General features: G+C 32.7%; 5 protein-coding genes, 2 long non-coding RNA genes and 1 pseudogene across 10 annotated transcripts in view; 2 read left to right on the forward strand and 6 right to left on the reverse strand.

Moving 5' to 3' along the window:
* The window catches only part of eIF1 (eukaryotic translation initiation factor eIF1), an 11576-nt gene extending 343 nt beyond the window's left edge, over nucleotides 1-11233 (reverse strand). Inside the window, exons 1-3 of the mRNA XM_035359336.2 lie at nucleotides 11023-11233; nucleotides 5521-5678; nucleotides 1-473 (exon numbers count right to left, since the gene is read on the reverse strand). The exon at nucleotides 1-473 is cut by the window's left edge and continues 343 nt beyond it. Coding sequence (XP_035215227.1) covers nucleotides 327-473; nucleotides 5521-5678; nucleotides 11023-11056 — 339 coding nt within the window. The 5' untranslated portion in view covers nucleotides 11057-11233 and the 3' untranslated portion in view covers nucleotides 1-326. The remainder of the gene's footprint in view (nucleotides 474-5520; nucleotides 5679-11022) is intronic.
* Nucleotides 11234-18007: 6774 nt separating this feature from the next.
* Nucleotides 18008-21323, reverse strand: LOC146997637 (uncharacterized). Of its 2 annotated transcripts, XM_085815335.1 has the most exons (3): nucleotides 21148-21323; nucleotides 20597-20956; nucleotides 18008-18732 (listed from the first exon to the last, which is right to left on the reverse strand). In XM_085815335.1, exons 2-3 carry the CDS (start codon nucleotides 20938-20940, stop codon nucleotides 18024-18026), a joined length of 1053 nt encoding a protein of 350 aa, XP_085671461.1. In that variant the 5' UTR covers nucleotides 20941-20956; nucleotides 21148-21323; the 3' UTR covers nucleotides 18008-18023. The 2 variants fall into 2 exon arrangements, with proteins under 2 accessions (XP_085671461.1, XP_085671460.1); XM_085815334.1 differs by lacking the exon at nucleotides 21148-21323 and having other exon boundaries at nucleotides 20597-21027.
* Nucleotides 21324-22362: 1039 nt separating this feature from the next.
* LOC146997638 (uncharacterized) lies at nucleotides 22363-25123 on the forward strand. Its single transcript, XR_015040738.1, has 2 exons — nucleotides 22363-22685; nucleotides 24807-25123. It is a non-coding gene; the product is annotated as an uncharacterized LOC146997638 (long non-coding RNA).
* A 1746-nt stretch (nucleotides 25124-26869) lies between these two features.
* On the reverse strand, nucleotides 26870-31079 carry LOC146997639 (uncharacterized). The gene is made up of 3 exons (XR_015040739.1): nucleotides 30440-31079; nucleotides 28769-28806; nucleotides 26870-28193 (listed from the first exon to the last, which is right to left on the reverse strand). It is a non-coding gene; the product is annotated as an uncharacterized LOC146997639 (long non-coding RNA).
* A 23576-nt stretch (nucleotides 31080-54655) lies between these two features.
* On the reverse strand, nucleotides 54656-55429 carry LOC146997640 (uncharacterized protein F54H12.2-like). Its single transcript, XM_085814367.1, has one exon. It carries the CDS (start codon nucleotides 55427-55429, stop codon nucleotides 54656-54658), a length of 774 nt encoding a protein of 257 aa, XP_085670493.1.
* An 87634-nt stretch (nucleotides 55430-143063) lies between these two features.
* On the reverse strand, nucleotides 143064-470495 carry Larp4B (La-related protein 4B). 3 transcript variants are annotated; one of them, XM_085815336.1, is made up of 19 exons: nucleotides 470256-470495; nucleotides 278123-278258; nucleotides 245548-245649; nucleotides 230195-230383; nucleotides 222788-222869; nucleotides 221787-221923; nucleotides 208046-208149; nucleotides 191525-191689; nucleotides 191242-191421; nucleotides 191050-191127; nucleotides 186533-186610; nucleotides 179001-179089; nucleotides 171550-172038; nucleotides 171376-171430; nucleotides 165185-165301; nucleotides 164853-165058; nucleotides 161450-162182; nucleotides 151500-151665; nucleotides 143064-146499 (listed from the first exon to the last, which is right to left on the reverse strand). In XM_085815336.1, exons 1-19 carry the CDS (start codon nucleotides 470478-470480, stop codon nucleotides 146381-146383), a joined length of 3450 nt encoding a protein of 1149 aa, XP_085671462.1. In that variant the 5' UTR covers nucleotides 470481-470495; the 3' UTR covers nucleotides 143064-146380. The 3 variants fall into 3 exon arrangements, with proteins under 3 accessions (XP_085671462.1, XP_085671463.1, XP_085671464.1); XM_085815337.1 differs by lacking the exon at nucleotides 186533-186610; XM_085815338.1 differs by lacking the exons at nucleotides 278123-278258; nucleotides 470256-470495 and adding an exon at nucleotides 274335-274481.
* Nucleotides 298419-313067, reverse strand: LOC118183357 (uncharacterized). Its single transcript, XM_035352867.2, has 3 exons — nucleotides 312905-313067; nucleotides 312650-312719; nucleotides 298419-298895 (listed from the first exon to the last, which is right to left on the reverse strand). Exons 1-3 carry the CDS (start codon nucleotides 313002-313004, stop codon nucleotides 298715-298717), a joined length of 351 nt encoding a protein of 116 aa, XP_035208758.1. The 5' UTR covers nucleotides 313005-313067; the 3' UTR covers nucleotides 298419-298714.
* Nucleotides 336503-336880, forward strand: LOC146997641 (histone H3-like; annotated as a pseudogene).
* Nucleotides 470496-514110: the final 43615 nt, after the last annotated feature.

A 514110-nucleotide genomic window follows, 5' to 3' on the forward strand; every position in this document is an offset into this window, starting at 1 on the left:
CTAATAACCCTATTTTAATCTATGCTCAGTTATAAAATTTTGCAACAATGTGCAAATGATTCAAAAATTTAGAAAAACTAACATTTATTACACAAAATCAAACTTTATTAAAATTTGTCACATGGATAACTTACAGGTATTTACGCAACAAAATGCTTTTATATCTAAATGTCTAATTATTTTGTTCTATTGAGTTCATCTTTTTCTGCTTTTGTAACAATCCAAAAAGTATAAATTTAAAAAACAAGCAAAATGATTTTCAGATTTATTACAAATCGGCCTAATTTGGAATGTACTCCACATTGCAGGCATAGACTAAGGCGATTTTAGAAACCATGAACTTTAAGTTGTTCTGGCTTGGCAATGCCAACTTTTGTCAAAAACTGACATATGTTATTTCTTTGATCACCTTGAAGTTGAATCACTTCACCATACTCTGGATGTTCCACAACTGTACCGTTACATGCAAATTCCTAAGAAACAGAAAAAGAATAATTTAGGTACAAAGAGGGGAAGAAAAAAAACTCTTATAGCAAGAAAAATATTATAGGAACAAAACTTTATCATATATTAGACTAATGCTTTATTTCAGGACAAAGAGGGGAAAAAAAAAAACTCTTATAGCAAGAAAAATATTATAGGAACAAAACTTTATCATATATTAGACTGATGCTTTATTTCAGGACACTTTTTGGAAAAAAGGTGGTATATACACAAATGCATATCTAAATATAATCAGCATTCAAACCATATTCCAACCTTATAATTATAGTTAATGCTTTTGGTTTTGACATACAGATGACAAGTAAACACGTTTCACTTCCAATAGATTATACAAGGGTTACTGTACAGACTGCCTAACAAATGTGCATCACATACAGGCAAATGTCATTGCTAATAAGATGATGACTTGAATATGGTCTGGCTAGTTCCAAACTAGATACGAGGATCACCGAAATTTTCGAGATATACATAATACATAAAAGTTATACAACAGAAGTCCAGAAATCCGCAAAGCTTGGGACCAAAGGTTGTTCGGATTTTGCGGATTTCAGGACAGAGATAATATTCAAATATTCAGACTAAAAGTGCAAAATAAATAAGGCGCATTAGATACATTTAATTAAATTATTGCTATAACTTATTATATGCATTAAATTATTATTACATATATAAATTTATTATGTTATTCATTGTATTATGTATATACAGCATTGATGTTTGCCAATTTCGTCTCATGCAGAGATTTCCAGTTTCGGATTCCGGTGTTAGAATCACTGTTGCTGTACAATTTCAACAGCTTTTCTATATTTTTCCGCATATCATACACAATCGTATCGCAATTCCATGCGATTCTCCTATAAACCGAGGAGTAGCACCTGTCTCCATCTTTTGCAGAATTTGCACTTTTTGCATTACCGTCAATGCAACGTGTTCACGTTTTTCAACGTTGCAAGCAGTAAAATCACGAGTGCATTTCTTATCTGTAAATGTATTAAAAAGAGCTGAAATTTAAAATGTTCTTAATTTATCCACAAAATATAATGATAAAAAAAGGTAGCACTAAATAATCTCATGAAATAACAAAACTCAGAAAATAGAACAATGTGAATCGTGAACTTGAAAGAAGAGTTGAGTGAATCGTCTGTTTTTTTACCTCGATGCAGATTAGAGGGGAAAAACATATCATGATGTCAATAATTTGGTATTTCCATTATGACTCATTATTATTTGGTAATTATGACGTCATTATTCGGTAAGTATTTTTTCTTCGATATTTCATACTCAATGTTGCGGTTTCCAGAACCTATAAACTGAATGTTTAGATTTTGAGACGTAATGCGGATTTCAGGTATGTTCAAATTAGTCTCCTCAGCATCAATGCACTTTTGTAGGTGAATTTTTCAAAGATCAAATGCTTCAAGCCATTCATTTCCTCTAATTGATGAAAAAAATGCATTTATATTCCTTATCAATCTCACTGACGACCACCAAGTTCTTATTTTTAGATTAAAAAATAACAAAGTCACACAACTAGATTGGGTGAATACGATGGATGTTCTATCGCTTCGATTTTTTTTTGTTCAAGAACATCAACTGTCAATCTTGCCGAATGAGAAGATGCACTGCTACGGTGGAACATGAAGGACACTTAGTGGTATACAGCTGTGACTTGACTTCCCTCCTTCTAGCTTGATGACGTTGACCAGTCCTGTACTTCTGATGAAAATAGCATACATTACTGTTTTTCTTTTTTCTTTTTCTTTTTTGTCTTTTTCACCCTTGTGGGCATGGGATCGTATTTCATCACCAGTTACAATGCGCCAGTACCAAGCGCCTACCATCTACAGTTTAAAATTTTTTTTTTTTTTTAAAACACTGATTCTGACACGTTCCTCTTTTTGGTGCCGAGTTAAATTAGGGAAGGGGGATTCAACGGCAAATGAATTTTTTCATATGTATAAATAAATGTATTTATGGCGACGAAACTAATGTTTTCTTCAGCATTATTTGGTAGATGCAGCGATTATCAATGATTAACATTTTCCATAAGGCACACATATCTTGGATTACTGCTGACAACTGCTTTCCTGTGTGTTATTCATCCTGAAGAGAGTTGCAACCTATGTAAAATTCTATAAACCATCTGAATAAAAAAGCACGAGATGGCTCTTAATTTACAAATGCTAATTGTAGATATTGAAAGCATTCTTCTTGATTTAACCTCACTTTAAAACCACAAAAAAACATAGCAGTATAATGTCTCGCATCAGCTCCATTTTCCCTTTGGCCTAAAATGTATGCTACGCTATTTTCACATCAAATGACTAGTTTATGATCCAGTTACTAATCGCACTTTGATGTGGAGAATTCTAATTTTCTGATTCACATCAAACAACTTGGCAACTACCCAAGAAGACAATGATATAGCAATTTTGTAATTCCTGTAGTATAGAGAAAGATCCAGAAATTACACTTTCATGAGGACAATTAAAATTGTTATGATCCCTTATGTTTTTTTTCTTTCTTTTTTCTCCCCCCTTTTTTTTGCTGTTATTCATTCATTACCATTAGCATTTTCAAAAATGCAAATTCCTTCTGGCACACATTATTACAATAGATGAAAAATAACACCTGTCATAAATTTGTTTGAAGTCTATAACTGTGAATCCCTTGCATAAAAAGATGTTTAAAAATACATACAATCCCTTGCACAATTATAAAATTAAAAATTACATCTATTTGGACAATCCATAATTCAACAAATGGAAAATCACAATAATATAGATGACTAAAATAGTCACAATCACACTACACAGTATGTTCTGGATACAATGTAAACACTAGTCACAATCACACTACACAGTATGTTCTGGATACAATCTATTACTAGCAACATTTTGATACAATATTATCCTTCTGTACCATAATACAAGTCTTGTATTTAAAAAAAAAAATAAATAAAAAAAATAAAAATAAAAATAAAAAGCAACAAATACAGTACAAAGTCCGAAATGTGGAATGATCTAAAATCCAGACCTCAAAGCCACAAACATTTTTTTAATTAATGTTGTACGCATGCACATTTGATTTTTCCTTTCATAATAAAACATGTGGAGATTTTCATTTAAAAATTCTGATTCTTAATTTTAATTAGGCACTAAATAAAATACCTCGTTACGAAAAACAATCATGTAAGCATAAATTTGCGAGATTAATAATTTGGCTTTCTATCTGAGTATCTACTTGGCATACATCTCAAATCGAAACATTCACCTATTTATATCCCTGATGGCGACTTGGCGAGTCCCAGCAAACCAATTTTTCAGCTAACGTCAAGTCCCGTCGTGGCATTTTGGCAGGGAAGACAACACAAGCCTACAGTCACTGACTAGTCTTAAGAAACCTTGGTATTTCGGGGTCAAGATGTTGAGGTCAAGAAGGAGAAATAAAATGCTCACCATTTAAAGCTTTCGCACTAAAAATCATTGCAAAAGGGTGGGGAAATGATAGCTTTCTCGTGTAAACTTTAATCATGGTTGACAGACGGGAATTCCTTTCAGGTGGAGCCGGAGAATCTATTATTCATTTCCTCGAAAATCGGTGAAGCAGCAAGACCAATAACCTCGCTGGCTGGTGGCTCTGTTTTAAGAAAGGTCAAAGAAAATGGTATGCGTGTTCACCTCCCACTGGTTTTGCTCTTGCCATGCACTTTAAGGAATTCCAGACCTGATAAAGCTTTCTCCTGGGAAGTGCAGCTACAGATCCTCCCATACGTCACAGACCACCTGTACATCCGCTGTACGCGGCCGGCTAGTGGCTTCCGTTTACTCGCTCTCACTTTTTTTTTTTTTTTTTCCCGATTAAACGGAATTTTGGTCCAAATAAGCGAATAATATTAGGCTTACATACATAGGATTTGTTTCAGTTCTTTTACGATTCGGTGTGATTATCCGATGGCCCAATTAACCGTATTTGATTGCACATGATTTTTACTGTAATGATTCATAAGAAGGATATACGGAAACATTCAGAATTTATTTTCACAGAAAACATTTGTTAATCTTGGATAGATGACAGAAAAAAGATCACAAGAAAAATAATTGAGAATCTTCATATATTTTTACTCCTTAAAAAAGTTGCTACAAAACATAGCAAATTCAATCTAGCAGTGATAATTTTTCTGTTATTCCATTCTATAATTTCATATTAAAATTCGAATGTACTTAATATAATATACTATTTCTGCCCCACTGTAACTACTTTTAGCTTTTTTAAATGCATAAATAAATTTTATTTCATTTTTTTTAATTAACACAGAATGCAAGACTGTAAAACTAGACTCGAACCACAGCTGGCAAGTTTCTCTGACCCAAAGAAATCGAAGATACCTGGTTGGGAGGGAGGCATATAATTATTTTATTCAGAGTATCTCAACTGCATCGCATTCTCCTCATTCTCATGCAATCCATGAAGGTTATTCTCTGCTCAGAACTCTTATAGCTTTGACAGAAATAGTTTAACCCTGCTTTGCCATCCAAACTAAAAGTAAATCTAGGGAAGTGCCTCAGCATTCAGTTTCAGCTGATTTACTTTTGTACTCTTGTCTGACCGAGAAAAAAATTTTAGTGCAGTTCTTTTCAATAAATTTTACATTTTCCCCACAGATGTGAAGATTTAACATTAAACAAATGAAACCAAGGTACACCTGTTACATTTTCAAGACAATGATTACTACTTAAATAAACAAATTATTAAAGAAAAGCTTGGCACTAAATACTTCTATACAACACAAGCAGAAAGCATAAAACTGACAAGCTGAAACTCATTTCTCTGAAATCTGAGCGAAGAAAATTGATAAATTATGATTACATGAAGTGCCAAAAAACAGGAATATATTCATATAATCTTTTTGAAGAAACTCCAATAACTATTCAAGGAGACAGGAAAAGCTAATTAATTCTTCCCACAAATTAATTCTAATACTTAGAACTATTCAAATGGAATTAACTTGCCTACCTTTTTACATGCTTTTACAATCTTCTTTTTATCGTAATCATCTGAAATTCCTTGAACTGTTGTAAGTGTTTTGCGACCGTTGCGCTGCTGGATTCTAACGTGGATTAATTTATCCTGACCACCTTGCTCATCAGCCCGAATGGCATCAGCAAACGGATCTGTTACATATAAAGAATAAAAAAAAGTTACTATGCACATTCACTTACTTTTAAAATAATTCAAAATTATTTTAAAAGTATTAACAGACTTTTATTAATACAACATGTATGAATATTCAAAGACTGCTATTTATAGTTCATAGCCAGCTCTAATTGGAAAGATGCTCATTTGTTGAAATGGTATTTCTCTATTTTAAATACAGTGAAAAATCGTATTTTTCCGGTCAGAGAGTTTTGTCCTTTTCTATTAAAACGAAACTGATGGGACTGACATATTTTTTCATGCTAAAGGATATTGGGGGAAAAAAATAAAACATATATTCAACAAAATTTAGTCTATAAGAGTACGAACAAATATGTATATATGCATGCACTTAATAAAAATCAATGAAACAAAAACATCTACAAGAACTTAATAAAAATACAATATTTTCAAGTTTTTTTGAAAAACAAAACATTTATTGAGTTTTGGGAAAATAATCTGATATTTTTCTTAGCATTGTCTTTTTTGGCATCAAATTGTTCAATGTTGTCCATTTTGTTATTCATTTCACCATCTAAATAACTGTGCACACTTTTCATGATGTTCCTTATTTCGGATGATGTGGGAACAGGAGCTGCATTATTCATTTCATTTTCGTCGTCAGAATCTGCATCAATGATCTTTTTTTTAGCTTTGAACAAACTCCAGGATGTCTTTGTCTGCTATAATTAGGGCTGTAGACACATTATCATCAACTACTGCAACAAATTCTTTCGATAATACAGTAGGACAGTCCAATAATACAGAAACTTTCTCAAACACTTCATTAAGTGTCTGCTCAGTTTTAATACCCTCCTTCTCCATTTCTTTTGACACCAAAGAATCTGATACTTTTGAGAATCGTGCATGACGAAAACAATTTTCATTTGTCCCTGCAGTCACTGAAGTCCATGCAGAATGCAACATATGAAGAGATAAGATACATGTGAAAGTAGCTTAGGTAAACAAAATTGGCTCGTGTAGCAGGTTATTTCTGAGGATAATTCAAAGCCAAGTTAGCCTCCTTTCTACAAAACGTGAAAACATCTTTCATTTCACATCCGTCTTAACCCATTAACCGCCAAAACTACAAGGAATGATTCTTTTCTCGTGAAAATAACAAATATTGAATTAAACATTTATAACATAAATTTACATTGAAAATAAAAAAAAAAAAAAAAAGAGCTCTTACCTGTGGAAAAAGGAGAGTGTTGTGTTCGTGTAATGTCGGCGGAATAAGACTATGGATGTTTAGTGAATAGGAGAATATTTTCAAAGAAAAGCATCATTCATTATAGAAAATTACGTTTGAACAACCAACGAGATGAAATTATGCTTCATTGATAAGTCGGTAGCGAAATAGCGATGCAGGCATCCATTCAGTTATGTTTAGCAATTTTTATATAAATTATAATAATCATCTGAAATAGTTATTTACTCTTATGCTTCCATTCAGTCATGTTTAGCCTTTTTCATATAAATTATAATAATAAAAAAGTATTATATGAAATTGACCTTTCATCTAAATTAAAACATCAATCTTAAATAGTTATTTACTATTATACTTCCTTTCTTGCTGCAATTATTTTTGGCAGCATTGGCATCAACAATAGTTTGGCGATTTTTTACGGCCCTCGAAACCGAATAGTACCAAATTTACTTCTTACGTGACATCATTCCATTCTTCTTCATCACTAGCTTCTACAATTATTTTCTGGGGGAACAGCAATATCAGTTTCATTCTGATCATTATTAACTGTTTCTTCATCAAAAAATCTTTGAAGGGCTTCTTCTAATGCAAGATACCTCATCCTAGGCATTTTTAAAAGCAGCCAAAACATGAAACAGAACATACAAAGAATGAGTAAAATAATAATCTTCATTATATTCCCTAGACAAAATCATCTTGTAGTTACAGTTATATACACATTTATTTTGGCTGTTGCGTCTACGCATCACTAGCGGCTAATGGTTAAGTCTCCACAGCGAGGGCAGTGTTTTCCATATTTTGTTCATTTCCATAGAGAGGATATCTTTTCGTGTTAAGAGAAACAAAATGCATGAAAAGGTGCTACTTTGGTAGACGGTTGCACAGACTTTGGAAATTTTTTTTTGGCGGGTAATACGACTTATGGTAAACCCATTGCTGGATAAGTTATTTATGGTAACCGATACTTTGTTGTCATTTTATTTTTAAAATAATGTGTTTTATTATGCACAAATTCCATGCTTTAAATATTATTTATGACTTCTAAATATTAAAAATAAGTTAAATTTTGAATTTTTATTTGAAATTAAAATTTTGTTTATAATATTTTATACAATTTTATGTTGTGGATGATGTAATCAATAACATCACCTTACTTAAAAAATAATTGGTTTTATTAATATCTATAAATTTAATCTGTTTTAAGCATTATTTATGGCTGTTAAATATTAAAATACAATTTAATTTTGCATTTGTTTTAAAAATGATTTTATTATGAATGATTATCTAAATAATTTTAATTCTATGCGTGATGTAATCAGCTCCCTGATTGGTTACTGAATATTTATGCATTACTGTGCCATTTTAAAATTTTATTATTCATCTCTTCGAATTCCTCAGATTTCAAATGGAATGGATATGTCTGTTTCGAAGACGAATGTTGTTATTGGTAATTACCGGATAAACGAAAAAAATTTGTCTTAATTCCAGTTAACACAGAAAACAATGTATTTCTTACACCAGCAGTGGTTTAATTTTGATGACCATGGTGCATCAAACTATTCTGTCATCTTAGATAATCAATAACATTTTTATTTCAATTTAATCATCTATTTATGTCACACCTGCCATCCTCTGAAAGGCTATTGTTAGAAAAGCATTAACAATATATTGTTAAAATTTTACGCCATAAAAATTGATTTATTCTCATAATTTTACATGACAATAACCAATAATAAAAACAAAAATATTACTTATTTGAAATGCACATGGACATTTTTGCGGCCTATGGAAACAAATTATTTTAGAGGTCGGAAACCTCATGGTTCTTAGAGCCGTTAATAATTAAGAACACAACGCGAACAGCTGTGTTACAAATTAGCATTCACCCCTCTCGCTGTATTTTCTTCCTTTCATCCCGAACCGAGAACCGGCATCTATCTACGAAAATATTTCTATCTGTTCGTTGTTAAAAAATTCAGAAAAAATAATAAATAAGAGAAGAATAACATAAATCTGCAAATGCGAACAATGACAGTGATAATTCAACAAAATGAACGCAAGAGGAATGGTTGCAAACTTCGAACAAGGGAATAGGATAAATCCGCTGGGTTACCAGGTTTGAACTATTATCGCCAAAGTTGGCGATGTTTACATTTACCAGGTTCTCTGCGGAATTGCTTCCCAAGAAGTATTTAAAAATGAAATTTATCAGTACGCTTCTCAAAATAACGTAAAAATTAACATTTTGCACAAAAGAATAAAATTTTGGCCCATGTTCATAACACTCTGTATATTAATATTTTTTTGCTTTGAAAAGTTATGAAATGTTTTTATTACATCTACCAACGAATGAGGTAAGGAGAAACTTTTCTATGAACTAAGCTCGTTATTCCACCACTGAAAGTTGAAATATGTTATATGTTTTGCTAGAACCAATGTCCTAGGCAGCTATTTGGGATATTTTAAACTTGAGATGAAAATGCTCTGCTTGAAGCTTTGTCTCTCCTAGGTTTTTCCCAAGGAAATGTTTTTTGCACAATCAATCAGATATACCAAAAGTTCCAGGATATTTTTTCTGCATGAAATACTTCACATGAAACTGCCAGAATCACAAATTACCCTATTTATTACATTAATATTACATTACAATAACTCATTTAGTGGATAATTTATTTATCAAAGATATAATACTTTTCCAATATGTTTACATTCAAAGCTTAACAGATGTCTTATTATAAGGTCCAAAAATTACACTTTAGTGGGAAAAACGAAAGAAAAAATACCTACAGTATGGAAATTTAAGATATTTCACAGAGAAAAATTTATCAGAATCAGAAAAATAAAAAACATTAATGAGAACAATATGGACACTCCAAATTTAGAGAACCCATAATTTACGTGTCACATCTCCAAATTATGCAAATTAACAAAAATATGTTACTTAATTTTGTATGACTTAAAAAAAAACTGATTTTAAAAGAGTATGTATGATTTCTTAATTTTAAAAAGAGAGCTAGATATATGTGTAGGTGTAATTATAATATAAATCCTGAAATGAACTATAGTAAAAGGTAGCTGGTACTGTATCTTGTACAGTTTTCCCTTATTATCAATAATTCAAAAATATATTATACCGACAAGTTTTAAATGCCAGTTCTAAATTTTTATACTGAACCTGTGGTGGAATGTTGTTTGTTACATTTCCTTTAATTTAAAACGTAATTCTTAACTTAAAGACAGACTGTTGAGACAGTAAGATACTCTAAGACTAAGATACAACAGGCAGGTATGCAATTTTTAAACCCCCATCATAAATCATAAATTGATATTTTCTAGACTGCAGAACACAAATCGAAGCCTTTTTATCACATTCGTACGACTGAACTTTCACTAGAAAATATAAATATGAATTCTTTCAAAAAATAAAAGAATTCATCAGTTTCAATTTGAAGTTTCGAATACTATTCATACCTTACAAAAATCTATCAGCAATCGAATCTATAAATTAAATCACAATGCTTTCTGTGAAAATTTTAATCGCAATATAGCACATGATAAATGAATATGGTGAAAAACACGAAAGTCCCATGCTATCAAGCACATTCTAATACGTAAAATTTAAATAAACTGACTAGAAATTATAAAACACAATTCCCAAATGAAATTTTAAACTAAAAGCTATTTAAGAACTTAAATGAAATATCAAAAACAGTTTTTTCATTTAATGTGAATCAGAAGCTTTGGTCACAGAGATTACGTATTACACATTAAAGGTACATTTGCAAAATGTTTTAAATTTGCAAATCTATTTTTACAATTTCTTACATTAAATGCTTCAAAATTTTGAAAAATCTAAGATGGCAGATTTCCATTTCAGCTCTAAAAGTCATGAGGAAGAAGGGTTACAGTATTGCGCAGTTAACTTGCGAGGACAGGGCCATGACCTACATTGAACTCTCTAACGACTTGAGCAAGTTAGTCAAGACTTAATTTTCATTGTTCAATATAGCTTCAATTACAACATTTTACAATTAAAAAAAAAATAACATGTAAAAATCGAGCATATAAGTAACAGAAAATTATATGATATTCAAGGGCATTTTTACACTTACCAAAAGTGTTTAAATTCTGGATACCGGTAGACATAGATTTTCTGATGTCCTGCACAAACTTGAAGATTTTATCGGCTTTTGAAAAGACCAGTTCTTTTATTTTTCTCCAAAAAACAGAAAAATGAGATGACTACACAAAACGGTAACGTTAAACACAGGCTTAGGAGCAAAAACGAAGTGGAAAACGGTTGCCTTGTGTAATAGAAAGAACAATGCTACTGCGCACTTCTACAGCGCAAAAATGGAGGGTACGGTTAAAGTGTTTACTCAACTGCTAAAACTTTTTTTAGGGGCGAATGAGATACATTCCGCAAGAGAAGAAGAGGAAAAAAGTGGTCCCGTGATCTAGTGACAACAATCTCCGCACGTGCGCTGTTTACGGTGAAGTCTATAGCAGATGTACCACTAAAATTAATTGATTTTTCTAATTTAGAAATTTACAGCTATTGTGAAAAATTAAAAAGTACTCTTGGAAGTGATTTCTCTTTTCTTGATGTCAATAAAAAGGGCCTTCTCTTGTTCAAGGAAAAGCATGTGAATAATATTTGTTTTCAAGTAATGTCAGATAGTAGGGTATTTATAGTAAGCTGCGTTAAGGCAGAAATAAAGAAAACAGTTAATTATAAAACGTCTGTGCAAATTTCTGCAGAAAATGAGGTAAGATTCATAAATTTTCTTTTATGCATAATACCTACCAATATTCATGTTTTACTTTCCTAGGAATATTAAGTGTATATCAATAGTTGAAAAATATTCCCGAGACCTTGAATAATGTTTTCCAAACTTTAAAATGCAAACATAATCATGTAAATATTTGTTAATAGTTTATGCATAGTTGTTCTAAATTATTGAAATAGTTGAATTCACGCAAGATCTGCTTATTTGCAAAAACATAAACACCAAGCTAATTTTCTCTTATTAATTGAGTGCCATAGAGAACGTATTATACCATTGAATTTTTATTAATTTCGTTACGTTGTGTTTTAATAATGTGGCTGTTAGAATCTAGTTTTAATCAATACGCATAAATGTAGTATTTTTTTATCGCTTTCTACTATAAAATAAAGAAATATCTATGATAAAAAAATTATTAATTTCACAGCTAGAATTACAGCGAACTCAGTTGTGCAAATCAATACAATCTTCTTTTTGACATTTTTACTGTAATATAAAAAATAAATGTTAATATGAAGTTCATGCTATCTATAGATTTAGAATCGGTTATGAACAATTAAATTTCAAGGGGTACAAAATTATGTATTAATTTTGAACTGTGTATCATATTAGTATCACTACCGTCACATAATTTTAGGGCAACTGTATTTATAATGTTCCAGACATTTTAGTCTAACATTTTTGAAAACCATCTTGTGCTTGTCAGGCTGATAAAATTGTGACTTAAAATTATAATAGTAATTACATTATTATTGTAGAACAACATACATGAGCATTATTTTATGTATTTCCTCTTGCAGTATACAGAATTATTATTGCAAATGATTCATAAGATTTCAAAAAAGTACTGAAAATAATTTTAAAAACTATAATTATTAAAAAACTATTAAGTTAATTAATACTATTTGAAATCAAGTAGAAATATTTCATATTTTACTGATAAAACTATAAATGTTCAATATGTGTTGTTCTGGTTTTATGATGTACATAGAAATGAGTATCCCAATCTTCCCAACATGTATTGTAACTTTTTCGACACTTTCTTTAGAAATGCTTGGCCATCTAAAGTTGTTGCCTTTACATAGGCAAGTATTATTCTTAAATTGTCTATACCATCTCATATTCTGGTGGCTTTTTGGAATATACAGTTGCATTGTGGTGCTTTGAAATAATTTTGCATAGTAACAAAAATATAAATGTTGCATATTTCCAAAACACAAAATACTTCAACATTTTCATAAATGGTCACTTATTGGCTGCATGAGATGAACACAAGAATGCCTCTATATGTAAACTTAAATATTTAACATATTTAAGTTTACATATATGAATGTGTGTGTGATTCATAACTTAAAAATTATTGGACTTTGAAACCCACTGAATAAATTGTAACAACTTTGCATAGTTGGTCCCAGAATTTCATTAATGTTCATATTTTTTATTATAGATTCAGACTGCTATTTGTGAGTGCCCTGGTGGATCTAATCCTGCAAGTTGCAAGCATGTTTTTGCATTGCTTTATGCATTAGTTGATTATAGTCAAAAAAAAATTATATGAAGCCCCAACTGAACAGCTACAAAAATGGCATCAACCAAGGCCAAAACTCTTATCACCAAAAAAGAGTTCAGATATATTTAAGCCACATGCTTCCAATTATTCAACCACGAATTCTGTTAACTTTTCAGCACTTTTTGGAGAAAACTGTAATTTCCCAATATTCTCTGTACTGGAATGTACAGACCATTTATTTCAAGTCGGAACAATTCCCCTACCTGCATTGGTATGTACCAGGATAAATATTGAAATGCCCGATTTCTTAAATATAGAAGAGGTGCTTTACTTTCATCAAAACATAAAATGTAGCCTAGAAGAAGCATGGGAGATAGAGCTTAAAACTACAGAACAGAGTGAGAGCAATTTGTGGAAGAACCACCGTCAGATAAGACTAACAGCTTCTGCCTTTCATAGTATTGCTCACAGGATGGCAGACTTTGATACACTGGCAGCAAATATATACAGAAATCATGAAAAAGACCTCAGCAAATTGCCAGCAGTCTCATTTGGTTCCAGACATGAAAGTGTTATTAGAAATTTTATCAGGAGCCAAAATGAATCTTATATTTTGAGAAAAGTTGGGGTTGTTACCAACCCACGTATTCCATTTTTGTGTGCATCACCTGATGGCTTACTTTTTAACAAAGAAAATGTTCGGCTTGTCGAAATAAAATGCTGTTACAATCCTGAAAATGTTGAGCTGAATCAGCTTGCCAAAAGACCAAATTTTTGTTTATACAATGTAGATGGAATTTGGAAGCTTAAAACAACTCATGCATACTTTTATCAGATTCAAGGGCAATTAGCGATAAGTAATTTAACAGAATGCCAGTTTACTTTTTATTACAAATATCCAAATTATATTCATACACAGATTATACATTTTGATCCTGTATTTTGGAATAATTTGAAACAACAACTTAAAAATTTTTATTTTAATCATTACATTAAGTTCTGTTTAAGATGTTAAATTTTATCTTGGCAGTATATCTGAAATCTCATATGTACATTGTGAGCAATATACTATTATTGACATGTTCTAGCTGTAAAAAGAATTATATAAATATGTAACTTGCCTTTATGTATAAAAGCAGGCAACAATGAGCTGTTGGTAACAGTGATACCCCCACAGTATAGTGGATAATAGAGAATTTGTTCTCGGGGACCTGCATACCATTTTACATTAAGGCTGTAATTACTTTAAATAATCATCAATAATTGATCATTCTTTCATCTAGCCTTTGGTGGACTTAACTCATTTAAGGTATAATTATGTATTGGGATCAGTATGAAATCAATATTTCCTTAGCATGTTTGATGTGACTGAAAACTAACTAAATTTCTTACAACTTTAGCTCTTTGATTTAAATCATTGGAAAAAGGAATTTGACCATTTCTTAAAATCTGATGTGATACTTAACAAATCTTACTAATAAAATAATTCAGTTAAAATAGATCTATAAGGTGCACAGACTGATATTGTTTTCTATATGAAAGAGTTTAAAATAAATCAAATTACACAATGGCCAATACAGTACAAAGTCCGAAATCTGGACTCGTCGGGACCTTGGCGATTCTGGATTTGGGATTTTTCCGGATATCAGATCATCAATTTAAATCTGGTGAGACGGCATGCAGAAATTATACAATTAAAAATATGAATTCATAATTTATGAAATAAAGAACAATTATGGTTAAACAAAAGGGTATCAAAATTTACAAAAAAAAAGCTTAATATTTATTTGTTTACTCTATTAAGGCTTTATCTAGGGGTGGCGCTAGATACCGCCTGGTGCAATCTGTACGGGTCCTAAATTCTGCTACAAAGCACCTATTTAAGTTATAAATTTTCACCGTGCCTAAACTTTAGATCCCAGGTGCTTTCCCTAAATCATAAAAAACTTCTCATCCCTTAATTTTGCCACTTGGTGCTTCCCCAAATTCCAAAAATTTTGTCTTCCCTAAATTCTGCTGCCGCTTCTGGGTTTATGGTGAGTAACATATCAGTTATTCTTAATTAATATAGCACTAAATGTAATCCTTTGGCCTAAGAGTTTCATTAACAAAATCTATTTTTAGCATATGAAAAGAAATTTTTGTTAAATTTTTCTTTGTCAACATTTCTTAAAGCATTTAAAAATCTATAATCATCACCAAGCATAATGTTAGCATAAAAGGTTGCCATACTCTTGTTATTCAATTACTAATATATATGAAAAGTTTAGACATCACTGCATGAGTTATTACTGAAGCTGCCATGTATTGATAAACATGCGGTGATGAAAGCAAAATATAATGAATAATGACTCGCCAGATCGCTGTTGGTGATATAAAACAGGTGAATGTTTGATTTGAGATGTATGCTAAGCAGATACTCAAGTAAGGATCCAAATTATTAATCTCACAAATTTATGCTTACATGATTGTTTTTCCATGAGGTATTTTTTTAGTGCCTAAGTGAAATTAACAATCGGAATTTTTAAGTGAAAATCTCCACGTTTTATTACGGAAGGAAAAATCAAATGCGTATGCGTAAAGTATACCCCCCCCAAAAAAAAAATTTTCGTGGCTTTAAGGTCCGGATTTCGGACTTTGTATTATACTTGAACCGAGAAAGTGTAAGTAATGACCATACTTTTTACTATTGCCATCGCACATACATAGTTTGCTACTTGCCACTGACATAGAAGACTCTGCTTGGTCTTCTGCTGCCATAGCCCATTAAAACCAAATTTCCTACCAGACATGTCTATTATACATCCCACATTGATTTCTGCAGTTATTTCATGCAGTGTTGTTTCAGTCATTAAGTGCAGGTGATTGGCCACTGTGTCCATGATGGGAGGTTATACCTGAACTTACGTATTCCCGGCACGTTCTTGTTACCTCTCTATGTTGAATTCCCTAATTTCCAAAATGGAATGTCCCATGCATCTAGCTCCAACTACCATTGCATGCTTAGAGTCTGTTAATTCCCACTGTGTGGCTATAATCACACTGAAAACTTTTTTACATGAATAACTTGAATACAAACAAAAGCCCTGCCAATTTGCCCCATTTATACATATATCAGTGTATATATATTATACACACCCTGTATAAGTTCACTCTCCTACATTTGAGAAATATTTTTGGGAAAACAAACTTGTTGAGCAATGCCATTGCCACTAATAAAAACAACATTCCAATGTTCACAATAAAATTTAATTCACGATTTAGTGAATTTTTTTTTATTTCCATTTTAGCAGATAATAAGCCTCACTTGGATAGACTGCGCCATCTTCTCTGCCATCATCAGATTGAATTGGTCTGCGACATCAGATGTTGAATTTAAAAAAAAAAAAAAAAAAAAAACATAAATTAAAAAAAAATTACTGCATGAACGATATATTTAATAATCAATTTCTCCGACGTGCCATCAATCGGCGGCAATGCCGCTGGATATATTTTTAGGTTCTGTGTATAAGTCGGCCCCCTACTATGAACTTTGATTTTTTTCTTAAAATTTGTCACTTATATGCGAGTATATACAGTATATACATAGCAATAAAACAAATCAATAAATAATCTTTGGATTATGGTAACTTGGCAAAAATTTGGCAACCAACCCCACTACAGCAACCTGCTAGTTTTGTTTTGGACGCCATTTTGTTTTCATGAAGTAAAGGCATGTTTTTTTTTTTACTCAACATTTTTTCCAACAATCTGTTAGCCGAATTACGCTTATACTAGAACTTTTATGGAACAAAAATGCTTAATCATGACGAAGATTAGGTGCGAAATTGGGAGAAAGTGCAGAATCGCAAACTGCTTGCGGCGTTTTTAAGAATTCGACATAGACGGTATCCATATACATGTCGACCTATTTTCACTTAAAAAAACATCCCAGAATTACACAAAAATGGTATTGCGCACACTCTTGACTTTATCCATGTACAGTGCTAAAGTCCTAGCTAGTGACCTTTATCACCTTACCAAAATGTCGCCAAACTACTTGTTACCATATTCCAAAGATTAGCCATATAAATGTATTACTGGTTGAAATTTCACTGGAATTTGCTTTATCAAAGTTATGTTGCTAATATGGAAGGAGTTCTGATGATGTGTTTATTTGTGTTAATTTTTATATTGCACCTCTGATTTATTATTTATATTATACAATTATTTTCCTTGTTCTATACATGCATATCGAAATTTACATTTCTCATAGAGCGGCGATAATAAAACTAAATACAATGGTAGAATAATGATAATACATTTTTATCTTCAAATGACTGATGATCTATGTTAATTTTTTCATTATATAACAAAAGAATATGAAACTACTTTTTAAAATTAATCATTTTATATAAGATTTTAAAAAGTACACAGATTTATAAAACAAAAAATATTTCCGTTAACAAATGGTATGAAGTAAAATATATGTACACATATTTGGGAATACATTAACCATCTAACTATTTTTTTTTTTCAGAATTTAATGGTAAAACATTTATCAGAGGTTTATTAAAATTCGTTAAAAATGCAACAATAAAAAACACCTCATTTAAATTATGTAGGCTATTATATGGAATAGCTCCCTCAAAATAGCGGAATATTTTTATTCTTCCTATTGCCCGTTCAATATGCACTCTTTTATTGGAAATAGCTTTATTTTCACTTCTTTGTTCAAGAGTGAACTGAATGTTTCCTTTCAAAAAGTGCGGTATTTTTAAATGACACCCTTTCTTAGATAATTCTGAATTAATTGTAAATCCTTTATCAGCTAATACTATCCTTCCTCGAGCAAATCAAGTAACTGACTTTTTAAAAAGAGAGCTTTATCTGATATTGCACCACACCACAAATCTGAAATAAAGGTGACTGCTCCAGAAGGAGAGATGCCGACTAGTGCTTTCAGCGTATTGGCATTTTTGTAGTAGCTGAAAGTTAGTTGCTGTTCTGTAGGATTGCATGGCCTCTGTATTTCGAGCTCTGTGCAATCAATGATTACTCGGCAATTTGGATATTGATGTAAGAATTGCAGAGGCATGAACTCTTTAACTTGGGCCTTTTTTGGCCATATATTCACACATTTAAGCTTAGTAGAAACAATTCTCGTTACACAATTGAAAATCTTTGAAACTGTAGAAGAAGCTATCTTAAAAATTATTCCTAGGAATTCATTTGTGGTTCCAGTTCGAATTTTCACTAGAAACATGAAAAATTGATCAATAGGTGGCATTCTATCTTTCTTTAACAAATCTTCCGATAAATTTAAAAAGTTGAATATTGTCATAAACGTCTCATGAGAGAAACCTGTTACACATTTCATGTTTACTTTTATCCTCTCATTAGCTGAAGAAAACACATTCAATAAAACATTATTTTGTGCAGCATCCAATTGGTCTCTCATTTGACAAAATTCGTTTAAAATTAACAAAAAAGACTCGTCAGTTTGTGATGATACTGTCTTCCTTATGCAAACAGGAATATTTGCTCTGAAAAGGAAAAGAAAATATGTACTGTAATAAATAGTTTGACAGTTTAAATAAAACAAAAGTTCTAATATTAAAATAAATACTTTTCTTCAATAGTAATGTCCAAAATTTAAAGCATGAATTGCAGCTCCTACACCACAGAATAGTTATGGTTGATGGAATTGGTGAATAGGAATTTTCCTAATCAGAAATTAGTCAAGCAATATGCTTTTTTTTTTAATTTTCTTTTTTTAATGTTGTGATAGACAGGCAAACAACATTCATAGTCATATTATTGCTATTTTTTTAAATATATTTACAATTTCTAGATATTATACATGAAAATTTCAAGACGGTATATATGTAACTAAGGATGGGTTATATTCAATATTATAAAAAAATATATTGTAGACAACAAGCTCCAAGACCAAAATAAATGCATAAGTGTCCTTTTAATAATTTGAAAAATAAAGATAATAATGAAAGAAAGAAATAATAAAAGAAAACAGTGCTTTTAATAATTTGGGAATAAATATATGTATAAAATACAGGTACTCAACTGGGTATAAAGTATATATGTTATGAATAACAATCCCTTTCCCCCATTTTGGTGACACTACACCATGCTACACGTTGCAAACATCTAATTTATCACTTGCATCTAGCTAAAGTACCAAAATAACTGATAAATTTAAAATATCTGACTACAAGTATAAATAACGTTTTATTATGAAAAGACATTTCTAAAATATCTATTCTGATTACAGTACAGCAACTTAATAAAAAATGCATTCTCTTAGCTAGAAAGGTATCAATGTAACTGATTTAGATACTTTTCCATTATGCACTTGCCATGCATTTTGATGTGTATGTGTGAATAACAGAAAAATGAGGTATGTGTGTACACATATACCACTTCGCACACACACACCAAAATTTGCATGGCAGATATATAACGGAAAAGTTCTCTCATTTATTTGGCATTCTTTTATTGAACTATTTAAATACTTTTGTAATATATAGAATTCTTTATTAAAGCAGTTCCCAAGACTGAATCACTAATCAACTGAAACATCTCATTGAAATCTTTCCACATATTTCTCATACCTCATTAGATGTTACTTCTTGGTTGATTAGTAATTAAATTTGGGGGACAATTTACTAAATTTTCAATTTTTTTGTGAAACTTTTACATGCAAATAAACATAAGGTATACAAAATAGAGGATGAACTAACAATAAAAATTATTTTTAAATCAGCAATACTGAAGCATTTAGAAGCTTAAAATTTCTATGTAGTAAGCTATTTGCAAGGATAAACTTAAGGCTAGCGTCTAATATGATACCTTACAATGTGATGCTAGTAATCAGAATCTGGTGAAGTAAATAATAACAACCCAGAAATCAAATTCAATGAATTTATTAAAAAGTATTATTAGCAGTGGTAAAAACTGAAGTAAGAAACACCAAAGAAATAAGCATAGAAAGTGTCATATTATAGAAATAAGTATTAAAATTAGGTGGAAACCTCGCTAACTGCTTCGTCAGTGAAGTGTCTACCAAAGTTGTAAGAATTGAAGTAAGAAACATGATAAAAGAATAAAACAAGTCCTTAACACATAAGCAATAAAAACCCTGTCAAATACGAAATAATATGTATCATGCCATAGACAGCAATTAAGTTGCGATCAAGGCAATTTTCATTTCTAAAACTATCAGCTGCAAAAAACATTGAAACAGGAAGAAAGTAATTAAATTTCATAGCACACCAATTATGCTTTTATCTTTTTCTAAAACCAAAAGTGTAGAAAATTTAAAAAAAAAAAAAAAAAAAAAAAAAAAAAAAAATGCTCTATGTATTTCTGATAAAACTAGTAGATAAATACCTCTTTTCTCTTGAACTTTCCTGTGATGGTTCACCAAATACATAACTAGTTCGCTTACGAGTGGTTCCTTTAGTCGAAATAAAAATAAATTTCGTTGGCACAGCATCTGCCTTTAATGACCTCCTGTTCGTGAATGGCTGGTATGTGAAACATTCTTCTTCAAAATGTTCAGAGCAAATTCTGGTAGTGGGGGTTGGATTGAAGTTTTCCCTTTTTATTCTTACTATCCACTCTTTACGCAGATTTTCATCCTTAGGAAACAGATGGAAGGAAATCTTATTTTCTTTACATCTGTCTTTCATATTGTTATTTGAACAACCGTATGCACAACATGTAGTAGGCATTGTCAACACTCAAAAACTGGAAATGTAAACAGGAATTTAGAAATCAGACTAAAGATTAAAACTATAATGGGAAAATGATAAATGAATTAGCAGATCAAGGAAAGAATTCATAAATAAATATTAACAATCAGAACATGGTAAAGCAGCGAACAAGAGAGTATCATGAAGATAATAATAACATATAAGAGTGGCAAAAATTATACTAACCAAATGAATGAACAGTTAATTAACGTTTGAAATAATACTTAAAACTGAAATGCAAATTTCATAACTAATTAAAAATAAACAAAGTTTCCGATTTTTCAACACAGCTACAACAGCACAAGCTTGTTTGTTTACATTAGCAGTCCTTACATCACGTGACCTCAGACGTCACCGGAATGTATCTCATTGGCGAATTCAAGTGCAACGCTTGTCATGGTAATCGCACTTGCATTGCAAAACCGAATTCAAGTGCAACGCTTTTCAGACACGCCTACTGAAAATACGTCACTACCATAGAGGAATTTTGCGGCTACTCCTGACCTGCCGCAAACTCTTAACAGCGACTGTAAACAAGATGGCTGAAGTGATTTTGCCAAGGAGGTTAGAATAGAAGGAGGGAGGGTTCGCAGTTTCCTCAACTATCGGGGAATGAAACTCCGCCGAACAAGCGGCGTCCATGTTTGTGACTTCAAAACATTGCATTACGGCAGTGACATGTACGTGTTTCTAAGCTGTTCCGTGCATTTATTTTCCAGTAAAGATATGTTAAATTTATAATGAAATCCCTCGCTATTGTTGAATTTTTGTTTTAAAGTTTATGCGCATTTCATACTTATTAATCTCAAAGAAACTGCCTTTAATTAAGATGAATTACAGAAATACACCTATATAAGTTTTTGGATACATCTTTCCACATGTTCAATTGTGTAAAAATTTTACTTAATTTTATCACTACACTGCGCAGAAATTTGTAAGTTTATACAAAAAATTTTTAACAACAGAACAGTTTATCTTAACTTAAAAAAATGAATAATAATTAATATATAAAGAAAAGCATTGCTTTATTTAACACCTTTACAATTAATAAAAATAGTAACAACTGATTTCTTACTTTTCATGAAAGTTATAAAACGAATTTACTAAAACGTTCAAATTATACAATTTAAATCCTACCATATAGCATTGTGTCTTAAGGAACGAAGATACCAGCTATAAACAGAAACATTAAAATGTATTTAATATATTTTGATTATAGTTATATTAAATAACCTATTTTAAGTCCTTTTTTTTCACATCTGGAAAGAAAACTACATAACATTGTGATATTTTTGACATAGTTGTCATATTACATAAAAAAAGAAAATTAATACTTACGTGTGAAAAATAATGCCCGGAATATTTTTCGAGAATCTATTTGTGCATTAATATGCAATACAAGCTGACATGCTTCAAAAAGAAAAGAAAAAAATGTTGCAATGACAGACTTCCTTGCACAAGTCATGGTGATAACAGGAAGATGGCCGCCAAGCTTCACCGTTTGAGTTGAACCTTCCCTCCTTCTATTCTAACCTCCTTGGATTTTGCTCAGACGTTTAAGAAATCGGAGAAATGCTGATCGAATGGCATTTAAGAAACAGTCGTAATGCTTTTGAAATGGTGGAGCGTGAATTCATCAGTTGATTCAGATTAAATCGGTTTGCTTCAATGAATTGAAACCTTTTCTGAAGGCAACTGCCAATGGATATTCTCTGCAAAAGCAGGTTTGTTTTTACTTCAGATTATGAAAACTGAAATACTTCTGGAAATGTTTCCGAATCAAAAACTATGCTTAAATCACCTATTTGAGAATATTATATATTTTTATACGTAAACACACAAATTTTTAATGTTATTGTATCAGGATTCTTTCTTTTTCATGCCGTTTTTTTTTCGTAGTAATGATCGAAATCGTTAATTACTGCGAATTTTGGAATGCAGTAATAATATCACCATTAATTTATTGTTTTAATTACTCTAAAACGTAATCTCGGAGAAATTGTTTTTCTAACAGAAATTATGCATATGCCTGTCTTTGATATATATATATATATATATATGTATATATTTGGGATTAGTTTTTTGGAATATTATATATTTTTTCATGGTTTTAGATACGTGCATTTAATTTACATATGCTCTCAGAATTTCAGTGATATAGTAAATTAGTTTGCAGCAATAATTAATCTTTGATATGTATGCAATTAAAATTTCATAATTTAAATTAACTTTATATGAATAGAGAATATTTGTTAAATTCAAATTTCATTCTTTGCAGCAATGGCACATGAGAATTATTTAAATTTAACTTTACTTTTTATTCTTATGAAGCAATATATATATATTCTGTAACTGTAGGGGGAAAAACCATGAATTTTTCTCAGCTGTTTAAACAGTTCCCATGTGTAAAATAGTATTTCATCCCCCAAAATATTAGTTAATTTTCTCCTAATGTATAATGTCTTGCCTGTTCGTACAGTGTGATTAATGTCATGGTAATTTTGGATACTTTTTATAGATCTTGCATAATAACTACACATGTAAGTTATATACACATTCATAAATCTCTTATGATATGAAAAGTTATTGCAGACTTTCACATAACTATTAATAACTTGATATTTTCGATAACAGGTGACTTACCTTACTTCCGTAGACCATGATCAGAATTAAATAAACTTATAAGGTTATCATACTAAATTACACGAAAAGCAGCATGACATAAGTAAATACAAAGAAATTAAATGTATTTACTGTACTAATAGATTATTATATTACATGACATTGGTTTTGCCCATGTATAATGGTAATGAAAGCCAGTTTTCCATAGAAAGTCCTCTACAGAGGCATCTGTTTTCTTAAGCAGATTGCTTTTACCACATTTCAGTGACCTTGATTTAAGTATGAAACTGGATAATATTTTCTTTCTGCATGAAATGTGTTAACTGAGTTTTAGAAATATAAGCCATCTTGCAGTTACTGTGATAATACTAATTTTTGGTACCTCCATATTATACCATCAACCATGAAAGTTGTGCTAATTACTGCTGTGGAATTCTGAGCCAGACATTTGTATACAGCAGTTACAACAAACCATACAACAGTCTCTCTGCAGAATACATGAAATAACCCTGCTGTGAAAGTATTGGACCCACTTCGTGAAAAAACATTCGTTCATTACTACTGTTTTATTTGTGGTCAAATTTTACCAAAAGCTCATTTTAGAATGCTATGAATACAAGTTGTCCACAGGTAATTGTTCCAATTTCTTACTGTTTTGTTCGCTATTTCCACATACAGTAGATGTTAATTCTTTCGACCAGCTGTAAAAGAACTGGAGTGCAATCACAAATGTGATTCTACCTAGCTTACCAAGAATTATTTTGGGTTACATACAAATGAAACCGCAGATGTTGCGAGTGTGGTGATATTAATTTTTGTTTTGTCTTCATTAACCGGAAAAATAAATTTTCCATTAATGGTGAAAAGGTAAGAAATATATGATAATAAGTATAATATTATAGTCATTTCAAATTACTGCAAGAATGTTTCATTATTATTCAAATAATAATAACAAAAAGCTATCTATACTATAATTATAGTGAAGTATAGATATTAAATAATTCAAAATATTATTTTTGTGTGTGTGTGTGTGTGTTTGTTTTAACATTTTATTGCATATTTTTTAATAATGAAAAAACAATGACATATTTTTGTTAAAAATGGAAAGTAAACTCCTTAAGAAGACTGATTTATTAATATATCAACTATATTTAATGTTAAAAATCTGTATATTAAAATTTCAGATGAAACTTTCGTTTGACTTAGGATTTATGTTTTTCTAGGTATGGAATGCTGGTCTGAGGGTTCTCTATGCTATAGGACAATGGCCAGGCAATACTCATGATGCATTTATATGGAGTGGACTGAAACAAAATCTAGATAGTATTTTGTCGCATCGTGCACATCTTTGGGAGATAGTGGATTATATTCCCATTTTATCACGGGAATATCTCTATAATGAGAAGCACAGAAAAGTTCGTGCAGCTATAGAGATCAAATCAAGATTTAGGGTACTGCACGATACTGGTGGAACACTATTGTATTCACAAAGCAAAATATGTAATTATTTTATATTAAAATATTAAAATATGTAACATATCTGGTGGCCATTTTACATAATATATGCTTAAGGTATTGTGTTGAAAATCCTGAGATTGATGTGTTTGAAGATGATGAGTTGGTACCTTCAGAAAGTTTTCAGTCAGTGCATGTTGAAATTGCATTGCACAATGAATTATCTTTAAATTTTGAAACTCGATAATAAAAACCCAAAGTGGGCAACAATGAACCTCTGGCAAAGGTGAAACCCCCTTCATGGATAATAAAGAATATATTATGAAAAAAATTACTTTCATAACATATTCTTGGGGACCCACAAGCAATGGTTTATATTTAAACCTGTAACTAAATGCACAACCCTAAATGATTTTAAATTATAATAATAATCCTAAATAATTTTATTAGTCCTGGTTTCAAATGCATACTGACAACTTTTATCATTATTGTTCTTCCCTCTGAATTTCTTGTTTCCATCATTTATGTTTAAAAACTCTTGACTACCAGAAATAACTTAATAGGCTTGATATATATATATTTTAGTGTTGGGTATGCCAGTCATGATTTACAATAGTAAGTCACTATAAATTAGCATTGCACTTAATTTATCTTAAACTTAGCAATAAGATTTACTGCACCGAAATTCAGTTTCTTCCAAAAAGTCAAATGTTTCCCTTTCGTCCCCTTCCGTGGGACAAGATAGAAAATTTCCATGTGACAATACACATTTAATAGCATAAGAACTTCATGCTTATTTATTATAGTATAAATTAAAACTGACATATTCTGTCAAAGATATTTAAATGTATTTCCTAAAAACAATTATTTCACTCTATACTGTTTATGTCTTCTTGGGGGTGGGCAAAACAAATATTGGACAGTTCAATTTTCCTCCACCATTCCTGTGAGCGTATTCTTCGATTAAGCAGGGTTTTGCTCCAATTCCTGATTAGCATAATATGTAAAGAATAAACAGCCTATGATTTATGCCTCCATATCCTCTTGTATTATTTAAAGAACATACATTTTTCTTTTAATTCTAGATTTTAAAACATTAAAGTAAGGGAAAGATTGTTTGCTGAATTTAGATTTATATAATCATTATGCATTCACTATAATAACTTACTGCATACTTACCTCAGTGGGTTTGCCATTAAAAGAAATACATTTAAGTAAAATCATGAGTGTATAATAAATTGTTTTTCGGCCAAAAAAAAAAGAAGGGGCAAAATAAATACAGTTTGATTCACCTAATTTTTAGTACACGACTCAACATTGTTATTGTAAACTAGACATTAGCCATACTTTAATAGTTGTCATCTCTGTATTTTTAGAACTTCGAAATTAGAATGTCAATTTTATCTGCCATTGTTATGGAGCTGTAGGATATCGAATGTTATTTCTTCAATGATAAAAAGAAATGAAATTTTTAATACCACATCTCATTCATATAACTTATTAACATAATTGAAAAACAATTTAATTCATTTCGTGTTATATCTGAAAATTAAAATTTGTAATACATTGACTAAAGATTCTTACAGGTCTTATTCCCCTTTTTCTCCAGGAAAAAGATAATTGCTGTGTAAAATGCATAAATATTTTCACAAGATTTATAATAGTGGTATTAGAATTATTATAATGTTTATGTCATATAATGGATCTGTGAATTTCTTTTAAATAATTTTTATAATCACAAAATTTTATAAAATTAAGAAAGTAGTAAATTTTACAATTAAAATATGAATCCCACACTGCAGAAATACATACAAGAATGAAGACACTGTAATATTTGAAATGCATGATTTATTTTTTTAATAAATTAATAATTATATTTTGATTTTCTATGACAGCAGACTGATTTGCAACTGATTGCTTATACAAGTCACATATTTCACACAGTACATTAATATATTCTTCTGCGTTTTAACTATTTCCTTTTCTGCAGCTGTAATATCATCTCTCTTCTTTTTTTCTCTTCAGTCTCCTGCTTTGAATAGTTGAGCTTCTATCTGAGGGAAAATTTTAAAATATTCATTCAAATTCAAATATTCTTAATTTTTATATTTCATAATGTAAAACACTTTTTATAATTAATTAAACAATGAAATTTCTCTAAAAAGGAACAATTCATAATATTGATTTCTTTAACTTTCAATTTTTTTCCCTTTATAATTTTTAAGACTGTTTATAGATCAAGAGGATTTAATGATTATTATTTTAAATTCTTAAAATCTTGTTGTTAATAAAAGACATACTCTGTATATAATGTTCGCAATAAAGAATTGAAATAACTCTTTTGTATGAGAAATATTAATTTACATCTGTTATAATTAATTTATACCAGCGCTTCTCAGCCGGTGGTATGCAAAGAAACAAAATATTTTTAACTATGAAATTCAAAAATCTCATAAAGAAAAGAATAGTTAATAGAAATTTCCTTTGATCGAAATTGACTTGAAGATTTGGAAAATGACACACTTGTTAACTTTTGGCTGAACCGAAAAAAAAGAATTTAAAGGCATTTCAAATAAAGCTATCAAATTTGTATTGTCTTTTCGCACAACCTGTTTGTGTGAAAAATGATTTTTTCCATGTTAAATTTGAAATATAAATAGTCATCAAAATAAAAAGTGGATCCTAATTTACCATTAAATGAAATAAGAGCAGACATAAAGAAATTAAATATTAAAGTATTATAACTGAAATTTTGATAATCAAGTGAATAATTAATTTAATTAAATTTAATTTTGATAATTAAGTAATCTCAGTTTTTAATCTAATAGTTCTTTATGTGTACATATTTAATATAAAGAGTGTGCAAATGGCAATATATATATATATATATATATATATGTTTTTAATATTTCTATTGAGGAATTGAAAAATAATCATTGTAAAATTAGTGGTAGTCTTAATGTTTTTCAGTTTTTGCTTAGATGGTACACTACAGTCAAGAGGTTGAAAACCGCTGATTTATACCATTAAAGTTTTTCTGTTGGGAGGAAAAGGAAAAGAAGAATGCAGAAAACATTAGATTTTATGTAATAGATACAAACTTGTCATTCCTAAATGCCATTGCAGATTTCCTCGTGATAAAGGTGTGGAATTTTCTAATGTAAAAAAGAAAAAAGCATAAAATAAGCACAATTTACTCAACAATCTTGACTGAAATATACATGCTTTCAGAGATAGCATAAAGCAAGAAAAGTTTACTCAACAATCTTGATTGAAATATACATGCTTTCAGAAATAATATACAAAGCATACTGCATAATCAAAGTTATGAGTTTATATACTATGAGATACTATACATGTTTATAATATACCACGTTCCTGTACACCTAACACCTCATCCACAATTTTCTATACAATTCATTAAAGATAGTTCCTGAAACATAACTGACTTAAGAGAAACATGCATACTTCTAATTTATGCACAACAATTTGACAAACATTAATTTCAGGTAAAGAGCTACATGTATTATATCAAAGAAAGAATGAATAAGTGTAATTTGCCTTTATCCTACAAATACTTAAAAACATTTACATTAAAAAAATGAATTATACATAATGGTAGCAAATTTTTAATGAAAAATAAAACAAGAGTTGAAAACTTAATGCAGTTTTCGTCAATATTTTACTCTCTTAAAATTTATATAAATGTATAGAAACTTGAAATGCATACCGCATTTGGCTGGAAAACTTGTGGTATTGTACTGCAGTCTAGGGAAAGGGAAAAAGTATACAATGAAGCAATCATAAGAATAAAAGATATTTGCATATTATTGAAACCAGCTTAATAAAAGTTACCAAATTTTCAAAAATGTGCCAAACTCTGACAACGATTATGTATCAAAATTTTTCAGGTAGTATGCTCATGACAATTTTTCATTCAAGCAATGTCACCATTTTTATATGTGTTGCTTATGTTGTATTTCAAGTTCCAATGGATTTTAGATACAAATAGTTGTTTTAGATTAATTTCAGATTTAAAATACTGCTTGTGGAGCTTACCATCAAAAGACGAAGTTGTGTTAAAAGTTCTGCAGGAATAGAACATTTTAGTACAAAAATTTCTAATGGAAACAACTATGAGATGAATTTGGTACATAGACAAGGCATGCAGTATCAAGTTTATGTAATTCTCTGATTTTTTTTTTTTTAAGTGAAAACAGATCACTTGGCACAAGTGCTAAAAAATTATACAAAAAATTTGTGGAAAATGTATTTTTTTTAAACTATCATATAATTTTTATTTAATAATTCAAATTAGTATTTTAAAATTTGTTAAATGTTTTTTCCTTTGATATGTTGATAACATTTTGCCAACTTAGATAAATATTGATAGTTTAGTTATGCTAAAAGCAAGCTGCAAAAACAACGTACTTTTCCTGATAAGTATTTTTCTCTTTTCATTTATAAAGACCACCAAACTGATCCAGGTGTTTGTGTTAATACGTTAAGTACCAAAAAATATTGAAAAATGCACAATGAAAGATGGCAACCAGTATGGTAAAAGATATAATTAATATATGCAATGAAAGAAATCTTATTAAAAGACGACTTTCATTATCAGCAGAGAAGCATGACACAGTTACAGTAAAGAAATTAAGCTTTTGTTTCTGCACTTGTAGCTTTTAATAGCCAAAAATTGTTTTTTGAAATTTTATGAAATAAATAAATCTGAACATAACTGATATCAAATGAGAATGGGTCCAAACTTTCACTTAAGAAGCAGAAAGTGTACTGTAAATGCACAATATAATGAGCAGAACACAAAGCATAATTTATAAATTAACTTTTACTCTGGATGTATATATTACATTAATATCACATTAGAATTATCAGGGTTTCATATAATTTTTTATTTATTGTATTACATTGAAATACCTTTAATTTCATTTTTATATTTTCCCAACGATGTACAATATAAATCTAAAAATTGCTCTTAACTGTTTCATCACATAATGAATGTCTAAGGGAAGGAATGCCTGCGTGGAAGACTAAGGAAAACTTAGTATTCATGTTATACATTGAAAAAATGAAGAAAACATTCATGCAGCCAGCTTTTTCACCTGGATTTAAAGAGAGACTGGGATAGCAGTGTTCAGCAGGCTTATCTGCTTGTAGATAGATGGGCTTATTAATTACTATATAATTCAAGAACTAGTTAATTTTCATATGGTAAACATGCCTACTGTCACTGAAGAATCATGCATCTGCATTAAACAATAAAAATATAACACAAATTTGATTAAAAACCAAATGCTGTAATTTGAAAATGGGAAAAAAATGTGGTTTATATTTGAAAAAGCAAGGATTTTTGTATGAAAAGTAAAATATATTTTACACACACCTGTTGCTGTAGTTTACTTTGGAGGGAATTTTCTATAGGATAAAGTAAATAAAGTTGTACACATTAAATACATGTTGTACACATTAAAAGAAATATATTTCTTTCGTTTTCAGGACTGGAACAATTCGTTACACCACACTACAACGCAGTAAACACTTGACCATAAGCTCAGAGAAATCATGGGAACTGATGTTTTTTATTTACATCGACACGCAGTCTCATTGGATATTGATGTAGTTTATCGGACAAGCTCTCCTGGCACGAGAGCAAACCAGCTCCCCATTGCAATTTTGACGTCATCAGTTACCAGAGCGGTAAAGCGTTGCACTTGAATTCGACTTTAGCAGACGATAGCAGGAACGCCTCTTGCGAGCTAATATTTGCAATTTATCAGAGCGTTGCACTTGAATTCGCCCCTTAATATGGTCCCTCTATTAAGGGTATGGGCGACATTTCATTATGCCAACGGAAGTAAATGTCTTGTGAGGAATTCATTCTATTCAGTGGAGTAGCGAGCATAACAGGCGACCGGGACAAAATGCCATTTGGGCGTCCCTCTGCGAGCGTCGCCCGGGGCATCATACACCCCCTTGATCCTTCGCTACGCCACTACTTCTATTATTTACTTAAAAATGCAGTATTTGATAGCCTTCCACATAGTAGCCATTTTACAGTTAGTTCTGTAATGTTATATAACGTTCATTGAATTGTCTTATGTATTATTTTGCCTAACTGCTCATTTTCATAACGAATATATAAAAGAAAAACGCAGAGAATATGAGTTTAGTATGTTTTAAATATAAAAATAATAAAAGGAAGACTACACATGCAACCAGGTAAAAGTGAGGATATCCTAAAGAAAGTTAATAAACTCAAAATGATGTGAAAGCAAAGCCCGTGCCAAAATATTCTCTCAAGTATTGCTGAGTGGTAAAGCAGAACATAAATATGTCATAATAAAAGCAAGGAAAAGACGGAGCAATGTTGATGCGTAGTTATCCGATATTGAAGAGGTAGCATTCTGATTGCGTCGTAAGCTAATGTGTTGACTTCGTAAATAAAACTTGGCAGTCGAGGCGATTTTAATTCCATTTTTATTTCCAATTGACATTATGTGGCCACAGATCACTTGGCATCCTAATTGTGCTTGAAGCTGAAGTGCGCAGTTATGCAATTTGGAAGCACGCGAAGAGAAATGTTTAGGTTTACAATGGTACTTTTAGTTCCCAGTTATTACGTCATCCGCGCTGCGTAGCCCATGCAAGAAAGAGAGAAAAGGAAAGATCTAGAAATGACGCAATGCAGAGAAGTTATTGCGAGTTTTAGAATAGAGGAAGAATTAATATTTTACCGTTAGTTTAAATTATAATTTTGATTCACATATTTTTGTATCTTACATACATATATTAAATAATAAAAGCAAGGAAAAGACGGTGCACTTTTGATGCATGCTTATCCTATATTGACAAGAGGCAGGTATGCAATTTTTAAACCAAACCATAAATCATGAATTGATATTTTCTATACTGCAGAACACAAATCGAAGCCTTTTTATCACATACGTGCGACTGAACATTGACTAATAAATATAAATTTGAATTCTTTCGAAAAATAAAAGAATTCATCAGTTTCAATTTGAAGTTTCGAATACTATTCATACCTTACAAAAATCTATCAGCAATCGAATCTATAAATTAAATCACAATGCTTTCTGTGAAAATTTTAATCGCAATATAGCACATGATAAATGAATATGGTGAAAAACACGAAAGTCCCATGCTATCAAGCACATTCTAATACGTAAAATTTAAATAAACTGACTAGAAATTATAAAACACAATTCCCAAATGAAATTTTAAACTAAAAGCTATTTAAGAACTTAAATGAAATATCAAAAACAGTTTTTTCATTTAATGTGAATCAGAAGCTTTGGTCACAGAGATTACGTATTACACATTTAAGGTACATTTGCAAAAAGTTTTAAATTTGCAAATCTATTTTTACAATTTCTTACATTAAATGCTTCAAAATTTTGAAAAATCTAAGATGGCAGATTTCCATTTCAGCTCTAAAAGTCATGAGGAAGAAGGGTTACAGTATTGCGCAGTTAACTTGCGAGGACATGGCCATGACCTACATTGAACTCTCTAACGACTTGAGCAAGTTAGTCAAGACTTAATTTTCATTGTTCAATATAACTTCAATTACAACATTTTACAATAAAAAAAAAATAACATGTAAAAATCGGGCATATAAGTATCAGAAAATTATATTATATTCAAGGGCATTTTTACACTTACCAAAAGTGTTTAAATTCTGGATACCGGTAGCCATAGATTTTCTGATGTCCTGCACAAACTTGAAGATTTGATCGGCTTTTGAAAAGACCAGTTCTTTTATTTTTCTCCAAGAAACAGAAAAATGAGATGACTACACAAAAAGCGAATGTCAAACACAGGCTTAGGAGCACAAACTAACTGGGAAAACGGTTGCCTTGGGGACAATGCTACTGCGCACTTCTACAGCGCAAAATGGAGGGTGCAGTTAAAGTGTTTGCTACAACTGCTAAAACTTTTTTTACTATGGTCCCTCTTAATATAGAAGTAAAAAAAAAAAAAAAAAAAAAAAAAAAAATCAGCGTTATATTTTCAAAGGACTAGTATCCGTGGTTTTTACCGAACCATTATCCGGAGCTGCAAATATGAATGTTCTTTCATTCATTCATAAATTGAAAATTCATTCGTTCATTTAAACTAGTCCTGTGAAATTTTGAAAATATAACGCTGATTTTGGATATTCTTCGGAAAACAGCCTTAGTTGCTCCAACTTGGCTCTTTTAAGGGTATGGACGACATTTCATTGTGCCAACGGAAGTAAACGTCTTGTGAGGAATTGGAGCTAGGGATAAAACGAAAATATATGGAAAAAAGCGGGATTAAGATGTGTTAGTGTCTGTTTGGTAACTGATTGCTAATTTAATTCCATTATATTGCTAAATAAGCATTAAATGTCAAGTCTATAATCTCATGTTATTCAGTTTTCATATAACTACGACTGAAATATGCTTCTATTATTGACTAAAAAATGCAGTATTTGATAGCCTTCCACATAGTAGCCATTCTACAATTAGTTCTGTAATGTTATATAATGTTCATTGAATTGTCTTATGTATTATTTTGCCTAACTGATCATTTTTATAACGCATATATAATAAATGCAGAGAATGTGAGTTTAGTATGTTTTAAATATAAAGATAATAAGCAAAAAATAATAAAAGGAAGACTACACATGCAACCAGGTAAAAGTGAGGATAACCTAAAGAAAGTTAATAATCTCCAAATGATGTGAAAGCAAAGCCCGGGCCAAAACATTTGCTCAAGTATTGCTGAGTGGTAAAACAGAACATATATATGTCATAATAAAAGCGAGGAAAAGACGCAGTAATGTTGATGCGTAATTATCCTATATTGAAGAATTATCCTATATCCTATATTGTGACTGCGTCGTAAGCTAATGTGTTGATTTCGTAAATAAAACTTTGCAGTCGAGACGATTTTAATTCCATTTTTATTTCCAATTGACATTATGTGTCCCACAGGTCACTTGGCACTCTAATCGTGCCTGTTCAAGAACGTTTACATTATTGATATTATTGCAATAGGAAGCAGCGTAGCTGCGTCCAAGCACAGCACAGATAAAAGCTGGAGTGCGTAGTTATGCAAGATGGCAGCACGTGAAGAGAAAAGTTTTGGTTTACAATGGTAGTTTCAGTTCCCATTTATTACTTCGTCAGTGCTGAGCAGACCATGCAAAAAAGAAAGAAAAGGCAAGATCTAGAAATGACGCAATGCAGAGAAATTTTTACGCGTTTAGAATAGAGAGGGAGAATTAATGTTTTAGCGTTAGTTTAAATTATAATTTTGATTCACATACCTTTTATCTTTTTTATATACATATATATACATATGAGTGCATTTTTTTATATCCGAAATAAAATCTGTTATTAGTTGCTGATGAAAGTTTAGAAATTTATTCAGCTCCGTTTCCCCGACACTGAAATAGCAATTTATATATTTTCTGAAAGTAAAAAACAAAGTGTTATTTTTGAAAAACTTCAAAAATATGAATAATTTTCAAATCATATTCTTATAATAAATTAATAATATACTGTTTCTTAGAAGTCATTTTTTTATAATTATATGCCTTATGTACAGATCAAGTGTGGCCGAACTGACAGTCCGAATTCACAATTCAGTCACGTTGTAATGGAGTAGTTTTGCTTTTGAAATATAATTGTCATTTGAAACAGAAATTGTGGGATAAGATGTCTTGTAGGGTTTATATTTATTTTAACTAACATTTATTTTAAGTTTAAGCTATCTTTCCTCTCAAGCCTTTGCCCTAGAATTGCCAATGCCAGAGTATGTAAATCGTAGTAGAACGCGCAGAGTATTCAAATTTTAGCAGAAGTAAATGGAGTTTAAATAGAAGGGAAACCAGATTGTATGTGAGCTTCTTGAATCGCGAGCGTGAAGGTTGCTAGGTAGAAATTTAAGAACCTCGCGTTTCGGCTTGTGTGCCTATTTCGGCAGTTCGTGGAATCTTTCAACTTCTTAATCAGTAAGTCTGCTGAATCTCAGCTGTATCTTAGAACGCGGTTAAGTTAGTTACGATTATAGAGCGTCGTAGGTAGTGACCTCGTTATTTATTCATCCTGTCATTTATTTTTAGTTGTATTTTTCTATTTTGTTACACCGCCGGGTCGCGCATTTCCAAACCCTACCCCCACTTTTCGAATTTTTGACGTCACCAAAATATCGACTAGTTTCACCTGGCAAGACGGCGTACCTCACTTTTGACTACTACGACGCGCTTTCGAAAGAATTGTAGTGCTAAATAGTGTATTTAGGTGGTAATTGTGAGATTTTCGCAATTTAAATTATTATGAGTGTAAACTTACGCAAAATTTTTAGTGAATGGTTATTGTTTATCGACGTAGTATATTTGAGTAAAGAGGAGAATAATTCACTGCTGATGTATACATTAACAGTATGAAAAATCTGGGAGGTGATACTCGGCAATAAATGTGATGCATTCATCGCAAAATTCAGCGACGCCAGTAAAACAAACGAGAATGTTCGAAAAGCTTATCCACATCTGAAGTCACTATACAAAAATTGTATCTGTGCCAACACAGATATTTTAATAAAATAAAATAAAAAAACACTTGCAAAAAACTTCAGATCAAGGAATAAGAAAGAATTGCAGTGCCTCTGTGTGCTTAAAAACTAGGAAGCATTCTGCAGACTTTTATGCCAAAATCAAGGTTGACAAATAGATTAATAAATTTTAATGTTTCTTTTAGTGTATATATTTCAAAAGTATTAAAATAACTTGGACAGTTGTTTAATTACTTAAAACAGCAGTAAAGTTCATTTATAAAGATATACAAGGAACTTCATAATTATCAAAATATTTCATTGCTTTGGTGAAAAACTGAAATTTACTAAATTACCTAACTTTTATAACATTAAATATCTTCGTAACTGTAGTATTATGCTCTGTTTTATAAAAGCTTAACTACTTTATTCATTTGTTATACATTGAAATATTTTCTGATTTATTTACTAAATGTGTAATCAATTATCAGGATTACTAAATGTGTTATGTTTGTGCAGTGTGATTGCATGTTTGTGTAATGAACTTTGATTTTCATGAACGAAAAAGAAATACAGTCTCCGAATAAGTACTTTTTCGTTTTCCACTTTCTGTGTTTAGCTGTAAAAGTAAATTCACTTCAAGTATGTGTCTGTGCAAATTTGATTATGTAAATACTGAAATGATTGTACAGTAAAAACTCAACTAAAAAAATATCCGGAAAGCTCTTGAAATTTTGGATAGTCAAGCATATAAAAAATGAAATACTGTAATAAGTGAATGGAAGAATAAACTACTAGTCTAAAATCATAAAAACAGTTCATCTTATTTCTATCAACTTGACTATCAAAAGCCAATATTTAATATTATGTACGATAAAAAATGTATGCTGCTGATCTTTGGAATATGATAACGGGTGATTTTTACAATGGTTGTTATGTGGATTAAGACTGCAAGTTGAGACTTTAAATATGAACAATAGTAATCTGAAGATTTGAAGTAGTAATTTTATATCCAACAATCTCTGCCAAATAACTTCCATATTTTAATAAATTAAAATATATATTTTTAACCACTTGTTATTAATTTTATAAAGTACGTTCTATAATTTAAATTTTATTTACTTTCATCTATTTTAATGTTTGCCATTATAAATTTTATACTACTATTTTAAGATTTCATAGTTGCTAATTAAACTTCCTTTACAATTTATATAGTTATTTTATACATACATTTATATTTTATGTAAGAAAGGGATTTATGTGCAATAGATATACAGTGAAAATCATTTAACACAAAACTGAGGGGGAAAACATATACAGTCAAAAGTCGTTAATCCGGAATCGCCGAAGTCCCGACGAGTCCGGATTATCGATTTTTCCGGATTATAGATCATCAGTTTAAATCTCGTAAGATGGCATGCAGAAATTCTAAAATTAAAAATATGAAACCGTAATTTTCACATTCTTCATTCATGCCTTTATCCATTTTTTGCAGTAATTCCACGTTTTGTTTGTTCGACATCGAAACATACTTTCGTTTTGTAGATCCTTTGGAAGTTCCAGCATCGGAAATTCTATTTGACATAAGTTCGAAAGTTCAAGTTTACTTTTATAAAATTGCTCTTACAGTCTGCTAAAAATAATAAGCGGGATCCAATTCGAAGATTAAGGAACAACGCAATCATTAACATTAACTGAAATAGATAATTAGATCATTTTAGCTTACACCGTCCGTTATACATTAAACGCGGAGGCGAAAACGTATTCTGCACTTGCGCACACGCATATGCGCAGTAGTCAAGGTCTTAAGCGCACGCCTGTGCGCATGTGCCAACGCGGCGCATGCGCAGAAAGTTTTTAGCTTTGAGGTCCGGATTATAGATTATTCCGGATTATGGGTGTCCGAATTAACGACTTTTGACTTTATTCAACAAAATTAAGCTTATTAGAGTACATTTTATTTACATATATATGCATGTATTTAATAAATCAATGAAAGAAAAACATCCACAAGAACTTCATGGAATTTAAAACAAAATTTTCATGTTTTTTTAAAAACAAAACATTTATTGAGTTTTGGGAAAATAATCTGATATTTTTCTTTGCATTGTCTTTTTTAGCATCAAATTGTTCAACGTCGAACATTTTGTTATTCATTTCACCATTGGAATGTGCGTCTAAATAACTGTCCATACTTTTTATGATATTCCTCATTTCGGATAACGTGAGAACGGGAACTCCATTCATTTTATTTTCGTCATCAGAATCTGCATCAATGATGTCTTTTTAGCTTTGAACAAACTCCAAAATAACTTTGTCTGCCATAATTGGGGCTGTACACACATTATCATAAACTACTGCAACGAATTCTTCCGATAGTACAGTAGGACAGTTTATTAATACAGAAACTTTCTCAAACATTTCATTAAGTGTCAGCTCAGTTTCAATATCCTACTTCTTCATTTGTTTCGGTGCCAAAGAATCTGATACTGTTGAGAATCGTGTGTAATGAAAATAAGTTTCATTTATCTTTGGAGTCGCTGAATTCTATGCAGTGCAACATATGAGCCAAACTCACTAATTTTTACTCACACTGCCATGTACTCATCACTGAATTCCAAAGCTAACTGACGAGATATGAGATGTTTGTTCATGTGGAAGGCGAAAGTAGCGTAGGTAAACAAAACTGGCTCGTGTCACAGGCTATTCTGAGGGTATTTCAAAGCCAAATTAGCCTCTTTTCTACAAAACATGTGAAACCACCTCTCTTTCATTTCACACCCCGCTTAAATCTCGCCTGCGATGCCAATGTTTTCTGTATTTTGTTCATTTCCAGAAAGGATATCTTTTCGTGTTAAGCGATTTTTGTTTCATGTTAAAAGAAACAAAATGCATGTCTAATAATATTTTGTGCATCTCCAAGTCAGATAATGGTGGTTCAGTGAGTTCACTAATTTTAACACTTTTTCATTTTTAACAATATTTTAATTACTATATACAGAGCGTATTCTTAGGCCGCCGCCTTCAACATGAACAAACTTTATTCTCTTACAACTAAGCGAGCAACAGCGCCCTCTAGCCTTTTTCTTCAAATTACACAACACTCCCCACCTGAACTCGGTGGAGAGTTCATCTTTCAATAATATATTCTAGAATATTCAATTAATATTTCGACAATAAATCCTGGAGAAATGGATAAATATAACAAACATGCATACATAATTATAAGCACATAAAATTTTACAAAACATTAAATGATACCTATCAGCAAGGTCAGGAGAATCAAACCTAAAAATACAAAATACAAACATTAGTTAAGTTCCATATTATATAACAATTGTATAGGCCTTTTTAAGGTACCAGTAGGTGTTTTAATTATGCAAGATCTTATTTTACCATCTCTGCCTGGCATTAATTCCAAAATTTGCCCTATTGTCCAGAGATTTCTGGAATGTTATTTGATTAGCACGACAGAGATAGTAATCATCTACCAACCAGAAAATGAGAGGGTGTTAGTGGAGAAGGTTCATTGGGATCGGTAAACACGTAGGTAATTGATCTACAATTAATCATTGCCTGGATTTCAAGCTCTTTCACAGTAAGGGATGCTCGACCAATAATTTTGCATAAGCTGGATTTTATGGTTCGTACCATACGCTCCCAAAACCCTCCCCACCATGGACCCCTCTCAATAATAAATTTCCAATTTATGCCTCTAGCAGAAAATAATTCTTTCACAGATGAGTCACTCAAAGTTTTAAAAATATGTTTTATTTCTTTATCAGCTCTTTTAAAAGTCTTGGCATTATCGGAGTACACGGTGGTACACAGTCCTCGGCGAGCTAAAAATCTTCGGAAAGCTAGCAAAAAACTTTCAGTGCTGAGATCAGTTACTATCTCTATATATAAGGCACGAGTGACCGCACACGTTAACAACAGCATGTAAACTTTACCTTGCCAGTCTTTCGTAAAAAATGGACCGGCGAAGTCCAACCCGGTCACAGCAAATGGAGGCGACTCTTGGATTCTGTCTGGAGGAAGTGGAGCGATATCCTGTACCCCAGGACGAGCACTATATCGTTTGCATATTACACATTTGCTGATGATAGTCTTAACACGCTGTCTTCCCTTAATGATCCAATATTTGTCTCTGATCTGAGTTAGTGTCGAATTAACTCCAGCATGGAATACCCTTTCATGCGAGTCCATGATGATCAACTCGGTAAACTTGCATTTTGAGGGTAATAGAATAGGATGTTTTAAATTCTCGTGACAGTCTGTAAATTGAATGCGACCTTTCAACCGAAGAATTCCCTCCTCATCAAGCCTTGGATTAAGGGAGTAGATGGAAGAATCGAGAATTGATTTTTTATTTGATAACTTAATTATTTCCGCTTGATACGATTCTCGTTGCGTAATTTTTACCCAATAATGTTCAGCTGCTTTAATCTCAAAAGCACTTAAAGGTCCATTCCCTGTAGACCTTTTCCGAAGCCTCCCAATAAATCTAAATACATAGGCAGTAATTCGAAGTAAATTTCCTAAAGAACTGAATTTTTCTATATGCAAAATTGGGGATTCATTGTTAATTACAGGTGCAGTCAAAATAATACTTTTTCTTAACTCCAACGATTCTGAATTTGGTTTTAATTTCTTTTGTTTTGGAAAGTTTTCAATAGGAAAACGTAACCAGTGTGGCCCATGCCACCACAGATCATTCTTAACTAGTGACTGAGCACTAATTCCTCGAGTTAGTAAATAGGAAGGATTTTGTTTTCCTTCGCAGTGGTTCCACAATTTTTTGTTGCATATACTCTGTATTTCTGTAACACGATTGGCGATAAATGGTTTCCAATTATTTGGCGAACCTTTAATCCAAGTAATGGCGATTTCGGAATCACTCCAAAAATAAACATCCTCAATGAAATCACGAAACAATTTTTTTCAAATATTTATACATTCGAGCAGCCACGAGTGCTGCCATTAACTCTAAACGAGGAAGAGTGATTGCTCTTAAAGGTGCAACCCTGCACTTTGACATGATAAAGGAAGTTTTAATTTTAGAATCACTCGTACAATATCTGAAATATGCGATGGCCCCATATGCTTTAGGACTAGCGTCCGAAAATAGGTGAAGGCTTATATTCATTGGATCGTCATCAAAGAAATTTCGCTGTATCGATATTTCAGTTAAATCATTAAGTTCCTCCCGCCAAATGTTGAATTTGTCCTTAATCTTTGCAGGAAGGACCTCATCCCAGTCAGAACCGGAACACCAGATTTCTTGCATAATAATTTTCGCCCGAATAACAAAGGGTGCAATAAATCCAAATGGATCGTATATTTGGGCGATACTTTGCAAAAGTTTCCTTTTTGTAGCAAAATCGTTTCCAGTAGAAAAGTCAATTAAATTTTTTAAATTTAACTTTATATTGTCTTCAATGGAATTCCAAATCATGTCTAAGAAATTCGATTCACTAGTTAATTTGTTGTCTGATTCCTTAATCCCATTTGAGACCCATAAATCGTTTAATGCTTTAGAATTAGTTCTTAATTTTCTGAAATTCATCCCAGCATCCTTAAATATGTTAACCGCATCTACAGATAACCGATATGCATCTTCAACCGTTCCTGCTCCAAAATATAGGTCATCGACATAGACAGAAGAATTTAACATTTGGAAACTGTCCGGTATTTTATCTTTATATTTTCGAATGTGATATTTTATAGTGGCGGCCAAAATGAAAGGAGATATAGTCAAACCGAAAGCTACGCGACACATTTGCATAATCTTAAAGGAGTCATTATTTTCATTAAACCAAAGAAATTTTAGAAATTTTCTATCACCTTCAGCAATTCCTATCATCAAAGGGGCTTTTTCAACGTCTCCACAAAACGCTATCTTAAACTTACGAAAATTTAACATAATGTCTAGTATATTTGGATTTAGATTAGGTCCCGATTCAAGGCAGTCATTTAACGAATTCGTGTACTCTGTCCTTGAGCTAGCATCGTACACAATTCTTACCTTAGTAGTTTCACTAGGTCGTATCACTGTTCGGTGAGGCATAAAATATCCCAAATTTGTATCATTATTCGGACATTCCTCCACAATTCCTTCTAATATCTGGTTCTCAATTATATTTTTATATTGCTGAAAAATCTCCGGAGTTTTACTTAGTTTATTGTGAAGGTTTGCGAATCGTTTCTTATCTACCTCAAAATTATTTCCAAAATTATTTCCAAAATTATTCGGACTGTATTTCCAGATTAAATTTGCCTCACATCTTCCGTTTTTAAACTGCAAATTTCTTTCAAACTGGTCTACTATTTCGCAGTCAATATCGGAATAATCACCAGAATCATTAATTCCCATATGTTCTAATTCCCAAAAACCTCTTAAATCTTTCAACATAAAAGTGTTTGTCATTACCGCTAAATTTTCAGAACAATTTTTGTTTGTTTTATTTTTCTCGATTCCTGCGGCAACCCAACCAAACACAGAACTGACTGCGTACAACCCTTCAGATATTTTAATTCTTTCAGAATAAACTACATTCCAGAATTCATCCCCGCCAATTAATATCTCAACATCTATGTTATTTTTTCTTGTGCAATCGGCGATCTGCAACCCCATATGCTCCATGAAGTATGCAATTTGTTTACTAGGCACACTGATGGACGCCGAGGAAATAACATCCAAGATCAAATATTCAATTTTTATTTTGTTATTTTGTTTCCAATTCTGAATTTCGATTTCAACAACCGGATAGGAATGATTCATTGCCTTCGTCGCACCAAATGAATAAACAGAAAGTCTTTCATAACGGATTGGAGTAAGTTTTAAATGGTCGGCCAATTTTTTCGTTATAAAGGATCTGTGACTGCCTTGATCAAGAATTAATCTAGTTAATTTTGCTTTATACCTAGAACAAGCATAAACTGTACAAGTTTGTAATAATATTTCCCTGGCATTACAGTCATTATTATTATCACCTTGAGGAACAGAAGAAATCAATTTTAAGTTTTGAACTTTATTTCTTTCCTCAGAATTCAAAGTCAGAGATTCAGTTTCATTTTTGGAATAACCTTGTTCCGACTTTTTGTTTACAAGGGATTTATTAGTACAAATCGATTAATTGTGATACATACCGCCACATTTATTACATTTAGTTTTATTTCTGCACCCTTTTGATGTATGGAATTTTTTAAAACAAGAAAAGCAGCGGTTTTCGGATCTTAGTTTCTTTAATTTATCAGAAACATTCACTTCGCATTTAAATGACTCGTGCAAATTATCACAAAAGATGCATTTTCGGTTAACTGCAGTATGAAATGCAGCCGTGGGTGTATTTTTTACATATTTTCTAGTTTCATATTTTGATTGATCGACTCGCGGAGGCACAGAATTTTTCCTTTCGCTTAATACTAGATTTGAAACTTCCCTGCATTCTATTTCCGTTTTAATAAATTGTGTTAATTCCGAAACTTCAACTTTATCTTTCGATCCTCTTTGCCGATTAAATTCCAAAACTAAATCGTCCGGAATTAATTTTAATAATATTGGGATTAGTAAATGTCCATATGAGCCAGAAGTTACTTCTAAAGTTTCCAAATTACGAATCGAAACTTCTAATTCGTCATACAATTTACGTAAAGCCTTTACGTTAGCAGAATTTTTAACGGCTTCCAAATTGAGAATTTTATTCATGAACGAATTAATGATCAGGTCTTTTCGACCATATCTGTTCTTTAGTAATGCTACACAACTATCATAATTACTTTCTGTTAACTCAAAGCCTGACACAACATTCGAAGCTTGTCCCGTTAAGAATGTTTTTAAGTATACAAATTTTTGTATTTTTGAAAGCGTTTCGTTTTTATGTATCGAATTTTCGAAACTATTCCAAAATTCATTCCATTGTTTGGGGTCTCCCCAAAATTTATCAATCATTAATTTTGGTAATTTCAGCGTACTACTCCCACTAGAACTGGAACTTACATGCAAAATTCCATTACCACTAGACTGGTTTAAATCAGAACTTTGGGGATTCCTTGCTGGCGGTACTGCGGTAACCGCACCTAGAAACTGCTTAATTTGACTACAAGCAATTATACATTTGTCATTGTATTCTTCGCTTGTACTACAATCTTCTTCAATTAAGTTAACATCAATTAACTCTTGTATTTCATCATCAAGCTTTCTCAAATTATTTTTCTTTTCGGTTAATAATTCAAACAATTCTCGTAATTCTTTAATCGAATTTTCCTCTCCTTCAATTTTTAATTTATCTTCAATCACTTTAATTAACCTAGTAACAGACGATCTCAATGTGGAACGTTTACGTTTCAATCTATCTAACTTCTCTTCCATTTTATTTAATTTAAATACACCCACGACAGCAATAATAAATACTTACTAATGTACTACAAATAATCAATAAATAATTAATTTAAGATTTCCCTACCTTTATTTGGAATTCCATTGTCCCTTGAATATGAAATATCCTAAATCGAAACACTTGGATCGAACACCTAAAATCTTCACAAAACCTTAATTCCTTACGCCGATGCACCATCTAATAATATTTTGTGCATCTCCAAGTCAGATAATGGTGGTTCAGTGAGTTCACTAATTTTAACACTTTTTCATTTTTAACAATATTTTAATTACTATATACAGAGCGTATTCTTAGGCCGCCGCCTTCAACATGAACAAACTTTATTCTCTTACAACTAAGCGAGCAACAGCGCCCTCTAGCCTTTTTCTTCAAATTACACAACAGCATGAAAATACATAGTAGTTTGTTGGGACCGTTGCATTATTTCATGTTAAACGGTATTTCGTGTTCAACATATTCCACTGTATGCAGATGTGTTTGGACTATGTATATACAAATAATTTTTTAAAAGGAAAATTTATAATCCTTCCAAAAATTTTCGTGCATTATGCTGCTAACAATTGATCAGTAAATATATAAAGAAAGAAATTTAGAACCAATTTTTCAGAAAGAATAAAAATTGAAATTCAATTTAACTTGATAAAATCCTGTTTAGACTAGTAAACTCTTTTTAAATTGGAAGATATTTTTAATGATTTTACTTCCCCCTCCTTATTTTCCTTTGCTACTGCTGTTTGATAAGAGGTTCTAGTAAAGTTTTGTGTTCAAATTATTTTGAACTTTCAAAGATTTTCCACTGCAGGATTTTAATTTTTTCTACATTTTTAAGGGCATGTTTTCATTTTTTTTTAAAGATTCTTTTTAAATTAGAAAAATATTTTTAAATTGGAAGATATTTTTAATGATTTTCCTTCGCTTTGAGGATGACTAGAATTTTCGTGGGAACTATTAAGATAAAAAATATATTGAAATGGTTCATCAGCTGATTCTGGATACAGAAAAGCAAGGATTTTGTTTTAGATGGGGAAATGTAATTAAATTCAACATACCTGCTCCTGATGATATTATGTTAAAGTTGGTTGGATTCCTCACCTTTCTTGTTCTTTTATACTACTTTTTTGTTCTTTCTTGTGATGGTTTATTTTAACATGTTGACTGCCGTGGGGTCACCGGTGACCGGCACTCGACTTGGCTACAGCGCCGTGGGTGCCACCGGCAACGTGACAAACAGTAAAATACATAATTAGAATAAATATCGATACTGATAAATTTTTAAATAGTACCATTGTTATTATAATGGTTTGAAGAATAATAAATCGTAAAAATTTAAATTATAAATCACAAAAATGGTTTACAGATGTTTGGGGGTCGCTGGTGACCCCCAGCATGAAGCACAATTATATAACATTATTTTCTGTAGATAATATTTCGACATAATATATATCGCATAATAAAAATTTCAAGTTGCCGTCATGGGCAAATCACGTAAAATTCGCGCGGCAGTCAACGTGTTAATTTTTACATTTTAAAGTATTCTTGTTCTACATTTATATGATTTCATGAAGATCATTTGAACTTCAATTTTTAAGTCTTTGTGAAAAGTTGGATCCAAATTTCTTTATATACTATATATAAGAACTCCTACACTTCTAAAAAAAACTAATTTATAAATTTATTTATCTCACATTTTCATTTTGAAACATTTTAGTACATGCTTTTCCTCAATATTTTAAAAGTTGATTTTTTGTTGAACTGAAATATGTAATATTGGAAAAATTCTATCAAAAAACATAACTCAGAATCAAAACAGGAGATAAATAGAGATAATAATGTGGGGTATTTGATTCTTTTCCCCTAATAGTCATTTGAAACATTTTAGCATGTTTTTCCATTCAGCTGAAACAGTAAAAATATAGAAAAATTCCACATAATTCGGCTGAGAAACAAAACAGGCAAAAAATTTGGTTGGCGTCAGGAAACTGATTGGTCTAAAACAGAGCTTCTTAAACGTTTTTTCAGTTGTGACCCTTTTTTATCATAAATTTTTTTCATGACCCCAAAATATTTACGAAAATTTTGTGGAACCCCATATTCCGAAAATCCGACATGTGCATGAGTGAAACTGTCAATTTTTTCACTTGTATTGTAAGATAGTATTGCAGTTTTAGGTCATTATCTTTAATTTCTCATTTTAAGACATAGAACAATGTGAAAATTTTAATTCGGTAACAGACGAAATGACAGCGTCACGAGTAAAGCAAGTAAAATGAACATTTATATTATAAACAGAATGAGTTGAAACATTTTTGTTTTTCTCTTTGTCTGTATTGTCTTATCTTTATCTATTTTCACACACATTGTGTAAAAATATTGGGTAATTGCAAAATTATTATATTAAGTTTAAGAAATACCAAAACTACTAAAGTTTTTTGCAACCCCTTGCTGTAGATGGGGGTTGCGATCTACAGTTTAAGAAAGTCTGGTCTAAAATAACGTTACAATATTTGATTTTGTTGGAGCATTGAATAACTGAGGCCACAGCCAGTGCAGTTATGGCAGGTGTGCAAAATTTTGGAATTTACAGAAATATCGAGTAGCAAAATTTTTCGAATTTAGGAGTGGAAAAGTTTTTAGAATTTAGGACCCAAAGAGATTGCATAGCACAACAAAATGTACCTGCTGAAGCTAGGACTCCAGTGCATGGTTATATTTTCGAAAGGAGTGTATGCCTGAATGCAGAGATGCATTTTGAGTCATCATCGCTAGGTGACCAGCCTACACAGCATTGTGTGATACATCATTCATGTAAATAAGAAATAAAATTGACTGCACTTTAGTTAAATAACCTAACTCATTCCTTGTAAGTATTATGCAAGAGTATTGTAATTGTTGAATAAGAATACAACACTTGCTTTCTGTTCATCTGAAATGGGATAGATATTCTAGCAGTTATTCCAGCAGAAGTTTGAAGGAACAGATCATTCTGTATTTAGTTAGATAATCAAAATACACAAGCTATGAACATAACATATTAAACCGTAATTCAGTTTTCAGATTGGACAGCCAATGTTTATCAATTTTCACATAAGTCGTACTTTCCCGTAAATTTGAAAATACTCCATTGCATGCTGTTCTGTTGAAGACAAGCCTGAAATCATTTCCCCCCCCCTTCAAAATGCAATTGATAACTTGTATTGCTTTTTTACAAAATTTTAACCTGGGAGTCATGAACAAATTTGTGGGGGGTCACCAAATTCAAAGAAATTTATTTGACAATAAAAGATATTGGATGTTTTTTAACATTTGCCAGGAATTTTAAATTAAACATTTCCATATTTTAATTTTAATTTTATTGCTTTCCACTTGATTTATGTGTTATGTTTCATGATTTCCAAACAGCTCGAATCAAATTTCAAAGCAATTGCATATGCGCAGCTAAGATGTAGTTTTTTCGGCTATCTTAGTAGTGTCTTGCATGCAATTTCTAATTGTAATATGCATCATTTATAAACTATGTTTCTTATTTCTAATCAAATTTGTTGTCAAGTAAGCACTTAATATTTCCTAAGCATTGGAAAATTCAGTAGTGTCTCGAAGGATAATAAAAACAGTTTTATTTTAGTTGAAATTTTGTTCATGATGGTTAAATGGCCCAAAATCTCTTGTGAACATTGGGTATTTCACACGAGAAACGGTATGGATGGTTCAACATCAAATAAACTTAAGAGAAAAACTGTTAATGAAAATGCAAACAAAAATAAAACCATTGGCTCTCTTTCTACTTGTAAAAAAAAAATTGAGTAAATATCAAGAAGAGTTTATTTTATACTGTTTTACATGTTGCATTATCTATGGAAAATGAATACCCATTGTGTGTTAAATACAGTGAAAACTTGGCACATGGAAAGCATGAAATCTGCGAAATTAAAAACACATTTAGAAACGGTACTTTTCCCGTTTTGCCGCCGCAAACAATAAAGTCGCCAACAATGGTACAACTGATGCCAAACGGAATATCTTCTCTGCCAACGCTTCATTTTCGAAACATTTCTTATCAGATTGATTGTTTCTTTCAATACTGGCATACAACTACATAGAATTTTTACAAGATAATTAAATTTTATGCCCCAAGACCATTCACGTTAATTAAAGTCAATTAGACTGCAATCACATCACTTACCCGAAGGCAAAAATATAGAAAAGGCAAAATCAAGGGTTAAATTCATCAATTCTAATGAGAATGCAGTAGCGAAATAAAGCACTGCGATTTTACATAATTTCTGAGTGTATTTGTACGAATTGAAATAATTCTTGCATTTAAACTTGTATTCCAAATTAAGATTTAACTTGAAATTAATGTAGATAATTACTGAGAGAATTAGATTTTTGTAGTGTAGTTTACGTGAGATGAGATCACGTGGTGTCATGTGATACGAACCGGCAAATCAGGATGTTGAACCATGAAAATATAGTAAATTCTTAATGTCTTTTTACAAATTTATTATCTTTATTTATTGGCTTTTTACAAAATTTTAAAATATATTAAAATGTTTATGCCATCAAAATAAAAAAATTCTTAGAACTAACATTTGTTAACATTTTTTATGTGTATATTGTATGTTGTCACCAACAAAGTCTGCTTGGAGCGATTTGCGCCAGTGAAACTGAAAAGTACATGAGAAACTAAACGTAAAGATTAAGTAAATAAATCTGAAGAATTTTTTAAGGAATGAGCTGAGAGCATGAAAAATTAAAATGCAATTTTGCGAAAATATACAACAGTTCCTGAGAATGATTTACAGGCATCCTTAAAAGTTTCATATTTAATTGCAAAAAATTTAAAACCTCAAACAATTGGAGAATCGCTCATTCTTCCTTCAGCAATTAAAATTACATCCTTTATGCATGCAGAAAAATATAGTAACGATTTAAAAACAATAAATAGCATTAAAAAAAGATACCGTTTCTCACCAAATTTTTGTCATATCAGACACTATAGAATACAAAATCCAGTCTTTACTATAAAACTTAATGAAACTACTGACATTACTAAAATGTTTCAATTCATCGTTTATCTCAGATATATTTTTAATGTTGTAATATTTGGGAAGGAAAAGCAACTGGAGAGAAAATATTTGAAATTATTAGCAGACACTTTGAAACAAATAATCTCACCTAGACACACTGTGTCGCAGTTTGTACTAATGTAAGCTTTTAAAACTAAGCCAATACTTTGGCAAGGAGAATTAAACAAAGAAAAAAAAAAAAAAAAAAACAGAAACATGCTTTTTCAGAATTTACTAAAGAAAATAATACAGATTTCTTGTTTAAAACAACATATGATAAAATTGGCATAAAATTGTTTGAAAAATTTCCAAATAAGGAATTAGGTTAGTAGTATTGGCCCCACTGCGGCGGCGGAAGTGACGTCAGAGGTCACGTGACCGGAAGTGCCGCCATTTTGTTGATTGGAGTTGGGTTGTTTAGAAGTGAAAGTAGAAGTGTTTGTTTTGGAAGTGGAAGTAGAAGTGCATGGAGATTTTTAGGATTTAGGTATTTTGGATGGCAACGAGGATTTGGGGGGAAAGTTTCGTTTTGATTTTGTGGCAACGACGATTGTTCCACGCGTTCATTTTTGAATCCGCCATCTTGAATGTATCCCGCCATATTGGATTATTTTTTAATCTAATTTTCTTTCTAATTACTTATTAAATTAATTAATGTTTTATTTAATTTAAATTATTTATTGAATTATCTTCGAATAGCCGCCATTTTGAATCACGTGGTTTTATTTATTTTTTTTTTGCTGGAGAGCGCAGCTTCAAAAATCACCAGCCAGGCCCGAACCCGCTATGTCGGGATCTGCAGCCACGCGTTTTAACCGCTGAGCCACGGTTTACTAAGAGGCGAGGTATAAAAATGGGTACTTGTAAAAAAAAAATGACAAAGCGTTCAACGTGTGTTTCATATCCCTTTTATTTATTTTTTTCTTTTTCTATGTGTTAATTTATTTTTGTTCATTTGGAGTTTTAATTTTTCTTAATGAATATTTTTAAATTAGAAAATTAATTATTTTTTTTTTTCAATACATTTTTCTAAGCGGGTGATTTCATTTCTAATGGGAAGATTGTTTCAAAATCATTTTATTATTTGCAGCGAATGAGTTAAAAACGGTATTTTTTAAAACATTATTGGATTTTCTTAAATAAATGTTGCTGCTGGCGCCATCTAGTGTACATAACATCTACTAAAGTTAACTGGATGGTTTAAAAAAATGAAGAAGTAATATATATTTTCTTTCCACGGGAAATCAAACCCGCTCTCCCCGCAAAAATGAATAAAAAGGAATTGAGGGGGACCGCATCCAGTACTTTAGGCGATACCCCACAATTCCTTGGTTGAAATGGTTCTTAATTATGTATATAAGGTTTGAAACGCCATCTTGGTTTGAACACCACCTTACTCTGAATCCGCCATTTTGAAAGATTTGCTTTGGGGAGGATGACATCACCCATATCATGTTTGTGCATGACTTTGTTCGAAAATGGCGTCTGCCTTTTCACTCCTCCTTTGGGTAGACATCCGCATAGGCGAACGAATACGTTTCTGTGGACCAATCAGAAAGCTGAAAAATGATATCATGGTCTCTTAGCCTAGTAGAGTAATAGAAATTCACTCGTGTTGTATGCTGCATAAACTTACCTACATTTTATCTTTGAAATTTTAAGCTGGAATTTACATGCATATAACTTCACTAGATAATATTTTCTGTAACTTTAAACCAATATACACAATGCTCATTCTATATAGTTTAACTGGAATACTACTTTCTTACTTTTTTACTACTAAGTTGGAGATACTCAGAACTTTTCCTTCTAATGTATTGTACTAACTATTAATGACTGTATTAACTTTTTGGCCAACTATACAAAACTTTGTTGATTCCCTTTTACAAGTCTTACTTTTATTCAAAGGATTAACCAAACTATGTCTGACAAATGTAATTTTTACTCTTTCCATTTACACATTTACCCTTATATTTAACTTATAAAACATATTCATGCTGTATTTCTGATTCCTTTTTCCCATGAAAGAAACATGTGTAAGTACAGACTTACACATGTTTCTTTATTGTAAGACCTACTGACTTTAAAAAAATCTTATAAGGAGCAATAAATTTTCATGGTATGAAGCCCACTCAAACCAATGCATGGAGCATTTCTACCCAGTTAAGTTTAGATGCGTACCAATAGTATTTCATTTCTTCTTATTTACTCTACAGACATTTATACATATATACTATTCAGAAACCCTTTTATTCAGTAAGATTCATTTATACTACTAACACAAATTTTGCTAACTCTTTGAAATATTTTACAAAAATATCTTGTATTTTCTTGCACACATCCTACTTAAATCACCAAACATACACTGAACCTTAATTTTTCCTTCATGTGAAAACGTCATTCGGATTCTTAATATGATTAAAATCCCTATTTCCTGTATTATTATTGTTATGCAAATATTTGTTTATATAGGATAAAAACAGGCTTATACTTTTTTTATATTCCTTTCAGTATTATTTATGAATCCAATGGCAAGAATGACCCACCTTTAGGTCCTTATTTGGGAGATTTTACTGATGAATTAGACGGCAAATATATAACGTCTTTCATTTCTGGTTAGTATAAGTTCACTCTGGTTAAATCTAAATTATCAATGTATACATTCGAGAAAATTGTAATGCATGCAACATTACTTTATTCACGGCTCTTACGGTTATTCAGGTGGTGCAAAAAATTATGCTTATACATCTTCAGATGGTTTAACAGCTTGTAAAATTAGAGGGTTTACTTTAAACTACAAAGCTTCAAGCAAATTGAATTACGAAGCGATGAAGGTTTTAATTTTGAACAAAGACTTCGATACATCCATCAAAGTTGAAACGACAAATAAAATATGCCGAAATGCTAAGACGAGGAAAGTCTATAACAAGAAAGAAGAAAAAAATTATCGTTTAGTATACGATAAAGGGGTGATATTACCAGATTTTATGACGCTACCGTTCGGCTACTGATGATTCTATCCAGTGAAGCATTCAAAAGTTAAATTTTATCGATGATGATATTTTACATTTACTTTGGGTAATGTAGTATTCTGAAATAAAATATAAATATATATAAAGTATTTTACAGGTAAGGAAAATTCGACAACTTATAGTTAAATGAACATTTTTATTTAGTACTTTATCCATGGCTGTTTTCTTGCGTACATGCTTTGTTTGATTCTAGAAACAATTAAGGATTTCTTTTCTCTTAACAATTTTTCGTTATGCCCGAATGCATCAGGCATTTCCTTCAAAACAGATCGAAATAAATTTCGTCCTGTAGGCCCTTTTTTCCTATTCCGCAATAAATCGTTAATTAAATTAAGAATATTGGATCTAGGAATTGTTTCCCCTTTATACAGAATTTCACCTTTAGAAGTCCACGACAAAATATTTTGTTTATTTTTTAAAAAGGAGTAAATGTCCTTGGCTATATGCTTCTTTTTCACTGGAACAACAGCTAGGATATTCTTTTAGATGACGTCTTCTTCTTTTTCTTTCTCTGCTTCGGTTTCAGGCTTAACAGAATTATCTGCTTCAATCATGTTTTCTGACTCTGGCATTGCCTTCACAGAAACATCTTTCTCCGGGTGAGGAACATGAACAAATTTTTGAAGTGCTTGTGAATATAACATTGCTTTATCACTTTCGTTCAAATTCTTATTTCTTAATATAGAGTACATTTGTTTATCTATTTCTGATAAATACTCTTCTGTCATGTTTTCTAACCGATCTTCCGGTATAAGGCGATATTTTTTACTGTACTCCATTAATAATAGAACTGATCACAGATATAGCTGCAGGTAAGAGAAAACTCAGAAAACCATCACCTCGTTAAACGAGCAATTCTCGTTTTTTGTACAAAGGTATTTTACGGTTCGCTAACTTACGTATACTTCTCTTAAAAGGAGTGAGTTTATTTTTCAGAGTTTTAGATACTGGTATATTACCCCGAATTAAATTGAGTGCACACTCACACAAAGATTTGATGATACTATTTGGAACTTTTTGAAGTAGAAATCTTTTTGATTTACTCTTTGCTAATGTTTTCAGTTGCTTTATTAAATGCTGCTCGCATTCTGACATTTTTAGTATTCAATGAAGCTACGAAATGAATTCTGTAGTATTTATAGGATTCCAAATCCAATATTTTATCCTTTACTTCTTTTCATATAAACGTGGAATAATAAGCGGATTTTTCATTTTATAATAAAGTAAGAAAAAAGATAATGCATTCTAAAATTTGAGTTTTGTATCAGATTTCCGCTAAGCGTTTTCTTATCGCGGTAAATACACGTAATGTTTGTCTTCCGGAAATATTCCTGTTCGTAAACGTAAACTCTCTTCTGTGTCAGGTTTCAAATCAATCAACAGATAGCTGGAAGGTTTAAAAGTTGCATCCTGAAACACTTCTTGAAAAAATTTATTTCTTGTTGGGTAAAGTTGTCTACCCAAGTGCATGATCTGAGACTTATCTCGCGGATTTTTAAATAAGACCATATAATGGCAATTAAGAGAAATTTATCTCATTTCTTTACCTTTGTGAAATAAGTTTTGAATGATGAAAATGATGCTTAAATTTTTATGGTGGCTTTCTTTGGTAAATAGTTTTGTTAATTTTGATTCATTGCCCAGTTCGGACATTAAATCATCGATCACGATTAAAGCATTTGTAATGTTATTCAAATGAGAAGGAAATCCTTCGTGAAACTGTACGTCGCGCATTTGGGTATACAATGGCTGATATGCTCCGTAGCACCACACTGTTTTAGTAGTAACAGGATCTATGCTTTTATGTTCAATCATTTTTTTAACAAATATTGTTTTTCCTGAAGATGTAGGACCTGCCACTATCATTGTAAACGGATGTTTTAACTTAGGAAACTCCATCGTAAGTGAACTTTTCTGTATTTAAGTTAAATATTTATAGTTCTTCCGTACCCCTCCCTCCCTCAAAAATTACATAGTTTAAAAAATGACCTAGATTAAAAAAAAGAAGCATAATAAATTATTATTATTTGTTAATAACAAAATGAGTGGAAAAAAATGCACACACAGTATTTCCAAATCAAAATCTAACCTTTATTTTTTAAATGTCATTCTAAGACCATATTTCTTTTTAACAAATTGGTATATTCTAAAATCATTGCTTTTACACAAAGAAAGATTATATAAAATATCATACATAGATTTGCCCTGGCATCTTTTTAATAAAAAATAAATGCAGTATTGTCCACATACATTAGATGTTAAACTTTGAAATCGAATTTTATTATAATGAGTTACACGAAAATGTGACACAAAATTCTCGATGTTTTTTCCATAAAACTCCGGAGGCTCTCCGTAAGAATCGAAAAATTCCAAGGCTTTATTTTCTATAAACAGGGCAAGCCAATGCGTTCCATTTTCTGTAGAGGGTGATACATTTATTACCATAGCAGATCGTTTTCCAGGCATAGGTATCATGTCAGAAGGAAATACTCCTTGGAAGTACGGAGCAGTGTCCATGTCTTGAGACAATATGTGATGAAGCTGAAGGGCGTACATCTTAATTTGCAAAGTCGTAAATAACAGTTCTGGATTTATTAATCTCGATTATATTTTCAAACTCGCTGTACACTATAACAGATATTGTTTGTGATAGTGGTGCTCTAAATTTCATTTCTAAACGTAAATTGCTGTGTTTTATTAGATTCATGTGCTCTCCATCACATAAGTCAGGCGACAAATCGAAGGTATATAATGTATAACCTAAGGGATAATCGTCTCTCGATATAAAAATACCATGATCTTGACTCACTTTGTCTCTTCCGAGAAATAAGCTTTGGTAAGCTCGAATATAATTATTTTCATCAAAATTCGGCTCGAGAGGATTGTAAGGCACAGGCTGACCGTCCATATAGGCTCCGATAAAATTTAAGTGATAATGATTAAATTCGAAAGGTGATTTCTTATAAGTTCCGTGAAAAGCATCATTATCTAGGCATCCAACAATCACCCGTTTTGGCATATGCCCGACGAAGACGTTATCTTGTACGATAGACATGCTGCCTTGCGGTACAGAATATACTTTGCACAACACTCTGTTAATGGGATATTTTGCTGTCGCTTTTTCTAAAGCTTTGGCATGTCCGAGAGTAATACCTGGACTGACGCGAACTTTTCGAACGAAAAGGGAAACATGATACAATACCACTTTGTGTCCTTCGTTACCATGTAAACAAAATTCGGGTTTACTTCGTATAAGTTTTAGTTTCAAATCTACAAGGTTCAACATTAGTCTATCTTGATGAAACAAATCGCAGTGAATGCCCCCTATCATATCTATTGTATTACTTAATTTAAAAAATTCGGAATGCTTAATCCAACCTTCGTTATCTGTAAATATTTTACTAAATGTATCTTTGTAGAATATTTCGCATGTAAGTTGCGAAGTTTTACTGTCAAAACCCATGATTTAATAGAACCCATGATTTAATAGAGTTTCTATATAAGCTCTATATGGATACGTATTGCTCGAAGAAGAGATTAATCGATCGTTTAGAGTGACGTCCACTTGAGAAAACAGCGAGTGAAGGAAAAGATTGACGGGACCAATCTTTAAATCTGCTACTGTAGGTTTTCCATCCATTTTTATTATTTTAGCTTTTACATAAAGAAGTGTTTGGGACAAGTCCATATACTCCTCTCCACTACCGGAAACAAGGAATTCAACAGGTCCTACATCAAATACATTCGAAAGTGGATGAAACTGAATCCATTGCCCATTTTGAATGACAGTCTGAGTTCCAGGTATGTGAAAAAGTTCTAATTCTGATTTAGTACATTCGGGAGAATCTTTTAACATAAAAGCCATTTCCGTTTTTATTTTTTTTTAAATATGTTGCTTAGGTTAGTCAAAAATATCTCGTCGACGTAGCTTTTTGGCTTTCGAAGAACTAATACGTTGTCGAGTTTTACGCTTTCTTTTATACTTCCCTCTACCTAACATCGATTCTGCTTTCTTAACAGCTTTTCCAGCCAATAATTTTCCAGCTTCTCTTGATCTTTGTTGCGCGGCCATCTTTAAATTTTTCCCCTCCATGACATTAGAAGCTATACGTGTCCCTGTCAGTAAGACTTCTTTTCCTACGGTTTTTGCCCCTTTCCAGAGAACAAGTAATGCCATTCGAAATATTTTCCACCGATACCATAGCCTCTTTGATAAGCTATCTGTCCGCGATAAAATGGAAGGCCAGATCCTAACTGGCCGACATAATGATCTTCAAACTTTTTTGTACAACACACATAAGGAACACGGCTCATACTGTATGTAACGTGTCAAATTTTCAAATGATGTGTTTCATGAAATGTATTATCCCTTTTATAGGATATGCCGCAATCTAAAATGCAGAATAATGATCACTTTTCCTCTTTCGAATGGAACAAATTCCCCAGAGTTTAATCTTATTTCCATTTAAATCGTTTGAAAATGATTTCGAATAACAGAACATAGTGTGGTCTGTCATAATGAGTACTGATGACTTCTCCATCTTTTCCATTTATTTTTACAATACGCAATAAGGGAGCTTGAATGTTTCCCACTATTTGTGGTTCTACGATATCTGTATATATATAAAAAAATGGGGAGGAAGCACGTGGATCAGCGACGAAGGAACTTTCAGCTATATCTTCTCTTACTTGCGGTTCAAATCCTAACAGATTGCAAAGACCTTTCTCAAAAATTAGTTTTGCTCCTTTCTCGGTTTTAATATTCACACGCTTTGTCACAGGACTGTATTTAAATGTAATTTTGTTTCTTAAAGGTGGAATATTCATTTCGTTCGAAATATCTTGTACACTTTCATAATATCCAGGTGGTAACCTTCTTCCCTGGAGTTCTCCATCTTTTAAAGCAAACCCGAACAGATTATTTTCTTTATTTATATTATACCATTCGTGCGGATAAATTATTTCGGTTAATCCAACTTCCCATAGACCGTTTAATGTAATTGGTATAGGTAGCTGTGTCACAAAATGCGAAAGTGTATTTTCTGAGAAATGTTCTTGACTACTATCAGAGGGCAGCGTCACGTAGAACGACATCTCTAACTGATGAAATTCAGAACAGAATGTTCTCTTTTTATAACATTTTTACATCGGATACCCAAGCATTAAATTTATCCGGGTATCCCTGAAATTTGACAAAATACTGTATTTTTCCAGCCACTTGTTTTTTGTTTTAATATTTTTCTACCGGATAAAATCCCGAATCAGATACTTTTTGTAGTTCATTTTCATAAAAACTACCTTCAATCACTTCTACAGCTAAATATCTTAATTTATAAACTACAGGTTTTCGGGGGATCATTCGATGAATTGTAAATATTTCTCGAGTCCAATTAATTTCGTAACCCTTCTCAAAAGGTCTTTTCAGCTTACTAATACGCTCCATATCGCCTGTTTTAAACTGGGGCTTCGTAACATATTTTATCATATCACCATATAAATTGTTCCATACCACAGACTGATTATTTATATTCACTGATGAAGGTTCCATTTGAATACTGCGATGCCAAGTGTGATTGTAACTATAGATTAATTTATTCAACACATCTATATAGCAATGTGTGTTAAACTCTGTAAAATATTTCTACATTTTTGTCTTTAGAGTCCTATTAAATCTTTCAATAATGCTCGCTCTTGTTTCGTTATTTGTTGTAAAATAATGAATGCCCTTTTCTTTAAATAAATTTTGCACTAATTTATTTTTAAATTCCGAGCCTTTATCTGTTTGTAATGAATCTGGTTTACGCTCTTTAAAAATGTTTTCAAATGCCCTTTTCACACTAGAGCCCTTCTTGTCTTTCAAAGGTATAGCCCAAGCATATTTCGAAAAAATATCTATGCATGTTAACAAATATTTATACCCTCTATTAAATCTGGCTAAATTTTGTAAATCTACTAAATCAGATTGAAATTGTTCGTCGATCCCCCCTACAATGACTCGGTTGCGTTGGAACTTGTGTCGCAGAGGCTTGTGAAGCGTATAAGAATCCCTCTTCTCTAACCATCTTTTGATCTCTTTGCTCTTTACTCCAGAAACACGACGTAAAGCATTGATACCACCGAAGCTTGCCGGTTGCGCTGGATTCCGATAAGTCAGATCCAGAATTTCTGACATTACAACATGAATTTTTATCAACGGAAAATGTGATGTTCATCCTCATACAACCGCTATCCAAATAAATGATAAATCAAATTTTAATTTATTTATACTTTTTATAAGCCCCTTACCTAATCCTCATAACAACCTGTTCAAACATTAGTTTTATAGTTTCATCTAAGTTAGAAAATTATTATTATCATTTCATTTCTTAAAATATAAAAAAAAGAGACTAAATATTTCAATTGTAAACTCTTATATGCACAAAAAAGTATTTACAAATATTCACAAAATAACTTGATAGGCGATTATTCACACGCATATATATACATATACATTTACAATAAATTTAAAAAAATGAACCAACTAACCTGAAACATATAAATCTTTAGCATTATTTAACAACATTTCATAATCAATATTTTTTAGAAATGACACTGTAATATAATTTGCAATATTCGAATTTTTACTCACAAATTCAGCAGCAATGTTCACAATATTTATTTTACACACAGCAAGATCTCCATATTTCCAAAGTTTATCCGAATTGGTCATTGTGACACACTCATGGCCAAGCTGATTGCCGTATTCCATAATGCACCCACTACACTCGAAAATGTCCGCTATGTTTGAACTTATAGTCTCTTTTAAGAGTTCGATAAGAGATGTCGAAAGACACATTTCTGCATCAACAGGAGCGATTTGGTTGTCCTGATGCGATGGCATTTGCTTGAAAACTTCGTTCAAAACGTAGAACTGGAAAGTAGGCCCAAACATTAATGTAACCACCTCCGTTGTTATTTGTTTTCTTATTCGTATGAGTTGCTCCCATACACATTTTGTAAGAACACATACACTTGGCAAAAATTCACGAGTCAAATCTTTGCGCACAAGATTTGACTCGTGAATGACTGAAACGAAACACACGGGGAATTTTCAACTGTCACTGTTGAAAGGAACAAAGTGTCTTGTATAACTGAACACTGACCTTCTCACAAAGAGGGACTTAGTATATCCTTATATTCCACTTTGTCCGAAAAGGCTTGCCACAGGTAAGGAGAGAGAGTGATTCCGCTTTTCGTCGGTATAAACTCGTTGTTTTCGAAGCGCACATATTTTCTTAAGTGTACACGTATTACACAAGCGAAATCTGTTATCACAACAAAATTTTCACCACCAAGATAAAAATGATGAGCAGGTAAAGAATCCAACTTAAACGTCGTTATACTTGCATCGTTAGTCATATTACTCGAAATGCGAAATTACTCGAAAATCTAACTCTCTTGTTCGAAGTTGTAGGTTTCTCTGTTGCAACAGCACGCTTCATTTTCAAAAAATCGCAAGACAATATTTCTTACAAACTACTTTCTTCGCAACAAACAAGAGGCAACTGAATTCTTTCCCAAGAAAAATGGCTCTGTTGCTTTCGATGTGACGTCAAAACAAAATGGCTGGCTTAGAACCAATAGGAAAAGCTTGTTATCTTATAACACACCTCCTTCGTGACGTATTCCATTATACGTCAGACAACATGAACAAACACGAGATACTTTCATCGTTGCCGCAAGAAAAATAAAATTTTGATAAAAACATCGTTGCCACATAATTAAAAAAATTTATCTCTGACAATATTTCTCACATATTTTAGAAACAAACACTTCTAATTTCACTTTTCCAACAACTCCACTCGATTTCAAGATGGCGGATTCAAAAATGAACACGTGGAACAATCGTCGTTGCCACAAAATCAAAACGAAACTTTCCCCCCAAATCCTCGTTGCCATCCAAAATACCTAAATCCTAAAAATCTCCATGCACTTCTACTTCCACTTCCAAAACAAACACTTCTACTTTCACTTCTAAACAACTCAACTCCAATCAACAAAATGGCGGCACTTCCGGTCACGTGACCTTTGACGTCACTTCCGCCGCCGCAGTGGGGCCAATACTACTTAGGTTGGATCTGTGACCCATTTTGCCTTTGGTATTTTCAATTCCAATGTATCTCTAAATGAAAAAGAACATTGATATTTTAAGTGACGGAATACTGTGTGTTAAGTCTCTACCTTGCCAAAAATTTTAGTTGATTGGAAACTAATATGCCAATTTAAAAGGAATGAAAGTAAATGATTACGTTTCTTACATAAAATTGTACAATAAACTTTGAGCTTATATTTAAAACTTCTAAAATGCTTATGTTTTATAAGCCCATTGCTTATGTATTGCTAAAATGTTTATGTTATATACCATTTTTCTGTTATATAAGCATTGAAAGTGGATTTCTCACTGAAACAGAAATAATTTTGCTATATAATTAACATGGAGAACTTTTTTATTGAAATATTTTTTCTCTGTGACATTAGTTGCATCTACTACAAAATAAAGATTTAAGAACTGTTTTTAAAACATTTTGAATTCGTTGTCATATTGATCTATGAAGCACTAGATTAGTGAGTTTTTATTATATTATTGACAAATATAGTTTTCAAACAATCAAAAAATTTTCAGCGGAGATAATTATTTGTCAAATATGAATATGTTTTCAAAGAGGTAATAAATAATAAGTGATAAAAAGAAAATTCAGTTAGAACATTTACATCTCTAACAAAGTAATTTGCTTTGATTTAATCTTTATAATATAATATATTTTACAATGATAAGGCAAAATCCAATGTGAAAGGTTATGCGAAGATTACGATAGTACCTAGAGTACTCAGCATTTCGTATAATCCTATAACCAGATAATAATAATATTAGAATAAATTTTATTTGAATGAAGTTTTCGGAAGCACTTCCGCAGAGACCCGGTAAATGTAAACATCGCCAACTTTGGCGATAATAGTTCAAACCTGGTAACCCATCGGATTTATAATATTCGCTTGTTCGAAGTTTGCAACCATTTCTCTTGTGTTCATTTTGTTCAATTATTACTGTCGTTGTTCGCATTTGCAGATTTACATTATTCTTCTTTTATTTATTATTATTTTTTCTGAATTTTTTAACAACGAACAGATAGAAATATTTTCGTAGATAGATGCCGGTTCTCAGTTCGGGATGAAAGGAAGAAAATACGGCGGGAGGAGTGAATGCTAATTTGTAACACAGCTGTTTACGTTGTGTTCTTAATTATTAACAGCGCTAAGAAACATAAGGTTTCCAACCTTTAAAATAAGTCAAAATGTGCATGTGCATTTTAAATAATTAAGTAATACTTTTATTTTTATTATTGGTCATTGTCATCTAAAATTATGAGCATAAATCAATTTTTATGGCTTAAAATTTTAACAAGATTATATATTGTTAATGCTTTTCTAACAATAACCTTTCAGAGGATGGCAGATGTGACATAAATAGATGATTAAATTGAAATAAAAAATATTATTGATTACCTAAGATGACAGAATAGTTTGATGCATCAAAATTGTTATTGTTTTCTGTGTTAGCTGGAATTTAAGACAATTTTTTTTCGTATATCACGTTTAACCGGTTAATTTCAGTTTATTAATACTAATTTATATTTTTTAAATGAATTTTTATTTCCGTTATAAACGCTTAATATATTCTTTTCTGTGCTAACTTGAATTTAATACAAATTTATTTTCGTATACAGTCAAAAGTCGTTAATTCGGACACCCATAATACGGAATGATCTATAATCCGGACCTCAAAGCTAAAAACTTTCTGCGCATGCGCCGCGTTGGCACATGCGGACAGGCGTTTTACGCGTGCGCGTAAGACCTTGACTACTGCGCATATGCGTGTGCGCAAGTGCAGAATACGTTTTCGCCTCCGCGTTTAATGTATAACGGACGGTGTAAGCTAAAATGATCTAATTATCTATTTCAGTTAATGTTAATGATTGCGTTGTTCCTTAATCTTCGAATTGGATCCCGCTTATTATTTTTAGCAGACTGTAAGAGCAATTTTATAAAAGTAAACTTGAACTTTCGAACTTATGTCAAATAGAATTTCCGATGCTGGAACTTCCAAAGGATCTACAAAACGAAAGTATGTTTCGATGTCCAACAAACCAAAAGTGGAATTGCTGCAAAAAATGGATAAAGGCATGAAGAATGTGACAGAGAGGTTAGTGAAAACGAAAAAATTTCGATTGACAAGTTAGTCGGTATTCTCGGCACAGCAATTAACGGGACTTGAACAGCGGAACTTTGTAACTGAACAAGAAATTATGTCTGTTTATAGAATTAAAGAGAAAGTATTATCACATAAAACAAAGCAACTTAAACAACTTACATTGAAAGAAATGTTTAATAAAGTAAACAAATAAATATTAAGCTTTTTTTTTTTGTAAATTTTGATACACTTTAGATCATAATTGTTTTTTATTTCATAAATTACGGTTTCATATTTTTAATTTTAGAATTTCTGCATGCCATCTTACGAGATTTAAACTGATGATCTATAATCCGGAAAAATCGATAATCCGGAATCGCCGAAGTCCCGACGAGTCCGTATTAACGACTTTTGACTGTATCACTGGTTAGTTTTACATCTACATGCTTATTATCTGTGAATTTTTACTACCATATGCTTAATATATTGTTTTGCCTGCTAATTTCAACTTACATGCACTAAAAATCACGTTTACGGCTCGGCTCATCGTCGATGAACCGCGAGGTTGGCGAGTAAAAATGCAACGGTGCCAACGGGTTCTTTCCCGAAGCGCCAACGGGTTCTCTGCGGATGAAAACCCAAGTTTTCTTATTACAGAAATAGTAAAATTATGCAATTACATAAACGAATGCACTATCAGCCAATACTAATACTATTAATACTGTTTACAAGTGCAAGCCAAAGTTCTGTTTATGTTACTTCTCGCCCTTCCGCGCATGCTCAAGAATTACCATCCAGGCGAAACTAGTCGATTTGTCCATGACGTCAAAAATTCGAAAAGTGGGGTAGGGTTTGGAAATACGCCGCCGCGGGTCGGTGTAGTTTGTGAGCGTCAAGTGAACGCATCTGTGATTTCTAAAGTGGAATAAAAAGGGATTTAAACCCTTCGTACGAGTTTGTGTAATTTACAGTTCATAGCAGTCAATACTACTGTTGCTGACAAGTTGGGGCCACGTAACATTATATTGGCGCCCGAACACCTTACGAACTGAGATGGCCGAAAACTGGATGGAAGCTCCTGTACAACTCCAACAACAAGAAATGGCGAACCAGTTAGAAGGATTTGGATACCTGGTCCAAACGATGAGGGCATCTATCAAGCCAAATGTCAATTTCGACGGAAAAAATTCGGTTGCGATATTCTTAGAAAGCATCGAAAATCATTTCCAGTTATACCCTGTGCCTGACAAAAACCCTGTGAAAGACAAAAAATTGCCATTGCCACGTCTGCACTAAGAGGACAGGCCTCACTATGGTGGAAGAGTATAGGGAAATTTTTATTAGGAGAATTCGGAGGCCAAACATATACCTTTGAAAATTTCAAAATATCATTATTAAAGGCCTTCCCCTTAGTGAAAGACCGAGCAAAGCTAGAAGCCGAGCTGTATAGTTTTTATCAACGTAATATAGAAGAGTTGACGAACTTTATTCTGCGAAAAGTTAAGCTGACGGATATGCTGTATGGAAAGAAACTGACACGGAGATAATTGAAATAATCTTACCAAGATTGCTACCTGCTGTCCAAGATTACTTCGAAATTCGAAATCCAAGCACCTTGCAGGAACTCTTCGAGTTGGCGGTCAAGTTCCAAAACCGCAGAATAGCGGGAAAATCTAGAGGGGCATCGTATTCTCTAGGTCTCCGAAGGCAATCCTCAAATCAACAGACCGGAAACACAAATCGCCCTTATTGGGGAAAGAGCTATCAAGCTAATTCATCGAACCTCGAGGGTCAAGGCCCAAAAAGGAAATTTGAAAACAACCGTCCGCGTACCCAGAAGACTGAAGTTGAAAGGAAAGCTTTAAACGAGTAGACTGAAGTTGAAAGGAAAGCTTTAAACGGGGCCTGTAAAAGCGAGGGTCCAGGCACCGGAAGTTTCGAAAAAACCCTCAAGAAGATACCTAAATACGGTCGTGGTAAAGAATTCACAATTACCGATTATACAAGTCCTGGTTGGCGATGTGCCAGTAGAAGCCCTCATTGATATAGGGGCAGAAGGTAATTTTATGAGTGATACATTTTTCAAGAAGAATTTTAAAAGATTAAGATTAAAAATAAAAACAGAAATTATAGCGGCGCAAGGAAAACCCTGTCAATGTATCGGGAAATTATCATTAAAAATACAGGTAAAAGATGAGAGCCTCAAAGTATTAATTTTTGTGGTGAAAAATTTGCAGAGTCCAGTCATCTTAGGCATGGAGTTTCTAAAGGCCACGGAAGCCAAACTAAATTTTCAGGAAAATTCGATTAAGCTGGAAATGGATCGGAGGGTGGTGGAGCCAGTGAAACAACCGCAGGTAGACCTTAGCTATTTGAATGACCATGAAAGCCAAGCCATCCAGCAAGTGGTGAGTACTTTTTCAAACTTGTTTTCAGAACGGCCTGGTAATTGTCAAATTGTAACGCATGATATACAACTAACGCCCGATAAACCCTGTAGGACTAAACCCTACCGGTATGATAAACAGAAAGAACAAATAATTGAGGAACACATTCAGGAAATGCTGCACAACCAGATAATAACGCCCATAAATAGTGAGTACTATGTAGGAAAAAGAGTCCAGTCGTACTATGTAGTCCAGTCGTACTATGTAGGAAAAAGAATGATTTCCCTCTTTCGGATAAAAGGGCTAATACAAAAACACGAAGTGTAATACAAAAACACGAAGATTCCCGTTTGACACCACACATGGTGGAGAACCAGGGTAAAGTTAAATTCATGTTTGAATATTTGAATGAATGTGAATGTAAGCAGTTAAATAAGGAAAAGAAACTGTTCGAAAACGAAAACTTTATCCAGTGTTAAGAAAGTGTAAATCATAATGTATTTAGAATATACTCATACTTATTCCTTCCAGATGCTGGAAGGAAGAGAAAAGATTGATTGCTGAAGACCAGAAAGGATCCTGTAAGAAGATATGGTAATTTATTCATCTACAGAAATGATTATAATTGTTGTAGGAAACAGTTTGTTTTATGTAAACGGGGCTCTTGAGTTTTAGATCACAATATGGAAACTTTTTCAACAGGTCGTTTCTAGGACCTGCTTCCAAGTTTACCAAATTCTGGCAGCGGCAAATGTAGGGTTTATATTTATTTTAACTAACATTTATTTTAAGCTATCTTTCTTGTCAAGCCTTTACTTTCCCCTAGAATTGCCAGTGCCAGAGTACGTAAATCGTAGTAGAACGCGCAGAGTATTCAAATTTTAGCAGAAGTAAATGGAGTTTAAATAGAAGGGAAACCAGATTGTATGTGTGCTTCTTGAATCGCGAGCGTGAAGGTTGCTAGGTAGAAATTTAAGAACCGCGCGTTTCGGCCTGTGTGCCTATTTCGGCAGTTCGTGGAATCTTTCAACTTCTTAATCAGTAAGTCTGCTGAATCTCAGCTGTATCTTAGAACGCGGTTAAGTTAGTTACGATTATAGAGCGTCGTAGGTAGTGACCTCGTTATTTATTCATCCTGTCATTTATTTTTAGTTGTATTTTTCTATTTTGTTACACCGCCGGGTCGGCGTAGTTTGTGAGCGTCAAGTGAACGAAAGAACTATTTTTTAGGGTTCAATAATATGCAGTTATTTTTAAAGGGTGTAAATGGTGAAAGTTTTGAAATATGAAAAGAAAACTTATGTTTGCGCTCAAAAAAATGCAAATGATAACGAATTCTAAAATAAAATTGTGTAGTTTTGACCATGATTAGATTCATCTTCTTTCAGTTAGGTTATTCTCAAGAATATTAATGTGTTCAAGAATACACATGATCAAAGTGCGAATATTAGAAATTATATAAAACATGCACTGAAGTAGAAGTAAGCAACAAAAATTCAACTAAGTTCAACGAATACCCGGCATAATATGGTCCCAATCTATCTGAATATTTAAGAAAGTCTTGGCAACAGGTTTGAGTAGGTATAATATGGGGTTTGGAGCTATGAGGCGCTCGGAAGGCGGAGCTTACTGAGGCGCTCCCAGACGACAGCGTGGCACACAGGGGGGTGCGTGGGGATTTACCGAGGAGTATGTGGGAATGCTACGTCACCAACTACGGACCATGGACCTTATAAGAAATAGACTAACCCAAACCGGTTTTCTCCCTTGTCTGAGGCGTTGCCGCCTGTCACCTTGATGACATCCGGAGGAGTAGGGACGACTTGCAGAAATTAACATTGGTTGCCTATTGCAGCGTGTATAATTGCCAAGAAAAAGCTGGTTGTAGCGCCTCATTTCACAAATTAGAATTTCTACATATTTTTATTTTTGAAATTGAGATTGATTTTTAAAAATTTAGCATATTTATCAAGCATAATTAACGTTCCAAATAATTATAAAGCTATTCAGATTTAAAATAATATTTTAAATCTGAACTAAATGAAAAACATAAAAATTGCAAGAGAAAATTTCAAACAAGCAATTTTCTCTTGCAACTTTTATGTTTTTTATTGGTGTAAATATTTTTTTTAGTATTTTTTAAATAAGTAAAAAATACTAAAATATTTAAAAACGAATTTTTGGAAGTTTTGTTTAAAATTCTAAATTGTGCTGCCTTTTTAAAATTATAGATGAGTATTATAACACAATTTCTATAAAGGAATTTTATTTCAATTATATTTCATAATACATCATAGTGATAAACACTCTTGACACCTTAAAAAATTTTATACATTTAATTCTAATGTTAAAATTGTATATAACCGTAATAATTAATTTTGCTTGTATTTTATAGTGAATATTTTTTTAATTTATTTTTAGTTCAGCATAAGATTTTTTTTTTATTTACTGTTAATTTAATTTATTAGCCCAAAGGGGCGGTAGCCTAGAAATGCTGTTAGTTTCGAAGAAGCATTTTGCGCTGTTTTACTATAAATGTCCGTGTCTCCTTGAAAATTGTTGTTACCAAATATTATCGCCCTGTATTATATGTAAAAAAATTAAATAATGAAGAATCTGCATGAATACATGTATGTTTCTGGCACTGTGACAAAAACAACAGTATCTAGAGCCATCAAATTTTGAATAATTTAATCCTCCACCCGAACATACGCATCTGAACGGCCGAATTTCGAATTTGTTTTAATCTATTCCATATTTTGTAAAACTTTAATGAATTTTTGATTAACAAACAAATTATTAAACAATTAACAAACAAATGATTAACAAACTCAACGAGTTCAGAGTACACTGTATCAGGTTCAATGTTTCTTCTAACCTTCTTCGGAAACATACAATGACCTGACTAGAACAGAGAGCTTACTAAAGCTATGTTCACTAATTGTAGTAAGTAGACAGGGTACAGACGAAGGGTATACAAAACCCTTTATTTTTTTCTTTATATACAATGACTTCCGTACTTCGGAATACAATGACCCTCCACTCGGGGTCTAACTTAAAAGATATCAAAATAAAACTAAACTCTAATTAAACTTTAGAATAAGATTGGCCTTATAATAACAGAAAGCGTATGTAGCACAGAGACTGTGAACACTACAATACGTTTAATTTATCAAGAGGATTAAAACCTCTGGCCTGGAAGGCAAAGTAGCAACTGCGTAACTTCTAAGGTAAGCGGCCTGCTTCGAACTCACGGCTTCCTCTCTTTTGCTTGGCAAAAAGGCCACACTTAAATACTTGGCGTTCGCCAGACAACTTTGCATAAACTCCTTCACGCTTATAATTCTGGCCGGAAGTAGAAAATAAGAAGTGATAGTAAAGATTTAAAATAAAATAAACGTTAGTAAAACTTAAGATCCTTACATACTTCCCGCCAGAGTTAATTAGTTTGAAACTGAGGTCTAAAACGACCTTGTTGAAAACTTTTAGCTCTAGAAACTAACGCGAGGCCAACCTTTAACAATCATAACTTAGCTAGAAACTAGAAAATTTTAAAAGAAAGAAATTTGTTACAATAGCAGCTCCCGGAATATACAACAATCTTTTTTCTTTTTCATCTGTACTGCATCAAAACAGGAGCTTTATTCAATTCTGGTTCCTTCCAGAGATCTGGAAGGAAAACTAGTTTAATGAAATGTTACAGAATGACATTGTAAATAACATATAGAATATACTTTTCTTAACATTCTTATTTCATTCATGACTATTTTAATTATCTCTCCCCGTGCTCTCTGACATGTGTTGTAAAAACACCAAACACGAATGTGTTTCTGTCTATGTGTTCAACACTTCCTCCTACAATCAAAACACTAACGTGTTAAAATTCAACATACGAGACCTCTTAACACACCCTAATTTCAACTCTAGACCCTGAGGTACTATTCTGAAAGTGGCTAACTCTAAAGTGTAGCGTCAGAGAGCCTAACTACATCATTCAACCTTTAACATATTCACCATGATTTAATCTTTACAGTCACACGAATAACAAATTTTTTTAACATTACTTTCACTTTTACCATATCACGGTATTTCTAAACATTCAAAATAACAGTTCACATGTATACAAGAACATATCAAGATGCCGTTAATTTTACACATTTGAAAACATACATTAGTAGTACATTGTTAACTTCTATTCTTTTCAAAGCAAGTGCCAATTCTTTCTACATTGAAATAATACTATATTTCAAAAAGTCTTTCAGACTAAAACGTCTTTCTTGTTAGAATGTTTTAAATAAAATTTATACAATAACTTTTTACAATATTTAAGTCTTTATACAACGCTATTATACATCAACTTTAGTTTTACGCGCGAGTAATTGAGAAACATAATAAGAAAATCGGTCACAACTCATTTCTCGCCCTTTTGGCGATAAAGGTAGACCTCGCATGAGGTAAAACTTCTTGAAATCTGCCACTTGCAGTAAGAATGAAAGATTAACTTAAGTTTGTAAAGTAACATAAAATTTTACTTATCTTTGTAATATTCAGACATCCTTTTCTGGGCCCAGTCTTTAAAGGTGCTGCAGACCGTAGCTTGGTTGATCCTCCTTCTTGTACGGGCTCGCCCTTCAGTGCTTTCCTCTGGAAGCTTCCGTTTTTCACCACTACGGCCACCCTTGAACATCTTCCTTCTGTCCTCTGCTTGTGGTCTTGGCCGCTTGAAGGCAGCTGGTCTTGGTGGAACCGGGAAACTTCTGTCGTTATCCTGCTTGGACCTCGTTGCTGGCCGTTCAAATTTTCCTTGTAACTTTTCCTCCGCCGTTGATGGCCCTTCCGCAGTTCGGCGGCATTTGCTGCGGAGAGTCCTGTCGGATGAGTAGATCTTCCGTTTTAGAGCCGGGTTATAGTTGCCGTCATTTCTCCTGGTTCTCTTCACATACGTCGTCCTTCTCCCTTCTTCATTCTGCGGGTGTTCGTGAACTCTGTTTTCTGGACGGTGGAACGGCTTCTTTTTCTTTTTACCTTCAATTTTTCCGCGGGGCAATTTTCTTTTCACTTGCTCCTGCCTCTTATTGGCTTGCTCTTGTACTTGTCGTTTTCCTCTGGAGCTTGTGCCTGCGGTGTCTGCCGTGCCGGATCCTGCAAAAGGTCTGAAAATATTTGCATTTTATTACGATCGAAGTAGGGCTTAATTTGATCAATATTTGCGGAACAGGTTTCACCATTTCTTGCCTTTAACACTACAACAGCGTGAGTTATTTTTTCTATAACATATGGTCCTTCAAAGCGTGGAAAAAATTTGGCAGTTTTATCTTCTGGTGCTGAAGAAAGTGAATGCTTAATTTTTAAAACTTCATCCCCTACTTTATAAGTTACTCCCCGTCGTTTCAGATCATAGTATAACTTCTGTTTTCTTTGTGCTACTTCCGTATTCTTTTTTGCTTCTTTTATTACTTTTTCTATATCACCCATTTTAAATTCTGGGGCTCTTTGTTGCACATAAAATAGTTTATCTAACGGTGTTATAACCTTTCTGCCTAGAAATAACTCAGCAGGAGTTTTGCCCGTTGTATCATGTTTTGCGGTCCTAAGGGCGAAAGCAAATTCATTGACATAGTTATCCCAGCTTTTATGAAAATTTTTAACATAACTACGGATAATTTTCACTATATTTCTGTTGACCCGTTCCGCTATATTTGATTGCGGCCGATACGGGACCATTTTTAAATGACGTATGCCCAGTTTTTGGCACATGTCTTCAAATATATTACTTACAAATTGAGGACCATTATCCGATATAACTTTTAGGGGCGCCCCGTATTTTAAAATATATTTATTTAAATTAGAATCGGTAACTAATTTCGCTGAGGCTCGTTTTAAGGGAACAATTTCGGTCCATTTACTAAAATGATCAACTATAACAAGGAGATAGCGACTTTTGTTTAACTGACTTTTTGGGAAAGGGCCCAATAAATCGATGCCGATTATTTCATTTGGAAATTCGGATTTAATACTATTTAGAAACCCGGCCGGGCGGAAATTAATATAATTAACGGCTTGACATGTTGGGCAGGACTGGACATACGCCCTTGTTAACTTTTGCAGTTCAGGAAAGTAGACTGCCTCGCGTACGCGTTGAGTAGTTTTTCGAATACCAGCATGAGAAGCTAAAGGGCTGTCATGGAGCTCTTGCAGGATATTTAATCTAAGACTAGCTGGGATAACAGGTCGAAATTCGTTGTTGGAATTCGTAGTTTTTGTATAAAATAATAGACCATCTATTAGTTCGTAATGGGCCGCCCTATTTCTTATCGCCACAATATCTTGGTGGCTAAAATTTTCAGGATCCTTCAAATACTCATAAATACTTCCAAACTCAGGATCCTTACCCAGTTCGGTTATTACAGTTTCTCGGGAATTTATTGTACACGCTGTCAGCATTGCAACTTTTACGGTATTACCCTGTTCGTCTAATTTAATTCGTGACAGGGCGTCTGCTACGATATTTTCCTTTCCGGGGGTATGCTTGATTACCAGATTATATTCTTGCAGCTTGAGTGCCCATCTTATTAACCTTGGGGATAAATTTTTTCCAGAGTACAATCTAGTTACCGCCGCATGATCAGAATATACTGTTATCGGCGCCTTTTCAAAATAGACTCGGAACTTTTGCACTGCTAACAGAACTGCAAGTGCCTCTCTCTCGGTCGCGGAATAGTTTCTTTGTGTTTGATTTAAAGTTCGGCTAAAAAATGCCACAGGCTGCTGATTTTGCGAAAGTACCGCTCCTACCGCATAATCCGAAGCATCCGCTGAAATTTCTAAATTTTCATCCTTTTCAGGAAATTTCAACACAGGGGGTTGCGTTAATGCTTGTTTTAATTTTTCGAAAGCACTATTGGCTTCGGCCGTCTACGAGAATCTTGCCTTTTTCCTTTTTAATTTTAAAAATGGTTCAGCAATAGCTGCAAAATCTTTTATAAAGGACCTATAATATGAACAAAGTCCTAGAAAAGAAGAGAGCTTCTTCGCCGTGTTTGGAGTCGGATACTTTTGTACAGCGATTATTTTTGATTCATCTGTCTCGATCCCTTTTTGCGATATTTTGTAACCTAAATATTTTAATTCAGGGGCTGCAAATTTGCATTTTTCGACATTAACTTTTAGACCGGCCTCATTTAATAAAGAAAACACCTGTCTTAAATCCTGTACATGTTGGTCTAGATTATCACTAGTAATAATGATATCGTCTAAATAGATAAATGTGGACTTTCCGAGAACAGGTCTTAACACAATGTCCATGCATCGCTGAAATGTTGCTGGGGCGCCTGAAAGGCCAAACGGCATTCGCAAAAATGCATAAGTGCCAGACTTGGTTATAAAAGCAGTCTTAGGCACGTCCTCAGGCCTGATCCCTATTTGAAAATAACCATTCGTTAAGTCTAAAGTTGTCATAAATTTGGTTGATTTTATGTTCCTTAAAATTTCTTCTATAATCGGTAAGGGATATACCGGATATTTCGTTATGGAATTTAATTTACGGTAATCAATAGCGAATCTCCACCTTTTTGGATGCTCCAAAGGATAATCATTATTTTTCTTACATAAAACCACCGGACTAGCATAACTACTTGAGATAGGCGTTACGATCTTTTTACGTAGCATATCGGTAATATGCCATTCTATAATTTTTTCCTTATTCTTATCATACCGGTATGGTTTTTGACGAACCGGCAATGCATCTCCGGTGTCAATACTATGGTTAGTAACCTGGGTAAATCCTGGAATATCACTAAATAAGGAAGCAAATTCACTTACCACTTGTCGGATTCTATCTTGCTCGTCATTAGGCAGGTGGTCAAGATTTAACCTCGGCGGTTCAACCTTTTCTACACGCACTGGTTTCATCGTCAGCTTAAGAGACGCTTCATTAAAATCCAGTGTAGCTTGTGCGTCTGAAAGAAAGTCTATTCCTAGTATTAAGTGTGCTTGCAAATTCTTTACTATAAAGAACATCACCTTTACTTGTTCGTCCTTGATACGGATGTACAAAGGTACTTTACCTACGCACTTACATTGTTCTCCTTGCGCCGCTAATACTGTTGTATTATCCGCATTATATATGCGGTATTTGCGAAAATACTTTCTAAAAAAGACTTCTGCCACACAGGAACACTGCGCGCCGGTATCCAGGAGTGCGGTGGCCGGGATATTATTTACCAAGACTTCAATCTTCGGAAGAGTTAAATTTTTCACCATTACTGTATTTAACTTGTAGGAAGAGGGGTTTTCGTGGCCTTCGGATTTCCGCACCCTCTCGTCAGCAGAAATCCGTTTTAGTTTAAATTATTTTTCCTTTCGGTGCTTTCCTTCTTTCTCCACTGGCCTTGAGACTTTTTTCCTGGGTTGCTATTGAACTGTCGACGTTCGCCGGCTGTTTTTGAATGCTCGGGTTTCCTTGCCCACTGATTCGCTTTTTCTCCGTAGCCATGTGCTTGAGTTTGCTGTAGTCTTGGCGTACCAAATTGGTTTCGCTGTTGATATTGGCGTCTTCTTTCGACGTCCGCCGTTCTTCTACTTTCAAACTGGATTGCTAGCTCAAATAATTTTTCCAGTGTAGTCGGATTTCTCAATTCAATAAAGTCTTGCACTTGGGGTAGTAACCTCGGCAAAATCACTTGAATTATTTCAGGATCCGGACGGTTTCCATACAAGAGCTTGAAAACGTGAATTTTTCTTAAAATAAAACTCGACATGTTTTCCATTCTTTGTTGATATATACTGAAAAGTTCTGTTTCTAATTTCGCACGATCCCTTACAACAGGGAAGGCTTTTAGTAGGGCAGTCTTGAAATTTTCGTAGGTATAGGTGGGACTTCCTGCTTGACCCAAGAGACTTCTGCCGATACATTTGAACCAGTTAAGCGCTTGGCCCCTCAAAGCGCTGGTAGCTAAGGTAACTTTTTGAAACTCGTGCACGGGGTAGAGCATGAAGTGGTCATCCAATTTTTCCAAAAAACTGGTTACCTGTGAGTTTCCATTAAACGTTGCTTCTGGTTTCATCGAAGCGCGCATGGTCTGGACAATATACCCAAATCCTTCCAGGGCGGCAGCTGGCATTTCTGGATTCTGAGCTGTTTCTGCAGGCAGCACAGGTTCTTCTTGAAACTCGGCCATGGTTATTCTTCGTCGGGCGCCACTATCAGGTTCAATGTTTCTTCTAACCTTCTTCGGAAACATACAATGACCTGACTAGAACAGAGAGCTTACTAAAGCTATGTTCACTAATTGTAGTAAGTAGACAGGGTACAGACGAAGGGTATACAAAACCCTTTATTTTTTTCTTTATATACAATGACTTCCGTACTTCGGAATACAATGACCCTCCACTCGGGGTCTAACTTAAAAGATATCAAAATAAAACTAAACTCTAATTAAACTTTAGAATAAGATTGGCCTTATAATAACAGAAAGCGTATGTAGCACAGAGACTGTGAACACTACAATACGTTTAATTTATCAAGAGGATTAAAACCTCTGGCCTGGAAGGCAAAGTAGCAACTGCGTAACTTCTAAGGTAAGCGGCCTGCTTCGAACTCACGGCTTCCTCTCTTTTGCTTGGCAAAAAGGCCACACTTAAATACTTGGCGTTCGCCAGACAACTTTGCATAAACTCCTTCACGCTTATAATTCTGGCCGGAAGTAGAAAATAAGAAGTGATAGTAAAGATTTGAAATAAAATAAACGTTAGTAAAACTTAAGATCCTTACAACTGTACGGAAAATAAGTTTTATCTCTAGTGCGGAAATTCTAAAGATATGCTGTTTTTAAATGTATGTGGTTTACGGGTGAAGAACATGATATTCAATAAATATAGGTAACACACAAAACTTTAAAAAAAGAGTTCTTCTAGATTTTATTTTATCTTTTTTTTCCCTTCATTACGCTCAGAAAATTTTATGCTCGGAATTTTATGAATTATTAAAATAACTAATCCACTTTAATGTTAATAACTTAATGATCATATAATCAAATAAATATGATCGTTTTGTAATATTATTATAGTTTGGAAAATCACTGCCTGAAAATGTTCATTAAATTAAAAAAAATTATCAGATCTTGTTTAATTTTACCTTATTTATTTCAAAGCATCGCGTACTATCAATCTTATTTAATTTTACTTTATTTTTACGCAAAATTAAGTTCATAAATTTTGTGCTTAGAGTTTTTACCGTTTTACCACAGTAAAGATGTTTGTACAAGAATTACGCGGGAAAACAAATGCGCGAAATGCAGTAAAAAGTGCTTCAATGAGATATATTAAATCCTATTTGGAAAAACTGTGGCTTTCATAATCTCATCACTATACAACGTATCACATTTAATAATTAAAAAGAGTTATGTGATACAAATGCCATAGGTTTCAGTGTTAAAGTGAACGAGATCGTCTCTACACTTTCTTGCCGACATGTCGGTGACGCGCGCCCCGCCCACTGGGTTAGTCTATTTCTTATAAGGTCCATGCTACGAACGCGTTGCATCCTGTTTGTGACGTCATCACGCATTGTCCATGGACCTTATAAGAGATAGACTAACCCAGTGGGCGGGGCGCGCGTCACCGACATGTCAGCAAGAAAGAGTAGGGACGATCTGGTTTACTTTAACACTGAAACCTATGGCGTTTGTATCACATAACTCTTTTTAATTATTAAATGCGATACGTTGTATAGTGATGAGATTATGAACGCGACAGTTTTTCCAAATAGGATTTAATATATCTCATTAAAGCACTTTTTACTGCATTTCGCTCATTTTTTTTCACGCGTAATTCTTGTACAAACATTTTTACTTTGGTAAAACGGTAAAAACTCTAAGCACAAAATTTATGAACTTCATTTTGCGTAAAAATAAAGTAAAATTAAATAATATTGATAGTACGGGATGCTTTGAAATAAATAAGGTAAAATTAAACAAGATCTGATATATTTTTTTAAAAAATTTAATGAACATTTTCAGGCAGTGATTTTCAAAACTATAATAACATTACAAAACGATTATTTAGTTGATTATATCATCATTAAATTATTAACATTAAAGTGGATTATTTATTTTAGTAATTTATAAAATTCGAAGCATAAAAGTTTCTGAATGTAATGCAGGGAAGAAAAAAAAAAAAAAAAAGAAAAAAAATAAAATCTAGACGCACTCAGATTTTATATTACGCCCAAAAGAAACCTTTTTTTTAACGTTTTGTGTGGTACCTATAATTATTGAATATCATGTTCTTCGCCCGTAAACCACATACATTTGAAAACAGCATATCTTTAGAATGTTATTTTCCGTACAGTGTTGCCATTGCTCGCTTTGAACTCGTTGAGTTTGTTAATAGAAAATTCATTAAAGTTTTACAAAATATGAAATAGATTAAAACAAATTCGAAATTCGACCGTCCAGATGCCCATATTCGGGTGAGGATTACATTATTCAAAATTTGATGGCTCTAGATTCCGTCGTTTTTGTCACAGTGTGAGAAACATATATGTATTCATGCAGATTCTTCATTATTTAATTTTTTTAAATATAATACAAGGCGGTAATATTTGGTAACAACAATTGGCAAGGAGACACGGACATTTATTTATAGCGAAACAGCGCAAAATGCCGTTTCGAGCTAATAAAGTAAATTAACAGTAAATAAATAATTAAAAAAAATCATATGCAGAACTAAAAATAAATTAAAAAAATTATCACTATAAAATATAAGCAAAATTAATTATTACGGTTAAATGCAATTTTAATATTAAAATTAAGTGTATAAAAATTAAGGAGTCAAAAGTGTTTATCACTGTGATGTATTATGAATTATGATTGAAATAAAATTCCTTTATAGAAATTGTGCTATAATACTCATCGATAATTTAAAAAAAGCAACACAGTTTAGAATTTTAAACAAAACTTTCAAAAATTCGTTTTAAATATTTTAGTATTTTTTACTTATTTACACCAATAAAAGGCATAGAAATTGCAAGCGAAAATTGCTTGTTTGAAATTTTCTATTATTTCAGATTTAAAATATTATTTTCTAAAAGAAGTAGTTACTAATTTCCTTACAGCATACGAAAAGGTAAAAAAAAACTTGATAAATATATGCTAAATTTTTAAGAATCAATCTCAATTTCAAAAATGAAAATATGTAGAAATTCTAATTTGTGAAATGAGGCTCTACAACTAGCTTTATCTTGACAATTATACACGCTTCAATAGGCAACCAATGTTAAATTTTGCAAGTCGTCCCTACTCCTCCGGATGTGATCAAGGTGACAGCTGGCGACGCCTCAAACAAAGGAAGAAAACCCGTTTGGGTTAGTCTATTTCTTATAAGGTCCATGGCATTGTCACCGTCTTGCTATTGCTACGTTAGCCACATGTTTCATCCTGTTTGTGTTGTAATCCGGTTTCATGTACACTTTTATGGATTGACGTAGAACCCCCCCCCCCGCTGCTCTGATGTCATATTAAATCCGCAAACTGATTGCTGCATGTTAGAATTTCTAGAATATTCTATTTAGCTCAGCAACGGCGGCTAGAGGGCAGTAGTCTTATCCATAGCGCTTTCTGATTGGTTCTCGTGGATCCTGCCGAAGTTGCTAACCATTAGTTTTAATTGATTATACTATTTGACTTAATATAGTAGTATTTAATGAAAAATGTTCATGTACAGTGTCTCACAAGTGATGGGACAATTGTACTTTACAAAAGGAAACTGTAATAAAATAAATTTTAAAAACATGTAAAAATTTTTTATGGGTGTGTTTCATACTTAAATTTAGTAACAATTATTACATAACATACATTTTCTCAAAATATTAAAATAATAATTTAATAAAAATACAATTGTTTAGAACGGAGCAAAAAATGGCTCACATAAGTGATGGAACACCATTAGATACTACTACGTATTACAATAAAAATATTTTTGGGGTTTTTATTTTTACTCAAAAGCAATTGGCAATAATTTATAAAATCGTCTGCAGTATTTCTCTCCAGTTTGCTTTGGAATTTTTGTGTTTTTTAGCTCTGTGCAGCCATGAATGCTAAACGAAAAGAAACTTTGCCTGAAATTCGAAAATTAGTTATTAATTTGCATATTGAACGTGAAAAATCTATTAGAGAAACTGCTGAAACAGTTAACATGAGTCATTCAACAGGTTTCAATATCATTAAACGATATAAAAAGAATCATATGATTCAGGATAAAAGAAGACCTGGCCGACCATCAAAGCTATCCAATGGAATAAAGCGACCCTACTAAAAATGCCCCCATAGAAACCAGTAAAACTTTTTATGGGTACCCATAAGATCTTATGGGTTTTTATTGACTTTTACTGGTTTCTGTTGGTCTCTGTGGGTTTTTTTTACTGGTTTCAAAATGACCCATAGAAACCAGTAAAACTTTCTACTGGTACCTATAGAATTTTTGATGGTCTCTATTGACTTTTACTGGTTTCTATTGATCTCTGTGGGTTTTTCTTACTGGTATCAATTGACACCCATACAACCAACATTCAGTGGCAGAACTTTGTACTGGTTTGTATAGGTTTATATTGACTTTTGCTGGTTTTCTTACTGGTATCAATATAATAATAAATCTTCTGTTGGTTTATATGGGTTTGTGCTATTTTTTTATCTGACGTTAATATACTTCTTGTAAACAAAATTATGAAAATATGATCTCTTTAAGACCATCAGGGTAACCTGTAAACGCAGGTGGTCGTTTTAGAGAGGGTTTTTACTAAATATGCTATTTTTTTTATTTAAATTTTTTTTCGGAAACAATAACAGTAATCATATAAACTACACACAACGAGGTCTCTCCAAGGCGACCAGCCGCAAATAAAAATTCATCTTTTCAAGTGGTCGCCTTAGAGAGGTGATGCTCAATACCAATAGATACTCACGTTCTCAGAGATACGTTTATCTTTTAGAGGTGGTCGTCTTAGGGAGATTACATCTACGGAATGAATCTCTCTAAGGCGACCAGACACACTTGCAGAATTTTCTTTGTGAATGGTTGCCTTACAGAGGGAATATTCAATACCAAAGTATACTTATGTTTTCAGAAATACTGGTTTCTTTCAGAGGCGGTCGTCTTAGGGAGGTGGTTTTTGCTACGAGTTGGTTCTCTGAATACACACACATAAGCACTTACATTTCTGATATTATAAATAAACACCGGTATCAACCAACATCTCTTTAACGCGAACAAGTTCATTCACAATCGCAAAACTTTTCTCCCTGTTAACGCTGACGTGAAGAAAAAAATTCTCCCTCCCTCTCCCACTCTCTAAAGTTTCCCAAACAAGCAATATGGCGCCGCGCTAGTTATTGTTGTGTGATGGTGGTGTTATTTTCTTCGTGGTTGTAGTAATGCAATATATTATTTACTAGGATTTACTGTATTACAAATTTTGCTATGTTTTACAGTTTAGAAATTAGTAATAAATAATAAAATACCAGCACTGACTATGAATATACCACTAAAGCCATGCACGTGTAATCGTGTCTAATGTTTGAGAGAACGTTGCTGATAACTGACTATTTGTGAAATGTAGTTTCTGAGCGTGAAATGGATTTTCCATCTTTACTTTTATTCTGAAAAGCAATGTGCTTAAAGACTGAAAAGTGATAATTTCAGGCTTGATAATTTGTTTCAGTGTGCAGATGCAGAAATGTAGTTTTTGCATTCTACTGAAACTGTATTTTGGAAAATTTATTTTTTTTTATTGCAGTTTAGAAATACTTTTTTAAAGCTTGTTCATGTAGATGCTTTATCATTTGAATATTATGTACTAATAAATTTGAGCATACCTTACTTAAAAATGATCTTGCATGATTTAATTTTGAATTTTTCGACTAATGTGATGTGGCCGAGCAAAAAGAATGTTTTTTTTATGTTTTAAAAAATGTACTAATTATATTTCGCGAGCAAAAAAGGTAAGTTTTATTAATGAAGTAAACATTAAAGTATTTAATGTGTTTATTACTTATTGAATGGGGTAGACAAGACATACAAGCTTAAGGAATCTTTTTTCCACTACTAAAATTATGTGAAAATTTAGATGATCATAGTAGCTTACATTGTTTTTTCTTTTTGGTCTATCTTTCTTTCAAGTATGAGACTAGAACCACATTTTTGCATTAAATATTTTGTGCTATTTTGTTAAAACACATATAATCATTTTTATGCATACTTTAATTTTCATTATTATTAGTTTGATGAAGAAAATTTCAAATGTGTTTTTCATAAATTGCTTTTGAAATAGAAGTAGATTTGTGAATAAGATTTATGTAATATTAAATGTACTAGTCTTGGGAGTATAAAAAGTGAATTATTTATTTGAAAAAAATTACATTTAGTTGAAACCTCATATAGTGGTTATTTTCTTAAATGACCACCTCTGATAATGGCACATTTGTCAGGACAATAATTAAATAACAGGACTTAAAAATCATTCATAGTTTTGTCAGGCTACAGGAAACTCGCATTATCTCGAATTGTGGAGTTGATTGTTTTAGGAACGTTTTGCTGTATAATCAATTGGTGTAGTAATTTTTACGTGGGTATGAATTTTGCAGAAGTAATTGAAAGTTTTTACGAGACATTTAAAACCAAAGCTTTTCGGATCATGAGTCTTATAAGGGCACTGTTATAGCATTGCTTTCAAATATAGTTAGAGTAATATTTAAACATTTATTTTCGGAATCACTTCCACAGGGAATCCGGTTGTTCTCTGCGGATGAAAACCCATATAAATAAATATTCTGTACAGCCTTATACAAATGCAGTTTAACTTACTGTCATTACAATTAAGCGAATATAGCCACATTTGTTTACAAAAAGTTATTATTGCTAAATACTGCACTATATCAATTTCATTTAGCATTGTAATTTCAGAAAATGCTCAGCATGAGGTATTTTTATATTATATAATCTACTGTCAAAAACAGTAGCTACCTTTTCAGTACTTTAAATTTTACTATTGAGAATTTTTATGGTTCAAAATAATATTTCTATACATTATTTCAAGTATTCTTTCTACAATAGAAATCTAAATAACTTGCACCTAAAACACTGACTCAAATTTATTCCAATAATGCATCGCTTTAATTAAATTTATGTTCCCTTGAGATGATATATGAAAAACCTTGTGTAATAATAAATTATTAATATATATAGGTAAATGGTATTTTTATATATTTTTTCGGGTAAAGTGCAGAATCGCCCACTTATTTATTTGGCACTTTATACAAAAGTAAAAGGAATTGGATTTTTGTCAATTTTCTTTTGACTTTTTAAGTGAAAATAGGTTGATGTGTACATGAATAAAGTCAAAGGAGTGCACAATGGCATTTTTGTGCAATTCTGAGTTTTTTTTTTAAGTGAAAATAGGTCGATGTGTACATGGATACTGAGTATGTGCAATTCTTAAAAACACGCCAAGCAGTGGGCGATTCTACACTTTCCCCATTTTTCTATAGGAATTTAGTTTCATTAAATTAGTTATTTAGTATAATTATGTGTATATGAGTATATTCATACTTATTCACATAGATGGAATTTTACAGTACGAAAGTTTATCTTTTTTACATCAAGAACTACACATACTATAAATACCCATTATGTTATAGATTTTATTTATATAAAATCTGTGGAAGATTATATAGCACTAAAAGTGAGATACGGAATAAAACATTATACGCTATGAGATATTTTCTTAATTCCCGAACTGTGCGTTGAGAATTGGTATTTGTTGAAACTTGTAAATTTTTTTAAATTCATTTTGTTACAATATAATTTATTGTATTTTGGGTACTATTAAGTTTATTATATGTTATCTTCATGTTTCATTTATCTTTTGAGAGATACAGGTAACATTCAAAGTATTGTAATAAGGGGTCGACACAGTATTTGTATATTATTATTTCTTCACTACATTATATTCTTGGATTCATCCTTTCTTCCACGCAAAACATCTATGTGTATGCATGTCATAATAAGCTGCAGGGTGTTACTATCATCGGTAAGCGAGCTTTAAGGGGATAGCAAGTATGCTAAATTTGAACTCTGTGTTAAGTTTCTAATTTGCAAGTCCCATATTCTTTTTGCTTGCTTGTTAATAATGTTTCTCTTCCTGAAAATTTGAGTTTCTTCTAGTTTTGTTTTTTAATTTGGTTTAGTGCATTGTAGGTAACTTAAAATTTAAGCAGATGCTAGAAAGTACCATCCTTTGGCAATACATTTCTCATTAGGTATCAAATTGTTAAACAAGCTGATGTGATTAAATACAATTGTTTAATTTCCCAATTAAAGAACTGAAATACAAATATATGCAGTGAGGTACAGTACTATATGTATATATTTATAATGAAATCAATATATATATACAGTCAAAGTAATGATTCGCAACCATCAAATGAAATGATATTATATATATATATGTAATAGATTCTGTAGTCAAATACAAGCAGCTGAATCCGTAATGAACAGCAAGAATTTTGATGGCTTAGAGATGTTGAAACTCCAATCCACAATGAATAAGAAATTTGGCAGTCGAGGTAGATTTAATTCAACTTTTCTTTCAGCAAATATGTTGCAGCCACAAACAAGTTGGTAATTTATGCCTATTCCAAAAATTAACATTTTTGATAAATGTGTAGTAAGAAACAAGGAGCAGACAGACTGCAATCCAGCTAATACAAAGCGTAAAAAGCAAATGCGTTACGTTAAGGGTGAAATCTTAATTCAGACCGAGTTAATTTTCGTTCTCGATGCATTTTTACTCGTCTTTGATAGTTAATACTGCTGTAAAATTACTATTGGCTGTTTGAGTTTTAGTTTCTTTTACAACATCAAATTATGTAAGAGTCATATGACATGAATTAATCTCCAAATGATGCAGTGCAGAAAGATTACTGTTTTTAGAATAGAGAAGGAAAATTAATTTTACGCTGCTAATTTAATCTTTTGCATATTCCTTATTTTTCTTACATATATATATATATGTACATATATCATTCGATGGTTGTGAATCATGACTTTGGTTATTATCTTTCTATTCATTTTATTTTCAGAATTATATAAAGGTAGTTTAAAATTTTGTAAAGAGAATTTATACAAATATTTTGTAATATGTTTATAGATATTGACGTGCATTAAGAAGGACGGGCTCGTAGGCTTCTAGATATTTTAAAATTTTTATTTATTCGCACTGAGTTTTATTTAAAATTACTTTACATGCTATCTCCGCAATTTAGTTCTGTACATTTGATCAGTGCTAATTATGTACTTCTGCTGGTTTATGTTTTTATGGAAATTTGATTTACAGTTCTATTTTTGTGTATTGTTTTTTATAGGGATTTTGTATATGGATACCCGTTCTATGTACGATTCTATGTATGGATACTCCACTATGGTATAATGCTATTGGTTCTGTTTATAGGTTTTGTGCAGCGATTTTTCCAAGAGGTACCTTTATTGGTCTGTGGATTTTTGTGTAGTGGTTTTTACAGGATTTGGCGTATGGGTGCCTGTATAGGTGTACATGCTTTTGTTTACTGGTTTTTGCAAGGCATAGACCTACGGAATATCCATTTTTTTAATGGAAATTTGGCCAATGGATATGCATATAAAGTTTTGATTTTTGGCTATGGGTTTTTACTGGGATTTTGTTTATAGTGCCTACAGTTCTACAGAGATTTGGCCTACTCGTAACCGCACAGTCGTACGGGTTTCCGTTTACAGGTTTTTTATGGGTATTTCGCCTACAGGTACCTATACAGCCGTGCATGTTTCTTTCTATGGGTTTTTACGGGTATTCGGCCTATGGGTACCTGTACAAACGTACAGGTTTCTTTTTATGGGTTTTTACGGGTATTTGGCCTACGGGTACCTGTACAACAGTACGGGTTTCTTTCTATGGGTTTTTACGGGGATTTGGCCTATGGGTACCCGTACAGTTGTACGGGTTTCTGTCTGTGGGTTTTTACGGGGATTTGGCCTACGGGTACCCACAGAGCTGTACGGGTACCCGTAGGCAGGGTTTCTACGGGGCATTTTTAGCAGGGGAATTATCATTCGAAATATTAAAAAAAATCCAAGAATGAGTGCTCCTAAAATTGCTGCTGATTTACAAGCATTATATGGAGCAATTGTTAATTCTGAGACTATTAGAAGAGTAATTCGATCTACTGGATATCACGGTAGAGCAGCCAGGAAAAAATTCTTCGAAAGTGAAAAGAATAGAAAACTCAGACTGGCTTTCGCAAAATCCAACATAAAAATAAGAATTCTGATTATTGGAATGAAGTTATATTTACCGATGAGAGTAAATTTAATATATTTGGTTCTGACGGTAGAATCTTGGTGTGGAGAAAACCCAGGGAAGAATTTCGCAAACAGAACTTGGTGCCAACAGTAAAACATGGTGGAGGAGGAGTTATGGTATGGGGGTGTATGTCGTCCGCTGGAGTTGGTAATCTTGTTTTTATTGACAGTATAATGGATCAGTACAAGTATATTGACATTTTAAATCAAAATTTGAAATCAGCATGAAAATTGAACCTTCATAACGATTTTAAATTCTACCAGGAGAATGACCCCAAGCACACTGCTCTGAACGTTAGACTCTGGCTGCTGTATAACTGTCCTGAAATAATAAAAATACCACCACAATCTCCAAACTTAAACCCCATAGAGAATATTTGGCAAAAATTGGAATCAAGAATTCGCAAACACATCATTTCTTCAAAACAACAATTAAAATCTGTGCTTTAAGAAGAATGGGGTAAAATCACTCCAGAAATCACAAAAAAATTAGTCGAATCCATCCCAAGAAGATTAAATCATGTTTTAAAAGTAAAAGGACATCCAACAAAATATTAAAACCTTTTAAAAAGTAAAATTTTTGGATAAATATTTGATGGAAAAGTAAGCATCCCATCAGTTATGTGAGCCATTTTTTGCTCCGTTCTAAACAATTGTATTTTTATTAAATTAATATTTTAATATTTTGAGAAAATGTATGTTATGTAATAATTTTTACTAAATTTAAGTATGAAACACACCCAATTCACAAAAAATTTTTACATGTTTTTTTAAATTTATTTTATTGCAGTTTCCTTTTGTAAAGCACAAGTGTCCCATCACTTTTGTGAGACACTGTATTTACATGTAAATTTCATGTATTTGGACATCTATGGCATGCGAAACGTGGACGATAACACAAAGCAGTGCTTTTATCTCCTGAATCCTATTATTTGATCGTATCTATCCTCTTTGTTCATCTGACTAAGCGGAAACCAGCATGAGGCTGATGGATTGCACATAGGCAATTCTGTTCCAACTTGCTCAGACCTTTGCACATCCTCGATAATGAATGAATTCATAACTTTAAATTTATTTTGTTTCTATTTTAGGTTAAGATATTTTAAATTTCTCATTTCTTTATCTTACAAACATAATTTAAGTAATTTTCTTTTCTTCTCGCCGTTAAATTAAATGTACTAATTTTCTATATATAAACATAAGATTTTCTTTTTTTCCCACATTTTTAAGTTTTACATTCTTTTCCCTTACGTTTAACTTGCAAAAGTAATAGATTTTATAAAAGTAATACGTTTTCACAATTTTAATTTTCGTCTTATTATTTTTTTAAATTTTACAAAAGGGTTTTTCCCCTTCAGTTTAATCTTTCCTTTCCATGTTTTACATTTTTCACTTTATTTGTTTTACAAAAGCTGTACTTATTTTCATACGATTTTTTATTTATTTTTCACGAACTCGGTCTTTTTTCTATATTTTACTTCAAGAAGTAATTTTTAATTTTTCTTTTATATTTTTAAGTATTTTTTTAATTCTTTGAAGAATTTTCTTCTCTCATTTCTTTTTTCTTTCTTTTATTTTCCTCTTAAGGTTTTTCTTAATGTTTTAAATACTTATTGATGTTACATCTCCATTTCTCGAAGCGTAAAGTTACATATATATTTCTCTGTCTATGAAATTTAAGCTGGAACTTATACGCATATAATTTTCCTCTAGAGACTTTCATGGATAATATTTTCTGTAAATTTAAACCAATAAGTACGATGTTCCTTCCATATAGCTTACTTAGCATATTATATGTCTTATTATTTTTTTTACGCTACTAATACTTAAGATATACAAAACTTTCTCTTCTAATGTATTACACCATACTACTAACACTTAACAGGTGATACTCCGAACTTTCTCTTCTAAAGTATTATACTAACTTTTTGAAACACTATACAAAAACGTCATGGATTCTCTTTTACACATCTCATTTTTGTTCAAAGGATTCACGAAATGTGTCAAACAAATGTAAATTTTTAACTTTCTATTTTCCATTTAGACATTTTGTCTTACATTTAACCTTTATCATGTTTTTAAAACATATCCCTGTTAATATTTTTGATTCTTTTTTTCCTAAAAATAAATACAGACTTATACGAATTTTTTAAAGATCTACTGACTTTGAATTAAACCTTCTAATTCAGAAAAAATAAATTTTCACAACATAAAATCTACTTGAACTAATATATGGACATCTCTAGCCAGTTTACTTCAAATACATACGAAACAATATGAAATTTCTTATTATTGTCTACCCGTGTTTAATACGTACCTACGTACCAACAGCATTTCATTTCCTATTATTTTGCATTACAAACATTTACAAGAATATATTCAGAACACTCCTTTTAATTGAGCAGGAGGTTTCAGATATATTACTAACACAGATTGACTCTTTGAAATACTCGTATTTTACAAAAATATCTTGGATTTTCATGTACACATTGTATTTAAATCACCGAACATACGTTAAATTTTGATTTCTATCATGGGAAAACTTCACCCGGATTCTTAATATCATTCAAATAATGCATTAAATAATCTTTCATTTAAAGTAACATAAATATATGCTATATTCATACATGATGTAGACTAGATTTCTAGCTCTTTCATTTAACTGCAATTTCTGTCAATTCATTTCCAATGTATTGTAATATTTTATTATTTAGCAAATAATTATATTTATTATCCTTTGATACGGGGGGCAACTCCATATTTGTATCGTGTAACCGTTGCTCAGCAACATCAGAAATTGTTTAAAATCGTTATTCTGAAAGTTTTACCAGCTAATAGTTGTATTAGAAATTTATAGAGGAAAAAAAAACTATAATAATAAGCTGGAGTGTGAAGCTGTAACATATAGAATGAATTTAAATTACCTGTTTTTGTGAAGTGAGAAAAAAAATATGTTTACAAAGAAGCTCATCTGTTTTTTTTTCGAAAAAAACTGCAAAATACGTTACAGTCTTATAAAATTTGGAGGTTCCACCCCAAGCAGCACCGGAACGTTCCGAAAACGTTCAGAGACTGTGTCATACCGTTCTATAACGGTGTTAGATGTATTTAGAACGTTCTACGTAATGTGCTAAAGTGGTGTGTGTAACAACCGTGTATTTAGTACGGACATTTCGACGTACAACAATCGTGTTTTTCGAAACGTTCCAAGATTGTGTTATAAAATACGTTCGACATAACATGCTAAAGTTGTGCGTTTTATAACCGTGTTCTTAGGACATATATTTCAACGTACAACACTGGTACTTCTCGAAACGTTATCAACATGTGCTAGAAAATACGTTCTAAACGACGTGCAAAAGTGGTGCGTATTATAACCGTGTTCTTAAAACATACATTTCAACGTACAATCCTGGTACATTTCGAAACGTTCTCAACATGTAGTGTGAAAAACGTTCTAAACTACGTGTTAAAGCGGTGCATTTTATAACCGTGTTCGTATGACGTATATTTCAACGTACAACACTGGTGGTGCGTTTTATAACCGTGTTCTTAGGACGTATATTTCAACGTACAACACTAGTACTTCTCGAAACGTTCTCAACATGTGCTAGAAAATACGTTCTAAACGACGTGAAAAAGCGGTACGTATTATAACCGTGTTCTTAAAACGTACATTTCAACGTACAATCCTGGTACATTTCGAAACGTTCTCAACATGTACTGTGAAAAACGTTCTAAAGACATGCTAGAGCAGTGCATACAATAACCGTGTTCTTAGGACGTATATTTCAATGTACAGCACTTGTACTTTTTGGAACGTTCTCACCATGTGCTAAAGTACGTTCTACAGGACGTGATAAAGCTGTGAGTATTATAACTGTGTTCTTCGGACATACATTATAAAGTACAACACTGGTATTTTTCGAAACGTTCCCAGACGTTTCTGCTGAAAGTACGTTCTGCATGATGTGCTAAAGAGGTGTATGTTACAACTGTGTTCTTATAACGTACATTTAGACATACAATACTGGTATTTTTCAAAATGTTCTCCGTATGTGCTATAGGGCCCCCAGCGGCCGAACGGTAAACTCGCTGGATACTGGTAGTTCGGTCCGAGGTTCGATTCCCGCGAACGGGCTGGCTTCGGGGGCGCTTTTGTGGTTTTTTCCGCATGTGTAACGTGTATACGAGCCAATTTCCCTTAGAAAGCCCTCCACGAAGGCATCCCCCTTCCGTGTAGTGCCTAAGAGCGAAGCACGTAAATAAAAAAAAAATGTGTTATAAATTACATTAAACATGACGCGCTAAAGCTAATTACACCGTGTTTCTTACGATGTTCTTTTCAGACCACCCACTGGTAATTTTCGAATCGCTCACTGCATGCTATCAAGCGCATTCTACATGACGTGTTTGTTACACTTGTGTTTTTATGTACATTTTAATATATAACACTGCCGTGTTGTACCATGGTCTTCGTTAAAGCATTTGGTGCATGTGCTATAAAAGTACATGCTACAAACATTACAATTATAGTAATAACCTAGCTTTCAGGCAACCGTCAAATTGTTCATTTTCCATAAATACTTTAATATATTTTATTTTGTCGCAGTATTAGTTATAGAAAACAGTTTCATTAAATGTGTACTGTAAAGACAGTTCGTAAAGCTTACATTCCAAAAATAGATAAAATAAGGTTACTTAAAAACTGTATTCTGCTTATTCAATGTAAGTTATTTAGAATTTCAAAAAAATATTTAAAAGTTTCTACATATTTTTCAGATGAAATGATGTCGATTTTTTTTTTTTCCATTTCGCATTAATCATATAAACAGTACCAGCTTTTAAGAGTAACATTTGAAATTACTTCATTAAGAAGTAATTGAAGCTAAAATATTCAGAATACTGAAAAAATTTAGAAGCCTAACTATTTAACGAATTAAATTAAAAAGTTGGTGATGTAACTATTTCGCATAAATAGAAGAGCATATTTGAAAATAAAGGACGAAAATACGTTTAATGGCTTACACTGTTATTATTAAAGTCATGCGATAATTTCGAAGCAAAAGAAAGTCTCTGTGACAACCATCCAGTTCGAATGAGAAGAATGTTTGGTCTTTTGTAGTGGTGCTCTCTTTAAAGAGAAACCGTTTAACTCCAATATTTATTTTTAGTCTAAAAAATGTTGCTTACTTTCAAAAGTAATTTCCTTCATTGATCACTCTGAGAGTATTTATTCACTTTAGTCACATTGGCATCGCTCCACATTTTAATAAAAATAAATTTATCATTACTAAGTATTAACTTTAGTATGTTAATTTATCCATAAGGTATAGAAAATACGACAAAATAAGAATTTTGTATTATTGAATAATGTAGAAATATATAATCTTTCGCGGCATTTTGATACTAGCTAATCACTTGTTCTTGAAATAACTATTATATTCTTCCACCGAATGTAAAGCCATTTCGAAGTCCACTTAGCGAATTAATGTTAAGTTATTTTGGTATAGATAAACTGTTCCGAAGTAACAACAGAACGTTCTCGAAATGTTCAAAGGGCGTGCCATTCGTTCTATTACAGTTACCAATTACCACAAGAAAGTTCAGAGGACGTTTAAAACAAGTGCTTCACGAACTTCTTCAGAACGTTGAAGCAGAACGTTCTAAATTACTTGTATATGTTACAGTTCTAATATGGACAATAACACGTCAAATACTTGTGTTTGTAGTACATTCATGAAACGTGTCATGAACTTTCTAGTAGAACAACCATGTGAATAGTATGTAGCTTTCTATGTGCAATATATTGGTATCTTCCATAACATTTAGACATGGGGTAAAAAAAAAAAAACTACATATTATTCGCGTTACAAATGCGATTGTACATATTTAGAATAGCAACAGAATTATGATGATGATAGGACATGGAAAACGTTCTACACTGCGTTTCGATAAGTGTTTGCTACAGCGTGTTGTTGGTGTGCTTAGGCACGATACTGATACGTTTGCAAGCGTGCTAATTTTTTCCCCCTAAAATGCACGAATTATTCGCATTGTAGGTGTTAAATATCGTTGGTGATGAACTGTTTCTTTCAAGTGGAAGAAGAAAAAAATCAATTAATGATTTTTATTTAAGAAAATTGTTTTACAAATTTTATTAATTTTACAAACATGTAAACACGGATACAATAATAATAATAAAGGATACAAATTTTGGGCGGCATAATCCACTTTTTGGCTTGAACATTTTCCACCTTTTTCACCGCCTAAAACAAGCATCATAAAGAGCATATTTGTCAGGCACACAAACCAAAATCTCTCGCGAACTCCCACCTTCACATATTGCAACAATCTGTGATATTGTACAAGATTTACAATAAAGCAGAGTGATGCTATACACAATTTAGGATAAAAAATGAGTCAATTGAAAATCAAACTTATTTTCGAGCGCATGTAAAATAATTAACAACACATGGACCCGAACTCCTTAATTAATTACTTATCAAGGGGCCTCGAGGGCCATAAGTAATTGATCTGCGCGTCGAGCGCATGTAAAATAATTAACAACACATGGACCCGAACTCCTTAATTACTTATCAAGGGGCCTCGAGGGTCATAAGTAATTGATCTGCGCGTTACCGAATATCAGTTATAGTGAGAACTGAAAAGTGAATGACATCAGTAGAAGACCATTAGATAACAAGCATTAGCAAATGCCAACAATCTTATCTAGTAATGCGCTAATGCTTAATTGCTTTTCTTTGGAAGAAATGAAAAGGGCTTGGGATTATTGCGAGATTCGGATCCCTAAATACGCCACAAATGGAATCTCTTCCTAGTGATCACCAAATGATTCCTTTGTCCACCATTACGTTTTTACAGAAAAATTAAAAATTAAAAATTAGGCAGCATAAGCAATTTATGAATTCAGAATATCTTGATATTTTACACTTGTTATCTATTTTCATAGACAAAAAGAAGAGTATGCAAAAAATAGTTTTTTGAACACCATTTTAATTTCAGTATATATTTGTTGCTTTAAATTTTTCCCTGTTTAAAAACTCTGCGAAAAGCAAAATTTAATCCTGTTATTTTCGCAAATTTAAATAATTTAATTCATATCAACTTTTAACTCAGAATTTGATTTCCTGTATGAAAATCCTGTCATCCAATTAACTAGAAGCTATTTACATATTATTTCTGAGCAAAATATTCGTTAATTTAATAAAAAGCAAATTTCATTTCCATTGCTCATCTATTGACAATAACATGTAAACAAAATATTCTTGAAAACGCTTAATTTCTTGAACAATCGTGCAAAGCTTATGCACATTCGGTAAACATGGAAAATAATATTTTATTTTATTTCCGAAAGTTTTTTCGCAGAAATCTATGAGCAAGTGTTTTGCATTTCCTTAACGTTTTCCGCTGTGACTATGACTCATTCTCGAGGATTCCAAGTTTTACCAGGGATAAATAGTTCTCTTTAGTCCTGAAGTTTTACACCGAACTTGGGTGAAAGGCCTCAGGTTCCTGCTTCTTTGGATCATTCTCAAACTAGGTTTCAAGAAATTGTGGGGCGCCAAGTGCCTCGCCTGTGGCCACGTCTGTTAACAATAAAGCTGATCTTTCCGGTTACCGACCGCATTATTTTCTTTTCACGGTATACAATAATGTTTACGTCCATTGCCAATATGCCAATATAAAATAGCAACTAGATCGTTTCAAGATATTCGATTATTAAGAACTTTAGATTTTCGTTATAACAATGTGAAGTTCTTCAATTCCAGATTTCTACAACTTTTCAATTAAATTTAAAAGTGCATTTTATTTCTTTTTATAACTATATCCCTTTCAGTACTTACTCTTATTATTATTATCATCATCAAAGACCCGTGTTTTGTATCCTGTTTATAAGGAACAGAAAATGTTTTACTCTTCTCTTAGCTCTATTATCTCTGATGAAACAAAACTTGGTATGTAAAAAATTTATTCACTTGTAGAACAATAATCATATTTAGCCTACAAAGAAAAGATTTTAAGAACTACCCAGATTTTTCAATATCTAGTACCATGTACTTTAGAACCCTGAATATTTGAAGTTATAAAATACTTGTTTCGTATCCGTAATTAATTCAACGAAGTAAATAAATATTTTCTACATGCGCTAATCCAAACGTTAATTATGAAATAGAATATGCTCTTATTCAAGAATAATTTTATTTTATTTATCTACATACTACTCTACTTAGTGATGAAAATTTCAAATGAAGCAAAACAAAGTAAGTTATGTGTTTCTGCAACAAAAGAAAAATAGCTTTCTGGCAGCATGGTGGTTAAAAAAGAAGATTATTTGAGAAAAAAAGATGATTTTTCTCAAATAAACTGGCTAAATTAACGCTGATTATTGTTTAGAAACCAAACCTATATGTTCAAATATTTCATTACTATTATATAAATGTTCACATATAATTAACTAAAATTTACCGTAAAATATTTTAAGAATATTTATTGTTAAAATAGCCACATAAAATTATCGCCCTTCCCCCCAAAAAAAAAGAAAGTAAGAAAAGAGAAGAAAAACTTACACTTAAATGGTGCAGTGTGATAAAATCTATAAAGATTATTTTTAATAAATGTGCACATATAAATATTCAAATAAATACTCAAAAAATCCTTTTGTGGCTACAGTATTTTAAATTGTTGCATACAATACGTCTGCATGCATATGCATAACAACGTTTGAAACCTGTTAAACATTTGTATATCTTCTTTCGTAATAAAAAATTATGAGATTTTCATAAAAATTGCAGTCTGATCTTGCAATATCCAACTTACCTAATATGAGTTTAAACTGAAGGCATTCTGTGCCATTTAAATTATACATAGCCATAAAAATTTTAATTTAAATGACATACGGTGCATTTAAATGATGTGTATAACCATAAAAAAATTTTTATTAACAGGAAAATTTATTATTTTCATATTTATATTAAGCTAATGATCGTTATAACGTCATTTCGCATCCTTAGAAAATGTCTTTGAGTATCAACGGTATGTCAAATGTAAATCAAATAATTCAATTGAAAATAAAATTCAAAATAAAAATTGTACAAAGTTGTGGAAATAATGTTTAAAAAAATATTATTTATCTGTTCTATATTACACGCTAGACGTAATTACCGTCAAAAAAAAAGTTGAATGTGATTTTAAGAGTGATGATATGCGTTCTACTTCAATTAGCATTATTTCGATATTTTGAAACTGTAAGGTATCATATATTGGAAAAATGTTCGCTGAATTACAATTTTATTTATTACCTGATCTTTGGATACCTTGCAGATTGCCGTGTAGAGTCATATATGATAATGGAAAACATGGAAGGTAGTACATAGTCTGACACATGCATGAATTTTTCAAGAAAACACAGAAACTCGTTATATCTTGTTATGCTCATAGTATGAATGAATTGCACAATTTATTTATTCGTAAAAGGCAGAGATTTTTTAATTTTATTTTCTGCATCTATGTAGCGCGAAAAATTCTGATACTCATGTACAATTCACGTTGAAAACAATCTGCGAAACTAGTTGAGAAATGAGAACTGAAAGCTGTAGTCTCAAATTCCGGGCATTCGTAACTTAATACATTCTTAGGAATGGCCAGTCTTCATCAGTTATTTTGTCATTCCATCATCTAGAACTTTGCTGTGAGTGCGACCGACCTTCCGCCGTGAGAAAGGGAAAAATTTTATTGCAGTTTTGATGGAGAACACTCCGAGGGACTCTCACCTCTCTTTCCTAGCAAGCAAAACACTCGAGAAGACTTCCGATTCGTCAGGCTTATAAGTGCTCCTTTAGAACTGGTAATTAAGAACTTAAAAATATAATATATATTTTAAAATATTTTAATGAAAATTTTAAAAGAAATTCCATCTGTTTCTGTGAGACATTTAGTTAAAATAAATTGCAGTGTTTAGATTTTATTTATCTCTTACGATCTGGTATAATACTTATTTTCATTTCAATAAAGTTAATACGATATGTTTTACCTAATTGTGGATAAGAGTTTTTCTGCTGTTTATATTATAAGATTTTTTCGCCCTTCTTTCCGCATAGCATTGCAGTGTAACTGCAAGCACGCTAATACGTATTCTGAGTTTCGTGAGTTCTAAAAAGCTTTACAAGGGGCGCCCGAAATAAAAGGTGGTGGACAACAATTCGACACTACCAGGATTTGGCGACTGGGCCACCTAATACCTAGTCACCCTAAAAAGAGGGAGTATATAAGACTTCTTTTCCTCACGTGTTTCATGTTTCCTGGATCGATTTAACCTAATGATGCTACGATACCGTAACTGATCTTGCTATTCTGTTACTTATATAATCGACTCAAAAATAGTAACCAATGACACAAATAACAGGATCGTGTTCAGAAAATGTAAAGCAGGCGTTATTCACGGTGGTGTCAGTAACGTTTTACTAGAACTCTCTGAATTATGCCTATCTGTTACACCTTTTATCCGTATAATCTCACGTCAGTTACCGGTATTAGTAACAGTTTCCATTACGTGTAAAGAAAGTATAAAAGTGTCCCCCAGACGGTATAGTGGTTAGGGGAGCCTACTACGATACCGAGCCCGGAGAAGACATGAACGTTTGTAAATGAATAATGTCGGTGCCGCATGGCGGCACTCTAAATATGCAGCGAGCCGAAAGTCTTTTCGTGTGGATTGGTGGAAGGGGAGAGGGGTGGGGTATCCCCGGGAAGCTCTCCCTCAAAATTGAGGGTGGAAAAAGTCCAAGCTCTCTTCGGAATAAGCTCTGGCAAACATTGTTCCATGTCATAGGGACACGACAACAACGACAAAGTATAAAAGTTTACGTAGTAGTGCACCTTAAAACGTGTCACATGGACAGTGTATATTTTCATGAAGTGTATCTTTTTTATATGCTTATGTATGATCTTCAAAAATGTCTCTTAAGAATAGTTTAATATATATTAATCAAAGACGTATGTGCATTTATGGGTCCTTTGAAATACTAATGTTACGTTAAATATCATTATGATGTAATTAATAAAGATGTATGCTTTTTAATATTTCACAATGCATTTAAAAAGAAAGCTAAAAAAAAAGGATGCTTTCTCATGATGCATTCAGATGCAGAATCCAAAAACACACACAAACATGCCCAATAAATAAATAAATAAAATTAAACTCGGAAAAGGGCACTCTAATATTTCTGTGTTAATGGATTTAAATTTCCTGCTATCTTCCGATCATGAAGGTCAGCTTAATTTCCAGATATATTGGACAAATTTCAAAATATTCGAATGTACTTTTTAACCAACTTTTGTTTACTACCGGATATAAAATATTTCATCATAGTCGCGCTATGGTACGTTGATTTTTCTATGATAATTTTTCTAAAATTATAAAAACATTTGTTGATGTCGACGAGAATACGAAAATATGTTGGTTTTCTGCCATAATTATCTGATTAAATTTTGAAATTAAAGTAACTTTTGCAATGTGTGGAACTTATATCACTTGCAAGGAAAGCTGCTAGTTAAATTCTTGACTTAATGAAAAATTTTAAAGTTAACACCTCCATTTATGATTAACTATTAAACTATTACCGTATAAAATCACTATCAAAAGCCAAACAGTCTCTGCAGTGAATGTGTTGTAAATTGTAAAGTGCCTAATAAAACATTTTTAATTTTTGGTCGATGGATTAATCAAAACAAAATATTTTTTTGTACGTTTACTTTTTTGTCATCTTACTTGACTTATGGATCTGCCCACAGAAGACTTTAGGCTGGAGCTCTTTCCGCTTCTCCATATGTGGGCCCACAGCACTATTTCTCCTCTCAAGGACGAAATCGCTTTTTTCCCTCAAAGTACTCTCCCTCAAAGTATCCCCTGCGGTCCAAAAAATGTATGTAACCAATCGGTTGTAGGAAAAAATGTCACCCGGAAAAAAGGGAAACGGAAAGAATATCCCCGGAAAATAAGGAACGGAAAAAATGTCACCCTTCGTTTTGAATGGGAAATATAAGGCATGTTTAGAAAGATCGCCAAGCTGGGTGATAAAAGTTTTATCTCAACAACCGTAACTTCGGATGACCGGAAACATGTGCGAGTAGAAGCAAGAAGATGTGTTGGCTGCTTGTTTCCTCCATGGTTTCTTCGTTAAGGTTAAAAATAGAGGGTTGTTTAGAGGGGGAAGCTTTCGCGATGGAAGCCGGGGGGGAAGGCGGGTTGTCCAGCGTCGGTCATTGTCAGGTCTTTAGTAATTACTCTCCTAGCACCGCATGTCATGGAGTCTTACTTCCTACCTCCATGTCGCATGTACTTATAGCCTTAAGCTGCGGTTTCGTGAAACATTTATTGACGCACAACAGAAAAGTAATTCATCCTAAGCTTTGGTATAAGAAACAGTTGTAGATGCAATTTCAAGTTACGGTTTGCGATAGCAATAGGACTAAATTTTTTACCTAATTAATTTTCGCATCATTTTTTTTCCTTATTTGATTTTAATTAAAAGTAACACATCTGCACAGGAAGCAATTGTTTAATTTTGCACTTAAGTTTGAAAACAAGAATACCACAGTTATTAAAATTAAGAGGTTTATTTCAAAATTATTAGTCCCTGAGGGACTAATGTTTTCATTTTGCGATTTTGCGTCGAATCACTTTGAATGTCCGTTTCACTTTTCAAACTGTTGCCACCAAATATTGTGAAAAAACAACGGTACCTAGAGCCATCGAGTTTCCAATGACGTAATCCTACTGCGAATATGGGCAACTGGAAGCCCAAATTTGAAATTTGGAATTTATTTTATTATCGATTTTATATTTTGTAACGAATTTTTGATTAACAAACTCAAGAATTTCAAAGCGAGCCATGGCAACGTTGTACAGAAAAAACATTTTTATCTCCAGCGCGTGAGACTATGAATCGGAAATTCTAAAAATATGCTCAATTTAAAATTATTTTGCGATACTGCTCTTGAACTGAATTTTATGGTTTAAGTGCAAAGAACATGATATTTAATAAATAAAGGTAACACACAAAATTGATTCAGAAGTCAAACAACAAAAATCAGCGTTAATTCACAAAATTTTCACAGGACTAGTTTCGATGGTTTTACCGAACCATCATCTTCAGCTGCAAAACCGCAAATGAACAAGATAGGAAATAATGTTTAGATAAGATAAGAAAGCCTGGACAAGAATAAGCAAGTGGCGCCATCTGTTGGCGAAACCAGAACTAAAACATAATTTCTCTAAAAGCCGAAGGCAAATTTGGAATGGAATTAGGATCGTTAACTAGAACAGAAAGATTTTTATGAATGTGAAATGCCTCTAGAAAATCCAGTTCTCCAATGGAAGATGTTTTTTGAATAATTTTGGCAGCAGAAAAATTGAAAGTGTGATTTTCGGACCAACAATGTTGAGCAACAGAAGACTTCTGTGTTTCCTTTTTTCTAACATATGCCTCATGTTCTTTGACGCGAAATTTTAAGGCTCTCTTAGTTTGGCCAATGTAAATTAAACCGCACTGGCAAGGAATCCTATAAATACCCCAGGAATTCATATCCGGAATGGGGTCCTTGAGTATAGAAGTTGGAATTTTATTGATGGGAGAGTAAACAACCCGAAAGTTAAATTTCTGCAAAATATGTGCAACTTTATAGCTAATTGATGGAAAGAAGGGAATGACAACAGAATTTTTATAATCTCCTAAAATAAGAGTGTGGCTTTTAGTGTGTTGAGATGAGAATTTTTTAACTGCTTGATTAATAATGTTGGGTGAAAAGCCCCTGTCAATAGCTATTGCTTTTAAATAATTTAGTTCTTCATCAAGGGCTAGTTTGGAGGAGCAAACTTGAAGAGCACGGAAAACATAGGAATAAAATGAAGCTAACTTTTGTTTAGTCGGATGACATGATTTAAAGTGTGGTGGAAGGCAAACCGATGAATGTTTACGGTAAACTGTAGTACTGAAGTTGGATGTGTTACGTGTGACCAGAATGTCGAGAAACGGAAGAGAATTGCAAGTCTCAAGTTCAAAAGTGAACTGAATAGCAGGATCAATAGAATTCATTGTTGAAAGAACTCTATTTAAATCATCTTTATTACCTTCAAACAGGGTAAAAGTATCGTCTACGTAGCGGAACCATGCCGGGAAGTTTAAAGATTCAAACAATTTTGATTCATAATAATGCATGTAGATATCAGCCAGGATGGGACTGAGGGGGCTTCTCATGGCTAATCCCTCAGTTTGCTTGTAATATTTATTTTGGAAAACAAAATGTGTTTGTTTCAAACAGAGTTGAGTGAGAGAAATTAGCTCATCAATTTCGATGCAAGAGAAATGAAATTCGCGAAGTCTGGTTTCTAGACATCTTAATGCACCCTCCACTGGGACATTGGTGAATAATGATTTTACATCAAAAGAAACCATGAGTAAATTACGAGGAGAAATGTTTTTAACCTTTTTTACAAACTCTATTGAATTTTTTATGGTATAAATGTTATTGTCTAGTAGAGTGGAAAATCTAGAAACTAAATATTTAGCTAATGGATACGAGGCAGTACCTAAATTTGATACAATAGGGCGGAAAGGAATACCACTTTTATGAATTTTGGGAAGAGCATATAATCTGGCACAATTCGCAACAGATGGGATAAGCGAATGTTTTAAGTTGCTTGAAATGATTTGCGAAGATTTGATCGCAGTTTTTATTTTGGATAAGTCCGAAGGTGAAGGATCTTTAGGGATCGGATTATATGGTCCTTCGTTTAAGAGTTTAGTGACACCATCGATGTAAGTGTTCTTATCCATGACGACTATCTGGCCACCTTTGTCGGCCTTTGAAATGACAATATCCGGGTTAGAATGAATCTCGCGCATTGTAGCTCTTTCTCTCGCAGTTAGATTTGGTTTCAAAGGTTTTTTTTATTGAATATCACATTATGAGCGATAAGATGCCTAATCATTTCTTTCTGTGAATCTGAAACTTTACTGAACTTGAAAGCTTTTTCGATAGGAGCCAAAATCTTTGGAATCGAGGGTTTACAGGTTTGTGAGAAGTTAAAATTATATTTTAGAATTCTCTCTTGTTCTTCTGAAAGACTAACATTAGAAATATTAACTATTGGCTTGATGTTTACAATGGGAAGATTTTTTGAACTACTTGAACTGGAAGACTGTAAAAGAAGTTTTTCGAATTTAACTGGAAGGGTGTTTTTATGACGGTTAACTGCATTCTCCGTTCTAGACCAAGACTTTTGTTCAAGGGCAGTGAATTTTGGATATGTTTTAGCGAGTTCCAGATGAAGCTTATAGAGTTCATGTTCAATTTTGGACAATTGTTGACGTGTATCCCTTATCACGGACCGAAGTAAGGCAATTTTGCAATTTAACAGAATTCTGGAAACGCGACTCGAAGGTCCGTGCCTTACTTCGGTCCGTGATAAGGGATACACGTCAACAATTGTCCAAAATTGAACATGAACTCTATAAGCTTCATCTGGAACTCGCTAAAACATATCCAAAATTCACTGCCCTTGAACAAAAGTCTTGGTCTAGAACGGAGAATGCAGTTAACCGTCATAAAAACACCCTTGCAGTTAAATTCGAAAAACTTCTTTTACAGTCTTCCAGTTCAAGTAGTTCAAAAAATCTTCCCATTGTAAACATCAAGCCAATAGTTAATATTTCTAATGTTAGTCTTTCAGAAGAACAAGAGAGAATTCTAAAATATAATTTTAACTTCTCACAAACCTGTAAACCCTCGATTCCAAAGATTTTGGCTCCTATCGAAAAAGCTTTCAAGTTCAGTAAAGTTTCAGATTCACAGAAAGAAATGATTAGGCATCTTATCGCTCATAATGTGAAATTCAATAAAAAACCTTTGAAACCAAATCTAACTGCGAGAGAAAGAGCTACAATGCGCGAGATTCATTCTAACCCGGATATTATTTCAAAGGCCGACAAAGGTGGCCAGATAGTCGTCATGGATAAGAACACTTACATCGATGGTGTCACTAAACTCTTAAACGAAGGACCATATAATCCGATCCCTAAAGATCCTTCACCTTCGGACTTATCCAAAATAAAAACTGCGATCAAATCTTCGCAAATCATTTCAAGCAACTTAAAACATTCGCTTATCCCATCTGTTGCGAATTGTGCCAGATTATATGCTCTTCCCAAAATTCATAAAAGTGGTATTCCTTTCCGCCCTATTGTATCAAATTTAGGTACTGCCTCGTATCCATTAGCTAAATATTTAGTTTCTAGATTTTCCACTCTACTAGACAATAACATTTATACCATAAAAAATTCAATAGAGTTTGTAAAAAAGGTTAAAAACATTTCTCCTCGTAATTTACTCATGGTTTCTTTTGATGTAAAATCATTATTCACCAATGTCCCAGTGGAGGGTGCATTAAGATGTCTAGAAACCAGACTTCGCGAATTTCATTTCTCTTGCATCGAAATTGATGAGCTAATTTCTCTCACTCAACTCTGTTTGAAACAAACACATTTTGTTTTCCAAAATAAATATTACAAGCAAACTGAGGGATTAGCCATGGGAAGCCCCCTCAGTCCCATCCTGGCTGATATCTACATGCATTATTATGAATCAAAATTGTTTGAATCTTTAAACTTCCCGGCATGGTTCCGCTACGTAGACGATACTTTTACCCTGTTTGAAGGTAATAAAGATGATTTAAATAGAGTTCTTTCAACAATGAATTCTATTGATCCTGCTATTCAGTTCACTTTTGAACTTGAGACTTGCAATTCTCTTCCGTTTCTCGACATTCTGGTCACACGTAACACATCCAACTTCAGTACTACAGTGTACCGTAAACCTTCATCGGTTTGCCTTCCACCACACTTTAAATCATGTCATCCGACTAAACAAAAGTTAGCTTCATTTTATTCCTATGTTTTCCGTGCTCTTCAAGTTTGCTCCTCCAAACTAGCCCTTGATGAAGAACTAAATTATTTAAAAGCAATAGCTATTGACAGGGGCTTTTCACCCAACATTATTAATCAAGCAGTTAAAAAATTCTCATCTCAACACACTAAAAGCCACACTCTTATTTTAGGAGATTATAAAAATTCTGTTGTCATTCCCTTCTTTCCATCAATTAGCTATAAAGTTGCACATATTTTGCAGAAATTTAACTTTCGGGTTGTTTACTCTCCCATCAATAAAATTCCAACTTCTATACTCAAGGACCCCATTCCGGATATGAATTCCTGGGGTATTTATAGGATTCCTTTCCAGTGCGGTTTAATTTACATTGGCCAAACTAAGAGAGCCTTAAAATTTCGCGTCAAAGAACATGAGGCATATGTTAGAAAAAAGGAAACACAGAAGTCTTCTGTTGCTCAACATTGTTGGTCCGAAAATCACACTTTCAATTTTTCTGCTGCCAAAATTATTCAAAAAACATCTTCCATTGGAGAACTGGATTTTCTAGAGGCATTTCACATTCATAAAAATCTTTCTGTTCTAGTTAACGATCCTAATTCCAATCCAAATTTGCCTTCGGCTTTTAGAGAAATTATGTTTTAGTTCTGGTTTCGCCAACAGATGGCGCCACTTGCTTATTCTTGTCCAGGCTTTCTTATCTTATCTAAACATTATTTCCTATCTTGTTCATTTGCGGTTTTGCAGCTGAAGATGATGGTTCGGTAAAATCATCGAAACTAGTCCTGTGAAAATTTTGTGAATTAACGCTGATTTTTGTTGTTTGACTTCTGAATCAGTATTTATTCGGCGTGTTATTGTGTCTTAATTATTATTGTTTCAAATTATTTTTTATCAGCTAGTGCTACGCATATTAAATACTGAAAGGTTAATATATATTACGACCAGAGTCCATTTATTCACGCATAAGACAAATAGCACTTGTAAGCCTCATTTATATTTATGATTTAGAAAGGGCCACTGGGCTGCTCTCACTTATTTCTAATTAGTATCTACACATGCCTTTTCAAGAAAAGAATGAAATAGTGTAACAGCAAGGTATGAATTTGCTGCAACATATTAATGCTAGAGTTTAGAACCAAAATAATTTAAAACAAGTGTAAGAGAAGAACAGAGATTTTAAAAATGATTAAAATTCAACCCTCATATTATAATTTTTGAAATACAGAGGTAAAACTCCTGACTACAAGAGTACGTCAGACACTAAAGTACACCAGATCATCACTCAAAATGCACAATTGTTCTACATCAGTCTCAAGTTGAATTTTGCCCAGAGGGAAAAAATTTTGCATTGATACTTAATCAAAAACAATCAAAATTTCTCTTCTATAAAGGAGAATTCCAATATTTTTCTTTTGCTGGTATATTGGAAATTTACTTCTTCCTACTACAAAACCGATTAAGCACCAGATCTCCTTTTGTAGGAGATGTGTGTGTGTGTGAAAACACACACACACATCTCCTACAAAAGGATTCTCCATATTGATGAGAATGAAAATGCTTGTGATCTCGGGTAGACCAAACTAAGGCTAGTGCAGCCAAACCAGGTAGCAAGGTTTTTAGAATTCAATAGTGTATTTAAGACTATGTTTTATTAGTATGTTTTCATGTGAGATAGCTTACAGCAGTTAAGAGAAAAAATAACATATTCCTAGATAGCAGATAAGAATTTTACTATAACAAAATTCTACTGAAATGTGAATTGAAATCAACACGTGTCTAAATTAGACTGATGTATAAGGTTACTTTATTAAGGAATAAAAAGGAAGAGAAATCTGGCATACATATAATTAGTATACAGAAGCACACTGGAATATCTGCTACACTAATATTGTTTTGTTATGTTTAAGCTCTATGTATCCATTCCTTCTAGGATTGAAATATTTGATTATGACAAAGCAATATTAAGTCTATTAATGGGAAGCAATACAAACTGCTTTTATAAAAAACTTTCTAAGGAAAACTGGTCCATGTTTATATGACATAAGAGGGGAGAAGAACCACAAAAATCTCATGTGACCAGCCTGTATAATAACCAGAAATATTTTGTTTATTGTTATCATAATAATTCTATGAATGTTAATAACATGAATATGGATATGCAAAAATGTTATGTTTTAATGTTAATGAAACAACCAGTGTTCAATGACTTTAACTACGCAAGCACTGAAAAAGCACAGAGTACTTTTCAGTACTCAGTACTTCTTTTTACTTCTGTAAAAGAATAATTTGTATTTCAGTTAACCTCCTTTTGAACCACTTTAACTTTCACTAGAACCAAAATAAGTTAACATGATAGAAGAAGCATCTGACTGAAAATTTACTCAGCCATTTGGTTATCTTTATATTCAGTAGCATTAGCACACCATGCAGGAATATCATCTTTTATTTTTACAATCTACAATACAAATTACAGTCTTTGTGCAATTCAATTGCTTCTTAAAATGAGTATAAGTATTACATGTATATTAACAACATAATAATTTAAAATTTAGAAAGATTACAAAACATACCTAAGAAATATTTTTACATTTTTAAAACAAATACTGTTTAATATAATTGCACAAAATTCTGAAATTTATCTTTACATATATAAAGAAAGTACACGAAAAATATTAAACTGAAAGAATCAACAAGAACTTCATATTTAATTGCTTTTGATTTTTATAAGTCTGGAAAAATACTCCAATAGAAAAGACATTTTATGAAACTCTTTCCTTAATGAAGTATTCATCCAGTATTTTTATTATGAGCACACAATTACAAAAAACAAGAAATTTAAGATATAGAAATAATATTTACATAATTAGATTTACTGTTACATAAAAAAATCATATAACTATAGATGATTTTATTTAAAAAAAAAGCTAAAAATCTGTTTGAACACTAAATTAAAATTTTCCCACAAAAGTGCACACAAGTACAGCATTTGTTCCCCGCCTCCAAGTTTGCAAAATTTATTAAATATATTCAGTATTAAATGAAGCATCAATTCAAATAAATACACGAAGTAAAACATTTTTTCAATTTTCCCATTATATCTTAATAATTTCTTTACTTTAATTCATTAGAAATTGGCTTCTTTATTTTTTTGAATATGTGTGGTCTTCAGAAGAAGCAACATAATCAGCAACTTCACTTGCAACATTTAAAATTTCACCCTTAATAAGATCCATTTCATTCACCAATGGTTTAGAAATTTTATTTCTTCTAGTTTTGGGTTTCTGTTTTGTAGGGGGAAAAAACATGTTTGGCTTTTTATGCTCATAGTTTGACATGTTGGTGAAGGCAGTTTTAAAAACTGGCACATCTAGCTGAGAGTTTAAAAAAGTGCTTAAATCATTTAATATTCTGTTTGTTTTAACTATAGCATTATTTTGAGTCACAGGATCTAGTTTTCTTATTTGACTGTTAATCTTCTGAATTAATTCAACAGATTTATTAATCTGAGAACTAGGTGTGCTTTGAATAAGAGTATGGATTTTTGAACTGCTTTAGTGAATAAATATTTGAAACAGTGTGTACAATATTGGTGCTTCCAACTGACATTCTCTACTTGAAATTTTTGATTTGGTATCAAATTTAGGTTCACACAAACTACTCTGCCCGAATTTTATATTTTGCACAAGACATATGTGTTTGCATATGACATTCCTAATTACAAAATATAAGCAGTTGCAACTTACATTGTGAATATAAATTTCACACGATATGCATTGCATAACTGTATCTGTGCCCATTTACTTTGTTTTAATATCGTTGACTCTTCTGTGTGTATTTTGTGCTTAAATGAACAAGATATGACCACTGCTGATACTGACAAATGCCCCACAATCATTTTTATTGCCTTGTTGAAAAATACTGGGAAGCATACAGCCTGATGACCTAGTGGCCAAAGGGCTGGCCACTAGGCTATTTGATAAATTAAAAATAAAACTAAAGTTCTTAAAACTATTGCCTATTTGAATAATGCTTATAATTTTCAGCAAAATCATATGCAAATTTGAAAATATTTTAAATGCATTTTTAAACATTTCTTGAAGACCAATTTCCTGTATTATGAGTTAACATTCTTCTTGACGTCTTGTGTAATTCAAGTGTGAAGAATCACAAAATTAAAATAATATCACTCCTAAATTTTTATAAAGTAAATCTTTCAATAAACTAATAATATGTTTTTAATTTTTTAAATTGATTTTTCAAATTGACAAAGACATCAAAGTTGTGTCAGCTAAGTTGTTCTAGTATCGTATGGCAAATTAAATTTCCATACGGAAAATATATATAACTTTCTTTTTTACTTTCCATTTTTATAATTTTTAAATGAGAATTATTTTAAGGTTTATCAGGTTCAATGTTCCTTCTAACCTTCTTCGGGAACATACAAGAACCTGACTCGGAACAGAGAGCTTACTAAAGCTATGTTCACTAATTGTGGTAAGCAGACAGGATACAGACGAAGGGTATACAAAGCCCTTTATTTTTCTCTATATACAATAACTTCCGTACTTCGGAATACACCGACCCGCTACTCGGGGTCTAACGTAAAAGTATAAAAATAAAACTAAACTCTAATTTAACTTTAAACTAATAAACGTGGAAGATTGGCCTTATATTAACAGGAAGCGTATGTAGTACAGAGACTGTGAACACTACAATACGTTTAAATTTATCAAGAGGATTAAAACCTCTGGCCTGGAAGGCAAACAGCAACTGCGTAACTTCTAAGGTAAGCGGCCTGCTTCGAACTCACTGCTTCCTCTCTCTCGCTTGGCAAAAGGCCACAACTTAAATACTTGGCGTTCGCCAGACAAACTTTGCATAAAAACCTTAACGCTTATAATTCTGGCCGGAAGTAGAAAATAAGAAGTGATAGTAAAGATTTAAAATAAAATAAACGTTAGTAAAACTTAAGATCCTTACATACTTCCCGCCAGAGTTAATTAGTTTGAAACTGAGGTCTAAAACGACCTTGTTGAAAACTTTTAGCTCTAGAATCTAACGCGAGGCCAATTTTTTACAAACATACTTCGCTAGAAACTAGAAATTTAAAAGAAAGAAATTTGTTACAATAGCAGCTCCCAGGATATACAACAATTTTTTTTCATCTGTACTGCATCTAAACAGGAGCTTTTATTCAATTCTGGTTCCTTCCAGATCTCTGGAAGGAACCAGAACTAGTTTAATGAAATGTTACACAACTAGGAGGAACTAGTTAAACTAGTTCCTCCTAGTTGTGTAACTAGTTTAGTAGTAGTTAGCAGTTAGTAGTGTAGCTAGGAAAACTAGTTTAATGAAATGTTACACAATGAAATGGCAAGTAACATATACAATTATATTTCTCTTAACATTCTTATTTCATTCATGACTATTTTAATTATCTCTCCCCGTGCTCTCTGACATGTGTTGTAAAAGAACACCAAACACGAATGTGTTTCTGTCTACGTGTGCCACACTTCCTCCTACAATCAAAACACTAACGTGTTAAAATTCAACATAACGAGACCTCTTAACACACCCTAATTTCAACTCTAAACCCTGAGGTACTATTCTAAAAGTGGCTAACTCTAAAGTGTAGCGTCAGAGAGCCTAACTACATCATTCAACCTTTAACACAAATTCGCCATGATTTAGTCTTTACAGTCACACGAATAACAAATTTTTAACATTACTTTCACTTTTACCATATCACGGTATTTCTTAACATTTAAAATAACAGTTCACATGTATATAAGAACATATCAACATGCCGTTAATTTTACACATTTGAAAACATACATTAGTAGTACATTGTTAACTTCTATTCTTTTCAAAGCAAGTGCCAATTCTTTCTACATTGAAATACTACATTTCAAAAAGTCTTTCAGACTAAAACTTCTCTCTTGCTAGAATGTTTTAAATAAAATTTATACAATAACTTTTTACAATATTTAAGTCTTTACACAACGCTATTATACATCAACTTTAGTTTTACGCGCGAGTAATTGAAAAAACATAATACCAAAATCGGTAACAAACTGATTTCTCGCCCTTTTGGCGATAAAGGTAGACCTCGCATGAGGTAAAACTTCTTGAAATCTGCCACTTGCAGTAAGAATGAAAGATTAACTTAAGTTTGCAAAGTAACATAAAATTTTACTTATCTTTGTGATATTCGGACATCCATTTCTGGGCCCAGTCTTTAAAGGTATTGCAGATAGTAGTGTGATTTATCCTCCTTCTTGTACGGGCTCGCCCTTCAGTGCTTTCCTCTGGAAGCTTCCTTTTTTCACCAGTTCGGTCACCCTTGAGTACCTTCTTTTTCTCCTCTGCTTATGGTCTTGGCCATTTGATGGCAGCTGGTCTTGGCGGAACCGGGAAACTTCTGTCGTGTTCCTGCTTGGACCTCGTTGTTGGCCGTTCAAATTTTCCTTGTAACTTTTCCTCCGCCGCTGATGGCCCTTCCTCAGTTCGGCTACATTTACTGCGGAGAGTCCTGTCGGATGAGTCGATCTTCCGTTTTAGAGCCGGGTTATAGTTGCCGTCATTTCTCCTGGTTCTCTTCACATACGTCGTCCTTCTCCCTTCTTCATTCTGCGGGTGTTCGTGAACTCTCTTTTCTGGACGGTGGAACGGCTTCTTTTTCTTGCTACCTTCAATTTTTCCGCGGGACAATTTTCTTTTCAATTGCTCCTGCCTCTTATTGGCTTGCTCTTGTACTTGTCGTTTTCCTCTGGAGCTTGTGCCTGCGGTGTCTGCCGTGCCGGATCCTGCAAAAGGTCTGAAAATATTTGCATTTTATTACGATCGAAGTAGGGCTTGATTTGATCAATGTTTGCGGAACAGGTTTCACCATTTCTGGCTTTTAACACTACTACAGCGTGAGTTATTTTTTCTATAACATATGGTCCTTCAAATCGTGGAAAAAATTTGGCAGTTTTATCTTCTGGTGCTGAAGAAAGTGAATGCTTAATTTTTAAAACTTCATACCTTACTTTATAAGTTACTCCCCGTCGTTTCAAATCATAATAGAGCTTCTGTTTTCTTTGTGCTACTTCCGTATTCTTTTTTGCTTCTTTTATTAGTTTTTCTATATCACCCATTTTAAATTCTGGGGCTCTTTGTTGCACATAAAATAATTTATCTAACGGTGTTATAATCTTTCTGCCTAGAAATAACTCAGCAGGAGTTTTGCCCGTTGTATCATGTTTTGCGGTCCTAAGGGCGAAAGCAAATTCATTGACATAGTTATCTCAGCTTTTATGAAAATTTTTAACATAACTACGGATAATTTTCACTATATTTCTATTGACCCGTTCCGCTATATTTGATTGCGGCCGATAGGGGACCATTTTTAAATGACGTATGCCCAGTTTTTGGCACATGTCTTCAAATATATTACTTACAAATTGAGGACCATTATCCGATATAACTTTTAGGGGCGCCCCGTATTTTAAAATATATTTATTTAAAATAGAATCAGTAACTAATTTCGCGGAGGCTCGTTTTAAGGGAACAATTTCGGTCCATTTACTAAAATGATCAACCATAACAAGGAGATAGCGACTTTTATTTAACTGACTTTTTGGGAAAGGGCCCAATAAATCGATGCCAATTATTTCATTTGGAAATTCGGATTTAATACTATTTAGAAACCCGGCCGGGCGGAAATTAATATAATTAACTGCTTGACATGTTGGGCAGGACTGGACATACGCCCTTGTTAACTTTTGCAGTTCAAGAAAGTAGACTGCCTCGCGTACGCGTTGGATAGTTTTTCGAATACCAGCATGAGAAGCTAAAGGGCTGTCATGGAGCTCCTGCAGGATATTTAATCTAAGACTAGCTGGGATAACAGGTCGAAATTCGTTGTTGGAATTCGTAGTTTTTGTATAGAATAATAGACCATCTATTAGTTCGTAATGGGCCGCCCTATTTCTTATCGCCACAATATCTTGGTGGCTAAAATTTTCAGGATCCTTCAAATACTCATAAATGCTTCCAAACTCAGGATCCTTACCCAGTTCAGTTATTACAGTTTATCGGGAATTTATTGTACATGCTGTGAGCATTGCCACCTTTACGGTATTCCCTTGTTCATCTATTTTAATTCTTGATAGGGCATCTGCTACGATATTTTCCTTTCCGGGGGTATGCTTGATTACCAGATTATATTCTTGCAGCTTGAGTGCCCATCTTATTAACCTTGGGGATAAATTTTTCCCTGAGTACAATCTAGTTACCGCCGCATGATCAGAGTACACTGTTATCGGCGCCTTTCCAAAATAGACTCGGAACTTTTGCACTGCTAACAGAACTGCAAGTGCCTCTCTCTCGGTCGCGGAATAGTTTCTTTGTGTTTGATTTAAAGTTCGGCTAAAAAATGCCACGGGCTGCTGATTTTGCGAAAGTACCGCTCCTACCGCATAATCCGAAGCATCCGCTGAAATTTCTAAATTCTCATCCTTTTCAGGAAATTTCAACACAGGGGCTTGCGTTAATGCTTGTTTTAATTTTTCGAAAGCACTATTGGCTTCGGCCGTCCACGAGAATCTTGCCTTTTTCCTTTTTAATTTTAAAAATGGTTCAGCAATAGCTGCAAAATTTTTTATAAAGGACCTATAATATGAACAAAGTCCTAGAAAAGAAGAGAGCTTCTTTGCCGTGTTTGGAGTCGGATACTTTTGTACAGCGATTATTTTTGATTCATCTGTCTCGATCCCTTTTTGAGATATTTTGTAACCTAAATATTTTAATTCAGGGGCTGCAAATTTGCACTTTTCGACATTAACTTTTAGACCGGCCTCATTTAATAAAGAAAACACCTGTCTTAAATCCTGTACATGTTGGTCGAGATTATCACTAGTAATAATGATATCGTCTAAATAGATAAATGTGGACTTTCCAAGAACAGGTCTTAACACAATGTCCATGCATCGCTGAAATGTTGCCGGGGCCCCTGAAAGGCCAAACGGCATACGCAAAAATGCATAAGTGCCAGACTTGGTTATAAAAGCAGTCTTAGGCACGTCCTCAGGCCTCATCCCTATTTGAAAATAACCAGTCGTTAAGTCTAAAGTCGTCATAAATTTGGTTGATTTTATGTTCCTTAAAATTTCTTCTATGATCGGTAACGGATATTTCGTTATGGAATTTAATTTATGGTAATCAATAGCGAATCTCCACCTTTTTGGATGCTCCAAAGGATAGTCATTATTTTTCTTACATAAAACCACCGGGCTAGCATAACTACTTGAGATGGGCGTTATGATCTTTTTACGTAGCATATCGGTAATATGCCATTCTATAATTTTTTCCTTATTCTTATCATACCGGTATGGTTTTTGGCGAACTGGCATTGCATCTCCGGTGTCAATACTATGGTTAGTAACCTGAGTAAATCCTGGAATATCACTAAATAACGAAGCAAATTCACTTACCACTTGTCGGATTCTATCTTGCTCGTCATTAGGCAGGTGGTCAAGTTTTAACATCGGCGGTTCAGCGTTTTCAGTACGAACTGGTTTCATTGTCAGCTTAAGGGACGCTTCATTAAAATCCAGCGTAGCTTGTGCTTCTGAAAGAAAATCTATTCCTAAAATTAAATGTGCTTGCAGATTCTTTACTATAAAAAACATCACCTTTATTTGTTCGTCCTTGATACGGATATACAAAGGTACTTTACCTACGCACTTACATTTTTCTCCTTGCGCCGCTAACACTGTCGTATTATCCGCATTATATATGCGGTATTTGCGAAAGTACTTCCTAAAAAACTCTTCTGCCACACAGGAACACTGCGCGCCGGTATCCAGGAGTGCGGTGGCTGGGATATTATTCACCAAGACTTCAATCTTCGGAAGAGTCAAATTTTTCACCATTTCTGTATTTAACTTGTAGGAAGAGGGGTTTTCGTGGCCTTCGGATTTCCGCACCCTCTCGTCAGCAGAAATCCGTTTTAGTTTAAATTATTTTTCATTTCCGTGCTTTCCTTCTTTTTCCCCTGGCCTTGAGACTTTTTTCCTGGATTGCTATTGAACTGTCGACGTTCGCCGGCTGTTTTTGAATGCTCGGGTTTCCTTGCCCACTGATTCGCTTTTTCTCCGTACCCATGTGCTTGAGTTTGCTGTAGTCTTGGCGTACCAAATTGGTTTCGCTGTTGATATTGGCGTCTTCTTTCGACGTCCGCCGTTCTTCTACTTTCAAACTGGATTGCTAGCTCAAATAACTTTTCCAGTGTAGTCGGATCTCTTAATTCAATAAAGTCTTACACTTGGGGCAGTAACGTCGGCAAAATCACTTGAATTATTTCAGGATCCGGACGGTTTCCATACAAAAGTTTGAAAACGTGAATTTTTCTTAAAATAAAGCTCGAGAGGTTTTCGATTCTTTGTTGATATATACTGAAAAGTTCCGTTTCTAATTTCGCACGATCCCTTACAACAGGGAAGGCTTTTAGTAGGGCAGTCTTGAAATTTTCGTAAGTATAGGTGGGACTTCCTGCTTGACCCAAGAGACTTCTGCCTATACATTTGAACTAGTTAAGCGCTTGGCCCCTCAAAGCGCTGGTAGCTAAGGTAACTTTTTGAAACTCGTGCACGGGATAGAGCATGAAGTGGTCATCCAATTTTTCCAAAAAACTGGTTACCGGTGAGTTTCCGTTAAATGTTGCTTCTGGTTTCATCGAAGCGCGCATGGTCTGGACGATGTAACCAAATCCTTCCAGGGCGGCAGCTGGCATTTCTGGATTCTGAGCCGTTTCTGCAGGCAGCACAGGTTCTTCTTGAAACTCGGCCATGGTTATTCTTCTTCGTTGGGCGCCACTATCAGGTTCAATGTACCTTCTAACCTTCTTCGGGAACATACAAGGACCTGACTCGGAACAGAGAGCTTACTAAAGCTATGTTCACTAATTGTGGTAAGCAGACAGGATACAGACGAAGGGTATACAAAACCCTTTATTTTTCTCTATATACAATAACTTCCGTACTTCGGAATACACCGACCCGCTACTCGGGGTCTAACGTAAAAGTATAAAAATAAAACTAAACTCTAATTTAACTTTAAACTAATAAACGTGGAAGATTGGCCTTATATTAACAGGAAGCGTATGTAGTACAGAGACTGTGAACACTACAATACGTTTAAATTTATCAAGAGGATTAAAACCTCTGGCCTGGAAGGCAAACAGCAACTGCGTAACTTCTAAGGTAAGCGGCCTGCTTCGAACTCACTGCTTCCTCTCTCTCGCTTGGCAAAAGGCCACAACTTAAATACTTGGCGTTCGCCAGACAAACTTTGCATAAAAACCTTAACGCTTATAATTCTGGCCGGAAGTAGAAAATAAGAAGTGATAGTAAAGATTTAAAATAAAATAAACGTTAGTAAAACTTAAGATCCTTACAGGTTTTCCAAAAACTTTTTGCTTTAATGTAATGTTACCATACGGAAAATATATATAACTTTCTTTTTTACTTTCCATTTTTATAATTTTTAAATGAGAATTATATTAAGGTTTTCCAAAAAATTTTTGCTTTAATGTAATGTTATTTGAAAACAAGTTAACTTTCTAAACTTTATTAATTTTAGACAAAATTTTAAAAATGCTATTTTGAAGACTAATACCAACGTTGGTTGATTACAAACGGAAAGTAATAAGAATGGTAACATTTTACATTTATAGTATAATCGCAAAAAATCATATACTGCAAATACATACACAAAAATTACTTTGCGAATAATCTAAATTTATTCCAAATCTGTAGAATTCTTTTCTTCCGGTTACAATTCTAATAATAATAGTAGTAATATTAACGTATCACTAGCATTACAAGAGAAAAATCAGGCAATAGGCAACAACAGATGCCTTTCCTGTTAGATTATCTTGAGTCATCAGCATTTTCATTTCAGTAATGATTTCTGATGATATTAAACGACCTAAACAAGTCAAAGGATTTAAATAATTCCATTACTTGGCTAACACAAGTTTCACGATATACTTTTACGAAAGCTCAATTTTAATATGCTATGAAATCTTATGAGTTTTGTTTTCTGATATTTAAGAACTAAGTCCTTCAGTGAAATTAAAAACCAGATTATCGATACTAAAATAACTTTCATTACCTCAAAAAAATTAACAATTCTACATTAACATACTGTCAACATCTCTTTTGTCTTATAACGATACCATTTTACGGAGCTTCCTTTCTGGCGTGGCGTCAACCAAGAAACAAATTGATGCCAAATATGCTCGCTACAGTTGCCAGAAAAACACAGTGGAGCTTCCTTCATTTAACGCAGGCCTCTCCAATCGGCGACATTATTTGGCGAGATTTTAGAGTTCCTTTTTTTCCGTTCCTTATTTTCCGAGTGACATTTTTTCCGTTCCTTATTTTCCGGGGACATTCTTTCCGTTTCCCTTTTTTCCGGGTGACATTTTTTCCGCACACCGTAACCAATCAAATGCTGAAATTACTGACGTCTGGCTGACTCTGACCTCAGTCATTCTTAAAGAAGAATGATTCGAAAGACCGGGGTTTGAGGTTATCAAGAGCACCGCTAAAATTTAGATCGAAGAATAGTATTGATGTCTTTGTTTTATCCGCTCTACTAAAAGTGTAAGTATGCATATTTTCACATTTTTAATCGTATTTTTAATAATGAAAGTTTTCTAAAACTAGTTTGTACATGTCTAAAATCTTCCAAATGCTATAATGTTGTTGATCTCAATGTAATTAACTTATCATAGCTGCCAACTCAAGTTTTCAACTCAGTCCCAGTTTTTCATCACATCTCAAGATAAATTACCGAATCTCTAGATTTTAAAGTCTCGAAATTTAAGTCTTTACTAAAGAAAATTTTACTCACCAAAAAACGAAATTTATCAAAATAATGAAATTTTTAATTAGGCGAATTGTATTCGTCCACCTGATTTTCATAATAATTTTTCTTGTTAAATTTTATTTCACATAACTATATTTTTTTATAAGTTTAATTTACCTTAATAAATTTTTATCATCGGATTTAATTTAATCTGAGTTGTTTTAATCTGCTGTAGACAGCAGTAGATTTTTATGTGAAGATTTAGGCAATGTTTAATTAGTTAATTTTCGTGTTTAATTTTGTTTACTTAAGTACCTGGTATGTTACTAATTTCATCTAGTGTTAATATGTGTGTTAATTATTAATTTCACATGCATCGTATATTTAAAAATACTTTGATAAATAAAAGCTTTGCTTCTACTCAAGATTTCCTTAGCATAAAAAAGCGAGAAAATAAAAAAAATGAAATTAGTAAAGAGTATAAATTTTAGACTATCTAATAAATGCTAATGCATTTTTCATCAAAATTGAATTACAAGTAGTATAGTAACCTGAACCATCATGCATCATAAACTGAATCAAAGCGAGTTTGGAATTTCTTTGAAATGGTATAACCTCGTAGAGTGAAAAATCTTTCATTTTTCTAGAGCAAACCCGTCTAAAGAAAATCTCCCGTCTTTTAAGATTTTCCAAAGCTGGAAACTATGATCTGCATGCATATATGATTGTGTTGATGGCTTTAGAAATACAATTTTTATACTATTCAAAGGCATACTGGTATTTTATGCACATACTGTTTTCATTAAATTGTACAGAAAATTAAATCACTAAGAGAATTAGATATCGTATATTTACACAAGCAATGTAATATACATTTTTTTTTTATTATTTAGAGTTAAAAACTGAAATTTTAGCTAGTTTTTTTAAACTTTTTCATAACTTTTTTAGAGCAGTTTAAGTTCTCTAGCTAAAGCGGCAATAAATAAATAAGTAAAAATTTGAACTTTCAATAAATCACTGGAACTTCACTGGAGCGATGTAACTGAAATATCTTCATCTCACATTGGTCTAAGACATTTCATACCAAGCGAATTTAGTCGTAAACCTAGAATGCTTTAAGAAATACACAGTTGGAAGGCAACAAAGTTTCGTTTATTTCTATTATACACTAGGTCTGTTGTTATGAATTCAGTTTTGCAGAAAATGATTTAAGAGCTTTTGTTAAACACAGTATTCGGTTACATGGGAAAAGATTTATTTCCTATAATGTTCTATCTTTGATTCATTTAATAAACGATATTCAAATATTTGGGCCTCTTGACACTTTTTGTTGAAAACATTTGAACTTTTTGGGGAAACTGAAAAATATGCTTTGTGCTCTTTCAAAACCTTTGCAGCAGCTTGCACGCAGATATGCTGAACAAAGACGTTTTGACGAAGAAAAGGAATCAATAAGTGAAATTAGCAAAATATATCGTTTCAACTCTCAGAATTTAAGATACCTGCTGACATTGGTGATAATTGTTGTTTATTTAAGGACAAATCAGTTGTAATAACCAAATATCTCTTAGAAAATTCATTGGAAAAAGAATTTTTTTTTTTTTTTTTTTTTTTTTTTTTTTTTTTTTTAGATTTAATAAACAAAATTTCAGTCATCCTCTCAGTTTTCTAAATTTAGGTGTCAGTATAATTTCAGAACTATCAATGAATTTAGAATCTACATCAGTGGAATCTGTTAACTGTATAAATATACTAGTGGCATATAGGGATTATTATGTTTGTTATTCATTATATTTTTAATCAGGTGTACTAACAGAGTTTCTCTCACCTAGAAAATTCTAGACTGCTATGGAAGATACAAAATATATTCATAAAGTCAGAGAGGAATTTTCCCAGAATGTCAGGAAGGATGAGTTCGTATCACACAAGCTTTTTAATGTTGATAATTAACTACATATAAGGTAAGATTGCTTCAATTCAGTCTCAGAACATTTACGGATTTATTTCATTACATTCACAGAAAATGGCATTTAGAGTTGTATACCTAACGACCAATGACGTGGCTGTCGTCCAAGCAAATGAGTGTCAGATGATAAAAAGGGACATGTACCTGGCCTTCGTATAAAGAAAGAAGTCACATGAAAAGAGCAAGACTGGAACACAGAGAACCAGATACACCCTGGGAGAATTTTGAAATTGTTGTCCTGGGAGAACATTGTAAGTATTCTACAAATGATTTTTACTTCTGTTTTCCCATATTATTTTAATTGGTAGGAAGGTTTTCGAGAGCATAAAATTGAAGTAATTTATTTTCTGAATTGAAACACTGAAATTTTTAAAAAATGTTTTGATGCGTAGGAAAATGTATTAAGTATACTTTAATTTTCCAAAAAATTATTATTTATCCTTATTCTCTCTAATTAAGTGTGCTCATATTGCATCAGTTTATGTTTTAATAGTTTTGCTCCGAAATAAATCATATCTACATTCTTAATTACAGTTCATTGTAACGCTCTAATATTCAATAAACTTTGTTAGTTTGTGAATTTTAATACAATCCCTTTAAAAACTTACCCAGATATAAAATAATGGATGCTCAAAGGAAGACTGAACGACAGATTTTAGCCTGCGGACCATTATAAATGTCAAATTCAATTCCATTGAATGAAGTCATGAATCAGGCTCCAGAATGTTAACAGTGTGTTTAAATTTAATTAAAAAAACACCTATATATTTCATTTAAAAATCTGAATAAAAATATAATTTTCAATAATAAGATTTGAGTTTTCTATAAGAAATGTTAAAGTGATTAACGATTCTAAACAATAAATATGCTGTTGAGTTGAAAGATGAGACTGTATCTAATGAAAAATGTATGCATTTTTGTAGCTAATTATGCTACAGTTGAAACTAAGTCCAAAAATGGCTCTAAAGACATCGAATTTTAGATTCAGGTTCAGACTTTGAAACACCGAAACAGAAGCGAAAGAGACCTAATATATACATGTATCAGAATGTTAATTCTTCGGATGATAAATTAAATACAAAAAGAAAAAAAACAGAATTACCTCCTACTAAATTAAATTAGAGCTAAATTAAAAAAAATCCCTTTTAATTTTTCCTGATTGAGGTAGTGAATTAATTCCTACACTTTTTTAAGCTTCTTTACTTATTTATATTAATTACAGTAGTAAAAGATATTTTTAATCATTTATCATCAGTTTTTATTTTTTATAATTAAATCGACTTTATATGTTTAATTCCATTATAATAATTTTACTTGCTGATGATTTTTTTCCTTTATCAAAGTTAAATTTTATTTTGAAATTTTGTATTTTAACAATTTCCCATTATGAACGTTTTAACAATTTTGTCTATTTTAAGATTTTTGAATTCTACATTTTTCTTTTCCTTGGTGGCTTGTGCTTTATGTCACTGCACTTTTTCAAGTTTTTTTTTATAAAATGTTTGTACTTTAGTAGTACTTTTACAGTACTTTTTATATAAAAAGTTTCTAACTTTAAAATTAACAAAATTTGCTCTTTTCAAAAAAGTCTTCACATTTTCATATTTTTATATATTGCGTAACTAATAATGAATCATGTCAAAAATTAATTAGCTATTTAGTCATTTACTTTTATTTTTCAAGAATATTCATTTCAGAGACACTTAGCGCTATGTTTAATTCCTCAGCATTAACTTTGCTTATCAGCTATTTTTCGGTCGATTTAAATTAATTAGTTTACTAAGTCCATATTTGCAAAATTTGGCCAGTTTTGCTTCTCCGTGGTTTCGAATTCTGCACTTTTTTTTTTTTTTCCCTTTGCATGAACATTTTGTCATTCCTATTTTCCAAGTTATTGATTTTTACAAACTTTTTAATTTAAAATTAATAAATATGCTTTCTCTTATTCTTCAAAATCTTCTGAAGAAGGCACGTTTAAAAAAACACTTCAAAAGCGAGTCTAGTCTATTTTGTCATTTATGTATTCAATTTTGAGTTACATCGGAGCAAGTGATATCATGATAAATACTGATTTCATATACTTGCAGTTTTTACCATTATTTTAATTTGTATCATCTATGGCTAAATATATAACATCAGCGAAGACTGGGAGTTCGTCCTGGCTTCTATTCCAGTTGGTTTTTGTTGTTTTCCCATGAATAGCATGAATACGAGCCAGTTTTCCTGTTTTCCTCCACGAATCCAGTTCCAGTTTTCCTCCACGAATTCATTGCCTCTCTTAGGCAGATACTACTTGCACGGTTCGTTATATTCGAGTATCCTTAAATAATTTTTAAACAGTTTTTAAGTTTTTGAAAAATTTAAATTTTGAATTAAGGTTTTGGTCTTTTAATTCAAAGGATTCTTTGATCAATTGTACAATTCATCCAGATATAATTTGGAACTCTCTGTTTATAATTCTATTTTCTTTCGGCTGCTCTTTGACAAAGACCAAAGATATTTTTTAATTCTTAACATTTCATGCGAACTTTGTTTTATTTATGTATTGATTTAATTTTGCTTCAATTTTGTTTTCCATGTTTTTGATTCATTCTTTTGATTTGTGCCTTATTGTTACAGAGTTCATCATTTGGGTTTATATTAATTCTATTTGTTTGAATTCACATCCCTCTCTCTCTGTATGTATGTATATATATATATGTGGGGAAAGGCAACGACCATAGTTGATAACACACATTTATTACAGGCGACCTCGCCTGAAGCAACATAGTATATCATCAAATTAAAAAAAAAATATTATAATATAGTAACATAGGTATGAAAAAAATAATCTGTAGATAAAAAGCTGAGGATACTTACACAAATGGAGCAAAAAAATAGATTAAACACATCACAGCAGTTAACTAAAAATAAAAAGAACATTAGTATGACAAAATGAATTAAAAAGTTGATATGAGGGAAAAAAATTATTAGAAAGTTCTCAAGTGTCAACTGTCCAAACACAGGAGGACCTATAATGCTGACAGTTGTATAAAAATCAAGTGATACGTTCAATATTGTTGGACCAGGGTTTCATGTATTCAGCACAAGTATATGTTTTGGATGGTCCGTCGAAAAATGCACACTTTTCCACATCATATGTGTCATTTTGTTTGAGCCTGGTGACTTTATAAGGTCCGAGAAATTTCTGTTTGAGTTTTAGACCAGGGCCAAACTGAGTTCGTTTGATAGCCACGAGGTCATGAAGTTGAAAGTTTTGTGTCTGTTTTCGTCGCAAATTATAAGTACGGCGATTTTCGTCTTGCACTTTAGAGATTTGCTGTTTTGCGTCCTTACGGAGATCGTCACGTTGCTGAATGAATGCAGATTTGATCTCCTCGTCGATTAGAGCAGCGATGTTTATGTCGTTTTGCGATTCATTTTAGTCCCAAAGAGAAGTCCAAAGGGAGTAGAACTGATGCTACGTTGAAAAGTTGAATTAATAATTTGTTGCACGGCGGGAACATGGCGGTACCATTGCTCAGGGTTGGTTATGGAGAGTTTAGAAAGGACAGCAATAATAATGGAGTTCAAACGCTCAACTTGACCGTTCGATCGTGGGAGGCCAGCTGTTATAAGAACGTGCTTTATTCTCTGTGTGTCACAATAGTTTGCAAATGCAGTGGATTTGAATGCAGGGCCTCGATCAGAGATAATCCGTGAAGGATTTCCGAAGACTGATCTTTGAGATTCCAGCCGACTGATAACTTCATCTGCGTCTGTAGACTTTGTCGGATAAAGCCACACGAATTTAGTAAACGAGTCTATAACTGCCAAAATATGTTTGTATTTCTTTGATGTGGTGGCAAGGGGACCTAAGTGGTCGATATGGTACGTGTGCAAGGGTGCGTCGTCTTTGTCAATGGGGTGCAGAAGTCCGTCTTGCTTGCCACGCTTTCGATTATTGAGGATGCATGGGATGCAGTTATGGATACACCGCTCAATTTTTTCTTTCAAATTTGGGATAAAATATTCGTTGTTTAAAAGTTCTTGAGTGCGGATTACGGCGAAGTGGCCTCGTTCGTGAGCTGCTTTAATGACATTTGCCTGCATATCCTCAGGCACCACAAGTAAGTTAATGCCGTTGACGTTTTTGTACAGGAGATTGTTCTTAACGAGAAAGTTATCATACGAAGGCGTCGTTTGAAGGAGTGCTTTAATAGCCGTAATATGCGCGTCGGTTTCTTGTGCTTTGCGAAATTGGAGAAGGACACTGTCTTGGATAGTCATGCAAGATAGACTGCGACTGAGGGCATCCATGTGAGCCATCTTTGAGCCGGTACGGTGCTCAATTTCGTAGTCAAAATCTTGGAGATATAAAACCCATCGGGCTATTCTCGAATTGAGTTCCTTTTTATTTAAAGTTTGTACAAAAGCGTTGCAGTCAGTGATAATTTTAAAACGTGAACCAAGGACGTAAATACGGAACTTTTTTAAAGCTTCAACAATTGCAAGGACTTCGAGTTCATAACTGGTGTATTTACGCTCATTGTCCGATGTTTTCTTTGACATGTAGTAGACAGGGTGAAAGCTGTTATCGTTCATAGATTTTTGTAGTAGGACTGCCCCCAAGCCATCAATGGATGCGTCGGTATGAATTTCGATAGGACTCTTTTGATTAAAAATACTTAAAACTGGTTGTTGAGAAAGCAAATATTTTAATCTGTGAAATGCGGCTTTCTGATCAGCATGAAATTGAAAGGGGGTGTCCTTACGAAGGAGATCACTAAGGGGTTTTGCAATGCTAGAATATGAGGGGATGAATTTCCTAAAATATCCCGTGAGACCGAGAAAGCGTTGGACGTCTTTCGTACTCTTAGGTTCGGGGTAGTTAATTACAGATTTTGTTTTCGAAGGGGAAGGAAAAAGTTTACCACCTTCGACGATATGTCCAAGAAATTCGATTTTTTTGTGAAGAAATTGACATTTACGAAAATTAACTTCTAGACCATATTCACTAGCAACTTTGAGTACTTGGTTGAGACGATGAATGGCTTCATTTTCATTTTTGGCGGGAATAACTACATCGTCCATGTAGGGTAAAACATAACCTTTGACAATTAAATCACGAAAAACATAATTTATAAAGCGCTGGAATACTGAAGGGCAATTTGAAAGACCAAATGGCATTCGAAGAAACTGGAATTGTCCATTGTGAGTTACAAAAGCTGTATATGGTTTACTTTCGTCCGCTACTGGCACATGAAAAAATCCGTTACGTAGGTCAAGAGTACTAAAAATTTGGGCGTCTTGCAGTTTATCCAAAATGTCATCAATAAGAGGAAGAGGAAAATGATCCTTAATTAAAAGTCGATTAAGTTTCCGATAATCGATGCAAACACGGGGTGTACCGTCTTTTTTACGCACCACGAGAACTTGACTGGCATATGGAGATGAACAAGGTTCAATAATTTTAAGTTTCAACCATTCATTTATTTGTTTGTCAACAATTTCCCGTTCAACAAAATGAAGGCGTCTAGGAGGGTGAAAAATCGGTTTATCATCGGATAGAGTGATATTAAGTTTAATATCTGTCGTCTGTGTTTTATTTGGGACATAAGAATTCAGCAAACGTTCTGCCGCAGCACGAGTTTCTTTGGAAACATTTGAACCAATATCAAAAGCTGGAACATCGTCATTTATTGCAAAAATGAAAGATTTAGGAGCAGTTTCAAAACATTGGTCGGAAGGTTTTGAAAAATATATACCGTCTGGTGTAATAGTTAATTTAGCATTTTTAATTACGTCACAGCCTACAATAAGAGAAAACTGCATAGAATGATTTGGAACAACTCTAATATTAGCCGGAAAGTCCTGATTATCAATGTTGATAATGGTTTGAAAATAGCCAATAATAGGAATTTTCGAGAATCCGAAACCAGTTAACATTCCAGAATTATTTGAAAGTGGTGGGGAACCAAGTTGAATCCATGTGTTTTCGTTCAGTAATGTGACCTCACTTCCAGTGTCAATTAATCCAGAAATTGTGCTATTGAGTATAACGACAGTTTTACACATATTACCGTGAGATGTTTGTACTGTATTTACTTCGGCAGGTGGAGTGGAAGTCTCATTTGATGTAGTGGGGCGGCAATCCATAGATTTATGTCCAAAACGACAACATGTTAGACACTTTGGGCCAAGAGAACGATTAGGACAGGACCGTGAGAGGTGTCCGACCTCATTGCAGTTAAAACAAGTTTGTGGTTTAGTTTTAGATGGACCAGTATTATTAAATTTCGTGTCGTGTTGTTGGTCTGAATTTTTTCGTCCAGTACTACGTCTGGGGCCATTATTCGTATTTTTAAAATTTGATGGATGAGAGATATTTGTATGTCTAGTCGTAACTACAGATTCATAAGTGCGTAGCTTTTCCTTGAATTCAGAATATGATTTTGCACCGTAGAGAATAATTTTATCGGATGGGGTACCTAGTATTCCTTGAATGGTATACTGAATGACAGAAGCCTCGTCGATAACACCGTCACCACGATTCGCAATTTCGCGCATGGCGATAAAATATTGCAAAGAGCTTTCATTCGAGCGCATTTTTCTTCTTTCGAGTTGTTTATGAATTTCAATAGACGTAATTTTATCGGAGAACTCATTAAGTAATAATGTTTTAAACATGTCGTATGAATTGAGATTCCGTTGTGAAAACAAAAACGTTTTAGCAGTACCCACAACAAGTCGTTTCGCAAAAACTAATTTTTGCTGGTCGGTAAGATTTGGGAATAATTGGAAATTATCCTCTATATCGTTGAAAAAAGCGCGGACTGAATAGGAATCATATCCTGAAAAGTTTCTGCAAGTGTTTGAAAGATCTCTCAAAATAAACCATAAATCATGACTCATCTCGCGAATCTCGGTGTTCGCCGTCATATAAACACCGGAGCGACTCGAATTCAAATTTATTACTTCCGCGTCAGAAGAAACAACGCGATTTGGGCTTGGCGCCGTGGAGGGAGGGGAAGGGGGAACAGAAGAACGTAGACCTACAGGCGTCGGTGCACTGTCGGTGTTTTAAATTGAATGATCGTCATCGGATAAAAAACTAACATCTAGGGAACTGTGAAAATCCGTCAGATTAGTGAGCGCATGAAAAATTTTTTCACATAAAACATCTTTATTAGTGGAAGCTTCCAAATGCAATAAATTCGCCACTGATATAAAATCTGATAAAGAAAAATCTTTTAATAGAAGTTCTTTATGTTTTGCCAAATCGAAACTGTACGGGAACGCGGCAAAATTTCGCACTCTCTTTTGCGAAGAATGATCAAAATCGGAATATCCGAGCACGGTATTAAATAATTTAATAACTCGTGTTGTGCCATATTTAAGAGAATTCGCTATCAATGGGATATCACCTAATTTTAGGGCCATAGTTCTTTAAACAGTAAAATAGGACAATATGAATATGAAATAGGGTATGTATGAATGAGAATTAAACAGTATAAACACAGCTTAAAATCGTAATACTAATAAATTATGAACGAATCATGGGAAAATGGGCCTACCTAACGTCGGGGCAGTCCTTATAATCCAATATATATCTTGGCCAATCCAATGTAATCCAAAATCGAATTTCGATTTAACGTCCAAAATCAGAACAATGGACAAGTAGTATGTAACATCATTCACATATGTCGTCCAGCTCGAAGAATATTAAATCGTCATAAAGGCACGTCTTCATTCACATACGTCGTCTGGCTTGAAGAAGAATATTAAATCGTCAAAAAGGCACGTCTTCATTCACATACGTCGTCTAGCTTGAAGAAGAATATTAAATCGTCATAAAGGCACGTCTTCATTCACATACGTCGTCTAGCTTGAAGAAGAATATTAAATCGTCATAAAGGCACGTCTTGACTTTGTTAGCTTTCTGAACGTCTTTAGTAATTGCTGGTGTCTAGGGTTCGATTATAACGCATGCACAAAAGGCACGGTCGAGCCCCCAAAATGTGGGGAAAGGCAACGACCATAGTTGATAACACACATTTATTACTATTTACAAATATAGATTACATTAGGATTACAATTAATGAAAATGGTATACGAGCGATCGAGCGACGTCTGCTCCGCTCGCCAGCTAATCCTCGTCTTTTCCCGAAGGCGGGAAAAACACGCTGACGCAATGCATACGTCACACAGTAGGGAATTAGGGAATATCATGACATAACATTTCCCACATATATATAATGCTGTATGATCTTAAAATTCACTTAGTTCAAAAACAATTTATTGTAATACTTGCGCAATAGCTGCAAAGTAAGATAATAATAATTTATTTACTAAAGCGACCATTTCGAGAGCATTTTGACATAACTGACGATATATGAAATTGAAGCGCAATTTGTTTACGACGTTTGTACTAAAAACAATTCTTGACCAACAATCTTCTACAAGATTAATTTCAGTAAGTGTCATAATTTGCTTGCTATTGCACTATGAAAAACCGTCAGTCATTTCTAGGATAACCTATATTGATTTTTTTTACTTTATATTTATTAATTATATACATATGTATATAATTATATATATATATTAATTATATACATATGTATATAATTATATATATATATTAATATATATGACATTGCTTATTAAAAGTTTTTGTGGTTAAAATTGATCAGATCTATTTTAGTGGAATCTAATGAGTAAGTATTATGTTGCACTTCTTGTAGTTTTTCTCCATTACAGGTTTAAAATTATAAGCACTCATTAAATGAATTATGAAATAGCTTTAGCACTACTGTTATATTAATAGATGTAATTGTTGCCCCAAAATTTGGCTACCCGGCTTTCCTGAAGTCTATTGCTCTAAAAAAAAGAAAAGCCTATAGCAAAATTCTTTATTTTATTTAAAACAAGGGTGCCCAAATTCCTAAATACATATTTGCAGGAATCAATAGTTAAACTTTTTTCTCACTTACATATTTCTTCATTTAAGTTGACAAATTTTCACGATTAAATACTACTTCCCTTTTTGTTAAGATTATTTCACGTTTAATTAGATACTTGCGCAAATTTAGTACAAATAAAACACATTTAACAACATATAATGATACAATTCTAACTAATCAATGTACTAATCTCTAATACTAAATTAAATTTTAATTTGAATTTACATTGTAATTTGGTTTTAAATTAAGTGTAAATCTCTCATATTAAATTAAATTTTAATTTGAATGAAACACTAGGATAAAAAGTTATTCTGATTATTGAAATGTATTCATAAATGTAAAATGTAAATAGCAAATAATATTTCAAATTAAATTTCTCAATTTTATATTTATACTTATTATATGTATAATAGATTCAAAAATATTTGGGGAGTCATTGTAAGATATTTTTGTTTGTGAATCAAAGTTCTATTTAATTTCCTTAACATTCGTATTAAAATACATATATAGTGTATAAAATAAGCATTTCAAGGTGACAGTTTCCAGGAATGAAGAATTGAAGGAATGGCAACACATATGTTCGTTCGTAACATATACGTTGCCATTCCTTCAATGAAATAATTTTTCTACTCCATGACTGTAACTCATATGAACCTTTCTAAATGCGGTGCCGAAATGAAAGGTTAAATTAAGTTATTTAATTACGGCAAAGCCTCGAGGGCTATCTGCCTAAAGGAAGGGATGCCTTCGTGGAGGTCTTTCTGAGGGAAACTGGCTCGTATACACGTTACACGTGGGGAAAATCACGAAAACACCCATGCAGCTAGCCTGTTCGCAGGATTCGAACCTCGAAACGAACTACCAGTGTTCAGCGACTTTACCGCTCGGCCGCTGGTGGGCGCCGAAATAAAAGGAAAATAGGAAAAACGAATCTTCAGAATCGAATATCTTTTGCAGCACATATTACCCTTGGTTACTAGAGAAACTAATTGGGAAAATAGCTACTTGAAAGAAACAGAATTCGACATCTTTTGTTTGTAATATTTGATAATTTTATGACTATTTCATTCTTTTCAAATATTTTAACTAGACCAGCATTTCATGATTTAAATAATCATTTTCGCTTCTTTTCTGGCAAGGAAACAAATTTTATTTTTTTATTGTTTATATTGCTATCTGAGATTGCTAAAAAATGAGGTATTTGCATTGCAAAGCTCAAATTCTTTAACAAAAATATCTGTTAAAAATCCTTTTTCTTAATTCCATTGCATTTTTAGTTCTCGTTTTCTAAATAACAGTTCAATTTGCAATTGTCTAATTTTTGAAAAAAATTAAATTTATCTAAAATTTTGTTTTTTTTTTTTTAAATCAACTCTAACGGCGCAATCTCAAATTGAAGCATTATTCAATAGTACTACTACTTCAAGATAACATATTTTTACATTAAACCGACCACATAGGATGAAACAGCATCGCTTTTATTACAGTTTGAGAAACTTTATTATTTCTTAATTATTTAATTAATTTTTTTTTTTTTATTTATTCTTTTAGGTGCTTTCAAAGAAAATCGGGCCAATACAGAAGTACCTTGCAATATTATTGAAAATATTATGAAAGACTTCTTGAATTGTGCTTCCTTTAAAAAAAGTATCATAAACAAAAAGGAAAATTTACAACAGAAGGAAGTTTGTAAACAATGGAATAAAAAATTTATATTGCATTGTTAGCTTGTACGAAAATACTGTAATTAAAATTATTAATTGTTCAGTTTGTTTCCTAACTTTCATGAAGACTTGGACTGCTAGAGGATACTTAGCTTAAGCAAATATTGCATCTCATGTATTGTATTACTGAATATGAAAATAATTAGTTCATTGAATTTAAATGTTTGATTCTAGAAGAGAAATTTGTTACATGAATATGCAATATGGAAATTAATTTCATTACATTTCCTTTAATACTTTTAATTTTGCTTTAAAATTTTATGAAATAATAGAAAACTATCAGTTTATATATTTTGGGAATTTAATGCATTCCTAGTAGCTGAATTATATTAAAACCTTTTGCAATAAATGCTTCAAATTTTAAATTATAACAATAATTATATTTTCACTGAAAATTGCTTATTAAGATCCTTATCCATTGATTGGAATCACACTGATTGAATCACACATTGATTGGAATCAATTTTATAAATCAAATTTACGTCAAAATAATGAATTTGTGAAAGATATATGTCATTTTATTTGTTTATTAACTTTCAAAACACACCTTCTAACTTTATAAACAAATTTCATGGACAGAAGTGTTTAGTACAGCTAAATTGCTTGTAAACAGAACACAAGAAAAATATTTATTATTTTTAAAATTTGCATACATTTAAATGCAATTGTTTAAATTTATTTTAATGACAAGAAATATCCAAGCATTCACTTTAAATTCGCATCATCCTGATGCTTTTAGTCTACTACAATGACCAATAACTCTAGATAGCAATAGTCTCATATAAATGTAAAACTTTATATGTGACTACTGCTATCTAACTGTACTTAGTTATTAATCTGGCATATCAGAGCTTATTAGTGTTGAAAAAAAAACAATTTGTTTTTATTTTACTGCAAAAAAGTACCAAGGATTATATTTAATAAGAAATAATTATTTCCTCCAGAATATAATACAGTCTCCCATTAAAATAGTTTGGAGCATATGATCACATGAGTAAGGTTTCCGAATTTTGAAAATTGCAATAATTCTGGCCATATATTAAAAATCATGATTTGGAGGCTGATTCCTTTTCCTTCCAGTAAGAACAATAACTTGATTTCTTGGTTAATTTACTAGGCTTAAAATACATTTCTAGCATAAGAACTGTAACAAATCTTGATTTTATATGTAGTTAATAGGTATTGTGTGTAAAACTTTCATGGAAATATAAGGGTTAGATAATATTACATAGGAGGAACTGCATGTAAATGTAGAGAAAAAAGTGTAAAGTTTCATTAATAAATGGTATGTCTGTAATGAACTAAGAAAATACAAAAACATAATAGAATTTGAATTTTGATGCACATATAAAGCATGACATATAACTGTAAATGTAACATTTCAGGCTCAACTCTTCAAACAGATAATGTCTTTTCCAGAATATCGCAGTGTTCTCTTCCATTAAAGAAATGTATATTATTATACGAATTCACAATTTGAAAACTAAGTTTCTGGCACATTATATGCAAAGAATTACAAACACAAATATTTCACGTACTGTTGTACCTCAGAGTCTGTACATATAGACCGGATTCAGAACGTTCTAGTTAGACGTAACTCAAAACGTTCTAGTTGAACGTGATTCGGAACGTTCTTTGCATGTTATACAGAAATGTTAACAGTACAAGTATTTGAAGTGCTATTGCTCGTTATAAACCTTTAATCTATAGACGACATTCAGAACGTCTGCACAAACGTTAAGAGAACGTTTTGCTAGCATGTTATAGAAACTTTCATAGAACTTTCTAGGAACGTTGTATAAAATGGTTACTAGTACCACATTTTGACGTTCTATTGTCCATTAATGAACTACATCTTACAGACGTAATTTAGAAAGTTTTGCCTGAACGTTAAAGAAACGTTCTTCTAGAACGTTGAAGGAACGTCCTGTTAGAAGGTTAACGGAGCTTCCATTTAACGTTCAAAGGACGTTTTTATAAAATTGTTAGTAACACCATTTTTTGACGTTCTACCGCCCGTTATTGAACTATAACATACTGACGTGATACACCACGTTCTGCCAGAACGTTAAAGGAACGTTCTGTTAGAACGTTAGAAGAATATTCATAGAACGTTATAAAAAGTGGTAGTAGTAGGACTTTTGAAGTACTGTTGTCCGTTATTGAACTGCAATACATATACGTGGTTCAGAACGTTCAGGTAAAACGTGCCAAAAGCGTTGTACTAGAACGTTAAAGACACGTTGCATGAAAGTGTTACAAACACAAGTATTGGACGTGCTATTGCCCGTCTTAGAACTGTAACATATAGACGGCATTTTAAACGTTCTGCTTGAACGTTCCCGACACGTTTGTGAAGCACTAGCACTGAACGTTCTTGTGCTAGTTGGGACCGAGATACTGGAAATTAGAAGGGTAATTATCAAATTTGATGCTGATGGTCTCATAATCCCAGAAAGTTGCTGAAATTTTGCTAACAAGTTTTCTAGTACCAATTGCCGAATTTGTTATTTCAAGGAGAAATGGATGTCAGAAGTCTGCCGTTTGAAGCAGATCATTCAAAGGTTATCTTCTGTGTTTCTATAACTTGCGTCCTAGCAAAAATTGTCAGAACAGAATATTACTGATCTCCGAAGATAAGATTAACTTTTGGTTTCATAAAAAAATGTTTATTGAAGTTAAGTATTTCATTTTAGAATTATATTAGACTCTGAAAAATATATGTCGCCATCTGGTAGGAAATTTTGCCAATATTTTACATATTAAATTAACTCTTATTTTGTATCATCCAGTTTAATATTTATCTTAGTTCAATTCAATAGAAGTAACTCTTATTACCTTCCATGATCTTTTTACTTAAAAATAGACTCACGCTATTCAATGTTATTTCTTATAGTCCTTCCCCCCGACTAATGCCTGTCTTGCAAGTCGATGCATTTCCTTTTCAGATTCACCATTGGCCAAGACGGCCAGTAGCTCCGCCCTCTTCACTCAAGTACCTCCAGAGACAACGCCTTTCGACTCAGACGAGCTCTCGCCATTCTGACGCTAGCACGCAGTATAGTAGTTATGCCTACTACATGCTTAGGGTACCGATACCATTTGCATTTACACCACCGGATATTTATAGAGTTCTACACAGGATGTGGTTTTTATAACCCGGGTGCCTGCTGACAAGTGTTTCTAACACCTATAATTCTGAATCTTCAGAATTATATTTAAATAGTGTAACTTTTTGTGTAAAATAACTTGTACTAAAAATTTTAGGCGTAAATTATAATTGATATTTGGGTAAAAGCGCAGAATAGGCTGCATCAATAAGTTGATACTACGCGTACGTTCTTATTTTTTTTCTTTAAAATAATAATAATAAATTTTATTATTGTAAATTTATATCATAACATAACATAACATTAGTGGCACTTCCTTTTTATGAAAAGAAGGAAAAGAGCTTAGGCAATATTGCCCATTGCTCTTCCGCCATTTGATAATTTAAATCAAAGGATTTAAATGGTAACTCCCGTGAAAGGTAAATAATAAATAAATAGATAAGATCCCAAACTGACACCAAATATATAGTATCAGCAAAAGATCCCATCTCTAAATTCAGGGTGTCGTTTAAATCGTGAACACTTCCCAATTGGACGAACAGCCGATTCAATCCCTCCCAAACCAAACAAGGGTGCGATGGCGATTAATTATTAATTAAATAAGTTAATAATCAATTAATTAAATAAGGACAGAGGTGCTTTCTCAAGCCAAATGGCCAGGTGATGTATAAAGATTTGATATCTATTTCCAAAACACAGCTGTGAGAGGGAAATCCCTGCATAGTTTCTTTTACAAAGAGAAAAAAAAAAGAGGGAAAAAAAAACTCACAGGGCGTCTCAATGCTTGTTTCTTGTGGTTTCAAATTCACCTTACCAGTAGGTGTTTAGTATACATCAGAAACCCTATTATGCCTGAGAGCCCTTTGTATAGAACGGCTTGATCAAAGCTAGTATAGGGAATTTGTTTCTTGAGACAGAAACACCGGACATCATTCCAGAAAGTGAAAAGGTGTTTCCTCTTCTTCTCTACAAGCTGGGCAGAGAGGAGATTCGATAAGACCACATTTGTGGAGATGCTTGGCCAGATAAGCATGTCCGTTAACAATTTGAATTACCTGGCGTAAGTTAGTTCTACTGAGGTGTATGAGTTTACCTGATAAGTTAAGTGCACCAATTTAGAATGAGCACACTCTGGTAGTTTAGACCATAAACCATCATGTTTGTTCTTTATCAAGCTTCTTACTTCTTTTTTTAACAGTTTGATATGAAACTGGGTAAAATGGTTCTGGGCCAAACATGGGTGGTTGTGAAGCATCTTTAGCTACTTTATCAGCAAGTCCATTTCCAGCAAAATCACAATGACCTGGAACCCAGACTAAACTAATGGTATTATGGCCCTGAGCCAGAGAATTAAGATCTTGAGTACAGTTCAAAACACAGTTTTGCAACTTAACACGATTAGCCAGGACAAGGATGGCTGATTGGCTGTCAGAGAGAATATATATATTCTTATCACCTGTAATTTTAGCTAAGAGCTCCCTGGCGACCATATTGATCGCCAGAACCTCGGCTTGGAAAACAGTTGTTAATTTACCAAGGTATAGATGAAATCTTCTCCAGATCCCTTGGTTCTTATAATAGCTCCAGCTCCAGTGAAGTTGGATTTTGATCCATCTGTGTAACATTCAATTGATCCTGTTGGAATTAGGTCAATTAAAGATTCTATCTCATTCCTTTTTGGTATATAAGTTGAGAATAGTTTATCTGAAACTATTATTTTAGAAATTGCATCTTTAGGCATATAGATTATAGAGATCTCATTGCCCAAGTCCAGACATATGTCAATGTGGCTTTTATGACCAAAACCTGTCCTTTGGCACCATGTGCCTTTTTTATTCAACCTATACATGGCTTTAATTGCTTCTCCGCTGAAGAATAATTTCAAGGGTGGAATTTGCAATAAAAATTCTAATTCAGCAGTAGGGGTACTATTTAAAGCCCCACTAATGCATAGGCAAGCAAGTCTTTGCACCTTTTGTAAAATGTTTAAATATGTGCTTTTGTTAACAACATTGATCCATACCACGCATCCGTAAGAAAGCATTGGCCGGACTATGGCAGTATAAATCCATAGAGTAGATTTTGGGTTAAGGCCCCATTGTTTACCAACGATTCGCCTGCAAAATACTAGTACATTTGTGGCTGTTTGTGCCTTTTCTTTTATATGGGTGATCCGTGTGAGTTTACTGTCCAGGTAACATCCTAGGTATTTAATCGCATTCCTTACGTCTGATAATCTGGTTACCCAGATATAAATCTGCCAGTTTCCATTTCCTTCTCCACGTGAAAACTATGACCTCAGATTTTTCAGCAGAGAAAGATAGGCCATTTGTTTCACCCCAGCGTGAAACTTTATTAAAGATCTGCTAAGCTTGATTGTGTAGGGTTCCGATATCGAAACCCTGTAGTAACACAATAAGGTCATCTGCAGAAGCCTGTGACATGCCAGGGTCCTCCCGTAGAAGTACTAAGAGTGAGTCGAATACCAGGTTCCACAGGAACGGAGAAAGAATACCACCCTGCGGACACCCTTTAGTAATATGTCTCTTTACTTCACAGTCAGTGAGACTAACGCAGTATTCCTGTTTTTAATCATAAAGATGATCCATCTAGTTATCATAGGGTGAATATGACTTCCAATAAGGGCCTTATGTATTTTCTCGAAACCGATGTTATCAAAGGCTCCTACAAAATCCAGTAGAATCCCAATGGCAAAGTGTCCATCTATAATTGTTTTTTCTATTCTCCACACGAGTTGGTGTAGGGCCGACTCAGTGAAGAAGCCAGGCCTAAAACCGTGTTGGTCTAAGCCAAAATGGTTCAGATTATTATCTGACGGGAGGTGCCAGAAAATCAATCGCTCCAACAGCTTGAGCTGGAAGGATGTTAGCGTAATCATTCTAAATGAGTTTGGTTTCTCATACGTATCTTTTCCTAGTTTGGGAAGAAACACACCTCGTGAAGTTTTCCACACCTTAGGAACATATCCTAAAACCAAACTGGATTCGAATATGTCCACAAGAATGTGGCCAAAAATATCCCAGCCTTTCTGAAGCAAAATTGGGTGAATGCCATCGTTCCCTGGAGATTTAAAGGGAAGAAATACATCTAGGGCCGCTTTAGCCTTTTCAAAGTTCACTATTGTCTTAGCAAAATCCAAATCTAATGGATTATGGAGTAGTTCGAATGGATTTTCCTGGGGGTCAGAGGTGACACTTGTGTCCCCTAGATGAAAATTCAACATGGTCGAAAGTGTATCTAAAGGGTTTATAGTATAACTGCCATCTGGTCGCATAACCGATGAGAGTTGAGACTCCTGAGATCTTTTAAGAATCTTACGTACTCTGGCAGTCTCATGGTAGGACAGAATATCTGTGCAGAAAGATCTCCATGAGTTGTATTTAGTTTTCCTAATTTCACTTTTAAATTTCCTTTGTAGAATTTTAAAAGTTAGACCAGTTAACTTTAGATTTATTTCTGACTGCTTTCCTGTGAGCTCCCCGAACCTCTAGGCGGAGGCTTTCAAGTTGCTTGGTCCACCAAACTCTCTTGCTAGGAGAGTACTTCTTTCGTTTGAGAGGGCATGATGCCTGATAAGATTCAATAATGATATTTGTCAGATTGTTTGCTTGAGTATCAAGCTCCTCGACTGTACAATTATTATCTAAAACTTGAAGGTTAATGACATTAGAAACCAGGGAGTCCTTATAAAGGTCCCAATTTGTGTTTTTAACGTTTCTGAAATATTCAACTGGAATTTCATCTCTAAAACAAAATTGCATAAGGTGATGGTCTGAAAGTGAGGGATTGTCACTTACATGCCAATTCTCAATAAGGTTATAAATATCAGAAGTTAATGTGAGGTCAATGACTTCTTCTGTTGACAAAGGTGGAGCGATTTCCCCTGTTTACCCAAGTTAGTAGGTTGTTATTCATTAGAAGTTCCATGAGTTTGTCTCCTCTAGGATTGGTATCAGAACTGCCCCATGATAGGTGGTGAGCGTTAACATCACCACCAATAACCATATGAATATTGTTTATTTCACAGAAACTCACAAGATCTATACATTCTTGCGGAATGTTAAGGTCATAAGCCATGTTAACCGAGCAAAAGCAAATGTTTCCTCTCAGTGAACTGTTTATGTCCTTAGTTAAAATAGCAGTTAAGTCCTCTGATGTAAACTGAGATAATTTCATAGCCTTTATATTTTAGAAATGTAAATGCTAGTTCTAGGTCTTTTATTAGGTCCCTCTGACGAAAAGAAGTGTGCGTTCATGGGCCTACCAAGGTTAAATGAAGAACTTACCCTGAAGGATTTTAGGAGACTTACACTGGTGTGCAAAAATTAAGGACGAAGTCGAAAAATTAGCATATCTGCTGAACGAAGAGGCAGAGCGGACAGAAAGACCAATCAGGAGATTAAGTAAGGTGATGTACGGTAGCACATGCGCAGATATGCAGGTAGACGTAATGGGGGAGTGTCTGAGTAGTATAAAGCATGTTGCCGGTGTAAGATCAGTATTTGTGGCAAAGAGATTGCACGCCGTATAGCAGTTAAAATCACACCGAGTTGCTGCCTCTGCGAGAAATGGCGAATAATCAATCTGTTAGACGACATCTGGATGCTTTTACCCGAGGTCGAATCATTGGGAAGTTGGAGGAAGGAAGCAGTGTGACAAGTGGGGCTGCAGAGTTCGGAATTGCTCACAGCATCGTTTCACGACTTGAGACAATTTCAAACTACAGGAACAGCTATCCGGGGGTTTAGTAGTGGTCGTCCACGAGGAACCACACCCGCAGATGACCGGTATATTGCCTTACAGGCCAGAAGAAACAGGCGGCAGACAGCGGGAGAAATCGATAGACACACGACACAGGCGACTGGACGACCGATATCGCGTTTTACCGTGGCCAGAAGACTGCACGGTGGTGGTCTGTTTATCCGGGGTTTAGACGCACTGTACGGTGTGTACCTCTAACGCCTGCCCATCGGAGAAGGCGTTCTCTGTGGTGCCGGGAACACTGGAATTGGAGAGGCAATGAATTGGGACGAGTACTCTTTACAGATGAGAGCAGATTCAGTCTGAGTAGTGATTCTTATCTGGAGAGAGCGAGGAAGCCGCAATCATCCCTCGAACATCATTGAAATTGACAGGTATGGAGGTGGCGGTGTTCTCGTTTGGGGAGGCATCATGCTTGGTAGTCGTACAGACCTTCACATCTTCGACGCAGGTTCAGTCAACGGGACCCGTTATTGTAACGAGATTCTTCTTCTATATGTGCGTCTTTTTAGAGGTGCTATGGGTCCGCAGTTCCTTTTCATGAACAACAATGCACCATGTCATCGCACAGTAGCTGCCGAACAGCTCTTAGAGAGTGAGGATATTGAACGTATGGATTGGCCGGCACGATCTCCGGATCTCAATCCCATCGAGCATGTATGGGATTTTCTAGGCAGACGCTTGGCAGCTCGTACTTTACCACCAGTAACGATTCCGGAGCTTCGATTGGCGCTGCAAGACGAATGGGCAGCAATGCCTCAACAACTCATTGACATCCTCATTCTCAGCATGGGTAGACGCTGTGAAACCTGCCTAGCAGTCAGGGGAGATCATATCCCCTATTAAAGACCGGATGTTTCTTGCTGGACACCCATCACAGGGATGTTTCGGCCTTCAGTCGCATTGCGCTCCCTGCTACTTTTTCAATAAAGCTTCATTTTATCCCTCTGATTTCTCTTTTAGTAAGTGTTGCTTACACTACTCATGTCCTTACGTATTGGGGATCTTACGGTATTAAATGTATTGATTTGGAAAGCTTTTGTACAAAGTTATATTGAAAAAACCGTCTCGTCCTTAATTTTTGCACACCAGTGTAGTTAAAAGCCACATCCTTAACCCACTACTTAAAAAGAAGTAGTGACAGGGGAAAATTATTCAGATGTTTTTTCCAGAGCCTCCAAAGAAAGCTCTGGTTCCGACTCCTTTTCGGTCTCGCCTTCTTCCGTCAACCGTTTCCTCGGAGGATCCTTGGGCGGAGGAATTGATTTTTCCTGTTGCCTTGGTTCCTTCAGCTGTACACAGCCACTGGCACTACAAAAAAGTTTGAAATTCTGGGCCTTCAGATAATCCATAAGCTCAGGTTCCACTCCCAGCACCAGGGTATTACTTCCGTCTCCAGGGATAACTGCCTTGATGGCGATCTTCTTAACATCCAGACCCTTGTTACAGGCATCAAGGAGCTTGATATATTTTGGTGACCTGTTACCAGGAAACCAAGCGAAAAACCTCTTCATGGAGGTTCTGTCCCCGGGAGACATGGCATGATAACCGGGATGGTTTTCTTCAGGGCCAGGTAGAGCATTAATTAAAGTCTTTAGGACGTTCACAGTCTCCTGGTCCTCACATGCAATGTTGAGGGCATTCGGCTGCAGGACTGTCTTGTGGACCCTGCAGGTGGTGATAGAGCCATCGATAATTCGGTCATCAATTATAAAGGTGATGAAATCTGAATCCGCCGATGTTATGCCTCTGGAATCATCCCTGCAGACGACCCGCAGAGTAATTGCCTTCCTCATAGCTTGACTATAACGCCGTCGTTACTTGAGGGCCATTTCCGGGGTGTCACCAGCAATGCGTTCTCTCTTACGACTCTTCATTGCTTGGATGGCTCTTCCTCACCAGTTTGGAGGTCCCAGCTTTATCTGTTTTCTCCTTCGCTCTCCTCTTCCCAGAGATCGAGATCCCTTCCATGGCCCTCTCCAACCGTTTCCGCTCCTTTTGGCGTTGTCTCTTTTCTTTTATTTACAACCTCCGTCATTAGTGACTGGTCATCCGCTTGCGCATCTGGCACAGCACTTCTGACAGAGGAGTCAGTATCCATCCCCACTGGGTTCAAGGCGTCCGTGTCCGAAGGCACATTCACCCCTTCACCAGCGGTTCTGGTTTCTGTAGTCCTGAAGAGAAGAGCGTCCGCACCCAAGGGCACATTCACTCTCTTAGGAGCTAAAGTGGGGATTTCAGAGGATGCGTTTTTATCTGATTCTAAATTGTTAACATTCATTTTGGTATTTGATTGAAAAAAGTGGGAAAAAATTCCTTCCGATTTTCTAAGAGCTAGTTTGGAGGGGCTAGCCCCAGATTCAGCAGCCAGCAGTGACCTCGGAAGAGCCCCCCGCTCTGCCATGCAGGACCCCACCCAAGCACCACCTGGAACTACAAGGCAGACGAGATTATACACCAGCTGATAGAGCAGCTAGGACATGCTGGTTAAGCTGCCCCGGGCTCCTGTACTATCTGGTGGCCTGAGACGCAAAACAGCTTATCCCCTGTATCCTCTACATGGCTGCTTCCTCCAAGTACCCTCCTCTCCAGATTAAAGGTCCTCGGAATTTCAAATCCTCCCCACAATCGCCGGTTTTCCCAGGGAGGAGCGGTCCGTCGAGTCGTCGTAAGATCATTCATCATCAGACCGAACCTCATCCCACTAAACCCCGGTATGCCACAGGACTTTGTGGCAGTTACCCATTTAGCACCACCCAGGGGGCACGTGTGTGACTTAAGGATAATCAAGGACGCGGGTAACATTACCCCCCAAAATTAATATCAAATTCTTTACTTTAAATTTACATTTATAACATTTAAGCTTAGGCGTTACTGATAATAAGTATAAATTGTTTATATTTAAAATTACTATGATACAGTGAGCGAATTCTAGCAATTACTTAAACGATAAACAACGTCGTAGTCTCTAATACTGGTGCTACTTTGGTAGAAGGTTGCACGGATGGTTGAAATGTGGTTTAGACCACTGCTTGGCGATTATTTTTCAATGGGCAATAAATGCGCCAACATTGCTAAGCCGATATTTTGAAGCTGTGTTGTTATTCTGTTGCCACTAGATGTTATCGCCCTGTGTTGTATTTAAAGAAATTAAATATAGAAAAATCTGCATAAATTTTTCTCGCATTGTTATAAAACAACGGTACATAAAGCTATCAAATTTTGAATAACGTACGTTTCCAACCTAATATGGGCATCTGGATGCCCAAACGTGGAATTTTTTTTATTATCTGATTATTTTGTAAAACTTCATTTTTGACTAACAAACTCAAAGATTTCAAAGCGAGCAATGGCAACACAGTATGGGATAAAAAAAACATTTTTATGTGCAAAGCGCAAAACTGTGTATCGGAAATTTAAAGCTATGCTCATTTTAAAATTATTTTGCGATATAGCTGTTGAACTGAATTTTATGGTTTAAGTGTAACATGATATTTGATAAAGAAAGGTTACACATAAAACGTAAAAAAAAAAAAAAAAAAAAAAAAAAAAACAAAAACTCCTTTGGACGTAATGTAAAATCTGAAAGCTTCCATTTTTTTAAAAATTTTTACTTGCTAATTTGAGCAGTTAATTCTGTTTAATTTCAAATAAAAATTCAAAATTGAATTTATTTTTAATATTTAGAAGCCATAAATAATATTTAAAACACATTATTTTTTAAATAAAATGACAAAAAGTATCGGTTACCATCAATAACTTTTCCAGCAATGGGTTTACCTTAAGTCGTATCGCTCGCCAAAATCTGTGCAACCGTCTACCAAAGTAGCACCCTAATACTTGTACAGCTTCAATATTTTCAAAGATTTTTTTTATTAAAGCAGTTATACAAATAAAAAAGACTTATTGTTTTATTCCCCGTGCAGTGCAGCACGCGACGAATATTATGAGAAAGCCAAGCCGGAAAAATTAAAAATACAAGAGCATGTGCATTTAACATTGCATAAATTTAACATATATATAATAGAATTTGGAAATATGCAACCGGTAAAAACAGGCAACAATGAAAAAACAAATATCTTTATTATATGCGGCTTAAGTGTTTGTCGCCGACAGTTTATTGGTTGGTTTTATTATAGTACATGGATTGGCCAGCCATGTACTATAATTAAATTTATTGCAATTATAATCTAATGTTACTCTAATGCTCCAGACCTCAATCCTATAGAGCATGTCTGGGACGCTTCGGGGAGGGCAATTGCAACTCGCAACCCCCCTCTGAGAACCAGAGTTGCTGAATGAGTGGAATCAGTTGCCATAGGCACTGATAAACTGCATTATTTCCAGTATAAGATCATGCTGCGAGGCCTGTAAGGGGGGACGACCCACCCCCGTGCAGCCGCTGGTAAAGACTCTCATGACTGTTACACACAAACATGTGTGTCTATTATAACTGTTGAATGTTTATTTTGTTTGTATTATATCAAACTATGTTCACACCAAATTTTATTAACATCTGTCCAGTAGTTGAGATCATATAGATCAAATATGAAAATTCTCTTAATTTCTTACACCAGTGTAGAAATGGAAACATCCAACTTAAGAGTCATTCTGCTTTACAGAACTAATACTCTGAGGACACGAATTTTATATGATCACAACTGCAAATGGGGACATTTGATTTTGGCTTTACATTGATTTTTTAAATGACTAATTCTTAAACATGAAAAACAAACACCTTTCTTTTGCAAAATTTGCCTCTTTTCATTTAAGTTCATAGTTTCAGCTTTAAAACACTTAACACTCATATGAACTTATACTTCACAGAATATACAAACATTTTGCTTACCTATTCTGGTTTCATTTGCACTTATCAGTGTGGCAGCTGTTGCTAAATCTGAATTAACCAAGATAACATTTTTATTAACACGTTTAATACAATGAGTAAATCCTGAATGAGCTAACTGAATCATTTCTTCTGATTCTACTTCATGCCTTAAAAAACACATTAGTTTTCCAAGCGTTCTTTCAGAACTTTTTTCCCATCCTTGTTCGGATGTTCAACTCCTCTCCCATGCACGCAGAATATTCTCAGGTAGGCACAACTCTACTAAAGGTCCCCCCCCCCCCCACCAAAAAAAATCGGCAAACTTTTCCTTGGTGCATCCTAAGCTTCCCAGCGCTCGTAATTTACTTTCTATACTGTCGTAAAGCACTGCTAAGTCCGACGCCGTACTGCCTGTTGTAGCATTCTTTGTAATACACCCAAGCAAATCTCGTACATAGATCTGCACCAGAAAGGTCTTCTCTACCAAATCTTTCCTTCAGCTGCTCAATAGCTTTGGGATAATTTGCAGCGGTAACAGGAAAACTGTTCAAACATTGAGCTGCCTTTGAGCCAGGTACTGTACTTTGCACTAAGTACAAAAAATTTATCTTCCGGAACAATATCAGCATCTTCATGAATTTTGGAGAATTCGCTCCAAAAGCCAAAAAATTATCTTGCATCTCCAGAGAACTTTTTCAGTTCAAGTTTAGGAAGTGCGAATTTCCTGTTTTTATTTTCTTTAGCATCCGTAATCGAAACCGGAGAATATCTGAAGTAACATTCATCGAATTCAAATGTCTAATTTCATTCTGAAGTTTCACCTTTTAAGCTATACAGGAATTTCTATATCCTTCAGCCGTATTAAATTCATTCTCAAAATCAGCTTCCTTGATTTGTTCTAAAACATTGCTTTAAGCAAACACTTGTCTAATCGTTCAAATTTGTCAATCAGTTGCCCCAACAACACTTGCAATCTCTCAGGATCTGCACAAGTAGGCAATTCTTCCACAATCTTCGTAGTTAACGTAAGCGAAGTACGTTCACTTTTACGTTTTGCTCTTAACAACTCCATTTTAACAAAACGCCTAAATCAAAACTACTCGAAATCACACAAACGTCCTGTCAAACGGATGCCATACTTATATGTTGAAATTAAATAATGTTTGTATAATCCGAGTTCAAAAACGAAGCATTTATTTTACCTATTTAAAGAAAGAACATTCTGAAACAACATGTTTCATTTACACAATCAACCGGCACTCTCACTTCAAAACATTACACCAAACTTGGCACACATCCAAAAGAACAAATCGAAGAAATACAGAAGAGTTGTTGCCACACAAGAATATAAATATAGTTACAAGCTTAACACAATAATAATAAAATTCTTATAAAAAAAACAATAGTCTTGATTATGTAACACTTATAATATCTTAAATATCAGAATTCAATCACTTTGCAAACTTACAAAATGATTCAACTAAGCTGGTTAAATACCCCCATTCATTACACTAGAATCTTATAATATGAAATTCTACTGTACAAGAAATTAATTAGTTTAGACTCTTTTTACAAAGTTATCAGGGATTTCTTTTAATTTAAACCTCCTCCACTATTTCTATAATGACGTAAATATGAATTTGTGGCTTTTAGACAATCTCAATGCATTCCTGAATTCAAACGTGCAGCTCTTACTAAAACGAAGTTTGGCCAACCATAGTATATATATTTATACAGTTTTGGTATGGCTGATTGCAATCAAAAAGGGGAGGTGCTCAACTAAATGTTAGAGCAGTTCTATATATAAAATTTCAATGTTCTGAGACTACTCGTTTTTGAGTATACATACAGCATGAAAAAAAACCTCTTCTGAATCCATTTTAAATCAGTTTCACAAGTAATTTGGGAAAAAAAAAAAAAAAAAAAAAAAAAGTCCTTTATTCTCTCCTTACATACGGATGTCCCGGAAAAAACATTGCTAAATTGCATTCGGCAGTGGTCAAAATGGATATTTTCGTTGGAATGTGGTACTCGGAAATTTTCATGATTATACAATACTTCCTTTACTTTGTACAAAGTAAAAAAAAAAAAAAAAAAAAAAAAAGAAGAGTGAGGGTTATTTTTTCCCTTTAAATATACAAGTTTTAAAATTTTGCTTGGGAGAGTTGTATGTATGAATACTTATTCTTTCAGTAAGTATGTTCACCTTACTTGCATATCTGATTTGATTGAGTGCACTTTGTGTATCAAATTAATCATGAGGTAAAAACATGGGTTTGTATGCAAAATGTCTAAGACTGAACTGTGCCTCAGATACTACTTCAAAAACTCATTAGTGATTTATTAGTCATTTGTTCATTAACATTATTACATTGATATTTTGCATTATTCAGAAATCTTTTTGTGAAACTTTTTAAAAGGGTCTAAATACTTGGCAATAAAAATTTACGAATGTGTAATTTTCTGTTACTTCTAATACAAGTTTTCAATTTGCCTTCTGATCAAGCATGAAAATTTCCCTAATTCTCTTCTTTGCTTCATTTTTAAATGGTATTTATCTCAATACTGCTATTTAAGTTTAATGGGAATTCTAGGTTCTTCTTTTTGTGCTAATAAAAATGTATTAATTGAAGGTTTATAACTATATTTAGAAACATTTTATTCCATGAAATGTTTTGATGACAATATCAGATATGCAAACAAAACATGAATTTTTACTAATATGCAACATCCTTAGTAATGCAAAATGCATGAAAGAAAAGAGAAAACAAAATCTCTCTTTAGGATATGTTTGAAACAAATATGATTACATAATTTAATTAAAAAACCAAATTATACTTACCCACGAAGAGAATGAAAGACTTGGTTTATCTCCCCCTCTCCCCCAAAAAAACCCGAATAACTTCCACCCCACAGAAGAACCCTGCTTACTTTTATTCAGAAATAATATGAAAGTCGAAAATATTTTTCTTCTTTTCTTAAATAATACTTCTCATCAGCAACTCGTAAACAAATCTTTTATATAAATAGAAAAGTACAAAAATGCTAAGAAATCAAATGACGCATCTAAATGCACCACTTTCAAGACTACCTAGCTCTATGCAAAACTACAAGGATGATAAATAAAAGACCTTATGTAAGCATCATCAGTGCATGAAATAAAAAATCATGATCAATGCAAACAATTTTTATTTTGTCAGAAATATACCTTCCTTTGGCATCTCAACAAAGCTGAATGCTATACGTCGTAACTCTCACTACAGTCACGTTAGTCTATTTAACTGCTTTGTTTATATTTCAATAAATGATCTAAATCCATATGTTAAGGTTCAGTTATTTGAATCATAATACAAAACATTTTCCTTTAAGCAGAATTCTCTAATAACTGGACATGTATTCAGTTCTAAAAAGTAATAAGCAGCATTAGTATGAAAAATGCTGTAACTGGTAAGTGTTGCAGAACCAATTAAATAATTTTTGGGGAAGCTACTGGAACTTAAATAATGGGTTATTCCATCATTAAAACTTAGAAGTGTAGGGTACACAGCTTAATACAACAAGCTAATTACTTCACAGATAAGGAGAAAGGCAATGCAAACACTGGGAAATTTATTACATTTCGACCAAGATAATATTTTTCAGCTTTATTTTTCTTACCACTTCTTCTTAGCACAGAGGGAATTTTATCTTCAGAGTTACCAAGAAGCAAAAGTTAGGTATATAAAAATAATTAAAAATAAACTTTCTTATGAGACAACTTAGAGAAAATGATACAAAACACCAATCTGGAAATTAAAACAATTTATTATATAATAAATTCAGCCAAATGCTTCTTGCTTATTGGTATGGAAGTATTTACTATGTGTAAAGTAATTTCATATTTGCCATTTACATAAATATCAAGTCAAAATGGGTGTATGTATGCAACTTCCCCCCCCCAAGTAGTCAATCATTCATCCATAATTCACAAAACGAAAAGTGTAACACTGTACAAATGAAAATAGGATTAGGTGATAATTTCAAATAAAAGACAAAACCCATACCATTAATATTGAAAAACATTGCTAAACGTTTTAAAATACGAATATTTTTCTACAATGAAATAAAAGCAACAAGAAAATTTCAAATTAACATTTTGCTTATATTTATCACAAACACTAAATGCTTGACTGTTTACAGGCCAAAATATTTTTGACATCTATTAAAGCATATAAAATTCTGTTGGTAGAAACACCAATTTCATCACGGTATAAAATTTTCAAACTAACCCAGTTCACAGTAAATATGAGCATAATTATGAAACAAATAACTAACAAAAATATACACTTAAGTTATGACATGCTGATTTGTTTACAAATCAATATTTTAGGGACTAATGAAAAGTTTTAAGAACAGCAGATACAAAGTTTTTTAAACTGAAGAAAAATTAACCAATTAAATAATAAATAAATTTAAGGTACATAAATTCTGAGAAATCACCAGCCAAATGATAACAGACTTTATTTAAAAAGGACACTAACAGTTTAATTATAATTTAAGCAAAACTGCAGATGCATGTGTATTAATATTTCAAATGTAGAACTGATGTATATTTTAAAGTTACTTTATGGGAAAGAAACGGTTGCAAATTAAGTTCTATTAAAAGTGTTTAGAAAGCAGTAACTATGTTGCAACATAAACTGTGAAGAAACTACAAAACTTCTGTCAGAATCATTTGTTTTTCAAATCAGGGAAAACATTACACCAACATATAAGCCATCGGATTGAAACGGACAACTCTCCATATGGCAAATGAATTTAAACAGTTGACCACGAAACCAAAGTTCATTCTGAAGTTACACAGGCTTGTTACACTGATTCTCAGTCATGTTAATATTGACAAAGTTTCTTTTTAAAGCATTCTCTGAAAATATTTAAATACTGAATAGAAGCTGCAACAGAAGTCAAGAAGAGTTCTTCAGGTTTAAATAATAAAATCAAGGGCTTCAATATGATACAGCAATCTTGAAAACATTGTCACATCCATGAAAGCTAGGATTTGTCAGTCAATAGAGTTCATGCTAAAGAAGTACAAGCAAATTGATTTGTGCAACACCATTAAGCAGTGATTTACATTTAGCAATGATTTTCAGTTATTGCAGAGAATATGCTCTATCACAAACCAAAAATCTGTTCTTAATAATCAACACCCTAACTGTTCCATGATTATGCATTATTTCTTTGGTACTTGGTAACATGCACACCAAAATTGAGATGATTTCAAAAGTAATTAATCATAGAAACTGACCAATCTTTTTTCTTTTATTTTTTAAGTAAAAAAATAATCACAAATATGCCCCACACTATAGCTGTGTTGTTAATTTAATATGACAAGTTTAGAAAAGCACTGCAACCCTATTTTTTTTTTTTTTTTAATTATGCAGGGTAACTTCTCACATAATATGAGCAGCTAAGTTCAATTTGCTTCACTATCATCTGTCTCATACTATACCTCTGCAGTGCAGGAGATATAAACTAGCATCTATTTTTTGTTGTTGGAAATCTGCTTTCTATATTCAATATATACACACTGTACTGTTGCTGCTTAGATGAAGCAAACAATACAGTAGTTAGGTTACCATGCATATCTCCATTCAATATTTTCATTCTTATTAACATTTATTTTATAATTCCACATACACACAAATTACACTTTCAAAATGTTGTTTTTTCCCTTATGTAAGTACATGTTATGGGGGAAATCCCCAGCAGGAAAAAAAAGGAAAAAAAAAAAAATTTTTTTTTGTGGACCCTCCACACTGCTGGAGTATAAATACTTATATAAAGTAAGAGATACCTCTAAAATTATAACAGCTTGTTAGGAAACTAAATCACACACAAACTTATTTGCTTGTTAATAATAAGACCTCATATTTGGAAAAATACCAAGTGGGGAAAGAAAAGAATATGCAGTTTTGTATATAAATTTTGGTAAAGATTTCTGCTTAAGTTACACATGAAAAAGCTGCAACAGAAAATTGTTACAGTTGTTTGTTTCCACAACCTAGAACTCTCTTATCATACAAGCATGACAAGTTTAAATGTGTCTTCATAGATATTTCAATAATTCACAAAAAGATATCCCCACACTGAATTAAGGCAATATAGTATCACATAAGGGTCTCTAAAACCCTAAAAGGGGGAAAAGAATGAAGTCCGACACAGACGCAAAACAATAACAAATTTACATTTTACAGTCTTCATTAGTTTGGCTTCCATACTTTTGATTTTATAATATGCCGATGCAACAAATGCATAATAAATTTGGACTAGAAATTATAACACAAATGTAAGCAGGCGGCATATTTTATGTAAATAGCCGCAAGATGATTAAGATTTATCTTCCATATACTGCTAATAACTTGCATATTTCATTATTTTGTTGAAAGAACATGGATGTCACATTAAATGAACTTTCTAATGCACACAATAACAAAACTCAACATCTGATAAAGATATGTGCCAAAAAATTAATATACCAATTAAATTCTGTGTCAAACATTGGTATACTGCAATTCTTTTCAAGCAGTGCTTTGACTATTTTCACGCAGCACCACTTACATTAATGGAAGCTCCTGCCATTGAACTTAAGATTGACGAGTATTCTTCAGTTTTCATAATTATTTGCATCACAAGACCCATGGCATAGTAAATGCTACTCCCTAGCTTGTGTCCATGCTACAATAATCTCATCAAGTATCTTACATGGAGGCACCTGATAAGGAAAATAATTTCTCCCAAAGCTGTATTTACATTTGCATTGACACACTGTTGGGCTTTGCTTGCAACCAAAGGTAGCACCTTGACAACCTTCTCATTCTGAAAGAAATATTTAATTTTTCTAATCAGTGCTGAGATGGTCATCAATTTTAACTACAAATACAGGGCCAACAGCTGTGAAGCAAATATTCCCACAGGAAGTTAAATAGCAAGCTATGTAATTCACTTGTGAGGCAATATAGTTTGTAATATATCTCCAGTCTGAAACTTGACAGAAACCAAATCACAATTATTTTGCATAATAGGTAAAACCCTCAGAATGCTTATGGGTTATAATGGCAACTTCATTGCCCAGTAGCTGGAAGAGATATGGTTCGGGCAGGTTTTCTTCGTTCACGCCATTCTTTTGGGCCAGGACGGGGTTCAACTATTCGTCCCCTTGGAAATTCTCTAAAGGGTCCCCCTGGAAGGAATTTTATGCATTTTAAATATTAGAAAATGAAATGAAAACAAACAATACATAATTAGCTGCTAGGAAAATACAGACACAAACAATTCAGCATTTAACTGCCTGCATAATTAATGAACATTTCCTTTTAACAAACAACTGGATTAGACATTAAAATTTTTAGTTTTATAGAAAAAATTTACGTACAACAGTACTTACACATTACTTTCTTTTATCAATATTTGCAATATATAATTTCAGTAAAAAAATTAGTTAACAATATTTAAATTGCTATAGCAATTCCATAAAATGAAAGCTTTTTTTTTTTAAACTGTAATAACTGAATCAATGACAGATTAAAATCTACTTCATAGCACTAACCGCTTTAACTTGGCATTACATTTCTATACGTTTAACAACAAATAAATTACTAAATATTTTTTAAATGAATTACTACTACATTTAATAAACAATCTGCACATAAACCACTATAAAATTTACTTAATCAAGAACATAAAACTGCTACATATACATATATATATATTTGTATACAATTGCATACAAAGAATATATATTTTGCAGAAGATAAGAACTCTTCTGTACAAAAGTGCATCAAAATACTTTTGAGTTGTGCATACACTGTATAAACTGAAAAGTATTAAAAAAAAAAAAAAAAAAAAAAAAAAAAGACAGACATCAAAATATGCAACAAAAATAGACTTATCTAAAATGAAACATCTACATATATTAAGGATATATATTTGCTACAAAAAGGAGAGCTTTGATATGCATTTCAAAATTAAACATGTTCAGTGTGATGTTTACAGTATCCTATCAAATCTTATGTAACACATTCAGCATTCAAGTTAAGGCTGAACAATTTTCCACTAAAACAAAATAGAAATTTCAGTGCTGTTTTTAGAAGATGAAATGTTCCTTAATTTATAGTGAATATGTGAAAAGCCATGGGACATTTTTCAAACCCAGCAGTACCAACAAAAAAGCATTAAGTGGTGCTAATTTTAAATTCAGCTAATATATTTACTTCTTTATATCAGATGATTTAGGTTAATAAATAACAGTAAAGCATTGAGGTTATATACTTAAGAAAAGATATATTCGAAGTCTCTACAAATGGATATTAGTTAAACTACACCTTTAAAAAATATAAGGAGGAGAGAAAGCAAGCAGCTATTCAGTTTATTGAAGAATGGTAACAGCTAGACATTACTGTACACCACACAGTTATCTACCCAACAATGTTTTTAACTGATTTAGCTTAACCAGATTACCACATTTAAGCTAAACAATTTTCAAGACTTAATTGATGAGTTACTATTTGACTGAAAGTCTTTCAAGCCAGCTTTCGTTTCTACAATTTTATTACCAGTGTGTCAACTGAAATAAAACAATGATATTCTGGGATTTTATACAGCATAACAATAAAAGATCTTAACTTTAATGTTTTATTTCTTCAGTAATAAAACATTTATTATTCAACACTTCAATCAATCCTTAGACATCAATATTATCTTCATAATTTTCAAATATTTGTAAATTTGGACCTCTTCAAACAATCTCCCAAAATGAAGGACTTCACAGCTTTGGATATTCTTTTGAGTATTTTATCTGTGATGATTTTTGAACAGAGAGATAAGATTGCAATAATCAGCAGAACATTATTATTCTTCCACCTTTGTTATCTGAATTAAAAAGGCAGCATTAGTAACAATACAATCATGTAACTAACCATCCTGAAACACCGCAATTTTTTTAACCACAGCTTCCATTTTAACCTAAGATTTCAGTTTCATTAAGTATTTCATCCATTTAGTCATTCAGTGCTGAAAATGTCCTTACCATTTCATATTTTATCTCAGAAGATGTGTAATCTAGCATTAGTAAACTAATCATAAGTGTAAAAAGATGGGTGCTTATTTGTAGGGAATGGAATATTATAAATTGAAAAGAACTCTGCCACTGTTAAACTGAAAATCTTACATACTGGGCTGACATACACCAGACATTTCTTCAACAGGTTTTGTATCTTAACAAATGCAGAATAATAACTCTCTAAACAACTAGGTCCTTCTATGTCAGGGGATTATCTTCTGCTTATTTTAATGACTATCAGTATTACTCTTTTTGTTTTGTTTGCGGTGAACGTTTGACAAGCTCTACAAAAATTTTTTTCAGGGTTCAAAGCCACATTTTAGTAAAAAAAATTAGCACATATAAGCACTTTTCAAGCACATTTTAAGAAAAAAAAAATAAGCACCTGTCTAAATACATTATACACAACTGCATAACCTTAAAAGAAAAATTAGAGTTGCAATTTAAAATATGAACAAGGCAATATTTATTAAGAGAATGAGCATTACCTCAACCATGAAAAACAATTAACCTTTTTTTTTTTTAAATTTTAAATGACAGTTCAATTTACAGAATTAGTTTACAATGAGAGAATAAAAAACTATGCAGAACTAAATTATATTACAAGATTTAATGATGAAATTTAAGTTCAAAATATAGAAAATAAATAATAATAAGCCATATTAATTGTATTCGCTTGGCACCTAATAATAAATACAATTTATTTTTCCACTCATATTAATATTTAAATAATTTAACTTAAATCAAAATTCTGAACACTTTCTAAATTTTCATTGCATAACAGTTTTCCCTTAACATATATTCCAAGCAAAGTAATTTAAAAAAAGAGGAACAGTTCTGAAATCAGGAGACGGGAAATTGCTTCATGCAGTCATCCTTTAATAGTAAAAGCTTAACTAACCCGCATACTCGGAAATTGACGAATATTCCGTATAGTCGATCGTAACTGGAAAAAGAGGGGGGGGGGAGAGATTGTAGCCGTTCTTTAGATTTTTCGGCTAAATAAATGATTTTGACATTTCGATATGTGCATCATATAAAAATAGACCAACGGAACTGAGAAATATTCTTGCTTAGAAAGAACAGTAAAACTCTTTTTAAGTGTTCATAAATAAATCTCAGACTGAATATCAAAATTAATTATCTCTTCAAAATACCGCAAACGTTATTGCGCAATACGTGCGACGTAATTCTTCCATACGTGATATTATGCAATCGGAATTAACAGCTGCGGGTATTCGGAAAATAAAGATCTAAATAAAGGAAATGAAAGAAACTTACTAATCTGGGGTGTTTTTCATTCTAATTTTGAACAGGCCGCTAAATTTCCGAAATAGAATCATTCTTCGCTTGGGTTGAGTAGACCGCAAAACTTTTAGTCCTATTCAATGCAGATTGGACAGTGACCCCCCCAAAAAAAGACCGCTGCTTCAATATTACAGATTTTGCGGAGAAAGGGGAGAACCTCCCAACCTTCGTACTGTATAATGTATTGGCAAAAAAGAAAAGAAATTATTCTGACTATTTGATTACTTTCCTTTTATTTAAGCCATTCCGAATATTATTCCTTAGAAAGCTAATCTGTGTGAAAATAAACCCATTTTTGGAAGTTTATCTACACTTCAGCAGCTACTGCTACTATATTATTATAAATATTCATACATATGCTCATAATATAAAGCATAACGATCATAATAAACATGAATATGAACTGACCACGAGGAACGAGAATGTAAATTATTAAAATCTTGATAGAAATTCAAACGTGTGTAGTATTTGGGTGGGAGGAAAAAGAATACCGAATGTACCGGAATTTTCTACGGTTTTTCACAATTCTTTGACCAATAGAACGACTTGCACCTGTCTGTACTCTCGCGAGCACCATAGGTTACGTTAATGCAGAGAAAGGGGAAAAAGCTATTTCCCGGAGTATGATTCACCATCTGACGTTCCATATATATAAGGAAGAAAAGTTCTTTATTTAGTTTCGACTTTGGTACCGGGGGGGGATGCGTGTTCATTAAAACAAGCACTAAAAGCAAAAAATAAGCACACACACACACACACACACACACACACACACAAAAAAAAAAAAAAAAAAAAAAAAAAAAAAAAAAAAAAAAAGGGCTTTAAAGAAAAAGTAAGCACCTATAAGGGCCTTTATATTTTATTTTCAAATATAAGGACTTGTAAGCACTTGTAAGGACCGCTACAAACCCTGTTTTTTCATCAACTTCTCACAGCACATAAAAAAACTAAATCCTGTCACTTCACTAATAAATGTCACTGGATTCAGATTTTTTTAAAAATTGCAGAAATTTCAGAATGGATATTAACAGCAAATTGTTTCAGTAGATGATATCCCTATACTATTACCAGTAATACATCACTTGAAATTTAAGCAGCAAAATCATTGGGGGGGGCAGGTGCAAGATGAAGATGATTCCCCAAAGCAAAAATTTTTATGATGAAGCTTTACATTGCAACCCATTTTTACAGAAAAAGTTATTGAAGCATTTAAGATACTCTGCAAATATTTGTGAACTTAACAAGAAATGATTTTCCACTTGGTAACCTGATCTCAAACTACAAATGTTTACCATAAGAAATGATTTGTGAACTTCATATGATAAATTTTATTTTGATGCTCGATTTTTCACACCCTTTTTTTGCTGATGGCAATATATTACTCCTCCCTTCATTTATTTTGTCCAAACTCAAAAGAAGGAAGTGGCTATTTTTTCCTTATAGTGAAAACTTCCAGTAGCTTGCCAAGCAGAAAGTTTTTGTCTTGTAATGTTCAGAATTAAAATATCTTAAAACACTTCAACAATCTTTCCATTACAATGTGTTGCGAAGGAATGCTCAATTATAAAAATTCATTTCGCTTGGGAAAAACTCATCTCCATCTTGGGGAAAAAAAAAAAAACCCACCATAAACTAACTGTAATTTCAAATTATACATAACTTATAACAGTATAGAGGCACCATCTACTGAAACAATTTGCCATTAATACCCATTTAGTAATTCTAGAAATATTTAAAGTTTGATGTGTATGACTTTTTGATCACTCATTATAAAACATTAAATTTTTAATATACACATGGCATGAATAACTTACGAGTGGATGCTTGTTTGTTCTGAGCGACCATTTCTTGTTGCCTATGATGACGAACCATAGCCTCTTGCCTTTCTTTTTCTTTTAACTCTTGTGCAAGTTTTTCCACCTTTTCTTTGGCACGCATAGCCACTTCAGAATAAGTTAACTTTCTAAAGGGTTTTTCATCCTGTAAAAACATTTTAATAAAAGGGAAAAAATTAAAAACTGCAAGAAATAAAATCCTTTTTTTTTTAATCACAAAAATTTACCCTTCTTAATCCTATCAGCATTATGGACATAAAATTCCATATAGAAATGAAGCTTTCACATTGGATGTATATTGTAAGAAAAGAAATCAAGGTACGAAGTGCGAGAGTCCTTTTTAATCAGAATCAAGAAAATACCATTTATTCATAACATTTTGAGGAACTTTGAAATTTCACGGTGCTTGGAGGGTTAATAATTTGTCAAATTATTACTTTTCCAATTTCAATTCCAACATCAAGAAGAATCTATTATGATAACTGGAAAAACATTTTTAACCCCCCCAAATCCAACCATATATTGTAATTACTATCACTGCTCTCAAGGTGAATATATACAAAGCATACCTGTTAACAGTAAAAGTGTAAAGTGATTTTAACATCATACCTGCCAAACTCTAAAGATAAAAATTCAGAAGAACACAAAGAATTAATATCATGCTTTGATATTAAAAAAATAACAATTTATACAAATATAAAAAAGAAAATTGTACTTACATTAGTAAATCTCAATTAAGTAGTAACTAAAAAATTTATTAGGAAACATAAAACAAGAACTTAATGTTACACAAAAAAATTATTGCAATGAATTTAGAGTGCATTTTTTGGCTTTAGCCAAAAATTCTTTGGAAAATTTCCTGTCATAACAATTAGTTTCCTCATAACATTTAGCAATTAAAATGTTTTCTAGAGTTTTTGGTGAAATTGAAGAACGAAACATAGTTTTGTTTTTCTTCACAACACTGAAGACTCTCTCGCACTCAGCATTACTGTGTGTAATTACAAGAATAGCACATAAAACTCTTGCTAGTCTATCATATTTTGGTGTTCCATCAGCTCTTTTTATTCTTTTTAAGGTACCGACGAGGACATCAGGTCTATCTTCTCCAGAACTGGCAAAGTCTTCAAACTGTGCAGCAGAAAATTGGTTCTGTAGTTCATCTAAAGCATCATTATGGCATTCATTTTCTTTAATTGTTAACAAAAATGGAAATTTATCAATAAAAAAACGAATCTTTTCAAAAGATGAATTTTCAATTTGTTTCAAATTTGCCACTTCAGCATTTAAAAGAACTTCATTTTGCAAAGGAAACTTCCTTACAATGTAATCACAGGCTGAGGAAAAGTACTTTCTAACACATTGAAAAAATTCTTTTTTCTCATGATCTTTCAAAGAATTTACAAGATCCCTGGTTTGATTTCCAATTATAAGATCATTGTCATTTTCTTGATTTGCCAAACTATTATAGGCAATACGAATCAAAACACTGTTTTTCACAACGGACGGTTTTACAAATTTAGTATAAAGTTCTTTTAAAAGATCATTGATAATTTGGATAATAAGCAGGGGAGATTTTGGCGAAGCTGATTGTAGAAGGGTATTTACACTTTCAAAATCTTAATGGTACTTAACACAAAACTACAATATGGTTTGTTCAAATCTGAAGAAACAAGATAGAAAATCCTTTCCTCCCGGCTAATAGAAGACTGTTTCTTCTTCCCTTCAACTTCTTTAACAAAGTTGACCTTTGAGGAGTCTCTTAAGCATTTTTTTTTTTTTTTAAAGGGTTTGATTCTGTGTGTTGGCTTTTCCCTTTTAAAGCATTTTGATTAGAAGCAAAGTTGGTTTTCGGAATCTTACATGGCGACAAATTTGATGGGATCTGTGATTTCGTTTTGGTCTCTTCGTGGAAATATTTTAGCAATGCATCCCACAGTTCAATAAGCCTTCCCAGCGCTTTGCCTAAGAATAACTATCTCATGCATACATGTTTCAGAATTTTTCTCGTTTCACCAGAGCACAGTTCTTGGAAATTCTTTAAGTTTTCTTTTCTTTTTACACTTTTTTCCAGATAGAAAAACACATCAATCAGAAGATGGTTAATATTTAATGATAAAGCAGCTGCAGCTTTTTCTGCTGCCAAATTAATTAAGTGGCATGGGCATCCAATAACAATTAATTCATTTTGTTCTTTTTTGATGAAAGAGGCTACACTCTTTTTGTCACCCACCATGACATGAGCATTATCTGCACCAAATGAAATGCAGTTTGATATTGGGATGTTAAGTTGTATCAACTCATTAATTACCAACGAGGCAATATTTTCCCCCGTAGCGTCTCCATTTAACAATGGCAGACGCAAAAGAGGAGTTTTCATTTCATTAGAAACATCACAGAAATATGTGACAACGAGGGGGTCAAGCTTCCAATCGCTGTTGTTGCTGCCATCGATTGACACCGAAAATGCTGAATTCTAGAGTGCAGCTATCGTTTTACTTTTTGCATCGCAAGCAATTTTGTTCACAATAGAAGATGTTTTTGTGCGAGCAGAAGCATATTTCTGAGCAATCTTGGAGTCGGGAAACATCCGTCAGAAAAGTTGACCAGCCTGATCGGCAGCGCTTAGCAGCACCTTGTGTTCGATGAGGAATGCAGTAAACAAACACTCTGCCAAAATGACATCGGCATCCGAATTTGTAGTCAAATTAAAAAAAAAAAAAACCATCCACTTTTTTTGACGTTGTCGAAGCCAAAGCATTAGCTTCATGCTTTTTTAGACTTAACATGCGTCACAATGTCACTTCTTCCACCGTAATTTATTATGAAGTCACACACGCACATGTTGCAAAATGCATAGTTATTTCCTTTGAAGGATTCTTTAATTGTTGGAAATTCGGCTTTGTAGGCAGGCCGAAAATATTGAGAATACGGTTTTTTCGAACTCATTTCGTAACAACGGCATATTAAGAAAATTTGTAGCACGTTAAAAAAAAAAAAAAAAGAATGCGACAATCCACGCTCGCTGAGTAATTTCCTTGCTGCTGAAGTGAACGTGAAAAAAATAATCTGGCTCCCACAAAGAAAAGAGTGGGAGAAACAAGTTCAGCGCATTGGATTGGCTGATTAAGCGGCGAGTTGGGAGAAACCGCAGGTTACTGGATTTAGTGTAGTCGGTAGTTGGTGGTAAAACACAATGCAATTGGCGAAAAATTCTAAAATTTCGACAAAAATCACTAAAAACACTTGAAATAGGAAAAAAATAGTAAAAAATGGATTACGATCGTAAAATCGTAAAGACAAACGCATTTTCGTAAAAGTTACGAAAAATTAGTAAAAGTTGGCAGGTATGTAACATAGAAAACTAACATGGGCCTGAATATTTCAGAGCAGGTTCTTTAGTAAAAAACATTTATCATAAAAAAAATCAGACAATCGAAATTCATGAAAAAATAACGACTAACTTTTTTACCATCCTAAAAAGCAAGTGCGAAATTGCTTTATAACATTACTTATTTTATTTATATTTTAAAAGTTAATAGAATATAAGGTGAAGTCATTTCTTAAAGGGGGAATCTAAATATTTTAGTTGAATGCTGTGCAAATTTAATATATTATTTTAATGACACCACCAATGATCTTGTATTTATTAAAATAGATCTTATAAATTCACTAATCTACAGATAAAAATTTTGGTACTATTCCGTTTTGAGGGCCGTAAAAAATCGCCAAACTATTGTTGATGCCAGTGCTGCCAAAAATAATTGCGGCAATCCTAATGCAAGCAAGGAAGCATAATAGTAAATAACTATATAAGATCGATGTTTTAACTTAGATGAAAGGTTAATTTCATATAATATATTTTTTATTAATTTATATAAAAAAGGCTAAACATGACTGAATGGAAGCATAAGAGTAAATAACTATTTCAGATCATTATTATAATTTATATAAAAATTGCTAAACATAACGAAATGGATGCCTGCATCGCTATTTTGCTACCGAATTATCGTTAAAGCATAATTTCATCTCGTTAGTTGTTCAAACATAATTTTCTGTAATGAATGATGCCTTTTCTTTGAAAAAATTCTCGGTAAAGTGCAGAATCGTCCACTTATTTGTTTGCCGTTTTTTACAAGGGTAAAAACAATTAGATTTTTGTCTTTCTTTTACTTTTTAAGTGAAAATAGGTCGATGTGTACATAGATAAGTCAAGGGTGTACGCAGTGCCATTTTTGTGCAATTTTGGGATTTTTTTAAAAGTGAAAATAGGTCGATGTGTACATGTATACTGAGTAAAGTGCAGAAGCACTTTACCCAAAATTCTATTGCAGACTTTCATCATGAGCAATTCCCAAATTGTTAAATCCATACGATAGCAAAAAAGGATTTAAAAATTAAACTAGTATTTCAATGGCATCTGAAGAAATATAGAACTGTATAAACTTACACAATCTGAAATCAGTGCGTACGCTAGATTTGGCGTTTTTTTCGCATACATTTTCGCTGCAATTTTTTTACGGTCCTCAAAACGGAATAGTACCAAAATTTCTGTAGACAAATTAATTTTAAACTTCCCGAACTTATATGTATATAAAAGTTTGGGACCATAGCCAAACTTATATACAGTCAAAAGTCTTTAATCCGGACTCGTCGGGACTTCGGCGATTCCGGATTATCGATTTTTCCGGATTATAGATCATCAGTTTAAATCTGGTAAGATGGCATACAGAAATTATAAAATTAAAAATATGAAACCATAATTTATAAAATAATGAGCAATTATGATCTAAAAGCTATCAAAATTTACCAAAAAAGAAGCCTAATATTTATTTGTTTACTTTATTAAACATTTCTTTCAACGCGCGGATGCGTAAAGCATACCTTACGCATAGCCGAAATTAGAAAATTGCAACAAGAAAACTATTTGATTTGTATTCGTGATATTTATAATGACGAGGAATTTGATTTAAATCATATAAAGACGGAGTACATCGAAATTAAATACTACATTTAGTAAGGAATTATAAGCCGAATAAAATAAAAACATCTGCCCTGAAGATAACGATACTGTTGACAGATCAACTTCCAGTTCATTGCGCGACGTCCCCCCCCGCGCAGAGCAGCGTGAAATTGATAAACAGATTTCCGAACGGTTAGATAAACAAAAGATATGCTTTTATCCATTTTTTGTAGCAATTCGTTTTTTTGTTTGATGGACATCAAAACATACTTTCGTTTTTTAGATCCTTAGGGAGCTCCAGCATCGGAAATTCTATTTGACATAATCAAAAGTTCAAGTTTACTTTTAGAAAATTGCTCTTACAGTCTGGAAAAAATAATAAGACGGATCCAATTCGAAGATTAAGGAACAACGCAATTATCAACATTAACTGAAATAGGTAATTAGATAATTTTAGCATATACCGTTTGTTATACATTAAACGCGCACGCGAAAACGTATTCTGCACTTGCGCAGACGCATATGCGCAGTCATAAATGTCTTGCGCGCACGAGTAAAACGCCTATGCGCATGCGCAGAAAGATTTTAGCTTTGAGGTCCGGATTATAGATCATTCCGGATTACGGGTGTCCGAATTAACGACTTTTGACTGTATATATATAAGCATAGCATATATATATGTATATAAGCATAGCATATATATATGTATATAAGCATAGCATATATATATGTATATATAAGTTTATATAGCAGAATTCAAATTCCAAACAGTGAACTTATTTTTGACATAAATAAATAAAAATTCAAACAGTCACTTGAATTTCTGCCAATAAAAATACACAATTCTCTAATTCGCAAAATAAGCCTAATATGTACGTACATGAAGATGAAGATATTAGGCAAGATATTTACACAATTTTTAGAAGCTTTGCAAAATTCATAAAAAATGGAAGTTGCACCCCAGATCACATTACCAGAACAGTTTTCATTTTTAAATACACATATACACACAACAAAAAGAAGTTAGTTGAGATGATTTTATAGTTAATATTTGCTAATACTTAATTTTGGGGAAGGGAAGCGGCAAGTTCTTTAGCTTAAGCTTCAGTAAAATGCTTACTTTCATTCGTTCTGATTATTTTTTTAAATAGAATAATCTTAAATAAGTAAATATGAAGCAATTTAATTACTGAAATAAATAATGCCAAACAGTTAACAGTTCAGGCATCAAACAGCCAAACAGTTTAGGCACTATTAATAGTTTATAAAAAAGCAACATTTACCTTTAGAACAAGAAATGAAAATTACTTATTTTTAACTATGATACGGATATAGTATACAACTGCAGCAAATACAGAAATTGAACAGATCATTTTAGAATGCATTTGATGAATTTGGAATATAGTTCCTGCTTAGTGACTTAATACCACAATGAAATAAGAAAATTAAATGAATGGTCTGCAAGAGCAGTTTTCCAAATGCATCATGATACAACTTTTCTACTGTCTTTCTTCCCCTGCATTAAAAAAAAAAAAAAAAAGCTTTCAGATTTTACATTACACCAAAAGGGGCGGACTTTTTATAACATTTTGTGTCTACCTTTATTTATTATTAAATATTATGTTCTTTGCATTTAAACCATAAAATTCAATTTAACAGCAATATCGCAAAATAGTTTTAAAATAGCATATCTTCAGAATTTTCAATACACACTCTCGCGCAATGTAGACAAAAATGTTTATTTCCTACTATTTGCAATGTTACTGCTACTAAATGTTTATTTGTGCTGCTACCTGCTTGCTTTGAAATCACTGAGTTTGTTAATAAAAAATTCGTTAAAGTTTTACAAAATACGAAATAGATAATAAAACAAATTCCAAATTTTGGCTTCCAGATGCACTAAATTCGCAGGAGTATTACATTATTCAAAATTTGATTTTTTTTTCACTATGCAAGAAACATATATATACATTCATGCAGATTCTTCTATTATTTAATTTCTTTAAATATAATGCACAGCTCTAATATCTGTTGGCAACAACTTGAAACACCATTTATAGTGAACCAATGCAAAATGCCAAACAAACTTAATAGCCCTTTTGGGATTTAAAAAAAAAAAAATAAAATCTAGTGATTGAATTAAAACCAGAAAAATGTGTTGAGAACATTACCTCAAAAAGTTAAAGGTGATAAGGACAAATATATTTAAAAAGTTTTCCAATTATTTATCTGAACACTACAATTTAACTTATTTACTGAATAAAAATAATGAAGTTTTAGGGAAATCACTGAAAACCATTTTGCATTTTATACCAACTTGCAATAACAAAAATAAGATACATGATTGGATAAGTTAATACCTACTTTTTAAAAATTGTTTTTCTAAATGTGACAATTCTGCTTCATTTTCTTTTCAGAATTAGCCCTCTAAGAACCCTAACTAAAAAACTCTGTAGTTGCACAGGGTTTATTACTTTTAACTGTACATTAATTTCCTGTTTTACAGTGCTGTAGATTTCTGCTATTTTAAATAGAATGTAAATAAAAAGATGCTAATAATTTTTAAGTAATATGAAATATATATGGTAAGGGTTGGTTACTGAGCTGGTGTGGCAGAATTTTTAGAATTTAGAGCAGGTATTGGAAGCAGAATTTAGGATCCACAGATATTGCATCAGGTGGGAAAATGACTGGCGTCCGCCCTGTGTTTGATAAATTAAAGAGATATTAGATGAATCTTAAATTGCCAATTTTCAACTTCTTTATTAATAAAAAAAATTCCTTTCTATTTATAATGCCTGTCCATGTGATAAGATTAGAAACGTTTTTGATATTCTTCATGCTTGTGTCTAATGAAAAGTAGAGAAAATAAACATGTTAAGAAAAAGATTCCAGTATCAGAAGTAAAACAATAAAATATCATGTTTTTATTGTTCTTCCAGATGTCCTCTAAAAAGTAAGAAGTTTATCGCAAATTTTCTGAAAAATACATCCATTGTGTGTTAATATCATGGAGCTATTTTTTTTTGTCACGTTTTTATGGAAGAATCATGGGTCACCAGAATCATGGGTCTATAAATCTTGACTTCAAATCCTAAAGAAAAATTACTCATACCATTTTTGTAATAGCAGCCAGAAATATTTTTGGGGAAAAAAAATCAAAGTGTAAATTAACTTTATGGACAACTAAAAAGCATTACTTTTTTGGTATGCAGTTCCCTCTCGATGTCATTAATTTTTTTTTTTTTTTGAGGGGGGTTAACTTGAGATCTTTTTCTTGTACATTACTGTACAGTATCCATTATTTTACCACCAGTAATCAGACGTTAAATTTTCAGCAAAGAATCATGCTGAAACCTGAGCTTGTCCATATACAGCACAAATTTTATGAGCAGTAAATATGATTAGTATTTGGCTCCCTTTTCAAATAAAAGAGCACAATCTGACAAAAATGAACGCTCGTTTTTCCATTTTTAATAAAAAGAAAGAAAAAATATGCCATAAGAAATGCTAGAATTTTGCACCATAAACAGAAAAGACCATATTTAAATATCTGCTTCAATCTAACCATTCCTTATAAGGAATAACAAAATAATCAGAAGAAAATGCCTGTGGACTTTAAAAACCATACACACTAATGAGATACCTAACACAATCAATTCAAACATTAAAAATTACAGAAAAGAAAGAAAATTTCAGCTTAAGATGTCAAATACAGTCAAAAGTCATTAATTCGGACACCCATAATCCGGACCTCAAAGTTACAAACTTTCTGCGCATGTGTCACGTTGACGCATACCTTTACGGTAGCGAATATGTGTGTATGCATGCGCATAATACGTTTATGCATGCGTGTTTAATGTATAACGGACGGTATAAGCTAAGCTAAAATTATCTAATTATCTATTTTAGTTAATGTTGCAGATTGCATTGTTCTTTAATCTTCGAATTGGATCCGGCTTATTATTTTTTGCAGACTGTTAGAGCAATTTTATAAAAGTAAGCTTGAACTTTCGATTATGTCAAATATAATTTCCGATATATATTTATAATATGTAAAGGATCTACAAAACGAAAGTATGTTTGGAAGTCCATTAAAAAAAAAGTGGAATTGCTGCAAAAAATGAATAAAGGCATATCCTTCGTTTCTTTAACCAGGGGGGAGGGGGGACGTCGTGGCGCGCAATGAATTGGAAGTTGATCTGTCAGCACTATCCTTATCTTCAGGGCAGATGTTTTTATTTTATTCCGCTTATAATTCCTTACTAAATGTAGTATTTCATCTCGATGTACTCTGTCTTTGATATGATTTAAATCAAATTCCTCATCATTATTAATATCACCAATACACATCAAATAGTTTTCTGGTTGCAATTTTCTAATTTCGACTATGTGCAATGTATGCTTTATGCATGCGCGCGTTGAAAGAAATGTTTAATAAAGTAAACGAATAAATATAAAGCTTTTTTTTTTTTAATTTTGATACCCTTTAGGTCATAATTGCTTTTTATTTCATAAATTACGGTTTCATATTTTGAATTTTATAATTTCTGCATGCCATCTTACCGGATTTAAACTGATGATCTATAATCCGGAAAACCGATAGTCCAGAATCGCCAAAGTCCTGACGAGTCCGGATTAAAGACTTTTGACTGTATTTCACAATTTTTTTAACCCGATAAATGGTATGACTGTCTTACCTGATCATGGCATCTTTTCATTCTTGCCATATATCAGTCTGATAACTTAAAATATTTTGTTTTCTTACTTTCTTTAATAATGTAAATATATATCTTACTGGATCAAAGTTTATGAAAACAGATTAAAATAAATAATTGTACACATTTAGCTAGCAAATGCAATTTAAATATAAGATCTTCATGAGTAGATCCACAAAGACTTGCCACTTAGAGGGTTAAATACGAACAACTTTTAAAGAATAAACCACAGATAGAGTAATACTCACTTCACTGCTACCAGTAGATTCACTATCAACATGACCATTCACAGAGAGATGAGTTGCTTCAACTTCTAAGGCTTTAGCTTTATTAGAACTGGAATCAAGCACTCTTTTATTTTGACCTTGAAGAGGTTTATCTTTTGCAGGGAAAACATCTGTGTTTTTAGACATAACTTGCTGGTCAACAGTTTTTGAATTAGTTGATACTGAATCACTAACTCTTTCTTTATTTGAGGAACTATCAGCGTTTTTACTATTAGAAAATGAGGCCCTATGTTTGGGAATAACTGATGCTCTATCCTTGAATGCATCAAATTTGTTCTTTGCTGATGATGCATCAGGAGTTTTATTCTTTGGTGATGGCGTATCACATTGTCTATTTTTAGGTAATGATTCAAATTGCTTAGCTTTTGGCAATTTCACTACAGATGCCTGTTTATTTTCTATTACTTCACTAGGAACATTTGCAACAGTTTCAGGATCTGGCAAAACTGTGGTACCTGTGACAGTCTCTGTAACAGTAATTGAGCCATTCACCATAGAGTTTGTAGACACTTGATGAAAAGCAGGAGAGCTGCCGCCATTATATGTTGCTGGTACCTCAGGCACAACATTTATGGAGTTAATACTGGTGCTGCAATTTGTGTTATCCTTAGGGGAATCAACAAAGTCTTCCCATTCACTTCGTTCTAGGCAACTGTCTTCTACAGGCTCACTCACAGGTATAACTTCTTTTATTCTAAAAACAATAATTTTATTAAAACGTATAGGAACAATTTTTGAAAAAAACCTATCTCTACAGAGTTTTCTTACAGCTTTATACAGAGAAAGAATTGACAGATGCCATCGAAGGAAAAATGCTAATTTTTAAGGTGTTAAGAAAAAGGGTAAAGGCAGTGATTAACATAAAGCAGTACATAATCTAATACCATTGTGCTGCCATTTATTAGATACATATACTTAATTTAATGAAAATTTATTAAAAATAAAGCTACATTTTTAGTTTTTTTCCTCAGAACTCTTTATTTAGGACTGAAAAGCAATACTTCACACAGTATAAGTATACTTAAGAGACATAATAGGTATGGTGTTAATCCAAAGAAGGAAGAAGCCAGAGACAAAGCAAAAATCCGTAGTTACCAATATTTTTTTTTTGTTATTTTAATGATTTAACATTATATCATCTATCAATCATTACATTATCTAGAAAACCTTACTATCCCAAACTACAGCTACTTCAATTTAAGAAACACCAGATAAAAACACACCTTTAGATTAGCATAGTTTTAAAAACAATCTTAATTTGAAGAGTAACTGACAGACTCTTGAGGAATAAAAAATTCTACACTCCCCTTTTGAACAAGAATACTGAAAACATGCACTTTTAGCATCAGAAGTACAGCTTTCGAAATAATTTTTAATTGTCAAAAAATAACAATAATTTTCTAGGAAATGAATCAAATCATTACTAATCTTTACAATAATTAGCCTGGATATACTAGATTTGCTCACACTCCATACTTATAAAGGAGCTTATAGCAAACATACATGTGAAAGAGTATGGAAAACTGCACATCAAGATTCTCAAAAATAAGCATGAAAATCAAGGTTGGCTCTGATGAACATTCGTAATAATTCAAAACCCTCTTTTTGTTGTTAGTGGCTCACAAGCTACTTGGTAATATGTAGCATTATAAATGAAAGATGCTTAGTTGAATTCAGTTGCCAGTAACTGTTATCAAGCATTACAAAATCTTTCATTTCATTTTGGGAGACAATTTATTCATAGAAAAATATAGTTAAGGATGAAACTAAGTTATTTATTCATAACACTAGATATTAATTCACAATAGATGCAGTGTCTTGACAAACATTTTCAATGAAATAAAGAGATAAAAAGGCATTAAAATCTTTTCCAAAAACAGTCACAAATTACAAGATAATGCTTTTGTCAAGAGATTGAAATGAGATAACCGCATAGTGGCAATTACATGAAGTCTAATTAAAATTTATAGAAATAATGTCAACAAAACAGTTGCCCAACGTAAGAATTATAGCCCTTTTATTCATCTTGCTCTTTAACACTGTCTTATGTTCTTAATTCTGAGCTGAAACAAAAATACAACAGGTTTCTAAAGATACCTTCAACTTTAAGAAAGACAAAATACATTTCAATGAACCAATTCTGATTTTTTAATACCCACATTCAGATTTTTTTTACTTCCCCAAAACATAAAACTATTCTATATTTTAAACTTGTTCTAATCAATAATAATAATAATTAAAAAAAAAAAAAAAACACTGAATCTGAATTTCTTACATTAGGAGTCATCAGAAAATATACAATTATTTTTATGAATGAATGCAAGTTCTTTACATAATCTAGGTTAACCCCTTAACTGCCATGGGCCTATATATATATGCTCTTCCAAAATACTACCATTTGCTTTGCGCTGCTACCCGTAAAATTATATTTGCAAAGCTTTGGAATGCAACACCATAATGACCTTGACACAGTATGCAAAGGAGTACTATTTCAGAGAAATGTGTGGGAAAAAGAAGGATGTGCCCAAAGCGGTGAAAGTAATGACTACGCGGTATTGGCTGGTGCTGTTTGAGTAAAACATATTTTTTTTTTATTCTGTGTCCTCCGTTTTTGTTTACTTTTTGTAGTAGGTTCCAGGAATAAAGAAAGATATAATGGATGTTTCAAACCCATTTATCTTTTTTGAATTATTTTTTTGATGAACTGCTCGTGCTTCATATTGTTACTGAAACTAACCATTTTGTAGAAGAGTATATGAACCAACAGCTTGGCAAACGAAAGAAACAAGAACATTCAACCAGTTCAGAAGAAATATATTTTTTTTAGGCATACTGATTTCACAAGGTATAACACTGAAACCTGATATTACACTTTACTGGTCTAAAAATAAATTGATCGAAACTCCATTTTAGGGATCTTTTTAATTATAAAAACATCATTTTTATTACACTTTTACTCTAAACATTAAATTTTGTGCATTCATTTTTTCTTTTATTCTTTATTTTGAGAAAGTAAAACTTGCACTTATTTTACCTCTAATACATCACATAACTACGTGCGCCTGTGTGAAAAACCGCGGCACGGGGAAATGAATCTTGCACATTTTCCGCAGCAGTTAAGGGGTTAACAAAAAAAGTGGGCCACACAGATTTATAATTGGAAAAAGCATGTAGCTTAAGTAAGGATTTGCAAATGTTTTAAAATTTATGCTTCTGAGGTAAACTGAAGATAATATATTTTTATAAATTGCATACAAAAAGATTTTATATTTTTTCGGCGGGGGGGGGGGAACTATCTTCACATCTCAATTTTTTTAAAAGAACTGTAACTAAATTATATGAATTCACAGCTTAAAACACTTACACTTCTGGAGATGCAGGAGGTGTGAAGGCAGCATCTGTAGGGATGACAGTTTCCTCAATGGTAATAGTGGAACTATCCTTAGTAGTACATACAAGAGCAGATTCAGATGTCTGAGTTTTGGTATCCCTCGTGGCTGGTTTAACAGTTCCTTTAACAATGTCTGAAAGCCTACTTTCATATACGTCAACATCAATAATATCAGTTTCCTACAAAAAACGCAAAGGATCAGCTAATTAACTATTGTGATTAATAAACTGAATTAACTTAAAGCAATTACGAAATCTGAAATAACAAAAATTTATATAGATTTAAATATATGACAAATGACATACCAGGCAACCCGGAAGAGGAGGAAAAGAAGTAGTTTCCAAGTCAAATTTAGGTGATTCAGGTTTCGTATCACTTTCATTAAGTGACTTGTTAAATACACCATTTGAATTTTCGGGAAACTGAAAACAGAAGGGTTGATTAATAAATAATCACAACAAACAATGCAAAATTTAAAAGTAAAGAATAGAAAATAAAAGATAGAGGTATTCTGGATTAGCTATATTTGCATTCATGAAAGTAATATTTCTTTCACATGCATATTAGTGTTTATGTAATGAAGAGATGCATATGCTCTTATTTTAATTTTTAGAATAAAAAACTATAATATAATCTTAAATGTAATATATTAATATTTATGTCAATATATTAAGGTTACGTGAAAAATCTATACATAATATCGTGAAACATTTCGAAAATAAAATGCCAGCTATATTGCCTAGCCCTCAAAAAAGTTAAAATGGACTTTAAATAACAGATATAACAGCAGTTAAATACACTGGTCTTCAAAAATTAAGGAATAATCACAAAAATATCAAGAAATCGTTAAAAAATAAGCCAATCTGCATAAAACTCATATACATTGCCAAATAAAAGTTGCTGAGTAAAACTGCAATATGCAAATTAGTGGTGCTGTAATCAGAGAATACATCATCCGCAAGGGGCATAAAATCACATGTTTGAGGGTAAGCCTGTAAAATTTTCTGTGATATTGAGACTAGAAATCTGGGATTTCCAATATGCAACAATGATCTTCAGGCACCATTTGCATGAAGAACTCCTATGGAGAGTTATTCGGAGACTAGAGGCAAGGCAAAGTCGAGCAGAAGTGGCTAGATGGCTAAATAAGAGTCCTCCTGCAGTTCATAGATGTTGGCAACAATTTCTAACCACAGATTCGGCGTCCAGGAGGTTAATTGAAGGACATCCAACCATTATGACGAGTGCTGATGGCTGATATTTATTGCTATGTGCACGATGGAATAGAACTTCAACTTAGATCCTCCCTCGCTGCAGTACCAGAAGGTTGGTGTCATCGTGAATTATGCTTAGAAGGCTTGGCTTCATGAAGGAGGTTTGTATGCAAGACAACCAGACATGAGTGCATCTCAACATGTCCACTGCTCTTTGCAGACGAGTCCAAGTTTATTCTCCAAAGCCACAGTAGGTGTTATTTGATTTGGAGAAAATTTGGAACCTATTTACACTCATCAAACATCTGTGGACGAGATGGTTATGGAGGAGGCAATGTCTATGTTTGGGGTAGTATCTCTCCGAGTGGATGCAGAAACCTCCATGTCTTTCAGTGACAAACTGCGAATGCTCAGACTATACAGATGACAATCCTTGAAGCTTATGGGTGCCCTTATTTATGCCAGGGCAACAGATGATGATTTCATACTACAGGATAACACCAGACCACACAGGGATAGCATCGTGTTATCTTTCAAAGCAAACAATTCAGCACATGGAGTAACCAACTCGATCATTGAAACATGAATCATACTGAGCATGTTTGGGATTTTTTAGGAAGACATATAGCTGCTTTCAATCCTCCTTTTCAGATACTTGCCATGCTTGCAAGTACCTTGCCAGAACAATAGCTTTTACTTCCTTTGGAACTGAGAGACCGCATAACTGACAGCATTGTATGTGCTATATTGCTTCTAGAGGAGATCATACTCTACACTGAAAGTAATTTTCCTATAGCAAACTGACACATTCCATTTGTTCATTTTAAACATATGCTTAATTTCTACAAGATAAAAAGAAATTACCAGATAACCACCATAATTATCTGGTAATTTCTTTTTATGTTATTTTATGCCTTACTATATGTTTTATGTTGAGGGTCAATTTTATTAAATTTTACATGCAATATTTTTGGTAACCTTCATTTTTGCGATTTTTGCTTAATTAATGATACCAGCGTATATATACCTATCCAAATTATAAACAATCAAAATTAATGGAGGGAAAAAAAAAAAAAAAAAAAAAAAAAGAAGACATCCAACTGAAATATACTTAACCCTTTAACTGCCCCGGGCGTATATATACGCCCATCCAAAATACTATCATTTGCTGCTACCTGTAAAATCATTCCCAAAGATTGCAACACCACAATGACCTTGACAAAGTATGCGAAGAAGGATACTATTTCAGAGGAGTGTGGGAAGAAATTGGAGACAGGGATGCGTCTAAAGCGGTGAAAATAATGACTGCGCAGTATTGGCTGGTGTTGTTTGAGTAAAACTTATTTTTTTTTTAAAATTCTGTGTCCTCCGTTTTCATTTACATTTTGTAGTAGGTTCCAAAAATGAAGAAGAATATAATGGATGTTTCAAACCCATTTACCTCTTTTGAATTATTTTTTGATCAACTGCTCGTGCTTCATATTGTTACTGAAACTAACCTTTTGTAGACGAGTATATAAACCAACAACTTGGCAAACAAACAAACAAACAAACAAACAAAAAAAAAAAAAAAAAAAAAAAAAAAAACAAGAACATTTAACCAGTTCAGAAGAAATATATGTTTTTTTAGGCATACTGATTTCACAAGGTTATAACACTGAAACCCGATATAACACTTTACTGGTCTAAAAATAAATTGATCGAAACTCCATTTTAGGTATCTTTTTAATTATACTTTTACTCTAAACATTAAATTTTGTACATTCATTTTTTTCTATTCTTTTTTATGTGAAAGTAAAACTTGCACTTATTTCCTCCCCCTAATACATCACATAAATATGCACGCCTGTGTGAAAAACCGTGGCACTGGGAAATGAATCTTGTGCATTTTCCGTGGCAGTTAAGGGGTTAACTATCAAAAGAAGTTACAATATATAAAGATTCATTTTCACTACTCAAGAAATATAAAAAGGCAAAATTGCTGTGATAGATTTGGAGATCATCTAAAATTTCACTGCTACAGTACATGGGTTGTAACCAGCGTTTTACACTGGGCTTCGCAATCTCACTACTGTCCACTAAGACATCACACAGCTATAGCCATTTAAGAAAATATATATATATATATATATATTTGACGACTACTTGGATGATAAACAAAAATTAGGTTTTTTTTTTTTTTTTTTTTCCCCCAGATTTCATCAGCAGATTTAGCACGGACACTTGGTAGCTTATTTCCCCCCTTTTAAACTTCAAAGTGGTCTGACATCCAGTAATAAAAAATATGAGTGAACTTCACTACTTTCACAATTACTAGGTTTGTATCATCAGACTTAAAACTACTAAGCGAGTCTGTCTGCAGATTGTAAATTCTTTTTCTGTTTAGATATTAAACGAATAAAAGCAAGATAAAATGCAGCGATTTCAGCGTAAAAAACAAGTACAAGTTTGGAAAAAATTTGAAGCTTGTAAATTTTTTTAGTGCCCACAAAGGTGAGTTCTACCTCTGTGCTTTTTGCTTCCTTTAGTTAATCCCTGCAGCATTGCCAAACAGTTTTTTCCCAACATACAATTGCATATTATTCTCATTTTAAAAATTTTTTCTTTTGGTAAAACATTTTTTTTTTGTAAAAAAAAACTAGCTTCCTTTTCAGTTAAGGATACACTGAAAATGAAATATTTACACTGCAAAACTGCCATAAATTAAAAGCAAAATTTTGTTTAGCCAAAGAAACGCATGAACTACGAGTAACACAGGAAAAACCTTAATATATTAACATCGAGGAACCATTATATTTTAAAAGTGAGAATTTTTACTAGCCAAAGAAACATGAACAATAATCAAAAATCATTATACTTTAAAAGCGACACTAGAAGAAACACATATATTGATAATCATAAACATTTGTTTCTGGCCAATGCAGAAATGCACTGAACTTTCTTGCCACGGCTATTGCAAAAGAGAAGTATCAAATACTATTTATTTCATTCTCCACTAGAAAAAGCAAGCTTTCAAAAAACACTCCAAGATCTGGAGACCACTTGACATAAGAATGCATGAAATGTCTTGCGGATGTGCCAACTTGCTTAACTGAAAAATCACATTTTTTTTCAATGACAAACTGCAAATACTCATTTATTATTTGAAAGTTTTTTTTTTTATAAAAATTAGTTTAATCCATTCTCAAACAACTGTTAACAATGGCAGCAGATTCTGCTTACAGCAAATGCTTGCTTCTGTTAAAGAATTTTTTAGTGTCCTTGATTTAATAACCTACAATGAAAATTTTCTCTTTTTATAAAGAGAAACTGCCAAGGTGGCCAGCATTATTTTGGAGAGTATGTTTAAGAATTCCACCAGCACTTTCCAGTTTTCCTATTAGACTCCAATAACTATAAATTCTAGCTTTTTAAAAAATAATGAATTAAAAAACGTAAAATTTTAAGAACAACAAAAGAGCTGGCCTAGGGATCCAAACTCATTACCATTTAGCCACTTTGCAATCTTATTTACTATGACTGGCATTGTGTTTTAGTGTATAAATTGCACTGGTATAACTTGTAAGGTGATAGTCCACATGAAGTACTCAACTGGAAGTTCTTTTAAAATTATATTCAATTTGCAACATTCTACTTTTTTGCACATCTCTTGACAAACAATTTTATGAACTTTTGAAGAGAAAAGTTTTTTCTTCAAAAATTCTAAATGAAAACTATTACACAAATAAATGACAAAATGCATCTATCATTATTCTTCATAATATATATTTAATTATTCTTAAATGCAGTGGATGGACAAAAATATGGAAACACCTTGTAAAATGCATGTTTGAAAAGAAAGATTAATTTTAATGAAATATGTAGGTGGCGCTGGCGCTTTTGACTACTGACGCCAGCTATACAACTTCGTAAATGTGCTAAACAGTTCAGTTGTTGTTGGAGTACTGTTATGTGAGGTTGTCATTGCATTATGTCAGAGTTAACAGACTTCGAACGTGGGCAAATTGTTGGAGCACGTATGGTAGGTGCTTCCGTAAGCAAGGTAGCCGAGGTGTTTAGTGTTTCAAGAGGTACTGTATCGAAGATTTATTCCGCATATTTGAAAAGCGGAAAAACATCATCTGCTAAATCACAGCGCGGACGAAAGTGTGTCCTGAGTGATCGTGACAGACGATCATTAAGGGCAATTGTGACGAAAAATAAGAAGACCACAGCTGCAAAAGTTACTGCTGAAATGAATGTTGTGTTACCGAACCCTGCGAGTACCAAAACAATTAGAAGGGAGCTTCATAAACAGGGAATTGCTGGTCGTGCTGCAATTGAAAAGCCACTCATCAGTGATGCTAATGCCCGTAACAGGAAAAGGTGGTGTTTAAGTCATAAAGCCTGGACTATAGAGCAGTGGAAGCTAGTAATATGGTCTGACGAGTCTTCTTTCACATTGTTTCCCAATTCTGGCCGAGTTTACGTCTGGAGAACGCCATCTCAAGCTTATAATACAGACTGCTTGTTGCCAAGAGTGAAACATGGTGGGGGTTCTGTTATGGTTTGGGCAGCCATATCGTGGTTCTCTGCTAGCCCCATGATAACTGTGTCAGGGCACATGACTGCCAAGACTTGTGTGAACATTTTGACCTATCAAGTTCATCCCATGGTACAAACTTTGTTCCCCGATGGTGATGGTGTCTTCCAAGACGACAAAGCCCCTGTTCACACAGCTCACATTGTCCAGGACTGGTTTTCTGAGCACGAGTTGTCCCATCTCCCCTGGCCACCACAGTCACCAGACCTGAATATTATTGAACTTTTGTGATCTACATTGGAACGGAAAGTGCGTTCTCGTTATCCACCGCCAACATCGTTATCTGAACTTGCCACCATTTTGCAGGAAGAATGGTATAATATTCCCTTGGCAAACATACAGGAACTGTATTTATCCATTCCGAGAAGACTGCAAGCTGTTTTGGATGCCAACGGGTTTCCTACACTATATTAAGCAAAGAAACATGTTTTTTAAAGGTGTTTCCATATTTTTGTCCAACCCCTGTAATTCAATGTTAAGTGGATGAAAGCCCCTGAAATTTGTCATGAAATGAATTAAGTCAATAATAAAAAAAAATATTTTAAGACATGAACTAAACTTATAATACAACATTCTCGCTTACTTAAATATTTAAAAATATGTCATGATTACAGAAACTTAAAAAGCTGATTATATCCAGAGATTAATATATTTAATGTGAAACACAAAATTGGATTTTATTGTTAATGTGAGGACTTACGTTTTTCGAAGTACTAGAATTACCATTTTCCTTCCACCACCTTTTACCCCGTTGCCTACAAATAAAATTATCATTAAAACTACCAGCTTTAATTTCAACAAGAACATAGCAAAATACATTAACTAATTATAAAAAAATAAATTCTAAATAATAAGCAGAAACTTTATTTATTACCTTTGATTTGGACCCCAATTTTCTTTCACTTGTGAATCAGCACTTTGTTTTGAAGAAATACCTGAAGATGTATTAAGCACTGTATCCTTGGCAAAAGGCATAACAGTACTGCTTCCAACAGCAAGGTAACTTTGGTCTTGATTATTTATTGCACCTAATCCCACTTGGCTACGAGGCACCAGGACTGGATTGTGCCGAGCTTGTGATGCATGAGTTGGATAAATTGAAGGAAGCTTACTGTAGTAGAGATTAGGAGCAGTAAAAAAATTCATATCTACTCCAAAATTGTGAAGATTTCTTGAACGTGTTGAAGGGTACGGCATGTACTCAAAGCCACAGCTGTTGGTGTTGACAATGTTGTGAAATGAAGGTTGCTGATGTAATTGCTGCCTCTGAAGGTATGACGTGGACTGTCCTCGATTGTTGAAATACCTGTTTTGTTCACTACGTGTAAAATTATAATTCTGTGGTGTGTAAGTCTTTACTGGCCTGAAAATGATTAAACCATATTTTATAACAGGCATACATAAATAATATCTGAAAACTTAATCAGATTATGAATATATACTGTTGTCCAATGAAATTGCAACATCAAGAAAGTTTTTTTTTTTTTTTTTTTGATTATCTAGAGATTCTGCAGATTGGGTGCTTAATACAATGAGCACACAGTAGTGAAGAGTCAATGCAACATCTTCAATGTTGACACAAGAGTGGAAGACTGCAATTGCTATCAACACTGTTGCAGCAAAGGCCTTAGCCTATTACCACAACTTTATTTGACCTATACAAAAGCAATTTCAACACCACTTGGGAACAATTTCTAACAAATATTTTGTTTAGTTTGATTTCTGAGCTGTTTTAGAGTTAATAGGCATGCTTACTTCAAAACTGTAGTTTTTCTTTTACTGCATCAAGTGTTTTTTTCTACACCTTGTGTATGTGACCAGTCTTCATGGTGTTTCAATGTGCAAGCGCATTTCAATGTGAAGTTCGAGTTCTTGTTTGTATACTAAGTTAGCATAGTTTAGTTTAGTATATAAATTAAAACCTTTCCTTCTGTTACCTATTTCAGATCATAAGTGGTTAAACTGACATAAGTGCTTAGCTTTGTTACACACGTGGCTGTTTTACCATTTTCAGTCAAGAAACAAACATCAGAACATTTCTCAGACAAACTTATTTCAAAGTGAAAATTGGTTAACAAGATAAATCATGGGACCCTCACAAAGTGTGCAAGCAGTGTGTTGAGAGTTTATGGACGTGTATAGAGGGAACATATTCTAAATTTCTATTTGGTATATGCATCAAGGTTCATAGCCACATTTTAGTTAAAAAATAAGCATCTACAAGCACTTTCAAGCACATTTTAGACAAAAAAAAAAAAAAAAAAAAAAAAAAAAAAAAAAAAAAGAGCGCGCACCTGTCTAATGACATTATACACAACTGCATAACCTTAAAAGAAAAATTAGACTTGTAATTTAAAATGAGAAATGCAGTATTCATTCAGAGAGAGGGAGCATTACCTCAAACACTGAAAACAATAATTATTTTTAAAATTTTAACCAACAGTTCAATTTACAGAACTAGTTTACAATGAGGGGGGGGGGAAACTATACAGAACTAAACTATATTAGAAGATTTAATGATGAAATTTCAGTTCAAAATAGAGAAAATAAAGCCATATTTATTTGAATTTGTTTTCCCACTCATATTAATATTTAAATAATTTAACATAAATCAAAATTCTGAACAATTTCAAAATTTTCACTGTATAACAGCTTTCCCTTAACAGATATTGCAAGCAAAGTAATTTAAGTAAAAAAAAAAGGAACATTTCTGAAAACAGAAGATGAAAATTGCTTCATGCAGTCATCCTTTAACAGTAAAAGCTTAATTAACCCACATATTCAGAAACTGCCGAATATTCCGGATAGTCTAGCGCCATGTTTCCCAACGTGGGGCCCACGCCCCACAAGGGGCAATGCGACTGTTATGGGGGGCAACTTGAAAATGGACTCATGCAGAGTTTAAGGAGACAAAGGACTTTCTAAATATGTTTCATGAAGTCAAAATTTTTCGAAATTAAATTTTTTATTCTCCAAAATAAAGAAAAATGTAAGTGATGTATACATAAAAAAATTTTAAATTGCAGTGCATTTTTAATATTTTATAAAGAATTTTCGCTGTAGACATGGACATTTAAATGCTTTTAAAGGCATTTAAAAAACTGACACATTATGCTTTCCAGATGTTTCTCGCACATTTCAGCCAACAAATTTACTTTTTTTTACTGTACAAATGGCAACCGGTATATTATTCTTTCCTTGAATGGCAATAGTAGCTGCTTTCAGTTCTTGTTTATATTGATCTTATATTTCTTTCCTTCAACTCTTAGTGAAATGAGGGGTGCAAGCAAGAGAAAAAATGTTGTCAGTATTTGGAGGCATATTTAAAATTTGGTTTCATATCCGGTCAACTTTTGTCCTTTTATGTCAATAATGCCTGACCAACAATTCAATGAAACTAGGTCGCTTGAGGAACATTTGAAGGCGAAACATAATGTTGATATTAATTCAGATTTGAATTATTTTCACACTTTAAGGAAAATTTTTGAAAAGAGAGTAATATTAAAGTGTCTATTTACTGCTCATAATGCAACTGTTAATCATGCTCTTGAGGCTATTTATCAAATTTCATACCTCATCGCTTAATCTGGGAAAAGCCGTAATATAGGGAAGAATTTAATCAGCCATTAATATCAGCATTTAAAACTGTTCTAGAAAAAGATGACAAAGACGTTAAAGCTATGCCAATAAATAACAATACTGTTTGCAGAAGAAAGATTAAATGAATGAGGATATTGAAATACATCTTGTTGAAAAGCTGAAAACAAACGTTTCGGTGCAAATGGATGAACCAACTTTGAGAGAGAGTGAGGCAGTACTTGTAACTTGTTTAAGATATATTCATAAAGAGGATTTTGCCGAAGAAATGTTCTGTAAATTCTTAGAAAGCACCCCTACCTCCAAGGATATTTATAGTAAGCTAAAAAATATAATACATCTTGTACTGCAGATGGTGCTCCTAATATGATAGTTGAAAAATAAAGTAAAGCACGGAATAAGGAAAAGGGTTGCTTAAAATTGATAAAAGATGAAAATCCAGAAAGGCTTCATGTCCATTATGTTATTCATAGAGAAAACCTGGTAGCTAAAAACAATTTGCCTGTTCTAAATGAAGTACTAAATTTAGTTATAAAGTGTATCAATGCTATTAAAGCTAGGGCCAAATGTGAACGTCTTTTCAAGTTATTTTATGAAGAACAAAATGAAGACTATATGAGACTTCACACTGAAGTAAGAAGGCTGTCGAAAGGGAACTGCTTGGAAAGATCTATGGAACTATTTGATACTCTTAGTTATTTTTTAAGCGACAAACCTGAAATGAAAAATCCGTTAACGGATGATAACATGGCAATTGTGAGTTATTTAGCTGATATCTTCGAAAAATTAAATATATTAAATAAACAACTTCAAGGAGCAAATAAAAGTCATGATGCAAAAGGAAGATATTTGGTTTCATTATCTTTGTTGAATTCCGTCAGGCATATACTACTTACCAAAAAAATTTTGAAAAGTTTCATTGGCTCCAAAAATGTGACACGACTACCACTATACTTGTTATTGGCGACCATCTGAAAATTTTATCGGCTGATTTAAAAGATTTTGTAACTTAAAACGAATTAATTTCCCAACTTGGATGATGCAGCCAATGCTAGTGGATTTGGCTGACATTTCAAATATGCAGTAAAAAGAAGAACTCGCAGAAATGCAAAATGATGAGTCAATTAAAACTTCATTTAATATAAAAGAAGCTATGTCATAGCTTTGTGAGGAAACCAGAATCAGATATCCAAATGCAACAAAATTTGCAAGAGAACTATTGTTACTGTTTCCATCTTCATATTTTACCGAATGCGGATTTAGTGCCATAAATGATTAATTTGCTGCTAAAAAAAAAAAAAAAAAAAAAAGAGGTTGGATATGAAACCGGGAGACTTGAGACTCAAGTTATCTAAATTGGAATCTGACATAAAATTTCTTTGCAGCAAGTATCAAGCGCAAGGAACTCGCTAAATTTAAATACTAAAAATTACTAATACGTAAAATAAAAAACTTTCACTAAAATGATTTTTCACTTACTGTGTTTGCTCATAAAATTTCATAGTCATTTCTTCCTAAAAGCTATCATTCAAGTTTCTTTCGTGAAAATTTCAGTTTTTAAATATTAAAAATTATGTATATGCTAGGGGGAGCTTAAAAGTTTTAGAGAGGATTAGGTGGGGCATAGCACAAAAAGGTTGGGAAACACTGGTCTAGCGTAACTGGAAAAAGAGGAAAGGGGGTAGACTGTAGCCATTCTTTAGATTTTTCGGTTAAATAAATGCTTTTTACATTTTGTTATGTGCTTCACATAAAAATTGACCAACGGAACTGAAAAACATTCTGCTTAGCAAGCACAGTAAAACTCTTTTAAGTGTTCATAAACAAATCTCCGACTGAACATCAAAATTAATTAGCTCTGCAAAATATAGCAACATTATTGCACAATACGCTCGCTGCAATTCTTCCATACGTCACATTATGCAATCAGAATCAACAGTTGCCGGTATTCAGAGAATAAAGAACTAAATAAAGGAAAAGAAAGAGACTTGCCAATCTGGGGTGTTTTTCATTCTAATTTTGAACAGAGTGCGTTAAATTTCTGGAATATAATTATTCTTCCCTTGGGTTGTTAGACCGCAGAACTTTTAGTATTATTCAATCCAGAATTGGAAAGTGAAAAAAAGTCTGTTGTTTGTTTCGAAGCGAACTGTAACAGTTTCACTATTTGAGATTTTGCAGAGAAAAGGGAGAACCTCTCAACCTCCATACTGTATAATGCATTGGAAAAACAAAGAGATAAATTATTTTGACTATTTGATTACTTCCCCTTTATTTAAGCCATTCCAAATATTATTCCTTAGAAAGCTTATCCAAGTTAAAACACACCCATTTTTGGAAGTTTATCTATACTTCAGCAGTTACTGCAACTATATTATTATAAATATTCATACATATGCTCATAATATAAGCATAACGATCATAATAAACACGAATATGAACTGACACGGAATGAGAATGCGAATTATTAAAATCTTGATAGAAATTCAAATGCATGTAGTATTTGGGTGGGAAGAAAAGAATGTTGGATGTACCGGAATTTTCTACCGCTTTCACAATTCTTTGACCAATAGAATGACGTGCACCTGTCTGTACTCTTGCGTGCACTAAAAGTTACGTTAATGCAAAGAAAGGGGGAACGCTATTTCCGGGAGTATGATTCTGCGCATCTGACGTTCCACATAAGGAAGAAAAGTTGTTTATTTAGTTTCGGCTTTGGTACGGGGGAAAACTGCACGTTCATTATAAAAAGCACTAAAAGCAAAAAATAAGGGCTTTAAAGAAAAAGTAAGCACCTATAAAGGCCTTTATATTTTATTTTCAAATATAAGGACACTTGTAAGGACTGCTACGAACCTTGTCTGATGCATGATTTGGCAGGAGACCAAAGATTATTCAAGTGATTGCTACTTTTGTATAGTAAAAATGTCAGGATATAACAAGAAAAACAAATTTAAAATATAGTATCCTAGTTTACTATCAGCTGTACTCCTAGTGCAAGTTTTCAAAGACTTACCCTCTTAGAATATACATGAAACTTGTGGATATTGAACTGACCCAAATGATGAAGATTTTGAAATTGAAGATGATTTCGTTTATAAGGGGCTTGAACAGCAGGAATCAATTGTTTAGCACAAGATTGGGACTAGAAAAAAGCTTCAGTCATTAGCATCTAGAACGCATGAGAAAAACTTGCTTGAGAAAGAAGCTAAGGTATCCATCCTACTTTTGATCAAGAGAAAATGTATTTCTGCAATACTTTCAAAGTGGTGTTGGATTTGCGCGCTGCTATAACATACATAGTTTAATGGAAGAGATTGGAATTTCAGCCTATAATGCAAAGCGGAGGTTGAAGTCTGTTCTACATAAAGGAAATTTATTTGGTACAGACCTAATAGGCCATTGAGTTTGTTTGTGTGAAGAATATGGACATAAAGAGTTACTGATCTGCTGCAATATCACATGCACAAACGGATCATCTGTATTGAACTTAAAACGGACTGCTTTCTCCTTGGCCAACAATGCAGATATATTAAGTATCACTGTTTTTTGTGCATGTGGGACATCAAAGCTTGTAAGAAGCATTGGATGCAGTCAAATCGTTCATCAACAACAAGGGTTAAAGGATATTTTATTATCACTTTTTATGTATCATAAGTACTATGAAGAAGCAGCAATGAAGAGTTGCTAAACTGAAAATCCTACCCTCCTGTAATTTCACTTAACAGGATAATCTAACCTCATACTAAAAGCAATGTTCACCATTTCCCTTGTTATTTATTAGCTTATACGAATGCTTTTCTGGCCTGTGCAGTTTCATAATGTCTTCCAATGAGTGCATGTGAGATATGACTAAGGTCTGTATGTCAACATCTATACTTACCATTAGTTATTAACTATACATGGAAGCTTAGTAAATGTGCACAAACGATATTCCAGTCAGTCATATATAGGATCAATGCTAAACTGTTAAAACCCACTCTACACGGCCCCAAAAGGGGGAAGTATTAAATTTAGCATACTTTTTTTTTGTTGCAGACATGCCACTTCAATCAGTTTTGCCTTACATTATACATTTGCTGTTAGGATAAATATTTGTTATTGATATTGTTGCTAGTGTCATAATCTTAATTAACAGCAGCATGCTTTTCTACATCATCATAAAACAAATGATAATTATTTTAAAGCCTTCTTAAATGATCTTTAAAATTTTTTTTTCGGGGGGGAGGGGGGTATTTGAAGGTTTTAAGACTTTCACAGTTTTTATGCAGATAGTTTTAAAAAAATAGAAAGTGTCGTTTCTAACGCACTATATTTAAACACACCCTTATTAAGATTGCACAACAATAAATAATAACTATTTTAGTATAAAAGAAATTATATTACTGTAATATTTTATTATTTAAGTTGTTGCACATCTATTACTTTAATGTATTGTGATATAGATGTGTTTAAATTTGTTGTTATTATAACATGTTCATACTGGCAGATACTACACGTTTTAAAGCAAAACAGAGGATATTGTTAAACACACAAATTATCTGAAAGATTTTCCATGCTAAAATATAAAATAAAATTTGTTTATTAAGATTTGAATATTACACAAAAACTGCATTCAGTAATCAAGCATACATTTCAGTGTAACAGTATGTATTGCAATTTCTCTGATCTGATCTAAAAAATAAATAATTTATAATTACATCAAGCACTATTTAATAGATAACCTACCTATCTCTAGACGAATAACTATGCCTATTTGTATTATTATTCAAAGGTCTGAAAGCAGCCTGAGGTGAGAGACCGTTTACAGAAAGCACCTATAAAAAATTAATTATATAATTAAAAGAACCAATATCATAATAAATTACATATTATAAGATCAAAGTTAATTACAGCCAAAGTAATTGATAAGATAATTTAGAAGAAAAACAATTAGAAAACCAGAAAGATGGTTATAGCAAGTTCATTGAATTTGACATTCATTTTAAATTAAAATCAGCCATGTAAATCCTGCACCACTAATTTTATTTTGTGGTTGTTTTTATAAAAATTATAAAAGAAGAAGCCTCTCTACAGCGAAACCAAACAGTATAACAAACATTTGAAATTTTTTCTTAAAACTAACACATCAATTTAAATATTAGATGAAATAAATATTTTTCTATTTTTCACAAGATCTACTTACGCCTGTGAAATAAACATGCTTTAAAAAAACTACGAGAACTCTACAGCACGAAGTCTGAAATTGAAAGAAAAACAAGCCTGGATGGCTAATCTGGGAAGTTTTGGGAATTATCCATTTTAGAAGCAGCTGCGTAATTATCCTTTAAGCAGTGGGTCCACACCATTGAAAACACATTTCATAATTAATTTCCTGTACGATGGAAACAGTTTATATCATACGTTAGTAATCTTTTGGCAGTTTCTTGTATTCAAGTTTTCTTCCGGCGAAATATTACAGCAAATTGGAGATATCTTTCACTTATTTCTATACAATAAAGGACATGTTTGAAAGCAGAAGTTCCAATAAGAATGGAAAGTCATTTTTATGACACTCATATAATAAATATTATATAAATACATCTTAATTTATAACACTTAAGTCAAAAGATTCGCGATCATTTATCAAACAAAAGATCTGTGTTATAAATTAAAGGATTTCAATTTTCTGCTCTTCTAGTTGGTGGTATCGTATTGCATATTGTTTTTTCTTTCTTGAGCGAGGAAATAATGCCACCATTATCAAGTTTGCAATTTGATTACCCAAATCAATCACTTTATAAATGATTTTCACAGCCTTTAAAAACATAATTGTTAATAAAACTTATTTTCAATTAAATTTTCATCATGTTGAGAGGATTTTTGGCTGTCAGATTGTAAAGACAAAAGCAGGAAATGTGAAAAAAAATCCTTGCAGGGATCAGAACAACAGATATTTTAACTGCTAGTATTATTGTAGTAGTTATTATAATACAAAGGCATGCACTGGAAAAACACTATACATCAATATGAGAAAAAGATTTAATTCTGATCAGTAAACCAAAAATTTAATTAACATGGAAATTTACTGTAAATCACAATATTTTAGTTCCTTACTGCAGTACTTTTTTGAAGTGTCTGAGAAACACTCTGAATACAATAAGTCTGTGCCCAGAAAGAGCTCTTAAAAGAGGTAAGAGCCTATTCTACTTTTACTACTATTCTATTTTTATGAATTTTTTTTAATAATTTTTTAAGCACCATCTATCCTCAAGGATTTTGTGCAAGCAAAATGAATTCAAAAATATTCCTAACTTAATTACAGCCAAAATTTACATTAGTGAAAAGTACTCATCAGGTTTTAATGAAAGTTTCCTGGCACCGCAAATATGATCTGTACAAACAGTGCATGCTGGCTTGTTTAATAATATTTTGTCAAATAATTTTTGGCACTTGAAAGAACAAGACTTGCTTTAGAGCACAGTAGCACAAATTTGCAACAAAAATATCGTTATCGTTAAGCACAAGGTGTCTGAAATGGAAATATCTTGCTACCAGATCAGAACCACTATTTACTTCCAGTTCTGTTACAAAAAGTCAGCTACAGAATGACACTAAATCAACTATACAGCTTTAGGTACTAATGCTTGTATCATATGACACTGTGAAAGTTTGGTACCAAAAGTTCAAAAACAAGTACTATGATATTCAAGAAGCAGAACGCTCTGGCCGACACACTGACGTTGATGAGGCCTGCCTGTGAGAACTAGTGGTATAATATCAGTATGTAACCACAAAAAAAGCTTGCTAAGGAGTTTAGATGTTAGTGCTATGTCCAATTAGTTGTGCTATACATCGCATAAAGTTGACGTATAAGTTCAATTGCTAAATGCTGCATGTGCGACTCAGGCAGATAAAGACAGATTGCATTTGGGCCTGCATTGATTCACTTGACTAACAACGGAAGGACAAAATCCTGGATTGGGTCAACATTTGTCATGAAAAGTGGATTTGCTTCAACACTTAGGCCGAAAAGGGGGTTGGGTCTGTGGCTGGTGAGCTCATTAGCAGCATCGCAAAGCACATTTGACTAACAAAAAGGTCATGCTATGTATCTGGTAGTATTGCTGTCGTATTATTCACAAAGAGTATCTGGAAAAAGTTAAAACCTTCGACAGTAAGGTGTACAGCGCAATGCTAGTCTGTGTTGACGCTGCTATCAAGGGAAAATGTCAAACTGAGTTCTGGTGGAAAAAGGTAAGCCTCTTAAATCTGTTTCATGTTTTATAAGTTTAGAAATAGTGTTGAGAGAAAGAAAGATGGGATAGATAATAAAGGAATGTAACGTAAAGAGGTATTTAAATAAGTGCATAATATCCATGCAATGAAAGCATTTTTAAAACTTTAAAATGTACCATAATATATCACTTTTTTCAGTTACGACTAAAACCTTGATATTTTCAAAACTTAGCCATAAAAAGTGAATATAATCAAATCATTTGCATTACCACAGATTATTAATGACAGCAAAAGTGAGGGGGTCCATACAATTGCAACTCAATTTTATCAACCATAGTGTAACATAAGACACAACATAACACTTAAGGGCTGTTCACACTGGGGTTTATCTGACCTAATGGAGTCAATTCCATATGCTGACTAGCTATACTACATGTGAAGTCCACATTTTTCAAATGAAGGAAAACTAGCAATTTTTTTTAATTCTATACAGCTATGTCGGTTAAGTCAGATAGATGCCTCCATTAGCATTGTTAGACTTCTGGGTATATGGCCCTTTAAACATAAAATGAGACACATATGGTTGCATTGTCTGGCACAGATGTCTTACTTCACATTCAACTGCTGATAATTACAAGTCAATATCTGGTTGGACAATTAAGTGGCTTTTATGTTCTTTTGGTGTATGGATAAGCACAGAATTCTTCTTTACAGAGCTATTAATTGAGAAAGGCAGTAATATTAATTTTGCTTTCTCAGATAACATTTTGAATTCATGCTGTTAATGCAATTTTTAATTCGCTGCAAAATGCAAGATTTTATATGGACCCCATATTCTGCCGAGTATAAGCTGGGCATTTTTTTTTTTTTTTTGGGTGTATGAGTGTGAGGGAATGATGAAAATATTTTAAGGGTCTTAAAAGTATCTTCTCTTTTCGATGGAAACAGAAAAAATACTATAAAAATGGCTCTCTTTATGCCTCAAGGTGAGCCTGAATTTTTTTTTTTCAATACCTTTTCCGGAATCTTGGTGTCATTTTCATTCAAAAAGCTTTTTTGTATGAGAGGTAATTATTATCTTTTTCCATGTACTCAAATCAAAGCAACCGTCCTCTTAAAAGCAACAGTTTGGTGTTTGCAGAAAAAACAAAACTGGTTTTTATCTTCCCAATGATACTCATTTGCTTTCTTTAGCTAATTGGCCAAATATGCCAGCTTGCATATCTAGGCCTCAGAATTTAAAACCGTAACAATGTAGTAAAATTGCATTACTACATTGTTAACCAGAGATTTGGTTAACTATTGTTAACCAGAGATTTGGTTAACAATGTAGTAATGCAATCTTCCCACTTTAGTTATTTCTTAGATGGTGCAACTAAAATGCTATTTTAAACAATAAGTACAATTAACTGCAGTATCAAAAAATAAAATAAAAAAAAAAAAATCAATAACTTTAACAACTAAACATGCGATAAAACTGTGGTAAAAAGATATGATTAAAAGAACCTATTCACCATCTAAAAGAATAGACAATCAACTAAAATAGGAGATTGCACATTATATTACTGCGTTATATCTTATAAAAGTGTTGCTGGATAAGATTTATCAAACATGCCAAAACTACCTTCCTTCAGAGTGCAGCAAGTGGGGCTCGTAGTGGCTTTCTACATATTCAAACAGAAATTTGAAAAGCTTGCTTTTAAGAAAAAGAATTTATACAGTTTTCAACATTATCATAAGTTCAGACAACACTGTGACACTCTATTAATAATGTGATCCATTCATGATTGTATTTCATTTGATATGAAGAATTTATTTAAAAGAAAACATTTCACCGCCTAATATTCTGGTTGTTAACCTCATGACATCAGTTGATTCAACCATTTGTGGCACATATTTGATACACCCAACGTAACCAGTAAGTTTTTTAAAAAAAAATTTTTTTTTACATCATTACCCATATTTGATTCTCTGAGGAATGGTATTTATTAAAGGAATGTTTGAGACTAACACAGACTATAGCTGCCAACATTGAAATCTGAAAAACCAGGCAGCTATCATGCCATTTCAAAGGAGCTCCTGACTGACATTCACTTTATAATGCATGATTCAAGATATTAAACTATTTATAAACTACATTAGTATTTAATTAGATATTCAAAATTTTATACTCTTCTGACTAATTTTATTTTGTAATTTTCTTACACTTTTATACCAAGAAACACCCAAAAGAGGTTTATATTTATCGAAGCACTTTTAAATACAACGAAAATAAAATTAATAATCAATGTACATAATATTTATCAAGATTAGGAGGCTTTCACGTTGTGCAGCAATGCCTTTCAAAGGAACTTTTGACTTAATTCCACTTTATAATGATTCAAGTTATTAAAATATTTGTAAAATATATTAGTATTTAACTAGATATTCAAGTTTCATGCTCCTTGGCTAATGTTATTATGCAATTTTTTTACACTTTTATACTGAGAAAAACTCAAATATGGTGTGAGGGGGGAAGGTTTATATATCAAACTACTTTTAAATATGATGGCAATAAAATTTATCTAATAATTTACCAGGATTAACTTTGTAATATACTGAAAAATAGATACATTAACTGTTTTATCTTCATATAAAAATCTACTAATGTCTACAGTATTTAAGACAACTCAGATAAAATGAAATTTAATAAGAAAATGCCAATAAAATGTAATAAGAGGGGGGGGGGAATAAAGTTTAGATGAAATAAAATTTAAACAAGGAAAATTATTTCAAAAACCACTAAGAGTGGATGATTAGAACGTGCACAAATTTCACTCATTCAATAAAATTTATTGCTGGAAATTCCTTTAGGCTAAAAATTAAAAACTGGGAGAGTTGGTAGGTATGCTAGGCTTTTTATCAAGCAAACACTTAATATGGCACAATAAGAGTGACTACATTAGTATAAGCTTAACCAGACCATAACGTTAGGTAAGAAGTTTAACCTTTTCCTTTGAGAAGAGGTACTCATTTTTTTCTGTGAATTCCATATTCAAATACAGTGGGATACATCATTGATCTGTTCCAGATCCTTGGACTCGCCCAAAAACTTTTCCAGTATGAAATTGAGGGAAAATAACTAATCTGCTCCCATAAAACAATCTTATTGTTATTTTTTATAACACTGTTTAATACTAAAAAAGAAACATACAAGAACAAAACACAAACACAGGTGTTTCCACACTATACTTTTTATTCAGGCCATGTCAACCACTATTGACTGATACAAGTTAAAAAATATTGTTCTTTTATCAAATTCGACACAGATAAGCTACCAGCATATTGGTAAAACTGGATATCACTGGTTAAATAGAAGTGAATAATAGCCTTAATGGGTTAATGAACAAATGTAAAGTTCATTTTAATCAGCACAAATGCAGCTTATGTTAGAATTAATCCTCCAGTTTTGCCTATTGTATCAGACTATGTAAATTATGTGAGCAGCCAGCCCTGTGCAATATTTCTACCTGTTGGTGAGCTCCCCTTTTGCTTTCAATATTAAGTAACAGCTCATAAAATTAACAGTGCAAGGTGCTATGTATAAATAAATCATATCAACTGTACATAATCAAATTTCCTTTTGGCTGTAACACTTTTTGCATTTGATATTCATCAATTAAGTTGTGTATTTAAAACCAAAGTAGAATAAATTTTTAGCCGATATTTATTTCAGTTTCATTTACTGATTGTACTGAAACTGTTTATATGTACTAGACACAAAACTAAACCTCACAAAGTAAATAACAACAATAATTAAAAAAAAAAAAAAAAAAAAAAAAAAAGGAAGAATTGTAAAGAAATTATAGTGTTAGTTATATGAAAATCCACTGTAAATTACTGAAGATTGATTATTCAGCTTCTATTTACACAGGATTAAACTTTCAACAGATTCCGGAAAATCCTGAAGAGTCGAGAATGAACAGGAAAAAATTTCAAATATGCATCTGTAAGACATCATTCAGACATTTGGTTTTTGGAAGGGAGCGTTCAGGAGAGTATGCCTGACAAGTTGGCTCATTATGGGGCAAGAGGCCTTAAACTCAGTCTTAATTTACCAGATGCACCAAAAACTTATTTGATCAAACTAAAATTATTTTTAAAAAGATTTTGTCTACAAATGAAGTAAGTAATTTTCAAGGGCTTAATTAATTATACATAAATCAAATTTTCACAAAGTGCATGGTTAGACAGAATTTCGCTGAGGAACAGCAATTTTTGCCATCTTCATGATTAATTTAATATTTTATTTACAACTGAAACACGTAACAATTTTCAAGGGCTTAATTATACACGAATTTTTATACAGGGCATAGTTACTATTAGACAGAAGTTCACTGATGAACAATCATTTTAATCACCTTCATTATTAATATTTTACTTTACAACTTACTTTCAAAGAAGCATGCTACATCCAGTAAATTTAATATAGTGCAGTTCTATATAAAGTTGTCTGATTTTTAAGCATTTAAATATGTAGCAGACATGGCTGAGTTTGACAAAGAAAATATATGCAGTTAAGACTTGCCATTTTCCCTCAAGAAATTAGATAATAAATATAAACCTAATTTTTGCAGAAAAAGTAACATAAACTATGTTTTTACATAGTTTATGCTTACAGAATATACAAAGAAGAAGTTCACCCAGAAAAAACTTCTCCCTATCTTCGTAACTCAATGTATTCTAGGCACTTGTTTTCTCGATATGGAAATACCAACAATTTTAAGCTTCTTTCTGCAAATTTTCAAATTAAGTTCCCCCTGCTGGTTAAAAAGGGACCAGAGCTCAATAAAAGCAAGTTTATCAATGATCGAAAATCACAACTACTCATTATCAAAAGATGCAATATAAACACTCAGATGTAGACGCAACTCGTACTATTCAATGATGTACTGCTAAGAGTATGAAAAGCGAAATACCTAGGCGTGATGATAAATAACAAATTAAAATGGAACAATCACATCACTGAAATTAGTAAAAAAGCAGAGCAATCAATAACCTACTTCCGACCACTGGCAAATATTCTCCACTTGACTTGCATCACCTGCCTGGAATATAACTTCCGAAAACGACTTTTGAAACTGCAAAGAATCCAAAACATATCTCCGAATCATGAACAACACACATTACTAGGCAAGAAATCAGCGCTTACATGGGGACTTTATATTTTTAGAAATAGAAACCACTGAAAAATTCCGATAGTATGAATAAAAACATCTATAAAAAGCACTACGCTGCGATCACTTAAATAACTAATTATGAGGCATTAAAAGAGGACAGATAATCAATCTTTTGCAGTCCAGCACGAATCCTAGGAGTTCCTAAGTTCAGAAATCCTAAGTTCCTAAGTTCAGAAAAGGAAATGGTAAAAGTGAATTTTCAAAAGAAAACTGATACACATTTAAATATTCTGGCACAACTACATGGGAAAAACTAAAAGATAAAAAAGATCTTCCTCCTTTGCCCCTCTTTTGAAAGATTAAGTAATTCTCTTTATATACAGTGAGCAAAGTCGTGTATAAATCTGAATACAAGACAATTATTTTAAAAACATCTGTTATTATATCAAACCAGAAGAGAAATGTGCCAATATAAAATTTATAATTAAGACAAAAAGGCAGTCTTAAATTTTTAACAACACTATTGATTTCAAGGGCAGTCAAACATAAGTTCCTCCTCTTTAGCTACAGGAGAGAGGAAGCTGACATATATATCCAGAACTACACCCATCTAGTTCCTTTTTTTTGGGGGGGGGGCTAGCTTTAAAGCTGTTACTATAGTTATCTTAAGGCCAGTTTACACCTCTCCAAGCAATCTGCAGCGAGCCTCTCGCTATGACCTTTTTCACAATGTAAATGCTTACTCCGTTTGAACAGAAATCCAGGGAAGATGAGTCAGTGATTCTATTTCTACTTCCAAAACGGTTGAAAATCTATCCCGGCAGTAACTCCAAGCAGTGCTCGAAGAGATATTGTGACCAAATTTTCTGTCATGTCGAAAATTCGAGATAAAGCAATAATTTAATTATGGCATTTTTTAATGCATACGTGTCTAGTGAAGTATTATGGTATACTTTATAAGGTATTTCTCCCGCGTTCTTAGCATGCCTTCGTGGTGTTGTGGTCTACATGCTGGGCGGGTATTTATGTGGTTTGATTCCTGGCGAAGACGTTGCTCATTTTTCATGATTCCTGCTTCCCCCCCAAAAAAAACATAATGTCTCTACAGCAACGCCCAAACTAAAAGGGTGGTGGATGATGCTTCTCCGCAGCCAGTCGCCCTTTAAAAAGGAAGTATATAAGGTATTTCTCCCGCCTTCTTAGAATGCCTCTGTGGCATAGTGGTACCTTTGGTGTGTAGCATGCCTTTGGAATACGCTGAGAGAGGATTCCAAAGGTTCGTGGTTCGATTCCTGTTGAGGGTGTTGCTCATTTTTGACATCTGCTTCCCTCGAAAAAACCTAATATCTATCTCTTTACCTTGTTTACCAATATCCAATATGACCAATTGTTTACTATTACCTAAATACAACATGAATATAACTACTAATCAGAATGAATTTAGGATTTTGATAATTGTACATAAAAAACAGAAGAAAATTAAATTACAGTATCAGATTCAAAATATTTACTTTAAACATTTATTTCTGAATTTTCTTTAACCAAAAACAATTAATTTATATGTTATTCAACTACCTAATAAAATACAGTTATCAATTAAAAAATAACTGAAAGAGCAAACATTTGATTTTGTCAATATAAATTTTAGGGGGAAGGGGGGAACCATTTTTTACTCATGGCCAATTACATGCAATAAAATATAATCTAAAATTTTGTTTATAGACTTTCCTTTTTATTGGAACAGCAAATTAGATTTTATTTACAAATGATCAGTTGGAAAATTGATTTAATGCTCCCAATTCACCATAGCGAGCCAATCAGTCACGTAATGATTTTTTCCTTTCATGATTTAAATAATAAATGCACATGAAAAAGAAAACAGCATATTTTACCTATTATTTTAAAATTAATAAAAAAGTATTATTAATTTTTTGAGCATTATATATTCATACAGCCCATTTTCAAGTTTTGCCTACATATGCTCTCCCAGAAGAATAAGAAAATTCAAGATAAATTTAATTTGAGCAATGCATTGCATAAAGATGACTATATTATTAAAATTAAAAAAAAAAAAAAAAAAAAAAAAAATTAAAATTTAGCTATAAATTTAACAAATCAATAAAAATAATTTGTCTTCTACTTCATGTCAAGTCTGTTACCTTGAGATGATTTTATCCACTATTAGTTTATAAATCTGCCTAAAGGTAGCAGTACATATTCAAAGTAGTAAAGCTTAGCTTGACTAGTTTACCTATGTCACTAAATATGTACTGCCTTTTTTGGCGACTTGACATGAAGTGGAAAGACAAATTATTTTTATTGATATGTTGAAGAAAAAAACTTCTGTAATTAATTTTTAACCTGAATATAACACACTAATAGTTCCTATTTAAAATATGATTTTTTTATATTTTAAATTGAAGAAATATATTTATAGTCATGTTTATGCAATGCATAGCTCAAATTAAACTTTAAATATTAATTTAGCTTGAATTTTCTTCTGGGACAGGCTATGTAAACAAAATCTGAAAATGGGCATTAAAGTAAAAACATAGTATCTTCTAAACTAAAGCTATTTTTAATACAGTTTTTAGGCTGTTTTTCCAAATTTAAAATGCACATTTCTTTGCTTCAAATTGTGTCTTCTCATTTCCTGTTTCAGGGGGAAAAGCTCTTATAATCCCTGCTCTTTCAAGTCACTTTAAAACAGGGCAAGAGGGAAAATTATTTTAAGACGACTTTTTAAAATATAACTTTAATATGTTATCATTATTTTTATGATATTTATCCATGCTATTATGTTTGGAGGGAGTGGGGAACATCGAAAAATCCACAAATCTCTGAATAAAAATTTTTGCATACATACCAACTTGGAAATCACTAAACTTAGTGTCTCATAATAAAAGAACTCAAATTTCAAAACAGGGAAAAGTTTTTTTTAAAGTAATATTTTATGAACTCCTCAAAAATGAAATAATTTCAAAATGCTTATGTTTCAACTGATACAGCGCCTTGTGTCTAAAACTACTTATTTACCATTTATATTAAGTAGTAGTAGAAAAGAATTAAATTGTTAACTCATCCAAATACATATAAGTCAATAACATCGCTAAAAGGTTTTCCTCAAAAACGTTAATTCACACATAACGGCAGTTGTAAAAGTCAGATGTTGATGTCAAATAAAATTAAGGACCTTTTCCCAATTTTGGTCGAAATAAAATAAATAAATAATAATAAAAACAAGGACTTTTAAGGATTGTATAAGCCCTGCATTTTTAATTAAAATTAAAAAATTTAAATTATGACTGATTGAAATAGATCCATCAGTGTGAAATGCTGTAATGCAGGCAGTTAGTTTTTTTTCATCTAATGTATTTCTTTCACATAAATTCTCGCTGCTTTAATAAACTTTTTAATAGCAAATTATCTTAGAATGGATGCTATCAGATCCACAAATTAAATTAAGGTTATGTCATAAACATAGCTAAATCCCACTTTCAGATCCACAGAATTACTTGCTTGTAAGAACTATAATTCCTGAATAGCAACTTCCAATTTTTCTACATTGGAAGAATTGGAACACACTCCTGCATACTAATAAATATTCAGTTATAAGGTTTAAAAAAAAAAAAACACTGTATTTCTGTGATAAATATTTATTATGATTATGCACACAACCCTTCCCTGATGTGATTCAGAAATGAGACTTTTCTCCCTCTGAAAATTTACAAAGACCATTTTAAAACTTCAAATTTTAATCACTATAATTCAAGTGTTTTATGGCTGTCTACAAAATGTTAAATACGTATTATAACATACCTATGTGCATTTATGCTATCCATGAGAAACAGTCAAAATAAAAGGATTATAAATCAGATCACACCTGCACCTAGTTTTGACTAGGAATTTCTGTGCATCAGTCGTACAAATGGCTATTCCCCATTAAAGGCATACACTTGATGAAAAAGAGCATGCTACTGGATCCAAAAGTTTTCATATGCTTCCCATTAAAATAAGTATATAGTTATGCCATATCTCTATTATAGGAGATGAAAAACGAACTTGGCAGATCCTTTTTTTTAGAAGGCAATTTCTAGTTTTTTTTTTAAAAAATAATGCCACTCTTTTCTTAGTTTCATCAATAGTTATTTGTCCTGGAGCAAGCATGAAGCTACTGGGAAGTGCACATGGGGCAATTGTGGAACACAAATTGGGAACTGCTGATCTAGATTATAACAAGGTGAAATTCAAATTCTTACCAACAAAAATACACTCAATGTATATCACTCAAATTTCAGTTTCTCAAATATGAAAGACTAGTTCCTTTTTACAAATAAAAATTACGATCATGAAAATATAATAGCAACATTGCATATAAATCAACATAAAATGCTACATACAGTTCCCAAATCAACGCAAGCTGGCGTTGTAGGTGCCCACGCTTGAAGCATGGTTGGAGGATAAAATGGAGGGCACACCTAAATGGAAAAAACAATAATCATTCACCCAAAATTGTTTTAAATTTTAAATAAACTTAAATATCAACAAATCTTCGGAAAGAATTCGCAGGACAAAACACAAAGTTAGACTACCTGCTGATTACTGTAACCTTCACCTGGAACATTTGCATATGTGTACTGAACAGGAGTTTGAGGCTGTTGTTGGTTTACATTCTGAGTGTTGTAAGAATCAGGATCTTGTGAGTTACCTCCTCCATTTTTATAAGAAGTAGTGAAAGGGGCTGAAGTAATAGCTTTAGCTTTTATACGAGCCTAAAGTTATTTAAAAAAAAAATTATAAATGATGCAAAAGCTAAATGAATTTTCAATAAAATTTACAGGAAATTAAGTAAAACAAAGCAATCTTAAACCTTACCATGATGGGTTTCCCATTAAAAGTCTTAGCTTCCTCCCTCAAATATCGGTATGCTTTCTGAGTGTCTTCATCTGTATCAAATAAAACATACCAGCTATTATTGTGGGCAAATTCACATCTGGAAAATTTTGGACAATTCTCACTGCTAAATAATTCTTCAAGTTCCTAAAAGAACAAAACATTGGAGGGGAAAAAAACAGTAAGATATCTACACAAATTCACATCAATTACATTACTATTTTTAAAAGATTAAACTCAATAAAATGTCTTAAAAATATAACCTTGAGCATATAAAATGATAGAACTTTAAAGGGATAGCCAAGGTTCATTATGATCTCTTTTTTTGCAAATTCTACAGAAAAACGATGTTACAAGTATTCACCAAAGTAAAACTGGATTATGTACACTCTTATCAGCTGTATAAAAAACCCAAAATCCACACACACACACTTTTTTTTTTTTTTACTTTTTTGGGTTAAATTTAGGACCACACTAGTTATCAAACACAGGGGATCATGACATAATTGTCAAAAATCAGTTTTCCTTTCAAGTTAATTTTCTGAAAAATTTCCTTTATTTTGTATAAATACTGTTGGTACGATTTATTCATGTTTAGTGATAACACTTAACAAACTGATAAAACTCATCATGGGTAAAAGCACAGGATTACGTGTCATTAGTACAAGCCTTGGACACCTGATAGTCAACAGCATGACTTTGCCCAGTTCTGTACCAATTTTGCAGAATTTATTTTGAACATCAGCCTAAGGGTTTTACTTTCCTCTTCCTCTATCAGTAAACCATTTAAAAAAGGATTTCTGGCTTGCTATGTATTTTAAGTACCATGCTACAAAGAGATTACACTCTTACAAACATACAAGCGTTACAAACATACCAGGATTTGAACTTGGGTTAAGAAATCCAGCAGCCTGTAATGTTAACTACTGGACTTATCACCGCTGCACATTTTGATCGCAGATTAGCTGAAAAGATCTTTGGTTTACACCCGATTATGAAACAAATATAAATTTTAGTTATATTTTAAAATCAGCATGATGGAAGCAATTTTTAATTACTTTTCCTTGTTAATTGCATTCTATGCTCCAATGCTAAAATATGCTAAAATTCCTACTGTAAATTGTATTTTCATATACTACAGAATTTTTTTTTTTTTTTAAGTGTGTTCCTGTAATAGCATTTAAAATTTAATATCCCTTAATGAACCAGCTGAAAATCAGATCAATGCTTGATTGTAAATACAGCACACTATAGATTTTAAACCGTTGATGTAGGGTTGGCATGCGGCAGACTACACGAATTCACATGCGCAAGTCCCCACAGGTTGTTGCAAGCTATTATGAGGTGTGAGAAGACATTGCAGAAGCATAATTTATTCAATTACAGCTCAACTTCACATTTCAATAATCATAACTTCAAGGCCAGTGTCAAGGGATTAAGCAATTTGCACTATATCTGTCGCCAAAAATTATCGATTTCAGGGAGGGTGACAAACCAATGAACCTGTTTCAACTATAACGAATGGGAGGATGTAAAATACAATTGAAAAATTATGACAGCATGATTAATTCAGTCTTCAATCTGTTCTACACAAGGCAAGAACTAAGAATGCTCTTGAACTCTCGACTAGTCTTGATTCTCACAAAACCAGGACAATAACATATAATTCTGATCTTACCTATGCATTTAAAATTAATTGTCAATACTCGTTATTTAATTAATTATAGACCTTCTCATATATTTATAATAAATTTCTTTAAAATACATTGAGTAACATGCAATCTAAACAAATCGCAAACCAGTCAGTTACCAATCTTTATATGGAGTCGGCATAACAGAAATATGCACCGTCATCGCCTCACCCAATTCACATTTTCAATAACTGTCTTATTGCATTTACTTAAACAACACACACATTCTAAAAAATGCTTGCCATCATCTATAATTTTGATAGATTGTAGCAAGGTTTTCAAAATGTTTGAGGCATTTAGTATTTTCGAATCTACGAAAAACATAAAAATGAATTTTTTTCATATACTCAACATAACTTGAGAATATGTAAGGGTTGGAACATAAGAATTGTTCTTTTTACACACTCGCTTCTGTTCACTTCTAATTTCTGCTTTAAAAATATAAGATACGACAAGTATTACTTTAAAAATATCAACCTAGTTGTGCCTGCATTAAATGTTTCCAAGAACATATTGTCAATTATAAGCTTCAGTTTTCTTTGCCCCATATGGCTGATGTTTCTTGATTGATAAAGGCACTTTTATACTGCCTCATTTATGGACCCATCCTTTCAATGCTTTGAATGGCTTTTTTTTTAAATCAATGTTCATTTATTATTCAGAAGTCTGGGCTTTTGTCTAGAAAATTTTCATCAACTGGACTTTTGCTTATGGTAGTTTTAATGCAATAAAAAATATTTTTTTTTCAACTAATCAAATTTCACATCAAGTGACTTAATACCCAAAGAAGCAAGTGGCTTACTCTTCCATCTTTAAAAATCTGAGTTTGCATTTTAATGAATTTCATATTTTAAGAGAATGCTAAATAATCTAGTTATACGAGATCCATGTTTTTATACAACTTAAAATCTTACATTTTTTATTCTAAAGTATCATAAGTTACACATTTTTCAGACAGCCATCAGCCATCTAAGGCAAATGCAAAGATAAAATTAACAATCAAGTTTCATAATAAAGCTACATATACAGATAGCTCTCCCCCCTACACAACAAAATAATGGTAAAAGCTCACAGAATAATATTCAATAGCCGGATATTTATTTATGACAGTATCAGTTAGTTCTATTCATACCCTGTGAATTAGGTTGCCACTCAAACAGGGGAATGAAATTCTGACTTGATATTAAACATATTGAAATTAACATATGTGGGATGGCACTGTTCATTATAATCGGATGACGTGACAAGCTGCGAGAATAAATTTTTTACTGTTCCGATGATAGAAGACAGACGATGATGCGACTGAAAGATGTTTGCATGTAAAAGACGGTCGAGCCTCTTCATCTGTAAATATCATCTACTTCCTTTTACAAATGTAATCATTTTGTGGTTTGCAACAACTATTCATGTTTCATTAAATTATAAAGTTTTCCACATATCGGAATAGTTTATTAACCCCTAGACAGCCACCTAATAAGTAAGTTTACAGACATCATATTTCCAGACAGTAAGTACCGGTCTTACAGATTTGGGGGTTCAGGCTGCGATGAGCCTAGGAAGAATTATGACGAATATTAGAAAAGAAAAGAAATAAGTTTTTTTTTTAAATTATTTCCACATTGTTACTTCTAAGAATAGTGCTGTACAATACTGTGAATTAAGATGCCTACCTTATATTCCTAGAATTTCAAATCCTTTAACGACTGGGCCTACTACGTCAATTAAACTCTTACATCAAATTGTGTTAGGAACTTTAGGTGATAGAAAAAACAGAGCAAGATTGCATAACTTTTATGGTTTTCTATCTGATTTTAATATTGAAGAAACAAAACAAAAATTACTTAAAACTCTTACTGCAAATGATTTTATTTCTGTGTGTAATTTGTTACATCTTAATTATGATTCAAATCCTGATAAAAACTGTGATTTAATATTGAATAGTCTTTGTGATTTTAAGCTTCTAAAATCGGAAAGTGATGACGAGTTATCTGATGAAAGTGTTTATGATTCTGATAAAAATGATGATGATGTTAATTCCGTTCGGTAAGAATCACCTCCCATAAATAACTCAGTGGATGAAAACATTATAATGCCTAGCAATATTTCCCTACATTTTCGTGATATCTTAGAAACTGTTTCTGAATTTAATGGCACCGATACATATCCAGTTGAATCCTTCATTGGTGATTTAGAAGAATCTTTTAAATTATTTAAGTTATCGGAAGAATTACAGAAAATTGTGTTTGCTAAAAAATTGCTTACTGGTTCTGCTAAAGTATTTATACAGTCTTTAAAAGGTATAATGTCATGAGACAAATTAAGAAATCTTTTATCCGAATTTGGTTCTAAAATAAACAATGCACAAATTCATAACATATTGCAGAAACGAAACTTAAAACCTGGTGAATCTCTTTCCGAATATTTAATTGCCATGCGTGAAATAGCCAGTCGCGGTTCCGTTGATGATTCATCAATTCTTGATTATGTAATCAATGGGATACCCGATCAGAGTAACAACAAAATTATTTTGTATGAGTGTAAAACTATTTCTGAATTCAAAGATAAATTACAAATTTATGAGAAAATTCGTGTTCCAGATACGAAGAATAAGGGTTATTCAAGTACTAACACACAAAATAAAGCATGTGCTATCCAAATAAGGGTAAGGAACCAAGGTGTTATAATTATGGAAGTTTAGGTCATAAATGTAACTCGTGTAACAATAAGAGTAAAGGATATAAGTGTTTAAAATGCAATTTGTTTGGAAACAAAGCTGTAGATTGCTCCAAAACATCTTCTACCTTGGATATTTTTATCCAAGGTGCCAAAACTGTAACTCCAATTACTCAAACTTGTCAGAAAGAAATGCATAAAACTGTTAATTTAGGTAATTTGCAAATTGATGCTGGTAGTCAAGTAACGCTAATCCGAAAAGATAGGTTCTCCTGAACTTAAGTCGGCAGATCTACAGTTAACAGGGTTTGGTACTGGGAAAACTAAGCCTATAGGAAGGTGAATTCGAAACTGATGGTTCGTCATTTCGATCAAATATTTGTGTTATCGCAGAAAACAAGAAATCTGAGAATGATTCTGAAGAGCACAAAAATGCCCATTGCAATGGAAATGGTTCTGAAGAAGCATTTGAAAAAGTTGTTAATTATGGTTTTTTACTTCCAAAACCAGAAACTGATCTTGTTAGTATAGTTCCTGTTACAGTACAGAATGTGATCAAACTGGACACTTCAGCTACAATCAAAGCAAGTGGCACTGATTCCCTGATTGTGAATTCTGATGATGTCCTGAGTGATGCAGATTTTGCTGTAAATGAAAATGATGCTATTAAAGATGAATTAGTGCAAAAAGGAAACTCAAGCACAATACAATTAGCTCTGAAGCCAACGAGGAGAAACCCCACTGAAGAAAGAGATTCTGAAGAGAAGCATTTTCCCGAAGAGTCAGTTGCTAAAGATGATGAATCAAATGCGAATTCCACTAGAACAATTTCAGTAAAATACCTTGCAATAGATAGCAAAAGAAGCCGCTGAAGACGAAGGAACTACAGAGACCATCGAAGAAGAAGAAGAAGAGAACATTGAAAGGCAGAAGTCAGTCAGAAAACCTGATCACAATGACGCTGATACAGAAAGCAAAGACGGACAAGAGAAATTAAAGAAGGTGAGCAAAAAGAAACGGAAATGCAGATTCAGAAGATCCAGGAAGAAAACCGAAGGGCTTTGATAATGAAATACTGATTTTGATTATTCCTGATTTAGATTTTACCTGACTTGACTAATCAAGAAGATGGTGTCTTAAGACGACGCATTCAGATGTTTAAGAAGACATAAATACGAAGACGAATTGTTCCAGAAAACATAAAAGGAAGACGTGTTTGGGAAATACATGCATTCAGATAGACTGCTAAAGATGAACAATACTTGAAGAAGAGCTAAAGCTGTTATTTTTGAAGATATTAAGATGACTTTTCCCTCAATGCTAACTAAAAATCTTTTTTTTTTTTTTTTTTCTTTTTCTTTTTTTAAATTTTATTTTTTCAGATCCCTAGGTGTGATGGTGGTACCACGCGAATGCGAGGCCGCATTCAGTCAGAATAAGCGAAGCAGTTGTGGGATGGCATCGTTCATTATAATCGGACGACACGACAAGCTGCGAGAATAAATTTTTTACTTTTCCGATGACAGAAGTCAGACGCTTCCTCCATTAAGACGATGATGCGACTGAAAGATGTTTGCTTGTAAAAGACGGTCGATTCTTTTCATCTGTAAATATCATCTATTTCCTTCTACACATGTAATCATTTTGTAGTTTGTAACTATTCATTTTTCATTACATCATCGAGTTTCCCATAAATCAGACTAGTTTATTAGTCCCTAGACAGCCACCTAAGAAGTAAGTTTACAGACATCATATTCCTAGACAGTAAGTACCGATCCTACACATATGAAATAAAACATATAGAAAATTCCAGTCTATCCGTGCATTGTATAATGGCTGTGCTAAAAGTTAAATTAATTACGGTACCACTTGAAAAAAACAAAAACTTGCCAATTATGTACGACTTATATGTAATATAAACCTCTAAGCATTACTATTATAAATACAATAAAAGTTGTTTTCTCCACTGAAGATTGAGGTTAGAATCTGACCAATCTGGATTAAAAAATGTCTTTTTTTGCAGTTAAAAGAAAGAAATCTATTTAATTGTATTTTAAAATAAATTCAGGTATTTTATATTTATTTAGCAGCATACATAAGCAAAAAATATGTGCATTATACTGCTAGAATTATTGTTGTCATTATACTGCTAGAATTAGTTTCAGGATTATGGCAGAGAAAATTTCCTGAAATTCTGAAGTATTATTTACAGATACTAAAATTTAGACGGAAGAAGCAACATTAAATTATCCAAATAACATAAAAATAAAGATAATTACTTGAAAATTGAATTAGAATAATCAACTATATTTTGGCAAAGATATTAAATGGTTAGCCTACATGAGCAATTACAGTACGAAGTCCTCAAAACCAACACCAATGTTTTCTCATAGGCTTTATGTATGCACCTTTAATTCTCCCCTTCATGCATAATAAAACACCTGGAGAGTGCATACTCTTAATTTCACTTCGACACTAAATAAAATACCTTGTTATTGAAGAAACAATCATTTTAGCATAAATCTGTACAATCAGTAATTTGGCTCCGTTGCCGCATATCTGCTTACATAGACACATTGCTGATTTGACGCCAACCTGGCGAATCATTATTTATTACACTTTCATCACCGCAGGTTTATCAAAACATAAAAACTTGAGTAATGACTTATGTAATGATGCCTAAACAAATTTTTTTATGTTAGTAATTGAATAATAAAGGAGTACGGTAACCTTTTGTTGACATTACACTTCGCGATGATTACAGATTTAAGTTAAATGCGTTAAAATGTTGAAGAGGAAAAATTTACCCAAAATTTCTTTCCATAGGCTAAAAATAGATTTTGTTGATGATACTCATAGACCCAAAGATTACACTTAGGGCTATTTGAATTAAAAATAACTGATTTGTTATTCGCAAAAACCCAAAACCAGCTCCAGGGCTTGTATGGCCATAGAATTTAGGACCCACAGAGACTGCTTCAGGCACTAAGATATCTAGCGGCGGCTCTCAATAAGGCTTAAGTATATGTGAGAATTTATTTATTCGGCTTATCAGAACAAGCCTTAAGCATGCGCAAGAAATAGACATAATTATAATAAATAACTAATACAATTCACGCTTAATTGTCTCAGTGCGAATTAGAAGCAAGATAAAATTTAACAGAACTGGTCATTAGTCGCCAAATCATGATGTATAGCCAAATATGTATAGTGAAGGATAGCTAAATTTGATAATGATAGGCGCTAATTTTAAAGGTCTTTGGATATCGAAAAACAAAGGTGAAATTTTCCAACAGGGGACAGTGCACGATGATTTTAGCAAAAATCGACCCAAAATTTGAAAATAAAAATTTCATATGATAATATTCTTCGGTTTTAACTCTATCGTCTAGAAAAAACCGCTTTTATGTAAAATTATTTTTAAAGAAGTTATAAGCGTTTGAATAGGCTTGTTTACCTTTTTTTGTGACATTTAAATGTCAATAAAAAGGTAAACATTTGAGAAACATTATTTTAATTTCCGCAACAATATTTTTACTGTTAGTAAGATATAAATGTGTAAGGTTATGAAGATTGCAATTTATGAAAGTTCGTTTCACGGATGACTTACCCAGACATTATAAATATCCAACAGATGTCATATCTTTTTTTTTTGAAAGTGTAGCATTCCTAAAAATATGAAACCTAAACCTCATTCAATGATGAAAAACAAATCAACAGTAAATGTTTTATCCAAAATATTGCCAGTGTATGAATGACTAGCCAGCAATCAGCTTATAGCATGATCCATATCTGAAAAAATACAAAACACTAACGAGAGTTCACATAGCGACATTTGGGAAGAACTGCCCGAAGGAAATTGAAAACAGACTCGAAATAGCTGTTATCACAGCAATTAGTGAATTCAATTTTGAGTGTTTAAATAATTTAGGTATGGAACATAGATATAAATTCATGTTCAATATCTATTGGAAAGAGGCAAGATAAACGTCGTATACATCAAAGCAAAAAGAGGGGTTCGACTGGATACAAGAAAAAAAAAAAAAAAACAACTATGTAAGGTAGGTATACATAATGAAAATGTAAATGAGAAAGAGGAAACATATGGTGCAGGACATTTTAAAAGCGATTCTTTGTTAAAAAAATGTATTTGGATGAACTTACTAAAAGTGTTCGAGAAAATTTCTAAAATAATATTAAATATTTCTTACCATTCTACGATTTTATTAGTAAAAACATTATTTATGCATATGTACAATAATGTTAATATATTTTATATTAAATAAAATCATATATTAGGACATGTTAATATTGTTATGTTTTTCCTATTCTTCTGACACCAGTTGTTGCATTATTTTCTTCCTTCCCATTTGTACGGGGTTCGTAGATTTGGAGTGAATAACGACGACACTGGATGAAGTATCGAAACACCTTTTATTAGACAGAATTGTCAGGACAGCTCCAAAACACGTTTTTACAGTCGTCGATGAACTACTGTAAACACGATGACACGATCAGCGACACAGCACTAGAGTACAGCTTGCGACTCTGCTTTGTCATTCTCGGAACTCCATGCTACAACTTGCGATGCACTCGACGACACTCAGAGATTAGCTCCCGACTCTGGTTCAGTCGTTCCCGGAGCTCAACACGCTCTCTCAACGATGCACTAACCGCAATACCCTAAGAGACTCTTCGATGCACTCGACGACCCACTCCGCACTCACTGGCTGGCTGTCCGCACAGACTAACTAGATGAGACACACACACTGACTGACTAATGCTTTAATGCTGAATACTTATGCTTTACTAGCCAAGAAAGCTTGGCTGTCGAAAGCTCTGCTGATGTAACGCCCTGAGGGCACTTCACATGGAAGCAATTATATGAATTCCCACAATGAGAGGATGCAATGAAGGAGAAAAAGAAGAGGAAAGTGGACCATGGTCTCTGAAGGAGTCACAAATAGACCTGACATATGGGAGTAGGTAAATTAGCAAGGAAGGCAGTCAAGATGTGAAATACTAGAATGGTCAGAAAACTCAGTAACATATGAACAGATACATGAAAAGTATATACAGGAATATGTTACAGACAATATATACTACAAATAAACAAATGCAAGCTCATGTATTCAAGAACTCATGCCAATTATGCACGAGAGATGAAACAGCTTAGGTCACGAAATTATGGTCGCGCAATCTGTGCGCAGTAAATGGACGGATGGTAAAGTCCTTCGGATCTATGCAGTAATTCAGTGTGGCACTAAAGTTTCCTGTGTCAGTGAGGAGTTCTTTTTTGAAAAATTTAACATTGAGTCTATGCAAGTAGACGTCCATTGGCTCTAGCTTGAGATCATTGTGAAGCAGAGCATTTCTGATATAAAAGTGGGCCCCTGTAATAATTCTCAAAATTTTGTTCTGCACTATCTGCAGCTTCTTGATGTCAGCAGGAGAAGCGGCGGCCCAAGCCGGTGATGCATAACTCATGATGGGACGCAGAATTGCAATGTAAATATGGCGTTTCCTAATAAGGCTAAGTCCAGAGTTTTTACCTAACAGGACATAAGCTGATTAGCAGCCGCTAAGGCTTTACCAGCAACATGTCTAATGTGAGTATGCCAGGTGAGCCTCTGATTGAGTATAACCCCCAGATAATTCGCATTATTAACTCTTGGCACACGTTGTCCAAAAAGATACAGAGGTTGCACTGAGGTATTATGGAGTCTTCTGCGCCCTATAAGTAGGAGTTGAGATTTCGCACCATTGATGGAGATCTTCCAATTAGCACACCAGTTTTCAATTTGAATAGTAAAGTCCTGAAGAATGCTAATGGCTCTGTTGGGTTGGATTGATCTAACAGCTACTGCAGTATCATCTGCATAGCATGCTAGAATCATATTGTTACTAAGATTTGCCTTAGGAAAGTCCGCTGTGTAGAACAAATACAGCACCGGTCCCAAACAGGAGCCTTTACTGACTGACTGCAGACTAGCAGAGTTTATATAGCTTTTGGCCTGTGTTCGAGAACATTCTGGGCTAAACCGGTAAGAATTCGTTTCAGAAGGTTCTCCAAACGTCCATGGTACATCACCAATTTTGTCACTGAATGGGTGATTTCTTGCCAAATGTGGCAACCATGCCCTCCTTGCTAGTTTATGGCAGCCCTAGAACTGCTTTGCGGAGAAGCTATCTCACCTCGCCTGTACATTTCGTAAGAATATTATAGATAAGCACAAAAATATTCTTAAAATGTATTTTTCTCATAATGAAATTTTCGCAATTATTGCATCTTCAAAATGCTCCATGCGCTTTATATTCAAAATGACTGTAATATGTAATCTAGATTCCCATTTATACATGTAACAAAAATTAATATGCATATTTGAATGCGAATTCACCGAGAGGATAAAAGTCCAATTAAAGTGTATTAAAGTGGGAAATTTTGTCCAAAATTCAGGTATATGTGAAAGAAATATTAATTAAAAACTAACATTTTATGCAATTCACTAATTGATACTAAGTTGTGTTTGCAATGCATTTTTAATAAAAATAAAGCAAAAATAACAAGAAACAGAAAAAATTAAATCGCATGGAGCATTTTGGAAAATATATATATATAGTAAAATACACATGCATGCAAAATTTCATAAATCTATGACAATAATTAAAAAAAAGTATTTGAACGTTCACTGTCCCCTTCAAATTTTGTAAAGAAATGTGGAGAAGCTGTAATAAATGAAGATGATATAAAAGAAGTTTTCCATTGTGAAGACAATGCTTTTCAATCATCAATCAATTAATGAATGGCAAAATCTGTAGTACGATTCTAGATCCAGGAAATTCTGCTACCGATAGTGCAGACAGAGAAGTTACTGAAAACGAGAAAATTTCGATTGACAAGTTAGTCGAAATTCTCGAAACAGCAGTTACAGGACTTCAACAATGTAACTAAAACAAGAGATTATGTCTGTCTACAGAATTCAAGAGAACATATCAGCACAAAAAACGAAGCTACTTAAACAACTTACATTGAAAGAAATGTTTAATAAGGTAAACAAATATTAAGCTTCTTTTTTTTTGTAAATTTTGATACCCTTCAGATCATAAATACTTCATTATTTCACAAATCACGATTTCATCTTTTTAATTTTATAAATTCTACATGCCATCTTACTAGATGATCTAATATCCAGAAAAATCCAAAATCCAAAATCGGCGAAGTCCTGACGAGTCCGGATTTCGGACTTTGTACAGTACTATTTTTTTATTTTACTGGAAAATGAAAAATAAGGCATTTATTAGAAGGAAAAAAAAGGGGGGGAGAAGAGAGGTTTAAAAAATTTCGCAGTAAAATCCTAGTATACGCTACGGCCATGGCCCGATTTTGAAAATTGTCAGCAACATCAAAATGACCTGTTCACTGCTCATCATATCATATCGCTAAATCCAGTGTATACAGTATATAGAGGTTAAACCGATTTTGTTTTATATGAGAAAAAGCATTTTCTTTAGTTCAACATGCATTGCACATGTGCGAGTCTCTTGACGTTGATTTTTTCCGGTGTTCCAGGTAGCATGGCAACTCTGTGTCAAGAAACTAATTTTGAAGAGTTCTCACCCATGGGAGAAAACTTTCCATGTATCACCTTATACAGAATCAGATGCTTAAATTACTCACACACTAAAGTTACTAAAACATATTAATTAAGTATAAATTCATATTAAAGGAAGTGTTTTGTTCTTTGGGGAGGGGGAGAATCAGAAGACCTGAATTTTGTTAAGATTCTGAAGTAAATGATCAAACATAAAAATACTTTTCATGCAGGTCACTGAAATGGAACAGTCAGAAAAGGGTTATCATTATAAATATAGCACACATTTCTGCACACGGAAATTAAGTACTTTTAAGGGCCATTAGTGAAAAAAATTAAGGGCCAATGAGCAAATGGGAAATGAATAAGTTCAATTAAAAATATTATTCTATGCCTGAATTTCACTTTTGTAATACAATCCTAAAAATAAAATAGATCCCTAAGTAGCATGCATTATTACTAAATATGAATTAACTAACATAAATAATTTTAATAAGTTTGAGAATAAACTTATTAAAATTATTTATGCAACTTATCAAGTAGCATTAAATATTTTACACTTATAATAGTTGGACATATTTGAAAGAAGATAAGTGACATTTACATTTTACTAACAAGTAGCTTTACGTTGATTTTTTGTGTCTGTTTTTGTCACACACTTGGTCAGTCTAGAGTCGTGTTTCCCAATGTGGGGCCCACACCCCACAAGGGGGCAATGCGATTGTTAAGAAGGGCAATTCGAAAATGGACTAAGGATTTAAGGGAACAAAGGACGTTCAAATTTCTAAATATGCTTCATGAAGTCAAAATTTTTTGAAATTTCATTTTTTATTCTCCAAAATAAAGAAAAAGTGATGTATACGTAAAAAAGTTTTTAAATTGCGGTGCATTTAAAATATTTTATAAAGAATTCTCGCTGTAGACATAGACATTTAAATGCTTTTAAAAGGCATTTAAATAACTGACACATTATGCTTTCCAGACGTTTCTCGCACATTTCAGCCAACGAATTTATTATTTTTTTACTGTATAAATGGCAATCAGTATATTATTCTTTCCTTGAATGGCAACAGCAGCTGCTTTGAGCTTTGTTTATATTGATCTTATATTTATTTATTTCAGCCCTTAGTGAAATGAGGGGCGCAAGCAAGAAAAAAAGTTCGTCGGTATTCAGAAGCATATTTTAAATTTGGTTTCATACCTGGTGCATAAACCGTCAACTTCTGTCTTTTATGCCAATAACGCCTGACCAATGAAACTAGGTCGTCTTGAGGAGCATTTGAAGGCGAAACATATTGCTGATATTAATTCAGATTCGAATTATTTTCCCACTTTAAGGAAAAATTTTGAAAAAAGAGTAATTTTAAAGTCTCTATTTACTGCTCATAATACAACTGTTAATCGTGCTTTTGAGGTTATTCATCAAATTTCATTACTCATCGCTTAATCTGGGAAAAGTCTTACTATAGCGGAGAATTTAATCAAACCATCAATATCAGCATTTAAAACTGCTCTTGAAAAAGATGACAAAGACGTTAAAGCTATGGCACTAAATAATAGTGTTTGCAGAAGAAAGATGAAACGAGTGAGGATATTGAAAACAACTTTTTGAAAAGCTGAAAACAAGAAAATTTTCGGTGCAATTGGATGAACCAACTTTGAGAGACAGTGAGGCCGTACTTGTAACTTATGTAAGATATATTCATAAAGGGGATTTTGCGGAAGAAATGTTCTTCTGTAAATCATTAGAAAGCACCATTACCTCCAAAGTTATTTATAGTAAGCTAAAAAATTACTTAGATATAAAAAATATGTCAATAAAAATGTAATACATCTTGTACTGCAGATGGTGCCCCTAATATGATGGTTGAAAAATAAAATAAAGCGCGGAATAAGAGAAAGGGTTGCTTAAAATTGATAAAACATGAGAATCCAGAAACGCTTCTTGTGCATTGTGTTATTCATAGAAAAAACCTGGTAGCTAAAAACAATTAGCCTGTTCTAAATGAAGTACTAAATTCAGTTATAAAGTGTATCAATGCTATTAAAGCTAGGGCCAAATGTGAACGTCTTTTCAAGTAATTTTATGAAGACTATATGGGACTTGTACTTCACACTGAAGTAAGAAGGAAAGGGAACTGCTTGGAAAGATTTATGGAACTATTTGATACTCTTAGTTATTTTTTAAGCAACAAACCTGTAATGAAAAATCCATTAACGGATAATAACAAGGCAATTGTGAGTTATATAGCCAATATCTTATTATATTGTGAGTTATTTAGCCGAAAAATTAAATATATCAAATAAACAACTTCAAGGAGCAAATAAAACTTATGTCGATGGAAAAGGAAGATATTTGCTTTCATTACCTTTGTTGAATTATCTCAGGCATATACAGTCAAAAGTCTTTAATCCGGACTCGTCGGGACTTCGGCGATTCCGGATTATAGATCATCAGTTTAAATCTGGTAAGATGGCATGCAGAAATTATAAAATTAAAAATATGAAACCGTAATTTATAAAATAATGAGCAATTATGATCTAAAGGGTATCCAAATTTACCAAAAAAGAAGCCTAATATTTATTTGTTTACTTTATTAAACATTTCTTTTAACGCGCGGATGCGTAAAGCATACCTTACGCATAGCCGAAATTAGAAAATTGCAACCAGAAAACTGTGATTTGTATTTGTGATATTTATAATGACGAGGAATTTGATTTAAATCATATAAAGACGGAGTACATCGAAATTAAATGCTACATTTAGTAAGGAATTATAAGCTGACTAAAATAAAAACATCTGCCCTGAAGATAACGAAAGTGTTGACAGATCAACTTCCAGTTCATTGCGCGCCCTGACGTGCCCCCCCCTCGCGCAGAGCAGCGTGAAACTGTAAACAGATTTCGGAACGGTTAGATAAACAAAGGATATGTTTTTATCCATTTTTTGTAGCAATTCGTTTTTTTGTTTGATGGACATCGAAACATACTTTCGTTTTCTAGATCCTTTGGGAGCTCCAGCATCGGAAATTCTATTTGACATAATCGAAAGTTCAAGCTTACTTTTAGAAAATTGCTCTTACAGTCTGCAAAAAATAATAAGCCGGATCCAGTTTGAAGATTAAGGAACAACGCCATTATCAACATTAACTGAAATAGATAATTAGATAATTTTAGCTTAAACCGTCCTTTATACATTAAACACGCACGCGAAAATGTATTCTGAACTTGCGCAGATGCATATGCGCAGTCGTAAATGTCTTGCGCGCACGAGTAAAACGCCTATGCGCATGCGTATATGCGGCGCATGCGCAGAAAGATTTTAGCTTTGAGGTCCGGATTATAGATCATTCCGGATTACGGGTGTCCGAATTAACGACTTTTGACTGTACTACTTACCACAAAAATTTTGAAAAGTTTCATTGGCTCCAAAAATGTGACACGACTACCACTATACTTGTTATTGGCGACCATCTGAAAATTTTATCGGCTGATTTAAAAGATTTTGTAACTTAAAACGAATTAATTTCCCAACTTGGATGATGCAGCCAATGCTAGTGGATTTGACTGATAAATCAAATATGCAGTAAAAAGAAGAGAACTCGCAGAAATGCAAAATGATGAGTCAATTAAAACTTTATTTAATTTAAAAGAAGCTATGTCATAGCTTTGTGAGGAAACCAGAATCAGATATCCAAATGCAACAAAATTTGCAAGAGAACTATTGTTACCGTTTCCATCTTCATATTTTGCTGAATGTGGATTTAGTGCCATAAATGTTTTGCAGAGAGAAAAAAAAAAAAGGGGGGGGGGGTATGAAACCAGGAGACTTGAGACTCAAGTTATCTTAATTGGAACCTGACATAAAATTTCTTTGCAGCAAATATCAAGCGTAAGGAACTCGCTAAATTTAAATAATAAAAATTACCAATACTTAACATAATATATATATATACATTAAAAAAAAAAAAAAAAAAAAAAAAAAACTTTCACTAAAATGAGTTTGTTTTTGAATTTCAGTTCTCCATGTTTTGAAAGTTCACTTCCTGCGTTTGCTCAGAAAATTTCGTAGTCATTTCTTCCTAAAAGCTATCATTCAAGTTTCTTTCGTGAACATTTCAATTTTTAAATATTAAAAATTATGTATATGCTAAGGGGAGCTTAAGAATTTTAGAGAGGATTAGGTAGGGCATGGCACAAAAAAGGTTGGGAAACACTGGTCTAGAGGTTTAGTAAATAGCAGGTAGATTTTATGTCAAACGGCATAGATTAAAACGAGAAGTAAGATCATAATCAGTATGATATAGCAAGTATAAACAGTATTATACAGAAGAATGGAGATCTTTTTTTCTAACTTGTACAATAATCATGATCTAAGACAGTGAAATAAACACAATTTCTCTTTTAGTGACATGTAACACAAAAAGACTATGAAAAACTGAAATCAACTTTATTGCATTTTTTCTCTGATTATTCTGATCACTGCAGATAGTCAATGATATGTCATTTATATTCTCAAGCATTAAAATAACACATATTAAACTCACCTTTAAAGGTGTATTCTCTGGAATTTCTCTTAAGATAAGGACACCAGATCGAGGATTTGGACGAACTTTTTCACCAGCTTCATCAACTTGGACAACTGCAGACTCTGTAGGGAAAGAGCACTCAAATATTAACTACTGTTAGATATACTGCAAGAAAATATTCCAATGGAAGTCATTAGAATATTATATGCTTTCTCTTTTTAAAGCACAGATTTTGTACTAATACACAGTTCAAAACTTTGCCAAGTTTCGCTGAAAATTTTTTCTAATTAAATAATCTACATATTTAGAAGTACAAGCAATATTATGAGCATGTTACAAATGAGGGCAAAGCACTTATTTGGCTTCATTAAAATATTTTTCAACTGGAACCTTTGCAGCAGTTACAATGTGTAAACAGCAAGTTATTTTTCATAGAAGCTCCAATGACAAGTTATTTTTTTAATTTTCAATCTGCTTTAAAAGTTGTAAATAAGCATTTTACATTTATTTCTAAAAAGAAACATGTTTTCAGGGCAAAAAATCAATATATCTAAATATTAAATCAAAAAATTTTCATGTATAAGATAATCTGCATTAATACTCATCTAAATCTATCTAATATTTAAATGGTTACTTTACATATCATTGAGTGCCATACCATTCTACTGTTAGCCTAAATAAACTACACACGTGTGCAAAATTAAGACAATTTATAAATTATGTTTATAAACACATAGATGATGGAATGAGATGGAGAACTGTCGGCAGATGGGAGGTAGGCCAATCACAAGCGCAGGTGGCTACAGAGCTCAATGTAACACCTAGCGTTATTTGCAATTTTCATATCCAGAAGACCTGGAAAAGGTCGACCAAGATTTACAGTAACAAATGAGGGTCATTATTTGGCACTTTAAAAGTGACAACAAAGTACTCCTATAGCTTCCTAGCTCTCACGTTGTCAGGGTTCGTACACATTTCTGCACACGGAAATTAAGTACTTTTAAGGGCCATTAGTGAAAAAAATGAAGGACCTATGAGCAAATGGGAACTGAATAAGTTCAATTAAAAATATTATTCTATGTCTGAATTTCACTTTCGTAATACCATCCTAAAAATAAAATAAATCCCTAAGTAGTATGCATTATTACTAAATATGAATTAACTTACATAATTAATTTTTAATAAGTTTGAGAATAAAATAAACTTTCTGCAACTTATCAAGTAGCATTAAATATTTTACACTTATAATAGTTGGTCATATTTGAAAGAAGATAAGTGACATTTACGTTTTACTAACAATTAGCTTTATGTTGATTTTTTTGTATCTCATTTTGTCACACACTTGGTCAGTCTAGAGGTTTAGTAAATAGCAGGTAGATTTTAAGTCAAACGGCATAGATTAAAATGAGAAGTAAGATCATAATCAGTATGATTCATAACAAAAGACTCAATGTTTGTCGCTGCTTGTCTAGAGAGAGACTTGCTGATTAAAACAAACCTAAAGGCCTGATGTAGGCACGGCTGGCAAGTGTTGAAAGTTAGTGAGGCTCTTCTTAATGTAGTCAATGTCATAGCTTTGTGTAGATTTCCTGGGGTTATAACCCAGTTAAGGTACTTTAAGGCTCCAATAAGCCATTAAAGCACCAGAGGTGAAAAGTTATTTTGTATATACAGGGTGTTTCATAGATCATGGGACAAACTTGTAGGGGTGGAGCATACTAAAACATGCATTTTTTGTATAAGAATATAGGGTATAAAGTGACGGGTCAAAGCAGGAATTGGGGGGGGGGAAGAGAGAGAGAGAGAGAGAAAAATGTGTTTGTACAAAATCAACGCAAAGTGCTTCTTTGCAGCAATACAGTATACACAATAAATGTTCAAAAAAGGGAACACTAACAGTAATAGGAGCTACAGCTGTGATTAGTTGGCAATACAGCGGTAGTGAGCCAGACAAACCACGATCTGATGCATCAGCGGATCATTTGAAACTCTGCTGTCGAGAGTGATGGGCAAGTTTACGCACAGGGAAAACGCTGACATGCATCTCATGTATCGTGCTGCTAATGGGAATGGCAGAGCAGCGCTACGGTTGTACCAGGAACGGTTTCCGAACAGGTGTATGCCGAAGCACACATGTTTGACAGGTTGCATCAGTCTCTGTGCAAAAATGGGTCATTTGAAGCCACCTATAACACTAGGAGTGCAAGAAAGACAACCTTGCATTGAAGAATTCATCTTCAACATTGTGCATGGATCACCTCAGACAAGTACAAGAGCTATTGCACGTCGTCTGCAGCTAAGTCATTCCACCGTTTGGAGAGTATTGCATGAAAATGGTTTGCACCCATACCATTTGCAGAGAGTAAAACTTTCTCACAAGATGGCATCTTCAATAGCCACAACATGTACATGTGGACAACTCATAATCCACACAGCACATGTCCACATGCATTCCAAACCTGCTTCTCCATGAATGTGTGGGCAGGTATTGTTAATGACTACCTCATAGGCCCATACCTCTTACCTGCACGTACAAATGGCTTATGTTATCAGATTTTTCTGCAAGAGGTGCTACTGGAATTGCTGCAGGATGTTCTGGCTGTCGTTCGTGATTGCACGTGGTTCTAGCATGATGGTGCACCAGCCCATAACCACGTGCGAGTCTGCAATTACTTGGCTGGGACATTTTCGAGCCGATGGATTGGTCATGGTGGACCCATTCAACGGCCACCCCGTTCGCCATTTTTATACAGCTTGGATTTTTTTTTTTTTTTTTAATGGGGCCATCTGAAGAGCATCATTTACGAGACTCCCCTAGACTCAATGGAGGACCTCATTGCACAACTATCCAATGTGGCTGCAAGCGCACGCGAAATCCTGCCATTTTTCAAAATGTTCGTCAATCCCTTCCGCGACATTACCAAGCATGTATTACTACTGATGGTCACAATTTTGAACATTTATTGTGAATATTGTGCTGATAAAAAGAAGCACTTCGTGTTGATTTTGTGCATAAACACATTTTCCACTCGTGTCATTTTTTTGCATTCCTGCCTTAACCTGTAACTTTAAACCCTACATTCCTATGAAAAAATGCACGTTTAGTACCCTTCACCACCCCTCCAAGTTCGTCCCATGATCTATGAAACACCCTGAACACTAAAAATGCATGTTTTAGTACCCTCCAAGTTTGTCCCATGATCTATGAACACTCTAAGTCTCAATATTTGCAAAGAATAAGTTTTACTTGAATTTTTACATTTTTTTTGTGTTTTATCTTGTGACCACAGTGAGTATTAATGAAAGGCAATAACTCGATTTAATATGTAGAGATATTTTTTAAGGTTAAGTAGTTAGTTATAAATGATTAAATTAGGTAATTAGATAATCTGAGTCATTATGGATTTACATGGCCACCATTAAATTTTATTTTTTTTAACAATATTTGTTAAAAAAGCCTTCTTAAAATCAAAATCTAATAAAATTTCACAGTTTAAAATACATGTAATTTATGACATTGATTCTTAAACGATATGAGGATAATTACACATTAAAAGCTACAAAACACTTATGTTTTGTAACAACACTCAACAAAATATTTTTATCCGTCATTTAATTTGAATTTCAGAGGTGCAGGCCTATACGTTTTTTTTCCCACCTTCCTGGCAACCTTTCATGGTGTAGTGGTTTGCACACTGGGCCGGTATTCCAGAGGTCCGCTGTTCCGATTCCCGGCGAAGGCGTTGTTAATTTTGTATCTTTCCTGCTTTCAAAAATACCTAATGTCTCTAAAAGCCTTTGCAAACATTTTGGCTTGTTTATATCGATTTCCTTCTCTTTAAAGCATCTTTTCTAACAATTACAGATTTGTCTCAATATGCAAACTAATGCTCTTGCTAGTTTCTGCATGCTTTACCTCCTAACTTGTCAACCTCTCCACAATGTACCTATGAGAGTTTAATTGATCTGGTATAAAAGTTAAATAGTCCAAAACCCCGACAGACGTAAAGCACATTATCGCTATGCCTGAAATTAACTCAGGGTTTGTAGTCACATTTTTAGTTAAAAAATAAGCACCTATAAGCACTTTTTAAGCACATTTTAAGAAAAAAATAAGCACCTGTCTAATTACATTATACACAACAGCATAACCTTAAAAGAAAAATTAGACTTGTAATTTAAAATATGAGAAATTCAGTATTTATGAAGAGAGAATGAGCATTACTCAACCAGGGAAAACAATTACATTTTTTTTTTTTTAAATTTTAAATAGAATTTCAATTTACAGAACTAGTTTACAATGAGAGAAAAAACTATGTAGAACTAAATTATATTACAAGATTTAATGAAGAAATTTCGGTTCAAAACAGAGAAAATAAAGAATAATAAGCCATACTTATTACATTCGCTTCGCATCAAAAAATAAATTATTTATTTTTCCACTCATATTTAAATAATTTAACTTAAATCAAAATTCTGAACATTTTCTAAATTTTCTTGTATAACAGTTTTTCCTTAACAGTTATTGCAAGCAAAGTAATTTAAGTAAAAAAAGGCACTTTTCTGAAATCTGGAGACTAGAAATTGTTTCATGCAATCATCCTTTAAAAGCTTAACTAACCGGCATATTCGGAAATCGCCGAATATCTGAAAATTCCGGATAGTCGAGCATAATTAGTAAAAGAAGAAGGGGGTTAAATTGTAGCCGTTCTATAGATTTTTCAGCATAATAACGGTTTTGACATTTCGATATGTGCATCATATAAAAAAAGAGCCGAATGGAACTGAAAAATAATTTGCTTAGCAAGCACAGTAAAACTCTCTTATCTCTGTGAAATATTGCAAACAATATTGTGTAATACGTCTGCATGTGATATTATTCAATCAGAATGAACTCCTGCCGGTATTCGGAGAATAAATTACTAAATAAAGGAAAACACCCCTTTGCTTCATCCAGTTTTCACAGTCTTGCGCCCATGTGGAATATTTATCACTGAGCAGGATACGTTGTGCTCTGTGCGATATCCCTGCCATACTCATATTGATTAATTTACCAATTTGGGGTGTTTTTCATTCTAATTTTGAACAGACTGCATTAAATTTCTGGAATAGAATCATTCTTTGCTTGGGTTGGTAGACCACAGAACTTTTAGTCCTATTCAATCCAGGTTGGAAAGTGACCCCCTCCCCCCAAAAAAGATTTTGTGGAGATAGGTGAGAACCCACAACTTCCATACTGTATAATGCATTGCCCCCCCAAATTATTTTGCCTATTTGATTACTTTCACTTTATTTACACCATTCCAAATTTCCAAATATTATTCCTTAGAAAACTAATCTGTCTTAAAACACCCATTTTTGAAGTTTATCTATACTTCAGTAGTTACTGCAAATATATTATTATAAATATTCATACATATGCTCATAATATAAGCATACTGATCATAATAAACACGAATATGAACTGACCATGCAGAACGAGAATGTAAATTATTAAAATCTTGATAGAAATTCAAAAGTGTGTAGTATTGGGTGGGAGCAAAAGAATACGGAATGTACCGGAATTTTCTAATGTTTTCGCAATTTTTTGACCAATAGAACGATTGTCTGTACTCACACGCACCATAGGTTATGTAAATGCAGAGAAAGGGGCGAAAAGCTATTTCTGGGAGTATGATTCACCGTCTGATGTTCCATATAAGGAAGAAAAGTTGTTTATTTAGTTTCAGCTTTGGTACAGGGAAAAAATGTGCATGAATTAAAAAACAAAAGCACTAAAAGAAAAAAAAAAAAAAAAAAAAAAAAGGAGAGCACTAAAAACAAAAAATATAAGTGCTTTAGAGAAAAAGTAAGCACCTATAAGGGCTTTTATATTTTATTTTCAAATATAAGGACTTATAAGCACTTGTAAGGACCACTACGAACCCTGTAACTAAAATATCAGACAAAGGTTTAAGTAACAAGAACAGTCAAATTCAAACTAATTATGTGGACTAGCGGTTCAAAGATTATACAATTTAATTAAAATTTAATCTGGCTCAATAACTATATCATATGAGGAAATAGAAATGGGAAATTATAGTAAAGGCTGAAATCATAAACTGGGTAATTTACATAATAATAACTGCACATATCTTCGAAGAGAATAATTTTCTTTATGTTATTCTTATCAGTTATTCTTATTTAGTTTCTTTCTTCAAAACGTTTCCTTTTCATTTTAGAATTTTTGGATTTAATTAAGGATTTCTGTTATTATAAAAAACACTATAAGGATTTCTGTTATTATAAAAAACACTAAATGCATTTAGAATGTACATAAAAAGTGGCTAATTTTAAATTTCTTTAGTAATATGAACATTCAGAATAAATATGAAATATATACAGCAAAGGCCGGTTACAAAGATGATGTGTCAGAATTTCCAGAATTTAGTGACAGACCGAACCGAACAACAAAATCTAGAAATGGCAGAACTTTTAGAATTTAGAGCAGGCATTGGAAGCAGGATTTAGGATTCACAGAGATTGCATCAGGTGGGAAAATGCCTATTGCCAGCTATGTGTATGATGCATTAAGAAATATTAAATGAATCTTTTAAATTGTAAGTTTTCAATTTCTTTATTAATAAAAAACCCTTTCTATAATGCCTGCCCATAGAATTTTTGATATTTTCAATGATTGTGTCTAGTGAAAAGTAGAGAAAATAAAGGGAAGATAAACATGTTAAGATTCTAGTATCAGAAGTAAAACATTCAAATATTATGTTTTCATTGTTCTTCCAGACGTTCTCCAAAAAGTAAGAAATTCATTGAAAACTTTCTGTAAAATACATCCATTACGTGTTGATACCATGGAGACATTTTTCATTTTGTCACATATTTTTCGAATCTTCCAGAATCGTGGGTCTATTAATCTTGCCTTCAAATCCTTCTAAACTTTCCAAGCTGCAATGTCTAAAATCCTAAAGAAAAATTATCCCTACCATTTCTGTAACAGCAAAAAGACAGAAATATTTTAGAGAAAAAAAAAAAAAAAAAAAAAGAGAGAGAGAGAGAGAGAGAGAGGAGGAAAAAAGTATAAAATTAATTTTATAGAGAAAACTGACGCCCATTCTGAGAATTTTAAATAATCTGAGACAATTACATGGGAAAAACTCTTACCATGAAAAAATTAAAAACAAGAAATTTTTAATTAATTAAATAGCTAATTTTGCTTTTGCTAAGAGCTGTTTCACAAATTATGCTTTATAGCATTATACCTTGTTTATTTTTCACATTCAAAATGAAACTTTATAATATGACAGTGAAAAATAAAAATGTTTTATTTTAATGTTCTTTTTTTAATATAATTTCAATATATTACAGTTATTACAATGAAATTTATCAATGCTACGATGTTTTAAAATAAGTCGTCGAAAAATTCTCAGATCTCGGAATTAAAAATTTCTTTAGAAACTAATTTTAAAATCATCAAATTTAGAACCGTTTAATAAAAGAATTCACATCCTCATAAGCGAAAAGTTGTTTAAAAGCTCTTTATAAGAAAAAATGAATTTTGAAATGTTTATGTTTCACTTCTTGCTTTGAAACTAGAGAATCCCATCATTTATATAAGAAATAGAAACAAATTATAACTCATGAACCCATTCAAAAGATTTACCATATATAGGCAGTGAATCGCCAAAAATATTCCTTCAAAATGCTTATTCACACTCAAAATGGCAGTCGTAAAAACAGACAGAAATTTCAGATGATTAAAATTAAGGACCTTCTAGTTTTTATAATACAATGTAAAGTAGAATAAGAACGTGGACAGCTTAGAGGATAAAGCCATTTTAATCTTAGTTACATATCAGTTATTATAATGCAGTTGCTCATCGTTCCTTTGAACTATTCTTATATGCATCAAACAATATTTCTTATAAATATTCACAGCTGCTAATCTTTATATATGAAAAACCAGGAGGTTCTCATGGCAGAAACTAGGAGTCCAGGCTGCACAGCACTGCCCATGAAATCCACAGCAGGAAAAGAAAAAGGAAAGCTTCGATTTACCAAAGTACTTTTAAACTTGATGAAAATAAAATTAGTGATTGATGCACATACTACTGTAGGGATAAATTTAATAATGTATCATATTTTCAAAATTAAATACAAATATTAATTGATTAAACATCAGCTGAATCTTCACATGAAGTCCCTTAATTTTAGCCAAAATTAAGGACTTTTAAGGACCAAAAATCGATTAAAAAAATTTAAGGACTCTTAAGGACCAATGGTTTGGGCAGGCATTATGCTGGACAGCTGCACACCTTTGCAGTGTTTGAAAATGGCTGCCTAACTGTGGTATAGAGGAAGGATCTCAGAACCCTGTGTTCAACTTTTCAGAGGTGCAGGTAGTCCTAGCTTCCTGTTACAGGGTTCATAGCCACATTTTAGTTAAAAAAATAAGCACTTTTCAAGCACATTTTAAGAAAAAAAAAAAAAAATAAGCACCTGCCTAATTACACATAGACTCCAACCTTCAGCAAACCTTGTCAGTAGTCAACGCGCGAACGACATTTTTACAACTTTGAAAATGTGCACGTAGCGTATGTTGTAATTAACCATTCATTAATTTTAAATTAATAATTAATTGTAATCAATTTTATTACATTTAAAATCCATATACATATAAAACTGAATAATTAAAAATACACCTTGTAAATTATATGCATATTTAATTAGAAATTTTCTTTTAACTCCTCAAGCATTCACTAATAAAAAGTACTTCAAATCACTACTAATCATAGAAAAAATCAGAAGCTATAAATCATATCTTTATTCTGGATATGATTTCTACAGGAAAATAAAATTTAAAAAACCAAGAATGATACATATAAGTATTAAACAAAATACGCATAATTTATGAATGCAAAGATTTATATGTAGCATGCTTAGCAAGCTTAAGTTCTGATTTTGAGAATGTTTTTTTATAACACAGTTCTTCATTTGCCTGCATATTTACTTTTTCAATCAAAACTGCTTCAAGAGTTTTAAGACCTAAATTTGGTCGAAATTCCGTCTGATTTTTTTTAACAATAGAAAAAATTCTTTCGCAAGCTGCATTTGAATGAGGTATTATTAAGACAGCAAGCATTACAGAAGGCAATACTTTGTATTTAATACACCCATTCATATTTTTTAATTTGGCAATTTCTCCCCATGCTATATCAATACGCAAATCTACAATTTCTTTCAAATCATCTGCTTGATACATGGAAAATTCAATTTCTACTTGATTAAGACATTTTTCATCAATAATGGATGGAAAAGTATTCATCAAGTAAAGAACAGATGAAAATAAGACTTCAGTTCTCAAGTTGATGTCAGCAACTTCAGCATGTTTTAGAAATGGATCACTCAGTGGAAATTTATCAATTATATATGAACATGCAGTTACAAAAAAAGCTCGCACAGAATTGAAAAATGATTTCACTTCACTTTCATTCAACTTGGCATTTTTTAAATATAGTCTTGTTTCCGCACCAATCACTAAATTTTCATTTTCTTTTTGTTTACTATACTTCTGAAATGGAATAGACGTTAAAGTAACATCTTCATTTTCTTTAGAAATTACTGATGGTTTTACGAATCTAACAAATAAATTCATTAAAAGTTCAAAAAGTTCTCTTCTCAATTTATGTATATAAGGAGCTTGTTGTTGCAAATTAATATTTACTGTTATAAACAAAGGCAAAGTATTTTTCAAAAATAACAAGTACAATTTGGTGGTCGGTGACTGCAAAATTTTTTTAATGTTTTGCAATCTCTTTCCTTCATTCTCACTGTTATCTGGTTTATCTCCAAAAAAATTTATCACAGCATCCCACTGTTCCAAAATCCTTGTTATAGATTCTAAAAGAGACAACCATCTCGTACTGCAATATTTCAAAATTTTACGAGATTTCGCATTCTGTCCCAAAATTGAGCAACTTTGAAGCTATGCTTCCGTTTCGAACTTTTTTCCAAGTAAAAATATATATCTATTATCAACATTTCAATTTCTGAGCCAATTAATTTTTCAGTAGCTTTTTTTGCAGCTATATGCAAGAGGTGGCACGGACAACCTCGGGTGATTATACTTGGTTGATGCATTTTGATAAATGATGCTACACCTTTAAACTTTCCAATCATATTACTAGCATTATCTGAAGAAAATGATAAGCAATTTTTTCATTCTAAACCTTTGTTTTTAAAGTTTTCATTTATACAATTAAAAATACCTTCTCCTGTATTATTCGTGCATTCTAAAATAGAAATCAATGAAGTAATTATAACTCCCTTTTCTTTACTGTAGTATGTTATAACCAATGGGTACAGTTTGTTATCATTGTTATCATTACTTCCATCAGTACTTAGAGAAAATGATGTACTGCACACTGATTTTATAATATCAGCAACAGTATTTTCTGCAAGCGTTTTCACAATAGCAGCAGTTTTGGTATGACCGCAGCTAAATTTTTTTTGCTATGGCAGAATCCGGAAACATTGCTTTGAAAAGCTCTTTGGAATGATCCGAAACAGAAAGCGGTAGATTATGTTCAATTAAAAAATGAACAAAATAGCATTCGGCTTTTATAGGATCTGTTTCATCATCTTTTATTAAGAAATTTGTTATTTCTTTAGATTTTACGGTGCCAAGTTCTATATGCTTTTGAGAAAACACATGCCGTTTACAGTCATCTTTTCCGCCATGAGCAACTGAGAAGTCTTTGTTGCATGCACTGCAGTGTGCGTGATTCACAGAAATTTCGGACGCTTTAATGCATGGAAATTCTGAAGAATATGAATCTTTAAACTTCTGCTTTGATAATTTTGGCTTCTTCGTTCGAGGCAGCATTATGATTAAAAATCTTTCACCTGATTCACAGTTCACAAGACACACGCTAAGCTCTTGCCGTAAACTACACAATGCAGCCGAATGCAGCCTAAACACGCATCAGCGAGGAACCTGGGAGACAGACAATTGGGTGGACCTATTGATAAGTCATTAACAGTTGGAGTTACTGATCTACGATTGGCTAATTCTTCAAAACTAGGAACGCACTCAACACGTGATATATGATAAAATGAGTATTCAGCCAATCATCGGATGAATTAGTTGGTTCCGTTTTGCGTACTGGTTCTCCTGCTCTTGTTTCTGTAAAATCCGTAGTTTTTTCCATACTTTTCGTAGCTCGTAGTTTTTGATGAATTTCCGTAGAAACTACGGAGAATCCGTAGTAGTTGGAGTCTATGATTACATCATACACAACTGCATCACCTTAAAAATTAGACTTGTAATTTAAAATATGAGAAATGAAGTATTTGTTAAGAGAGAATAAGCATTACCTCAACCATGGAAAATAATTACTTTTTTTTTGTTTTTAATTTTAAATAATAGTTCAATTTACAGAACTAGTTTACAATGAGAGAAACAAAAACTATGAAGAACTAAACTATATTACAAGATTTAATGATGAAATTTCAGTTCAAAATAGAGAAAATAAATAATAATAAGGCATATTTATTGTATTCGCTTGGAACCTAATAATAAATACAATTTATTTTTCCACTCATATTGATATTTAAGTAATTTAAATCTAAATTCTGAACATTTACTAAATTTTCATTGTATATCAGTTTTCTCTTAACAGATATTGCAAGCAAAGTAATTTAAGTAAAAAAGAGGAACATTTCTGAAATCAGAAGACAGAAATTTGCTTCATGCAGTCATCTTTAACCCCTTCGTGCCGACTGTCACGTATACGTGCCAACAACAAACACACTTACCTACCGGCCAACATGCAAACTATAATTTCTGCCACAAGATGTCACTGTATGTCCATATGGTTTCAGATACACGTACATTAGACCTTCTACTCGAAGGCTTAGTAGCAAAAAAGCCCCTGGCCCTGGACAGACGCTCACGGAAGATAGTGCCGGCTCCGCGATAAGCGTGTGCTTTCGCTACCCGGCTCGAAGGGGTTAACAGTAAAAGCTTAACTAACCCGCATACTTGGAAATAGCGAATAATCGGACAGTCGAGCGTAACTTGAAGGAGCGGAAGGGGGTAGACTGTAGCCACTCTTTAGATTTTTCCGCTAAATAAATGCTTTTGACATTTCAATATGTGCATCATATAAAAATAAACCAACCGAACTAAAAAATATTCCGCTTAGCAAACGCAGTAAAACTCTTTTAAGTGCTCATAAACAAATCTCGGACTGAACATCAAAATTAATTATCTCTGCAAAATATCACAAACATTATTGTGCAATATGTGCGCCGTAATTCTTCCCTACGTGATATTACGCAATCGGAATCAACAACTGCCGGTATTGGGAGAAAAAAGAACTAAATAACTAGAGTGTTTTTCATTCTAATTTTCAACAGACGGCATTAAATTTCCGAAATAGAATCATTCTTCGCTTGGTTTGGTAGACCGCAGAACTTTTAGTCCTATTCAATCCAGATTGGAAAGTGACCCCCCTAAAAAGGTCCGTTGCTTGTTTTGCAGCGAACTGTAACAGTTTCAATATTCAAGATTTTGCAGAGAAAGGAGAGACCTCCCAACCTTGGTACTGTATAATGTATTGGCCAAAAAAAATGAAATTATTTTGACTATTCAATTACTTTCCCTTTATTTAAGCCATTCCGAATATTATTCCTTAGAAAGCTAATCTGTGTTAAAACACAACCATTTTTGGAAGTTTACTATACTTCAGCGGTTACTGCAACTATGTTATTATAAACATTCATACATATGCTCATAATATAAGCATAACGATCATAATAAACATGAATATGAACTGACCAAGCAGAATGAGAATGCAAATCTTTTTAAGATCTTGATAGAAATTCAAACGTGTGTAGTATTTGGGTGGGAGGAAAAGAATGCCGAATGTAGCGGAATTTTCTACTGCTTTCGCAATTCTTTGTTTGACCAATAGAATGACGGGCACCTGTCTGTACTCTTTGTGCACACCAAAGGTTATGTTAATGCAGAGAAAGGGGAAAAAGCTATTTCCGGGAGTATGACTTACCATTTGACATTCCATATTAGGAAGAAAAGTTGTTTATTTAGTTTCGGCTTTGGTACGGGAAAAATAGCGCATTCATTTAAAAAAAAAAAAAAAAAAAAAAAGAGGAGCACTAAAAGCAAAAAAGTAAGCACTAAAAAAAGGGGGGGGGCTTTAAAGAAAAAGTAAGCACCTATAAGGGCCTTTATATTTTATTTTCAAATATAAGAACTTATAAGAACCGCTACGAACCCTGTGTTAATGGACGATTTCCTGGAAAGTGAGAATATTAGCTACATCGACCGGAGCCAGATCTCCTGCCTAATCCTATACAGCATGTCTTGCTATCCCTATCAAGATTTATCTGTTATTTCTATATGAGACTCCATATTAAGTCTCATTTAGAAATCAGAATGTGGATTTTGAACATTCCTGCACGAGGAGCTTTATTGATAAACATATCTACAAAACTTTTGAATGGCATGTGTGTTATAAATGTATACGCATCCCATATTTTATTAAAATCTGTCTATTAGTTTTTCAGAACTTCAACATAAAGTGAAAATTATTTTGCAAGCAAATGTATGAGAAATGTTTATTTCCTTAAAAAAAAAAAAAAAAAAAAAAAAAAAAAAAAAAAAAAAAAAAACCCGCAAATTTATTTTACTTGAGCAATTCTACTCAATGCACTACAAATATACATGAATGCCATAACTTACCTCTTAAAACTTCAACAACAAGATTAATATCTTCTGTAAGGCGCCTGATTTGGTTAAATTTAGCAATAGTACTGATTGGGACATAATTATCACTATCCATTTGAGACATTAGGTAGGCATCAGTGGACAAATTTTCTCTGTTAAAAAAGAAAAATATCTATATAATTGTGTACGTGTGAATATGTATATATACACAGATATATAGGTTGTAACAGAACAGATGGCCACAACTTTAAGGGAAGACAGAATATGTAAAAGCAACAGTTCAGCTGCTAATCTTTATATATGAAAAACCAGGAGGTTCTCATGGCAGAAACTAGGAGTCCAGGCTGCACAGCACTGCCCATGAAATCCACAGCATGGAAGGAAAGCTTCGATTTACCAAAGTACTTTTAAACTTGATGAAAATAAAATTAGTGATTGATGCACATACTACTGTATGGATAAATTTAATAATGTATCATATTTTCAAAACAAAATTAAATACAAATATTAATTGATTAAACATCAGCTGAATCTTCATATGAAGTTCTATACTGTTTACAAAAGATTAAAAAAACTCAGATAAAATAAAATTTAATAAGAAAAAATTACTAAGGATGGGACAATGAAATCTGCATAATTTAAGTTTCATTAATCCAATAAACTGACAGATTTGTAATTACTGGAGATATGGTGAAATAATAAGAGAGTTGGCAAATAGGAGCAGCTAAAATGATTGAAGCAACCTATTCTTTACCCTGTTCTTAATACTTAGTGTTTCTAAACTCCCATTTCTAAATTCTACCATATGTTATATTACAAAAATTTTTACTTTCACCATATGCTATATCACCCCCTTACAAATGTGACCATTAATTCCTTTATACCCTAAACACACATAGATACAAAAAATAAACAAAAATGCATAACAGAGTTTAAGAAGCACAGATTTAAGTTCATATATGACATGAACAAAAATATTTCAATTGCGAGTTATCACTTTGTATGAAAGACATTACCTAGAAAAATAATACTCTAATTGCTGGCGAAGCATTGTTTTTAGTTCTTGTAATGGAATTGTCCTTTCTCCTGGTGCCATTTCTGCAAGAATAATATTTGAAAAATTTTCATTAGAAGAACAGAGAATAAAACATTAAATTTTTTTACTACATATAAATATTACAGGAATATTAGTATCTTTAAATATACAAAACAATCATCTTCATTTCCCATTTAGAATGCCTAATAATTTAAAGAAAAGCAAGGAAACACCATATTTTAAAGTCATATATCAGGATAAAAACCTAAATTACAGTATTTCATATTGCAAAATCACATGAATAAATCTTATTTTCATAGCCTTTATTAACCAGACTCTGCTAAAAATTGTGACACACAGCTATGTATAAAATTACATTCCAAGAACTGCATAATATTAACAAAACCATATATTTCAAAACATAAATAGGATTAAAATGACACAGTTTTAAAAACAAGTAAAGCAGCAACAGGATTACTTCCAGATTATCCACATCTCTGAAAAGTTGTGAAAAAGTAGTTATATACTTGTAAAAACAAATAAAGAATTGTAATGGGATTGTGAAGTTTACTAGGCAGCGAAAATGAAAGCTTCGTGTTTCTGAAGATAAACGACACTTGTCCAACAACAGAGAATGCAAAAATTATCATTCTATGAAGCTATACTTTTTAAACAACTTTATGTGAACTGCAAGCAAACGCGGGTTGACAATTGGTTTAAAGACAGCTTTATCTTGTTTGCAACAGCAAATAGCTTTACTTATTGGTGTGCAATGCATAAACTGTGCAATTTTTAATGCATTTTGTTAGAGAAAATAAAATGCTGCTTGTAGCCAGGGGGGAAAAAAAAAAAGGCAACGATTCAATTTATTACAAGGTTTGCACATATTTCTGAACATAAAAATTAAGAACTTGTCAGCAATTGGGATATGAATAAACTAAAGCAATTAATTTTCTTCTTGATATATCATTTTAAGAATAAAAGATTTGAAGGTAAGATACATTAATTATTAAATATAATCTAACATTTAACACAATTACTAATAAATTAGAGAATAAAATAGGCTGAAGATATGAATCATTTAAGTTTCACTAACAGCTGGCTCTGATTCTTTCTTTTATGTCTCGATTTGTTATATACTTGCTCACTTCAGAGAATTATGCAGATTCTATAGCAAGCAGATAAGTTTAACCCTCTCGCTGCATAATTTTGTCAAAATAGGTTTAAAAATTGCATATTTGTTTTATTACACATTTCAAATCTAAATATATTTCAAAGTTAAAATATACGACTTTTTTTTTTGTAAAAGCCCCCCCCCCATATAAAATTAGATCATAAATAAAATTTCTTGGAAAACTGAGAAATTATCATATAAAAGCAAAATTTAGAAAATTAATCTAGGCTTGATTAATTTTATGAAATACAAAGGTAAAGCATATATACTAATGAAAATTTGCAAAAGATTTATTAGAAAATGTTTAGCAGGATGAACTTCGAAACAAGGCTCGAGGGAGAATCCTGCCTCACGATGTTTGCACTAAATTCGCATTTCTACCAGATTTTTTTTTTTGGGGGGGGGGGAGGGGGATCAACATATAGCACGTTTTCTTGATGGGATTCGGGGGTATATGGTTAGCAAATCCAGGTCTGAATAAACAATAAAACATCATAGAAAAAACAAAATGAAGCCATGAATGAGAAAAGTGGGTTGTACATTTAAACAGACAGAAAAAATTAATCCCCGTGGGAATCGCGGGTTGCGCAAATCTTGCAACTTCTATGATGCCCATTGAAATGCGGGATACACAGCGAGAGGGTTAAAAGAGAAGTAAAAATATAATTGTCATGATTCACAGTAGACGCTTGGCTGTTGTCGACCCAGAGAGAGGGATAGACGGCCAATGACAGAATAGACATGAAACAGATTCTAAAACAATATACATTAAAAGCTACGAAACACAATAAAATATTTCTGCATCATTTCAATTTGAAAATTTTTCAGACATTTCATTTAATAATTGCAATAGGTGGTAAATAGCCTAGAGTCAGCCCTGTACATGGATGGTCCGACACATATACACTGATTATAATAAATTATGGAATAATCACAAAAACAGCGATAACTCCCACAAAAATAAGCCAAACCGTGTAAAATTTGAATATGTTGCCAAATAAGAGTAGCTAAATAAAACTGCAATATGCAAATTAGTGGCGCTGCACCCAGAATGAATCTGCGAGGAGTATAAAAGTCCATGTTTGAGAGCAAGCCCACATATTTCACTGTGATAGTGACATCAGAAATGTAAGATAGCCAATTCGTAACAATGACCTCCAGGCATCATTTGCCTGCAGAACTACAATGGAGAGCCATTGGGAGACTAGAGGCAGGATAAAGCCAAACAGAAGTAGCTAGATGGCTAAATGCGAGTCCTTCTGTGTTTCATACACTTAGGAGGCGATTTCAAACCACAGATTCGGCATCTAGGAGGTTCAACCAAGCACGGCCAACTGCTATGACGAGCGACGATGACCGATATTTGACATTATGTGCACGCAGGAATAGAACCGCTACTCTGACTCTTCTTAGATCCTCCCTTGAGGCAGCCACCGGAAGGTTGGTATCAACATCAACTGTAGGTAGAAGGCTTCAAGGTGGTCTGTATGCGAGGCGACCAGCCATTTGCCTGCTGCTCACGTCACGCCATAGGAGAGACCATTTGCAATAGGCACGACAACATGTTTACTGGATGCCTGATCAGTGGAAGGCTGTTCTCTTGACGGATGAGTCTAGGTTTAGTCTAGAAAGCGATATAAGGCGTTATTTGATATGGAAAGAACCTGGAACTCGTTATCATCTGATAAAGAGATGCATGTGGAAGAGGCAGTGTCTGTTTGGGATGGCATCTTTTTGGGTGGACGCACAGACCTCCATGTCTTTCCAAGGAAACCCCTGAACGCTCATGTTTATAGAGATGACATCCTTGATGCTTATGTGCGCCTATATGCCGGGGCAATAGGTGATGCTTTCCTGTTACAGGATGACAATGAAAGACCACACAGGGCTCGCATCATATATGATTATCTTCAACAGGAAACAATTATGCGCATGGAGTGGCCAGCTTGATCCCCGCACTTTAATCCTATCGAGCACATTTGGGATTCTTTAGGGAGACATCTAGCTGCTCTCAATCCGCCCCCTTAGACCTGTTGGCAGTGATGATAAAAGGCAAAGCATGTTTTGCTTCCCTTAAATAAAGCTAAGACTAAACTAAATAAAATTATTGCTTTATTCCATAAATAAAATAAAAGAGCTAACACTGTAGCCTTTACATTTTAAAATCATTTGATTGAAAGCAAACTAGCATAATGCTAACTGATAATCACAAAAGAGAACAAGAAAAACAAGATTCGTCGATACCGGCGTACATATATATTATACTCGGCCAACCCGCCGATCTTGACGTCATAGGCAACCACGTTAGCTTGCCGCCGATCGACCTCCAATCAAAATTTGCACGTGGAAAACTAAAGCCAACAAGACCCTTGCCGCGCTTGCAACTGCTTTGCAAGAGCAATGGCTCTCGCTCCTTATGGAACTGATATGCCGCATAATTGAAAGCATCATGCATCGCTGTATGTGCTGTATTGCTTCTAGAGGCGACCATATTCCATATTGAAGGTACTTTTCCTATAGCAAACTGACACCTTTGATTTGTTCATTTTATACATGTGCTAATTTCGATACTACCATAATTAGCTGGTAATTTATTTTTATGTTATTCGATACCTTACTATGTGTTGTATATTGTGGATAAGTTTCATAAAATTCTACATGTAACTTTTTCAGTAATCGTGATTTTTCCTTAATTTATGATAACAAGTGTAAGATGATTTCAACTTCTTTATGAAAAGAAAAATTTCTTTCCTACAGATATGTATGTATACTTGTTCATACGATAAGACTGGAATAATTTTTTCAATTTTTTATGCTTGTGCCTAGTGAAAAGTACAACGAAAGACAAATGCGATGAGTAAGACTTTTAGGATCAAAAAGTACAAAATCCCCCAATTTTTTCTTCTTTTTTCTGTTCTAAAAATTCTTCAAATAATAGGAAATTCATCACAAATTTTCGACAAAAAAGTAAATTATGTGTTAAAACCATGAAGATATTATTCATTTTGACACAGGAATTTCTTTTTTTTTTTTTTTTTTGAAATTGTACTTCTATAAATCTTTCTAGAACCTTCCCAGCTTCAGGATCTATAAAATCCAAAAGAAAAACACCCTTGTCAACTCCTAAGAGTAAAAATGCTGAAGATATTTGAAAACTATTCAGAGAAAAACACATTAAGTTAATTTCACAGAGAAAATTGATATACATCTGAATGCTCTGAAACAATCAGAAGGGAAAAAAACTCTGTAAGAAAGAGACAAATGAAATTATTTATATTAGAATAAGAAACAAATTCAAATCATAGCCTGAATATTAGTTAAGCAAATCAAATACACATTCATAAATAAACTGCCAAAAATTACTCCTCTAAAATGTTAATTAACATGCAAACTGCTAGTCAAAAAATATTAAAGAAATGTCAGACTTCCGTCTGAAATTAAAGACCAAAATCGTTAAAAAAAACCAAAAGGGCTTTTAACGGCTGAATGAAACCTCTATTCACTCAGCCATTCTGTTTCCTGCTTTTTACATTTTAATGGTGTATTTAATTATGGCAAAGCACACTAGGGCTATCTGCCTAAGGGAAGGGATGCCTTCATGGAGGACTTTCTAAGGAAAACTGGCTCATATACACGTTACACATGGGGAAAACCACGAAAACGCCCATGCAGCCAGCCCGTTTGCGGAATTCGAACCTCGGACCGAACTACCAGTGTTCAGCGACTTTATCGCTCTCCCGCTGATGGGCCTACATTTTAATGACTTATTGACTGCTTTTTCATGGAACCATTAAGTGTAAGAGGTTAGAATAATGCGAAGTCATGACTTATCATGGCTGCCATATACCAGTTGGATAAAGTTATAAAATTTTGGTTTATTTTACTGCAATGAAGAAGAAATCTTTCAATGGGAGAACACGAGCCACTATAGTATTCAGGGATGCAGGAATCATTCTGGCTATGTGCCAGTTAATTTTACATTTCATCAGTAAAATTCCTTTTTAAGATAACACACAGAAGTGACTTCAAGAATAATTTGCCAAAAAATGCCATCAACACTCTCAATGGTCTTCTGGGTTTTATCATGTATACATTTTTTTAATAATTCCCTACAACACATTTTCATATATACAGATTTTATCAAATTTGAAACAGTTATTTGCAATTCTTGCGATTTTTCCATATACAGTACAAAGTCCGAAATCCAAACTCGTCGGGACTTCGCCGATTCTGGATTTTTCTGGATATTAGATCATCAATTTAAATCTGGTAAGTTGGTATGCAGAAATTATACAATTTAAAATATGAAATTGTAATTTATGAAATAAAGAACAATTATGATCTAAAGAATATCAAAATTTACAAAAAAAGCTTAATATTTATTTATTTACTTTATTAAAAATTTCTTTCAATGTAAGTTGTTTAAGTTGCTTCCACAAAAAAATTAAAAAAGTTCTTTTTTCTTATGTCATACACAGTTGACTTTCTAATGCCATACTCCTCGCATAATTTTGAGATATGCCTTTATCCATTTTTGGCAGCAATTCCACTTTTTTGTTTAATAGACATTGAAATATGGCTTCGCTTTGTAGATCCTTTGGCAGTTCCAGAATTGGAAACTCTTTTTGGCATAATCGAAAGTTCAAGCTTAGTTTTTATAAAATTACCGTAATAACAACAGTCTGCAAAAAATAAGCTGGATCAAATTAGAATATCAGGGAGCAGCACAGTCTGCTACATTAATTGAAATGCCTTAGAATCAGTAAATATAATTTTAGCCTAGCTTAATAGCATCTGTTATACATTATTGGTTGTGCATCACAAAACTGACGACGAAAGCCAAGTTGTTTCACTAAATTTTGTCTTGCTCCTATTGCGTACTCAATTATGTTAGTTCAGTTATTTATTATACCTACGTCTATTTCTTGCACATGCTTAAAACTAATCTAAGTCCTGAATAAATAAACTCGCACATATACTTAAGGCTTTTATCTAGGGCCGGCGCTAGATACCGCCTGGTACAGTCTCTATGGGTGCTAAATTCTGCTACAAAGCGCCTTCCTAAGTTCTAAATTTTCACCACGCCTAAACTTTGGATCCTAAATCATAAAAACTTCTCATCCCTTAATTTTGCCGTTCAGTTCTCCCCCAAATTCCAAAAATTTCGGCTTCCTTAAATTCTGTCTTCCGGTGCCGACATATTCTGCCGCCGCTTCTGGGTTTATCCTGAATAACATATCAGTTATTTTTAATTAAAATAACACTAAATGTAATCTTTTGGCCAATGAGTTTAATTAACAAAATGAAAAGAAATTTTTGTTGAATTTTTTCTCGCCAACATTTCTTAGAACATTTAAAAATCTATAATCATCACCAAGTGCAATGTTAGCACAATAGGTTGACATACTCTTGTTATTCAATTTCTAATATAAAAAAAAGTTTAGACATTGCTGCATGAGGTTATTACTGAAGCTATCATGTATTGATAAACATGCAGTGATGAAAGCAAAATATAATAAATAATGACTTGCCAGGTCGGCGTCAGGGATATAAAATAGGTGAATTTTTCATTTTGAGATTATGCCAAGCAGATACTCAGCCACATTATTAATCTTACAATTTATGCTTACATGATTGTTTTTCCATAACGAGGTATTTTATTTAGTGTGTAACTGAAATTAAGAATTGGAATTTTTAAGTGAAAATCACCACATGTTTTATTACGGAAGGAAAAATCAAATGTGCATGTGTAAAGTACACACACAAAAAAACAAATGTCTGTGGCTTTGAGGTCTGGATCTGAGATCATTACGGATAATGGACGTCCGGATTTCGGATTTTGTACTAATGTACCGAGTTGAAAAGTTATCCCAAAGAAGTATTAAAATTAGAACACGAAGCTTGTAAACTTTCAATCATGAAAAATTATCATTCATACAACCCCAATTTTCGTAAACAAAACTAAAATCAAAGTCAAGACATTTCATGGCTTCACTTTTCATTGCATGGGACATACTTACATAAATATTCTAATCTTACGGTACACCACTACTTTAAAAATGAGTCTTGCCACATGCACATCAGCTCACAGAAATGTCGGTAGCCAACTGCCTCATTAGCTGCCGATTCTCTACAGCTGTCAATGAGTTCTTGACTTTTTGATGGGAGTGCAGATAATTAAAAAGTATGAGATTATGAAAAATGAACATGTACCTTCCATATGGCCTGGATTACTAGGAAAAATTTCTATGTGGCCTTGGGTAGGTTGATAACTTAAAGATTCTGAGGGTATTGGGTTTGCACTGGCAGTGCTGGTCGAAGCCTCTGAAGGTAAAGAAGTAGCAATTCCAGATGTATCATCCATTTCTGGGAATACTACTTGAACCTTTGTTTTCCTGTCACCTACAAAGTAATCATCAAGACTAAATAAAAATTGTTACCTTATTCATTAACATTAAGGTATTAAAAGTTAGCTTAAATAAAATTATTTTATAAATAAAAGTTTCCAATATACCAATAAAAAAACATAACTAAATATAAAATTACATAGATGAACAGAAAATGACTAAAAGAATAACAAATTTTGAAATCATGCACTTTACTATCAATATACAATTATTAAGTGAATTCACATGTAATTACTAAATTTCTAGACAAAAAGTCTTTCTGTTTCAACCAGTTACTACGCCAGATTTGCTTTTTCCAATGATATTCAAAGAAAGGTAAAGACATCATAAGACATTGCACTAAGAATTTTAGGATAAGCAGATCTTTTACAGTTGAAAGGTAAATTTTCAATCATATTTGAGTGCATTATCAATAATGAAAAATCTAACAAAACATTATCAGCTTGATAAGATTATGTATTATGCTGATATACCAAACAGAATTCTGAATAGATGTATATCAAGTTATAGCTGTATCTTTTAAATTACAGATATAATTTGAAAGATAAGATCCTAAACAGCAAACACCCTGAACAAATGACTATATGCTGAAAGTGCATGAAAGAGGAATGTGCTTCATAAATTATGCCCGATAAAGTAAAAAAATCAAATATGTACACCACATGACTACACAACTTGTACAGAATATTAAATTACACACAACTTTTTTGCATTTCATTTAAACATATTGAATTAATAAGTAACAAATTTTGAATTAAGTCTACAATGTCGATAGCACATAAACCACAACTGGCACTCTTTAAAGTTCACTATATTTATTTACCACAGTGGCACATATATACCCATTCTGTTACTTAGCTTCATGAGCTCAATTTTTTAATTCTTGTATGTTAGTAAATTGTGCATTTTTGCTTTGCAAATGATTGAATTATGTTGTTCTTATCTTCTGATTAAGGTTTTTATGCCTTTAGTAAATTGCATGCAAGTTATAGAATTAACAACAATTTAAAAATTGTTCAAGTGCAACTAAGCCTAATTTTTTTTTACCATAGCAGCCATATTTGTTTACTTTTGAAACTAGAACAGTGGATTTGTTGCCAAACTAATCTTCACAACAACAAAGATAACATCTTTTTTTATAATTGCGAATTAAATCATGCGAATAATTGCGTATTACCATATTAATCCCTTCTGGAATTATCGTTCAAGTTATTAAATTATCCCGCATATTAACTCAGCATAGCACCCAGAACAGTCAGTTTCTATGCCTTCAAGTATCTTTTTGCCTAGCGAGACCAAACATAAGCTTTCAGTTTTGTGCACCAAAAAATGCTCACTGGTTGAATTGCTTGTTTTTGCATAAACTAATCTTAATTGTAAAAGCTGTTCTTTAAATTCTTTCAACTTATATTTATGTTTTATATTTTTCAATTTTTAAAAAAGATATTTTGAGGTTTTATGTATTTTTGCCTTGTCATGAAGCGAGAGCTGAATTAGCTGAATGAGAAATATATCTCTAATGAAATTCAAGGAAATAAGTTTAAATGAAATGGAGGGAAAATGCACATAATTTAATATTCCCTACAAGGAAGTCAATGTAGTGTATACATCAGATTTATTGCCACACAATGAAAGAGCTAAACACTAATACTGCTGCTTAAACAGTGTTTTGAGCTCTTGTGAATATTACTACAAGATTAAAAATTTTAACTTTTGATTTCTGAAGCTGCATAAAACTTTGCCGTTTATTTCATGCAGTTTGCATACAGGTTTCGTACACATGTGTCCAAGTTTATAAAGCTAAATTAATGGTAGTTAGTAAATATAAAATGAAAAAGATAAGTGCAATATTAAATAAATAAAATCACGAAAACCTTTAATTTTATTGTATATGTATGAAGGAAAGTGAACAGTATAAGTCTTTCACAACAGTTTATTGCTGAGCTGTGCTGTATAGCTTTTCTTTGCCTCTGAACATCATTCAACTCAGCTCTTAAGCTCTGTTCCACTCACAATTTTTCTATTTTTTTAACCCAATTTATTGCTGCCTGTATCTTAAAATATTTCTGAAGTAAAGCATGGCATAACCACTGAAAATGCTAATATTGTAGCTTGCTATTGCTTTTTCAAGTTAATATCTTTTCATAAAAACTTTACATCTTAACCCCATTTTCCAAAAATTTTACACATCAGAGATCAAAGATTTTTTTTTCCCTCCATGAAGAGATATTTTTCATAATCTTTCTGTATTGCTACTTCTGAAGTAGTTGTACTTTCTTATTGAGCTCATTTTCTCAGCATCTTCATTTTTAACTCCATAGCCCTTCATTTTTGTAATAAAAAATTACAACTTTACCACTTGTCTGCCAGTAAGCAGTATGCCAAATAGAAAAAATTTATATATGACTACTGGGGAAATGATTACATCATATATACAATGTAATAAATTGACGCTTCGCTTGTTTTGAAGAGTAAGTTGCAAATCATTCAGATCCATTCATCTTGATTATAGCAAGAAAACGTGGACACTTCTTGTGATTAAATTGAAAGTTTAAAATTGTGAGTTTTACTCTGCCTCAAAATATTGAGCCAGAAATTCAGACTCTTATTCTTTCTGAATTATCATGCATTAAAATTTCTGAAAATCATGCACAACTACAAAGTATGAAATAAAAAATGTTCAGTAGAACACAGCGAAAAAGATGACCAAATGACATGTATTTTTCCCTCGGCATGATACAAGCAGTTGAATGATTTCATTTTTAATTGAACTTTCAGAATTGCACCATTTGAAAAAACTTTTTAACACAATACTTCTGATTCTGCTGAAGCACCCACCCACACAGTATGGTTCAGCTTCATTTTTAAGACTGCATCAATTGGGACCGAAGCAAGTCTGAAATTTTACATCATTAATTTATATCTAGTAGGATTACATGCAGAAATTATAAAATTAAAAACATGAAAAGTTGTTTGCAAAATAATGAAACATTTATGATCTTCAGAAGACAAAAATTTACAGGGAAGGGGGGAAGCTCAGTGTTAACATCCGTTTCATTAAAATTTTTTTAAAAACCGGATTAAAAAAATTTTTAAATGCAAATTATTTAAGCAATTTTATTTCCTGTGTTAATGCTTTGATTTTATAAACAGTGATAATTTATTGTTTAATTATAAAGTTCCACTGTTCAGGTCCTGTAACTTATGCCTAGACTTTTTATTAAATAGTCAATTGAATTTCTTATTTTCAACAATTTCTTTATTACTTCTTCACAATCGATAGTAATATTTTCATAATTTAAAACAATACTACAGGTGTTGCTGTCTAACTGATGACTGGGACATTGTTACATACTTGCCAATCTATGACACTCAAAAATCAGGAGATTTTTCACAATGTTCAAAAGCCTTTTTAAATGATAAAAATATAGTTTTTATTAATGAATTAACTTAAAATAGTTACTAATTCATAAATGCAAGCAACACAAAAATACCTTAACCTTACACATAAAAAAGCATTTTTATTACTTGCATCGTTTAAGAAAACAAACGAGGAGAGAAAAAAAAAAAAAAAAACCACTTTAACCAGTTTTTGTACAAATGTTATGAATAGCGGAAGATTTTGCTTTTATTAAGAAAGAAACTTCATAATTTTGTTTCTAGCAATTGCCAAGTAGACCTGCTTTCGCTAATAAAAGTTTTTCTAATGTGTCATCACTAATATTAGATCTAAATTTAGTCCTCGTTTTTGCAACAACTCTGAAAATCCTCTCACACTCCGCATTACTATGGAGAACTGTCAAGATGGCCAACATAATTCTAGACAGTTCACTATATTTTAAAATTCCATCAGCACCTTTCAGTTTTCCAATTAAACTCCACCGGGTGTCAATTCTAGCTGATCTTTATAACTTCATCCAAGTTTTTTAATTGTAAACTGCAAAATTGCGACTGCAATATTGTAAGTGGCAACATCAATATCATCATCGTTCATGACTAAATGAAGTAACACTGGAAATCTGTTCAAAAAGTACCTTATATTAGAAAAAGATGCATTTGCTAGAGAGAAACATCAGCAACTTTAGCATGCAAAATCACTTCATCGTTGATTGGAAATTTATGTAGTATGTAATCGCATACTCGACAGAAGTAACTTCTAACATGAAGATAAAACTAATTTTTGTCTTCTGAAAGTTCTTCCGCTACTCTTGTAGTTGCAGCTCCTAATACCAAATCTTCATCTTTCTTCTGATTATCTATTTCACCATAAATCAAATCATATATAGGATTACAAGACAAAACACAGACTGATTTTACAAACTTTGATAAAATGTCTTTAAAGAGATCATAAATCATTGATTTCAAAACATGAATTTATGAAATGCTGCTTTTTAGAACTGTGTTAAGAACATCGAATGATGGCAAAATGAATTGAAAAAAAAAAAAAAAAAAAAAAAAAAAACAGAAAGCTTTTTTGAGGTCCGAAGAAAAAAACGTAAATATTCGTTCTTCACAAAATATTCTTTGTTTTAGATATAATCTAGAGAAAATTCAATTGCTTTCAGATGTCAAAAATGACTTTTTTTTTTTTTTTTTTTTGTTTTGTTCATATAACGAAGTATTAAGCCAAGTTCCATAAAAATCGTTGAGAAATTATAAAAATAAGAAAAAGTTGGGAGAAATATATTGTAAATCGGGTTAGCGGGAGAGCGGTCGAAAATCAGGAGTCCCCTGCCTAAATCGGGAGAGTTGGCAACTCTGTTGTTACCACAATGAAAATTTACGCTCTATCATCTCATTTAACACTTTTTCAATATTCCACAATCACAAAATTTTGTGGCTCTTTTTGTTAAAGCCACATGGCTATCTTTTTTTGCTTGGAATATTTTCTTGGCATCAGGCACCACTCAGTTTAGGTTTGCATGATTTGGAATTTGCCAAGAAATTAACAAATAGCTATCCTATTTTTTCAAGGTTAGGTTGAATATTTGGATATAGGAAAAGCACAGAAAGGATACATGAATAAGGAAAAAAAATGCCTTTGTGAAGGTTTTTCTGTGGAAAATCCCATACTCATGCCTTCGTAAAAAAAAGAAGCCCTATGATCAATGAAAAACGGCCCTATAACCACCTCACAAAATTAATATACGACTAGGCATTGTCTTATTGAACAATCTGGAAGAGTTCAGTTACATAATCTTCATTAAGCATATCTTCACATATTCCACTAACTAAAAAACTCTTTCTCTTTGTTACGTGATACTAACCCAACCCATCTTGCACGAGAAGTGACTACAGTCGTTTTGTGCATATTGGTAGTTGAGTGCGGGTGATAATAAAAGTCATTTTCTAAGAATTATTGGCAGAATACTGCTATTGATGGATTTTGTAATGCTTTTACAATAAGGTTGGGTACACACAAATACTGGGTCGATATCTGTAAATTTCAGCATTAAAACATGCATTGAAAAAGATGCATCACTATGAATATGCTTTGCTGATGCTGTGAGGAACGTTGCATTCAACACTGGAGCTTCCAGCTATGCATTGCGATAAATTTGGGAAGATGAGCGGCGAATGTACTATATACAGCAGACGATTTCGCTAAGCGCATGCTGCTCCTATGTTGCCCACAAGTACGTCTGCATAACTTAACTTCATGGCTACGAGCATCGATTTAGCACTCGCGTGTTCCCAGTCTAATTTGACTATTTTTTACAGTAAATTCCTAAGGATGGATAAGAATAAAATATAATTGTATGCAACTAGTTTGCCAAATTGAGAGAACAAGGTTATTGATAATTCTAGTGATATTACACATTGTCCTATATGATGAAAGATTTTGAGCAGTTCTAATTCAAGCTGGAATATGGATGATTCTGATTATCAAAAAGAATGGTCATCAAAGTTGACAAACCCCCAGTCTTGGAAGAGTTTTTAGGTTACTCAGTAATAAATACAGAAAACGTTCTTGATAGCGTAACAAATGCTGTAGCTTTATTTATTGTCATCGACTTTCTTACATTCCTTGTAGAGAAGTCGCATGGATACTGTGATCAAAATACTGATACATTCACATCTTCCAAGAAAGTCCTCTAATAGAAAGACATTACAATATGTGACGAAATTTCAAGGGCTTATTCGTATGGGACAAGCGCATAAGGACTGAAAAGGGGATTAATGGAGCACAGATTCGTGTATAGAAATACCATTTTCCCAGAAATAATGACAAGATACAGATTTAATGTGTTATGGAAGTCATGGCACTTAAATAATAATGAAGACTTGACTGATGAATCAGTCATGCTTTCGAAAGTCAGACTACTACTGAATTACTTTGTTCCCAGGATTTTACATGTTGATAAGTCTATTCAGCAGTTGTCTTTGGATGAAGGTATAATATCTTGGAGGGGGTTATTCTTCAAAGTTAACAATGCAATAAAGATTGGAAAATATGGAATTTTAGTTCATGTACTGTGCAAAAGTACTAAATTCTATATGTGGAATTCGAAAACTTATTGTGCTCAACTAAACTGACTTATAGAAACAGTTCAACATAATCACTTTATACAGACTTGTGGTGGCATATCTACATTGATAACTATTACAATAGTGTGAAAAGCTATTACATAATAAAATTAGAATTTGTGGCACTATTTGGAAAAACAGAAGACTTCCGAATTTCTTGAAAAGCCTTTCACTGAAAAAAGCCTAAATGGCCATCAAAAGAAAAAGACATTTTAGTATGAGCATGGCAATTATATATATACATAAAAACACTCTTATATCAACAATACAGAAACATGAAAAGGAAAAAATAACATGCTGATTGACTATTCTTGTATTTTTTAAGTACACTGCGAAAAAAGGGGGGGGACAGTTCTATAGGGCCAATAGACAAAATTCAAAGTGCATTCTTCATGTCTTAAAAGCACGACTTAGGATATATTAGATTTATATATCTCTATTCTAACATAGTTATTTTGACATGAAATAGGACTTTTTCTGAAATAACATACCAATTTTTTTCCATATTTCGATTCTACGACTCAAATTATGCCTAGATATTAAATTTTGTAAAATTTAGTGCAAAATTTACGAAGAAATTCACAAATTTATATTGGCAATTTTTTCAGTTTGCGCCAAGAATAATTCATTTCGTGAACTTCTTAATGTATGGCAGCCTATTTTCCTTTTCCGCGAGTGGAAAAAATGTTAAAATCGTTCCCCCCCTTTTTCCAAATAATATTTTTTATGTTATATTTTTAATTATAATTGTTATTATTTTAAGTAATTTTTTCTTTTTCGAATTTCATTTTAATTGTTTAAGTTGCATGGTTTCTTTCGAATAACTGTTTTAAAAATTTCTATTTACCCATTCGAACTGCATAGTTTACATAAAAGGTGCATCGTTTATTTTTTTTAAATAGCTTTCTTTATATTTTTTGTCATAGTTATTATTTTAGGTAATTTGTAGACTTTTATTTTAAATGCTTGTGTTGCATTCTGTCTTCAGATAATTGTTTTAAATTTTCTATTTATTCATTTGAACTAAGCATTTTAAATATATTTATTAATATAAATTTTCCAGGATTTCATTGTACTTATTTGAATTGAGTTTCTTTCGAAAGAATACTTTTATGTCCCAGACTACGATGCATCTGAAAACTGAATATATGAAAAGAGAAAATACAGTAAAGCACAGTAACACGCTTTTCAATGTTCAGTTCAGAAAAGATATATAAACGAGAAAGATGTAGAACCAACATTTTAACTTAGGATGACTTGCATATATTGCTTTAAATAGCTGTAGAGACATTAGATATTTTTTGGAAGCAGAGGAGATGAAAAATTAGCAACGCCTTTGCCAGGAACGGAACCGCGAACCTCTGAATCACGAACTGAATGTGCTCACCACTACACCACGAAGGGTTGCTAAGAAGGCGGGAGAAATACCTTATATATTCCCCCTTTTAAAGGGCGGCTGGCGCTTTTAGAGGACCCAATCGCCAAATCCCGGGTGAGGACAATCATCATTCAACACCCTTTATTTTTTTTTTAAAATAAAGGGTGTTGTAGTAGTTCTTTCAGTAGTTCAGGCGGCAGTGTAGAGACATTAGGATTTTTTTTGGGGGGGGGGAAGCCGAAGGGATGGAAAATTAACAAACGACTTCGCCGGGTATCGAACCACGGACCTCCTAATTACGCGCTGAGTGTGCTGACCACTACACCACGAAAGGTCGCTAAGAAGGCGCAAGAAATACCTCCTTCAACATTGTGTTCATTGCTTTACACAATTTTATCATTCTACACAAACTCAGCATCGCGCACTAATTTGGCTTTTCCAATGTACACATTGATCTATTTTCAATAATAATAATAATAATAATAAAAAACAGTATATTGCACAAACTGTGCATTCAGCACTGCCTTAACTTTGTCCATGTACACAGCGATCTCTTTTCATTTAAAAGAAATCAGACAGTTAAATAAACTTTTGTTTAAAAAAAAAAAAAAAAAAATCATGCAGTAACATTATAAACCTAACATTTCAACTCAGTTAAAATAATATAACAAAATTCAAATTGCATTCTTCATGTCTCGAAAGCGCGATTTACGATATATTAGATTTATATATCTCTATTCTAACATAGTTATTTTGACATGAAATAGGACTTTTTCTGAAATAACATACCAATTTTTTCCCACATTTCGATTCTACGACTCAAATTATGCCTAGATATTAAATTTTGTAAAATTTGGTGCGAAATTTATGAAGAAATTCACAAATTTATGTTGGCAATTTTTTCAGTTTGCACCAAGAATAATTCATTTTGTGAACTTCTTAATATATGGCAGCCTATTTTCCTTTCCCGCGAGTGGAAAAAATGTTAAAATCGTTTCCCCCTTTTTTTCCAAATAATATTCTTTATATTATATTTTTAATTATAATTGGTATTATTTTAAGTAATTTTTTCTTTTTCGAATTTCATTTTAATTGTATAAAGCTACAGCATAACCATAATTTGTTTTTAAAAATAAGCGTAGCCAAGATTACAACATAAAACGCATATCCAAGCCTAAGATAAGTAAACAATCTTTTATGCAAAGTCTCGGATTGGATCTGCTTCCATCGAATTTCTGTATTGCCTTCGCCACATAAACTCCGCAAAATATGAATAAAAAATATCTTCCAACGATAGTTGATTATACTGTTCTTCCAGAATTCCCGCTTTATATTGCTCCACATACTTTCAATATTGTTTGTATAAGCACCAGTCGTAGGTTCAACAAATGATTCCTTGTACGAAGTAAAAAGGAAGTATTATAATCGCGAAAAAATTCGGGTATCATATTTCAACAAAAATATTGATTTTGACCGCTATCCAGTGCAATTTAATGATGTTTTTGCATGACTTCCACAAGTAAGGACAGAATAAAGGACTCTTTCCCCCCAAAAAAATTATAAAACTGATTTAAAGTGAATTTTGAGTAGAATTTTTCGCGGCGTCTGTGCGTATCTCGCATAACTCAAAAATGAGAAACCTTAGAACGTTGAAATTTTGTAAGTAGGACTGCTATAACATGTAGGCGCGCACCCCATATTTAATTTGGTTTCAATCAGCCGCACCAAAAGTACATAAATATATGTATATATATCTACTCTGTTAGTCCTCAGTGAGCTTAGTTTCTTTATTCTTATATGTTTGTAAATTGTGCATTTTTTACTTTAGAAATGATTGAATTATGTTGTTCTTATCTTCTGGTTAAGGTTTTTATGCTTTTAGTAAATCTGCATGCAATATTTGTGGAATTATCAACAATTTAAAAAAAGTTGTTTAAGTGCAGCTATGCCTAATAAATTTTGCGGATGGCGGACATGTCTATTTACATTTCAAACTTGGCAAAATAGCGGATTTGTTGCCAATCAGAGAAATTAAGCTTCGCAACAACAAAGATAACGCCTTCTTTTACTATTGCGAATTAAATCATGCTTAATCCATTCTGGAATTTATTCAAGGAATTAAGTGTTTCAGAGTTACTTTGTAATTTTTAATTCAGATATTTTGAGTTTTTATGTATTCTTGCCTTGTCGGGAAGTAAAAACTAAATTAATTTAATGAGAAATACTGAATCGTCTGTGAAAAACTGTTTCTTTTTTGTTTTGTTTGCTTAATTTCTTTTATGCATAGTTTTAGATTTGTTATAGTATTTAAATAGAACGTGTAGCAATGATTAGATAATTCTTCAAATGATATAAATTCAAATGATTTATATGCATTCTGAGTTATAATATGGATGAAATGTAATGCTGTTAAGTGAACTTAGCGCCAGAGTGTCACTATGGTAAACAAATACAGTGAATTTTAGTGCATTCATTCTATTGTGGTTTATGCGGTATCAATGATGCAGATTTAATTCAATCCTATAAGTTTAAATGAAATGCAAGAAAAAATAAGTATAATTTAATATTCCATGCAAGGAAGTCATATGGTGTACATATCAGATTTTTTTCAGATGCAATCATCCACATATTGAGCACATCAATGACTGAGGAGTTAAAAGCTATGAAATATTGGTAATATGTAGCCTTTTTAAAGTCCCCCACAAAACTCTATTTGGATAGAAACTCTTGTCCTCTCCGACATAATTAATTTTATTGATCAACACTTCCATATTGGTTAGGTTAGGCAATTTGAACATGGCGAAGCACATGAAGACTATTTCACTAAAGGATGTGATGCATTCATGGAAGAAATTTTACAAGAAACGTGTGCATATTCACGTTACACATGGGGATAACCAACTACGAAGGTACCCAAGTTCAACTGCTAGTATTTAGCAGTCTAGACCGGGGGTTCTCAACTGGTGGTACGCCAAGGCTAAAACAGGTGGCACGCAAAGTATTTTTTAACTATTAAATTCAAAAATTAAAAAACCCAACTTACTGATTGAGTTTTTTCTCTAATACTCGTAAATTTATGCTATTTGAGCTTTGTTCAAGAGTGGTGGTTTTACTTTTCAGTTTTTGTTTAGATGATACGTGTTCGTCAAAACGTTGATAACCGCTGGTCTAAACCACTCAGCCACTTTCATGTTGGACCTTTTAAGAGATGCTATACTGTATTCATTGTTATTTATAATTATTTGTGCACAGTTCTCCTTTTTCTCAATTTGAGGCCCTGGGAAGGGCCTTTTTTTAAAGAAAAACTGGGGTATTATCAATACCATAAAGATCATCAACTGAAGAATCTGAACCACCCTACTCACCAGTGTTAAATTTCATGTACTCAACAATGTTCTCCAACAAAAAATGTAATTTTCACATTTTCTATTCTTTCATTACATGCCTCATGCACCATTGCATATGAATTACCAAATCTATACCTTTCTCAATCAATTTACAGAACACACCCTTTTTAAAAGTTCTCTTTACAGATGCTACAGATCTTTTCACATTACTTCATATGATTTCAAATGGGTTGCAATAATATGGTAGTAAACAGAGCGTAGTATTATGTCTTTTCACATTATTTCATACGATTTCAAATAGGTTGCAATAATATGGTAGTAAACAGAGCATAGTAAGTCTGTGCTCTGGAGCTATAGCATCAACACAATGCAATTTAAATTGTCTTCAGACCTTAGAAAGAAGAACTAAGGAGTTCTGTTCTCAACATAGTTAGCTTCCCAAGGTATATTTCACCAGTCAACAGAAACCAAATGTCTACTTTTGCTGTACTTGGATGATAGCATGCTTTATCCAATACAATGTTAGGTTGTAAGTTAAGTAGTATTTTTACAAACTTATTTTCCTAATTTTCTGCCTTCATTTCCCTGTGATAATTTTTTTCTTAAAGCTTCGTATATATTGCATGCTTGAAGAATAAAGGAGCACAAACAACAACACACCGTAAATCTTTTCTTGAGAGAGCAACAAAACATACTAAAGGCCACTCAAAAATGTTCTCTCAGCATTTTTATTGTCATATCCTATCAAATTTCAGTTTCAGAAAAGATAAAATTTATCCAGGTTTTATCGGTATAGTATAATTTTCCTATTCAGTGATTACTTTTTTAAATGTTTTAGATAACAGCTTCTCCAGCATTGAATATTGTTATGTTATCAAAACTGACTGCCTTTTTTCTTTTCTTTTTACATGCACACCTTAAACCACTCATCATCTGTCTAACTGTGCGAATGGACATATTTGGAAAAAAAAAATGAGCTTCATCATCTATAACTTTTACAGGCAGGAATTTTCTTCCATTAAAGAAACCATGAACTTTCCTTGCACTATTGCTAAAGTTAGCTCATCAAGTTGTTTGATTAGGGTTGTACCGACTTTCAGAGGTCGTCGTTTTCTCAGAGAAGAAAATCCACCATTTTTTAGTTCTCATTGCATGTAATTTCTGCTTGTCAGAGAAACGCTATTCAAATCAGTACCAAAAGTTACAATTTGTTTATTGTATTTATTGGGAAAATGCTAGTCATAATGAGAATCTTAGTGGAAGTACATAGTGGTTTTCTAGACCAGCGGTCGCCAACCGGTGGTCCATGAAAGGTTTTTGATGGTCCGCTGAAAAATTGGGACATTATTTATATTTTTATGAAGATTCAGTTTAAAAATGATGAGTAACAAAACCTATTGTAGAATACGGATTATACTTTTTTTTTTTTTTAAAATTCTAGTTACTAGTTTTAGCGAAATTCCTTTTGAATTTAGCGACTTTTGCAGGTGTATATAATGACACTTGAAAGCGAGAGTTGGTATCCACGGATATGCTGCTGTTATCAATAAAAGCATTGGAATAATTGGAATTCGCTTTCCTTTTGAATTACAAACATATGCTATTATAGTCGTTAATAACAGTTTTTCTACTTGTCAATATGCAAACTTGATGGACTTTTATGAGAACCATCTGCATTCTTGTTTATAATTGCGTAACTGCAAGTTTCCGTTTTAGTTTTGTCTAACTGTTGATGGATGGCACCATTGCTGAGTAAACGATGATTATTATATCTATAATAATTAAAACTTCGCCACATAACACTATCAGTTCCTTGATATTGCTTTCTGTACAAGAAGGAAAGATTTTTGTACTTTTCATATAATTTTCCAATGTGAAGGAAATGTGTAGTTTTTCGTATTATTATTGAATAAATGTATTTAACTTCCTTTAATTCATATTACTGGTCTGCCACATATACAACTATATATGTAGTGGTCCGCGAAGTTCTAAGGGTTGACAACCACTGTTCTAGACTGATGAGACTGAAAATTATATACATACATCGAAGATAAAGCAGATGCCATAGTAACTGTTTTCTCCTCCTTACGGTCAATAAATGAATTAATGCCTTGCTTTTTACTTCCTTGTACGAACTAAAAAAGGAAGTATAGTAATCGCGAAAAGTTTCAGGCAGCATATTTCAACGAAAAAATCCATTTTGACTATCTAATGCAATTTAACAATGTTTTTGCGTAATATCTGCACCTAAGGACAGGATAAAAGACTCATTTCCTCCAAAAAAATTATAAAACTGATTTAAAATTAATTCTGAAGAGAATTTTTCGTGGCGTCTGTACGTATATAGGACTGCTATAACATGTAGATGTGCACCTCATATTTTGGTTACAATCGGCCGCACCAAGAGTATATAAATATATTTATATGTAGGCAATATTTTTAGAATTATCAACAATTTTAAAGTTGTTTAAATGCTGCTAAGCCTTTTTTATGATGGCGGCCATTGATTGTTTACATTTGAAACAACAGACTAGTGGATTTGTTGCCAATCTAGAGAAACTTAGCTTCGCAACAACAAACATAACGCCTTCATTTATTATTGCCAATTAAATCATGCTTAATCCTTTCTGGAATTTTTTCGAGGAAATAAGTGTTTAAGATTTACTTCGTAATTTTTAATATAGATATTTTGAGTTTTTACGTATTTTTGTCTTCTCGTGAAGTGAGAACTGAATTAATTGAATGAGAAATTCTCAATCGTCTGTGAAAAACTGTTTCTTTTTTGTTTTGTTTATTTTTTTAATACATCATTCTAGCTTTATTATAGTATTTGAATAGAACATGTGGCAACGATTAGATAATTCTAGTCTTTAAATGATATAAATTTTCTGCATTATGAGTTATAATATGAATGAAATGTAATACTGTTAAGTGAATCTAGCACCAGAGTGTCGCTATGATAAACAAATACTAGAGTGAATTTTAAAGAATGCATTTATTCTATTGTGATTTATGCGCTGTCGGCGAAGTAGATTTAATTCAATCCAATAAGTTTAAATGAAATGCAAGAAAAAATGTGTATAATTTATTATTCCGTACAAGGAAGTCAAGTGGTGTACACATCAGATTTTTTCAGTGAAGAGTGGGTGAGGTCAGGGTTACTGAGTTAGCAGTTTTCCCAATGACTTCTAATGCCTTCCTACTGATCATTGAATGACTGACGTATATTGGCAACCTTTAGTGAAAAATTAAATACATTGTCACGCATATTTTTTATTCAATTATCTTTCCTCAACAATATATTTCATAGCATAATTTTTACAATACAGCTTCTAAGAAATGATAGAACTATATTCTACAGCTGACACATATACTTTCCACTAAATCCAACGTTCTTAACTTAGCTTGACCACTAGCATAAACAATTAATTCAAAGGCTTTTAGAGGTTTCCGTCGATCTTAAAACACCAGAAGTAAACTTCATGTACTACTTAATATCTTAATGGATATAAAAGCATTCCTATTTATACAAGTTAATCCCACCAATAGCATGACCACCTTCATCAACAGATCTTTTGTCACTTAATATATATTAGATTACAATTTAAGATACTTTGTTTCCTTACTTTCTGCAATGATATAAATATCTTAATGAATGGAAGTTTATGACAGCACAGACTGAAATAAGTAGTTATACTAAATTAATAAATGCTATATAAATACAGTTCTTCAGGAGCAGATCTCAAAAGTAGTGTAACTCAAAAGGTAAAAAGGAAATATAATACTTTAAACAATTTTAAGAGAAATTTGTATTGTAAAAAATTCAATTGGACTAATTAATAAAGGCTATTTTTAACAGTAATAACACAATACATACAATACAGTATAAAATTCAAGAATACATACAATGTGATTCTAAATTAAGGAATGAAGAAGCTTTATTTGTACTGCATACTTGAGCAGTTGTTTGATTACGGTAACTGCCAGGATGGATGTTGGAGACATGGCCTAAAAAATGAAACAGAAAATAAATTCGATTTTATATAAACCACTCACATTATGGAAAAGATCTAAATACTCATTGAAAAACCTGGTAAATTTAATAACCACAAAAATTTAAAACAGAAAAATTCTGGGATTTACACGAACAGACAAAGGGATACACAGGTTAAGACCACAGCATGCACAATTTTTATATAACTTAAAAAACAAAAAAGTTGTAACAGTTAATCAGAATTTCTATCTTTAAATACCACTTTTGCTTACATAATATAATGCGCATCCACATGCTTTTATTTTAAACTAACACATTTTTACTTAATCAGTCAATATTCTGAAGCATATACAACTTTTTATTAGTACTGAAATTGAGATCAATTGCTTTTTAAAGTCATAAACAGTTGTGCCACTGTATCCTTTAATTCAATATTTATGCTTTAGAGCAGTAATGATAAAAAAAACTGTGGCAAGTTTCCAAGTGCAAGTGAAGTGACAATCAATATAACATTTCCAAAATATAGCAGCTCCAACACTCCCAGTACCGTCTTCATAGCATCCGCATGCGTGTTTCTATCCAATATAATTAAACATAGGAAACTAAGTTGTATTTTTTGATTACAAGAAACTCTAAATTCTTGAGCTCATGCCTCCACTAGCTCAGACATCAATTTTCAAAGAGTTTTGCTTAACTTTCTTTTGTATTAATATTCTTTTAATTTGCTTCCTCCCTTATTTTAAGCATTAGACTTTATAGTAGTTTTCTGGTTATTCTTCAATTATTTATAGCAATAACTGCTCCTAAAATGTATGCAAATAATTATGCTCCACATGTTAGGGAACTATTATCAACTATTAGTGCTAAGATTTTTACTTCTACTATCCTTTGAAACTTAATATTGTACTATCCAATACAAGAATAGCATTCTTTATTTCTTGCCCACTCTTTTCCAGACCAGGTAAAAATTCTTTAAGTTCCTTCTTCAGGAAAAAAAAAAAAAAAAAAAAAAAAAAAAAAGTCTAAAGAACAATTTTTTGTTTAAGTACAATATATAATGCAGTTGTGGACAAACTACTTACTCAATGAAATTTAACATAGGATACACCAATGTAGCACTCACTATTATTCCCGGTTTTATATACCCACAATGTCTTTGAAACGTATTACCTACACATATGGGGCCACTACAGATTATTTTTATGTAAACCATCCTCTTTTTTTTACAAACAAAGCTTTATAAAAATGATTCTGTTAGAAATTTATTTTTATCGATTACTGAAGAATGTTACTTATATAGATTATATAGTTTAATCTACCAAGATCAGACATCACAGATAAACAAAAGCACATATTATTTGACAATATCCATCAACTGATGCAAATAAAAACCAAGCAAATGGTTTGCATTAATTTAATTTGAAATTTTAGCATTTTAAAAATTTTTAAATCACATTGCTTGCATTTAAATAACCTGCAGTTTTCACCAATAGAAATGCTTAAAAAAAGTAAAATGCTCTAAATCCTATCTAAAATTATTCTATTTTCCAAAATTTATGGAAATTTTTTACATTTATATATACAGCAGATTCATTTCTCTTTTATAAAAACAATCCTAAATAATTAATTCAATTTTTATGGTTTTAAGCCCAAAGGGCCAATTTCCCCCAGAAAGGGTATAATTTCGTTGGTTCACTATAAACAGCACTTCACTTTTCAAATTGTTGCCACCAAATATTAGAACCCACATTATATTAAAAAAAAATTAAATAACAGTACCTAGAGACATCAAATTTTGAATAACATAGTCAGTCATACACTCAAATAAGGGCATCTGGAAGCTCAACTTGTACTTTGTTTTATTATCTATTTCATATTTTGTAAAATTTAATGAATTTTTGATTAACAAACCCCACAATTTCAAAGACAACACTAGTACTGGGGGGGGGGATTTTTATGCATCGGAAATTCTGATCCTGCTGCTGAGTTGAATTTTATGGTTAAGTGCGAAGAACACGATATTTAATAAATAAAGGTAACACACAAAAACGTTAGAAAAACACCCTTTTGGGCATAATATAAAATCTGAAAGGTTTCAGATTTTCTTTTCTCTCATTTCATACAGCATTATCATGCAAATTATTAACAATAAGATTAAGCTAAGCAGATGTCTAATACTGCATAATTATTTTTTCAGAAAATGTAAGTTTTTTTAAGTTAAAAAAATTAATCAGTAAAATGAAATACAGAAATTTTAGATACTCTTGTATAGCACACATCTAAAATTAAAAAAAAAATGTAATGTTCATTAGTTTCTAAAAAATAATGTACAAATTCTAATAAAAATTCAATTAACGCATTTCTGAATGGAATAAAACTTTGTATCTAACACAAGAATTTTAAAACATACCTTGACCATGTAAGTGTATATACACAGTGGTGGTGAAACAAATTTTTGACATACTTATAAGTGAATTTCCATTTTTATAAAACACTGATTCATAAATTGCTAGTTCTAAAGAACTGTAACATTGGTTCTCAAAATATGTCTTGCAAAATATATTTTGCGGTTATATTCTGTTTAATTTCGATTTTTATTTATGGACAAAAATTGCATGTTTCTTAAAACCAATTTTTGTTTTTTTCCCTTTTCATTCTTCTGAAGAATGAAATTTTTTATACCTTCGGATCTCCTAAATGAAAGAAAAGAAATAGGTCAGTAGAAGAAATTTACTCACAACCTGCTTTGAAACACTGGCAAGTTGTTAAGTCTTGTGTCAAGAAGTCTGAGTGAAAGATCTTAGATCCATTCCCCAGTATAGTCTTCAACACTGGAATCAGGCTTTAGTTAGTGTGATAAGACTATAGCTGTATGACCAATTGTGAAATTCTTATATCCTGCCAACCTTTAATTGTACCTGCCTAATGTGGAGAAGCCTTTGAGAACTTCCTCTAAGAGAAACTGGCTCATATTCACATAATACGTGATAAAAATGGTGAAAACTCTCATTCATTTAACTTGTCAGTTGTAATTTGAACTATTATAACTTAAGAGTTTCATTGTTTTCTTGCTGGTGGGCTATGAAAAAAGTTAGGAATCACTGAACCAGACACTTTAAATAAAATAAGTACACTGAATGTAGCATTACAATAAAGCTGATTGTTAAAGTGTTACAACAGCAATCACAGTAATGCTTTATATTTTATGTAGCACTATCGTACAAACTGTTAGCAAATAAGATTAGCTAAACAGGTGTCAATTAGTGCATAAGTACCTAGAAAATACATGGCTTTCTTCAGAATAAATTAAACAATAAATCTAAAGCAATAAAATGTAATACTTAAGGAATTTTGAATATTCTTGTTGTATGTGCTCACTTCTAATACTAATAAAATATTATTCATATTTATGTTTTAGAACAAAGAATTGCAAAAACCATAATAAAAAACCAGTTTTCTAGTAGTGTCTTTGAATGGCACACAGCCCATATTTAAACAATTTTAAAATATACCATAAAAGGCTTTGTAACATATAAGATTGAATAACACAATGTCTGTAAAATGTTGTAGCTTTTTGACACACTAAAGTGAGTTTCCATTTTTATAAAATGCTCACTTACACCTCCTGAATGGCATGACAGGCTTTATCTGCTCAAGTTTTGTGTCATCTACTATATATTAGCTTATAAATCAAAATTTTTGTTTTTCTACTTTTTTTATTAATTGGAAGTTTATGAGAAAGACTAAAATAAGTATTTCTACAAATTTAACTATTAAATGCTTGTTTAAACACGGGTCTTTGCGAACAGATCCAAAAAGCTGTGCCGTTCAGATGGTTAATAAACAAGTTTCCCAAAAAAGACACATTTTTTTGGGGGGGGGGAGGGTATTAAAATTTAGGATTAGGAAAATTGGTGAAATTTTCTAAGCGTTTGGATCGCCAAGTGGTAAGGAAAAGAAATGGGTATTATCTCAAATAAAGTTTGCAATGCATTTTATTCAAGGAAAAGAAATAGGCATACTTGCCAACCTATGACACTCAAAAATCAGGAGATTTTTTTAAGAAATCAGGAGATTTTTCACATGTTAAAAAGACTTTTTAAATGATAAAAATATAGTTTTTAATAATGAATTAACTTACTAAGAATAGTTATTAAGTCTTAAATGCAAGCAACACAAAAATACCTTAGACAAACATTTTTATTACTTGCATCGTTTAAAAAAAAAAAAAAAAGACGCTTTAATCAGTTTTCGTACAAATGTTATGAACAGTGGCAGATTTTGCTTTCGTTAAGAAAGAAACTTCATAATTTTGTTCATATCAATTGCAACGTAGGCCTGCTTTCGCTAATAAAAGTTTTTCTAATGTGTCATCACTAATATTAGATCTAAATTTAGTCCTTGTTTTCGCAACAACTCTGAAAATCCTCTCACACTCCGCATTACTATGGAGAACTGTCAAGATGGCCAACATAATTCTAGACAGTTCACTATATTTTAAAATTCCATCAGCACCTTTCAGTTTTCCAATTAAACTCCACTGGGTGTCAATCCTAGCTGATTTTATAACTTCATCCAAGTTTTCTAAATTGTAAACTGCAAAATTGCGACTGCAGTATATCAGTGGCAACATTAATATCATCATCTTTCATGACTAAATGAAGTAACACAGGAAATCTGTTCAAAAAGTACCTTATATTAGAAAAAGATGCATTTGCTAGAGCAGAAATATCACAAACTTTAGCATGCAAAATCACTTCATCGTTGACTGAAAATTTATGTAGTATGTAATCACATACTCGACAGAAGTAACTTTTAACATGAAGATAAAACTTATTTTTGTCTTCTGCTGAAAGTTCTTCCACTACTTTTGTAGTAATTCTTTTTTCTTATGATCTTTCAAAGAATTTACAAGTTCCCTGGTTTGATTTCCAATTATAAGATCATTGTCATCCTCTTGATTTGCCAAACTATTATAGGCAATACGAATCAAAACACTGTTTTTCACAACGGACGGTTTTACAAATTTAGTATAAAGTTCTTTTAAAAGATCATTAATAATTTGGATAATAAGCAGGGGAGATTTTGGCGAAGCTGATTGTAGAAGGGTACTTACACTTTCAAAAATCTTAATGGTACTTAACACAAAACTACAATATGCTTTGTTCAAATCCGAAGAAACAAGATAGAAAATCCTTTCCTCCCGGCTAATAGAAGACTGTTTCTTCTTCCCTTCAACTTCTTTAACAAAGTTGACCTTTGAGGAGTCTCTTAAGCATTTTTTTTTTTTTTTAAAGGGTTTGATTCTGTGTGTTGGCTTTTCCCTTTTAAAGCATTTTGATTAGAAGCAAAGTTGGTTTTCGGAATCTTACATGGCGACAAATTTGATGGGATCTGTGGTTTCGTTTTGGTCTCTTCGTGGAAATATTTTAGCAATGCATCCCACAGTTCAATAAACCTTCCCAGCGCTTTGCCTAAGAATAACTATCTCATGCATACATGTTTCAGAATTTTTCTCGTTTCACCAGAGCACAGTTCTTGGAAATTCTTTAAGTTTTCTTTTCTTTTTACACTTTTTTCCAGATAGAAAAACACATCAATCAGAAGCTGGTTAATATTTAATGATAAAGCAGCTGCAGCTTTTTCTGCTGCCAAATTAATTAAGTGGCATGGGCATCCAATAACAATTAATTCATTTTGTTCTTTTTTGAGGAAAGAGGCTACACTCTTTTTGTCACCCACCATGACATGAGCATTATCTGCACCAAATGAAATGCAGTTTGATATTGGGATGTTAAGTTGTTTCAACTCATTAATTACCAACGAGGCAATATTTTCCCCCGTAGCGTCTCCATTTAACAATGGGAGATGCAAAAGAGGAGTTTTCATTTCATTAGAAACATCACAGAAATATGTGACAACGATGGAGTCAAGCTTCCAATCGCTGTCGTTGCTGCCATCAATTGACACCGAAAATGCTGAATTCTGGAGTGCAGCTATCGTTTTACTTTGTGCATCGCAAGCAATTTCGTTCACAATAGAAGATGTTTTCATGCGAGCACAAGCATATTTCTGAGCAATCTTGGAGTTCGGAAACATCCGATTGAAAAGTTGATCGGCAGCGCTTAGCAGCACGTTGTGTTCGATGAGGAATGCAGTAAACAAACACTCTGCGAAAATGACATCGACATACGAATTCGTAGCCGAATTAAAAAAAAAAAATCATCCACTTTCTTTGATGTTGTCGAAGCTGAAGCATTAACTTCATGCTTTTTAGACTTAACATGCTTCACAAGGTCACTTCTTCCACCGTGACTTATTATGAAGTCACACGCACACGTTGCAAAATGCATAGTTATTTCCTTTGAAGGATTCTTTAATTGTTGGAAATTTGGCTTTGTAGGCAGGCCGAAAATATTGAGAATACGGTTTTTTTGAACTCATTTCGTAAAAATGACGTTTTAAGAAAATTCGTAGCATGTGAGAAAAAAAAAAAAAAAAAAAAAAAAAAAACATAATGCGACAATCCATGCTCGCTGAGTCCCAGCTGAATAATTCCCTTGCTGCTGAAGCGAACGTGAAAAAAATAATCTGGCGCCCACAAAGAAAAGAGTGGGAGAAACAAGTTCAGCGCATTGGATTGGCTGGTTAAGTGGCGAGTTGGGAGAAACTGCAGGTTACTGGATTCGAAGTAGTCGGCAACTGGCGAAAAATTCTAGAATTTCGACAAAAATCACTAAAAACACTTGAAAAAGGAAAAAAATCGTAAAGACAAACTCATTTTCGTAAAAGTTGGCAGGTATATTTTTATAGTAAATATAGTTTATGCATAACAAAACACAGTGCTGGTTTCCAAATGCACCAGTTTAAGTAAGAAAATGGAAATTGTGTTGCAGAAATTATACCTGGTTTCGGTGAAAGCTCTGTACGTGAGTGAAAGAAAAATGAAATCACAATGATTAATATGCCAAAGAATAAATGTCCTTTGTGTAAAGAGTAATGAAATGTCTTATCCTATAAGAAAGTACTGCGACCTGGGTCCTAGAAAATAGAATGGATTAATTTTAACAAGAAACAGAGAAAATTTGTTTGCCTTAAAGTGGACAAAAAAGTGAAAATTTTAAAAGCAACTTGGTGTAATTGCTTCCTATACAGAATAATTTAATTCTACGAGAAGAGTTTTGCAAAGGGTTCTGAAAGATTAAACATATTGATAAGTTTCCAGAAGTATGTTATTGACTTACAAAAACAAAACAAAATATATTTACTGTCACATATTGGAAATGTGGATAAAACTCTGGTTTGAAACGACAATGGAATATGTGGATGTCAGAAGGTGAAATGCATTATGCCAGTCTAGAACTGTGAATGGATATTAAAAGCAACAAAGAGATGATTCCGATACCACAGAAATTGCAGCCATTTTTATTTTTAGTAGATTCTTTCATACCGGGCATTAATAAAACTAGTCATTACAAAAATCAAGTTTTTGATTTCAAACGTTTAAGATTTTTTTAGGTTTGGGTTTCAAAGATTCGAAAATCTCAGTCTTAAAAAAACTGGGTTGAATCTGAAAAACCTTTTTACATCTAATTAATTAATTCAATTATTGAAAGTTAGACATGATCTCAGTATGTTAGCCACCATGTTAATTGTGTGGGAAAATAAAGTTATTAATTTTCATATAAAAGAATAAGAAAGTGATTAGCTTATTCTAAAATAAATAACAATTACTCAGCTTCCTGTGCTGTTCTGTATCACTTATTTTACATTTTCTAAAATAATATGTAGAAGTTAAAATTTAAGAAAAACCAGCCAATTTGTTTTCTAAAATGGGCGATTAATTTATTCAAATGAAAAACCTTTCACAGTATGTATTTCTAAAAACCAATACGTATTCTTTCGACTTCAGTTCACTTCTAATGAAAACAAACAATAATTATGAACAAAGAGGAATAAAGGAAAAATAAAATGCTTGTTTTTTTACCTAAAAGAACAATGCTCAAATACATCATACAGCAGTCTATTTCTGAAAACAAAGTAGGAGAAACAGTTTTGCATTTTACTGCAGGCATAATAATTGCATAAAAATGCAAAGTTCTCATTAATTTACTTCAAATATTTTTTAATATAAATACGGATTTGCAGCTCTTGAAAACTCCAGCTGTGGCTCTCAAACTTTCTTGAAATTTACCATGCAGCTCCTAGCATACTGAAAATTGGCCACCTTTGGTCAATACTATCATGCAATGCCCCAACATACCTACTAATTTTAAACAGCTACTGGATAATAAATATAAACCAAAAACATAGATGACATCAGTAGTTTTTTATAAATCACTTTTCAAGTGGTATAATAAGCTGAAGAATGATATTCTCACTGACTAAACAGCACACAATGTAAATGTTGCTCTAAAACATACTGAAGGCGTATATTTGCCATTAAAAACCATAGCTATAATTCAAATATGTGCTCAAGGTATATTAGAGCAATGAAAAAACATTGTTGCAAAATGAGTGTTAAGAGTCCTTTATAACATAGATATATACATATACATCAAAGAGCCATTACATAATAACCAACTGGTTATAACATACAAGACCACCTTTAGACCTCAAAACTGCCAGCACAGTGTGGCACTGACTCAACAAAATTCTGGGAAGCCAGGGTTTTGTTTGAAAATTGGTATATTAGTACACGCCCATCGAAGTGAATGGATCAGAAAATGCGATTCGTCGGACCACGCAATTTTCTTCCATTCTTTTAATGTCCAATTCCAATGTTTCTTGGCCCACTGCTGATGCAGCTGGCGATGACATGCCATCAATTCAGGGACATGCTTTGGCCTTGGGCAGTGCAGGCCAATATGCAGCACAGTATGTTGAGAAACACTGTCTGGGTCATCATTGTTGTAGATCTTGGGTCGCAATCGGTGAACAATGCATAGCAATCTCTGCTCTCCTCGGGAATCAATGCACTATTGAGGACACACTGCCAACTTCTTTCACCTCACCATCCATAGATTACTTTCGATACATGTTCACAATTGCATATGAACAGCCCACTAAATGCGCTGTTTCTGATAATGATGTTTGTTCCCAGTGGCCAAGCCATAATGATTTGACCTTTATCGAACTCTGATAAATCAGCTGCTTTTCCTATCATGTTGTTAATCGCACTATGTTAGAAAAGACATCGCATAGCCGCTTTATATACTCCAACATCAGCCCCGCACGTGCAGTGGTTTTGTTCCTGGGCGAGCCCATTGTTATAGATGGAGGGTGATCATAACGTAATGGTTCTTCGGTATATAAGCGCAAGTAAATTAGCAAGGAAAACTAGCCTTCTTGATGCTCTGAATTTGCTGAATATATCTTTTCTGACATGCAGTTCTAAGACAAAGAACTTTTTAAGGCACAAAGCCTTTTATTAAATGCTGAAACAGGAGGAACTAAAAAATGACTCCAATAAATATGAGCTATGAGAAACTTTGGTTGATATCGATGAAAAATTAAAAAATACATCTTTGACAGAAGATATTATCCATTCACTTTCTGAAACAAATCCAAGTACATTATAAAGTAAACGTCCTAGAGAGCATGACAAAATCGTATAATTTACTACAAATACCAAGATAATAGACACTCTTGAATATTAGGAGTACAGCGTTGAGTATGTAACTTAAACGTAACATAACAACATAAACAATAGATATATTACGTAACTTTCATAAATACATATATGAACAGTTCATAAATAAACTTCATAACAGTCGCAGATAACTGGTGACTTTTTCCAAATTAAAAAATCTGTGGAAGTAACTATTTATATCTTTGTCTAAATTCCATTGCTATTTTGCAAGATATATTTTTCACTGCTTTCAATGACAGACAAATATAATTACACTAAGTGCCACCTACTGCAAAATCACAATGAAATTTATTGCTGATCTTTGGAATATGGTAACAGGTAGTTTGGCGACATTTTGGAGGCGATAAAGGTTACTACCTAGGACTTTGGTAATAATGTGAGAAGTACTCAGTTCCGATTACGCATTATTTATGTGAGGGAAATGAGAAATCATGAGATATGTCATGTGACATTAATGGACGAATTACAGTTCTTTAATCTGAAAAGGGGGTAAATTTGGAAAAATATCTGGAGTACTATATTATTTTGCATTAAGCTTCATTATATGTTGTGTGAAATAGTGTTGATTAATTTTCGGATTGCATGGCACTAATTTTTTTTTGAAAAAAATTTTTAATGCGTTTTAATGCGTGAATTTTAAATTTTTAATGCGTTTATCCGATAATAATAAGTTGAGATTGTGTGAAAGGAAGGATATTACAAATAAGTTTGAATGGCGGTGCAAGAAATCTGGTGAAAATGGACATTTTGTGAAACGGAGTGTAAGGAAGGGTACGTGGTTTGCTGAAAGTAGTTTGAGTATGTGTGAAATTTTATTAATTTCTTATTACTGGGTGAATAGACTGCCAGTTGACTAATGGATTTCGGATTTAGAAATTAGCAGTAGTACTGCAGCCGATTGGAACTCTTTCTGTAGGGAAGTGTGTGTTCCACGTAATGAAGATTCTGAAGAAGATTAGGTAAGTTAGTATTTTTAATCATTTGAGGATATTATTTTTATGCATTGTTCTAAATGTAAGAAGTAAATAAATTAATATGGTATTATTGGAAAATTGTTATTAGCAATGATTTAGTTTAGTAATTAGGATTGTAATCTAATTTTTATTAATTTAATGTATGTGCGTATTTATATTTTAAGTAGTGTTTTTTAATTTAATGATCGTGATTTTGTGAGTTATATGTTTGCAGTATTTTGGAATACGTTTGAGTAGAATACGTTGAGTATTTTCATGCATTTTTCTAATTTATGAGAAAAAAGGAGTGTACATGGATATAGTGAAGAGTGTGCACAATGCCATTTTTGAGCAATTCTGGGATGTTTTTTTAAGTAAAAATAAGTCGACGTGTACATGGTTTAGTTATATTTTAATTAAATGATAGTTATTTTGTGAATTTTATGTTTGTAGCAAATTGGTATACGTTTCAGTTGAAGTAAACATGCATGGAAATAATTTAAATATTTGACAAAGTATTTGTAACCATTTTTAATGTTTGCGGTAGAAATTCGTTGGTAACGTTTATAATATAATAGATAATTTAGAGGTAAAAGTTTTTGGATATTTTATTTATTTTATATGTGGAAATGTTCATCCTTGGAAATGGTATATACTTTTTCGCGATCAGGTAATTTCATATATGTTCTTTTTACCGGATTTAAAGATTCACAAAATTTTCATGCTTTTTCGTGAAATTTTTCTAATTTATGACAAAAAAGCAGTGTGCATGGATATAGTGAAGAGTATGCACAATGCCATTTTTGTGCAATTCTGGGATGTTTTTTTAAGTAAAAATAAGTCGACGTGTACATGGTTTAGTGATATTTTAATTAAATGATAGTTACTTTGTGAATTTTATGTTTGTAGCAATTTGGTATACGTTTCAGTTGAAGTAAACGTGCATGAAAATAATTTAAATATTTGACACTAAGTATTTGTAACGATTTTTATTGTTTGCAGTAGAAATTCGTTGGTGACATTTATAATATAATAGATAATTTAGAGGTAAAAGTTTTTGAATATTTTATTTATTTTATACGTGTAAATGTTCATACTTGGAAAGGGTATATACTTTTTCATGATCAGGTAATTTCATATATGTGCTTTTTACCGACTTTAAAGATTTAGAAAATTTTCCTGCAAATTTTTGTAATTTATGAGAAAATAGTATAGATGGATAAAGTTAAGAGTGTGTGCAATTCTGGGATGTTATTTTAAGTAAAAATAAGTCGACGTGTAAATGGTTTATGTGTATCTGCTATTCTGAAAAACGCGCAAGGAGTTTGCGATTGTGCACTTTTTCCCAATTTTGCAGTTAATATTTGTTATGATTAAGCAGTTTTGTTACATAAAATTTCTAGCATAAGTGTAATTCGGCTAGTAGATTGTTGAAAAAAGTGTTGAGTAAATAAAAAAGAAAAGAAACACATGTCTTTACTTCGTGAAGACAAAATGGCGGCGAAAAAAAAAATAGAGGGTTGCTGTAGCAGAGTTGGTAGCCAAAAAATCGCCAAGTTACCATAATCCAAAGATCAACCAAATTTCTATTTTTTTTTTAAGCTCATGTACAAATAACTGAAAAAGTAGAACCTTTAACACTGTCCTTAAAACTAGAAGGGCAGAAAGCTTAGACATAAGAATAAGCAAAATAAACTAAATAAAAGAACAATCAAATAACATTACACTAGCAAATTTTGAAGTAGAAAAATTACTCCTGGCTTAAAAATTTCATAAATATGTATACAACTAATGCAATTTATAATCCTAAGGCACAGCTAGAGGTGGCAATTTGCCCCCAAATGCTATGTTTCCAGAAGCAGAATTTTCATGTAAAAAGCAATTTAATACAAGTTACTCACTTGGAATGTCAAAGAAAAAAAAAAAGTATTTAATGGATTACAAGATATCTGACAATGGTTTTCTGTTTAAGAAGAAGGATGCCTTCTTGGTTAAAAGACTAAAGTTCTTCATATTGGATTTATAATCTGGAAATTGGTTCACATTCACATTACAAAAGCAGCACCAATTTACAGCATGAATGGATTACACATAATGTAAACCATGAAAACACTTATGCAGCCAATCCGTTTTCTGGGATTTCAGTCCAGATCAAACTATTAGTATTCAGTCACATTATGTGTTCAGTAACATCTAAGACGAAGAATGACAAGATGCTGAAGTGCAATATGAAACTGAATTGAAAAAAAGAATTGTTTTTATAGTAGATAGCGAATTCAAAGAAGTCATGAGATGTCAAGAACATGACATTCTTACGATGCTTTTGTTACTCCATAGAAATATTTGAACGAAAAGTACTTAAATTATAATCACAATGACATAAGAAAGAAAAATTTCTCAATTTTGAGAGAAACAATTCAGTTTTAATTCTGTTATAACTCGGAAAAAAGAAACAAGTGAAAGGGCAGTTGGTTTGAAATTCTCGCATTTGTTTTAAGAACATTTTATAGATCTCTTGATGTGCATTGATAGAGGGGGATAAACACTGGCTACGTCACTGAATCTCTTGTAGTGGTAATAACATCCCATATAAACCGGATGTGTTAGTAGAAGAAAATTAAGGAAGGAAGAAGTTCCCTTTTCCATATTTAGTAATCTTTTGAAAGACAAGAGATGTGAGGACATGGCAGTGCATAATTAATTTTGTTTTAAATTTATTATAAAATCATTGATTCAATGCAGCTACAAATTTAAAGCAGTTAATAATGATTTTACTATACAATCAAATTGTAATTCTCTTTTCACTCTTTTTATAATTTATAGGAAGAGAACATTCTTGTGGTTAGGACTGGATTATTTTTGAAAATAAATAATTACAAGATGCTTGCTGACAGACATTTCTGAATTTTACAGAATCAGTTATTGTCAAATAGTAAATATTAGTGCTACTTTAAAACCTTGGACAAATAAAGTACAAACTGAAGTTAATTTTTTTTTTCCATTTTATTAATACAAAAACTGTTTTAGACACACATACACGAGTTTGTAAAAGTGAGATTTCACTGTAACTAAGCTTAAATATTTTTTGCTGTTCAATTATTTCATTTTTAGATAACTTTCTTCTAAATATTTTCATAATTAATGTGTTCCGTTTACATATATAGCATGTTTCAATCCTTTTCTATTTCTCTAACAATGGATTTTTGCATGGACTAAGCTGATTTTACAACTCGTAGTATGTGATATAGATCATGATGATATCATGAAAACAGACAAAAAGATATTTATAAAAATGCTTAAAGTGCATCAAAAGCACAAGTTTTGTTAAATTTAGAGATGTTAAACTTGCAAAGTATACTAAACAACTCAAAAGATGTCTTCCTCTTAAACGTCTTCCAAAAATCATGAAACATAAAACAAGGATTAAATGAAACTACATAAAACAGCAAACTGGGTCTTTTAACATTATCATCTACATTTCTTACATTCTCAACTCGAAACATTTTATCCATGAATCTGCAAATTTCTGAAATATGCAACAGTTCTACATCCCAAACCTATAAATTGCAAATCATGCTAAATTTCTTAAGAGAGAAAAACCAGAAGGTATAACATCTCTTTGCTTAAAAAAAAAAAAAAAAAGGCAAAATTTAGGACAAACAATACATATAAGAAATGATCAAATTTGCACCTTTTTCATAAAAATTACACAATGTGCTATTTGGTTTTTGAAATCCAACACTGAAATTATGTTAAGAACCACAAAAGAAAAAGGTACAATTCTGTTATAAGGGCCGTAAAAAATCGCCAAACTACTGTTGATGCCAATAATAATTACGGTAATCCTATTGCAAGAAAGGAAACATAATTGTGAATAACTATATATGATTATTGTTTTAGTTTAGATGAAAGGTTAATTTCATGCAAATAAAGTTTTTTGTTATTATAATTTATAAATTAAAGGCTAAAAGTAAATGAAATTAAACAGGAGATAAATAATGCTTCCTTTTGCGATATTTTCTTTTATGACATTCAATAAAGTTTCGTCGATCGTTCTGGAACAACGATTAAGAAGAAACATTCATTCAATCTGTGCATAATCTGCCAAAAAAACATTGTGTCGGAAGAACCCGTAAAACGCTATACTTTCTTCTACTGAAAAGGCTTTCGTCAACTTCAATAATTTTGCCCCATCTGCCAATTTTCAAGTTAGGCCGAGTAAATAAAGTTGTGGCACACACCTCACCCATCTTACTGTTCCTGTCTACAGTTGTATAGTGGTACATCTTCAGCTGGAGTTCACAAAATTCAATAGATGTCATCTCCTGACACCAAAAATAGATGAACCTAACGGTTGTCAGGAAGGGGATTTACGATCCTTCGAACCAATTTTGATTTCTTAATCCTTTCTTCTCATTACAAGTTTCTTTCCTGCACCGCCATTTCGCTACTGAGTTACTGCTAAAGCATAATTTCATCTCGTTGTTTGAAAATAATTTTCCATCACGAATGATGCCTGTTTTTTAAAAAATTCCATTGTGGACTTTTCATCACTGGGCGTCCCAAATTGTTAAATCCATCGTGTTATTAGAAAAGAAAAAAAATTAAACTAGTATTTCAACGGCTACTTATGTATAACTATCTAAATATACAACTATCTAAATTTATGCACTTCGGCACATTCGCTGGATATGGCACACGGTTAAATGGGCAAGTTTGCAAGATTTGGTGCTTTTGCGTATATATTTTCGCTATAATTTTTTACGGTTCCTAAAACGAAATAGTACCAAGAAAAGTTGAAATAATAATCGACTAAGACACAATTTGAAAATTCAGCATTAAATTCTAAAATATAATTCATGCAGAAAGAGAAAATATATCATACTTAAAATCAAAACATGTGATTAATGGCAATGCATTTTAACATATTTAACAATTTTCAGGAAATTTCAAAGAATATCTATGTGCAATTGCACTGATGAAAATGTGTATATGTAAGAACTATTGTCAGATGCATCTTAATAAAGGATTTGAAGCAATAACAGTTTTTTGAATTAGTTTCCTAAAAACAAACTTAATGGGTCATTCTACCCAGACATCTTCCGGCACGCTACCTTTTAATAGTAATTTACAGTATACAAGTCGGAGTTCTGATTAAAAAAAAGTAGGCAGTCTAATTAAGTAAAATTTTGTGAAGATAGCAATTATCGTTTTAATCCTGTGGGTGTGCCCAAAGGGGCACACTGTTTGAATAGAGCTTCGAAAAGAGTGCTGAAACGAGCATTGTTGTCAATGAACTGACCGATGAGATGCGGAGAAACAAAGAATACAGACTCTCAGTTGTCCCAGATTATCGGTGAACCAGGTCTGGGCACATCTAGGGTTCGCCGTTTGATTTTAAGCAAGATTTCAAGGTAAAAATTTAAAACTAATATAGAATAAGGAGATTAACATAGCCAAAAAAATAATATAGAAATTTCAAACAATTCTTTTTATATCTTAAAAAAAAAAAATCTGGAAGATTTCTTTGAAAAATAAAGGTCTTAAAAAAACTAAACATGGCTAAAATACATGGACTGGTTTGTGTGAATAAAGAAGGTTCAGAGTAACCTATAATTTGTTTTTCAGTTTTATACAATGCAGAATGAACTGATGTTGCCGTTTTCTGTCGTAGAAAATAACAACATAAAAAGTAACATTTGAATACCAAAATGCCATACCTCAAATACTTGCTAAAGTATAAAACACATTTCATTAATTAAAAGTAATTGAGGCTGATACAGCATTTTCTATATTAATATAAAGAGTATGGTAACCTTTTATAATGACATTATTATGCTTGGCGATTATTACACATTTATGTTAAACTAGCAGCTTTGCTGCCAGCCTTTGTCTGGCTTTTAAATGCACCGAAAAATGGCTGAAGGGAAAACCAAACGTTAAATTTAAAAGCTGCATAGAATTTTACTTTGCAGAACAACTTCATAAAAAAAAAGTTATGTACAACAAAATTACAATGAAGTAAGCAATATCCCTTAATACAAATATTAATTATCCTAACAAATAACTTAACCAACTTCCCTTTGCAAAATCTTAAGAACTCAAATGGTATAAAGGAGGTTAAGAACTTTGTTTCCTAAAAAAAATCACTCAAAACTTTTCAATATCTTAAAAACAGTGAAATAAAAAACATAAAAGAATACAAAAAACGAAAAATTCTGAAAATCAAATTATAATTAATGATATTTTATCTTACATTTTCAAGAGAAAAAAATTACAATGAAATAAGCTATATCCCTTAACCCAAATATTAATTATGCTAATAAAAAAATTAACCAACTTTCCGTTGAAGAAACAAAATCATGCAAAACTTTTCAATATCTTACAAACGGTGAAATAAGTAAAAACTAACATGAAAGAAACTAAAAAAAAAAAAAAAAAATTCTGCACAGAACTTTACTCTGCAGGGCAACTTTTATCAAAAAAATATCAATAAAAATGTATTATATATATAAAAAAAATGACAATGAAATATGCCAATCTCTTAAAAACAGTGACATAAGAAATAGGATGAAAAATTGTTGCCATTTCTAAAAGAATGAAACTATTCAAAATGATGGGATTTCATCAAAAATCTATCAACAACAATGAGAAAGGAAAATTGTTGCCAAAACCACATTTTTAAAGATGTGAGATGTGTACTCAGAAGCTTCATTTAAAAATACAAAATATTATCATTTTTCCAAAAGTCCTTTTGTAAAAGCAGTCACAAGGATGAAAGTTTAACGTGTCCAAAAATCAAAGAAAAATAAACAGTACATTTTTTAAAATAAACTTCTTTAGAAAAAATCTCGTTGAAAAGGTGTTAAGCTCACTTTGTTAAATAAATTCGTACTTAATCGATTTATTGAAACACGAAATTCATTTTAAGTTCGTAAAATAGCCAAGTGTCTACGTTTCATGACGATGTGAATATGGAGTGTGTAGAGTAAAATCTCGCTTTCCTATAGCCTATTATGTTTCAAAATGACACGATTTCATCACAAAACATAAAATAAAAAGAATTCTAATTTGAATTTCGAAAAAAATCGCTTTGAGGTGCACTGGCTCTTGTCTAGATGCACCTATGTACCAAATCTCGTAGCTGTGGGTCTATTAGCTTCCTCACAGCGCGAACGAAAGACATATACACACACACAGACAGACTCTTTCTTTTATTTTATGTAGAGATAAGCTAAGAAATATTGAAGAGAAAAATTAAAAAAAAAAAAAAAAAAAAAAATTTCTTTCATATGCTAAAAACAGATTTTGTTAATGATATCATAGGCCAAAAGATTACATTTAGGGCTGTTTGAATTATGTATAACTGTTTTGTTTTTCACGTAAACCCAGAACCGGTGGCAGAGCTCATATGGCTGCACCGGGTGGCAGAATTCAGGGAAGACAAAACTTTTGGAATTTAGAGAAACACCGATCAATAAAATTAAAGTATGAAAATATTTTTAGAATTTAGGGAAAGCACTAGGATCTAAAAGTTAGAACTTAGGGGGCACTTGGTAGCAGAATTTAGGAACCACAGAGACTGCATCAGAGTGCCGGCTCTTGATGAGCCTTAAGTATATGCAAGAAATAAACGGTAAGTATTATAAATAACTAATACAATCAGGCTTACTTGTCTCAGTGTGCAATACAAGCAAGACAAAATTTTGCGAAACAGCTTGTCTTCCGTCACCAATCTCATGAATACATAGCCAATAATGTATAGTGGATGCTTAAGCCAGGGTAAAATTATAATACTTTACCGATTCCAAGAAATTTTGACCTATATAGCAGACTGCGCTGGTTCATCAACGTTCTGATTCGATACAGCTTAATTATTTTTTGCAGGCCGTTTTTATTATTGCAATTTAATGAAAATTAAGGTTTTAACTTTCAATCATGTCGAAAAGAGTTTCTAATTTTCGAGCTGCAACTGCATCTACAAAGCGAAAGTATGTTTCAATGTCCATACAAAAAGTGAAATTAATGCAAAAAATGGATAAAGGTATATACATTTCAAAATTATGCAAGGAGTATGTATCAAATGTATACTACACAAAAAGGAACTTTTTGAATTTTTTGTGTATTCAGACACATCGCTTGCAACTAATAACAAAAACTATTAGTTATGCTAAAAGTGAACGTAAAGTGATAACTGAATGGGTGAGAGCGCATCGCAGCGAGGGCGTGCCATTGTTGGGTCAAACACTAGTGGCCCAAGCTTAAATGTTTCCCTAAGAAATAAACTACTAAACGGAAAGCATATATTCGACATGTTGTTTAACCAAATTTAAAAATCGCCATGGTATAAGGCAATTAAGAATTTCTATTTAGCTAATACTGAAGCTGCTGAACTATTTACACATGAATTCATCAACAGTTAAAAGTTATCTTCAGAAAAAATTCACAACGGTGATGAAACTGGTCTTTTCTGGCAATATGTATAGCAAAATACCATGGCAACCTTTATAGGAAAGACTAAGCGAGACTAGCAATTTTAGCAGGCGCAAATGCGGCAGGAACACACAAGTGTAAATTTTTTGTAATCGGAAAAAATACATGACCTCAAGTATTTAAAGGAGTAAAATGTTTGTTGTTTGATATCGTGCAAATAAAAGAACACATATGACACAGGTGTTTATAGATGATTGGCTTGAAAATCATTTCATACCCGAGGTTCGGCAGAATTTGGTCGATTTACCTGATAATGCAAAAATTGTACAGAATGTATTTTCGTTTCATATTTCATTTAAAGTTTTAGTGAAAGATTTATTTATCCATATTATTCTATCCTCAAAATTGTATGTCAATCATTCAGCCTATGGATAATGGAATAATGCATGCGATGAATGCAAATATAAAGTAGAATTTTTAAAATGCATGTTAAATTTCTTGAATAATGGCAAGACTATTAAGAATTCAAAAAATATTTTAGCATAAAATCTGTTTTGTGGAGCATCACAAGATCGTGGCAGGATCTGCCTCCAGATACTTTAAAAAATGCTTGGCATAATTTATAGCCAGCTAGCATATTTCATCATGAGGTTGATGAATGTGAAGTTTTCCGGATATCACAAACCAAAGGTTAAATTTTTAAATTAATGGATTTTTTTAAAGAAATGCAGAGAAGCGGTAATAAATGAAGATGATATAACAGAAGTTTTTTATTGATATGACAATGCCTCAATTATCAATCAATTAACAAACAGTGAAATCTGTAGTATGGATCCAAATTCAAAAAATAATGCTACCGATAGTGAAGTAAAAGAGTTGATTGAAAAAAAAAAAAAAAAAAAAAATTGATTTACAAGTTAGTTGGAATTATTGTCACAGCAGTTACAGGTCTTGAACAATGAATTCTGTAACTGAATAAGAAACTATGTCTGTCTACAGAATTAAAGAGAAAATATTAGCACAGAAAAACATATTAGACACTTAAAAAAAAAAAAAAAAAAACCTCATAAAATAAACAAGTAAATATTAAACTTTTTTGTAAATTTTGTTAACCTTTAGATCACAAATGGCTCATTATTATATAAATCACGATTTCATATTTTATAATTTCTACATGCCATCATACAAGATCGCCATAGTTCCGATCTCTGACTTTGTACTGTATTTATTAATTAAACATGACAATTTAAATGATTCACTGTCTTGGATACTTAAATAAGGAAGAACAGTACAACGTCTCGAATCTGGACATCCATTATCAGGAATGATCTATAATCCAAACCTCAAAGCCACAAACTTACGCATGTGCGTTAATATGATGAATAAAAGAATGTTAAAATATGTAGGAATTACAGTGAGGAGGAGCTTTCACAAACTCAATTACTTTAACTGGAAAAAAGCGACTTTCTCCTATTCAGCTCTTTTAGGGCAATTACACTTTTTTGTGGTTTCATGTGAGGTTGCAGCAGTTTTTAGAATGGACATCCAAATATATGGAAAACTGAAAGATAGTTCTCTATTACAACATGAACGTGTGATGATTTCAACAGATTCTCTGATTTTAAAACCACTTTTATGCTAAGGTTTATTAAAAATTCAGCTTTGTCCAATTTTTTAGTATAGAGAAGATGTTTTGTTACATATTTGATTAATGTTGCCCTGTTTTCAGTCATGGATGAATTAGAGAGTTAAGATATTCATTTTATATCTTTTGAACATCTTAGATGGCTAAAGATACATTGCATAACACAGTACAAAGTCTCTAATCCAGACATCCATTATCCAGAATGAACTATAATCCGGACCTCAAAGCCACAAGCTTACGCATGCACGTAAAGCCAGTAAAGCGTTTATCCATGCGCGCTTCCGATAGTGAAGAAAGTAACAGAGAACGTTATTGAAAACGAAAAAATTTTGATTCACAAGTTAGTTGGTATTCTCGACACAGCAATTACAGGACTTGAACAATGAAACTTTGCAACTGAACAAGAAATTATGTCTGTTTATAGAATTAAAGAGAAAGTATTAGCCAAAAAACGAAGTAACTTAAATAATTTACATTGATAGAAATGTTTACTAAAGTAAACAAATAAGCTTTCTTTTGTAAATTTTGATACTCTTTAAATCATAATTGCTCTTTATTTCATAAATAACAGTTTCATATTTTTAATTGTATAATTTCTGCATGCCATCTTACCAGATTTAAATTGACGATCTATAATTCAGAAAAACCCCAAATCCGTAATCGCCGAAGTCCCGACGAGTCCGGACTGTGTACTGTATCTTCAAAGCTTATATAAACATTTTAATACTAATGATAAATGGCTGTAACAAAACTATCAATGTTTAATACATTTTAATTATTAATACTTATGTGTCACAGTGAGTTTAGAGAATAATAAATATATATTTTTCGACCAAAATTTGTTATAGCAATTTAAATTGAAATTTTTGAAATATGGTTCGGCAAATCCACTACTCTAATTCCATGAAACAAACAGCTATGACACACATGCATATAATTGCAACTTTCAAACACTATATTTAGTTTAAATATACAATATGCAATATAAAAACACTTTCAATTAATATTTATATATTACTGAAAAGATAAATGTACTAAATATTTTAAAATATAAAACCCTATCTTGTTTAAAAACAATGCAGCCAAATTTAGATAAAAAGATACCAATTAAAGGCAATAATTTATTCATAGCTGATTAGTGTGTGTGTAGGTATATATACATAATTAATCTGGAAACCACTTTGAACACAAATGAAACAAATGGAATGGACATTAAATAAAGCTGTGATTTAAATAAAGTTTTATATTTCCAATTTGCATTTATTCTTAGTGGCCAAAATTTGAACTAATATTTTTTATAGTTTCCTTTCCATCCATGTATTGCATATGCCAAATTTTAAAATATATCAACCAAAAAACCACAAAAACGCCCATGCAGCCAGCCCGTTTGCGGGATTCGAACCTCGGACCGAACTACCAGTGTTCAACGACTTTACCACTCAGCCGCTGGTGGGCCTCAACCAAAAGAGGTCTCCGAAGAGTTACTTTAACTACCCTGTACAAAACAAAGAGCAAAATCATATACTATTCTTTTGTTTCACGAATAAGTGTTTCATTCTCTCAGATTTATGTAATTAAGAATTCAATATGTTCCAATATACACTCAAGAGCCAAAACATTATGACCAGCCCTACATTTTGCGATGAACGCGCCTGGATGACGTGGAAGGCACGTGAGCAGGTGTAAGTGGTATTTAACTGCTGCTGGAGAGTCTGAAGAATCATTCTTTCACTTACTTCTTTGTGTGATGGGAAAGGCTGCGGATCTAAGCGACTTTGATAGAGGGCAGATTGTAATGGCTCGAAACAAGTATTTCCGAAACTGCACGACTTGTGGGTTGTTCGTGATATACAGTTGTTAGTACGTATGAAAAGTTAATGTATGACGGTGAAACCAGCAGTAGATGACATGGTGTTGGACGTCCACATGCTATCAAAGAAAAAGGTTTTTGGAAACTGTCTCGCATGGTGAAGCAAAACAGGAGTCAAGACAATGGCTCAGCTGACAGCCGAATACAATGCAGGGCCAAGTAGAAAAGTATCAAAGCACGCTGTTCAGCGGACACTGTTGGATATGGGGCTACGCAACAAATGTCCCACTCGTGTGCCTTTGTTGACCAAGCGTCATCGCCAACTGCGCCTACGCTGGGCCCGGGAACATCGCGACTGGTCCATGGATCAGTGTGAGAGAGTTGCCTGGTCAGATGAATCATGGATTGTCATTCATCACGCCGATGGCCGTTTCAGGATACACCGTCTTCCAGGCGAACGATTGCTCCCTCAATGCACAGTAGGTCATACACAGGCCGGTGATGACGGTATTATGCTCTGGGGGACATTCTCTTGGGCGTCTCTGGGACCCATGATTGTGGTAGAGCAGACCATGAATGCTACAGGATATCTGAACATCACTGCAGACCAGTTGCACCCTTACATGGCCTCTGTTTTTCCAGCTGGAAATGGAATGTTCCAACAGGACAACGCCCCATGTCACAAGGCTACAATTGTGTTGGAGTGGTTCCAGGAACATGATGCTAATTTCCAGTTAATGTCCTGGCTGCCTAACTCACCGTATCTCAATCCGATAGAACACATTTGGGATGTCATGGGACGGCAGCTCGGTGGTCAAAGACCACTAATTCGCAATATCTCGGATTTGCATGACCGTTGCTACAACATCTGGTACAATCTGTCTCCAGCCATCTATCAAGGACTTGTGGCATCCATGTCAAGGCGGGTTGAAGCTGTGTTGCACGCCAAAGGTGGCCCAACTCATTATTGACAGATGGCCATAATGTTTTGGCTCTTGAGTGTATAATGGCTTAAAATTAATTTTAATAAGTTATGTCGAAGAACACAGTAGTTGCTGCCACGGTCAAATTAAATATTTTTGCTTTTATTTTCATTTATGACTATTTTTAAGGCAACACACATAAACTGGCACAGTAAGAACACTTGTTCTTAAACTACATTAGCACAGTCAAAAGTCGTTAATCCGGACTTGTCGGGACTTCGGCGATTCCGGATTATAGATCATCAGTTTAAATCTCGTAAGATGGCATGCAGAAATTCTAAAAACCGTAATTTATGAAATAAAGAACAATTATGATCTAATTGGTATCAAAATTTACAAAAAAAAAAAAAAAAAAAAAAAGCTTGTTTACTTTATTAAACATTTCTTTCAATGTAAGTTGTTTAAGTTGCTTCGTTTTATGTGATAATACTTTCTCTTTAATTCTATAAACAGACATAATTTCTTGTTCAGTTACAAAGTTCTGCTATTTAAGTCCTGTTAATTGCTGTGCCGAGAATACCGATTAACTTGTCAATCGAAATTTTTTCGTTTTCACTAACTTCTCTGTCACATTCTTCATGTCTTTATCCATTTTTTGCAGCAATTCCACTTTTTGTTTGATGGACATCGAAACATACTTTCGTTTTGTACGATCCTTTTGGAGCTCCAGAATCAGAAATTCTATTTGACATAATCGAAAGTTCAAGTTTACTTTTATAGTATTACTCTTACAATCTACAAAAAATAATAAGCCGGATCCAATTCGAAAATTAAGGAACAACACAATCATCAACATTAACTGAAATAGATAATTAGATAATTTTAGCTTATACTGTCCGTTATACATAAAACGTGCACGCGAAAACATATTCTGCACTTGCGCACACGCATATGTGCAGACATAAAAGGTCTTACGCGCACGCGTAAACGCTTATGCGCATGTGTCAACGCGGCGCAGGCGCAGAAAGTTTTTAGCTTTGAGGTCCGGATTATGGGTGTACGAATTAATGACTTTTGACTGTACTAAACAAAATTCTGAAATATCTTTTTGAAGAACAGAAGCAGGGACAAGCAGCAGGCAAGTTTAGCAGCACAAAAGCTAGTAAGAAAATAAACCATACTCAAGAAAAAAGCCTGGAACAAAAGTAAAAATTTACAGATTCCAAAGGGGTTTTGGTTCGTTTTATCTGGATTCGTTAACATTAGAGCTTCAAAAATTTGTTCCCTCCCTCAATGGCCACTTACAGGTATTAGCCCCTACTAAGTCCGGTAACGGTGTCTCTATATTATGAGGGCACCAAACAGGTGGGCCACCAATCTGAGGCAGATGGATTACATACATGCCTTCTCCAGGATTCAAGCCCTTCGGTGCTGCAGTCAAGAGTCCCTCACCAGCTTCACGTCTTGGCGGTTTAAAATTCATAACTAACTGAAGTGTTTGTGTAAGTTAGCTACACCAAAGCAATATGTAAGAATCATATGACAACTGGAAAAGACAGTTTGAAGATCAACCCGGGAGAGGTCGCACGGGGCACAGAGTCCCCACATGCGTCAAAAATCAACAATCCCAACCGGAAATATTTCATTTTAATGAATCATCCTTCTAGTATCCTCCTGTTTGATACTCTCCTTGGAATGTGTATTGTTATTTTTGACTGTTTTTCTTTTCTGCGAGAGAAGCAATCGTTTCTTGGAATCCATGAGGGAATGGGGTGACTCATGCGACCGTTACTGCTTGGAAATATTTCATTAGTAGCAAACTAGCTTCGTGCTCTCGAGTGTTGCCATTGTTGTTCTGTTGGATTATTTGATAGATAATAGCTTACAAAGGTAAATTTACCGAATATGAAAAAGAGATGGAACGTTTGTGAACTCTATTAGATGAAGTTGAGTCTTCTGAAGGAGAAATTGATCAAGATAGTGATAATGAATCTGATGAAGAAATATACAGTTCTCATGACAGCGAAAGTGAATTTGAGCAGAATGATGAAGACGACGGAAATCCTGATTTAGTAAAAGTAATTTTATTAGCAAAAAGAAGAGTTTCGCAGAAAGGAAAACCAAATCAAAAAGTGAAAAAGTATCAAATTATAACTCATTTACCAGGATTAAAAGGAACTGCACGCAAAAAAACGGAGCCTCTAGAAAGTTGGGAATTGTTTTTTAACACTAAAATGATACGATCCATTGTAGAGTGTGCAAATATTTATATTGAAAAAATATCCGTAAATTACACCAGAGATCGCGATGTCAAAACGACAAATGATGTGCAAATAAGAGCACTTTTTGGGCTTTTACATCTGTAAGGCTTGCATAATTTGTCACATAAAAATACGCAAGATTTGTGGGCTACTGATGGATCAGGCATTGAAATTTTACAGAACACAATGTCATATAAAAGATTTAATTTTCTTCGAGGGCGGTGTTCCTTTCGTCAATATATACCCAGCAACCCATAAAAGTATGGAATCAAAATATTTGCCTTAGTAGATTCAAGAACTTTCTGCAGCTATAACATGGAGATATAGGCAGGACAAAAGTTGGAAGGTCCCTTTAAATTTGAAAATTCACCATTTGAAATTACAAAATGGCTGTGCACCCCTTTGTTTGGGCAGAAATGTAACAATGGATAGTTGGTATACGAGTTATCCTCCAGCAAAAGAACTTTTATCAAAGAAGTTAACTATTGCAGGAACCCTGAACAGAAACAAAGCTGAAATTCGCACCAAGTTTGTCCAAACAAAAACTAGGAACGGTTATTCTTCTATATTTGGGTTCTAAAAGATTCGTACGTGCCTAAAAAAATCAAAATGTGCAATTTTGTTATATACAATGCATTGCGATGATGCCATTGATGAAAGTGATGATACGAAGAAACCAGACGTAATTTACTTTCATAATGCAACAAAAGGTAGTGTAGATAAAGTTGATGAAATGTTAACATTATACTCGACAGCTCGAAAAACCAACAGACGGCTGATGGTCGTCTTTTACTGTGTTGAACGTCACTGCAATAAATACCCAAGTTGCCTTATTCTCAACAATATCGAAATAGAAAATCCAAAAAAAAAAAAAAAAAAAAAAATTGGCTATCTCTTATATCGCGCCTCACATAGAGATAACAAAAAATATGTCAATGCTTCCTAAAGTGTCTCGTGAAAGCATCGACAATGCGACTTCTAGTGTATCAGAAGAACACCCATCAAAGAAACCAAAACTTGACGAAGGCCGACATGCTATGTGTCCGAGATCCAAAGACAATAAAACTACAATTTCTTGCAAAATATGTGATAATTTTTCATGTAAAATTCATTCTTCCTATGTTTGTCAGAAGTGTATGTTAGCTTCCGCCCCGATTAGGCACATACTTATTTTGAATGGAATTTTTTCTTAAATATTGAAATATGTTTTTTTAAGTAAAGAAGTATAGTTTCTAAATGAAATATTGCAATTATTTATAATCAAATGGTTTTTATAAAATATATGACACATTTTCTGATTGGGGTGACTGCGTCACCTCGCACGATCTCCAATGTTAGCGTTGGGTGCGCACCTTCTGCTGTGTTAACTACAAGCAGTTACTTTTTTTAGGATGCAAAGAAGAAATAGGAAAATTAAAATGGATAGTTAAGGACTACTGCAAAGTAAAGTTGGTATTTGGATTTACATATTTATCTGACCTTAACACAGACATATATGTTCAGTATCCAGTTTATAACATCTTCTTTGCCAGTCTCAAAAACAGTAATGTTTTTTTAATAATGATAATAATGCAATAATATTACATATGTTGAACCATATTATTTATTATTTTAAAGCATTACTATTTGAGTAGAAAAAAACACATCTTACAGGATATTAAAGAGAACACAGCTAAAGATTTCATTGTTAAAAAGGCTATATGTATATATCAGAAATGGCAACTTAGCATATAAAAACTTTTGTTAGGTAATAAAAGCTTAAAATATTACCCAATCCTTTTGTAATACTGTTATTAGATTTTGTGTCTAATATTGAAATGTACTTAAATTAGGCATCATCATACAGTTTTGTACATTGATTTAATAACAAAGAAATCTTGATTTCCTATTAAAAATTACTGTATTTTAATATATCCTCCAATAAATACTGAATATTATTAAAATATAGTAAAGAAATATTGGTATGGAAGCAATGTAAGGAAAAATTTCATAAGCGGCAATACCGTTAAATTACGAAAAAAATTATAATTTTTTACTATTGATCTCCGATGCAATTAATAATAATGAGCAGTGTATTCAAATTATCTACATCTCATAATTAATACACAATCCTCCATGATACATTTTATGGTATTCATTTAACGACGATACGGGTTCACAACAAAAATATTTTTATAAAAAAAAGCTATACTGATGCAAATTCGCACTACAATTAATACCAAAACATTCTGCAAAAGTACCTATTTATTAAATTTTGTACTTTACAAGGATCCAAAGTTTACTAAATTAAGGTAGGCACCGCAGATTTACGTAGACAAAAATATGGTTCTAATATATTACATAATGTGTTTACCACATTTGTATTCATACGTTCTCCTGCTGCAAATAATTAATATACGAAATTAAATTTCATTTAATAAATACTGCAATTCAAGAATGCTATACATTTATGATTCAACATGTACTCAATACCTGAGGGCAGCGAACGCCTTGAAGCATTGCGCACACTCAGAAATAACAATAAAACAAAATCAGTGACAAAATATAATAAGCTATTATTGACTGCTAACTTATAAAAAATAAATTTATACTTTCGAATATATACCTTTTTATCCTTAGAAATAAAAAAGTTCGTACCTAAAATGGCCTATTCACGGGAACACGTTTTCGCAGGCCAATCGCAATGAACCAAAATTCTATACGCGAATCACGTGAACAAGAGCAATACAACACTTAATGATACTATTTTTCCCGACACGATTAAATCGCACATTTTCAGAGCCTTCAGATGAATTTAAAAAAATTAATTTTTGAAAATTTTATACACATACATATATTTTTTTGTAAGTTAGGCTTAGTCCATTATGGAGCTGAACAACTACACTTCGATACTTCCCGGTAATCTAGATCACTATAAGCTGGAACAAACCAATGCCAGCAAAACACATCAGCTCATACTGTTCTGCTTGTAGAATTTCTGAGATCAGCATATGCAGGTAAAATATTATAATTTAAGACTTACCACTGTCTTACATCATCACTGACAAATGCCACCACAAACCCGAAATCGCATTTCGGAGATGAAGAGTCCGAAGGGCGATTGGGCGGCGTGAAGAGAGAAATTTAAGATGACTTTCTGCGGATGTTGCCATTCTGGCGAATCTAATCTTTTACTCTGTCTACGAAACGAATGTCTACAGCGCTCTGTCGCCGTGGGTGTTTAAGAAAGAATCAAAGATATATTTTCTTACTATCATAGTTTAATCCTCTGGCAGCAATATTTAAAAGAGAAAAATATATTAATACTAAGGGCAACGCTAAGTGATTTGTGAAATATGTAGCTATTATTACATGTCATTATTATTACATTTTTAAGTACACGTCAATGGAAAAAAAAAAAAAAAGTTCTTATTGCATAATTTTGAGCTGAATTCATAGGTTTTAAATTATTACTGAATGGATGAATTAAAAAAAAAAAGAACAAAATGTATGGACTGCATTAAACCAAATTAAATTCAAAGAAAATTCACAATTAAATTAAAATTTAATTATGCGGATCAGCCAAATTTAAACTAAATACTTTAAAATTGCCTATAGAGAGTTTATGCTTTGAACACATATATATCTTAATTTACTTTTTAATGAAGTTTAAATAATCTCTTGCCAATTATTACTTCACTGTAGAACTGCTACTGAATTACTATAAGCGTGGTCGATAGTACTAATCGGTATTAAGGTATTACTAATAAATAAATTTATTTTAGATAGCAGTTTTTCATGATCAGTAATATTTCAAAGAGATCCGTAAGATCTTAATTTGAATACTAAGGAAGAGATTTTGTGTAATACTGAGGAAGAGTAGCTAAACAGAAAATATCTAAGGACTGACCAGAGCTTGAAAAAAAAGGACAATCACCCCTAAAAATGGGTTTCTTTCACGGAAACAGATATTACACTGTTCGATGAAGAAGAAAAATGTCGATGACCAGAAGTTTAACACACAAAAAGAGCAGATACTTCTTCGATGCTCTTGCTTTGCTAAGAGAATGATATTGAAGATTATTTTTTTTTTATTTATATTTATCATGCAACAAGTATCTTCTTTACACTCGAGGAAAAAATACGATCTCTGTGTGTGTTTTTGGAACTAATATGACGCTCACTACGGAAGACTATAATTTTAATATGTTAGTGGTTTTGAGATCCAGGTAAGGAGTAAAAGGTCTCCAGGAATTTTTAAGCGGCATTTGGCTAATTCTAAGTCTCAATAACTGTGGCAGTTTTCCCTTCTTTTAAATGTATAGTACCTTCTTCTAGTGGTTTTTGAAACAAATATAGTACTAGATTTACATCTGCTAGATGCACAAATAATATATAATGGGAAATCGGATGAGGTTTCAAGTAGCAATTGTGAATTTAGAGTGCTTTTGATACGATTGTGCAAAGGAATTTTGAGAAGAAAAATGAAGAAATCTGCATATTCAAAGAAGAAATTCATTTATTATTCGAGACAGTTTGAGTACGAGAAGCGAAATCATGCACCGTGGGCACTATCAAACAAAACTAAGATGCTGGCATTTCTTAAAGCATTAATGCCATGTATTAATGTAATGAATTCTGTAAATCTTCAGCAGTAACTGAACGAAAGATAGGCAGAAATGCTTTATATTTTTAAAAGGGGAAAACACCGATTTAATACTGCAGCTTTAAGATTTTATTCCCAAATCAAGTTAATTTGACAAATTCTGAATTTAGAGAAATGAAGTTTGAAAGAAAACTATGTTTTAGAAATCTTCGAAGAAAGTTATTTGTCATACACTAAGGATGGAATAAAATGATCAGATCGGAAATAAATGACACAATACAGGCTCCATTAAATAAAGGATAAAGATGCAAAGGTATAGTTTGAACCACATGAAAATGCCGTTTAGATTGAAAGCGAAAATAAGAAAAATTTATTCAATTTTTCAAAGTTTGATTATCCGGTAAATATTTTTCAATTCAAAAAAAGGTATGTTTGTTACAAAATATCATCGCTCTGAATGAGAAATTTAGTGTCAAAGCAGAAATTTCATTTCAGATGTCATAATTTATATTAACGAAAATTAAACAAATACGGGAAAGAAAAGGTCGAAAAATGTTTAAAGAATTTATGATGATTATATAGATTATTATCATATGTCCAGAATTATAGTTTACTAAAATTATAATTTTTGATTAAGTGACTATAGACAGGAAAATATCGGAAAGAAGTAGGTTCCGTACATTATTTTCTTATTTTTTAAAACATTTTTATTCCATTATATTTTTTTATCCTCCCCGTTTCACGAAATTATTAACATTTCAACTGGTTCACTGAGGTATGGTATTGGACTTTTTACTTCACCTTTCAAACAACTTCAGTTTTTTTAAAATTTGTTTTCTAATTTCTTATGTATTTTATTTTATTTTTGTGCAAGTTAATCAACTGCTACACTAGGAATTTTTAAAAATTTCTTTTCTGTTTTTACAAGCCTAAAATTAAATGTACTATTTCCCCCCCTGCAGCTCAATGCATATTTAAAAGATCTATTATACTTTAATATTTTCACTTTATTATAGTTTTGCGGTATATATAAAAATTTTTTAAACTGTTCATTATTAAAAATATACTTTTTGTTATTCAATTTTTTTCCAACTCTTAATTTTCGTCAGCATTTGCAATTCTTTTCATCTTTAAATTTTACATTTGCTTTAAATTACGAATAACAGGGCATAGTGATCAGGTTAAATACTGCTTTGAGATAATCAAAAGTATTGCAATTTAACGGTTATTTTAACAATTTTATTTCGTTAAGAATTAATGGTGTTTCGTCTGCAGTAGAAGTGGTTAAGTAGAAGTAGAAGTAGCATACGGCTCGTGAGTCCGCATTCCAAGGAAAACTTACGAAATTTCCGTATTAGATACATAGATGCGTTCATAAACTGACTTAAATTTTTAAAATCTTTTTTTCACCAATGAAAAACTAGAGACAGCTTGAGTACAGCATGAGTTAGCTCTTAAGAAGTGCATATACAGAGTCGTTAGTTCATTTATGAACAAGAATCTTGAGAAATCATACAAATTTTTATTAAGAATCGAACGCGAAATCTTGCATCTAGCTGAATGTACTGATCATTGAATCATATGGACGCACGAGAGGAATGATTTTATTTTCTCACTGTCTCCTTACTTAGAAAGGAGACTACGAAGAGGACACGAGATGCAATTGGCCAAATCAAAGGGATAACGATCTTTTACCATATTTTATACTCAGTGATTTTAATCTATGCTTGTAGAGACATTAGGTAATTTCGAAGCAGGAGAGATGAAAAATGAGCAAGGCTTTCGCCGAGACTCGAACCACGGGCCTCTTGAATACGTGCCGAGCGTGCTGACCTTTACACTACGAAGGCATGCTAAGAAGACGGGAGAAATACCTTATATGCTGAGTTAGTAAGTTTGTGATTCTACTGAAGCTTTTGAACTCTGGTGGAACAAATAATCTCGAACTTTAAATTGGACCTATAATATTCGCTTTTGTGTTTAGAATGACTAAAGCTGTATATTTTTCAGTTCTGTTGAGGCTATTTTTGGTTTGATAAAATATCTCAAGGGATTGTACTGAAAATATAAAAGAAGTAAATGACCAGAAATTGCTTAGATATTAATTTTTGAATTGGTTTCTAACTAAATGTTTTTTCTGAAGAGCGAAGGTAATTTCGTTTCGTTTGGAATTTGGATATCTTGCTTCCACTAATGATCATTATATAAATACATAAAAGACATACCATTGACAGAAGTGATACGTGATTCTACTGCTTTCGGTACATTTTCGTCAGCAATGTCCTCTGAGAAAGCAATGTGATCTACACCTGATAACTCCTTCTCTGATATATCTTCAGCACTTTGATTAGATGGCTTCACCTGAAGATAAAAAATTCTTGAAATCCAGCATAGTTAAAGAAATTATACAATTTTTTCAAGCATGCGAAAACCTCAAGAAGTTTTTTAAAAAATCTTATGAAATGTACAAATTTTTTGTAAAAATATTGAAATTTTGTGAGCAATTTCACTCATTTCTTGAAATGAGATTAGATGGATTAACATTACTTCTGCAGAATTTACTTTGTTTGTATTGCGAAACTTTTAAATAAACAACAAGTATTGCCAGATTCAAAATACTAATAAAACCAACGATTTATTAGAGCGGTTAGTATAATGCTTCAGGTTCATTTTATTATCCATATAAGCTTTGGTAACATATTTTTGATAATTTGCATTGATACTGTGAATGAAATAATATATTTCCTATAATCACGATTTAACCAAAAGACTAAATTAAGCAGATGAATGTCTTTGTGAATTTCAATTATTTAATTTAGAAAAAATATGTATTTGTCTAAAAATAAGATGTAAATATATTCTTTTTTTTCATTAATTTATGGATTTAACGCATAAAATTTTAAAATTGGACAATTTTAGGAAAAAAACGAATTTTAATAAATTTAAACTAACATAACTTTTAGTTAAAATAATGAATATTTTAATTAAAATATCTGTATTTAAATTTAACCGATGAAAGATATGCAAGTAAGTCATGATGAAATTCGTTGATAGTTTAAATTTAGCCTTATTTAAAATTAATTTTCAATGAACAGAAGGAGTGCATTTTGAAGATCAGCGCATGATGTTTTATTCTTTCTTACGGAATAAAACCATTTTAAAGAAAGATATGCTTTTGAAGAAACAAGGCTACATCTTTTTTTGAAATGAATGAGTCCTCATCATTTGAAATTAACAAAAATGTGAATCTTTCCCTTCCAAGCAAAGAAAGTATTAATTTCAGTGTCATGTTTTTGGTAAAAAATAACGCATCTATTACTGCTTACTGTTACTGCATATATTTACTGTTGTTTCAAAGTATAGCCTTTTATGCAAATCGGCTCACTTTACAAACCGAGAGGGCAGAAAACCTTCATAAATTTTATTGTGTTCGCTTTAGTATCAAATTTAACGTCTAGAACCTGTGTTGGCAACTACTCCGGTAAAAGAAAAAAAGGAGAAGAAAACAGTTAATTGATTCGAGCTTTTTTGTTAACAGAGAGAAAACCAGATGATAACCCGTAGAATTAGCATTTTTTATTTAGAACTTTAACTTGAACCTGATTTTTGGGAACTTTTGAATCGGCTGTAATAGAATATTCTTGATTAAAGGATTAGCCTTTTAATCTAAAAATATAAATAATATTATGTTAATACAAAACTAAGAAAAGCTAGTCATGTTTATGATTATTTCTACGTGATGAATGATTTATTAAAGAAGACGTTAGGTTTTTCCTAGCAGCTCTCTGGAGTATAATACAGCATCAAGAAAATAATCAAAGAGGTAAGTCTTGAAATTAATTTCCCCTTTATATTAACAGATTTAACACAAATTGGAGTATTACCATTTTATTTAAAAGACACGCAATAATTTGTAACCTTCTGCTATAATTGCCGCAATACCTGGAACTTGATTTTAAGCTTCTGAAGAATGATAAAAAAGTGCTAAATAGAAGAACTGTGAATATCGTTCTTTTGTTAGTACTTTTTGATAACTGAAATTCTTTTTTAATTTGATGATTATTTATAACGGCCAAAGAGGAATCTTTTTCATCGGATAAATTAATCTCAGAACAAACTAATGTAAAGGGTCCACTAATACACATCATACCTTCTGTAAGCCTTAACGGTAGTTAATCGGAAGCTGGTACTTGTACATACACAGACTTGTCTCTTCATCAACATAAATTTCCTAATTCTACACGGCTCCAATTTTTCATTTGTATGCTTGTTGCTTAATAATTAGTTAGTTTCGTTCTAATCTTCAAATTAGCTTTTGATCCACTTCTACTCAACAGACTTCTTGAAATTTGTATACATTCATATCTACGATGACAACGGAATGTTCCACAATGCTACGTTTCAAAATTTGGCACATATATTTTTTAAAATTAAATACTGAACCTTTTTTCGTCTTTGTATGAAGTAAAAAGGAAGTATCGTAATCCCGAAAATTTTCAGGCATCCTATTTCAACGAAAATATCCATTTTGACCGTTATCGAATGCAATTTAACGATGTTTTTGAGTAACATCTGTACGTAGGGACAGAATAAAAGACTCGTTGCTACTTTGGTAGACGGTTGCACGGATTTTTGGCGATTTACATTGGCGCAATTTTTGGCGCGGTTTTTACAGTCGTCAGCCATCTTGAAAAATGCTGTTTTTAGATATTACACGCATAGTAAAGTATTCGAAAATTTAAAAAAATAAATATCGTTAAAAATAATGGATTAATTTTTTGTTGAAAACGTTGTTTTCTAAGATGGATGGCAAATGTAAATAAATACATTTACTAAGAGTATAAAATGCTAAAGTAAGGTTAAATTATTACTTTCATATAATAGAATAAAAACATCGCTATAAAAAATTTCGGCAACATTTAATTGGAATAAAATATTACTTAAATTGAATATTGAATTAAAAACATCCTACAACGTTTAAAACAAATAAAATTTTTAAATTACTTAAATTCAAATCCTTTAAAATAAGTTTTATGAGATATAATTATTTAACTTTAAAACATATGTGGCAATAAATATCTCAGGAATTTTTGTAAACACTGTATTAATTTTTTAATAAAAACTGAAATATACAATTATAAAGTAAAAGAAAAATATGTACTTACATTTTTTTACGTATTTTACCTGTTGTATATTGATAAGTACCAGAAAAAAAAAAAGATCTTCATCTGTGATCTACATCTCTCGCACTTCATTGAAGAAGCAATTAGCGAGGTTTCCTCCAAAAATGTAAAATAAATTTCCTCTGACCCTTGTAACACTAAATAAATCTTTGTTTAGGAAAGCCAGGTTGGCCAAAATAAGGTCTCAAACGGCAATTTTTTTATTCCAATACCAATAGTTCTTGGTAATTACCAAGAAATTTAAGGCCCGCAAAGCACCTGGGCATGATACTATTAGTAATATTGCCATCAAGAGACTACCCATGAACATGATTACGAAGTACACAAGTATCGTAAACGCCTACCTCAACATCAGGGGGGCTACTTCCCCAATTGCTGGAAGCACGCTAAAATTATATTATTGCCAAAACCAGGAAAGGATACTACCCAGCCCGAGGGCTACAGGCCCATTAGCTTACTCTCAGGGCTAGAAAAAGTTTATGAACGTGTTATCCTAAATCGGCTCAAGCCCTTCTTAGATGTACTTCCGCCCGAACAATTCGGATTTCGCGCAAAATTATGTACTTCCAAGAAGCTGGTAAGGCTTGTGGAATTTTGTGGAGATGCCTTACACCACAGACAAAATGTTGCCATCCTCATGCTGGACGTGGCGAAAGCTTTTGACCGCGTCTGGCATGAGGGGCGGATTTACAAGCTTATTAATTTCAACTTTGAAAAGGGAATGATTGAGCTCATTACTTCATTCATCACAAATAGAAGCTTTTCTGTCTTGTGTTAGTCGAACACGTGGACTTGACTCCGTTAGCTCAGATAAACCCCAGTGAGAACGGCCCTTGTCCACGTGTTCGACTGGCTCCGCTTTGCCTGCAGTTCAGATTTTTTGACTCGCTGCCCTAAGGGAAAAAAACTGGTTTTGGAGATGGATCGGTTACGTCAGTTGTGTTCGTTAGCTCAGATAAACCCAATGGGAACGGCTCTTTACAACTTTTACAGTGATATCTGTTTGTGTGTATATGTGTGTAGAGTTTGTCATCTATGATAACTTTTATATAAAACTTTCAGAAATTTCTAGCTTTCCGTATTTAAGCTTTCTGGATTCATATAAAGATTTGGTGGTTGTGTCGAGTTGATTAGATTTCGGGTAAAACTGGGTAACCGGAAGTTGGATAACCGGAAACAAACTGTGTTCCATGAAAAACTATGTTAAAATGTAATTCAAAACGTTTAAATCTTAGTATTTAAGAATTTTATATAAATATTAAAAATATATTACATTTTGTTTACTAACTATCATTCGGAAGTGACACGTTACTTAAAGCACGCTGCTATTTAAAACTTGGAGTTAGGGAGCGGTCGTTTGTTGGCCACTGACCCATGCGTTGACCAAAATTTTGTACATGTTTTTGCTGAACGATGAAACTAATCACTCAGAAATTTTTATTTTTGAACTGCTAAACATATCAGAAAATAATCTGCCAAATGGAGATTTTCGATATTTTTAATTTACAAGTTTTGGCGATTTTTCCTGTTTACGATGATCATGCGGCTGCTAACAAAAACATATTTTTAAAGGAAAATTAGGAAAAAGAAATTCAATGAACTGAATGTGAATTGACACCATCGAAGCGATCGGAAGATCTTAAAAGAAAATGAAGTGACGCTTTTCATTGCTATGCTAATTAGAAGGAGTAACTCTCCAAATTTCCGAGGCAGTGAATTTATTTTTTCCCATTCTTTCTAAAAATCGAGAATGATAAAAAAAAAAAAATACATAGAAAATATTTTAAATTATATTGTTTTAGTTGAGTGCATCAAAAAGAGAAAAACCTCCTTTTTTTCTTATTACAATATTCTTCGTCATACATGATTAAAAATAAAATCATTAGGGGTTTTACAATATTGGACATTAAATCAAAAATTGTCAAAGTGAAATTTAAATCATTAGAATATGATCACTCTTATACATAGGGTAATTTAAAAATATCGGGCTGAAATGAAAAGGCAGGTAGATAAGACCAAAACAAGTGGATTTTGTGTGGGGAAATGAAGCGTTGAGTGCTCTGTTGAACGGCAGGTAAAAGCATTCTGTTGGTGTAAGTCAACATTTCTTGTGCGATTTGAGAAGTATGCATTGATACACTAACGTGGAGTTTGCTCATATATGCATTTTATCTACATTTATGGCTGGGGCTAAAAAAGAGCACCTACTCAAAGGAGACACAGAGAACGATTCCCGAATGCATTTTTTAAGCAGTTGCTCTATTTTTGTTCTCAGCCCCGTTGATAAGATAGTACATATTAGGGAGCTCACCTTTCCTGCACTAATTCCTACGGCTTGGAAGGGGCACGAGAAATGACGATTTACGCCAGCAGAACGCTTTCATCTTTTGTTCAACAACGCCCTATTTCTAAACGCACATTTCTTTACAAAATCTGCATATTTCGATTTTATCTAATACTACTTACATACCTTTACATTTTGCCAGGTATTTTTGAAACACTTCGTATATGCCATTTCTGTGCAATTACTTTTAATATTCTTTAAAATTCTGTTAAGGTCTCAGTACGTGTTCTGGGTGTTCCACAATTACACTTTTGATACGACAGGGCAAAATATGGTATGACGATTGAAAAGAGTTTTTTAATTTTAGTGCACTTAATTCTGAACTTTAAAACTCTTTATATATATGTATATTACATTTACACAAAGAAATGCCGACTATTGTCTAAATATTAAAGGAACCAATATTAAACAACATAAATAACAAGAAGAACGTGAGTAAACTTGCAGTACTCAAGTTTCAAAAGTGAAAAAGAGCAATCTCATTCAGTTACGAGAACGAAAAAAAGTGTCTCATAAAACGAGCTATTCACGTCATGCTGATTTTTCTGACTAATTATTGGTTCCTTTAGCGAAAGTTCTTTGACATATTCTTTTGTACCTTACAGTTATATGTTTTGCCTTTTAACTTGAAATTAACTTTTCGATAAAATGCTTAGTATAATCAGTTATGAAGTTTTTTATATCATTATATGGTTTTACCAAAATTTTGGTTCTAATTATACTGCCAGCCTCATCTTATGAGCCTAGAACCATTTGGAAGATTTTTTCCAAGTTTTAGAAGAGTTCTTTTCGTCGTGCATTGCTTGGAAAATGCCTAAGACAAAAATTTCAGGAGTCTGCTATTAGTTTAAGCATACAGATCATAGTTTGATGTTTTGTAGACACAGCCGAGACAAGGATGAGGCAAATGAGGCAGTCGTCTCAAGTGAAGGGCTAGGAAGGAGGCTAAATTAGCTACGAAAGTTTAGAAATACATTAAAAAAATTAAGTTATGATAGTTAACTTACAGTTTTGAGATATACAGAGAAGTAACATTTTAAAATAAAAAATTTAAATCAGTAAAAAGGGCCCTAATTCTTGAACACTTGCGCCATTCGCATGCTTTTCTTAAATCAGTTAACCAAATTAAGCAATTAATGATTAATTATTTAATGCTTAAAATTGGCAAAAATTAATTATTACATATTTTATATAATTTTCAACTTGTTATTATTATTATATATTTATAAAAAGTTCAAATTTATAGAAGGCACTGAGTGATAAATCATTGCAATGGCTTGAACCTGATAGCAAGCAAATCAGCTCAAAATTTTGCTTATGTCAGTTTGTGGAACTAAATGCAGCAAAAAAAAAAAAAAAAAAAAAAAAAAAAAAAAAAAAAAAAAAACCACTTCTAATTATAAATTTTAAATGTGCAGAAAATTTGCACGCCTAATAGATGGGTTAACTTAATACTAAAGGCCAACCAAATATAAATGTTTTCGTTGTTTTCGTCTCCTGATATGTAAAGATGAGCTTTCCCTTGGAATGTCCCCAACAAAAGCATCCCTTTTCTTAGTCAAATACCCCTCGTATGTTTGTCATACTGACTCACACAAACAAACATATCAGAAAGATTATCTTTTCCTCTGCGTAAAATGAGAGTAAACATTCTTAAGAAATGTGAACATTAAGCTTTTAAGATGAATATTTAGAATATGAAGAGAAGTTAAAAAGAAAGGTTAATAAATCAGACTGTCGAGATTTAACTTATAAAAGAACTAATTTTCCCATTACAAATGAAAGAAATCATGAATATTTTAATCTTACAACTAAAATGAAGATATACATTATAAAAGATAGGCTTTTGATTTCCAGTTTCTAACAGGTGAAACTGAATGTTATTAAATTTAGGTTAGATCATTTGGATATGGCGAAATCATGAAGCCTATCTGCTTAAGAGAAGGCATGCCTCCATAGAGGACTTTCGGAAGGAAACTGGTTCATATTCACATTACACATGGAGAAATCCACGAAAACGAGCCATGCAGGCATTTTTGCCTAGGTTTAAATCCTAAAATAAGTCGAACTACCAGTTTTAAGGCTTCTTAACCACTCGACTATTGGTGGTGCCATTTAACTGACTGAAATGTCAGACAAAGCTCTATTCAAGATTGATATCATGATTTGGAAGTCTTCACCATTCAGAGAAAGAGGAAGTAGTACATCTTAGAGTTTGGGCTATAAAGTTGATTTGTCTTTTACGGTATGAAAATTTTGTATCCTTATTGAATTGTTTAGTTTGAGTATTAAATTATATGTAAGTACGAATGAGTACTACGAATGGGTACTTCGCATTTCTTAGGTCATTTGCAAGGCATAAGCTATTCTTTGCAAAAGTTACAGAGTCTTTGCTTTGCAGCAATGCATATCTTAAAGTAAAAGCTAAAAGTAACTTCGTCAGTATTTTTTGTTATTCTTTTTCAGGTAAATATAAAACACTATTTTTATGAATAAAGTAATTATTCATAGTTATAAATGTGTAATTAAAGGAATCGTGGTATTTGTATCGTAAAAATATTAACAAATAACATATTATTATCGTAATAATTGTAATTAAAATTTAATATGATTTTCTTTTACTTATATATATTATTTATTTCTTTTGATAGAGGGGAAATGTTAATAAGATTTTTTTTTCGTTTTCTCCTTTAATTTTTAAGGGATTTTGTAAGGTAATCTATTTCTTAATCAAATTGGACATAGCGAATCAAACTTCCGGTTCCTTTGAATTTCCTTATAGCTGGGTTCCTTAAGATGTAAAACGCTCATGTCAATTTAATGTATGTTAGAGAAAATAAACTATGTTTAAATATATAGAAAATCAAAAGAATAATAATTTGTGTTGTTTTAATCAAATCAAAACAATTATTTAAAATTTAATACAGTTTCAGGAATAAACAAATTAAACTAATGCATTATTAGCAATAGAAAGCAAAAGGTAGTTGACACTAAGCCTAAGTATTAGTAGCAACATTTATTTAATATAAGAAGTGTGCTTATGTTTATTGTATGATAATAAAAATTTATATAATAAATAAATGAAGTGGACGTCCTTAGCAAAATTGCTGTAACAATATCTATATATAGACATTCTCAGAACTTCCCGTACATTTTCAACTAAATAGACATTTTAATATGAATTACCTGTATCCTTTTGCCATACTTCTATTTACTGCATATTATTTTTATAGTATCTGGGACTAGAAAATAAAATTAATCTTAAGAATAATATAGAAAGTTTTAATGTTAACCAAACTGTTAGCCAGTAACAGATAGGAAAAGAATAAAACATTTAACATGCATAAATAAGCATTGAGCGTGATGTGCCAAAGAGCTTAAACGTTGACTCAAATTTGAAACAATTATTCTTTTGATAACTGAGTTGACGCCACTTTATTTCAGGAATTTCTTTTGCAGGATAATAATGATAGTACAGATGGGCAGTTTTGTATCAAAATGTAACAAACAATATTGTATATCCAAATCATGATGAGTTGTTTGATTGTAATAAATAGCTTAAATGACTGAAATTAATTTGTTTTGCTGGTATGAAGTGTTAGTTAGATAAGATATTCAATTTCCAACATTTCCTCTCTACAAAGGATTCTCAGTTGCAAAGGCTACTAAAAATCTTTTGACAATGAAGCTCCTTTGTCAAAAAAGCTCCCTTGTCAGGTTTGGAGTCTGATGAGCAGGCGAGGCCGCCATCTCATGAGGATGCCGCCACGCTTCTCCATCAGAATCGAAACTTGGTCTAGCGTCTGCTCATCAGACTCCAAATGTTGAAAACAGATTTGGCAATTTTAGCTGGCCAAGGAAGCATTTGATAACCACGAAGACAATCAGTAGAAAGGATGGTAATATGCAGCCAGGCCTTGTCTTGTTGAAATATAAGCCCAGTGTACCGAAAAAGAAAGAACAATACAACGGCGTACCATACCGACATGCCATGGATGACAACCAAAAAAGGTCTCGCTATCAAATGAAAGATCACAATCCAATCCGCTTTCCAGATCACAATCCGCTGTTGCCGAGCTGTATGACAGTTTAAATGAAATGCAAGAAAAATTGCGTATAATTTAATATTCCGTACAAGGAAGTCATGTGGTGTATACATCAGATTTTTTTTAGCATCGAATACGAGTCGTTTGGTTTTATTTTATCTGTTGCCACAAACACACGGCAAAATTTAAAAAAATACATTACAAACTAAACATCTGGCGCGAGAGCAGAGCCTTCTATAGAAAAGGATAAAATAAGGTATAAACATTTTTGAAACTGAACATTTCTCCCCCGCCCGGCTGAACACTCAAGTTCAGGAATGTCTACTTAGGAAGAGGACAGCATTTGGAAATTAGACGTTGATAAAGTCCAGTTGACGTTTTTACTTCAACAACTCGAACGACTCCTTCTTTTCCAGGAATAACTTTTGTGATCCTTCCAAGATTCCACTTGAAAGGAGGAAGAAAATCCTCTTTGAGATAAACCAAGTCATTCACTTGAATACTGTTTGCACGCAAAGTTCACTTTTCTCGTAGTTGTAGTTCATTCAGATATTCCTTCTGCCATCTTGACCAAAACTGATTACGAAGCTGTTGAATCAGATGTCATCATGATTTTAAGCAACGAGACTTTTTTTGGAGGTTTCTCAGGAAAGGAAGTTACAGGAGCACCCATTAAAAAGTGTCCTGGAGTAAGCGGTTCTAAATCCTGAGGATCTGAAGAAAGAGGAATAAGTGGCCTAGAATTTGGACACGCTTCAATCTGTATGGTTCTTCAAAAGCTAAGATAGCTGACTTCAAACTTTGAATAAATGTTGCTTCGCAGATTTGATTTCAGCCTCTCACACTCCTCCGGAATGTGGAGCTGAACGTGGAATAAAATGCCATACAAAAGATTCTTGAGCTGCAAAATTTTGAATTTTAGCAGAATTCAGAAGCACTGATTGGTCTTTTATGTAGGTTGTTTAAAAATTCGTTGCGTTATCAAAATACAGATTTACTGGCATTCCACGTATAGAGATAAACCGTCTTAAAGCCGCTAGAAAGGCATCTGTTGATAAATCTGAAACAACATCGAGATAAATTGCTTTAGTGGCAAAGGAAATGAAAAGAGCAATGTACGATTTAATTCTTACTGTGCTGCGTGTGAGGTTAGATTTTGTAATGAATGGTCACTAAAATCAAGTCCAACGGTACAAAATGCTCTTCCAACACTAAATCTACTAGAAGGCAAGTCTCCCTTAATGGTATGACATGGTTGTGATTTCAGTTTTAAGCAAGTCAAACATTTAGATAGAATTCGTCGGACTGCATCTCTTCCAGAGGGTATCCAATACTTTTGACGGATACAATGCAAAGTAAATAGAAGACCACTATGTAAATGCATTTTGTGATAATATTGTATCAATAGCGTAGTGAAATAATGATTCTTTGGCATAAGAATTTGATGTTTTAGATTGTGATCTAAGTTCGAGTTTGTTAACCGTCCTCCTACTCTAATAATTCACTCTCCATCAAGGAAAACATTCATTGGAATCAATTTACTGTTTTGAGGAAAGGAAAGTGTCTATTGTAAGCAGTTGTAGCTCTCCAGGTGATAATACACCTTCAATTCTTTGACTCGACTTGACTATTTTATTCTTTGACTTGAGCTTGTATTGCAATTTCTAATAAATCTTAAACACCACGAAATTATTCTAATGCATTTTGAAAACGATAAGTATTTCGAAATAATTTCTAACATAGCAGTAACTTCAGGTGTATCTGAAATGGTGATGTTGACTGACAGAAGCAATTTATTTTCTTCGCTTCTGATATCATCTACACATGCTTCCTGTGGATCTCTAGGCAGAGGGAGCATATTATGATGATACAACCATTGAGGACCATGCCACCACAAAGTGAGACTTTTCAGTTTTAATGCAGAAATACCTCTGAAGGCACAATCTGCTGGATTTTCTTGACTTTTTACGTATGTCCATGAAGCTTCTGAAGTTGAGTCTTGAATGTTTGATATTCTATTAGCAACAAAACCTTTCCAGCTTTGAGGTAATAAACTAAGACAATCTAAAACTATTTTTGAGTCTGAATATAAAATAGTCTGAACAATGTGAATATTTTCCCTTGAGGATATTGAAACAACTTTATAGAGTTTAGAAAGGAAAAGTGCTGCACATAGTTCGAGTCCTGGCAATGTTATTGTCTTTACAGGAGCAACTTTTGTTTTTGAAGTAATCAATAAAACGCGGAATATTCCATTTTCGAATATTGTTCTTAGATAAAACACTGCAACATAGGCACATTTAGACGCATCGCAAAGGCCAATTAACTAAATATTTTTAATAGAATTATTTTTCATCATGAATCGTGAAATCTTGATTTCAGCTAAATGTTCTATTTGAGATTTAACGAGATTTTATGCTTGGGAAATATCATTCGATAATGAATCATCCCATTCAATGTTTTTTTTTCAATATATGCTGCATTAATATTTTTAATTGAATCCTTGTTGGTGATAAAAACTCAAGAGGATCATAAATTTTTGCGACAGCTGATTTTCTTGTTAAAACATCATCCATAGGTGGATTTATTCTAATTCTGAATACATCTTCTTTAGCATCCCAAATGATTCCTAGAATTGTATGGATTTGACTTCGTCACTCTGCCAAAGGTCCGTTCGCCTTCTTAGTTCTTGGGGTAAAAATTCAATGACTGACGGTTCATTAGATACCCATTTTCTTACTGGAAAACTGCCTTTCGTCATTAATTCGATAATTTATGAGACTAACTACACTCATGAAGAAAAAAATTAGCGCACCAAGAAGAAGTTGTCAAATTGAAACGAAATTTTACATACGCAATGACTAAGTAAATGATAAAAAAATAAAAGGAAAAGGATAATTTATTTCAGAGAAAAAGGCAAAAGAACGGAGGAGTTAATACTCCGTTGCACCCCCTCTAGCGGGAATGCACGATGCGATACGATCGGGCATTGAGTTATACAAGTTCTGTATGATGTCTTGAGACATTTCGTTCCACGTTTGCTGTAACCTTGCCTCTAGTTCGTTCAAACTCGTGGGATGCCCAACTAGTCGTCCCAAATGATCCCAGATATGCTCGATTGGAGACAATGGGGATCGGGCAGGCCAAGGAAGTGTAGTTACAGTGCGAAGACAGTCTTGTGACACCCTTGCCGTATGAGGCCGAGCATTGTCTTGTTGAAAAATGGCTCCTGGGAGCCGTTGCATGAGTGGAAACACATGTGCTTGCAGGATTTCATGAACATACCGCTAGGCTGTAATGGTGCCACGGAACAATACTAGGGGTGACCGTGTATTGTAGGCAATGGCACCCCATACCATCACCCCCCAGGGGGAAGCGATTATTGTAGTTTTGATTGATACGGAAACGTTGAAGTCTTTAAGCCTGTTGACGCATCTCAGAAAGAACGTCGGGTGCCGTCCAGTACTATCTGAGTTTAAAAGTCGTCGATGGGTGATCTATTTGCAGAATCGCTTTCCAGTGGAGTTGACCTAGCCGTGGTCTGGGGACTCCCTCGCAAGAGGGTCCAACTAATTCCACAGCTTAGTAGTGGTGATCGGTGAAAACCCCAGGGTACCGGTCACCGCGAAGAGCACCCACCGCACTTGTCGCACCCCTTACGGTGCCTGCGGTGGTTTCCGAGTAGGGCACACATCCTCCACACGCTCATAGTGTGTCTAACAAATACAAAGCACTATGACCGCTCCAAGTGAACACGAGTCGGAGAGGCCAGAAGGCGCCGGGGATCGAAGGGACCCGGATGAGACTCAAAGACAGTGTAGTCACACAGATTAGGAAAGTATTAAAAGTGCAAAAACTGTAAATAGTGTACAAAGATTAGGAAGTGCCAATGCAGAACAATTTATTGAAGAGGCACATGAGTATCTAAGTACCTTAGATGGTATATTAAATAATGAAAAAATTTCTAAAAAGTTAGGAAAGACTATCAAAGATCAATTTACGAGTCTGTTAATGTTAATGACAAAGCAAAACTTAAGAATAGCGTACTTAGAAGGACAACTTGAGGATACGCAGAATATAGAGGATTACATTCAGGGAGTAGTGTCTACTAATCAACCACGAGAGACATTCGCAGATAAAGTTAAAGCCAACGGGCTAAAACAAAGACAAAGATCCAGATCCAGATCTATTAGGAGAAAAGAACATAAACTTTTAGTGTTTCCAAAGGACGAGCCGCATCCTCACAGGATGTTAAAGAACAATTAGTTAAAAACAAATCCGAATGATCTTAAAATAGGAGTCAAAAGTGTGAAAAATATACGTAAAGGTGAAGTGCTTATGGAGACAGTTAAAGAGGATGACTTAAAAGTGCTAGAGGACGCGATAAGAGAGAATCAAAAATTAAAAGACTTAGTAGAGCATCCAAGGCCTTTATCGTTTAATCCTAGAATAATAATATACAATATAAAAGAAGAGATAGACGCGGAAACTCTAAAAGAAAAAAAGAAAAATCTTAACTCAAAATCTCGATATTCAATCGGTAGAGTTGTAGAGTTAGAAGTTAAGTTCAATATGAATGGACGCTTTGGTAAACATTGGGTGTGCTCAGTCGACCCAACCACTTTCAAAATATTAATGAAAACTAACAAGATAAATTTATTTTGGACCAGAATTCAGGTCATTCAGGTCACGCAATGTCAAAACTGCTTAGGCTTCGGGCATACCAAAAAGTTCTGTAGGGAAAACAATGCAGCCACAAATGTGGCAAGACAGGACACTTAAAGAAAGACTAAATCTAAAAAAGATAGGTGTAAAAATTGCAAAAAGGCCAATCAAGACTTCGGATTAAACCTATATCATAAACATAATGGGAAGGATAATCAATGTCTAAGTAAAATAAGAGAACTAGAAATAATAAGGAAGAAAATTAACTATGGATAAGTTTCAGATCACACAAGTTAATATAGAGCACTCAAGGGGGGCGAGCCTACAACTTAGAAGGGACTTAGAGGATAAAAGCAGCTACTTAATAGCTTGCATTCAGGAGCCTTTTCTAATAAAGAATAAACTTTTCGGCTTCCCCCAGAGATATAGACTCTATTACCACCCGGAAGGAGCAAAAAGTGCCATCATAGTGACGGATTCATCCGTCCCAGTGTTAGAAATCCACACAACAACAGAAATCGTACTGTTAAAAATAGACGGCGACACGCCTTTTAATTTAATCTCAGTGTACTGTCCACTGCACAATGATCTGGATCCGATTCTGTCCAGATTAGAAGACCACATATAGAGAGCTCAGATCTCCACAATTGTCTGTGGAGACTTCAATTTCAAAAACACTCTTTGGGGCCCAACCCCCACAGACGCCAGAGGACAGAGACTAGGAGACTTCGTTGCCGCAACAGGCCTTACAATTATGAACGAAGCAGATGGCCCCCCCACATTTTCAGGGTCAAGGGGTAATTCATGGATTGATACAACCCTAATTAAACAAAAGAATAGCCTATTCATAGATCAATGGGCGGTAGATCAAAGAGAAACTTTGAGTGACCATCAGGCGGTCAACTTTCAATAATTTCGGCATTTCCATAGAATTATGAATTTCATTCCAACAGCGAAAGGAAAAAAGGCTAACTACTGAAATCGTATATAATAACATTATATAATTGCTTTCTTTCAAAAGATCCAGCGTACCTTTGTGGATTTTTTTTAAATCATGTATTTTTTTAAAAATTTTGGAAATTTTCCTGAACTACACGGTTTAAGAATCCAAGAGATTTTTTTTATCTGTTAGCCCCAATAATATTAAGATTTAGTCAGTAAATTCATTTTTACATATCAAGTGAGGACTGTGTACTCAATGATACTTTTGTGAAGAATTTGCGATGGAAAAGTGGGTCGTATTTTCATTACTCATGAATTTTTTAAACTAGCGGGGAGCGACACAACAAAATTCCTTTTATCTTCAAACATCAAGTAAAGTATCACTGCTCTAGCTTTAGCCATTCAGCCACTGGTTGACCATAATTTTCAGACAAAAAATAAACTATTTTGTTTATAAAATAATTCATCTTTTCATAGGATGTTTTCAGCTTTTAATTTCTCTTACTAAGCCTTAGATAGACTTTAATATTTCACCGATACAAAAATATTCTTGCATACATTTTTATTTCCCGTCTATCTCGTACTTATCTACGTAATGAACAGTTACTGGCAGTATACACACATCTGTTTTATGTTGTTAATTTTGTAAATGACGTTAGAGCTTCTCAAAATGCTATTAAACTTCTTTTTCCAGTTCTCTTAAATTTATTTCAGAGATTCTGTAGGAATTACTTGAGACTACTTACAAATTACTTATATTTTTTCTAACTAGTTATTCATATTTTTCCATTGTCAATGTAATAGTTTTAAATTCTTAACTGTACAAATTTGGTGTGAACTGCACAAATCTTTTTGTATGTAACTGCGGCACTTTTAGTTAAATAATAAAAAGAGAAAAAAATAAAAATGCAACTAAAATGTCTATTTTCATTTTTCAACGCAAAATGTCTAATTAAACATAAATATTTAACGATTTTGACATGTAAAATATATTTTGATGTGTCAGTTGCGACAATTTAAAAAAAAAAATGTTTCAAATAACATTAAAATTACCTGCGCAGTACTAGAGCTATCTTACATGCAGTCTGAAAATGATTTTCGAGAACACGAATATTCGTGTTCTTGTCGAAATATGACACGTTTTGATTAAAAGTTATGAGGTATTTTCTCCCTCCTTTCCCCATGCCTTCGTGGTGTAACTGGAAGCGTGCTCGAAGCGTTCAGGAGGTCCGCAGTTCGAATGCCGGCGAAGGCACTGTAGATTTTTCACCTTCTTGCATAGATAAAACCTAATGACTGTATAAAGTAATAATTACAAAGAGATTATCACTTTATACAGTTTCAATTACAATTTTTCTCCTATTTAAATAGAATGTAAATAAGCTCTTAGAAATATTTTACAGAAAGGCATCCAAAGTATTTGAGGACAGACAACCCTCAAATGGCTTGATGTAGCAAATTACACCTAATTACCATGACATTCACGTAGACAGGAGCTCCTGAACAAATACAAGATACTTGAGATTTTATTTCCTAAGGTGCAGAATCAGTAATTGATAACTAAGAGATTAAAATGTTATTTCATTTTATTTTTCTATGTGCGTATATATAACCAAAATACACTTACGGTTTTCATTTTCTGCAATGTATTGTGAATATTCATAATATGTTTAAGAGTTTTTAGATTATTTCTTAGTTTGAGTCAATATATATAAAACAGGTGGAACTGCAAAAGGGTTGTTATTTTAGTTTCCTGTGTATGTGGCTAATAAATGACTTCCCGCCAATTACATGTTAAGACATAGGATAAAATAACTCGAGCTTTAAATAGCTTTTTAGCAACGAGCTTTAAATAAATGATCGGTTCGTTGTTTGTAAATAAAATCGGGTTTATGTTTAATCTTTATGGCTCAATGTTGATTATAAACACTACTATTTTTTACTCCCTCGTGAGAAGTAAAGGAACTTTTGCAATCGCGAAAAATTTCGGTTATCATATTGCAGTGCAAATATCCATTTTGACCGTTCCCGAATCCATTTAGAGGATATTTTTGGGTGCCATCTGTACGTACGGATGTCCTCTGGGGGGGCTGACTCAGGAGAATTCCTGGAAAGTACTGGCTAGAATCTGTACTTAGGCAGCCTTCAACCACGGTAGTATATAATCACTCTTCACAGGACTAGAACCTCTGCTCATTCGGGGGATGGTTCAGGCTTGGCAGAGACCGTACTTGTACTGTCTTGTCTGTCCCTTGCCTGTGGGGTCGTTACATCCTACGATTTTGTGGCTGTTTTGGGCGGTTTGGTCTCATTCGGTCTGTTGAGAGGGACTAACATTACTATGGACCCCACTCTTGAATTTTTGTTGCTCTCGGAGTGCTCGGGTTCCGGGCGCATAGGAGTTTTCGTTTTATAACTCGTCATAGCTTTCTTCCGTCTCATGCTTTGTAAAAGCGAAAGGGTGGCCGCGGGAGCTGCTCCCCTTGGACAGTCTTCGGAGTACGGACGCAACTACCTGTAAGGTAACTATCAGATCCAGTTCAGGGGTTCGTCTCTGGTGTTCTGTACGTACAGATGTAATAAACGAGACTTTTCCCAAAATGGATTGTAAAATGTATGAAAAAAAGCTTTTTTGTGACGTCTATTCGTAGGTTTGTACGTATTTATATATATACAGCGCTTAAAAAAAAAAAAAAAAAAAAAAAAAAAGGGGGACAGTTCTATATCTCTCGTTCTCCGTTCTACTCGGCCGATTGACGAAATTCAAATTGCGTTCTTCATGTCTCGAAAGCGCGACTTAGGATATATATTAGATTTATATATAGCACTATTCTTACATAGGTATTTTGACACAAAATCGGACTTTTTCTGAAATAACATGCCAATTTTTTTACATATTTCGATTTTACGACTCAAATTACGCCCAAATATGAAATTTTGTAAAATTTGCTGAGAAATTTACGGAGAAATCAACAAATTTATGTTGGCGCTTTTTTTTTTTCAGTTTGCGCTAAGAAGAGTTCACTTGGCGAACTCCTTAATATATGGCAACCTATTTTCCTTTTCCGTGAGAGTAATAAAAATCACAACGTTCTTTCTTTCAAATAATGTTCCTTACATTATATTTTTATGATATTATTTTAAATATTTTTTTCTTTTTCGAATTTCATTTTAATTAAGTTGCATGGTTTCTTTCGAATAACAGTTTTAAAAATTTCTATTTACCCATTCGAACCGCGTAGTTTAAATATAAGGTGCATCGTTTATTTTTTTTCAGATAGTTTTCTTTATAATTTTTTTTGTCACTGTTATTATTTTAGGTAATTTTTAAATTTTTATACTTTTATTTTAATTGTTTGTGTTGCATTGTCTCTTCAAATTTATTACTTTTTCATTCGAACTGAGCATTTTAAATATATTTATTAATTAAATTTTCCAGGATTTTATTTTATCTATTTGAATTGCGTTTCTTTCGGAAGAATACTTTGTGTCCCAGACTACGATGCATCTGAAAACAGAATATATTAAAAGAGAAAATACAGTAAAGCACAGTTAACACGCCTTTCAATGTTCCGTTCAGAAAAGATATATAAATGAGAAAGATGTATAACCGACATTTTAACTTAGGATGACTTGCAAATATTTCTTTAAATAGCTTTAACATTATGCTCATTGCTTTATACAATTTTATCATCCTACATTTAGTTTCTTAAAATGCTATTCATATTTTATTCAAATATTTTATTTTTGAAATCACAAGAATCCAATACCATAAGATTAAAAAGTTTTAAATAAAAAAAAAAATACTAAATTTTATGCAAAAATTTATTTTTTCTTCTTAATGGCTTGCTCTTTTTCTTCAGGCATTCTGCAAGTATATTAAAAAGCATCCAACTTATAGAAACATCTTGGTATTTCTGACATTCCTTTTAAATAAATCTATCGCCTTCCATTCCATAAAGCCAGCAACGGCCGAGCGGTAAAGTCGCTGAACACAGGTAGTTCGCTCCGAGGCTCGAAAACGGGCTGGTTGCATGGGCGTTTTCGTGGTTTTTCTCATTGTGACGTGTATGCCAACTGGTTTTCCTTAGAAAGTTCTTTACGAAGACCTTTTAGGTCAGATATCTCTGCTTTGCCGTAACTTAATAATCTAATTCAATCCATTTCATCAGTACTTGGTCTGAGCCTTTATCAGTCTTTAGAGGCTAAGCATTTTAAGGCATGAGATGAAAGGAAAGACTGGTTTCATCAAGAGAGAAAACGTCTTTAGGTGACATCCACATACATCACTGGCTAAATTCATGAATATTCAAATAATTCGACTAAGATATCATGAGATTCTCCATTTATGATTATATGATGTTCTATAACGTAATTTAAATTTATACAAACATATAGTCGAAAACCAGTCTCTCTTAAGTCGATATCGTTTTTGTCTTTTCCGTTAGCCTCAAGTTCAATTATGGTATTTGCTGGTGTACACGTCCAAGTGTTTTCTCTTTGAACACCCAAATTCCTTGAAGTATTCTGAAAGTATATTCAAAAGCATCCAACTTTTCGAAGCACCTTGGTATTTCTGACAACCAAAATCCCCTTCAAATTTTTACATCCTTTAATCCCTACATTTTTTCCTTCTACATTTATCTTCAGTGCTCAACAAAAGAAAATTAAAGATCTTTGGATTGTTACACTTCCATAAATTTTGCATTCTTGTCAATTTTTTTAAAATATCAGTTACATCAACTGTGTTTCAGTTGAAGACAGCTTTTCATTTTCTAGGCATTTTAACTATAAATAAATTTTAAAGCAAAGTCCAAAGGATAAATATTTTAATTAAAAGATTTTTTGTTAAATGGCAAAGAAATAAAAGAGCCCAGCAGTGTTTATTCTGTACCACTGAGTAACCGGATTCTTATATCGGCTGAAACAATCTAAATCATATTAAAGATCATGTTTTTTATACAATCTATAACGCGAGAGAAAAATTAGCTTCTTAAAATATTCTTTTTAAGATGATTAATATAAAAATTTATATTTATATATATTTTTTTTAAGCTGGGACTTGAACCAAACTGTCAAATTTTTAAATTCTAAGTTACATGGTGGTTATAATTAAAGTTCCACTTTGAAAATAATAAATTACTATTTATAAAAGGAAAACTACCGGACCAAATGTTATCAAACTTGGTAATCGTGTAAAGGAGGTTATGGGAATTTATTTTCCTCTGAAAAAAAAAAAAAAAAAAAAAAAAAGAGAGAGAGTTAAAAAAACTCACCACCAGGGGGGAAATGGCGCTGTATGCAATATTGTTAAATGAAATAAGACATGAAGACATCGATTTAAAATGTGTTTAATCGTTTCTAAAACATGTTACAAAACATGTTCAATGTAGCGTCCAACATTTTGCGAAAGCAAGTTAAATCCTGTTACTGCATTCTCAACAGCAGTTTTTAGCATATCAGGAGGAATGTTACGGACATGTCAGTGTATCACATTTTTCATTTTTGAGAAACTGTTTAGATTATCACCATAAACAGTGCTTTTGAGATAACCCCATAGCCAAAAGTCACAGGGGTTGAGGTCTGGTGACCGAGGTGGCCAAGAAGTGGAGACATGTCGGCCTATAAGACGTTCATTCATGAAATGTTGCCTAAGAAACTGTGCGACACATGTGAGGTGGGGCACCTGGCATTATGGCACCTGGCAGTTGGAGGTAGCAAATTGGTGGTAAAGGAGGAACTGAAGTCTAGGGGGAAGAGGAGGTGACCATGCGTCACAAGGGTGGGAAACCAGACAATAAGACCATGGGAGACAAGCCTGAGTGCGGGGAAATGATAAATTCATGAAGAATAAGTACTGATAAGTAGGGTGGTAGAGCATACATATGCATGATACAGAAATGAATTAAAGTGCAGTAATAATACAAACAAAATAAAAATACATTCATAATCAATATAATAAATAACTGAAATAAAATTCTGGATTAAATAATGAGAGAAAAGATTCTAGATTAATAAAACATAAAAATATAGAATAATAACTATGATACAATATATACACAAAAGATAGGTGTCAGCTCACAGTTTTAATTTATTCAGGAATCTAAAAGAAAATATTTCTAGAAAATCTCCAAATTATAATTGTTACATTCAAGAAAGCTTTCAATCAGAAATATGTTTAAAATTTGACAAGCTCAGTCTAAAGTAAAGAATAAAATATCTCTTAGCCAAGTTCTCACTGTGCTTAATTACATAAAACTGTTTTAATATTACTAAACTAAAAAGGAACTTAAAAAAATTAAAGGAACTAAAGGAAAAACTAAAAAGGAAGAAAATAAAATTCAAGTGTTTTTGCATTAAAAGGTTAATAGTTTTAATAATGAAGCATAATTATATTTAATCTCAGCCATATTACCTTAAAAATAGCATGTGAGGAGCTTTATAATGATACTTTTCATTTTCACATACACGTACCAAAGTTAAGTAAGTAAATAAATCATAAAATGCATTTTCAGATTTCTCATCGAAACTTTATAGCTAATCACTTAATCAGAGAGCAGAAAGTTTGCTTTCAACCTAATAAAATAAACAAATAAAGTAGTGCTAAAATATACAAACAGACGTAGTTTTGAGATAATTAAAATTCAGAATACTCCATATACTATAATTAAAATTACAAATACATTTTATAGTAACAAAAAACCATAAGTCCCTTTTCATTATGTGGGCTTTTATCAATGTGCGCTTTTATCAACGTGCGCTTTTATCAGAGTGAGCTTTTATCAATGTGGGCTTTTATCTGCGTGGGCTTTTATCAATGTGCGCTTTCATCGCTGTGGGTATTTGTCGCTTGGGCAATTATCACAGTGGGCTTTTTTTTGTGGGCTTTTATCAATGTGCGCTTTCATCGCTGTGGGTATTTGTCGCTTGGGCAATTATCACAGTGGGCTTTTTTTTTGTGGGCTTTTGTCAGGGAACCATATAAATCTAATACATATCCTAAGTCGCGCATTCGAGACATGAAAAACGCAATTTAAATTTTATCAATCGGCCCAGTAGAACGGGAGATATAGAACTATCCCACTTTTTTTTCCCCGCACTGTAAGTATCTCGTATATATATATATAAATATTATATATATATATCTGGTATATTTCGGTGTATATGTATATGTATATATACCGTATATTCCGGTGTATATGTATATGTATATATACCGTATATTCCGGTGTATAATGCGCACCTACAATTTCAAACTAAAATTTTCAATTTTTAGGTATATGGTCATTAAAACCCTTTTCTTTATGCGTAAACCTGAAAGTTACATGTGCGATGATGTTATCTTTTGAACACATTCGAAGATTTTTCTCAGGAAGGCTCGTGTACAATTTGTTCATACTGGTGTGTCCTCAATGCTAAATTTATTATCTCCTCAATCTTATTGGCCATTAATTGTTCAAGATGTTAGAAATTATTGCGAGCATTGCGAAATATGTCAAATTAACAAAAAGAGTAAGCAAAAGAAATTTGTTGTAATGCAATCTTTACCGTCCGTTAGATGAACCTTTTGAAATATTGTCTATTGATGCTGTTGGTGGATTAAATTATAATTCTACTAAAATGTACATTTACATGATACCCGATCGCGCTACTAGGTAAATATGGACTTTTGCTTCTAAAAGTGTAATTACCGATACTTATATAAATTGTTTAAGACAAATTTTCCAAATTCTAGTACCAAAGAAAATTTTATGTGGGCTTTTACGTCTTCAAAATTTAAGCACTTTTTTAATGCATCATAATGTAAAACAATTATTAACTACTGCCAATAGACCTCAAACTAATAGTAAAGTTGAGCGAGTTAATCAAACAATTATAACTAGGCTAAAATGTAAACTAAATTCTTATCAAGATAATATAGCATGAACACAATTATTTCTTCAAGTTACTGAGGAATATAATAAAACTCCGCATTCTGTAAAAAAGTTTCCTCATATTTAATATATGGGGAATTACCTTATGATTCCTTACTTGAAAATCAAGAAGTATATCCACCAATTGAAGAAGCTAGAAAAACTGCCCAAAAATGTTCTGATGATTATCATAATATAGATGAAGAAAGATATGATACCCATTATAAACTCAGTTATTTTAAAATAGATGATTTAGTAATGTATGAAGAATTTCAATATCCTTTTACACGTAAACATTCTTCTCCTTTTTCAGGCCCTTACAAAATTTTAAAACAATATTCTGAAGTTACTTTTGAAATATATAAACCTAATCCTCTAACAAAAAAGAAATCAAAAATTGTTCATTCAACCAGACTCGGACCTTTCAATCCAGATAGTGAGTTTAAATTAACTATCAGAAATAGTAGAATTCTCGTCTCTATCCAAAATTAATTTATTTTTGATTTTCCAAAATTCTACATTAAAAAGAATTTTCCGATTATGACATTTAAAAAAACCTGTTTTAGACTTTAAACCCTAAATTAAGGCAAATTATTGTTCCCGATTTTGACCTCTCGTAGTCTGGCTCCTTTACTATCCTGCCTTTCCTTCTTGCAGGAGTTTTTCCGTTCAAAACTTGTTGTATAAGTTCCCCATGGCCCAGAAGATGAAGAGAGGAAAAACTCAAACACCACATTTTTGAAAATCTGGCTGTAACTCCTTATTACTCCTTGCATCCTCTCTTTTAGGGAGGATACAGGAAATGATAGCATAGACCCGCTGTACCCCCGGGAACACTCCTAAAAAACCTTCTAATTTTTTCTTCTTTTATTTGTTATCAAATTCAACTATGGCCATGAGACTGACTTGTGGTTTTCTATTTTCTTTATCAGTCATGTTCCTCTGACCACAGTTTGGCACAAAACTGCTAAGACACACACACACATTAATTTTAAAACAACATTTTTCTTTTCTTTCTTCTTATTGTAGGGTAACATTTAATTACATTTTTGCAAAATTAAAAAAGACTTGATTAAAAAGTTATTTGTCTTAAATTTTAGTTTTAATTTTGTATAATGTTGTATTTTACTAATTAATATGAAAAAATTTTAGAAGAGAAACAGATAAACTTTGACAATTGTACAATGCCAAAAACCAATTAACTTTTCTAAGAAACGGAGAGTTTTTTGATATATTGTACTTGAGCTTTCCCCAACTATCAGAAAGATGATACGCTGATTTTGTTGGAGAAGGACAAGCCAAATTAATCGTCAGAGTATTATAATCTTATTTAGTATTGCCTTATATTATTACACTTTTATATTGACTTTTCTGTTGTGTTAAGTATGTGTATCCTCAATAGGAAGAACTTATTCAATTAATCACAAATTGAGTACTATATTTCTACATGAAAGTTGACAACTCAATCTATATTATAATAGAAATATTTTCATCAACAAAATTTTGAAAGACATTTACTTTGTGAAAACATTCGAACATTTACCTGATGGAACGTTTTAATCAAGAGACTTTACAACAAATTTTCATTGAACATTCAAAGGATATTGGACATTTTAATAGTATGATTGTTTAGTTTCTTTAGAAATTACATTACTTGTAAATTATATGTTAAGTATTTCGCAATCTATTTATGAGAGAGGTCATGAATCATGAAGAGGCATAGAAAAACCTGCCGGCTGTGTACCTAATGCTTTCTCATGTCTTACTTCATACAATAAACTTTCTCCTGCTTCGCTAATTCACTAATGCTTTTCTACCACACTGCTCTTCCGGCCTTTCTTAAGCGGAGGGGAAAATTTAAGTTATAAGAAAATACGATAGCTGCTTTAAAATTAATTGCAGACCTCAAAATTAACGATTCCAGATTTGGTTCTCTCCCCCTAAATTCATCTGTTCTCCCAAATTCGATATCCTTCTATGTTATGTAACAACCTAAGATTAACCAATCATAGCTTGTCCCTACAATTACATCAGACCTAGTATAAATACTTCCTGGCACAATAAACTACGTCATTCTTCTTCAATTCCTTTTCTTAGCTTCCGCCACGCCAACATCCACGCTGTTTTGCTTCCCCGTCTAAAATGCCCATGTCTTATTTTTAAAAACCAATGTACATAGAAATTTATCATATTTAATTATGATTGAATAAGTGTCTGCAGATTATTTGGATATGTGTGAGAATAAAGACTGGTGATTTGTCGAAATCTAGTTTCGTTATCTCTGTCTCTTCTTGCCATTCTGTCAGCACGACTACGCATCAAAATCATTACACACACAAAACACACACACATATTCGGCGAAACGCGTAATGGGGTTCGCGTAGTTCGAATTCATTTAAAAAAATTTCCCTTGACAAGCCAAAATGAACTTCGAATTGGGCTAATTTACCATTTACCGCTTCTTAATTTTAATTTTAATTTTTACATCGATCAATTGATTAGTTTTTTACAGTGTTTTAAATCTACTTAATTCATTTAGCATATAGCTTACTATTTTTATTAATTTTACTTGTAAATATTCAAATGTTGCATATTTCTCCTTTTTCACACATTTCATAGCAACTAAATATGCATTTGTTGAAGTTTTCACGGAGCCACAGTTTTTGGTAACTTTTTAGTGTGCGTACTAAAATTTATCTTCTAATTTCCTTAATTTTGCAGCACAATGCGCAAAATGTTTGACCACATAGGTCTTTTTTCGTTTGTTCTTACTACTTAACTTCAAATTATATATATAATCACTATATGTAATTAAAAGTTAAGTTGTAAGAACAAACGAAAAAAGACAAATTTTGGTCAATTTTTTTTTGCGCATTGTGCTGCAAAATTAAGGAAATTAGAAGATAAATTTTAGTACGCACGCGAAAAAGTTACCAAAAACTGTGGCTCCGTGAAATCTTCAATTGATTTGTTTTTTTAACTGTGTTAAAAATTACTTAATTAGTTTAGCATATAGCTTACTTTTTATTAATTTTACTTGTAAATATTCAAATATTGTATTTTTCTCTTCTTTCACACATTTCATAGCAACTAAATATGCTTATGTTGAAGTTTTCACGGAGCCACAGTTTTTGGAAACTTTTTGGCATGCGTGCTAAAATTTATCTTCTAATTATCACTATATATATATAGTGAGAAGGAGACTAGTTTTTTTAGCTATAATTAACTTTTAATGAATTTATAAGTTTTTAACATCCAGCTCGAGAAGAATGTGAGCAGGTTATTCGCTTGTGATTAAAGTAAAGCATACATTTAAAAAGCATGTATAGATACATGACATTTTGATGCCTAAAATAATTATCAAAATTATTTTAGGTCCTAACTTATCTTTAACATTTCGAATGACAAGCAGTTGTATTTATATCTCATGTAACATGTTTGATGGTTTTTTTTACATACTAAAAAGGTAAACAACATTTTGTCACAATATGGCATTAACAGCATTCTTAAAATACGATAAGATGCATGAAACTAAAGAGGTCATAATATTCAGTCTAGCCAAAGAGTTGGAAAGTTCCCACATTTTATGGTTTGGTAAAAATTTTATTCTTTTACCTGAGATACAATTATGGAATCATCGTGGGAAAAAATACATTTAGCACCGGCATTTCGTGCGATTACGTGCATGGACGCTGAAATTTAAATATATGGTCCATTCATACTTTAAGGCACACTTTTTATTTTCAGTACGGAAAGTTTTTCATACAATAAAAGAAGACATTCAAGTTTTTCGTTATTGATAATTGCAAAACGTCGAAATATTACTTTCTTGTGTTCATATATATAATATTTATCATACGCATACATACACACACACACACACACATATATATATATATATATTACGTAAATATTTTCACAATTTATCGTTTAATTCTTTCAAAGACATTTTACCTTGAAGAGACTATTAAGATTTTCAGAGGCGGAAACTATCAGCTGTGGTTTGGGGTTCCAAACCTAGACTTTCCAACAGCTCACTAGATCGCATCGATACTATGAGAGCATGCGCAAAGGAAGGCAATAGTTCTCATATTTTTTCATTGTGCTTTATCTTGCTACAACAAGTCAAATATTGAGAATTAATAACTAAATATTCACAGTAAATTTTGAGAATTTATTTCATATTCTTGCAGTGCGTTAAATTGGTAACTAAACTTCCTCCCGGATATCGAAAACAAGCTTCCAGTGATTAAAGACTTATAGATATAATTACATACTATAGACTGTATAGACATAATTATGAGTCTGTAAAAACATGGGCGCAGTTTCTTGCCATTACACGCGCGTTGAACTTGAACAAATTGAAAGCTTCTTGCTGGGTATTAGGTGTTATAGCAGTTTCGTATTTTATAACTTCTATATTGTTATTGTTAGAGTAAAAACAAGCCTTGAGTGCAAACCGCTTCGAAAACAATCATAAAATTTCTGTTAGCATGATTTATGTGATTTTTATAAATCTGTGTGATTTGTAATGTCTGTATAATAAACAGAATGATTAAATATTTATTTAAACAACTATTCAGGCAACCAGATTTTTCAAGCGTATAATTACTGCTTACTTGTTTCTCATTCTAATTTCACAGATCTCCCGCAGACTAGTAGGCGCTGCAGGAGATAGCCCTCGCATTAGCACATTATACAGGACATCTTTGGACAAATTTTCAGTTGGTTACCTGATTCATTCTTTGTTTATTACGGAATAATGTCCACTTTTTGATAAATTTTCCCTTTTTGTGATAAGATATTTCTCCTTTTTTTCGCTTTTTGTGATAAGACCTTATCATTTTCCCTATCATGGATGGACTAATGGTAGAGTTTAAAGTGATCAGGGTCCCACGGAATTTCTTAAACTGATCCTGAGACAGCCTTTTTCGGAATTTCCGCTATTCTCCCAGCCGGTAAACATCCAATTTTGCTGAGAACCATTTTCCAAAATCGGTATTCAGAGCAAATTCGTAAAATTTTGTGGAGATTTTATGCCCCAACTAATATATATAACAAAGAATTGGTAAAATCTTTTTTTGTCCTGTTAATTTATTTAAGTTAGATAGGCAATAGAGCTTTGTTTTTAATTGGAAGAGAAACACATCTATATAGAGATAAAATTCGGCAAGAAAGCAACTCTAACAAACATTTTGCTCCTGAAACTAGTATGCTGCTAAAGGAGGGGCAACAGGGAACATCTGTGTGCGGGCGCAGCATCCATTGGGCGCCAGACTGATATTGCGAATTTTTATAATGAAATGTTTTCCATTTTTCATAAACAGAAGGGACGCGAGACCTTCAGTTGTCCCGGGTGCTGATAACCCTAGTGAATTCTGTCCTGATGGAGGAGGGACATAAATATGAATGCCCTTAAAGCCAACAGAGTTTTATTAAAAATGTATGCTGTTCGAAAATTTCATCAAATTACGAATTTTATTGAACCCATTTTTTTAAATACAATATTGTTTATTCAAGTGCTTAGCCTGAAGATATCTTAGATAAACCTGCTCAGTTTTTTCCACATTTTTACGATATTAGTCTTTATTTCTGAACATATTTTGCACCCGAATTTAAAAGATTTTCCTTTACAAGCATAAAAAAGTATGCTTTCGTAACTAAAAAGAGCTGTTAATTTATTTTTTCCTCCCAATAAGGAGATTAAGTTTCCTTTTTTAAATCAATATGTCATGAAAATAAGAAATTCAAATGAAAATTAATAGCACTGTGACTTATGTGCATGAATAATTTCGTGGGGAGAAAAACTGAAATAATTTTGTATTCAACTTCAGTTTGACGCCTTAAACAGTTTTAAAATAAATATTTATGACAAGCTTTTAAATTTCTTTTTTTATACAACCAAGCTATGGATATAAGGATGCGCACACTGGATATCATCTGCTCTGCCTAAGAAAAAATGTGCACAATTTATACTAGTACTCAGAAAGCATCGTGTATTTTATTGAAGCAAAAACCCCGTACTTAGACTTTTGTGTTATTTACTGCAGTAGTCTCAAACTGAAACTGCATGCGAACCGAATATACGATCTGAAATCTAAAAGAAGCTGACGGGTTGAATTTTTTTTTTTTTTTTTTTACAATGTGAAATTTTTTTAAACAAAAAAAAGTTTTTAAACTAAGTTTTAAATTTTATTTTATCCACAAATTTATTTATTAAAACATACATAAACAATAATAATAATACCGCAAAGGAAAAAATTCTAATTTGTTTAATTTTCTGTCTGAAATCGATGCGTTGGAATCTGCAAAAAATTTCTTTTGGCTTCAAACTGTAATTCAAATGTATCGATAGTTAAGTAGTAAATTTTCCGACTGACATTTATTGTAAGAAATTTTAATGTGTTGAATTAACCACTAAATAACTAACTTAAAAGCAAAACAAATTACGAAATCTTTCCATGTGGGGCAAAACTTGAGAATAAATAGTGACAACCTGCTGTATTTTTTTCATTTATGAAACTTTTCTTTGATACACACAGAAAAATACATATATAAATAATTCATAAATAATGGTGTATAAATAATTGTAAATTTTCAGCTAAAGCATCTCATGGGGTTTCGATTTCGATAAAGTGTAACCTTGTTAAAAATTATTAGTAGTAACTGTACTAATAATTATTAGTAACTGTATTTATCAAGAGGTATACATGTTCATCGATCAAACTGGTTTCATTTTTTTTTCTTGACCTACTAATTTTTCAAGTGCGAAAAATACTTTTCAGATCAGTGTTGCCAGAAAAGTTTCAGCTAAAGTAGCAAAAGCAGACTCAAAAAGTCGTAGACTGCATTCGATTCTTAGTCGTTTTAATTACGTAGCTTAGCTTTAACGGAAATTTTAAAACTGTATTGCTCATTTCAATTGTTCAAATATCCATTTTTTAAAATTAATTCTCATTTAATTTAGGTTCTATTTTTAAATTAATTTGTGCATATCCGCTTTTTTATTTATTTATTTATTTATTTATTTTTTTTTTTTGCTTAATTGTGAACATTTTAATTGAGGAATGGTTTTTAGTGAGTTTTCCGTTCTGCCTGGTGGGCTTATTTCAGGTTCTGATTACTTAAGAAGGCTTGTTCTTTCATTGTTAAACTTACTTGGGTTGTTATTTAGAAAAATGCCGCTGCTTTGATTTTGAAGATTTCCTTTCTTCCTCTGTTTGGGTACACAATATGTTTCATTTCTTTCTCTGTTTGGGTACCCAATATATGTTACATTTCTTTCTCTGTTTGAGTACCCAAGCTGCAAGTTCTTTTGCTTGATTCCTTATCACCACACTTTCTGACCAGTCAGAAAACTGACTTAAAACTTAAACTGAATTGACTTAAAGACAAAACATACGGGAGGGGAGGGAAGATGATGAGAGGTCCCAAAGCAGTTTTTTTCCTTTCTTTCCCATTCTTTCCCCCCTTTCCCCTTTCTCATTATACCGGGGTCAGGCTGTGCCATAGACCTGCTCTATGGGCTGTGCAGCCTCAAAGGAAAGCCCACATGTAAATTGGATTGCCAGATGCCAACTTCTTTTTAAGCCTAAATAAACTGTTTTTTCTAATGTAAATTATTTTTAATTGATACATTATTTTAACATGTAAGCATTTTACGATATATTAAAAAAAGTCTTTGAAGTCGCAAAAAGTAGCATAAGGAAATGATGACTGTCGCAAAAATTTCGCAAAATCGCAAATACTAAAATTTTAGTAGCACAAGTTTGTCGAAAGTCGCAAATTTGCGAAAAATCGCACGATCTGGCAACACTGTTTCAGATATGAACGTGATCCCCAAAAAGAGATTAGACGTATAGCAAAAATTCGTTACTGTGGTTATTTATCTGTTGATAAGTACAAAATAAGGTTAATAAAATCTGTGTCTTCAAATCTTTGAATAAGATTTTTATCCCAATGTAAATAAATTAAGATCCATCTGTAGATTTTGTGGCTCGTAAGTCTCCTTCGTTTTTAATGGTCGTGAAAAAAAAAATGTAAAACTGGATTCAAAATCATTAATATCTTAAACCTTTCTTCAAATTCCTGCCATAATAAATAATAGCATAATAATGTTAACTAATTTACGGGAAATATATTCGAGGGCAGAGTAAAACTGCGCCAGTTTGAGATCACTGGTCTATTATATTGCTCAAATTTCTATACGATGTTTATAGATTTAAATTTTTGGAGTTTGAGTACGGAAATACAGTAATACAGTTAATACGTAATTGAATACTAGAATTACACCTAGCTTCGAATCCTGGCGAACGGGCTGACTGCAGGAGAATATTTTGTGGTTAGCCTATTTGTAACATGAATACGAATGAGTTTCCTATTACAAAATCGCCCTCAAATGGACATTCATACCTTAAGGGAAATAGCTGTGCTATAAAGGCAAACAACATGTGATAATAGAAGCTCTACACAGTGCAGTATAACTATTATGGCTATTTGAATATAGCGGAGCCCACGACGGCTGATATAGCATAGGAAAGATTAACTTAACAAAGCATATGAGAGAGTACAAACCGCCTAAATCTTTTTAACTTCGATTGCGGTAAGCTGTGATTACTGAAACCGATGATTCTGAATCAGGGATACAGGACTGTCAACATAAACTGTAAAAATGACTGCAAACAAGGACATGATTGTAAAAAGAAATTGCGTTATTATTGTTTATCTGCATCAATAGACATTCTAACAGAAAGAAATAAAGAAGCGGGAAAATGACCTTACTCATTCCACAAAAACAGTTAAAACAACAAATCGGAATTTTGGAAGAATGGTATCAAATAAGAAAGAAAAAAATGCCAATGCTAAGAGTAATGATTAGCGATGATTTCTCAAAGTTCTTCTCATCATGCCAGAAGTTGATCTCGGCCCCCTGAAGCAGTTATGGTGAAAACAAAAATTGCACTTTTTTTCTCTCTCATCTTTTAACATCGAAATTAGTTATTTTTAGAGAATCCAGAGGTCGATTTACACGCTTGTTCCAACTCTGTCTTTGTGCGCTAAATCTATCTGACGTGATAAAGTAAGTACAATGAAAGAAAACTGCATTTTAATATCTGGAACTGACCATATTGGCTCGTATATGAGGTTACATTTTTATCTTTATTGTTCTGGAAACCTCTGTCTTATATGCAAAATTTCGTATTTAAAAATGAATTAAAACATTTTATCATTTTTTAAAATAATTTTTAAGTTAAAAGAAAGCAGATTTACTCCGCCTTACCTCAAAGTACGATACTTATATGATTCATTTATCTTTCTGACAAGTACTTTTAGTCTATTTCCCAATACGACTATACAGTTTTGCAGTGGTACAAAAGATCTTGCACTGTGCTTCGCAAATCATCTCGGAATCTAAATAGATAACCTAATTTTCAAGTTCTCCGTGCCCTTCTGTAACGCAACAGTTGAAGCATCTCCACATCGGTAAGATGAGATGTTCGAATCCGTTTTATTCCTAGTTTTGTTTTTTTCCCTTTCTCTGATTTTTTTACTTAAATATTTAATCAAGATTATGTACACCTATTTATACAAGATTCTTTATTGTTCTGTACATTTTTTTATAAAAATGCAATATTTATTATCGCTATTTAAGATTCTTCTAAATCTCTTTTACACTATGTTTTCGTAATTCTGCAATGATTTCTGCCATTTAATTACAATTTCACTACTGATTTTCGCCTCTTAGACAGCTTTTAACTTCATCCTTTCCATTTCAAGTGCCTCTGGCTCTATTTTCAAGATGATCTACTTAAAGACGGACTGATAACGGACACACAAATAAGATTATCGTAATGGTAATGGTCTAATCACTGGGAAGGCAGGGATACAGGTGATTACAATAGCAAATAAAAGAATATGAAATGAAATTCTTTCGTTAATAGCTTTATAATCTAAATAAATGAAGGAGTGCGTAAAAAGTACCCTTTAAAATCCTTTTTATTTTCGAAAACCACTGTTGTAAATTTTTAAAATTATGTACACTTTCTTCTTTACATAACAATGGAGGAAGGATAACATAATTGCCGAAAAACAACTGCGCAATTAAAAAGTATCAGAAATGGTTCCTAATCTGAGGACTATATGGCTAAACTACTTACTTTCGTATATCATTGCTAAAAGAAATACGAAAATGAACGTGAGATGAGGGGACTTAACTTTGCATTCCAAAATGCAAAGACACTGATTTATCATTAATATTGATTGTATTAAATCAACGGAGATGCTATCTCCGACCAAATCAGCTTGTGCAGTTTTATTAAAAACTTATCCTAATGTTCTCTAAAACATGTATTTTGTTTACGATTTAGGACAAAGGGAAATAATAAAAAAGTAACACTAGGTAACTTCAGTACAATTAAAATCATTTAAGACAATTACGTGATATCATAAAATAATCGGCAAATAGAACAAAGGATAGTAAATATGCATTTCATTATGTAAATGTACATTACGTGCCTTCCTTTTCCAATTAGTAAAGCACAATATGTGATTCTGATAATATTGACGTAGCATTTTAAACAGTGTGAAGATAATTTTAAGCTCTCATCGTATCATTTAATAACGCCTTTGCACTGGTTTAGAAATTAGATTAATAAGTAGTTCCTATTAAAGAGTTCCTATTAAGCTTAAACTCTCTTGCAGAATATAGTTTTAGCAGTAACATCCCAGCAGGTCTTTGTATTAGTTAGTATAATTATATCACGCTAATAGCAACTGATAAAAAAACTTGCCATGCAGTTTAAGATGAAGCATATTTGAATCTGAATTGTACCACATTTTATATGTCGCTCATTTGAATCTTACATAGAATATCTCTACATGAAAATTGAATTTTGATTAAAATAATGGTTGCAACTAAGTTTAAAAATTGTTACATATAAATCAAATCTGAGTACTTTACAGTTTCCGGAACCAGTGGAAGCATACGTGGAACCGATAAAGTGAAATTTGGCTGAATTCCCTGAGTCACTCATTCATCAGTAGTATACAGTATTTGATTTGGTTATTGAAAGGGTAGTGGTATAGTTAGATAGGTGATATGGTTTCACAAGGTAGTGGCAGGGGAGAGCATAGTTAGATTCTTGTCTGCCTGGTTGACTATTCACGAAGTTATGTGCGCAGGAAATTTTCGCACACTGTACCCAAAATGTAGAGATTCATGAATTCCTTTACTGAAAGCACAAATGATGTAATAACTAACTGTATAATATCAGCTTGTATAGTTTTCTTTCACTTGCAATCTCAGCTCAAAATATTGCATTACTACCCCTTCATTGTTACACTTGGTCTTGTATTATTACTTTTACTATTGCAAAAATGTAATTCATATACTTGTAATTGCTCGCTAAGCCATTGATTTACCATTTCAACTTGTAATAATAATAATATTGATCCTAAAAAGAAAATTTTAACTATGGGCTACACTATATGCATCTCACCTAGGTTTCCAGTTAAGCAAGGGAGTTATAATAGCTGTAGCTTCAGAATGAAATTTAAATGTAAACTGACGAGGAAGAAAACGAAAGAGATGATGACATGAAAAGTATTCAAAATTTATACCGCTAAGGAAAGAAAATTATGCTGTTCAAATTATAATTACCTGGACTGAGACACAAGAAGAGCTTGGAACCGGGAGCAGACGGCTAGAAGATACAAATGACTTCGAAATACTGTTGAAAAGAAAAGTGTTTATTTAAAGCGCACACTTTAAAAAACGTAAAACTTTTCCGGAATTTTTTTTTATTTTAGTAAAACTTGTAACTCAATATCGAAACAAAATTATTCTTGAAAATATATTTGAGGTTATTAAAGATATCATTTAGTAAAAACATTGGTTCGAGAATCAATAGCTTACTTGAGATACTTTTCTTTAAAACTATGAAAAATAATCGATTATTTGTTATCCGACCTCTTTTAGTTCCATTCAGTTTGGATAATTGAAGTTCTATTGCCATATTGCATTGCACATTTAGGAAGAGTTTAACAGTGCTCAGTTTTAAACAATAACATTAAAGACATTCTTTTGCTAGCTCCAAAATGGATAAGAAGAGGCCATTTCAACTTAAAGAAATAGATAAGAAGAGGCCTATGTAAGTGAGGTAGATAAGAACGCTGGAACGGAATATTTCGAGATAAAGGGTCACCCAACACATCGGACAAAATAATAGTTTACAACAGCTAAACTTTCCAAGGCGATGAGAGTATTTTTCAGGAAAGCGAAAATTTAATGAAAGGTATCAATGACTCATATACCTCTTTAATTCCATAACTGTTAAAGTTCTTTATCTTATCATTAAAAAGTAAAAGATTTCAAGATGCTCTAGTCACAAAACATTCGCGTAAGCAATTCTCGATGCATACTGAAGCAGTTTCCGCATAAAGAATTTAATTTATGTATTATTCGCTTTAATTTACAGTAGGCGCGCTTGATGTGATCACGTTTGTCCACGACTAATTTGATAACGTTAACCAAACGCTGATATTAAATCAGAATAAAAAGGTCCTTTAAAACAACAATAGAGTTTAAACACATAAATGCAAAAAGAAGCATATAAATTAGTACTTTCACAGAATTATAATTAAGAAAATACAAAACTTTATGCTTTTAACGCAAAAGATTATTTCTGAACTCCATATCATTTATGGAAATTATTTGACCTAATATTAATACTCGGAGGGCATATTTAATCTATTGGAAGAGGATATGCAAATGTAAAATTTAAAATTAGGCAAAAAGCAAGCTTATTTTGGGTAAATATTTTCAAGGGATATTTTTAATCCCTTCAGGAGTAAAAGGAAAAGTCGATCAGAAATGATTTTTGCTTCTGAAAAAGAGAGACCTATGTTTAGCCCACCTCAAAATCTATAGAGCTATTCACATTCTAAGCCAAACTAAGGGTGCTTTTTCGATTAATTTTAAATGGTTGACTAAAATCGAAAACAAGGTGTTTGGCAACTTAATCCTTTACTTAGCGATATTTGTTTGACACTTGACAGTTTTTATAATCTATCTCGACCTTAGTTAGCGACTTTACTAAAATAATATAAAGTATTTTAGTAAAAAATACTTTATAATTCTTTGATAATATTAAAATTATTCATCAGAGTAAGCGATGAATTTTCCATGCTTTCGTAGACAAACGGGTTAGGACTTTGTCAGTTCGGTAATAATATCCGGGTGATAACATCCACCGCGATCACAATAAACGGCATCTACAGTAATTCATAATTTTAATGAAATAAGTTTGAAGATATTCAAGTAATTTGAAAATCTTTTAAATTTTGTTGAAACTTATAATTTTTTGACTGAAACCATAGCATGTTCTGGCATTATTGAGGGAAAACATTATCAGCATATCAAAAGGACAAACAACTTAAATATTTTAAAGCACAAACTTTGATTGTTAAATAGGGATTAAATAGCTCATAAAAATAAATACAGTTTTCCGAAGATATTGTTTTAATTTTTTTAGTGCTGTTCTTTTCCCATGTGCACAGTGATTTTTTTCACTTAAAAAAAGCAGAGAATTTCCCAAACACGCCATTGCGGACCGGCCATCTGCAAAATTCGTCTTACCTTTTTATGCTTCAGCGATTTTGCTGCATAATACTGTAGAATATTCTACAGTATTAAGTAGAAATATTGTAGAAGTTTTACCCCAGTGTACTCCATTCCTGACCAATTCCACAAGCGATATTTTAAAATTGAACTACAGACAAAAAATATTCCGATTTATCAATAAAAACAGTTGGAACTTGGAATACGACAAAAAGAATGCATATGAAAACGCCGACGTGGCTTGATTGAAGTTCTGTTATGAGTACGATTGCTTAAAGAATGTGTATATCTACGGTTACTAGAGTATGTGTGGAAAATCTAAAAGTTTGGCGACTTCTACTAAAGTGTTTGTGATAATACGTAAATACCTAATTATTCCTCTTATTCAAAAAAAAAAAAAAAAAAAAAAAAAAAAAAAGGGAAAATCATCTTTTCTTAAAGTCATTAAGTTTATATTCCTCCCATTATTAAAATATGCTGTGGAGAGAAACATTTCGAGATTTAGGAAACGTGAAATGGGAATTTTATCTGAGATTTAAGTCTCCTCCAAAATATCATGTTTAATGCTCATCAAATTAATAAATGAATTTTATCATCTTATTTTTCAGTCCATGTCTTTAAATTTTAGTTTTGAAAATTTTCTAGTTGCCAGTTGGTCAGAAATATTTAACATTTTTCTAGTAATTCCTATACCGTACAGAAAAGGTTTCATGAAGATATGGTGTATATTGTGAAGAAAGGATTTCTCAGAATGGTTTCATGTCCTATGTGTTGTTTTTGTTGAGTCTGGAAAACTCTCATTAATGCTTTCATTAGCCGATATTCCATGTTTAATAGATTTTTTTGACGGGTATAATATTCATTTTAAAGTATGTTGCGGAATGGTAATGTTCCGAAACAAATTATGCAGAAGCTTTCATTGCAAAATTTTTCTAAATGCTCTTATATGGAATTGATGCATTATTTACAATAACTGAAAAATTATCATTGCATGCGGCAAGAAAGTAAAAACGAAAGAGCGAATGGTGAGATGGAGTTATTTCATTTACTAGCTATTTGTATACAACCTGTAATGTAACAATGAGATGTCATCTTTATTTCACTGTGCTCTGAAGTATTATTATTGTATTTATTACTACGAATTTTAGGCAAGATAAAGATTAAAATGAAAGTATCATGGAAGAACACAGCATATAACATGGCTAGAAAAAGAAGTCAGGTTAGTAAGTTCTGATCTAAAAATGTTATTAAAATGTTTTGCAAAGATAAAAATTTACAACCACCTACGTATCTTATCAATTTCAAGTGCGCACCAGCGACGGAGCAGTAACGTTGCTAAACGCCAATTTCCCTTTGAACGTGGATAAGAGCTAATTTCCCTCAGAACGTAGAGAGGAGCCAATTTTCCTTAGAACGCAGATAAGAGCTAATAGTTAACGTAGATAAAAGCCAATTTCACTTAGAAAGCATCCCTTCTGTTAGGCAGATAGCCCTAGCATGCTTTCTCATTAAAAATAAACCAAACTTATCAATTTTAAAATAATAATATAATTTACTATGGTTTGGTTTATTTTATTATGACAGAGCACACGGTGGTTATTTGTCCATAAAAGGGATGGATGCCATCGCGGAGAACATTTTAACGGAAACTGTGTCGTATACATGTTATTCATAAGAACCACGAGAACGCCCATGCAGTCGGCCCGTTTGCTATGATTCGAACCCCAGATCGATCTACCAGCGTTCAGCGATTATACCGCGGGGCCACTGGTCGCCTCAGCAAAAATTATTTGAGATGATAATATTAACGCATTACCGTCAGGGATAAGAGATGTTTCCGTAAAAGTTTACGGATTAACTTCTTCTCAATAACAAAACCAGGTATTTAAAAATAAAATATACTGCAATACAGATTGAAATAGCGGAAAGAATATTCCAAATTTTTCATATTACGAATAATTCTAGCATTTTCCCTCAATAACTGTACTCTTTTTACTTCCTTGTGTACGAAGTAAAGAGGAAGTATTGTAATCGCGAAAAATTTCGGCTATCATATTTCAACGAAAATATCGATTTTGACCGCTATCCAATGCAATTTAATGATGTTTTTCCGTGACTTCCGCAATTAAGGACAGAATAAAGGACTCCTTTCTCCCCAAAAATTATAAAACTGATTTAAAATGAATTCTAAAGAAAATTTTTCGTGGCGTCTGTGCTTACGTACGTGCGTATGTCGCATAACTCAAAAACGAGTAGCCTCAGAACGTTGAAATTTTGTATGTAGGAGTGTTATAACACGTAGATGTGCCCCTTGTATTTTGGTTGCGATCGGCGGCAGCAAAAGTATATAAATATATGTATACAAGGTCCGGCTATTAATTTCCAGGCTTAAAGTAACTGTAGAAGAACGAAAAGTCGGAAGATGGCGCTAATGATTGCATGTTGAAGAGCGTTTTCTTGCGCATGTGCAGTGCAATCGGCGCCATTCTGAAGTAAGTGGTTCTCGTGGAAAGGCGCATTAAAACGTAGCTCTTAAACTCCTATCGTAGAAGTGAAAATGGAGCAAAGAATTAGCATTAAATATTGCTTCATATTAGGCAAGACAGCTGCGGAAACCTACGAAATGTTAAAACGAGTTTACGGCGAGGAAACATTATCCCGCTGAAGAACTTTTGAATGGTTTAAACACTTTCGAGACAGGAGAGAAACGTCGAAGATGATCCACACACAGGTCGGCCGCAGTCCGTACGCACGGCCGAAAGCAATTGAAAAAGTTCGCTATATGGTGAAATGTGATCGTCGATTGACTATTCGAGTACTCGCCAATGAATTCAACATGGACAAAGAGACGGTTCGGCGAATTTTGACGCAAGACCTACGCAAACGCAAGATTTGTTCCAGATTCGTTCCTCACCATTTAAGGGACGAACAAAAGCAATTGAGATTGGACCGCTTGTGGCGAACTTATTGACAACGCTGATGCTGACCCTGCGTTCCTGGATAGGAAAGTCACAGGAGACGAGTCTTGGTGTTATCAATATGACCCTGAAACCAAGCGTCAAAGCTCCTAATGGCGGTCTCCAAGTTCACCAAGGTAGAAAAAATTTCGATTTGAAAAGTCTAAAATCAAGGTCATGTTAATCGCTTTCTTCGATTGCGATGGACTCATTCATCATGAATTTCTTCCTCCTAACATGACTATCAATGGACAGTTCTAGACAGAAGTTCTTGACCGACTTCAAAAACGAATTCGTAGAGTGAGGCCTCATTTCCAACAAAATGGGAGTTGGCTGCTGCTACATGACAATGCCCGCCCACACATTGCGTTGCCTGTGAGGCGATTCTTAGTCCAGCATGGTGTTGTTGAAATGCAGCATCCACCATACTCTCCAGACCTAGCACCCACAGACGTTTTCCTGTTTCCTAAGCTGAAAAATTCGCTGAAGGGAACAAGATTTCAGGATGTCAAAGCCATCAAGAAAACTGTAACGTCACTATTAAAGAGCATTCTAAAAGAGGACTTTAAAACTTCTTTTCGAAATTTGTACAGCCGAGCACAGACGTGCATTACGGCTGATGGGTATTACTTTGAATCATATTAAATGGCTGTGTTTACCCTTTTTTCTTCTGAGCTGTTCCATGAGTCCTGGAAATTAATATAAAACCTTGTGTATATATATATATATATATATATATATCCACTCTGTTACTCGGCTCAGTGATCTCAGTTTCTTTATTCTTATATGTTTTTAAATTGTGAATTTTTTGCTTTAAAAATGATTGAATTATGTTGTTCTTATCTTCCGGTTAAGGTTTTTATACCTTTAGTAAATCTGGATGCAATATCTGGGGAGTTATCAACAATTTAAAAGTTATTTAGTGCAGCTAAGCCTAATGAATTTTGCGATGGCGGACATGTTTGTTTACATTTTAAATCTGGCAACATAGCGGATTAGTTGCCAGTCTAGAGAAACTAAGCTTCGCAACAACAAAGATTACGTCTTCTTTTATTATTGCGAATTAAATCATGTTTAATCCATTCTGGAATTTATTTACTCTGAGTAAAGCATTTGACCCGTCAATGGCACGCATTCGCTGCAACGCTGTCTGACCCATTAAATTTTATTCTTGATACATATATTAAATAATTAAAAAAAACTGAAAATTATGTGTGTATGTATGTATATTTTATGCATATAGTCATCGATTTTAGTTAATTGCGGAAAACTAAGGTGAATTTACAAGTTCCAGTTAATTTTACTCCAAATAATAATTACTTTACAATACACATAATTGTAAAATAATAATAAAACTTTATTTTTATCAACTTAACTTTTAAAAGATTGTTCTATAAAATGCAAATGATGGTGTTTGTGAACACAAGAAATAAGAAACACATAATTCATGTAAAGCACTTTAAAAACATTTTTGATGTGAAAATTTAAATACTGTGTAAAACTAAATTTATTATTTAATTTTTCTCTAGATGAAAATCTTGGTACAGGTCAATCGCCATTGAAAAGTGATAGAAATTTCAGATTACTATCAAGCTTATTGTTATTAAGTATGCTTAATACTCAAGTTTTTCTATGCAAAAACGTGCTGATTATCTGATGATTATGAAAACTTTCCCTGAGGATCACAGCAAAATTAAAAGTAATCGATTAATTTTAAAAAGGCATTTGGAATATTTTGTTGAATTAGCAAATTTTTTATTGCTTTGTTAAAACTTTTGGTTATTAAATCTTATTCTCTGATTAAAGCCATTTTGAAATATTATGTAAGTTTTCAGTTTTATGAGACGAATTTTTTAATAAAAATGCATTGAATTATTTAGCCATGTTGGTAAATATGCTGTTTGAATACATGGTTATTAGACCAGACATGGCGTTTAAATTTTTTTTCTTTATTCATATAATAATATATTTTGAACTTGAGAAGTTGCGTTCATTATGCACACTGTTATGAACGCTGCACCAAGCTGCTACAAAAAATGTCAAAAATCTGTTCTAGATACTGAATCAGTTTAGCATCAAACTGCCACAAAAGTTTAAATTCTCCGAATATAAGTTTCTGATTTGTATTAGTAACTGCTTCAGCTTTCTTTTTATTACTTCAAACTGCAGCAATATTCAAATACACTCATGTCCATAAATTGATGATAATTCGGAGTCACCCGGAAATCGAACTCTAAAATAAATATATCGACTGTAAAATCACTACACACATCTTCAAGAATCATATGCAAATTTCAGGAAGTAACCAGATGACACCGATGGTACGTCACAATGACGAGAGTGTAAGAGAATGATATACGAGGAATACAGGCAAAGAAGTAAAATTGTTCGCAGGCGCTTTGTAAGCATTTCAGTGCAATAACCGAATAGTTATGACACAAAGGACGCATTTGGATGATTTTTTACGTGGTAGAATTATCGGCCGTCTGGAATGTGGGCGTACCCAATTGGAAGTATCAGACGAACTTGGAATTGCCCAGAGTGTCATCTCCAGGTTTTGGCAACGATTCCAAGATGATGGTAATGTGAGTAGACTTTACAGCACAGGTCGCCCCAGAGTTACAACGCCGAATGAGGACCTGTATTTGGCAGTTACTGACAAAAGAAACAGGCGGAGCACAGCCTCAGACCTGTCTCATCAGCTCTCTTCAGCCACTGGTACGACAATTTCAAGGCAGACCGTGTACAGACTCTTAGGTCAGATTGGTCTATATGCTCGAAGACTTGATAGATGCGTTCCACTTACTGCAACTCACTGTCGCCTGAGGTTAGCCTGGAGTAGAGAGCATGCATTGTGGGCACCGCAACAGTGGGCTTGTCTGATGTTTTCCGACGAGTCCAGGTTTAGCTTGCAGTTTGATTCTCGCCGGACTTTCATATGGAGAGTTCCAGGTACCCATTACTACCAAGAAAACATCATTGAACGACACCGTTACAGTGGTGCAGGAGTGCTCGTTTGGGGTGAAATTATTCTGGGTTCCAGAACTGACCTGCATGTTCAAATTGGAACCATGACAAGCCAAATCTATCGGGACGTCATTCTGGAACAACATGTACGTTTGTTTTGGGGCGCCATGGGCGCACAATTTGTGTTTATGGATGACAACGCACTTCCTCACCCGGAAATTATAGTAAGCGAATGCCTTCAATAGTAAGCGCAAACATAGTAAGCGAATGCCTTCAATCGGGGGATATCACCAGTATGGACTGGCCAGCACTCTCACCGGACTTGAACCCAGTAGAGCATGTGTGAGACATGCTTGGCCGACGAGTTGCAGCCCGTCAACCTCCTCCTAAATGTCTACCGGAACTTAGGAGAGCATTGCGTTTTGAGTGGTGTTATATGTCCCAAGATCAGATTGATAATTTGATACACAGCATGCCTAGGCGTTGTACGGACTGTATTGCATCGTCTGGGAGACATACAATGTATTAACAATCATATCAACCATGTAATATTGTTTTTTTTGTAAATAGGTTTTTTTTAAATTTGCTCCAGGGGGAAAAAATCGCTAATTTTTTTTTAATAATATCAAACATATAGCACCTTTGTTTGCTCTTTACCTTTTGTTTAATAAATAAGCTTTACAAATAAGTAAAATTTGTTTTGCTTCTAACTCTTCCTTTGCCTGATTTTGCATTATCCTTAATTTATGGACATGAGTGTATATTGCTTCTTTTTAGGCTGTTACATTTTTAAAATATGTTTCTACGAAAAGTTGCAGTTTAAAAATTTCTTCTTTTTTTCCCCCGCTTTCTTAGCTAACAGTGCTTTTTGCAATTATATCATTATATCAAGGGTTCCAAATGGGGGTCGTAGAAATTTTATAGGGGCCAGATGGTCTAGATATTGGTAACCGAATATGCAGTGGCAATTAATCAGCATAGTCAAGATCTCATTGATTCCAGACATGCACATATATGCTGAATTTTAGATCTTAAAAGTCATACAAGAGGAATATCCGAAAATAAAAGTTTATTGTCAAACCAACATTGCTTTTTCCCTCTTCTTACCTAGTATAAGTGGGCTTGAGTCAAGTCAGTAATTTACTATGGGAAACAAGAAACAGGTTGAATATTTCTGATGGAGGTGATTTAAGTATTAAGCAGTTTTACGTCAAATGTTAGAAAAATTACATGAATACACACATCGCATTAATTAATCTTTGTGAAACTAAAACTGAAATTCAAGTGAAAGTCTGTGATTTTGTTTCTGGAAACTTGTTTGTATTTGTAAAATTAAAAATAAAAATAATGCAACAAATAATAAAACATAAATCCAATAAACTATTTTTCTTAATTTTGTGCAAAATTTATTTTATGTTCTTTACATACAATTATTTGTATTTTGATTATGCTGCATGCTATATATGATAAAGAAAAGTGTAAGAAGTTCTATGAAAAAAAGCTTCTTCTAAAGTTCTTTTAAAAGGTTTTAATACAAGAAAAAGCTTGAGGACCCATGCTTTACACGATAAGCAAAGTTTTCCTTGACCTAGCATATCTTTTTGTACCTTCACTAAAGTTGCATTATATTTATTTTTAAATGTAACGTCATATAATTTTTAAAAACTTTTTGGTATTTTCTGATTTTATCACGTACATCACGTGCGCCTGTGGCGCCACTTCAAAGGGCTATTTAAGGCTTGGAGTTTTCGACGATTTCAAGTTCGGCAATTGTGTTTTTCTTGTGTTTTTTTGAAAAAAAAACGATCATCGCTTGATCAAGTATCCTAGTTCGATAGAGGTAGGATAGTGGCCTACCGAGAGTGTGGATTATATTTTCTTTTTATTATTAGAAGTTTCTCATCGTTAGTTCTTTTAGGGTTCTAAGTTCGGAATTTTTGTGACTTCTTGTGACTTTGTGAATTCTGTCATAATAGCGACATTTTAAACAGATCGTCTAGATCGGCAGCGTGGTGACATAATACCTGCTGTCCAACCTGGTGATCAAATGTCTTTATCAATCCGCGAACTACTATTTCATTACGAACACTTTCACTACCAAATATTGCACGAAATTTCTTAACACTGTATCAACTAACAGCTTATTCCGCTGCTGCAATTAAGCTTCGAAATCAACTGATGGTGATAAAATACCAGTGTTGCAAAATCAAATCAAACTCGACATTGTTAAACAGGAAATCTCCGTGTTTTTAAGTATGTAAAAATATTTTTCATTTTCTAAAAATTACGTTTATACATTTGAAGTTGCTTAGCAAAACTATGAAATTTGTCTCTCTTAACTGATGAAAATGGGATAACTATAGCAAATTTCGTTTCTTAGATCACTAAACATTTCTTGGGATGTCAAAATAAGGAACAAACATTTGTAATTGACGGAAATACTTCTTTACATAATTTTTTTGTGCACTATTAAAATGCCCTGTATATGTGAGAGATTTCATCGGTGTTAATAAATGTTTTATTTGTTTTAAAAATTAATTAATCTAAAGATTTAAACGAATTAATTTTGATTTGAAAATAACTCGTTAAAAGAAAGGGACCTCCCTAAATTTTTCCTCATGCCAGGAGACAAAAACTTGATTAATAATGCTCATTATTGAATGCGACAATAATTCACTGCTAATTAGGAGCTCAAACTTTAATTCAGGTCTAGCAAAAAACGCTTCATGGCTAGAGAATTTCGTCGTGATGGTGATTTTTAACAAAGAAATGAACTTTTGACCTTTTCGTTGAATGTAAGAGTTAAATCAGATGAAGGAAAAAAGAAGTATAGACACTTTGCTTTAGAAATTTCGAATAAAATATCAAATTTAAAGTTTTTGAATGTAAAGGGAGAAGGAAATATTTAGAATAAAAGAATTTATCGCAATCCGTTTCTTTAATTATGAAAATTAAAACAGAAATTGTACTTCAAGTGAATATGAGACTTCGTCATAATAATTCAATAATTTGATAAATATTTCGTGACTTTTCATCAGCAGAAAACTTCAACTGTTGTTGAATTCAACAAATGAATAAATATAAATACGTTTACATAGTCTTCAGGACTCGTTTACTACGTTTATTAGGAAAACAAGAACAGCAGGTAATAACAATAATAAAAAATTCTGAACACCCTACTCTTTAAAATACATTCGATACCATTCTTACGATATCATGTGCCATTTTTATTATATCTTGCTTAGTAAGAACGTGATGAATGGCGAATCAATCTCTCGACGAATACTTTTTAAATACGTATGGTGTGTCCAAAGGTCTAGGAAATTAGTTCAATTTCTGAGTTCAATTACACGCAACACTATTGGCCTCAGAAAAGTCTTGACATGTTTATGCAGCAATTCCGTGCAATATTGCTTAGTTCGATTCAGTTATTTGACTGACGCCAGGCGCATTTTCGTAGCACGATTAGAACTAGAGCTTATAGAACTATTAAAGATGCTAAAACTAGTCATTTACTTTTTCAGGGAAGGGGGTATGAAAACTTCAGAAATTGTTCACCGTCTGCGACGAGTATTCTTTTTCTATATTTCTGTTTCCACATTTGAATAAGCCTTTGCGATGTGTTCGATTTGAGAGTTTAATCAAGCCATAGATATGTGGATTGAGGAGACACAAAATATGTTCTCTGAGGGCAAAAATTGAAACTCAGGTTTTTGTTGGAATAAGTATACTAATTTAAATGGGGATTATATTGTAATATTGATGAAAATTTAACGAAATAAAAAAATCTAACTTCCTAGAGCTTTAGAAACATCCATCGTATGTGACCCTAAATTCTCAACAATGGAGGAAAAAACCTTGCTTTTATTTAATCTTTTCGTCTTGAACTTCGATTACTGTGATTGATCCGCATTTTAGTCGATAAGTGAGAATACACAACTCAACCAAAGAATATGGGTTCATTATAGAGTTTTCTTTTGACTGTCATGCATGAGATAAAGAGAGAAATTTTCTGAAGGTTGGAAGGTAATTTCATTGCGTAAGGACGCTGAGATATGAAGAATTGAATTACTTTTTGAAATTATGGAATTTATATATTATTGTGAAGGGACTGTGATGGAATATCACAAGAAAAAAAAGATATTGAATAATGGTAACTTCTACGGGGGTTTAAATTTTCATGCTATTTGATCATTCATTTTTTCGTGAGAGTTATCAATTTTTCTCTTAATAACCTCTAGGAAAAAATACTCAAAATCATAGAAATATGCAGTCATCTCTAACAGCAAGATGGCTAATACTAAATGACTTCCAATCTAGCAGAGATGATTTAAGTTTGACTTTCCTTTATTTTGCTGAGTCAGTAACTATGCCACAATCTGTATTAGACTTTTCTTCAGTATTCATCCTAGCTAATTGGACAGATTCAGCAACATTTTCCGTAATAGCAAAATTAAATGACAAATGAGTTCAGCATGAATACCCACTAGCAACGTTACGGCCTTTGGAGTTAAACAAATATTCGTTGGAAACTATAGACAAGATATCATTTAAGAGGCTGTTAAGTATTGTTAAAGCTTTCTTAATCAACTTCAGTTCTGACGACGAGAAGAATTCTATCATTAATCAAATAGTGTATCCTAATTATCAATTTCGAACTGCAGTTCAACATCGCATTTTCTGAATTTGAATCTTTGAATTTTCTTAGTTTTATCTCCAAGACTTCTGCTAAAAGCTATATATTATCGAGATATTTTCAAAACTTGGTAGCTGTTAACAGTAATAGATTTCAAGACTTAGTGCAAATTTAGAAAGAAGCAGTTTTATACTAGAAGGAATTGCTACAAAATATTTCTTCCTTTTTTTTTTGTCGGAATTTTGAGACGTTACAAAAGACAAAGTTTTTTTCTACTTTAAACCTTATTTTCCATCAAAAGTATTATCATAAAAGTCTTCCCCGAAACTCTTGCGAAACATATATAGTCAGGATGTACATTTATCTAACTTTTTCCTTCCTAAATAAGAATAATTAAGTAAAAGTAAATTTGTAACTTTCAACATGCCTTTATCCACAAGGCACTATTACAACTCATAACAATAAGGTTAAGTTATACAAGAGCTAACAATCACTCTTTTCTTGTTCTTCATTTATGAACTGATATACGTCTTTTAGAAAAATGGGAAGAGCGCAAGAATGAGAACGATAGAATAGCTTAAATATTTTAATTAAAGTTTAGAATAGAAACCTTGTTTCTTATCTTGTTTGCTGATTCCTATTTAATATTCCGGATAATTATTATTTCATACCATTTAGTTATTTTCTGGATTTAAGATCGAAAATTATTATATGCAATTCTAAATTTAACATTGCTTCGTAATTATTCCGGTCCTTAAATCTCAGTTTATGTAGAATTATTAACATTTTAATTTGATCGTATCTTATTTTTGTAGTCAGGCTTTCCTCATTTTTCACTTTTCATTCGTAACTCTTTCTGCCGCATTTAATGGATTTTAAATTTATTTATCATTAATTCCTGTCACTGATTCTAGAAACATCATTAATTCTAGTAATTTCTAGTGGTTCGTCATTAATTCTAGTGAGTAAGTCTGGTGACAACTTAAGTTTAAAGCATAAGAAAGGTATTCATTAAGACAAATAACTAGATTTATGATTACATATGTATACAGGAAACTTTAAAACAACCATTAGTGTTCTATCTTGAACTGCAATTGAAGTAATTTAGCTTTTTGCTAAATGGCTTCCTCATTTCTTTATGTTGCGTACGATGTTTCGCATTCATCTGATGCCTGCTATAGGTATAGGCAACAAACATCGGTGACTTTAATTATGGACACCCTATTAAAATGACGCAAACTTTTGGTCTTTTGAGACCAATAGAGGAAGAATCCTACATTTCTCTCCAATGTTACTCAAAATTTAAACTGCTCATCCAGTGAAACTAAAATTTAAGTGTTTAGTTTGTCTCTTATCTGAGTTATAGTTACTATAATATATACTTCCCTTTTTAGCGCTTTTCGAGCATAAACCTTCGTGCAAATTCATACTTTTAATAATTATCGGAGAAGTTAAAGTAACTATATATTTAGCTAACGGGTACAAGGCAGTGTCTTATCAAATTTAAGCACTGCTTGTATCTAATAGCTAAATATTTCGTTTCTAGAATTTCGATTTTTCTAGTTAATACTTACATTATAAATTAATAGAGTTTATGAAAAAAGAAAAAGCATTTGCCTTAGAAATTACTTCATGGTTTCTTTCGATTTAAAATCATTATTCACTAGTATTCTGGTGAAAAGTGCACTTAAATTCCTTGAAACTAGAATTTCATTTTTTTCTGTATTAAATTTGATGAGTAAATTTCCTTTATTCAACTTTGTCTGAAACAAACACATTTTGTTTTCCAAAGTAAGTAGTGCATGCAAAGTCGGATCAGTGGAAGTTTTCATGAACAAGTTGTAAGGATTATGTTAATTTTATTAACAGTTAAATTTTAAGTTAAAGTTCCTTTCCTGTTAAATTCTTAACTTCAACTTACTACTTCCGGCCAGAACGTAGTTTTAGAATCACGTCTGAATACTTAATGAGGAAGAGCGGTATTTAACCGGGAAGTTCTACTTGCTGTATGAGAGAGAATCAGAGTTTTGATTTGCGCGTGTCTGCCTTTTGGCTACTCTCTCTCAAAGCTGTTATTACTCTCGGCCGTACTCAGGCTCATGATAAGCTTCCTAGTCAAATAGAGTTAAGGGGTAAACTCAATTAAAATCTTGATAGCTTCGGCTATATCTCTTTGTTAATCTTAGTTTTAGTTTATTTCTTAGTCTCCTAAGTTCAAGCCCAAGTGTCGGCTTTTATTGTACACTCCAAGACGGAGTTTCGTTAAATCTTATTGGAATAATAAAGGGTTAGTTACCCTTCCATCTTGTTGTTTCTTGTCACACGAACTTAAGCGATTATTCGCTAATTAGTTCTTAAGGTTACTCACTTTTGACTGCAGTTACACAGTGGTAAACCTCATAAGGTAAGAATTCAAGTCCCAAAAGTCAACAAGCGAATATCGTGGCTAGGCAATCTTACCTTGCTGCATCACTGTTATAAGGATATAGAAACTATTATAAGGATTTTATGTAAAAATCCTAACTGTTCTGTTTAGTATAGACCTGGTTTTCGAACCGACCAGTCACATGGAAGCAAAAACGAATAGATATTCGGTCGACGATTCCTCTGAGTCAGCTGCACATGTAGGCATGCGCAACTTTACCTTCCTTGTTTGACTGCGGCTTAAACCCTGTTCCCTAGGTGTGAAGTATGTCAGTTAGGACGACAAGACCAGCTGCATTGGCTCTACTCAACTCTGCATCAGACTCAATGGGTCTCCGTTTGACTAGAAATTTATCCTATACTATTTGTTTCCGTCTACGTTTCAAAATTTTTCTAAAGTTAAACAATACATTGTCACGTTAATTGCATCTGCTTTAGCTCCTTACTGCTATATCAGGGTTATCTCTTTAAATTAAATCTTTACATCTCGAACTCTTCAGCAAAAATCTAGCAGGTTAAAGAATTAGAATCATCTTTTCATTTTCCCTCTTCCTCTGAAGACATTTCCTTCATATTACCCTTTTGCTCTTGCTTCTGAAGTTGTTGCAGTTCTTTCTTCTTGAGATAACTTTTATAGTCCTCTAGTAACTCCTACATGAGCTCATTGTTCCAAGCTCAGCCTAAAGACATAACGAGAAAAAAAAATCAAATATTAATGCCCTCAAAGTTTTTGCCGGTAATACTGTCTTGCTATAATCTCCTCGAGGCTGAATTCGTGATCCTATAAATCATTTGTTGTCAGCATTTGTTAATGAGAGTTAACCAATATTAAAATGATGTTTCAGGAAATCTCTGAGTGCTAATCCTACAACACAGGTTACCTCAAAACACTTTTCCAAAGCATTTATTGCCGACATTAGTGTTCGTAAGTCAAAACACCTTTCGTCATTTGAGGCATTTTGTGTTCAGATATGTTCGTGACATGCTCGTGAATGGAATCATTTATGATGCGAAGCGCTTATGATCCGAAATTCCAATGTATTTAATTTTCTGTTACTTATATGGATTGGTTTGCAGTATTTAGTATATTAGAATACGGCAAAGCACTCTAGCGCTATCTACCTTCGTAACGTGGATTCATATGGCAAAAACTAAGAAAACGCCCATGCAGTCAGCTCATTCGACTGAAATCGAATCTAGGTCAAACTACCAGTGTTCAGCGACATTAGCGCTCCGCTACTAGTGGACCGGATTAATTTCGGAAATTAAAAATTTGAGAAGTTAAATTTTCAAGTGAGTACACAACGAGTGGGACAATTCCCGTAATGGCTGGACTTACGATATTCATTTTAATTATGTGTAATTTTTATGTTACACAAAGTTTTTGTCTGTTTTAATGCGTAAATGCATATATGTAATAATTTAATATTGTTAAACTGATGTATGAAATGTATAATTAAGAATTTCAATTGGAATTGGCCAAAAAAGTAAGAGATTTTTGAGAAATAATTTAAATTTTATATTAGATATAGGTTGTTATTACCGACAACATTTAATTTCCTGTTGAAATAAATTTGGCATTTCAAGACACAGATATCCCTAAAAAATTTGCTCGAGTTTTTAATGAAATACGCTGTAAATGTAAAAGTTAAACTTTCATATTTATCGAAAGTTTTATAAATAAATGTATGTTGAAGAAGTATATGATTTGAATTTTTAAAGAAGTCTTCCAGATTGTAATATAGAGACTCTTGCACTTCATTAAATTCCTTGAAACGAGAATTTAATTTTTTCTGTATTAAATTTGATGAGTAAATTTCCCTTACTCAACTTCGTCTGAAACAAACACATTTTGTTTTCCAAAGTAAGTATTGCATGTGTTTTGAGGTCGCTGGTTAGACTCTATACTAAAGATAACTTCTACAACAACAACAACAACTTTATTTCGTGGACTGTATCATAACTAAAAATCTAAATCGAAAATGATAAATTCCCGACCATACGGGATCAAAAACATGTATGCTACGCTAGAAGTTCGAATCTTAACTAACTAAAATTGCGCAGAAACAACGCGCTGTACATAACTTTGAAGTTGCGCAGAAACAATGCGCTGTACATAACTTATATTGCCGCGTAGGAGGCAACATACCGCCCCACGTTACAATATCTATGATATGCAAACTAAATCTAAGTATACAATTCAATATCAATAACAATTCAGCTATTCAGTTTTTTTAAGCATTAACAAAAGACTTAAAGTTAGTAAATCATTTACAGAATGAAATAAACGATTCAGAAAATTCCATAAAGTTTGAACATTTGCAAATTTTTTCAATAATTATGATAAGTATATCAACATTTCAAACAGTAAAAAATATTGAAACTTTTAATCAAAATTACCAAAATATAAGTATAATAAAGAACAATGTATATTTTATTAACAATAGAACTTAATCCTTGAAGTTATTCTCAATAGGCAATAAACAAATTTTTGATATTGGCCTTTTAATTGGACCAAACTTTGTGTTAATGACTGCTACTCGTATCTTACCATCTTTACCAGGAATTGTCTGATCAATTCTTCCTAGTAACCATTTAAATGGAGGTAACTGATCATCTTTAATAATAACCATTGTATTTTTCTTTATATTGTCCTTTGAAAAATACCATTTCTTTCGTTGTTGCAAGTGATTAAGATAGTCAGTTATCCATCGTTTCCATATAATCTGTATCATTTTAGTTAACTTTTGCCATCTTGACAATCTGCTCTCTAACAAGTCCAAAATTTGAGGTTCTACAATTGAGTTTATGGGTCTACCTATTAAAAGTGACCTGGCGTCAAGAGTTCGTAATCTGAAGGTTCAGACGATAAAGGAGAAAGAGGTCTCGAATTTAATATTCCTTCAATTTGATCAATTACGGTTAAAAATCCTTCATAGTTTAGTTTAGCATCAGAAATAGTTCTTTTAAGATGAAATTTAAAAGATTTGATTCCCGCCTCCCAAATTCCACCAAAATGGGGGGCACGAGGAGGAATAAATTTCCAAGAGATATTTTCAGATGCCAAATACTTACCCAAAACTTCATCAGGGACAGTAACTAAAGAAGCAAGTTTCTTTAACTCTTTGTGAGCTCCTACAAAATTAGTTGCATTGTCACTAAACAGACATGAGCTTTTACCTCTACGCGAGAAAAATCGTTTTAAACATGCAATAAAGGCTTCAGATGTTAAGTCAAATACTATTTCTAAATTAATCGCTTTTGTAACTAAGCAAACAAAGATTGCTATATAAACTTTATGTAAACTACCTTTCCTTTGATTTCTATATTTGATTAGAAAAGGGCCTGCAAAATCTATCCCTGTGTTATGAAAGGTTAGATTTGGATTTACACGTTCGGGAGGTAAATCGGCCATTAATTGATCTGAAATGATAGGTTTATGACGAAAACAAATTACACACTCGTGAACTGTTTTTCTAGCTAAGTCCTTGCCACCAATAGGCCAAAACCTTTCCCTAACAAAATGTAACAATGCTTGAGGACCAGCATGAAAAATTTTCAAATGATAATGAATAAATATTAGCTTGGTAAGCTGATGATTTTTTGGCAATAAAATTTGATGTTTAGAATCATAATTAATTGTGGCATGAGTTAAGCGACCGCCCACACGTAATATATCTTTTCCATCTAAAAAGGGATTTAAAGTTTTTACCTGACTTTTGATTACTCTGATCTTGAAGTGAATCTCCTCTGAAAATTCTATTACCTGAACCATTTTTATCAAGTGCATTTCTGCATCTTTAAATTCAGTGCTACTAATGTGGCCTGTTTTCTTCACTGGACCTTTCAGATTGGACAGAAACCTGAAAATAAGACTTAAAATTCTAATTAGTTTAACATAATTATTTGTTAATTCAAAAAAGGTATTCCAAAACAAGTTTAAATTGCAGTTCAAGTTAACGTCTAAAGGTTTTTTAAGTTCATCTTGATAAGCAGGAGAATCTATGAGAGTCTTGTCAAGTTCAAATAAAGAAGCATCACTAAGTTCGTTCTGTTCAGGACCATTCCACCATAAGGAAGATGTCACAAGTTCATGAGAATAAGCACCACGAGAAATCAGATCTGCCGGATTATTTGCTGATGATACGTGCTTTCAGTGTCGCTGCTCTACTAGTCTTTGGATTTTGGAGACTCTATTGGCAACAAAGGTGTTCAAAAGATGAGGAGAAGTCTTCAACCATGACAGTGCTATCGTTGAATCAGTGCACAGAATGATGCCATCTAAATGCATCTTCAATGAATTTCTAACTTTCGAAATCAGATGAGCCAATAACAAACATGCACAAAGTTCCAATCTTGGAATAGATAAGGTTTTCAATGGAGCCACACGAAATTTTCTGGCTAGTAGATGAGATGACGAGCTGTGATCTTCATCGACTCAAATTAAGTAGACAACGGCACCATAAGCGGCTTCCGAAGCATCTGCATATCCAATGAGTGAAATCTTGCTTGGTTGATTGGAAAAGATGCAACGATTAATTTTTATGTTTTCAACAGTCTTTAAATTTGAAACTATTTGTTGCCATTCGTGAGCAATAGTTGCAAAACGTGGTTCATCCCAACTCAGTTTTTGAACCCATAATTTTTGTAAAAATATCTTGGCTTTGGTGATTACCCGACCAATCAGTCCTAAAGGATCATAAAGTCTGGCAATTGTTGATAAAATGTCTCTTTTAGTATATGATGATTTCTCATTGATTGAGACTTTAAAGCTGAATTCATCTTTCTGAGAATTCCATGTAATGCCTAATGCTTTAACCACATTATAACTTTTGAGGAGAATGAAAGCTCAGAGCTTGCAGAAGGGCTATCCAACAGTTCAAGAGAATTAGAGTTCCATTTGTGCGAAGTCATTCCACAACTATGAAAAAGCTGTATAAGCTGAGTTTTCAATTCCCTTGCTGAGTCTAAGTTTGATGAACCAGAGATGACATCATCAACATAACAGTCTGACAAGACAGCTTTGGCAGCTTCAGGATATTTATGCATTTCGTCATATGCAACTTGCTTTATGCATCTAATGGCTAAAAATGGAGCACTTTTAGTACCATAAGTCACCGTTTTGAGTCTATATGTCACAGGTGAGTCGCTAAGGTTTCTCTTCCATAAGATTCGAAGTAAGTCTCTTTGGGATTCATCAACTAAAATTTGCCGGTACATTTTTTGTATGTCCGCAATAACTGCAACTTGTTGTTTTCTAAATCTCACAAGAATATCAAAAGTATCTTCTTGGACTGCTCCCGCTAAAAGTAAATCATTCAAACTTAAGCCATTTGAGCTTGGGGCACTAGCATTAAACAGAACTCTTAATTTTGTACTTGATTTCTCTAGTCTACACACTCCATGATGGGGAATTCCATGAAGGTAATATTCAAGTTCCGGTTTTGAATTATCATCGACCCTTTCCATATGGTCCAAATTTTCATATTCTGTTATGAAATCTTGATATAAATGTTGCAAGGTAGCATTTTTGCTAATACGTTTAACTAATTGATTGAGTCTAATGTTGGCTAAGTGTTTTGAATCTCCTAATTGTTCGTCTTTCATAGGCATTTTTACGATAAATCTGCCATCTTCATTTCGTCTGTAAGTGTTTTTGAAATGTTGTTCACAGAATTCTTCTTCTTGGCTAAGCATTGGCTTTTCTTCACCAATATTTTCCACTAACCAAAATTTTTCTACCAATCTATCAATATTATCAACATTACCGACAAGTCCACAAATAATTCTGACAGTTTTCAAGGGATGTTTTCAAAGAACCAGTAGCTATATAACCAAACACAGAATTTCTAAAAACGAGTGATTTTGTAGAAGATTTAAATTGGCCATTAATAAAAATGTCATAAAATATTTCTGCTTCTAGATGGAGTTGCAAACTCTGCATCAGCCAAACTTGATGTATTAGGAATATCTATATTTTCAATATTTAATTTTGTAGAAGGTACTAAATCTGTGATTTTATTTACAACTAAAAAATTTAATGAAGCAGAGAACGAATTATTTCCATTAAAAATAGAAGCAAAAGTACGAGATTTAATGTTTGAAATTTGCCCATTTAAACTAGAAACGGGAATATTTATTCTTTCCTTTTTTAAATTTGCACGCTCACAGAATTCATTTGTAACAAAATTTGACATCGCGCCTGATTCAAGAATTGTTCTTGCTTTAACGAATTGGCCATAAATATTTCTAACCCAAACAATCGCAGTTGAAAGGAGAACAGTTTTATTTTTCGAAAAAAGACACGCCGATAAGGCCTTTTTCTGTTGATTTATTGCTATTTAAAACAGCCTTATTTTTGCAATTCTCTGGGGAGGGCGTAGTTTCACTTTGCTTTCCCCCACTTGTTGCAGATGAGATGGATCCGTCATTCCGATGAAGAAGTGAATTATGTTTTAATTTGCAAACCGAGCAAAAGTGTCTAGACTGACAGGACGTTACTTTATGATTTGAATGTAAACAATCAATGCACAAAGAAAGCTTTTTAATCATTTCGTATCGTTCCATTGGATTTAATGCTAGAAATGTTTCGCATTTAAAAATTGCGTGATTATCTTTGAAAACCTTTTTGTTTTGTTTTTGCAAATACAGTTTTGTTTTGCATATTTTCTAACATCTGGTATCGCTTTTGAAGAGATGTCATGAAAGAATCCCATTCACATAAATTATTACTATTTAATGACATTTCAAATTGCTTACGCGATTCTTTATCTATTTTATTAAGAATAATATTAATCAGCAAAGCTTCGCTTATTTTATCCATATTTAATTCCATAACTTTTAATGCTCTTAAATGTTTCTGAACTTTATCAATTAATAAGCGTAAATCTTTAGGATTTTCATGAACTATTTTTTCAATAGAAAGTAATTCATTGATATGAGAATTTACAACCAGTCTTTTATTATCATATCTTTATTAAAGTGCCTTAAATAAGGAAGAAAATGTATCATCTATTGTTTGTATCTGCTTTGCATCACCAATTAAACAAGATTGTAAATAAAATAATTTCTGAGAATCTGTTAATTGTTTATTAGATGAAATTAAAGCTACAAATTGGTTTTTAAATAAATTCCAGTCTTCGAAATTGCCAGAGAATTTAGGTAATGTTATTTCAGGCAATTCATAATTCAATGAATTACTTCTTGTTTCTGGGATACTATTATTTGCATTCTTACTACATAATGAAGTATAAAGACATTTCAGGCTTACCTGAACATTGGTAATATCCATCTCGATTTCTTCAAAAGTAGCTTCGATGTCTGATATTTCTTCATCTTTGCACACTTTGTAATAATCCAAGCGAAGTTCATCAATTTGTTTATTTAACTTGTGAACATTTTCTTGCAATACTTCTATTCGTTCGAAACCAAAATCATCACTTTTTCCACTGACAGACGACTTTAATTTCGTTATTTGTGATCTAATACCACCACGTTTTCTGTTCAACGTAGTTATGTTTTCATTAGCCATTTTTTATTCTAATTAGCTCGGGCTAGACGTTGACCAATGTTTTGAGGTCGCTGGTTAGACTCTATACTAAAGATAACTTCTACAACAACAACAACTTTATTTCGTGACTGTATCATAACTAAAAATCTAAATCGAAAATGATAAATTCCCGACCATACGGGATCAAAAACATGTATGCTACGCTAGAAGTTCGAATCTTAACTAACTAAAATTGCGCAGAAACAATGCGCTGTACATAACTTTGAAGTTGCGCAGAAACAATGAGCTGTACATAACTTATATTGCCGCGTAGGAGGTAACAGGATGCAAATTCGGATCAGTGGAAGGTTTCATGAACAAGTTGTAAGATTTATGTTAGAAAAAGACCTGCGGCAGACAAAAGTAATGCGACATGTAATTTGCTGTGTCTCTTGAATCATAAATCTGAGAAAAAACAGTACTGTGTCCAACGCAAGAAAATGTAAAAAACATAAAGCTGAGACATTAAAAAATAAAAAAACTTAGCAATTTTCATATGCTGGTATTTTTAAAAATACATAAATGTGTGATTATATTTAAACTATGGAATTCTTGAGCTTTTGTTTAGATGGTGCTGTCTATTGTAAGTCTGACAGTAGTTACGATTTAGTTTTAGCCCCCTTCAAAACAAATGATTACGTCTCAATTTCTCAAAATAACAGAGGAAACAATACAACTAATAGAAATTGGCAATAGTTTTATAAATTGTATGAAATATCAATTAAAACAGTTTAAGTACAGTGACAGACTACTTCAAAATGCACAAGGAAAAACAAAACTATAGAAATATCTTTAATGGAAGCTAAATGAATAGCGAGAAATCTAGAAAAAAAGTGCCATTATACAATCTGATTTCAACAACAATCTGACTCACACTTTCGAGAACATACATATACATGAGAGAAGCTGGTTTCTAAAAGACAAAAATTAACGTTTTTTTCTATGCAAGGTAACATTTGAAATACAAAAGGAATTTTCCAGAAGGAAATTAAAGATAAAATTGGAAAAAAGAACTGATACATATAATAAGAATGTGCCTATCAAAACAGCTAGATGTTTAAAAGAATGGGAAAAGAAGAATAAATAAATAAAATAAAAATAAAGGTCTAAAAGAAACCAGAAATCCTGAGAATTCAAAATAATTTTAGTATTTTATCACATTTGTTTCAGCTTATCTTATAATACTTCTTTTTTCATTATGCTGAAAATTAGCTTAACATTAGATTAAAAACATCGCCAAGCTGTATATCTTTATACAGAAATACATGACAAGAAGCAGTACACGACATCAAGTAGCAGTAGAAGAGTAGGGAGCATAAATTATTAGTCAAATGTAAATCACCAAAAACTGTGAGTAAAAAATAGACATCCTTGAATTACACTTGAAAAAATTTCTCAGCCAAATTAAAGAAGGTATAAGAGCAACCGGAGATGTTAAAAAACCTCATCGTTACAGACCAGGTACTGTTGCTTTGAGAGAAATTCGTCGTTACCAGAAATCAACGGAATTGCTTATCCGCAAATTGCCTTTCCAGCGCTTAGTTAGAGAAATTCCTCAAGATTTTTAGACCAATCTCCGATTTCAGAGCTCAGCAGTTATGGCTCTTCAGGAAGTCAGCGAAGCTTACCTCGTAGGATTGTTCGAAGATACCAACTTGTGCGCTAGTCACGCCAAGAGAGTCACCATCATGCCTAAAGACATCCAGCTGGCCCGTCCTATTCGAGGAGAGAGAGCTTAAAATCATAATTTGTTAAAAGTAAAAAAAAAAAGGCCCTTTTCAGGGCCATACAAATAATTTAATAAGATTCGATATAATTGCTATCATTTATTCCCTATTTTTTTTGTACATTAATTTTTTTTATTTACCTTAGAAGATCACTCTTTGAAAAAAAGATTTATTATGATAGCAATTATTCAATCTAATTAAATTATTTGTAATTCCTGAAAAGGGGCTTAAAACACCAAACTGTGCGTTGTAATGAAAAATGTGTTGTTGTGCAGCTTTAGCGTTGTTGTGTGTTGTTGTGTTTGTGTAAATGTTATGCAGTCATTTAACAATCATTAAATCAGTAATTTTTTTATTAAAAATAATTAATTTCGTAACTCAAAACAGATTCTGCTAAAGAACATGAATTATTTCAATAACAGTGACATTACCATTGACAGATATTGAGTATTTCAAGTTACTTTAGTCATGTTGAGAAATTTGCTTTCCCCCTTGATGTCTGTGCAGTGGTAAAAAGGATCAGTGCCGCGCTATTTATCACTTGTAGAAGACAAAGCTACATATCGTCTTTTTTATCTTCCATGAGGTGTACCCCATGTAGCTATCGTCCTGGATATCGTGGTGGCTATCAGTGAGGCTACTGTGATTGTTGTAGCTGTGGGTCTCTACATCGTGGAGCGGCATGCAAGCTATGCTTATGTGGACTAGCTGTTGAAGACAGGAACGGCAACAGGAGTCCTTCAGTGTCTAAGATTCCAGTCTAGATCATATTTACTATGAAGCAATGCATCGACTCGTAGTCAAGCACTTGACAATTGTATAAAATGCTAAAGTAGACCCAAAGATAATATCAATGCTACATAAAGTTACACCCACAGAAATTATCATTTCTAGTTATCATTTGTTATTGCATCTTGGTTTTTTTCATATGACATAGGTTAACATGTCTTGCTCATGTATTCTATGAAATTTAAGGAAAGTACCATTAAATCTTTTGTTACTTATTTACATCCAGTATTTTCCATTTGGTGCACAAAACTCCTACTACGTAACCATCACTCTCAACAACCAACAAGTTAGAAACTGTTTAACCAACAAGTTAGAAATTGAAAAACATTTGAATGCTCGATTAACTAAGCCTTTTATTAAAAGAACGTCATTTCACGATTCCCAACTATTAGGTATACACAGTATCATCGTCAATTAAATTTTGAATTTTGAATTTAACTCTGAAGTACTGAATTTCAGTTTGCCATGTATTATCTATAAGATGATCACCCTCAAAAGCCTCACGCTGTATTTGAAGAACACGAAATATTATGGAAGATATGCCCAATTTTGAAGCAGTGAATCTCCCTTCTAAAACTTAATGCAAACTCATGAGTGGACAAAAAAAATTATTGATATCGTTTAAGTTCTTTAGATGAAAGAGTAATAACATCCATTTCGTTTAAAATATTTCTTATGCTTAAATGCTCGAAAATATAAATTAAAGAAATAAAAAAAATACGGAGGAAGACAGAAACGACATAATGTTTTGTTACACCAAGGCATTCTTTCTGAAATTCCTCAGAAGGGGCCACGAAGAAGAAACTTGAAGACAACAATGAGGATGAAGATGAAGGAGCTACAGTGGGGCACAGAAATTTTTGAGGAGTTATTGTATTACATGGGTAAATAAACTGGTTTCGAATTTCATAGCCTTACTGCTTTGTCCAGTGCTTGACATTCTGCCTGAAAGCATGTCAGCATTGCTCTTTGTGAAGGAACATCACTTTTTCAGATGAAAACTGAAAATATACGCATCTTTTATTATTAATTTTATTAAACCCTATTTTAAACACTACATTATAGTACATCTAATACATCTAGAGAATTGATTTTTCATGGTAATGTGAACTGAATGTTAATTAGAATTTTAAATATCTCAGTTTGGATGTTTGGGTTGCCTATTCATATCCATATATTAATTATCACGGATAATCAGAAAACAAATGTCCTGTACATTAAAGAAAACATGAAAAAAAGAGCCTAGCAGTAATACTGTATTTTCTCCTCTTTTCTTACTAATTTTATTCTCTGAAAACTGAATTGGGGAAATTATGCAAATAATTTAATTTCCGAAGGATTTTGCTATAGTAAGAACAAAACAAATAAAATGTAGTCATGGATAATCTACGGTAACTATCATAATGCTATTTAGAAGAAATTTACATACCAATAGGAATACATAGTAATATTATCATTATAATATTTAATAGGATATCTTCATTTCTACTTCTCTGTAACTTGAATCTCGCCTCTTTTTATTGATGTCTCTGCTGCTACTAGGTCTCAAATCATACACAAATAATTAGAGAATGTGAATGTGGAGCTCACTCAGCGAAATCGTAGACTGAATGTCAGTTCGTGTTCATTTCGCTGTGATAAGTCCGTTCTTGGCTGGGGAAAAGTTCAACAGTTAGAAGAGGAAGGTTCGATGTGACCTTTTCAGGTAGTTTGCGAAGATTTGTCTTTGTTAAAAAGACGAAAATAATCACTGCACGGGCGAATCCATTTTAAAATTTAGGGCAGCTCGTTCTTTGAAGGTATGGAGCAGAGGAAAAATTACGCATATATTTCTAAAATTCTCAGAACCCGGCGCTAAAAAGCTAGTGGCGAAATACCCTAGAAAATACGGTATTTAATAATCTCTGTGGGAGAATTTTCTCATAGGTATTTTGGAGTTACAGTTTCGGAGTTGAGAAATAAATTTTTGACAAAGATTAAAAAACATTAATATGAATAAGAGACAGATCATCTTCTCTCTCTTCTAATCACTTGTTTTAAATTCGAATTTTATTTAAGTAGACCATTTTCTGAGTTTATAAGAATTATGTTTTAAATTACGGCATAACTGAATTGAAATCGGAGAAATAAAACACGTTAAGAAAAAAATCTTGTAGATTCCTCAACTAGGTGCAGTTTTAACTCAAAATTTCTTAAGCTGCTTTAAAATCACTTAAAATACACTGAGCTGGGTTTGATTGATGTTCATCGACGCACACTATTTTAAACTTTGAAATCTCGGATTTCATCACTTTAAAATTAAACGTAAATTGTGCACTGCAATTTTTTCTAAGATGATCACTTTTATTTGTATCCATTTTTATAAGAAAATAGCCATAGAACTGAAAATGGAGAATCTATCTATCCTTTGACAAGAAAAAATTTCTTTCTTCTTTTAAACAGTTATTTTAATGTTAATTAAAATATTTAAAGAGTTTCCAGTTACACATGCAAATTTAGTCACCACATGATGAAAGAAAAATAATTTCCGCAAGTATTTACCAAGTTTAGAAGTAAAACTTTCTGGATTAATTTACAGCCGTTAGAAATTCTATGTCATCCTAAGCATTGTTTTCCGTATACTTCTTTATAATGCTAAACTGGAAGGCCATTAGTGGCTGAATTAATTTGATTACTTGTAGTTCATCTTGGGTGCATTTTCCAACGAGTGGATTTATTGAATTTTATTTTTTCTTGAACTGATTTTGTGCAATTTAATAATCAAAGAACTTGTTACATTAATCCAGACACCTGCATTTCGAAAGCTGAATAATATAGACGAAACCTAACAATATTATAATTCCATTATCGCCTACTTTTGTTTTACTGTAAAGTGTAAGAACTAAGAGAATCTCAATATATTAAGTTAAAATCAAAAGTTGCTAAGTATTACAATATATCTTGAAATTTGTTAGGCAGTTCTAAAAATTAGTAGTACAATGCAAAAATGACAAAAATTACAAAAAAAAAAAAAAAAAAAAAAAAAAAAAAAAAAACTAAAATCTTTGAATAGAACAGAAAAGACATATGCATAAATAATAATTATAGTACCGTATGTAATATTTCCTCTGTTTGGCCTATAGATATCTTAAAAATGTTTCTAAAAAGTTGTCGAGTTATACGGAATGTCGAGATATCGGGAGTCGAGTTCGCCTACTGGACTGTACTGTACTATTATTTGGAGATTGTTTCTATTCAGTACAGTACGTAATTTAATTGTACTTAATTTGGAATATGCAAACTTTGCTAAACCGTTCATAAAAATAAATTGCTAAGTCTCAGAAACAAATTAAATGTACATCTATGAATTTTCTGTTTATCTTTGACTTCTATCGAAAGAGTAACATAAACGAAATAATTATTCGTCCTATTTTGAAACATTTTTCTGTCTGTCTCATGTTTTGAATACTGATTTAATTTGCATAACTAAACACACTTTCTCTCCAAATTAAAATGCTTAAAAAACAGAAAAATAGTCTATACTATTTTTACGTTAATTCTGATATGGGTTCTGATATGGGATATGGGATAATTCTGATTTGAAATTTATTCTTTCCTATGTTGCTTTTTAACTACCGTCGGATTAAGTTTGAATGTTTTTCTTAGCTGTTACCCCAGTTAATCGGGAGCCTATTACAGTTATCCCTAAATAACATTTGTGGCAGAATGTCAGAGCCGTCCATTTGTATTAAGCACAGGAGCTTTGATTTTCAGGTAAAGCTACTGAAGACGACTGTGAAAATAAGGTGAATGTTCCAAGTCGAGTCAGTGTGGAAGGGTTATGGTCGAATCACCTTGGTCATGGATGCCACAAACTATAGCACTCATTAAGACCTAATACAGTAACTAATATGGTTAGAAGAAATATACCGACGCTAGTTGCATGTTTGTTGAAAGGTGAAGAACAAGTAAGCTGTCAAAGGAAAAACAGTTAAACAGATATGTAAATAACTTCGGCAATATTAAACAGGTCTTTTGACTTTCAAATAACGTGTTTCCTAGCGTATTCTTTTCCTCCTAGCTTTTTAGGTTCTGAAAATTTTTTAAATATTAGCATAATTTTCTCCTTCCTCTGTTGTAAATAGTTTCCCCCTCTGAGGGCTAGTTTATTGGTAAAATATATTCCCTTGATTATATGTATTTTTAATGACTGTATTCAATTTTTATTCGCATTTTTATATTAGAGTCTCCTATTTTTGATTTTTCCTTGCATTTGTGATTTGAAATTTATTCTGTGTGGATTCTTCGTTAAGCCACCCAAACATGGCACGTGTTCTACACTTAAAAGCCTTTCCAAACATGTGATTTCACTTTACTACCGTTATTTATATTTCAGCTCATTATAGTCTTATTTACTACTGATGTGTCCGATCTTTCGAAACCGAGTCTTCCGTTCTCCTTTCGTTCCTCCTCTGTTCCTCTTGGGGACTATCGTCAAGACTCATTTATGTGATGTGCTCCTGAGGCTTTACAAAGTAACTGGGCCAATACCTAGTTCTCGGCTTAGCTGTTACCCCAGTTATAGTCAGATATTTGTCAGATATCGGCTGACTATTCGTCAGATGTTGTTACTAATGTTAATACTCTAGTGTATTCTTAGTGGAATGTAGATTTCTATTAAAGATGTAATATTGTGATTGCTACCAGCAGTTTATCCATGAATACTTTTAATTTGTTATGTCCTTACTGCAACCACGCTCTTCAGAAATCAAATTGCTGGCATAATTTTCCCGTCTCGATATTCGGACGATAAAATTAGCTAAAAAGGAGGAAAACTGGTATATATATATGCGTGTGTGTAAGATAAAAAATATGAAAGCAAACTTCTAAATTTAACTCACTATAATCTCTTTTATTTTCTATTTCATTTGGGAACTTCATCTATCTGTTCTAAAAATAGCAACATCTATTTGCACTGGGTCATTTCGAGAAAAATCTATGTCATATGATTCTCGCATAATTCTGATGATGTAAACGGAACTAAAACTCTTAACGGCCAATAATAATTTTACAGCAATATTAACCTTCCAATCAGAATGCTTTGGGAACCAAAACTAACTCAGTCTGACTTGAGATTTCATCCTGAACATTACGCACTTGCTTTCTATGCGTTGGCCTGGCCGCACTGCAGTCTGTCTGCTCTTTCTTTCTTATTGCAAATTTATCTAAAATGTAAAATCTCTTGGAATAGGCACAATTAACGTGCCAACTTGATTGTCGCCGCAACGTGTTTGCTAAAATAAAAAATGAAGATTTTAATCTGCATTCGCCTCCAATTTCCTAGTCATTATGGATCAACACTTATACGCCATCCAAATTCCTCCTCCTGCTCTTCAATTACTTCTCACTTTGTTTATATTACATACTTACACACACACACACACACACACACACACACACACACACACACATATATATATATATATATATGTAATATAAACAAAGTCAGAAGTAATATATATATGTATATATGTATAGTACGTCTAACGTAATTATTATGTTTGATGAATAAGATACTGATAATTAAAGATCTTTGTTATTTCTTCAAAAATCATTTCTCAAAACAAAAGTAGTATTTATACCTGTACAGCTGTCCTTTACATTTTTATATTGCTTAGGTTTGTAACAACAGAAAACTATTAATTTTATTTCGTAAAATAGAACTAGTATGTGTGATTACTTTATTGTGATGAAATATGCACTTTCAACTTTTAACTTTTTTAATTAGAAGAATAATATTAGATTCCATCTTTCATTCGCAAATGCTGTTGATACTCAATATCTTTAACATCGTATTATAATTAACCGTTTGGCATTATTTTAACGTGTTTATAGCCCATTATACTGAGTATTTAATCTCTAAAATACCTAATCAATTTTTCACTAAATGACATATACGCAAGTTAAAGATTATACAACTGTATAATCTTTAATTGTATTTCTATAATCTTTAATTGTAACAATTGTATAATCTTTAATTGTATTGAAGAAAAATTAGCGATTGTATAAAAGTGGAGACACGATTTAATACAATTAGTTAATATAAAAAGTAGCATTTTTGTTAAAATAATCTCAGAAAAATGGATTTTATTTACTTTAACTGTTTATTTTAATTAAGTTTATTTAACTTAAATATAACACAGTGAGGTTTTTAACTGTAATATAAGAAAACCTCGTTTAAAACGTATTAAATTAAAATCAGCTTAGAAATTTGCTACTGAAAGTCTTTGAAATTTTCATTAAATGCTATTGTTACAGATTTGGTATTTGAATAGCTAATGCTAGTGTTTAATTATAAATAAAATTGTTTTATTCCCCCGTGCAGTGCAGCGCGTGACGAATATTAAATGAAAGATAAGCCGGAAAAATTAAAAATACACGCGCATTTAGCATTTAATAAATAAATATCTCTTTTTGATTTCGAGAAATTGCTAGAAAATTCTCGCGCATTTTAAAAGCTTATATAAAAAGAAGAAAAACCTCACAGTTCGTGCGATATTATTTAGTTTGTTGTTGTTTTAAGAGTTTGTTTAGAAAACTACTCTTGTTGATTGTAGTGAATTGGCGGATTAGCTTTCTTTAGCTGTTTTGAATTAACTTCTGTTGAACGTTTGAGCAGTTAAAAGATAACTACTGTGAGATATTGTAATACTGAAAGAATATATGAGGGAATTTAAGCATTTTTATTGTGATAATAATAAAATTTTGTCCATTTTTCATAGGAGTTGTGCATTCAATTCAAACGAACCCGTACGCACGCAACACTATTTTTATCTTCAGTTGACGTCAGTTAATACTCCGCAAAATTAAGAAAGTAACCAAGCGATGTGAGTTACGGTAACTTCCAATGAAAAGGAAATAACTTTCTATTTACATCAACATCCTTTATTATTGGCCCGGAAGATGATTTACATTTAGGTACATCACAATAAGTTGTAAGCCCCTTTGAAAAGATGCTTAGAAAAACATGGAATAAAAGCAATGTTAGTGATGCATAATAACGATTTTCGTGGCTATATATACGTATAAACTGAAGTAAAAATAAAGAAGATCATAGCAGATGTAAATATCAGCTGGTTATTTTCCTTCCAAAAATGTGTCCTAAGATATACAAAAGGATTTTTTCATATCGGGTAATAGGTATTACAACTTTTGATCAATAGTACTTAATCAGTGTTAAAATAAAATTCCATATGTTTCATTACAGATATGGTTTCACCTTAAGCACATAAAATATGTTAAAAAATCAATATTATTTTTATTTAAAAACACTACACGAAAAAATAATAAACGTGCATCAAATTTTTTTCCTACACCTGCATAAATGATGTTAATATATATATAAAAAATTTTAAAAAATGCATTTGGCTCAGGTTATTGCTGAAAAACAGGTTGTAAGGTATTTCTCCCGCCCTCTTAGAGTGCCCTCGTGGTGTAGTTGTCTGCACAATGGGCCGTTATTCCAGAGGTCCGTGGTTCGATTCTCAGTGAAGGCAGTTGCTCATTTTTCCTCTCTCCGGCTCTTACAATTAACTTAATGTCTCTACAAGGTAATTAAATTATGAACAATAACGTAAATATACCATTAAGATATAAAAGTGATTACGTTCTTTAGAACATGTGTCTACTTTTTATACATATTAACTTAATCGTAGTACTTGTTTTGCATATTCCAAATAAAAAACTTTTCCTCTTCCCTCGTTTAAAAATATGATGTGTACACCAAATGACTTCCTTGTACGGAATATTAATTTATACGCGTTTTTTCTTGCATTTCATTTAAACTTACTGGATTGAATTAAATCTACTTCGCCGACAGCGCATAAACCACAATAGAATAAATGCATTCTTTAAAAATTCACTCTAGTATTTGTTTACCATAGCGACACTCCGGCGCTAGGTTCACTTAACAGTATGATATTTCGTTCATATTATAACTTCGAATGCACAAAATTTATATCATTTAAAGAATTATATAATCGTTGCCACTTGTTCTATTCAAATAATATAAAAAAGCTAGAATGATGTATAAAAGAAATTAAGCAAACAAAACAAAAAAGAAACAGTTTTTTCACAGACGATTGAGTATTTCTCATTCAATTAATTCAGTTCTCACTTCGCGAGAAGGCAAAAATACATAAAAACTCAAAATATCTATATTAAAAATTACGAAGTAAATCTTAAACACTTATTTCCACGAAAAAAATTCCAGAAGGGATTAAGCATGATTTAATTGGCAATAATAAATGAAGGCGTTATGTTTGTTGTTGCGAAGCTAAGTTTCTCTAGATTGGCAACAAATCCACTAGTCTGCTGTTTCAAATATAAACAATCAATGGCCGCCATAAAAAAAAGGCTTAGTGGCACTTAAACAACTTTAAAATTGTTGATAATTCTAAAAATATTGCATACAGATTTACTAAAGGCATAAAAACCTTAACCGGAAGATAAAAACAATATAATTCAATCATTTTTAAAGCAAAAAATGTACAATTTACAAACATATACGAGTAAAGAAACTGAGATCACTGAGCCGGGTAACAGAGTGGATATATATATAAATATATTTATATACGTTTGGTGCGGTCGATTGCAACCAAAATACGAGGGGCACCTCTATATGTTATAGCAGTCCTATATACAAAATTTCAACGTTCTGAGGCTATTCGTTTTTGAGTTATGCGAGATACGTACGTACGCACGTACGTACATACGTTCGTACAGACGCCACGAAAAATTCTCTTTGGAATTAATTTTAAAGCAGTTTTATAATTTTTTTGGAGGAAACGAGTCTTTTATTCTGTCCTTACGTACAGATATCACGCAAAAACGTCGTTAAATTGCATTTGATAGCGGTCAAAATGGATATTTTCGTTGAAATATGCTGCCTGAAACTTTTCGCGATTACAATACTTCCTTTTTACTTCGTACAAGGAAGTAAAAAGGAAAAGCAGTAACAGCACTTTTAGCTAAATTGTTACAAAGATAATATATCTTTAGTATCTTATCCTTTTATCTTAGCATTATTATAATAATGATATAAATTTTATTTCTACACGCACTTAAATAAATATTGATCAAAATAAAAATTATAGAAGCTTATGCCATGTGAAGTCTTTTAAGTTCAAATATTCCAAGATCAGTTTCTAAATGTGACACTGATAAATAAAAAGTTTAAATTCAAGAAAATTAGATTGGAGCAACTTTAGATTGTTGTAGATTACGGAATTTATAATCGCAATATCAATTTAAGAAGATCAAATTTTGTTAATTTGAATCAAACTCATGAGTGTAACAAGTTTTGTGAACAACGTTCGAAAATCCAAACATAAATTTATGATTAAGTCACCCGCTATGATCAGCTACCGAAGATTTGTTTATTTATCTTTTTTAAACATAAAATTCATGTTCTTGATGTGAGATTTTAACACCCTTTTGGTTTATATGATATATGTAAAATAGCCTGCCACGATATGCGATAAATTACTTAAGAATTAAAATCAGAACTGGGATCCTTAATAATTGAACAACAAACTTAAAAATGATAGGTGACAAAATGACTTGAAAGTTAAACTTGCGGAGAGCTGGAGCAATTTTGCAACTGTTAGAAGGATAAAATAGTATGAAAATAAATTAATTGCGTTTATTTATAACAGCAGAATGTCTTTTATGAGAGCGATCCTCTCTCAATTGCAATATAATTTAGATAATCGAATTCCTTCTTAGGAATTCGATTATCTAAATTAGGAATGAGCTACGAAGAACAAATCTCGACAGCATTATATACATAAGGCTGCATCATATACATGAGACATCATATACATAAAACATCACATACTGTTAAAAAAGCAGTTTTTTGTTCAAGCAGGTTGTCATGATTTCTCATGAGGAAGGAAGCAAAGACAAAAGGTTTATGATAATTAGTTAATACAAAAAATAAATTTATTGTGAACAATTAAAATGTCAGAGGAAAGAACAGAACTATCAGGTTCAGTTTCAAAAATCAACTGAAAGACTGTATTAAATGAATTCATAACAGATAAATCTTTGTAAATCTTCTTTTTTTTTATTACTATTGAGAAGTGCGGAATTATCATCAGCATAGAAAAGTTTGAACGAAAAATGCAGTTTCTCAAATAATCTGATCTTAAAATTGTGCACTTAAAGATTAGCAGACACTAGACTGACAGAATCACCCATAACTAATCCTTCAATTTAGCGATAATAATCATTTTGGAAAACGAAATGAATCTGACTAAGAGTAACTTTAGTAAGATTAATTCTGCAAATTTGGTATGTGTGAAATGAAGTACCCACAGTTCGGTATGAACACATTTAAAGCTTTCTCAACTAGAAATAGTGATTTAATATTAAAAGAAACCCGTACTGAGCGCTGGGGAGAAATGTCCTTCAGTTCAAAAGAACGTTTTTGTAGTGAAAATATTCTTACAAAATACTAGACTAGAAACAACTTAGAAAGCAAATATTGGGCTAAATAGCATGAGGCCGTTCTTAAGTTAGAAACTAGACAACGAAATGGTATTCCATGTTTGTAAATTTTACAAAAAGCATAAAACCTATCTTAATGGGTGGAATAGGCGTGTTTTTTTAAACTTAGTTAAGACGATTTAATAGCGGCTTTAACTTTCCATTGGTCAGAAGGTAATAATCTTAGCGATCGAACGGTAGGATAATACACAAGAACACATTAGACTGATCGAGGCGTGAAATTGGTACTGCATTTTTTTACTTTTATTTGAGAGCCAATGTAGATAATATGAAGTGTTTCATCTTGGAAAACATGAAAAATCAACTATATTGTCGTCAAATGTTTTATCATCGATTTTCCAATTGCTAAGTGGACTACTTAACTGTTTGCATTATTGGAGCACACACGACAAGATAAAATAACGCTTTAAAAATTACCACCTCCGAAGCTTTAACATCAATTACTATTTTTACAAACAACTTGCATTTAAAAGTCTGAATAAATTAAGGAAAATATAAGATGTAATAATCAGTACAAAAAAAAGTAAAGCAGTCATGAAGACTTGTATTTACTAAATAGCATTTATTTGCCAAATTTACATAATTTCTTATTTTAGTCTCAATTTTCATAGAATTACATTCATTGAGATGACATTTACATTATAAAAGAAAGAAAGAAAATACAATATCTCAAAATATAAGCTAATACATGGCAAGTGATAAAAATTCTGATGAACGGATAAAGCCGCTCATGGCGTTCAAATTGTTAAGACGTTTTTAGCTTGTGGAGTCATTAGGATTTTGAAGTAGGAAACACGAAAAATAAGCAATGCCCACGCCGGGACTCGAACCTTTTCATCTCGAATACGCGCAGAGTGTGCTATCGTTACACGACAAAGGCATGCAGAAAGGAGCGAGAAAATACCTTATACATTTCCCCTTTTAAATGGCGACTGGAGATTAAGGGAGCCAATCGACAAATCCTGATGATTAAGAATCATCAACTACCACCTTTTAGTTTGGGCGCCTTTTAGTTTATTGTAGAGTCATTAGGATTTTTGAATTAGCAAACACGAAAAACGAGTCTCCGGAATACTCGAATAACCTCTCGAATACGCGCCGAGTGTGTTACCGTTACATCACGAAGGCATGCAGAAAGGAGGGAGAAAATACTTTATAAGCTTTTAAGACATATTTTTTTTGCTATTGAAAATATACAAGAAATTATGTGTAATTTGGCAGAAATGACATTTGAAATTAAAAGATATCAATTTTGTTAAATGGTGATTAGCAAATGAGTAAATATTTATTCAGGTTTGTTTAAAAGCTAAGATATCAATTTTATTGGACGTTCTGTAGCAAAAATAACTATATATATATATATATATATATTATTGTGTACCTTTTACCTTTGTACCTTACCATTGTGTACCTACTACTAAAAATATGCCAAACTCGAACCTTCAAACTTTTTATTTACTAGAATCAAAAGTTAAAGAGTATTTAGGAATTACTTTTTAATAGCTTCTTATTTTTCAAAAGCTATCAGACATAATTGATGCAGATCATCTGAGTAATTCAATGCAGGTCTTCAACCTTATTTTTTTTTTTTTTTCTGAAATGACAAATCAGGAAGTTATTTATCCTTAAACAGTTAATTGAATTTCAAATATGTTAAAAAATAACAATTCAGTTTAATTTTACTCTTCAAAGCGCATTTGGGACCAAAGTATTCGCGTTTAATTTATGTTAATTATTTGATTTTTACTAACAAAAATCTTGTTCAAGTACAGTAAAAATGTCATAATAGAGACTTTTATAACATACAAACACGAGCGTGTAATTTTGGAGATCAATTGAGGGAATAAAACTACTGAACCCTGAGAATTTTATGTCAGGTTCAATACTGGAGACAAAATAGACTGTCATACAAACTCTTTCGCCTTTCTAACACGTAACGAAAAGAGTAGTCATTTTTGTTTAGTAGCCAATGAAGGCAACCAGGTATTCTATAACCAGGTAGAGAGTCATTAGGTTAATTGGAAGCAGAAAAGATGAAAAATAGCAAACGCCTTCGCCGGGAATCGAACCACGGACCTCTGGAATACCGGCTCAGCGTGCAGAACTACTACACCACGAAGGACGCTAGGAAAGTGGGAGAAATACCTTATACACTGCCCTTTTTAAAGGACGACTAGGGTTTTAGGGGACCTAGTCGCCAAATCCTGGGTGCGGAGAATCATCATCCACAACCCTTTTAGTTCGGGCCCCACTGTAGAGTCATAAGGTTAATTGGAAGCAGAAAAGATGAAAAATAGCAAACGCCTTCGCCGGGAATCGAACCACGGACCTCTGGAATACCGGCCCAGCGTATAGAACCACTACACCACGAAACACGCTAGGAATGTCGGAGAAATACATTATACAGGTACCCTTCACAATGTATTTTTTTTTGATAAAGTGCCCAAATCCATTAATTTTGAATATAGAATACAATAACAGGACAAACGCATTTTCATTTTTCCATAATAGCACAATGTGAAAATTCGAAAATTCATATCTGTCACATTTCTTCCTTTATTGTCATTAACGAAACGTGTTTACTCCTGTTATGTCCATAGTAGCATGAAGTAAAATGCTGGATTTCAAAACATTTTTTTAATAAGCTTGATAGCTTGCGTCAGTTTATAAGAATTTAGCGTTATTTTGTTTGGAAATGACGCAAAAAGACTTTAGCTTCGAGTTTAAAAGAAAAAAATGCCAATTATAAAAACGTAAAGGGAAAATTTTCATGTCAGAGAATAATTTTAAAGTGAATCAGTTCATCGAATTAAAACATAAACTCAGGGCTTAGGTTTCGAAGTACGACAAGAAAAGGACCAATAACGGTTTTAATTAATGATCACTTTTATTTATGGATTTTGGAAAGGAAGATTTAGAAGGAGAACGAAGATGAGGTAAGGATGCTGAGAGGAAGGTCTATTTTTTTTTAAATAAATTTCTTTTCCTCATTCAAAACGCTTATGGTTTCTGTACTCAGAGTATTCAACCAAACAAAGAATGTAGATTAATTTTCTTTACATTTAAAGTGCTGTTGTCCTACCGTTCATAAGAAATAAAATTTTAAAATATGTAATTGCCATCTAGATCATGGACATATATTTTCATCTGGATCTTGTTTGTCAATTGCTAGTTACCTAAATTGATCATACACTTTTTAATGTCAAAAGTTAAAAATGGTAACTATTACTATAAACTGCAACCGAAACTCTTAGATTTCACTAAAAAAAAAAAAAGAGTTCGAAAAAAAAATATAACAAAATTGAAAAATATAAAACATCTCAATAAAATCTTTGCATGTAGATGCTAGATTAACATTTGAAACAGTTAAGGTCAAAACAGTTACAAATTTAAAAGTCAACTGCTGGAAATAGAAAATTATGTTTTTTAAACAGACTTTTTCACGACAGCCAAAGAATAAGGTGTCGTAGTTGCACTGATGTTAGTCTATCACAATTAATGTTACACAATGACTTTTGCATTAATTTGGTAAAGATTTAATTACTCAAGCTGTGTATAGTTTAGTTAATTAAGTAGTATACAAATGAGCTATTCCTTTTCCCTCTGATCCGTTTGTGCACATGTTCGTAATAAATATTTAAGTCAATAATTTCTATTTTACTAGGATACAAAATTTATAATGAGGAAACTATAAATACATCTCATTAAGGGTCAATAATTCTCCATTCATTTTCGAGATGTGAACAATGATAATATACCTAAATACATAGTTCACCAAGTCAATAAAGCTATGTAGAAAAAGGATAAAACGAATAAAGATTTCACATTTAAACGAAAAGAAATTTCACTTTAATATTTCATACTGATGTAGAAAATTACAAGAAAATAACTATAGAATTAATTTGTTGTTTCCTATTGCATATACTGTCAAATCCCATTCTAAAGAATCCGAATTATAATGAACTAATGTTTCTGTTCTGTCTATACTGCTATAACGAACCTCCAGGAGCATGAAAATCGGATATAATGAATTTTATTAATATCTTTCACATAAACCTTTCTGTATCTTTTGTAATGTTTTCTAGAATTTCTGAACTCAGAAATTAATAATCCCTCAAAACCATCCATATTTAGGCTACAATAAATAGTGAATAACCCTTTTACGTTACAGTTGCTTTACCTTCGCCTCCACTTTTCATGTATTTTAAACCAGTGGTATTCAATCTATAGGTCACAATTGGGATGGAAAAGCGGATGCAAATATTGCATATAAACTTAATTGAATATAAATACATCATTGACGAACGTCTTCGAGAAAAAATTTTGTTTTTTAAAATGTTAAAGTTTATTAAATTCTAGAGAGATTTCTCTATCTTTAGAACAAATTAGAAGAGACAGACTCTATCTCTTTCAAATTATTGTTCTAAAATCTAGTTTTGTCCAGACATGCTTCGGACGAAGTCTCTCTCAGTGAAGCATGCGTTCACTGTATGACATTTTTTTTCGCAAATACGAGTATGTGGAGAAACGTGCCGTGAACATCAGCAGCTGCTATTATGTATAAGGTGACTTAGGTATCGAGGGGTAGGGCCCTAACGAGACTATTCGAACTTAAAGATGAAGCATTTGGGTTTATAAATGACTGTGATGGTGACAAAAAATTGTACACTTTTTAACTGATCAAGAACGGTTATGTAGGTTAGCTTATTAAGTGATATTTTTCTCAAATTCAACGATTGAATTTAAGTCTTCAAGGAGAAAAATTTCGCATTTTTATAACTAATGATAAAATTAAAGCCTTCACAAGGAAAGTTGATTTGCAATTCTCATATTATAAGGAGATTAATTATGGAGTATTTTCTGTTGTAGAAGGTTTTGTTATAGAGAACAAACTAAAAGTTGTTCAGTCTGTTATTAAAGATACTGCAACTCACTTAGCAGATTTTAAATATCAATTTAATATTTAATTCCCAGACTATTTTCTGACTCTAAATGGATCTAAAATCCATTTCTCAGAAATTTATCATTTCATTTAAGTGAAAAGGTAAGTCAATTATCATTTGATAGAAAATTAAAATTTGTTTTCAATATTGGCTCAGAGTTTGAAATAAATATCCAGAACAATCTTATACGGCTCTAAAGGAATTAATACCATTTGCATCATATTATACCTGCGAGATGGGATTTCTCAATTTTTCTATATAAAATCTAAATATCGAAACATATTAGCTGTATAGTACTCACAAGATTTAAACTGATCAAGGAAGAGCCAAAAATATCATTATTTGTAAACGAAACACAGGTTCAGAGGTCTCATTAAATATTTTTCATCTGTAGCCTTTTTAAACTGATTTTTTAAGTTCTTACGTGTTATACGCCATGTTTTAATTTAAATTTATAAATGATTAATGCTTATCAATTTTTCAACTAAATATTTTGTAACTACAGAGTTAATTTTCAGTTGATTATACTTACTTTGGCATTAATATTGGTTTTATATGAAATCAAAAAGTAAATTATCTCTTACAAATTTTTAATATTACTAGCGCTAGGTTTTGAGCAATCAGAGTTAGATTATTGATTGTTTTAACTTTAAGCAAAGTCGCATTGCCACAAGTTTGAATACCACTCTTCTAACCAAAGGCTTTTCGAAACAAATGTGACATCCTATTCTAGAAAAACCATTAAAAACCTTTAGAAGATTACATAAAATTACAAAGATGTTTATTCATAGATACAAAATTGTATTTTGAGCAAGCAATCTTAAATATCGCTTGTATACTTATTAATTTATCGAATAAAATTACTAACATATACTGAAACTGAAAAAGAACCAAAAACAAATATAATAATTGCACTTAATAATAACTGCCATAAGATGTAATATGATATTTTTGTGCTATTGTTAACTTCTTTTTGTAGATTTGACAATGCCTATATTTTTTTCCTGTCATGATTGATAAATTAATTTTTACAGTTTACATTTTGGGGGAAAATCGTTTTTCTTATGGGACACAGCGAACCAAAACTTCGGCCTCCTAAAATTCGTTTTAGAAGAATTGACTGTGAATACTGAATTCATGTTACAAGTGCTCGTAATCTCTAATTTACTAACATTCTCTCCCTTCTTTTGAACTCGAAGCGCCTTTCAAGAATCTGCTAGAATCTCCTTCAGTCTTCTATTTTCGGCTAATTGTTGGGTGCTGGAAGTTACATCATGAATTAGGATTATTTAGATTATAACAAGACACTCAAGGGGTATCTAATTAAGAACAGATATTTTCGTGGAAGATCATTTAAGATAAACTGGCTCGCATCCACATTACACAGGAAGAGAACTCCCATGCAATTAGCTCTTTCGCCAAAATTTGAGCCTGGATTGAACTACTAGTGTTCAGAAATTTTACCGCTCAGCCGCTCGCAATGCGGATTCCTAACCAGTGAACTAATCACTAGAGTAATCAACTAAGAGCTTAATGCAGAGCACGCTGAAGATTATGCGCTTGAGGGAAGAAACGTCTTCTCAGAGGTATTAGGATTATCAAGGATTCAGCGATCTTATCCACTTAATCACTGGTGGCTCAAGAATTCTAGATTTTAACCTTTTGATAGCGGGCACAAAAATCATAAAAGCCCCCCCCCCAAAAAAAAAAATAAAACATACCTTTTCTTTCTCAGAAACAGATCGCAGTTAAGATCCCAGATTTTGCTTACGCGATAAAAATATTCTTTACGAATATTCCGGATAAAACCTGAACTCGTTTCTCACGGATTCCGCTTTCAGTGGAATAACGCATTTCAGTATTTGGTATATCTTTTTATGATTACTGTATTTTTAAGCATTCTTTTCATTCTTTTTGCACTTCATTATTAATCGAAAACCAATAGGAAAAAAACGCCGAATATTTTGCAAAGATAGCCACATCCCAATATTTAATTTTATAGGATACTATTATTCAAAGAATAAGTCAAGATTTTATAAAACAGTTTTAATATTTTAAAACTCAACATATATGTTTCGCCCAATTCGGTACTCATGTTCTGCTTGATGTGAGAATTTTGAAAATTAAAAGAGCATTGAATCAGTGAGTGACTGCTGGTACCAGAGGAGCTAAACAAAAGCCATTAAATCTTACCTAGATTAAATCACAATATTAATGAATTCTAAATTTTCTCAGTCCAATGCACTGCTCTTTGTGTTTGATATCGGAAAATTACAGTTGTCGTCATTTACAAAATCTTGAGAGATTAAATCATAATCAGAATCCTTCATGTCGTTAGAAATACCGGTTTTCTTAGAATTATCTTCAGTCATTGCCAGCGAAATTAATTTCCATTCCCCTATCATCCATTCTCTCATCTTTTTCAACTTGCCAAATGATTCTGCCTCTAGGCATCAGTTGGTGGTTACCTCCAGTCATCCCCATTATATTAAAACGATCGAATTCGCTCTTCGAAAATATTTGTTAATTCAGGAATGAAGTGGTTGTGATGCTTTGGAAATCTGTTCGTTCTTCTTGATGAACATTCTTTTCTTATTTACTTAGAAGGTTTCGTGTAATGTTCTTATTCTTGCGTTTGCCACAGAAAAAATATTTAGATATTAATTTTGTCCATCGTGCTCTCGAAAAACTTCTCCTGAAAAGGATGAGGTGACGAATCGCAGGCTTAAAAATATGGTAATTATTTTAGCTTTCAACTTATTAGTTAATTAATTGATTAAAGGGCAAAGCAAGAAAGGCCACTGGTTTTAAAATGGGATTGGTCTGGACTGAATTTAATGAATTATGCCAAAGCATTCTTGAGCTATTTGCCTAAAGGAAAGAATGATTTCAAAGAGTACATTTCATACAAAACTCGACTGTGTTCAAATTACATGCGAAGAAATTTATGAAAATGTTAAGGAATTGAACCCGAGGTAAACTCAGAGGTTTGCTGCTGGCGGTCTTTAGAGAACTATCTGTAAAACTTTCAGTTTGAATTCGGCCATTTGTGAACTTATAAGCAGTTAATTAGTGTAACGTTTCTTTTAGCTTTACCATTTAGAAGCAACATCCCAGTTAATGGCACTTTAACTGAAAGTATGAAATATTGAAACAAATGGTTTATGGATTAAATGTGTAGAGTTATACTATAACTGGAAACTTGTATTATATCCTGCAGATCCTACTAGCTATTAGCGAGTTATAGATGAGTCTGTAAGAGTCTGAAGAAGGTTAAAATAACGTTTTTATTTAATCGTAAAGTGAACAGAAGGGCATAGTTATGCTACAAATGAGCATCCACTACCTTGCGGGTATATAAATTAATACAACAGAAAGTTAATTTTTCAGTGTAGATATCGCTTGTATGATAATTAGTTTATCGAATAAAATTACTAAAGTATACTGAAACTGAAAATAACGAAAAAACAAATTTAATAATTGCATTTATTAATACGTAGTCGGAGACTACGTATAAAGTAGACTAATTAACTTGGCTCAGACATTTAGCGGCGCGTATTTCAAAACATCGGATATCGGGACGTCAAAGCCGGAATACAACTTTGACAGAGCTAGCGATATAGTAAGTGACAGCAAGCCGTAACTACTAGAAGCCCTAATCTAAACATTTGAAACCCTTAGTTTAAATACACGAACAACGAATTTGCATTTTAGCGAGGATCACGAAAAGGAAAAGTTGTAGTAAAAGCTTAAATCATAATAATTGGTTAATTACGAGTAGCATAATACCTTAAAAATGTTTGAACTTTTTAGAAACATTGAAATTTTCTGAAAAAGAAATATGGCACAGATACCCAGAATGAAAAAATATGGTTACCAAATAAATAATGCCAATCTGGTTGGATACAATATTACAATAAACCTTCATTTTTTTTTTTCAAAATAATAAAACGCACTATCTGAGAAACGCAAGAAGAAGAGTTCTTGTCTGTATTAACCTTCAGAGAAAATTATTGCTTTCGTTTAAACAAACGGCTTGAACATCTTAACAGTAATTAAGTTTAAAATTTTTACCGCTGCGATAAAAACTGCAATAAATGAAACAAATTGTAAAGAATAATGTGTATCATTTTCTAACGTTAAATGTTTAGCTACAGCTGTTCAAACATGAAGTATAGTTATTAAACACGTGATGTAAAGAATTAAAATCAATAAAACATTTAAAAGATTTAGAAAACTGGACTCAATAAACTAACTTATCTTCCTCAGTCCAGATATCATCAATGACATCAGATACGTAAATAATTTACAGCCCACCGTATCACGAGGGTTTTAGATTTCCTGAGACTCCGAACCAAGCAACCCATGTCATTGCTGATCAGGAACTTTATATGATAGAGAGATACAAAGTCATTCATTTGCAGTTTGATTATTTGTCAAAATGAGTAATGAGCAGAGCCATGTAAATAAACTTTTATGTACATTTAACAGCAACTGTTCCTCTGTGTATATAACACATACTACATATGTAAAGAATATACATGTTTAAGATGTGTTTTCATATGATTATATTTAAGCTCTTATTATACAGCCTTATGCGAAAAGAATCCCCATTGGAGGGGTGGGGGGGAAGGAAGTGGAAGAGGATGAAAAAGAATCAGATATTCACTAAGAACAAGAAAAACATAATGCACATGTGTATATATTACAGCAAACTTTAAAATTCATTATTTTACATCTTAATAAATTACTTAGGTAAAATGATACAAATAATACAGAAAATACACATTTATTACATACAGCATAAATGTTTACGTTGCACGTATTTTGCATGTAAATCAAAATCTTTCTATGTGCACTTTGTGTTGTTATTGTGACTGATCTCATTTATCTGACTTAATCAGAACAAGCTCACGAATTGTATTGCGGCAAGGATTACAACACTACGTCTGCCTTTGGCAAGAGCTTTGAGCACCATACAGGTGAAAATGTGACATTTTTTGCTCCAGTTTTTGAACGGGTTCGATGGACTTCCTCCCAACTTTCCCTACCAACAACCTCTCAAGAGGAGGTTTGGCTCGCTGTATGCTTTGCCTCGCCCCATGCCTCACAGACACTATCTATTTAATACACATATACTAACAAACATCCGTGTCTTCTATTCGAAGATGGGTCTTTCGGCATGGTATTCAGCATTATTAACCATATTTCCACCTGGGCGGCGTGCGCATTTATAAATTTATCACTCAATTCGCATGAAGTACGTTGTACAGATATATTTTTAAAAACTCCAAATTTATCAGCTGCTATTTACTATATTATTATATCAGCTGCTATTAATAATATATTTAATATTCTCATTTTTTTTGTAAAATTAAATTTTTAATGATAGATAGTTTTAAGTTCGCATAGCTGAGTTTCTTCTTTACATTGGTCTAAGGGAAATATTTTGAGACTGCATTCTTCCAGGGATAAATAGAAGGGATAGCTCATTTCTTTGTTCGACTCCTCGCCGACGCGAGCCTAATGGGGGGACATAACAGGCAATAATCTGACGTCACTGTGATGCCACCTGTCCTGATTTCCCGCGTTTAAAACAGTAGTTTCATTGAGCTGCGAGACGATTTTCTAGAGGTTACACATCCCAAATTAATTTTAATAATATATATATATATCTGTTTTCTAATAATGTATATATTTAAAATAATTTATATATATGTAATTTTAGTCAGTTTTTATTTTAAATTCTATATTGTAAAGTATCGTTTACGTAATATGGCTTTTTACGCTGCAGTAACGTGCCGTAGCACTTACAGAAGTATGAAAGGATGAGATATTTTATTTCATGGGACCAAAGGATCCAAATGAGAGTTTACTTTTGAGGAAAGAATGGATACACAAATGTCCAAGAGAAGATTCTATTAATGTGAAGAGCGGAAACATCTGCAGCGAACATTTTCTATGCAGTGTTTATGAAGATGATATACAAAATCGCTTGTTTGGATAGCCACAAAAAGAAACTGTTGAAATGGAATGCTGTGCCAAAAGTAAATTATGATGACAATAATAAATCGAAATTGATGATGACAATAATAAATCAAATTTTAATTTTGAAATAAAACTCATAAATGAAAATGTAGATCATCCTGAATGTTTAAGGATAAACAAGAATGCATTGATAATTTGAAGAACAAAATAATATCCTTAGAAAATTGTATTAAATTGTATTAAAGTATTGAAAAATAGAGAAAAGAAAAATTTTAGAATGTTTGTTCAGCGACGAAGAAGGTGGACGACATCTAGACAGAAATTGGTATCAGAAATTAAAATATCAAATAGCGAAATTTGGGGGGGGGAGAGAGCACAAATTGAAGAATTTGGAAAAATTTCTAAAGCCTATTTTTATAAAGACTTAGATTAATGCATTACTGAAAAAGAAGAAAAAAATCAGGTGGACTAGTGAAAATATTTCACGTTGCATTGTCATAAGAGCTCTGTCATCTTAAAGCTATGATTTTTGGAAAGAAAAAAAAATTAAGGAAAAAATTGGAATATCTTTACCTAGTATTATGAAATTAAAGAAATGGTGTTTATTTTATTTTTTAGTGTTTTCTAAATCTTAGTGTAGTCCAAGAATTCAAAGTAATGTTCTTACTCTAAAGAAGGAAAGAGGCGAATATTTGTATTCTGTAGAAAAAATATGCGTTCTCAGTTTCGACGAAATGCATATAGATTGAAAACTCTGCTATGACTCTAAATTGGACTAAGTTGGTTCTTTTTAAAAAATGTGCAGTTTGTTTTAATCAGAGGTCTCATTTCGCGCTCTGCCTCAAATTACTGAGAAACCGTGTTTTAGATAGAGGATTTGTTTTAGAAGATGTAACTGTTTTAAATTTTGATATTATTAAAGAGGTTTTAAATAGAGATTGAGAAGAAATCAAATTGTGTCACAAACTAAAACCAAATTATTTAATGGTCAAGGGAAACGAGAGACAAAAAGTCGCTCCAGAGAAGACATTATTTTCAAAAAGTACCGCAAAAGGTATATTCTACCCCACAGGAAATCAGAAAGCATCTGACTTCTATGAGTTAATCGATAATATATTCGGTATTATGAATAGTACCAAAATAGTACCAACAAGAATAACAAGTATTTAACAAACTAATTTTGTTAAGTACTTGTTAAAGTTATTCTTATTGTATCCTTCGTAACTAATTATTGATTAGATTTTGTGCTAGATTAGCATTCTAGATAAAATATAATAGTATAAAACATCAAAGTAATTGGCATAAAAACACCTGCTTCCTTTACTCACACTTTTGAAAAATTAAATAACTGTTTTAGGTACTCTGAATAAAGCTATTTTGTCAAAATTAAGGTAACAATCTTATATACATTTATTTAATTGTAATATAGATATAAGTATAAATTACAAAATTATTTAAAAAATATCTATTAAGAGAATTATAACAATGTAAAATTTACAATTAGGCAAAAAATTAAACGTAGGTTAGCAGAAATGTTGCCATATATGTCATATATGTTTAAACTTATGTCAATGTAAAGTTGTTTTTTGAGTAAATTTAAATAGCTGCTATTATAGTTATCTTAGAAGCAGTATAAAAATTCTCTCAGTTAGAATGCAATTAAAGAAATGATTAGAAATAAACGTGCATTAAATAAAAAAAAAACATGCAAATAAAAATTAAAGAAAACCACGGAACTTTATGTTAAAAGAGTAGCACATTTTATCTATTATTTTAAAATAGAGTAAGCATTATTAAATTTTTTAATGGTTCAGTCTAAAATGCATTAAAGCAGTAACATTGCCTCTTCCAAATTATAGCTATCTTTCACACGCAGCTCATTTTAAACGCTGGTTCAAAAACGCTAATTTCCAAGCTGTGAATTATATTGGCGCGCTCAGTGTCATCATGGCTACGTCATCACTTCTCACTTTCTGCTTCAGGGGGAAAAGCTCTATGAGCTAGCCCTTCTCTTCTAAGTCCTGGCATTCTTCATACAGAAAGATGTCGATGCTTGAAAAGATATTGTTTTGTTGCTGCGCATGTTATTCCGCACTAATATTAAACTTATTCGGGCAGCACCAGCGCAATATTCAAAACTGAGATATACCGAGAAAGCAAGCCCTTTATACGTAATCTTACATGCAGTATCTGATGCTTACTATAATCTCTTATGATGAATACGTTATAGCAGAAAAGCCATAAAAAGAAATTTTATAAAGTATTTTAAGGAAATGTTATTAGTTAATGCTTGAAAAGTAAATTTTCACACAAAATATTGCAGAATGAGGAAAACTAATTTCTCAGTACACAATTATATGCACGCATATACCATATAGGTAAGTACATTTGTTTCTAGAATCGCCAGGTAATTCTAGAAGATTAAAATAGTTTCTAACTTGTCTAAATTCGTCACTAATATGGACAGCAGGCCGCATACGGTCCCCAAAGCAATTTTACATATCTCGCGAATTCATTTCAGTTATATTGATTGTTATTATCGCTTATAAATTTAGAGATATAAAGATATGAACTAAACTTATGTGTGCGACTGCTATTGAAAGGGAAAGAGATAAGGTCACGTTGGGCCTTTGTTATTGTATGCTATGCCACATGAATGCGGATTTAGCATTGTTATTTACTTAAACGGCCATTTAAATTTTATTAATAAAGAACTGAAAGGAAAGAATAAATTTGTATGCATCGACGTTTCGAACCCCAGAGAAGGCATGCATATTTGTAAGCGTGTTGTGTCTGTATGGTAAATGGCAGTCAAAATACATGGCGAGACGAAAATGGTCTGGACAGAGTGGTGCTAGGAAAAAGGGGGTAGGAGAGTTTCAGACAGCCTCCTTGGGTGTTTTCTCTCGGAATTCCAAGGGGCGGAAGCTTATCAGTTAGCTAGGTGTAGCAACACCTCATTTACCTACGTTACTCCAGAGATGCTGGCCTAGCTCGTACCTGTACCTGTATAATGTAATTTTCCGTTATACGGGCGCCATGAAAAAACATAACATATTTTTTATTTTAACAGTATTAATAAATCTTAAATACATTGTAAATAAAATAAAATTTAAATTTGGGCTGGTGATCATGAATTTAGCGATACCTTACAACATTTTGGAAAAAGATTAATTAAAAAAAATTTTTTTAATTAATTTTTTTTAAAATTTACTCAAGATGGTAGCATGAGGAGGCAGGCTGACGTTTATTATGGTATTTTGCACTGCGCCATATTCTTTGAACTGTTTTCTCATGACCATCCAATTGTATGGATCTACGAATTTGTATTTATTGTTAACTGTGGTATATCTATGGTAACTGTCAACCTAGATGATCATATCGTGCTTCTCTCAAATCCTTTGTTTCGTATCCTTCACAGAAATCAGAAAAAAATTATATTGCCGTCTGAGACATTTTATTCAGTCGCTCCAGGTCAAGTTTTACTGAGTGACCCGGAGAGTGTGCAAAAAAGCCTTTTGTCTCTACACAGGCCTCCAAAAACCCACTGTGGATGAAGGCTACCTCCAACATTACTCTTTCTTCTCGAAAAAAGACTTTCATCAGCCCCTATTATTCTGTCATTTCCACCAATATTTTAACTTCATGTCTACATGACAAGGCGTGGAAGCAAACCTCCCGAATATAATTGTTCCAGTCGGCGATAGTATTTTGGTTTATTTTTAACTAACTGACTGAGCTGAACTAACTGAGCTCAGTTCATGGCACCAAGAGTAATTAAATTTTACAGTTGTAAGGAAATTTAGGCGCGATTCTTCAAACCAAGTGCAAGATCTAACACCTATTTTTTTCTCGACAAAGTCTAAGGTTGCAACGCCATTTTGGTGTATTATAATTGGTAAAACACAATAATATTTCACAATTATTTTTTAAAAATCTTCGCTTATAAAGAATTCCTTTATCCTGTAGTAATTTCACTGTCTCCTCTTCAACTTTAGGTAACTCTTTAGGTTTTTCTTTCATAAAAAGATGCTTTTAATCAAATAATGTATAACAGAGAAAGCCATTAATCAAATTATGTTTCGCCCAGTTCTAAAAAGAGGCTGGAAACCATAGCACGTGAATATTTGGCTCAGTTTCCCACATAAAACCGAAATGGCTCAGTTGATCAAATTGTTGCTGTCTTCGGCAAGTTATCGTACATTTCAGCAATGACTGTTCGTGATGCCCGTCTAACGGAAAAGTACCGATATATTTTCAATATTTGTTAAAAATATTTCAATATTTGTTAAACAAAAATCTTCGTACATCAGCTGCTTTTAGATTATGCATTCGGTCCGTATGCAGTTTGAGTTTGAGACCACTAACTTATATCATGACTAAAGAACTGCAGTAAATGGTAAATGGAATTTATTAAGTAATGTAATGTCTTAAAAATAAAGTACTAATTTAGGGACTTAGTAGTGTAAAATAATGAAATTATGAAAGATATTAATCGAAATTATCGCAAAAAGTCTAATCAGATGGAACTAAAATCGTCAAAGGCAGTTTACATATAAAAGATGCAAGATTAAGCCACAAATGGCGAAAATGGTAACTTAAGTGCTAAAATCCAAATGTAAGTAAGTGTTCTTTATATTTCAAAATTTTATTTCATTACATTTATGTATTTCGTGATTCAAGGTTTCAGTATTTAGACAATGATTGTTAGAAATGACCTTGTATGACTACTGCAATCTTCTAATCAAAGAGAACTTTTCCTTGTTCAGTAAATTTAAACATCACTTAATCATTTTCAGGACGGATAGTGAGTACTTTTTGTTATATTTCCGAAAGGTAGTTCAAACAGAAATTTCGTTCGCTAATGGGAAGTCCATTTCCGCTTTCCAGATTTGAAGGTCAGGAAGGTTAATGCCTTTATTATCCAGTAAAGGAAATTCTGAGAATTTGAAAATTTCTCTGGTGAAGTCTTGTTTTTAAAGCGATTTGTTTAACTTGAAATTTTATCTTCGGTACAGAGTCATTTCACAGTAGTTCTCTTTAATTTATCAAATAGTACTATGAAAGCTTTTCAGATAATGAAGTCGATTAAAAAAAACATCGTTTTATCGCCGCCTTCCCCCCAAATTTTAATTTTGAGAAGAATTTTAACATGCTTGCCAAATTTCTCATTAATTGGGATCTGAAATAATTTGGTTAATCGTATTATTTTATTTCTTTACTTAATAAATATATAGGAAGAATTACAAGATAAAAAGATACCTGGAAATATTGTGAAAACATAATTGCAACTGATTTTAAATTTGAAAATTCTCTGAGAGCTAAAAATGGTCTGTAAACAAGAGCTTTATTTCTATTTATCGCAGTTTAGTATTCTATGTAATTAAAGTGCTTTGCATTTGTTTTACAGCGCAGTGGATGGAAATGATACAGCAGAATTCAAAAGTTGTAAAAAGAAAGGAAAAAGAAAAAGAGTCTGCGCAATTTGAACTGGAGCAAATAGAAATAAAATATCATTTGTGGAACAAAAGCAAAATATATTTTGCATTTAATTTCTCTTACAATAAACTACGCTCGTGTAATGTCTGCACCCCAATTTTACAGATAAAATTTATGTAAAGAAAAAGTGACCCGCACAATGTCCGCATCCAAAAAACTAAAGAATTTCTTACTTTAAAATATATTTTTATAACATCGCCTTTCTCCCTTTATTCAGTAACATTAATCAACAAACATCTTTAAAGAAAGAATATGCCTTTGTTTTGTCTTTGGTTGGCGCCAGGATGGAAAGCAGAGACTTCCTTGCATTCTGGTGCAGCTGTTATTCAGTTATAACATTAGCGCCAGCAATTCCCTCGGCAGACGCGATAGTAAATGAAGGCCGTCTAAACAGGTTTTCACCACACTCGTTTCCAGGAAATGCTGTTTTGTAATGAAATTATTTTCCCCACCTTCCTCCTTGGCGCATTCGCATATTTCAAGCTTTTGTTTTTCATTCATAGTACCATTTGGAATTCGTTGTAGTTAGCAACTAGCGTGCTTGAAATGGGAAAATACAGTTGCTATGCAGCGGCTTTTAAACTGAAAGTCGTAGAATTTGCGCAGGAAAATGGAAAAAGAGCAGCAGTAAGAGTGTATAACATCACTCAATCATTTTCAGGACGGATAGTGAGTACTTTTTGTTATATTTCCGAAAGGTAGTTCAAACAGAAATTTCGCCCGCTAATGGGAAGTCCATTTTCGCTTTCCAGATTTGAAGGTCATGAAGGTTAATGTCTCAGAGAAAAGTGTGTGCACAATTGGAGCAAACAGCGTGATCAACTGGCGGCAACGAACAATACAAGACGCGCGACTCGTAGTTCGAAATGTAAGATTCCGAACTTAGGAAAAAAAAAGTAGTTGTCTATGTTCGTGATATGCGTGCTCAAGGCTACGCAGTAACACGGGAAACGTGCCAAATAAGAGCGCTTGCTGTGCCCACGAGAAGAAGACATTCCTACATAGCAATTCAAGGCGTGTGAAGGTTGGTTGCGGCGAATGATGAAGCGGAATGGATTTTTCATACAGTGCATCAGAACAGATTTAAAAAAAAATAATGTGTGCAAGATATTAAAAGAAACAACGTTTATTTAATTTGTGTAAAAGTAAATATTTAAATTCCAAGTGCTGGTTAATTTATGCCTCTATATTGTGCTCCTGAGCGAAATAATATGCACCGAGTATTGTAAAGTAAATGAGGTAATTTATATTATATATATGGATGGGAGAAAGTGCGTTTAGTGAAAGTGAGGTAGCTATTAGACAGCTTTAAATTTGATACTTTTATTACTTATGCCAATTTCTTCCAGGTAGAACTTAACTTGGCTGTTTGAAATGAAATTTACACCCAAAATTACTCACGAGAAAAAACGCAACATTTTAACGACCCGTGTAATGTCCGCACCTGCATTTTAGTGATCTAATTTTAGTAAATTAGTGCGGATATGACGTGAACGTAAACGTTAATATAAAAAGAATTGTATAATATTTATATAACATTTAAAAAGTTGCTTTTGATAATGCATATATTGAGCTATGTTGTAAATGTTTGTATTGAAAAATATTTTTAATGAAACTTGTTGGTCACTTTTGACTCACTGCAATGAAACAAAGTCAACATAATCTAATATTTTTCACTTTTCTTCCGTTACAGTCTCACTGTACAATCATCAGGTTATTTTAAAGCAGGAGATAAGAAAAATGTGCAGTGCCCTCGCAGGAACTCGAAACCTTTTGAATACGCGCGCGCCTGCACCGTTATACCATGAATTTATGTTGTAAGGAGGGAAAAATACCTTATTATATACACCCCTTTTAAAGTGAGACTGGGGATTAGGGGACTCATCACCAAATCCTGGTGGTAATGAATTATTGTTCACCACCTTTTAGTTCAGACCCACTGTAGAGTCATTAGTTTGTTTTGAAGCAGGAGACGTGAAAAAAGTGCAGTGCCCTAGCCGGGACACGAACTTGGACCTCTTAAATACGCGCCGAGTGTTCTACCCTTACACCATAAAGGCATGCAGGAAGGAGGAGAAAATACTTTACATTACTATCAATTGATATTCTACCTTATCATCAATACTTTCATTTTTAAAACTGTTTTTTGCTGCCCAGTATTCTATGGCGATTTGCAGAAGCTGACCATACACTTTCATCAAGTCATATTCGAAGCCCGAGAACATGGGCGTTTCTGGTTAGTACTGTCCGGAATAGAAACTAGCCGTGTCCAAAGTCATTTTGAAAGGATGACAGGAAAAGAAGGACTCACGACTTAAAAATGCATTCTATTGCGATGATTTGGGTAAAGCATATAGGATGAAACTTGAGCAGGTAACACTCGGATGATTTGCGTAAGATTAAATAATCCAATTGGATATTTAGCCCTTGGTGCGAAATCGGATAAAATCAAATTAAACAAGAATCAGAGAACGAGGTGCATGACATAGAGAATTTTTCATCTTCGTTTAATTAAAATTTAAATAATTATACATACATATGTACATAAGGAAGGCGAAATGCGTAAATTCAATCGTAGAGCTAAAAAAGGGAACTAAGTAGGCTAAAAGCGTAATTTCAATCGCAGACCTAAAAAACGGGAAATCAATAGTTCCATCGAATATTTCTAACTCTCAGTTATACTGCGCATTGCCGTTCGAATTATAAAACAAAGAGTGAATTAATCATAATTTTTACATAGTCACGTGTCTAGACAGGAAAGAGTTAAGTAAATCGAATAGGCGGACTTATAACGCTATCTTTTGGCAATATCAACAAATATTTCTCAACAATACTTGAAATTCTGATATGACATCGCGTTTGATTTCCATTCCTTACGAAAGAAAAAGCTGAGTGCGTGCAGTTTTAGGGTTCATTCCATGTATATAACGTAAACAAAGAGACAGTTTTCCTTAAACCTCCTACAGAAAAGCATCTCTTTTATTCAGGAAGAAGTACAATCCTCGTGTGTTTACCGCAACAAATAAATTCAAATCTGAAATAACTTTAAAACTTTTTTAAACCCTGTTTGACGTTTTTGTAGTTTAAGTTTGAAAACGAGGAAACTTATTTTTACCCTCCCACTACCTACTCGCAGCGGATTCTAAGGATTAAAAAAAGGTGTTAGCATAAATTTAGGTATTTTGCATAATGAAACTCGAAAGGCATACGAAACGAACGTGCGCCAAGGTATATATTGGCGAGAGAAAGTAAAGCTCGTGTGCAATGCAGAATATTTGATTTTCACCCTAGCTACTTGTACCTGGCCAAAGGTCTAATCCAGTAGTACTTTCGGTACTTTTCCGTTTCGCCGGCGCAAATCTCGCCAAGCAGACTTTATTGGCGTCAACATACAGTATACACATAAAAAATATTTAAAAATATGTTAGTTTTAAGAATTCTTTTTTTAAAGGCATAAACATTTTAATATCGCTTAAAATTTTATAAAAACCGATAAATAAAGACAATAAATTTGTAAAAAGACATTAATTTAAGAATTTACTACGCTTTCATGGTTCAGCATCCTGATTCGCCGGTTCATATCACGTGACCCCAAGCGATCTCATCTCACGTAAACTACTCTCTACAAAAATCTAATGCTCTCAGTAATTATCTACATTAATTTCAAGTTAAATCTTAATTTGGAACACAAGTTTAAATGCAAGAAATATTTCAATTCGTACGAATAGCTTACTCAGAAATTATGTAAAACTGCAGTACTTTACTTCGCTAATGCATTCTCATTAGAATTGATGAATTTAACTCTTGACTTTACCTTTTCTATATTTTCGGCTTCGGGTAAGCGCTGTGTTTGCATCCTAATTGACTTAATTACCGAAAATGGCCTTGGACATAAAACTGAACTATCTGATAAAAATTCTATGTAATTATATGTCAGTATTGAAAGAAACAATCAATCTGATAAGAAAAAGCTGCGACTTGTTTTGAAAATGAGGCGTAAAAGGTTACCAGCGAGAATATTCCGTTTGGCATCGGTTGCACCATTATTAGCGACTTTATCGCTTGCGCCGGTAAAACGGAAAAGTACCGTACTTTCTTCTCTTTCAGGTACTACGGCAAAGTATATTCCTGTTTATTTTTCTTATTGCCTAATATAGGTAAGCCTGATGATATTTAGTACTGATGTTGATTCTCTGTAAGTTATTCTTTTCAATACTTCAGAATTTTAATGTACGTGAACATTATTACTTTTGTTATGCTTAAGTTAAGCAAAATTATCCTATTAAATAAAGATTTCGTAGTTAAAATTTTTGATTTATGATTCTTTAATTCTGTGCTTGAGGAAACGTACTCATTACGCCTTCAGTGCTAATGCGCAACCAACAAATGATTATGATTATGATTATGAGACTGAGAAATTGAAATTTTGTAATGTTGTAAGATTCCAGGGGCATAAAGTGTTAAAACTCTTTGTTGAAAATACTAGTTACAAAGTTTATAAGAATAATTGTAACAAATAATAATGTCTATTCTAAAAGAATCAATTTGTATAGAAAAATTAACAGGTGAAAATTATTCAGTGTGGAAGTTTAAAATAAAACAACTTCTAATAAAAGAAGGCTTAGATGATGTTGTATTCGCAGAAAAACCGGAAACTGATACTGATATTTGGTTAAAGAATGATCGTAAAGCTAAAGCTTTAATGTGTCTAAACATTTCGGATTCGCAAATTATCCATGTTTTACATAGTAAATCTGCAAAAGAAGTTTGGCAGAAGTTAAAATGTGTCCATGAACGTGTAAATTTAACAAATAAGTTATTTCTTCTTAGAAAACTATATTCCATTAGATATAATGAAAGTTCTAAAATGCAGGAACATATCAAAGGAGTACTAGAGTTGGCTGAAAAGCTGCGTAGTATAGGTGAAGAAATTAAAGAAAATAACTTAATAGCAATACTACTATGTTCTTTACCAAATTCATACAACTCCTTAATAACTGCAATAGAAAGTAAATCGAAAGCTGAGTTGTCGCTAGAATATGTTAAAAACAAACTAATAGATGAGTATTGTAGACGTGTGGAAACTAAGAAAGTTCAAAAGTACGATTCAGTTGCTTTAAAAAGTAAAAGCGAAAATAAACCAAAGTATGTTACACAATTTTGTACTTATTGTAAGAGAAATAACCATACGATAAATGACTGTTTTCATTTAAAACGCAACGCTAGAACCTCCCCGAAAACAAATGTAAATAATATTAAAATAAGAAATTATTCTCAAAATTATAAAAGTAATGCATGCCAAATAGCAAATACGCAAAGTGTAGAAAACATAACAAAACTTAAAGAAAATAAGTATTTTAAAATTATTGAAACTGAAAATTCGCAGATTCAGTTTAATCAAGTTCTAAAAGTGGAAAATAAACATGAAAACACGCAAACGCAAGAATGGGTTATCGACTCAGGAGCCTCCACTCATATGACGAGTAATAAAAATTTTTTCTCTTAGTTAAATGACTCTAATAAACAAATGGTAACTGTAGCCAATGGTGCTAAATTAAATTCTTATGGTATTGGTGAAGGTTATTTTAAAGTTCAAAACTTAAAGGGTCAGGTTACACAAATAAAATTGGAAAATGTATTGTATGTACCAGGTTTAGATAGTAATTTACTTTCTGTTCAATCTGTTACCAATAAAGGTTGCATTGTTACATTTGATAGTAATAAGTGTTACATAAAGCGTAACAATATACTCGTCGCCGACGGCAACGCTCAGCAAGGTTTATATAAATTGACCGTAAACCCAATTGATGAGAAAGCATACTTAGCTAATAATGTTTCATGTTCAAATACGAACTGTATACTAAAATGGCATCAAAGATTAGGCCACAGAAATATAGATGCCATAAAAACACTTGAGAAAAATGATTTGGCAGACGGCATTAAACTTGGCAAATGCACTCATAGTGTGGAATGTTCTACTTGTGTAAAAGCGAAACTAACTGAAATACCTTATCCCAAAACTAGTTTTAGATCTAAAAATCCACTGGATTTAGTGCACACAGATGTGTGTGGGCCAATTGAAGTCAACAGCTTAGGAGGGAAAAGATATTTCGTAACTTTCATTGATGACTATTCGCGTTATACTCAAATTTATTTTATTACTTCAAAAGATGAAGTATTCGAGAAACTTAAACAGTATGTTGCATCGACAACAAATAAATTTAGAAAGAAAATAAAGGTTCTCAGATCCGACAACGGTACAGAATACTGTAACGAAAGTACTGAAAATTATTTAAAGAAACTCGGCATTTTTCACCAAACTTCGGTTCCTTATTGTCCGGCACAGAACGGCGTCGCAGAAAGGAAAAATCGCTCTTTAATAGAAATGACAAAAGCCTTGCTAATAAACTCTAAATTACCGAAAGGATTCTGGGCTGAAGCAGCAGCTACTGCTGCATATCTTCAAAATAGGTTACCAACTAAAGCCACAGATAGAACACCATATGAATTGTGGAATGGTAGAAAACCAAACTTAAGTCACTTACGAGTATTTGGCTGTACAGTATTTTATTATGTGAACAAACAAAAACGGCGTAAATTCGACAACAGAGCCGAAGAAGGAATATTCGTAGGATACGATTTACGAAGTAAGGGATACAGGATTTATGTAGGTGGAAGAAAAATAATAGTAAGTAGAACTGTTAAATTTTCAGAAAACTCGTCTTTACCTGACAAACTTGCAGAAAATAATGCTGAAGATTTAGAATTAATTCACTTCAATAACTCGCAAGATGATGAAGAAAATAATGAAGAAACATCTCTTGGCGATGATTTTACAGAAGATTCAAAAAGTTCCGAAGAGTTAATTAAATGTGAAGAAAATGTAGAAAGAAGGGTTTCTAGCAGATCAACCAAAGGGGTCCCACCGGAAAGATTCTCTTATAAAACAGAAGACGAAGAATCAATCTTACTTAAAATTAAAGATCCAGAAAGCTTTGAAGAAATTCTAAACTTACCAAAACGTGAACAAGAAGCTTGGATCAAGGCTATGCAAGAAGAAATACATTCTCTAAAAGAAAATGAAACCTATAAACTTACAGAATTACCACCAGGAAAACATGCAGTAGGCAGCAAATGGGTGTTTAAGACAAAATATGATGAAACTGGTAAAAATATAAAATACAAAGCACGCTTAGTAGCCAAAGGATTTACTCAAAAATACGGCAGTGATTATGATGAAACCTTTTCACCAGTAGTGAAACACACTACGATAAGAGTTTTCTTAGCATGGGCAGCGTATAATAATGCCAAGGTACATCAACTAGATGTTAAAACAGCTTTTTTGTACGGCAACTTAAATGAAGAAATATATATGGAACAAACAGAAGGATTCGTGGTTCCGGAAGAAAGACATAAAGTTTGTAAATTACAGAAATCGATTTATGGTCTCAAACAAGCAGCTAGGTGCTGGAATGTAGAAATTGAAAATACACTGAAGAATCTGGGGTTCAGTCGAAGCAAAGCAGATCCGTGTCTTTTCACAAAAGTGGTTCGTGATAAAAGAATTAATTTAATAGTGTATGTTGATGACATCCTAATAAGTTCTACAGAAGAAGGACTAATTCTTCAAACAATTAATGATTTAAAGAAACGTTACCAAATAACGCATCTTGGTGAAGCTAAATATTTCTTAGGCATGGAAATAAATCGCAAGGAAGATGGAAGTTATCTCTTATCACAGAAAAATAAAATAAATCAACTTGTCCAGCAATTTCAACTTGAAGAAACGAAGCCCGCCAGCACACCAATGGAAACAAACTATTATAACCTAAACAAGGAAGAAAATCTCCTAACTTCAAATGATAAATTTCGCCAAGCTATTGGAAGTCTTTTGTATATATCGTCTATCACAAGACCAGATATCACAGCTTCAACTCATATACTCAGCAGAAGGTGTAATAATCCACGTCAAAAGGACTGGAATGCTGTTAAAAGAATCATTAGATACTTAAACACGACAAAGAACCTATCCTTACAAATTTCGTCGAGTGAAGAACCTAATATTACAGTTTATTCAGATGCTGATTGGGGACAAGATATTGAAGATAGAAAATCTACATCAGGAAGTGTTATTTTATTAGGAAGGAACTGTATTTCATGGTTTTCAAGAAAACAAACTTGTGTTTCTTTATCCTCAGCAGAAGCTGAATATGTTGCACTATCGCAAGCTACGCAAGAACTATTATGGCTATTAAAATTAACAGAAGATTTCAATCTACCCCAAACTCTACCGATAAAGGTATTTGAAGATAATCAGTCTACTATAAGACTTGTAGAATCTGAAAAATTCAGTTCACGCACTAAACATATTGATACAAAAGTTCATCATATACGAGACTTGAATAACAAAGGAATAGTAAAACTTGCTTATCTTTCAACAGAGCAAATGATTGCTGATATTATGACTAAACCAATTCCTAAAGCTAAATTTCAGTTTTGCAGGAATGAATTACAATTGGTATGAGTTTCATTAGCAAAACAGGGGCAATGTTAGCATAAATTTAGGTATTTTGCATAATGAAACTCGAAAGGCATACGAAACGAACTTGCGCCAAGGTATATATTGGCGAGAGAAAGTAAAGCTTGTGTGCAATGCAGAATATTTGATTTTCACCCTAGCTACTTGTACCTGGCCAAAGGTCTAATCCAGTAGTACTTTCTTCTCTTTCAGGTACTACGGCAAAGTATATTCCTGTTTATTTTTCTTATTGCCTAATATAGGTAAGCCTGATGATATTTAGTACTGATGTTGATTCTCTGTAAGTTATTCTTTTCAATACTTCAGAATTTTAATGTACGTGAACATTATTACTTTTGTTATGCTTAAGTTAAGCAAAATTATCCTATTAAATAAAGATTTCGTAGTTAAAATTTTTGATTTATTCTTTAATTCTGTGCTTGAGGAAACGTACTCATTACGCCTTCAGTGCTAATGCACAACCAACAAAAGGATTATTTTGAGCTTTGAGCTGTCTTGGATGCGAGTGCATATGTTTGTATATTTTCGACGTGGCATGGCAACAAATGTTCCTTTTTAGCAGAATTATAAATATCATCAACACAAAATTTCACAAATATTTCCTTTTTTTTTTACCTTCGATGCTTATTAACAATACAACAACGATATTTCCTCTCAAATTCTTTTAAATTTAATATAATGCCAACATTTCCAGTGCAAACCAAGGTTAATTTATTGCAAAATTTGTTAGTTGCAATTAAAAGTTTCCATACCTGAGATCTCAGCAGTCTTACTATCATACAAGGAATGTTTTTTCTCTTTAGGCGAACATTCTAGCATACAATTTTAGTGTAGAGATATTTAAAACTGTTTTCACCACAAAGAGAATTCATGCTTAATTTCAAATGCAAGTTACAGTACTAAGTTTCCTGTTATTCTATTAAAAAATTATTAACGCTGCTTTATTTGTAAATTTTCAAATTTGTTAATTTTCAATTTGTTTTGGATTGATAAATAGACTTGATCATAATTATGCTCTTCATCTTTATTAAATAGCAGTGAGGAAGGTCTAGACTCAAAACTGAATGGCAGAGTGAGTTAGGTTTGGAGTTTGAATATAGTTTATGAGAATTAACGGGAATGACAACAATCCAATGCTGAGAAAGGATACTAAGTGGAATGTCAGAACATTTTTTTAGAAGCAGCTTTAAACTTCTAGCTGTTTATTCCATGAAAACTATTGCAGCTGTATGATGATTGTACTACGTAACAGTTATTGCATTTATCAGTTATGCTTCAGTGAAAATTCGGAATATATATGCCTTGAACTTTATGCATATATTATTATTATTTATTCTTACGGGGACTATGTCGGTCAAAAGACTGAAGTATTCTGTCTCCGAGAAATGAATGTTCATGTGTCTTCATAGGCAACAATAGCCAAATTAAATTCTGAAAATATCAATTTTGGCAAAATTCATCAGCCACTTATGAAAATATGAGGGTTCAAAAGTGATAAAGCTTGAACTTCAGAATTATTCACCCAAAGAAATGGAATAATGCAAACATCACATCAGTAGGGAAAAATGAGAGTTCTGGATCGGGAGCTTAGGGAGCGGGAGTTGAGGGAGCTCCCGAGAAGGAAGGGTTAGCCGTGGGAGGGAGGCTTATCTGAAAATGGGGTCAGGGAGCCTTATCAGAAAGTGGATGCGAGTAGAGTAGTTGCTACGTCACAGAAAAAGGACGTGTACTTAGATTATTTTCTTTTTTAATTTGGTGATTTAGGCATTGAGTAGTTATATGATCATGTGTAGTTATTTATATTGAATTCTTGAAAGCATATATCAAGTAGGTGTTTTAAGTGACTGATATAGTTCATTTCCTTAAACAGATATAAAATGAAATGTTTCCTTCACAGTATAACCTCTTCCGAAGATAATTATTTTCTTACTTGTATTTATCCTATTATTGAATATCTGCAAAACTGCTACATGTCACCACAATTATATTTTACTGATTTATCGGAGGTGATTTCCCTTCGTTAATAAATTTTTAGCCTTTGTGTTTTTTCTTCGTATTCCAACCGTTTTACTACGTATATGATGATTATCTCCTAGTTACCCTGAATGAGGATTATTTTCGAATTTAATGATTAAGTGATCCTATACACTTAGAATTTTATCTTATTTCTTAAATCTTCTGTTCATAATATCACATACTTTCCGTAATCTTCATTACATTACTCATTTTTATTCTTAAATTCATTTTACCCAGAGTTTTTTCAGAATTGTTAGGCAATACTTTCAACTTATTCGTTATATTTTATGAGTGTAATTACTAAAACACGCATTTTCGTGTATTATATTATTCAATGTTAGACGTAATTTTTAACTTTTTTCGTTCTTTCCTACGTTAGCGATCTTCAACATATTCTGTATTTTAACTTATTTCATACATTTTCTAATCATATAGATGACTTGTATTTAATTTTAGATGTAACATTTCTAGCTTGTTTTGTACATTTTAACCTTCACACTGTTTCATATACTCGAAATTTTTAACCAGTTTACACTCATGTCCATAAATTAAGGATAATTCGGAGTCACGCGGAAATCGATCTCTAAAAAAATATATCACCTGTAAAATCACTACATATATCTTCAAGAATCATATGCGAATTTCAGGAAGTAACCAGGTGACACCGATAGTACGTCACAATGACGAGAGTGTAGGAGAGTGATATACAAGAAATACAGGCAAAGAAGAAAAATTGTTTGCAGGCGCTTTATAAGCATTTCAGTGCAATTACCGAATAGTTATGACACAAAGGACGCAATTGGATAATTTTTTACGTGGTAGAATTATCGGCCGTCTAAAATGTGGGCGTACCCAATTGGTGGAAGTATCAGACGAACTTGGAATTGCCCAGAGTGTCATCTTCAGGCTTTGGCAACGATTCCAAGATGATGGAAATGTGAGTAGACTTTACAGCACAGGTCGCCCCAGAGATACAACGCCGAATGAGGACCGGTATTTGGCAGTTACTGACAAAAGAAACAGGCGGAGCACAGCCTCAGACCTGTCTCATCAGCTCTCTTCAGCCACTGGTACGACAATTTCAAGGCAGACCGTGTACAGACGCTTAGGGCAGATTGGTCTACATGCTCGTAGACTTGTCAGATGCGTTCCCACTTACTGCAACTCACTGTCGCCTGAGGTTAGCCTGGAGTAGAGAGCGTGCATTGTGGACACCGCAACAGTGGGCTTGTGTGATGTTTTCCGACGAGTCCAGGTTTAGCTTGCAGTCTGATTCTCGCCGGACTTTCATATGGAGAGTTCCAGGTACCCGTTACTACCAAGAAAACATCATTGAACGACACCGTTACAGTGGTGCAGGAGTGCTCGTTTGGGGTGAAATTATTCTGGGTTCCAGTACTGACCTGCATGTTCAAATTGGAACCATTGCAAGCCAAATCTATCGGGACGTCATTCTGGAACAACATGTACGTTTGTTTTGGGGCGCCATGAGCGCACAATTTGTGTTTATGGATGACAACACCCTTCCTCACCGTGCAAACATAGTAAGCGAATGCCTTAAATCGGGGGATATCACCCGTATGGACTGGCCAGCATTCTCACCGGACTTGAACCCAATAGAGCATGTGTGGGACATGCTTGGCCGACGAGTTGCAGCCCGTCAACCTCCTACTGCATGTCTACCGGAACTTAGGAGAGCATAGCGTTTTGAGTGGTGTTATATCCCCCAAGATCAGATTGATAATTTGATACACAGCATGCCTAGGCGTTGTACGGACTGTATTGCATCGTCTGGGAGACATACAATGTATTAACAATTATACCAACCATTTAATATTGTTTTTTTTTGTAAATAGGTTTTTTTTTAAATTTGCTCCAGGGGGAAAAATCGCTAATTTTTTTTAATAATATCAAATATATAGCATCTTTTTTTGCTCTTTACCTTTTGTTTAATAAATAAGCTTTACAAATAAGTAGAATTTGTTTTGCTTCTAACTCTTCCTTTGCCTGATTTTGCATTATCCTTAATTTATGGACATGAGTGTATATTTTCACACTATGTACATGACTTTTACTTGATTTCTCGCATACATTTTAACCTCCATGATTTCCAATATAGTCCTAATTTTAACATAATTCCTGCATTTTCATATCATATACCTGACGTTTATTTAATTTTATGCGTAAATTTTAACTTATTTTCTATTTTTTAACGTTTTTAGTTTCCAACATACTCTGAGAGTTTTAACTAATTTGCTATATTTTCACACTACGTACATGACTTTTACTTCATTTCTCTTATACATTTTAACCTTCACAATTTCCAATATAGTCCTAATTTTAACATAATTGCTATATTTTCACATGATATACCTGACTTATTTAATTCTAGATGTAAATTTTAACTCCTTTTCTATATTTTAACGTTTTTAGTTTTCAACATACTAAGGATGGTAAATAATTTGCTATATTTTCACATGACTTTCATTTAATTTGTAACGACTTTCATACGTTTCAACCTTCCTAATTCAAACAGGCTCTTAATTTTAGCTTAATTCCTCTATTTTTTTACCATGTTTATGAGCTTTATTTCATTTTAGATGTTATTTTTAACTTGTTTCGTACCTTCTAAACCTTCGTAATTTTGAATTTTAAACTTTAATTTTAAACATTTTACTTTAATTTTAAACTTGTTTATTACATTTTTCTACCATGTACCTGACTTATTTAGTTTTAGATGTAAAATTTAACTCCTTTTCTATTTTTATCGTTTTTAGTTTCCAACATACTAAGACTTTTAACTAATTTGTTATAATTTTACATGACTTTCATTTAATTTGTAACGACTTTCATACGTTTTAACCTTCCTAATTTCAAACAGGCTCTTAATTTTAGCTTAATTCCTCTATTTTCTTACTATGTTTATGAGCTTTATTTCATTTTAGATATTATTTTGAACTTGTTTATAACATTTTTCTACTATACGCATGAACTTTAGGTAATTTTAGATGTCATTGTTATACTTTTCTGACACTGGGTTTCTTTCTAGTTTCTAACATACTCTAAAATTTAACTCTGCTTTACAATTCGTGATTGTAATTGTACATTTTATTTTACAATTTAAGCTAAATTAACATGCTTAAATTTCTTAAACATAGAGATAGATTTCGATTAAGAATTTTATTTTACAACCTTTAACTGCTATTCATATCCAATCCGTTGAATAACCCTTACTTACTCCAGATTTTATAGTACTATTTTAATTTGCCAATTCTACAATTTAACATTCGGCAGTACTCTTACCATGACTTATCCTACTATTTTACTTCATTATTAACTTCATTTGCATTTCCTGCATATTCTGGTATTTCCTTTTAATTTTTAACACCCTTTATATCTAAATATATATTTTTAAGCTCTTCAGTGTTACCAATGTTCAGTTTTGAATCTCGATTCTCATGAAGCTAGTTTGATAGATTCCGAATTTTGAGAATGAAATCTCAACTTTCATCCATAATTTTAGAACCATATTTATTCTTTCATGTACTTTTGTCTACAAAATTCTTGTCTACATTTTGTCTACAAAATTCTTTCTTATTATTTTGAAAGCTCAGTACCTTTTAATTCAGTAATTTGTACTAATTGAATGCATTCTGCATCACTTTAAATGTTTCGACTATGCACATTTTCCTTTTATTACCTTTTCCTACACTAAGTACGGATATTTCTGCCTTCATGAACGACTTTCATATGAAATTGACGATTATTTACGTTACATGTACAAAAGAAATTTCTAAGGTAAACATTTCCAGTATTGAATATGAGATGAACGACCATTGATTTTACCCATTGGTTACCATTTCGTCTCTTGAAAGTTTGTTTTATTGATATGCATTTATTTTCTAACGCATAATGTTAACAATTTTTTTTACTTAGTTCAGTTCCAACTTAATTCATTAGACAATTTCATACATAGACTATTTTTTAATTTCTTGGAACAAAATGTTCTTTTCGCAAATGTCAGTTTGCCTTAATTTATTTTCTTATGAACGAAATCCTGTGAGGTACTTTACACAACATATATTATTACCAATATACCTATATTTACAGAAGGAACCACAGAGAGAAGGAGTAAGAGACATTTTACCCAAATCTCCACTATAATTTCGAATATTTTAACCTTCTTCATCACAAATACAGAAATTTCTTCGTACAATACTCATCATATCAGTTAAATATTTCTTACTAATACACATTTAATGAGGAATATCCTCTTTTCAATACAAAATTACACCCAAATATGTATTACGTTTTCTTATAATTGTACATGTATGTTTGCATTATAGGAACTTTCTATCCATTTTCAATAACTATAAATTGCTAAATATTACTTCTTTCTGAGAGAAAAACTCCAAAGACGATATAAATAATTTAACTTTTGCTGCAGTATTTTCACAGTACAGAATAAATATCTTAGAACTATTTTCTTAATATTAAGAACTAAATATGAAATAAGCATTTTTCACTATAGAATATTTAAGGTTTTACCCAAATGAGGATATAACTTTTACCGAATTTAAGTTATTTACCCAGAATTCCCAACAAATGCTTAGAAAATGTGTGATAGAAAGCAATATATTTACCTAAACATGAGTCTTAACAGATTTTTATCGGCTTCAGGTTTACTATCAGTGGGAAAAACCTGAAATTCACTTTATCTACCCTCGTCAGTATACACAGAAAAGTCATGAATCATTCTGTAGTACAATTAACATTTTAATACTAATTAACTAATTTTAATTAACTTTCAATTATGATTTAAAAAAGAAAAGTATATTTATGCGACATATTATCAAATTATTCCCAAGCATTATTAAAATAAATGCAATTAAATATCCACGTACACACTACGAAAATCCCATTCATTAGGAACAGTAAAACTTTACCAACACTTAAATGAAATGTAAAATCTTGCAATGCATTAATATAAAACCTGAGTAACATATTATTTCCTATAAGCAGTATACGGTAAAAAAGAGTATTCTTACAACTTATCAAGACTTAAGAGGTAAGATTAAGGTAAAGAAATATTCATTTAAAACATAATAAGAAACAGTTGGCAGCTAAGTAAAGATACATTTCAATATAACACGATGATCACAGAGACGATGAAAGCTCCCTGGATCCTTCCTACTGCATTCCCACGCTGAGTTACGGTGCGACGCGAGTGATGCATTTTACAAGAGAGAATTATATGACTCACATTCTGAGTCTGGAGCATGGATCGTTTCTAGTGTTGAAACCTCCCACTAATGTAGTCTCGAAACACGGTATCCCATCCCAGCCCTAAGTGAAGTCTATTCGAATAAGTTTGACGTTTAGAAAAATTATATCTCCACAAGTGAAGCGTTCTTCTGATGAAATGGACTTTGGTTATTATGACAAAACAATCCCTATACCGTGCATGAATAAAAGAATTTTCCGCGTAAGAAACCATGTTTAGAAAATGAGGTGCTCGAGATACCCCAGGACGACTGGCTGAGTCGTCATTACCAGTCATCACGAAATCATGATGAAGTGATCAATTATTGGTCATTAGAACGGATGTCTCGTCTTTCCATCGTTGTAAGTAGAAATAATAATGTTCGAATTCTTATACAAAACTTTGCAGAAACGAATAATTTCAACTGTGGATCTTCTCTTGAGGGTGTGAGTATGACTCCTGAGACGTGGTATGATTTCATGAAAAAATTACCAAACTTTAATGTCAAGTATTCGGAAGCATCCTTCATAGCCAATAATCAGATGGTAGTATTTTCTGCAAACGCGCAATGTGTTCAAGAAATTTTTAAAAGTCCCTACGGTGGTTTCCGCCTCTTAGCAGATTGTTTTAAATTAGAGTCATATCAAACCGATAAACTTTTAGATTTATACAGTGAAATAACACAAACTATCCAAACTACCTTATTTCAACATGTGTTACCGCATGAGATAAAAAAACGGCAATCAAAATACCAGCAGTTGGAACATTTAACTAGCGAGCAAAGCATGCAAAAATTTAACAATATTATTTACGAGGAGTACTTAACCAGTTTCAACGAGGTGTTTATCTGTGAGGGATGTGCGGTCAATCATCCAAGTCAACGTCGCCAACCCTGTATAATGGAGACAACTCGGGAAAAAGCTATGAATAATACTGACAAAGCTATATTATCAATGAACTTTAAAAGACTTGCTCAAAAACTTTATAAGGAAACTTGCTGTTGTATTTATGATAATGAAGACATTTTAAGGAATATTTCACTGTCACCTTTACGTGATCAAATAGCAAATTTGTAAGAAAAAAAATTAGTAAGTATGTATTTTAATAAAAAATGTTTGATTTATATTGAAATGTATCTTTACTTAGCTACCAACTGTTTCTTATTATGTTTTAAATCAATATTTCTTTACCTTAATCTTACCTCTTAAGTCTTGATAAGTTATGAGAATACTCTTTTTTACCGTATACTGCTTATAGGAAATAATATGTTACTCAGGTTTTATATTAATGCATTGCAAAATTTTACATTTCATTTAAGTGTTGGTAAAGTTTTACTGTTCCTAATGAATGGGATTTTCGTAGTGTGTACGTGGATATTTAATTGCATTTATTTTAATAATGCTTGGGAATAATTTGATAATATGTCGCATAAATATACTTTTCTTTTTTAAATCTTAATTGAAAGTTAATTAAAATTAGTTAATTAGTATTAAAATGTTAATTGTACTACAGAATGATTCATGACTTTTCTGTGTATACTGACGAGGGTAGATAAAGTGAATTTCAGGTTTTTCCCACTGATAGTAAACCTGAAGCCGATAAAAATCTGTTAAGACTCATGTTTAGGTAAATATATTGCTTTCTATCACACATTTTCTAAGCATTTGTTGGGAATTCTGGGTAAATAAACTTAAATTCGGTAAAAGTTATATCCTCATTTGGGTAAAACCTTAAATATTCTATAGTGAAAAATGCTTATTTCATATTTAGTTCTTAATATTAAGAAAATAGTTCTAAGATATTTATTCTGTACTGTGAAAATACTGCAGGAAAAGTTAAATTATTTATATCGTCTTTGGAGTTTTTCTCTCAGAAAGAAGTAATATTTAGCAATTTATAGTTATTGAAAATGGATAGAAAGTTCCTATAATGCAAACATACATGTACAATTATAAGAAAACGTAATACATATTTGGGTGTAATTTTGTATTGAAAAGAGGATATTCCTCATTAAATGTGTATTAGTAAGAAATATTTAACTGATATGATGAGTATTGTACGAAGAAATTTCTGTATTTGTGATGAAGAAGATTAAAATATTCGAAATTATAGTGGAGATTTGGGTAAAATGTCTCTTACTCCTTCTCTCTGTGGTTCCTTCTGTAAATATAGGTATATTGGTAATGATATATGTTGTGTAAAGTACCTCACAGGATTTCGTTCATAAGAAAATAAATTAAGGCAAACTGACATTTGCGAAAAGAACATTTTGTTCTAAGAAATTAAAAAATAGTCTATGTATGAAATTGTCTAATGAATTAAGTTGGAACTGAACTAAGTAAAAAAAATTGTTAACATTATGCGTTAGAAAATAAATGCATATCAATAAAACAAACTTTCAAGAGACGAAATGGTAACCAATGGGTAAAATCAATGGTCGTTCATCTCATATTCAATACTGGAAATGTTTACCTTAGAAATTTCTTTTGTACATGTAACGTAAATAATCGTCAATTTCATATGAAAGTCGTTCATGAAGGCAGAAATATCTGTACTTAGTGTAGGAAAAGGTAATAAAAGGAAAATGTGCATAGTCGAAACATTTAAAGTGATGCAGAATGCATTCAATTAGTACAAATTACTGAATTAAAAGGTACTGAGCTTTCAAAATAATAAGAATTTTGTAGACAAAAGTACATGAAAGAATAAATATGGTTCTAAAATTATGGATGAAAGTTGAGATTTCATTCTCAAAATTCGGAATCTATCAAACTAGCTTCATGAGAATCGAGATTCAAAACTGAACATTTGTAACACTGAAGAGCTTAAAAATATATATTTAGATATAAAGGGTGTTAAAAATTAAAAGGAAATACCAGAATATGCAGGAAATGCAAATGAAGTTAATAATGAAGTAAAATAGTAGGATAAGTCATGGTAAGAGTACTGCCGAATGTTTAATTGTAGAATTGGCAAATTAAAATAGTACTATAAAATCTGGAGTAAGTAAGGGTTATTCAACGGATTGGATATGAATAGCAGTTAAAGGTTGTAAAATAAAATGCTTAATCGAAATCTATCTCTATGTTTAAGAAATTTAAGCATGTTAATTTAGCTTAAATAGTAAAATAAAATGTACAATTACAATCACGAATTGTAAAGCAGAGTTAAATTTTAGAGTATGTTAGAAACTAGAAAGAAACCCAGTGTCAGAAAAGTATAACAATGACATCTAAAATTATCTAAAGTTCATGCGTATAGTAGAAAAATGTTATAAACAAGTTCAAAATAATATCTAAAATGAAATAAAGCTCATACACATAGTAAGAAAATAGAGGAATTAAGCTAAAATTAGGAGCCTGTTTGAAATTAGGAAGGTTAAAACGTATGAAAGTCGTTACAAATTAAATGAAAGTCATGTAAAATTATAACAAATTAGTTAAAAGTCTTAGTATGTTGGAAACTAAAAACGATAAAAATAGAAAAGGAGTTAAATTTTACATCTAAAATTAAATAAGTCAGGTACATGGTAGAAAAATGTAATAAACAAGTTTAAAATTAAAGTAAAATGTTTAAAATTAATGTTTAAAATTCAAAATTACGAAGGTTCAGAAGGTACGAAACAAGTTAAAAATAACATCTAAAATGAAATAAAGCTCATATACATGGTAAGAAAATAGAGGAATTAAGCTAAAATTAAGAGCCTGTTTGAATTAGGAAGGTTGAAACGTATGAAAGTCGTTACAAATTAAATGAAAGTCATGTGAAAATATAGCAAATTATTTACCATTCTTAGTATGTTGAAAACTAAAAACGTTAAAATATAAAAAAGGAGTTAAAATTTACATCTAGAATTAAATAAGTAAGGTATATCATGTGAAAATATAGCAATTATGTTAAAATTAAGACTATATTGGAAATTATTAAGGTTAAAATGTATAAGGGAAATGAAGTAAGTCATGTACGTAGTGTGAAATTATAGCAAATTAGTTAAAACTCTCAGAGTATGTTGGAAACTAAAAACGTTAAAAAATAGAAAATAAGTTAACATTTACACATAAAATTCAATAAACGTCAGGTATATGATATGAAAATGCAGGAATTATGTTAAAATTAGGACTATATTGGAAATCATGGAGGTTAAAATGTATGCGAGAAATCAAGTAAAAGTCATGTATATAGTGTGAAAATATAAAGTCGTTAAAAATTTGAGTATATGAAACAGTGTGAAGGTTAAAATGTACAAAACAAGCTAGAAATGTTACATCTAAAACTAAATACATGTCATCTATATGATTAGAAAATGTATGAAATAAGTTAAAATACAGAATATGTTGAAGATCGCTAACGTAGGAAAGAACGAAAAAATTTAAAAATTACGTCTAACACCGAATAATATAATACACGAAAATGCGTGTTTTAGTAATTACACTCGTAATATATAACGAGTAAGTTGAAAGTATTGCCTAACAATTCTGAAAAAACTCTGGGTAAAATGAATTTAAGAATAAAAATGAGTAATGTAATGAAGATTACTGAAAGTATATGTGATATTATGAACAGAAGATTTAAGAAATAAGATAAAATTCTGAGTGTATAGGATCACTTAATCATTAAATTCGAAAATAATCCTCATTCAGGGTAACTAGGAGATAATCATCATATACGTAGTAAAACGGTTGGAATACGAAGAAAAAACACAAAGGCTAAAAATTTATTAACGAAGGGAAATCACCTCCGATAAATCAGTAAAATATAATTGTGATGACATGTAGCAGTTTTGCAGATATTCAATAATAGGATAAATACAAGTAAGAAAATAATTATCTTCGGAAGAGGTTATACTGTGAAGGAAACATTTCATTTTATATCTGTTTAAGGAAATGAACTATATCAGTCACTTAAAACACCTACTTGATATATGCTTTCAAGAATTCAATATAAATAACTACACATGATCATATAACTACTCAATGCCTAAATCACCAAATTAAAAAAGAAAATAATCTAAGTACACGTCCTTTTCCTGTGACGTAGCAACTACTCTACTCGCATCCACTTTCTAATAAGGCTCCCTGTCCCCATTTTCAGATAAGCCTCCCTCCCACGGCTAACCCTTCCTTCTCGAGAGCTCCCTCAACTCCCGCTCCCTAAGCTCCCGATCCAGAACTGTCATTTTTCCCTATTCATATCCCAGTTAAATGCTGATTTCCCTCTATTGTCAATTAACACATTTTACAATATTTATTAAATTTCATGGAATTTTCGGGCCCTAAACAACTACTGATATCTGATGTTATTTGCTTCAATGGACTATTGATGACGGTCTTCGTGACCAGTACTAATGTGTCCTTTAGCTATTTCCCGGAAGTGGTGGTATTTCTGTGCTGCGAAGACTGAATGAAGTTATGAAGCCATCCTCACAGCAAAACCTTACGCAAGTAGGGTGGTGACTCTGTTATGGTGAAACATATGCTCTGTTACAATGGGAAGCTATTATTTCAATTGAAGCTTTCATTACAAGAGTGACATATATGGTACATTTCACTGCAGATTATTTAACCTTCTTTCGAATTCCATATTCTTCATTCAGTGGCAGTGGTTTGTATCAGCAGAACAATGATCTGACTATTTTGCATACAGAGAAGTGACTCACTTATCACTTTACTAACTTTCAGGAGCACCTAACTAATTTCCAGGAATTGATATTATCTGGACTAACTGGACCCATAACCATCACAGTAATCAGGAAACTGGATGATTGTCTCTTTTCTCATATCACATACGCTTTTAGCGAAATGCAACTGTGTATGTGGGCGGGAAGGTGAGGTTACTGCTGTTTGCGAGGTCCTGACGCTAAATACAGACATTTGCTTTATTGCGCACAGAGATAGCAATGCATCTAATCTTTTTTTGGGGGGGATAATTTATTTTTTTCTGAAGCAAGTAAATGTTACGGCTCAGCTAAGGACAAGTAAAATCGTTATGGTTAAGCAAAGGATTTGGATAGTAATACAAAAGGTACAAAAGACAACCTGTGTTCAATCCATACTAGCTTTGTATTTTATAATTAAATAAAACCAAATAAAATATGGTAACATGCTACTGATATCCGATGATATGTTTTGGAAAGCAATGATTAATGCAACATCTTCTTAAAATATATGGTATTCTATTCTATGTTTTGGCATTATTTAATTCAACGTAAAGATGTAGAGACATTAGGATTTTTTGGAAGCCGGAGAGATGAAAAATTAGCAACCGCCTTCGCCGAGAAGCGAACCACGGACCTCTGGAATATCGGCCCAGAGTGCAGAACCACTACACCACGAAGGCACGCTAGGAAAGTGGGGGAAATACCTTATATACTGCCCCTTTTTAAAGGGCGACTATGGTGTTAGGGGACCCAATCGCCAAATCCTGCACGTGGAGAATCCTCATCCAACACCCTTTTAGTTCGGGCGCCATTGTAGAGACATTAGGTATATTTTTGGAAGCCGGAGAGATGAAAAATTAGCAACCGCCTTCTCCGGGAATCGAACCACGGACCTCTGGAATACCGGCCCAGCGTGCCACTACACCACAAGGGCACGCTAGGAAAGTGAGAGAAATACCTTATAAAGATAAAAATATTGTAGAAATTGGCAGCAAATTTAGCTTCAAACTGCTTCGAAATAAGAAATAGAAGCTAATTAACTAGAAGTCTTCTTCTGTACTTTTATGAGCTTTGCGTTGGATAGATATGAATCCTATTTATCACTAAGTGCCGACTTAAGTTAATAAATTGTAGAGATATGTAATAAATACGGTTACATAATCTACAAGTAAATTAAATGTCTAACTTCATATATGACTTGAAACAGTATATCCAAGGACTCCAGTATCACATTCATTATTTGCCATGTCGAGTAAAGACAATTATTTGTTCAGGGCACCATTCTTATCGAATACATCTTTTATAAGCGATTTTACTTTTATGAGAACATTTAGCTGTAATCTATTTTGTAAGTAATACAGAAATCACTTTGTATAGTGGTGAAGTACGAGTATAACATGTAACGTCCAAGGAAATGAAAGACCGATTAAATTTCTTCAAATCTAAGAATTTCAATTAATATTACTTTAAATCATTTAAGTTACCTTTGTGCTTAAGTATTAAACATCGGGGTGAATTGTTTTCCTTGTATCTCAATGTACAGGGTTTAATATTAAATCAAAGGACATTTGACCCCATGAGAATGACAAAATAGTCACCGCTCCCGCTAAAATATTATGGTAAAAGTTTTAAGAAGGTTTTAAACAGCCTTTTTATTTAATCCAGAACTTAAACAGAAGGCAAAACTCGTTTTTACAATCAAAACAATGTCACTTGCGGGTATTAAAAATAACATAATTTGAAATTTCAAATTAAAAGTAATGTAATCGCAGACTGTCAAGTTAGTCTGCTAAAGCTGGCTCAGTAATTTTAGTGGCACTTTCTAACGCCGGGTGTGAATTTGCTAAAGCTGGAATAATCACCGGCAGAGCTGACTGATAGGACTTAAACTGCAGGCGAAGCCACCAAAAGTAGTAAGAAACAAATAGTACAAAACATTAAGCAAAAGTACTAAGAAACAAACAGTGCGTAAACATTATTTTAAGTCTAAAACATTCAAAACTGTACACTTAAATACTTAACGATTTAACTTGCATCAGGGTGAGGACTAAGGGAAGAAGAAGTTATAGTAAGTTTAAAATCATAATAACTAATTAATCAATATAAAATATCTTAGTTCGTTAAACGGCATATTTTCCTAAATAAGTGAAGAAAATATAGTCATTTTATCAAACAGGATTAGCTCTTTAAATTTTCTCCCAAATAAGGATGATATTCCAAATAATGATGCAAGGAATTACCGAAATACCCCCTGCGTATTCTTGCAATGTAAGTACGAGTAATTATCCCGTCTGGCTGGTACTTGGAAGTTATATGGTTTTAGTCAGGTGGTACAGGGTTAATTTTTCATGTTTCCGGACACACCGTACAACCACATAACGGACCATTAGTACGGAAACGGGCATGTTTACAGCATGACCTCATACCGTTCATACGGTGCCGCTCATTCGGTGCGTCGACGTTTGTAGCAGCGTGGACTATAAGCACAGCAACCATTACTTCGGCTTCCCTTGACAATGTAGCATAGAGAGAGACGGTGATTCTGGTCAGCCGAAAGACAAAGTTGGATACAGGAGTGGCACAATGTGGCCTTTTTCAGACTAATCCCGGTTCTGCAACAGTATTCTGATTTCCGTATGCATGCCTGGAGGCTTCGAGGGAACTGCAACGTCTCCTGCTTGTATTCGATATCGGCATAGAGACCCTGCACCTGGTGTGATGGTTTGGACAGCCACTGGGTACACGACACGCACATGTCCAGTTCGGATCGACGGTAATTCAAAATCTACATTTCTGACATCTTATGTCTAGTGGCTGTGGCCTATCTTTCAACAGGATAATGCAAGACCCCCATGTTGCACAACGTGGTCTGACCTTCTTCTATACACAGGGTATTCGATTGCTGCCCCGGCCTGCATTGTCTCCAGATGTGTCACCCACTGAAAACATCTGGTCACAGGTTGTCGAAAGACTGGCCCTCCATCCTTCTCCAGTTAATCCGATTGATGAAGTATAGCATAAACTTGAAGCAGCATGGAATGAGTTGCCCGTTTCTGTCATCTAAACACAATTCGATTCCATGCCTAACCGAGTAAGGGCTGTTTTAGCTGCCACGGGTGGTAATTGCACAAGTATTAAACATGCAAGTACAAGTAAATATGCTATGCATAACATTCATTTCCTTATTTAAGTACTTTATGTTTGTAAGAGCTTTATGCAAGTTACAAAATATAGTTACAAAGAATTTTAACGCTTTGTCATTCCCCATATATATATATAAGCAAAAATTTAAAAATTTTGAATTTACATTACGAATTATAAATTATTCATTTAGCACACTGCTTTTAATTTACCTAATGGTTTTCTTGGTTTCTTTGAGAATATTTTTAAACTATTTATTTGTACAGTACTTTTTGTTTTAGGGTCAAGTCCAAGCAAGTATATCTTAATGATTAATTAAAATTAAAAAACACTTTATTACCCTTTTGCTGGACTTTAATTAAAAATTTTAATTAAACAAATCTTTTATTTGGCTCCTTATTTTGAATTATTTCAATAATTCCCGGCTACCGAGATATAATTCAGAAACGTAGCTCTGTTAAAAATTTTTCGGCTGCTCCTTGCAAAAAAAAAAACTATGGAATTTTTAACATTAATTATATTAATTTTATTAATTTATATTGATTATAATAATGTTATTATATTATTTTATTGAACTGTTTTGTTTTAGTTTTAATTCTGATGATGATGTCTGATTCAATTCTGATGATTCTTCCTGTTAGACTGCTACCCCAATTTTTTGTCAATGAAATCAATGAAAATGATAGATAAATTTTAACTATGAAAAATCATAATTAGGATAAGCTTGCTAATTCACTAAAAAGAAACGTGAAAAAAAAAGCATAAAAAGCTGTAATGTACAGAAGCAGTAATTTGAACTTAGCGACTTTAGTACAGAAGCAGTATTTTGAGTTTAGCGAATTATTTATTAAACAATTATTTATTAAATTGTCATTATGACATAAAATTCTTTTATTAATAATGTTTAGAAAATCATTAATGAATAAATAAATTAATTGCTGACATAACTGGTTACGGATTTCCATTTTTATTGATATCGAGTACATTGATCGGACCACAGAATTTTCTGTCATTATGTATTGTTAAAATGTTTAAATACGTCCTTTTACATACACTTAAACATATGCTTAATATTTGAGTAAAACAAATTAACTGTTTTCAAGATATTTGACACGTAATACATTTTAAATTAACCATTTTAAATTAATTATTTATTCTTTTAACTGCAGCGCCACAATTCTAATTTATTTAACATTCTTAGCTCTATTAATCGCAGAAACAACTGAACAAAACAACCTTTTCGTAAACCAGAAGAATGAATAGGCGCTCATTTTAAGAATTCGTTGCATACTGTATGATAGGCAATAAATTTTATCTTCACTGTTTAATTTTAATAAAAATATTTATTTGAAAGTTGTTACGTAATTTATTCTAATTGTTTTGTACTTTAAAGTTATTATTTATTAAAATGTTCATGGTTGAAATTTATTTGAGTAAGAATTAATGACTTTGTACTATGTACATTAGTTTTAAAGTTGGTAGTTTTGTACACTTCATACAAACACATTTTCATTTGTTTCGTTTCATACAGTTTCTATTTGTTCTGTTTCTGTTTAATTGTATAAAATTTTATAATTCTAATTATATTTTTTCCTATTAAAATTCATTAACAAAACAGTACCACAGAAATTAAATCTATTTTTAGTTGTATTTTATTAGTTAATCGGATTTTTTAAAAATCGGTTAAGCAGATAAAAACTATAAGGGAGTTGTGTTGGATAGGGTCATACAAGAGTCCTTTATAGTGTAACAATTATTTATTAACAGGTTTAAATTACACACGGACATTCTATTTAACTTTAATAAAATTACAAAGCAAGAGTTTGAAACAACCCATCAGGTTAAAAACTTGGCTTTTATTGAGGTCCTTCTCTGGCTACTCAGCAGAGGGCACCCTTGTGGTTACAGTTAGTCCAACAGTTTATGTTAGCAGCAGAGTTTATATAAAAGGATTCGTTACAACCTCCCCCTCTGGCTCCACCGACGTCCCGGCAAGGAGACAGAACTGGCAGTTTTGGGAGCTCTTGTAATATTGTTTCTTAGTCTCAGTTGTTTGTTTCCTGGGCAAGAGGACCTCTCTTTGAAGCACTGTGCAGAACCCCAAATTCTTAATTATTCCGGGAATGCAAAGTAACTTTTGGCGGTCTACCTCTCTTCCTGAGCGGAACAATGGGAGAAGTGGACGACTCTTTGAAAGGTAACGTAAGGGCCGTGCACTCATGCTGTGTGTTACATCCCTCGCCCTCTGGCTCCGACGTAGTCCTGAGGAGGAACCAGCAGTATGTTTCCTAGGACGTTCTTGTTTTCGAAGAGGGTGAACAGGTGATGAACTCGAGTCAAAGAAAGGTCTTAAGGCCGAAGAATGATAAACACCTAATGGAGTATGTGGCTCACTTAAGTTTTAAACCTCATAGATGGTCGGTGAGCGTTGAGTCATAATAACGTAAGAGCCGTCTCGACGACGTATAAACTTAGATGTTTTCTGTTCGGCGGATTTACTCACAGGATGCTTGGAAATCTAAACCCGATCCCCAGGTTTAAACTGGTATCCAGGCCTTCGACTTACGTCAGCATATTCGTTTCAGTAGTCCTGTTTCTTTTGAACTAGTTCCTTTACCTGGTGTTAACTATGAGGTAATCTCTGCTACAAAATTATCATTGGAGATAATATTCCTGAGATCATGTGTAACATCATACGGTGTACGTAGCTCTCTACCAAATTGGAGGAATGCAACAGTTTGGTCGGTAGTTTTGCATTTATGAGTATTCATTGCGAAACGAACTGTCGGAAGTTTTTCTGCCCAAGAAGAATATTTATCGTCCACAAGTATGGCTAATCTAGGTTTCAAATCCCTGTTCTTTCTCTCTACTGGATTTGGTGGGTGATACATTGCTGTAAACACTTGGTTAATATTAAGAAGAAAGCACATTTGCTGCATGACAGCGCTAACGAACTGAATTCCATTATAACTGATTAGCTTCCTAGGCAATCCATATCGTAAGAAAACTTCTTCGATTAATGTAATGGCACATTCCTTTGCAGTAGCACAGCGTGAAGCGAAAAGCTCCACCCATTTCTTGTTGCAATCTTCAACAATCAAAATGCACTTTTTTCAATTGTTACTTTCAGATAGTGGACCAAATAAATCGATGGCAAGCGTTTCGAAACGTTGACCATATATTGGTGTTTGGAGCAGACCGGATGGCTTTCGATTTGAAGGTTTGTAACAGTTACACTCGTCACAACTTTTTATGTAATCTGCAATTGATTTGAGCATTCCTGTAAAATAATACCTCTGTGAAATTCTGTGGTATGTTCCCTCAGCACCATAATGTCCTGCTCAAGGAGCATCATGATATTGTTTAAGAATTTTTCTCTTTCATGTATTGGTACTACTAGTTGAGCTTCCTCTGAATTAGAATCTGGGGAATAGCAATAAAAAATTCCTTGATTCATTATATAAACTCGTCTGGTCCAATTAGAAAAATTTTCATCTCTGACCTCACTTTCAAAAGATTCTATGATATTTTTAAAATCTGTATCTTTCAGCTGTTCTCTACGAAATTCTGCTGCACTTCTGGTTGGCATGTCAATTGCTATTGCACAGGCTTCACATGATTCTCCTTCGTGGTTGCACAGAGAACGTGACAACATATCGACTACAAAACTAGCTCTTCCAGGAATGTATTCAAATTATTAAGACTGCATTTGCATTTCCCTCCTAGCAAATCTGCCCATAGGCGATTTTAAGTTTAAAATCCACTTCAGCGGTGATATGATGTTAATAGTCTTTTGACCATCAATGTAGCCACGGAATTTGTTCAAGGCCCATACAACAGCAAGGGCTTCTTTTTCTGTTGTAGAGTAATTTCTTTCGGCGGCGGACAACAAGCGACTAACATATTCTATTGGATGTTCCTCTGAACCTTTTCTTTGTAATAGAACAGCACCCAAAAGCGTAATTACTAGCATCGGTCCGAATAATGTAAGGCTTTGTTGCATCATTTTGCTTTAAGGTGGGAGGGCTAATAAGAAGTCGTTTTAATGTCTGGAAGGAATTTTCTTCCTCTGGTCTCCATGTCCAGGTTACGTTCTTTTAAGTTAGATTGCTTAATGGTATAGCTATTTCTGAAAATTTCGGTATAAATCTTTTATATCAGGAACAGGTATGTAAGAAAGAGTGCACTAGTTTCACGTTTCTTGGAGCAGTGTCTGTATAGCAGTGGTTTTTCTCTGGATAAACTTCTACTGCTTCACTAGTAATCCAGTGACCAAGATATTTTACTTTACTGCACGCAAAATTGCATTCCTCACGATTTGCATTAAGTTTAAATTGCAACAATCTCTCGAAAACCGCTTCTAGATCAGCTATATGTTTTCCAAAAGTCTCTGACAGTTTTATAATATCATCTAAGTAAGAGAGAACAAGCATATCCTTTAAGCCACTTCGGAATTTATCAATTAATCTCTGAAAAGTGGCTGGAGCAGTCTTCAGTCTGAAAGGCATTTGAACGAACTAGAAAGTTCCAAAAGGGGAAACAAATGCTGTTTTGTCTCTGTCTGTAGGACAAACGCTGACTTAATGGTACCCAGATAGATCAATGGTTGCCATACATGGTTTCTGTTTAGCAGCGTGCAGTAAGTCATCCATCCTAGGTAATGGATATGAGTCTCACATCGTAACAGTATTCATTCTTCGGTAATCAACGCAAAGTCGTACTTTTCTGCTTGGTTTGGGCACAAGAACCACTGGCGCAGAAAATAATACAAGAATGGGAGTCCAGCCATTGGAGACTCACATTCTTCTGTTATTTGCTTTTCCAGCAGATCGTCAAGCTCCCTCTTGGCTGGAGACATCCGGTATGGAGACACAGAAACTAGAGGATTATTCCCGGTATTTATGTGATGATCAATATGTTATGTAGCGAATTTTAATTATATTGATGTTTTGTTTTAAGTATCATTATTCAAGTATTTTTATTTGTATTCATTTAAATTTGAAAATGGTAAAAAGAGTATTCTTAAATTGTTAAAAAGCCTTATTTAGTTTGTTATTCTTGCAGTTTAAGTGCTATAAAAAAGACGTGAAACTTTATGGGGAAGACATCTGGTTTATGGCTTACGTTGACATTAGAACTGAAGTCAGTTAGGTGCTGTCACATTTCTCCTCTGACGGGCTCGTTTACTAATTGTACAGGAAGTCATAAATCGACTTATTCGTTTTCCCTATGTTATATTACAATGTTTTATTTCAGTTCCCAACTAGACAATGGGGGTTTTTGTAAGTTTAGGTAATTTGATTTTCTTCGCTATTTCCGCTGGTTAGCTGAGGGGTCCACTTTACTTTCCCACGTTCAGGGTACAGTTGTCCGTTTGCATTGTCAGTTTGTTTTTGATTGGCTGTGGGGGTATAATTTCTCAGTTAAAGATAATGCAAAATTCTAGGGTTGGTGAGATTTAATTTAATGTAATTTTGTAAGCCAAATGGGGGAGGAGAGATCGAATTTACCTCGGAGGCTGTACAATGTTAGAAATCAGTCTGAATTTTGAGCTAAAAGGAAAAGGAGAAGCAGAAAGTGTAGCGGGCTTCCCCTTTGCGGGCTAGCGCCGGCTGTTGGTTCAGGATTTCGAAGCTAGAGTGATGTAAAGTTTCGTTAAAAAAGGTTTTCGAAGGGAATTTGCCCTGTGGCGGCGCTTGTCCTCTTGCGTGGGCTTGCGCCCGCGGTCGGGTTCGGTGGTTTTCTCGGCTTTTAGCTGATGAGAGTTTTGCATAACGACAAGAGCTCAAAAAAAAAAAAAAAAAAAAAAAAAAAAAAAAAATCGCCGTTTCTTTGTGTATTTTTCGAGAACTTTGAATAGTTATTTTCGACGCGGTCCAGATAAAAACATTTGTTATAGACAGAAGGCGTTGATAGAGATAGAGATTTGTCCCAGATAGAAGTTTGTTCCGAAGGGGCCTTACGTAAGTTTCGAACCGTTCCAGTTAGAAGTACCCGTTTTATTATCTGACTGTGGTGTGACAAACGGGTAATTCATCTTGTGTTATCTTCGTCAAGTCTTCTGCCCCCCTTTTCTTCTGAATTCCGGTTGTGGGATCAAGGAATTCATTTTTGTGTCGTTGCATTCTTCTCGAATCATCTACTTCAGTATTAGAAATTTACATCTTAATGCCTTCAATGAAGGATGATCCTTCTTCGGCCTTATATGGACCAATAGAGCTTGCGGATTCCGCGATGCTTCCGTTAAGCGGTTGCTGAGTGTGGCGAAGGGTCTAACCACATCTTTGCGGTTACTTATTTAATTATGTGTTGAGCTTTAATGATAAAAGACATTTATGTGCTTGATAGGTTTTTACTATTGATGATATATTATTTATTTTTAGTTAGTTTGTCCGGCACCATAAGTCAGTTAGGTTGAGTTAAATTAAAAGTAAAAACCCCTTAATTTTCAACTAATCAACAAATATAAGGAATTACTTCTCGCCCTGGTTGGAAAGAAGTTTCATATTTCGTTAACAGAGTATTGAGTTTTCTCCTTTATTTTTCAGTTAGATGTTTTCAATCATTTTGTCTTAATCTCGGGCTCGTGGGCTCGAGCCCCACGTTGCGCGCCATTTTGCGCATTGGATAGGATCATATAAGAGTCACTTATAGTGTAACTATTATTTATTAATAGGTTTAAGTTACACTCGGACATTAATAAAAAACGTGGCCCTGCATGAGTTCTATTTCAAATTCCATTTGCACGAAAACATTTAAACTATATTTATGAAAACCACTCGCATTTCAGATGGCAAAGGATCGGAAGTAGCTCACGAGCCGCCGCAAGGCGTCGGAAAGTCGCACTTTGGCTATGTCTGACTTGTACTATGAAGAACATACGGAGGAAGGCGGTATCTCTTTGTAGAAATATTATTTTTGTATAAAGTGAAATCTTTAATGAATTATTTTCATAAGGAAATGCAGAATAAAAAAGGGCTGAAAATTAATTTTAATGGACAATTATATTTCGCTTAGTAATTTAACTTGGCGAATTTAGTTAAAACTGTTTCGTAATTTGCAAAGACTCACTGCATATAAAATACAATAATTAAGTTTCAACGGTAAAACATTGTTTCTGAAAAATATATGAACATTCTTGAAAATATCTCCGTATTTTTATTAAAACGCGCGATGTCAGAGAATCGAGCTTACTTTTTTTTCACAGCTTAAAGTGAAGTTTAATCAATTTTGGACTGCTGTTAAAATCAATTCATTGTTTGTTTAACAGATTTATCGTGAGCGGAGTTGAACATCACCTATTTGATTGCTTTAGCGCATAATACTCGTTAACCAAATCGCCTTGCTAAGATTTTATTTCATTTAAATACGTTTGCCCATTTTCGGATTCTTTTGAAAGATTGGAGAATGTTATACGCTTTAACGAAATGTCAAAGGAGAGTGATTATTTCGGAATTTATATGTCTCTAAATCCGTAGCTCCCTTCTTTACACTGACGTTATGTCTGATCGATTTTTTATCGACTACAGTTTTTCAATCTCTGCCAAACTGAACAGAGCTTTTAAACACATTCGTGTTTTGTGACGCAAAGGATTACATTCTAAAATAAAAACCAAAACTGCTAACTCTTTTCAGACAGCATCTCTTACCAGTTTACAATCTCTGCGAATAAAATCGTATACTGGTGACGACAGTGCCAGATAATGACTAAATAAAAACAGCCTACTGTATATATAAGTGAAAGAGGTTTATATAAGCGCCAGAAATAAACTTCTTAAGATGTGATTTTAAAATAATCGGTTTTGCTTTCATTTCTTCTGTAAATTTTACTGGCTCGAGGGATCAATATTGAGAAGACATTTTTAGGTGTCATAATATGAATCTCATACCCGGTTTACATACCGATCAAATACTCAACTAGAACTAGTTATTAAATGTGTTCCCATATAAATTAATTCATAAAACTTTCCTGTACAGATGTATAGCTAAAAATACTATAAACAGGATTTAAAAAGAATTAGCACCAACAAACTGTGGGGGGCATATAAAAATTATTGACTCCCGCTGAATTTTAAAATTCTGCTTTGACGCTTAAAATAACCTTAAAAGCGTTTCCCAAAAATTTCTGGATAGTTATGTGTTATACCATACTATCAATCATTTATTGTCGGCGCACCTCGGCAAGAATTGCCATTCAGTGCAAAGCAGTACATCTTCGAATTACCTTGCTTGCCGTTTCGCGTGTAGTCACTTCTCAGAGTGTTACTTTTGGCGAAAGCATAAAATCTTCAATTTATTTTAAAAGTTTAATTAGACTTTTATTGTCTCTCAAATTAAATTATTTAAAAGTAATAAACATATCTCATAATAACTGTAATATACATTACTGTATATTTCAGTAACGACAGTACAATACAGTAATATACAGTAATGTATATTGAACGAAACACAGTATGTTTCGTTTGGTACTTTCATATTGAGAAATAATTCGAAACTATTTGCTACTTTTTAGTGCAATTTTTAGTTACGTAAACGTGATTCCTTTTTGATAAATACTTAAATGTTATCGAAATCTTAGTTACAGATTAAGTATTTATTCAATCGAAAAGCGTGAAGAGGCTTCAAAAATGTTCGCAAGTGAAAGTGTGTGGAAAATGATAATAAAAACACGACCTATGACAAAACTCATTTTGCTGCATTATAAATTCTTTCCCAACACTTGCTGCTATGTTATTTGTGGAGTTCACAAAGGTTTTCAGCTGTCATTAATCTGTGCCATCAGGATACTGAATCATCGAGAATTTCTAAGAAGTCATGATGTCTCTTTTTAACACCACAGGTACAATGAGAAATGTCAAAGATTAATAGTCTTCGTATTTATTATAGCAGGTGCGTGGATTAGTGATTTACAGGTGTTCAATAAATATACCATGTGAGCCACATAACAAAAGGGGGAAATAGTTAAAAACAATTTGAATGAGCTAATATTCGATGACAGCAAGATTGGAATAAGGAAAAGATAGAAGTTTTCACGAATAGCAGTTTCTTCCTTTATGCAAATTTACTTTCGTACAATTGATTTGCAGATTCAGTAAGGTGGAAAGAGGCTAGAAGGACTGAAATGCACCAGTAATATATTGAAACGACAAGATGATTCAATGTTAGTAGCAAGAACAGGAAAGGAATAAGTTATTTAACGAACTTGTGGTTCAAGAGCAGTTCCTCTGGTTCCTTTTTGCAACCCCATCTAATTAGCGCTGCTGGATCTTTCAACCAAAAGCAAACCCTAACTTCGTCTCAGCGTTCTACCGATAATTTTCTAGCAGTAGGAAGACGAGTATCTGCTTCAGCTACCAGACCAAGACTTCACGCATAAGTACTGTTTTCTGGGAGATTCAGCGTGCGGTTTTCATACTTGATTACACATGACAGTTCAATTCCAGTGAGCTAGAGAGTATGCCACAAGAAGTAGATAACAAAGGAGGGTCAGTAATTTCCAGAAATAAATTCAGTTGCTATTTACTATGATACACGACATGTCATGTTGCATCTGCGTAGCAATTTTATTATTTTGCTTAACACTGTGACTGAGCCCCAACTGAAGACTACGTAATAATAAATTCACATTCTAGATGAAGAGCAATAATTTAAATTATTTCAGCAAAATTAAATATGATAGTAATTATGAGAGGTATTATGAATAAGTCTCATGTAATAAGCGTTTAGTTATGTCACATGACAATGTTACATATGAAATTGCTATATTCGAAGAGAGCTAAAATTACCACTTTTGTAGCTTCATTTATATATTTATAAATTAATTGGGGCTTAAATACATTTTAAATGACATATGTGAATTCGTTTATACTGATCACATTCATTCATGGATGACGGAGAAAAGATAACACGTACAGAAAACAATGAATTTATTGCAAACATTTTACTGTGATATCGCATATTATAGAGAATAATTAATATTTATGTTTATGTGAGTATCGTTTGCTTCATTTTATTGTTGCAAACAGCGTAAATTCCTTTTGTTTTTCTTCCTTTAGTTTTGAACTTTATGTGTGGCAACAAGATAATTGATTGAGAGAATTGTGTTTGTGACAGCCATGTAGAATGGCTCGCTTATTTTGTATAAATTATTTCGCATCGCTGACAAGTGTAATAAAATAAAAGTGTAGGAATACAGTCCATTTGTTGATTGATTATTGTTTGTGAAACATATTAAGTTTAAGACCAATTATTGTTGGTCAAAAGTCTAGCCGGAGAGCTAGTGAAGATAGTGACTGTTCTAAGTGTATTCTAACAACGCAAATATGCATATGGTTGGTGAAAATTATCCACTTTGTGAGGTAAGTGGATTTTAAACAAAAATTCGTTTAATTTGTTGTTAAATTTTAAGAACAATGTTGTAATACAACATAGAATTCGATTTCATTTTAATAATAGTGTTAAGTGATTTAAGAACAATTTCTGTTTTTGAATTGATCAATTATGAGTGAACTTATAACTTTTAAAACAAAAAGAGCGGTCTTACGCAGGAGTGTTACTAATTATGTAAAGAAAATCGAAACTATTTTAACTGCAGATGAAATTAATTTAATAGAACTAGAGGAATGTGTCGAATTATTGACACAAAAAGAAACTGAGTTAAGGAAGCTTGATTCTGAAATCGAAAGTTTAATTACAGATACTAAAGAATTAGAAAACGAAATAGATAATGTTCAGGAGTACACAGATAAAATTTATTTGTGGAAATTTAAAGGTGAAAAAATATTAAAAAATCAAAATAATAAAAATAATTCTAATAGTGTAATTTCAGAACAGGTTCTTGACAATATTAAATTACCCAAGTTAACATTACCGACTTTTGGTGGTAATATTACAGAATGGATAGCTTTTAAAGATCTTTTCAGTGCTTGTGTAAGAAATAATACAAATTTATCTAATGCTCAAAAATTGCAGTATTTGAAGGCTTCGTTGAAAGGTGAAGCATATCGCATTATTCAAACCATTCAAATTTCGGATTGTAATTTTGAAATAGCATGGAATCTGTTAGACGAAAGATATTCAAATAAGAGAGAACAAATTTTTGCATATATTAAACGTTTTTTAAGTTTACCAACTATTCAAAATGAATCAGCATTTGCTATTTTAAATTTAGTTGACAATATTAATGAAGTAATTCGTTCTTTAGAAGTATTGAATCAAACCATTGATAATTTTGGTGACACTTTAATGACTTATTTAATTTTGCAAAAATTAGACCCTTCTACAAAATTTTCACGTCAGTTGAAATCTAATGAAATTCCAAAACTTACGACTTTAATTGAATTCCTAAAAAACTATGCAAGAACACTTCAAAATAGCAAATCAACAAGTTATAAGGTACCTAAATCTGTGTTTCAAAATAAGAATAATGTTCTGGTTGCTACTTTGGGTTGTGGTTATTGTAAAGAAGATCATAGTTTAGCCAAATGTTCGAAATTTCTAAATTTATCGGTTCAGCAAAGGATAGAAATTGTAAAATCTAATCGTTACTGTTTTAATTGTTTATCTAATATGCACTTGCTCAAAAAATGCAAGAGTTTAAATACATGTCAACATTGCTTTAAGAAGCATCACAGTATTTTGCACATTGTAAATAATTCAAAGAATAAAACTCAGTTAAACAGTATATCTCCGCCTACGCAATCTATCATTAAAAGAGCTAAATTAACGAGTCCTAAGGACGTTTCAGCCACAGTTTGTGCCTCTCATTATGATTCGAATGCAAAAGGTAATCAAACCAGTCACATTTTATTGTGTACTGCTTTAATAAAAGTTCAAAATTCTGAACAACAGTTTGTGAAGTGTAGATGTTTATGTGACACTGGATCTCAGAGATCATTTATTTCAAGGGATTGTGTGAAGAAATTAGGATTACGAGTGAAAGATAATTCCATTTCTGTATCATGTCTAGGAGAATTTAATATTATAAGTAATGGGGAAGTCGATTTAGTATTCACTTCTCATTTTAAAAGTGATATTCGTGTATCAACATCAGCGTTTGTACTGGACAAGGTGACAGATAACATTTTCTATGTATCTTTGCCATCAATCATCTTCGATAACTTCAGTGATTTACAATTAGCTGATCCATTATTTTACAAGTCACAACCAGTTGACATTTTATTTGGAGTAAATGTATTTCTGCATTTAATGACGGGAGAAATGGTCAAACGTGGTCCTGATCTACCATTTGCTCTAAATTCGAGGTTGGGATGGATAATTTCGGGTACTACAAATTTTGAATCTACAAATTTTGAGCCAGTATATGTAAATCATTTGAATACAAACACAGATGAGTTAGTAAATTCTTTCTGGGAGTTAGAAAAGTTTCCAAATGTACAACCTTTAACAAATGAAGAAAAACTTTGTGAAGAACATTTTAAAAACTCGCATTTTAGAGACACATCAGGTCGTTATTCAGTTGCATTACCATTCAAACATAATAGAGATATTCTAGGTGACTCCCGTGAAATGGCGTACAGAAGATTTCAATACTTGGAGAAGAGACTGTTATCTATGAAAGAAATTTACAACCAGTATATTCAGTTTATGAAAGAGTACTTTTCACTAGAACACGTAGAATTAGTGCCAGACACAGATTATGAATTAGAGAATAAACACTATTATATCCCACATCACTTCGTGTTGAAGGACTCTAGCTTAACAACAAAATTGAGAGTTGTTTTCGATGCGAGCGCTAAAACAACCACAGGTGTTTCTTTAAATGATACACTAATGATAGGCCCAAAAATACAAGATGACTTAATTTGTATTTTACTAAGATTTAGACTTCATAACATTGCAATAACCGCTGATATTAAAATGATGTACAGACAGATAAAGGTTCATGAAAAAGATAGAGATTTTCAGAGAATATTATGGAGAGATAGCCCGTATAAACAAATACAAGTTTGTCGTTTGAAAACAGTTACATATGGAACTGCAGCTGCTCCATATCTTGCAACCAAAGTTTTGAGTCAGTTAGCGATTGATGAAGGATTGAACTTTCCAAAGGCAAAGAATATAGTTTTAAGAGATTTTTATGTTGATGATATGTTAACTGGTGTAAAAGATAGTTCGGAAGGTATTGCATTGATAGACGAATTGCAACATCTGCTAAAAAGTAGTGGCTTTGAGCTTCACAAATGGTCGATAAGTGAACCGTCGTTGTTAAAAACCTCTGGCTTAACAAACACAGATAGTGACAATATTCATCGTGTAATAGAAGACAAACCATTGAAAGTTCTGGGATTGGAATGGCATCCGGACAATGATGAATTCAAATGTAATGTCGGTGTAATAGAGTATCAAAGTGTTCCGACTAAAAGAATTATTTTGTCATTCGTAGCAAAACTATTCGATCCATTGGGGTGGATAGCTCCGTTTGTAATTCTCGCTAAAATGATCCTTCAGCAACTGTGGAAATTACAGTTATCATGGGATGATCCTGTAACTGAAGAGATTGATCGAAATTGGAGAAATCTATGTAGAGAAGTTAAACTTTTGAATTCTATAAATATACCTAGGAAAATTCTGCTACCTGATTATTTTCGATGTGAACTTCACGGATTTTGTGATGCGTCTGAAAGAGGTTATGCAGCAGTTATTTATATCAAAACTTGCAATAACTCTGACATTAATGTTAAACTCGTAACAGCTAAAACTCGTGTAGCACCATTAAAATCTATTACGATTCCAAGACTGGAATTATGTGCAGCAGTGTTATTGGCACGCTTGATTCAGTCTGTAAAAGCTGCATTAGTTATAAATTTTGATTTAGTGCAAGCTTGGAGTGATTCACAAATCGTGTTGTCATGGCTAAGGTCAGATCCTAAAAAATGGCAAGTATTTGTATCCAATAGAGTTTCTGAAATACAATCCATCTTACCACCTGAGAACTGGAGTCATGTTGATGGAAAGAAAAATCCAGCTGATTGTGCTTCAGGTGGATTATTTCCTGCAGAACTATTATCTCATCAATTGTGATGGAATGGTCCTTCTTGGTTAAAGTGCAGTGAGATTGCCTTGTCTAAAAATATTCTTATAGATGAAGAGGCGTTACCAGATGCACGTAAAACAGTCTCATTTGTAGTTTCTGAACCTGTACAGGAACTTGCTATTATATCAAATATATCTTCATTTCCAAAGTTACAACGCATATTTGCTTGGATATTAAGATTCATATCGAATTTAAAGTAGCATATATAGAAAGAAATACGTCTTTTTTATCTAGTAATGAAATTCGAGCTGCAACTTTCTGTATTGTCCGAATAATACAGCGATTTCACTTTTTTAAGGAAATTCAATGTTTGGAGTTGGGAAAGGACTTACCTACAAACAGCAACCTCCTTAGCTTGTGTCCAATTTTAGATGACAATAAAGTGTTACGTGTAGGAGGAAGACTGAAAAATGCGCAACTGTCAGAAAATGAAAAACATCCAATCTTATTACCTTCAAAACACAATCTGACAGAAATCATAATTAGGCACTTTCATGTCAAATATCTGCATGCAGCACCGGAACTTCTTCTATCTTTAATTAGACAGCAATTTTGGATCATAGCTGCTAGATATGCTATCCGAAAAGTAGTAAGATCTTGTATCACGTGTTGCAAACTTAGAGCTAAAACTGCAAGTCAAATAATGGCTGATCTACCGGAATCTAGAGTAACACAATCGCGACCATTTCATCGAACTGGAATAGATTTTTCTGGACCGTTCATGATTAAACATCGTGCAGGACGTGGACAAAAATCATTTAAATATTACGTATGCTTATTTGTGTGTTTTGTAATCAAGGCAGTACACTTTGATGTGGTAGAAGATTTGTCAACAAAGGCATTTTTAAGTGCATTGAAACGATTTATTGCAAGAAGAGGGAAATCATTTGAGATTTATAGTGACTGCGGTACTACCTTTAAAGGTGCAGACAAAGAAATCAGAAAATATTTTTTGCAATGTAAGCAAAATCAAGAAATTCACAAATTTTTGTCTTTAGAGGAAATAAAATGGATATTCAACCCGCCATCATCTCTCCATTTTGGTGGACTATGGGAATCAGTAGTAAAGTCAATGAAATTACATCTAAAAAGGACTGTTGGTGATACTGTGCTGACCTATCCGGAATTTCAGACCTTGATAGCGCAGGTTAAGGCTTGTCTCAACTCTAGACCATTGTGTCCAACATCGGCTGATCCAAATGATTTAACTGCATTAACACCTGGTCATTTCCTAATAGGAACGTCTTTAACTGCCATACCTGAACCAGACCTAAATTATAGTTCCTTCAATCACATTGACAGATGGCATGTGAGACAGTTTATTTTTCAGCACTTCTGGAAAAGATGGAGTCGAGAATACCTGTCTCAGCTTCAACAAAGACCTAAATGGCAAAAATGTCAAAACAATTTAGAAGTCAATGACTTAGTCCTCATCAAAGAAGACAACCTTCCGCCTCTTAAATGGAGGTTAGGGAGAATAATTGCTGTTCATCCGGGCTCAGATCAAAGAGTCAGAGTTGCTAGTATTAAAACTGGTCATGGTGTCATAAAACGACCAGTCGTGAAATTGTGTCCTCTTCCTATTCAGACTAAAAAACTATGAACTGCTTCGCATATAATATTTTGTATTATTTTTCTTATGTTTATCTTTATTCCAGACTAAGAAGTTTCAAAATGCTCCAACTGTTGAAACCCCCTGGGATTTCAACGAGGGCCAGGATGTTTATGTGAGTATCGTTTGCTTCATTTTATTGTTGCAAACAGCGTAAATTCCTTTTGTTTTTCTTCCTTTAGATTTGAAATTTATGTGTGGCAACAAGATAATTGATTGAGAGAATTGTGTTTGTGACAGCCATGTAGAATGGCTCGCTTATTTTGTATCAATTATTTCGCATCGCTGACAAGTGTAATAAAATAAAAGTGTAGGAATACAGTCCATTTGTTGATTGATTATTGTTTGTGAAACATATTAAATTCTAAAAACAATTTATTTTGATTGATTTTTAACTATAACTAACGGCAAGTGCCTATTTTTACTTCCTTGTACGAAGTAAAAAGATTAATTAAGTATTGTAATCGCGAAAAGTTTCAGGCAGCATATTTCAACGAAAATATCCATTTTGACCGCTATCGAATGCAATTTAACGATGTTTATGCGTAATATCTGTACGTAAAGGCAGAATAAAATACTCTTTTCCTTCAATAAAATTATAAAACTGCTTTAAAATTAATTCTAAAGAGAATTTTTCGTGGCGTCTGTACGAATGTATGTACGTACGTGCGTACGTACGTATCTCGCATAACTCAAAAACGAGTAGCCTCAGAACGTTGAAATTTTGTATATAGGGACTGCTATAACATGTAGATGTGCACCTCGTATTTTGGTTGCAATAGGCCGCACCAAACGTATATAAATATATTTATATATATATCCACTCAGTGATGTCAGTTTCTTTACTCTTATATGTTTGTAAATTGTACATTTTTTGCTTTAAAAATGATTGAATTATGTTGTTTTTATCTTCCGGTTAAGGATTTTATGCCTTTAGTAAACCTGTGTGCAATATTTTTAGAATTATCAGCAATTTTAAAGTTGTTTAATTGCCGCTAAGCCTGTTTTTAATGGCGGCCATTGATGTTTACATTTGAAACAGGAGACTAGTGGATTTGTTGCCAGTCTAGAGAAATTTAGCTTCGCCACAACAATGATAACGCATTTATTTATTATTGCCAATTAAATCATGCTTGATTCTTTCTGGAATTTTTTGGAGGAAATAAGTGTTTGAGATTTACTTCGTAATTTTTAATATAGATATTTTGAGTTTATATGTATTTTTGCCTTCTCCCGAAGTGAGAACTGAATTAATTAAATGAGAAATACTCAATCGTCTGTGAAAAACTGTTTCTTTTCTGTCTTGTTTTCTTAATTTCTTTTATACATCATTCTAGCTTTATTATAGTATTTGAATAGAACATGTGGCAACGATTAGATAATTCTATTCTTTAAATGATATAAATTTTGTGCATTATGAGTTATAATATGAACGAAATATATACGTTAAATGTTATATAATTATTGGATTATATAACAGTTAACTTATTTTCCGTTATATAATTATTATATAAGTTAACTGTTACATAATTATTAATACTGTTAAGTGAATCTAGCGCCAGAGTGTCGCTATGGTAAACAAATACTAGAGTGAATTTTAAAGAATGCATTTATTCTATTGTGGTTTATGCGCTGTTGGCGAAGTAGATTTAATTCAATCCAATAAGTTTAAATGAAATGCAAGAAAAAATGCGTATAATTTAATATTCCAATACAAGGAAGTCATGTGGTGTACACATCAGTTTTTTTCCAGTGTGTTTCAATCAGAAGTTCATATAAAAGTATTCATGAATCCGGAAAAGAATAACTGAACGTATTCTTTATATTGGCTTTGAAAATCTACAACTCATATTTGAAAGCTATTAGCTGAATTAAAAAATAACGTTATGCATTATTTAAGGCAGGTCTGCGAATTCGGAGGTATATCATTCTAATTCAAAATAAAGAAAGAGTAACCTTATAAATGTCCGTGAGTAGAATGAGATTATATTTTTTAAATTTAAAAGTACTTTTCACGTCGACCAACTTTTATTAATGACGACCTCTATAAGTTACCAATATAAGGAAAAAATTATCAAATAATGATATCGAAAAGCAATATTCATTTTCTCTAACTGAAGACCTTCACCACCGAATACCTAAGCCGTCTTGGACTGTGAGGAGTTGCCTTCGATGAGATTCTCTGCGTAAAAAAATCTGATGGTTAACTTACGATGCGCAGAGGCGTATTCGTGCAGATAAAATATTAAGTGCCTTGTGAAACGTTTATCCACTAAACTCATCTCCAGTCAAAACTTTAAACATTTTAACTCTACACACTACTCTAGCTATTACAGGATTCTTTACTCATTCATTATTCTTGTTATTAGAGGAAAATATATTTATTACGATGGAGAAACTCTGATTGCAATGGTAATATGTAGATAATTAATTGACAATGGTCATTAATGAATTATAAAAAATCTAATGGTTAGTTAGGTGTAGAGGCACATTTTTATAGCTTGAACATTAAATGTCCTATTAAATGGTTACCGCAGAGTTCAGTTCTAGTTAGCATTTTAATTTTATTTTTATTCTGTTACTAGCTAGAGAAAAAATATTAACATTATAATTAAAGAAATGGTTCTCATATTGATCATATCTTGATTATAATGAATAACGATTACTAATAAATTAAAAAAACCTGATAGTTACATATAGAGGCGCATTTTTACAATTTAAGCCGTTAAATGTTGAACAAAAAAGAAATGTAAATAAAAATTTAATGAGTACTCGTAAAGAAAGTTAGTGGAGCCAAATTGTCTTCTGTTAAGGCTGTTCAAAATGTGCTTTTTCTTAGTTGTTTTAAGCATACTTTATTATATTTTCCCTTAAATGGTTTATTAAACATTTAAGAAACGAATTTAACTCAAATAAGGGTTATAATTGTCTTTTATTGTATTATTAGTTATAGAAAAAATATAACCATTATGAAGGAATAAACACTCTATACCTTTTCCTGACATTATTTTATGTATGAACAAAGATATCTTCAGCTCGCAGGTATTATTCCATTTGTAAATGCTTTTGCTCTGCCCATTTTTAAAATATAATCTCTAGAATGTCATTAAGTAATTGCAAAATATTTGCAGTGAACCTCTTGTAGTGACCATTTTCCTAAAAATGTAGTCTCTGAAAATAACTAGCACTTCTGAGAGCATTTCCCAAACAACGCAATCTTTAAGAGTGATCAGTATTTCTGAGATCATTCGATATTGCACTTCACCTCTTTAATATAACCTCTCTAACCTTTATAAAAGACAAAAAATCTGATGTGTACGCCACATGACTTCCTTGTACGGAATATTAAATTATACGCATTTTTTCTTGCATTTCATTTAAACTTATTGGATTGAATTAAATCTACTTCGCCGACAGCGCATAAACCACAATAGAATAAATGCATTCTTTAAAATTCACTCTAGTAATTGTTTACCATAGCGACACTCTGGCGCTAGATTCACTTAACAGTATTGTATTTCGTTCATATTATAACTCATAATGCACAAAATTTATATCATTTAAAGAATAGAATTATCTAATCGTTGCCACATGTTCTATTCAAATAATATAGTAAAGCTAGAATGATGTATAAAAGAAATTAAGCAAACAAAACAAAAAAGAAACAGTTTTTTCGCAGTTTGAGTATTTCTCATTCAATTAATTCAGTTCTCACTTCGTGAGAAGACAAAAATGCATAAAAACTCAAAATATCTGTATTAAAAATTACGAAAAAAACACTTATTTTCTCGTAAAAATTTCAGAAAGTATTAAGCACGATTTAATTGTCAATAATAAATGAAGGCGTTATCTTTGTTGTTGCGAAGTTAAGTTTCTCTAGATTGGCAACAAATCCACTTGTCTGCTGTTTCAAATGTAAACAATCAACGGCCGCCATAAAAAAAAAAGTGTAGCGGCACTTAAACAACTTTAAAATTGTTGATAATTCTAAAAATATTGCATACAGATTTACTAAAGGCATAAAAACCTTAACCGGAAGATAAAAACAACATAATTCAATCATTTTTAAAGCAAAAAATGTACAAACATATAAGAGTAATGAAACTGAGATCACTGAGCCGGGTAACAGAGTGGATATATATTTATATATATATAAATATATTTATATACGTTTGGTACGGCCGATTGCAACCAAAAAACGAGGTGCACAATTTCAAAATTCTGAGGCAACTAGTTTTTGAGTTATGCGAGATACGTACGTACATACGTTCGTACAGACGCCACGAAAAATTCTCTCCAGAATTAATTTTAAAGCAGTTTTATAATTTTTTTTGGAGAAAACGAGACTTTTATTCTGTCCTTACGTACAGATATCACGCAAACACATCGTTAAATTGCATTCGATAGTGGTCAAAATGGATATTTTCGTTGAAATATGCTGCCTGAAACTTTTTGCGATTACAATACTTCCTTTTTACTTCGTAAAATGAAGTAAAAAGTTCGAAATCGTGGGAGACATTTTAAAGTGCGCATCGTATTTTAAATTTATTTTTTTTTAAATTTGCAATTCCTACGACAAGAAGTTAATAAAAGAAACCAGAAGTATGCTAAACGTCTATTTGGGGTAAATATTAAACGATATTGCAATGAAACATTTTAGCATTGACCGTCCACATTTCCAAGTAATAGGACTGATCTCTCAGATAAGATGATTATTAGAGATCTAAATAGCGTTATTTTGTTTCTTCTCAGATATACAAGTTTCATTCACATGTCATTTTCTTAGGAATTAAATATTAAGTCTTCATACCGTTCTATTTCTTTTTTTCTCATAAAAATTCGTTAATTTCAGAAATTCTTGGCAAAGAGTATTTTTGAAAAACCAAGTTTCTTAACTGCAACTTGAAGTTGTAAATTTGTGACAAAAGTTCGCGAATGTGCTCACCGCCTTTGTGCTTGAGCTCTTGCGCTACTTGTGATTGAGCTCTTGCGGCTGTAAGGCAGCAATTAGATAACAAAGCAATTCATTAACAAAGCTTCAGGTTTTGAATTATCAATTATTCTTAAATTGTTACATCATAAGTCGTGCTTTAAATAAAACTTTTATTTACTGTTGAATTAGTTGTTTTTATATTCTTTTTTCTAGAGCTGCTCATAATTCGCCTTGACACTTAGTCAAGACAATAAACTGATTAGCAGAAAATTTTAATTAAGAGATACAAGGTCTTTTACTGTACGTTATGTTTTACAGCAACAGATTATTTAAAAAAACTGTTTCCTTCAAACAGCAATTGAAATAAATGAGTAGTTATGAAAAACCTAAAAAATAATTAATTTTAATATTTTCTTTCTAAATTTTACCAAGTGTACCAGATAAACAGTTTGATCATCTTAATGCTTACATTATTTCGTTTGATATAACAAGTTTTGTGTAAAGGAAGAAAGAAACTCTTTTGCATAATAGATGTTTCCTTAGCAAGGTTATCCATTATCGAAAACCTCTCAGCAAGTATTTTATAAGGTTTGTCTTTTAATATTCTAGATACAAAACCGGCTAGAATACAAAACTATATTTAAACATCAGTGAGTTACATATATTCGTACATATATTCGTATTACATATATTCGTGAGAACATATATTCAACATCATCTTTATCTTTGTGAAGCCATATATTTTAGACCAAGAGGAAATTCTTTTGAGCAGCCTGAGCAGCGTTTGGCTCTTATACACACACACACACACACACTAGTCAATGAATTAGAAACCTCTGAGATTTTCGTTTGAATCTGTGCTAGGGATGGAGTATGAAAATGTTTTCTATGACGTGAGTTACACGTGCTTAGAATGCTACTATAAGTAAGGTGTAAGAGTGCTTTTCACGATGAATGAAGTAAAATGGGAAAAACGATAGACCTTTCACCATTTGAAAAAGGGATTGTTGGCGCCCGTTTAGCAGGTGCCTAGATTTCGAAGACAGCAAATCTCACTGAGTTCTTAAAGGTAGCCATATCAAAAGTTTTCAAAATCTGGGAATCGGAACCCAAAATCTGGAAACAGTCTTTCTCTAGAAGACGTAACTGCAGTTCGAGCACAGTTTTCCAAGAGAGTAATCGGCGGCGTCTTCGACGAATTGTACTGCAGGACAGGGACTCTAATGTGCTTCAACTGACCACCGATCGTAAACCAAAGCTCTTCTCAACGGATGTCAGCTCTAACCATGCGCAGAGGATAGGAATGTATAGCCGGGTGCATGTGAGAAAAACCACTCATTTCTATTCGACATGCAATAATTCGTTTGCAGTGGTGTCGGGAAAGAAGACACTGAACACCTGAGGATGAGAAACGGGTAATGTGGTCAGATGAATCACGCTACACCTTATGTTGAATTGATGAAAGACGTCGAATTTGGCGAGAACCCCCTGAAGCCATAAATCCATCTTGCCTTACTCGCACTGTGCAACTGGCGAAGTGGTGATCTGGTGCTCCTCAAGGGTAAACAAACAGCTATGAGATACCTATATATACGTGTATATATATATATATATATATACGTGTATATATATATATATATATATACGTGTATATATATATATATATATATACGTGTATATATATATATATATATACGTGTATATATATATATATATATATATATACGTGTATATATATATATATATATATATATACGTGTATATATATATATATATATATATATATATACGTGTATATATATATATATATATATATATACGTGTATATATATATATATATATATATATACGTGTATATATATATATATATATATATATACGTGTATATATATATATATATATATATATACGTGTATATATATATATATATATATATATATACGTGTATATATATATATATATATATACGTGTATATATATATATATATATATACGTGTATATATATATATATATATATACGTGTATATATATATATATATATATACGTGTATATATATATATATATATACGTGTATATATATATATATATATATATATATACTGGCAGATCAAGTGCACCTTACAATTTTGCGTTTTACGCTGTTTTTTTTCAAAAGGCTGGGGTACTGAACGGATTAATGTCATCCCGACCCCCCCCCCAAAAAAAAAGCGAACAGCGGCCACGCATTTATTGAAATACACTCATGTCCATAAATTAAGGATAATTCGGATTCACGCGGAAATCGAACTTTAAAATAAATATATCACCTGTAAACTCACTACACACATCTTCAAGAATCATATGCAAATTTCAGGAAGTAACCAGATGACACCGATGGTACGTCACAATGACGAGAGTGTAAGAGAGTGATATACGAGGAATACAGGCAAAGAAGTAAAATTGTTCGCAGGCGCTTTGTAAGCATTTCAGTGCAATAACCGAATAGTTATGACACAAAGGACGCATTTGGATGATTTTTTACGTGGTAGAATTATCGGCCGTCTGGAATGTGGGCGTACCCAATTGGAAGTATCAGACGAACTTGGAATTGCCCAGAGTGTCATCTCCAGGTTTTGGCAACGATTCCAAGATGATGGTAATGTGAGTAGACTTTACAGCACAGGTCGCCCCAGAGTTACAACGCCGAATGAGGACCTGTATTTGGCAGTTACTGACAAAAGAAACAGGCGGAGCACAGCCTCAGACCTGTCTCATCAGCTCTCTTCAGCCACTGGTACGACAATTTCAAGGCAGACCGTGTACAGACTCTTAGGGCAGATTGGTCTATATGCTCGCAGACTTGTCAGATGCGTTCCACTTACTGCAACTCACTGTCGCCTGAGGTTAGCCTGGAGTAGAGAGCATGCATTGTGCACACCACAACAGTGGGCTTGTGTGATGTTTTCCTACGAGTCCAGGTTTAGCTTGCAGTCTGATTCTCGCCGGGCTTTCACATGGAGAGCTCCAGGTACCCGTTACCACCAAGAAAACATCATTGAACGACACCGTTACGATGGTGCAGGAGTGTTTGTTTGGGGTGGAATTATTCTGGGTTCCCGAACTGACCTGCATGTTCAAATGGGAACCATGACAAGCCAAATCTATCGGAACGTAATTCTGGAACAACATGTACGTTTGTTTCGGGCCGTCATGGGCGCACAATTTGTGTTTATGGATGACAACGCCCTTCCTCACCGTGCAAACATAGTAAGCGAATGCCTTCAATCGGAGGATATCACCCGTATGGACTGGACAGCATTCTCACCGGGCTTGAATCCAGTAGAGCACGTGTGAGACATGCGTGGCCGACGAGTTGCAGCCCGTCAACCTCCTCCTTCATGTATACCGGAACTTCGGAGAGCATTGCTTTTTGAGTGGTGTAATATTCCCCAAGATCAGATCGATAATTTGATACTCAGTATGCCTAGGCGTTTTACGGACTGTATTGCATCGTCTGGGAGACATACAATGTATTAACAATCATACCAACCATGTAATATTGGTTTTTTGTAAATAGGTTTTTTTTTTGTAATTTGTTCCAGGGAGAAAAAATCGCTAATGTTTTTAATAATATCAAACATATAGCATCTTTTTTTGCTCTTTACCTTTTGTTTAATAAATAAGCTTTACAAATAAGTCAAATTTGTTTTGCTTCTAACTCTTCCTTTGCCTGATTTTGCATTATCCTTAATTTATGGACATGAGTGTAACTTCAAGCATTACAGGTTACTTGCTGCTATATTACATTATATATTACGTGCTGTACATGTTCATGCTGCGTTAAGCTCTTCGTAACTAACAACTTGAATCAATGTTCGAAGCCAAGAAAACTAATAATGGATTTTTGCATTCAATAATTAAGATAAAATGAAGAGTTTTTAGATGATTTTATTCTTTTTAGAAGCTCTCAGCAACGTAAAAACTATTTTACAAGTTTTTCTTTGTAAATGCTTCTTTGAGGATATCCCTCAAGGCGGAAAATCCGCGAATGTTTTGCAGTAATTAAATAAATACGGAAATAGACCAACGACAGAAATCTTCTCGATACCCACATAATTTTTAGAATTTCATTCGTAGAAAGTTTTAAAAATGTAACTCGGCACCAAATCATGAATTACATATCATTGAATTACATACAATTATACATATCAGAATTGAATTAAGCAAGTGTAAACAAGTTCCTATTGTGTCATAAACATAGGCACTTATGCCTGAGTTTAATGCGATTGTAATTAAGAGTGTTATGATACAGAATTCGTTTTTAACTGTAGGTCTGGTAATTAGACTTCAGACACAGTATATAAAACGTCTTAACAGAAGCAAACTTAATGTTTCAGTATATTAAGAATGAAATTTCGCGAGGAAATTCGTTTCATCTGTAATAATATATAAATGCTTTATTTTTGATTTTTTTTGTTATTAAAAATTAATCAAGCAGAAGGATTTGCCAGATATGAATCCTTGTATCATTACGGCAAGTATTACCAATTAAATTATTAAGTCTTACCAAGTTTTTGCTTCAGATTTACAAGAAATTCGTGATATTATGACATTTTTAATTATTTTCCATGGCCCATGAGATCGATATTGCGTGAACTAAAATAACATCAAGAAAATAGTAAACATGATGGCAGACGAAGAGTCAATGATCTCATTATTCTACCAGCATAACCAGATAGATATATCACAGATACTTCGCAAAATACGAGAATATTCTCACAAACAATGTGGTAATGTGATATTCGAAAAAGTTTGATCAATTGCAACAATGCAACACAATAAAGCAAGGAATAGTAATTTAGCAGATACACAAAATTATCTGCCTGAAAAATTATTGTCATTAAAGCAATTTTAATTAAATTAATCTTTAAGAATCTTTTAATCCATTCTACAAAACTGAATTATATGAAAAGTTTCTCCAGTTCCAGTCCTTCCAGTTATTTTTACCATAGTGAAGGAATCAAGAATCCGCCTAGGCGTATTCTAGACACGCATATTCTATTCATACACGACTGATCGTTCGGAATAAATTTGCTAGAACATCTTTGTTCTTGTTAACTTTCATTTTTGGTCTTTCTGGCTAACATCTTCTTCACTTAAAGTAAAACTATCGCACCGAATAGCGATTTTAAATTTGCAGGACTGTTGTCGAACATTTGAATATAGAACCTTCCAAACTAGCCTTGGAAATTTATGAAAATTGCCGATGAACTTGTTGCCTTATCATCTGCAATAGCTTCTTTACTTTTTCAATGTTTTCGTAGCAACGAAAAGTCGTAGGTTTACAATTTCGGGCAGCGTTTTGCTTGGCCTCCCGTTTATCTCAAAAGCTCTTAAACTATTCATAAATGCATTTTAGACATTTGGCTTAGATCTCCGTAAAAGTCATTCTGCCTTGAATTTCATTATGCCTTTCGCAGATGGTTTTCAAGATTCAAAGAGAACCTTAAAATTGTTCGCGGGCAAATCATGTAGAAATGGTATAGACTAAACTCTTTGCTATTTTATGATCAAGCTGGGAGTAGTGTAAATAGTGATACCGTAAGTTAGATACTATATTATTTTACTACATTAAAATCCAAAATTATTCTCCAATTCCAATCCGGATCATAGTTTTGCATTAAAAACCAGATCGTAGGCTTTTAATTTCACTTTTTTGATGAAATAAATTAACTATTCAATTCCTATTCCTGGTACTGCATATGTGCAACGCCTTTTTCTGTCGCAATGTTATGGTTATATATTTGGTTGTTATTGAAAATGCCTTTTTCTGGCTTTCTGGCTTTTTTATAACTTTGCATCGCTCAACTTTCTTCAAAGTATCAATCTTCATCCAGTCCTTCAATATTCATCTTAATCCTTCAATCTATCACTTACACTAAAAGAATTGTTTGTTACTTTTTAATTTTTATTGTTATAGAGCCTACAAAATTGTAATGGCTTATTTATTTTAGTTGTCTGCATAGTTGATAACAATTAAGAGTTAAAGCTAAAATAATATGCCGAGTAAAATAGTAATAAACATTTTTAAGCACAGTAACTTTTTGGAGAGGTCAGGTTACAAACCGAAAACAAAAGTCTGCTGGTTCTTATAATAAAATATAAAATAATAATAAGTTCTTATAATAAGATATAAAATAATAATAAGTTCAAAATTCAGCATTCTAATTATTAATTAGACCATTATTGAATCTCTCTATATTATGTATAATATTCAAAGTTATCTTTATGTTATGTATATGCTAACAAGTTAACTAGTAAGTTAAATAATACCTCAATTATATTACTAAACATTGTCTCTGTTTAAAATGTTACGTCAGCTTTTTTGCAGGAAAATTCCTTTTTATTTTATATTATACCTTTTTAAAATTTTGCGAAACTCAATAATCCGGCGAAAAGATTAAGAAAAATTAAAACTCTCTTTAAGTTTAATGAAATTTAACCGAACAAGTTCATAATAGAGTTCTTAACTGGTGATAGGGGGAATTCCCTCTTATGGAAGAAACTCAGAGGCTCAGGAGAGGAAATTTGTTCCCCTACAGATTGATAGATTCTAAGCTTTTCAAAAGGGATCAAGTTAAAGACCAGCAAAAAGCGGTTAACATGATGCATCTTTATGACAAAATAAAACAGTTCATTTTTCAGTTTTATGCATAACTGGAAATGCATCACATTTTCCGCAAATCTTTAAGGGGGTGGTATTGTGACATGCCCTCAGCTTAAGGGGAATGGAATTACATTCTGACATACTGATGAAAAGGGAGTAATAGAGTAAAAATGAAAGAAAAACCATTCGCTACAGAACTTTACTCTGAGGCAGGGCTTAATTTCTAATATTAGAAATGCCGGAGCACTAAGGAAGGCCTTAGGAAAAAAAAAAAAGAATTAAATAAATAATAAAATAATTATTAAATAATTAAAATTTAATAAATATTAAATAAATAATAAATAGTTTAACTAAAACAAATACCAGATTTCGTCTTATTTCAGGTCCAAAAAGGAATTAATTACAATTCCATTAAAAAACAAGAAATAGTCCAACCGGACTTCGGCTAAATTTAAGCCTTGAATATATAGTATAACGTGCTATGTGCTATTTCATGGACGACATCAACAAACATCATTATTTTTCCAGCACGCCAATGAAAAAAGAAAGAAAGAAAGAAAAAAGGGTTAAAGCGTCACTAATAAGATATTAAATATAAAAACATTATGAGAGAACCGAAGGAAATTTTAATGGAGAAGTATAAGCATGAAAACAAAGAGAGAATAGCCCAACACGTTCTGACTATGATCCCTTGCTGATATCAGTCCAGCTGTTAAGCACTATATGACATGGAAAATTTTTTTCCCAAATTCAAAGGGTTGAATTCTAAGCTGAGAACAAAAGATAAGTGCTATACGAGTGACAATTTAAATCTCTCGTACTTATTTATACAGTTCTAATAAGTTTGAAGGCATTCTTCTCCATAGTCATGGAACGAGTACGATTACGGTGACCATTTCTAGTACTTTCGGGGACAAAAATTTATCCATTTTCAGAAATTCATTACACTACCTAGAGAATAAGCCTTTGACCTAGGAGTGGAGGGCTTTTCTTTCCTTAAAAGTCTCAACCTCCGTCAAATGGAAAGATAAGAATGAATTCATTAATTAGAATCTACTGCGTATCTTTTAAATAAAACTAGTATATATAAAAACCGAATGTAAGCAAACAACAAGCATATTTGTGAGACCAGTCCTAATTCTTTATGTTTTCAAAATTTTTTTTAAATATTTTGCTCAGTAAAAATATAATTGATATTTTAAATGTATTAATACAAGCCGTCATCTAGCGGTACTTACAAACCGTTTCCAACAAATTGATTTCTAAAGCTTAGTTATTATTAAAATAAAATTTTAAAGATTAAAAGAATTTTCCACTAAAATTTTGATTCACTTACATAAAAGAAGAGCCTGATATCTCTTATTTAGGGATAACTGTGAGCTCTGCCTAAAATTATTATCTATCTTAGAAACTAAGAAGTATCATAGCCAGCAGTTTAAGCTCTACTTGAAGGCTACTTTGGGCAGAGCTGATTACTATATTACGCATGATTGTCATTATTTTTTAATTTAATTTTCTTTAATTTTCCAGACAAATATTATTACTATTGTAGTATTTTTCTTCTATATAACAAAGAAAAAAGAATAAATGCGAAGAAAGAAAATTACTAAATGAGAAAGCAAAAATGTATTAAAAATAAACCCAATAAATAAAATCTAAAAGGAAAATCTCAAAAACAGAAAAATAAAACAAATGGCATTTAATTGTTTGTAACAAGGAATATCTGAAACAAAGGTTAGAATAATTAAGCAAAATTTATTTCCGAATGTGCAAAGTTTTATTCATACACTTTTCGTGCCGCATTTTCACTCAATTTTTTAACACGATTTTTCAAAAAGTAAATGTTAAAAGTTTTCGAAACTTTTCTTTAAAAATTATCTATAAATGATACAGGAAAAAAGCTTTGAAAACTAACTTTTCAGCATGCTTTAATAATTAATTCAAATTAAGAATAAGTTTCCAGTGACAGTATCAAAAATATTACCAACCAAATCCCATGTGAATTGAAATTTTGCTTATTTTGTTTAATTAATAAATTGACTTAATTACTTTATTTTGCAAAGAAAGAAATCCCCATTCACTATTATTTTACTGTTTCTTTTCTGTTCAGATAACAATCAATCCATGGTTTAATAATACAATATAATTATTCAACTGAATGTTTTCAGGTAAATATGCATTTCTTTCACATCGGGAAGACATGGATGGATTTAAATTAAGTACTGTGTCGATTATCGAAACTTTTCGGGATCTACACTAGTTAGGACTAACAAAGTTCAGATAACTAAGAAAAAAAAAATCATTCTAGACTGCATTTTGGCAAGATCATAAGAACAAATCCGAATAATAACGAAGACCTTCGGCTTCTAGATCCTTTAAAATGCGGATATTTTTTACAAAAATTTAGGTTAAATGAATTATTTTTTTTATTAAGAGAAAGCTTGGATTCTTTTACTGCGAATTCATTTTAGGATTAGAAATTGAATTATATTGTAAACTTAGCTGTTTGTAGAAAGTTTTGCAATAGGCGGAAGAGAAAGGGTTAAACACTAGAGAAAAGTAATTGCATCAACAAATTTTTATTTGATTATTAATTTGAGGCTCACAGAGGGATTATAAAATATAGTATTGCAAAAAAGCACGCATAAGATAAATATGAATTATTACATTCAGTATGTATGGTGTTGTGGTGGTTAGTACATCGAATTAGCAAACTTTTCTTTTTTTCTCGCTAGCCACAAAACAACTGGTCCTTTGGGTAAGTGCTCATTAACTTGTTGAATTCTGTTGAAGAACCAAACAAAAGTTGAATTTGGTACTTTTGACAATGAAATGTAGAAATACTGAAACCGGAGTAAGAAAGAATGAAAGAAGAACCGGAATAAGGAGCAAAGATACATGGTGGGGATACCACGTCAGTAGACTTACAAGGTTATGCTCTCCCGAGATCAAACCTTTCTCTTTCCGGAGGTGGAGACAGTGACATATATCTATCCCCTCAGACACAGGAGTCGAGGATGTCGATGTCATCCCACTGGTTGACCTTGATCGAGGAGAGCAAATATTGTAGTATGGTAAACTTAGCGGAGACGTTACTATCGAAGCTAAGTGAAAAATGCTGACGTTGGCTTATCTTGAGTACAGATAAACTGCTGTTATCTGCAAGGGATTATAATGACTAATGAAAAGCCACATTGCAGGTAGGGACTTTTCCTATTTCAACATAGTTGCAGTTTGAATAAGAAGACATAGTTATACAATTAAATTAAAAAACTGCAGGTGCTAAATTACAATAAATTGTGTGTATTTGCAGTATGTTACACATGTAATGCATATTTTAGGTACTATGTATAATTACAATACATGTTGACCGTACAAATACAAAAAAAAAAAAAAAAAAAAAAAAAAAAAAAAAAGACGGGATATATATGTAGATACATATGAAATCCGTACAAATGCATATATATTAAAATTATGAAGCAAGAATTATTTTTATTACTAGGTTATGCAACAATGTAGAAAATGTATGCTGTAGCTAAGGCAAACACTACTGCAGGTTATATGTATATATTTGTGGATTTAAATTTACAAATCTTGTAGCATTACTAATTACATACATAGAAAACAAATACAGATTCAAATGACCTCAAAATACGCCTGTATTATTGTGCATTAAGTTTATTTTAATCTATTCAGAAACAGGATGAAATAATTGCATGCATTTCCTTGATATAACTGAAGATATTACGTGGTGGATATATAGTAACGAGTCTATATTATCACTGATGCTGTGTTAATGGAAATACTATTGCTAATTGATTACAGATATTTTGCTAACACAACACATTGTACGGTACTAATTCAGAAGTCAAACCCCTTGTATGGTATTAGTAAATGTAATGTCTCAATGGGATTCCGAGAAATACAGATCTTAATTCATTATACTGCATGTCTATAATTGCAAGTTTTCATACATGACAACTCTTATTTGTAGATTTCTGAAAATGGCAGTTCTGGACAGTAAAACACATAGCGTTCGCGGTCGGCAATTCTTCTACATACGGAAAGCTAACTTTCCGTGAAGAAAAACCCATTAGAATAGCTCATGAGTAGAACATGCCCAGTGAAGAACTGAGTGACTTCTGGGATGTTGAAGGCTGCACTAAGTTTTTATATAAAATGAAATACTTTGCTACACATAACTTCCTTGTTATAATCTGGGTGCCAAAGACAGCAGTAGAGTGTTACCGGGTAAGGAGAGCAAGAGTTTCTGCATTTATATTATGATGAAGTTTTTGCATCAGTTTTTCTGAATTTGTTTCAGGATTGATGCCGATGAAAGGCATAGTTATGGCTGAGGTTTGTGGCTTATGTGTTTAATATATTTGTACCCTTCAGAACAGTATACACATTTTGTATTCAGCTCACCTCCAGACTATCGCTATAGACTTCCTGTATCCAGCTCAACTTCCAAACCATCGGTATACACGGCCCCTTAATTCAGATGTGAAAAAACTGTCCATTCTGTTATTATACTAAATTTCGTGGAGTGGCATGAGATTAATTTTCATAACCGGAATGCATAAATTACACGTCCTACAACATGGTGTTTACTTTCAGTCTGAGGATCTGCACAATGGTGCTTTCCTTCTGGACCACTAATCTGAAGATGGTACACCCTCAAGGATGTTCAGGCCATACGTATGAGACATGTGGTATCCTCGCCACATCTTAAGAGGAAGAAATGTTATACGGATTTGGGATAATTTTCCAAATGAGATGAAATGTTTGCTCCCAGTAATAAAGCTGCATGCAATGCGAAACTTTCTGCTTTCATGTGGCACCAGATCTTGACTTTTGCGAAAATATCCCCTTCCCGAAAATTACAGTTGTTTTATAAATACTGTTAGTCAGTCTATGGTGATCTTCTTTAGTATGTCTGATTTAGTATTGCCAGTTCGAATGAATTCGGAGCTCTATATATAATGTTCTTGCATGTAGCTTGCCTGAACTTATAATAATAATGCCCATTGTTTTGGATGCATAGATCACCAAATAGGACTAATATGTGCACATAATCCGATATATATATATATATATATATATATATATTACAGTAATTTCTGTACCAGGATATCTACTGTGATTTGAACATTCGCCTTATTTTGCAATCATCTGTAGCGATGGAAAAGTCGTCAACATAGACAGGTAATTTTATAGCATAATTTCCATTGCACAATTTGAGAGTTGAATCCGCTGTTATGTTCCCTAGAATGAACTTATACAGGACCCATAACAGCAACTTCTACCAAACTCTAACCCTATTCGCTCTTTTAAGTGTGGTAGAATGTAAAAAACTATCATATTTCCCCATGTATGCTATCATAGCACGTGCAGTTAGTATATTAAAACCATGTCTCTACTCGCAGTGAGAGTGCAATTGATTTTTCCTGCTTCCAGGACCAAAACAGGGCATACTATATAGGCATTAATATAAAAATTCATGTTCACTCTTTTTAAGGGAGAAAGTGTTCCTTAATCATCAGAGTCTTTTTATCACTCAATCACTTTTCCAAGCCTGCATTTAAAGATTTCATTACTTAATAGGTCTGAATCATTGTTGTGTCTTATCATTTATCATTTTCTTGATTTCTTGTTTGAACAAACAAAACAAATGATTTAGTTTTATCATTATTTCAAATATGATTTCTAGATAATTTCCACCTATATTGAATCTTTCATTAATTTTACTTTCATCTTAGTTTAGATTGTTTTCAATTGTCTGTATTTTGCCTTCCTCATTGTAACAATATTCAATCTTTATCACTTTTCGTTTTCTATTTTAAAATTTGATTTCAAAACTTTTTTAACACAGAGAGTTTTACCAGGAACCGATTACACGTTTATTAAGAGATGAACAGCAGAAAGAAATGCAAGCTGTACTTTGAATACCTTTTCTCACATTTGGCTGATACTTCTATCTTTTAAGAGTGTTTAAAAATGCTTTTCAAAAGTCAATATGGTTTTTCCATTTGTAAAGCTTTTGTTACAGCTTTCGGCCCCACTAATGGGCGAGTGGTTAAGACCGATGAGTAATAGTAGTTCGACTTGTTTTGAGTTCGATCCTAGCCGAACGGACTTGCTGTGTGGTTGGTTTCCATGGTGTTTCCTTTATGAAACATGAATATGAGCAAATTTTCCTCGGAAAGTCTATCCCAGGAAAACGAAATATGTCTAAAATAACTTGTCACGCTAGGAAAAAGAACACACCTGTCACTCTAGGGAAAAGAAAAACTGTCATTCTATAAAAATTTTAGTTTTTAATATTTAAATGTTTGATGAAAAACGAAAGAAATGTACAGCAAAGAGTTTTAAAATTCCTTCCCTCCTTATTTGAAGCTTTAGAAACTTAACAAAGGTGACAATAAAATTAAGATTAAAATAATTGTACACCTTATCACGCGTGGAAGCGTGAAGATTACTTTCTGCTTTTATTGAAATATAAATGTCTTGAAATTCTGAAAATCTCATATATGCTTATAATGAAAAACTCTAACTGAAGTCATTTATTATACGTTTCTTAAGTTTGTTTGCTCGAAAGCTTGCTATTTCTTTAAGCATTTCATGATGAGGCATTCAGAAGATGCCATTTGCCTCATGAAAGAACAAAAATTCTATACTTAGATTTTACTTACGGAAGCTTTATTATTTTTTAATGCCTCTAGGTAATTTTTTTTAAAGTTTCACTAACTAAATTTTAAAAGAAAGAAGAGGCAAGCAAACCTTCTTTCTTTCTGTACAGGCGAGTGCACATTTGAAAAAACACAGTCAGCGAACAACTTAAAAATGCAGTTTGTTTTTCTTTTAATTCATCCTCCACGAAATTAAAAAGTTCGAAACTTAAATATAGCCAATTCTTATATATGCAATAAAAGCAGCAATGCAAATAAAGATGCAGCAATAAAGGCAGAGAAATCAGATTTTCTGAGTCCTTAGATTTGTACTGAAAAAATATGAATTAAAATTTATTGCAACGCTGTAGTTCTGCAAAACCACAGGACTAAGAACTAATTAATTTTAAAAATATTTTTGCTTTCTCAGTATCAATAGTCAATGTGAGTTTTTGATATTTTTTGATAGTTATAGTAATATATATTTCGCCCTTTTCCATTTCGCTTTTAAACTACTCCATTTCGGGAAGCCCATACTTTAGGTAATAATTTTTGCGATCATTCGATGCTGCTATAGCTTTAAGATGGTCTTTCTCAAATATTTTGCTTAAAAGAAAACTTTCAAATAATAGCCAGCATTCAGAGACTCTTTACGTAAAATGTTTACGTTTGCAGTTCACAGTAACCAAGCTATATCAATAAGCAATATATACGGCTATCTAATAATACATTGCCAATACCTTTAAATAAAATATTCTGTTGCTTACTATGAACAGTTTCGTATTATTGTTCTACGCAGTTCCTAAGCAACATGTAAGATATCCATATCATTTCAATGAAAATGTATAGCACACTTAGTGAAAACTTCAACTTTTGGGTTTAAGTTTATAGCGGCCTTAAAATCTTATCATATGGAACATTTATAAGTTAATGGGACAAGACATATGTAAAACAAATTATTATGAAGTTAGAATGATGTTTTAAGCAATCTTTCATAAAAACGCAAAGAAGCAATTCAACCTACCTGATTTTTCTCAAGGTCGTTTTCTTTTTTTCACACACATTTCAAAAACACATAGCGAAAACTGAGAAGGAATGTCAGTGTTAATATTATTACTCTAAAATTGCTAAATGCATTTAAATGATTCAAAGGTTACAATTTGATGCAGCGATGTATGTTTCAAAAACACATAGCGTAAATACAGTGTATTACGAAGAAAGCGTGTCAATGCTAATTTTATTTTAAAATTGTTAAATACATTCAAATGATTCACAAATTGCAATCTGGCGCACAGCGTCTAAGTTTTGGAGTATCAGATGTAAAAATGGGAATGACTTGCATTAATAGGGATCCTTCTATTCCTGCTTTAACGGAAAGCTCTGTATCCCAGAGCAGTTTTAATAGGTGTTGATTTATGAAAACGAAGAATTTTTTTTGAAATAAATGAAGTATATTGAGTATGATGAAAAGATCCGAACTGTCCAGCACCAACAGTCAAGGACTATTAACAGCCATCGCAACAGTAACTCTATACCATAACCAATGTAGATCAAGATCGAACAGAGATTTTAAGTCTAGTGCGTTACATATTAAGCAGGTATCGCAATATATTAAAGGAAGACAATAACTTATGAATTTCTTCGTATTTTAACATTTTGATTGCATTTATATATTTAACAGTTACCAATTAAAATTTTTTAAGAGAATTTTTTAAAGATACTAGAGTAACCAAATCATACAGTAGACGCTGTTTAATGCGGTCACCGTTAATGTTACCATTCGGGCATTGTTATCGAATCGTTGAAGTCTCTACTGTTTCTATACGAAAACATGGAAAATACATTGCTTATTGGGACCAAAAATTCAGTTCATATTATAAAAGTGTGGAAAAAAAAAAGTATAAAATAGATTGTAAAAGTCTCCAAGTGACAAACAAATCTCGTCAAACAACTTAATTTCCGTTGTAGTCGACCATTAAAAATTTGGCGAAAAGGCAATCTTAGTTTAACGTAGATTTTTCGTAATTCTGCCAATTTTGATGTGATCAGACACAAGTGAAAAACAAATTCAGCAAGAAAAAAAAAAAATTCTGCAGAACTTTTACTTTTCCCTTGAACAAAAAACAGCTGCTCTTAAAACATTTACGACAAAATAAGGTTGCTTTCTTTGCTCAAGTTAAACTTTTACCTTTGCATGTTCTCTTCCATTAAGAGATACCCTTTGAATATTAACACTAGAGGTACAGCATCTGTCAAATTGTTCCCAGAAACATTATGAAAAATTCATATATGAGCGTTTGCATTTTTCTGATTAAAATTCTATAAAAATACTTATTTAAATGTTTTTTGATATTTTTATATTAAATTAGTTAAAATTACATTAGTATTTTAAAGGAACTTTTTTTTTCATTCTTTAATGTTATGAAACTTTTTATTAATTTTGGGCATTAGCCACTTTTAGGCTTTTGCCACAACTGAGACCATAAATGGGGATCATTTTATAATGGAGTACCTAATAGGCGGCCATTGTTACTTCCTGTGACAAGACAGACAATTTACACCCATGCCTTTTCCGGGATTCGAGCCCTGGTCCGTCCGTATAGCAAACGGCTTCCCTAAACATTACACCTTCTGGAAGGCCATGTTATCAAAATAGTCGTAGAAAATGTCACCCATAAGGCGGGGCTTACTGTAATTAAGTAACCGGGTTGAAGAAAATAGAATTAATATTCTGGAAAATAAACTAATTTGAGTTGATTTGTTTTTAATAGTCATTTCTCAATGAACTTCTAGCTGTATGGTGATATGTATAGACTGCTTAAAATTATTGGCTAAAAGCTTTCACTAAAGTATAAAATTATCATTATATGTATCTAGCTTAGTCTTCAAATTTATTTAGCAGAATTTTGTAAAGAACGTATTTGATACTTATGTTACCCTTAAGAAAGGCTTGGAAAACAGAGAGTAGGAATTCCGATTACAATCTGCCTACTTTGTGTTTTCTTTTCATTTAAAATTAAAACATTAAAATCGAATCCACAAAATGACTTTTCTGAGTGAACGCTGACAACATACAAACCCGGAGTAGAGAAAAATAAAATTATGACAAATAAGATGAAGTTTTCACTGTTATAAGTATTAATAAAAGGATATAATAAGTAAAATAAAAAGTGAATTAAACGAAAAAATTAAAATTAATTTAACACATATGAATATCTAATTAAGAAATAAAATTTATTGCTGACAGTAGTATTGTTGGAATTTAGTTCAAATTTAAAAATGTTTCTACATTTCCTATCAGTTACTACCTAGGCCCACCAGCGGCCGAGCGGTAACGTCGCTGAACACTGGTAGTTCGGTCCGAGGTTCGAATCCCGCGAACGGGCTGGCTGCATGGGCGTTTTCGTGGTTTTCCCCATGTTTAACGTGTATACGAGCCAGTTTCCCTTAGAAAGTCCTCCACGAAGGCATCCCTCCTCTTATGCAGATAGCCCTCGAGGCTTTGCCATAATTACATACACACACACCTATCAGTTACTATTGTTAAATTTTTCTAAGTCCTAGTTCTAGTTTTTTAAGCGCTTCAGTTTCGCGCGTTATGCTGAATCTTCTACTACACGTATTAGTAGCTTTGATAAAACTAGACTAAATTCCAACGAAAGGGCAGTCAATAGTAAATTTTATGTGTACTAATCTTAATACTGAATTTCTTCATTCGCATACCATCAGTATAGGAACTGGAAAAATATTCTCCAAAACGCGAATTTATCAAATCTTCCTTATATTGTAATCTACGGAAGTTAATTTGCAGATTTATTTACATCTAAAAATTAAAATTACATTTCTGCTGAAGCTTCAAAAATCTTTCCTCATATAAGGTTTCTGACATCATACGGAAACTGCATTTCTTATCTTTCACATACAAATCCAGGATTTAAAAAATTAATTAATTAATTAAAAATAAAATAAATTAATGCTGTTGTTGTCTTTTACCAGAGCCTCAAGAAGGTTGGATTTTTACTTTCCACCTCAATTTTGAGGAATAACATCCTGAGGGTTGTTCTGAGGGTTTCCCATCCTACACCCTCGTCACCAAACCACACGAGAGGTGATTAAGCTCGTCATATATTTAGAGTGACCCAATGCCGCAAAAATGTATTTACAAACATCCATGCATTCTACGGGATTGGAATCCGAGCCCTTCGGTACCGCACTACGCTCCCCTAACCACTTCACCATCTGGGCGGCAAATAAATTAATTCTCTGTAGAACTTGAGGATTCCTTGAAATATTGTTACAGACTCCTAAAGATGATAAATAGCTAAAGGTATTCTATAAGTTTACTCTAAAAGCAGTTACTTAATAGACATTTTATGCTTCCCTTAAAAGACCGAAATTCTTGAAAAAGGATAAAACACATAATATCCAAAAGGTAGGCTTAGCAAGTTTTATTTCAATTTTAATACATCAACTATTAGGTAATACAGTCTACGACTGACTCACGCCGCCCAACCGGGATAGTGAACCGGGATACCGAAGGACCCGAATTCGAATCCCGGAGAAAGCATAGATGTTTGAAAATGTATAATGTCTGTGCGGCATGAGGGCACTGTAAATATGCGCCGAGCCAAAAAGCCTCTCGAGAGGTTGTGGTAATGGAAGAGGGGTGGAAGACCCTCCGACCCGTCGTCTCAGGGTACTCTATTTAAATTTGCCAATTTTACCAATGACTGATAAAGCTGAGAAGTCAGCCTACTCCGGTCTCTATTGGGAAGGTTTGTGAGCTTTTAATCTTATGCAGGATGCATTATAAGTTCGCATAGAAATAGAAAAAAATTGTGACTGATTTTGTTTCCTTTTCAGGAAGGTGAACCACATGAAAAGAGATGCCGTTAATGAAGGAAGAACGGAGTGACGTGATTCAGTTAACTGGGAGTCACACCTTCCGTCATGTAACGCTTAGTTCAATGTAACTCACAGAACGCTGCAGACCAATGACACCGTAGTAAAACGTACCAAGAAATTCCAAAAGGACATGTTTTGTCGCCAATGAAAGCAGATCTAGAACACTAAAGGCAGCAGCAGATGAAGGTATATCAACAGTGGTCTGGCGGCAATAATCAAAAGTTGGCAAAGGGACCTCGACATGTTTCTGCGAAATAAGAATCAATCGAAGCAGCGTCATGTGCGTTTTTTAGGCTAACAAGTGGCACAGAGAGAACATCAGGTACTGGACGGACAGCAATCCATGCTGGATGTAGGACGATAAGATTCAATGTGTGAGGAAACTCATGGTCTGCAGAGTTCGGGGAAACAGTATTACTGGTCATTATTTCATTGAGCGAAACCTCGAAGCGTAGGGATATCTCCGCAATTCTGCACGGAAGTGTGGACTTCCCTAAATTGTTCCAGAAAGACGGGGCACCAACGCATTACAGCACTGAAGTGCACCAGTGGTTGAATAAGCAGTCTTCTGGACATTGGATCGGTCGATGTGGTGCGGTGGAGTGGATACACTGGTGACCAGACATCGCTCCAATACATTTTTACCTTTGTGACCACCTAAAGTAAATTCTCTACAAGAAAATAATCCATAATATGGATCATCTTAAAAGACTAATAACATTAGCTTTCAAACAAATAACGGGAGAAACATTGTTGTGTGCACCCAAAATTGATTAGAGCATCGCAATTGTGTTTGAACAAGGAAAAGGGGGCATGCGAAACATATCTTTTAACTGTAAAATCATGTAAGACCATTTAGAAAAAGAAAATAAATATTAGTCACCGTTTTCACCATTTGTATGAAGACATATGATTCACCTCGTATATCCAGCCAAAGAAAAACTTTTCAGAATTATTAAGGAAAAGAACATTGTTCTCAGTACAACAGGTATATACAAACAGACATGAAGATATTACTGCAGGTGCTATGTACAGTCTGAATGGTGACATAGTAGTATGTAATCTAACTGTGGCAATATAGAATATTACCAATTGGAAATACAGTGATATTTGTGAATGCAATGTTTCCAGAAAGAACAATTATCCTTTGAAATATTATACTACACTACTTACTGCCAGTAGATTATAACGTGGCCTTGATTCAAAGATTGAAGAGCCTTTTGGAATAAAGTAAAAAAGGTTCAGAAATGCCAGTATGTAATCTGAGCAGAAAAAAGTGCATATTTTGTGACAATAACTGAAGTCATTAGATTGTTTTATGAGAAAATATTCTCTTGTAAAAATAGGGAGCATAATAACGAAAAATCCCTCTAGCCCTTACCTTACATTACATCTTTTCCAGTGGTCCTAACTTAAAGGTCACTACATTCTAGAAATTTGTCAAAGTGAATATCGTCTTCACAAATTATAAACAAAAACTAAAGAGAAAAAGATTGTAGAGTCTCATCTTCTTTGGGAATATATAATGATGAACTCTAGAAAGACAGTAGAGGAATAATTCTCTTTCCTTAAATCGCAGACAGACAGAAGTCAGAAGAAGGGTGTAAAGAGCCCTTTTATTCGTACACAAAAATTAACAAAGACCCAGCTGGGTTTTACGCAAGTCAAGCAGTTCTGGCTTAACAGAAATGCTTAACGGTAAACAAATTCAAATGTGGTAGATTAGCCTAACGGCTCACAGAAAATTTATCTGGCAGGAGAGGCTCTGGTTTGTAGAAAACCAGCGAGGCAAGCCAAATGGCTAGAAGCACTCAACGCCACAGAATCAAATCGCTAATAATCACGGCACAACGTGGCCTGGAATAGGTAGGATACGCTCTAAAAATAACTTAAACAGCTCTTGCTTAAACAGCACTTCTGAATAAACGCTCGCTATATTATTTACATTCTGGCATGAAAAGCGTGGGTGAATAAAGAGTGATAGGAAAGGCTTGCAACTTAAAATTAACCATTAGTTAAAATTAATTAATAAACAATTAATAAACAAGGGCAAACGCAGCATAAAATCCGGTAAGTTTACTTATTTGCAACTGAAATAACCAACTGGCTTACATTGTCTATCAATTTCCAATCTAATTTCTGACATATTTAAATACCTAGAAAGTTTCATAAATTAAGTTAAATTTCCAATTGTCTCTAGTACGCAATTTTATTCGCTGGGGATCAGCGAAGTAGGAACAACCTTTTAACAGGGAAGACATTCGCAAGCTTCTGTCATTCAGCATGAAGTGGATAAAAAAATTCATAATATTTAACCTTATTTTAACAGAAATAAGATTTCCATAACTTTCTCGAATGGATAAATTATTGTGACGGAAACAAGAAAGTCGAAAACCTAATTGTTAGGAAGAAAATATTATGCCACCGTTTTATCTATATATCAACAATAGTGATGTTTGAAAAGATATTAATTTTTGCTATCATGTCATTTAGTGATCATCATGTCATCATGTCATCATTACTCGAAATTGCAGACTTTTTGAACACATAACAAAATGTTACATCAAAATTATCGAGCTTACGATGCTAATGGAAAATGATTAAGATAATTAGGATTCTTAAATTAGCTAATTAAAAGGTAATAAAATGAAAATAAGATTTAGATGAAGTTAAGAAAATAAATATTCCAAAACATTATTCCTCTAATTAAGAAAAGAAGTTAAATCCTAAGCAAAACATTTAACTTCGAAGAAAGCAAGAAATTTTTTTAAAGTAATTACTTAAAAGAAGTATAATTAGCGTAACTGAAAGATGCTTTAAATGCAAATAAAATTTTTTATCGCACGAATAGATATGTGCTTTAAGAATTCTCTTTCCTATTCACGTGTGCATTATTTTAGAAATATGAAGATATTTTAAAAATCTCTGAATATTTTTCAGGTAAAATAATTTCTGGATGACAATAGTAATAAAACAAAAGTTAAAGCAAGAAGTGAAATGAAAATGTATATAAATAAAATAAAAAATCTGATGTGTACACCACATGACTTCCTTGTACGAATAATTAAATGATACGCATTTTTTTCTTGAATTTCATTTAAATTGATTGGATTGAATTAAATCTACTTCGTCGACAGCGCATAAACCATAAATAGAATAAATGCACTCTTTGAAATTCACTATATTTGTTTACTATAACGACACTCTGAATACACAAAATTTATATCATTTAAGAATTATCGTTGCTACATGTTCTATTCAAATACTATAATAAAGCTGAAACGATGTATGAAAGAAATTAAGCAAACAAAACAGAAAAAAAAAAAAAAAAAAGTTTTGGACAGACGATTTAGTATTTCTCATTCCATTAATTCAGTTCTCACTTTCGCGACAAGGCAAAAATACATAAAAACTCAAAATATCTGCATTAAAAATTACGAAGTAAATCTTAAACACCTTTTTCCTCAAAAAAAAAAAAAAAAAAAAAAAAAAAAAAAAAATTCCAGAATGAATTAAGCATGATTCTTCCAGAATGAATTAAGCATGATTCAAATCGCAATAATAAATGAAGGCGTTATTTTTGTGTTGCGAAGCTTAGTCTCTCTAGATTGGCAACAAATCTACAATTCTGCTGTTTCAAATGTAAACAAATATGTCCGCCATGTTATTTAAAACTTAACCGCACTTAAACAGCTTTTAAATTGTTGATAATTGTACAAATATTGCTTCCAGAATTACGAAAGGCATAAAAACCTTAACCGGAAGATAAAAACAACATAATTCAATCATTTTTAAAGACAAAAATGTACAATGTACAAACATAACAGTACAACAGTAAAGAAACTGAGATCACTGAGCCGGGTAACAGAGTGGATATATATATAAATATATATTTATATACGTTTGGTGCGGCCGATTGCAATTAAAACACGAGGTGCACATCTACTTGTTATAGCAGTCCTATATACAAAATTTCAACGTTCTGAGGCTACTCGTTTTTGAGTTATGCGAGATACGTACGTACTCATGTACGTACATACGTTCGTACAGACGCCACGAAAAATTCTCTTCAGAATTCATTTTAAAGCAGTTTTATAATTTTTTTGGAGGAAAAGTGTGTTTTATTCTGTCCTTACATACAGATATCACGGAAATACATCGTTAAATTGCATTTGAAAGAGGTCAAAATGGGATATTTTCGTTGAAATATGCTGCCTGAAACTTTTCGCGATTACAATACTTCCTTTTTACTTCGTACAAGGAAGTAAAATGAACGCTTAAGCATTTTAAACTTTTTTATTGCCACCAATATTTATGTAAATAGCTACAGTTTTTTAAAGGTAAAATTTGGCATAGAGGAATACTGAGAATGATTCTCAGAAATAGCTGTAGAATAATAACAAAATACTCAGAATAGGATCTGACAGAGAATGTTCTAAATTAACAATAATGAGAATCTACACGGATGTTGGAAGTTAATCCTAAGATAAAAGTTTTGGTTGAGCCTTAGCTAATAAAAAGAGGCAATTAAAAAGAAATTGAAATCCATAATTTATTACTTTAGCCAACAGAACAAAATGTGCAGCTCTTTTTTGTGAAAAAATATAAAATGAAATCTTAAAAGATACATAAATAAAAAAAAACTTGTTTCCGAAATGCTTTCAAATAATGTTTCAAAGATTATTTTTATAAATTACCTTTCTCGACAAAACAAATTACAAAATATAATGCCGTAATCTCGCTCCATTTAGTGACTATCTCAATTTCAAGAAATGAATGTACTTCACATTGATTACTTCTCTATTCAAATAATTGTTGAAAGAAGCAGATATTTTGTATATATTTGAATTCAAAATATGACAGTCATTTAAAAAACTATGAAAAACTTCATTCCAGTAATTCTAAAAATGCTGTCTTTATTTATCTGATTTACAATAATTCCATTCTCAAAAACTTAGAGATTTTATACTGCAGAAGGGACTGCAATCATTAAAACTGAAGGAATAGCAATTGCATTATCATTAAATTATACTGCGCATTTCTGCCTCATAACACTCTAGCATACTATTTATGGACTAAAATATTAAAAGCAGGAAAAGGTTTTTGCCATTGAAGACCACAAAATCTAAATTTCTACAAACTATTTATTAATGCAATGTGTATTGTTTAGCTTGCCCATTCTTAATGTCGGTTCTTAAAATGTGAGTAAAAATTATATCGCGAATGATAAATTAACTGATAGCTTAAACCTTTGGTAGGCTACCAGTTCTTAAACGAACAACTATCATTAAATATATTAGTTACGACTACATCAAAACTTTAAAGTATATCATTTACATGAATTAAAGTATTAGAATTAATGAAAGTTTTCATATAAAAGCAAAAATTCTTTTTTTAAATTTCGCATAAAATATTTAGAAATGTTTTTGTTATATTTACTCTTTAATAAAAGTTCCGTAATAAGATGATTAGATATCCAGTATGTTTGTTTTTAAAACTGAACAATTTTCTTTCTCTAGGATTACGAATCATTTCCTAACGTTATGGCAAACAAATGAATAAGAACACTGAATGCGAATACTGTTTTATAATTCTAAAGCAAAAAACTTCATAAGAAATATTTATTAATAACGATATTTTTAGACTTTGAAACCTTAAAAACTATTTGTCTAATAATTCTTTTGTATACCAAATGTAACAAAATTGTAAATAAAGACACTAGTAAATCGAAAAGAATATTATTGAGTAGCATTTAAGAGAGATAATTCAGCCTCGAATAATTCTAATTTATTCATTACCCGATCTCTCAGAGCAAACTCAAAATATTGTCAACTATCACAAATTTAAAAAATTAAATATCTAGGTAAATTTTCGTCGTTCAAATGTGTATGTTTTATTTTTGATAATGAGTATTAAAGTTTCTTATAGGGACCGGAGGAGCGAGTAAATAGATTTCATTTTCTAGTCAAAATACCTTTTTTTAATTTTAAAAATGAGAAAGCCTGCATTTTGTGTCTGGACACGATGAGCATCACAATTTATACAATTTAAGAAGGCTTATATTCTAATTAAAATAATTACAGCAATGCATATATTTTGAAGAGATGATAAATTACAATTCAAGATTTTCTTAAATAGTGTTATAATTGATAAATAAGAAATTTGGTTTCCGTTTAGAAATAATAAAAGAGAAATATTGAATGACGCTAATAATTTTTTGTAAGAAAATTAATTTCATCTGCGAGAGAAAATGTGTTATAAAGAATAAAAATGAAAATGATGAGATATGCCAATTTCGTGTTTCATTATTTGAAATCTGATTCACTTTCTACTTACACAAAATAAATTCTAGATATTCACAAAAATATGTTTCCATTTTTTCTCAAATATTTTCAAAAATACCGAATCCACTTTGAAGTCTACTTTCATAACCAGTTCGTAACAATGTGAAATATGCTTTTATTGAATTTCTCTGAATGCATGCTGAAGTTGTTTCTATTTGCAGATTAAAAAAAATCATGAATTAAAATTCGCTTAGAAAACTTAAAAATATTAAAATAAGTATTCCTTTCAGTTCATTTACATTTGCGACTTCAATAAAGAAAAATATCATTTAGGAACTTCTGATTTGTGATTTCCAATTTAAGTTTTAGTGTTAGTTGTTACGTTCGTAGGCGTTAAGAGATCCAGAAAAATAATTGTGCTTAAAAATATTTTTTCCTTCTCTGCAGTGTCTGAAACATATACAAAAAATAAAAATAATTTATTAACATCCATTGTTTGTAACCAAACATACTGCAATGAGAGCCAAATTAATTTTCGATAATTTCAACTGAGCATAAAAGAGCTATTTGAATGTTTCATTGAAAGGCTAAGAGGATTTATTTTACGACAGTTTTATCATTTATTCGAACTGTTTAGTGACATTTTTCCAAGAATGCCTTTGAACAGCTTAAAAAATCTACAAAAAGTGACATTTTTTTATAACAATCAATCAGATTGCAGACATTCCGTTAATAATCTTGCTTTCCGTTAATAATCTTGCTGATTGAGGTTAATAGACTATATTGCAAAATGTGATATAAACTTTAGTCTTATCTAGTAAAATAATAACTAATAACTGATTCAATAAGTAATACTAAATTAATAATTAAAAAAAATGAAAAACTGAAATATTTACGCAATTTTTCAGTTTTTTGAAGATGTTTTAGAATAACATATTTAATGAAATTTTAACTTTTACAAACAATTGTTCTATCCGTATTCATGTTGTAATTTTCAGCAACAGTTTTGAATTATGTTCTCATAATAAGCAGTTTGCAGTTAAAGAGTTTTTTTAGGATTTCCAGAGCTTTTCTAGATGTGATTGATGTTGGCAGGTCATCACTTTCTTCTGTATCACATTAGTTATCAGATTCTGCAGTTCTTTGAACACCTTCAGTAATTTTATAGTCAATTTTTATATACGGTTTCTTTTAATTCGTCATTTGACATATGTTCTAAAAATAAATCTTCCTAACTTTCCTCACTGATGTCTGAACCATCAGATACAGCCTCAGATACAGCCCCTGAGACTCTATTTACAAAAGAAGCCACATTTCCGAAAGCAGTTTTTAACTTCGTTTTGAGAGACTGACCTAGTGCACTGGTTATAATATACATGCTCTATAACAGAGATATCAAATTACTTATCTCCTTCGATGTGCATGCATTTTAACAAGATTAAAATTCTCTTTATCATTTTCTGAGCCACTTTTCTGTAATGACATTTCAAAGCTTTTATATTACACTAGTATAAAGACTGATCGCAAGGAAGAGACACTCTGCTTTCAAGAAAATGATCAGAGGTAAGTCTGTGTACTCTCAACTAAATTTTACATTTTTGAGTTGACTGCCTCATTTAACAGCAATTTATTCAAATTCAAAACTTACGTATCCAGTCAACAAAAAGATTTCCCTTTGTCTGTTAAGTCGATCTGTCACTTCATGATTACAGGCATAGCTTCTTTGCTTTTAATTCAGATTACATTTACCAGTCCCTTTCTAATCAAAGACTATACGGTAATGGTAGGTAGTTCATGATTTTTTCTGAGAACTCTCTATGACCATGTGTACTCTAAAGAGAAGATTTTGAATGTAGAAATCTTAAAACTGGAATGCAGAAGTTGCACTTCCACCGCCTTTTAGCTAGTATTCGCGAAGGAAAATTTCAAGATAGAAAAATTCTGCTTCTCTGAACTCTAGAGCGGGCAAAGATATAGATAAGCATAAGAGAACGGGGATAGAAAACTTTACATCAAATCTGCTTTACTGAAACGCTACATACGTAAACGATAAATAAGCTACGGTCTATAATAAATTAAATGGTGAACCTCAAAAAGCTTTAATAAGTAAGATATTATGGCATTGAAGAACCTGTTATTTGTCAATCTGAGTTATGTAAGCGGCGGAGATGAATTTAATAAAGAGCAGATTTTCTGTTGATAAATGAATATTTGTTTTGGTTCCTGAAAATTTATCCACAATACGCGGCTGATTTTATTAACAAATGAGTTTAATACGTGACGTATACTTTTTATAATTAAGATTCCACTGTAAATAATATCAATTTATTTAAATTTCAGTTTGAAAATTTTTATTTAAAATTTAACATTATTAGCAGCCTCGGAATTCACTCATTTTTCATCTAAATAAGTTTTCAGCATATATCACTGATAATGTTGTGATAAATAAAATTTTTTTCTTTATTTTTTAATTAAAACCATGTTATTTAAATTTTAACATGATTAATTTAAGTCAAAGTTTACGAAACAAAATGCCTACTAATATCGAAATTTAATTGCTAGAATTAAAACTTCTATAAATTTTACAAAAATGGGTTAGAGGTAAAATTTTAGAAATGCGAAAATAAATAATTCTGACTCCCATTTTAATAGCTTCAATTTGGATGAACTTTGATTAGCTGTTAAAAAGTGATTGCTGATTCATAATTACTAAATATTATTAAATTTCACGAAATGTTAGCAAAATGCATTGAATTTATGAAAAAGTGATACATTTTTGTTGAATTACCAAGCGTTAATGAAAAACTTTGCTAAATTGTTAAAACGTGAAAGCTTCCGTTAGGAAATGAAAAATATTAACAAAAACTGGTAATAGGAAATCGTGCCAGTTAATAACTGATCCAACAATTGGACGATGAAACCGAATAAAAATCAAGGACAATTCTCTTAACAGAACCATAAATTACCAAATAATTTTTTAAATGACACATAATGCACAAATTAACTTTTGCCTATTTAAGCATTCTGTTTATAAAGTTTTAAAAGAAATCGGAAATGTCTATTGCCTGCATTAAACAATACTTCTTGAGACATTTATCACACAGTATTTTCGCTTTTAAATGCACAGTCTATAAACATTCTTCACTTATTTAATATGCAAGTCAGCATTTATGTTGAATGATTCTTCCTAAGGCTAATCGCAGAATTAGCCATCTGACCGACGAAGCGACAACGCAAAAAAAAGAGTATGCCAACATCATTAAATAATCATCGAAGCAAAACGTAATAGTGGTTGGTGAACGGATCACGATAAAGGTGAATATGGTTGGTAATTTTTTCTCGGAAAGGCTATATCGCTTCTCAAAATTATCCGTTAATGACCTCTTGAGTAGAAATTGGTCTCAAGACGACACCTTTTAATCTTCACCCACCTAATTTTAACCTAGAATTTTAAATTACCTCTGTTCATTGAAACACGAAGCTCTAATTAGAATAATTATACATTTTCTCTACAGACTTAAATATAGCTACACGCACAGTTTAAATAATGTTTGTTATACTGTTGTTTGCTAATTAAAACTTTATAGGACACGGAAGATGCATTCAAAGCAAATATTTGACTTCACCAGGAGAAAAAATAAAAATGTTAATAAATTTACAAGAGTTTCAGAGCGTAAAATGAATCTAGAAAGCCTATACACCAGCGATTCTCAACCGGTGGTACGCAAGAAAAAAATAGCTAGTACGCTAAGAAACAAAGTATTTTTAACTACTCAATTCAAAAATTAAATACATCAACATCCTGTTTAAATTATTTCCCCAACATTCTTAAATTTATGCGATCTGAGCATTTATTTAAGGCCAATAGCCTCTCATAGATTTTAGCAAAATAATTCGTTTTTCACAACTATTCTTTGAGCCACAGACATAACAAGATTTGTCATTAACGATGTTTTTAAAAGGAGCAATAGAAATGGATGCTCTATTTAAGAAGATATAAAAGTAAGTTCCTAAAATAGGATAATAGTATCTCATTAATTTCTTTTAGAGGTGACCGATTCATTAACATGTCTAAATGTCGTCACCATTTTTGGGCTCATATTCATCTATTTGGACAAAATATGAATTCTCGTTTATTAAATTGAGCACGTAGGTTGTAAAATTCACCATACGTGCTCAGTTTATTAAACGATCATTTTAAATTTTTCTCCCTAATTTTTCGTTTCATTTAATTTATAAACAATATTATCGATTATGGTAGCAATGCAGTAAATGATAGATCGAAGATTTTTCTGTTTCTCTTGAGCAATTTTAGTTGCTTTAGAAATTGTCTCTCATTGTTATCCTATAATACTGATTTGCTAACATTTATTATCAACTTATATTTAATTTGATGTAGTTTTACTATTGTTTCAGAAAAATATTAAGAAAAAAGATTAAACAATAATTACAGATCATATACAGAATATTGATGATTACAAAGATTTGGTATCCAAGCCCTAATTTGAAACGTTTTAAGTGGTTCCGATATTTTGAAAGCCCTCTATGTCATGATTCTAGTGAAGATATTAATTAAAATTATTTTTAGCAAGCAATAACAGTGTACGGAATTAAATGGGTAATCTTCTATACGATGGCCGTACAGCATTTGTATTTGGAAGTTGACATAATTAACAGCCGGAGAATTTCAGTTTTAGGATGCATTTATTAACAATTAAAAGAATAATGTTTTTCACTTAAAAATAGTGATGTTGAAAACAATATATTAATTCGTTCTTGCTGCATTCCAGAATTAAAACCTAGGAACAAATGTAAAAGGAAAAATAAAAAAATAAAAAGAAGTGAGAAAGGAAGTTCACAGAAAAGGGTGGGCAAAAAACATTATTATAGCACTTAAACGTCCTACTGTGTATCTCAGTTTGGTTTAAATTATATAACTGAAAAAGTATTCTTTAGAAATAAATAAGATATATTTATATAAGTAAAATATTTCACACCTTTACTTTTCTTAATATATTGCTATATCAGATGCGTATTCATGTGTAAAACAGATGCTTAAAAAACCAACTTTAAATAAAAAAAGAGTTATAACGAAATGGACTTGCAAACTCGAGCTAATGTAGAATGAGAGGATGTCAAATTACCAAAAATGCATTATTTTACGGGGCAAGGGGTGGGGTCATTTTGTCCAGCACCTAAATCCATGGCAATTTAATTAATACTTTCCTCTTTGTCCAGTTTTTTAAAGCATCAAATTTTATTTTCATAATTATGCTAATTAGGTTTTTTTCTTCTTGTTTAACATTTTTACTTGCCCATGCAACACAACGCAATTCTTGCAAGCCTGCATGAACTACTCAAAATACCTTAAATATATTACAGCCCAAAACTTGATAACAGCTAACGATTGAAAGGAGGCAAGACAATCGACACCGGTTACCCGACTTCCTTCATGCATTTTTTTTAGAAGAAGAATGAAGTATATTGGAATTTCCACAAAATGAGAAAAATCTGTCACCAAATTCATTGTACAGGTTTCAAGAAACCGTCTCACAAACGGAAACAGACAAAAATTGCAAAATTAGAATACCATGACAAATCTTTGAACAGAACAGAAAAGTATGCAGAGATTCACACTCATAAATTTGTAGTGTAATTACAGTAATATAGGAATTTAAATGCACTTATTGCATCATATAGACGATGTTAGAAAATATTACAAGCTATTTATTAAAGAACTAATAAACCATCAAATTATTTCAAAGATAATGTTCCACGTGACGATCAGATTTTAGAAATTAAAGAAAAACGATCTTCCAGTTATACGGAATGTCGAGTAACAGGGAAACGAGGTTGTGAAACTCTACAATATTTTGATCTAAATAAAAATTGCTTCAAGTACTTAAATGAGAGATATAGAAATTTAAATAAACTTTATTTTTATTAAATGGGAAGCTGAATGCAATTTATAACAGAAATTGTGATATTGTCTAGATTTAACTGGCAAGAAAAAACATCCACTGAAACAAACGGTTGGTTTAATGATATACTGCTTCTATTTCGTATTTTACAAAAGCGCTGAATTTGTGAGGCTTCGTTATAATGCCATCATTACTCGAATCACACCATAAAAAAGCTAGAAGTTAATTCACAGCTATTAAAATAAATCATACAATTGAAATGATGATTCATCTTTATAGGTATGAATTATCAAATATCGATGTGCATAATAATTCTCTAGTTTGAAATAGGTATGATTGCACTGGATTAACATTTTATAAGATTAACAAAACTCACCACAACTAAATATTTTTCATGTATTAGACTGAATATTGGTTTCTATTTCATAATTTATATTCAAATATTCTCAGCAAAGCTACCCTCAGTACATACGGAAATCGGGTACCCAGCTGCGTCATAAAATTTACATAGCTCTATAGCTTATGAACTAACGGCAGTGCAGGATTGCACTAGAAGCTGTAGAGATCTTTAATCTTGATAAAGTAGGGTGCCAAGAAATCTCTATATTAATCACGTATTAATTGTATGTAATTGCTAGAGTGCCGCTTTTGTGACAGTAGTCTGCGATTACATCATGGATAAATGTTGGAACAACAAACCAACACAAAACTTCTCCATTAAACTTATCACATTGGCACAGAGGCTTTAAACATGCTTCGGTATTGAGTTGCATACAATGCTTCGAGTTTCACAAATGCAGGCAATGTGAGAGACTTGTACTCCTGATGTACTCGGCCAATTTTACCACAGTTGAATCTTCAACTAACTTCAAATCAACCTAATTTCTTCCTTCTCCCGAATGTAAAAATGCAGCTGAAAGGTCTCCGTTTTCATACTACCTTCAAATCCAGCTCAAATCCCAAAAGGATACGGATTTGCTTATACAAAATGACTTCGAAGCCACATTCCAGCGGTTTCAGGAACGCTGGGACACGTGCGCTCTGAAAGGTGAGATGTTAAAGAAGGTAATGTTCAAACTTAGATAAGTAAAGTTCTTTATTGTCAACAGAGGTAATCCTAGAACTTTTTCATAAACCTTAATATACCTGTCAAATAATATAATCTGCTAAGATATCTTACCAGTAATGCTTGAATTGCTATACGCAGATCTTTTAAAGAATAGGTAACGGATTAATTAAAGATTGATTGATTGATTGATTTAATAATTGATTGATTGAATTAATTAAAGAACACCAAATTTGCATTTTCAAATTAAGAGAATTCTTAACTAGTATTTTTACATCTATTGCTATATCAGATGCGTATTCATGTGTAAAACAGATGCTAAAAAAAACTAACTTTAAATAAAAAAAAAGAGTTATAACGAAATGGACTTGAAAACTCGAACAAATGTAAAGTGAGAGGATGTCAAGTTGCAAACTCGAAATGGACAAACATTCATGTGTAAAACACATCAATACTAGTTACATCAATACAGACAGAAACAAACTTTTCTTTAATTGATAAATTTGGAAACTTATTTTGAAGCATCCTGAAAAGGAAGAAAAAGATGAATAGTTACTATTTGTTTTTGTGTTCGAATTTTTATCTTTGGAATTTTAATTGATAAATAATTATCAGCTGTAGTGTTCTATATTTTCTTAAAGTAAATCTTGGTAAAATTATTTATGGTTTATTTTTGGCCACGTGTTCAATTTCCCTTTTAATATGTGCTAAAGTGACCGTGTTTCTTGCTGTATCGTTTAATACTCGAAGTTTTAAAAATAGTTGCTGATACATTTAACTGAAACATTACGTTTATGTAATGTTTATAAGTACAGAATTATGAATATTGAGAATTTCCAAAAGTTACCAAAGTATATTCAATGAAACGCTACCTTTCGGATTTCATTTCAACAAAATCTCTATTTTTCAACAGATTTCATTAGAAGAATAATACAGCATTAAATTCCTAGTTTAACCAATAGTCAGGATATCACCTTCTTTTAATCCTTAAATGAAATTTATCTAAGAAATTAATTAAAAAACATTCTTTAAGGACCTTTCACAGAAGCAATAACAATTTATTCTTGCGATTCTTTTACAAAAGTGTTAGTTAACAAAAACTATTAAACCCTAGTACTTAGTAAGTGGCTGAAATTTTAGAAAAATCTGATAGAATAAGCGATAATTCGTTACTATCTTTTAATTTACCTTAGGCTGAAAAATATCCTCAGGTAAAATTTTAAAAACTCATATTTTATTGTGAAAATCGTCTCTTATTTCTAAAGTATTCACATTTTTTCACATTAATATTTACTTATCATTGAAGTGTCAAGTCAGGTTTTAAGCTGCTTAAAGGTTTTGGTAGAAAAAAAATTTCCTTCCGTGTTAAAAAAGATTATGTAAGACAATAGTAATTTGTTTTTATTTAAAATCGTATTTCACCTAATTAATATTAGTATCTAAATTTTTATGAGATCTTTATTACGTGATGATGTAGTGAAAGTCTTTTTCATCATCTTATTATAATTATATAACGAAGAAGAAAAATACTCAATTCTTTACCTAATTAATTATTTGAATATTAATATAAAAATAAATAAATAAAAGAATGTGAAAAGGTTCAGATTTTAATGTTAGCTTAAAAAGGCTTTTTTAATACAGTTTATCAACAGAAATTATTAATAGAGATAGCCCAGGCGGAAGAGCCAAACATTTTATAGGATAATATATGAATATATATTTAGATTGATTTGGAACTTGGGAACGTTTTGCATTTTCTGCATATTTGAAAAGTAAAAAATATAGAACGTAACTCTATAAAAATATTGAACGATTTTAATTAGATATATTGTAGAGTCATTAGGATTTTTTGAAGCTGGAAAGGTGAAAAATGAAAACTTCCCTCACCGGGACGTGAACCACGGACCTCTCGAATACAGGCCGAGTGTGCTGGCCATTACATCATGAAGGCATGCTAAGAAGATGGGAGAAATACGTTTTAAAATACGTTTTAAAAGTAAGAAATACTTTTAGGCATGCTAAAAAGGCGAGAGATATACCTTATAATATAACGAAATATCACAAATTAATTGCATTTAAATCAATATCCGATTCAAAGTTAAAAAATTAATAGTCTTTTGAACAGGATATACTATTTTAAATAGCATAGTTTGTTAATCCATAACATTCAGACTCAGTTCAAAAGATAAATAAACGTTTATCTTTTGACAAACGTTTTGACATTTTTGCCGAATGGCAACAGAATCGAATGAAAAGGGAAAAAACGCACTGATAGTGGCTGTCAATGCGTATCAAAATCGTTTTTATACTAATAGCCTTCTTCGGGTAATAATTAATGCAAAACTTTCGTCTGAAAGCAGCCTTTCTTGATTAACATTTATGCCAATAATTGGAGACAAAATATTGCATATTATTTTAATGATAAACTTCTGTCTTTAATTTTAAACAAAACTCTGCATGCACTTACTTTGATGATATGCAACAAACAATTGTCATAGAAGTCAATCGACAAAGTAAATCCTTAAGCGAGAAAAATATGAAACTATAAATACCAGGTGCTTCATAAATTCGCGCAAAGTTAAAAAATTCGTAAGAAAAGAAGGAATGCACGGAAAAATTTCTGTTTGCGCCAATATGGTCAGAAAGACACTGGATTTTTTTCCCATGCAAAAAAAAAAAAAAAAAAAAAAAAAAAAAAAAAAAAAAATGTTTCCAAAAGTAACCGACAAAGGGCACTCACGTTGAATAGACGTCATACTGAGACATTTTATTCAAATCACGCAAACAGAAACAGACAATCAAACAGATCCCAATAACATGATACTATGCATTTATTTTATAGTAACAGATGTTCAACATTACCACCATAAGGTAATAGGCAAGTGAGGCGCGTTACTATGCCCATTACAGCGGAGCGTAACATGTCGCCATCGATGGTAGCGACGGTCAGTCGAATGGCATTTCTCAGTTCCACCAGTGTGGTTGGGGAGCCCCGATACACACGAGACTTTAAGTATCCTCACAACCAAAAATCTGCCGGAGTCAAGTCTGGTGATCTTGAGGGCCACAGAATCTTATTTCCGCGACTTATCACTCGGTCTTCGGTGAAAGATACCAACAGGAACGTTTTAACGTCGCGTGCAATGTGGGGCGGGGCACCATCCTGATTGAAGGTGACAACAGGTAACGCATGTCTTTTCTGCAATGCAGGCACAACGTGGTCACGCAAAAGCGTAAGATACCGTGCTGCAGTGACTGTACAGATTTACAGGTTTTCACGCCGGATACAGGACAGAGTTCTTTAAAAAAGAAAGGGCCCAGAATAAAAGACGCGGTGAAACCACACCAAACAGTCACATGAGGAGAATGCAGTGGCTGGCTCTGGTACTCACGAGGGTTTGACGTCACCCAAGTACGACTGTTTTGAGTATTGACGTCACCATACAATGAAAAGTGGGCTTCATCTGTCCACATGACGTTCAGCAACAGTTGTGGGTTACGTTCATTTGTGCCAGTGAACATGTAGCAAACTTTTGTCTTGCATCTGTATCTGCCGGTAATAATTCGTGAAGTCGCAGGATTTTGTACGGATACAGATCCAACTTTCCGTGCAGAATGCGTCGAATCGAGGCTTCCGGAATCCCCCGTTTTTCTCTCAGCTTCACGAGCACTGCTACTTTCCGCTGATGTTTCAGCTGCCATATCTTTCATGACACTTTGTACCACACGGACACGGTCCGTTCTCAAGGGTAGTCCGCCAGTTCGTTGACGATCCTCCAAACTCCTCGTTTCCTCAAAACGTCGTACTAAATTCCGTATTCCATTCAATGGAATAGGGCTTTTTTGCGCCTTCAGTCCTTTCTCCGTACGAAACTTTCGCAATGTAACATACATGGATTCACCATTCTTGTAGAACAATTTAACCACCAACGCCCGATCTGGTAAAGAAAGCATGCTGCCGGCTTCGAATGACGGATCCGTTTCCAGCCAAGTGTTTTATTGATAGCCTGATTTGCATAAAACATCTCAGTATGACGTGTGAGCGCCCTCTGTCGGTTACTTTTAGAAACTTTTTTTTTACATGAAAAAAAAAAGCTAATGTATTTCTGACCATATTGGAGCAAACAGAAAAAATTTCCGTGCATTTCTTCCTTTATTACGAATTTTTGAACTTTGCGCTAATTTATTACGCACCCGGTTCTTTTAAAATGTGCGAATAAAATTTAACTCTTCAGCATGTACTGATGAAAGTAGACATTAGGTTATACTGGCATGTTTTGGTGCTTCAAAGAAATCTAATTCACAAGCTGAAAGGGTATATTCAGATGCCAGTAAAGATAAGATGGAAAGAGAGAACATTTGAGAGCAAAACAACGATTAGCGAAGATATAATTAATAGTTTCTATATTTACCATAGAGATTAGTTTCATGCGAAATATCAAAATTCTCTGAAATTCTGCTGGACTAAAACATTATTAGAAATATCATTGAACCTTTTTAAGCGCTCGCACTCGCCAAACCAGTTTAAAGAATAGATTTCCACATGCAAACGTTTACTCGGGACCCAAAATATTGCTAGAAACACTGCATTTCGAAACGTTCAACCAACAAGAAGGATGTTTCTACTTTAGTAGGATCCCTTCTGACAATGCAAAGGATAATTGACTGCTATTAGTCAATATACTAATTGCAAGCACTAATCTAGGTATGTAATCAAAATTTCTGAAAATGATGAAGCTGACACAGTGTCTCCCAAATTCGTTCTCTAACATGATATGACCTTTGTCTGACCAATGGATGTTGACAAAAAATTATAGCTTTTTTTATTAATGGGATCATTAATAAGAAAAGTTATAAGTCTTTTAAAAACCTGAAACTAACATAGAAACTTTTAGGAATGAAACAAGAAGTTTATTAATAGAATAGAAAATATTAGGTACTTCGTTGGTTTCTTAAATTTATTTACTTAATTAAAAATTAAAAGGCAAAGCATACAAATTCAACAGCAAAATATGTATATTCATTTACCAAATCTTCTATTGTTTGAAACGAATTTTTATTGAGAAGTAAGTACTCGTAATTTATTGCTTTTTTATTCTTTTGATTCTTCTAAATACAGTTCATCATTCACATTAGTTTTCGTATTTATATCTCACAGACATCGGAACAACGTTCCGTCCATAAGTTCCCCCAAACATTCACTTTATTGCTGCAGCAGTCATTTTTGATCAATACAAAAAACATACAGTGGCCTAGATAATTTTGTATCGAATTTCACTTTTTTATCTGAAAGGAAAATGAGATTGCTCTATTATTTGAAATGTAGTAGATAAATCTGATGTACAAATATTTAAAAAAATTCTGAAGTTCCGTTGGAGTGGGGTGGGCCGTGAATTCGTTGTAACTTATTTGCAATCATATGCACTTTTGCAGTGAACATCACCACATCTCACTTGCGAAGAATCTGACTAGAGACTGATATCATGGAATAAGCTCCAACGGGAGTTGTAAAATGTTAAACAGTGGTGCTAAGCAGAATATCATATCTTATCAGGCCTTGTAGAGTCATTAAGATTTTTTGAAGCAGGAAACGTGAAAAATTTGTAATGTCCTCGCCGGGACTCGAGCCTGGACCTCTCGAATACGCACCGAGTGTGCTACCGTTACAATACGAAGGCATGCAGAAAGGAGGAAGAAAATATATATAGTCCCCCTTTTAAAGGGCGACTGGGGATTAGAGGACCCAGTCGCCAAATCCTGGTGGTGAAGTATCATCATCCTCATGTAAAATTATGAGCCTGTTAACAGGCTCATAATTTTACAACGGAGTAAAACTTTAATTAAGCTTATCTAAAAGTTAAGATTTATTTTGATGATTTTTTGTGCCTTGTTTCGTCAGGTGTCTGCTCAGTCCAAAAGATTATGCGGCTTTTATGGAGAGCGGTGTAGTTTATATTGAGAGGAATTATAATAATCGGCATGAGTTGTATGTTGCTGCCCACAATTTCGGGCCTGTTATGGAGGAATCCACTATTTTATTTAAAACGGTACGCTTGACCTCCCAACCCAATTGTAATACCAGTACTCAAGAAAAATGATTTTGCGCAGTTTAATAGTACACAGATGAAGAGGTTTAACGTAACGATTAGCAAAAATGCAACTAAAAAATTATTCATGACCTTCGTTTCTTTGGAACTTAGTCCGATTATATCAAAGCTACTACTAGAGATGATACAGTAGAGGTTGAAGGAACAAAGGTGGGGCTCGGAACAAGCTTTTCCACGTTTCTTATTAAAACGCAGTAAAAGATTATGGAACGCAGTGGAAGAAATGATGAAAAGATAGCAATGTAAAAAAATTCTCAAAAGCTTTTAAGAAATTCAAACTGAGCGAAACTGAGCAGCGAATCAGTGAGAACAATATTTTTGGCCTCCAAAAAATAAAATTTGTGGCTTTGATGGCAATAATGAAATACAAATGAATAATTTTCACCCCTTTCTGTTTGATACATCACATATGTTACTTTCACTTAAATTTTGAAGATAAATACAAATTTGGTCATGATAAAGTTTAAATAATCAAAGTAATAACGGCGTGAGGCATCTGTGTAATCGTGCAAATAGTAAAAATGTAGTAAGTCAAGACTATTTTGTTGCTTTTCGGGAATGAATGTGGGAGAGGAAAAGAAATGCATAGATAGAGTAACTTAAAAATGATCTGCTTGACAAATTTAAAAACAAAATCTCAAAGCATTTATTCATTTGCTGTATTAATGTGCCTAAAAAGCGTACGTTTCAAAACTGTAGATTGCATTTCAGAGACTTGAAAAAAGAAATTTCCTGATTAATAACAGATTTCAGTTCTGATAGGTAAACTCTTTGCCAGGAGACGCGCAAATCATTATTTTGTATTTTAAGTTACACAATATATGACGATAAATGATTCTTAGTAAAATTAAAATAAGTCGTAAATGTTTAGAAAAAATATCATTTAGATATTTCCTGGTTCTATTCCATAGGCTATCTTCACGAGTTTTCATGTTCTAAGTGGTATTCTAAGCACAAATATGGGCCAGTTTCCTTTAAGAAGTACTCCAAGATGACATTCCTTCCTGTTAGGTAGCTATATACGATATTTAAGTCCTCCAAAATGCATATTTTTCAAAGCATATAGCCCTAGAGAAATTTTTTATTACTAGTGATTTAAATAAATATAAATTAAATATACGCCGAAAAAACTGGTAACAGCGCTCGGAATTGGATCTCCCGTGCATCGTGCATGATTACAAAAGAAATGTAGATAACGTATATAGCAAAATACTATAAAAACTAAACTAAAGACTCTTCTAATCGCAGTATATAAAACATTAAGTTCGCAATTAGAACTATTTTTTTTTTTCGACAGTGCCTAACTTATTACATAATTACACTCGTACATGCAATTTTTAACTTATTGAAGGAAGCATTCTTCTTCAATGCACGATTATAAATAATTAAAAACGAAAATAAAAACAAAAATCTGCACGGGATCGAAATGAAATTCCCTTTAAGAGAAGGATTTTAATTCCGCATATAATAGTTACGTATTCCATTCTTTTCCTCATTCAAAAAACTACAGCTGTATGTTATTTACTCACGAAAACAGAACACGCGTTATTTCCTAAGAAAGGGAAATATTTCTGAGAACCATGTACATGGAATCCGCATTGAGACATATCTGCTATATTTTGGGAATTTATTCCAAATAAACAAAGTGTCGCAGCTACGGAATCGATGATAGAAAGCCAGTGACTGCCAAAATAATTCTGCGAAATATTCTGAAGATGCACAGTCGAAGTTTCTGCTGCACCGAACAGGACTCTGATTCTCAGAAAATAATAATTAATTTATAAATAGGTTTAGATGTTCAGAAATTTCTGAAGCTTCTTTGAAATGTTAAAATAGTAGATTAATTCATTATACATACTTAGGTAAGGTATTAGAATGCTCAAAACTTCTACATGTTTAGCAAATATTCTTATAAAATTATACACATTCTGTCCTCATTCTATATTATTTTTGCACATTGAAAGTTACATTGAAAGATGGCTTTAGGTCCCTCACACAGCCTTAAATATTAAACCTAAAGTAGAGTTACAATTGCAAACTTTCTTAAAGTAGGATAGAGAGTTTTCAACGCTAACTGGGAAGAGTTTACAATCATAAAAATCTAGCTTTTTATATAATTCTCTTAGAGCAACATTTCTACATCTTTTTCAAATGGAGACCAGTTTTTAAGTCAGAATGTTATACGGACTACCCTACTTTTGTTTCCTCCGAAAGCCATTTTTTGTTTATGGTACTACTAGTGCACATATATTTTTTAAATACAACTAACTAAAGATTCGTTTAATTTTTTATATTAAGGAACTAAGTTAATAGAAGAAAAATTACATTTGTTTTAAAAACCGGTTACATTAGAAAGTTAAATTAACTTCTCTCGTTACTTTAATGACAGTTTTTAACTTGCAAAATTACAATGGAAAGGATCAATAACCCATGAAAATTCGTTATATTTACCACTTGAAAAATAAATGTCAAATTGTGACTGCATAATGTTTTTTCTAACAACGATATAATTTTCTATAGAAAATCTGATGTGTACACCACGTTACTTCCTTTTACGTAATACCAAGTTACTAAATACTAATTCCTGCATTTCATTTAAATTTATTTCCTCGAATTTCATTACAGATATAATTCTTATTCAATTAATTCAGTTCTCCCTTCACGGGAAGGCAAAAATACATAAATCCTCAAACTATTTTTTATTAAAAATTGAAAAATAGGAAACATAAATACAGTTAAACAGTTTAAAGAACAACTTTTACAATTAAAATCAGAGATTCTACGCAAAAACAAATAATTCGGCCAGTGGGCACGAAGGCATATTTTTCGGTGCACAAAACTGAAAGTTTATTTTTAGTCTCTACTCGGCAAAATGACACTGAAGGCTTAGAAACTAACTTAATTTATAGTGGACGCTATGCTGAGCCAATATATAGGATAATTTAATAACTTAAATCTTAACTCCAGAATGGATTAAGCATGATTTATTTCCCAATAATAAAAGAAGACGTTATCTTTGTTGTTGCGAAGCTTAGTTTCTCTAGATTGGCAAAGAATCCACTATTCTGTTAAGTTTCAAATGTAAACACATATGGCTGCAATGGTAAACAAAATTAGGCTTAGCCGCACTTAAACAACTTTTAAATTTTTGATAATTATACAATTATTGCATGTAGGCTAACTAAAGGCATAAAAACCTTAACCGGAAGTAAGAATAACATAAATCAATTATTTTTAAAGCAAAAAATGCGCAATTTACCAACATATAAGAATAAAAAAAAACTGAGCTCACGGAGCCGAGTAAGACAGTTGGTATGTATATATATATATATATATATATATATATATATATATATACACTTTTGTTGCGACTGATTGCAAACAAAAAGGGAGATGCACAACTACGTATTATAGCAGCCCTTTATAAAAAATTTCAACGTTCTGAGGCTACTCTTTTTTGAGTTATAAGAGATGCATACATACATACGTACGTACGTACGTCTAGACGCCACAAAAAATCTCATCTGAAGCCATTTAAAATCAGTTTTATAATTCGTTTGGGGTAAAAGAGTCCTTTATTCTGTCTTTATGTACAGGTGTCAAGAAAAAATATCGTTAAATTTGATTCGATAGTGGTCAAAATGGATATTTTCTTTGAAAAATGGTATCCGGAATTTTTCGTGATTATTCTAAAAGCTGGAAATAGTGAATATTTTCCATGTTTTGCACAAAACTCAGAAATCAAATTTCCTCTCAAACTTCATGTATTTCTTAAGGACACTGAGAACAATCAAAGCATTATTTTACTTTTTAAGTGACTAAATCACTTAAATAAGTTACTTTTACTTATTTAAGTGATTTAGTTTTAAGAACATAGCTCAAAAATATGAGTGTGTACTTCGCAACATGTCATCAGCAAGAAATGATGTAAAATCTTTTAATTTTGTCTAAAAATAACAGGAAATTTGTGCGAATTTTGGATCACCACAGGGGATCGCTTCGACAACGACCCGTGACCACAGTTTTAATAAAAAATACATTGTTGTAAAATTACTTTTTTCAGTTATTAAAACGTCGTTCTTTATTTTAGAGCAATGTGCTTTAAACTTGATAAAATGATTTGCGCAATGATGGATGATGTATTTTATGCTGCTTTCATAGTGTTTTTCAGAACACCAGGTTAAACGGAACAGAGCATGGTAGAAGAAAACTTCAATATACTAGCCAAGCACCTAGCCGCCTTAATCGGCATAATGGTTAGCAACTCTGTCTGTATTATCAATGGACCCGGGCTCGAATCCTGAAGAAGGCATAGGTATCTGTAATTGTACAGTGTCTGTGCAACAAGGGCGCATTAAAATACTGATGAGCCGAAATTCTTCTTAAGTAGTCTGGTGGTAAGGAAAAAGGGACCGTATCCGAAATGTTCCATAACAAAGTAGGGGCGGAGCTGCACAGTAGGCTTGGACTACACATATACGACACTGTGTAGGACTTCGTGGTGTTCTGCCCGCTCGTAAATTTTACCTGCAGCTAAGCATCTAAATTAGTAACTAGAAGATAGAAGTAAATGTAGCTAAAAGAACATTTAAAATTTTCAAAGTTAACGACTTAAAGAAGAAATAAATTATATTACGTTTAATGATTTATTTCCCTGCATAATATAGTAAAGTATTTAATGCTATTTTAGATGAAACGTAGCGTTTAAAAATTATATTTTCTTCCAGATTAAGCCCATATTTATATTTACTTTAACGAATTTGGCCTGTAATTCCCATATCATCTAGATAGGTCTTGCTTGCTTTTCAGAATAATACGCTACAAATTATTCTTTATACCGTAATTCACATTTAACGGAATGCTTACGTAGGTGAATAAGAGCTTCTTCAGAAATATCATTCATAAAAGCAAGGAAATTTTCTTTTTGATGAAGTGGTTACGGTTTCTTCTTCAGTGACAGGGCTTTTACACGTGTTTTTTCATTACATACCCTTAAGGGGCTGGAAATAGTAGTAAATGCGTGAAGATAATTTAAGATACGTTATTTATCTCAAACGTTATAATAAAGAGATCTCAGACTCAGGTTAAGAAACCGGTTATACAACTAGGCGCCCGAGCATTAATAGGGCACCAACTCGTTATGCTTTGAAAGAAGAACTTTAAATAAAAGAATGAGTGATTTTTTTCTGGTACTGTTATACTAAATTATGCCTTGGATACCCTTTGCTACTCGCCGAGAAAATGTTTTTGGTCTTTCGTAATATGCCGTAACTTTATGCGATGCTTCTTGTAAATTTCAATAGCGTTTCTGCGGCCGTAGTTCTCATTCATTTAAACTGAAATGAATTTTCTCACATCATAAGTTTTACAGGAAAGCTTGTATGCTTTTTTTCCTTCTTTAACTCGTGCCTTCGTGGTGTAATTGGAAAGCACGTCCGGCTAGCATCGGAGGTATCTGAGTTCGAATGCCGGCAAAGGCATAGCTCAGTTTTTCTTGTCTCCAACACAGAAAAACGTAATAACTCTACAAGCTTTAGAAATCCTCATATATTACTTTATTGAAGGAAATGTTATTTTCCTTTACAGTATTTAGAAACAAAACATTACCAATTTAATCATCTTAAAGATATTCAAACCAATATGAAATATTTCTCCATTTATTTTAATAATATATTTTTTCTAAGTCCAAACTTAAGAACAGTGAAACATTATGCACCAAATTTGAAGAAAAAACACCTAGCTAATAATAAAAATATATTAATAACAAATACCAGTATTAATATTAATAACAAAAATTTCAAAAAATGTTAGAGGAGAGTGCTGTAACTTCTAAAGAATATGTATTTTAATAAAATATTTTACTTAAGTTCGCATTTAAGAACAGTGAAAATTATACTACCTTCTTACAGAAAAAATACCCAGCTATTAATAATAATAACTAATAACAATAAGATATTAATAACATATATTAATATTAATGATATTATTATTATTATTAATAATAACACATAACAAATTAGAAGAAATTTAGCGGAGGGGACAGTGACATCTGAAAAATATTTATTTTGATAATATATTTTAGTAAAGCTTCCGCGTGAAAACAGTGACATACAACGTATTTGTAGAAAGAACATTCAGCTAATAATAATAATCAATAATAACAAAATATTAATAAAATACTAATACTAATAATCAATGGCATTAATATAAGTAGTAATATTAATAACAAAAATTTCAGAAGAAATTTAGGGGCGGTGAGGTAAGTTCTAAAGAACTTGTTTCCAGTGGAAATCGAACCTATGCTGACTCTATTTTTTTAATGTTTACCAATTAAAGTCGTTTAAAAGTTAACAAAGCTTTATATTGAAGTGCTTTATATAGCACTTTATTTAATATAGAGACATTTTAATGCTTTTGAACGCTTTGCGAATTAAATTGCGAAAGCCCCTCTGCTACGTAAACAAAACCTAGTCTTTTAAGCAGAAAAATGGTTCTCAGGTGCTCGTATTATATAATAACGAACTTGCCTTCAAGATCTTTATTATGCATTATTTTGCATATGATAAACTATTCTCATCTTTGCATGAGATTTTATACTATCCAGATCGTACGCATATAAAATATAATATAAATTTGATGTAAAAACAGTGTAGTAGTCGTTATGCTGCTTTATTTAGACAGTGGTTTTCAGCACGTGCTCCGAACTACATTAATGTGCGCGAAGGACTGCAGCTGTGTTCGGAGAAAAAACGCAAGTATAATTATTAAATATAAAATAGTGTGCTGCGAATAGAAAATGCCCGAAATTAGCCTTTCGCGATCCAAAACGGTTTTAGAAACTACAGGTTTATGCCTCTGTGGGAGAATTTTCATGACAAAATATAAATCTAATGAAGCAGATTGGAAAACAACACACAATCATGGTTTTGATTCTTCAAAGACTATTGAAGAATTTACTACTGATGAAAAAAATCTGAAATGTTTCATATTTTAACGGTTAGTACTTAAAGTTTTGTTAAAGTTTTTTACTCTGTCGGTGAGCTCGCAGTCTACCAGTCTGCTATTGCACTCACCCTTAATAACCCATTTTTTTCCTTTTTAGCTTCATTACTAAGTATCGTTCAATATAAAATTCAACAGCAAAGTCACAAAAAATTTAAAACAGCATAGCAGCATATGTTTAGAATTCGCAATGCATTGTTAAAGTCTTGGCATACATTTTTTTTCAACATTTTTCTGTCTTTTCTCAATTTATCATATCATTGTTCGGTTTTCTTAGTAAGATGGCTTACAAAACGTTTTTTTTTTCCTTTTATTATTAACGTTTTGTGTGCCAATTTTATTTCTTAAATATCACACAATTCAAACTTACGTTACATAAAATTAAATTCGACAGCAAAATCACAAAATATTTAAAAATAGCATATTTTTAGAATTTCCGATAGACAGTCTCACACTTTGGAGATAAAAATGTTTTTTTCCGTACAGAGTTGCTACTGCTAGCTTTCAAGTCGTTGAGTTTTTTAACAAAAATTCATTAAAGTTTTACAAAATGTGAAATAAATAATAAAAGTTATACAACGTCATTCTGTTAAAATATTTATAATTTTTACTTAGATAGATCATGAATTCAATATATTTTTATTATTTAAATCAATTCGTTTCAAAGGAAAGAAACGAATATTCTTAAGAATTGCATCTTATGCTTCCATACAGCTTAGTTTCTGTATTCCACAATAGACAGATTTAATGTGAAGGATATATAGCTTATATTTTGCAGAATGGCAGCAGAAACATCATCATCATCATATTTTGCAGAATGGCAGCAGACATCGAATGAAAAGTGAAACAACGCATTTACAGCGATTCGACGCAAAATCGCATTTTGAGACTAATAATCCTTTAGGGCTAAAAACACTGACATTCGTGATGCTAAATATATAATAAAGAAGACTAGATATGATAAAAGTTTAAATGGAGGAGTCTGGGTAATGAAATATTAATTAAACGTAACATTCGTATGGAATATGCAGAATGATAGCGTTAGGAAAGAACTCTGCATATAAAATCTTGCGTTATTTTAACTCTGAAGTTTCTCCCAAATTAATGAATTTTTAACTATTTTAAAATCTTCGACAGTAGCATATGTTCATCGCAACTGCAAAATGCGAACAATTTACAAAAGACTATATTATGAACACAGACTAATGAAACAATTATTTAGACTCTCATCAATATTGGAACACTGATTTAAAATCTTATTCACTTACGGGAAAAGAAAATACAGATAAAAGAGAATAAATCCTGTACATTTCATTCATTACACACGCGCGCCTATTTAACCTGTTATTGTAAAAGGAAGCTGAGCAGCTTTTTAAACCATTATACATTCTACATGTTGAACTATTGTTGTAACAGCTGGAACACATTTACATATCAAATTGCTAACCTGGCTTCAGCTACGTCTACATACATACTAGCTTATCGGCTCACAACTTTGAAATTTAAATTCCATTATTCCTAATAATTTTTACAATCCAATAATTTATATTTTTTTCATATAGTAATACTTTTTTACACGTTCATTTTTATCAAAATCCAAGTCATAGTGTAACTAAAAATTGTTAACCGCCTTTAGTAGTTAATATTATCGTGTAGGAACTGTTTTTAGAATCTAAATCTTTAACAAAGGAACGAAAATACTTTTAACTAACATTTTAATATTTTAACAGGTGAATCATAACTCTAATGCAGCAACCTTCTTATCATATGCTAAAAATGTGCCATTAATGCTATATTATTCTTATTAAATTCAGTAAAGAACTTTGAATCTCGTTGAACAAAAATTATCGAAAAGGGTTTTCGCATACACATAATCTGAATGCAACAAAATAGCATTTTAAATACTGAACAGTAAAAAGTTAATAATTCTTGTCATTTTGATGAAGATAAATGAGGACCATTAACCCTTTGCGGCACAGTGTGTCCGGTCTGGACACACCTAAAAATTTCCTTCTGTACGCACAGAAAAATTGAATGAAAAAGAATTTATAGGTTATTATAGGTTACTCTGAACCTTTTTTATTTATAGTAGGTGGCAGCTCAACACAAACGAGTCCATATATTTTAGCCATGTTTAGTTTTTTTATAACCCTCATTTTTCAAAGAAATCTTCCAGAATTTTTTAGGGTATAAAAGGAATTGTTTGAACAGAAATTTCTATGTTATATTTTGGCTCTATGCTAATCTCCTTATTCTATATTAGTTTTAAATTTTTACCTTGAAATCTTGCCTAAAATCAAGCGGCGAACCCTAGGTGTGCCCAGACCGGGCTCACCGGTAATCTAGGACAACTGAGAATCTGTATTCTTTGTTTCTCCGCATCTCATCGGTCAGTTCATTGACAACAATGCTCCTTTCAACACTCTTTTCGAAGCTCTATTCAAGCAGTGTGCCCCTTTGGGCGCACCCACAGGATTAAAACGATAATTGCTGTCTTCACAAAATTTCACTTGTATACTCATCTAGGCCTAATTAGATTGCCTACTTTTTTTTTTTATCAGAACTCCGACTTGTATACTGTAAATTACTATTAAAAGGTAGCGTGCAGGAAAGGGTTAAAATCTGTATGTAGTCTTCTTAAATAGGCTGTGGGGCACAGAAATTCTAAACGGTTGGATGTCTGGGTAGAATGACCCATTAAGTTTGTTTTTAGGAAACTAATTCAAAAAAACTGTTATTGCTTCAGTTCCTTTATTAAGACACATCTGAGAAAAGTTCTTAGATATACACATTTTCATCAGTGCAATTGCGCATAGATATTCTTTGAAATTTCCTGAAAATTGTTAACTATTTAAAATGTTTGTTTATTTAATTCATTAAAATATGTTAAAATGCATTGCCATTAATCACATGTTTTGATTTTAAGTATGGTATATTTTCTGTTTCTGCATGAATTATATTTTAGAATTTAATGCTGAATTTTCAAATTGTGTCTTAGTCGATTATTATTTAAACTTTTCTTGGTACTATTTCGTTTTAGGAACCGTAAAAAATTGTAGCGAAAATATATACGCAAAAGCACCAAATCTTACAAACTTGCCCATTTAAACCGTGCGCCATATCCAGCGAATGTGCCGAAGTGCGTAAATTTAGATAGTTCTATATTTATAAGTAGCCGTTGAAATACTAGTTTAATTTTTTTTTAATCTAATAACGCGATGGATTTAACAATTTGGGAATTGCCCAGTGATGAAAAGTCCACAGTAGAATTTTTCAAAGAACAGGCATCGAAAGGGAAGGGGATCGAAAGGGAATAATTTTCTATAAAGAAAATTATTTTCGAACAACGAGATGAAATTATGCTTTAGCAGTAACTCAGTAGCGAAATGGCGGTGCAGGAAAGAAACTTATAATGAGAAGAAAGGATTAAGAAGTCAAAATTGGTTCGAAGGATCGAAAATCCTCTTCCTTACAACCGTTAGGTTCATCTATTTTTGGTGTCAGGAGATGACATCTATTGAATTTTGTGAACTCCAACTGAAGACGTACCACTATACAACTGTAGACAGGAACAGTCAGATGGGTGAGGTGTGTGCCGCAACTTTATTTACTCGGCCTAACTTGAAAATTGGCAGATGGGGCAAAATTATTGAAGTTGACGAAAGCCTTTTCAGTAGAAGAAAGTATAGCGTTTTACGGGTTCTTCCGACACAATGTGTTTTTGGCAGATTATGCACAGATTGAATGAATGTTTCTTCTTAATCGCTGTTCCAGAACGATCGACGAAACTTTATTGAACGTCATAAAAGAAAATATCGCAAAAGGAAGCATTATTTATCTCCTGTTTAATTTCAGTTACTTTTAGCCTTTAATTTATAAATTATAATAACAAAAAACTTTATTTACATGAAATTAACCTTTCATGTAAACTAAAACAATAATCTTAGATAGTTATTAACAATTATGTTTCCTTTCTTGCAATAGGGTTACCATAATTATTATTGGCATCAACAGTAGTTTGGCGATTTTTTACGGCCCTTGTGTAATTTTTATGAAAAAGGTGCAAATTTAATAATTTCTTATATATGTTTGTCCTAATTTTTTTTTTTTTTTTTTTTTTTTTTTTTTTTTTTTTTTAGCAAAGAGATGTTATACCTTCTGGTTTTCCTCTCTTAAGAAATTTAGCATGATTTGCAATTTATAGGTTCGGGATGTAGAACTGTGGTATATTTCAAAAATTTGTAGACTCATGGATAAAATGTTTCGAGTTGAGAATGTAAGAAATGTAGATGATAATGTTAAAAGACTCAGTTTGCTATTTTATGTAGTTTCATTTAAACTTTGTTTTATGTTTCGTGATTTTTGGAAGACGTTTAAGAGGAAGACATCTTCTGAGTTTATTAATATACTATGCAAGTTTAACATCTCTAAATTTAACAAAACATTATTATTAAATTTAAATAAACAAAGTGTGCCACTCTGGGGACACCCACAGAATTAAAACGATAAGTGCTATCTTCATAAAATTTTAGTTGTGTACTTCTCTAGGCCTAACTAGACTGCCTACCTCTAGGCCTAACTAGACTACCTTCCTCTAGGCTTAACTAGACTGTTTTTTTTTATCAAAACTCCGACTTTGAAAGGTAGCCTGTCGGAAAGGGTTAAGGCTAAAAAGACAGTAACCGCTATAAAACGAAGGAGGAATAGGGAAATTATATGTAGTGTTGTTACCATAAGTTAGACACAAGAATAAATTCAGTAATGCATGACATATGGCTTATAATCATAGGGCTTCTTTAAGTAATTGCTTCATATGTTACATGCAAGAGCAAATATACGAATGCATATATAATCAATTTACATCGAAGCATCAAGATTCACATTAAATTTATTATTGCAATTATGATTCTATTGTTATATATTGTTAGAATGTTAAAATTTGCCCAGTTGGAAAAGGAAATGAAATATTTGTACATGGGCATAAGCTTCTATTTTTCTTTCTAAATAGAGAAACCCAGCCCTAAACTAATCAAAAATTATTCCAAAACTTATAGGAACTTGGTTCAAGCAATTAGTACAAATATTTTGTTTCAAAAAGCACGAGCAGATTCGAAATATTTAGGTGCAACCCTTCTTGTTAGAAGCATTACAAAAGCTAATTTAGATAGATAACCAATCGTTAAATTTCTTAAAGGCCTCGACTGCTGATCTAAAAGCATTGAATTCGATTTCGATACAAATGAAAGCAGAAATATACAGGGTGGTTATAATTAAAGTTCTTACTTTGAAATAGTTATAAAAGGAAAACTGCTGGACCAAATGATTTTAAACCTGGTAATCGTGTAAAGGAGGTTATGGGAATTTATTTTATGTGAAACCAGAAGTTCAAAAATTCCCCACCAGAAAAAAAATACCAGGAAAATACCTGTATGAGTACAATTTTTACCTCAGGGAAGGAGGCTTAAATATCATATTGATTGTTGATTGTTGGAAAGTAGATCAATATATTCTCTTGGATATAAAATTAAATCTTTGCAGTATATAATAACCCATAAGGGCTGTTATCCCGAAAAGAGATTTTGCATCTCCTACTGTAAATGCGTTGTTTCACTTTTCGTCCGAATCTGTTGCCAGTCGGCAAAATGTAACTTATTTATGTCTGAAATTGGATCTGTCTGTTTTACATTAACAAACTAAGTATTTGAAAGCAACAGATGGAGCATATTATTTTTTTAACTTTTTAATCTGATTGATTTAAATAAAAATGCATTTCATTCATAATAACATTCAGTATTTTTATAGGATTATGTCGGATAATTTTCTTATGCAAAAACGTTAAAAGGAACTGTTTAGATTTAAAAAATATATTTTCATATCTAGCCTTTAATTTCTTAATTATTTCAAGATTTAAAAATTAAAACTTAAAAAAATTATCTTTAAAGTATTAGTTTTAGTCCTTTAAAGTTTCTATTATCCTTTAAAAGAATAAGATTAATATATTAAGACTTATTTTAATAGACTTTGAAGTTTAAAATTTTTTAATACTTCTCTTCAAACATATGCATTTATGAGAGCAGTATAAAAACTAAATTTATGTAACATTTACAAAAAACTGCAATGTATAGCATCAATTATAATTTTCACTTTCTTTTGCATACAATTTTGCTTTCTTTGCAAACCAAATCATCCGCCTTAAAATGAAAGCCACTTACAGAGATAAGAATAAAATAATAAATCTTCAGTGTCATTTTTGTCGTTTGAATAAAGAGCAAAATATAAAGTATCGGGATCTTTAAGGCACTTGTTGTTGTTGTCTTGTCCATATTACATGGAGTAACGGTTGCCAGAGCCTACACCGAAGAGAGGTTGGACTTCTATTTTCCACCCCCAATTTTGAGGAAGAGCACCCCGGGGGGAGGGGTTCCGGGGATCTCCCACCCCTCTCCTCACCCACCAATTCACACGAGAAGACTTTCGGCTCGCCGCATATTTAGAGTGCCGCTATACCGCACCGACACTATACATTTGCAAACATCCATGTCTTACCCAGGATTCGAACCCGGGCCTTTCGGTACCATAGTAGGCTTCTCTAACCACTTCTCGCAAAGTGGATGAATCCGCTGCTTCCTTTGCGACAACATCTGCTCTCTCATTTCCTTCTATTGCCGTATGAGCGGGTACCCAGATGAGTGAGGGTCTTTGCGAAGCTGGAATGTGTGTTGGAATGTCTCTAATGCTGCTGACGATAGGGGATCTAATGCTGCTGACGTGGGGAGGAGGGTCATCCAGATCATTTTGTGTTCTCCTGCCCACACACAGCACTTAACAGCCTCAAGCAACCAGGAGCCAGATTCTGGCCAAATTGGTTCCAGAATCTACAAAGTAACAGAGTTACCCAGCGGAAACACTGTATCTGAATGCTGTAATGTATCTGTACATGTTTATATCTTTTATTTATGGTACCTAATTTATACTAAGGATCACGCGTCTCTCAATTGCATGCTTCTCGTAAATTTTAACTATCATGATAATGTATATGTATGGGTGTATATATCAATATGAGTGAGAGTATGTATACTTTTATTTGTTTCGGAATATCTATGTATGTAAGTGTGTGTATATATATATATATGATTTGTATTTATATGTATATACATATATTTTGATTGTACTCTTCTTCAAGTGCCTTGTATGCACATGTATATATTTCTTTGTACATTGTTGTACTCTTCTTCAAGTGCCTTGTATGCGCATGCATATCTCTTTTTTTCATTTTATAAATGTCTTCTGCTCAGCTGGGGCTGCCCAGGGCTGCGGTCTGGTAGCTAGTCGTTGACTCCCGCCGAGTTGTTAACCAATTCTGCATGGATATACCTGGGTCTATACCTGGGTCGGAAGCCAACTCAGCGGTTTACCTTCCCTAACCACTATACCGTCTGAGCGACTTTAAGCGTGACCATCGTGAATAGATGCCCTGGTCAGCTTCAAAGTCACGTGATTTGACGTCACGAAAGGCGTCTGAACTTTCACCCTTCGCGCTTCTCTGTGGACACTGTAAAGCGAAGAATTCCTAAGTTAGTTTGTGTGCTGTTCATTCACGTTGCACTGTGTTTTTTTCATTGTTCATGTATTTTTTATTACTAAATTTAAGTAATTTAAGTAAAGCAGTTATGCTGTTTTGGTTTTTAAGTTCACTCTGGCAGTTAAGTTTACTTATTTCTTTAGTATTTGTTAATAAATATAGCTATCGACTTCTATGTAGAGCTAAAATGAGTTAAGTCTACTTTCATGCCTGCACGGTGTTGCGTTTCAGTTTGCAAATCGAATTACGTTAAAACCAGTGAATATATACAGATATTCAAGTTTCCAAAAGATACATTAAAACGGGATTTCCAAAAGATACATTAAAACGGGATAAAAAGAACTTAAAGTGCGAGTGACCGTTGTATGTGAGAAATATTTTTGAGAAGATGATATCATTCGGTATGATTATTTATCAAAAGATGAAGGCATTGTTGTTTAAGTTTGTAAAGGGTACCCTAAATTATAAACGATGCTTATCCATGCATTTTTTCTGATTGTCCAAAATACTTATCTGATAATCCGACATCTTCGAGGATGAGCACAGAGGAAAAAAGAGCCAATACGGATAAACATATTTTTAATCAATTTTTGAAAAAGGACAAAATCTTTTGCATCTTTTGAGGATGTTTCTTCTTCATTATAAGCTAAACATTTCAGATGATTCAGATTTAATTTGACATAAAATCTGCTGATGGAAATAATATTTTATTGCTCAGTTTTAATCCACAGCCTAAAGTTGGGAAATGTAATTAACTATCACTTCATTTGAATACAGCAGTGTCTCTTGGACAAGAAGCTGTTGAAATGGGAGTATGTAAAAATATATTAAATGGAAATACTAAACTTACTTTATGGACTGAATTTGAAAACATTTATAGCTATGTCAAAAGCATAGTAATTAAAAACATTAAATTCGAACTATGACTTACCATTATATAACTAGGAAGCATACGTTGAATAAAAATCATTTGAGAATCTTACTTGAGGAACAGAACATTTTATTTTGGAACAAAATAAGATGTGTAATAAAAGTAAAATGGCTAGAAGGTACTAGTCTTTGCTTATTCGTTACACATTATCCCACCGGCCACAGAGCGGTAAAATCGCTGAACACTGGTAGTTTCGACCTGAGTTCGAATCCGGTCGAAGGGGCTGGCTGCAAGGGCATTAATACCCTAGTGTGTTTTGCTATAGTAACCTAAATCAAGTAAAATCAAATCGCTATACATTAAGTAAGCTGCTTGTTATAGTTGCCTCTAGAACAGTCAACTAATCTGCCTTCCATGCATTGACCATTTCTGAAAACTCCTAGGCCTGTTAAAGCTTAATGTATTAATGAACAAATGAAGCTAATTACAAGTATGTAAAAAGTAACGTTAAAAATTTACTGGGGCATTAACAATTCGTGAATATATATATTGATGAGGTTCGATTGAAAAAAGGTGACATAGAAAGGTTAAAAAAAAAAAAAAAAGACTTTCCTAAGAATCTTGAAAGTATTGAAGCATCATCTGTTCAGGCTTTTATGATTTCTTTTTTATCAGATTATAAAGATATCATTACATTAGTAATAATTCGCTTGCTATAATGCAGCACAAAATTACGCTTTATTTAATTTATTTTGGAAAATTCCAAGAGCATTTAAGGAAATTTTAATTTTTCTGCAACTTTTGATCTCCATTTCTTTCTGTTAGGTAATTACTGAAAGGAATACATAATACATTTGCATACTTTTTGAAAGCTCTGTAGTAAAGCATTGGATATATTACTGATAGTTCATTCAAGTTATTCTTAAAATTAAAAACCGCAGTAATTATTATTAAATAATTATATTGTGATAAGGTAATAAAAATCGTTTTTATGTCTTTTAATTGGTTAAAGAGGGTTTATATTTTGTCGGTTAATTATTTATACTTTGGAATCCTTTCCTTCCATTTTCCTTCACATCTGCGAAAATAAACCTGCAAAATTCGGGATCAGTGCAACAGTAAATTTTGTAAATATATTTTTCGGTGTATTTATTAAAGAATTTTATTTTAGTATTTAGTGGAAGTAAGAACAATCAAACTGTAAAGATTTATTTATGTTAATAAATAGCAATCTTTATTTATTTTAAAACTTTGTTTTTCAGCAAATCTTAAAATGTCATTACCATGCGGTATAAAAATAATAGTACAAAATATCGTCAAACATTGGCTAGAAAATTTCATGAATATTTCTTAAAATAATACCCCTGAAACTATCAATTTTAACTATAAATGTATAAACGACCTTTTATATACGTGTTTCCGTAAATCTCTGAAAATTTAATTACTATGCATTATTTAAAACAAAAGAATCTAAACATTTAACGAAACGCGCATATTAAAACCCAAAGCAAAGTCGCGGAAGACTCAGACGCCTTCCGTGACGTCACTCTGTAGCTAACCAGGCCATGTTTTTCCAGTTGGCCGTGCTTTAAAGAACCTAGCAGATCATCTGAGTTAGGAAGGTAAGAACAAATATGCAAGGAACAAGAATTTAAATCAACTTTTTTATCGATTGCCTCTTTTGTTCTAGATAGCTGGTCGGTTAGTTTATCTGGACCACACATAATTTTTGAGATTGTGTTAAAACTTTTAAGACAACTAATAAAATCTACAATATCTGTTGTGACCAGCACATTTCCCTGTTTTAAATATCCACGAGAATTAAGAAACGTATCATTTCTGGTTATTTATGATCGTTTATAGTCAATCAGTATATGTAATGCAAATTTATTTGTATATATAATTCAAAAATGTAATGCAAATTTAGGCTTGAATTTTACATAAATCTATAATTTTAGTTCTAAACTATAAAATTAGGCAAAGCAACAACCTTGTATTTCGCGTAGATTTAAGTTAAGATCCTATCGATTTCGAGCCAAACAAGTCTCTTCATCAGGAATAAAAAACAAAATTCGGTCCTGATGCAATTTTTTTTTTTTTCCATCTGATGAGGAGTAATATCTGCCTATTTGCCCTCGAATTCGATAGAGTCTTCTATAAAATCTATGCTAAATAGAAGGCTGTAGCTTTTCCTAAATGTTAGTTGTACTGTTTACAGTTTGTTAGTATGATTTATTTAGAGTATGTTACTGGTAAAATTATGTTTGATTTCTAATTTGAAGCAAAAGCTTATCGGAGATAGTTTTTTTTTTCCTTTTTTTCAGTATTTTAAAGAATTTACTCATAAATACATCTTCATTCTTTTTTAATATCAACGGATTTTTCTTTCTCGATTTTGCTAAAATTACAATATGGAAAGTTCAAGTCAGAGCGTAATGATGTTTTCAAATGTCAAATTATATAAATGTACTTTATTAAGTAATCATAACCAAAGTTTCAAGAATCATCTGCTGAAAGTTAACAATCGAAATGTTCGGATTTTTTTACGGATTTCTATACGGAGTTCGAAAATGGCATGTAGTGGCAGAACAAAGTGATAAAATTTTTCTCAGGAATTAAATGTATAAGTATTTAAAGAAAGAACTTTTGAGATTTCCATGAGTTCACAATTAGCTTCTTTCATGGGAAAAGTAATATTTCGCTGAGTCTAGTGCCCCGCGCATTAATATGAAATTTATTTAGAAAATACACAGTCCAGTCACATTAATGTGACCACCACGTACTTTCCATGTCAGAGTTAAATAACCAATCACAGAAGGCAGGTGGCAGCACAGTGCAGTTGAGCGTATATAAAGGGTGTGTGAGGGCTTCGGAAAACATTTCAATCGTTGGCGTAATGCAGAAACGAAGCGATTTATCCGACTTCCAAAAGGGCATGATCATTGGCTTTCGGGCCAAGGGTGGAAGCATTTCCGAAACGGCTGAGTTTGTGAACTGTTCGCGTGCCGCCGTGGTAAAAGTGTACCGTGCATGGCAAAATGGGACTGTCCAAAATCAGCGACGTGGCAAATGTGGTGCACCACGGGCCATAGATGACAGAGGCGAACGACGGTCGCGGAGATGCGTTCGGGCAGATAGACGGGCTACCGTTGAGCAACTGACCACCAAAATGAACCAAGGGGCTACCAAAAGTGTCTCCCAAAGTACTATTCAGCGAACATTGCTGCGTCTGGGCCTCCGAAGCAGACGCCTAGTTCGTGCACCTATGCTGACTGCTGTTCATCGACGGCGAAGGCTAGAATTTGCACGCCAGTACAGCAGCTGGACGTCCACTGAGTGGCGACAGGTTGCGTTTTCGGATGAATCACGTTTTATGCTCCATCGGACAGATGGACGTTGACGTATAAGGCGTGAAACCTCTGAAAGGAACCACCCTGCAACCATTGCCGGAACGGTCCAAGCTGGAGGCGGGAGCATTATGGTCTGGGGAATGTTTTCCTGGCATTCTCTAGGTTCACTGATCATTGTGGAAGGCACAATGGATCAATACAAGTACGCATCTGTCCTTGCGGACCATGTTCACCCCTACATGCGCATTTTTTTCCTCAGGATGATGGCATCTTCCAGCAGGACAATGGGAGGTGCCATACAGCTGCCAGTGTACGTGCGTGGTTCGAAGAGCACCAGGATGAGTTTACCGTCCTCCCCTGGCCAGCAAACTCACCTGACTTAAACCCAATCGAGCATCTGTGGGACCATCTCGATCGAGTTGTTCGCGCCATGGATCCTCAACCGCGTAATCTAGCGCAGCTGGCCACGGCATTAGAGTCGGCATGGCTCAACATCCCAGAGAACACCTTCAGGGACCTATGTGACTCTCTTCCTGCACGTCTCGCAGCAGTCCGCTCTGCGAAAGGTGGTTATTCTGGCTTTTGACAGATGGTCACATTAATGTGACTGGACTGTGTACATATATAATCGTAATTTTATGAATGATAAAAATAAAAGTTTATAATTTTTGTTACTTTCAACTCATTGTAAATTGATCTTCAATAATGAAATCGGTATATACGAATTTGAGTATTAAAATATGCCTATCACACAAAGACGCAAATTTTACAAGACTGGGAGGTACATAAATTTTAAAAAAACCACTTGTCAAATATTTGTGCTATATACAAAAGCAACATAAGACAACAAAAGGTTTTAAATTTGCTTAAAAACACGAACTTCGGTTGTTTCCCATGTCAAAAAGCTTCTTATCTCATAACACGAAAAGTTATAATATATTAAGTAATTTATTATATCATTCAGATTTCATCTATACATTTTGCTTCTCTTACAACAGAAAGGGAATGGAATGGATAAAATATGGCTAAATATGGCCTTCGCTAAGCAGTGAGATTGAAAAATTATCAGCTGAAAAGCTATTCTATAAAGAGGACTTAGCGACCAGTTGACCTTTCGGTGTATCCCGATATGCAATAAAATAATACGAAACATTTTACGCTCTCTCTTCGCTTTATATCGCAATTAGAATCCAAATCTGCTGTCCTTTAATGGAAACCAGTAATTGCTTTTTTTAATGGCTTCTCACTCCCAGTAGATTAGATTAATCGATTGGTCAAAAATAGCAAAAGATTCAGTTTTGTCCATGCATATGCCACCCCCGCGTTTGGAGTGCACAGCGATCCATCAGATCTTCGAGATTGGGGCAGGAAAAGCGCCCGCAACGCCCCCACACGTCCGCAGGGTGCAGAACTAGTCGAGCTTTCTCGCCATATGGTAGAGAATCTTTCAAAACCCCGGGCTGACGAACTGGGAAGAAATAAACAACGAGGCGAATCGACTTTTCGAAATAACGAATGAAAGTTTTTATGCAGTGGATGCCTTCATTGTCTTTAGTTATTATTTTAGGCATTGATTAATCCAAAACAGTGGTAATGAGTATGTTTTTTAAGATTCAGATTTCTTTCATAAAATCGTTTAATTTAATGGGACTTATAAAACATTTATATTAAAATTCACAACTTAAATAATGCATGTCTGCTAAATTAAAATTTGTTATTACGGAGACAAAAATAGCTTTGTGTCAATATTAATAGATTTTAGTTTCTAACTAAATCAAATCTTGCTCTACTTTTTAATTATATTTATAGAATAACATAGTATATTGTTATTTTTAGCATTATACTCTAAATAACTGGTAAAGTATGTTATTTAATTTCAAATAGTAATTACATATACTATCTGTGTACTATGTAATTTCAAATAATATGTTATATATAACATGTATTTAAAAATAATGTGCTATGCATAATAACTAATAAAATATAATATGCTATGCATTTTAATTCAAAATAATATGCTATATATATATATATATATAGTACTGAATTCAAAATAATATGTTGCTTAAAGGAAAATATTTTAAAAAATTTGTATTTACAACTATGCGCAACGACGCGAAATTAAATTTAATTATTTTATTCCATATGGTGGTTTTTCCAAAATATTTGAGACATTGCTTTAATACATATTTTACAAATTATAGTAACTGGTGCTTATGCACCAGTGTAGGAATTTATGCATTAAATTATTTTTAAATAAGATGCTTCCATAAAAGTCTGAAATCTTTTTGAGCTAACAGAAGCTTTAGCTAAAACCTGCAATTTAAAATATGCATATTTAACAATAATTTAACATTATTACCATTAATTTTCCTGCATTTCGAATTTTATAATTAAGTATATAGACTGATTAGATAAAAAAACTATGGTTATTAGTAAGGATTTTGGTATATAGTTACTCATAAGCCTTTAAACATTTAATGAACATAAAATAAATTAATATAAAAAATGTGCTTAAATATACCATATGTTCATATTTAAGATTAAATATACCATATGTTCATATTAAGATAAGTGTCAATATTATAATTTTCAGTTTGAGAAGCTTGGATTTTAGAAGCTACATGTGGTAATTCTATTGAGATTAGTACTGCAGTAATAATAAATGTTTTATTCTGACAGAAGTTACATTACTTTGAAAAAACAAATTCAAATAATACTTAGTATTTTTCACCTATATGAAGCTATAAATTGCATCTGTTTTAACTATCCATAAGGTGGGATAAAACTTTCAAAAAGGATGTATATTTTCAATAGATACTCGAAATTAAAAGACGTTATTTCAAACAGGATAAGTTTAGTGATTTAATACGTAATTAAAAATATTCCATTTTTAAGAAAGATAATATTTTTAACATTCTGGCCCAAGAAAGAAGAATCAAAATGTTTAAAATTTAGTTTTTAGTGTTGCATAAACAGAAACGAATGTATAACATTCAAGAATTTATAAGATGTGAAGAATCATATAATATTATTCAATAATCATATAATATCTTATTTTTTGCAACAAAAAAAAAATAATAAATGAACTATTTCTCAGTCACATATTGTTGCGTAGTGTAACATATTGCATATCATCTAAGCAATTCTGTGCTATTAGTGTTTTTACTAAAACAAAATATGGCAATATACAACTCATTTTTAAATAAAATTTATGTGCCAACTAATACTAGTTAGCACGAAATTTGAAATTTTGTATTACGTCCATTACATTAACATCATTAAGTGGGTTTTAAGAGAAACAAAAAATATAAAAAAGAATGCTATTTATAACAGTTAAACATTAGAATTATGTCAGATTCTAAGTACATTCTTCTAATAAATTGTATTAAGAAAGTGGCCTACTGGAACGTAATAGAACATGTTTATTAATACTGTGATGTTTTTTATGCAGAACGAAATCTGTTAGGCAGGTTTCAATTGAACTGATTAATTCTGATTTTATTTTACTTTACACAGTTTGATAGCTGTAAATTTAAAGAAACATTGCGATGTTAAGTATATTAAACAGTCATGGCAAAAGGCTAAAATTAAAAAAGCTAAAATAAAATATAATTATTAAGACAAATGGTCAATCTTGATGATCCAACCCAAAAACCAGCAACAGGTATTCATAAGTTAGATACAGTAAAAGATATATTTCAGCGAGAGACCTACCATATGGTGAGCCTGTCAAAGGTTAGAAACACTAACTAGAGGAAGAATTTTCATTTTTAACAAATCCCAAATTCGAGTATCCTTACGAACGTGGCATGGGATGACAGTAAAGGCATTATCTTGCCCACAGGATAGTCCCAAACGCGGAATGCTCCTCACCGTATGGTAGGCTTCACCGCTCGTATTCATCTGCTGCGGCAAAGCCTACACGTTGCACGGGGAGGGGTTAGGGGGAGTATCCTGTCGCAGATATAAACAACAATAGCGGAGTTGCTCTCACCTTCTGGATGATGAAACATCGAGGACTGTAAGCGCAACAGATGTACGTATCCTGTGCTTCTGTCCACTCCGACCTGTGGGCAGCGGTCGAGCCGCCTCCGTGGTGATGGGGAGGAGGATGGTGGTGATGCGGCCGCCTTGGATAGACGTTGCGGAAGCTACCGGCTGTGGAAGCTGAGACCTCCGTGTGCCCACAAGCACCAGAGGTAGATCGACTCCATTTCATCGTTTAGCGATGGCTGACAGACCAACTACTGCCACCTGCTAACCGACCGGATTGAGAGGATGGAAGATTCCGCTACGTCGCCAACCCGCATCGCCAAATGCCGCCAAATGCCCCTTTTCTTCCTCTTATTCGTTAGAGAAAAGCGATCACGATACGTGTATGTACAAAGCAACAGGTGCATCCTTATCCAGCAAGCTGGCGATGCATGCATTCATCTGTTGAATGGGATATTTTAACATCCTGGTATTTATTAATCGAAAAATTACGAAACATTTCCTTAGAGAACGGTGTGTTTATTGCGGAGTGTACGTGATTATTTCCATGAATAAGTAACACTCATTAAAAATAAAATTCTTTCAGTGTATTAAAATTTCCAGATACTCATGTGAAGGAAAATTATTTACTTTATCGACGAACATTTTAAAAGAAAGAAAAAAATTTAAATGCCTAGAAATGTCTTGTCGCATGAAACTATTTTAATTCCTTTCTTTTTTCCTTCTTCAATAATACAAAAGTTATCTAAACGTCACACAATAAATTATGTTTTTGCATTTTATTTACGAATATTCATACAGGAAGCGAAAACAAAATTCCCCTTCAACGGAATACGTTAAATTTTTCGTGACGTTTATGTAATACAATTAAAAAAGCTATTTTTAGATAATAAAAAGAAACATTTAGTTTGAATTTATTAAAACGCGTATCGCATATGAAAGCTATTAAAATGTTTAATATATTAGCACTGAGTTTTAAACATATATGTATTATTAAATATATTATATACGTTTTAAAATGAATCCTGTTAAAAGAAAAGAAGAGTAGATGATGACATTCAACACATTGACACATATACGAATTTCTACTGGACATAAGCTAAATATCGCATCCTGTCACATAATGTGTAATGGGCAGTTGTTTAGGTATACTACAGAGAAATAACTTGAATCAAGACATTTGTGCAATTACGCAAAGAATGAAGATTTGGGCAAATTAGCTTGCTAGATTATATTTCCAAGTTTCCTTAACATGCAAAAATTTATGACTATGGCATTTTCTAAAATTTGTATTTTTGTAAATTGTAATAGGAATTATTAGCAATTTATACTTCTGTTTGCATGAACTTTTTTACAACATTACATTAGCTAAATATAAATGACGATGGAAAAGCTTTTAAGCAAACATAATAAGATTTGGAATTGGCAATAAAATATTTTGAATTATTCTTAGATTTAAAAAACTCCTAAAACTAAGAAACCACAAACAGAAAATTGATCCTTAAATTCAGTATGGATTATTTTCTGATAATACATAATCCCATGTTTATTGTACTCAATTGCCATTGAGATAATTCTAAAAAAAATATTTATGGTATAAAGAGAAAACCATTTTCTTAAGTACTGCCGGATAAAATATATTTCGAACCATCGATCATAGATATACAGTTCCCGCTTAAGTAATGGATCAACTAAAGTGAGTATATTTGGTCATGTGGACACCTTTTAGTAAAATACACGAAATAAATTTAAATTTAAATATAGACACCCAAAAAGTAATTGTATCGAGTCAGAAATGTAAGAATTTAAAGGCATTTACTCATTTCTTCTGGCTGTTTCGATTCCTGGGTACAGTACTAGTGTTTGCCAATATTTGCTGTTCCAGAAAGATCCCAAAATCTTGGTCTAAAATATCCTTTTGCTTGGCTCTTATACAAAATGAGAATAAGAATAAAAATATAAAACAAATTATCATTATATTGTCTGAATGATAAAGAATTTTATATAAAATAATTTAAAGTAGTGTTCTAATAAATAATATAAAATATTCTCTTTAATATAACCCTCAATTTGAAATGAAACACAAAATTTATTCTAATTATTCATCCCTTATTTTAAGATGTAGTCTATTCAGTAGAAAACCAATCCAATGTTCAATTGACACGCTGCGCGTTCCGAGGCGGAGCACGGAGGCCTCATAAGGATAAATATTGATTAGCAGAAGTATTATCAACAGAAATGGTTAATTATAGTAAGGAGAAGAAAAGAGGTTAACAATAACACTGCTTATTTCTTATCATTTCTAACTAGATGTATGAATGAACTAGCCAAGAAACGAAGATAAGTTTTTTCCAAAATTTATTTCATACTTTGGTAAAGAGAAAAATATTTTTTTCCCAGAAGATTATATTTCCTGTAATGTTGAGTATTAAGTTGTTAATATCGATCTGTAACTGGTATAAATTAAATGCATTTGATTCAAGTTTTATTTAACCATCGCAGGGCTAGTAAGAAATTTGCTGATGGAAGCTTAATATTTATGCAAAATAATATGGATAGTAAAATAAATAATGCAGTGAAACCTTAATTAATGAATTTAATTCGTTCCTGAATCAAAATGTTTCTTAAACCAAGCCAAGCGTTCCCACAGAAATTAAAGTAAAAGAGATTAATTCTTTCTTTCCTGGACTACAGATGATTTCTTATTTAAACTTTACAAGAGCACTTTGCGCACAGATTCATAGCCCAAACTGATCGAAATTAGTAAACATGGAACAAAAATATCGCAGTATTAAAAAGATGAAATGTATGGAAACTTAATTTAATTTAAAGTAACTGTATGAAAGGAAAGTGAACAGTGTAAGTGGAAAGTGACGAGGAAGATATTTTTGATTAGATACGAAATTCTTTTCCATAAAACATTAGTCTGTCTTTAGGGGTCCAATAGCTTCCAACTTCTCCATTGTTAATTTCCTAACCCATGGGTTTGCCTAAAGACACAATATCATAGATTATGAAAACATTTCCATGTGTCAAAACGCTGAAACTTTGTCCTTGAAACTCAATCTGCTGGCAATTTCCTCTAGGCCGAATTCACGTTGATGTAAGTCACTTAGCCCGAGGTTTTGCTAATAAGGATTATTCATCGGAATACATTAAAATGATGTTTTCAGGAATTTTCGAGTGTTAATTATGAGGCATAAGTACCTCAAAACAGTTTCAAAGTCATATGTTGGCAACTTAAATGTTTTGCAACTCGAGACACAATTCGTGATCCGAGGCATTTTTGGTTCAAATAACTTTCTCATAAACCGAAATGTACGTGAAACGAGGCCTTTGTGATCAGAGCTACGACTACATTATAGCATAGAAAACATTACAAAATTTATATTTTCTCGACCTAGTCAGTGTTTCAACTGCATCAAAGAAACAATTCTAATGTGGTCACCACATATGACTTCCTTGTAAGGCCTATTAAGTTATGAAAAGTTTTTACAGCATTTCATTTAAACTTATTTCCCCGAATTTCATTAAGGTATATTTCTCATTCAATCAATTCATTTCTCTGTTTGCGGCACGGAAAAAATGCACAAAAACGCAAAACGTCTTCATTTAAAATTGTAAAATACAGAAAAGCCTAAAACAACAAATAGAATTAAAACCATTAAAAAAATTTTTTTGCAATTAAATTTAGGCAGAAAGACAGATTTTTCGATACCGCACTCGTCCACACTGGGCAAAAAACAGCTGACGTTGGTGTAGAAACTGATTTAGCAAATGAGTGATACGTTTTCTCGTTTTATATGAATGATTAATAAAGAAGAGTTTTTATTTAACGCGAAATTCTTTGTCACCAATCTGCAGTTTTAAATCCGGCAAAATTTTTTAAATCGGTAGAAAAAATCAACAAAATCTATTGTAAGTGAGAAACAATATACAAAGTGTCGATATTTGTTGACAAATGTTTTCTTTATAATAAAATGTTGAAATACTGATGTTTTTGAAAATCAATTTCATTTTAGGAGTTAGTGTACTTGATTCGGCAAATATTTATTAACCATCATACCAACTCTAAAAAATTGTGAAAAATCTCTGTTTTGCAGAAGTCATATTAAACGAAAGTCAACTTACTAGTGAAACGTAGAATGTATTTCTTATTATGAGAAGGATCTCATTCATATTTTCATATCTAGCATCAAAACTAAAGCGATATAAATATCTATTTACACATTAAATAAAGATTCAAAGAGCTGCTTTTCATTCTGATGATGCTATTCACCAGAATAGAGTATCATACATTTTTATGAATTTTTTTCACACTCAAGCGCTAACTGAAGGGTGAATTGTTTCCACAGTTTTATGGTGTTCGCTCAAAGTGACTAACGCTTACACCGTATTAGGTGGAATCATTAACTCGTTAAGCCGGACTTTATTGTATTTCAAACGATAACGAATAGCAGTATAATTTGAATTGCAATTGTAATGGAATTTGCATAAAAGATTTGCTTTCTCTCACAATCCCAATAACCTATCCTTTTAAGAGGGGATTAGGATTGTATAGATTTTGTTAAAGCGCTCGAGGGCTATGTGTATAAGAAAAGGGATGATTCTGTGGAAGAAACCTTTATGTATTCACCTCCTTTAGGGGGGAAAAAAGGCAAAACTTTCCATGTAGCTGTCCCATTCAGTCAGATTAAACGCGGGGTGACCTATCAACGTTCAGAGATTTTTACCGCTCGTAAGTTAGTATTATCTTAAGAAACATAATTTAAAAAGTTTAAGTAGTTAAACCTCCATTAATAGACTAGAATGACTTTCATCCTAAGAATTTGTTTCACACGCTGTGGAAGGGAAACAAATATTCTGAGCGTATTAGACAAGCCACAACGCTTGAAACCAAGCGAGGAAAGAGCGGAGAAGAACTTTGGTCTGTTATTTAACAGTAAAATGTCAATAAGATTCTTTTATTGCGAAATAAAATGTAAATGTTTTTGCAACATAAAACAATGTTTAATATGAAAACATCATACTGGCTTCTCCTTAGACTATGTTATAAGATAGTCAAATTTTAATGAAACGTTCATATTAACAGACTATTTCTAAACGACCAGGTGCTTGAAATTATGCTTCAGTGCATTTCATTTGCTAATAACGAAAACTCCAGGGAAATTCAGGGACCTAACATTCTTCGGAGTTGAGCTATTTAGAAAAAATCTGATGTGTACACCACATGACTTCCTTGTACGGAATATTAAATTATACGCATTTTTTCTTGCATTTCATTTAAACTTATTGGATTGAATTATATCTACTTCGCCGACAGCGCATAAACCACAATAGAATAAATGCATTCTTTAAAATTCACTCTAGTATTTGTTTACCATAGCGGCACTCTGGCGTTAGATTCACTTAACAGTATTATATTTCGTTCATATTATAACTCATAATTCACAAAATTTATATCATTTAAAGAATAGAATTATCTAATCGTTGCCACATGTTCTACTCAAACACTATAATAAAACTAGAATGATGTATAAAAGAAATTAAGCAAACGAAACAAAAAAGAAACAGTTTTTCACAGACGATTGAGTATTTCTCATTCAATTAATTCAGTTCTCACTTCGCGAGAAGGCAAAAATACATAAAAACTCATAATATCTGTATTAAAAATTACGAAGTAAATCTTAAAAACTTATTTCCTTGAAAAAATTCCAGAAAGGATTAAGCATGATTTAATTCGCAATAATAAATGAAAGCGTTATCTTTGTTATAGCAAAGCTAACTAGATTGGCAACAAATCCGCTATCCTGTTGTTTCAAATGCAAACAAGAGCAATGGCCGCCATCAAAAACATTATTAGGCTTCGCATGCGATTTTAAAATTGTTGATAATTCTAAAAATATTGCATACAGATTTACTAAAGGCATAAAAACCTTAACCAGAAGATAAAAACAACATAATTCAATCATTTTTAATGCAAAAAATGTACAATTTACAAACATATAAGAGTAAAGAAACTGAGATTACTGAGCCGGGTAACAGAGTGGATATATATATAAATATATTTATATGCGTTTGGCGCGGCCGATTGCAACCAAAATACGAGGTGCCCATCTACATGTTATAGCAGTCTTATAAACAAAATTTCAACGTTCTGAGGCTACTCATCTTTGAGTTATGCGAGATACGTACGTACGGACGTACGTACATACGTTTGTACAAACACCACTAAAAATTCTCTTCAGAATTGATTTTAAAGCAGTTTTATAATTTTTTTTTTGAGGAAACGAATCTTTTATTCTGTCCTTACGTACAGATATTACGCAAAAACATCGTTAAATTGCATTCGACAGCGGTCAAAATAGATATTTTCGTTGAAATATGCTGCCTGAAACTTTTCGCGATTACAATACTTCCTTTTTACTTCGTACAAGGAAGTGAAAAGATTAAAAATAAAGCACGAGTGAAAGGAACGTCTCCTCTCATAATACATTTCCTTTTCTAAAAGAAATGTGGAAATTCTGCAAATGAACGTATGATAAAGTAAAAATATAAAGTATTAAATATAAAGTACAGTGAAGTACAGACCTAAAAGTTTCCTTAGAGACTAGCCATTTTCAGACAAAGGACTACAGAGGAACATGAACGAAAGAAGAGGCTCCTTCCAGACTCATTTTCTCAAAAGAGAAAATATGAAATGCAGAAGAATAAGTTCATGAGTTCTAAGAAATCGGAATTACCTGAGGATTTGTAAAATAAAAATAATGTGGGTAGTCTAAGGAGGAAATTTTAAGAATATTCTCAATTGTGAATTTGAGATATTTTGTCAGAGCTCTGTAAAAGCAGACTTATAGCCGACAAAAGACGTTTCTAGTTCACCACTACTTATTATCGAATATGTGTGAATCTGCTCTTAGAGCAGATATTGTGGCATTAAACAATGAATATGCTTTCGTTTCTTTTCATGGAATTATTTAACGTTGATATAAACATCAATGTTTCTAGGAGGCTTATTTTATCGTTAGATAATCCATAGCATTAGATGCTGAAATTAATGTTAAATAAAAAAATGAAGTAATCTAGGTTACAGAAAAAGACAAAATATTCAGAATTAATTTTAATTGGAAAGCTACAGGCTAGATAATTACTTCAATGATGAAACAAAAACTTAAGTCTGTAATAATGACATGAATGCAAAAGCGAGGAAACCGATGACGATAAATGAGATTTATAAATGATAGTGTATAAATTTCCATCCCAAAGACACTTTCAGTCTGGATGAAAGCGTATTTTAGAATATTCTCAAAAAAGATAATTTAGCATAAACTGGTGTGCACTGGAAAGCCATCAAATTAAACTGAATAGTATCTCGAATTACGCCAAACAAAAATATCACGTTAAATAGAAATATGTAAAAATTTATCTCTTCCGTCATATATTAACCAGAAAAAAACACACCAAACCTTAGCTACAGGAATAATTCAAAATCCTGTCCAAAAGCCGTTAATTTGGGAAACATTTTGACTTTTCGGAAGATACTCTTGGTTCAAAGTTGTTATATCATGAAGCGACGTAGTTTTCAAAATCATATATATTTTAGAAAAAGGTTACAATAAAAAGATGAAATGATTAAACTTTCAAGTAATTTTAAACACATGACTGTTCTAAGTGTCTTTAGAAATTGCTTCTGATAATGAAATCATGTGTTATACGGAATAGTACGAAGCCGAACGAACTGTAAATAGAATTTTTTATCATACTGAAGTCCTCTCCGGCTTCAGTTCCATTCCAAAACTAAACTGTCGTACTGGTTGGCGGGGTATTGTCGTGCCAGTCTGCCTGCAGGCAATAACTCGGAACTTTCAGTTGTTGAGAGACCTACAGAATGCGGCCAAGGCAGAAGCAGAGCACCCTTGAGTTTAGTTTACCCTAAAAAATTAACAATTAGTTTTTTCTCCAAATAATTTTTATTGTGGGCACTTGCCATTTTTAGGCTTTCGCCACTACCAAGATTAGAAGTGATGGTCATTTTATTATGAAGCCACTTATTTCTTACCTCCATAGTAGTATGTATTTACTGTTCACCACATTTTTAATATGGGCAATATTGCAGTGAGTATTTGATTTTTCGAACAGAAAATATGAAAAATTAACTGTACGCTGGCCAGTGTTAGAAACACGGATATTCCAATGTTAGCTTACTTTGATGACCTTTCATGTCTCGGCAGCAGACGCGGAGTAATGGAATAATTATTTAGAATCTTATTACACATGATTTATTACAAGTTTAAATGCACACGAAAATGCGATTGTGTAGATAAAAGAAAATATAGCAGAATGGCAAATCAGAAATGCATATTCTTTTGAAAACTAGAATAGATATATTAAATTTAATGAATTGAATTTAAAAAGAAAACCTGGGAGAAAAGTACAAAGCGATGGTTCCCCTTAAGGGTTTCGGTTTGCTTAATCTTAGTTAGTGTAAGTTATTTAGATAAATACCTGTACCAGTAACGCTGTGTAAGATAATATGACATTGATTAATTTATAAATGAACTTATGCAATCAAAGGCTAGTTAAACGCGTTATTTTAATTTTAATGCAATTGCAGATAGATTGCTGGTAAACGCATCCTTATAGATGTTTCATACTTATTTAATGAAGGTTTTACAGCACGAATGAAAAGAAGTTGCAGGTGACAGAAACAGATACAGAACACATAATTTCAAAACGAAAGATTGGGTTAAGACTTCAGTTCTTCGTTCTAATTCGCTGTTTGAGATTCAGTTTGCAAAATTTAAAATTATTATTGTCTGAATCATTGCGTAAATGTTACGTCAGTATTGTGTGAGGAAGGTGAAAATTTCAAGGAAGTATTTTAGTAAGCTATATTATAAGCAATAATTATTTTTAGGACAGAAAAGGAAAAAGCCAAATTAAGAAGGAGAATGAACGGACGATTGCAAGTAAAAGTTAGAATTTGGACTTACATATTTTAACCACATATATACATATATATGTGCGTATTAATGCTTATATATCTGAGAAATTAGGAAATCTAAAGCAGCTTCTTATGCTTGATCAATTAACAACTCATGGAAATATTTACAATAGCTAAACGTTGACAACATGAGGAACTTGTTTGCATGCAATTCAAAGAGCATAAATATCCCGATTAACGATCATAACATTACCGGGCTGTTTATTGTTTTCCCAGCTGTTTTGTATTTACTAGCCAAGATCACGGTTAATAAATCCTCGTCGAAAGACGAAAGAGTTTATTTTTCCTTTCAACGACTTAAAGTGGTAACGTTTTCGGATTATTTCAATATTTTCTCTTAATACTGATAATTTTGTAGTTTTGTAGATAACAGTGTTACAGTAGTAGTAGCTCTCTGAATAATAATTGTGTTTATTTATGGAAATAATTACCTTTCAACTTTTATTATAACTTTTATTTTCCTTTTTCCATTCATAGTATCGTTACGAAAGCTACAGTTACTTCATTAAATTTCGTAACTACCAATAACAAGATAAATTATAGAAATTTTAATGGTTTACTATAGTATAGATATAAGCTTCTATCTAATCGTATTTTAATTGGGTTTATATTCTTACTGTAACTGATATTAAACTCTGTTTATATTAAATATTGAATGATTGTATTCTGTTACATAAACTAACTCTCATAATTACGCAGACAAAAGATACATCTCCTAGAACACTTTTATTAGTTTGAGCTGTAATTTTTCTTCAGTTCTTGAAGTATTTTTACTCTACCTGAATTCCTTGCAATACAATATGATGAATTTTTGATAATAGAACTTCTAGAAACCTCTCATAATGACTACTTTTTAAAGTGCTTCATATTTCTGAAAACAACAATAGGTGTTAGTACGAATCTGACCTTTTTAAAGGAACTATCTCCCTAGAAAGCTCTAATCGTCTGGAAATGTAACAAGAATTTTCATTTTAGCTTCTCTTCATTTCCATTTAGTTTGACAGAAAATATAATGTTCTGGACTCTGCATGTGCTCGTTAAAGAAAATATCAAAAAAGAAAGAGACGTTATTATAATCTCACATTTAAATAAAAAATGAACTAAAACGGGCTCAATGTTCATGACGTATCATATGCTAAAAGAAATATTAGTCGTCAATGAGCTTGTAATCATTTTAAGTACAGTCTTCTTAACAAATATGAAACATCTTAGGCAAGAACCATTAAATAATATATGATGTTTTTCAATAATGTACATATAGTTGCCTTGGACGATGTATTAATTAGCAGAAGCTAACAGACGATCCAAAACTAAAAATGCAGGTTGCATTTAAGCAAACAAATGCCGTTCCGTAAGCGCAAAAAATCCATTCTCGTAAATGGATACGCTTATTGTTGACATAATTCCTCTTCTACAAGAGAATGCCTTAGCGTTGTTTGTGTTCAAGAATACATCTTCGTAATATTTATCCTCATTTTTTTGCAGCTCTTTAGTACGATTTCAGCAATAAAAACTATTATTACTGACGAAATGCGTGTTATATGATATCATGAAAGCTCATTTCTTGTTGCACTGATATATCATGGGTTTAATAGAAATGTCCAAACGTTTCCGAAGAGGTTTATTACGGTAGCTGAGTTTATATGAATTCTACAAATGCGTATTAATGATGCATTTAATGACAAGTTCAAAGTAATAAAGTGTGTCCACTTAATGAAATCTCGAAGAATTAAAATGTTTCACTTTGAAGACGGGATAATTAATTTTTCTTTTTATTTCACTTGATTTATATATTTATGCTAAGCTGATTCAGCTCCAAAAGAAATGGAAGAAAATCAAGTTTTCGCAAATAATAAAATTGCTCAGGACCTGTCTCAAGAAAAATAAAAATACATATAAAAATATTGTTTAATTTTTTCCTCCATCGTTTTCTTATTTTTAATACATGACTTATTTTGTGTCTTTGTATAAAAATAGTCAGTGTTTACTAATGGAGTTACGTTTTTTACATATGTGTATTAAATTAAGTAAAATGTACTGCTTTGATTATAAAATTGCACACTTCTTTTCACTTTAGCGTATTAGGAGAACATTCAAAGAATACAGTTCATAAATTTAGTATCGAAAAGTTTTAATATTTGTTATATTTTTAAGCCTCTAGAATTATAAATTTTTATTCAGTTTATTTGAAGAAAACTTAGGAAATGAAATGAAAAATAGTATATAGCAAATTTTGAGGAATTATGTTATTAATTTTTAACAAGAAAAATCCGATCTCAATGGGGGCCCACCAGCGGCCGAGCGGTAAAGTCGCTGAACACTGGTAGTTCGGTCCGAGGTTCAAATCCCGCGAACGGGTTAGCTGCATGGGCGTTTTCGTGGTTTTCCCCATGTGTAACGTGCATACGAGCCAGTTTCCCTTAGAAAGTCCTCCACGAAGGCATCCCTTCCCTTAGGCAGATAGCCCTCGAGGCTTTGCCATAATCACACACACGATCTCAAGGGATCAAGTGGCCAGCATATTCTGTAACTGAACATTGGCAGTTCATTCTGGGTTTGGCATACGGCGGATCATTTGACTTCTCCCCATGTGTAAAATAAATATAAGTTAGTTTCCCTGAAAATTTCTCCACAAAGGCATTCCTCCTAAGATAGACGTACCTCACATGCTTTATGATTAAACAATTAACAAACCAATTATGTCTTTCGCATTTTTGAATTTTAACTTTGTAGTTAATTTCTCTTCAAACTGCGGATAATACAAAATGTTCAACGATGTCTTTCACTTGCTAATTTTTAATGAATTCATAATGTAAAGTGTTTAGATTCAATACGTTGATGGCTCATAAAATAAAATAAGCTCTAAATCCTGGGAAGGAATTGTTAAGGTTTTGTATTTTTTTTCCAAGATTAATTGAAATTATTCACAATTAATGGTTTTTAAAAGTTTTACGTCACATTTCTTCTGAGTTTGTATAGGAGATATATTTATTTTAATTATTCATTTTAAATTTTATCTTTCATTAAATACAGCATGTTGTATACCTCCTATATTAACCTGTCTGCTGTTGTTAACCTGCTCAAGCATTGTCGATCTGTGCGACCAACCTTCAATATGTTACTGAAAACAAATATGAATCGTGTTGTACTAATAGGCACTTAGTTCAGATGACAGTATGAGATACGTATAACAGTGACAACGCTAACTCTGGAATTGAAAAATTGCTTTAAGTTGTTATATAACTATGCTACATTATTGTGCTCAAGCGAATTATCGCTTTCTGTCTTCTTGTCATTCAGTAACCAATTATAGAATAAAATTTTAAAATTTATTCTACGACTTGGAGAATTACGAAACTGAAATGGAAATTTTTAACCCCTAGTTTCGGATATTTCAATTCTCCAATTCAATTTCAATTAGTCAAATAAAGACAATTTTAACGCAAAACAACTAAAACTGTAAGCTTTAGCTCCCAAGAGCCAACTTTCACTAGCTCAATACCACTTTCGAATTACAAGGTATTTTCTCCGCTTGCCTTCGTGATGCAAGTGGATAGGATATTCAGCTAGCTTGGAAGGTTTAGAATTCGAATATCAGCGAGGGCATTGAGGATTTTTTTCAGTTTCTTGACGTCGAAAAATTCTAAAAAATAACTTTGCAAGTGCTACTCAAACTAAAAACGGTTGTCAACGATAACTCGTCACCACCGGGATTTGACAATTGGCTCCATCATACCCAGTCACCCTTTAAAAAGGTAGTATATACTGTATTTTCTACCTCCTTTTTGCATGCCTTCGTGGTGTAACTGGATAGCACATCAGGCTAACAAAAGGGAGGTCTGCTGTTGGAATCTCGAAGGAAATACTGCATTTTTTTATGTCTCCTGCATCGATAAACCTAATGACTCTACAAAATAATTACTAGTAAACAAATCTTATGAAATATAGGAGCATTTTCAGCAAATCAACAGTTTGGAAATGCATCAGCAGATTTATATTTAGCGTGTTATGTGTACTGCGTATAGCATACAAGCAGATAAAGGGAGAGTGTTATACTCTAGCTAACTGTATACTGTATGTAGTACAGGTATCCAAACTATAACACTCTCGGTTTGGTATGGTCTATGCAATATAAGAGAACCAATAGAAAAATAGGTATTCCAAACCTTACACAATATGTGCTCTTGCGAAGCCAAAAGGAAAATTAAAAGAATTAACATAAAATGATGAGTTATTTTAATAGATTCTTTTAATAGATTTTAACAGACCAAATTGTATTAAAATGGCAAAATTAAATTGATAGCAAACATTTTAAAATTGTTTTATTAGTGTTTTTAAAAGTGAAACAGTTGAGCACATACTGTGATAAGGTCACATAAAAGAAGAAGAGACTGACCATTAATATGGACAAGGATGTCTCGTGAGAATAAGCTGAAAATTGTTATTTTTTAACTTACAAACACGTTTTCAATAGTTGTTAAAATAGTCTTTATTAAAATGATTAAATCGTTGGCAATGTTAAAAACGCAAGCTCGCGAGCCACGAATTGCTCTCGCACGTAAAATGTATAGAATTTGATTTTTGAAATAGATAAGTTTCTCTCTTGTCGAATTGTATGTAGTCATTTTTTTGCGTTCAATAAAATTTTTATGCTGTGTTTTGTTTTGAACCTGATGTCACAACCCAGGGTTTGCATAGCGGTTTCGGCCACTACACCACAGCAGTAAATATTAAAAGTTGGTGGATATTTTAGGGATTGATCCTGAGAGTAAATTTAGGAACGGACTATCGAAGGCGTCTTCAAAATTGGTGATTACCATTTTTGTGATTTTGGAGAGGTTATGCCAGTTATTCCAGACTAGGCTTATTTTGGATATAGAGCAGGAAAAGGTTGCCTCTTAATTAGCATTTTTTTATATACGCTTTGTTTGTAGGCATAGGTATTATCATTAAGTGTTGTAAGGCAATTTGTGTTCAGAATTGTTAGGGAATTATTCAGTTTTGGAGAGATAGACCTGTTGTTGTTTTTGTGTTATTGTTTTTCGGGGTAGGTTATTTTTATTTATGGGTGAGTTTATGAGGAAATTTACTAAAACTCTGCTATTGGAGTTAGCGGAGGAGTTTGAAACAAATGTGTCTCAGGCAAATAGAGTAAGAGAAATTAGGCAGGCTATTCTAAATGCCGAGGACTATGAAGAAATAGCCGAGCAAGAGAGAGCAGAACGGGAACGTGAACAAGAGAGAGCAGAACGGGAACGTGAACAAGAGAGAGCAGAACGGGAACGTGAACAAGAGAGAGCAGAACGGGAACGTGAACAAGAGAGAGCGGAACGGGAACGAGAGCGAGTTTTTGAATTGGAAAGATTAAAACTGATGAATGTGGTTCAGACTAATAGCCTAGCTTCCACGGTTTCGAAAGTTGAACAATCTAGAGAAAAAAAAGGTTAATTTGAAAGATCTAGTACCGCGTTTTGAACCGAGTAATATAGATATTTCATTATTCTTCATGCTATTTGAGAAACAAGCTCAAAAAGAGAACGGTAATGAGATTGATTAGGTCTCGCAATTAATTCCTTTATTACCTTGCGATGTAGCCCAGTTAATAGTGAAAGAACCAGCGGATAAAGAGGATGATTATCAGCATGTTAAGAAATTACTCATGCAGAGATTCAAGCTTAGTTCTTGGACACTAAAAACAAAATTTGAAGAACATTCTAGAAAAAACGGAATGTTATGGGTAGATTTAGTGTATGAATTGAGAGTGTATTTAGAGAATTGGTTGGATTCAGTAGAAGTTCAAGATTTTGAAAGTCTTAAGGAACTTATGCTCACTGAGCAAATTAAGCGGCGAGTCCTCTAGAAAAAAGAGAGGACTACTTAGACAATTGGGAAGAATTTAAAACAGCTTCCATTTTAGCAGAGAAATGCGACAAGTATGAGGCTTTGCGAAGAGATACGAGGAAGGTAGAACAGAGAGCGGGGTTAAAGAAACCATTTGAGAAAGATAGAGAGCGGTATGTAAATTCTAACTGTAGTTATAATCAGAAAAGTAGTGGTCATCAAAGAATTAAATCAGAGGAGCATAGAAAAGTGGAGGCTCCTAAAAAAAAGCAAGTTTTCAATGAAGCACGTTTCGAGAAACAGCGGAAAATAAGATGTTACCAATGTGGAAAGGACGGACATATCCGACCTAACTGTCCATCGCTGGAAAAAAATAAGGCTAATCTGGTGAATAATCTATGAACGGAGAGTTTAGGAAAATGTTTTGAGCCGTATTTCAAGAAAGCAGTAATTAAGGGGATAGAGAGAGAATATCTGAGAGATACTGAAGCTGGTATAGATCTGTGTAATAGTACTTGGATTAATACTAGTGACTTATTAGGGGAAACTGTATGGGTGAAACAGGCTTTGAACACAGGACACAGAGTGTAAATGTTTACCTTTGGCGAAAGTCACCATTGAAGGTGATTTTGGTGTGGTCACCACAAAGGCAGCGGTTACTCCGGTAGAGTTAGATAAAGAGTACTATTTTTTAGGGAATAAAACTGCACAGTTGATTGAGGAAATTAGGGAATGACCGGTTCTCTTGAATGTTGTGGAGACTCGTAGTCAGGCGCATGCGCGCAGGAGTTTAAAGAGAGAGAGTGCAGAAGACTTAGATTCCAGATCGGAAGAAGAGAAAGAGATAGAAAATGAAAGGGTCGTTAAAAATGAGCATTCGGAAGAAAGGAGGTTAACCAGTAATACGGAGGAGAACATTAAAATTCCAGACATCAGTTTAGAGGAAAGGGCTATCCTTGCGGATGTTTCGCCAGCAGAATTCTCGGAAGCACAAGCAACAGAAACTCAAGATAATGTTCAACACCAAACAAAATGTATTATATCGCATACTGAAGGAACACAAGATCTTCAGAATTCGATATTCGAGAAACCCACTTCTATCAAGACGTTTTCTTCTTAGAAATTGCTTCCAAATAACCTTGCTGTAAAAATGATGTTCAATTATAATGCTGAATCAAGTGCATATGCTATATGGCGTGCAATGTATAAGGAGACATTACCAGCCATTGGCGAGTTTTCTTTGGATGAACTGACAAATCATAAAGTCAGGAAAAAGAAATCGGGACCTCATCCAAATATAGTTGTAAATGTTGAAGAGTGTCCTATCTCAGTAATTGATTATTCGAGATCAGATTTACGGACAGCAGGAACTTTAGCATATGAAGTATATGGAGGAGCCAATCCGTTTTGTTCTGTAAACTGTTATTTGAAAAATGATTTTTGTAGCGTTTTGGAATTATATTTTTTAGATTTAAATTTGTTTGCATAGTGTGTTTCATTTTCAAAATGGTTAGAATCAAATGTTTAAGTATTAGCATTTTGTAAACTGAAAAGGTACTTTGTGTAGATTCAAAATTTAAATCTTTTTGTTGTATTTTTGCATTTTTGTTATCTAGAAATAAGTGCAGGGTAATGTAACTGGCTTCTCTATTATCACTTAAATGGTTACCACTTGTGTTTTGGAAGCAGTGAAATGTATTTAGAATTTTTCCTTCCATAGTCAAGAAAAATTTCTTTATGAGGGGAGAAGTTGTGATAAGGTCACATAAAAGAAGAAGAGACTGAAGATTAATATGGACAAGGATGTTTCGTGAGAATAAGCTGAAAATTATTATTTTTTAACTTATAAACACGTTTTCAATAGTTGTTAAAATAGTCTTTATTAAAATAATTAAATCGTTGGCAATGTTAAAAACGCAAGCTCGCGAGCCACGAATTGCTCTCTCACGTAAAATGTATAGAATTTGATTTTTGAAATAGATAAGTTTCTCTCTTGTCGAATTGTATGTAGCCATTTTTTTTGCGTTCAATAAAATTTTTATGCTGTGTTTTGTTTTGAACCTGATGTCACAACCCAGGGTTTGCATAGCGGTTTCGGCCACTACACCACAATGCCATAATTCCGCATATAATATCTCTAATATTAAACTCTTGGAATATCCTAAGAAAGTATTAAAATCTAAGTAAATAATTTCTTCAGTTGAAAAACTTTTATAATCAGTAAAAGTTTGGAAGTGCAGAACGATAAAATCCATCATTTAATCATCCGCATCATTAATTTTAATAATAAGTTTTTAGTTTCGAGTCTTAACACGTTGAGCGCGGCGCCGTATTTGCTGTAATTTCCATTTAGCCGGCAGCGAGCTAAGCCGTATTTTTGTTTAGAATGTGTCAATACATTTCATTAAAACTAAATTTGATCACATTTCATTGAGACTATGTTTATTTTTTAACTTTAATACTGTCGGTGGCGCGGACCGACGCCAGCCAAACGAAAATTCCAGTGCCGGTCCCCAGGGACCGATTTCGGCCACACGGAAAGTTCACTGCCGGTCGTCAGGGACCAACGCCGGCCACGCGTTAAGTTCACTGTCGGTCCCCAAAGACCGGCGCCCCGCTCAACGTGTTAACCACAAGTAAAAGTGGGTCTTACGTGACATTCTTCTAATCGAAACATTATTATTTTCAAAGCTGATAAGAAGGGATAGATTGTTGTAATGAACTAACACACATGAATAACGGAACCACAAAACTGGTAACAAATTTCGATTACTATAGATACTTCAGTTTCTGTCCTTTCGAAAATTACAACCGCTATTAAGGCTTCTCATATGCCCTCCACTTAATTTTAAAATATTGTTCATTCCTTCTGTTTCTAAATTTGCTAAGCTTTAGCTTTACCCCAATGCCTTCATATGCTTCTCTCTTCGCCCTTTTCGCGCTTTGTTTTCTAACTTGGGCGAAGCATCAGAAACTTCAGTCAAATATTTGGTTTCTAGATTTTCTCTTTTATTCTGTAACAATATTTACGGATAATTTTTAAAGATATTTTTCATAGGCAATCAAATTATGGTTTCTTTTAATTAATGTTAAATCATTGTTTATAATGTTCCAGATGAAGAAGCATTAAAATTTCATTTAACACATACTGAAATTGAGAAGTTAAATCACCTACTTGATTTTCCAAAATAATTTACTAAGTCAAGGTGAAAGATTAGATATGGGGAGTCCGTTTATCCTTTGACATTTACAAATAATATATTGAGGTAAATTTATTTTAAATGCTCTCTTTTCGGCACTGGATTTGTTGATATCTCATTTCAGCTTTTTGATAGTAATAAACATGATTTCATGTGTTTTGAATTCGACTGATCCAGATATCTATCTCACTTTTGAAACCTAATTTGTTAACATTCTTCTTTTCCTTGATATTCTAATTATTCGAAATGAATTTGGATTCAGTACTATTAACATAAACCTTTTTTCCTACCGAATCATTTTTCCATTCTCCTACCGAAACTCGGCTTTTAAATACTCTCTTCAAAGTAAAAATTTGCATTCCTTCACGCACGCTATAAAATGTAAATATTCTGGCACTGATAATTAGGGCAATGAAGGCTTATAGGAAAGTTTCAAATTAAACTTTAACTTTTTAGTTAAAATAAATATAAATCCCTACAAACAAATGAGAAATTAATCGCGGTAATGATTGACAAATGAATGACAAACAAATAAATGAATGATAGCAAATGAATAGTGTTAATGAATTGCGCATTCGGTCCCCTTTAATATGTAAAAACTGAAATATTTTGCTCTAATTTAAGAATACTTTAGTTTTGCGAAGCACAGTATAACATAAAAAATTCCTTATAGTCATTCGGAAAGATTTCAGAATCTCAAAGTGAAATGGAGAAAGTTTAAAGCATAGAATAAAATAAAAATTGTTTAAAATGTAGAAATATTTTAGAACATGCGACATAAACTGACGTTCCAAAAAATTGGAAATTTTTAAGGCTTTAGATAAATATTCTTATAACCACGTAACTTGTATATAAATTTTAGGATAAAAGCATAGTTGATATTTTATGGAATGTTAATTATAACGGATTTTGGTTTAACTTATTGCAAGTTAAAAAGGAAAAAGTATTAACTTAAATTATTTATTGTTTTCTTATCTAGAAATTGTTTAAATTGAAATACCAAATTTAAACTTTTATCAAGTTTATTACCAGGTTTAATTATTTTACATAATATTTTGTATGTTATTGGGGAACTAAATTTTTTGAACGATAGATTTTGCTATTTTCAGTGCCAATGGGAAAATTAGTTCCCCTAAACTCGAAAATCTGTAAGCTCTAATTTGGTTACGCAAGAAAGTTTTGTATTTTAAATTTATGTATTTTATGACAGATTTTGGTCATAAGTTACTGATCTCATTCAATTTAAATGAAATCGTCCTTTTTAAATTATTATTCTTTAGCATTAAAGGGTGTGAAATTCTCCAATAAGTGCATCGAGAACATATTTCGTGATACTCTGATTTTCATTTTGTTAAATATCTGAAAATTAGGTGTTTTAATTTTTATAACTTTGAACTTAAACTGACTGATGGTGCTGGACAAAAACTCAAAAAAATAATATAATTATCATAACATTCATATCATATAGAACAATCGTATAGTGAAAGTACAAGTTAAATTTTATGTTCGCGTTGTGAATAACCTATGCAAAAGGAAAATCAATAATCCCAAATTCAATTAAACTCCATGTTTCTTAAAATGCCTCCCGGCTCAAACAAATGGAGGGACATGACAGACCCCCCAAAAATGCACAAGATAAACAAATGAAATAAAATTATAACACAAACACATTTATTAATTTTCTTGAATATTCAAACATATGATAACTAGGTAAACTGATCAGTGCCTTACAAAATTAACCTTAAGATGTAAATTAACATGCATATCATTTTAAACATTACACTCATGTTAAAAGTAGGTGCACTAATTTTTTTTAAACAATCTATAACTCACAATTTAGGTTGTTGTACCAATTTTCTAATCATTCGTTTACAGGTATATAGTATATAAATAACTTGTCATTATTTAAATCTTCAAATCATTTCGTTTACAAGTACATTAATAAAACTATCATTACTCGGTTGCAGTTTAAATAGAAAAGACGAAACAAAATATCACTCACAAGGTGAAGTTCATACATCACAGTCCTATTTTGTCGCATGTGCCACCATCTATGGATAAATACGGAATTTTAGATATATCAACAGATCATCCAGCTCATTTCGTTGACCCTTTGAAGAAAGGGAATGCCATCATGGACTGATTAATACGGAGTTTTTGATAGTTCAACAGATAGTCCACCTTTATTTTAAATCAGGAACATTCTTAACCAGAAACGCTTCAATAAAATCAAGAATCAACAGCTATCGGGATGCTTCTTTTAAATCAGGAACAGTCGATATAAGAAACGCTTCAATTAAATTAAGACTCAAGAAAAACACAGGTATTGGGATGCTTCTTTTAAATCAGAAAAGAAAACGCCTTGAAAGGACCCAAACCTGAAAAGCACCAGGCACGATAAACAAGAAACCCTCTGGTATATGCATCACCTTGAGAATACCTATTTACAATTCTCGGAAAATTATAATGGAGAAACGACGATGCTATAAATTTTTGTGATGAGCTCCGGGAATCCATAGCCGCAACCCGCTGGTACACGCCGCTCGCGAGAGCAGGACCCGCAAGGGTCAAGCCCCCACTTTTTTTCCCTTTTTCTTCAAAAATCATAATCCAAATGACTCTAACAAGGTGCAAGCCTCCTAGGAAATCTCAGTTTCTCCGCCTCTGTAAGTTCATAGGCCTACAAAAAATCATCAAATTAAATCTTACCAATGCCAGAATTTTACTTTACCTAAACTGAGAAAATGGCACCCCCATGACGAATCAAAAACAAGAAAAATCTCACAATTAGCTAACATCTGTACTCAGGAAAAACGTGGAAACTAAAGTGGACCCCCCAACTAACAAGCGGAAACTAAGTTTTACGAGAAACCAATTACCTAAGCTTACAACAACCCCCACTGTCTTGAAGTAAACAAAATTGTAACTATAACAAAGCGAAAGGAAGACGATTAGTAAAAGGTACAAACGCCATTAGTAAAAGGCGACAATACAACACCCTACTGCCTCCACTGTTAGTAAAAAGGCCATAAACCAGATGTGTTTCCTCGCAACCGCCTCTCGTTTTTGTTACACTTTCTACTCAAGAATAAAGAGTTAAATAAAGGCTTAACAACTTCAGAATACTTTTTTCCAGATTAAAATATACATGAGTACAAAAAAAAAAAAAAAAAAAAAAAAAAAAAAAAAAAAAAAAAAAACTAGAATAATGAAACTTAAAACAAACATTAATAATTAAATTCGCGACATGACAATTTTGTTAAGAGTTTGTATTAATTATTTAGACAGACTTTCCTGTTTAGGTCAAAAAGGAGAAAAAAATCTAAATTTAATAATGTATGAAATTAAAATTTAATAATGTATAAAATTAAATTTAGATTTTATTATTAAATTTAGATTATCTGCATTTTCAGATTTTTTAAATTTAAAAGAAATACTTTTAAATCGGTCCCCTTTAATATGTAATGTATATATATAATATATATATATACATTACATATTAAAGGGTATGTAATGTCGGTCCCCTTTAATATGTAATGTATATATATTAATATGTTTTAAATGTATTTCCAGGCAAAGTATGTACTATTTCTGCAAAAATTACTAAGATCTAATTATTATTTATTCATATTTTCAAATAAATACTCTTAGTAATTTTTGCAGAAATAGTACATACTTTGCCTGGAAATACATTTATACGTAAACAACTTTTTTCCCATTCTAAAGCTAATACAAAAAGACACCGAATGCCCAACGAACATCTATAAGCCGTTATGAATAACATTTCTAGTCATTTTTGTCTGCAAATTTTATGAGACTATAAATGCCGTCAAGTTTCAAGATGTAGTAAGAAATGCAGAAGTTTATTCACATACAAAAATATGTATTTTTATTTGTACGTTGAAGAAAATAGATAAAGATTCTAAACTGACAGAGTAATTATACATTATTGCACAATATGGGCAATTTTTGAACGCATGTTTTCGCATTTACGTTTTTTTTTTTTTTTTTTTTTTTTTTTTTTTTACTTTGTAGGGGATTTCGTTCCGCTCATCGTACTACCACAATGGTTAAAGAGAATAAGCAAGTGTAAATTTGTCCCATTTGGAAAGTTTTCTCTTTCCTAATTTGTTTATTTTCAGTATAAGTTAAAGAAAGTTATTTAATGATTAATAAAACAAGTTAGAATTATTTTAAATGAATGCTAGTCTGAGAACTTGATATTTAGCTATCACTATTTTTAATTTCAAAATGTAACGAACAAAAATGTCTTGCAAGTACCAAATTTAAGATTTCAGATAGAAAATAAATATAAATTTGATGTTTTTCCTTTCCGATATTAATATTGTTTATGTATGCTTAGCTCAGTAAAGAAATTTAAAATTTATTTAAAATATTTTTATTTTGCCCTCCTCCGAAAGAAATCCGGTTCATCATCTACAACAGACCCTACAATCGGCCCGAAAACAATCTGAGTTTGATACCACAGCTGTAAGAAGAACTGGACAATAATTTAAATCTCTTAGAGGAGTTCATTAACAAATTCCCGAAATACCCCCCTACATAACAGGTGACTTTAATTCACACAGCAAAAAATGGGATACTCTAGGAATGATTCACGAGGGATCCTATTAGAGGATTTCATAGCTGCAAAGAATCTACTACTTCATAACTGTGCATCGCCACCTCCAATCATTGAGACAGTTTCAGGCAAAGGATGACCCGATCCTGCATTTTCTTCATACCATTTCTTCAGTAGCATTAACAAGTGGAAAGTTCAGCATGAGACAACGATCTCGGATCAAAAAATAATATCCTTCAAAGTAGAACAACGAAACATTCATATTAAAATTAAAAGATATAAAATTTCCCAAAAAGCACAAGCCAGATGTTTCTGAGAACAATAACAGAAAATGTGGACCACGTACACCGAAAAATCACCGAAGCTAGAACAGAAATAGAAGTCAGCGAAATAGCCTACCTGTTAACTGCTACAATTAAAGAATGCTGTGATAACTCCTTCAGAACTAAAGAAGAAAGATCCGAGAGCAAAATAAACTGGTGGACCTCAAAACTTAAAGCTGAACGGAGCAAAATAAAAGCGCTCCAAAAAAAAAAAAAAAAATGAAAAGTGCACAAACAGCTGAAGAAAAGAAACAGCATACCTCAAATTCGCCAAACAAAAAGCGAGTTATAAGAGACTAATAATGGAAAGTAAAATTAACTGTTGGTGAAAATACTCAAAACAGTGATCCGTGCGGTACCATTAACAAAATTTGCTCCAAGTAAATATTCAAACTACCTCCAATAAATCTCCCTCACCCATCAGTGCAAAACATTCAAAATAATGAGGCCGCAACAATTAAAACACTTAACGATATACTAGATGCAATACTTTTAAGAGATATTTCAGAAGAGGAAAATCCAGAACAGAAGAAAATAAGGAATGATACCGGCCTTCCAAACACGGAAAATGGCTCGCTATTCACGGAAAAGGAGATCAATTAAATTATAAAGAAACTGCCAAAAAAGGAAAGAACCAGTAATAAAAAATAAATAATTTTGTAAATTTGTAAATAAAAAATGTCCCTGCGTGATTAAGGACCTATTTAACAAATGCCTACATTTAAGAGTTTTTCAGATATACTTAAAGTGAGCCAAGTTATCCTATTCAGTAGAAAAGATAAAGACCTTGCAAGTCTATATGGATACAGTCATATAAATCTCCCAGCACTGAGGAAGATTTTTGAAAGGGCCATAGCCGGAAGATTAAGACACCATATCTATAAGGACAAAATCATTAGCAACAATCAGTACGGTTTCTCGCCAAACAGATGTACAATACAAGCTATAGATGCAGCAATAGAGGAAATCCAGTAGAATAAAGCCAGTAATTTACACTCTTCCCTTCTTTGCCTGGGTTTAAGGAAAGCTCTCGACTCCTTGTCGTAACCTGCACTCAAACAGGCACTCAGGGATATTGAAGGCCGTCAAAATATCTACAGTATCTTTGAAGACTTCCTCAATAACAGAAAAAACATAATCCTATAGATTAGTAGAAAGGACACAAGAACACGGCTGCTCACAAGGATCATGTCTTATTTTTGGTCTTCGGAACTTAACATTTAACAAGATCACATCTCATGCATGGCCCTACCACACCAAAGCCACAGCGCTTGCCGACGACGCGACGTATGTCATCAGCAGTAGAACAAGATAAATCATGATAAAAATTGTTAATGAAAGCCTCAACATCTTCAACAGTTTTTGCAGAAGCAAAACCTTTCATCAAGAAATTCTCAGACAATAGTCTTCAATAAAAGAGGACAATCGACTACGAAAATTCCAAATTTCACTATCGAGGGAGAAAGGGTCAAGGTAGTTAAATAGACGAAATTTCTTGGAATCATTATCGACCACAAATTAAAGTGGATACCTCATCTACAATATATTCAAGACCAAACTGCAACTATCTCCAAAACCTTCAGAAGAATGCAGGAGTCAACTGAAGGTTGACCCAGTGCTTGCATAAAATAACAATCAATACGGTAATATAAAATTCATTCTTTACGGTTGTGTACTTTAGACTTTCCCTCTAAATACAAGGAAAATTAAAAAACTTCACTCGATTCAAAGGCCATTTCTACTTACTATTTCAAGGAACTATAGAACTTCCAGTGCAGCCCTGTTTGTGCTTACAAAATTCCATCTTCTTCTCTTTACAGAAGAAAAAACTGCAACCACAGATAGAGTTCTCCAACTCAAGAAAGACTCCATAATAGAGGACATCCAATTCGAAGCCATTAACTATGAGCAATCAGAACACCCATACAAAATCCATCCCACTATAAAACCAAATATTTGTCTTAGATTCAACCACAACGTCAACACCGAAGAAATATTCAATACGGAAATATTTACAGATGGCTTTAAAAATGAAGAAAGAGTGGGATGCGCCATAGTAATGCATCAAAAGCAACAACAACCAACATTTCTCAAATATCTAAATAGCAATAACACAGTATTCTCAAGCACTGACCATCAAAAAACAATAACTGATAGCATTATTAATAACTTGCCTGCGGTGAAAATCAAAACACATTCCTTATGAAGCATACACGCAATTGCAAACAAGACACACAAATCTCCTATTATCAGACAATTAATTAACTCTTCATTAGCAAATCCCAATACAAAAGTTATTATTGAATGGCGGAAAGCACATGCATGGACCTTAGGGAATAAGTAAACCGATAAATATGCTAAAGAAGCAGCAAGCAGTCAAAACTCTATTCCAACTACCATCCCATTACCTAAATCTCAAATTAAAAAATCATAAAATGAGGTCATTATTAAAAGATGCGAAAACTGGTGGCAAAACGCGCAATAAGGAAGGCTTTAGATTTATCTCAAGCATCAAAGAGAAGGAGCAATACCATTAACTCTTACATAAATTGGTATATTGGCCCCTTCCCCACATAATTTTATAAAAGAAATATCTCTGAAAGTGATGCATGTGTATGTGGAGATAGGGGGGTCCAGAGTATCACATTTCTGACTGTCCAGTAACAGAGGAATTATGTCTTAAAAAACTGACTTCGAACTTGGAAGAGTTTTTAAGTTATGCAACAGCAAACTAACGCCTTCGATAAAAATTCAAAAAATAATCGACTTCTTAGCACCAAAAGGACAAGAATTAGGTATCCCAATGTAATATTATCCCTTTCAGTTTCACAACTAGTTATACTATAACTATCAGAAATCGTCCACAGAGCTTTGTATATAGTAATTCAGTACTTCTACAATCATCAATATACTATATTAAAAATTAAAATTACTGTAACTGCAACTACAGCATGTATACTCATAACAGTGATATGTTAAATAGAGTTTATACGGTATCATTTCTATTATGTGGAATTTTGCAAACTATGTGATTGCAACAAAATGAATGCAAATGCGAACTCCACGTAAAAATAAGCTGTATGCAAAAAAAATTAATTGCAAGAAATGTAAGCATAAGGGAGCTTGTAGAGTCATTAGGTTAATTAGAAGCAGAAAAGATGAAAAATATGCAACCGCCTTCGCAGGGAATCGAACCACGGACCTCTGGAATACCGGCCCAGCGTGCTACCGTTACATCATGAAGGCACGCTAGGGAAGTGGGAGAAATACCTTATATACTCCCCTTTTTAAAGGGCGACTAGGGTTTTAGGGGACCTAGTCGCCAAATTCTGGGTGTGGAGAATCATCAGCCACAACCCTTTTTTATTTCGGCGTCACTTGTAGAGTCATTAGATTAATTGGAAGCAGAAAAGATGAAAAAATTACAACCGCCTTCGCCGGGAATCGAACCACGGACCTCTGGAATACCGGCCCAGCGTGCTACCGTTACATCATGAAGGCACGCTAGGGAAGTGGGAGAAATACCTTATATACTCCCCTTTTTAAAGGGTGACTAGGGTTTTAGGGGACCTAGTCGCCAAATTCTGGGTGTGGAGAATCATCAGCCACAACCCTTTTTTATTTCGGCGTCACTTGTAGAGTCATTAGATTAATTGGAAGCAGAAAAGATGAAAAAATTACAACCGCCTTCGCCGGGAATCGAACCACGGACCTCTGGAATACCGGCCCAGCGTGCTACCGTTACATCATGAAGGCACGCTAGGGAAGTGGGAGAAATACCTTATATACTCCCCTTTTTAAAGGGCGACTAGGGTTTTAGGGGACCTAGTCGCCAAATTCTGGGTGTGGAGAATCATCAGCCACAACCCTTTTTTATTTCGGCGTCACTTGTAGAGTCATTAGATTAATTGGAAGCAGAAAAGATGAAAAAATTACAACCGCCTTCGCCGGGAATCGAACCACGGACCTCTGGAATACCGGCCCAGCGTGCTACCGTTACATCATGAAGGCACGCTAGGGAAGTGGGAGAAATACCTTATATACTCCCCTTTTTAAAGGGCGACTAGGGTTTTAGGGGACCTAGTCGCCAAATTCTGGCTGTGGAGAATCATCAGCCACAACCCTTTTTTATTTCGGCGTCACTTGTAGAGTCATTAGATTAATTGGAAGCAGAAAAGATGAAAAAATTACAACCGCTTTCGCCGGGAATCGAACCACGGACCTCTGGAATACCGGCCCAGCGTGCTACCGTTACATCATGAAGGCACGCTAGGGAAGTGGGAGAAATACCTTATATACTCCCCTTTTTAAAGGGGGGCTAGGGTTTTAGGGGACCTAGTCGCCAAATTCTGGGTGTGGAGAATCATCAGCCACAACCCTTTTTTATTTCGGCGTCACTTGTAGAGTCATTAGATAAATTGGAAGCAGAAAAGATGAAAAAATTACAACCGCCTTCGCCGGGAATCGAACGAACCTCTGGAATACCGGCCCAGCGTGCTTCCGTTACACCACGAAGGCACGCTAGGGAAGTGGGAGAAATACCTTATAAGCTGACTAAAAGAACTGTAGAACTTCAACCCACAAATTACTGAATCAAACAAACGTGTAAAAACTATCGTAAATCATATGAGTTAACAAATTTGTAACTACCATGTAAAATTAGTTGTATCACTATGTAGAAGTAATATTTATGTATCACCATGAATAATGTAACTTTTCATAGATATAAGTGTACAAACGAAGCACTCGGAACATGCAGGAAGCAACATCTAATGCACTGCTGGCAGTGGGTAGAGCCCATGGTGTAGCGTGAGCCGGGCATCTTCTGTTCCAAGCTATGCTATTCGGGAGAGTTAGTAGGAAGAGACAGCACTTGGATCACATGTTGGTAAATATCTGGTGTCCCATCCTATTTGTACCTGAACCTGTTAATGATACTTCATAAAATAGCATTAAGGTTTACTATTCAAATAATATTCTAACCATAAATAAAATTAGTATAATCACATTATTTTGAAACGGGGATCTAAACTTCAATGGAGAAAAAGTGGGTAGTTAAGAGAGAAACTGAAAAACTTCATTTCTTTTTCAGCCAATCGTAAGTGGGAGAAAAGCGCTTGCTAAAGGATAGGGAGCTATTCAATATTTATTTTAAGTACATTATAACTTAATACATATATGGAATTTGAATATATTCTGCGAAAGCAAGGCTGTACTGATTAAGTCACTATATTTGATAGTACTGTATAGAATTACGAAGTTTCTTCAATGCGATTTCATGTAGTGTGAAAGTTAGTATATCTAGATAACAGATATTTAAAATAGAATTACTTGTATTAAGATTCATAATTTGTTTCTTTGCGAGCGCACAATTGAGGCTTTATATCTTCCTTCAAAAGAGCTTGATAATCTCTACATAAATGCAAAGTTATCCATGAGTCCGTGGACCATGTTAAGAATTCATAGCAAATAAATTACATATCGACACCAACTTTTATTAACTAAAATTGAGCTCAATCACCTTTTCACTTCCTTGTATGAAATAAAGAAAGTATTTTAATTGCGCAAAGTTTTCGTTACCAGATTTCAACGGAAATATCCACTTTGGTCTTTCTTGAATCCATTATGACTATTGTTTTGCGTAATGTATGTATGTACGGACATAATAAAGACCTCTTTATTCCAAAACGAAATGTAAAATGAATTTAAAATAGCCTTTTCCGTAACCTATGCACGTACGTGTATCGTGCAAAACTCAGAAACGATTTGCCGTAGAACATTGAAATTTTATATATGGAACTCCATAACATGCAGTTGTAAACCTCCCTTCTTTTATTGCAATCGGCTGTACCAAAAGTGTTTGCATATATATATATATATACCCTTTGAATATATATATATATACCCCCCTTTACCTGGCTTTAAAGTGCTTACCCGTCCTTTATTTTCTCAATAGTTGGTCACAACCATATACTTCCAATTACGGAAGTGTTTTAAATGACTAAAATATTCCTGTTTTGGTAATGTTAAATTTAAAAGAAAAATATTGGCAAATAACGAGATTTAACTTTTAATTTGGTCTTCTGGCAACGTTTAGCACTCGTTATAAAACAATTTAAAACACAAGTAGTAATTCAACTTCCGTACGACAAAAACTGTCCGGGATATTTAATTTAAAATATGGGATTTTTGATGTCATTTTCAATTTATCTTGAAGACCAGTTAATTTAAAATACTTCGAGGAAATAAGTTTAAATGAATTGCAGCGAAAAATATTTATAATTTAATAGGCCGTGCAAGGATGTCATATATTGTCCACATCAGATATTTTTACACATATTTCGCAACTGTTTAATAGGTTTTTGTTTATTGATGCGGTAGATATTTAAGTGAGAATCCGTTATCTTCATCTTTCAGATCCATAGAATCGCTAGTTCGGTTAAGAAAATCCTAAAGATTAGAAGGGATGGAGAAACAAAAAATATGTTTGAGAAACCTGCTCATGGAAAAGGAACATGTAATTTAGAAATTGCTTTGACCATCAGTATAAATACATCATCTCATTGATCTGCGTATCTTATCCACTTTAGGGGCAAAGTTTCATTACAATGCAAATGGTCTCTGTTTTTGTTCTAAACTTTGTTTAAGAGAAATTAGTGAGCAGTCTCTGCGGTAGTCAGGTGGACAACTGTCCTGAATGAGCTAATCATCATTCTTCTCTTTCAAGAGAGATATTAGCCAGTTTTTTTAATATGTCCAAGTTAATCTTCCTAACTCATACATGTCTTACAATGAGTTTTCGTGAAATATGTTCCTTGCGCTCCCCCCCCCGGAAAATCCCTTAATGAGTTAACTTTATTTACAATCTATTTCCATTTACATCTTCCGTGTACAGTAAGTAAACCCTTTCCAAACGCGGATTTCAAGAACGCAATTTCTCGTATGCAAGTTAACTTAATTGTTTCCATTTAATTTGTCCAACGACGCTGTTCACCATTAATTTATCCACATTAAACACTTACTATCATCAGCTCTAATCAGAAGTTGTCAACGCCTTTAATGGATTTCTTTGATTGAAAATGAAGCCAAAGAAACTGTACAAATTGCAAAAGCAATGAGCAGCGATGGATTTTCAGATAGGGAAGAAAAAGAAATCAGAGAAATAACGAATGAAGAATCGGATAATTTTACAACACTAACAGACAGCAAATGTAGTAAAAATGAAGAAGGTATAGCGTCTTTAATTTATAAGAAGGTAAATGATCTGAAAGACGCAGAAACTGTCTGACTTCGCAATTGAGATTGAACCAAATGAAGAAAGAAGACGCTAATGCGAAACTCTTCTAGATTTGTGTCGCAAGCAAAAATTATCAGCTTTTTAAAAATTAATAATGCCACGTATTTATTAAACACTAATAAAAATTATTTTAATAAAAATTTTTTCATTTAAATTTCAAAATTGAACCGCATATCTGAAAATCTAAAAGATTTTGTTTTGTTTAAATTATAAATTCATTCTTAATGTGAATCCTAACCCTTTTTTTTTTTTTTTTTTTTGTATAGAAAGTTAATTTTGGGGAACACGATTTTCCAGTACACGCAATATATTGATGATGTAATTCCCGCATTCGGCAAGTGTTTACTGTGATATAATTTTGTACCAGCTGCGTAGTTAATCAGTTGTGATTTTTAAAATACTTCAAAAACTTATGACAATGTATAATATTTCTAATAATCCCTATTTAAAATTTTGAATAACGAAAATATTTCCCTGAAACAAAAGGAATTCTGATCAATGTTATTCAAAACTGCAATATTTTTCGAAACAGGATAACATTTATTGTACTGTCTGGAAAATATATGTGATCTTTCTCTCCTAAATCTTTGCTCGATGAAATTTAAATTTTTTGTGTTGTGGAACGTAGAATTTCTAAAAGGTTTCGACAAGTTTACTATTTATTTTAAGTCAATATATTAAAGCAGTGATCTCAAATAGATAGCCACTGGTGACCTACTAGCTATCTGCGTATTTTGCCCCGTAGCAGTTATATGCGGCCCGCAAATACATTTCAAATACGCATGTGTTGCAAATGCAAGGTTGAAAAGATTTCACAGTTTCATGTATTCGATTCTATTGTTTTTCACAATTTTATTAAAGTTCGAATTTAGACTATTATCATTAGCATTAAAAACAAAAGTGAACATCACAGCAGAAATTTTTTAATTGAAGTGAATAATTTACAGTGCGTTATAAATCTTATTCAGATGGGTGTCAGCCGATAACATCGCGGCAAAAACATCGCGGACGAAAACGTCGCGGAGAAAACAACGCAAGGCAAAAACGTCGTGGTACAAAATATCGTGGGAGAAAGCATCGCAAAGAGAAAACATCGCAGTTCTAAAACATCGTGGTACAAAACATCGTCGTCGAAAATAATGCGGTTCAAAAACTTCGCAGTTTAAAAACATCGTCGTCGAAAATATCGTGGTAAAAAATAAAGTATCTACAAATCATCGCATGACAACTTCGCAGACATGCTTTTTTCAGGTTTTAATAATTGTAAAAGGATGTTCCCATAATGATTTGTGAGCGCAAGATGTAAAGAAGGATAATTTTTACTTTCACATTTTTTATTAACCAATAAATTTTTGCTGAAAAAGTAAGAAGGAAACTTAAGCATAAAAAATTAAATGCAAATTATAGGTTATACTTTTCATGAAAAATTACCAGTAAAACTTCATAAAAATGATTTATTAATGGCATTTGTTAGTTAACTATGTCGGTTTAAAATTCTATTAATTCTATACGTTGCATTAATTTTCTATGCTTAAATTTCATTCTTATTTTCTCAGCAAAAATTTATTAGTTATTAAAAAGTATGAAAGTAAAAATTATCCTTCTTTACATCTTGCGATCACAAATCAATATGGGAATATCCATTTACAGTTATTAAAGCCTGAAAGAAGCACGTCTGCAATGTTAACGTCATGCGATGATTTGTAGATACTTTATTTTTTACCACGATATTTTCGACGACGATGTTTTTGAACTGCGAAGTTTTTGAACCGCTTTATTTTCGACGACGATGTTTTGTACCACGATGTTTTAGAACTGCGATGTTTTCTCCCACGATATTTTGTACCACGACGTTTTTGCCTTGCGTTGTTTTCTCCGCGACGTTTTCGTCCGCGATGTTTTTGCCGCGATGTTTTCGGCTGTAACCGCCCAGATGATATAGTGGTTAGAGAAGCCTGACTGCGATACCGAAGGGCCCTGGTTCGAATCCCACAGAAGGCATGGATGTAAAATTACCTGTCCCTTCATAGAAGCTAACAGTGGCAGCCTATTAGGTGCCTCCACAATAAAATGGCCACCACTTCTGGACTTAGTAGTGGCCAATGCCGTTATAGGCAAGTGTCCGCTATTGGAAAATAAAAATTGTAGATACAGATTTGATTAATATTTATTCGTATTTGTCAAAAACTAAATAAACCCGTTTACGAGTTTCTGCACTAAGAATATTCACATTGTTTCACAACTTTTTTTCACAGGTGGAAATTAATAGGAAAAGAAGCCGGTTAACCGATGAGCACCTTCAACTCGTACAGGTTTGAACCGCTTGTTTTCTTCGAAAACTCAGAAAGTTTTCATAATTTGATCATTCTTATTTTTAATTAAAACAAGTTATTTAATGATTAATTAAACATACTAGAATTATTGAAAATGAATATTTGAAATATTAATATTTAGTCGTAAATATGTTCGAGTTAAACAGTTGTAGCCAACAGCAGGTGCTGCACTTTAGATTTCAGAAGTAATTGAATATAAATTAGAATTTTTTCTGAGTTATTATTATTATTGTTCATGCATGTTTTGATAAATATTTAGTAAGCCAAATTTAAAATATTTTTTTATTTGTTGATACTAATTTTTATTTTGTTAAGAGGGAAAAATATCTGGCCCGTCAGGAATTTTTGAAGATCGTGCACTGAGCCTGCATGCAATTTGAGCTTGAAACAGCTGTACTTGAATTAAGACACAATAACACACCGAATAAATACTAATTCAGAAGTCAAACAACAAAAATCAGCGTTATATTTACAAAATTTTCACAGGACTAGTTTCGATGGTTTTACCGAACCACCATCTTCAGCTGCAAAACCGCAAATGAACAAAATAGGAAATAATGATTAGATAAGATAAGAAAGCCTGGACAAGAATAAGCAAGTGGCGCCATCTGTTGGCGAAACCAGAACTAAAACAAAATTTCTCTAAAAGCCGAAGGCAAATTTGGATTGGAATTAGGATCGTTAACTAGAACAGAAAGATTTTATGAATGTGAAATGCCTCTAGAAAATCTAGTTCTCCAATGGAAGATGTTTTTTGAATAATTTTAGCAGCAGAAAAATTGAAAGTGTGATTTTCGGACCAACAATGTTGAGCAACAGAAGACTTCTGTGTTTCCTTTTTTCTAACATATGCCTCATGTTCTTTGACGCGAAATTTTAAGGCTCTCTTAGTTTGCCAATGTAAATTAAACCACACTGGCAAGGAATCCTATAAATACCCCAGGAATTCATATCCGGAATGGGGTCCTTGAGTATAGAATTCCGTATTCGAACTTCTATACTATAAATACGTTAAATTTAAGAATTTGGATGTTACTGCTAGAAAGAAGTTTGTGAAAAAACGAGAATTGTGTTTTTTATGTTAATTTCACATCTAATCGAAAACTGTAATTCACAGTTAAAGTGTAATTTGTGTAATTCAAAAACGCATAATAGTTTGTTAAATGAAGATATTAAAGCTAACAATATACAGCTTTTAACAGCGCCAAATGAAAACGAAAGCACTCCAGAGAGAATTTCGAATGAATCATGTGAGGGTCAAGGTCAGGTAGTTATCAATAATACGATTCAAAATTGCAACTCGGCGATTTTGCCTACAGTTCTCGCCCTCGCATTTTCGTCCAGTGGCGAAACTATCGAAATTAAATTATTACTGGATTCTGGAAGTGAAAGTTCGTTTATTTCTGAACGAGCTGTTCGAAGATTAGGATTAAAAAGAACGAATCAAAGGTTACTTTTGCGTGGAATTGGCGGAGTGCCAGCTTCCAAAACTCGTGGTTCTGTTGATTTTAAAATTAAATCAAAGTTAAATAATGAAGTAATTGATGTTAACGCATACATTTTGGATAGGTTAACTTTGCCATTGCCGGAACAAGTGATTAATGTAAAGCATATAGAATACATTCAATCTATTCCGTTAGCGGATCCGAATTTCGCTCAACCCAAAGAAATTGATTTGATTTTAGGAGCTGATTATTTTTTCTCCGTTTTAAGGTGTGGGCAAATATATGGTTCGAAAAATGAACTTGTAGCTCAAAATACAATTTTCGGTTGGGTGATTGCTGGGAAGGTCGGAAATAATATGGAAGGCCCCAGAACAGCAAATGCACACTTCATAATGCTAGAAGATAATATAAATATTGATTACGAACTTGTGCGTTTCTGGGAAATGGAGGATATTGTCTATGTTGGAAAGAAGGAATTTCTAACACCTGAGGAACAATTTTGTGAATCACATTCTCAAAACACTCATTCTGTTAATTCAGATAGGCGATTTGTTGTAAAATTTCCATTTTATAAATCGCATGAAGTTATGAAGTTGGGTGAGTCAAAACCGGCAGCAATTTCTAGGTTGCGTTCCATGGAACGAAAATTCAAAGATAATCCGGAATTGGAAAACAGTATAAAGATTTCATACATGAATATGAACAGTTAGGACATATGACTGTGATTAATGATGATTTATCTAACAGATCGCATACAGAAAAGTTTTATCTTCCTCATCATGTGGTAATTAAACGTTCTAGCACAACGACAAAATTAAGAGTAGTTTTTGATGCATCCTGCAAATCTGAAAATGGTATATCATTGAATTCTCTTTTAGGGGTAGGTCCGAAATTACAAAGAGATATTTTTGAGATCTTGATTAATTTTCGATTTCCTAAAATTGTTTTCACAGCTGATGTGGAAAAGATGTATCGTCAGGTGATGGTAGCCCCTGAAGATCAGAATTATCAATTGATACTTTGGCGATACAATTCCAGTGATAAAATGCGAGCAGCTTTAAATCGATGACATATTAAGCAATGGTTGACACAACTGCGTATCAGTTTCTTTCCTCCAATTATCCAGTAAGATTGTCTGATGAGGTATGATAATAAAGAAGGACCAGCATGAAGGTAAGTAATAGGAAGTTCTTTCACTAGTAATTCGCTAAATTTATGTCGAGAAGGAAGTATGACAGGATGTTTGATGTTAAATGCTAAAGATGAATTTCGAAGACGTCCTCCCACCCGTAAGAGACCATCTTTATCTACGAATGGATACAAAGAACGTAGTTGGCGCTTCTTGGGTAAAGGTTTCTCTTCTTTAATGCATTGTAAATCATCTTTAAAATAATGATTCTGAATCCAACGAATAATGAATTTTTTGGTACTCGAATCTCTAGAAATATTAGCGGCATAAGGCAGCTGGAGTTAATGCCACTACGTGAAATGTTCTGAGTAACATGATGCTTCTTGCAATTAGTAATAAATCTTTGGCAGTAAGCCAGAATACGAACAATTTTACAACGCGAAGAATAATGCTCGAACAAATTAGCTAATAAATCATTCGATTCACGTATATGAAAAATAAAAATAGGATCAGATCTTTGTTCGGCCTTTACTTCAGCATCATCTTCAGATTTTAATTCATATTCAGGCCATTTTTCCTCTTCCTGACGCAACCATGGTGGACCATTCCGCCACAAAGTACAATTTGGTAGGAGTTGAGGTTCAATACCACGAGAAGCAGTGTCTGCAGGATTCTGTTTAGAGGGAACATGATTCCAATGTTTAATAGGTATCACTTCTATGATTTGAGATGTTCTGTTTGCCACAAAAGTTTTCCACTTACGTGGATGAGCTGATAGCCAAGACAGAACTACCTTGGAATCCGTCCACGCAAAGATTTCGAAATTAAACTTCTTTAATATGTTAAATAGAGATCGCATTAATCTGGTCAACAAATACGCAGCACAGAGTTCTAATCAAGGAATGGATACTTGCTTTATAGGCGCGACTTTAGTCTTTGATACCAAAAGATTAACCTTAACCGTACCATTGCACCTTTGGCGACAGTAAATGGCTGCTGCATAAGCCTGCGAAGATGCATCAGAAAATCCATGTAGTTGGATAACACTGTCCGTTGTAAGTATGACACATCTCGGAATTTCACAATTATTGATTTGACTGAATGTCTCTTGAAATTTAAACCAATCATCTGAGATATGCTGTGGAACAACTGAATCCCAGTCGCTTTTAACTAACCATAGGTTTTGATAGAACATTTTAATCAATATAGTGCAAGGAGATAAGAGACCTAAAGGATCGAAAATGCGAGCAGATTCTGCTAATACGCGTCTTTTTGTTATAGGTGCGTTGATGTGCAGTGTAGCTTTAAAACTGAAGGTATCAGTAGTTGAATTCCAAAAAAGTCCTAAGACTTTCGAACTTGAATTAGGAGATATCTCAAAATCAGAATTCAATGAACAATGTTCCTTAAATTCAGTTAAGAATTCTACAGAATTTGAATTCCACTTCCTCAAATCGAAACCACGTGCATGTAAAATTGAAGATATTTTTTTGCAGACAAATACTGCATCATCAACTGTATTTGCACCCGACAATAAGTCGTCCATATACATATCCTCTTGCAATATACGAGATACATCTGATTCCTCTTCAGAATCTAAAGCTACCTGCTTCAGACATCGAGTTGCTAGACTTTTTTGGAATTCAACTACTGATACCTTTAGTTTTAAAGCTACACTGCACATTAACGCACCTATAACAAAGAGACGCATATTGGCAGAATCTGCTCGCATTTTCGATCCTTTAGGTCTCTTATCTCCTTGCACTATATTGATTAAAATATTCTATCAAAACTATGGTTAGTTAAAGGCGACTGAGATTCAGTTGTTCCCCAGCATATCTCAGATGATTGGTTTAAATTTCAAAAGACATTCAGTCAATTTAATAATTGTGAAATTCCGAGATGTGTCATACTTACAACGGACAGTGTTATCCAACTACATGGATTTTCTGATGCATCTTATGCAGGCCTATGCAGCAGCCATTTACTGTCGCCAAACATGCAATGGTACGGTTAAGGTTAATCTTTTGCTATCAAAGACTAAAGTCGCGCCTATAAAGCAAGTATCCATTCCTTGATTAGAACTCTGTGCTGCGTATTTGTTGACCAGATTAATGCGATCTCTATTTAACTTATTAAAGAAGTTTAATTTCGAAATCTTTGCGTGGACGGATTCCAAGGTAGTTCTGTCTTGGCTATCAGCTCATCCATGTAAGTGGAAAACTTTTGTGGCAAACAGAACATCTCAAATCATAGAAGTGATACATATTAAACATTGGAATCATGTTCCCTCTAAACAGAATCCTGCAGACATTGCTTCTCGTGGTATTGACCTCAACTCCTACCAAATTGTACTTTGTGGTGGAATGGTCCATCATGGTTGCGTCAGGAAGAGGAAAAATGGCCTAAATATGAATTAAAATCTGAAGATTATACTGAAGTAAAGGCCGAACAAAGATCTGATCCTATTTTTATTTCTCATATACGTGAATCGAAGGATTTATTAGCTAATATTGTAAGGATCCTAAGTTTTACTAACGTTTATTTTATTTTAAATCTTTACTATCACTTCTTATTTTCTACTTCCGGCCAGAATTAAAAGCTTTTACTTATTTATGCAAATTTGTCTTGCTAACGCCAAGTACTTAAGTTGTGGCTTTTTGCCAAGCAAGAGAGAGGAAGGAGTTATTAGAAGCAGGCCGCTTGCCATAGTAGTTTTACTCGTTTGCTGGTTGCCTTCAAGGCCAGAGGTTTAATCCTCTTGATAATTTTAAACTTATCGTAGTTTTAGCAGCTCTCTGTACTACATACGACTTCCTGTTAATTAACGGCCAATCTTAAAGTAGGCACTTGTATATTAATCCAAAGTTAGTTTTAGTTAGAATTTTAGTAAGCAGTTTTATATTCTTACGTTCAGACCACAAGTGGTTGGTCTCTGTATTCCGAAGTTCCGGAAACCTCTGTAAAGATAGAAAAATAAAGGGTTTCGTATACCCTTCCTGTGTGTATTGTCTACTTCACAATTTATTGAACATAGCTTGAGTAAGCTCCCTGTTCCGAGTCAGGACAGTTCATGTTTCCAAAGCAAGTAAAGAGGAACACCAGTCCTGATAGTGGCGCCCGACGAAGAAGAATAAACATGGCCGAGTTTCAAGAAGAACTTGTGGGGCCTGCAGAAGAGGCTCAGAATCCAGAAATGCCAGCTGCCGCCCTGGAAGGATTTGGTTACATCGTCCAAACCATGCGCGCATCGATTAAACCAGAAGCAACATTCAATGGAAAGTCACCGGTAACCATTTTTTTTTGGAAAAATTGGATGACCACTTCATGCTGTACCCAGTCCATGAATTCCAGAAAGTCACCTTAGCTACCAGCGCTTTGAGGGGCCAAGCGCTAAATTGGTTCAAATGTATAGGCAGAAGCCTCTTGGGTCAAGCGGGAAGTCCCACCTATACTTACGAAAATTTTAAGACTGCCTTAGTAAAAGCCTTCCCTGTCGTAAGAGATCGTGCAAGATTAGACACGGAACTCTTCAGCATATATCAGCAACGAATCGAAAATCTTTCCACCTTTATTTTAAGAAAAATTCACGTCTTTAAACTCTTGTATGGAAACCGTCCGGATCCTGAGATAATCCAAGTGATTTTGCCGAGTTTACTTCCCCAAGTACAAGACTTTATTGAATTAAGGAATCCGACTACACTGGAAAAGTTATTTGAGCTAGCAATCCAGTTTGAATGTAGAAGAACGGCGGACATTGAAAGAAGACGCCAGTATGAGCAACGAAGCCAATTTGGTGCGCCAAAACCACAGCAAATGCAAGAACACGGCTACGGAAGCAAATCGAATCAGTGGGCAAGGAAACCCGAGTATCCAAAAACAACCGGCGAACGTCGACAGTTCAATAGTAAGCCTGAAAAAAAGTCTGAAGGCCAGCGGAAAAAGAAGAAGGCATGGAAAGGAAGAAACAAAATTTAAACTAAAACGGATTTCTGCTGACGGGAGGGTGCGGAAATCCGAAAGCCAAGAAAACCCCTCTTCCTTCAAGTTAAATACAGTTATTGTGAAAAATTTGACTCTTCCAAAGATTGAAGTTCTGGTGAACAACATCCCAGCCACCGCACTCCTGGATACAGGCGCGCAGTGTTCCTGTGTGGCAGAAGATTTTTTTAGGAAGTATTTTCGTAAATACCGCATATATAATTCGGATAATACGACAGTGTTAGCTGCGCAGGGAGAAAGATGCAAATGCATAAGTAAAATACCATTATATATTCGTATCAAGGACGAGCAAGTAAAGATCATGTTTTTTATCGTAAAAAATTTACAAGCACATGTCATTTTAGGGATAGATTTTCTTTCAGAGGCAGAAGCAACGCTGGATTTTAACGAAACGTCCCTTAAGCTGACGATGAAACCAGTTCGAGAAGAAAAAAGAGAACCACTGACGTTAAACCTCGACCACCTGCCTAAGGAAGAGCAACAAAAAATTCGACAAGTGGTAAGGGAATTTGCTTCGTTATTTAGTGATATTCCCGGATTTACTCAAGTTACTAACCATAGTATCGACACCGGAGATTCACTGCCAGTTCGCCACAAACCATATCGGTATGATAAGAATAAAGAAAAAATTATAGAGTGGCACATTCGAGATATGTTACGTAAAAAGATCATAACGCCCATCTCAAGTAGTTATGTTAGCCCGGTTGTGTTATGTAAGAAAAATAATGACTATCCGGTAACACATCCGAAAAGGTGCCGTTTTGCAATTGGCTATCGTAAATTAAACTCCATGACTAAATATCCTGTATATCCGTTACCTATTATTGAAGAAATTCTAAGGAACATAACTTCTACCAAATATATGACTACGTTAGACTTAACGACTGGTTATTTTCAAATAGGGGTTAAACCGGAAGATGTGCCTAAGACTACTTTTATAATCAAGTCTGGCACTTATGCATTCTTGCGTATGCCGTTTGGCCTTTCAGGGCCAGCGGCAACATTTCAGCGATGTATGGACATTGTGCTAAGGCCTGTTCTGGGAAAGACTACATTTATCTATTTAGACGATATCATTATTACTAGTGATAATCTGGACCAACATGTACAGGATTTAAGACAGGTGTTTTCATTATTAAATGAGGCCGGTCTAAAAGTTATTGTCGAAAAGTGCAAATTTGCAGCCCCTGAATTAAAATACTTAGGTTACAAAATATCTCAGAAAGGAATCGAGACGGAAGAATCAAAAATAATCGCTGTGCTAAAGTATCCGCCGCCAAATACGGTGAAGAAGCTCTCTTCTTTTCTAGGACTTTGTTCATATTATAGGTCCTTTATAAAAGATTTTGCAGCTATTGCTGAACCATTGTTAAAATTAAAAAGAAAAAAGGGAAGATTCTCGTGGACGGCCGAAGCCAATAGTGCTTTCGAAAAATTAAAGCAAGCATTAACGCAAGCACCTGTTTTGAAATTTTCTGAAAATGATGAGAATTTAGAAATTTCATCGGATGCTTCGGATTATGCGGTAGGAGCGGTACTTTCGCAAAATCAGCAGCCCGTGGCATTTTTTAGTAGAACTTTAAATCAAACACAAAGAAATTATTCCGCGACTGAGAGAGAGGCACTTGCAGTTCTGTTAGCAGTGCAAAAGTTCCGAGTCTATTTTGGAAGGGCGCCAATAACAGTGCATTCTGATTATGCGGCGGTAACTAGATTGTACTCAGGGAAAAACTTATCCCCAAGGTTAATAAGATGGGCACTCAAGTTACAAGAGTATAATCTGGTAATTAAGCACACCCCCGGAAAGGAAAATATCGTAGCAGATGCCCTATCCAGAATAAAAATAGATGAAGAAGGTAATACTGTAAAGGTGGCAATGCTCACAGCATGTAAGATACATTCCCGAGAAACTGTAATAACCGAACTGGGTAAGGATCCTGAATTTAAAAACATTTTTGAGTATTTAAAGGATCCTGAAAATTTTAGCCACCAAGATATTGTGGCGATAAGAAATAGGGCGGCCCATTACGAACTAATAGATGGTCTATTATTTTATACAAAAACTACGAATTCCAACAACGAATTTCGACCTGTTATCCCAGCTAGTCTTAGATTAAATATACTGCAGGCGTTACACGACTCCCCTTTAGCTTCTCATGCTGGTATTCGAAAAACCATCCAACGCGTACGCGAAGCAGTTTATTTTCCTGAGCTGCAAAAGTTAACAAGGGCGTATGTCCACTCCTGCCCAACATGTCAAGCAGTTAATTATATTAATTTCCGCCCTGCCGGGTTTCTAAATAGCATTGAATCCGAATTTCCAAATGAAATAATTGACATCGATTTATTGGGCCCTTTCCCAAAAAGTCAGTTAAATAAAAGTCGGTATCTCCTTGTTATGGTTGATCATTTTAGTAAGTGGACCGAAATTGTTCCCTTAAAACAAGCCTCCGCGAAATTAGTTACTGATTCTATTTTAAATAAATATATTTTAAAATAGGGGGCGCCCCTAAAAGTTATATCGGATAATGATCCTCAATTTGTAAGTAATATATTTGAAGACATGTGCCAAAAACTGGGCATACGTCATTTAAAAATGGTCCCGTATCGGCCGCAATCAAATATAGCGGAACGGGTCAATAGAAATAGGTTATGGAACGGGTCAATAGTGAAAATTATCCGTAGTTATGTTAAAAATTTTCATAAAAGCTGGGATAACTATGTCAGTGAATTAGCTTTCGCCCTTAGGACCGCAAAACATGATACGACGGGCAAAAATAGGGGGCGCCCCTAAAAGTTATATCGGATAATGGTCCTCAATTTGTAAGTAATATATTTGAAGACATGTGCCAAAAACTGGGCATACGTCATTTAAAAATGGTCCCGTATCGGCCGCAATCAAATATAGCGGAACGGGTCAACAGAAATATAGTGAAAATTATCCGTAGTTATGTTAAAAATTTTCATAAAAGCTGGGATAACTATGTCAATGAATTTGCTTTCGCCCTTAGGACCGCAAAACATGATACAACGGGAAAAACTCCTGCTGAGTTATTTCTAGGCAGAAAGATTATAACACCGTTAGATAAATTATTTTATGTGCAACAAAGAGCCCCAGAATTTAAAATGGGTGATATAGAAAAACTAATTAAGGAGGCAAAGAAGAACACTGAAATAGCACAAAGAAAACAGAAGCTGTATTACGATATGAAATGACGGGAATTAACTTATAAAGTAGGGGATGAAGTGTTAAAAATTAAGCATTCACATTCTTCAGCACCAGAAGATAAAACTGCCAAATTTTATCCACGATTTGCAGGACCATATGTCATAGAAAAAATAACTCAGGCTGTAGTGGTGTTAAAAGCCAGGAATGGTGATACCTGCACCGCAAACGTTGACCAGATAAAACCATTTTATAATCGTAATAAAATGCCAATATTTCGAGATCTTTTGCAGGATCCGGCACGGCAGGCACAAGCTCCAGAGGTGGAACAACGACAATCCCAAGGGCAAGCCATTAGGAGGCAGGAGCAATTGAAAAGAAAGTTTCCCCGTTGGAAAACTGAAGGTAACAAGAAAAAGAAGCCGTTCCACCGACCAGAAAAGAGAGGGCACGACCGCCCCCAGAATGAAGAAGGGAGAGGTACGACGAATGCAAAGAGAGCCAGGACAAATGACGGCAACTATAACCCGGCTCCAAAATGGAAGATCTACCCATCGGATAGGAGTCTACGCAGCAAATGTCGACGAAATGATGAAGGAAGACCAGATGCAGATGCAAAGAAGCAAGAAAAATTTGAACAGCCAGCAACGAGATCCAGGCAAGAACGAGAGACAGTTGTCCTGGTTCCGCCAAGACCAGCTGCCATCAAACGGCCGAGACCACAGGCAGAGGCTAAAAAGAAGGTCTTCAAAGGTGACCGAACTGGAAGGAAAAGAAAGCTCATGGAGGAAGGAACCGAAGGGCGAACCCGCACAAGACGGAAGATCAACCAGACTGTAGTCTTCGCTACTTTCCAGGACTGGGCAGAAAAAAGGATGTCTGAATATCACAAAGATAAGTAAAACTTTATGTTACTTTAAAACCTTAAGTTAATTTTTCATTCTTACTGCAAGTGGCAGAATTCAAGAAGTTTTACCTCATGTGAGGCCTACCATTATCGCCAAAAAAGGCGAGAAATGAGTTGTTACCTATTATGGTATTATGTTTTTCAATTACTCGCGAGTAAAACTAAAATTAATGTATAATAGAAATGTGTAAATACTTGAATATTGTAAAAGCATTGATAATCTTTGAGAAAGGTACCTTAAGAAAATTGTAAAAGTTATTGTATAAAATTTTATTTAAAAGATTCTAGCAAGAAAGAAGTTTTAGTCTGAAAGACTTTTGAAATGTAGTATTCCAATGTAGAAGAATTGGCACTTGCTTGGAAAAGAATAGAAGTTAACAATGTACAGTCAAAAGTCGTTAATCCGGAGTCGTCGGGACTTCGGCGATTCCGGATTATCGATTTTTCCGGATTATAGATCATCAGTTTAAATCGCGTAAGATGGCATGCAGAAATTCTAAAATTAAAAATATGAAACCGTAATTTATGAAATAAGGAAAAATTATCATTTAAAGGGTATCAAAATTTACAAAAAAAAGCTTAATATTTATTTGTTTACTTTATTAAACATTTCTTTCAATGTAAGTT

Source organism: Stegodyphus dumicola, chromosome 4 (genome assembly GCF_044657685.1).
Source record: "Stegodyphus dumicola isolate Sdum_Otavi_A_Nest chromosome 4, ASM4465768v1".
NCBI lineage: Eukaryota > Metazoa > Arthropoda > Arachnida > Araneae > Eresidae > Stegodyphus > Stegodyphus dumicola.

Coding starts and splice junctions, on each gene's coding strand:
- LOC146997637 (XM_085815335.1), bottom strand. CDS start 20,940: ATGCCTACTACATGTTGTGCATACGGTTGTTCAAATAACAATATGAAA. Junction 18,733..20,596: donor GAAAGTTCAAGAGAAAAGAG/GTATTTATCTAC, acceptor TTTCCTTTTCAG/AGCAAATATTCCTGTTTGCA.
- LOC146997640 (XM_085814367.1), bottom strand. CDS start 55,429: ATGATAGGGGGCATTCACTGCGATTTGTTTCATCAAGATAGACTAATG.
- LOC118183357 (XM_035352867.2), bottom strand. CDS start 313,004: ATGGCAATAGAACTTCAATTATCCAAACTGAATGGAACTAAAAGAGGT. Junction 312,720..312,904: donor TTTAAAGAAAAGTATCTCAA/GTAAGCTATTGA, acceptor TCTTTTCAACAG/TATTTCGAAGTCATTTGTAT. Junction 298,896..312,649: donor CTTCTTGTGTCTCAGTCCAG/GTAATTATAATT, acceptor CCCCGCACTCAG/GCTTGTCTCCCATGGTCTTA.
- Larp4B (XM_085815336.1), bottom strand. CDS start 470,480: ATGAAATGGAGTCGATCTACCTCTGGTGCTTGTGGGCACACGGAGGTC. Junction 191,128..191,241: donor AAGGTTACAGTAATCAGCAG/GTAGTCTAACTT, acceptor TTTTCCATTTAG/GTGTGCCCTCCATTTTATCC. Junction 165,302..171,375: donor ATTCTAGTACTTCGAAAAAC/GTAAGTCCTCAC, acceptor TTCTGTTTTCAG/TTTCCCGAAAATTCAAATGG.